The 576,716-nt window shown below is 39.9% G+C and overlaps 20 protein-coding genes across 57 annotated transcripts in view; 12 read left to right on the top strand and 8 right to left on the bottom strand.

Annotated features, from left to right (window-relative positions):
• Positions 1-44,681, top strand: part of wnt3a (wingless-type MMTV integration site family, member 3A) — a 61,285-nt gene extending 16,604 nt beyond the window's left edge. The window contains exons 1-4 of one of the 2 annotated variants that reach the window (XM_079652136.1): positions 29,462-30,383; positions 35,290-35,531; positions 41,174-41,439; positions 41,526-44,681. In XM_079652136.1, the coding sequence (XP_079508262.1) occupies positions 30,313-30,383; positions 35,290-35,531; positions 41,174-41,439; positions 41,526-42,005 (1,059 nt within the window). In that variant the 5' untranslated portion in view covers positions 29,462-30,312 and the 3' untranslated portion in view covers positions 42,006-44,681. Of the gene's footprint in view, positions 1-29,461; positions 30,384-35,289; positions 35,532-41,173; positions 41,440-41,525 lie in introns of those variants that run through there. The other variant, XM_079652137.1, reaches the window with a different exon arrangement.
• On the bottom strand, positions 1,296-20,316 carry wnt9a (wingless-type MMTV integration site family, member 9A). The gene is made up of 4 exons (XM_079652135.1): positions 20,113-20,316; positions 8,068-8,327; positions 7,607-7,869; positions 1,296-5,660 (listed from the first exon to the last, which is right to left on the bottom strand). Exons 1-4 carry the CDS (start codon positions 20,202-20,204, stop codon positions 5,070-5,072), a joined length of 1,206 nt encoding a protein of 401 aa, XP_079508261.1. The 5' UTR covers positions 20,205-20,316; the 3' UTR covers positions 1,296-5,069.
• Positions 44,682-54,022: 9,341 nt separating the features above from the next.
• Positions 54,023-61,261, top strand: arf1 (ADP-ribosylation factor 1). Of its 2 annotated transcripts, XM_079648535.1 has the most exons (6): positions 54,023-54,155; positions 57,644-57,768; positions 58,917-59,107; positions 59,212-59,322; positions 59,486-59,610; positions 59,736-61,261. In XM_079648535.1, the coding sequence occupies exons 1-6, from the start codon at positions 54,024-54,026 to the stop codon at positions 59,892-59,894; spliced, it is 843 nt and encodes a 280-aa protein (XP_079504661.1). In that variant the 5' UTR covers position 54,023; the 3' UTR covers positions 59,895-61,261. The 2 variants fall into 2 exon arrangements, with proteins under 2 accessions (XP_079504661.1, XP_079504662.1); XM_079648536.1 differs by lacking the exon at positions 54,023-54,155 and having other exon boundaries at positions 57,626-57,766; positions 58,916-59,107.
• A 1,409-nt stretch (positions 61,262-62,670) lies between these two features.
• Positions 62,671-66,714, bottom strand: cUnh1orf35 (chromosome Un C1orf35 homolog). The gene is made up of 8 exons (XM_079648096.1): positions 66,152-66,714; positions 65,265-65,415; positions 65,133-65,178; positions 64,948-65,030; positions 64,655-64,727; positions 64,417-64,499; positions 64,205-64,318; positions 62,671-63,587 (listed from the first exon to the last, which is right to left on the bottom strand). The coding sequence occupies exons 1-8, from the start codon at positions 66,246-66,248 to the stop codon at positions 63,332-63,334; spliced, it is 903 nt and encodes a 300-aa protein (XP_079504222.1). The 5' UTR covers positions 66,249-66,714; the 3' UTR covers positions 62,671-63,331.
• Positions 66,715-66,731: 17 nt separating this feature from the next.
• On the top strand, positions 66,732-73,245 carry guk1a (guanylate kinase 1a). Its single transcript, XM_079648097.1, has 7 exons — positions 66,732-66,911; positions 70,296-70,409; positions 70,999-71,040; positions 71,154-71,389; positions 71,553-71,637; positions 71,723-71,808; positions 72,300-73,245. The coding sequence occupies exons 1-7, from the start codon at positions 66,878-66,880 to the stop codon at positions 72,336-72,338; spliced, it is 636 nt and encodes a 211-aa protein (XP_079504223.1). The 5' UTR covers positions 66,732-66,877; the 3' UTR covers positions 72,339-73,245.
• Positions 73,246-85,672: 12,427 nt separating this feature from the next.
• On the bottom strand, positions 85,673-144,032 carry obscnb (obscurin, cytoskeletal calmodulin and titin-interacting RhoGEF b). Of its 21 annotated transcripts, XM_079650173.1 has the most exons (88): positions 143,825-144,032; positions 141,369-142,467; positions 138,636-138,905; positions 138,206-138,466; positions 137,604-137,909; positions 137,255-137,521; positions 137,006-137,109; positions 136,459-136,627; positions 134,595-134,870; positions 134,228-134,509; positions 133,483-133,758; positions 133,119-133,394; positions 132,738-133,019; positions 131,932-132,225; positions 131,469-131,750; positions 131,103-131,378; positions 130,689-130,964; positions 130,331-130,603; positions 129,977-130,243; positions 129,624-129,893; positions 128,752-129,018; positions 128,340-128,606; positions 128,144-128,256; positions 127,884-128,037; positions 127,634-127,795; positions 127,439-127,543; positions 126,290-126,556; positions 125,418-125,687; positions 125,030-125,296; positions 124,673-124,939; positions 124,234-124,500; positions 123,874-124,143; positions 123,528-123,797; positions 122,730-122,996; positions 121,858-122,124; positions 121,471-121,737; positions 120,973-121,239; positions 120,500-120,766; positions 119,997-120,263; positions 119,524-119,790; positions 119,021-119,287; positions 118,537-118,803; positions 117,773-117,847; positions 117,135-117,209; positions 116,524-116,610; positions 115,871-115,966; positions 115,237-115,332; positions 114,654-114,719; positions 113,636-113,716; positions 113,224-113,295; positions 111,004-111,273; positions 109,779-110,045; positions 109,039-109,317; positions 108,439-108,696; positions 107,933-108,199; positions 107,429-107,701; positions 103,613-103,879; positions 103,153-103,428; positions 102,745-103,017; positions 102,027-102,317; positions 101,743-101,772; positions 100,013-101,329; positions 97,908-98,189; positions 97,566-97,647; positions 97,342-97,463; positions 96,783-96,980; positions 96,631-96,663; positions 96,447-96,545; positions 96,126-96,344; positions 95,929-95,962; positions 95,770-95,822; positions 95,523-95,621; positions 93,736-93,875; positions 93,191-93,391; positions 93,029-93,105; positions 92,775-92,945; positions 92,502-92,661; positions 92,241-92,357; positions 91,948-92,112; positions 91,692-91,850; positions 91,400-91,577; positions 90,799-90,912; positions 90,500-90,667; positions 90,273-90,375; positions 90,035-90,164; positions 89,786-89,879; positions 89,594-89,636; positions 85,673-88,871 (listed from the first exon to the last, which is right to left on the bottom strand). In XM_079650173.1, exons 2-88 carry the CDS (start codon positions 142,456-142,458, stop codon positions 87,779-87,781), a joined length of 20,196 nt encoding a protein of 6,731 aa, XP_079506299.1. In that variant the 5' UTR covers positions 142,459-142,467; positions 143,825-144,032; the 3' UTR covers positions 85,673-87,778. The 21 variants fall into 21 exon arrangements, with proteins under 21 accessions (XP_079506299.1, XP_079506314.1, XP_079506310.1 ...); XM_079650188.1 differs by lacking the exon at positions 111,004-111,273 and having other exon boundaries at positions 100,013-101,336; positions 101,744-101,772; XM_079650184.1 differs by lacking the exons at positions 113,224-113,295; positions 113,636-113,716 and having other exon boundaries at positions 100,013-101,336; positions 101,744-101,772.
• Positions 144,033-149,551: 5,519 nt separating this feature from the next.
• Positions 149,552-165,486, bottom strand: atg9b (autophagy related 9B). The gene is made up of 13 exons (XM_079648334.1): positions 164,872-165,486; positions 163,829-163,872; positions 163,500-163,564; positions 162,673-162,843; positions 159,662-159,803; positions 158,798-159,546; positions 157,954-158,107; positions 157,507-157,686; positions 156,836-157,081; positions 155,907-156,142; positions 155,708-155,795; positions 155,396-155,480; positions 149,552-153,597 (listed from the first exon to the last, which is right to left on the bottom strand). Exons 1-13 carry the CDS (start codon positions 164,981-164,983, stop codon positions 153,446-153,448), a joined length of 2,424 nt encoding a protein of 807 aa, XP_079504460.1. The 5' UTR covers positions 164,984-165,486; the 3' UTR covers positions 149,552-153,445.
• Positions 165,487-165,664: 178 nt separating this feature from the next.
• abcb8 (ATP-binding cassette, sub-family B (MDR/TAP), member 8) lies at positions 165,665-171,556 on the top strand. Its single transcript, XM_079648335.1, has 16 exons — positions 165,665-166,003; positions 166,734-167,064; positions 167,198-167,353; positions 167,673-167,767; positions 167,914-168,019; positions 168,102-168,263; positions 168,506-168,591; positions 168,691-168,788; positions 168,880-168,985; positions 169,103-169,136; positions 169,256-169,392; positions 169,503-169,597; positions 169,681-169,814; positions 170,435-170,582; positions 170,663-170,913; positions 171,121-171,556. Exons 1-16 carry the CDS (start codon positions 165,900-165,902, stop codon positions 171,202-171,204), a joined length of 2,127 nt encoding a protein of 708 aa, XP_079504461.1. The 5' UTR covers positions 165,665-165,899; the 3' UTR covers positions 171,205-171,556.
• Positions 171,557-172,660: 1,104 nt separating this feature from the next.
• On the top strand, positions 172,661-182,625 carry cdk5 (cyclin dependent kinase 5). The gene is made up of 12 exons (XM_079647781.1): positions 172,661-172,871; positions 173,174-173,262; positions 173,350-173,417; positions 173,555-173,615; positions 173,700-173,756; positions 173,963-174,058; positions 175,600-175,674; positions 177,852-177,948; positions 178,360-178,429; positions 178,570-178,630; positions 180,102-180,182; positions 180,431-182,625. Exons 1-12 carry the CDS (start codon positions 172,835-172,837, stop codon positions 180,515-180,517), a joined length of 879 nt encoding a protein of 292 aa, XP_079503907.1. The 5' UTR covers positions 172,661-172,834; the 3' UTR covers positions 180,518-182,625.
• A 2,631-nt stretch (positions 182,626-185,256) lies between these two features.
• On the bottom strand, positions 185,257-282,543 carry LOC307017647 (acid-sensing ion channel 1C). Of its 4 annotated transcripts, none has more exons than XM_079647303.1 (11): positions 281,023-282,543; positions 198,840-198,990; positions 198,211-198,338; positions 193,672-193,822; positions 193,510-193,566; positions 192,968-193,121; positions 192,668-192,759; positions 192,231-192,310; positions 191,449-191,520; positions 188,858-188,891; positions 185,257-187,432 (listed from the first exon to the last, which is right to left on the bottom strand). In XM_079647303.1, exons 1-11 carry the CDS (start codon positions 281,575-281,577, stop codon positions 187,422-187,424), a joined length of 1,485 nt encoding a protein of 494 aa, XP_079503429.1. In that variant the 5' UTR covers positions 281,578-282,543; the 3' UTR covers positions 185,257-187,421. The 4 variants fall into 4 exon arrangements, with proteins under 4 accessions (XP_079503429.1, XP_079503426.1, XP_079503428.1 ...); XM_079647300.1 differs by lacking the exon at positions 188,858-188,891 and adding an exon at positions 188,554-188,606 and having other exon boundaries at positions 281,023-282,542; XM_079647302.1 differs by lacking the exons at positions 188,858-188,891; positions 281,023-282,543 and adding exons at positions 188,554-188,606; positions 215,143-215,801.
• Positions 202,200-203,229, bottom strand: LOC307018375 (acid-sensing ion channel 1-like; the record flags this gene model as incomplete). Its single annotated transcript, XM_079648605.1, has 2 exons — positions 202,334-203,229; positions 202,200-202,223 (listed from the first exon to the last, which is right to left on the bottom strand). The coding sequence occupies exons 1-2, from the start codon at positions 202,973-202,975 to the stop codon at positions 202,200-202,202; spliced, it is 666 nt and encodes a 221-aa protein (XP_079504731.1). The 5' UTR covers positions 202,976-203,229.
• Positions 282,544-290,119: 7,576 nt separating the features above from the next.
• h2bk1 (H2B.K variant histone 1) lies at positions 290,120-290,767 on the top strand. Its single transcript, XM_079652507.1, has 2 exons — positions 290,120-290,330; positions 290,411-290,767. The coding sequence occupies exons 1-2, from the start codon at positions 290,217-290,219 to the stop codon at positions 290,645-290,647; spliced, it is 351 nt and encodes a 116-aa protein (XP_079508633.1). The 5' UTR covers positions 290,120-290,216; the 3' UTR covers positions 290,648-290,767.
• Positions 290,768-295,919: 5,152 nt separating this feature from the next.
• asb10 (ankyrin repeat and SOCS box containing 10) lies at positions 295,920-301,133 on the top strand. 2 transcript variants are annotated; one of them, XM_079651864.1, is made up of 5 exons: positions 295,920-296,388; positions 297,608-297,875; positions 298,399-298,903; positions 299,435-299,548; positions 300,092-301,133. In XM_079651864.1, exons 1-5 carry the CDS (start codon positions 296,070-296,072, stop codon positions 300,275-300,277), a joined length of 1,392 nt encoding a protein of 463 aa, XP_079507990.1. In that variant the 5' UTR covers positions 295,920-296,069; the 3' UTR covers positions 300,278-301,133. The 2 variants fall into 2 exon arrangements, with proteins under 2 accessions (XP_079507990.1, XP_079507991.1); XM_079651865.1 differs by lacking the exon at positions 295,920-296,388 and adding an exon at positions 296,413-297,408.
• A 1,674-nt stretch (positions 301,134-302,807) lies between these two features.
• Positions 302,808-305,136, top strand: gbx1 (gastrulation brain homeobox 1). The gene is made up of 2 exons (XM_079649644.1): positions 302,808-303,520; positions 304,136-305,136. Exons 1-2 carry the CDS (start codon positions 303,073-303,075, stop codon positions 304,648-304,650), a joined length of 963 nt encoding a protein of 320 aa, XP_079505770.1. The 5' UTR covers positions 302,808-303,072; the 3' UTR covers positions 304,651-305,136.
• A 5,109-nt stretch (positions 305,137-310,245) lies between these two features.
• agap3 (ArfGAP with GTPase domain, ankyrin repeat and PH domain 3) lies at positions 310,246-430,089 on the bottom strand. Of its 6 annotated transcripts, none has more exons than XM_079652130.1 (18): positions 429,009-430,089; positions 378,043-378,101; positions 375,519-375,606; positions 370,852-370,937; positions 367,539-367,680; positions 365,092-365,226; positions 362,082-362,209; positions 361,736-361,891; positions 356,652-356,735; positions 352,065-352,169; positions 350,150-350,321; positions 340,893-341,042; positions 335,120-335,275; positions 326,124-326,278; positions 325,562-325,652; positions 324,271-324,493; positions 314,257-314,512; positions 310,246-313,510 (listed from the first exon to the last, which is right to left on the bottom strand). In XM_079652130.1, the coding sequence occupies exons 1-18, from the start codon at positions 429,376-429,378 to the stop codon at positions 313,280-313,282; spliced, it is 2,787 nt and encodes a 928-aa protein (XP_079508256.1). In that variant the 5' UTR covers positions 429,379-430,089; the 3' UTR covers positions 310,246-313,279. The 6 variants fall into 6 exon arrangements, with proteins under 6 accessions (XP_079508256.1, XP_079508259.1, XP_079508258.1 ...); XM_079652133.1 differs by lacking the exon at positions 429,009-430,089 and adding an exon at positions 413,978-414,068; XM_079652132.1 differs by lacking the exon at positions 429,009-430,089 and adding an exon at positions 411,627-411,768.
• Positions 430,090-437,038: 6,949 nt separating this feature from the next.
• rb1cc1 (RB1-inducible coiled-coil 1) lies at positions 437,039-450,545 on the top strand. Of its 4 annotated transcripts, none has more exons than XM_079648532.1 (23): positions 437,039-437,376; positions 438,355-438,487; positions 438,577-438,703; positions 438,814-438,984; positions 439,126-439,328; positions 439,556-439,973; positions 440,086-440,256; positions 440,340-440,524; positions 440,676-440,862; positions 441,582-441,663; positions 441,761-441,825; positions 441,929-442,032; positions 442,887-443,025; positions 443,177-445,092; positions 445,311-445,497; positions 446,439-446,547; positions 447,300-447,588; positions 448,122-448,173; positions 448,255-448,302; positions 448,730-448,788; positions 448,978-449,105; positions 449,343-449,413; positions 449,649-450,545. In XM_079648532.1, the coding sequence occupies exons 2-23, from the start codon at positions 438,417-438,419 to the stop codon at positions 449,724-449,726; spliced, it is 4,860 nt and encodes a 1,619-aa protein (XP_079504658.1). In that variant the 5' UTR covers positions 437,039-437,376; positions 438,355-438,416; the 3' UTR covers positions 449,727-450,545. The 4 variants fall into 4 exon arrangements, with proteins under 4 accessions (XP_079504658.1, XP_079504659.1, XP_079504657.1 ...); XM_079648533.1 differs by having other exon boundaries at positions 437,039-437,381; positions 442,899-443,025; XM_079648531.1 differs by having other exon boundaries at positions 437,039-437,381.
• Positions 450,546-457,306: 6,761 nt separating this feature from the next.
• Positions 457,307-497,495, top strand: st18 (ST18 C2H2C-type zinc finger transcription factor). Of its 4 annotated transcripts, none has more exons than XM_079647777.1 (23): positions 457,307-457,436; positions 458,431-458,605; positions 476,469-476,584; positions 479,374-479,425; positions 480,239-480,269; positions 480,471-480,658; positions 484,175-484,882; positions 485,592-485,726; positions 486,571-486,661; positions 486,744-486,836; positions 487,371-487,579; positions 487,831-488,030; positions 489,850-490,074; positions 491,200-491,309; positions 491,860-491,922; positions 492,226-492,294; positions 492,543-492,605; positions 492,924-493,004; positions 494,291-494,512; positions 494,656-494,744; positions 494,855-494,958; positions 495,057-495,200; positions 495,339-497,495. In XM_079647777.1, the coding sequence occupies exons 1-23, from the start codon at positions 457,383-457,385 to the stop codon at positions 495,477-495,479; spliced, it is 3,363 nt and encodes a 1,120-aa protein (XP_079503903.1). In that variant the 5' UTR covers positions 457,307-457,382; the 3' UTR covers positions 495,480-497,495. The 4 variants fall into 4 exon arrangements, with proteins under 4 accessions (XP_079503903.1, XP_079503902.1, XP_079503904.1 ...); XM_079647776.1 differs by having other exon boundaries at positions 495,054-495,200; XM_079647778.1 differs by lacking the exon at positions 492,924-493,004 and having other exon boundaries at positions 495,054-495,200.
• A 3,313-nt stretch (positions 497,496-500,808) lies between these two features.
• pcmtd1 (protein-L-isoaspartate (D-aspartate) O-methyltransferase domain containing 1) lies at positions 500,809-515,451 on the top strand. The gene is made up of 6 exons (XM_079647299.1): positions 500,809-501,028; positions 507,657-508,119; positions 508,926-509,028; positions 509,271-509,442; positions 512,356-512,479; positions 512,807-515,451. The coding sequence occupies exons 2-6, from the start codon at positions 507,813-507,815 to the stop codon at positions 513,181-513,183; spliced, it is 1,083 nt and encodes a 360-aa protein (XP_079503425.1). The 5' UTR covers positions 500,809-501,028; positions 507,657-507,812; the 3' UTR covers positions 513,184-515,451.
• Positions 515,452-519,928: 4,477 nt separating this feature from the next.
• sntg1 (syntrophin, gamma 1) lies at positions 519,929-552,903 on the bottom strand. Its single transcript, XM_079649199.1, has 19 exons — positions 552,381-552,903; positions 543,236-543,471; positions 542,545-542,594; positions 540,609-540,743; positions 539,133-539,189; positions 538,890-538,947; positions 538,760-538,803; positions 538,320-538,361; positions 537,961-538,063; positions 537,240-537,322; positions 536,857-536,987; positions 535,071-535,200; positions 530,752-530,790; positions 529,051-529,167; positions 527,201-527,272; positions 526,469-526,621; positions 526,202-526,294; positions 521,932-522,042; positions 519,929-521,803 (listed from the first exon to the last, which is right to left on the bottom strand). The coding sequence occupies exons 3-19, from the start codon at positions 542,569-542,571 to the stop codon at positions 521,621-521,623; spliced, it is 1,578 nt and encodes a 525-aa protein (XP_079505325.1). The 5' UTR covers positions 542,572-542,594; positions 543,236-543,471; positions 552,381-552,903; the 3' UTR covers positions 519,929-521,620.
• A 4,026-nt stretch (positions 552,904-556,929) lies between these two features.
• snai2 (snail family zinc finger 2) lies at positions 556,930-559,176 on the top strand. Its single transcript, XM_079651520.1, has 3 exons — positions 556,930-557,160; positions 557,361-557,882; positions 558,267-559,176. Exons 1-3 carry the CDS (start codon positions 557,082-557,084, stop codon positions 558,446-558,448), a joined length of 783 nt encoding a protein of 260 aa, XP_079507646.1. The 5' UTR covers positions 556,930-557,081; the 3' UTR covers positions 558,449-559,176.
• The last annotated feature ends 17,540 nt before the right edge of the window (positions 559,177-576,716 follow it).

Genomic DNA, 576,716 nt, shown 5'->3' with positions numbered 1-576,716 from the left:
TCTCAACAGGATGTGAAGTTCCTATTCACAGCACCGGATCACAAAGCCCCTTTTTCCTGGATTAGCGGAGCTTCAGAGTTTGTATGATGAGGCCGCAAGACATTTGCAACATTGTTGAGAGAGAAAACTCCCTGAAATCTCCAGTCATCTGTTGAGGGAATAGAGCCTGTTGAAATAATATCAGTTCAGCAGGGTAATTCTCCGGCACGTACGTCCCTACGCTGCAAAACCAAAACAGAAATGTTGCACTAATGAGTTGCTTTGACGTTGAACTAAAACATCTCTGCCATGGTACTGTGCAGTGTAATATGACAGGGGCCTTGGTAATCAGTTTACACTAAATCAATATAAAAAGTAATAGCAAAGTTAGGTTGATCCTGCATGAAACTGTGAAAATCCAAGAACGTCTGGATCAGGTTCCCATAAACACTTAACCTCAACAATGACGTCTGATTACATAGAAGGCAGGCGTTTTTGCTGCAGTCACTATCAAAAAATGAGATGCAGACCTTTTCCCAGCCAGTTCACGGATTTAAACAGGAGGCTTTCTGGTCATAATTGCTGCTGTAGCAAAGGGGAAAACCCCTAAATGGCCGTGTTTTTTCATATGGTTTTGTGCCTGTTTTTGCCTGTAGAATATGTATGAATAATATCAAGTACACAACGTGTTTTCATTTGTTCAATTTAATTGAAGCTTTGGACAAAACAACCTCAACTCAAGTTTAACTACTTGCTTTTCCAGGAGCTTTCAACTTTATAACTTTAAGGTCAATATAAATTGAAAGAATAGGGGATTTTGAATGACAACTTATCAAACTTAAGCCTGTGATACAATCTAAAGCTCCATAATGAGTCAGAAAGTGGACCTTGAGTTATCTCCTAGTGTAATAATGTAAATCTGTTTAGTAAAGTCTGTGAGTTGTTGTCAGTATACAGTCTATGTTTGCAGAAATATGCCTCTGAAGGGCTGTAGTCTAACGAAATATTGAAGAAAAATGCCAAAATAAGTAATGTAAATTAGTATTTTTTAAATTGCGTTTTCACTCCAAATCCTAATCGTAAGTAGACAAATTAAGCAAAACCTTAAATTTAGATATGAGCATGCAGTTTGACTACGTTTTTTTTAATCAAAAACAATCAATTAATCAACTTGGATAAGCACAAGCTTTCCAAACCAAACCATTTTTAAATCATCAATAAAAACCTAGTATTATGATATCACATTTATGACGGTCATTGACTCATAAAACGAAATGCCTCCAAAGCACTACAAATGAATGAAACCACACATGAAATAATTTAAAAATTCATTTATTATTTCAGATTTTGTTCGCCTTTGTTATACAAAGATGTTAAATAACTTAAATACATTCTTACCAGTCATTTGTGATCTGTTTATACCTACAAGCTATACACATGAGGTAGAGGAAAATAATTTAGGGTTCCCATAAGACATGAATAAGTGAACATGGATGAAGCTTTGCTGGTGTAGTATCATCACAAAGAGCAATACATGGTTGATGTGTTTTACAAGCACAGTACAAATCCTAACAAAAAGTACATGTAGTTGCAAAGTGATCCAAAGGTTGTAGGAACTAGTCCACGACGATGCAATCATGAGTTTATAATGCATTGTATGTTGATGGCCGACATTACTAAGTACTTTCACAAAAATAGTTGATTATACAAACAGATTTAATGCTATAAAAAAGATATTGTTGATGACTGTGATTGTGTTTGAATACTCTCAAAACTGTGTCATGATCGTGCGCATGAATAAAAGACGGCTTAAGTGAGTTTATTTCAAAATTTGTTAGGATTTGTTAGTGCTTAGATAACAGCGAATTATGAGATATGAAATGCAATAGGTTCAAAGTATACACTGCTTCTCAAAGCCTCAACCCCAAAATTAGGAACAAACACCCAAAGGAAAAACAGAGTAAAAAATACAAGATATAAAATCAATTTAGACTTTGACGTTATTTACACTAAACACATGCTCATAATATATTTAAAAATAATTTATCTTTTTTTTTTCTTCTACAAAACAGAATTTTGTACATGATCCACTGACGACTCAACAGTGCAGAGTTTTGGATTTGAGAATATGGATGACTGCCCGACTGGCTGCTGCATCATGCTCCTTTTTTTTGGGCGAAATGTTTTGGGCCTATGTACAAAATCTATAAACAAACAAAAATGCACTCGGTGTGCATTTGGTATTCCTGTCATGCCTGTTTTGAATCCGCTCGATAGTGGAGAACCTCAGTGTGTTTAGGCGAAGGAGTGTGGACAACGCACACACCGAATGCTGTGGGAAGCAGGCATTTGTGCTTCAGGTCTCAGCATAGCTATTATGGTTTCCATGTAGCGTGCAAAGTTCTATGTATATGTTTTGACCAGTCTTTATTTGGCAATCCTCCTCATATCAAAATGCTTGGAATTCATCTCCTCCGAACAAATATTCCATGCAAGGCTTTCTTCATAAAAACATGTCAAGGACTGTGCTTTAATTTCTTAAAGATTCTGGTAATCATTTTGAAAGACTTTACCATCTCTTAAAAGCTACTTGTAAGTGTTTGTCGTGGTGCTGCATCGTTGATTAGAATCTGAAATCGTCTTGTTAGAGCAGCTGTGTGTTTTTCCACAAAAGTCTCACCCTAACGTTTCTTAACGCTACCAATTTCAGTTTCAGTTGCTTGTGAGAGTTGAACATGTGCCTCACTTTTGTCATTATACCACAGGAGAAGAAACCGTTACTATTTACAATTTAAAGAAAAGAAAAAAAAATCTGCACTGCGCTGTATCCATAAATACAGATCTTAAAATACTTTAAAGGGCTTTGGGGCTTCAGTGCGTAAATGGCGCTATAATACAAAGCTGGGTCCCTCACTCAGTAGTTAATTCACACCAAGGCATATCTTATAGTATATAACGTAATGTTCTCAGAAGTGCTGAGAATACAATGAAATGTTATTGTCTGCATTGTTTGTGTGTTCAGAAACATTTCTCATGTAATTAAACCTTTGATAGTATGGTAAAAAAGCAATAGTTTTGACATTTTGGAAAATAAGCTATTCTGCATTTTAGCTGAGAGTTAGATGAGAAGATCAATACTACTGTCTCATATGTCAAGCCAATATGAAACTACCACCAGCAGCCAGTTAGCTAATTCTATTTTAGCTGGGCTTAAAGACTGACAACAGGGAGAAAAGGCTAGCCTGGCTCTGTGTGCAGGTAACAAAATCTACCAAACAGCATTTCTAAAGTTCACTGATTACAATGTTATGTATTGTGCTTCCAGATGTAATGCTGAACTAAGCTAACCAGCTAGCTGTGTCCTTAAGCATGAGACCAGTATCAATTACTAACTCTCAGCAAGAAAGTAAATAGGAGTATTTCCCAATTGTCAAACTATTGACCTAAATTGTCACTGTAGTTGCATGGCAGGGTTCAGTATGCTGCATTGTGTCAAACGTGTCACTTTGTGCCAAGCAACAATATAAAAAAACATATCAAGTTGTATTTATTAAGAACTTTACTCACTTCAGAGAAAAGATTGCTGATTTGCAAAACCCCAATGTTTGCATTTAGGCATTCATTGGCTGAACATTACACAAATATAAGTCATATAGAAAATATATTTATATAAGCAATGAGACTTATTTATCTTCACTTGAGCAACCCTGCAGAGACGTCAAGTTAGATTTATGTCTCAGTTGCCCCTCATTGTTTAGACCGATGCAGCTCCCACTGGACGTGCTGCGGATCTACGTGTTGAATATGGCTCAATCAAATCACGGCAAGAGGACAGAAGGTTGTGACATGGTAGGGGGCTACAATCCTCCAGTTTTCCGCAGTTTTCTTTACATTTTCAAAGAATAAAACGTTAAATAAAATAAATGGATTTAAGCTCCGCACAGCCCAACAATTTCTGATGTGAGTCACACGCGGACCGTTTGCTGGTCCCCTGTTGCATTGGCTATAATAATATAATAAGGCCACTGTCATCTCCAACTTGGAAATGATATGTTTTTGGAATAATTCTTTCCTATTTTATCACAATAGTTTTAGTGGTCTAAGTTATTCCCTGAGCATTGGTTCGCTCAAGGCCGAGAATAGCCTAAACTGACTGGTTTAGTTATTTTCTGTGAATGCATTTACTGACATCTTCATATTATATTACGACAAAAAAAAATTGAAATTATTTTTTCTCCTGTGAAGAAGTAGTCCAAAAGGATCTATAAATTATCCACAGCGAAGGACAAAGTGTGCTGCTTTCCAAAGGGCCTTGTCAACATGAATCAGGAAGAAGAACGAGCGAGAACACACAAACAACATAATATTTGTGTGGTTAGTGGTTTGTTTTAACATAGTTAGATAAGTGGCTTGTATAATATCATTCAAATATAACTTCATTTATGTACATACATATGCAAACACACAATGTGTGTGTGTGTAACTATGTGCGTGTAGAGTAAATCTTACACCCTGTCTTTTTTTTTTTCTTTTAGCAGTCTCTGAATATGGTTTCTATTGCCATAAAAGTCGTCATTCGAACCCCCCTCCCACCTCAATGTCTATCACATCCTCACGTACAAACACACACATGTAAAGATTGACAAACAGACACACACACACACATTTCATCTTTGGGCAAAACCCCAGAAACCAGTCTGTTGGGGTTACTGTCCTTGTGTTGGATCCTCATTTATTGGATGCTAATCTCTGTTTTCTTGTGAAAAGATGCAATTGGATTTTAGGAAATAAAAAGCTTTTCTCTTCAAGGCAAGCCGTGCTAAAAAAAAAAAAGCTTGAGATGTTGACCCAGTTGTCTGAGAAGGTAATTTTGATCTGCAAAGCCCCGACATGGGGCTAAAGGACCTCTGGAACCAAACCCACAGAAATCCCTCAAAGTGCTAATTGCTTCTCCATCGGCTTGCTCCTTTTTTGTTAGCGGGACATTGTTCCGACAGTGTGAGCAAAACCTTGTTTGAGAACAAATCAGCCACTCCGTTTCAACACCACCATCTTTACTTGCTGATCACAGGGGCTGACAGGTCACAGGTTTACCCTTTGCAGGTATAGACCTCTTCTCTCTGCGTGCACTGCTTGCATTCGACATAGCAGCACCAGCGCACCTGGCACTGGCAGGGCCGAGTCACCTCCCTACTTTGAGTGTTATGGCCTCGACCGCAGCAGATAGCGTCGCAGTTATTGTCTTTGTAGCACGTACGGGCCGCTGTGCCTGATGAGTACTTGCTGGGTCTACAAAAACTGGGCGAGTCCTCGATGTGGAGCAAGGTCATCGTGCGAGGGATCTGATCATTCGGGCCAGGCAGAGGTGGAGGCGGAGGCGGTGGCTGTTGCTGCTGCGGCTGCTCCTGCTGCTGCTGTTGTTGTTGTTGTTGCTGCTGCTGCTGCTGCTGCTGCTGTTGTTGTTGTTGTTGCTGTTGTTGCTGTTGTTGTCTCCGGCCTGTGGCTATCTCTCCCTCCCCTGTGGCTTCATTGGTGGAGCTGCCGACCTTACTGCCATTCTCGTAGAGCAGCTTCAGGTTCGCGCCAATCTCGTGGAAGGGCAGCAGCTGCCTCCAGCAGGTCCGGACGGTGCAGGAGCCGGAGACACCGTGGCATTTGCAAGTGATGTTTCCCTTGGTTATCTGGTTCAGAAACAATGAAATATTGTTAACGGGCATGACACATTAAAGCATGCTATGTCATTTAATGAGCCTTTGTTTGGTAAGCAGGATTTAAAAGAGCCAAATTACCCAAAGATGCTCACAATTAGACTGCCGTGGTTTGGGGGTAATGTCAAGACACCATGGAAAATGATTACTATCAATATTACATTCATTGCTCTGTTTGATATCATGTTCAGACTGGAAAGCAAAAGCTTCACATATTGCATGTGAACAATTATTATTATAATTAAAAAGGAGAACAATGTTACACTTTGTCTTAGCCTCCATATCAAAGAGCCAAAGAATAATACCTGGGATTGGGAAGCTGGATTGTTGTTATCATAACCGACATTTTGATCCAAGTCAATAATAGTAATCAGGATAAGTGATGGGAGGATTCGAGGAGAAAAACTCTCAAGTAGACAACCAATTCGGACAGCCATGGAAAAGAGTTGATAAACCAAATCTTCTAGTGTTGTAATTATATAATAAACTAGGGTCATGCAAACAGTTAAAAATTAAAATAATAGTAGAAAAAGTCCTCTCAATATAAAATTGTACATAATTGCAAGTGAAACATGGGCATTTTGAGCAAAAGTGACCACAAGCACGTTACTTTAACACAACTTGACCTCTTAGTGGTCAGCCAAAGTTCACTTCAGCATCAACCACAGAGTCAAAGCAGTGTGTGTGCGAAAATCAATGACAATAACACATTGTCTTAGCAGTTTGGATAGCATCTACAGTTCTTTTTCTCAGACTGTGAAAGAGATCGGGAACAGGAAGCGCATATTCATCACACCGGCAGGTCAAGAAAATTTGATAGGTCAGCTTTTTAATGTCGGGGGGGATGCAGAGGCTAGCACATTCCAGCTCCGTCCTCCGTTTGGGAATTCATCCCGAACGACTGTGGTGTACCTCACTACATGTGCAAATCACCACGAACAAAAAGGAGCAAAAACAACGTTGTAAATCTTTTATCGCAAATGAAATCTCCTCAGAGAGGGATTTTGGAGTGCCGAGCAGAAAAGGAAGAGCCTGCTTTGGCTTTGAGGAGAGTTTTGTATCTGCTAACATTTGGGAAGTGTGCCTCTGCTATAACTCATTTTGAAACCAAAAGGAAAATGGCTACAATATGAGAAAAAGCAACAGATTCCAGACCTTAAGTTTGCTTTGGCATGACAAACTAAAACCATTCACTACTTTTTTATTTTACTATTAAAAACATTTCCAAGACGAAAATATTTGCGTATTTGCTTATCACCAACAATTACAGAATGTTGCCAAAGCACAAATGTGAGTCACTTACACTCTGTAATCTAGGAGGGAAACCAAATATTGACCAACTAGCACTTTGAGTATTCACCAATATTAAAGTGGCAATTAGTCTAATCAGTTTATCTTTTTTCCAAGTTTCTAGGAGATACATTTAACTTTGCTTATTTGTCTGTATTACGTTATCACAGTTTTCCCACCATTAAACTGATTTGTGTGAGTTTGTTTGAATACTATCTGTGACTCCAAATAAACTCTGATACCATTCAAACTGTTTTCCTTGTGTCCTGGTTTGCCTCATGGGTATGGTATATTACATTTCAGATTATGACTTTAATAAAAAGGCAAAAAAGGAGTACTGTTGGTGAACATCTGCTAAAAAACGTATTGTGTAATTTTGTATTGTTTCCTTTGAATGTTAACTCCCTTAAACACAGCTTTGGGAATCACAAAAGATAGGAAGAACAGTCAAAATCAATGAAGCAGAGGCTAAGATATTTCATGAGTTCAAACTTAGACATTGTACTCATTGATGATACAAAAACTGTCTCTTATTTAAAGAGATGCCACTTAAATCATTGTTCTCGTTTTAAGTAAGCCTTCTCCAGAGCCACATAAGACATTATACCACTGCTAAATCACCAGCTTACCTTAATGCCCACATTTGTGTTGTGCATGTCCACACGTGCGCGCAGGTCCTTATTGGAGCGTTTGCCCAGGAAGTCCCTAACAAACTTGTTTGCATATTTGATGTTGTCTCCGCAGCCTCCCCATTGCCAAGCCTTGCGGTTCTCCAGGTCCGGGGCCTCGTCACACGTGCAGCGCTCCATGCGTCCTGCGCTGCAAGCTTTTGCCATCGCATGGGTTAGTCCAGCCGAGGAGATGGCGTACAAGAAGGCTGTCTCTTTAAATCCTGGAAAAGACACATTGCACATTAACAAATGAGAGGCAGGACAAAAAGAAAAGATTCTAGTGCAACTTCTGTTTTTACATTTGAAGCACAGGAGTGTAAAATACAAAGATACTTCAGTTGTTTTTCTAGTTGTGCAATATTTCTGAGAGACAAAGTTTGTCTTACAAGTTCAAAAAGAGAAGGAAAGGGCATATATACCTCTCTTCAGTATGTTGGCTCGGTGGCGTCCCTCTAAGGGGCAGTTCCACCTCTCAAAGCGAAATTGGTAATGGCATTCTTGGGCGCTCATGGTGATGGCCTCTCTCAGGGTCTCTGCCACGCCCGGGTCTCGTCTGCACATCCTGCGCTGCTTCTTCTCCAGTTTGAGCCGGTCACACAGCTTGTAGTGGGCCCTGCCCACGTTCTCCTCTGGTAGAGAGTTCAGTGGCAGGTTAGAAAACGGTTCATTACCTGTCAACCTGGAGGGAAAGATCACAGAGGCACTCAGTTAACACTCTGCACAGAGAGGGGGTGGATTCATCTTGATAAAAGGATGCTGACCTTCCTGGATAAACAATAAGAGTTGCAAAGATTTACTACATAAACAGCTGGGGCATATAATACTCCGAAGTTTGGTTAATGTTCAAATGATTTCCGCTGTTCAGGTTAATGTTCAGGGGAAATCAGCATTTGTTCGAGATTGAGATCAACCTCCAGCACAGGCGTGTCTGTGTATAGAGCAAATTCTCCAAAGAGGTGGATGAGTTCTTACTTTTCATAAGAAGTTCCTGACACTGTTTTGTCCCCGTTTTAGACCTCACACAGTAATGAAGTCAAAGACTAGCAGCTCACTACCTAATGTGTTGTGAATTTAGGATTGAGATTATACATTTTATACGTAAGAAAGCATTCAGTTTATGTGGGGACATGTTCTAAACAATGGCACGCGGTGAACGTGACAGTCATACCACAAGCATGTGAAACAGTAGCCAGTGAATACTTGGTTTAATATTTATATCGTGTCCTAAGGGGGGGATGTCACTCACAGCAGTGTTGTATAGATTTAAACATGATCACACAGCAGGATTTACACTCTCATTATAGAAGCCCCATAACAAAAGCGCAGTATTCAGGACCTTAAAGCTGCGATCCATTTGAAATATAACAAGCAGGAGATTCAGTTCTAAACACGGTATGGAGAACATGTGGTAGACTTGCTAGACTCCTTTCGTCGGTTTATTTAAGGGAAGCGTATATAAAACACACAAAGCGAGAACTGCCACATAGCTGGCAAAACCGACGACCAACGTTCTGAGGTTGTGATGGGGAGAGCAGAGCATTACTTTCATAAACACACACAGGGGACATGACTGTCAGCCTGTGACCATTTTGGTCACACCATCTGACAGGATTGGCACCGTAGTTGTTCATTATGTGGAATTCCTGGCCTCCTTAACACCCTTAAAGTGAAACTGAAGAATAAATGGATTTACAGAACTCACAAAAGCACACGACATCTAGCCAACGTGCCTTTGCAGACAGACACTAAAAGGACACTTTTGTGTATGGATGATGGACACATTATCTAATGCGGAACTAACAAAAGAAATGAAGGACTTCTACTTTTTCCTTTTTTATAATAAAGTGTTCCATTTTTATCTTTTTAAAATGAAAAATAATAATCGAAGAACCCAATTTTACAAGTGTCTCTACAGATACATTTCATAGATAAAAGAAGTGATACAGTAACGCCAACTAAATAAATGGTTTAATCCTTTTGTGCATGTAAAAACAACCAAATAAAAAGCAACAGTAAACAGGAAATCTGCCTGATGGTTGGATTGAGCAACCATTGTGAAAGAAAATGTGTTTGTGCAGAGCACCTGCTGGATGTCCACACCAGTTTAGTTAATGGAGCAGAACTGTTGATAAGTGTGATCTACATTACTTACATTTTTGACTTCATTATTGTTTTTCTGAGAGGATTTTGACACCACTCATATTCACTTCAGCCTCTAGCAGAAGGTCACAGGAGATCTTCAACAAGAGAATGTTTTAATAAGTCCAACAACTGACTGAAATGTTTCCCCTCAAGACAATACAAATGGGCTTAATAGTTCACATATGGTATATGATATTGTCTTTAAGATACACTCACGGCCTGGTTAAAAATCCAAGCAGTCAAATCAAGAAGGATCAGGATTTGCTTTCAGATTGGGTCAAAATGGTTTCCTTTTTACAAAGTGTGTTTGCCTTTCCTTTACTTGTCTGACAGCTATGAATTTTCAAATGGAAACCTGGCAAGCTGCGTCTTGACAGAGATTGCTCTCCCAACACACTTAGAGAGTTAAAAAAATGTATGGTTTGAGGCGTACAGAGCGTAGCGTACCCAATGCACGAAATTGTCTCGCTGTGAATATCATTTTCCTCTTATGTGTCTGATGCTTTGTTAAAATCCACGTTGCCAACAATGCCAAGAAAACATATTCAAAGGGCCAAAAGAAACAGTTCCAGCTGACCCGGTATGTTACATATGACTGACAACCGTTCCACAACAAGCACGTTCTATGGCAAGCAAGCAGTCAGGGATTGAATGATGGCGCCACGTGGAGTACCTGCCCAAGTTCATTTGAAACACCAGTGGGAAATTAAAAACCATGTGAATTTCAAGAAATATTGTAAATTCACACCAGGAGCCAGTGTGCTATTACACGTCTGCAAGTTGAAAAAAACTATTGACACGTGTATTAAACTTAGCAAATAGATCCAACCAACAAATGGTGTTCTTATTTACTCAATAGCACCAGCATGATGTGCACATTCCTTGGTAAGGCATGCATAGTAACTCATATCAGCGTCAGATCTTCCAAAAGCACAAACGCCTGCCAAAACAAGAGACCATTAGAGTGACAGGCCTTAACTCTCTGTGTGACGTCCGCCTGTTAAAGACAAGAAGATGGTCTGAGAGAAGCTGGAGGGAGGCCAAAGAAGACATGACACTGATCTCACTGCTACCGTGTTTGCGGCTTGCATATTTCTAGTTGCAAAGACAGCCTGGAGGCAAAGCATGGAGGGAAGAGATTTGAGAGCGGAGAAACACTACATATGTATCTCCAGAGAATAAACTACTGGCCATGACTCGCTTTTTGTGCAATCAAATAGTATCACAGATGTACACTGATTTCATTGTCTCTGTCTATATAATATCTTATTCTGGATGCCATTTTTTTGATGTTCACAAGATTAATAGCTGGGTTCACGTCAATCATTCCTCTTGAATTCAACATTATTGGAAATTAAAGATCATATTTTCCATGTCCCCTGCTGTCACACAAAAGGCCACACATTCCAATATGGTGATCTGCAGAAAAAAATGAAATATCTCTCTGCTGTTTGCTGAGAAACGAACTCATTCAACTCACTGAGAGGAAAAGACAATTGGAAAACAGCACAGGGGCTGAATCTCAAATCATTACAAATCTTGGGTCAAAAGGAAATAATTTGAGTCATGAGAGACTTTAGAGATGTATTATTTCCGTACTCCACCAGACAAGTCTACATTTTCCTTGATTACGACATTAATTTGTGAGTTTTCCCATCACGATGAGTACGTTTAGGGGAAACGGGGAAAGACAAACGTCATCTTTAACAACTCTCTTTTAAATATAGGGTACCGCTTTCTAATTATGGATAATTTATTGTTACAAATGGCTATCGTAAGCGTTAATCAATTATTTACTATAGCTTTCCATGAGATGACTCATTGTGGGTTATTAAATGTCAGAAAAATAGTAAAGGAGCTCCTGGCAACGTCTTAAATAAGGTGATTCTGTCCAAACATTTGACCCATTTCAAAAGATTTATATAGGCACAATCAGAGCGTTATTGTAAAATACCAAATAGAAAACGTAATTTATCCCTTACTGGTATTGCTACATTTGTCTGATAATTAATATATAAAGAATGATCTACTACCAAGGTCTAAGGCAGGGATTGGTTGCATCTTATAAACCCTTTTAAAAAGCGTGCAATAATAGAAGGAACACAAACATAGCCCTAAGTGACTTACATGCTATCACTGCCACACTGAATTAGATGAAGTAAAATCATGTAACTCTGTGTTTTTACATCATGGACCATTTTCTGTAGGTGTTTTTGTTTGACGTGTTGTTTAAGGTGTTGGCACAGCAACACCAATTACACGTGGAATACAACACCAACATATAAAAGTCATTATTATCCTATGTGAGGTCGGATTCTTGCTGATGTTTGCTCAGCTTTGCCTTTTCCATTTACACACTTGCCTCTACTACACACTCCTCACAGACAACACTGACCCACTCTCACGCAGCGCCTCCTCCACTGTCTTTCACTTAGTAACACCGGCGTTTGTTTAGTCTTTTCTCTCTCTCCCTTTCAGCACCTCCCATTGCCCGTGACATTTACTTTATATACATTTTCCAATGCAGTGGGTTGAGGGAAAACAGCTCGTTTCACACCGTGGAGCCTCAGAGTCGATCCCTCGAGGAAATCATTGACTAGCGCTAAAGTTCGCCATCAGCACTACCTCTCCGGCTTTACATTACAGGCCTGCAGTGACCCCCAGCTGGAAAATCTGCTCGTTCTTCTCTGGTTTGGTATGTAAGTTATGTATGTGTGTTATATATGTTAAGATGGTGTAATAGTACCTAGAACCTACTATCTCTTACCTTTGCTTGTTAAGGCCTAAATGCTGGTCTGCTATGTGTACAGGGTACAAACACACATGACTTTGTGCGCTGCTGTTATCCATTGACTCACACAAACATAAACAACATAAAGGCAGCTCGGTCCATGTGGTATAGATTAATCTCAGGAGGAAAAAGCAATCCACACGGCACTAACTTTACAAGTGTACGATCACTGACATACTGTGTAGAGCAAACATTTTGAAAATAATACGCCAAGTTACCAAAGCAAACATTTTTCTGGCAGAAGAGTTTTGGCGATTGTCAACCAGTGTCTGTTTATCATCTTCACTCTACAGTTGCTGGCTTCATTTGTGTATATAGTTACAATATAGACATGTGTGTGCATGCGTGCATGTGCTGTGGCATATAGGCACTTACTACCTTAAGTCAACACCCACAGGAGTCAGTCGTGGCTGAACGCGCCCAGGCAGAAAAGCAAAAAAGCCACAGCTTCTCCATCAGCCTGAACTTGCAGGTTGTGTGGTCTGGTGTCTCCTAGATCACAACTTACCCCCCTCCTCCTTCTCCTTCTCCTTCTTTTTCCCTCGTCTCCAAACTTTCCCTTTTCCCACTGGTCAATTACTCTAAACGAATGCCAATCATTCTGTCCAGCTGTTGGCTCAAAACAAAGCCTCCTGTAGACAAAACCACCGCTGTCTGGGACGTACCCTGCACAAGACAATGACAGACATGAACATGTGTCCTGGAACAGTTCAGCTGTCATGAAGACAAACTACCGTGCTCACCTGAGATTACTCTGTACATATCTTTAAAAATCAAACATTTTGTTTTTGTAGGAAATTAAACCCGCCAGTGCAGATCTCCTTTTTTCTCTTTTACAATTTACTCCTGCCTTCACAGTGTTTAAAATGCTCTTTTTTGGTAGAAAAAAGTGTCTGTTTTTCTCAGAAATGTTGGATGAACTTCAGACCACCCTGCCCAAGTCCCATCTGGTGTATCACAGCACAGGCTATGCCAGAGGTTGTAGGAATGTGAGTGTGTGTGGTGTTTTCCCTCTGGCCCACTCTAACTATAGCTGACAATGTGCTCCACAGCTTAAACTTGAATAATTGAAGAAACCATGAATCAGTGTCAAATGACTCTCCGGTACATGGAGTTTCCAGGCTATTGTCCACCTCCAAGACGTTTATAAGAGACAAAATCCTGCACAGGACTCATATCATTTCTCCCCAACAGCTAAAGTGACACCGTTAGTTGCCCAAGTCTTTAAAAACAGAAATAGGGGAAAGAGTAAATGGTTATGTATGAGGCTAAAATAAGATTAGTCACTGGTTGAAAGCACTGGGTGTTGTGACTACTCCTAACAAGCTGTGGCTGTACAGTAACATGACAAAACGACTTTGAAAACAAAGTGGTACTGGCCTGGGACTTAGTAAGTCATTATTAGTTTAGTAATGAGCCTTTCTGCGTAGTGGGGATGCTATGCAACGTCTAGAAGCACAGCTATTCACAGTGTGAGGGGGGAAAGTCCACTATCTTGAATGACTTCACAGGATATGACCAAATGTTATATCATTTGCTGTCCCTTCTGGTCATTTACAACCCACATAAGTTGTGTCAGACTACTCCCACTAATTGACTGATTGGGTAGAGTTCCTGCTCAACTCTCTTGATATTTTAAAGTTAGCTTTTCCTCCCAAAAAGTTGCACCACTCTAAAATATTTTTGTTTCAATTCAAAAAAAAAGGGGAAAAGTTACTGTTGAGCCTAATTTTTAATCCGCAGCTGTTAATGCGAGCGCTGGTAGCTGAGCAGTAGGACTACAGGACTTGGGTTTGGGAATGGGAGTGTGGGGCATGGTAAGAGGTTTAACTGCTATGTGAGAACTCAAGGCTTCTAAGGTCAGCAGCTCAGTTATAGTCACTGTGTGACTGGCACAGATTGGGCGTGCAGCAGTGTCCGCATGACTCCCCTGTTCTAGCCTACACCATGGCACAGAGCAGCCCTGTACCAGCGCACCAAACACGTTCAGGCACACATACTGTACTTAGCTCTCACCGGTTCGCACATGCAGACACAAGACCCAGACTATGGTAATTTGGCGAGAGACTGTTAGTTTGACTACGAACTGTTAAGCAGACAATTGAAAGTGTTCAATGGAAATATCAGGTTTGTTAATTCCTTGTGCGATGGGCTAAAGGCACTCCTTGAATAAACCGAGCGTGCAAAGTCAAACCGCAAAATCCAAAACAAAACACTTGGTGTTTTGAATCACTTATGCCTCAGTAAATACAGTGGCTGAGTTCATTGGCGGTTATTTGCTCTTCTGAAAGATTAGTTGTTTCCTACAAGACCTACAGAACCCAAATGCAAAACAAAAGTGCAACATGTCATTGTTTTTAATCTGAATTATTCAAGCTCAAACACTGACAGTAATTTGCAAGCCAAAGACAGAAATGTATGTTAATTTGACTCATCTTACAAATATTCCCCAGTAGCATGCGTTTCTGTGCATGTACACACAGCTCATTTATCGCCTGGAGTGAAGGAGTTTTAATCTTTAGAACTGACTGATGAGTTAAGCTGCAGCAACCATTTCATGCAAATGGGGCCATTTTCACCGTGTAGCAAAAGTACTGCACATTACAGTCAGTGTTCATCTGACTACGTCCATTCTCAAACTAGTTCTCAGGCTGTATGAATAAATATGCCTTTTGGGACAAACCTTAGTCTATTCAATTACACCCATTTGGCAAACATTGAATGCAGTACCTGAGTATCTGAGTGCACGTCAGGTCAGGCTTCTATATCATTGTGTTTATGTAAGATGAACGTCCTGATAAAAGTGCAGTAAAATTCTAAACATGCGGTTTTGAACAGGTATGGTCAACTTCCTTTCATCCTTTATGAAATTATGAATCTTTGAAAACTGGAATGTAAGATTAAAAACAAAGATTAAATGTTGGCTGTAGAAAGTTTGAAACTGTGAAGGTTGACATAGAAAAATGCACGGATATTTTATACGGCTAAAGCCTTAAGTAAGGGTTGTCAATCTACTAATCTTGGCACATGTGAAGCGCCATGTCTCTCCTATCCCCACAAACCAAGCAGAGAAAACGCCTGCGGTCAAGGATGGAAAACACAGGACATAGCGGTTACGCTAACTAGCATCATCTCATCAATGCCTGACCACTAAAAGTATCTTGAGTCTATATTAGTTTTCCTGTTTTGCAAATTGCCCATGTCTACAGCTACATCTGTAAAAATCATCATGCGTTACCAACAACACTTCAACAGGAGTTTCCCTACCATATCATCTGACTATCCACCAATGACGTGCACAGCTGCCTGGTGGGAAAGCCCTTTAAAATCAAAAATATCTCGGCTGTGGTTTTCTCTGCATGCTGATGACACCAAAACTGTTGTTTTTAGGATGTGAGCAAGCCAAGCACAATTTAAAAGCCTTACCAAACCAAGAAATATTCAAAATATTCTGAAGAACCATGGTATTATACAATATGAGTCCCATAACAACCCACTACAGGCACCACTGAAACCTCCATAACAAGATGTTTACCACTGCAATTTTTGGAATCAACAGTAAGGCTGTGCATTAGTTAGGAGAAGAAGTAATATAGAGAGGGGAATTTCTGCTTCTTAAGCTGAATTTCAAACACACTTTGCACATGTCATGCAGGTTGACCACATCTAAGCATACATCAACCTTTTCTCTTCCTGAATTTTTTTTACACAGACTTGGCTGCCTTTACATTTGATGTTTTCTTATTTAATTTCCCACTCTCCTAATGTTACACAAAAAGGTTACAAAGTGCTGATTGAGGCCCATCCTGCACTCTCAGAAGGTGCTGCACCACCATGTGGCATCCACAGGCATGGCAGGCCTCTCAAGAGGGATGTTATAGAGCAGAACACTGAAAGCAAAGCATGGCTTAGCTCAAATCCAGATGTATCAAACAAAAACATAAAGAAAACAAAGCTCTCTCTTTTCAGAGGCCATGCGGTCTGTTATCTAAGCCTCCAGGTTTGCGTGATCTCACCACGCTACATGGTCACAGCGTTAGAGCTGAGAGAATCCTATCTTCTTGGCTCACAGTAAAGTGATACCCTTTGAGGTGTGGCTGTAGCCACAGGATATCCTATGAAGTTGGGAAATCCCTCTATCAACGGGGCTCCCCGCCCTTGCTGCACGTCAGGGCTAATCAGTCCTTAAGGCCTGGTAATGAGATGCCCGCCACCACTGTCTGCCAGGCATCGCCAGTCTGAGCCCACACTAACTCTGCTGCTCCTAATGAGTGGTAATCACCCAGCAGCTCCCCACAAACCACTGTAGTGATGCCGGCACGCACATGAGGCAGGCAACCAGAAGACAGGAGGGGAGAGAGAGGAGGGAAACTTTAAAACGCACTTCTGTTTGATACACATCAGGAATTAATTCAGCACTGTGATAAAAAACCTTGTACAGCTGCAAACTGAAAAATCATTCCTCAGTAAATGTACACACATCCCATTTGTTACCATGTTGTTTTTGGCATTCTGCCTGACTTAATGGAGCGCTGAAAACAATAAGACCATCTGAAAGAGCATCAGCTCTCTTTCAGGAACAAACTGATGATAGGAGGGTTTAAGAATATTACAGTTATCAAACAGCAAGTAGGACCAACACTATATTTGCTTCTTCCGGTGGTTGCGGTGCCTCTTATATTGGTAAATCAGAGAGGCAGTTGCATGACTGTGGGCAACCTTCCTGTATATGTCGCACATGAACTAAATAAAAACAAACTCTTGACTAAGTGTTAGGACTCGCATTCAGCACAGTTTACAAGACCACAGAATGACATGCCTTTACCAAAACTCAAATGTACACCAACACAGTTGTCTCAGAGAGCCCTTTGAGCCCAGAAGGGTCAACTGAGAAAACAAATGACTTCCTTCTCTGACAGATTATACATCTCATCAAGGTGCTGTAACCTATTAAGTCAGGTAACGAAAGTTAAGCCAGGATCTCTGATTCAAACTCTAATGATAACGGATTCAGCAGAACCAGCACCTGCCACAACAGGCTGAGGGAAAGAAAATGAGTGCTCACATTCTTGTGGCAAAGGATGACAATTTAAGCGGGTGCTTGACTACGCCAGGAATCCCACCCCACCCTCGACTGCGCAGACTATGGGCAGGAGAGATTGTGTTTATGTTACACTTACGCTCCACCACACTCTGGAAATTGGGTATGCAACATTGACCCTCTATTTTGAGTAAATCAGTACTCAAGAGGCCCTAGGATGCCTCACGCTCATGGAATATTTATTTGAACAGGTTTGTGTTTGTGTGTCCCAAAGTCGAGCAGGACTTTGCCGGAGTGTCACTGGTGTCGGGTTTCTGGGAAATTGGCCACTGGGCAGTCACATTCTGTATCTGTGTCACCTGTGCAGGCTCTTTCAGTATGTTTCATGTTCCTCAGCTGCAGGGCTAAATCATTCACTGACACTCATTCATATTCCCTCCTCAGCGAGCCGTGGAATAATAAATCTGGAGTATCGTAATACCACATGTCTCGCTGCACTACACAGGCCACAGCAAGAGAACAGACTGACAGAGAGAATTGAAAACAAGTGCTAACTGAATAAGTAAATACGCATTACCATTAGGACCATTAAGGCGGATGTAAGTGCCAATTTGGCACGTCAACCTTAATACACACTGCCTGCGAAGGGTGACACTGCTACAGGGAGGGAGGCAGAAACAGAGAGGAGGGTTACATTTGTCCTTCCAATGCAACTTTGGAGCGGAAACCGAGGACTACCGATGATGACGTTTTACTGAGAAGGGCTGTGATATTTCCACCATACGAGCTATTACAGGTGCTGTACAGCATGTTTACATCACCCAGATATGTGCCAAGACCTCAGTGCAACACCCAAGAGAACAACATTTACTCAGACGCACTAGAAACTGTGTCACAACCACAACAATCTGGTTAATTCAGACAGAAGAAAAAGCAAGAATTCCCAACATTGTTGTTCTTTTCATATTTTGTCTTACCCCAAATCAGGAAAGCCTATACAGCCCGTAGGAGTTAAGGTCAACAGGTCTAACACACAAGTCTAACGGGCCCTTAGGGGACACTTCCTGTGCTCTCTTGCAGATTCACAACATTTCCCAGATCAACTAACACTCCTGGATCCAGCACAACACCCATACCTATCATAAATTTGACTCTGCTGGAAAGGCTTCGATTGTCATCACTGCACAGTCACAGCGATTTGTCTCTGAGCACGTCTGCACTGTTTTCATCCAAGGGTAGCAGTAACAACACCCATCAACACGGATATTTGTAGATACTACGGAAAAGCACCAAGATCTTGCTTGGGTTTTTAGTTTGACCTGCCACCTTAGTACATTTTGTTCTGTCAGTTTTTAAAGATTTGGTGTCTTTTGGGGGATTGTGGGATGAAGACAGGTGAAACATGGCTGCTCTCACACCTGACAAAATCCGGACCTCAGTTGAACGACCTTTGCTTCCCTGCAGGGTAATGGTCGTATTTAACTAAAACAGTAAAAAGAAAACTAAAAGTGCAAGTTCATGGGAGCAGGCAAACAGGAGTTCAGTGCATTAGTAGGCACTCTGAAGTGGAGGTCATAGTGGGCTACACCTAAAATTCAAGGCGTTTCCTGAGAATGACTTACTTTGACATATACACCCCTGTGTTCTTCCTAAATTAAACATTATTGTGAATATGACATGATTTATGAAACCCTTAATTTGTTGGTTTCATTTCATAACACGTGTTCCAAGTGTGTTTTAAAGCTGATGGAGGAAGCAGAAGAGAGAAAAAAGCCTGCCAGAATTGGGTGATGTTTATGCTGGATGGGGGAATTTTTCTGTGCAAGCTGAGCAGACGTTTCGGCCACCAGTTCAGTCAGATTGCTTTATTGTTACCAGCTGTGGAGTCTGAGGCATATACACTCACCTTTCACTCCGCGGTTGTTTTCAGAGTCGACTAAGGATATGATTTTACAAGTGTTTCAGCAAAAATAATCACTCCACCACTACCTGCCATTCAACGCGCCAGGGGTTACATTACACAGGGCGCTGGCTCAATTGTCACGGAGAGAATGGGGTGAGCTCTCCTCGGCCAACATTACGCCGGGGCTGCGTATAGCTACCTGTTATAGATGCTGTGTTAATGGGCTTTCTAAGATAGTCTCTGACCCTGCTTGTCACACAAAAATGCAATTGTCAGCAGCTCCAGTGAGGCCAAATCATGTGCTGACAACCTGCTGCAGTCACCAGCTGCGAGGCCGCTGAGGGCTGCGCAACCGCGGCCAAATGACACCTCGCTGACCCGCTGATATTAATGCAATCAAAACAACTTATAAAACAAATCAAAGTGGGTTAGGCATGTTTTTAGTTGCAGAGTCTCTCAAGAAACCTCAATGAACTGTTTCAGCGGGGTTTAAAGTTAAAGATATAAATGTGTTACCTGCTTTTAGGAACCAATCAAATCAATGAAAGCAGCATCATGGACATACTATAGTGTCTGTTAGTCCTTACCCAAAATAAGCTGCGGTTGGTCCCGGCAAGTTGAGAAGATACACTATGACTGTGAACGATAACCATCCCAGGAGTAGGTGTCCATCCAGCATTTTGCTGCGGCTCCAGGGCAGATCATTTCGTTTCTCCTGAGTAGCTGTGTAAAATCCCTTCTTGAATGTTCAACACTTCTTATACAGAGAGGAGCTGCGCTGCGCTCCTCCCATGAGCAGAGGAAAGAGAGAGAGGGGGAGAGAGCGAGTAATATGGCAATACATACAGAGTTGAGCTGATTCACAATTCACTCTCAGGTTTCAGAGAGATACATCTTCCCAGTTGCCTTCATTTATGATTGGCACTAGTGGGCGTTTTAAACACCATATCGTCAGTGTTTTTGCATACTGAGGTCAGTATGAGCTGGCCTGTTTATGATCAAATACTTGTTTACCATCAGTCAGTGGCAGTTTATTTCCAGTATAGCAAATCTTGAATTTGTATAATCCAGCAGATGCAGGATAACAGTTACTGGCCCCATATGGAAGTGTATGAAGTCCAACGCTAAATAAGATGTTGTAGCTGGACTTTTTAAAAATAGTTTATTCTGTGCAGCAATGTAAAGTAACTAAGTATATTTACTCCATTATTGTACTTAAGCTACAGATCAGACACTGGAACACGTTTAACACATGTGGACCGAATTTCGAAATTGTTAACTGCTGTTCCCAAGGTCGAGAATTTAGTTTCAAATGTGAGTTATGAGATATTTAGTAGTATACTGAGTGAGCTATTTCAACATTATACTTTATTCTTGAATTTACAAACTTTCTGAGACAAATATTGTACTTTTGGTTCCACGTGTTTCTGAAAACTGGAGTCACTTTACAGATTTTCACATATGATTGTAAAATATGCCCTATAAATCATCATGCCTGTGTTGATTTTGTCTGTCAAAAAAAGCATTGTATATTGCAGAAAAGGCTCCATGTTTAGTCGATTTTTGGTTAAAGATTGTCTGTTGAAGTTAAATATCAGTCTGGTCTTGCCTTTTGGAAGGCACAGCGATCACTTCTCCTAAACCATGAGTTCATCTGCAGTTCACGGTGAAGAAAGCAAATGTATCCGCAACTATAACTGTAGGCCATTTCGCAACCGTTGAAGTAACCTTTAATCACTTTGAAAAATATCATATTGAGCACCATAAATCAATTAGCAAACAATCAATCACTCAGGCAAAGTAATCTGAACCCTTTGGCAGGTCTGCTCTTGAAAATATTTACTCTTCCTACGCATTTGATTGCATAAGATTTGGAGATTACCAAAACATGAAGTTATTGTCACAGAAAATATTCTCTAACATGCAAACATTTTACTCAGTCAAAAAAGTTGCATAGTTGTAAAATGCAATTGAGTATGCTTGCAAAACATAGACATAGGTGGTTGAATGTCAGTTATTCACAGTAACATTTTACTTAAAGTGACAGCCCTACAGGTCACAGGTTTATTCTCTTAAGCACGACAGCCATAATAAACGAGGATCGGTATTACAGATGTGTTGAGTAAGTTGACCTCTTGATTTGTAAACAATATCTACTGACTGTTTGCCAGCTGAGAATATCTTTAGTCAGGGACAACCACACTTAACTCCTGTATAAACACCTATCAGTGGCTCAGCTATCACCTGACCTCTTTTGTGTCCGCACACACCTTGATTTTTGGCACGTAAATAGAGAGAGAGATATCTGAACTTGGGAAGGGTCCAGGTTTTCACAGCTACACCTGGGGAGCACTGCTGCCAGGATTCAGGATGAAGTCTATTCATTCCCAATCTCAAACAATATACTGCCCGTTTATCGCAAACACAGCCACAGATGGGCCAAGTGGCTTCAAAGCCAAGTTTCTACTTACTGTGTGGGTAAACAAAATGGCACTTCAAAATAGAGATTAAAGTGAGCAAGCTTGATCATTTACAGTTGTGTTCTTCACATGATACTGGATCTCTTGTGATCGCTGAACCGTGAACAGATCACCAATTATTCCGTTTTTGCGTGGTGTGTTATTATCTGAGTATGAGTTAACAGGAAATGCGGACTACCTGCAATGTTGATTTTAAAGCAAAAATGTTACATTATGCGAAATTCGCCATTGAGTAAAAACCTTCAGACAGCGGCCACTTAGCTTAGCAAAGAGATTGGAACGTGTTGAAAACAGCTAGCGCTGTCCAATTGTAACAAAATCCTCCTACAAGCCCTAAACGTTTATCACTTATCGACATATCATTTCTAATTGTTTTAATCCATGCAAGTCCAACATGTCACATTCTAATTTAGGGTTTAGTCTGGGGGTTGTACATGGGGGTTGTAAATGGGGCTTTTTCATGGGCGGTGTGCTCTGCCACTTTGAAATCTTGAGTCACCGTTTTTTTTAAACTATAGTAAAGCAAATATTGCTGCCGTTGGACAGCCATGCTTAATGTTTCACCCTATTTCCAGTCTTTATGCTAAGCTAAGCTAGCCAGCTGCTGATTTCTAAAGGTGCTGCTCGATACGTAGGCCTACTTATATAACATGGTTAGGCTGTATAAGTCTTTGCTGTTTGGATGCATGATTTAACTTTAAACTCATGCTCGATATCATTCACACAATTCACACAGGTGAGCACATGAAAGCTCAGGAATGCACTTTTTTTTACATTATAAGCTTGTCAGTCATTGCTAAAGGGCAGTAATTCAAAAGCCTATAGGCCCCCAGTAAGGACCGTGCTTCTTAATAACACCTGGTTTTAAGGAGATCAGCGGGAGGGTTTGTCAGTACATGACAAGAATGGACACTAATCCTAAGCAATACCCACTGGTCCTGCATGTCTCTTGAGTGGGATAATTGATTCCCACACCCTTCTTAAAACACACTCGCCCCCACTTCTCAGACCCGGCAACCGAGAAAACAGAGCTTGTTTCATTCTTGTGTCGAGGGAACATGGCAATGAGGACAAAAGCGTGTGTTTTAAAAAAAAAAACTAGGGCTCCTATGAGGGTTGAACTGAGGACTGTCATAAGTGTTGTAGGTGGTAGCATACATTTGTTTGGTAATGGACACTAATCTCTTTAGGCTGCCGGGATATTTTCCCTCCCTGCTGGTAGATATAGTCCGTTACCCTGCTCTACCATTTTTCCTGTCTCTCATAATCTATCTCCAAGTTAACATGCATATAAATGTGCAAAATATATTTTAGATAATAATAGCCTATATTACGGATCCTTCTGAAAATAGTCGTATCAGATGTCCATGAGAAAGTCACCCTTAAGTAACGGTGTAGAAGAAGTCAACTTGGTTTCAGCTCTAAGTGTGACTAGAATACTCAGCTCAGATTTCAGTGTTAGCCTGCAGTGTTACATTTCTTTTGCAATTACAATGAGGTTCCTCCGGGAATTGAGGTTAGTTTCTGCATCGGCTATTCAAATGAGATGGAATGTGCTATGGGACGTTGATGGAGTTTGAGGTATTTCCTTTAAAATATCTCAGAAAAGAAAAACTCCTTAAATGCATTAAAAAAAAAAAAAATGTAGCCTACAGTAAATATGCTTATAAAACACAGCAGGGCATATGTTGCATGACCATATTAAAAGGATTTAGAAAAATCCAGAAAGATGTAGGTAAAGATTATAATGCAAGGCAGATGGTATTTTGTAGAAATAATTTGTATTAAAGTGCAAAGATTCCCCTCCCTCTCCTCAGAGTCTTATGTATTAGCCTTGGTCTGACCTTGTCTTGATATCACATCCCTGGAGAGGAATGTAAATCGTATCCGTCCAATCCCAACCCAGTTACCACCAAACTCCTTGTTCTCACCACCCCTACTCCGCTGCAGGGCCACATGATCTTTTCCATGTACCAGACATAATTTGTGGCTTAGGTTTGGAGGCTGACGGTGCGTCTGCGCCACTCTGCTGTTTCAGGCGTCGGGTGCACCATGTGCAGCCGTTCTCAGGATTCAGGAAAAGTCCGTCCTCAGGGTCTGTAGAGGTTGCTGTTGTTTTTGAAAACTTGGTGAATGAGCTGTCATCCTCCTGTGTTGGTTTGATCGCATCCCTAAGAGAAAACCGATCAGATATTGCTAATGAACACATTTATTGAGAGTCAGGAGCAAATCACAATTCTCAACCAAAACATAAAATTGTCCTCAACGACTAGAAGATTACTGAATAACTAACTCTAGGATTCACCTTCTGTGCAGGTTCAAAACAGAAGCTGGATTTCGTAGAAGAAGCACCTTGCTATCAAAAATACACCTAGTGAAACGTAAGCCTGGTGCTTCATTTGTGGCATGTAACCTATGGTCCATGCACATTTTCTAGTGACGTGTTATGACACACTTGAGCCAAATTGTATGTGAGCATGTGGCGGCTTGTCCATTCTTGAAAGTGTTTAAGTAGGCACATCTAAGCTGCTGCTGCTGCTGTTGTGTTACCGTGGGAGGGACTATGAAATACCTTTAATACAAGGTGAAATGGTTGGTTGTATTAAAGATGATCTTCCAAAATCAATCACTTACCTTTAGTTTGGTGTGACATGCCATTAAAGAAAATGGTCTGTCCAAAAACATCTTTGGTTTATTTTATTACCATTTTCATCCTGTTGGCAGTTAAAGCTATGATCATTCAAGCATCACTTTTCCTCCCTTGCAAACAATAAAATTAATATCTGCCTCTAATATCAAACCACAGTCTGCTGGGTTTTTATTGCCAAAGCCGCATGATAAAATCCACTCTTTGGTTTCCCAGCAACCTGTGAAACACTTTGCTTGAATGATGTTTACAGAATCGCAATTTTTCTATTTGCTCTTGAACAAGCAAGACCATTCATCCAGGTTTACCTCGACTCGCTGGAGAAAGCATCTACAATGACACAACGCAGTCTCAACAGTAAAAGTAGTGACATGTTAAGAGTTGGAGCCAGGAAAGTACAGGTGGCTGTGCGAAGACAGACGATATGGTAGACGTACAGTGAATGGGTCGTGCTCTTGACCAGCAGGTGGTGTTGATGGAACGGCATGATCTGCTTTATTTAGCATTAATGAAACAAGACAGAGTCCAGCAGAGCAGCTGCAGTCTGTACAGCCTCCCTCTCAGCTGATTGCGACCTCGGCTGACCCCGAGGAAAGTGTAATTGTGGAGAAAGAGCAGAGAAGAAGAGACTGAAAAAAGGTGGAGATTCAAGGCCTTACACTCTCACTCTTTCTCTCTTTCAACAGTTGAAACACTGCATCCTGATGCAGGGCTGTTTCTGTAAAGAAAGCTGTGCTGTCTCTTCTTGTTTTCTGGCCTATGAAAGCTTCATCCCTCTTGCTTGATTGATTTGTGACCTCAGCTCTAACACAACTATTCTAGTCCCCTCTGAGGAAAAACCTTTTGACCGAAGGCTCCCACAACAGTTGAAGACTTCAGTTGCAGACAAAATGAGACTTAACGGGTTACATGTGTTGACATATTTTAGGCCTTTAGGTGCATCTATTTGCTTCTCTTGGCCTCAGCTATTGTTTGTGACTACTTTAAATTAAAGGATATAAACCAAACCTGACCTATAAGAACTTTAAATCCCCAACTACACTCATGGAGTACCACAAGGATCAATGCTCGGACCTTTGTCATTATCTTTCTACATAGTGTATCTGTATGTCAAATACATTAAAAGCATCATATCTGTTTTCATGCATATATTTTTGAATTCTTACTTCTTCTTTTTTTTTTATTCTGTTTATTTCAATTAAACGCTGAAGAATCTGCATTTGGTATCGAAATTAAGCTAATTTTCATCATCATTCATCTTTTTTTTGCAAAGCACTTTGAACATTTGTTAAATCCAAACTATGTGAGTCTAGCTCTCTATATCTATAAGTATGAATTATCTTGTGTTTTTCTGATGGTGAAGAAGAGTGTTATCCAACACGTCCGTCTAAAATCTCAACTGGGATGAGATGTAGTGACTGTTAAAGAAACATATAGGGCAAAATGACGTATGTAGGTGTGCCCAAAAGCTACTAATCCGACCTCAGTGACAACAAAGACCGTTTACATTCAGATTTAGAAGTTGTTTCCCATGATTTGTCTTATCAGAAACCTTTTTACACCCTGTATTACCAAGAGGTGCGAGCAAGGGAGAGGACGTCAACGCCTGTGGTAATGCCCATCCTGCAGATAAAGTCGAAGCAGAGGCAGACCCTTTGCTTTGTTCCCATGTCTGGAGACTAACGGAGGATTACGAGGGAAAGTGATAAGTTGTTTCCAGGTGTGAGCTCGTGGGGTGTGTCACAACTTATTGAGGCCCAGCTCTCCTCCCTTTTCCGTTGGAAGGGTTGTAACTCAAACAGAGACCTGGTAGTCTGCTTTTTGTCATATTTCTCTTCTGAACATCTCCGTTTTTTAAGATCTACAGCATTAAAACTGCATTAACCAAACAACAAAGTAGATTTGATTGGATAGTACATTCTGAGACATATTCACTCACCTGTTTTTTTCATCTTTGCTTTAACTACAAAGCATCAACAACTGTAAAACTGACTTTTCTGCAGGTCCCATATATTCGAGAACAGAACCTCAAAAGTCTGCCTTAATATGAGATGACTGTGTTTGTATTTTTTTAATTCTATTATTATGTATTTCATTTGTATTGGTTTTTAACCTGACAGGTGCCATATAAATAGACTTGCTTTTGCCTTTAAGAGTTGTGAATATGTATAATGTTTTTTTCCATTATAAAGTTCAGAGGGACAATAATAATTCCATTACAATGCTGACATCTAGTGGTGCCATCTCTTTTGTACACAACAAAGATCTTAAGTTGTTATGTTCAGTATATTGCATCCTATTACGACCCTTGAATGCACCCATGAACATTAACAGCTTCATGGCATATTAAGGAAAATATTCATGGAAAGCAAGTGAAGTAATGAAAATGTGATTAGATCAATATTTGTGTAATGCATGATGTTAGTGAAGCTGTGTTCTGTCAAAGAGAGGCAGCCTGACTGTGAAGCAGAGCAATGACAAGACTCACATGTCGGACATGAATCCTTGCTAACAGGCCTTTTGCTAGATTACATCATTTTTACAGTGAGGTCATCGTGGGCACACAGAGGTGCCATGATATCCTCCAGTTTGCTCGGTGGGGAGAACTGAATGGATGGACTGCAGAGACTGCGTGGTGTGAAAAGTGTTGATGGAGATAAAACCAACAAAACCATTTTGGAAAAACGTATTCACTTTGTCACCACTTTATATAAAAGTATGACTTGAATGATTTTATGGTATTTAGAAGTTGAACATGCTTTACACACGTGTTAGCACTTATTAAATCTCTTGTTGACCTTCATGATCTACAGTCAGTAGCCATAAGCTGAACAGGCATCACATTTTTCACATGCATTTAACACCCTCGCTGCCTGGGCCTCTTTGCCAGTGTTGACAGCTACTGGGAGGAAAAAAATTGAAAAGTTCATAGCTGCTCTATAACTTCCAGATTTCTCCCAAACAGCTGCCCAAACCCTCGGGCTCCTCTGAGCAGCTCCACAGTGATTAACTTTGCATAAGGAAGTTCAGCCATTTAATGACAAAATCTGAAAAAACAACATTAAAGAGATAAAAAATAGATAAAACACAAGCATTTTCCAGTGTAGTAAAATTAGCAGTTGATGTAAGACTAATTAACTCACTGTTATTGCACTTAACTTTACTATAAAAATAACTTAATTGAAACTCATTTGAATCACTGGACAGTTGATTTCTTTTATGGTGAAAAATATCCTTACCCAAGTAATATTCATTAAAAGACATTCATGATGATATCGTAGTGGATGTAAGTTCTGGTGACAGAAGTGTTCCTACAATATTAATATACATTGTAAGTAAAGTCTTGGATTTTAAATTGCACTTAAGTTAAAGTGGTATCAACTACTACTTAGAGTATAAAAAGCACAACTACTATCCTTTAAGAGTTGTATAATTAATAATGCATACACCTTAAGCAGCCTTATGATATTGTGGCTGATCTGGGAAGCCTAATTTGTAGTAATTTAGATTATTTGCAACAATTCATCATATATTTTAAAGTCATCATAGGTTATATATATGTAAAATATACAAAGTAACTTTTCACTTAAGGTATGCATTAAAGTAAAATGTGCCCTATGATATTTACTGAAGTTTTAACAAAAAATTGAAATACTCAACCAAAGAACAAATAACTCAAAGTAGCATACAAGTACAAAACTTGAATACATGTTTTCAAGTGTTACTTTCTACCATTTGGCTGTGAAAGTCTGTCTAAAAGTATGTTGCCTTTGCCACTGTTGCAGTGCACAATAATTGCCACCAGATGGCGCTAACATCTTTAGGGTTAAGCGTATCACGTGTTGCCTCCTTCATGCGAGTCATCAAAGTTTAGCATGTGGACACTTTTAACATTAGAGAACAATTGCAGGTTTGACTGAATACATGTTTTATTAACATCTATTTCCAGCTCGAGCTGCTCAGGTAACCTCAAAAGCCTATACCCCAAAGTTGAATCCGAGCAAAACAAAGAAATATATTACATGCATTTCAAAATGTAATATGTATTTCGTTCCTGATTTAATATTCACAAGAGGAAGTTGGCCTCATAAATTATACAAATACACAGCCCACCATGGGGCTGATTAAGCAAGCTGACTGTTATTACTAAACGAATCGATGCAAATGGTTCTGCTGACTGTCTTCAATGTTAAGAATATAAAAAAGATTTTAAAGAAACACTGCATCTTAATTAGTAAACGCATTTAAATTAACTGCACAAATGAAATGCTTATGATGCTGTTTTAATGCAACAATTTGGGCTAAATAATATGTCCCTCCAAGCCAACAAAAGTCTTGCAAAGAAACGGATTTGTCACAACTTTACATAATTAAATCATCTCTAATCATATTGTTATTAATATTATGAGTATATAGTTAACTAAACAACAACAACACGTGTTGACTCAACAAAAGTAAAAATAACATTGAAGATATTTCATGAAAGAGAAACAACTGATTTGTTCCCTCAACACAGCCCATTAGTCACTGATGTTGCTCAACTAGGACAGCTTTTTTATCTCCAAGAAAGCATCAGTGCCTATAAATGGAGACACCTCCTATTAGATCAGCTATCAACAGCCACTTGACTTTGAGAATGGGAAACAGACTGTCTCCCTTTTGAAATCAGTGGTGAGCTAATTTTATCAAATATTTCGTTGGAATAAACAGTCTGGCAGCTAATCGCACAGTTATCTTTAAACTTTTATATCTGATAACATCATTTATAACAGTGCAGGAAGTTTTACCATGTGAGGAAAATTCGTTGCATTCATGCTCAAAATATGCCACTTTAAGAACACTGTTTTAACATTTTTACAGTCTACAGTTCTAAAGTGTAATTTATAGATCATACAATGTAGTGGCAGAGAGCGAAATATTTGAGTTTTATTTCACACATTAAATAAATGCAATAGATGGCAAAACCATTAAGGATTTCTGGTGGGAAATCTATTTACATGTAGCGCTGTAGTTTTAGTGAATTCAGTGTGTATTCAGTCCTTAGGAAAAAATCCTCAACTTCTAATTTTACACTCATGGCAAGCAGGCACAAATAAAGGACTGCAGACCTTAATAATGGTCTCAAGCAATTCACACATATTTATTTCTGCATTTTAGAAGCTTCAAGCCAGGGAGTGAAATCCGGACAGGTTGTTATAGCTACGCAATCCACAGGGGTTCCGATGTCTATTTAAAACCCCTCAGACCCTCCCTCTCTCCTTTAAACAACATTATATATCACACACACTGCATGCTAATGCGACGAATTCTCAATGAGCACTAAAACACATCTTAAAATTAGCTCATTCTGTTGTCTGAGTTCAAACTGCCTGACAAGGCAACAGAGGAAACATATCATCAGAATTCCCCCTTTGGCAATACCTGCTGATTGGGTCCTAAAAACGCAAGCAGCTTTTAACTTTTAATATTTGGCTCCCGAGTTCTGCCACGAGTAGTCGCGAAAGATAGATTCTCCCTCAGTGTTTTTTGGAGGAGAGAAATAAAAATCCACCGGTGCAGATTCGTTTTTCATTTTTGTCCAATCTTCAGTTAAAATCGTAGTGCGCGTAGGAGCGCGCATGTAGGCTTTCTGCTGGAGAAGTTTTAGAGAAACTTTAAGGATGATATACCTTGGATGTTTCCTGTTGCTCTGTGGGCTTACGCATGTCATGGCAAGTTATCCCATCTGGTGGTAAGTTTTGTATTCATTATATCCCTGAACGAACGAATGGTGACATGTTATTTTAAAATGTTGATAATGATTTGATGATCCGCTTTTGTGTCAGTGTGGTTATGGTTTTTATTTCGTTTCTGACAGCAGCGGAACATTTATGTGCACCAATAGTAAAGTTTAGACACGTTTAACAAAAGCGTTTAGGTGCTAAAGATAAAAAAGTGCAATAAAAGAGCGAAAAACGTGATTTTATTTGAACACAATAGCAGAGAACAGACCTGTAGAAACCAAAACAACTTACGGAAGAACAAGTTTCTTCATTGATTCAATGTTTACTTTTGAATACTATGCACTATGACATTTTCAACATTAACGATGCAATTTGACTTAGATCAATTTTTTTATTCATAGTGCAGCAGGTGCAATGTTGGTGTGCATGCAAGTGTGTGTGTTTGTTTGTGTGTGTGTGTGTGTGTGTGTGTGTGTGTGTGTGTGTGTGCGTGCGTGCGTGTGTGTGTGTGTGTGTGTGTGTGTGTGCGTGCGTGCGTGCGTGTGTGCGTGCGTGTGTGTGTGTGTGTGTGTGTGTGTGTGTGTGTGTGTGTGTGTGTGTGTGTGTGTGTGTGTGTGTGTGTGTGTGTGTGTGCGCGCGTCCACTCGTCTGTGTGGGGTCAAACAAATATGAAATGTTACCCAACAATGGTGTATTCTTTGAGTGATTTATAATATTTAAAGTAATTTCATGAGGATAACCAGCATAGCATTTGAAAAACAATACCGTATGTTTTCTTATCAGACTTAGGACACCTTATGCACTTTTAACTAAAGGTCAAAGAAACGAATTCAACAGTTTTAAGTGTGATTGCAGCTTTTGCTGTCATGGACATTGTGGGTATGGGCTAATGATTTTCCCATCAGTTTCCTTCTGTTTCAAATGTCTTCGGAAATCAGCATCTGATGTCCTTTCATTTTATTTCAGTTTTGAATCACACAGAAGAACAGAGTTTCTGCAGAAAAGGCACTGGAGCAATATAAATGTTGCAGCATCCTAATTCCTCATATAAGAAAAAACTGTACTATTTAGTTCAGTTGTCTTTTTTTGGTCTTACAATGTTCATCAGCTTTTACACGTTAATAACAAATGTCTTACTAGAGCTATTTTATTTTCTATCTTTAAATAGTCTGCTTTTCTGCGATGTTGGGTTTACCGTATTACTTCCCTTAATGGGGCTCCTGGTGGTAATACTGATGAGAAACTAATTACATGCACAGCTGGAAGGAAATCCTGATAAAACAGTGGGTGGAAAAAATCCAACCCAAACCAGTCCAAAGTCCTGGTTTTAAAAGTGAGTGCATCCAGTTACACTGTGTTCTCCTCCAGCTTGCTGTCTACATTCTTTTTTGTGTTTTATCACCTGTTAAGCATCTTTTGCAATTTTTTCTGTTGATGCCAGTGTGTGCGTTGCCATGTTTTAGGCCTGCTGATTGACACACTTGTGCACACTGCTCAACAGAGAAAAGAGGGGCTTTATATTTCATCTACAAAAGAGCTTTTTTTTTTGTGGAGCCAGTTTTGAATGACACAATGGATGGCAGGTTTCCATTCTGTCATTGCAAAACTGCAGCAAGTCAAGAGCTCACTTATATGTTGATGATTTGATATTGGAGGGTGGGTCAGGTCTTTTATCGAAGACTGTAACTACACGAGCAAAAGAGCGGCAAATAAACCCAACAGGAGTACGTTTGCTGTATCACTCCTACCAGTACAAACAATCTTTGACAGCAGAAGTAGCACATTAAGTCACTTTGAGTTGAACATTCTTGACGTAATACTAAAGTTGTTGATTTTTTCTTGTGAGGCTACTGATGTGTTTTTTGTTACATAGCAACTCATCCCAAGTCAAATAACGTGGTTCCCTTTGGATTGCGCTCAATACAGCTTCATTGTCTCTCTGTTTCCAAACGGCGTGTCAGCTACCTAAGAGCTTTCCCTTGAGTGGAAAGCAACCTGTGACGTTTTGCTGACAGGCTATGCTAAACTTTGCTTCAAGTGGCCATCGGAGCTGCATCACACTCAACCTCTGTGCCACACTATTCTCTGGAGATCTAGATTTGTACTAAGACAGGTTCATGTCTGTCTCTACTCGACCTGCCATGACATAGCCTGGCTGCACCCGCCACCCCGCCGCCCCCTTCCCTAGTCCACCCCACCTTAGAAGATAAATACCTGGAGGTGAAAGCTTGCCGCACATTCCTTTTCCCAAACATATTCTCTTGATGTCAAAGTCGGCTCCAAGGCCCCAGGGCCCACGAGTAAAGTGGTAATTCTAAGGTACCCTGCTTGGGCTTGCTGAAATATGCATTAAACCTGTGCTGGATACACTTAGATGAGAGGGGGAAAGCCATACTATAACACAAATTGAATATTCTTTTCTTAAGTATTTATTTAAAACAATTTTAACTAAAGTGTTTATTTGATATCATAAACCTCTTTTTTGACCACTTATGCCAACAGTTTGATTCTTTGGAGGGCAGCTGCTTTGAAGAATGATTTTCTCATGAATTAGAACAAAGTGTATCAAAGCACTCAAGATATGCCAAAACCAGCATTTAAGTGGAAATATTTGTCAGGGCTAGTATTCACCATTTTAAAACAGCTCCTTTGAAAAAAAACATAAATCACCCCCGGTTGAACATGCCCTGCCCCCTCTCTTAGGCCATTTCCTAACACAGGAAGAGGTGGCACGGATTACTCAGCCCCGCTGAGACAGACTTGCGTGAGTAGAGCAATCAAAGCCCATTGACTCATGAGGGTTTGTTTGACACAGGTAGATGACCTAGCCGAAATCATGTAAAGAGACCCTCACAGGTGTAGTCTTGATGAGTAATAAGGCTCATTACAGACTCTGGTCAAAAGGAAACTCCCACATGACCTTTATGCTGCACTATGTTCTGCTGATGAGATTCATTTGGAGCTCATTCACTTGTGCAAAAGCCTTTGTTAATGATGGAGTTGATGGAAATGGCATCTAAACCTCAGGGGCGTCACATGGAGGAAAAGGAAGCAGAGGAGGTTCAATACCAGACTGACAGTAGGAGTACTACTTGTAAAAAATGCTGGCCTGCAGCGCTTGTTTCACCTGCCTTGAGTCACAGTAAACATCTCCCAATGATGATTCTCTGATGAATTTGTGCGTGTTAGGCAAACCAAAGTCTGTACCAGTTTGGGATGTAGACTCAGGTTAATGCTGGGAAATATGCGCTTAAGGGCCAAAGAGAGGCCAGTGCTTGTTTACTGATGTATGTTGCAGACAAACTGCAGACAAATACGACTTCCTATGGACCCATTTTCCTTTGCTTGCTTACTAAACCGCTCTTTTATAATTAACTAGAGCGGTCTAGCCTGTGGAAATTAGACAAAATATTCTGTGAAAACCAGTGTGACAGGCAACTCTGATATTTGCCCAGGAGAAATAACTGGTTAACTCTCAGCAAATGGTTTACAAACACCTTAACCACAGAAAGCATTAACGTGCCATATTGAAAATGAAATTCATCCAGCCTTCACATTTCCCTATATATTGGAGGTCTTCAAGGTCATCCTGTTTTTCTGCCGTCTGAAGTGGTCAGCCAGGGGTCAGTTGGCTGAGGAGATCTTTTCTTGGGCTGTGAGCCTTTAAAGAAAGCAGCCTTAGGCCAGTGTCAGGAGTTTCAGTAATCTTGTTGTGATCAGCGATTAGTCCTTGAACAACAGTGAACGGGTCAACGGAGAGCGAGCTAACTGAGCGGCAAGAGACTGCACACCTGCCCTGGCTCTGCCTTTGTGCAACAGCTACAGTAACTATTATCAAGCCCATATCACTCAGGGAGGATCAGCATACCGCTGCCAGTGTTCGCTGTTTAATAGACAGTTGCAATGAAATGTAGACTTGTCTCGATTGCCAACAAGCTACTTTGTTGCTACCCTTGCCAAGGATAATAGGCACTCTGCTATTAAATAATCAAGTTGTCAGGATATTGATTTTACTGACATTTTATTTAAAAAGAACCTCAAGCTATCCGGTCAGCGGGTCATGGATTTAAAGAAAATGTGTTTGTTCGTCTAATTACAATAATGTCTTGACATTTAAATGTTTCTTTTTAAAAAGGCTTTGCTTGCAAGTCAAACCAATTACTCACCTTTAATTTGAGCCAATAAAGCTTTCTGTGATGTGGAAAAGCCAACAGATGGTCATGTTCAAGCACAGAACAGCAAAATGTTTTGTAAAAATGAGCTAAATGACATACTATTCAATGATACAATGGATATCCCATTTCTATGATTACTAGTCACTAAAAGTCCTAATTGAGAGGACATAGAAAATAAAGACAGAAAGACAGAGAGAAAGCACAAGGGAACGAGACGGAGAGATGTAATCAGTGAACCAAGTTTGCACTTGTTGTATCCCAGAATACCTTCCTCAAAGGAAGAGGGGGGTTGGGTTATGTGTTACACTTAATACACTCTCTGAAGTTTCAATGTAGGGTTTGCACTCTTATTACCCTAAGCCGAAGCCCTGTTAAGTGTGCGGACAGTTAATAACAAGGTGTAGTTTCCCAAGTTGTCAGCTTAAGGTCTATGAAGACCTCTAGATGCATTGTGGACTTTCATCTTAGACAGAAACGCTGCTTGCTTCTGTGGCAGCAGGGCTGCAATTTCAATTCACACAAAGGCCAGGTGTCTGCAGAGAGGGTAGTTGAAGGGATAAAGGATGGACGCCTAATGGTAGCATCTGATACAGCAAACAAACACAATCAAACTCAGACGCTCAATTACACTGCACCTGGAGAGGGAAATTAGTCTTCCTCTTGGGTTCTGTTAAGTCAATGGATAAAGATAGACGGAGACAATGCAATCATAACAATGTGATTTCCCCTCTCATTGTAGGTCACTAGCAGTGGGCCACCAGTACTCTTCACTGGGCACTCAACCCATCCTCTGTGGCAGTATCCCGGGTTTGGTGCCCAAGCAGCTGCGCTTCTGCCGAAACTACGTGGAAATCATGCCCAGTGTGGCCGAGGGGGTGAAGATTGGAATCCAGGAGTGCCAGCACCAGTTCAGAGGCCGACGCTGGAACTGCACCACCGTCAATGACAATCTGGCTATTTTTGGGCCAGTTTTAGATAAAGGTAATGTAACACATCAAAGACATGTGCATTGCAGCTTGCTCTCTTTAACATTAGCATAAAATGCATGCAAATAACCTGTCAGTGTACATCATTCAGGCTGCCAATATACAGGTTTTAACTCCCCCAAAAGATTCCCTGGTATTTTGATTTGGAACAATCAACTGTGGTTTACTTGACTCATATCTCATATGACTAACAATCATTAAAGTAATCAACCAAATTCAGGTTTTCCGATACCAGGATTGAAAGGTTAGACAAAATCAGTCTTCTGCAGCATTTGCAAAAGTGCCACTTGACAATAAATAGTGTTTAATTGTGAAAGAATCTCAATAACCACAAGCAAATATGAAAATACGAGAGCAACATATGTCTTAAACAAACAACCAAATTAACAAACAAATTAATAGGCCAATAGTTAAATCATGCAAGACCTATTTATATGTAAATAGTGGAGAAGTGTAATGGGTAATGCTATTAGTTAAGGCATGTGTATACCTACCAAACCTCTTTAGTGAAACCCTACTGTCCCCAAATTATGTTTATGGTACTTTCTTACAAGTTAGTTCTTCAAAGCTGCTGAAAAAAGACTAGAACTGAAAAATAGAAAGCCACCTAATATATCTCTATATATGTTGATTCACTTTTCCATTAACAAATCTATATTCTCTCCGTCTTGTATTTGCATTACAAAAGCTGCACTCCCTGTGTGCATCATTCATTATGCTCGTTCAAATCCTTGTTTAAACAGAGCTTGGACTGAACAAACTCTGAGCAGCCTGTATGCCTGAAATAATGTACACAATTAGAAGAGTGAGTTCTGTCTTGTTAGAGTTTTCTTTAGGAGGGAACCCCCTGTGATTGTTCTGCTGCACAATCCTTTGAAGTGACTTAAACAAGACTGTGAACCGGAGTTTTTCAAAATACATTTTTCCCATTAGATTCTGTGATTATGTATTAGGACTTTTAAGTGTATGTCAAGTCTGGTCTACTTATGGGCTCAGGCAGCAGAAATCCCCACTGTGCTGGGAGGCATATTATGTTACCTTTCGACAGAGCCTGCCTAGCGGTTTCCAGTCTTTGTGCTAAGCTAAATGTCTGCTGTCCTTAGCTTCGTATTTAACAGACACAAGTGAGTGTATCAATCTTGTCGTCAACTCTCTGTAAGAAAGTAAATGAGGGCATTTCCAAAAAGTATTAATTTAATTCCTCATGTGAGTACAGCAGACACATTTGTTACTAAGGTATTTAGGTTTTTGTCTTTCCTTTTTGTTTTTTGTCTCCTCTGCCTAAGTCTAAAATGAGCTACAGGCTCCAACATTGAGAGTGAGCGTCAAACATAAGGGTTGTGGGTCGAAGATCTTAACCTGTCACCTAGTTTACAGAAGATTGATGCAAACGCAGGGGGTTGGAGGTTACTTAGGGCAATTGCTTTTAATAAACTCCTGAGCCAGTTGATAGAAGAGGCTTGAGCTCAAGTAGGTGGCTAACGATAGGGGTTCTCAATCCGAGCCCTATTGTGGTGCAAAATGCCACCACATCGCTCCCGTTGCCGCCCCTCCAAGGCCTAAATTGCAGGGGTACTGAGCGGAAAGAGGAGGCAGCTACTGGGCTTTAGTAAATCATTTTGATTGGATTAAGGTCACTGAGGCCCTTAATAATGTGAGAGGTCAAAGTGGCTGGATTAAGTGCCTTTGTCAGAGGCCAATGAGAGTGACTCAGGGGCTCACAGGCCTTTGATAGGGCATAGTAGGAGAGGGCTTCCATTTCATTGGATTTGATTGATGCTGGTGTTTGTCTGTGCAACAGGGCCATTGTCCTCACTGGTGTCTGTTTGTCTGCGATTCAGACTGTTGTGTGTCGGTTTCCTCCTGCCTTTTTAGGGTCCAAAGCTGAAAGGAGGAGTAGGCGCCTTTATTGGCTTCAGGGGCTTAGTTCCTATCAGTTAGCCCATCACTGCCCATGCCCTCCTCATCTTCACAGAGGACATGAGAAGTTTGTTTGACGGAGGTGGATTAGGCAATGGATAAGTACTTAAAGAATAAAAACATGGACTATTACGGAAGGCCATTCGGTAAATTGAGTTGAGACTAGTTTAAAATAATAGAATTGAAAAATGTGTTAGTGTCTGCTTGGATCACTTACACAACCAAATGTAATCAGACATTGGCTTGAAAACACACAAACACTCATCGATCTAAAAGCACACTGTCACGCACACTCTTACCAAAATTCATGCATCAAAACATAAAAGAGTTACGTTTTTCCTGCCTTGAAAATGGACCCATACTTCTCCTATGTGGATGTTCTCTCTCCCTTCCACATAGCCTGATCCTCTCTCTATGTTTCTCTCTCACTCCACACCCCGAATCGCGAGCCCTAGCTCCAGGCTATGTCTGCGTCAGCACTCATTAATTTACATTAACTAAAGTGTCAAAACACGCACTGCTGGAATCTGCCTGTGATGAAAGGTAATAGAAAGCTGTGCAGGTGTTCTTAGTCCGTGGAGCAGATCCCAGAGCTGTTTCTGCATTCTTTACAGAACACCTACCTACTATATGGGTATAATCATGCTCCAGTTTATGAGTCATAGAATTAGTGAAGGCAACTTTGCTACAAAAAGTGTACAGCCACTATTTTACAGGTGTTACCACCCACACAGGTATAGAGATGCAGTATCACTATGGTACTTGAAACCATTAAATGTAAATGAGGTTTACAGGAAGCTCCTATTACATAATATACAAAGCATGTGGAATGGATTGCTAGGTTTCATACTTTTGGAGCTCTGACTGAACCTAATTCCTTAGTCACCTCTGCCTTGTCTGCAGTCACTAGGAAATTCACCTGATAAATTACCCGAAATTATTAAGTCCCCACTAAACTAACTAGGAAAAGGTCAGGGGATGTGGGCTGTGACCTATGACCTGAGGATGAGAAAGTGTAACTATTTAGGATGGGCTAAGAGGTCGATGCTTCTCATGAGACGTATGTCTCTCCATTCTGGGGGAGGGAAACTAGCACACCAGTATATCATTAACTCTGGGCAAGAAAGAAAGAAGGGGTGTGGTAAATGGAGTTGATGGGGGGACCTTAGCCCCACTCCCTGCTGGGCACTGCTCTGAGCACAATATCTTCGCAACCATGAGATTAAGCAGGAGAAAAAGTGCTTTTCCCCATTCACACGCCCTTTAGATTGTTTTATTAAACCATTTGAATAGGGATTTCCCCGTCTGCCGACAAGCGGGGTCCAGCCAATGCATAGTTCTCTGTTGCTATGACTTAACTTGGTCCCCACTAATCACCGGCCAGGGCAAATTTCATATAAAATATCTGGGGCCATTGTGGGACTAACACAGCGTGACAGTGGCAGCACAATAGGGGATTCAACCCCCCAGCAGGTCGTAGGGACCACTTGGCCTGCCAGGGTCTGGCAAAGTTTGGTGGAGGAGCATTGTTGGAGTAAGAGTGTCCTGAAATGCCATAAATTGGTCGTAAAATCAAGTAAAGACGGGAAACTAATGTACCGTAAGAGCTGGTGTTTCCAGGTCAAGTAAGTGCTGTTACAGGTGTTGATAACCGCTGTAAAGGTTATGTGAAACACCACACTTCATACAGAAGTAGTAGATTGACAAAAACATACTTTATGAAAAATGTAATTGTTTCTTAAACTTTTGTTGACTTTTTCCAACAAAAAACTAAATGGAACAAGGTTCACACTTTGGTTTTGAGGTGTGTGGAGTAATACCCTTTTTTATAAACCATTACATCTTTGTTATCTATTAGCACAAATATTTTAGTACTATGTTATATTATAAACAATAGATTTCAGCAACTTCAAAATATAGGTTTGCATGGACAGTATCATCCTAGCTTGGCAGAGAAATATACTTCGATGAAGTATGAGGAGATTAGACATGTTACATCATCACCAGTCTTTTTTTATGGAAATCAAGGACTTATTGAAGGGTTTGGGAGGGTCAAAAGAAAGTCTACGACCTTAAAGACCTAAAGAGACACTAGGACATATTACATTTGCCTCCATTATTCTCCTTTGCTCAATTTATCCCAAGATAATCCTCTTTTCCTCTCCCAATTGAACTCCTCGACCCCCTTATGCTCCACAGAATTATTGCCGGTCATCCATAAGGTTACATATCCAAAGGAGTTTCCCAAGGTACCATTTTGGGTCCACATTTCTTCACACCTTTCATCAATACTGACATTTTGTGACTCCAGAAAATGTATTTATATTTCTATGATGATGATACATTGTTGTGTAACAGATATTAAACTGATGTAGTTCTGTATGCTTGGAAGACGCTTTTTCCTATCCTTGACATTTAAAATGAATGTAATAACCTCAGACACCACTAACTTGAAGCCCCAAAATTAACAACTCATACTTTGTTTGTTTTGTGATTCATGTCTTATGAATCACTGTCGAAATATTTCAGCCCAGAGCCCCCCTTGATTGCAATAGAAAATAATTCAATATTCAAGTGAAATGATCTGTGGTGGATGGAGTAAGTGGGATGCCAGGAATGAGAGCAGAGGTTTGAATGTATTGTGAACATAAGTTACCTTGTGGGTTTACAATAGCAGTATGAAGTGGGTGGTGGAGGATGCCAGTAGACCTTTCTCTTGCATCATTGTTCCTAATGCCCTTTAGTCCTCAAACTGGTTGGAACCTGCTGTAAGGGAGGAGCTCCTACTACATTTAGCTTTATACTCCTTTTCGTTCTTTCCCTCTGTCGTTTTTGTTCTTTAGACAGAACCATGTACTGCCTATTTATGTATTTGTCACACACACAACCACATATGCAGATACACAACCCCAGATTTCACTATTGATCCTTACACCTTTCTCTACATTTCTTTAATTTCTGATTGTACATTTCGTATATACACCTGGTGTTACTATATTCTTTATCATGTTTCTAGGTATTTTTTCTTGAGATAGTGCAAGACCATACACGTACACATATCCAGGGCAAAATCCTTGTCATAATGAATAATGTTAAAGCTGGGAGCGAACAATGTCTCCTTGCTCGAGGAAATGTTGTTTGATATCGCATATATGGACACTACATTGCCATCTCCATGTGTGTGTCTCTGATTTGTCCCCACAGTGTGAGGCAGCTTCCTAACCTCTCAAAAGCTTAATTGAGTCTCTTAATTATAGGCCTGTCAGCCCCGACTCTTCCTCTCAACTCTCTGGAAGATCCTGATCCCTCTGAATCATCAGTTAGCTATTTCAAACTGAAGCATAGAGGCCATGCTAGCCTTATTCAGAGGGTGATTGATGTCTGGGCTGACTGACCACAATCTCGGTTAGATATCTTATCTCGGTAGATACTACCTAAAGGCAACGATATTAATGGAAATCGCAGCATGTCTAGTTTGTTTGAATTGTCTTGTTGGCCTGCGTTGAAACATTTTTCTCATGGAATCACACAAGACCAAACACAAGCAGAAATCAACATGTTGTGACCATTCTCTAGCAATTACAGGACAACTTCTCTATAAATTGATAGTTGAATTGAATTAAATCCTAAAAACAATCATTGACAAGTTAAAGTATGTGAAATCCGTTTGCAAGATGTTAACTTTTCACTTACAGATACTCAAACTTCTCTTTTCAGCTACTCGAGAGTCAGCATTTGTTCATGCCATTGCCTCGGCGGGAGTGGCATTTGCAGTGACCCGTGCCTGCGCTGATGGTTCAGCCACAATCTGCGGATGTGACACACGCCACAAGGGCCCCCCTGGTGAGGGATGGAAGTGGGGTGGATGCAGCGAGGATGTGGACTTTGGGAGCATGGTGTCCAGGGAGTTTGCTGATGCGAGGGAGAATCGCCCTGATGCACGCTCAGCCATGAACCGCCATAACAATGAGGCAGGGAGAATGGTGAGTTTCCTAAAATGTTCTTTTTGCTGACTGATTTTCTTCTTCTTTCAGATATTTCACTGACACCTAATTTTTTTTATCCTTAGTCCCTCAACGACAACATGTTTCTCAAGTGTAAGTGCCATGGGCTGTCAGGAAGCTGCGAGGTCAAGACGTGCTGGTGGTCTCAGCCTGACTTCAGAGTTATTGGCGACTACATGAAGGATAAGTATGACAGCGCATCAGAGATGGTGGTGGAGAAACATAAGGAGTCCCGTGGATGGGTTGAGACCCTGAGACCAAAATACAACTACTTCAAACCCCCAACAGAGCGCGACCTGGTTTACTATGAAATCTCACCCAATTTCTGTGACCCCAATCCTGAGACAGGCTCCTTCGGCACCCGTGATCGCATCTGCAACCTGACGTCCCATGGCATAGATGGGTGTGACCTGCTGTGCTGCGGCAGAGGTCATAACACAAGGACTGAAAAGAGAAAGGAGAAGTGTCACTGTATTTTCCACTGGTGCTGCTACGTCAGCTGTCAGGAGTGTGTGAGAGTCTACGACGTGCACACCTGCAAATAAGGACATATGATTCCTGTCTTTTCACACCAAAATTGAAAGACTTCAGTTGGCCGATTCACAAATACAGCAACTTATCTACAAGACATAAGAGACTGTAAAGCTGTGCGGCCTGTGCATGTACTCCAGTGGCAGGCGGCCTTGTGCTTTGTGCTGAAAAGAGCCAGTCCCTGCCTTGATCAACTGAAAGTGTTGATTAGATGTTGACATCATAAAGCGCCATTCATGTGAACTGATATGATGGCGATGATGACAACAATGTTGATATCTCTAGCGATGACGAAAGACTTCTGATGTACTGATGTAGGAAAGGAGAACTGTGGGCTGATTGACAAACACCATATTGGTGATTTTTTTTTCTTTCCTGTATTCCAAGTAGTTCATTTGTTAAGAATAGTACAGCACTGCCAATACTTTCAAGTCAATGGGGCAAACAATGAAAGTGTCACATGTTCTTATGTTTATTCATAAGTTGTTTTTTCCAACATGTTGCCAACTTACATGACACTCAATAGCATGCATTCTCCTCCTCAACTGTATATGTATGTGTATATCTGAAAACTAACATTGTCGTTGTGTGAGTGAGTTTTTTTTAATAGTGTTAATATGTTACTGATGTTTGGGTAAGAATGCACTTGCACCTGAGTGAATGTAGTTATTATGCTGCAATGTGTTTACATGTGCTCAAATTAGTTAAGCTAACCAGTTAATATTTGCTTTCAATGACAATATGAGCCGTATCAACTGAACAATTTCAAAACAAGAATATACACATTTCCGGAAACACCTAAAAACACTGGAAGCTTTTTCTTAAAGGTGGGATAGGTACGTTTGAGAAACCGGCTTGAGATACACTTTTTGTTATATTCCATGGAATGCTCTTAACATCCCGATAGCAATGAATATCTGAAGTGCTTTGACAAAAAATCCATTAAAAAATTTCATCTATGGAAGCCGTAGCACTGTAAAAAGCACGACCAATAATTTGAGCCGGCCCGGCTAAAGTAACTGGATGGCCTACCTGCCTGTCAGCCTTCCATCTGTGCACAAACTTATCTCGTGCCCTCATTGGTCATGTGCGCATTCGTGTGTGTTGGAGGAGGGGCTCTGTAAGGAGGTGGCAGATTTTTTCCGGCTGTGTATTTTCAAATTCTAGCGCACTCGAGCTGGTTTCTCCAAAATTATCTACCTTACCTTTTAAGAGTAACAATGCTTTGAAAAACACCAACAGTTGTGACCAAAGACAAGAAAGTGAAACCCTGTGCGTCTGCGGTAGTCAGACGGCTGTAAATAAATCTGAAAGGTCAGCACTTGTTGAAAAATATGAAGCATGTTCTCCTTGTTTTTATCAGTATTAGCAATGTCTCATGGGACTGGATGTGGGGAAAGCTGTTATTTATAAAAGGGATACTCCCACTATATTTTTGTTTTATTTACACATATATAACATTCTTTTATTTGGTATTTGATGGAATAGAGATCAATTCTGAACTCCCCAGCATAAACAACACAAATGGCAAAGAAAGAACAAAATAGGCTGCATCATAAGAGCTCTGTATAATGCAGTTTAGTTTGCAGTCGTGGTAAAATCCTCACCAAAACTTGTGCATGAGATGATTCTCAGCATTGGCTTATGGTTCTCCAACTTAAACAACAAGCAGCATCACTGAAACGATCAATTCTTCCCTTATTTTAATGCTGCTAAATAATGATAATATGTTGTGTGTATGTGATTGTGTATGTGTGCGTGTTGATGTCCTTACATATAGTATGTTATTGTCTTTTTGTGTTCATTGTGTATTCTTGCATGTATTTGATTCTTTCTGTGAAAGAAACCTATCATATGTAGTTTGGAGAAAAAAATGTGAAGTTCTGACTAATTGTTACATACAGTAATTCCCATTTTAACCAAATAGACCAAAATAGAGTTTATGTTATTTTAGTTGCATATGGTTTTGTAGTCATGCTAAACGTCAGAGCAAAGATGGTTTATGTTGCCCTCCCTTCATTTGAAAAGAAATACAACAAAGTATTTATTTATTTGGAAAGTGAAAAACTACTGAAAGATGAGACAAGTAACAGAATGTTTATGAAAGCGCCGCCTGCCATTTCACTGATAACTTCAACTATAAATGTGTAAAGTTACTGATAAGTTATTGTTTACAGCCAATGTAATGCTACGTCTCAGGCATGTATATATTCATTGCCCACCATGACTCTTCATCTCGACTGAAAATATACATGAGCAGCCATAATCAGTTTCACATTTTAAGTCATCTTAATAAAGTACACAGCAGCCATTATTAGTAAAAGACCTGTTATAGTGGTTCTATTACTGTAAACTTAATTTGTGATTGATTGCTTGTGTGGACAATTTGCTTATTTTTTCTTAAAATCCAAAGTTTTGTACAAACCAGTTTTTTGTGTTTTTATGGATTTCTAAAATTTGATGTTTTTTTATAATTATTTATTTTATGCTATGTACATATTAGTAAGTAAAAGTATATATTTGCAAAATACATTTTTTTTAAACAGTGTTGTGACTTGTAACGCTGTAGCCTTTTTACCTCATCTCTGTTTTTTCACTGACTGCACACAGGCCTCGTTTGTCTTACTGCCTGTAGTAGATTTCTAAAGTTAACTCTGTAACACCAAAATAAAGCAACATAAACAACCAAACTTGTTCTATTATCTATGAATGAAGTGCACGTGTGTTACATTATGATGTAGATTTCAGCGAATCATGAGTGCCAAAAAATAAACACAGCCACTGATGGATCACTGAACTCTGAGACCTGAAAGAAGGCTCCTGAACGCTGGGGCACGTATCATACACATAACATGAACCTTAAGACAACCGGGCAACGTTAAATAAGTAGGTAACATTATTCAGTCTCTAGATGCCTTTGACAATTAAAACAAGCGCAATGACACAGTGTTCGCTGCTTTTAGGATTACAAACAAAGGTTACAAACTCAACTTCTGAAGGGTGCAAAGCAATGGTAAAAGGTTGAAGTCTGTGTTTGAAACTTCTAAAATGAATTGTTTAGGAGTACCCTCACTGAATTAGTGGTACATAATAATGGCAACAGTGCTAGAGGTCATGCAATGTCTTTTGACTTTTTATGCACTCAACAAGTTCATAAATGCATTGCAGATCTCAATTGTGAGAGATTAAGATAGTTCAGACTACAGAATACTGTATTTTACATTTTACTGATTCAAAGTATGCTAATTTTAGGGATACAGTATGTAGTGGTGAATCCAGATTCATTACATGTCATTTTTTTATTAGACGCTTTTATCCAAAGCAACTTACATATATTCAGTACTGTGGACAATCCCCACAGGAACAATTTGGGGTGAAGTGTCTTGCCCAGGGACACAACGACATGCTGACTGCAGTGGGACTCGAACTTGCTACCCCCTGATTTGAAGTCCAGCACTCTATCCACTGAGCCACAGCCGCCCCGTTTCAGATTCAGCTGACTCCAACAGGTGGCAATCCTTAAAACAAAACAAAAATCTCATCAAAATAAAATATGTTTGGCAAGATAAACAGAAGCAATCAGACCACTATACTGACAGGTCAACAAGCTTTGAACCCTTTTCATGGCATGTATGTAGGTAAGCCTATAGCGAGCACAGAAGACACAGCCACAAAGTTCCCATGTGTAATACCATAATCGCCTGCAAGACTGTGTCTGCAGACGGCCACGGATAATGCTGATGCCTGAATGAATGTGAAATCTAATCACAGTCACGCACTCAGAATATGGACAAGTTGTCAGTCGTGAAGACTAATAGATTTAGGCCATAATGTCCAAACATGGGCTGTGGATCCACATTTGACGAAAGAAGAATAAAATAAAGCTGGGCTTATAATGTGATTCCTGAGAGACTGCAGAAGCCAACTGTGCTTTTTGGAGAAACAATAATACCAGAGAAGAAAAATGCGATGAGAGTTAAGAAATAGATGGAGCTTTGTAGAAGAGAAAGACCTGATCTCAAGATAGATTAGGGGTTGGATGTGAATAGAGCCCACCGGTGCTCCAGCTCAGCCGCTGGACCCCTGATAGTCTTTGAGCCGTGCAACAATGTCACCACCAGAGGCCAGGTCTCACTGCTATCTAACCCCATTATCTCAAAGAAAGATTGATACACACCCCCTCCAGAGTGGAAGCACCACAAAAAGTGATGCCCTTCCGTTTTCATTCATGTGGATTCATTAGTCTGCCCACCCCCACATCATTCTATATTTTAAGCCGTCTTTCACAGTTTGTCCAACGAGTGAAACTCATTACTTTGAAATACTTATTTTTCCAGACATTCATAAAAAAAAATGCAATGGCATTTAAATCCTGCCTCATGATGGGAAATGAATAAAGACTTGTTGAAGACTCTGTGGTGTATAAAGCCCTGGGAGCCAGCCAGGTTCAGGTTTGGTTTAGTGACTGGGAGGCTGTCAGAAGCTCATTCCACACCTCGACCTTTGACACTTTTCACACCATCTGAATGGGAGAAAACAAGTAGAAAAACATGAAACAGATCACAGGATGGACAGAAACTCCGTGCCCTGCAGCAACGCTGTCTTTTGGCTGAAGGAAATGGGCCCTTCCCTTCAGACCAGACCCACCTAGTAGCTTTGTCACCCAAGTGAGATGAACCTTGTTAGCAGATACTTGCCAGAAGAAGCTAAGGTGGCTGCAGTGAGAGAGATGGCATCCTGACTGTGAGAACTTTGACGCGACGAGAGGCACCACCCAATAACCATATAAATGGGAGACAATGAAACTAATTGCAATCAGTGTCCTTCTTTTTATTTGATGTCCTGAGGTTCGCCCTGACATTCACAGGAGACCATTTAAATAATGCAGAGTTGTTGTTGTGGGGCAGAGCGACATACAGTGGGGTGGTGCAAAGGCCCACACTCAGATGACATGATTCAAATACTCCTACAGACGTAACACTTGGTGACAGCCAGCTTTCACTCTTCCCGAGGTCTTTTGATGTTGTGAAGATGAAAATGACTTATAACAAACATACAGACTAGGATTGATAGCTATTATGTTTGAATTGAGGTTTTATCTGCATGACGAAAGCAGGGTTGTTTAAAAGTTGATATATCAGAGAGCAGCTGTAATGCTGACTGCAGCTTTAAAGAATGTCGTTCTCAAAGCTCTTCTTGTTTCTAGGTCAAACACGGCAAAGGTGATGAGCTAAAGCTGCACTACAGAGAAGTGTGTGGGCATTTCATTATGTTACTGACTTTGAAGCCTGTCTTTTGATGTCTATGTGTTTTCTGTCTGAAATGAGATCATTCCCTTGGATTCAGTACATGTATTTAAGACATTTAACACATCGGACCTGCCAGATCGTAAGATTATTAAAAGTAAAATATTTGTATAAATAAATATTGCATAGAAAAATTTGAGCATATTGCCAGCTTTCATTTGAAAAACTGTCCCATGTTATTACTGTATTTGACTCAAATTATACTAATGCAGACTAACCCCGCGGTAAATGACTTTAATTTGCCTCATTTGTTCGGTTTTCATATGGCCTGCAAGTGATATTTCTCACTTCTATTTTCTAAATAAATAGATCCTGACAACACTCGCACCTTTACCCAACACTTCCATTAAATTCTAACTTAAGATCCACGAATGTGTTGTTTATCACACAATACTAATCACTTTTTTTTTTGCCTCTTTTGTAACATTAGACACACTACACTCAGACAAAATAATGTTCTACAGATAACTGTGTCGACACAAACCGTTCTCGGATGGAAGCATCTTAACATCTTCAGCAGACATGTTCTCTTTTACAGCCAGGGAGGGGAACGTGTGAAGTGTGTCACCTACCATGAATGAGGATGATGGGTGATCTGTAAGATTTCTATAGAGGACAACCATCATCTGAAGAGATGTGGCACCTGTCAAGCAGCCTTATCCCTGTTTGAAGTGCATGTTTGTATTGTTGAAGCCAACAAAGGACTTTTTGCCACCTCTGTACTTAGAAGAGAACATTAGTCAAACTAGGGGGGGGGGGGACCAGGGGGATGATATGGGGGACGTACTTAGGCTCTATACGGTGTGCAGGTGTGTGTTGAATGCACATGCATGCTTATGCATTCAATTACACACACACACACTCACTGACTGGCCTGACTTCAGTTTTAGGAAGAGTAAGGGAGCCCTCTGTGTTCAGGTGTGATGCTGTAAGATGTGGGCTGCTAGTGGTGGTGGGCTGCAGAGCCTTGGAGGTTGACAAGGGGTCATCCTGCAGATCAATGCAGGCCTGGGTTGTAGTAGGGAGGAGGAGGCTGACATGATCACTCATTAGTCACCTTTTCACCTCTCTGTAGCTCAGAGCGGTTCAGCAGGTAGGAAGAGCATGTTTGCATTTCCAGAAGCATCTTCACTCATCATTTGTTGTGTTCTAAGATTTTATATTTAAAGGACTGCCATGAAAAGTCATTCCTAATTGTTGGAGTTGTAATTGAGTTATTATGTGTGTCTTTTACACAAATACAAATGTACAACTTAATAATATCCTTTTAACTGAGGCTTTGAAAAGTATGTCTTGAAGCCACATAAAGCTCGACAGGTAAATAATAAAAAATAAAAATGTTTTTTTCTTTGCAGATTAAAAGTCTTCCTACACTTCTTCGTCTTCTGTGTGATTTTGTTGTGGTTGGCATCCATACGTTTTGCACCACCACCTGCCTTGCTGGGCTGTGTCTTGCCCTATCTGATCTGGCAATGAGGAGGCAAGGTCATTTAAGTTCCTGAACGTAAAGCATGTGGGAATAGGGAAACTGTTCCTGAAATGTAATACCAGTTGTTAACTGTTGACTATATGTGAAAGATTCATACAAAAAAAAAGTGATTTATATTTCAGTGTTTTAATACGTTTATTTCAGAAAAGCTTAGCAGAGATGGAAAACATTTAACTTGTGAAACACTTGTATTGTTTCAATGAACACTTCAAGTAACCTCTATGTAAATGTAGCGACGCACAAAAAACAGAAAATACCCACAAACATCCTTCAGTTTTCGGTTTCTTTGCATCTTTTCATACAATGTCTCCACTTGCAAACAACTAATGCAAAGAAAGAATTTGGTTTACGTTATACTGGTCAATGGTCAATGCTTTAATCAAACATTACCGATTCACAGGCTTGATTCTATTTTTCTTATTTGTAATTATTTTTAAAGTTCTATTGTTGCTAATTGAAAAAAATGCCTTGATTGAAAAGAAAAGCCAAGATGAAAAGGGAATAAAAGAGATGCATGCATGTCTAAATTGATCTGCATTATGTGGACATGTACTGAGTGAGTGAGATTGGGTGTATCAATTACAAGGTGACTAGCAGGGTAGAGGAGAGGGGTTATCATTAGCAGGGACTGGCGCTGGCCTCTGGTAGTTCCAGTAATTACCTCACAAAGGGTGGTGCTTGCCTTCCCACTGCTTTTCCCACACTGCACTCCAGGCTCAGAATTCCAATCGGCCCCAGACCTGCAATCTCCTCGGTTTTAGACAGCAAATTACTGACAAGTCCCATTCTTCACAACACTGTAATTGCTTTTTAGTGCTGTTTTTATTGAGGCAACCCCAACCCCCTTGCCCTTCCCTCAATAAAGCTAAGTCAGGGAAGGGGCGAAGGGTTAATATAGATAGCATTAGTACCTAATTGGAAGGCCTCGGCATGCAGGAAAGTTTCATATAAGTCCTGTCATCGTTTCATCTTATCCAGACCTTGATTGAATATACCGGTGATTCGTTATTTTATGTAGTTTGTATAGTGATCAAGAAGGATGTGTTTTCTTTATAAGTCATACGTTCCACATTCGTCATGAAGGTAGATGAATCTCTGTCTGCTCCAGAGAAGTGATGGAATTTAGGCTCTTCACATCCCATACAAAGAGAGGCACTGAGCATCTTGGCTACTCTACGGCTTATATCACTTTGTGTTGTCTTTCCCACCCCTGCGCATTACTCTCTCAATGTATTACTTTGTGGAAATCATTAGTCTCCATGTCAATACAAGCTCGGAGCAGAGAAAACATCTCATTATGGGACTTAAAGAGATCCGTAGCATTCTCGGCTCCGTCAAGCTGTTCTTCCTTTCTTCAATATATTTTCTTTCCTTTCACTCAGAGGACAAATTCTCAACGTTCCAACGCCGGACAACCAAACAGTTGCCATTTGAAATGAGAAAAAGAGGAAGAATGGAAAATGGCCGAGGGATTAGAGGATCTAAACAGGATAAAGGGATAGGAGATTCTTGGTGTGATCCAGTTTAGTTTGAAAGATGGAGGGTCTTAACAAGGATTTGAGACTTTAGAATTCATTGTGCCATTATTTCCATCCTTTGCAGTTTCAGCTAAATTGTTTGCCGTTTTGTGGCCCAGTACAAGCCCATAGATCTAAACATGTTGACATGCAGCTGAGCACAATGTTTGTAATTATTCTAACACAATGTGCCTGTTATCCCTTTTTTCGGATGTATACACATTTCCAGGTTGTTTCCCACAATTTGTAAATGTAATTAGAAAAATCCATTCACCTTGTAGGTTTTTCAGGTATTCATCACCCACAACAATTTGTAATAGCCCTCAAGAAGTTTGTTATAACTTTAAAAGGAACAAAACACAAAGACATTTTTGGCCAAATATGTAAAAGAAAGAAAATGTCATATGCAAAGATAAGTTAAGTATGGTTTATGTGATGAAATAGATTCACATTCCTTCTTTTTTTTTGTCAAGGCATCAAACGTGACCACATCCTCGCTTTATCAGGCTGAGCAGCAAAGTGCCCTAGGGGTACAACCAGCAATTGACTCGGGTAGCAACCTAATTCGCCTGTGCCCTCATGTGTTCATCTCCCTGTCAGTCTGAGCAGGTTGACACCTCTGACCCTGTCACGGGTGTCAAATAGCTTGTCAGAGGCCTTCAATAAAGTACAATGACAAGCCCTCTAATGCATTACCGCACGAGTTCCAGCCAGAAATGAGAGGCTGTAGCCTTTCCAGCCTCAAGGCAGACAGGTGCGCCGTCGAGCAACACACACACACACACACACACACACACACACACACACACACACACACACACACACACACACACACACACACACACACACACACACACACACACACACACACACACACACACACACACACACACACACACACACACACACACACACACACACACACACACACACTCAAACACAGACACACACCGGACACAAATAAGCTCTCCCTATCAAAACAATCACCAACAAAATGATAGTATATCAACCTTAATATTATTAGAGTAAACCCAACTTCACCAAAATAATGCGGAATTATAAGATGTTGAAATTATCATTGTGTTTTTTGGCCCTTGGCACGCACACGTGTATGCAATGCTCAAAATGCATCTAAATTCATTACTCAATCACTTTAGGATTATCATTGAGGGGCTGACATAACCAAAAGAGATCAGTTGTCAGTAGCAATAAAAAACACCATACTTGGACCACCTTGGGAGCATGTAAGGCCTGTCACCATGAGGCCCCTCTAAAGGGCCCAAAGGGCCACTTACAATCAACCTGTCAATGTCACGGATGCCTGAATTTTGAATAATAAGATGAGACCGTGTTAAAAATCATTTGGCATTAACATGACAAGTGAAGAATCCTATGTGCCAGATCTGGACACTACCTGGTTTTGATGCCACAGGTTTTGGTTGGTGCTGGTTTGTCCTTAAGGCCCTGCTTCAACATGCTGTACATTCCAAACAATTATCTACCCCAGGGTGCAACAGGTTCACACTTAAATCTTTGATGCCTCCTCCAATGGGATATAGCTGGATTTAAAACAGGGAGCAGGGGTGGGACAACCCTTAAAAACCTGTATACATAGCAAACATGAATCAACTTCAAACCAACCCACTGAGGGAAACAAAAAACTCTTTCAAAGAAATACTTTTATCCTCAATGTTGTTTCATCTTGCAATGGCTCGTCATAGACCATGTGGATGCTTGAAGCAAGTTTCAAAGAGCAAAAGTAGACTCAAATATTACACCAGTCAAAATGTCCTTTGACTTCATAGATGGTGGTGACCTTAAATGCAGGTCACTAAAAGGGTGCTGAGACCTTTCAAAGACATGGACCATGGTAACCTCACGTCTAACCAAGTCATCCTTTAGAAGGAAATCCAGCTCCCTGGCATGGACGTTGTGTTCAATGTGTACCCTTACACCTTGCCAGCACACCCCTTCCCTGCAAGCCAGCGATTCCCATTCTTAATGCAGTCCACTCCCACACTAGGGGCCCACATGAGCTTCCTGAGGAAGTGCGTCCTTGAAGAGCTTGTCTCAACCATCTGTCACGGATGTCCCTGGACATCTCCCATTGATACTTATGGCTTCCCCATATACTAGAACAGGGGTCATTAATATTTGTATTACATCACAAAATGTAATGCAGTAGCACGAGCAACATTTCGATTAAAACAAGCCATGGTTTACCGCCATCTTCAAAGGGTCTTACCCAAATGTATGGTCTGATTTGCATTTACACTCTTCATTGCCATTAATCTGGATCGCATTATTGCTTTTGTTTCCATTAACTGTGCTGTCAAAATACATGAGAACCATTTTTATGCGGCAATGACTCAATATGCAATCGAATATTTCCGCATTTGCCCAGGGCGGAGTGCAAAATGTTATGTAAATCCCCTTAACGACCTTTTCAGGCTGCGTACAATCACCATACAAAGGTGATTGGCAGCCGACACTGCTGCACATTTATCCTTTTGCCCCAGCCGGTCTCTCTCTGTAGCGCCCCCTACTGTGCGAGGCGTGGGGTAGGGTGCCCAGTGGCACTTGTTGCCAATGGATGAGGCCAGCAGGGGTCCTCTCATGGCAACGATGCTGGTCGTTGTAATAATGTTTGGTTTGTTTCCTGCTTCACACCTCTTTTGGGATTTTGCCCGACCTATAATCCAGGACATGAGACGCAGAGGGAGGCATCCCATGCCTGTCCATCTGAGTTCCAGCCCTGCTTAGCCCAAACCAGCTCCTTTGTACGATTCACACAGCAGTCTATTGGTTGCCTTTGGGCCATTTAATAATGTGCTTCTATTATCATGATTATTATGATTATTGAAATGCCACACCATATACTGTACTAAAACTCAACAAGTTATTTGAATAATGTTGTATTTAATATTGTGAAGGCCCAAAACTTTTCAAATAAAACACTTCCTTATGCCTCCACACACATTCCCTCTGTCTCTGTCACACACACACACACACACACACACACACACACACACACACACACACACACACACACACACACACACACACACACACACACACACACACACACACACACACACACACACACACACACACACACACACAAATTCATGCACACACACCAGATCAGCGTTCCCAAGCCCCTCACTGAGCGTTTTTATCCTTGCAAGGCCTTGTCTCAGAGGGGAGTCGGCCCCTACTGAGATCCTTACCCACTTCCTACTGGGAAGCTTGTTAGCTCCTTGGCATCCCATTTCCTTTCACAAACTGCAGACAAGCCACTCTTTGCCGGATCAGCCATACATGTACATTGATTTAGGCATGACTGACTCAGCGACTTGGATAATGCCTCTCAGATAATACAGTAGTTTGTATACATTGCCCAGAAATGTCAAAAATAAAATGTCTTGTTTTAAAGGAGCTATGTTGAATCCTACTGTAGCTGTGCCGCGCCCCCCAGGTGGGGATAGGTGTTCTGGGAGCACATTTGACACAAATAAACAAGGGATTTAAAAAGAAAGAGAGAGAGAGAGTGAGTGCACACGTGCGGAAAAAACGTTGTCAAAGCTTTGATACAATTGAGGACATAAGAAGTTGTTTGTGTGTTTGTGTGTGTGCTTTGGGGGGGTAATAAATACACCCCCTACTTTCCTATTTCCAGTCCTGTGTCCGCACATCACAACTGTCAGTGGGTAGTGAGATATGAAGCAGAAAAGGAGAAACCGCGAAGGAGGAGAGCCATTCAAATGGATATTACCGCTGTGTTTGCCTGTGGAGCATGGAAAGGTGGATTTAGCACTACCCCTAGGATCTGTACTGTACATTCGGCTCACGGTACGTTATAAATGTATATTATGACAATGTCAACCCAATAAAGTGTTTTGTTTTAATTCCAGTTATAATCGTTATTCATAAAAAGATAGGTCAGCTGCTATTGGAGATGTTTTTTAATCTGGACACAATCCAGTTGATTTCTGAGCAATATTTCTGCCTCATATATCTTTTTGAAGCACAATGACAACTCGTCTAAGGAGATTTTCAGCCCTCAGGCATAATTTTTCAGCAAAGGGATTATCTCAGAGTCCAGATATGTGAATTGGCTACGGCAGAAGTTACAGGTGTTATAAGATATTATTTTAACAGCTTTCATTGCACATGTTTCCCCCTGATCTCTGTTGTCACACCTCAACACCTGCACCTGTGCTCTGACTCTGTGCAAAGAGGAGGATCGGGGGTTTGACTTTAGTTGCTGAATGGAGAATCACCAAATCTAGCAACAGGTTATTGCAACAGTTTACTTTTTTTTGTATCTGATTCTACTGTGTTGTATTTTATAGTAAGGAATTACAGAACAGTGCAGAGTTAAAACTGTTATTCTTTGATGTTTTATTTATTTATTTTTTTGCTGTGGTTTAAACAGTATTATGGTCTAGCTGATTCAGGTAGCAGAAAAGGGAGTAACTAACCTGTTTTGCATCACAAAGATGAAAAACAGGTTTCTTTTAGATGTCATTATTTAAGAAAATTGTTTTGCAAAAGATTAAAAAGTGATTCACTTTGAAAACACTTTTTTAATCCATCTGCACATATATATATATATATATATATATATATATATATATATATATATATATATATAACGGATTCCTCTTTTTCTTTTTAGAAAATAATATCCCCCCTTTATTCCCCATTATATTAATCTACCTCCATCCTCCAACCCTCTAGAGTAGACCAATCGAACAGTGCATTGTGAGAGGTTGCAATTGTTTAAGAATTTTCCAATTTCAGAAATGACACGCACTCGTTTTTCCTTAATAGGCAATTAAAGTACATTACTTTGTTTATCAGTCATTATAATAACATCCTTAGCAATACATTAGTACCAAGAATAACAATTTGTTGTGATTGGAGTCTTTTCCAATGTAAAATCAGAAAATACTTTTGCACCTGTGTGACCAGAACATGTGAGTGAAGTCTGCTGGAGAGCATCTGTCACGAATATCAGAGAGGTTTGGATAAATCTTTGTTAATCTAGCTTTGCAAAAATGGATCCTATGAAGTACTTTGAACTTAATGATGTTAAGCCATGCGCAGGAGGCGGATACATGTATTGCATCAAATGCATTTTCCCACTATTCACCCATGTATTCACCTCATAAATTAGGAGTGCTGCATATGTTTAAATGGAGGGCTGTGAACCCAATAATGTTCTTGTCTAGAGCAGAGACTTACAGGTTATTTTAATGTTACCCCCCGAACAAATGTAAATGGGCTGAATCAATTGAAGAAATAAATGTTTGAATAGAAAAATGGGTTAACATTGAATTCTGTATAAGGGGGGCACAGTCCTGTTAATAGGTTATATAAAACCTTAAGAGAAGGCTACGAGTAAAAATGTTTTGTAATGCAAATGTGATGTTCACAAGTTCCTAATTCTCTAGTTGTTTAAAAGTTGTTAAAGTAAATAATGATTTGAAACATTTCTGTTTCATTGCACCACGGCAAATAGATATTGAAAGCAGAGTTAAATCTGAGTATCTAAACAATTGCTTCTCTGTAAACACCTTCCACACACACATACAAAAGACAGCAGTTGCTGTGAAAATATGCTGAGAGCGATCTCTAAGGCATTTGGCAGGGCACAACCACAAATTATGGAGGCAGAGTGAGACAGCATTATGAGCCTTGACTGTGTGGTCCATCACCAACTATAGACCCTTTCCCCTCCCGCTGCTCTCTCCTGCCCTTCTCCCCTCCTGCTGCCCCCTCTGCTGGGGGTAGCAGGCATAGTTGACCCTGGTTAAAATTCAACCAGCCCAACAATAACGCGGTTAGACTTTCCCTTAATGAGATGGTCACGCATCAAAAGGAAGTGGAAGTAGCAGCATTTGAAAACAAATACCTCTATAGAAGATTCATTTAAACAGTCAGACTAGGAGAAGTATCCATACAGATTGATATCACCTAAATGAATCACCCTATAAGACCTTGGATGCGTGGTATCCGCTTTATTATGCACAAACCACAATTTAGAAGTTATTGGCCTAAAATAAACATAGCATATTTACCTGTAAGAGAAACAACTAACAATCTGTGGCATCCGAGACTTATTGATAACAGTGACTGACAATACAACACAATTCTAATTATATATGAACACATTGATTAATTAGATTTATGAATGAAATATTGTGGACAAGTAAATACCAACAATAATATATAAGTATATTGATACTACTCCATTCAACACATCTAAAACCAAAGGGGATCCTTCTCTTATCTTTGGCCTATTTATTGTCTTTTGAAAGACATGCCTGACCACAGATTGTATCTTATTTGTTGTTTGTGCAAAACCGTTGTGCTATAATAACAAAAATAATGTATCAATATATGCTCTACTAATTTAATTACATTTTATTATGTATGTCTGTGTTTTGATGCGATAATTCCCATTTGTCGCTTTTAAATGTCCTTTAAATAAACTTTACTTTAACACAAATTAGCATCATACACTGCCATGCACACTTAACATAACATAACAGTAAGATAGTAGAACAATTTAATCCCATATGCAGCAGTTAAACCACCTTGTAAACAGTGAACTAGGCCTAAATCATCATTATTTCATCATATCAATTGTTATAGATGGATGACAAGTCTCTCTTGTCTTAAATCAATATTAAACTATTTCAAACAGTGAACACCCTTGTCATGTTTGAATGTATGAATACAAATTAATTAAAATTAATAAAAGTTAATTACAGAGGTGGGAGAAGTACTAAGATCTTGTACTTAAGTACAAATAAAAAACTACTAGTGAAGGAATACTATGTTACAAGTAGATATCCTAGTAAAAGTCCAAAAGTATTAGCATCAAAATATACTTAAAGTATCAAAAGTTAAAGTAGCCTACTAATTATGCAAATCGGAACATTTCAGAATAACTTATTGTGTTTATCAAAGCTGGTAAAGTTGCTGCTAGCTGTACTTTGTATGCTGCAGGGTAGCTCGCGAATGTAACCTCAGGTGTATAACTAAAGTCTTATTTAAGTGTTGTTTATGTTTCACATTATTAATCCAAGTCTGCAACGTAGCTAAAGGTATTAAATAAATATAGTGGAGTAAAAGCACACTATCTCTGAATTGTAGTTGAGTAAAAGTACAAAGTAGGGGGAAAAATCGATTTACTCAAGTAAAGTACTGTCCAAATTGCAATTAAGTAGAGTAGTTGAGTAAATCTACGTAGTTACTTTACCACTGGTTAAACCGGGTTAAACCAACAAGGTGTCAGCGGTGCTTGTTATTCTTCCCTCCACCGCAAGGGGCGATATTTCCTGGTCGGACGATCACGGAAGTTGAGCTGGAACGGAACCTCTGACGTGTCAAAGCGTCGCCATTTTCCTGAGGAAGGAAACGCCTTGAAGAAGGAAGGAAACATCAACTGTGTAAGTGTGTAAAATAGGCTTAAAATAAGCGAAAAATTGGTAATTTTTCACTGAAGGTCACGTTGGTCGCATCAATAGCTATGCGTTGTTTAGCTGAATCGTCTCTGTGACTGCGTTTCCAATAAGTTATCCAGGACGCCGGGAGAAAAACTGACAGGGTGCTGAGAGCTAACTTTACCGATAATACTAGCTAACTTATCTTAATCAACAACTTACATTTGTTATTGTATTATTTTCACCACCACATAACGCCCACATGTCTTCTGTATTAAATTGGGATTAAAATATGAAACGAGAATCTTAGCAAGCAGGAACGTAGCCAATAAACTGGTCCGACAGGTATTAGCAATGTAGCAAGCTAACGTTGTTGTTTGTTTATTTAGGTTAGCCGGGTAACCTTTACTATTGCACCTTGTCAAGCTAATATGAACTATAATATACTTCAGAGAGCCTCATTTAGTCCCCACGTTGCTGAAATGGCGGTGTCCTAACATGGTTTTCATATATAAACTACCTTCACTAATACAGGACGACGGCTAATTGCTACCAAAGGCTAACCCATTTTGTGAACTCATCAGTCCGCAACCTTACGTTACACCCTGATTATGTAACAAACACATTGCCCATTTTGAGATCTTTTTGGGGGAATACATCTTATTGGACAAGTCGGGACTCGTTATTTTGTTTAAAAATATATAGATATCTGAAACAAACGACCAATTGAGCATAGAGATATTTCATTTCCGGTGTCCTGTAGGAACGTCATACGTCGAATCATCTTATCTTCCCAAGGATGTATTAACTGCACTTTGACTCATAGGACAATAAGTATCATCAGCAAGTGCGACACGTTGTCATTCCTGTCAGTAGAAAACAGCATTCTTGAAATAGCTTGTAATTTGCGATCCCACTCTATAAGTAATGTTGTGTTATTTCACATGTAATACAGTCTCTGAATATTTAGCAACACAAGTACAAGGAGTGGCTCTACACATTTTGCTTTAGAAAATAATTTTCCATCCAAGCAATTATCTTAAATATTATAGACAGATCCAGGGATGAATTGATCACTTGACCAATCTTTTAAGATGTGCACACAGTAACACGATTCACACTAATTTGAACACTTTGTCTTGTTTCTTTCCTCAGGTTTTTTTTTCTTTTGCCAAAGTAGGTTCCCTTCACCAGTCGCCATGGGGAATATGTTTGCAAACCTCTTTTCTTCTATGTTCGGGAAGAAGGACATGAGGATCCTCATGGTGGGTCTAGACGCAGCAGGAAAGACAACCATTTTGTACAAGCTTAAACTTGGCGAGATCGTGACTACCATTCCCACAATAGGTAAGTCAAACACTGTCAAATAGTGGGGTTAAGATGCACTTATTACTGTTGAATAAGAACTTTGTTGGAAATAATTCGATTATTTGTGTGTTTTTTTTATACAGGTTTCAATGTAGAGACGGTAGAATACAAGAACATCAGTTTCACAGTATGGGATGTCGGCGGTCAAGACAAAATTCGACCGCTGTGGCGTCATTACTTCCAGAACACGCAGGGTACGGTCAATTATGTTAAACTATCAAATACTGATATTTATTGGCTTTAAATCAGTAACCTGGTATTGGACTTTTTTAATAGTCACTAAATGCACTCTGCTTTGTATTTAAAAGTTGTAATACTTCCCAGCCACACTCATTTGTTCCCCATTTGCTCTTCCAGGTCTCATCTTTGTCGTGGACAGCAACGATAGAGAGCGATGCGGGGAGGCTCAGGACGAGCTCGCCAGAATGCTGGGAGAGGACGAGTTGCGTGATGCCGTGCTATTAGTGTTTGCCAACAAACAAGTAAGTTATACTTGTGGAAATCTTTTGATACAAGCAGGTGTTTATGAAAAACAAATGCCTTCCAGTTTTACCTGTTGTATTCACAGGGTTTGCTTCTAATGGTTTACCTGTTTTATTGTTTGTAGGATCTTCCAAACGCTATGAATGCAGCAGAACTCACAGACAAGCTGGGTCTCCACAGCCTACGTAACAGAAACTGGTACATCCAAGCGACCTGCGCCACCTCTGGCGATGGCCTCTACGAAGGACTGGATTGGTTGTCTGGTCAGCTCAAGAACCATTAATAATCACCTGCTATCCACAACTAATCTTCTCCACCCAATCTCTCACCTTACTATCTACTCTTAAGGTGTTGCAAAACTGAGTTACCTTCTTTAAAAAAAAAGTACTGGAAGCGGCCCTCACCTCAACTGTTATCGTCACAAACAAAAAGGCCAGTGGTGGAGGTGATCTATTCTTGTAAAGCTGTCAGGTTTTATTATTTTGTTTTATGTAACTGTAAATATGTTTGGTAATGGGGCAGCTTATTGCACTCTTACAAATCCTACCGTGGTTATTTCTCTTTCTGGCTGTTGGGCAGCCGTGTGTGCATTGAATAAGAAAAGGGAGGTGAGAAAAAGAATTTACCAGCACGTCGGCCCGGGACCTCAATGCAATCTGGTGGCTTGTTCTGGTGGTCACATGTACTGCAGGGAGTGATCCATGAGGGGCTTTTAATTTTCACAAAAACTGAATTAAACACTGATTCACTACTTGCAGCTACTGTGGTTACTTAAACCAGTAATTACATGTACCAGCCCCAAAATTATCATTTAGTAAACACTGGCATTTACTATTTGTACTCTGTACTGACATCACTTTGTCCCAGTTGAGAACTCCTGTCTGTGAACACTTACCAGCCTTTGTTATACAGTATGTTGGCTTGAATTGAGGAATGCTACAACAATATGACATCTACCTGCTCCATGGTTGTTTGAAAGGCAGTCAGTTGAGGCAGCATTGGGTTTTTGTATTTCTGAGTCTCAGGTTTATCATGTGCTGCCTTTGCAATATACTTGTTAGCAAATCTGCATGATGTGGTCGCTCGGAACATGCATATTTACTGGGTGTTTACATCTTAAGGCTGCACGGGAACTATTACTGAGTACTTATTTCATCAGCCCTATGCTGTAACTCGTGTGACTGTGTGTTAGGTAATTGTAACATAAGGAGTTGCACACTACAATGGCCCTACTGTCTTCACTAAAGGCTCTAGTAAGTCATTTCTTTTTTTATTCAGACTACGGTAATCAAATCTATGAAATTGCGTTTTGATGGCAATACAAAATCAGTGTCAGCTACATGTTTTACGAAGTGCCAGTATTTCTTTTCTCTGCAGCACGCTGTGCTTGGAACAAACATGAAGCCATACATATGCCTTCTTATCCAAGATACATGTTGCCTTTTTATTTTCAAGTTTATTTTCTAAAAAGGTGTGGGTTACTTTGCTGATCTGATCATGTCTTGAGGGTTCATCAAACTTTCTTTTGATTTATAACTGCCTAAATATTTGGAAACTATCTTAATCTCTTAAGTTTGTCTGTTTTTTTTATGTAAAGCTTTTGTTTTGTGAGGAAAAAGCACTGTAATTAAAGTGACTGATTAAAAAGTGTTTCTGCATCTGATTTTCATTCTCACACTATGCAATAAAACTAGCTTTTCTCCATACTTCGTAGTATTTTATTTTCCATTAAAAATGTTCACTGTTGCTACGTAAACAAGTGGAAATTGAGCTATCATTAATATCGTACTGAAAGACCCAAAAATGAATTTGAAAATGTTGTAATGGTGAGCAATGCACCAGGAACCTGAAATCCAAGCAGCTAAATTATGCTAATATGAATTGTATAATTTACAGCTATTCACAATAAAAAGTCTATTTTTTATTATTAATTTCTGACAAAAAACTTACAATTTGGTCTGTTCGTCCCACACATTGTCAGAAGTGGGGTTTTTTCATGGGCAGTTTTCACAATTATTGGACGTTATATTAACAGTGATTCATCCAAAAACTTGGTAATTAGTATGGGTTACTTACATAGTGCAGTATGTAAGCAATAATTCATGTATTTGTATTCATGTACAATGTTTCATGTGTAAAAGCATATGTGGTTTTTAGTTTGTGTTATTATCTACACTTCCTATGAAGAAAAGCAAACCGACAATGACCTTATTTTTGATAACCTGAATCTCCTCTGTAGCCAAAACCTGATATATCAGATGATGGGTAGGCATGGGGGGTATCGAATGAACATACTTCACTTTTAGCCTGAAGAGAAACAGACTTCAGGAAACAATACTTACATTTAACAACAAACCCAATAATCTGGTGTCATGGCAACATGTTGGGGCCGCCACCCTTTGACCCTAGGAGAAATGTGATGCCCCAAGGTGATGTAAACCACCCAATGTTTGGGTAAAAGCAGTAATGGGGAGAGCACATTGTGTAGGGGTGGCAATCAAGGACAGCATTCTTGCAGGTTGATTAGGCTGCTATGGTTAATGCAGCCAAGCCTATAAAACATGGCAAGAGAGTGTGGTGGTGGTGGGAGGGGGTGGGGGGCTGAGTCCAGGGTCCCTCAGAGGGCGGCTTTGTGTGGCCTCCTCTCCTGCTGCTCCGTCAGCTTGGTTTGTGTGTGGCCGTCTAACGGTGCTCGGCCATATAAAAGGACCAGCCTGGTTTTTTGCACTCTTCTTTATGAATGCCTTGCTCTTTTTTAGTGCACCCCCCAGGTGCCAGCCAGCAGAATACCCTCTTTCAGACCAATTCAAGGCAAACACAAACACTACACTCTATTATGACCAGTGGAGCGCATTCCAATGGTGTCGCACCAGTCAGCGAGCTGAACCTAGAACGGTGAGGGATTAAGGAACGTGGGCATGGGTGGGAACAGAAAAGGGCCGAGCTGCTGGGTGGTGCAGGGGGCGCAGCGGGATGGACGACATGAGCAAGGAAGACAGAAGACATCAGGGAGCATCTTGAAAAAATGTATAAGAAAAAACATTGAAAGAAACACACTCTTGACTTCAAACATATTTATTTTTGCAAGACAGCTGCAATTTTTATATCTAAATATTTTTCTCTGTAAAGTGGGTGTTAATGATACAAATGTTCTGTGCTCATGACACAAATGACCAGAGGTTTTAAAAGTTAAAGCGTTGTAAAAAAAAATACTGCCATTTAAACAGAAATGTATATAAAGAATGCTAATTCAATCAGAAAATTATGTTTTGAACTTTAATTCATCCTGTCAGCAAAAAGAAAATTCATGTTCTTATTCTCTAGTCAAAAACACTAAAAGCTACCAGACATCGGAATTAATATAACATTTGTATTGTTATCTTACACTGTGTTTCGCAGTAGATCAAAAATCTAATAATCTCAATCTCAAAATATTTTCATATTTGGTGGGTTGATAGCATTGTGTTTTCTTTAAGAACAAAATTCTTGCCAAACACAACCAAAAATACTACGAAAAAAACAGTGTCTAACGATGACCAACTTATTGTGTGTACGAGTTAAAAACATAATCCTGTGAGTCAGACATGGACCTGTCTCCTTCCACAGTCCGTTTGGCTGCTCAGGGTAAATGAGGTCTCCGGGGCCACTCAAGCTGCTGTAGAGCGGTCTGTCCCCGTTATGCGTGTTTTGAATTGAGGGAGGGGAGGGGAGGGGGGGACATTAGTCGTCCGAGTCTGTGTCGTGGCGCCGCCTGTGGCTTTGTGTGTGACCAGCAGGGGCTGTCTTGTGGCTGACAGGGTTACGGGGGACAGGACAACCCCCATCAGAGGAGTCTGTGTCATGCCGCTGTTGTCGATGATGGGGGTAGGAGGGCTCTCGCTCGGCCTTTGCCCCCCCCCTTGAATGGCTGTCATGGGGTCTGGCTCCACTCTGACTATGGTATGATGGATTATGATGATGGTGGTCCTTTCTGTGCCTGAAGTGTAAAAGGAAACAGACAATCAATGATGGGGTCGTGGTGAATTTGATGGTGTGAGGCTGGGGAGAAGTTGCTGCCAGATAAGCTTTAAAGTGACCGAAAACAACCAAAGACACTTGTAAGTGAATATAACTAGCTAATGTGAGGATAGATGTTTTATATTAACTTTAAATCATAAATGATCTGCACTACTGTCATACGTTAATGTTTAATTGCAATTCCTCTCTCACCACCACATAAATTATAGCCAATCTGGTAAATCCCGACTAATCCACCACACCTGATTTACAATATATATGAAATGTCTTGTCATAAATGCACCTTAAATCTAAAAGGTCATGTTTCCAAATGGTGTGAGTAACACAGTGCCTGAGTGCCCTCTAGTGCTGGCAGTGAAAATCGTTTGGCTCATGGTAAGTCTATTAGTTTGCAAATATGGTTGCTAGACAGGACACAGTAAAATGGCCAATATATTGAACAGAAATAGAGATAGAGATGTTCTTCTAAGCACATAAGAATCGGAAAATGTTTTATCCAAGCCATACTATGCAGTGTTTCTGTTTTTAGGTCCGCACTAAGAGGAATTAAACATCTGTATGGAAAAATGAACCGACCTCTTCCTGTCGTCATCTGACTCCGAGGAGGACGAGTCTTTTCTTTGCCTCTTCTTCTTTTTCTTTTTGTCCTTCTTGCTCTTCTTCTCTTTCTTTTTCTTTTTGCTGTCGTGCCTACGGAGTCAAATCAAAAAGGGTCAGAATTTGTGATGTTTTGAAATAAATTGGTTTTCATGAAGTTCTCTTATGTGGCTAATATAATGGATACTTACCGCTGTTCGACCTCTCCTTTTTCAACACTCTGCTGAGGCGCCTTTGTTGCTGAGGATTCTGGACGACTTTCTGTTTTGCAGTGCTGCGAAGAAAAACATTTCTTTAATCTCTGCATCATTTAAATGTAAATCCAATGAAATAAACTTTCTGTTTGAACTCTCAACTTTGAAAGTCTCTCTTTATTTCACTAACGTTTTTGACCTCTGCATCTTCATTAGTCAGTGAGAAATAACTTACCGTAAAAACAGACAGGCCTATTTTAGCTGCCTCCTTTTCCTTTTGGGACAGCACCATTTTCTTTGACCCTACGCTGTAAGGGAAACGATCATTAATTAACAAACATTTTACAATCATAGCACAAATTAAGATAAAAGTCCCTCTTGCTAACACTTTAGTGTCAAAAAGAACACTTGTTAAAACATCTTAAAAGAGAGACTAAATGTTTTGAAAATGTTTCCTAGACACTGTACTTATACATTTGCTGATTTGTTTTATGGTTTCTTATATCCCAAAGTTCACAAAGTTCTAACCTGGAGCTTCCCAAGCCGGAGACACGGTCCACATCTCTCTCTTCACCATCAGCATCTTCCCTCCGGCAGACATCTGCAAGGTCCTGATAAGAGAGTTGGGAAAATTAATCATCAAATTGTATTTATTGAAATTCTATAAAAACGTATGCTTTTGAGTGAAAGCATTACCAAACAAAGCGACATACCTCTTTGGTCAGGCCAGTTGGTTGCCTCTTAATATTCTTGTGCCCTCTACGTGGAGAATATAAATAAATACATTAACTGTTTTTGTTCACCCACATTGTATCTATTACATGTTATATGTTAGGTATACTTACAGGGCAGCCATCAGTGCCTCATGCTCTGCAGCCTTGACGGCAGCTATTTCTTCCTCTTTGGACAAAGGTGCACCGTCTTTTTTGTCTTTTGCGTACCATGACAGATCTTTGCCTTTCTGCCATCGTCCTACTGGTGCCATCAAAGAGTTGCCTGGAAACAAAGCCAAACAAATATATTGTTGATATCTTTGATGCAACAAATGAAGAAGGACTTTTGACTTTTTGAAAAAACACATATTTGGGTTGCACCGTCTCCCCAGTTCATCCGTGATTTCACTATACTTGTAAAATCATCTGTGGTAGTAATAAGCCTTTTGATGTATGTAGGTAGATACGGATGTAGAAGATGCTTTACCCAGCTAACTCCTATATGATCCAGGATAGGAAGACCTGAGATTTACTTTGTGTCATGCTGTGATCTGAAATGGTATCGTCTGTAACATTCATTAATGGGCTACTGCCTGTCCTGGTCAAGACATACATTCAGGCAAAGTTTATCTTCAGTCGCCTTTAAAAGGCTATATTGGCTAAATAAATTGTAATTAAATAAATGTCTATATCATCCTTTTGTGTTCCAGCTGTGGTGGGCGCTACGTAATTCTTGTTTGGCATGCTGACATGTTGCCAGCGGTGGGATACGTGTGTGCTCAGAGAGAGGGTGCAAAGACAACTTGGACCTGCAGTTTATAGAGTGGAAACGGTAATACTACTGAATAGCTGTACACTGTGTAATGAGGGACTCCAAAACAAAAGGTATGGAGAAGATGCTTGTGCAGTACTGACGCTTTGATGTGTAATTTAATTGTGATTTTAAGATACTTTCTTTAAGCAGGAAACAGCTATTAGCAATGCTAGCTCTGGTTAGCTCAGATAGTTTTGAGACTTACCGAGATAATTTTCTCTGTGTTTATCGCCCTTCACGTCATCCCAGTTGAACTGGTCCTGGCCTCCCCTGACCCCTCCAGATCTGGAGGAACCAAACATTTTAATCGGCTGCCCTGAAGACTTATGCTAAGGATAAAGTGTGTCGTTAGCCCAACAGCTGACTTTAGCCACGTTAGCACACATGCGGCCTTCAGCGTTCAGACATCCGGGTAGTTTTGGGGTCAGGAGTGTTGATGGGAACAACGTGTTTCCTGGTTATAGTGTTCTCTCAGACCCTGGAAACTGATCCGGTTACTTATTTTGCCCGTTATATCCTGAAGAAAAACGACAAGGCGTAAGAATACTAACTGGATAAAACAGCGTTTTACTGAAGCTAGGCTATGCTATATAAATAACGTAACTTTGCGCCAAATAAACAAAGCAACATGAATAACAATGCGCGTGTATGTCTCCCCGTTAGGTAGAAACTGCAAGTAACAGTGAGTTACATACATATAATTAATAGTGGCTGCATTTGTTTCGCCTGTACTCTTTGGATAATAACACAAACCACGTTTCTGTGTTTTGTCGCGCTTTTTCCGATGCTCGCGAATACGTTGATGTTTCTGCTCGTGTCGATGACGTAGGCATCACTATTTCCTTTAATGGCTCTCACAGCAAAGAATCAGAGCAGATGAGGAAGAAAACAAGCCGGAGACCAGCCCAAAACGGACTAGCATAAAAACCCGATGTACATGAGATATTTTTCCAGGCTATTCTCAGGTAGGAGGGAAAAATACATCTGCCCTTTTACCACTGTGGCTATTACTGCCATTCACCCGCTCCTGTGTGAGAGGAGTCAGATTGTTCCTGCAGGGGAAGAAGATGGGTGTTGTGTATTTACTGAGGAGGCACAAGTTAAGATGATGTAATTTTACCTGTAGTATAATCATCCTTTAAATAGCCATTGGGTTATTAACGTTATAAAAACAACCCCATAGACGCCGTGTTGTTTTTATATCTCTCAAAGTGCAAACCATTTCAAAATGCTATTGCACACAGATCAAATGTTCATACGCTCATTTATGTTTACGTTTTATAATTTAGAAATCAAAATCCTAATTGCTGAGTTTTACAGTCACGGTCACTACTGCCTCTTTACTCTGCATTTCAATCTAAAACATTACATTTTATTGCTTTTATAGCAGTGAGTCAAAGTGCAGGTTGAAGTGCCCTATGCTGTTTTATCTGCAAGATTGTTAACACTTAACACCCACCCTTTGATAGCATAAGATATCAAGTGCTACTTTGCTTTTTGTGTATAACACATCTGAATAGAAACAAAATATTTAAAACATGAGTTTAAATTGAGAGATCAGAGCACACAACGTAATAGGGACGAGAACTGGTTGAACATGTGCCCACATAATCTCGTCTGTTTCTGGGTTAACTGGACTAAAACACCTCAGTTGTGTTTTGACATAAACTTCATGGGGTAAGATAAGATACAACTTTATTGATCCCAATTTGGGAAATGTTTTGTACTTTCTAGAGCTGTTTTCAGTTTTATGAAAAGTCTTATACGTTGTTTTTTTCTATGAATGGATTAACAGTTTGTCGGAAAGTGTTCATATCCAAATAGCTTGTTTGGTCCAACCATAGTTTATACCAAAGATATTCAATATATGATCATACAAAACAGATACAAGAAAAATACAGCATTCAAGTATCACATTTGGGACCAAAAACCACAAATGGTTGATTAAAAACGTATTGTTTCAGCTCTTACACTGAATAACCTGCAGACTGAAGGTCTACCACCTGATAGGTTCCACATGATTTACAGTTTGCTTCATGCAATTATCAATCACATGGGGTTCAGTGCACATGATTAAAGTAAACCCACACGTCTCTCATTTCCTGTCACGCTGGTAATGGTTTAGTACAAACGCTTGATTATTTTGTGTTGGTAGATATGTAGCTGCAACTGTCAAAAGCTTTTGGACACTTTTGTACTAGCTTGAAAGGATGTCCTGCACCTTGAATGAACCATGTTGCTATTTACGGGAAGCCATCAAGAGGCAATCGAAAGTGACCCTTGTCATTTGCACCTGCACAGAAAACCATCTGGTTTGCGAAGAAACGAGAAGGCTTGTAAGGCCGTATACTTTATCCATGGCTATAAAAAAAGGCTTGCCAATGCCCAGCCCAGCTTACTTTTGTTTAAAAAAATATATATATACAGTATATACACAATATGCATTATTTATAATTTGGTGCATACAAAATATTTAATATTCTGGCTATTTGCCAATATAACTAATCATCGTGCAATCTACTTATTTATATAAATAGTTATCATGGCAATAGGCCATATTTAATTTGGTCTTAATGTACATTATTTTATTTAATATCCCGTTCTTGTACATATCATATTCTATTTACATGTGTATAGACTTCTTGCATTATTTTTTATTTTTGTATTTTATTATATTTGTTGGAGTAGCTCAGGACAGAAGAATTTCATTGCCATTTCTACACTGTAGCTTGGGTCAATAATTGATAACACGATTATTAAAAACGATTATCCATTTACTTTGAAAACATCCATTTATTGAAAAAAAAAATGTGAACAGTATGTTTTTAACAGTTGATTACCATGAACTTTAAGTATAATTCAACTGAAAAACCAATTAAAAAAATAATTAAAAAAATAATAATTACAAAAATAAATAATCGTTTTATTTCGATTATGTTGTTTTCTAATCGTTGCAAGCCAAAATCGTAATTGCGATTGAAATACGATTAATTGAGCAGCCCTAATGTGCATATGACAATAAACATTTGAATTTGAACTGATACCTGCCGATTAAATAGCAATAGACCTAAAACTAATAAGAACAATGGTAGACATTATCTTCTCACTGTATTTCTTTGAGTGGCGCAATAGTAACTCTATAGCGTGTTTCCTGTTGCACAATTTGCTTGAAAGATGCACATAGTCGTTACTGAGAACCAAGCAACTTCTTATTGCATTGATTTCTTCAATTTTAGAAAAGAAAAAACAAACAGAATGGAGAGTTTCTTCTCAGCCTTTGGACTAGAACCAAAACACACAAACGGGTCGTATAACTATCACATAATTCTGGACACATCTACTCAACATTTAAAGTGTAGCTCTATGAAAAACCGAATCTACTAGTGGTTAAACATGGCCCTGCCCTCTCTGTGTGTGTCCCCTCCCTCCTGGGCTTGTACTTGATCTGCCCACACACATCACACACCCTTCCTGCTCATTTGAACCATCTGCTTGAGCTCTGTACGGATTGACGGAAGGTAAGCAGGAACATAGCTTCATCTTAACTAGAGTAGCTTCCCTTAGAAGTACCGGCACTGAAAGAAAAGTTGTGTAGAATATACTGCAAGATTTTGAAGTAGCTTTTTTGCTAAATTGTAAAGTATGGTATTCAGGGTCATTCAGGTCTAATAGCAACAGAAGAAGATTGACACACAGGATAGTACAGAGTTAACAAGTCAGTAATAGTTTTAATGTAACTATTAGGTAAGGTAAAACACTTTGTATACCTTTTATTTATATATACAGAAAGGAGTAAGGACTCTTTTTAATATAACTAAATATCTAAACATGTCTTTGCGAGGGCAAGTATGCCTATAGTTGTGTTAGTGAATGGATTGTTGCATCAGGAAGTTGACTTTTAATATGAGCTCATGTCTTTGTTGATAGCAGCATTCCCTGTTATGCAATGGTTTTTCTTAACCTTTTTTTTTTTTTCCTGCAATCACAATCAGAGAAGGGCTCTCCAATTAGTGAGTAAGTGTTTCTGCACCATGGTAACCCAACAGCTTGCCAACCAGCCAATTGCCTCTGCTCTTTTGGGAGATGTTTTGGTCTCTTAATTCGGTCCACCTTTACAAAACGCTGATTTATCATTTCGTCATATTTATCCCACAGGACTGAGCGAGGCTTGTCTGAGCCTGGAAACCACTTGGTTGCTTTGGGAAATCTTTCTAAAGAAATATATTTTTGCACAGACATTTGGTCCCACAATGACTCATGGCAGAGGATTTTAGTGGAGATGTGTCATGGCTTCAGCCTCACCCACTTGTTTCCTTCACTAACCTCTCCTCCTCTCCTTTCTGTTGCAGCTATGGCTGGTCCCAGGCCTGTGGTGTTCAGCGGCCCCTCAGGGGCGGGGAAGAGCACTCTGCTGAAGAAGCTCATGAAGGAGTACGACAGTGTCTTTGGCTTCAGCGTGTCACGTAAGTGTGCCAACATTTAGATTTGATGGTGTTTTTATCAATCTTTTTTGGGTCAATGATCATACCATCGATCCAGGAGATGTATATGGGTGTAAACATTTCTACTCAAAACACATTTAATTTTTAAATTCAAATTGCAATAACTTATTATTTTATTCATCAAATGATCTGCTGATTATGTTCCTGATTCATTAGTTCAATACAAAAAAAAATCTAAAAGCACAAAAAGCAAATGCTCATCAATTTCCCGTGATTGTTTAAACAAAGATTAATGGATTATAAAACAGATAATCGTTGAATATTCAGAATATAGAAGATGGACCCAGCGCATTTTTGGCATTCGTTTTTTTTTTACATTAACTGCAACATAAAGACACTTATTTGATTAGTCGATACCATTAAAGTCCTTTTTCATGCCAAACATTCCCTGTTTCCAGGTTCCCAAATAAGATGATTAGCTTAGAGTGATAGGAAACTGAATATGTTTGCATTTTATGGACCAAGGATATAAAAAAAAAAAAAAAAGTTGGATAAATGAAAAATTGAAATAAAGTACAGAGTATGACATGAATGTCTTCTTATCCTTCAGATACAACTAGAAATCCTCGACCTGGAGAGGTGAATGGCAAAGGTAAAACATCTCTCCATTTTTACAACCACTATAACAGTAAATCACCTTTATTGTGTCAGTTAAAGTGTAACTTAATCTGTTATATTGTGGATGTCTCCTTAACTGGGTTTCAGATTACCATTATGTCACACGAGAGGCGATGCAGAAAGCCATTGACAAAGGTGAATTCATTGAGAGCGCAGTGTTTTCGGGGAACATGTACGGGACGAGTAAAGCTGCCGTACAAGCCGTCCAGGCCAAAAACCTCATCTGTATACTCGACATCGACATGCAGGGTGTGAGGAACATCAAGAAGACAGACCTCAATCCCATCTACGTCTCCATCCAGCCGCCGTCCATGGCAGTCCTGGTAAGCACAGAAGGACGTTTATTTTATTTGAGAAGTTCCTGGTGGCCCGCCAGAGAGGAGTTCCTGGGTGTGACCTTGAGTTTGCTTTGAGCCACAGATGACTACTCATACAGGTTTTGAATGCTCTTTGAATCATATCTGAATGCCTTCTGTATTGTTTCAGGAAAAACGTTTAAGAGACAGAAAGACAGAAACAGAGGAGAGCCTCCAAAAGCGCTTGCATGCTGCTCAAGTGGACATGGAGTTTTGTATGTATTTATCATTTATTTAAAAAAACATAACTACACTAATGTTTAAAAAAACATGACTGAACATAATATGATATCCTTTCAGGTAAAGAACCAGATATATTTGATGTTCTTATTATCAATGATCATTTGGACGAAGCCTATGGGCAGTTAAAAGAAGCTCTCAGTGAGGTGAGTAACCATTGCAGAACTCTGACGTCGATTCAATAATCAACACATATCAAAACAGTTTTACGGCTTTGAGTTATAAAAAAAGAGGCATTTTAATACCCCCTGAAATTTGGACACTGAATGAGAAGGTTGTTATGTGTGAGAATGTGTTGAATCTGACTTTGTAAAGAAGAAAATCTCAGGCTGTCCAAAATAAATCTTAACTACTGCCTACTCTATATATCTGGGAGTTCTATTTACTGTGAGCTCATTGGCTAAATGAAAAAAAAACACCTTTATAACGGTGGCTGTTGAGCGATCAATAATAAATATGGCTAAATAACATACTGTGAGCTATTCTGTTGAGTTGCACGGATGTAAATTCCCCCTGGTAAGCAGTGATGCATGATATGTGTCCAGGGCTTTTATTACTCATTGTTGAAGATTTGTTTGACTAACATCATCAACTTGTATTGGGAGTATAATAAAAAAAACGTTTTGTGTTTCTCTAGGAAATCAATATGGTCAAGAAAGCCAGCTTGTCTTCATAGGAGCAGCTTCCCGACACCTTTTCTGTTCCGTCCAGCCACTCCTGTCAAAACCACAGACCTCCATTCCCGTTGTGAACATTCCCTAAGATGGTTTGCTAAGCTAAGGCAAACACATCGCTTAGCGTATACAGAAAGGCTTAAATATTGTGTTTATAGGTAGTTATTACCAAATGATAATGTACTAAGAAACATCAGTTTATTTACTGACATTTAAACCTTTCCATATTTTTATTTTATGAACAAATTGACTCCAATAATGTTTACTTCGTATGTTACTGGCATGGTATGCTGGATGCTCGGTTAGCCTTTGTTTCTACTGCTCACGGTTCCGTGAGGATAAACTGGTCTTTCAAGGGTGTGGAAAAGTCTTGGTGGATCTTGATAAGTGGTAGTACGTTATGGTAGTCCTTTGTGTAAGCGGTCATATTGTGTTGATTGGAAAATAGATTTACAGATGCAGATATCTGCACATGTAGTTAAAGAAGGAAATGCATCTGAAAGCTCAGCATTACAACTGATATATGAAGAGAGGGAGAGAAAAACATGGTGGCTGTTTACTTTCAAGTTAACTTTACTGTTGAAATAATAAAACGAGTTCAGTGCTTTGAACCTTTTTGTAAAAGATTTGGGTAAACTTTCACAAATCTCCATTTAACATAGATCATGTAGGGCTCTTAGGAATACATCTGATAATAAAGGTAACAAGTGTTTATAACGAAGAAACACATCTAATGTCACCTTGCCTTGTTTTGTTCGGGGGGCTCGACAACAACAATTTTACTGTTTATTTTTACAATTGTATATTTGTAAACTTTTATATTGTGTAACTATCATTTTGCAGTGTCACTGGTACAGTAAAATGACATGAGTTGTACTTGTTAAAGGAAAAAATAAATGTCATGGTTTACTTTTTTCTATATTACTCATAATAAAGCACGCCAATCTCCTTTACTGTAAAACATATAAGTAGGGTTTATGCTGTTATCCTGTAAAGCCTTTTTAAGACCATGGGAAGGTGTGTAACAAAGATTGATATCAGTATAACACCGAGAGCTGGAAACACAATCTTGTTGCCTAAAACACACATACAGTACTTTTTATAAGGGTACAATACATATAGATTTTTTATGATTATATTGTGTGTGTGTCATGATGCAATTAAAGTAATGGGAGGTCACGATTTTGAACAATAGATGTTGAACTTTGCTGAAAGGTAATATAAGAAACGTTGGTGAGTTTCAGGGGAATTAAGTCATGTAGGAGTTCAATCTTAACAAATAACATTTCATGAACCGGTCTGTGGATGATATGGACCAGATATATAAACAATCTGTTCTATGTACATATAAATGAGTGTTTGTAAAACTGGAATGTGTGGTAAGAATAGGCACACCTAACAAATACCGATAACGCTTAGATATGTTGAATATATCATGAAAAACATCTTAGAATGGAAAAAGTTTTAGGCAATCATTTAAAAAGAAATCACGAAAAAGAGTATATTACGTTGAACATGTCATTGAAAAGTTATACAATAATATGTCAAAAATGCAATAGAAAAAAAAGTAAATGTATAGTGTTGATAAATATGAAAAAAGTCATAGTATGTTGATTGTTAGTTTGGAATTGAAATTCAATACAATTATAACCAATTTAAATAAGTGAAGAGTAAGAACCAAACAATAGTATTTGGTCAGTGGGTAATTTATATAGAACAAGCAATTTGAATGCTTTTTAATGTATGGTCTCAGAGAAAAAGAAAGTTTATACGTGTAATAATAAAAGCTACATGAAGTGTTTGACATAAGTTAGTAAAACAGGGTCTGCGACAAGAGTGACATGATTTCCAGTTACTTTAATATTCCTTTCTGGGTAAAAAAAAGGTTTCTTTAGCTTATTTTTTGTCTTCATTTCATATTTTGTGTGTGTCCTTTTTAACCATAATTTCATCATGATGATAATGAGTATTGTTAACACTTAGGGTCTTTGTGAATCCTTAAAACAATCGTATAATGCCGGTTAGCACTTGTTCCTCTTGCCCTTTGTTTTTTTTTCTTCTTCGTTTTTTTCTGTGTTGCCTTGCCTAGTCCACCTGGTTTTGTGTTTAACTGTTTTAGCTTTATTTCACTAAAAGCTCACTTTTTGCTAACTGTGACAGTAACGAACAACAGACCGCTGTCACAATTTGTCAAGGTGGAAAAACACAAAGACAAAGTAAAACAAGACAAGACAGAAGAATATAGATAAGAACACAAAACAAAAAGAATCCCTGAAATAATCCGAATAATACATTCTTATACTGTAATGCAGGTCTCTTTCCTGCAAATGGACCATTTTGCAGAGTTTTGGATGATGATTAAAAAGGGGGTTTAATCCATAAAATAAAGATAAGTGCAAAACATATATTCATGTTTGCCTGTATCTGTGCCTGTGTGCATGTATCAATGGAATGGAATCATCAGCGGAACTGGTGGTCATAGCAACCTGGAAATTCTAGCAGTCCAGAACCCCGGACTACACAGAGGTGCATTCCCTCAGCCTCTTTGACACATTTGACAACCTTTCAAAGAGAAGGCAGAAAAACAGAGATCAGTTTAAACATCCAGTTCCAGCACGAAACAAATATGGAATTGATTGATTTCAACTCAACTGAAAAGGACCCTCCTATTAACTTCTGTTTGTCAAAAACCAACCTGGAGTTGGAGTTTGATAGCAATCTCGAATTTGAGAGAGCGGAGTCCACAGCAGCCCTGAAAAAGGCGAAAGATATCCTGCAGACTGAGCGCCTCCTATTCCAGCGAGAGATCACTGACCTCCAGGAGACAGAGAAATCGAAAACGACCTGTCTCGCTCAACTGGAAGCACAAACTAGTACGCTCATGGGCGCTGTAAATGAGGCTCAGCAGGAGCTGAAGATCAGGACTCTCCAGTGGCAGGAGGAGAACATTGTTCTCACTGCAAAGCTGGAGGTATCCCATGTCATCCATCTTGCCCAGCTAGAGATGCATGCATCGGAAAAAAAGACCTTTGTGTCTTTGCTTCAGGAAAAAGCAGAAGAACATCTTGAAGGGGATCATGTCCTTGAACAGCTGATAGAGGAGGTTGGGAAAACAAAGACTTCCTACGAGACTCAGCTCGAGGAGCAGCAACAGGCACATCAAAAGCTTGTGGACAATCTGAACGAGGCTGTGCAGAAGATGGAGCGTAATTGCATCCACTTGGAGGAGAGCAGGTTGACCGTCCTGCGGGACAAAGAAAGGCTGAAATATAATCAGCAGATGGAGAAGGAGGATTGGCAGAAAACAGAGAGCTACTTAAAGTCTCAGATTGAGTGCCAAACCCTCCAAAAGAAGGAGAAGAAGAAGTGGTTCAAGTGGCAAGGGAACAGGCCAACCCTCCCTCAGGACTCAACAAATGTGTCGCGCAACCTGCAAAAGAAAGAGCAGAAGTGGAAGAGCTGTAAATCGACCCTCCTTCAGGCCTCACTGAGGCTTGAAAGGAATCTGCAGGCGAGGGAGCAAGTGTGGCAAGAGGAGAAATCCACCCTGCTTCAAACCACAGACTGGCTGAAAAACCATCAGCAGGCGAAAGAGCAAGAGTGGCAGAAAGCAGAATCCTCCTTGAAGTCCCAGCTGACGGACCTTCAGAGTCTGAACTCCAAGAGGAAGAAGGAGAAGACCTGGTTCAAGGGCTTCTTCTAAAACCCTGCTCCGAGTGTTTGCGCTGGGTCTGTAAGGCCACAGCAACACCTTAAGCTTTAATAAAACTGCATGTTAAATTATCTGTGGGTTGTTGTTAAACATACATTTTGAATTTAATTTCAGTCATGTGTACATTAAGTGTTTTGTTTTAAATTATAAATCAGGGTAAAAGCATTAAACTGAACTAAAGTAGACCCAACTTTTCAAGATTTTATGTTTATGTTTTAGGATGTTTTACGTTCCCTCCAAATCTAGGGGTACGAAGGGGAGTAACAAAACACAGAAATGGCCAGGCACGAGAAAAAAGAGAGGAAACTGATCTCTGAAGACACGAGCAGGTCTTTTAATGGACAAAAAAGAACACAGGCTCACCAGCCAATTTGCGCAGTAAACTAATGTACCGATATATCCAGGACCACATCTCCTATCAATTGACAAAACACAGGGTTGCATACATGCAGCCAGAGGAGGAGGGGAGCGAATGCAGCCTTCCTCAGGTCTATGGAGGCCCTAATTGGGGATTGGGAGCACCTGGGGAGAGGCTGTACCTGGGGACAATCAGAGGGAGAAAGAGAGAGACACACACACACACCAGCACTTGGCCACAGTTACCAAAACACTCACACTATTGGATATGAATCGTGGGATCTCACCCACGGGACAGTACATCGGCCACCACATTATCCGCTCCCTTCTTGTACTTGATGACGATGTTGTGGTCTTGTGCCAGCAGGGCCCGGCGCATCAACCGCTGGTTGTGGTTGAACATCTGGGACAAGAATACGAGTGGGTTGTGGTCGGTGTACACCACCACTGGCGTTGAACTGGACCCAACATACACTTCAAAATGCTGCAGGGCAAGGAGCATGGCCAGAGTTTCCTTCTCAATGGTGGAATAATTCAGCTGATGTCGCTTGAACTTGGTCGAGAAGTAGCACACAGGATGGCACACACCCCCATCACCTTCCTGCAGCAGAACAGCACCAGCCCCAGAACCACTAGCATCCACCTCTAGTTTGAAAGGAAGGGTGAAGTTAGACACCACTGGAGCACTACAGAGGAGAGACTTGGCAGAGCTAAAGGATCGGCAACACTCATCAGTCCATACAAATGGAACATTAGGACTACACAGTTGGGTTAGCGGTGCCACAACTACCGAAAAGTTCTTGCAAAAACATCGGTACCCTGCCATACCGAGGAACCGCCGGAGTTCAAGTCTGGTGGCTGGAGCTGGGTATGAAAGGATGGCTTCCACTTTAGCATCCACAGGCCTCACATGCCCATGACCCACTTGTTTGCCTAGATAGGTGACAGTGGCCTTGCCAAACTCACACTTTGCCAGATTCACTGTTAGCGAGGCTCCTGCAAGTCGCTGGAACACACATGTGAGAATAGCCATATGGTCAGTCCAGTTGTTGGACAAGACCACCACATCATCAAGATACACATTAGAGTTGGGCACATCCCCCAACACCAAGTGCATTAAACGCTGAAATGTGGCTGGTGCATTCCTCATGCCAAAAGCCATTACGGCCCGTCTACACTACAGGCATGGAAAAATCTTGGAGCTGGGCGTGTCTGAAGCTTGGCGATTTTTTGCGAGTAACCAATCACATGAATCTCCCGCCCCCGACATAAAAAGCAATAGCAATGTTAAAACGCGATTGCCGATGCAATCATCCATACGGGGCAAAGGAAATTAGTCTGGAACAGTTAATGCGTTTACCTTGCGGAAATCGGTGGAGAAACGTGGTGTTCCATCATATTTAGGAGCAAGCAAACATGGACTGCTCCAGGGGCTGCGGCTGGGCCATTTTCAAGCAGATAATCCACTTCCTTTTTCTCCCTTTTCTCTATGTGGCAACGATACGCATGTTGCTTAACTGGATGAGCATTTCCAACATCAATGTCATGCTTTAACACATTAGTGCTCAATGACACTTCACCAAATAGGGTCGGGTAAGCATGAAACAAGCCGACTACGACGCTTCTTTTGACTTTCTGGAAAGTACGCCAGGTTAGACTCTAAGCTCAACATAAACTCAGAGTTCGATAACCTACCACACTGCTGACCACCAGAGGGCACTATCAAATCATCCTCAACCATCGACACTGCATAGGCTAGGGAAGTGGCCACGTTGGGAACAGCAGTACTGCTGCTCCCCCTGGGAAGCTTCCCTGGCATGATAGGACTTAAGCATGTTAACATGGCACAACCTTATTTTCCTCCTACGCTCAGGTGTGTCAATTATATAGTTAGTGTCAGACAATTGCCTTGCGGCCCATCTACACAGCAGCGTTAAAAAAATCTTCCAACGCTTCTGCCCATTCACTTTGAATGGGGTGACGTCACTTTGCCTCGCTTTTCGCCAAACTGCATTGTGGGGAAGCAAAGCGAAGATTTCCAGGATTTCCAGGATTTTCAGGATTCAAAAGTTGAGCAATGTTCAACTTTGGAAGCTGAGGTGGAATCGTCAGCCAATCAAATCCCGTTTATGCAAATCTGACAGTACAAGCGCTAGCCAATCAAACCACGTGTAAGCTGGGAGAGCCAGACCGCAGTTCATTTCCTCATATTCCAAACGAGAAATTACGGTAGCACATCACCCGGTTCTTTACGACCAGTAACTATTTACCGGGATACAAACCGGAGGAACCAGGCATGGAGGGAGGTGGCAGAGACAGTGGGTGACTGGTAGGTTTTCGCCTGTTTTTGGGAGTTTATATATATATATATTACTCGCATAAAATCCACAGGTTTTTTTGCTTTGTATGTTGAGGGCGGGAGATTCAACATTAAAGTAGTCCAGTTTACTGAAGATAAAAGCATGGACAAGTTTTTTCCAAATCCTGCTGTGACATTAGTCTTTTAATCCTAGATATGTTCTTTAGGTGATAGTAGGCTGATTTAGTAACTGTTTTAATTTGACTGTTGAAACTCAGGTCAGAGTCCATGACTACACCTACATTTCTGGCTTTATCTGTTCTTTTGAACATTGCAGACTGAAGCTCAGCGCTAACTTTTTAACGTTCTGCCTTGGCTCCAAAAACCATTACCTCAGTTTTATCTTTGTTTAATTGGAGAAAGTTCTGACACATCCAGTCATTGATTTGTTCAATGCACTTACTCAGTTTTTGAATTGGAGCATAGTCTCCTGGTGAAATTGTTACGTAAATTTGTGTGTCATCTGCATAGCTATGGGAACTTATTTTGTTGTTCTTCATTATCTGAGCCAGTGGTAGCATGTAGACGTTAAAGAGAAGAGGCCCCAAGATGGAGCCTTGAGGAACCCCACATGTCATATTTGTCAACTCAGATGTGTATTTACCTATAGAAACAAAGTTGTTTCTGTCCTTTCAGTAGGATTCAAACCAATTTAGAACTGTTGCAGAAAGTCCCACCCAGTTTTCCAGTCGGTCTAATAATATGTTGTGGTCAACAGTGTCAAACGCAGCACTGAGATCTAATAATACTAACACTGAAGTTCTGCCACTGTCTGTGTTTAAGTGGATGTCATTGAAGACCTTTACAAGAGCAGTCTCAGTGCTGTGGTTTGGACGAAAGCCTGACTGGAACACATCCAAACAGCTATTTAAATGCAAGAAGTTACTCAACTGTTGAAAAACAACTTTTTCAATGACTTTACCTAGAAATGGCAGGTTTGATATGGGCCTGTAATTGTTCATTACTGAAGCGTCTAGATTATTCTTTTTTAAGAGCGGTTTAATGACTGCAGTTTTCAGGGCCTGTGGAAAAACACCTGGGTGAAGAGACTTGTTTACTATATGAAGTAGATCTGAGGCCATGCAAGGAAAAACATCTTTGAAAAATCCTGTTGGAATAATATCAAGGCAGCAGGAGGAGGATTTCAGAAGTTGAATAATGTCCTCTAGGTTTTTATCATTAATCTGATGGAATTGTGTCGTGATGTCTGAATTGATATTAGGTGGACATAGGGACAACACATTTGCTGTACCTGATACAGAGGCACTGACTGCTTGTCTGATTTTCTGAATTTTGTCAGTGAAGAAGGAGGCAAAATCATTGCAAGCCCTGGTGGATAGAAATTCAGAGGCTACTGACACTGGGGGGTTAGTTAGTCTGTTGACGGTAGCAAACAAGGCACGTGCGTTGTTTTTGTTTTTGGTAATGATGTCAGAGAAGAAAGACTGTCGTGCGTTTTTCAATTCCAAATTATAAAGGCCAAGTCTCTCTTTATAGATTTCAAAGTGAACCTGGAGATTTGTTTTTCGCCAACTGCGTTCAGCTTTTCGACATTCTCTTTTTACTTTTTTCACGGTCATGGCCTTTCTCCATGGAGATATTTTCTTGCCTGGCACTTCCTTTACCTTAGTTGGAGCAATGGCATCTATAACATTTTGAATTTTTGAATTAAAATGACCTACTAGCTCATTTACTGAGATGTTAGCAGGGGAAAGTGTGGAAAAAAGATTCTGAGTAAACATTTCCCTAGTATTTTCAGTTAAATATCGCTTTGTGGCTACCTCTTTTTGAACATTTTTGTGAACAGAAATAGAGCTCTCAAAGAAAACACAGGAATGGTCAGAGAGTGCAACATCAGTCACCACAACCTTAAAGATAGTCAGACCTTTTGAGATAATTAAGTCCAGAGTGTGCCCCTTATTGTGCGTGGGCTCCGTCACATGCTGAGTCAGTCCATAGTTATCAAGAACACAAAACAGTTCTTTAGCCCCTCTGTCCTGGGGCTTGTCAAGGTGGATGTTAAGATCACCAACAATGACTAGACGGTCAAAGTCAATACACACTATAGACAGCAACTCAGTAAAATCATCAAAAAAGCTTGCACGGTATTTGGGTGGTCTATAGATATTTAGGAACAGAGCTCGTGAGGAGCATTTAAGCTGAAGGGGCCACATATTCAAAAGAAGCTAAGTTCCCATAACATGTCTTCCTGCATTGAAGGGAATCATTGAACAGAATAGCAACTCCGCCTCCTTTCTTAAGCATTCTTTCCTGACTCATAAAACTAAAGTTGGGAGGGGTTGATTCGATAAGAACAGCTGCATTGTTATTTTGTTCAATCCAAGTTTCTTTTAAAAACATAAAATCGAGATTGTGCTCAGTGATAAAATCATTGATTAAAAATGTTTTTCCTGCCAAAGACCTGACATTTAATAAAGCTAGTTTAAGTTTGTTACACACACTATCAGTCAGGTTTTTTGTGGCAAGCTGTGGCTGACATGGAACCATTGCTAAATTTGATAAACTCACACAAACGTTTGAGAGCTTCCTGTATCTAAGATGATTCACTGCTCTTAATCTATTACGTATCAACACAGATATCGGCAAAGCTACTGGCAGGCAGGGCCCCGGCATGTCCTGGAAAAAGTTGAGAGTGCCATACGCCCTTGAGCCTGGACCCAGCAAATATCAGTTTGCAGTGTAGGCCTCAGGCACAAGCTCATATGCCCTGAGAATAGCACAATTCACTTTGTCATACACCAAACTATCCTCGACAGAAAGAGAGGAGCAAGCCTCCTGAGCCTCGCCTACTAGCTCGCACTGTAAAAGTATGGCCCATACATCCTCTGGCCAGCGCAGAGCAGCAGCAATGCGCTCAAATGCACCAAAATAGGTTTCCACTTCTGATTCACGAAACACAGGGACCAAAGAAATATGTCTACTCACGTCGAAGGAGACAGTAGGACCAGAGTGTGTCACAGCAGAATCACCCACCCCAGCTGCCTGGAGCTCTAGTTGACGCATCCGGACAGCAGTGTCTTCCTCCAACTTCCTGATCTCCAGCTCCCTCCTGAGCTGAAAATCCCTATCACGCTCCTCCTTCTCCCACTGGAGACGAGCCACACATACTTTTATTCTGGCATCTAACCTAGAGCTTGTAGGAGAGGACTGGGCAAAAAGTGGGTCAAATTGAGGCATGGTAAAGGCAAGGGTTTTTCCTGTGCACTAGCACTCTGAATACCAGGAGTATCAACGTGGCCTTCACGAGGAGATACTGCTGCAACAGCCCCGGCCACCGTGCCAGGAGATTCCACTGGATCAGGCAGACTCAAAACCCCCTGCTCAACTAGCCCATTTACCAAAGTAGCTTTCAGATCTCTTTTAGTGAGAACAGTGGAGACAAAAACATTATAGTGGTCAGCAATTAACCGCAAGTCAACCTTCCTACACCATTCTAGTTGACACACAGTAGGATTGGCCACAAACTGCTCCAAAACAAAAATCATACTGAACCACAGCCAATTACAAGATTTGTTTTATTTTTTTGAAATGCTGTGGCACAACAACCTACCACTAATGCCTCACAAACATTGACGTCAGTCTTCCAAATAAAGAACTTCCCCAGATCCTGCCTACCACAACTTACCTAACTATCTTCTGGAGCGTGCCGGGCTCGAGGCGACTTTAAAGGCAAAAATCAGCGGCCAAATCCCTGAAACGCCTGCCCCCAACAGGGAGTAAATCCCCACCCAGGATTACCCCAAAAATAAAAAATGAGTGCCTGAAGGAAGGACTGATTCAGCCCAGCCAGACACTCCCCTATCCAAACTGAGAAGCTGTTAAACAGTAAGATACTTCACAGCCAATGCTACACACTACCGCACACCACCAAACACAATATCAACACTAAACAACAAACAAATACTCACTCTTTGTCTCAAATCCCGGACGAGACCCCATTTGTTACGTTCCCTCCAAATCTAGGGGTACGAAGGGGAGTGACAAAACACAGAAATGGCCAGGCACGAGAAAAAAGAGAGGAAACTGATCTCTGAAGCCACGAGCAGGTATTTTAATGGACAAAAAAGAAAACAGGCTCGCCAGTCAATTTGCACGGAACAGATTTTATGTTTTCAAGATTTTATGTTTTATGATTTTATGTTTTCAAGATTTTATGCAAATATAAGGATTTTTGTCTCAGGACACATTTTGGTCATCTAAAGAAAAACAAATGTAAAACACTTGGCTTCTTACTTTCCAGGCCAAGAAAGGTTCATGACCTCATTCAAATAAAAAATACAACCTTTTGAAAACAACAAAAATAGATTTAAAGTGTTGGGTTTTTAGTTAGCTAACGGGGGTCCATGTTATATGTAAATATAGGTTGTTATTAAACGAAAACATAGACATTTTAAACAGTAAAGCGCACTTAGTTCACAAATTGGTAAGATTAGGCAATCTTAAATCAAATAAACCAAAAACACTTTTTGATTGGATGCTGTAGTAATAATATTTCTTGTTTGAAAAGAAAAACTGTTGTAGGAGAAAACATGTTAAAGCGACTGCTGTCCACATTTGTTTTTGGTCACAAAGCAGCCAGCAGCGGCTGCCATTCACGTCACTGTCTATCACTGTAACAGGTAAACCCATTGTTCTAAAGCAGTGGTTCCCAACCTGGATCGCAGAGATTTTTTATTTTTACATGTAATTGTAACACAATACATGATTGTCACTAAAAGCCTTGTCTCTACATTGCAATAAAATATTTAAAAAAATTGATTAATTCATTTGAATAAAAATTCAAGTAAGTAGCTATTAAAGGCATCAAAAGACAGAAATGTATAATTGTTTCTTAAAAAGAAATGTTTCTTCTGCCCGTAAAGTGTCCAAACCAGGCTTTTCTGGATAAACTCATTTTTAAAACATAATCATTGTCCATGCCGGTTTCAGTTGGATTATTTTTCACAGTTGCTCCGATCAGATCGGTCTCCTCCATTTTGTAGATTATTTACGACTTTTGAATCCACATAAACACATCGGCAAAATCCGGTTTACATTGAGCATGTATTTTAAACAGTTTAATCCCTTTGTGAATTGTTTCCACTTCCGCGCCGTCCTTTAATTTCTTCATACAGCGGGAATCCAAATGAATTAATCCTGAGTCCAATAACTATCAAAATCACTCCAATAGTGCTCCTTAATTACGTTTTCAATCTCCTTTAACAAAATACTTCACATTCATCCAGTTTTTGACAGTAGTTGAAGCATTTTTGAGACTTTTAAAATGTAATTACCTCTGTTGCGGGGGGAACTTGCAACAGCAGTCATTTGGGGGGGCTCTTGGGAAAAAAAGTTGGGAACCCCTGTTCCAAAGGTAATGGTATGGTATAGTACTTGACTAAAGTCAAGTACTATACCATACCATTACCATACTACATAACTAGTGTTATGTCTATGGTGTCATTTTAAAGTTTAAATAAACCCAGAACCTGTTTTTCAGGTTTCAGGCTCGAAAATGACATTCCCAGAACAAATGACCATATCTTACCTTCTAAAAGGGTTCAATTAATATTTTTTTCTCTCAAAGTAATGATAAACCTGTCAGTTGGATGTAGAAAAGTCAGATTCAATATAGACGTTTTTTATTTTAAAGAAAATTCAGATTGAACATGGTAAAAAACTGTAAATTATAGTGTCCGTCCAAAAAATAGTTTGTACTTATAGTGAAAACTAACCTTGGATGATGGGTTAGTAGACTAAAAGCTTTAGGAATCCAAAGCACAACATATAATAAGTACCCTGTATCAAGATTGATGCAAAACAAGTGATATTTGACCTTTTTAGACAGATTTAGCAAAAAAAACCCTCTTCTGGGGCCATTTGGGTGGATTTTTCATATCTCTGGCTCCCCTTGCTGGATTTTGACATGTGACATCTCTTTCTAACCATCAGAGCCAATGGAATCGAGGGGAACTCCCACATAGTCCTTATTTGGTCATGTGTGTGTATTAGACTGCCGCATAGCCAAGACCGGAAGCAGCAGCCACTCTGGTGGCTACCATTAGCAGCTAACCTTTGCTCTGCGATTTTTACATAAAAATTGAATTATGGATTATAAATAAAACAAATTATTGCCCAGAAACTTGATCAACCTATGGATTAACCGATTCAGCCGCGTTTTTTCTCGTTTTAATGCCATTGAACACGTCTTTTGATCAGATTGACAGCTACGGTGAGACGATCTCCCTAGAAGCTCCGTAAAGGTACGTGTTGTGATGTCTATGTTTGCTTCCCCTGTCGCAAATTCGGATCACTCAGTGATGATACTATATACCTAAATAATCTGTGGAACCTCAGCTATAATCGGATATCTTGGATGTGCAGCTACGATAAGTAATAAGGGTACTTTTATCTTGAGTTCTGTGCCAATGTCCGTTAGCATTTTTCGCTAGGGGGTCATTTAGATGCTTCTGAGACTTGTGTTTTGTTTTGGTAAAAATGGTTTATATCGTCAATTAGCTGAGATTATTTCCGTTAATCTGGTATAACAAATTAATAGGTTCTTAAATATTAAGATCCCCTGAGACACAGTGTCGTGAAAACCCCCCCCAGGGTTTAACAGGTTAAAATGACACCATAAACATAACACCAGTTATGTAGTATGGTATGTCGGTAAATAGGAAAAAAGTAATAGCATGGTATGTCGAAAAAAAAAGTTATAGTATTTTTCAACTTCTACTATTTAGAGAACCTGGGGACAACCTGATGAACCATCTGTAGTTTATTTTTTTTCAAAGATTCCAATAATCAAAATTATTTCAGTATTCATTTTACGTATACTTACGTTTTTAGCTCCGTTGTAACGTAAATGTTGTGTGCTATTAATTGTAAAAGAAACTGGCCATGGCTATTATTTGCAATACATATATTTATTAACACTGAATATTCAAACATTTTTCAAAAAACTACACATGTACAGTACGAGCATTACAATCTGTTAGTTCATTAATATTAATACATAATATTATACTTGTAACTTTCTAGAAAACCTTTAAGAAACAACGCAAACACCACACATCTTTAAGTTCCTGTTTTCTAGTCATTTTTTAAATTGGCAAGGTAGTAAATTATGTGAGCTCAAGTACTTTGCATAATCATTTTCTCTCAATCAAATACATCATTACAGCTTTTGTTACTTTAGATAAACACGTGTGCTTTGCAAAGGCAAATACATGCAGTCACTCATCTAAATATCTGTCACCCACATATGAATGTCCCTGTTATATCTGTAAAATGACAGGTAATGGCACTGCATTAAGAGGCACAAAAAAAAATCAACATTCACTTATTGATAGAAACATATGTCTCGCGCTATAGTAAATGACATAAGTGTAGTCAAACACAGAGATCGGATGTGAAACAGGTTCACCATCAAATAGATGTTCATGTATAAATGCCATATATGAAGAAGCTGCTCACCAACAATTAAGGCACAAACAACCAAAGTAGAGCGTATGTGTGACTTTGCCACACTGACTCACTTGACAGCACATTTGATTAAACTTAAACAGTCCATGGGCCAAAACGGTCAACACAGTTCTGTTGTAAATGGCAGATCATCAGTGTTGCACATTTAATTATACTTATAGCAATACTGAACGAGAGACTGACTTCACTAGTAGACGTTAACTCCAGGAATCTAAGGCACTGTGTGAGTGCAAAAGGCAACATTTTCGAAAGGTACAAAAGGAAAACTGAAATCAAATCTATATACCTTAATATAATGTATCTGTTTGTGTATATAGCAGGAGTCATCACAAGGGATAATGTCTGGATCAGTAAATATTGGTGGGTCAAGGATCATGACTTCATGAAGGCATGGATGTATAGTACGGACCTACCACCAAGAGAAGTAAAACCACTACAAAGAGAGAACAGACTAACACCATTTTGTCAAAGGGCAAGACAACAACATAGAGACAAAATGACCACCAAGAGACTCAAAGAAACCTCAATAAGTGTCAAAACAACAAAATAAAGATATAACAAAAAGACCAAAAACAATTACAAAGTAGATTGTATGATTTCATGTCTTTTTGTAGTTTCAAAGACAACAACAAGAGACACTACATTAAATACACAAAACAACTACAAAGAGATACAACTAGATGCTTTTTATTTACCCTTAAAATAAGAGGCTAAATAGAGTGTGTTGCTCGTATTTAGGACAGGTGGTGGTGCCCATTTTCTCATAATCCGCCCATATTCGAAGCTGGGTTATTTTTGTAAAATAAAATGTAACTCAGCAAAAGATGATTACATTTCTCTTCAGTCAAACCTTAATTTCCTTTTCTGTCTCCCCACCCATGTTATACAACACATACTGCATGAGTGAATATGGGGGTGGGGGGGTGCTAGTGGATATTAGATTAACATTAACATGCTTATTGTAGTTGTAAGTGCACTGCCTTGCGGCCTGTAGCACCATATGTGTGGGCTGGAAAGGAGTGAGCAGAGTTGTCGATTCTTGTTATGTGACTATCTTCCTTAGCTTCTCAGACTTTCAGTTGCACACTACTAACGAGACGCGCTACCATGGAAACCAAACAATGGTGTAGCTGTATTAAAATCAGAGTGGAAACAGTCGTGAGTAAATCTGATTTTGTCAGAAATCGGGAGAAATGCGGGACAATGACCCCGGGAGGAAAACCGGGAGAGGGCAATGAAATCGGGAGGGTTGGCAAGTATGTATGCAGGTGTAACAAAGCAGATTGGGTTGAAACATGCTTACAGTGACATTTTCTTATTCGCCTAGTCTAAAGAGACCATCTGACGCCATTTGTCGAGAAAAAGACTCAAGAAGATGAGTCTTCTTTCTTTCTAGGCAACTTCCAAATGGAATGGTTTGTTATGCAGCTAATATTCTTTAGGATATGTCTTATTCACCATGTACGTAGAAATGTCCCCATTTAAGACTAAGAGGGTGTGTGGTACCAAATTCAAACTGTTTGCTTCTACTGGTTCTGATAAAGCTTATCACTTATTTGCAGAGTGACAGGGTTGCCCACTGAAGTGTAGCCATAGGTCTGAGTTGACACTTTGGTTTTAAAGCTCTGCTGCCCGCCCTCGACCCGCTGCACCTCGGAGCAGTACGAAGGCTTCACCTCCATCTTAGCGTGGCTCACTTGGATGGGGACGTGTCTTTCCGTTCTGGATCGGGCTCCGCTGGCTGGGGGGGCCGCAGGCGTGAAGAGGCTGCTGGAGAGATGCTCCCTGAAGCGGCCGAAGAAGCCGCTCCTCTGTCTCGGCCCCACGCCCGGCCGGCCCACGTTGAGGAGCACCGGCTGTCCCACCGCGGAGCCGCCGATCTCCCTCTGCAGCACCGAGATCTCGCAGGGCTTCTCAGCAGCGGGGGTGCTGGTAGAGCCGTAGTGTTCACCTTCTTCTGGCACGTAATCCTCCAAGTCTTCCAGAGTCAGAACACGGCCTCCTTGTGTCAGGATCTTAGGCTCTTGCTTACAGAGAGAGTTATCATCTTCATCATCGGGCTCAAAGATGACAGTTTGATCATCGTCCATGTCCTCGCTGTCCTCTCCTGCTTGAGTGAGGATGGATGAGAGCTCATGGGGGTCTCCAGAGACAGCGTCCGGGGAAACGCTCCCCTCCTCTTCCTCCCAGGAGAGCGGAGAGCTGCTGACGTCTCCCTGCAGCTGAGCCTGCTCCAGCAGCTTGTTGTTGGAGTTGTTGGTGTTGGGGTTTCTCTCAGGTGGAGACCTCTTGGCTCTTAAAGGAGTCGATGAGCGTTCGGACGTTGCCGGGGAGACGCCTCTCCTCCTCAACACCCTGGGAGATTTATTGACTTTATACTCGATGACCTCCTCGACCTCCACCCACCTGCTCTCCATGGCTCTGGCTTCAGCGCCTTCGGGTTGAGTAACATAGAGGGTGGGGATGGTGGTCTTTCTCTGAGTGGACATCCTCTTCGGCCTGGCTGTGGGGGGCTCCGGGGTGGAGGTCTCGGAGCGGTGGGCTCCAGCAAGAGTCAAGCCGGGGGACTTGTGTCGCCTCATACGTGGGTTCTTCACCACAGTGGTTATAGTCTCCTCACTGGAGAAGAGAAACAACATTTTAGAGCGCGAGACAAAGAGGTGGAGGGCTTACATGGACCTGAACACATTTAAAAAAGGAGTATAAACATTAAACACAAATGCTCAGTGTCAGTAAGCAAGCCATTTAAAGGTTGCCAAAGCTGTGTTTACATTTCAAGTCGGACATTAAAATAATTTGTAGAAGAGACAAAAGCAACCAGTTAACATGAGAACATGAGATATGAATCTAACTAGGATAGGCTGACTCCAAGAACCAGTAAGCACTTCCCATAAGCATCAGCGATACAGTTGCCGGTTTAAGGAGACAGCACCCTGGTGAAGACAGCCCATCCTTTCTATCATCATTGTGAGAGAATCCCCTGCACTTAGGCTTTAAATACTACACCACAATGCACACATGGGGCCACTTACAGACGCAGATAAACATACAGCTGAGCTCTAAAAGCATTCTATCTCTTAGCAAGCAATATCTAAACAGCAAGGCCAAGAATCAAACATTCAGTGCATCTGTATCACTAAAAGAGCAACTGCAGGGGATAATCTGTCCTGAAACAATTTTCCCTGAACATTCTGGATGGTGACAAATGATCCCAGTTAGTTATGAAAGCTTTTATAGTCTAGGTTTAATTTGGTTTTATAGTTAAAAGGACAGATGATCAGATCAGATCTAGGGAAGAGACATGTAAGACACAAAATAATTAGTATGTGGTTCACACTCACATGATGATGGTTTTCCTTGGTATCTTCGTCTCCTGCTCAGTGACTACGGGAGGAAACAGAATAGATTAGTTTAACAACATAGGTACAATACTCTTAAAGTATAAGATGCATCAACTGATTATGTCTTTAAACCCGCATGAAAACCATGTTTTGCTCCAGCTCCGGGTGTGAGGATGTAGTCAGTGTCCTTACCTTCAATAGTGATGGCCTGTTCAGCAGAGCGGGCCACAGGAGAGGGAGGAGTCAAATCAGCAGAACACTTAGCATTGCCCAGACGGTTGGACAACTGGCAAAAGCAGAACATATATTGTTAGTCTTAAATGCCTGTTGGTTGTCTATCAACTGACTAAGAGTCAACAGAATGTTTATACTTTCTCTATATCTATCAGTTTGAATATCACATGGCATAAAAATAGCAAACTTGCAAGAAAACCAACCAACCTCGCACTCGTAGTGTCCCAGGTCTCTCTCTGTCAGGTTTTTGATGACCAAAACCAGAACCCCACTGCGGAGCTCGCTGTAGGTCTGATACTTCTGCTGGTCAGTCAGAAGCCTGCTGTCCTTGAACCACCTTCACGGATAACACAGGTAGAGAGGAGAAATAAAGGTTAACACACAAGGCAACAGATGTTACATGGGACCTTTTGAATTTACTTTGAACATTCTGAAGATTTCAAACCTGATCTTGGGGTTGGGGGCGCTCTGTATGACACAGGTGAACTGAGTGTCCTCACCAGCAACAAATGTAGCATTCCTCATTGTATTCACAAAGCGAGGAGGCACTGCAAGAAATATATCCAAATATAAAACACGTTTAAATAACATTATCTACTAAATATAAATAAGCTTCACTTTAATTTTTTTCAAGCACCCTATGACTGATATTTTCTGTGTTAAATCCCTTACCCTGGACAGTGACCTTGCCGAGAGTGCTGGCATTGCCGGCTGAGCTTGTGGCAAAGCACATGTACTGTCCAGAATCATCTGCGCTCATGTTGTCCAAGATCAGCGTGCAGGAACCGTCAGGGTCCTCGATGATGATGTGGTGAGGGTCTGCCTCCACAGCACGCCCATCTGCATCCAACAAGTAAACCATGAAACACCTTTGGCTTCAGATAATTTGTGTATACAGTAATTAGTCTGTCACTCAATGCAAAGTAGCATTACTCTCCATTTCAGCAAATGACTGATTAAAAATGGCGTACCCTTGTACCACGTGACCGTAGGTTTGGGGACTCCAGTGACTTTGCAGGCCAGCTTTACAGTCTGACCGAGCTCCGCTGTGCAGTTAGCCAGGATTTCATCAAAGTCAGGGCGACCTGTAAAAAGAGATTCATAAAGAAAGTCAGTGTTAGAAAGTCGAGCATCAACTTTGCTACAGGGTTTTCAAATCCCTTAATCAGAGACTTGTTAAAAATGCTGGTGACCCTGTTTTAGTTTGACAACTCTGGCATTGTATTTTAGTTTGGACAGGCGTGAACAGAAAACAAGACAACACCCATGAGACCTTCTTGATTTGTTCTGTCCCGAAAGAAAGAAATTCTCATTTGTTATATTTGGTAACAGTTCCACCTCATCACTGGTCCAAACAAAGACATCTCTGGTCTTACCACTTTCACCACTTCTATTCTCACAGCACAGTCTACAACTAAACAACCATTTGGTAAGGAGACCATCTGCTTCATGTTTACGTACGCCTATTGTACATGAATGATTTTGTGATGTACTTTTTCAGGTGTGTGAGCTAAAACACTTGGATGTTTGCTATTAGTGTGAATGTATCCTTGGACTGTGTGTTGCACTTACTCCATGCAGGCGTGCTGTATCGCTGCTGCAGTTCTCTGAAGTCTCTCAGCCATGAGTTCTTGATGTTAACAGTTCGGGCCTGCAGGGTGTATTTCCTCACAGAGTCCTCGCGCTCATGCCAGATCTCAAAGGCACGGTCATCCCCCTCCACTATCTCATTCACGTCAATGTTATTCAACTGAAACGAGACGAATAATACAGAAAACATGATTGAGGCCGGTGATCAGTAAGTTAACAATTCGGAATGAAGTCTAAAATAGGAAAAGAGGAGTGATTCAATTAAAAGTGTCACCTTCATCATGTTCTTAAAGACATATGCTTGTGTGTTTGTGTTGCTGTCTCTCTTGGGTTTGCAGATTATACAGTAGTTCTTAAACAGGAAGACGTGGCGGTGATGACCTCTAGAGGACGTCCTTATTCCAGGAGCGCCTTCCCACACTTGGAAGGGTCCCTGGTTTTTAAAAGGGGAAAACATTTAAAAACAATCAGACAAACTTAATCCTGCCCAAGATCACTTTACTCAGGGAAGCCACAGCAACTCTGCCTACCTGTCTTATCGGCTCTCCTAATACTTCCAGTGTGGCAGGATAGTTCTCGATCATGCCGACATGATGGGTATTCTCAGAGCGCTGAGGGAGTGCAGACACCATGGCATACGCTTCTTCCAGGAGGCAGCAGTTCTGGCCATTCTTTGCCTTGTTTCTGATGAGCTCCTGGAGATGTTGATGGAGAGATTTCAATTAAAGTGCAGTGACAGTAACACAGGTCTAAAACCAAATGATCGACACTTGCATGGGATATATTCCTAACTTTCATGCATATCGTGTGTCAAAGCTGTTACCTTGAGGACCGCCTTGTACTTCTGTACCCTGTCCAGTGGGTGCTGGAGGCTGGCGTTGATGCTGCGTACAGGGGGGTCTGCAGGGTCTGCACTGGCTTGCACTTTGTCTGTGTACTCCTATAATGTCATGAAAGGAAGATTTTTAAATGTATGTAGTTATACGGGTCCATAGTCACCCTAATGACTAAAACAATCAGATAGATTAGATTGATTTTGATGGGTTGAACCAACAAAAATTAGAAAGAAAGAAACTAGTGTTACCTTGAAGAAGCGGTGAACGGCCTTGTCACTGACAGCCGACTCAGCCTTACTCTGACCAAGAAGATACTGAAGATACTTCTCAAAGCCCTCCTTGTTCTTCAGGAAGCACATGGCTACGTCATCATCTGTTTCACAGTCATTTAACTTTGGGAGGAATGCCCTAAAAGAAAAAATATTGGGGAGTGCATTAAACATTTTAGAAAGGAGATTTTCTTTACTTTCTTCCTAAAAAATATCGCACTAAAATGACAAGTCATTAAGCGTTGAGCTCACCTGCTGTGGAAAGACTGGATATCATCAATGTTCCTGAATATGGCTTCCTTCTGGCTGCTGACATCAGGCGGTGCATCAGGGCTGTCTGCGTGCTTCACGTGATGGGAGGTGAAGAAGTCGACCTCTTTCACAAACTGTGATTCACTGTTTATCAGGTCTTGGATCAGTTGGCTAGGGACATGAAATATTAGTTTGTTATAATACATCATATAAATGTATTGTTCGATAAGTGAATTAAGACTCCCTTTACTTACAATAATTTCCTCTTGTATTCACCCTCAGACACCTCCTCATCATTATTCTCTGGAAGGTCACTCGGATCAGCAGATAGCTGTGGGAACACACATTTATAACTTTACAAATGTTCAGAGTTCGCAAGACAATTAATACAAAACATTTTTTTTTTTTAAACCTACTTTGAGTTTCTTGTCCAGGTAGGCAGGTGAGACCCAGCCTTGGCGCGATGGTGTAGTTTTGGTGGGTTTGGTCCGGACTAACCACTTGAGAGGATGAGCCGAGTCCAAAACCTCAACATACTGTCCCTCCTTCAGAGAGATGGCTTCTTTGTTTGATACGGTGGAGTTGTAGTCAGCCGTTGCGACATATATGTCAAACATCTGTAAAAATATGCATTTGAATGACAGCACACATTATATTAAAGCTGCGTATTCCTGACAGACTATTTCAATACCACATGCATAACTTAAGAGTGTTTTATCAATATCTTTGACCAATAAATACATTTTGGGGCGCCTTTCATAGCACCCAAGGACAACTTACAATAGGGGCAATATAGGGAACAATTAAAACAGTGGATTTAGTGAAATATCAGCCGGGGTAGAACAAGACAAACAGGAAATGGACTGCAGAAGGACACAGGGTACAGTTTATGATGAGAATGCCAGTTTGAACAGGTGGGTTTTGAGTTGATATTACAACAGTGATTCTTTCTATATCTCACCTCTCCCCTGGCATCCCCCTCATCAGACTCAGAGGAGGAGTCAGCGATGAGAGAGGGAGGACGAGAGCGGCCGTGATGAGGTGAAGGAGAAGGAGTCTTGGTCTCGTCATCACTGTCAGCACCTGGTACTCGTAATGAAGCTGGGGCAATCAGAAGAAGACAGGTCAATTGAAGAAAGAAAAAGGAGAGTTTACCTTTAAAACAACCTATCTTTTAACCGTAATATGTCACTGCTATGTATCATGATTAATGATTATCATGCCGTACCTTGCTCTTAATGAAGATACTTGTTTTTGTCTTGAATTTAGTATCAGTTATTGGTGGCCAGTGTTTCAGAGCCTGACAGAGGCCGGACCTTCATCTCAAGGTCACATTAAAAGCATTGTGTGACTCTTTACTGGCATCTACTGGTGCTTTACTTACTTGGTAGTGCCCCATCAAAACATATTGAGTCTTTACCCTTTTCGATCATTTTATATATTGGTTTAAATTAATGAAAAAAGTGGGATGTAGAGAGAGAATACGAATCAATTCCACAACAATAGTTTCATTCTTAATGCTTTGCTGTGTGTTAGTATTGTGAAAACATGCATAAAAAAAGCTACATTACAGATCAAACGTATTATCTGAGCTCTACACATACAGGTCTGTCAGTGAGCATGTATTTCAGCTATAAGTTGGTGAGCCTTATATTCATATACAGATTATTTCAATTAAATTGGAAATTTCAACAAATGAAATGTTGAAATAGCAAAAGAGGAAGTAGTTGCTCTTCATATATAATATATAAGACATCTGTATCCAAAACTCAATGGGAAGATGCATATTAATGATGAAGCTGAAGCACTTTGGATACATACTGGTAGCTTTGGGCCAAGATTTCATCCACTGGAGCACTTCATGATTCTGTGAACTGTCTGAATAACAAATTAATGATTTGATGAGATTGTTTTGGGTTGGATTGCTAAATGAATGGATGTCAGGTGTTAAAGAGAAGATGTTTGTATGAGGCAATAATAAGTCATATGCTCATGGATAGAGAACAACATGCACAGGCAAGTAGAACAGCAACACCTCAAATGTAATGGAAAGTGAATGGCAAGTCAAGAATTGTAGTACCAACACATTCAGATTAAAAACGTTCAGAATTCTTGTATAATCAGAATCATTTCACTGAATTCAACCAAACTTAAGTGTTCATTTGAATTCAACCAAGTATGTTGTTAATTAAACCATGTATCCAACGTAATTTGTGGATTACATGTATAGCTTTAGCCTCTTTAGCATTAGCAACTAGCAAAGCCATTCATGGCAGTTAGCAATTTTTCATTCTTTGACCTATAACATGTTATCTTGTCAGTTAGTTTGCTGCACATATGATAAGAGCATAATAATGAATTCCACACTGAAATAATAATCTGGGAATCTATTTCATCCCATTTGAACAGAACACATGTGTTGTGCAAGCAGGTTGAGTGTTTACCTTATACCTTAAAGTCTTAAATTGAAACATTTTCCTGTGTTTTTTGTAAATATTCTACAGTGAGCCAAAAAGGGATATCGACCCCTCTGTATGCTTAATTTCATGCTATCTGATTACTTAAAGCCGTTATTCAAATAAGCTTTGTGATGTAAAAATGTGGTTTGTAGAAACACTTGAATCTGCTGTTTAGGCTAGCTCAAGTGAGATTTTTTATTTTTAAATCAGCTTTCTTGAAAGAAACAAAAAAACCTAGATATTGTATCCTTGCCTTGCTGCGCATAATTCGTCCACAGCATACACTTACCTTGGGTCATCTTTGCCGATACCATTTCAGTGATCTGGGTTGTCAGTTTCATGAGGAATTCCTCTGTACCTACTTCACCTAGGTAGGACATTTTACTCTCTTAAGGCACACACAAAGAGAGAAAACACCATAAATATTGCAGTATGTATTGCTACAAATCATTTATGCTACTATATAATGTATATATATATAACAGATGATATTACTATAAATATGAAATGCCAGTGTATAAGGGGATATATCTCACCTTTTGCCTTGACAACCTCCTCTTCTGGAGGACTAACTGTGAATCCAAACACCCTAAAGAGAATTCAATGTTAGATTTTATTTTCATATAAACATGTATTTAAAATGTGCTGTATATACACATGTCTTTTTCAGGGTGCAATATGAAAAAATAACTTGCTCTGAGAGTTTGGTCTCTTTCTTTGGTTGTGGTACTAGGGTAAAAGGGGTATAAACACATCAATCCAGTTACAATCAAACCCAGAAAACAAACTAAGGAAGTAACACTTTTGTACTCTTGTGTGTTCTTGGTTAAGAATTTGCTCAAAAGTGAATGTATTTCTAGATAGAGTGCCAAAATAATATAGTTTTCCTTACCATCATCGACCTCGAGGTGGGCCGTGCAGATGGACTGTCCCGCTCTATTGGTGGCAATGCAGGTGTAGGCGCCGGTGTACTCTGTGCCCACGTCCATCAAGATGAGGCTGTGCTGGCGCCCTGAGCTTGCTATTTTGTATCCCTTGGTGTCAGGCTTTATCCACAGGACGTCCTCCACTGACTCCTCCTTAAGCCAGGAGACCATTGGAGTGGGAGAGCCTGAAAAAGTAAAGGGAAAGGAGAGATCAACATTTTGAATGTCCCCAGATTACTGTAGGTGTTAAAATACTTTAAAACAACCACACAATACATTAAACTAACCTTCTACTTTGACAGATAGAGTGATGCTGGCTCCATGTTTCACCTTCCTGTTGCTGAACCTTTCAATGAAGCGGGGCGGCACCAGGGGCACTTTGGGGTCTGTGATAAAAGCATTGGTCATTTTAAACATACTATTATTGCCTAAAGTGCCTGTGTTACTACTTGTAGGACAATTGCAAGTTACCTCTTTTATCTTGTGGCATCATTTCACCTGGACCTGTTGCCAAAGAAAATAAGTTCTGTATCTTGAAATGTCTTAACACTAAAGTCTTTTTAAAAACAAAGTATCTTAAGCTTTTTGTGCATAGGCAACAATTCAGATGTGTGAGTACATACGCAGAACCATCAGGCGGGCAGAGGAGTATGCAGAACCAGCTGCGTTGCTGATGTAAGCAGAGTACTCTCCCATATCCTCTTTCTTCACCTCCAGGATCTCAACACCATGAACATCTCCCTCTGCTAGCAGCAGAATCCTGTCTGAAGGGCACAGGGGCTGGCCATCTTTGAACCAGTATATTCTGGGTTTGGGGAAGCCTGGACGACAATATATATGGAGAGAATTTTCTTTTGACATAATAACATTTCTGTAGGTTTACCTCATTAGTAGGACTAACTGGATCGAGTATCAGTGACAATCAGGCAGATCCTTTACATGTAAATAGAATGTTTTATTACATTTGAAGGGTGGCAGTAGTAATATAACATCCACGTTATCAATCAACTCAAGTTTAAGTCAAGCCTGAAGTTGCTTTACACATAGAAGAATGATCCGAGTCACTTCCACACAGTGAGGCATACAGCTTATTATTTAAACACTGGAAATGTATCAGTGGCTGGTATCGGCGGACATCCAAAGCCCAGGTATCGGTATCTGTATATTGTCTCGTAAACTCACCCTTTACTTTGAGCTGCATCTTAGCAATAGGTGCACCTGGACAGACATGAACATCATGAAGCTCGTCCACAACTTGTGGAAGCTGATCATCTTCAGCCACAGACTCAAATGTCTCAGTTTCCCTACACAAGGAGAGAAGAACAGAATACATATAGATTTCAGTATTTATCAATTTATTTATTTATTTTTGTCTTTACAGCATAAAACATTTAAAGTAAATTCACCTGGACATGTAGCCCTTGGCACTGACATAGGAAGATGTCTCAGTGGCATCAGCAGCAGTGTCATAATCTGAGCTGCAAGACACTGATGGAAAGATTGAAGTATAGTATTAATCAGTGATCAATAAAATCAGGGACAATGTGTGTGTGGAAACATGTAGTTGTGCAATGTTGAGTTTCAGACATTTTCTACAATCATTTTGGACCAGTTTGGACAAGGGTCACTTTTGCAATGATGTCTCAATGTGAGGACACTTTTGAGTAGGATTTAACAAGCATACGAAAACAGAGACATTGTCAACAGCGGTTTAAACGTTTGTGTGCACATCATGCAAGTTTACTCACTGTCAACCCTGAGCTCAGCCTTAGTGGCAGTGATGCCGCTGCTGTTTTCAGCTGTGCAACGATAGGCGCCCATGTCAGTGGGCAGCACGGTGGTGATGATGAGTTGGTGGCAGCCTTCCTGGTCTTCATTAATCATATAATGGTCATTCTCCTCCAGCAATTTACCGTCCTTGTACCAGCGAACGGTGGGAGGGGGCTTGCCAATCACAACACAGTCAAAGCTGACTGGATAACCGTCAGGAACATCCTGACTTTGTAGCTCAGTCAAGAAGACTGGGGCCGCTAGGTAGCAAAAGCAAATAGTCAGAGAATCAAAAAATACAGGTCAATTATGAACATCACTTTTATTGGGCAGATTCACAGAACTAACAGCTAAGGATGTGCATACAGTTGAGGCCTAAATTATTAGCCCCCCAGGAGTTATGGAACATTTTCCTAAAATTCTTTCCAATGTTTCCAGCATTCATAAAACTTGATATAATCAAAACTTCACCAGTGCTATTTAGTAGCTTTTGGTACATTTTGGTACATAACATACGTTTTTAGGCATGCTTTAAAAAATTGGTTGGTCAAAAATATTAGCCCCCAGGCCATTAATAGTCAATAGTGTACCCTTTCTGAGCCACAACTGACATCAACCTCTTAGAGTAGTTATTCACTAGGTTGGCACAGGCCTCTTGAGGGATTTTGACTCATTCTTCCATTGCAAATGGTTCCAGCCGGTCCAAATTGCGTGGTTTCCGAGCATATAGACATTCACTTTGAGCACCCGCCAGATTCTCAATAGGATTCAGATCTGGGCTATGTGCGGGCCACTCCAGCACCTTGGTTTTGGTGTCCTTTAGGAACTGTTGGACCAATTTTGATGTGTGCTTTGGGTCATTGTCTTGTTGGAAGACCCAGCGATGACCTAAGCGAAGACTAAGAGCAGATTTTTTCATATTATCCCTCAAAATGTCAACATCATTTTTATTTTTCATGATGCCTTGCACCCGAACAAGGCTTCCTTTGCCTGAGGCTGCAAAACAGCCCCACAGCATGATGTGTTCTTAGGGTTGAAGGCCTCTCCCTTTCTTCGCCAAACATGAGCAACATTCATGTGCCCAAACAGTTCCAGTTTAGTCTCATCAGACCAAAGCACAGACTTCCAAAACTCATCTTTACCTTTCAAATGTTCACGGGCAAACCTCAGTCTGGCTCTGATGTGCCACTCGTTGAGTAAAGGGGTTCTTCTGGGACGATGGCCCTGAAGCCCAACACGATGAAGAGCCCTCACCACTGTGTTCCTTGAAACCTCAACTCCAGAAGAGGCCAGGTCAGCAACAATCATCTTGGCAGATGTCCGGGGATTCTTGCTGACATCTCCGACTATTTTCCTCTCCAGAGTTCTTGAAATCTTGCGCTTTCGACCACGCCTAGGTTTGTTTCTTAAAGAATTTGTCTCCTTGTACTTCGCAATGATGCAACGTACAGCAGTTGTAGAAACTGTGAAGCGCAGTATAGCCTTCCCCTTTATCATGAGCCTCCACTATCTTCTTTCTGAGCTCAAGACTGATTTTCTTTGACTTTGGCATGGTGAGTAGGAGTAGTAGTAGTATAGTCCCTCTCAATAAGGAATTCAAGTGTCTGTTTCTTGGAGTCCTGTTATGCGGATTGAATTCTCAGGTGTGGCTTGAAAGCTGATTGGTTGATTAGGTGTGTTTTGAAAGCTGATTGGTTGATTAGGTGTGTTTTGAAAGCAAAAATTCACATGGGGGCTAATATTTTTGACCAACCCATTTTTCACTACATCTGATTTAGTACCAAAAGCTAATAAATAGCACTGGTGAATGTTTGATTATATCAAGTTTTATCAATACTGGAAACATTGGGAAGAATTTTAGGAAAATGTTCCATAACTCCTGGGGGGCTGATCATTTAGGCCTCAACTGTATGTGTCTAAGTAGTTCACTTTTTTGCCAATTAAATACAATATATACATGCATATGACATGCTACTTGAACATTTCCTCACAAAAAAAACATATTTGTATCACAATATTGATGATTTAAACTTAGAGTGTCTATTACAAATGTATCTTGATCCAAAAGCCATTTGTTTCTTACCCTGGGATCCAGCCATAAACGCAACTGGCTGTCTTTCTTGTGTGGGGGTCTGTGTGCCATCTTGCACGTAGCCCATCTTTCTAATTCGCAGCTCCACTTTGAGATGCCCAGCCTCCAGGATGCTTGTATCCACAGGAACCCCATGGATTGTAAACATCTCCTGAAACCTCTTTGAAGCAACCTCAGCCTCTGTCCGGGAGTCAAAACGAATGTAGATGTAACAGTCGTCCTCCCGGTAAGAGTGTGGATCTGGAGGACCCATGTCTCCTTCATCTGCGCTGACAAATGATTCTTCCTCAACATTCGGAGGGAGACTTGATCGCAGCAGGCGGCACAGACGTTTGCTTGCCTGCCTCAGAGAATCATCCATCTCACTTCCTGAGGAGCTGTCCGGCTCGCTGTCGGCACTGTAGCCCACGGTCAGCGGCCGCCGCCCAGATGATTCTCTCTCCGTTCCTACTGTGACCTTACCACTGTGAGACGTGACTCCATACTTGTTGGTGACCTCACATGTGTAGACCCCAGTATCTTTTATGGTGATGGCAGTGATAACCAGTGAGCAAGTGCCATCATTGTAGATATCAATATGGTGGTGCTTGCCATCAGTCAGTGGTTCTCCATCCTTCAGCCAGCGAACCTTATCAGGTTTACCTTCTGCAATGCATTCTAGATGTATAGTGCCATTAGGTTCTTTGGTCTGGTCTTTGAAGGCATCTTTAAAGACAGGGCGCATGTCCTTGCGGGCTTTGTAGCCCTTGAAGGCAGCTTGAATCTTAATGGCAGCATCTCTGAGTTCAGGCTCATCCTCTTTACTGATCTCCATGATCTCAGTCTCCTCTGTTGACACCTGTTTTGCATCTGTCTGCTGTATTATGGTTGTTTCCACCCTAGACTCCTGCACTGTGTGCTCTTCCATCTTGAAATGTGCGAAGAACTTCTCAGTAGTCAAAGTCTCCATCTCATTGGTTGCTGTGACAGAAGAGGTGCTGCTTTTCTTGAGGTAGGAGACAAGCGTTGAGCCCCCAGAAACAGACTCATCCTCTGAGGTGGTGCTAATTTTGGACTCTACCTGCGTCTTCGACACAATGGCCAGCTCCTTCTCTTCTGATTTACTTTCCACTTTCTCTGACTTCTTTTTACCACCTTTACCGTCTTCCTCAGGTTGTTCAGTGATGGAGTCCAGAGTGGGTTCACGACTCATGCGGCGTTTCTTGGCCGATTCCTCCCACAGCTCATGAACATCACCTTCTTCAGCAGCTTCTGGAGGCAGACTGGGTTGTCCCATCGTCCCAGCCTCAGTCTGTTTTGCTTCTACACCTATAACCACAATGAGATTTGTTTGTTAATATGTTGATAGTAACACAATTCATCTCCTCTGCACTCAAACATTCTTGATAATAGGTCTTTTTTATTTTACTTGATTCATTATTTATTTATTTATTTATTGTGATGCTATGAACTATTTATCCAAATCTCTGCTCATGGGTGTATCTGTGTGCTTTCTTCCTGTTGGTGTACATGACATAAGCAGCTCATAACCAAATGTCCCTTGCGGGATTAATAAAGTTGTTGATGGATTGATAGATTGATTGATAGATTGATTGATTGATTGATTGATTGATTGATTGATTGATATAGAAATTTCAGTCAGCACCCAACTTATTTGTTAGGTTTTGACACATTTAAATTGAGTTTAAGAAAGCCTACAAACCATACACACAATGCCTTACCTGGGCAAACTGCTGGCTGGATTGGTGTTTCTGTCCAACAATAAAAGGACAAAATAAACATGTTATGGCAAATTATAAAGCTTCTTAAGATTTCCCAAATGCTAATATGCCATTTACTGTAGTAGTACAACATATAAAGCCAAAAAATACTTTCTGAGAAGGGTTTCGAGGTCAGGACTCAGGTATTTATTTTGTACTTAAACTATGAATAATAAGCAAACAGCCCTGGCACACAAGCAAATTGAAGTACAGTTTCTCATAAACTAAACCACACATCCACTCACCAAGCTGCACAGTGTGTGGCATCTCAACAGGCTCTCCAACCCCAGCTCTGTTCGTGGCTGCCACTCTGAACCTGTAGCCACTCCCTGCTGTAAGATTTTCAACCACAAACTCTGTGTTAAACACAGGGTCAGAGTGACATGGAAGCCAGAGGGAACTGTCCACCAGACGCATCTCCACCCTGTATCCCAGAATGGGACTCCCTCCATCATGTAGAGGAGTGAACCAAGACAGGTTGACAGACTTTTCTGTCTTAGTGAGGACTTCTGGGTCCTCTGGAGGATCAGGTACAGCTGTGAAAAAGGAAAGAAGCAGGCATTAGATGCTTAAACAATAATCAAGAACTACAGGGATCTTTATCTGGTATACTTTATAGTATCAAACTATCCGTCCATCCTGTTATATGTGGAGTTGCAACATAGAGTACATAACCAGAATACATATATAAAATAAGTAGCCGGAATAATAATAATAATAATAATAATAATCAGATCATGCACTTAGAAAACACTGAAATTGTACAAGCAACACAACATGAAAATAACTTCACGTTATGGTCTGAACCATTTGCGAACTGTGGTTACACTTGTATCCTTCTGATTTGTCTCTCTTTCAAACGTTTACATTTTAAAACTAAATGTTAAAAAAAACAAAGAAACAAATAAGTGAAAGATCAAATCATTTTCACATACAGGCTAGAAAACGTTTTAAAACACTTACTGATGATAGTGAGCTTGGCCAAAGAGAGAGCATCTCTAGCAGCAAATGTAATTTCTTGCTGTGGCATTAGAGGGGCCTTCCTCAGGACGAGGCGATAAGAGCAGCCGTCAGCTCTCAAGGCCCAGAGGTCGCTGGGTTTGATCTCAACCCCATTAATATACCAGGCTACTTCGGCTGAAGGGACAGGCTCTGTGAGTTCGACATTAAACTCAACCTTTTCTCCCACTGCAGCCACCTTGTCCTCCAGACTCTTCACAACATCCAGCTGCCAGCCTTCAAGGGAAAATACACAGATTTAAATATCAAAGTTTGTCAGTGTAAGTGTGTGACATTACAATGCATATTAATCAGACAAGATAATCCTATCAAAACAACTAAAGTCTTGTGTTTTTTATTTGATAGACTCACGTTTGACGGAGAGTTGGGCCGATGTGGAGGCTGTGCCAACTTTGAAAGTCACTGTGCAACTGTCTGTCACTCGCAACTCTTTCAAAAGGAGCAGGTGACGACGACCACTCTCAAATGTTACAATCTCAGCATTAGGGGATTCCTTGACTGGTTTCCCATCGAGGAACCAGTGGCAATCTTTGCTCTCAGGACGAGACAGGGCACACTCAAGCAGCACTTCACCTCCATCAAAGGTTTCTATATTCTCCAGGCCCTGGACAATGTCAATGGGTTTTCCTGTAGAAAACAAACGAAAAAACAAAGAAAGCATTATACAAATGTAAAGAATTTCAAATAACTTGAGATTCATCAATGAAACTTGATCATGAATAGCTGATCAGTTCATTTGTCCTGTAAGATATGATGGAGCAGAGGAGACTCCCTAGAGGTTAGAGCCCTTTCCCAATGCAGGGAAGCTCACCTTCCACAAAAAGTGAAGCGACCGCGCAGGTCCCCTCTGCCTCACAGGAGTATGTTCCCCTGTCCTCAGCAGACACATGGCTAATGTACAAGCGAGCCACATTCCAGTCCTGCTCCACTACCACCCTTCGGCCGTCAGGCTGTAATGGCTGCCCATCTTTTTTCCACTGAGGCTTGACCGGCCGTGAGAACTGGCAGATGAACTCAGCCGGTTGGTTTTCGAGCACCCGAATGTCCTCCAGCTCGCTCACCACTTCAACTGTGGGATCTGAGGTTAGGGTCAGGGGTCAAAGGGTCAGGGTTTGACCAATAGATATAAAGATAAGCGCAGGGCATGACCAATGACGCATGGGCTTTATAAACCCCAAGCGCATTTTCAGTGATGTGAGTTATTTCAATATGTTTTATGTCAAGAAAAAATTGTACTTGACGTGATACAGTATTTTTTTAATGGCCACACTATGGTCCCATGTGAGGACAGAAAATGAGTAGGGGGTCAAAAAGCCCAACCGTCAAGATTGAGGCATTGGTCACAATCAAGGGCCAAATGGGGGAATATACATGTCAAACTCATAAGGCGCGTGTGGGGAGGTTAGAGTTTTTAGTGCTTGAAAGTTAGGGGCAGGCCTTGATGGGATGGGATAGTTAAGGTAAATGAGTATTCAACAGCAGCCGGCCTGCTTGGATGGGTGGGTGGAGCAGCAATTTCTTAAAATAACATTGTGTCAATATTTAGTGATTTGCTACTAAAATCATCAAAATAATTGTCATTACCAGGGTACGCGTACACTTTGAGCTGCACGTCTAACCATATAATAATCACTATCATGCTTTAAGTTCCTACTCTAAAAACGTAACTGATTGGGCGATCCTGAATCAGGACGTTTCTTCCAAAAATGCTGTCTTTCAAAGATTCGAAGGCTTAATTGTCATATGCACAGTACAGTGTAGACATGGCAATGAACATCTTAAGTCCCAACATAACTAATCTCTTCTTGCAAACAGACAAGAGCGCTTTCAATGCAACGTTACGCACAGTCATTCAAATCCATCAGTGTTCCTACGATATGTGTGGGGGAAACTTCTGAAGCCATTGGAGTCAGAACTCAGAGAGACACGAGGAGAGCTGGAACTTTGATGGCAAACACTGATGGTTTATTTGGAGCTTCGGCAGGATAATTCACAAGACATGTCACGGGCCACGGGTTGACCACACGGTTGAGATGCCACAATCAATTCTCAAGAGCTCTTCTGTAGTTCCAGGTTTTAACTAGTTCGGAGTGTAATAATCAACATTCAGTGAGACTAAACAAATATGGACCCTGAATCTAACGAGAGCTGTCGTCCATAGAAAAGAATGTGCCACGGAACCTACGTTCTGAAGGATTATTTGAATTATTTGAAGGATTAAAGTAACGTGTTATGGCAGGAAAGTTAAATCTGGTATATTCATTTTAATGTCACCTTATATATATTCATGTGTGTTAAATTTGAAGGGACAAAGTATCTTTTCCCTCCCCCAATGTATTGAGGTGAAGTCCTTGTGTTTAGAGAAGAGATGGGAGCAGGGGACACCCTTATTTGGGAATAGGGCCAAGATGCTGGAATGTTTCCCTCGTAAAAGAAGGATGTGCGTTACACAATCTTGTAGCAGATGTGTGTGTGTTTTCATTGCAGTAAATATAAGTGCTACATGATTACTGGTCAACTATACCTCTGTTCTTATTCTTTCATGTGTGGGTACTAAATGGCTACAAACATTGTGGAGAAATTAGCTTAAACATCTTTTATTACTCTATATGAAATGGAAGCAGTTTTTTATGACAGGGACGAGAGAGTTGGGGGAGGGGACACATTCCGAAGAGTTTCAGCATGTCAATTATCAGGGGAATCGACTTGTTTTCAATAGATGTGTGTGGTTGGTTACTTTGTATTAATAATAACAGTATGTGTAAAGGAAGCTGGAAATATACAATGTGAAACCTTTTATTTGAAGTAAAGATGTGAACAATAGCTCAAACAAATGGAAGGGCCATAGGTAGGCCTGTGTGAAGTTTGACTATTTGAAAAGCATCTCTAATACTGCTTAAGAGCATAGGTAATGTGTTCCTCGTTGTTATTGATATGAAAGTAATTAACATGTATTACGTATATTTAGCCAACTATAACAACTATATCTTAAAACATACTTTTAACTTGTGTGTGGCAGCCTGAGGCGGGAAGATGGACACAGGGACAAAGGGCCATAAAGGGGATGTGTGTGTGCTGGCTACAAGATGTGAAATAAGATAGGGAAACTTGTTGTTGAGAGCAGGTTCGTACCAGACACCAAAAGGTGTCTGGTCTTCGTCAAACTGAATGAGACTTTTTGTTTCCGGGTTTTTTCTGCTGTGTCGCACTGATTGGGTTCGACAGGCCATGTGTTGGTCTCTGCCAATAAGATGACCTCGGGGGGAAAGCCCGCACACACCTCCTCCTGTGTTTTAGTATGAAAGCCTGTGTTTTCCTTTGGTTCGCGCTCTTGTTTTTCACCGGCCGTTCCTGAGACCTGTCTCACACGGTGGTAGAACCTGAGCCCGGAGTACTCTGCAGAGTGCTTCGTGATTTCTTTGTATTTGTATCGTTACTGTTTATCATTAAAGCAAGATTATTGTTTAACTTGTATTCTGGTGTTTCTTAATCCCTTCCTTTTCACGAATTCACCCAGCTTATCAAACGACACACGGAGACGAGGTGGGTTTCAACATCCTCCAAATCTCCAACAGTTCCTAAAAAGAAGGACTTCTAGATGTCTCTGAATAATAAACTATCTCATGTCATAACAGCAATGCGCCCAAGCTTCCCCTCCTTAAGAGAGATAGCAGCAATACCCTAGGCCGTAGACCTATGCCATGGGAAAGGAGACAGTGAAAAGAGAAAATGATGAACTGTGTCAAAGGTTGAATACCTAAGCAAATTATTCCCCAACAGTATGCACTTTGATTTTAGAAAATAGCCTACCTTGATATGGCAACACTGTTAAGGAAAGATGTGGCCAAATGGAGCCAATGATGCTAACAAGTACCATCAAGTCAGTTTCACCACCAAGGCTGGACATGTTGCCAGTCAATCACAGGAGTGCCACAAACAGCGAACAACCATTAATGCTCATATTCACAATTTGAATTAAAGTCACCAAATTAACCTAAGCTCCGTGTCCTCGTTCCATTATTAAAATGAAAAGATGGTAATTTTTTTTTTTTCATTGGCACATCTTACTGGTTTAATTATCTTTGAGTTTTTAAACTACCATACTCAAATAAAACTGTGCTGTGGTGCTGCACCCGGTGGCGAGTTTTAATTGTATCAAAGCATACAGCATGGGGTAATCAATTGCCATCATTATTATTCTTATTAATGAAATTAGGAAAAATGCGGCCCATGCATGAGGAAGCAATGCAATGGAAAAAAATATCCACTTTTAATCCATTGGAAAACATTTTTAAAAAAGGGACCCTGCAGAAAACATTAGAATTCAATGAATATTTACTCATATTCAACAAGACCATTTTCGCCAAATTATAATTGGTTGATTTCAAGTTGCCAACTTCGGAAATGTTATACATTTAAGTTTCTAACATATTAGTTTAAAATGCTGACAAATATTGTCATCACTTACATTGTATAATGGGTAGATAAAAACACAACTACTGTGTTTTCAAGAAGAATTTCAATTTTAGGAGTGAAACGTATAATTACAATTCTGCAGGGTCAATAATGAGACTGAAAGCCTCCTTATCTGAGTCTCTAATTACTGATTAGCTTTACAATATGATACCTTTGACTAAGAGCTTGGCTGTAGATGTTAAACTGCCAGCTTCGAATGCGACAGTGCCAGAGTCATCGGTGGCCAGGTTCTTTAAGGTGAGTGTGTGGATGTTGCCCGGGTTCAGCCCTATTTCACTAAAGGGGCTGTTCTCCAGCAAGGTGCCATCCAGCCACCACTGCACCTTGTGAGGGGCCCTACCAGACAGCTGGCAGGAGAAGGTTGCCCATTCCCCAACAAAGACGTCAGTGGTCTTAAGACCACACACAAAGGAAACTTCTTTCGCTGTTGAGTGAAAACATATCATATGGGGACACTGAGCCTCAGAGACAGAGAAGATTATTTAAGATAGATTTTTTTTTAAAAACATGCAATATCACAAGTAACAAAGACGTAGGCAAGTCTTAAGAACAGACCTACTATTCTATTGCAAGAATATATTGAAGAATACAGCCACATTTAAACCTTACTGTCAGTGAAATCGAAGATTGATGAAACAGATTTGAAATAGGCTACCTTGCACTGCCAAAGAAGCCGTGGTGAGCTGGTCTCCCGCATCACAGGTGTAGTAGCCACTGTCCTCGGGCTCCACGTTCCGTATGCAGAGCTCTTGAATGCATCTTTCCTGCTTCATCTCAAACTGCTTACCGGGCTTGAGAACCAGGCCTCCTTTCCTCCACTCCACAGGAACACCTGGCTTAGACAGCTCGCAGTGCAGGGTAACATCATCACCCTCTACGGCATCGTGGTTCTTGAGCTCCTTGCGGAAGGACACGGGGGCACCTGGTCAAAATTTAAAATAGGAAAGTTTGGGATCAGATGTGGTGAAGGAGAGTTGGGCTTCTGATAGTTGAGATGAGACAAACATCTCTTGACAAAAAGTTTAGCTGATGACAAGGATGCCAGGCTTGGTGTGTGGTTTAGGCATGTGGAAGTTCACATTTCAGCTGGTTATTTCAATCCGTCATCCCCATTCGAGAATGGGGTCAACACTTTTTGTGTTTTGTGGCATCGGTCTTTACCTTGCACAGTCAAGGTGGAGTCACACTGTGCATCTCCAGTGTCACACGTGTACGTTCCTGAGTCCTCAGGCACCAGGTTGTTGATACTAAGCTGGTGAAGAGCTCCGTTACTCTTCAGGTCGTACTTGAGACCTGCTTGGATGGCCGTGTTGTCCCTCTTCCAGGTGACAGAAGCCTTGGTGTCAGAGATGGTGCAGGCCAGAGTGACAGTTTCACCCTCTACTGCCGAAGTGTTGTGTGGTTTCTCTAGTATTAGCACTGTAAATATGGGAAACGCAAAACTCAAATTGATAATGGAAGCAGTTTTAACGTTTCCCTCACCTCACAAACGTGGTGATAATTAGTTTAAAGTTTTCAAGTATTTAAGGTTAGAATTACGTATTGAAAACAATGCCTGTTCTGCAATAACTACAATTTAGAGCTGTTAAGTAGTTTAAATTATTAAATTAGGATATCTTTGTTAGCATAAGCATGAAAGAATAACATGCTAAAGTTAGAATGTTGATGAAGATGATGCCAGCATATTTCGATTTGCCAAGACAAAGCTGTTTGGAGGTTGATGGAGATGGATGTGAGGAGCGACCGTGCCGTCTCCTTTACCTTTGGGCTTCTCCTCCACCAGAAGACAGGCCACAGTCTTCTCTTCTCCCAACACGAAGGCAACATCTCCAGATTCATCTGTGGTCACCATCTTCAGGGTCAGTCGGTGCACTGTGCCATGGCTGCTCATTTGATTCAGGTCATTATTCTGGAGGAGGTTATCTGCAAGCCACCATTCGCTGTTTGTCACGCCTGGGTGTGACAACTCCACCTCAAAGACAGCATCCTGCCCCGTTGTCACAGTAACATCGCTGAGTTCTCGAGTGATGCGAACATGTGCTGAGGGTGAATGGGATGATGGAAGTGATCAGATCTCTTGAGCTTCCAGAAGGCATCAGTAACAAGGTGTCCAAGAATCTCTTTTTAATCCCTATATACAACCTGATGCCACAAGTTTGATCATGGAACATGGATTCTGACTTTAATCATTTATTGACCACACAAACCTGAACAAACGCCGATTCAAATCCAGTAACTATATCTCTAATTTGGTGACCTACAAATGGCAGTACTAGTAAGTACTAACAAAAATAGTAGAAAACTGAGCCAACGCCGGAATATTTAAGTAAAGCTCTCACCACATGCCAACTATGACATCACACTTAAACTTAAAGATTGTAAACTCCATGAGTAAGATGCTGAGGAGATCTGATCCAGTTCTTATTAATGGGATGGATGAATGTAAAAGGAACTTCAGGAAGGGTGATGACAAGAGAGACACAGATGAGATGCTCTGTTACCTTTCACGGTCAGGGTAGCTGTACTGTTCTTGTCCCCAGTTTCGCAGGTATATTCTCCGCTATCCTTCACATCCAGCTTGTGTATCACCAGGATGTGCGTTGTAGCGGTTTGCTCCAAACTGTACTTCTGCCCATGGATGAGCACAGTGGAGTCTTTCAGCCAGGTCACCTTGCAGTCGGGGCTGGAAGTCTCGCAGGACAGGCTGGCTTTGTCTCCTTCAATGGCCTCTTGACTTTCCAGCTCCTTCTTGAATGTTGCAGGAGCGGCTGCCAGAAAGAGGTTAATTAATTAAGATGACAAATATCGAAGATTTATTTGGTAACAACAGCCATCGCAAAAAACAGTCCTCATAGGCAACAGCAGCATGAAAAGAACTGTAAGGCCACTGGTTTATCTACACTCCATTTTGAAGTTTTAGCGGGAAAAAAAATCTGCAATGAATGTATCTATAAACATATTTCTAGGCAAATTATTTGTCTGTTCAATGAATGAATGGCCTTGCGGTACATAATGTCTACCGTTTCCGAGAACAATTTAAAAAAAAACAGAGGAAGAGTGTTAAGATTTTTTTTTAAATACAAATCCACACTTTTTATGGGGATTCCTCCAGAGCACAATAAAAAGTGGGGATGAAATGAGGGTAGGAAGATGGGAGAGGAAATGAAACAAGATTTCCAGGCTCGAATCAACTCCTAGACATTGTGAACACAGCATCTTAAACACCTTGCCCTACAGTACACAACAAACAAACAATATCAATTGTTGATTAATATCACATGGTTAATCACTGGGTGTGTCAGGCTGAATACAGATTAAATAGTGTACAGGGAAAAAAGTGCAGAAAAGTTACAATATACAAGAATTTCGAGGAAACACACTTTAACATGTTGAAAATAATGGGAGATGTTCAAGGTTGTTGGTAGTGGAAAAGGAGGAAGATGAATACACATGCATACACTGTAGACATATGACGGTATATGCAGTTAAGTGCAGATTAAATACAAATTAAAGGGTGGGATATATGAATGCATAACGAGTCAGTATGAAGTGAAAAGAAAGAAAATCACAAGCATCCATGTGTTGGCATGCTTGTTGAAGAAATAGAGGGAATGCGTTCCACAAGAAAGACGATAAAGGCAAGTAAACTGTCCAAATGTTACGGGAGAAACAAAGTCGCAAGGATGAATACTCGTCCTCATAGGCAATGCATAATATTTATCTTACCTTTGACTGTCAAAGAAGCAGTTGAAGTGTGGTTACCCACTGTGAAAGTGACTGTTCCCGAGTCAGCCGTGGTCACGCCCCGGAGTTTGAGGCTGTGTACGCAGCCCTCAGACTTGATCAGGTTCATCTCGTTATTCTGTAGTGGGACATCCTGGAGTTTCCACTGGGCCAGAGGTGCCTCCTCACGAGAAACCCGACATTCAAAGCGAACATCGTCACCCTGGTACACAACGCAGCTCTCCAAGAACTTCAGTATTGTAACCTCGACCTCTGTTTGAAAGATACATTTCAGAAGAATAGTTACTTATTTGTTCAGTGAAGTTCTTGACAAAGACATAGTTCAAGCTGGTCAGATTGTGATCAAAGTGTGATTAAATATATAAGGAGTATTGTGAGTAGCAAGTGAAGAAAAGAAAGTAAAAGTTGTGTTATTGTTTGTGATAAGCGACTACAGACAGGCACAAATAACGGGAAGAGATGAGTGATCAAGAGCAACAGAAAAGTGCTTCTGTCAATATCTACAAGTGCTTTGAGAACAGGGAAGAATAAGGACACGTGTGGGATGAGAAATAACACTGGAATATTTATATGCAATCAAGTCTAAAGTGAAAATAGGACATCCAGATGAAAGGTTGATGCACTTCATGCTCAAGTGTTGGAGTGATGAAGGACACATTGGAAGAAGTGACTCCAGAGGGTGCATGAAAAGGTCAGTCTTAAATAGACAGCTCCTACCCTGCACACTCAGGACAGCTGAAGTCCTCTGGTTTCCTGCATCACAAGAATATTCTCCTGAGTCAGCTCCTCGCAGTTTATAGATGACAAGCTCAACTACAGTCCCTTCCTGTTTCAGATGAAACTTGCTGCTGGATGCCAGCACCCTGTCTCCAAACCTCCAGACAACACTGGCTCCCGGCTTTGTGGTTTTACAGCGAAGACTAGCGCTCTCCCCTTCCTTTCTTATAAGGTTCTGCAGCTGGGTTTTGAAAAGGACAGGCTGGGCTGCAGGGGAGGAAGTGGAGGCGGAACAACTTAGGACAACCAAGACTTATGTTTGATATTTACATTACATTATTTTGTCTTTGGTCAATTCATTGGCAACTCAATTATCGTAACTACAAACAACAAGGTTTATTCAGCAGGCATACCCTTCACAGCTAGTTGGGCAGTGCTTTGATGGGCACCAGTGTCACATGTGTAACTCCCAGCATCCTCTGGGTCTACATCATGGATTACAAGTGATGCAAGGTGACCCGTTTGTCTGATTTCATACTTGGCGCAAGGACAAAGACCAAGTTCTCCTTTCCTCCACTCCAAAGGAACACCAGGTTTGGAAAGCTCACAGTGCAGGGTCACACTGTCCTCCTCATCGGCCGTTTGGCTTTCAAGATCTTTTGTGAAAATGACTGGGGAAGCTGATGAATGAAAGGAAACAACTAGATTTGTATCTGCTGTACAAAGTCAAGAATGGGTGAGATAAAGAAGAATGACTTAAAAGATGAAATGAAAGACTTGATGGAGGAAGAAGACAATGTTGAAGTGGTATCCATCCTACCATTTACTACAAGAGAGGCGGAGCTTATCGTGTCGTCTGAACAGCACGAGTAGCTTCCTGTATCTTCAAGTCTCAAGTTGAAGATCTGTAGCTCATAACAACATCCTGTTTGTTTCATTTGGTACTTTTCTCCACAACTCAGCACCTGAGTTTCCTTCTTCCACTCAACAGGGAGGCCGGGTTTAGAAAGCTCACAGTGCAGAGTGACAATGTCTTCCTCCTCAGCCTCTTGACTCATCAGATCTTGAATGACTGTGACTGGAAGAACTGTGGATTTAATCAGTTAGATAAGATGAAGACTAAGGGATGTCATGTTTAACTTACCTGACTCTATATTTGTATTTTTGCAAAAGTAAAAACAAAGAAAATAAAACCATACAAGACCTGATATGCCCATTTTCATATATTACACACATTCAACAACACGGGTGCACAGCCATTGATCCCTATTCCCATTATAAGCAAGGGTCCACCTAAGCATTTACCAAGCGTTTCATAGCATATAGATCTGAATTTCTTCCTTTTACACGTCGACAACATGAAATGTGGCATTCGCGAGTCAATACGACATCAGAAACAAGCCAGACTGATTTCCCATCAAACAAAAATCGACAAGGAAAACACATCAAAACTTACACAATGTGCGGTTGCCACAAAACATCTACCTTGTTCTTTGGTATCCAGCTTTGAAAGCTCTGGATTTGTGATGACTTCAGAAACAGCAGGCTTTTCAATCTCTGCAGGTGTGATTTATTTAGTTACACGTAATATATCTACTGAAGTAAACACAGAGCAGCAAAATGAAACAATGATAGTGTAATTTACTAAATTGTCTAAAGTGATGTTGCCAAACTGATACGTTTTATACAAAAAACAACAAAATAAATTCCCCAATTTCTAACTTAGACATCCAAAAGAAATGTGCCATACTTTTGACAAAACCCTCAAGAAACAGGAAGTCATGTCTCAACAGCCTTTATGAGCTCATTCTTTCACAGCATGTGCTTGAGCAAAACCCAGCGCTCAAGAGAGTTTTATACACTCAATAGAACCAGTGTTCTTCACTATCACACATACCTTCAACCGTCTTTTTGGATTCCTTTTTGTCAGGTTCAACTTTGGAGATCACTTCTGGAGCTGGTGACTGCTTTACTGTATCTGAAGTTATTTGTAGACATAGAAAGTATGCTTGAATTCAACTTACATAAACTGGACTTTTTTTACACCATCGCAACATCAAAAGCAATGTGCCATACACGTTTTTAGAGCAACAATATCCATGACGACACAAAACCAACTCCATTGATTAAAAACGTACGCGTAGAGCCATGACCAAGAGCTTAGCCAACAGAGACAAAAGCTAACGAATGTGGGTTTATACCTTTGACTTTTTTGGAATCTAGTTTAGTTTCTATTCATCTCAATTAATTCATCTTAAGAGTATCAACTGAGTACAGATTTTCCGCAACACCTTGTACAATCAACTGTCATCTCTGACATTGTAGATTAAGTTACATCACATCATCAGAAATTCCACCCACAGCACAGCGATATACAAAGAAGGCTAAGCACATGTTCACAGGCCTCAAGACAGATTACGTCTCAAAAACCAACTTGTTTTAAGAAACAGTGACAATTATCTCCGGCTAAATAAAGGTTATTTTATGAAATAATAGCTGCGTACAAATCTGGTATTTGCTATAGTCTTTCACTCATGTCACGTTGGCTAAAAACCACAAGGAGCACAAACAGAATAACAAGGAACTGCTGTTGGAGGACAGTTAAGAAAAACATGACAACGATGGCCAGGCGTTAACACAAAAGCTAATATGGTACTACTGTATATATTAGCATCTCCCCCTGTATTCATATTGTGATATTCTGTTGACTAAACCTTAGAAACGTGTTTAACTGAAAATATTTATGTCCATTGCAAACCCCTTACTGCTACGACAAGCTACACCAAAACATGCTCTATAAGCCAAAAACTATTAGAAGAGACAGAACACCTAGTTTGACAACACAAAGACTGAGTCGGATGTGGTAAGAGACAACTTAGAAGCACAAGGCCGATATAGCTTCAATCATTGCATACCTTCTAGTGGCTCTTTGGTCCCCTGCCTCTTTGTGTCAGCAGCTGTTCCAGCAACCATCTTCTCAACTGGGATAAAACACAACAATAACCTCACAATGTTGCAGTGATGAAATATATATCCTTAAGACAACAGCCAGCCATGAGAACGGAAAGCAATCAAAAATCATTAACGCTTCAAGTAAAAACCTCTCACAGATCATTATCAATAATCCAACACGCAGCAGCATGCCAACACAGATGTGCCAAAGTACCATACACATAGAATCAAAATATCCAAGACTCAACATAAAACTGGAGAAACAAAGCATTAAAACATTAAAATCCGACTTAAAAAATACAATATCAGCATTTGCCACAAAACAGAATTGACAGAATAGCAACAAGGCCTAACGAGAAAACAAAAGCCACTTTCTTATATTTAATGGTAAATCCAAACTGAACTGCCTGCTCCCTCCATATTTCCAGTTCTTCTTTGTCTACAAACTTTAAAACTAAATCTGGAATAAAACAAATAACAACCATGCTTAGTATTGACAGATGTCACAGTATCCGACAGAAGCTATGCAAGCATGTTTCTTATTACCTTCCCCTGCAACTTTAAGCTCTTGAGAATCCTTATGTACCTCCACTTTGAGGAGCTGCTGTTGAGGAGTCTGTCCAGTAGGTGGCAGTGTTACAGCTATGACATTGAACAAAGAGACACCAGAGATAACCACAGATGTTGAAATAGATTAAAACCATGTATAGCCTTAAAGCATTTTTGTAATGAACCAACACAATTCTGTTTGATAACATGTCAGCAGCACAGAACAATAACCTGAAGACAACAGCCAAAAGAAAGCCAGTAAAGCACACAACTGACCCTTTACAACAGAAAATGTTTAACATTCAACAAATAACTGATACGAACAAAGCACTTAAAAAACTGGACAAAATGGAGTATTTGCCACAAAATGGAGAACAGCAACAATAACGAGCGCTAACAAGAAAACGAAAGCCATCTTATCTATATATTTCCATTACATAATTTTCAAAACCAACGCCACAGACAGTTAAACAAACTGAGCGGCCTACATGTAGTCCCTCTATATGTTCCAGTTCTTCTTTTTTGTCAAGTGGGTCTTTCTAGGAGCCGGAAACTATATCTGGAATAAAACAAATGAAACGACCATGCTTACTGTATCCGACAGACACCATGCAGACACGTGTGCCATTACCTTCACCCCCCAGTTCAAGCTTTTGAGAATCTTTCTGATTCTCCTGTGTGAGGAGCTGCTGTTGAGGAGTCTGTCCAGTAGGGGGCAGTGTTACAGCTATGAAATTGAACACAACAAGACACCACAAAGATCCACAGCTGTTGAGATAGATTACAACTTTTTTTGGAGTTTATCACAATAGTAGCAAAAGGTTTGGTCAAAAAATATTTCAGTTTGATAATACCTGTCAGCAGCAAAGAACAATAACCTGAAGACAAGAGCCGAATAAGCCAGTAAAGCACATATAAACGCTAATGACCCTGTACAACCAGTCTAAAGATCTTTAACAATCAACAGGGAACTGGAACAAACAAAGCACTAAAACAACAGGATACAATTATGTATGTGCCACAAAATAGAACAGGGAAACAAACGAGGGATAACGAAACAAAAGCCAACTTCTGTATATATTTCTCACAATTATTAGGCAACATAACCAACAGCACAGACAGTTAAACAAACTGAGCGGCCTACTCCCTTAATAGTTTCTAATTCTTCTTTCTTGTTAAGTGTGTTTATCTAGAAGACTTAAAATCCATTATATCTGGAATAACTCAAATGACGACTATGCTTACTCTAACTGATAGACGCCATACAAACATGTGTCTCATTACCATCACTTCCCACTTGAGAATCTCCACGAATCTCCTGTTTGAGTTGCCGCTGTGGAGGAGTCTGTCCGGTAGTTGGCAGTGTCACAGCTATAAATTGAACATAGCATCAGACCCATAAAGTGCCTTAGGATAGCACTAGTGACATGTAATAACAGCTGACAACAAAGTCAGTCTCCATACAAAGTCAGTCTCCATGCAACAAAGTCAACGAGGCACCACAGATATCCATAGATGTTTAGATTGATCTTTTTTTTGTGTATACAAGCTTAAAAGATGACATTTACCAAGTGAATAAAAAAGCCACATTTAGCAGGCTGAATGAATAGCACAGGTTAGCTTGGAAATATAAACATGTGTAATTAATATATTAAACCTTAAAGCAATTCCATGAAGCAAAACAAAACACAATGTAAGTCAATTCATGACCAAACTACTTTCTATCAGATAACACCAGTCAGCAGCCAACACAAGATGTGACAGTTTTAAGAACTGAATAAATAGTCATTTGTTTTTCTCAATTTTGGCAGAACGAAGCAGTTCATTGGACTGATAATTGACAAATGGACATGGGTTAAATAACCAAGCAAAGCCAAGAATCTTCAGAGAATTACCTTCTACTGTCTCATTTATCTCTTGCTTCTTGTGCTCATCTTGAACAACTTTGGAGGGAGCTTCAGGGGCTTTTGCTGAAATAAAAATATCATATGGACATCATGCTGCATGAATGTAATGTCACCAACCAGTGACAATGCCTTACCTACATCATTTAATATAAAGACCTGAGCCCAGCTTCTATAACTGCCATAAACTCAAAGACCGTCAGAGGGCAAAGAATTATGCCAGACACAGGTTACTAATGCATATGTAAAATCAAAAGCAAACAATAGGTATGATTCCCAAAGCATCACTGTGCTATCAGCACAATTAGCACACAAAGCCTTCATTTCGTACATACACTGCAATCCAACAATCAATGAGGGAAAAGACCCACATAAACATTGCAAAGACATAACTATAACTCCAGGGGTGCATTGGACACACCAGAGGCACACAAAACTGCAGCCTAAAAACGGGTAAACTAAAAAGCCAAAACAAGGGAGGAATACATGTATCATAACCTATATAGGACTAAGGGTATAGGCCAGATTTAAGGGCAAGCTGCACTTAGCGACACAAAGACCACTATCAAAATCGACAGAGCACATAAAGCCAGAAGACAAGACAACAAATTGCCGTCCTCCAACCATACCTCCGATAGTTTCTTTGGACTCCTGACTCTTAGATTCTGGTTTAGAAGCTGAAGGAGGAGCTGCAAGCTTCAGAGCTGAGAGGAAACAATCTGATCTTAGAATGCTGTAACATGCTTGATCGTTTTAAGTATTTTTGCCATTATGATTAAAATAAAATAAAACATCAACTGAAATTTGAAAAATGTTTTGGAACAAGCATGACAAATAAAACACAGTTGATAGCTACAACACTGCATGCACAAACTGATCTGTTGGTGGAAATAGACAAGAACAGTTCACAGACCAGCAGACATGCATTATGAATCCTCAACACTCCTATCATTGATAACAGAAACAGACTGATGTTTTCTGATAGCAGTCCGTTTTGGCTGCTTCGTTCATTGTTTGTTTTGTAATCTCAAACACATTTTGAAGAGAAGATGAAAACTCAAAGTATATCACAGCGAAGAGCACAAAAAGGGATCAAGGCACAGTCATCCATCTATTCATCCAACACATACAACGGAAAAGACAACATCTGATGTACGACATCCACAAATATGCTGACATTTTGTGAGCCAGCAAACAGAAACAGAAAAGAACAACAAATGATAAAAAGCAACAGAAATGTTATCTTAAAATGAATCTTCAAGTACTTGTATCAAGACAAAAGTGTAACACAAATCTTTTCTCTAATCCAAATCAATGTTTAAAGTAGTTAACACATTTGAAAAGTACACCTAATTGTAGTGAATATCACCCAAGAAATCCCTGATCCTCCTACCATTGATCTTGACACTGGCTGTGGTCTTCAGGTCTCCACACACACAGCTGTAGTCTCCACTGTCTTCTGGCAGCACTTTGGTGATGAGGAGTTCATTCACAGAGGCCTCCTGCTTCACCTGGTACTTTTCTCCAGACTTCAGGACCTTTGTTCCCTTTTTCCACTCAACAGGGACTCCAGGTTTGGAGATCTCACAACGCAGAGTAACACTAGCTCCCTCCTCAGCCTCCCGGCTCTCCAGCTTCTGTTTGAAGGTCACTGGTTGGGCTGAGCATCAATTAGTTGGTTAGCAGTCAGTGGCATGACATCAAATATAACAATACAAATAAAACAAACACAGAACAAAGAACACAAAGACGGACAAGTTGCAACGCACAATGCCAGTCAGACTCAAAAACTGATATGTCTGAACATGTACACATAAGTGTTATTTTAACCAACGGAAATATTACTCGAACTGACACTTTAAAAATCCTCTTCCTACCATTGATCTTGACACTAGCTGTGGTCTTCAGGTCTCCACACACACAGCTGTAGTCTCCACTGTCTTCTGGCAGGACTTTGTTGATGAGGAGTTCATTCACAGAGGCCTCCTGCTTCACCTGGTACTTTTCTCCAGACTTCAGGACCTTTGTTCCCTTCTTCCACTCAACAGGGACTCCAGGTTTAGAGAGCTCACAATGCAGAGTAACACTAGCCCCCTCCACAGCCTCCCGGCTCTCCAGCTTCTGTTTGAAGGTCACTGGTTGGGCTGAGCATCAATTAGTTGGTTAGCAGTCAGTGGCATGACATCAAATATAACAATACAAACACAGAAGACAAACAATGACACATTGCAAAGCTCAATGAGATTCAGACAGAAAAAACCTGTCTTAATATGCAAGTTAAACTTTTGTTATGTATAGAACAACATTTTACAAGTTAAAATGTTGTTCTATTTATGAAAAAAAAAGTTAATTGAACCAACTGTGACATTCCTCCTCCTACCCTTAATGTTGACACTGGCTGTGGTCTTCAGGTCTCCACACAAACAGCTGTAGTCTCCACTGTCCTCTGGCAGCACTTTGGTGATGAGGAGTTCATTCACAGAGGCCTCCTGCTTCATCTGGTACTTTTCTCCAGACTTCAGGACCTTTGTTCCCTTCTTCCACTCAACGGGAACTCCAGGTTTGGAGAGCTCACAACGTAGAGTAACACTAGCCCCCTCCTCAGCCTCCCGGCTCTCCAATTTGAGTTTGAAGGTCACTGGTTGGGCTGAGCATCAATTAGTTTGTTAGAAGTCAGTGGCATAACATAAAATATAACAATATTAAACAAACACAGAACAAAGAAAACAAACAGGGACAGGTTGCAACGCACAATGACATTCAGACTGATATGTCTGACCATGTGCACATATAAGGTTATTCTATCCATATAAATTGTTACACAAACTGACACTTTAAAAATCCTCTTCCTACCATTGATCTTGACACTGGCTGTGGTCTTCAGGTCTCCACACACACAGCTGTAGTCTCCACTGTCCTCTGGCAGCACTTTGGTGATGAGGAGTTCATTCACAGAGGCCTCCTGCTTCACCTGGTACTTTTCTCCAGACTTCAGGACCTTTGTTCCCTTCTTCCACTCAATAGGGACTCCAGGTTTGGAGAGCTCACAACGCAGAGTAACACTAGCCCCCTCCTCAGCCTCCCGGCTCTCCAGCTTCTGTTTGAAGGTCACTGGTTGGGCTGAGCATCAATTAGTTGGTTAGCAGTCAGTGGCATGACATCAAATATAACAATACAAACACAGAAGACAAACAATGACACATTGCAAAGCTCAATGAGATTCAGACAGAAAAAACCTGTCTTAATATGCAAGTTAAACTTTTGTTATGTATAGAACAACATTTTACAAGTTAAAATGTTGTTCTATTTATGAAAAAAAAAGTTAATTGAACCAACTGTGACATTCCTCCTCCTACCCTTAATGTTGACACTGGCTGTGGTCTTCAGGTCTCCACACAAACAGCTGTAGTCTCCACTGTCCTCTGGCAGCACTTTGGTGATGAGGAGTTCATTCACAGAGGCCTCCTGCTTCATCTGGTACTTTTCTCCAGACTTCAGGACCTTTGTTCCCTTCTTCCACTCAACGGGAACTCCAGGTTTGGAGAGCTCACAACGTAGAGTAACACTAGCCCCCTCCTCAGCCTCCCGGCTCTCCAATTTGAGTTTGAAGGTCACTGGTTGGGCTGAGCATCAATTAGTTTGTTAGAAGTCAGTGGCATAACATAAAATATAACAATATTAAACAAACACAGAACAAAGAAAACAAACAGGGACAGGTTGCAACGCACAATGACATTCAGACTGATATGTCTGACCATGTGCACATATAAGGTTATTCTATCCATATAAATTGTTACACAAACTGACACTTTAAAAATCCTCTTCCTACCATTGATCTTGACACTGGCTGTGGTCTTCAGGTCTCCACACACACAGCTGTAGTCTCCACTGTCCTCTGGCAGCACTTTGGTGATGAGGAGTTCATTCACAGAGGCCTCCTGCTTCATCTGGTACTTTTCTCCAGACTTCAGGACCTTTGTTCCCTTCTTCCACTCAACAGGGACTCCAGGTTTGGAGAGCTCACAACGCAGAGTAACACTAGCCCCCTCCTCAGCCTCCCGGCTCTCCAGCTTCTGTTTGAAGGTCACTGGTTGGGCTGAGCATCAATTAGTTGGTTAGCAGTCAGTGGCATGACATCAAATATAACAATACAAACACAGAAGACAAACAATGACACATTGCAAAGCACAATGAGATTCAGACAGAAAAAACTTAATATGCAAATTAAGCTTTTGTTATGTATAGAACAACATTTTACAAGTTAAAATGTTGTTCTATTTATGAAAAAAAAAGTTAATTGAACCAACTGTAACATTCCTCTTCCTACCATTGATCTTGACACTGGCTGTGGTCTTCAGGTCTCCACACACACAGCTGTAGTCTCCACTGTCCTCTGGCAGCACTTTGTTGATGAGGAGTTCATTCACAGAGGCCTCCTGCTTCATCCTGTACTTTTCTCCAGACTTCAGGACCTTTGTTCCCTTCTTCCACTCAACGGGGACTCCAGGTTTGGAGAGCTCACAACGCAGAGTAACACTAGCCCCCTCCTCAGCCTCCCGGCTCTCCAGCTTCTGTTTGAAGGTCGGCGGCAGTGCTGTACAACCAATTTTTTATAACTTCAGGTGAAATAGTCTAAGAATATTTAAACAAAAACACGAGCAAGGCCAAAGTGGATCTGCTTTGGTAAATATTACATTTTTCTAAAACTCCATACCAGTGACTTTCACAGTTGCAGATGTCTTCTGGTCCCCGCACAAGCAAGAGTACTCTCCACTATCTTCAACCTCCAAATTCTTAATCTGAAGTTCACAAGAAGTCTCCTCCATCTTCATCTCATACTTCTCTCCTGCTTTGAGAATGTCAGAGCCTTTCTTCCACTGAACGCCATCAGCATGCTTCGATAGTTTGCAGCAGAGTTTCACCGACTCCCCTTCCTTTGTCCTCTGGTTGTTGAGCTTCTCTTTAAAATTGGCAGGCAGGGCTAGAATAAAATGAACAATGACTTGCTTGTATAAAACAGGAGGGTGAATTGTGTTGGGTTGAGTGATTGATGATGGAAAGTGATTAGAGGTGAAAATGATGTTGTCCCACTGGAATCATTCCACCGGTACGGATGATGCTCCTTTTACAAAAACAATCTCTCATTGCATTTTTAAATGCACAAAAAATGACAAACACAGGAAACATTCCTCGATGCAGTTTGTAGCCCTTGCATAACAAGACAATGCATTTGGTTTCAGGTCAATTTTAAACATTTGCACATACTGGTGGATGTCGTTCACAATTTGTGGATGTACAAACAGTCTGGCAATCATATAAACACCAAGACAAAGAAAACAACATAATGCTAACATGAAAGCAAAGCATCTTTTAATCAATTCAATCACAATGAAAAATACCGATCAGTAGAACTGACCAAGCAAACAAATGTAGAAGATTTCCCTTCAAAACTATGTTCACCCTTCCTTGGTTTTTTCACTATAACCAATTGGCCTTTTAAACATCAGAGCAAGGCCATACTGTGAGTAACGTCAACATTCATACAACTTACCTGAAACGTGTGTACATACAAACATGGGTACTTACCATTGACTGTCACCTTTGCCATGATCTTCGCCGTGCCCACGTCACACGTGTAGATATCGGTGTCTTTCTCCTCCAGCTGTTTGATGATCAGAGTTAGGACCCCCTCCTTCTGGGACATCTCATATCGACCTCCAGCCTTGAGCTCTGTGTGACCTTTAAGCCATACCACAGTGGATGGGGTTTGTGCAGTCTCACATTGCAAGGTCACGTTGCTCTTCTCCTCAGCTTGGCTGTCCTTCAGCTCTTTAGTGAATTTATGGATTCGCTCTGTAAAAAAAAAAAAAGAGCTTAATAAAGTATTTTGAATGTTAGGCACAGTAAAAATGTGAAGGATTAATCTGTTGTTTCAGAAAAAAAGATTATCTCAGATCTACACTTGTATTAAGACAAGGGTATGCTTGTTATCTTTCTTATGGGTTTCCATTTTATAATTAAAGTAAACAAATGATAAGTAAGTTTAACAATTTAGGTCCATGACTTACTTTATTCATTGTTTGTACCTGTGTAATGTTACTTTAAGAGAGTACTGTACTGCAGTTAAGGTGTTAACTTTGATATTGAGTGGAAGCTAGAATGTTGAGTCACACAGTTTTCCTACGATGTCCTGTCGTTAGTTGTTTTTATCATCCAGCAAAGTAAACTCTGTATTTGACATGCTTGTGGCGCATATACAATGAAACTTCTTCCATTGCCGCAATTACAGTTATCCTATATTTTGTAATTGAAATGCATTAGCCTCTGTGTGTCTTAGTGTTGTCTCTTAAATGCTCTAACATTGTCAAAGATTACGAGTCTTACCCTTGATTTCCAGCTTTTCTTTAGTGGTTGCACCTCCAACAACTTCACAACTGTACTCTCCGGAGTCTTGAGCTGAGACGTTATGGATCGTCAGCTTCATGACCTTTTCCTCTTGGCTGATGTCATACTTCTGGCTCTTTTTGATGACTTTGCCTTCCATGGACCAGTTTACAGTGAAACTAGCTTTTGTTACCTCACAGGTAAATACAGCATCTTCTCCTTGGGCAGCACTAACACTCTGTAGTCCTTTAGACACGGATGAAGCCTTGCCTGCAAAATGGGATGTTTAATTTCCTTACTTAATACCTTTGTTCATTTGTCTAGGCCTCTTAAATAGGTCGCTTACCTTCAACTTTTAATGTCGTTTTGGATTTAAGGTCTTTAATGTTCAAGACCACCTCTCCAGCGTCAGCAGGAGTCACATCCTTGATGGTCAGCATGTATTTGCGTCCTTTACTGGTGACTTTGAAGCGGCCTCCATCTGTGATAGTGTTTCCATTAAGAGTCCAGGAACACTCGTCTGTGCTCTCACGAGATAAGATGCACTCAAAGTTACATGAGTCTCCCTCATTCACCTCAGCCGACTTCAGCCATTTGGTAATTCCAATGGCAATCTCTACATTTGGGGAAAAGAGCATTGGCTAGTGAAGAGAACAAACTACACTATATGAATGAAACTGTGAAACATCTCAATAACAGTACCAACCTCTCACAGTGACCTTTGCTTTAGAAACCTCAGTTCCTAGATCACAACTGTAATCTCCAGCATCTTCTTTGGTGACGTCCTTGATGATCAGCCCCAAAGACTTGCCTGTGTGAAGGAGCTCATACTTTGATCCAGCCTTTAGGACTTTAACTTCTTTTCTCCATACAGGAGAAACCCTGGGCTTGGACGCCTCACACGCCAGAGTTATCATGCCCTTTTCCTCTCCAACGACATCATCCAGAGACTTGAGGAACACTGCTCGCTTCTCTGGAGGGACAATTGAGAATATAAATAATGAGTGACATGTACAATGTTCTGACAGCCTAGTCAGAATTGATTCTCAAAGCAGATAACTACACAATCTTAAGGTATGGTTTGATTTTGATTCCCCTCTTTAACCGGATATTTTTACAGCAGTTCATTGCCAGCGAGTTCTTACCTTTAACCTTAAGTGTCACTGACTCCTTCACCTTGCGGACCTGAAAGGTGATAGTCCCCCCGTCCTGAGGTGCCAAGTTCTTCAGTGTGAGCTTGTGGACCTTGCCATCATGTGCGATGGTGTTGACTTCATTGGTGAAGAGCACCTTGTCATTCAGAAGCCACTGTACCTCTTCATCAGCATAGTTGATCTCACATGTGAACACAGCATCGTTGTCTTCATCAACCTCTGTGTCTGCCAAGTGCTTGCTGATCTTCATCTCACGCACTGGACAGAGGAAAAGTAACAGTTTACGTTGAGGACAATTAGAAAACAGTTTCATTGAAAGATTAAGGTCAAAGGTCAATACTACAATACCTTCAACAGTAAGGGTCCCTTTGGCCTCAGCAGGTCCGGACTGACAGCGGTACTCTCCACTGTCTTCCTCAGTCAACCTTTGAATAGTTAGTTGAGCCCTTGTAGCATCTTGCTTCACGTTGTACTTGTCTGAAGCGGTCAGAGGCACCTGGCCTTTAAACCAAGCAACCTCTTTGGGTGAGGCAGAGAATTTACAGGTGAGTATCGCTGAGCTTTTCTCTTTCCCCTTGACATCTTTGATGGGCTCTGCAATCTCAAGCGGACGCTCTAAATGTGAGGAACAATATCTGATTAGACTCAATTCAATTACACTGGATATGTTTACTAAAAACAGAGAACACAAGTTATTGTCGCCTACTGCTGTATAAAAGTCATTCTACACATTTACCTTTGACTGTGAGCTGGGCTAAAGATTTGCTCTTGCCAGCTGTAAACTGCACAGGTCCTGTCATCGATGCTTTGGTCTTTTTGAAGGTGAGACTGTGCATTGTGCCCTCTTTCTCCATTTCTACATCGGCGCTCTCCTTCACAGCAACTGCATTCAGAGTCCATATGGGAGGTTTCACCAGTTCCATGCTGATTTCAACTTCAAAAACAGCTGCAAAGGGTTCCGTCACTTCTACTGATGTCAGCTCCCGCACAATGCTGATGGACTGCTCTGTAGGGTCGTCAGGAAAACAGAATGGTTCAGAAGTCCTTACATAAAGGTAATGATGATTTAATTCAGACAGGACAACACACATATGGATAAGTCTTTTTGAGACCCAAATGTAATAGCATACCCTGGCCTATATATTATTGGTATATACAAGTGGTCAGAAATAAATTAATAGTATACAATAATGTGTGTGTACTACTACTGCTACTTGCAGGAAATAAACCTTTCTTGGGAGAAGTTCATCATAAAATGAGCACATTTGTCATTAGGTAGTACAAATTTCACCCTTTCATTTTGAAAAGCACCACCCACGTTACATTATTTCCGAGGCCATGCATGTTTTCAAATGAGCAAAACTTAAATCCAGGTCACCTCCTGTACATTTATACATAAATAAAATAGAGACGGACAGACAGACGTCCCAACACAGACAGACAGACCTATAGATGGACACCTCATTGATTAGGACTCTGATGGCTTATATACTGTACATCCTTTGAGTATGTTCATGTGTATACCCAGTATACAGAAATATAGAATCTTATATATATATAATTGCACTACACTTGATGAACCTGACAGCTGTCAATCAACCTTGTTACCTTCCACAAGTACTTTACAGGATGTCTTTTCATCAGTGGCGTCACAGGTGTAGGTGTCTTCGTCCCCGGATGCCACATCGTTGATGGTGAGTTTTCGGTACACATCTTCACTTTTGATCTCGTACTTCTTGCCGTGTTTGATCTCCGTCTTGTTCTTGAACCACTTCACCTTTGCGCTGGCACGTGACACTTGGCATTCAAGATGTCCACGATGCTTATACATCGCTATCTTATCCCTGAGTTTTTTCACAAACTTGACAGGCAGCTCTATAGTAACAATAACACTGAATCAATTCAAACTATCATTATCAGGAATGCTACAAGGGAAGCTGAAAGGCTATTGATTCCAAAGCTTTGCCAAAGCCCTTGCTTAGGTGCACGTAAGGACAGCCACTGTTCATAATTGAATTGTGTTATAGCCAAAGCAAATGGGGCTAAGTAATGGAGCATTAATGCTTTTGATGCCCCATTAGTTTTTTTGCAAAAGCTAAAGCAGATAGCAATAATATTGTGATGGCACTACTGCAAGTGGGAATTAACGTGTGACAGCCATTCTTGTTTATATATCAGTTGCTTATTGATTGCAAACAGAGAGACACTGACATATAAACTAAGAAACATGTGCATGTTGAGCACCTGAGAGCAAATAATGGTCTTAATCTTATCATTCTTAGATTTTGCCTCACATTTCCAAAACCTAAAATCAACCAAGACGGAAAGCCATGACTAAACCTATTGAAAATAATCCTATCCTAGATTTTTGTTTCCTTTTGCCATCAGGCCTCAATGAGGCATAACAATGCAAATGCAACTTGAAACTGGATTTTCTATCTCATCAATAGTCAGATTGATGCATTCTGTTGACGCTTATCATAAGACAACATTTCATCTGTCTTTAGTGCGACAATTTTCATTGGCACACTAAACCAGTGGAAATGTTGAGGTGAATTTAACAAAGAATGTATGCAGACTTTTGATTATCCTAATTATTTGTTATGTGCAAATGTGCCGATGTATTACAATTTTGCAACAATTTGTGTCATAAATAGACAAATCCATATTCAACCTCACCTGAACATTGCAACATAAGGGTTAGCAAATTCATGCAGCGACATATTTCTGTTCAGCCCATGACACTGACTGGTTTACCTTTCACTTTCAGTTTTGCTGCTGAAGAGGCCTTGTCAGCTGTGAATTTAATCTCACCCATATCTTCAATGGTGACAGACTTAAACAGAAGTACATAGGTTTTGCCTGGAATAAGAAATAAGACAACGTGTAGATAATCATTATTCATGAAAATACAGGTGTATACATAGCTGAACAACTTTTTGGAGACTTTACCCTCTTGTCTCATCCTGATGTTGTCACCGACTTTGAGTTTGGTACTTCCTTTGTACCATTGGCATTCGACTTCATCATGTGATACTTCACAGACAAACGCAGCGCTCTCCTTCTCCATCACTTCCACATCCTCCAGCTTCTTAACAATCTTAACTTCTCGGGCTGCAGGGAAAACATTATTAAGAGGGTTTCTATACCCAATAAGGCAACATGACTTATTTGTGTGCTTCAATACATGACTGATAATTACCATTAACAGTGAGTTTAGCTGAGGTGTTATCATCAGTAGTGTGACAGATATAAGTGCCTGCATCTTCAGGGGTGCACTTGTTGATGACCAAACTGCGCTTTCGGCCCAAGGAATGGATGCCAAAGTTCTTCCCTGGTTTCAGTTCAACATCATCCTGCAGATTAATGATTTTTCAAAATGTTACATTCTGTATGGACACGACACTTTTAAAATCTCATTATTTCCCAAAGCAGACAGTGAATTAAATAATAACTTCTCACCTTGAACCATTTAACATCTGCATTGGTTTTGGACACTTCACATTCAAAAGTAACCTTTTCCTTATCAGCGACACTGATATCTACCATGGGCTTGGCGATCATAGCAGGAAGTTCTGTCAAATCAAAAAATTGTATTAAAAACGTTGTGACACAATGACCCTTGTGGCAGTATGGGTGACATAGAAAAATAACTTACCTGTGACAACCAGTTTGCCAGAGTTATGAACTCCTTCTGCTTGGAAGGCAATTGTTCCTGCGTCCTCCCTCTTGAGATTGGACAACGTTAAGGAATGCTTCTTTCCAAAAGCTGTGATACGGCAGTTGGCCCCTGACTTTAACTTGCCCCCATCCCTGGTCCAGAAGCCCTCAATATCAGCCTGGCTGAGCTCTACCTCCAGAGTTACCGTCTCTGTCTCATGTGACTTGGTTTCTGTTAGGCCCTTGATTACCTGGATCTTTTTCACTGAAGGGAGGATGAGAAAAGGTTTGAGACTTAACATGCTCACGGGTTCTTAGCTTTTAAATAAAGAATGATATCACTAAACACTGGAGAATGACATTGTCTTTCTATACGCATTTAAATACTGTATGTTGTGTATCAGTCTTACTCTCCACACTGAGCTTGGCCTGGGTTTTGTCATCCAGGGTTTCACAGGAGTAGATGCCCCGGTCAGCATAAGCCACGCTCTTGAAGATCAGTGCCTGCTTGGCTCCGTTGACCCGAATCTCCATGTTCCCTGAAGGCTGCAGCACAACGCTGTTCTTCATCCACCTCACTTCATCCGACACCTTACTCAGCTCCAACTCCAGCTTCACTTCACTCTGCTCCTCCACTGTCAGGTTTTCTAGCGTTTTCTTAAATGTCACAGGTTCATCTAAATGGGGCACACAGATTTGACAAAGTTGATGAGGAAAAAATATTACTTAAAGGTCCCCTATCATACTGTTTTACATCAATATATTATAGTTCTAAGTTATATACAAAACATGTCTCTGAAGTGTTTGGCTCGAAATACAAAACAGATTATGCATTGCAGCATCCCATAATCCCCTCTGTTTCAGCCCTGTTTCAAAAGGGCTGATTTTGGGTCTGTTACTTTAGATGAAAATAAGGAGTCCCTCCCCACGCCCCTCTGAGAGATTATTGGTTAAAAAGAACACAATGGTGCTCTAGGAGGAGATTCAGATGATAAGCTGGGGGGGGGGGGGGGGGTTACCTTGGTTGGTGATTGGCTAATGGTTACACAAGCCAAAAAAACGTTATGACATCATAAAGTGGTCAGAATCTGATCAGCTCATTTTCAAACAGGTTTTTATATAAATGGATCAGGACAGAAAGTGAGAGAATATTTTTTCCTGAAACTTTCAGAATCTCTTTACACAGAGGGGACACATGTTTATGTATAAAATAAATGTAAAAGTGGATTTGGGATAATAGGTGACCTTTAACATACTAAAGAATTATATTGAGTGTTCTTACGCTCCACTTGTAGGTTGGCTTTGCAGCTTTTGCCCTCTGCATCCACGCTGATCTCTCCGCCATCTTTTTGTGTGACGGAGGTGATGGTGAGTGAGTGACTGCTGCCCCCATGCCCAATCTTATATTTGGGCCCAGCAGTGACGGGTATGCTGTTGTGGAACCATTTAACGTTGACGTCTGCTGGGTTGACAGCACACTTGAAAATTGCATCTTTTCCCTCCATGGCAGCCACATTGTTCAGTTTAGTAGTCAGCCTCACCACTCTGGGTGCTGAAAGGAAAGCATGACATCAAATGAGATAAACTGATACAGAATAAAATACATGAACGTGTTGAAGGTAAACAATTAATTACCTTTTGAGGTAACTTTGGCAGAGGTCTTGTCATTTCTACATTCACAGCTGTATTCCCCTTCATCTTCTTTAGTCATGCCAGTCACGGTGAGGACCCGCTTAGCACCATCTGTCCTGACACAGTACCTGCCTCCAGGTTTAATCTCACGACCATCATGCTGCCAGACAACATCCCCTGAGGCTTGATTTAGCTCACACATCAGGCTGAGTGTGCCTTCCAAATCCACTGTAGCAGGTTTCAAAGGGACAACAAACTTCAAAGCCGAATCTGAAATGAAAACATGGAAGTTAGACATCAGAATTAAATCTGCCACCTGGAGATGTCTATATAGTTGTTCACATTTCCATGACTTGCCTTTAACTTGAACTTTGAACTCCAGTTGGTCATCAGCAGTTTGACAGGAGTATGTTCCACTGTCTTTGGATTCAGACGATTTCACTATCAGTGTACGAGAAAGGCCTTCTTTTTTCATTTCATACTTGCTGCCCTCCTTGAGCTCCACGCCATCTCTGCACCACTTCACACTACCACTCTCTGTCGTCAGCTCGGTGGTCAAAACAACATTTTCACTTGCTTGAACAATACATGTGTCCTTGACAAGCTTTTTCTGGAACTTGACAGCTGCATCTAGAGAGATGTAAGAGCTTGTTTTCATTTGTTTGTTCTGAGAAACATGTATCAAAATAAAGCCAGTATTTGAAATATATTGTACCTGTAACCTGCATCTTAAATACAAGCTTCTCTGTTCCAGCCTCACATGTGTACTCTCCCGCATCTTTTTTCTCCATCTTCTCTATCACCAGCTCCCGAATCTTGCCCTTTGACTCCATGTGGACGGCTTTGCTGGTAGTCAGCAGCTTGCCATCCTTGTGCCATTTCACCTCTGTCTTGGTATCGTCTACCTCACAGCTCAGAGTGGCTTTCTGGGAGATAGTGGCTTTCACCTCTTGCTTAACAGACTGTTTGTTAGAGAAACCAGCCGGGGCTTCTGCAGAGCAAAATAAAAACAAAACAGATGCATATAAGTTAACTCAAGATAAACACAGCAAAACATTTCAGATGCAATGAAAATACATCATGATTAAATGCAGATAGAACAACAAGACCATTCAATGATTCCTCCTACCTGCAACCTGCATCTTAAAAGCAATCTTCTCAGTCCCAGCCTCACAGATGTACTCTCCAGCATCCTTCCTCTCCACGCTGTCGATCACCAGCTGGCGACTCTTACCCTTTGTCTCTGTGTGGATTGTTTTGCTGGAAGTCAGCAGCTTGCCCTCCTTGTACCACTTCACCTCTGTCTTGGTATCAGCTACCTCACAGCTCAGGGTGGATTTCTGAGATAGAGTGGTTTTTACCTCCTTCTGGACAGACTCCTTGTTGGAGAAAGCTGACTGAGCTTCTGATGGAGGAGATATGAGAGGGGATATATCAGATCCAAAAAGCATTGAATTAGAAATATTAATATTTTTAAAAAATCCCACGCTCCTACCTGCAACCTGTATCTTAAATGCAATCTTCTCAGTCCCAGCCTCACAGATGTACTCTCCAGCATCCTTCCTCTCCACGCTGTCGATCACCAGCTGGCGACTCTTACCCTTTGTCTCTGTATGGATTGTCTTGCTGGAAGTCAGCAGCTTGCCCTCCTTGTACCACTTCACCTCTGTCTTGGTATCAGCTACCTCACAGCTCAGAGTGGCTCTCTGGGAGAGAGTGGCTTTCACTTCGCTCTGGACGGACACCTTGTTGGAAAATGCTAACTTCTGTTGGATTTCTGCAAAAGTGATAATGGAAAACGTCATGGCATTGTACATTTTCACGCTGAGGGACTAATAAAGGATTTCTGATTGCCCACCATCATATTAATGCAATCTTATAAAATATAGCAAAACTTGATATAAATGTGATCTTAATTTAAAGAAATCACATGAAATAGTCCCTTTAATTCCTCCTACCTGTCAATTGCACTCTAAATGCCAGTTTTTCAGTTCCGACTTCACAGACGTACTCTCCCGCATCTTTTTTCTCCATCTTCTCTATCACCAGCTCACGAGTCTTGCCCTTTGACTCCATGTGGACGGCTTTGCTGGAAGTCAGCAGCTTGCCATCCTTCTGCCATTTCACCTCTGTCTTGGTATCAGCTACCTCACAGCTCAGAGTGGCTTTCTGGGAGAGAGTGGCTTTCACTTCCCTCTGGACAGACTCTTTGTTGACGAAAGAGGATTTAGCTTGGACTTCTGTAGAAGAACCTGAAAAGGAGTGTGGTGTCAGTAAGTGTACACGTACAGAAAAGGAGTTATCTCACATCCTTTTGGATTAACTGCAGAATGTCAACATAACCATACATATACATTGTACTGAACAATGAGCTTTATTAAAGCATGTCAGGTTGAGTGAGACTCAACATTGCATTTGCAGTCTTAAAGAAAAAGCGAATTGGTCCTCTACAAAGTTGCTGAAAAGAGGAGCGGACTGATATTGTTAACCAGACCAGGTCTGCGAGCAGGAAGTGATAATCAACGGAGCCATAAGACAACAGAGCTCCCTCAGTAAGCAAATGCTACGAGAAATCAAAGCCTGAGGCTAAATATGAATTAAAATATACACATATATCTTTCAAGGGCCATCTAATAACAGACTCAGGGGCCATTTTGCAATATAGATGTTTGAGCACAGCTTGCCAAACATCTCAAAATTAAAGAACCAATAATGCAGACTAAATAAGTTCCAACAATCACAAAACTGAATTCACTCTCCTTACCTTCCACATGCATTTTAAAGACCAGCTTCTCAGACCCAGCTTGACACATGTACTCTCCAGCATCCTTCTTCTCCACGTTGTCGATCACCAGCTGGCGACTCTTGCCTTTTGACTCTGCATGGATCGCCTGAGTGGTGCTTATGAGTTTGCCATCCTTGTACCACTTCACCTCGGACTTGGAATCAGATATCTCCCAGCTCAGGGTGGCCGCCTGGGAGAGAAAAGCTTTCACCTCCTTCTGCACTGACTCTTTGTCAGAAAGGGCAGACTGGACCTGTGTGTCTGTGGAGGAGAGCATGGATCATTACATCTTTCAGTTATCCATGATAAGAAAATTCATCAACACATTTCTTTTGTTGACAATTCAGTCCTGGGCCCTACCTGCCACATTGAGTTTGAAGACCAGCTTCTCAGTCCCAGCCTCACAGATGTACTCTCCAGCATCCTTCATCTCCACGCTGTCGATCACCAGCTGGCGACTCTTACCCTTTGTCTCTGTGTGGATTGTTTTGCTGGAAGTCAGCAGCTTGCCCTCCTTGTACCACTTCACCTCTGTCTTGGTGTCAGAGACGTCGCAGCTCAGGGTGGATTTCTGAGATAGAGTGGCCTTGACCTCCTTCTGGACAGACTCCTTGTTGGAGAAAGCTGACTGAGCTTCTGATGAAGGAAATATGACAGAGGAAATATCAGATCCAAAAAGCATTGAATTAGAAATATTCATATTTAGAAAATACCCTGCTCTTACCTGCCACATGCATCTTAAATGCAATCTTCTCAGTCCCAGCCTCACAGATGTACTCTCCAGCATCCTTCCTCTCCACGCTGTCGATCACCAGCTGGCGACTCTTACCCTTTGTCTCTGTATGGATTGTCTTGCTGGAAGTCAGCAGCTTGCCCTCCTTGTACCACTTCACCTCTGTCTTGGTATCAGCTACCTCACAGCTCAGAGTGGCTCTCTGGGAGAGAGTGGCTTTCACTTCGCTCTGGATGGACTCCTTGTTGGAGAAGGCTGATTGGAACTCTGAGGGGAACATCAATAAGAAAGGAGCTTTAAGATCAAATGATTGAAACATATAGCACACATGCATTCAAAGCTTCTATCGAAGGTTTTCAAATGGAGCTTTGAATGTCTGTTGTGGTTTTTCTGATGTAACCAAGCAAAAAAAAAAGAAAAAAATGAAATTTAACTAAATGTGTCTTTTCTTTTTCAAATCAAAGTAAATCAAATCAACAATTGTTAATGGATATCAACTTGTTGTGTCATTAGAATAAATACAGCAGCAGGCTAATCAAATATGCTAATACATTGCTACAAGCACACATTTTGAATATCGATTTAAAACTTGAATGTCAACATGAAGCTTCGAAGCCTCGTTATGCTGAACTCAAATGATATTCATTCAGTAGCTCACAGACACAGTTTATATTATTTGTATAATACTGGAAATATTTGTGAAGTTGTTTTTGTCAATGAATTCTAGCAGTCCTACCTGAGACAGATATCTTGAAGACCAGCTTATCCCCTGCAGCTACACAGGTATACTCTCCAGCATCAGTCTTCTCCACCTTTTCAATCACCAGCTGACGAGTACTGCCTTTTACTTCTGAGTATATCGTCCTGCTGGATATCAGCTGCTTGCCGTCTTTATACCACTTCACTTCTGCCTTACTATCAGAGACATCACAACTAAGAGTAGCTTTCTGGGTGAGAGTAGCTTTCACTTCCTTTTGGACTGATTCCTTGTTGGAGAAGGCGGCTACTGCCTGAGTTTCTGAAAAGAAGAAGTACATTGATATTATATTCATCTTTAATGTGCAGGGTTGAATCGTACTACAAAAAGAATCAAACAGTCTTACCTTTGATCTTGACCTGGAATGTGACTTTGTCTGCCCCTGTCTCACAGGAGTAATGTCCTTCGTCACTTTTCTTGGCGTTTTTGATGATGAGTTTCCTTTGAGTCCCGTTGGCGACGGTGGTCGTTCTTTGGTCCTCGGTGATCTGTACTTGATCTTTCTTCCACACCACGTCCGCGCTGGCTGGAGAAACCTCACAGGTCAGCTCCAGGTCTCCTTTAAGGGTTGATGACATTCCCATGGTTCCTCTGGCTTTGTTCAGGAACTTGGCAGGTTCATCTTAGAGAAATAGAGGTGGATATACAGTGGTTACTTTTTGGTTATTTGTCAAATTATTTATTTGTATTTCATACAGACAAAATATGGGTTAGTGAATTATGGAGAAGTCAATATTTGTGACAATAATACAAATCTAGAAATGCACCAACATTTCCTTGACCTATTATGGCCTCCCCTTATTTATAAGTGGGACCTGCAGATTCCAAATGTTACACTAAGAACTATCTTTAACGGCATTCACACACATTATTCATTCTTTTGCTTTTAAAGGAAATTGTAAATTGTAGGCCAACATATTATATAGAGAGTCATCTATTCATTATGTATCCAACACTATGTATGTATTAGGGATGCCAGTGATTATTCGATTATTCGAATATTCGTTACAGTCTCCATAATCGAATATTATTTTTAAAAATCGATTTTATTTATATATATTTTAATTATTATTTATGTTTTTTGTTTTTTGTTCTGGCTTAGTTTCAACCAAAATATAGAATAATGCTAATAATAGTAATAGTATTAATAATTGTAAATGGCCATTGGTCACACCACCAGTTTGTTTTACTGTAAACTTGGAGGAAGCCTGCGTGCAGAGCAGACTGCTGCTGCAGCACGCTTTTTTTTTCTCTCCCGCGGGGGGGGGGGGGATCGGTCGAATAATCGATTATTATTCGCCAGGGCTGCCGAATAATCGATTTTGATCATGGTCAGTTTCTGGCAACCCTAGTATGTATGTCTATATAGAACTATTTATGAATGAGTATCTATTTACAAGAATGTAGAGGTATGTGTCCTCCAGCCTGAGAGGACATGGGAAGACGCTGTGCTGTTGGCAGAAGAGCTGGACACTGCAGATACTCTTGAGCAGCATGCATGGGAATTCATTACTAAATAATAAATTAAACGTCTGATTAAGTTGGAGGTTCCAAATATCATGGATAATGTACTTGCAGATGCTACAAATGGCAAGTTTTAAGTCTTGTGTGCGCAAAAAAACTTCCAAACTGTGTGTGTGTGTGTGTGTGTGTGTGTGTGTGTGTGTGTGTGTGTGTGTGTGTGTGTGTGTGTGTGTGTGTGTGGCTGGCCGTGACGTCACTGTTTTTACCACCGTGAGTCGACATAAACCAGAACCCTACACGTGTAAACTGACTGAAATATAAGGAGATTTATTGTGCATCTCTTTTCAAATCCCTTTAGAAATGCATATCCTTACGTTTGTTATCAGAGCAGCTCATGTGTGGAAAGAACTTGACTTGGGGTAGCAGAGTAACACGGGAGCTGACTACATGTTGATATACAACTCTTTCCTCTATCTGATGGCTCAAAAGCATATGCTGCAGCCATCTGAGTGGGTCACATTTCAGTATATCACATGACCTGAGACAAACTGTCTGCATGTGGGCTTGAGTCGGGACTCGTTTCAGACACTGAGCCAGGTTACATTCACGCAATCATGTTTTCACCAAGCAGTGCATATTGGTGATACTTGGTTCAGACGCCAACACTGAAACCTTGGCATTCAGATTGTTTACTTTGCTCTGTGATAAAGTTAAAGTGCTTAACTTTACTTCTTTAATGTGCGTACCTTTAAGAGAGAGCTGCAGGGAGATTTTGTCATCGGCTAAAGCACACTCATAGATGCCCACATCTTCCTCTGTCACGTTGTGAACCATAAGGATCCTCTTGCGGTCGATAATCATGTATTCATACTTCTTCCCCGTTTTCACCTCCCGCCCATTCCTCATCCAGACCACCTGAAGACACACACACAGAACAGATGGCCAAAATAGACATGATGAAGTTAAAGCAAAAGAGAATACTGACGAGTACTCAAACACAGTTACATTTACAAATACATATATGTGTATGAAGGATAACAGTTACATAAAACATAAAACGTAACATACTGTATTGACTATGTCATGTCAATTAGAAGCTCGGGGAAAAGAGCTAACCAAAATTAAAAGAACGTTTTAGCATTTTCAGACAGTTTAATACAATGTTTCTTCAGTCAAACTGATTTGACTAACTTCAAATAGCACAGAGAAATCTACTAAATGTGGTAAATGATAGTGCATCAAAAATAAAAGCTAGAAGTCAAGCTGGGAATGATTCATGTTCCCATCACAAACCTGTGCATTGTAATCTGACACCTCAGCGGTCAGCTGAGCGGTGGCCTGGGCACTGCAGACCGCCTCCTGCAGGTTTGACTTGTTGGTGAACCTCACAGCAGGAGCTAAAAAATACAGTGTATATGTAAGAAGGCATTATTGAATTGCCAATGGCATTCAATTCAACAAAGTTAAGAACAGTTGAATGAAGAAAAATGACTCTATACTATATGTATTTATATGATTTAGAGCACTTGTCTGACTACATACCCTTCACAGACAGGATGCAACTGCTTTGTGAGCCTCCACCCACAAACTTGACCTCAGTCCCGTTCATTTCCATGGTCACGTTACGGATGAGCAGAGTGTGTGTGTTCTTGATCCTGGTGATGAGGTAGTCGCCTCCACTGCGCAGGAGGCGGCCATTCAGAGACCAGAAGGCAGAACAAACAGCTGACAGCTCCACGGAGATGGAGAACTCCTCACTGAGGAAGGCAGTGCTGTTCATCAGGCCTTTCCTGATTTCAGCACTGGGTTCTGGAGACAACAGAAGAATCAGACATGAGAACAAAACAACTATAATTGTTTACAAAAACAGCACAATTAATAAAAACGTTACCTAGGTAGAAGCTTCCAGGCACCTCCAGGTAATCACTCTGGCCAAAGTCATTCATGGCAGAGATACGGAACTGGTAGGTGGCTTCTTCTTTGAAGCTGCAGACGGTGATCTCGGTAGAAAGGATGGTTTCTCCAGAGTTACACCGCTGCCATGTCTGAGTGCCAACCTTCCTCCTCTCCACGAAGTAGCACTTGATGGGCACGGGGCGGTCGCTGTCCGGAGGAGACCACTGGATGGTGATGGATGAGTCAGTCTTGTTCGCAACCACTGCATCGACTGGGGGATCGGGAGGATGCTTCCTAGCAGCTGGAGCAGAAAGAGAAATTGTCAAGCTGTTTATGTGATACGATGAGTTTTGTAGCTTGAAGCTAATCAAAAGAAAGATTATAGCAAAACTCAATTTCCTTTCTTTTTGACCCTCTTGTTGAACTTTTATATTCAGCAATTATTCATGTCTGTTTCAATAATTTAACGTTTGAAGTCTTTTGTAGTGGGCATCAAAGACATGACATGCACTAAAGTCAATTTTAACTCAATTTAAAGGGGGCAAATCCAAGATCAGAATAAATACAATACATAAAATAAAATATGGTCTTGCTCACCAGTGACAGAGAATCGTGTAGAAGTTTTGCAGTCTCCCGCCACGAAGGCCACTTCTCCTGAGTCATCAGCCTGGCAATCTCTAATAGTGAGTGTGTACTGTCTGAGCATGCAGGCGATTGCGGTACGGGAATCTCCCTTCAGCTTCACGCCATTGCGGGTCCAGTAGACATCCGGGAAAGGACGCTCCAGCTCCACACAGAAGATGACAGTGTCGCTGACAGGGACCACTGTCCTCCGGGGAAGCTTCTTAGTAATGTTGCCTGGGATATGAGAGTAAGTGGACATTAAGACACACATTCAGTAGAATTCTAGACAAATTGACTAGCTGTTCTTAGTTTCCCAACGGACATATAATTTACTCTTGTCAATTGTATTGCCTGCACAAAACAGCTAACAAGAAATAAAGACATTCAAAAGTCTCCACCATACCCAGGACAGTGAGCTCAGCCACAGTGCGGCTGCCTTCCTTCATCTCGCAGATGTAAACACCATCGTCGTTGGTGGTGACGTTGTGAATGGTGAGGCGAAGCAGGGTGCCTTCCTGCTCCATGTAATACTTGGTGCTTTGATCCAGCTTCGTCTCCTCCATGAACCAGCTGGCCTGGGTGGCACTAACAGGCACCTCACACAGCAGGGTGGCTGACGTCTTCTCCTGCACCTCCACATCCTGCAGCTTCCTCCTGAATGGCACCTTAGGCTCTGGCACAATGAAAAACAAGGAGGGAATCTTTAGCTTATAAAGTCACAATGATGGTTTTGCATGTTAGTATGTCAAATACAAGAAAAAGGATATGCTTCAAAACCAACCATATGGCAAATGTTATACATTCATTCCCCAAAAGCTCTTACAGAGGACAATGTAGACACAAATGTATGACAATATAGCAAGTAGGGCTTGAAGCTTTTAAATAAAGATTTTAGTGTATGTAGTCGTTTCATATTTATTACTCTTTCACCCTAAAAAGAAAAACAGACTTCGAACAAAATCTAAATTTGAATGGTGATTTTCAGAATATGAAAGTATGAATTAAGCTTCGAGGCTTCAAACTAGTCGGTACAGCTCTAAAGCAATTACATAAAAGCTTATTGATAGTCAGTTGTTAAACCTTGGTTGTTGAAGTCAAGGTTTGACGGTTAAACAATGGGTTGTCTGGAATGTAAGAAATGAGTTACTGCTGGCACATCCTTGAAAATGCTCTCAAGTAAAGTATGTATTTCAGATGTTATTTTGAGGGTTAATGTGCTTTCTCCACCCGCTATTTGAATGGAAGCTATAGGGTACATGCCGTACGTTTCCATGCTGCTCGGTTTTCTTACTCTGCTCTGCTCTACAGATGAGGGTTAGAGTTCAAACTGTATCCATATCCATACTTTGGGTTTACGCCAACAGTTTAAAGTTAGCAAGTGTTGAAACACATAGAACTCCACTTTGAGTTATGGGTGAAGTCCACTGGGTTCATCTAATCATGCAAAGCACCCACATAAAGATAAATGCAACATTTACGTTATTCATTTCAATATTTCCTGTTCCGTTCCTGCCGAAGGACAGATGAGCTATGACTATTTTTACTAAAAAAAGATTAGGTTGAGGAAATCACAGTGTTGTGAGTAATAGTTTGGCTCGTTGACCCCTTAGCTTATCATTTTTGACAGGCTTGTCAACGCACACTATATATTTAACATTGACAACCCTTAACAGTTGTGTATTTCTGTCTTAGTGTCCCAAATAAATACTTTTTTGAAGTTATCTTTCCAAAACTGACTGGATTTCTGCCAGGACCTCTTATTTTTTAAGTGTTGTGTAATAATTGTGGTAATTAAATCAAAGGTTACAGAAAATGAAATGTTTTCCCCTTTTCTTTTTTCTTAAAGGAGTGTTTTTTGTAATGGTCATGCAACATGGAAGAGCTTAAAACGTATAACCCCTACTGCAAAATGTCCCCCTTTAAATCCTATAAACTAACAACCTGCAGACATCAGAAGTCCTCTGCACCAGCATTAAACAGGTAAATAAGTGCGGCAGCCCTCATCAACGATCATGCCGACAGAAATATATAATCCTACAGTTTCATCCATTGGGCCAATTTTTTCCCAAGGGGAGTCTCAGCAGCATTGGTGCTAAAGTGCTCCAGTGAGTGAGTGAACATCTTAGCATCTGTGAACTACTCATCACCAGCAGAAAATAGATGCAACACAACACCCTCCCAAAGAGGCTGGGACAGATTTCAACCTTGTTGTAAAAAGCATACACACATTTTCAGGGGTAAATTATGCTTTGGGGAAATGATTCGGACACTTAGAGTAGTGCAGATACCAACATTGATTTTTGCTTTCAACATATAGCTTATCCCTGAGTGACATGTACTTCCATTTGAATTGCTAATACACACACACACAAATGAGCCACTTGCTGCAGTGGCAGACAAACAGGCAGTCTAGTTTATTTTGAGTAAATCCCACATACACCATCCTGCTGTGATGAATACTACCACCAAATGTGTATTAATGTTAAGCTTAAAATAGTCCCCTACAAATGTATTTGCACTCCTGTGTAAGTAATGTACAGTACCAAGCTGTTTTAAGAAATGACTTTGTAGGGGTTCAGCTTTTTTCAACATTTCATCTGGATTCATATGAAAATGTTGCCCTAATATGTCAATACATTTTAGTTTCTCAAAATCCAAGGTGATGTCTTTAAATGTGTTGTTTTGTCAGTCCAAAACAGATAAAAGCAGGAAATCTTCATTTTTAAGAGGCTGAAAACCTAATTTTCTGCAATTTGTGCATTCATTTATGATCAACAAATTATCCTTTTTGTCAATTGACTACTCAATGATGGTGACTTTTTGAGTGCAGCTGTACTATATATAGCATACATTTATTATCTCTTTTTTTTTAGATGAATGAGTCCTGCAGTTATGGTATAGATGCTGGAAAATGATTAGGAGAAAGACTAATATAATGTTTGCTTTCATGGGATTTGTTAATATCAATAAAACAATGAAATCATGACAGGCATTTACTGTAACCCTGGTGTGGAGTATGGTGCATTTAGCTGACAGATATGCATGTGATTCATAAACATAACTGCAATAGTTTTCTTCTCTAATATGTGTACAACATGTATGGCTGTATTGTATTAAGCAAACACGTCCATCTTACCTTTGACAGTCACCAACACAGCACTGTAGGTCTGCCCAGCCATATTGGTGGCATTGCAGGTGTAGAGGCCATTATCGGTCTGCTTGCAGTACAGGATCTTGAGGATGAAGTTCTCAGCTTGGTCCTCATAAATGACATGCCTGCGGCCCTCGCTGATGTTTGATCCATCCTTCCTCCAGATGATGTGGGGTTTAGGATGACCCGTCACAAAGCAGCTGAGTTTGGCATGCTTGCCTTCAGTCACCGTGCAGGTACGGGTGAACACACCTTTGGGCAGCTTTGCCAGCGCAGATGCCCTCAGCTCATGTTCCTGACTCAGAGAACTCAAACTATCTGTGATGCTGGTCTTGGTGGAGGAGGAACCAGAGGATCTGCTTTCTTCAGTGCGATAGATAGAGATGTCCTTCTTCATGTCCTCCTTGCGCTTTTGTAGGTGAGAGAGGAGAGAGGAGGTGTTCTTGTCTGCGGACAGATGGAGGGAATCCTGGGCATCTACAACGAGAGCTGCTGCAGAGTGTGAACGACCCACGGTGTTCTGGGCCCTGCAGGTGTAGGTGCCGCTGTCCAGGTTACGCACACTTTGGATCTTCAGGGTGCTGCTTTCGGTGTCGGAAACAATCTTGATACGATTTGACACGCCCAAGTAGCGGCCATCTTTCTCCCAATCAAAGTTGGGATCAGGGTGGGCTGCAACCCGGCAGTGGAAAACCACATCGCCTCCCAAACATACACGTGTAGAGGTAGGCTTAACCATGAAAACAGGGGCCCTTTGAGCCATCTCTGTTTGCAGGGCCACTTTGAGGCTAACGGCAGCATAAGCCTCCCCAACTGTGTTTTTGGCCCGGCACATGAATTGGCCATTGTCCTCCAGTGTTAAGTCATAGATGGTCAGGCGGTACAGATTTCCATCCTCCACGGTTTTGAAGCGTCCCCCAGATGTCAGCTTCAGCTTGTCCTTCTCCCAGCTTATCAGCGGGGTCGGGCTGCCCACGATAGTGCAGCTAAGTGTGGCGTCTTTGCCTACACACACTGAGCATGCCTTTGGGCGGGTGAGAAACCTGGGGACTCCCCCAAACAAGTTCTGATCCATTGTTGGTTTCTGTAATCAAATAAAAGCTGAACATTAGAATACAGTTCCAGGCAGTGGCTCACGAGAAATAAAATGAAACGTTGAACAAAAGACAATATAAAATAAGATAGGATAGGATATCACTAAATATACTGAGGGAAATTCCTGCAGGAGTTCAAATATAAAGAGGGGAAACTAAAAGTGCAAATATAAGTCTAAGTGGAGAATGTAAATATGTACAGTATCAGATCTGAATTGTAGGTAGCGTAGAGTACTGCATATTTATATTGCACATATTTATGTCCATCATGATATTGCCCTTTATGTCCTACTAATGCACATTCAGTGTAACTGTTATCCTTGTAATACATTTTCTATCTGGAAAAAGAAGCAGTTAGTAGTTTGATATAGTTTTGTCAACAACAAATTCCTTTTCAAATAACTAATTTGCGTGTGAATAATGGATACAATCATAGTTTCTGATTGGAGTTGATCAATATCAAGGGAAAACCAAAAATATTTCATTACAACTACAACAAACTAGACCATATATTTTGTATGCACATTGTTTCGTCAGATATTTTGTATTACTTTATTTCCACACACTAAATTACAAATAAACCCTGTGGCATTACACCCAAAGCCATTGTGAGATGTGTGTTAAGTGTAGCTCCTCTATAAATATGTTATGCTATGAAAATAACTCCACAGTCCAAATAGGCATATGTATGGCTGGCAGTTACAGTAAGTGTCAGTCAGAACAACCCTTTCCTGGCCCTGCAGACATTATTTAATACTAAGACTTAGCTTGCAGCCTATACAATAGGTAGTTTACCGGCACAACAACAAATACATTCCTCTGTAACAAGGTCAAATAGAGCAGATATGTGCCTTTCAAAGAGTGACATTTGCCAGCTTTGTCACCTCTGTCGCTTGAACTGCCTCTCCCAAAAATAACCTCAGCTGTCAGACCCCGTCTCTGTCCATTGCCATTTGTAGAAGCGAAAGGGATATCAGCTGCTTGATAAAGCTACCACTTAAAAAACATTCTACATTTCTCACAACGAACTAAAACGTTATTTTAAAAACATTTCAAGGTATTCCCATGCTTTAATTGACGGTTTCTTAATAAACTACGACAAATGAAACACACACGCAGTTAAATGAAGTAGCTAACATTACCTGAAACTGGAAGCTAAAGCTAGGATACCTAACAGTAACTCAAATTAGAAATTAACCCTTACATGTGTGAAAGTATAACGTACAAATAAGAAGGTGAAATAAATGAAAAAACTGCTATAACTTCGGCCAATTCTTCTGTATAATTCTTAATGCATCGTGTTATTTTTGTACACATCATTTTATTATCCTAACATCAATTTTTCACCTTGAGTCTTCAGCCACTCAGGTAAAACGGGCGTTGAATCATGTGGCCTAAAACTTCAGTTTTCCGTCAAGATTTCCATATGAAAGCCAACTCCAGAATCAGTGTTTTTGAGAAGTCCGAATTTTAAAAAATGTCTTCTTTGTGATCAAATATCCTTGAAATGGTTGTAAATCCAGTATGGTGGGAACATCCCCCCTGTCTGCTGCGGTGGGCGGTTGACTAAACTTATTTTTTCTTTCTTCTCTGGTAACTCATGATGCCAAATAGCTGACGTGCCTACATTGGCGCAGCCTCCTTTCCAAAATAGACTTGTCATTTACTGAGGAGATAGGAGATAGGCTGCTGTTGGTGAAGTCTGGAAGTAGAGCAGGCTGGCCTCTGCTGGGCTGCACACTATCATAACACTGGATATTACTAATAGTTTACACCTGCACAGTGGGGGCTTGCAAAACCGGTAGAAAGGAACTAATTGCATTAGTAAAGTAGGCTATATGTAGACTTACTTAAGTACATTTCTGAGATTCACACATTACATCCACTCTTTTATAGGCTCATTAACACACACACACACACACACACACACACACACACACACACACACACACACACACACACACACACACACACACACACACACACACACACACACACACACACACACACACACACACACACACACACACACACAAAGTGGTCTTGAGCCCTTGCCCTTTTTCTTCCTCAAGAGAAAGTGCTCTTTTTCCCCCTTTTTTATTGTTTATATAAGAATGTATATCTACTGCTGTTTGCGCACAGTTTTCCTTTCCACAAACATATTGATTGAATACCAAATTAAAATAACAGGTCATTCGCTACCCTCCCTCCCTCCACGTCTCCTGCACAGCGGTGCGGACAATAATCGGCAGACAGACAGGTAGCAGCACCTCCCACTTTACTGCCCCATGTTATGCCGCCTTTTCTTGGCTTATTTTGAAGGTGAGTGGTGATGAACAAATTACTAAACTGCCAGTGCCTTGAGTTTACAGCTAATTAGCTAAAAGACAATAACAAATATAGTTAACTATGGTAGGCTACTAGCTAATAGATAAGTTGGCTCAAGGTTTAGCTAAGACAATTTATCATGGGCATACAGGCTACTGTACCGTACTTAACCCTTCTCTTGCGTTAGGTCATCCCCCTTCCTGACCGGTGTGTTTTGCACAGTGATATCTCTGGAACCCCTTATCCAATTTTGATGGTTGAACTTCTCATTTGAACATTCAAAGCAAGTAGAATCAAGGGATGACAGACAGAAGGACACCATGGGTGAATTTCATATTATTTTTGGCAGTAAATTCAAAGATAGTGCTTATTTTACATTACTGTATATTATAAAAATGCTTGCCATGTAGGCTGTGTTTACTGGAGATGGAAATGATTTAGTTAGTGTTGTAGCTGAGATTCTTCCCGTTCCAATGATGTATGGGATGTATTGATTTAATACAAGCAAGCCAGTGTTTCATGTCATGGTCCGGACCCACAGGTGGGCCCATCACGTTCAGCATTCACTGTGATGAATATAAAATAAGACACTGATACTGTTTTCTTCAATGAACATGTATTGAAAGAGAAATATGCCATAACAGAACATTTGTGTGTGTGTGTGTGTGTGTGTGTGTGTGTGTGTGTGTGTTCACGCACATGGTTGGCAATGCAAAATGGTGGAATGTCACCTCAGGCTCCTCTCCCTCAGGGGCTTCTATCTCAGCGGCCTCTCCCTCAGGTGCCTCTTCCTGGTCTGTTGTAGGCTCATAGTCTGGATCGCTATTGTCTTCCATTTCTGAGACATCTTCCTCTATCTCCTCTTCATCTGGTTCAATCTCCTCTACATCTAGTTCAAAAATGTGTCCAGAGCCCCTTGTACAGAAAATAGCCTAATCGGTGTCAATGAGTCAAATGTGAGCAAGGCACAAATATAACTGCTTGAGAGCCAGTAAGGGAGGCGCATTTAGCACGAGAAAGTGAGAGGTTTGTGTTTCTCGAGGGGCACAGAGCTGCGTGTGTGTGTGTGTGTGTGTGTGTGTGTGTGTGTGTGTGTGTGTGTGTGTGTGTGTGTGTGTGTGTGTGTGTGTGTGTGTGTGTGTGTGTGTGTGTGTGTGTGTGTGTGTGTGTGTGTGTGTGTGCGTGCGTGTGTGTGTGTGTGTGCGTGTGCGTGTGTGTGTGAAGAACATAATACACTCATACCCATTCATTTTCTATGGCGGTCAAATCTGACCGAAAACATCAAGGGTGTTTCACTGTTGGATAAATCACTCAAAATTCAATGCTGTGGTGATCATCAAGAGTACATATGTTCAGAGGCCTAGTGTGGAGCATAACATAAGGTATTGAGGCAATTTGTTTGAAAAACACAATATTTATGATTAAAATAAAAGTCATTCGGTCACTTTTGACCCGAAACGCAAGAGAAGGTTTAAGGGGAGAGACTTAAAGTGAATACAGTAAAAGTGATATGCAAATTAGGCGTTAACTAGGCCTAATTAAAATGCGCTAACTTGCACCACCTCACAACTTCCCCATAGTTACTTACATCAAGTCAGTATTTTCCCCTGAAATGTTATGTTTAAATGCAGATTAGATATCTATAGATGAATTCCGACATGGTAGTAAAAAGAACACCATTTATATGTGTTTCTTGGAAGTTTTATTTCCATTAGAGTGAAAGAAAACATGGAAGCAAAATAGACCAAAATAAGTACATGAAAAAACGATCTTTTTGCCTGTTGTCTTTAAACAGTAACTTCATAATTTTGATTGTTGGCTGCTCATTTAAAAACTATTAATTGTACTAGTTTGTTGTCTGCTCTTGTGCATTGTGAATACTAAAGAAGACCATTGTCTCTTTGTTAGCTGATTATTTTGTATAATTATGTTGAGTATTAAACAATTGTGTGAGTGTAAGGGGAATTACAATTAATTGGTCAGTAAGTCAGAGATGTGAAACTATATTTAACTTTTTGTTTTACATTTTTTTTTATAAAAGATTATGGGAAGTGCCCTTTTTCTCCCTTGAGCACCCGCCCCCCAAAATGTCTGTGCACGTCCCTGACACACACACACACACACACACACACACACACACACACACACACACACACACACACACACACACACACACACACACACACACACACACACACACACACACACACACACACACACACACACACACACACACACACACACACACACACACACACACACAGTGTGTGCTGGACTTTCTTCAAATTACTACAACGTAAGATTTTACCAACAACAAAATATGATACTGTGCTTCCGGGGAGGAAGGTTAATCAGTAAATGTAATTTCAAGTAGGCCTACTGTGGGCTACTTAAAAACCAATGTAAGGTGCTTGTATTAAATCCATTTATTTCACATAACTTCAGTAAAGGCTAACATGGCAGATTAATATTACCAACATAAAATAGAATCAGATTATAACATATTAATTTGAACTTGCTAAAATGACTACTACTATTAATAATAATAATAATAAACAATTGAATAGACAAAAAATCAATAATTATTGTATAAACATTATATATAATTAATAATACATTATATTAGAAATGCAAATGCTCTCGTGCTTTATTGTAAGTGCAAATGTGTGACCTGCACATCATCCTCTTGCCACCTCTGCATCTGATTTTCTGAGATTGGATCATCTTACCACAGACTGTGGTGCATGCTGAGCTTGAGGATAAGCTAAATTAAATCTAAATGTAATTAAATGTTGCTGAATGTCAACTTCAGCATTGGAGTTCTCGAGCAAAACAGAGGTGACTCTTGGAGTTGCCTATATACTACTTTTATAGTTTCCCTTGTTTTCAAATGTTCAGCTATATTATGATAACTATTCTCATTCACTAAACAAATAGAAATATAATTGGTATCAGTTTGCTAGCATGACTGGATATGTAACAAACTAAAACATCCTCAAATGTCAGTGTCTTCTTTTAAGATGAATTTGTTGTCGTGTTCTCTTCTTTCACTATGGCCATACAAGCTTTCAGCAGGAGTAGATGATCTGTTCTTAAGTTTCTAAGTGAAGCTTGGCATTACTGCAACACTTTGGTCAAATGTAAAGTGACTAAACTTGCCCTGTTTAACACATTGTACTCCGCCGCCACAAACATCATCTCTGTGATGACAGCTGCTTCATCCAGCTGGTCAGCTCCATAAATAAGGTATGACCTCATATTTAACAAAAGCGTTACATGTATCTGCCATGACCACCATTCAGTATTATATAGCAATCATTACATGACATTTAATTATATCATACTTTATCATATATGTATAGACAGGGTTCTATTTAATGTTTATAATGTGTAGAAACAAGCGGTATAGCCAGCCTTACCCCTTCCTTCCCTATTCTCTGGCCTCTACGGTATTTTCTTGGTCTTCCCGTGTGGGCTTTCCCCCAGTGCCAGTGACTGACAGCAGCAGGTCGCCTGGACCTGATTTAAACTCACCGAAACTCTAGCAGACAGTAATCCACTGTTGCTGCTTGCCTGTGGTTCATTCTGTTCTGGCTTCTGTGTGTGGTTTCCATGCTCCTGAAAGTCTACTGATAAAAAAAAAAAAATACAAGAAATTGAAAGCAAACTCTTTGATCTGCCTCTGTCTCTCATTCATTCAAACATTAGAAGATCACAAAAGTGTAATATACAGTATATGGAAAATATGTTGAAGTTAATTAAAATTTCAACTTACCCCAAGTTGTTCTTCTTCTCTGTTTTTGCTCTTTCTATGACTCTTGATCAGCTATTGATGCTCAATCACACAAAGAAAAATGGTACCCACTAACAAGAAAACTCACGCATGGCCACCACAGTGAATTCACAATTTTATGTAGACCATTTTGAACAGTAAGGTTTTAAGGACTAATGCATGTGCTTGAGAAGTAGTTTTCGAATACGACTAGGTAAATGTAACCGAGTTGTTTTATGCGAGTTTAAAAAAATCACATGTTGATATAGTTTGTGTGTTAAAGCTGAAGTTAGTGTTGAATAAAAAAGTTAGTGTTTCAAAAAATATCTTTGTTGCTTAAACTGTCAGAAAATAATATGTGAACAAAATCTGGTTGTTTGCCACCGAAGGAAAAAAAACAATCAGAGCTGAAAAGTTTAAGAAGAATTCAAGGTATACATAAAGTAATTTATATACATTTGTTCATTTTGAGGTGAACTTTTCCTCAAATAGCATCAAACAATGTTTTTTCTTTTAATCAGTCTTGGACAGTATTCAGTCTCTGATGGCACTTGGATTACAATACAGCAGAGGGCAGCAGACATACACATACTGTATATAACTTGGCTTTGCTGTTCAGCAACTAAAGAGTTAGATAAAATCCCACATAAAAACTGTGTTTGTGATGAGACAATGTTCACAGAATGCTTCCAGCGTTAGGTGCCAATATTTGACCTACATGGCCTTCCACTTGACCTCTTAGCCATATCGAGAAAAAAGGTCACAGTGTATCATGTTCACAGCCAAAACACATCCTCAAAACAACATTTACATGGCAAGCAACAAGTGGGTCAAATGTCGCAGCAAGGGCAGAGTGAAGCCAAGAATGAATAGCAGATGGCTTTCATGTCCCTTGAATGGTCAATGGGGACATTGGAAAAAAATGATTCAAACCAACTGGATGCAAGAAAAAAGGAATAGATACGGAGACAAAATAGTGCATCTCAAATAGAGGTGTGTGGTGTTTATTTACAATGTTTATTTACAGTATTGACAGAGTACCAGTAATACATCAGGGGTACAGGGGCAATGAGCTTTCACTGCAGAACAAATCAACTTCAAACATAAATCAACCTAACCCACAAAACATGTAACAAATTTACAAAGATTTTTAAAAATCACACTCAACGTGGATTGGACTAAATAATTTCAATCAGGCCAAGAGGGAGAATAGCAGATTTGCGGTAATGAGACACAGAGGGACGGAGGAAGGGGAAGAAAGCAAAGGAGACACAAAAACATGTAAATACGTTTTCCTTTAATAGTTTTGAGCCCGTAATATAATATGCATCTTGAGTAAAAGCAGAGTGGAGCAAGGGATCAAAACAAAACCTGCTGATGACTTATAAGACAAGAGAAATCAGACACATGTACAATATGAAATATGTTAATCTATCTCTGCTTGAGATGTTCGTCATTCGGTACATTTTTTTTTTTCAGTGTTTGAATCTTTTTGTCTGTATTTTTATTTTGTCCACCTTTAAAGCTCTTTGCATTGCTTTCTACCACAGTGTGATACCACCTCTAAGAGCCAACCAAATTCAAATCAAATCTTTCACAAAGCTTTAAGTATCCTTCAGTTTTTTTGGGTCACTTTGCGGAGTTGGATGTCTATATCTATCGCTGCACAGTCTCACATATTATAAGGACATCTAAGACTTATTAGGCTCTACTTATTCATTTAGACAGACTAATATATTGGTGTCAGAAATGTCCAAGACGTAAAGAGAAAAGCTTCCACATTGACATGATCTTTTAAATATACTTTTTATTTCAAATAAACATGGCATAATCCACCACACATGAAATTATGAAATACCAAAAATTAGATTCATTTGCCTCTCTACTCACGCGGGGGGGGGGGGGAAACAGCACATGTATTGTAAAGCTGTGCCGAAGACAAGTTCTTTTGGCATGTTTTATTTTTCAGCTTTTGTATCTTAATTTACATAAAAAAAAAAAAAAACTTAAGTAACACAACAACAACAAAAAACCTTAACTAAGTCTTAAAAACATATTCAACATTTCAGGATGAAAACTTAGCACCTTGTTCCAGTCACTGTGGTTGTTCGACTGGTGTTTTAGTGGATAACCCAGGGTAAGATGAGGAGGTGGGCCGTGATGACAACAGGCACACTTCCTGCTTCTTTAGGATATTGAGGACAGTGCAAGTTCAGACACCATGATAAGAAGAAGTGTGCGGTCAGATATAACAGACTGACATAAGATCTCGAGATCAGTTGACAACTCATCTCACAAGCCACATCCACGACATCACAACATACTTGATGCTATATACACAATGACTGGTCAAAAAGAGCCAACAAAACAGTATGTGCGGCTAAATCTGCGATAGTAAATCCAATAGGTTACATGTAATGGCTTCTATGAAGAGCAAATACTAATCCTTAATACTAAGGCACTGCTTAAAACAAAATAACACACATAACAGGGTGGTGTAAATGTTGAGACCGTCAAACGGAATCTGTGCACGAAGCCGAGCTCCAGTGTCTCTACAACATCAACGCACTGCACGATGGAAAATGACCCATGTGAGTATATTTAACAACGTGACAGAGACACACATCATCCCCTACAGAGCGGACGTCTAACTGACCAGAGGTAAGAACGACCTCATGTGATAAGCCACAGTGTTCCCAGGTGGTTTTGCTGTGGACTGCGACAACACAACAAGCAGTGATGCGTTGTTTATGTACAAACAACGAGAAGAGATCGTTCCGGATGGAGACTGACTCAGCGTCCCCTTTTGAGACCTGTCCTTTCCAAACGGTAACTGATGCAAGTACTGTATATATATACACGCACACATTTAAAAACAAATGTTTATTTTCTGTCAGTGCAAAATTCATGTTAGCATAATTACGAAGGTGTCCAAAACGCATTCCTTCCACAGACACGCTCACAGAGAAAGTGTAATAGTTTCTAAATACGAGAGAGGGCAAAGACACATTGACCCCTCTCTTGCAGTTGTGCAGGATGACATCTATGTTACTCTGAACTATAAAACAAAATGCAATTAAAAACGGGTAAAAATATCTTTTCGGGCACTGCATCAACAGGCAGATTTAGTCCCAGTTTATTTTAGGTTTAAATCACATTCAAAATCATGCGGCTGGCCATGTTTTATTTGCATTAATACAAACTTTTTTGTGGAATTTCAACATCAAATGATTTTTTTAAACTACTTTTTTGGTGGGAACATGCCATTTATTTGATTAAAAAGGTTAAGTGAAAGAAATTGATTCCACAAAAAAAAAATCGGAATAATCCTTTTACAAATAAATAATACACAAACATGAATTAAATATCCGGGAGGGTAACAGGTCATAAATAAAGCTAAATCTAACAGACGATGCAGACTGTGGAAAGTCCTTTTCCTCCTCATGCTCTTATTTTGAAAGAATAAAAACTAACACTGAGAGAGCTGTTGTCCTAAAATCTTCAGACCTAAAGCTGCAGAAGCAACAGCGCACAATCTAAAAATCAGCCCTTTTGATGAAGTTCAATTATTTTGCGACGCAAATCAAATGTGCACAACACAGATTGGTTAAAGCAATACCACCCTGTTTTGTTCAATTTCTGGTGCCATCCATTTCAATGACTTCTGCTAGGCCAGATATAAGAGAAAATGATTCCATGTATGCCCCACCATCACAATCAAAATGCAGTTATTAGATGCACACTGCAAAGCACCCAATATGTAATGTATATATATTTACACAAGAATCATTTCACTGCAGAGGTATAATCTTTTCTTCACCACCACTGAGGTAATACTGAAAACTTTATTTTTTAATATGGGTGGTAAGGCATAAAGCTGGCTTTGTGCCCAGCTCAAATAGACATCTCATATCTGCATTAGGATTTTGATGCCAGGTGTCTTTTAGACCTGTGACTGTTTTTAATGTCCAGCGTCCAGAAACAGCAGCTGTGGAAATATTAATACTGTGTATAATCTGTATTTAGGACCGTTAAACACAGCCAGCAGCACCAAAGTGTGTTTGTCAGATGCACATGTGTTTATCTTTATCAAATCAATACTTGGTATCTTTGAGGATTAGCTCGGGTAGTGAAGATGTGGTCTTTTTAAAAAGGATAAGTCAGCAACAACGTGTATTTACAAATCACCAGGGGTCAAACAGCACAACAGGAAATATTGAATTCTCTTACAGGTGATCGATATTGTTCAGGCAGCTATGATACAGTTTGCAGTCTAGCTAACACAGAAGATCACTCTGAGAGAATTCAAATAGACTGGCGCTGTTGATCTTTGTGATGCACAAATACTTTGAGGCTCGTCAGAAGTTTGCGATGAGCATTTTGCGCTTCTTTTTTTTTTTCACACAGTGATCCTTTGAACACACCATATCGTCTCTCTGTCATTTTACATAGTTTGTCTGTACAAGTTTACAACAAGAATCGAGATGGATCGGACCGGACGGAAGACATATGGTTTCCCTGATGCCATAGTCTGCCTGATGTGACAGGATGAGGCGTGGAGGTGCAGAGACAGTGGTTATTCAATGATCTCCTCTCATAACAAACGCTGATTGATGTTTTAAAGGTCCATGCTAAACTCTCCATGAAGATCATCTAAGGCCACAATGTTCATAGAAGAAAGTAAAACTGTAAACACTATAAAAACAATAAAGAGGAGAAATGATCACGGCAATGTATCCCTTCTAGGATAAAAGGCCATTGTGAAGGTTTCGACTAACACACAGGGTAAAGAACCACAAAGCATAGATCGTAGACTTGAGTCATATTACATAGTTTAAAGAGAACGTATACCTTGTGACCTAAGGCACTCAACAACTACTCCCAGTGCCCTGTTTTGGAGTAGATCCACTGTTTATCTCCTGATCATCTTCGTTCTCCTCTTCCTCCTCCTGCCAGCCTCCAAGGTGGACAGCGGTGGGCATCGAGAGGCTGGAACCGAGGCCGCTTTGTGACTGGAAACCTGAAAAAAGCATTGATAAAAAAAGTCAAGAGTCCTCCTTAAGCATAGTCCAATTAGACCTGGCCAATTACACAATTAGACCGGAGTACACAATTATTACACAATTAGACCTGAGTACACAATTAAACAGTTAGACCTGAGTACACAGCTTATGACTGTGGGTCAACTACAAATATAATATATTATGCATCATTTATGCCAATTTTCTACAAATTGCATTCATCCTACATAAACTTTGCTTTTTTTAAATGTAATTTCTGAACTAACTAACTAACTTGCAGAGTATCATGTTTGTACTCATGCCAAGATGAGTACGTGTTTGTTTCTGTACTACTGCATTACAATGAAGTGTGTTTTACCAATATGAAAGCAAAGATAATTGCTTCTGAAAGTCTAGTGTAATTGATTCTAAAGTCATGGATGCCTCTGTAGTTGATGCTCTGTTTGGAGTGTGCAGATTCAGGTCATGACCTGGATCTGAGCATTAAAAGCAATCTCTTTTCCATTACATATTAAAGGTCCCATGTCATGCTTTCCCGGTTATTACCCGTCCCCTTGTGTGTTATGAAGGTTTTTATGCGTGTAAACGGTCTGCCGAGTCAAAAACCCTGAAAGTACACCCTGTAGCGAGTAAAACTCTAACACACTCTATGCTGCCCCAAAACGCCTCGTTGGACATTTCTCATTTACTTGCTGGGTACTCTGACATGGGGATACCAAGTAGCCACGCCCAGAGCTATGGCTGCACCCTCTGCCAGCCTTTCACGAAACAAAGCTTCCCAAAACCTTTCAGCGATTCATGCCGGATATGTACAGCGTAGGGCACTGAAGGACGATGCTGTTCCTACTTTGTTTGGACCAGCAGGAGATTCGGGTACACAACCTATAAGTATTCATTGTTGTTTGTGTATTTATCAGTGATGCAAACACAGGTATGGTGAAAAAAGAGAGAACTATTTGAAGAAAAAACAGCGTAATATACCATCTGTCAAAGGCCTGTGCTATAATCCTTCAATTAGCTGGCTGTTCTTTAGAATATACTCAGATCAATTTTTGAATTGAGAAGTTGTCCGTCCGTCCGTCCGTCCCCCGACCCCCCCCCCCCCCCTCTCCACGAATTACACAAGTCACCCAAATCAGCGTTAAAAAAAAAAAGCGACTAATTTGCATCACTGTTATGATGTTTTAAACAAACATGGGTAAACGTGTTTCGGACAACAACGTTTGGATCGCAGAGAAATGCTCTCCGCAGACCCATTCTCACAGCGTTAAACCTTTTTCTTACTCAATATCAAGCCACACTTATTGTTTTTACTTCGGCTGTGAGTGTTTGTGTGTGCTCAGGGTGAGTCTTGCTTGTTCTAGCTGTATCGCTAAGCCTGTCTGCTCCTGCAGCAGCTCGCAGCAGTGTGTGTGCGAGCAGCAACGAGCCTGTCAGCTTCTCGACCAATCAGAGCACACCGGGCGCACAGGGAGGGGGGGGAGGAGCTCGAACGAGCCGTTTAGGACAGAGAATGAATACCGGTGAATACACATACTTTACAGAGATGCTGTATGAGAAACCAATGTGAGTTTGGAAAATTGCACAGTATAAATCTATTTTAGTAAAACTCAACAAAGGAATTATGATCAGTAGAAATGGCCATGACATGGGACCTTTAAAGTCTTTGAACTTAATGTTAATATTGAAAAACAGAGCGGAACACGGAAAATCATTTCTAACTTTCTTTTCAGCTAAAGTGTTGTATAAAGTATTTTGCAGGCTGCAAGTTCTTCGTAAAACAAGGTTTTCATTTACCACTGTTAGTGTGCAGATCTCTCATTGGCACTGGGTTCTGCCACTGCCCTGAAGCTCTCTGTGGGTGGGAGCTCTGCTGGTGGAGCTGGAGAGACAAATAGTTTTCAATGAGCAGCAGAAAATGTTTCTCTAGCTGAAATCAATATTTGAAATACCAAACATATGACACCTGTAGACTTGAGAAGTGCAATTTCTTTCATTGCAAAACCTGGTCAATGTTTGGATCATTGTAATTCAAGCAGAGTATCACTTTACACTCCAGACACACAACAAGGGAAAGGTCAACTGTAGAGCTTGGAGACAGGAAATTACCTCGTGCATGTAGATGGCATGGAGACTCATCTCTGCTGAGGCAAACTCTGAGTTCAGAGTATTGCCCCGGATGTCACTGTTAGACATACTGAAAAGAAAAAACATGTTCATCAAAGTTCAAAACAAGCATTTGCATTTATAAATTGATTTCATCAAACACTATTATAGCTACGGCGTGTGATGATGCAGTACGTAATACCTGTCAATGATGGTGCGGTCGCTGCGGTACATGGTCTCGGGTTGGACGGAAGAGTTCAGGAGGCTGTGGGAGCGGCTGCGGCTGCTGTGGGGGAGCTGGGAGGTGGACAGAGAGGCCAGGACGCTAGCAGCGGCAGAAGCAGCGGTGCTGGGGGGGACGAAGCGGTGGTCCCGCCCTTGTAGTCCAGACGCAGTTAGAACAGGGTGAGCCAAGACACTGGCCAGCAGATTATCAGGCTGGAAAAAAACACACATGTCAATACAGAGTCCCTAAGTAAACAAGATTACATTGCAATAGAAAAGCTTGCTGACATTTAGAAATATACTTTATGGATCATTAGTTAAAGGTCCCCTATTATACTGTTTTTCATGACTTTATTATGGGTCTCAGATATATACAAAACATGTCTCTGAAGTGTTTGGCTCGAATAACCAAACAGATCGTTGCAGCATCCCATAAACCCCTCTGTTTCAGCCCTGTTTCAAAAGAGCTGATTCTCTGTCTGTTACTTTAGATGAAAATAAGGAGCCCCTCCCCACGCCCCTCTGAAAGATATTTGGTTAAAAAAAACATAATGGTGCTCTAGGAGGAGATTCAGGTGATAAGGTGGGCGGGTGTAACCTTGGTTGGTGATTGGCTAATGGTTACACAAGCCAAATAATTGTTATGACGTCATAAAGTGGTCAGAATCTGATCAGCTCATTTTCAGACAGGTTTTTATATAAATGGATCAGGACAAAAAGAGAGTGAATCTTTTTTCCTGAAACTTTCAGAATCTTTTTACACAGAGGGGACACATGTTTATGTATTAAAGACATGAAAACGTGGATTTTGCATAATAGGTGACCTTTAAAAGTAGAGAATTCTACTCTTGAATTATTTAAACATTCTGAGGCAATTCATATTTATTGTAACATCAAGGTTCCTACCGCAGCGCCGGAGCCGTTGGACTGCAGCGAGGTGCAGAGCGGGGCCTCAGAGAGCAGCAGCTGGGTGGAGGGGCCGCCCTGAGCGTCGTGGTGCACCTTCTCCTTCAGATGGCTGATGAACACCGAGCTCTCCTGAGGCGGCTGCCAGCGGGGGTTCTTGATGGTGAAATGCATGAGAGACAACTCTGTCTTTCCGTTTTCAGCTTGTTGGTATATGGACGCCTCCGTCTGGCCATGGGACATCCACTGCAAAAACATACAGAAATATAAATTCATTTACCAACATTAAGAGCAGGACCTGTGAATTCATGCTTGTTATTTCTTGTCGTTTACAGTTTTGGTTTACCTGTAAAGATTATTTGTTTTTGTTTGTTTTGCACAAAGAAGTGATTTGTTTAAAACAAAGAATCAAATATCACGGATGCTGTGAGGATGACCTGAACTTTTATTTTCATGAACAATGTATGCTAGTGGATAGGACCAGAAACGTTTTAAAGCTTCTTCTAGCCCCTTTTGAACATGAAGGAAACTATTTGAGAATATTTTTTTTATTTTGCTTCTCTTTTGTTAATATTATTATTTATTTTGTTTTTAACATATTCAATAAATTGACTAATACAAAAAACTATATACATTCCCAGTTTAAGAAAAGCTAAAGTAACAAATCTTACTGTTGGGTTTCCATGGCGCCTGATGTCCATCTGCGCGAAGGAGCAGATGTCTCCGACTCCTACGACATCCACAGTGAAGTTCCTGAAGAAGTCGATGATCTCTAGAGATTTGTTCCTCAGGTGGAAGATGAGAATGAAGGGTGTGACAATGGGACTGAGCAACTCCTCCAAGATGAACACCTGATTGAATCACAGAAATAATGAGTCACATTTTAAATACGTTCAACCCCTTTACATAATCAGATGAATGTCAAAACTTCCCAGAAACCCATCAATAAATCCTGTGAAGGCTAACAGACTGTATCTAGTCTGACAAAGTCTCATTATTGACCAGGTGCTTCATATCAAAAAATGTCATCAATCCAAACGAAAATCCTCCATCATCCATAACTCTGATTTAAAATGTAACAAATGTGTTCCTCTCCACTCGGTCCCTCCGTTCCTCACCGCTTTGTACTGGAACAGCTGCGCCACCTCGTCGCGGGTCTCGCTCTTGTTAGCATGTCCCCTCCAGTGGTCTGGCATGTAGTGAATGTGTGCCAGCATGCACTGCAGCAGCTGCTCTGGACACCACACCATATGCTCATCTGGGATGAAGGACCTGGGAGAGGATATGGACAAAACATGTTCACTATCATCTCTAAAATGAAATCGTTTTGTAATGTTTAAATGGATTTGTGGCAGAACAATCTGTTAGTGATTAGGAGGAATGGATGCACTTAAAGCGTTCCCATAAACACGAGTGAGTGAGGGATGATGAAACGTAAAGTTTACTTTTCACTATAACTTCACTCAATAACTGGAAAGAAAGTGGAAGTAATCGGAGTACATCGAAAACGAAGTGATAACTCAAACTGTATAAACAAAAGTATAATTAATCATAGTATATAGATATGTGTAGATTATAATATAAACAGTAGGGCTGAATAATGAGGTCAAAATACCTAATTGCAATATTTGAGCGATGTTCACTTATCATTATGTTAAATATATTAAATTATCCTGGTATCACGATATATTTTTTTTGCAAGGATCTGCAACAAGCATATTTTTTTCTTAAGTCTGTAGAATATGATTTGCAGGCCAGGACTCAGCAGCAAAACAATACTTTATTTAAAAGCTACTTCAACACAGATTTCCCCAAATGTTGCTTCTACAACTATTTCGCTGTTGCATTAGTCATTGTTGTAAATTTTTATTACAATTAAAATAAGGTCTTCAACCTTAATAAAAAGCAAGATTTAACACCGAGTTGGCACCAGATAAATCAAACCTGCCTCTGAAAGCTCACCTGGCGATGGTGATGACCACTCCGAGCACTGTGATGGCGGTGAGGATGTGCTGCACTGTCAGGACATCTTCATCATAGACTGTCAGTGCAATGAGCACAGCTAAAATTGAGCCTGAGAAGAAGGCAAAGTTCTTAGCAAGCACCGTGAGCACCGGTGACGTGAAGGAGTTCATGTATTTGGACGTGGGCTTGTAGCCGCGGCCTAAACGTCCGTGCAGCTCGTGGTCCAGCTCGTTGAAGTGACGCATGTATAAATGGCCGTACAGGGACCAGCGGCGCGCACCCAGGCTCCCCGGCTCTCTGCGGATCACTTCGGTGTAGCTGAAGAAAGCGTAGAGCACCTGCCACACCAGGATGAAGGGGCACAGCAGCAGGTTGGCCAGACCCATGAGCAGGATGACTCTGCTGAGCTGCTGCGCCAGCTCCAGCCGGTTCCCGTTGCGCTTGTACTTGGGGTGCAGGTTCCACTTGTTCTGAAACAGAGAGCCAGGGCCCCAGAAGAGGATGAGCTCAAAGTTGTACTTGAGTCCCTGGGTGAGGAACACCACGTTGCCCAGCAGGGGGAGCTGCAGCTGCACTGGAAGCAGAGACTTGTTTATCATGGCCACCATGTAGTTCTTGAACCTCAGGATGCGGTGATAGATGTCCAGTTCTGTCAGCTCCTTCTTGTGTATGCACATCTGCTGTTCTCTCTGCAGGCTGATGAGACGGTCCTGCACTTCCTGCCATGTGAAGTTGCATAGTTCATCCTGAGAAAGGAGGGAGGAGAAAGTAAGCTGACTAGTACTACAGAGACAATGGTTTCATGGCTTTATTATTGTCAACATGAATCCATTTGATAAGCTCTCTAGGTTTAGCACTTACCATTCTGATCTTCAGGGCTTTGATGTAGAACTGCCTGATCTCCCAGTAGCTCATAACATTGCAAAATACTTTAACAAGTCGATAGAGCCAGAAGATGGCTGCCATGATGAGAAGGAATATAAGCCAACTGTTCTCTTGAATCCTAGATAACAAAAAGAAACATACTTTCAGACATGGCTGGCTTTATTTATCTGTTAAAACAATGGAATTGTGTCATTAAAAAAGTGGTTAAACTTTAGTTATAGCTGTATTTTTAAATGTCAGGACATTTGAAGAAAGAGCCATAATGCTTGCACAATATTGGGAAGGGCATGGAAAGATAGCAGGTGGAACAACGTCTAAAAATATCAGGAGAAAGTTACGGCTGGGGCTAATTTGAAAACTGGGATTCAGAAAAAACATTTACTGAGAACTCAGGGAAAAACATATCAGGTCCTCTTCTCATCTGACAATGTAAATCGATCCTTTACGCAATATTTAACTTATAATATTATGAACAGATACAAAAATGTATTAGACCTGCTGCTTTAATGTAGGGTATATTACATATGTATCAAACTACAGGTTGTGGAAAGGCAGCCTGTGTCTAAAACAAATAAGTCTACAAGAATTCAAGAAGAAATGTATAATAGGTCACATTCAGATATAATAAACAAATATGAGAGTTTTCGCGACCAGCATCTCGCTTTTAAAAAAGTAATTAGAGAACTTAAGAAGGATATGAGGAGGACAGATTCCTCACTGTAGAACACGCTGTTCCCATAACAGATCTCCAGGGAGTTGTACGTCACTGACTTCGTTACAAATGAGTATACAGCCACAGTCAGAATAAGGAACAAATTAATGAGGGGCCTATTAGACAAGCTTGAAAAAAAACACACAGATGGAAGGCTACATCTTGGAAAAAATATGACAACATGGAATTGGGGTTGGAGTTGGGGGGGGGCTAGTGAGGTGTCATATGGTAGTCAGCTTGTTGGTCCCGGCGAGTTGTCAGTATCTCTGCTGGACAGTTTTGCCTCGCCAGAGCTATCAATTACATTGTCCTGTTCCCTAAAGTCTAAACACAGAACACAAATACCTTCCTCCAAGTACAGTGGGGCAAAAAAGTATTTAGTCAGCCACCAATTGTGCAAGTTCTCCCACTTAAAAAGATGAGAGAGGCCTGTAATTTTCATCCTAGGTATACCTCAACTATGAGAGACAGAATGAGAAGAAAAAAATCCAGAAAATCACATTGTCTGATTTTTAAAGACTTTATTTGCAAATTATGGTGGAAAATAAGTATTTGGTCAATAACAAAAGTTCATCTCAATACTTTGTTATATACCCTTTGTTGGCAATGACAGAGGTCAAACGTTTTCTGTAAGTCTTCACAAGGTTTTCACACACTGTTGCTGGTATTTTGGCCCATTCCTCCATGCAGATCTCCTCTAGAGCAGTGATGTTTTGCGTAGTGTGTTACTGATGGTAGCCTTTGTTACTTTGGTCCCAGCTCTCTGCAGGTCATTGACTAGGTCCCCCCGTGTGGTTCTGGGATTTTTGCTCACCGTTCTTGTGATCATTTTGACCCTACGGGGTGAGATCTTGCGTGGAGCCCCAGATCGAGGGAGATTATCAGTGGTCTGTTATGTCTTCCATTTTCTAATAATTGCTCCCACAGTTGATTTCTTCACACCAAGCTGCCTACCTATTGCAGATTCAGTCTTCCCAGCCTGGTGCAGGTCTACAATTTAGTTTCTGGTGTCCTTTGACAGCTCTTTGGTCTTGGCCATAGTGGAGTTTGGAGTGTGACTGTTTGAGGTTGTGGACAGGTGTTTTTTATACTGATAACGAGTTCAAACAGGTGCCATTAATACAGTTAACAAGTGGAGGACAGAGGAGGCTCTTAAAGAAGAAGTTACAGGTCTGTGAGAGCCAGAAATCTTGTTTGTTTGTAGATGACCAAATACTTATTTTCCACCATAATTTGCAAATAAATTCTTTAAAAATCAGACAATGTGATTTTCTGGATTTTTTTTTCTCATTTTGTCTCTCATAGTTGAGGTATACCTAGGATGAAAATTACAGGCCTCTCTTATCTTTTTAAGTGGGAGAACTTGCACAATTGGTGGCTGACTAATCACTTTTTTGCCCCACGGTAACTGTCAGGGCAGGAGTGTTGTAACTCGAAGCTAGCAATCTCAGGTTCAAATAAACAACGACGCTTAGAAAGAAAAACATTTCATAGAAAGCGAAGTCACAAATCAAATACCAAATGTAATTTTGTCAAACTTGGTGCTTTTTATAGACCGTTTAAGAACAACCTAATATGTAATGCTTTATTGTAATCTGCTATTACCACCGGCATTAAAACCTTTTTTCAACATGAATGAATAACTTCAATATGTTTTCAGATGTCTTTACATAACACACAATATAACAAACAGTTTGTTCACATTAAAAAATAGTTTTCGATAGATTACTTTTTGGAGGCAACAGTGTAAGATAAAAACCATAGATACTCAACTTATAACTGAGTAGAAACGTAAAAACACTGTTTCTCCTAAGATCATTGCTTAGAGTGTGTACACTTAAAGAGGCATTTCCTCCCATTTCTCAATAAAAAAAGAGTTCTCGTGATTTTTGGGGGTTAAAAAATAAATCCAAGGGGAACGGCTTAAAAGGCTCCTGTCTTATGGATGTAACTGTACATTGCAGAAGCCACACCTGAACTACTCCAACAAAATGAAGATTGGAAGTCTGATCCTTACTGAATTAAGCCAGACAAATGTAATCCCTCGAAAGGCCTGTCTCTAAAAGGGCTCTGATAATATCCAAACCCATGTCTGCTGGAGAACAAAGCAGCTAATCAAACTGGCTCGAATGAGAGAACTGCCACATCCTTTAATGTGACTGTTTAGTCTTTTAGTTAATTCACCTTGACTTCTAACTCATTTCGCCCCCAAAGGAAGAAATACACTTTAAACTAATTATAAAGCACTGCAAAACACAGTATTAAACATGATTACCTTTCAGTGCACTGCTCACTGGGGAGGATGGCGTCAGGAAGAGTGACCTTGTTCCTGTCCAAGGGGTTCTGGCCCTGCCCGGTGTGGTTGACCGCTCGATTGGCAAACAGGACGTCATACTCCACACAGTTGACAAGAAACGTCGTGAATATGACAACAAACAAAAACTGACTGTTAGGAAGAGATGAAACGGGAAAAAGAGATTAGGAATCGTACCTAATGACTGTAGAACAAACAAACAAACAAACAAACAAGCAACCCAAAAGTAATAACCTTGGCAAAAGAGATTCATTTTATGAGCCATTATTGAATATTCTAACTATCATGCACTCTGTAAGTACTGAGAAGTGATAAATGTAGGAGTGCAGATAAGACTGATCATTTGCAGTTCCGTTATTTAATATGTTTACAGGCTTTGTTTTGGTTATGAGAAAAGATTTCACAAACCAACAAGTTACTTAAAGTAAACCCTGTATATTTATTATTACACTCTTGTGACCTCAGCCACAAACTCAAGCAGTTTAAATAAGAGTCGAGTGAGTAAAACTAGTAAAGTTAATAGTGAATAAAGCAATCACCAAGATGTAATAATAAGATGTTTTTGTTTGGTGTGAAGAATGTATTTCACATGAGCTTCTAAGTAAAGCTGCTGTGAAAATCATCCGGCTGAACTTGTTCATGCTGAAGCCTGAGGCACAACATCAATCATTACCACTCACATAAACAGGGACTAAGTCGAACTGAAACTGAAAACCCAAACTAATGCTTAAAATTGAACACAGTATCTCATGATGAACTCTCAGCATTTTGTACTACTTGATACTTACATAAGTTCAAAGAACTCTGACAACATCATACAAGCGAAGCCATTCTTCTGATGGAAATGATAGATGTGGAAGGGAAGGTTAAGAAAAATGTGAAGTAACATGAGCTAATAATATAAAAGAAAGCATCTTGGACGCCAAGTTTAAGGCGTAGGTTTGATAAATGTATTAGGAGGATATGAAACTGGGGAACATAGGACCCAGGCAACATAGATACCCTCCCAAGTCAAGAAGTAAACATGTGTCAGCATGATGCAATGCTAGTGACACATGCAATGACAGAGCCCTTTGGAAAACCATATATTAAACAGAACTGTCATTAAAAAGGATATCCTTTTGAAGAAGTTATCCAGGTTCTTGATATGGTGCCATGAGTCTGTAACATAAATGAAAGCATTAGCAGTTTCACCCAGAAGTTGCATTTGTATTTCTTTTGCAATACAAATGTATTACAAGAATGTCATCATTTAAAATTATATACATTTCTACCAGAGAGGCAACAGAAGGCTTTTTTTTTTTAAATCAACAGAAGTATATAATAGGACAATGAAATGTTATTTCTTATTGACTAAATATTCACAAAAAAGTGTTTAAAAAGCAAATAAGCTCACAGCTTGGGACTTCATATGTAGGATGCTATGCTATGCTATTGTTGGTAAATATATTGAGAGAGACATCAGTGTAAGGTTTTAAGTATATTAATGTTATTATCTAATATGTCTGATGCTTGTCATGTGTTACTACACTGTTCAAAAAGGGTTTTTAAATGGGTTGATTTTTGTAGACTGTAATGTATTTTGTACAGTGGTGTCAAGTAAGAGTTTTGATACTTTGTACTTCTATTCCACTCCAAGCCAGGGGTAAATCGTGTACGTTTGCTCTATTAATGATGTGAAATATAACCAACACTTAAATAAGGCTTTGTTACAACTGGGGTAACATTAACTAGCTACCATGCGGTATACAATTAAACCTAGCTGCACCTTTGCCAGCTTTGATAACACTCTAATGCATTATAATTATAATCAAAACAATGAATATTATTCTAAAATTGCCCAAACTACATTAAGAGCCCTTTTACTTTTGGTACTTTATTTTGATGCTAATACTTTTGTACTTTTACTTGAGTAACATTTTGAATGCAGGACTTTTACTTGTAATGATTATTCCTTCACTCTGGTACTTTTACTTTTACTAAGGTACAGGATCTGAGTACTTCTCCCACCTCTGGTTTTGTGTGTATTTAAATGTGAATCCCAGGACGAATAACGTTAGCTGTGCGGGGATCGAATAATAAACTATGCAATTAATCTGAATAAGCAGTTAGTCATTTGTTCAAAGATAAGCAATATTTTAGATGTAATAACATGTTTACCTTTTAGGCCTTCGGGCACATGCACCAGTAAATCCTGCTCCTCCCCTGGTGGCGAGTCCTCCTCAAAGTCTTCAATTCTCTGATATTCCTGGTAAGCTTCAAAGTTGGCCATTGTTCTTCACATTCTTGAGCTTACCCCTAACTCAAAAGCTACTTATAGTAAACACAATATGATACGAATGTAGTCTTGTAACCTCAGCTACATTATGTTGCTAGCAGCTGAAGCAGTTCAAGTAATGGCAACGATAGCTAGCGACAGCTAGCCACTAGCTTGCTAATTTGCTACCCCGGCGGTCAACGCTTGTGTAACTACACGACCATGGTAACGAGAGAAATACTGAGTGGTAGTTAAGAGTCAAGTAAACGAATATTCAGCAGATATAAATGTTACTTATAGTCGTTTTAAGATAACAACCTAACTCCACTGTCTGCTGTCTGGCTAGCCTGTGAATGATTCAGCCCCTCATGCAGTCCATCGGTTTGTTTTGTTCCCGACTTCTAACTGCTGGTGTTGAAATCTTCTTTGAATTCAGTCCACTCTTCCCCAGAGCTCGTTTCATACACTGTGTTCAAATCACAACACGGTGCTGTCCAGTCAGTTGCGAGTTTCGTTAGCTGGTTTCCAAAAATACACCATCCAGTCAGTGAGTGTCCACTGTTTTTGTCTTTCACAAAACAAATGTCAACAAAACGCTATTGACGTCACTTCTGTTTCTCGGGACGTCATTTCCGGGTATGAGTTGTAGTTTTTTCGTGTTTTCCCGTATAAAGTCTGCTATTTTGTCGTGTCTCTGTTAAAAAATGTTGTCTAACTCGCTTTAAATCTTACACTTTGTTGTTTGATGTGAAATTAAGATTAAAATGTTCGCCATTTCGCAATATTCACATAGAATGAAGTCATCGGTAGCTGCAGAAATGCACTCTGGGTCATGGTCAACATGGCAGCCTCCATGGTGTCTGTAGATTACAGTAGAGCTTAAAGATCGTTTAAACTTTTCTGCTTGTTATCACTAAAATAAGCATAAATCATGTTTCAGATACTCTGCTGTAGAGCAAGCATCGCCGCTCCGGTGCGGTCATTGTCTTTACACCCTCGATGCAATAAGGGAGCAGATCTATGGAAAGTTTCACGGTAGGGTAATATAACCTGTAACGTTACTCGCGTAGTTGACAGTTGACCTGTGGCTGCTATACATTTGTTAGTTAGTCATTACTGACGAGCGTGGCATACTTTCATTTTCTAGAGACAGTGCATGTTCATTTAGCTGCTTTACTCAAGTGTTCATATATTTATAGAAAGCTTCAGTGGGATGTATGACTGTACGTTTGTTTTCAAGTACAGAATATGAGTCAAGTTCAATGCATTAGTTACATTTGTATTTTCAACTGTTAAAACAGACATGGATTAACATCTTTGGGATTGACTTCTGTAAATATTTGGGCTCAAACAATCTTTTTCCAAAGAGAGAAATGACAAACAAATGCATGCTCCAGCTTCTCAAAAGTTGGGACTCACTATGTTCAATCTTTACAAAGTAAAACATGTACAAACTCAACAAACATTTGAGGATATAATCACAATACTCACAGGCCAATGTTTATGGAAATAATTATTCATCACTGTGATCATCATGTTCTTCTTAGTTTGATAACACTGTTGGATAGACAAATAGTGAATTAATGATTACTCATAGGGTTTTACATTAATAAATGATTATTGCAAGTTGCAGATATAAGTCAGTTTCTTTAAATTGCTATTTCCTTAAAATATAGTATATAGACTTTATTACATTAGTCTTAAACTACTTTCAGTACGGGTTATTGAATGGCAAATTGTGTTAATAATATTTTTTGTTATCCAGATGGTACACATCTCTACGATCCCCAGCCTGCAGCTCCTCACAACAGCCTGGAAATACTGTCACTCGTATTTGGGGCCTCACACAGAGAGCTATCCGCCAGTCCAGCACCCGAACGTCCAAACCCCCAGGAGTGGCCCTGAGGTTCATCCTGGGACCAGCAGTCCTCACTGTCTCCGCACGTTTGTTCTGCCATGTGGCTCACTGCGAGGCAGATGTGAATAACAACACTCCTTTGGAAGTTACGACCAAAACATCTGCACCAGAGTTCAAATGGCATATCTTTTGGGAGTTTGTGAAACCTCAGCTATTTCCTCTCATGGGTGCTGTTGTGGTACGCTCCAATCACTTATTTTAAATGCAATGTCAGTGTTTTTAAAATAAAGTGTGACGTGACATAAACTTTACATATGATCTTTCATTTACACTGATCACCTACAGTACAGTTTTTTTTTTTTTTTTTTCAGCTTGCTTTTGCTGCAGCTCTCTTGAATATTCAAATCCCTTTGATGCTTGGGAATCTGGTGAACGTTGTAGCACGTTATCTGAGAGAACAGACTGGGAATTATGTCCAAGAGATGAGAGGCCCTGCGCTGAAATTACTTGGACTGTATGGTATCCAAGTAAGTACACAACAAATCTGTCAATGCTCTAAACAGCTGCACACTTGACTATGCCAGTCCTTTGTGTGTTGTTGTTTTGGAATACATTATGAAGTGAAACTGTTGGTGTTTTGAATAATCCTAACCATTTGGTTTGGCTTTCAGATCAAAATGTTTTGAAACTGTACATATTTTGTTAGATGCTTTGATGCTTGTTACCCTACCCTAACATGATCAGTTCAACTTACATTCACTGTGAAGACAATGTGCATGAAAACTCATAAATGTCACATCGGTAAATACACTGTTGCTCTGGTCATTAATTACCTTCTTTGTGCAGGGCCTGCTGACAAGTGGCTACATCATCCTGCTTTCAAGAGTGGGGGAGAGAGTGGCAGCAGACATGAGGAAGACCCTTTTTGCATCCTTATTGAGGTACATACCATAGCAAAAGAATACATGGATAAAAAAAGAGTCAATGGGTACCTGACAGGATGCGTTCATGTTGTGCTAATAGCCCTCTATGACGCTAACTTCCGGAGAAGCCTTGTAACTTTGCCTGTGTTGTTTTTTTGTCTCAGACAAGATGTGGCTTTCTTTGATGCCAATAAAACCGGGCTGCTGGTGAACCGTTTGACTTCTGACATTCAGGAGTTCAAGTCATCCTTCAAGTTGGTAATTTCTCAGGTATAAAGTGCTATATTTTATGTTTTAGAATAATTATATTCTTTACAGTTTAGGCTTCTAAATAATGTTTGCATATTTGCAGGGTCTTCGGAGTGTTACACAGACAGTTGGATGCTTCGTCTCTCTCTATATCATCTCCCCCAAACTCACAGGTCTGACAGTGGTCGTCCTCCCCTGTCTGGTGGGAGCGGGGGCTATCTTCGGCTCATTCCTCCGCAAACTGTCCCGTTTGGCTCAAGAACAGGTGATGCCGAATGTAGTATTATAATTTTGCGCAGAGTCTTTGTTTTGACTAGATAATGTCCCTTGTATACAGTTAGGTTTCATTGCCAAGTCACTAGAGGCTGAAATATTAGAACAGCCAAAAGTCAAACAGCCTACATATAAGCGTGCAGAACGGACCATCTAAAGACATTTATATACTTTTTTGCAATTTAAATATTAAGTTTAGAATAACTGTTTCTTATAACTTTTTGCTTGATCCAGGTGGCAAAAGCAACAGGAGTGGCAGATGAGGCCCTTGGCAATGTGCGGACAGTGAAAGCTTTTGCGATGGAGGAGCGGGAGCTCCAGTAAGTGAGAGTTTATTTGATATACTTACAGTCATAGTAGTTTTAGAGACACAATATGCTGTATGTTAGAAATAATATGTACGTGTCTTTATTCCCCAGGCTATATGCGTATGAAGTTGACAAGTCATGTGAAATGAATGAAGATCTTGGTTCTGGAATTGCAGTTTTCCAAGGAATTTCAAACATTGCCCTTAACTGTGAGTGTATATTTGACTATGTTAACTGTTAAATCTATTGTTGAACAGATCCATTAAAGTCATGTTTTTGTACTGTGTGCCGTTATTGCAGGCATTGTCCTAGGAACCATTTTTGCCGGAGGGACTTTAATTTCTAGTAATGAAATGTCCCCTGGAGACCTCATGTCTTTCCTGGTTGCCTCACAGACTGTTCAGAGGTAAAAAATACATCCTGCTCTACAATGGTTGCTCTTTTTTTCCAATCTATCTTTTAAATAAAATGTATCGTTTAAAATGTAGCAGATGTTAGATTGCTGTATACTTTTTCTACTCAGGTCGTTGGCTGGTATCTCTATCCTTTTTGGACAGGTGAGTAAAAGTTATTGGCAAGTATAGAACATGTCTTATCTTAAATCTATCATTATATTATGTATGCAACATCTGATAAACCAAAACCAGTGATAAACCAAGCTGTCAATCTGCAACAGATGGTGAGGGGATTAAGCTCTGGGGCCCGAGTCTTTGAATACCTGTCTCTGGTGCCCACCATCCCTCTGTCTGGAGGAGGACGCATCCCGTACCCTTCTCTGACAGGAAGAGTAGATTTCATTAACATTTCATTCAGGTTGGAACGGCATCTTAATGGAAGTAGATTTCAAGGCAATTCAAGATAATAACCTCACATAAATATCAGCTGATACTATCTATACTTTTATTTTATTTGTATATTTATAGCTATCCAACGAGACCCGGCCAACAGGTCCTGTCAAAGTTCAGCCTAACGCTGCCACCTGGTAAAACTGTTGCCATTGTTGGAGAATCTGGAGGAGGTAAAATCCTACTTAATAAATGTGAAAGTGTGACGCGCAAACAATGTGAGCCTTGAAATTATTAACCAAATACTTGCTTTTAGGAAAGTCCACTGTGGCGTCTTTGCTGGAGCGTTTCTATGACCCGACCAGCGGTGTAGTCATGGTGGACGGACTTGACATCCGAACACTCGATCTGACCTGGCTCAGGGGACAAGTCATTGGATTTATCAATCAGGTAAAGATTGTTCATCAATATTGCATGACTTTTATTATTGATTCAGTTTAATACAATTATTATTATACATTATATATTTCAAGCAGTCCAGTTATCGGCGTATCTTCAAGGGAAAAATTGCTTTCATTGATTTAACAAGCATCTCCACGGAGCATCACACTCCGAAACAGTACGTGGTTGTATGCACCTTTTAGAGACATTTGCAATCTGCCAATGTACACAGAGGAGAAGAAAAACAAGCACAGCAATCTGACTGTTGAGCCAAACATGCTGTCACCTGGGATGGACTGTTTTCACAGTTTCAGAGGAAGACAACAGTTTAGTGTTTTGATGTATTTTACTAGAAAAAATAAATGAACATTTGGAGAGTGAGAACTGTTCTGTTTTCTGTGTTAGCAATAGCGATTTTAGCGGTTTAATTTGGTAAGTTCAGAGCTTTGGAATATTGAATCATCCATCTTTGCTCAATACATCTTCATAAGGTTTAGAGTTCCCCCAGCTGTGCAGAAACAATACATGTTTTTGAAATGATTGGTTTGGTTATAAGAAGCATGTAATTATTGGTTGGCTGGAAATCCATAATTTGCAATGCTATTATCTTCCACCCTGTATCTTTGCAGGAGCCAGTTTTGTTCGGATCATCTATCATGGACAACATCCGCTTTGGGAAGCCTGAAGCCACTGATGCTGAAGTCATTAACGCAGCCAAGCAAGCCAATGCTCACGGCTTCATTACAGGTTTCCCAGACGGCTATAGCACTTTGGTTGGTACGTGCTTTCATGTAGGAACACTAAATACTCAAATTTGTTTGCCATTTAAATACTAAGCTCTAGATTTCCTTACCTAGGGGAGAGAGGGGCAACGCTATCAGGTGGCCAGAAACAGCGAATTGCTATCGCCCGCGCCTTGATCAAGAACCCCTGCATCCTGGTGCTGGATGAAGCCACCAGCGCTCTGGATGCTGAGTCAGAACGGGTGGTGCAGGAGGCTCTGGACAGAGCTACAACTGGGCGCACCGTGCTCATCATCGCCCACCGGCTGAGCACCATAAAAGGGGCAGACCTCATCTGTGTCATGAGCAACGGCCGCATTGTGGAGGTGAGGAAGCAGACTTTTCAAATAAATGAATATGATTTTATCTTCTGTTAAGGCTTATTTATTGGAATCCCTTGAAAGTTTAAAGGGAGTTCACTTGGTTCTGAGTTGAGCTACGTTCATGTATATACTTGTTGCTTCCATCTCAAAGTACTTAGTGTGTAATATAAGTTTTAATTATAACTTACAGTTTTTTTGCTGTCTTTTAAGGCTGGTTCTCACTTGGAATTGCTGGCCAAAGGAGGACTTTATTCCGATCTGATCCGTAGGCAAAGAGCGGAGGGGAAAAAATGAATACACAACAATTTGTTTACTGTAGATCTATACTGAGTAATTTATGTTATTTTTAAAATGAAACTCATAATGAAGCATGCTTGAACAGATGAATTATGTAAAACATGTAATGTATATCTACCAGATCGCTGTCTAGTTTTACAACACAAATCTCAAATGTACTATATGTATGTACAGTAAATGTATAAGCGGACCAACTCAATGAGCCTGTGATGATTACCAAACTGCACTACTGTACAGAAACTAATTTAAATGGGATTTTCATATCACTGTTTTCTCTTATTCTGTATAAAATGATCAAGTATAGTTAGGAAGGGAACAAAAGTATTAAATATGTTTTATTGAGAAAATACTGCACTGTATGTTATTTTGTATGGATCATGGCACCAATTTAACCTCCCTTTTTAAAGCTGGAATCTACCATTGTAAATACAGTTTTACTAACTTATTCAGTGAAATACTTTGAGTAAAAAGCCACCTTTAAAATCATACCAAGAGATGGTTCCTTTCCGATGTGATGCATTCTTTTATACATCCCTTGTGTGCCTGTACACTGTGCGCTGACACAAAGTATTGCCCACTGACACTGATTAATATAAGCTATCACTATTCCTTAATTGGATTATTGTATAATTTGCAAGTGAAATCCAAGATTTCTATCCCATTTACAATGGTGTCTACATTATTTAACAGACAAATGAGGCTATTTGTAATTGATAATTAAAAGTAACATATTAGCCTAACAGCTCCCAGTAGAATCTATATGCTGCTTCAGATTAGATTGCAAAGATTCAATTTAAATTCAGGAAACTCAAGGTATCACATATAGTATAAACATCCTTCACAGTTGTCTTTGACTAAATTATGTGGGAACATTTGAACAAATTGAGAATGTGTTCCATGGAAGTACAGTGTGAACTACAGCAGTTAAAGCTCTGTGTTTTATACAAATATTAAACAAAGATGTGTAACATGTTTTGTGTAACAGTTCTAATGATCATAATTCACATTACAAAACAATAGAAAAGAGATGATGGTGATTAATAGATGAAACTGAAGTATGAACTTTAGTGTGTGTGTATGTTTCAGTCTTCACTGTATATATATATATATATATATATATATATATATATATATATATATATATATAGATAATATATATAGGCCTACATGTTCTTTATGATTATTTCATGCACCATACATTTATCAAGAATTGTACAGAATAATGTAAAAAAAAAGGTTGAATAAGCTCTAGCTATGGTTCGTCACAATTTCAAACGTAATGACTATATTATTAGTAATTTGTTTAAGTGCAGTGAATTAAATAAGTTGCAACAAACAGACCAAGTGTGCCATACAAATAAACACCAACGGAATAGTGCCACCTGCTTCTAAGATGTTTCTGCATCGAGCAATGTTTTGGAGTCTTTGGTCTGGTTTTTCTGTGGGCTGCGATGCATCTTTTGGCCTCTAGAGGACCAACAACACAAGCCCGGCTTTAGAGACCAGGAGCAGCAACTGCATGTAGCTTTAAGCTAACGCTAGCTATAACAACAATATTTACCCCTATTAGGGGCTTTTATCCGTCACTGGTTTGCTATCTTTGTCAAGGTTGGCTTACTGGCCAAACATGCAGAAATATGAGAAGCTTGAAAAAATCGGAGAGGGTAAGTTTTCATACCCTTTTATTGAGTAATATTAGCTAGCCTGGTTGGCTAACCTAGCAATATTGTAGATGCTTTTCTAGGTAACGTTAGCTAGAGACTCTGCTGCGTGTCTACAGTAAATAGGCTTCCTTGCTAACCCTATACTAAGCTGTGTGTAGTTTTTTAAAAGGCTATTCGAGATAGCATTTCTGCCTGTCAGCTTTTTTACGATACTAGCAAGAGCTAACACTAGTAGGTACCTAGCTAGCAATGCCATTCATAAATACGATGCCTGATTTAACTCGTCGTTATCTGCTCTACAGGTACGTATGGAACAGTTTTTAAGGCTAAAAACAGAGAAACCCACGAAATCGTGGCTTTGAAAAGGGTCAGGTTGGACGATGACGACGAGGTACGTTTTCAGAATAACATCATATTCATTTTAGTATATGCTAACAAGCGGGCTAGTGCTAATCACACTGGGTGTCATTTCTTTCAGGGGGTGCCAAGTTCTGCTCTGAGGGAAATCTGTCTGCTGAAGGAACTTAAGCATAAAAACATTGTCAGGTCAGTCTGCTGTTTAACCTGTTGCTATTTGTGAGTGACAGAACATAATTCACTGTTCGTCAGATAAGTAAACATGCAGCTTGCATTTAACCCTGATGTAAACAACCATCTACTTAAATCTGTTCTGTCCTCTGCAGACTACATGATGTGTTGCACAGTGACAAGAAGTTAACCTTGGTTTTTGAATATTGTGATCAGGTGAGATATCCATCCCAAACAATGCAATGCAATGTTTTTTATCTGCACCTTCCAATGCTAATGTGTGTCTCTTATCAACTGCAGGATTTGAAGAAGTATTTTGACAGCTGCAATGGGGATCTAGATCCTGAAACTGTGAAGGTAAAACATACAAATCCTGGATAGTCCAGTCTTAGAAGATGGTGTATCCCCAAGTACAGCATGCTGCTTCAATGAATACTATAATAACAGTTTGCAGATAATAACATCATATTTTCCTCTGATTATCACCATTATCACCTGGGGTATACCTGTTATTAACTGCTTAAACTTTGTTTTGTTTCTAAACGTGTCTCTCTCTGATGCAGTCATTCATGTACCAGCTGTTGAAAGGCCTCGCCTTCTGTCACAGTCGAAACGTTCTTCATCGAGATCTGAAGCCGCAGAATCTCCTCATAAACAGAGTGAGTGTTCAGCTGCTTTTGGACTTTGACTTAAAGGCTGATCTAACCACGAAAACCTGAAATCAGTAACAGCAGCAATTCAGGGCTCTCGACTAACTTTTTTCACCATCCTCCCGGAACCGTCCCGAAATACAATCTAAGCCGTCCCGAAATTAATGTGGACCTTCCCGAATTTAAAATATTAGTTTTTCTACTACTTATCATGAGTTAAAATCATTCAAAGTGACCTTTAACATAAATAAAACATCATACAAATCATTAGATGATAATTCATCAACCTTTTTAATTGCGTAAATCAGTCAATCACATGACAAAGGCCAAATATATTTAAACAAACACACAAACGAGAAAATTACTAATATTGAATCAAATCAAGTCCCACCCAATTAACAAAAAAAATCCAACACTCTGTCCTGAAGACAGAACCCAGAGTAACCACTAACCAGGATGACAGACTGTAACACAGTCGGGAGACCTTTACAAACTGCCCCGCCCCCTCGCACACAGACGGGAGAGAGAGATCTCGTCTGGATTGGAAAGCTCGAAAATACATCATAGACGCATGTTTTAGTCTTATTGCATATTAGAAACGGAGTTGGATAAACTAAAACTGCGATATAATGTTTATGTAGCAATACTACATATGACATATATTTTTTAAATGTCTCCAGTACCGATAAAAAGTCAGATAACGTCGGAGCTTAACGTTACCACTGTCTTTAATAATTCCGGCCCGGGCGGAGCCCGTTTAATACCGGGGCTCGGTACCCATCCATACATGGGGAGAGGCGCAGCATATTGCTAAGGACTAAATACGATGGAGGGTTCTCATCTCAGCCTTATTACCCATAGGGGATGAAGTGGAGTAAGTAAATAAAGAGGCCGGCGCTCCAGGGTCTGGTTCTGCTGTGCGTTTTTGTGATGTAACGGTAAAACATTTCAGAATTCCTCCACGGGATACCATTGTCATTTTACATCACTCAACCCGCGAAATACACACACTCAGTACATAGCCTACTGTAGATAGACCCGCGAATTTGCGGGCCAGGAATTCGCGGGCACAGCCAGCTGTGCGGCTGGCTGACAGCACATGGGCACAGCTTACGTATGTGTGTGTGTGTGTGTGTCTGTCTCTGTGTGTGTGTGTGTGTGTGTGTGTGTGTGTGTGTGTGTGTGTGTGTGTGTGTGTGTGTGTGTGTGTGTGTGTGTGTTTCACGGGTTGCTAAATGTTTTGTGTGTTTATGTTGACAAGGAGGTTTAATAATTGTGTGCTACACACAACGTGCAGTCGATTTCATTTTCATCGCCGTTTGTAGTAGAGTTGGCAGGGTATTTTTATTTTAACTCTCGTCCCAAATTCGTCCCAAAATTATTTTTTATCCTCCCTGACACATTTTTTTTTTCGGCCCTGGGACGACGGGACGTCCTTAAGCTCGAGCCCTGAGCAGCATGTCTGAAATGTAAAGCTAAATCTGATGCACTGCACATCGTTTTTTAGTCTGTGTTAATATTATCTTGGTTACGTGTGTCTCTGTCTACAGAATGGGGAGTTGAAGCTGGCTGACTTTGGGTTGGCTCGAGCCTTTGGCATTCCTGTGAGGTGTTACTCAGCCGAGGTACGTTGCGCTTTATTAACACAGCAGGTGCTAATAACTGATTGCATTGACTTGTGGAAAAATGGAATCCTGACCTATTGCCTGCCATTGAGAGATTTGGAATTGGGTGCTAACTAATGACACAAGGAGGTGTATGCCCTTAATTCAGACTTTTATAAAAGGTGTATTTCATCTGACAAGGTAACATGCACAAATGTCCTTCTTTCTGATGCTATATTGTTTTTACCTAACTTAGTAGACAGTCCCTACACATTTGTGTGGCATTTTGAATTGGGTATTGAGACAAAAGGCTTTATGTATTATCTCTCAGTCCTCAGGTTCGTCTTTATGTTCTACAGTACAGTGAAACATGATAGACAGCGTCTGATCAATACATTGAAAGCTTTCAGGCTTTGCAGGACTGAATGACATGACAGAAAAATCAATATCTTCGTGTGAAAAGTAATTTCAAAATATGGCATAGCAGTGACCTCCAACTAGCAAACTGCTCCAACAATGGCAGATGCATGGCCTCTTCTACAATGTTCCTTTGTTATCTGATTAAAGGGCTGTTATTCGTGTGAACAGTCGATGGCCTCAGTTTCTCTGAGGTCCTGACGTTAAGCCCTTAATACATGATATGGGAGAGAGACGAACACACAGCAGCCGGTGGTTTAAATGGTGTTGTGATTTTAGTTTTGTTGCTATCAGAGATGTGACAGGCACGTTTCAGACTCAGGTTCAGTGGATTTGGTTGGCTGACCTAAGGGCCCGGCACACCAATCTCAAGAGGGGGCACTTGACCCGGGGTGACTGCTTCTGATCTGGAAATGTAATAAACATAAAAACCTAGAGGGGAACAGAGTTTGAAGCTTTGCAATTTTGAAGTACGGTCATTTTAAAAGGTCATTTCATTTCAGATGATGTATTACCCTGAGACTCTTTCAGCAAGAAGACATGGATGGTCCTACAGATATTTAAAACTACATGGATGGATACCGTTAATTAAATACAGTCACTGAAGTTCCTATAATGAGTATTTTGTTAAATGTATCAGCATCATTCCCCCCCAAGTCGAAGGTTTCATAGTGGAGTTCACCTGGGTTCTTACTTTTTTATATTGCAACAATTAAACAACGTGAAGCCGTTAGAGAGTTATTAATCAGGTGCATAATCGGTTTTTTTAATGATAAAGAAAGACGTGAAATTTTCCACAAAAACCAACCAGATTTTATGATGGCTTTGATTCAAATTGCTCTAAGTTGTTACACAAAGACTAAGAAAGACAGCTGCTTCATTTATTATTCTTTGTGCTTCACTTTTTTAATATGCAAACGGTGGGGACTCCATATGTGACGTTTTCAAATTACCAGGGTTCCTACGGTCATTAAAAACCTGGAAAAGTCATTGAAATTCAAAATGCAAATTCCAGTATTTCCAATATTTTTCCCAAAGTTTTGGAAAAGTCATGGAAATGTAACCAAAGTTGCATCAAATATAATTTATATTTTATCTAATCGCCGAAATAGTAATACTATAACGATAATAAATACTGTATCGTATAGTAATGAAACGTAAAATGTCATTTAACTGTCGAGGTATTTTGCTAGTGAGAGATTTTTACAATCACGCCCTAGACTAGTCTACAGTGGCTTTAGTCTGTAGGAGCTATTAAGCCTACTATTTGATTTGTTTTAGATGGGCACAACATGTTTCATATGCAGACCTTATTTTCCAGCTTACCATGTTAAAATAAAAAAATGTCAGTGGTACCGCTGAGAAAGAGAAATTTTTTGGGGCATGGAAAATTAGGTAAAGGTCATGGAAAATCATTGGTGAAAAATTGTATGAACCCTGAATTACGTAGAGGCTTGAAGTACAGCTATTTTATTCAAAATTCAAAGATTTGCAGATTTATACAGATAATTATTTCTCTGTCAAAATCCCGGACAAAATATAATTCATGTTCCTGTAGCATGCTGAAAATAAGAATCGACACATGAGAAAGAACAGTTTGTAGAAATTGAAGACGTTTTAAGGGGAACCAGATTAAGTCTTTGTGAGAGTGAAACAAATCCCACTCTTTCTGAAATCAGAGAACGGTCTTTACACTGAATGCCTGAACGCTTGTGTTGACACCAGTTGTGATGATTGGAGCTAATTCACTTCTAACACTTCTCTCTGTGGTTTATACGTAGGTGGTGACTTTGTGGTACCGGCCTCCTGATGTGCTCTTTGGTGCTAAACTTTATTCTACCTCAATTGACATGTGGTCTGCAGGATGCATATTTGCAGGTTTGTTTGTAATTGTTGACATTAATAAGAATATATGTTACTCTATTCTTGTTTTTTACTAACTTTGTTCTGTATGCGGGGTACACAATTAGCAACATTTACCAGCCATTTGTAAAGTGTCTAGTAGATTTTCATCACTTACCAGCCACAAATCAATTGTAAAGTATGAGTGGCTGGTAAAATATGAACATTCAATAGCCATAACTGCCATTTTTAAACTGTTTGAGTGACTAGCTTAATGGTAATCGTAAATACAAAAATCATAGCTCATTAATATAAGTTTAGGGCGCTTTGGTTCAAATTTGCTTGCTCTGTCGTGCCTCACTTTTTAAGAATCAAAGTCGGGTATATGTAACCGAAATATATAATAAATGTTAATCATGTTTCCTTTTGATTTCACGTCCTTTTCAGAGCTGGCTAATGCTGGAAGGCCATTATTCCCCGGAAACGATGTGGACGACCAGTTGAAAAGAATCTTCAGATATCCTTTTTTTCTGCTTTCTTCTGCTTTTGCAGTTTGCTATATGGAACTCTTTAACCTACTATATGATGAATGATTTACAAACAGTAAGTCTTTACAGGCTGGGCACACAACAAAGTTTTTCTTTAACCACTCGGTACGTTGTTGGGTACACCAACTGAAGAACAGTGGCAGACAATGACGAAACTCCCCGATTACAAGGTAACTTATTAATACCTTTATTTGATCTGAGCCACAGTGGAGGCAGTGTACGATATGAGTTACTGAAATTCAGAATCAGAATACCTTTATTAGTCCCACAGAGGGGAAATTTGCAGCGTTACAGCAGGAAAGAGCCACAGACAGCTTCGTGTTGCATATCTGAAATGCATTAAAAAAGTAATAAGTTATAATATAACAGGGTGTCCGCGGGGTCTTAAAAAGTATTAAAAGTTGATAAATCAATTTAGCGAAAATTAAGGCTATTAAAAAGTATTAAAAAGTATTAAAAAGTATTAAACGGCATTTTCCAAGGTATTAAGGAATGAAACACCCTTTAATTTACTGAAACGACATGTCGGGAAACACCCTTTAATTTACTGAAACGACATGTCGGGAAACACCCTTTAATTTACTGAAACGACATGTCGGGAAACACCCTTTAATTTACTGAAACGACATGTCGGGAAACCCCCTCAAGGCGGCTCCATGCATAGTGCGCCACTCCGCTCTGTGGGAAGGAGGGGAGGGGAGAGAGTCTGTCGATGGGGATCAAAGCTGTCCGGTCCCACATGCTAAGTGCTAGCCAGAAAACCGCGGCGTTTAAGTCCCTATTCTCCTGATGGCCAATCCGTGCCTCCCCTGACTGCACGTCGCTGACACACACCGCTGCAGTGCAGACTCTCTGAACGGAGGAGCCGCGGGGGAGCTGCGGAGTCCGGGCGATGCTGCTCCTCCAAGGAAGAGACACATGTTCACTAAGCCAAACCATATCCGGTCACAGAGATCTGCTATTTTAAAGTAAAGTCAACACATATCGACCTTAAATATAGTCTATATTAAGAACGAGAAAAGTCTTCACATATATATCATTTTGTGTAAACATATGACAAATGTGTGAGGGTGATGACGTCAGAGCATCGTCCTGTGTGCCGGGCCAATTTAACCCCTGGGTATTTGTGAGGGAGGTCCTATATGTCATTACCCCGCTGAAGCTCACCAAAGTTAAATTTATTTCATAGTTCAAAGTTTTGTTTATTGGTCAAATACTGGTTTCTAATGGTTTCTGAGGAGTTTTACTGGAATGAAAGAGCACAGAGTACAGAAGCAACAAAGCAGCATACTGCATTAAACCTGACCTTCAAAGAGAGGTTGAAGTTCATGTGGAGAGGAGGCTTCAGTAGTCTGTCTGCACTCTGTTTAGTTTTGCTATCTTACAATCAATATAGTCAATGTGAGGTAAAGTGTGTTGCCAATGTAACCGGTTAGAACTCGAAGTTGCGATGAGGTCTTAAAACGTATGAAAAGGGTCTTAAAAAAGGTCTTAAAAGGTCTTACATTTGATTTCAGGATTCCTGCATATACCCTGTATAATAAACAAACAACACAACAATATGCTAAAAAAGTACTAAGTTATAATATAATAAACAATAAGCTAAAAAAAGATTTTAAAAAATTGTCTTTCTACCTGCAGCCATATCCCATGTATCCGGCTACCACCTCGCTGGTGAATGTGGTGCCCAAACTCAGTAGCACAGGACGGGATCTACTCCAGGTACTTTCATATTCAACTTGCCTGCTTCTATTTAAATATCATAAGACATTAGCACAACTTTCAATAGCTGAAGTTATGACTTTTATGCACAGTTATAAACAATAAAAAAACATGTATTGTTTATAACCATGCCTATAAGTCATAACTTCAGCTAACCAATCCACCAATTGTTGCTAATATAGAGTTGTGCTTGCCATAAATTCTAAATTTCTGTCCACTTATTAATGTTTTCTTTTATCTCCATCCAGAACTTGCTAAAATGTAACCCTGTCCAGAGGATCTCTGCAGAGGAGGCCTTGCAGCACCCGTACTTTGCTGATTTCTGTCCACCCTAAAAGCTAACGGCCACTCGCTGAACCTCAGCCGCCAGAATCAATCATCCTTCACTCCGCTCGGTCATTAGGACCAACACGGCCAATCCCTCTCCGGTCTCTAACACTCCCCTGCATTTCATTCTGTTGTGCCTCTGGAACGACGGCCTGGTGGCTCAGCAAGGATTAAGGTTGTTTTAAATTGCAAACCTGTTTAATTTGTTACATAAATGCCTCCCAGTAAATTAGCGCTAATGTGGGAGGATGCACTATGTTGCAATAAATACTTTTTATAACTGTGGAAATGCTTTAGAACAAAACGCCCCTCCGCTCCAAAAGGCCGATACAATTAACATGCTGTTTATTTCTGACTTTTAACAAGTTGTTTTGGTAAATTAATTCAGATTTTAATTTAAAAGTGCTGACGTATTAGTTGACCAAACAGCCTCTCTTGAGATGTGCCATTGCAAACTAAACTTTTTCTCAATCATCTAAAAATATTTCTTTGGCATTTCTATCCTGCAGTGACTTTTTGTATTAGCCGCAATATAAAGGCTGGTGCTGGCATATCGGTAAAAGTTGAAATCTGCTGAAGTATTGGCTCTAGTAAAGAACACAGATCCTGGGGCTGCTAAATGCTACTTTTTCCAATAACAAAGGAGAGATTCATTTGAAAATGATGAACGCTTAAGTCAATGTTTTTAAGGATTGTATGTTATTTTTGTTTCACTTTCATTTACACGTCTGTAATTCCAAAATTATTTCCAAGAAATGTTTCTTGTTTGAAATACTGTATGTGATTTGGTACTAATTTAATGCTATGAAAAAAAAACTTTAATTAAACCTGAGAATTATTTTATATAATTATTCACTTATGGTGTACACTCATTCGCCTACATGGACTAAATATAATTTTTTTCTTTACAGACATTTCAAAATGTTGCATGTTTGCTTCGTAAGTAACATAAGCTATTAATTAGAAATGATTATTCAGGGCTGTGCCATTAAACACATCTCTATTTTCTTTGTAGTTAGTACCAAAAACATACTTATTTCCTGGAAACTTCCTATGAAATGATTAGGAAATAACAAACCTGTATGATAGTTATATATATTTTTACTTTTCAGACAGTAATTCGGAGGTTTCATACCAACAGTACATTTCGTCGTCCCACTACCTAGTTACAAGATTGTATAATAGCATGGAAAGCTAATTTATTATTTTATCTTTCTCAGGCTTTTTATTTCCCCTTTTGTATTTCTTTTTCTGTGCACTTTGTAAGTTTCATTTGAAATTGTTTAGTATATATAAATATTATTAAATATGTTGAACACTGACAGCCAGGATTATAGCCGGTTATCAATAAAAGGGCCAATATACATCATTTCATGATAATGACTAGTGGACCATTAGTGACACGTTAACTTTTTTACATCATAATTATACTAACATATTTTAGCTCTTCTGAAATGCTTCTGTAGTTAAATTAGAGAATCCAGGTAATCCATTGATAATCTGTGTTTTCATATAATGATTGTTTTGCACCATTAGCTGTTTCTGGTTATTCATTGTATCAACATGGTTTAACAGCTTGCAGTGTTATTTTACTCCAGATCGTTACAGCGCTACTTATCCCATAAATACGCCTACATAATGATTTTGTTTGAAGTAGCTGTTCTAATAGGGAAATGACTTATTTCTATTTTGCTGATGTAAGAAGATAATGGATGCATGTATTTATTAATGATGGAATGTCTGCTCATTTGTTTTGCATTCGTTACAAGAGGTAGCACAAGTTCATTTGGTACAGAAACTCCTTCATATTGATTCAATGTAACTCAGATCTGTAGTCAGCTCTTTTAGGATTTAAAGGTTGTGTGTGTGTGTGTGTGCATTAAGTTATAATGAAAGAAAACAAAAGCATTTCCTCTCAGTATTTCATTCTTTAGCGATAACAAACTGCTTCAGAGTTACTTTGTACAGCTTCTATTTAAGATTTGAATGAAGAGGTGGTTTTGCACTTTGCTAGTATCTTTCTTTGTGTTGGTCGAAACCCGTGAGAAAAATGTCATTGATTATTTGATGTATATGTCAGACAATAAGACGATTCAGTAAAATGGATATAAATACATGTTTGCTTTTAAAGGTCCCCTATTATACTCTTTTTTAAACAATATATTATAGGTCTCAGATATATACAAAACATGTCTCGGAAGTGTTTGGCTTGAAATACCAAACAGATCATTCATTGTCGCATCCCATAAACCCTTCTGTTTCAGCCCTGTTAAAAGTGCTGATTCTGTGTCTGTAGCTTTAAATGCTAATGAGCTGCTGCTGGCCACGCCCCTCTGCAAAGTGATTGGTTTAAAAAACATCATGGTGCTCTAGGAGGAGATTCAGGAGATAAGGTGGGCGGGTGTTACCTTGGTTGGTTATTGGTTAATGGTTACACAACCCACAATATCATGACATCATAAAGCCAAAATCTAATTGGCTCATTTGAAGACAGGTTTTATATAAATGAATCAAGACAAAAAGAGAGGGTATTTTTTCCTGAAATGTTCCGAATCTCTTTACACATAGGGGGGGGAATATTTATGTATAAAAGACATGAACAAGTGGATTTTGCTAAATAGGTGACCTTTAAGAACAAAAGTTCATTCTTGACTTTGGAAACGGTAGCTGCCAAAATAATATCGCCCCAAGGTCCATCCGTTCAACAGCTGTTATTGAGTGTTGGATTGTATCCATGACAACTGAGAAAAATCGGTCTGCCGGGAAACAGCCGCTAAGCAGACCTTGTATTGAGATCTATTTTGTAAAAGATTGCTTGTTATTTCAAAATGATTTACACAGTTTGCTTTTTATATGGTCACATTGACTACTTCTGCATTTTGGAAATATCTTGATAATACTATGTGATAAAAAATAATCCAGTAGATGGCATCTAAAGTGCTTTTTGTCATAATTGTGCTACAGTGACAATCAGGCTAGGCTACAACAAGGTTTGATAAAACTAGCTATCAACTTTGAAGCTCTTGACATCGTTTAATTAAAAAAAAAAATCTCAATATCATGAAATTAACGTGTTATAAATGCAAAAAAAAAAGGTGGAAGTACTCCGATATTTCACTTTAGTAAAAGCAGAAATACTAGAGTGTAAAAATTGTGTGATACAAGTGAAAGTCCTGCGTGCAAAATCTTACTTAAGTAAAAGTATAAAAGTATTGGCATCAAAAGCCAATACTTACCAAAGGTAAAAGTACTTAATGTCCCATTTCAGAATCATATACTAAAGGCTGGAATATTATTAATTCTGCATTAATGTGTTCATCACAGCTGATAAATGTGGAGCTAATTGTATTACTTTACTGCTGGATATCTGAACCTATTATATATCCTAACTATAAGTAGGAGTTTTAGTAATAGTGAAACACCAGCTTATATGTACCATCAGGACGTTTTGCCTGGCAACAAGTCAAAAACCCACCAACTGTCTTTAGATACTTTTTTAAATGTTGCACAATTCTGATTGGTGCATAGATGTCTATTAGCCAGCATCCAACTACAGCTCAGGAAAAGGAAAACAAATCTCATCAAGCTGTTCTTATACTGCATACATAAACCTAAAAATGAGCTGGCCGCATCGCCCTCGCATCAAGAGAGCTTTCTTCAATTGTTCCGACGCGATGTTTCAACTATCAATGCACAGAAGTCAAATAAACAACTTCCAAACTCGGGATATGGTACTATCAGAGGAGCCCCTAAAAGCACCATTACTAGATCATTTTGTCTCCACTTTGAGAGCTTTTTCCAGTTTTAAGGGCCTTTAAAATGGGCATGCAGGTACATGTGCTGTCAGTAAAACGAGTTAAGTTACACATAGTTAAGTGTGTATTAACTATTTAATGTACAATTCAGAGTTAAAATCACATATCTACAATAGAATGCACATAAAGCACGTAGAGCCAGATGAAGCAAGTTCAGTTCCCCAGATCTTTGTACGCATGGAAATCTTGATGTTACCTGTTACAACCAGTCTTGAAGGCACATTTATTTCTACTTTAGGCCACATTATGTTTATTATATCCATAAAAATTGATGGAAGGATATATCAGTTTTCCCACATCTTCCCTTTTTGGGTATTGCACGATCCCAAGCCTGGTTTGAGGAGGACCTGCAGAACATCCTTTTGATTCATCTGGCTCCAGAATATACATTTTGTACATTTTGGACCATACAAAGTGAATAGCATGACTAAGATTACATTAAGAGAACAGAGATAATAGGAATACATAATGGTCATGCAAGGGCGAAAATGGATGATATGACATAATTAGTTGGAAATATAATCATTCAAATGTCAGTGTTAGGGGACAGAAATATATAGAGTACGGTTTTCTACTTGGCCATAACTATGTGGCAAATATCAGGAGGACTAACAGTTAGAGTTTCTGCCAGTTCAGATGCACTCTGCTGTTCTGTGACAGGTAGTAAGGCAGGGGGTGAGGGGAGAGAGAGGTAAAGACCCGGGACATTTTCACACATCCTTCAGCCAGTTTGTGGTAAATGGTGGGTCATTGGTTTGCTTCTTAACCCGAACAACATGACACACACACTCATCATGACAATGCAGCATCATCAGAATAGCATCATTGTGTAACATGAATTGGCATTTGTCTCTTTAATTAGCTAATGATGGCTAATATACAATTTTCATATCATACATCTGTGTTGCAGCTGTTCAGTCTATCAGTCCAGCCGGTGAAAACGTCATTTATTAAAAATGGGAATCCCAAATCTTTTTTTTTTATGTATCTCAACTATTTTAGTTTCAGTGCATTTATTGCTCATGACACAATACCGCAGATTCACCTTTTTTCCTGAAAAGTACGTTTTCCATTTCACAACGAGGCTGCTCTTGGCAAGTGCCCTTTTTCCTATGAATGATCGAGAAGTGAACACACCAAGTAAGAGGGTGTGTACTTAAAACTAGAGCCACAAAAGGTAGTCACAACCATAGACGTCCAGTCATTGGCTTTCAAGTGATGGCTGATCTCCAAAGGTTTGTGCTTCACATCAACAGTCATCTAATACACAGAGTATAAAGCTACAGTGTTATGAACACCACTCAACTTGATTAGCATTATACTTTCACATTAAAAAAAACTACTCTGAATTTCCAGTAAAGTATTTATAGTGAGGATATGTGAGAGTAACAAGTCCATAAAACTAGTGTCAAGGATTTAAATAACAGTGAACATTAACAACGAGAGACTCACACGAAGATCAGAAGAAAAGTTGTGTACGTGAGTAAGATGGGTAAATATTGAGTTTATTATACTTGTTCATTTATACATCACAAACTGTTATTTGTGACTTATTACATGTTCTGGAGTAATAATAATAAAATGATACAATGGTCAAATTTTACAATGCATTTCCGTTATAAATCAATTGTTTTAAATGGGGCTGACGTGCGCAGTGGTTTTTAATGTTTTGAGGCAATTCTCTTGTATCCAATACAGTGGATTCACGCTATAATCACCAGAAACTCAAAGACACTTACGGTCCACCCAGATAGAAAGTCCAAATTCCTTCTCTTGAGTAACAGAAAGGAGAACACTTTATCTTCCTCTATATATATCTATATTCAGATATATTGATATATATATACAGTATATATTTGACAAATGTCTCACATAAGCAGTACAGAATTTCTTCATGGCATTTGATTGCGGGTATTTACAAGTTTCTGTCAAGTTCAGGAATGTCACCAACACACCTCTTTAGGTCTTCTTATGTTCAATAGAGAATAGGTTACTATCACAGGGGGTTGTGCTGATGGACACCTTTAAGACACAGCAATGGAAAAACTGTTTCTGAGAATGATTAAAAAGGCAAAAGGGAAATTGTTTCTCTTCTAAGGAATTCACTGTAAATAAGGGCTAACTTCTGCAGCAAGCTGCATGCTAGCATATATTTTCACTGCACAGCAAGGTAATCCCAAAATATGTAAAAACAATGGAAATAGAAATGTCAGGATATAAAGATACAATCAATAGCCTTGTTCGGCTAACCCTTACTACATGTAGAAAGTGACTTCAGTTAACTAACACATCAAGTTCAGTTTCTGCCATCCCTGTGGAACAAAACCAGATACTTATATACAAATAATTAAGTTCCCTTTCTGTTTTTAAATTGATTAAGCACAGTCATTTAAATTCATAAGAGCCTCACAGTAGCAAAAGGCAACATTAAACACCAGTCTAGTGAGGGGATTCAGGATTGAGCCGCTCTTTTATCCAACAATCAGCTCACTGAGATGTAAAAGGGCTCTCCTGTTCCAGCTGGTGACAGTATAAGGTCACTCACTACAGCATGTGTTAGATGCTGGAGGCGTAACACTGCTGAGAATCTGCTCTGCTGCAGATACCAATCCACAATTATCATTTGTTGAGGTACGTACAGCAAAGCAGGCACAGCAGAGCTACACCTCATCACAGCCCAGAAAGCATTTTATAAACATATTTCTATATTCTGCTTGTATAACTCAAAAGTGAGAGCATAAGAAAATCAAATCCACAAAATGAAACATGAATAAATTAACACAGATGCCTTGACATGGCAGTTAAACCTGAGTTCTGTTTTGGAAGTGGTCTCTCTCTTTTTTTTTTCTTCTGATGATAGTACTCTATTTCTATTCAGGCATTGATAAACTCTACTAGTATACTCAAACGGTTTCTGTTAAATACATAAATTAAGTCACAGTTTGCTGTCGAGTCCCCGGATGTGCCCTCCTGCCTCCCCCCCCCAACCCCTTCTTTATGTTGTCAACAAGCAAACTCCTCGAAGTTGCCTAGAGTCGGGTGACGAGGTAACATGTTCGGCGTGAATCCGAGACTCTCCGAGTGACTCCGGAGGGTGTCACAGGTGCTCTGCAACACAGAGGAGGGGGGGGGCGGGGGTGGGGGGAGGGAAGACGAGTTCAACCGGGTTAAGGGAGGGGCGATGAAGGGAGCCATGATGATGACGATGTAGGTAAGTAAATGAGCCACAGGTAAAATGAGAGCGACCGGGACGATGGATGAACGCGGATGAAATGGAAAGAAATGATAGGATTCGAGGAGAAATTGTGCAAAACCAAAATGATTAATGCAACAGAGATAAGGAAATGATATATGGAGGAGGGCCGTAAATGACAGAAACATACGGAGACAATGATGAGGTAATGAATACAACAGATTTGGAGGTTCCAAGATCAACCACATTGCATATGTTTCACAGGCAAAGGAAAACCAGAAGGAAGGTGGGGAAATATGAATGAAAGGAGGGAGAAGGGAGAGACAACAGCATTTATTTAGTCCTGTTTTTACACTAGTATTCCTAGGATAGTAAATTCCTATAGTTACAGTTAAGCTGGGACATCCACATGTCTGTATTTCCCTGTGTGTGCATAGCTGAGTGTATGACTCCTGACGCTGTGTGTGGAACCAACCATTGGTCGTCCCACCGGTAAAACTGGCTATTCCAACAGACAGAGAACCATTTATGTGTCGTGAAACTCACGCCATGCAGACCTGAGATAACATCACAAAGTAATGCATCTAGTGATGTTATCTGGCATGAGCCTCAATGCATGGCCTCTAAATGGAGCTCTGCGCTGGAGGGGAAACAAATGGATCTCGTATGGTTCAGCTTTTTTGTACGATAACCCAATAAATACGTTATTTGTTTTTCACTGGAGGACTGCGCTTTGTCCTATTGGGAGAGAAAGCATCATTATTCAGTGGAAGGAGTGAGTTTCTTTGCATAGAGTCCAATCATTATGCACTCGGAGAAGCCAACCAAAAACACACAGAACTAACCTGCCCTCACATTGGGTTGGATATTAAAATGCTCGCTGCAGTTGGCTAATCACCCCCTTGTTGTTTTTGTTTCACTATTTACCAGAGCATTTGTAGCCACTGAGGAAATCATGTATGAGATGGTTTTCAGGTATGAATGAAAGAGAGGGACAGCATGGGAGGGAGGATCTATAATCAATGGGGTGTGCTACCTGGGGGCATGATTAGGCGTGACACCAGGGCTGGTTGGGTTCTCTGGAAACTCCTGGAATAGACATGATGAAAAGAAAGATGGGTGAGGGTGACTGAAATGAAAATTAAACACAATGCAAATGCTAAAAGTGTTTGTTCCCCCTCAGTGGAAGGTTTAAAGAACTGAAGGAAGATGGCTGTTTGATCATATTTGGATCTTTTTAATAAGCAGGGAAAATAAAAGATGATTACTGTCATCCAGAAGAGTTGACGATCAATAAAGAGAAAAGAAAGTTAAAAAAATGACAAAATGCTATACTTTACTGTCGGGTTGTTTGAGTGGAGATGTGACAATGGACTAGTTGGAAAAACGATTAGTGATCGTGAGAGAAAGAAAAGGATGATTTATTGTAAGCAGATGAACATATGACATGAATGGGGAAGAAAACAGGAAATATCACACTATGTAAAACTCCAGTAAAAGCACAACAGACTTTAAATATCATCTCACTGAATAAATGCTTCTTCTTCTGCTATTTAAAAACCAGACTGACTAAAATAACTTCCATCACTATGTTGTCTTGATTTAGATTAACATATTTCCACTTCAACAGAGGAGAATAAACAACTTATTTCAGTCTTTCCTTCCACATCAGCAATCAAAACAGATCCTGAACATGAGGCAACGCAGCATGCAAGATCACAAAACACATGCAGAGACAAAACAATGGCTTCTTCACTGATGTGACAAGACATAAAGGGCATTATGTTGAAGTGCTTGTATTGAAAAAGTCGTGGGCTTGTGTGACACACAATTACAAAATGTGAGCTTGCATTTCCAAGTCTCTTATGGATTCAAACTGCTTGATACAGTATATTTGGGGACAAAAGAACTGTCTGCGCTAACAAACACCAGCTTGAATGCTTTTGATCGAAACAGCACCAGAAAAAAATATGTTTGAGGTTTTGTCAATGTTACACGTCTACAATGAGCTGCACAGAGAGAAACGACTTCCTGTCTTTCAAAGAACTGGAAAGAGTTATGGTAATAATGGCAGTAAAACTACTTATTTAAGACTTTTTAGAATCTGTTTGCCTACAGTAGAGGTGCTGGAATATTTGGATGATATGTATTACTAACACAATATTAATATTTCATTTAAAAAATATTATGGTCATCCTCCCTATTGTATATTGCGACACTCCTAATAACCAATGATATCCTAATGATAGACTATTTGTGAGAACATACAGTTAATCATTTATTAAAAATGAGTTTCTCCTGGAACTCCTTTAAAGTAATTTATTTCAAGGTGGGGTAGGTACGTTTGAGAAACCGGCTCGAGATACACTTTTTGTTATATTCCATGGAATGCTCTTAACATCCCGATAGCAATGAATATCTGAAGTGTTTTGACAAAAAATCCATAAAAAAATGTCATCTGTGGAAGCCGTAGTACTGTAAAAAGCACGACCAACCATTTGAGCCGGCCCGGCTAAAGTAACTGGATGGCCTACCTGCCTGTCAGCCTTCCATCTGTGCACAAACTTATCTCGTGCCCTCATTGGTCATGTGCGCGTTCGTGTGTGTTAGAGGAGGGGCTCTGTAAGGAAGTGGCAGATTTTTTCCGGCTTTGTATTTTCAAATTCTAGCGCACTCAAGCTGGTTTCTCCAAAATTACCTACCCCACCTTTAATCTATAAGAGATACGCGCTTTGTTCTAAAGCACCATCTTTGAAGCTTGGCAGTAAAATAATTTTGAAATTGACTGAAATAAGTCTCTCAAGTATTTTTCTCAGCAAAGTGGCTATAACAATAGCTTTACAACTATAGCCAACAAAGGTTTGATTCAGTGCAGAACATTTGCTCATTTCTTATTAACAAAGTTCCTTTCAGTTATTGATAATTCCCTTTGAATAAACCTCACAGTCTGCAGGAGAAGTTCCTTTGGACGCCTTTGGTTTAACAACGGGGGGTTAGACACATTATGTGATTTAGGGCAGGACAGAAATACCCCTCATTATTCTCGCTAAGTTCAAATGGGTTTATTGCTTCTAAGCAGATACAAATGTGTTGAATCATAAAATCTGGAGACATCTATATCTCGCTCTGTATTCTGCTTATTCTTCTACTCTTCTCCATGAATCAATTCAGAATTTCCTCTGATAATTCTGTAGCAAATTCTGAGTCGGTGAGTGGGATCAGCACCGGAAAAGGGCTTTGACCTCTCAACGTAAGAGCATAAATAAAAGCAGTTTATGAGTCACGTTAAGATGTTTATCCTTAATCAGTCGGACAATTAATTTCTCCTTCACGACTGTTGTTGGTGTTGTAGCAAAACACAAACGATGGAAGTATATAAAGGAGGTTTACTTAGTCAGTTTGCTTCTTTTGATTATTCATCTCTATTGCATCTGTAAAACTATTATTCATTTCATTTCATTTTTTCATTTCAATCTTTATTTCGAACAGATAAAAAAAAAAAAAAATGTGAAAAAACAGAATACCGTATTGTTAAAATACAGTATTTATCCACATTCATGATTCAAAAAAAGTCTTCATATTAATAATAATTAAAAAAAATCATATGTGTCCGAAAGGAAGTAAGAGGAAGCAAATGCTTATTAATTATTATTATTATAGATTTCAACGTTTTGACGCTTCTCCATAATATTCAGCATTTAAATAAAGTGCCATATGTGTATAATATTAGATAAACTGATTATGCATTCATTTTTTTATCACAATACATATTTTCTGTGGGAAAATGAAACTAATGGTAGTGCTGTCCATTCAAAGCATTTTGAATTTCAGTGGACATACTGTATTTGTTGGTATTGTTGTTTCTGAGGTTCATTAAATACATCACATTCACATTCATTCATTCAAATGCATTCTGAGAGACTCAAATTACCAGATTGTCGCTCTGACAACGTTGTGGACGTTTCTTGCGAACGAAGTAGCCCAAAACCTTATCCTTAAACACCTAAATGCAAAAGCACATCAAATACTCATTATTCACAGTTAGAATAAATCATGTTCAGTGACATTTAGACATAACATTAGCAGTAGATTATACTGTTAACTTTTTAGGAAATGTACTTTCGTGCAGAGAGTCTGATGAGATGATTAATATCACTCTCAGCTTTGTAATGAAAACATGAAACTGCAGCCGGTTAGCTTAGCTTAGCATAAAGCCTGAGAACAGGAGAAAACTCACTGAAGATCACTAATTAACAAATTGTTCATTTAATCCATACTAAAACTGGAGGGCAAGAACATAGCTGTGGTTTTCCTGGAGGATATGTGCCCGTGCCCGAGTCCGACTATCTCTTGGAGGGAGCCAACACTTGACATTTTTACATTCCACTTTATTTATGCATGTTACTATTAAGAAATAAGGTGTTTATTCAAGTTATTATTGAGCTTTACAGAAGCTGATGGGCAGATATGTTACCTTGATGGTTCGTATAAGTAGTTTCGTTAAACGTAGACTATTTAATTAAGATTAAAAACAACCAATAACATATTCAGGATATAGTTGTCCTGGAAATATTTTAAATGATGTTAAAACATAAGTCAATTAACTGTTAAGTGGTACATTATAACAATTTACTATTATATGCACTTGTACAAAAACACATTTAATTATTGTTTACACTTTCATATCTTAATTTCTGAAAATGATCATTTTACCTCATACAAGTAGTCAAATATTTCCAGTATAGTTAGGACGCTGGCTCCGATGAACAGTCCCATCTGACCTCCAATGTCACCTAGAAGGAGAGATGAACAGATATGTGAGGGTACAGGGATGAAACAATAGCGTGTGACGGTGTTTCCTGTGCTGTCACTTCTCATTCAGTATCTCTCAGAGTAATCTGCACAGAGTTGTCAAAAGTGTCCAACCAGCCCCAACTTCTCCTCAGACACAACCACAGCTGCCCTTGCAAGAGCATCAGATTATGAAAATGTGTTCAGCCTTTTTCAAGAGTTCAAAGAGGAAACCTCAAAGCACCGGGCGCGAACACACGATGTGAAATGTGCGGTGGCGGCGGCCCGCTGAGAGCGCTGATACCGAGGTCAACCACATTTTTCTGTCACAATAAACCTGAAAACGGAGAGAATCTTACCGAGGAGCCCGGCAATTTCATAGGCTTTCTTCTGCTCAATCTTCTCGTAATTCAGAGCTTCAAAGAAGATGTCCATTACCAATATATTTTCTCTGGAGAGAGGACAGACAAGATCAAACCCAAAGAGTTTATTGCTGTTATTACATTACAGCAAATAGCACCTCTCATTTCCTGTGTAACTATCTTTCATTATTGTTACATTGAAGGTGAACGATGGAGACCCAGGTCATGCTATGCCACAATATATCCATCCATTAACAGAAGAAAAGAGGCTAAGAACTGCTACCGTATAATACTTACCCAATATACTGCTCAGTTTTGTTGAATTTCTTAGCCAGATATTTAGCAGATGCCTTACTGGGGATCTTAACCATGGACAGCTCCTTGCCATAGCGAGTCATGTTGCAGGGGGTCTCACACACACAGTAATCGTTGTCTTTCTCTACCAAAAAGTCTGTGGATGATCAAAGTCATTTCAAGAATCAAACAAACTTGCTCTCTAAAAATATCCCTGCACACAACTGAAGAAACAACAACGCTGCCATCGTTCACTTTCCATGAAAGCAAATAATGACTACAGTGGAGGGAGAAAAGAAAACTCATAAGGATTTATTTAACATCGACGAAGCAGAGACACATCACAAATCCTCCTAATGGAATTTTTATACAATTATTTTCCTTTATTATTTTTTGCTTTAGCACTGTCTGAGATCAAAGTCATTTCAAATTAAAGCTACGGAGGCATTATATTGAAGCTTGAAAAGTCTCATGAAACTGCTGCTGGACACAAAATGATCACACCAATATTTCTTACTTATGCAATAAAGTGGGGGGGGGCTCACCTAAAGCTGGGTCAGCACAGTCTTTGTACTGCTCAGGTGTGCAAACTGTTGAGGTCCCTGTTTGAAATAACAATAATTACACATATGATATAAAAAAAAACACATTGGGAAGAAGTATTCACAGTTATATTTTTGATTTGGTACGTCTTTCTGAAATCATACCAGGCATGTGAACCATCCTGCAGTTGCAGTTCTCCAGCAGGTACCGAGTTTCACAGTCAATGCGGCAGGCGGTGATGCTGTACGTGGAGAAGAATTCAGAGTCTATGGGAGTAGACTTGCAATCTCCCCAAGGCGGAGGGAGGTACTGAAGCTGAAAGAGCAAACAGCACATGTTTTCCCTCAGTATATCAGCACACAGGATTACAACCAAAAACATAATGCAAGCCCAGTGCAGTGCAGCCGAGGAAATACAAAAGAAGACAACAAGCTGACAAAACCCAACACAAATGTCTCTCACATAAAAAAAAAAATACAGAAGCATAACTCAATGTGCACTGCGACAGTATTGGAACAAAATATCCGTTCAGACCAACTTTATTTCTCACGTATAGCAGCAAGCAGGCGTCATGCATTGCGTATCATAACTGATGCAGGTCTAGTATAGTCCCCGGTAGGAAGCAGAATACCATGGGAATAGAGACAGGGCTAATACAAATCTGTAAAATATGTAGATTCAGACAGGACACCACAATTAATAGACAAACCGTACAACCTGAGAAAAGAATTCAGAACATTTGAATGGACACATAAATTAATTGTAGCGATTATACAGAGCTTTATATCTTATTTTAGGGAACATTTGATGAATTCCTCATGACTAAATGACTCCTCATAAGCATATAAAAGTGTTTTTTTTTTAAATTGTAAATTAACTATTGAGATTTTCTCATTTAAACCCATGAGTTTTTTTTCTAAAGCTACCCTGGACTGCAGCCTTCTGAATTAAACAATGAAGTGAAGTCAGTGAGCAGTCTCATTAGAGTAAACTCTCATTAATAAGGTGAAGAGCAGGTCATTACATTTACGAGTAACTCCGGGAATTCTAAATGAATTCACTAATGAGGAATATCTAATGCCTGAGTTTTAACTTTTTGGTTCACCGTAACCATTGTACCCATGGTGCTCGTCTCATAGCGGCAGAAATGTGCCCCGTGTGCAGAGCTCTCTTAAACACTTAAAGACATTTACCCACCAACAAGACTTTCAGACAGCTTTTAAAGTCTTGTTTACAGCTATTAAATGGTAAGAAATGCTTAGGACTCATTTTCATGACACAAACAAACCAATTATTTGTGAAGGCTAGTGCTGCTTGCTTGTAGCAGATAGCTTCTAATTGCAGAGGGAGGTAGTCAACAGTCTAAAGGTTTCTTCCTGACAAAACTTCACAGAGAGATGAGGCTGCTGTTGCATTAACATACACTGTAATTCCCAGCCATCTCCCCCAGCGCTAACAAGGCTGACAATCTAATGTTCATTTAGTCAACAGAAAGTGACAGAGATAGAGTGGAGTTCGCTCAAGGAGTGAACTTAAACTGGCAAACATTATTAAGCCGTTATTGAACTCCATTTCTAGCCCACAGACTCTCATACCAGGAGTGTCGAAAAAAACTAAAAAAGTCTTCATGGGTAATAAAACCTAATGAATCACATTGTCTGGCCCCTACAGATGATATTAAGTAGCGGTCCAGTGGATCGCCCCGATAACATAAAGGCATAACAAAAACAAAAATGCAAACAGAACTATATATGGCCAAGGGAGGGTAAAGTCAAACAACAGCTTTGAGGAAGATACAGACTCGGATGAATGGATTCAAGCTGGAATGAAACCCATTAACTGCTTTTTACTGACATCTATTAAACAGAGAAGACAAGGGGCGACAGACTGTAGATGTTGGATGTCATTGCTTCAGCCACACAGAGGGGGACAGATGGATCCATTCCTTAGGGGGACAGCAGATGAAGGTGTGAATCTTACTGATGGGTGTGTAAGTATTAAACAATACACGACTTGTGGCATGCAGCAAGCCCATACAGTCATACGCTACCCTCTGCTCTTGGCTGGAAACGAACGTTTGGAAGCCGGGGGCGACCCCGAAGCCCAGCTGATGGAGGAAAGGAGGCTCAGACTGAGTGTGAAGCTGTACCTTTATGCCGGCCTCATAGGACGTCTCATCTAGGGCGAGGGGGTGAGGGAGCACAGCCCACGTCATTATCAGAATAAGGAGGAGGAGCAACAGCAATGCGAGGGACAGGAAGTGATCAACACCTTCGGACAAGAGAGTAGTGAATCAAATAAAAAGCTAGGACTCCCAGCAGTGCAAGACAACTTTTTTTATCATCGGTATAAATGAAAGTTACTAACGCAGCACCAGGAGTTTTTATGTCTCATCTGGCAGGTTACCACTATTAAAGGTCGCGTCTAGATCATGACTCAGGGATGCGACTGTTGCTGTAGTCATGACAGATGTCATACCCATGTTATTATTTTTAGCGGCAACCAAAAGTGTTTAAGATTTTTGATTGCTTGGATCCTTTTGGGAGTTTTTCCGTAATTGGTGATATTTGGCTATATACATAACATTTGATTGATTTAATTTGATTCTACACTGGTGGGTTGTCATTTAGTCACTCTATTCTAATATCCACTCGAGCTCGGGCGACCACAGAGTTCAGTTTCAACCATTACATAATTGTGCTATAAAGTTGGCTCTCAGATCTCACCAGTCATAGCTTCCTATTAAAAATGAAATTCCTCACTGACAGAGGCTTCACAAATGAGACATCTAGAAATCACAAGTGCTTTATCCAGATGTCAGTTATTACACTCAGAGCAGTGTCACTGTACTCGTGTGAGACTGATTGAAATTAATGCTGGCCAGACTTTAATGACAGTCTAATTAATTCAGCACATCTTTGAGGTCGTAAACACCTCTTTTAGCTGTCACTGGTGTGGGCGCTCGTGTCAAGATTATAAATGACAATCCATGTACTTTTGTCTTCAGGAGGAAACTTTGCGATGTGATTAATAGATCAGATTCACTTCTTAGAGACTGCTGGACGATGATACACTTGGAGCACTTGACACTGCTACATAGGTGAAAAAGAAACATTACACATTCAAATACTGCTTCCCAACAATATCATTTCTCATCTCTGTGGTGTCCAAATGTCTGTTTTAGGGCACCAAACTCAGCCTCAATAATCCCATGTTATTCTGCTAAAACAAAATGGTGGAAGGATGAATTTGATCATTTATCTCATGCTCATGAACTGACCAAGACCATTAACTTAAGGAGCAAAATCATTTAAATTGGGCTTGATTAGTTTCTTAAGTAATCATTTAGATTTACTGCTGGGGTATCAATTATTTTGAGACTTCACAAGGACTCATTATGAGGTGGATATTATAATGAACCTGCGGCATAATACAGAAATGCACTTGATCTCAAAGGTAATCCTTGCAATATCCTGAAATCCTTTGTGGCACGGGCGTCATTTCCTTGTGTCTTAAAATGAGGGTTTTTCTCCTTGTCAGAGTATATTTCCATATTCTTTCCCTGTATCCATATGAAAATGAGTGGGGTTAGGCGCGTGTGCTTATTCTAGTGTAGAATAAGAGGCATGATTTGAATGTGTTGTCTTGACAACATAAAAAAAATGCAGTACAGTTTGATTAATTTGGATATGATGTCCATGTGAGCTCAGAGTTACGACCTTGAACAAAAGCATTCCGATCAATTCAGGCTCAACTGTAGTTATTACTTTTCTTCCTTCACGATATTTCAGGGCTAGAATCACATTTTCTGCAAAACCCGCCACAGGCTCTTTTGCTTCCTTTGATATTTTCTGCTAAAACTCACATTTGCTAAGCCCTTAAATCATAGTGCATTTTAAAACATGTGGGTCAGATTTCTCATCTAATGCTGCATGCCTTAAGTGTTAATGAATTAGGAACATAAACTAATGATGACAGGTGCACCAGGCTTCTTTTAATAGGTACATCAAAACTTCAGGATCATTTAAATATTTATTTCTTAAGATACAGAAATTCATGAGAGGTCAGTTATTTAAAGTGAATCTGATTTTGGCTTTGGCTGCCAGATGACCAATTTGGCAATCATTTTTAACATTACCATTAACATTAAGGGTTTTAACTATAAGAAATTATAAGATGAACTAATTATACATATAAGTCATTTTTGCTCCAAACACGTTAAATTCGTTTTTGTTTTTTTATTAATCAAATCAAAGCCTGTTGATCGTGGCTGTGTGAATTCTGATCTCTTTAATTGGCCAGTAGACACACTTCATAGCATTAGAATAGGCTGTATTATTTTTCCCTCCCACAAACTGAAAGCAAGGAAGACATTTCTAACTGCCAGATATTTGTGTGTAGTGTGATAGTCTCAGATAAGCCCAGTATGTTGGTTTTCTTAAATCTATCATTACTAGGTCTTGCTCTACCAATATTCCTTGGCTGCTATAATCCCTAAATGTGTACCCTGAACCCCTGGGTGTTTATATAACACCTTAACAGCACATTTCCCACTCAAGGTAAACCAACAATCTGATTTTGCTCCAGGCTCTGAGACACAGAGGTAATGGGCACTGGCTGTTGAGGATTTGGGGACAAACACAGAATGAAGCGGAGCGGGAAAAAGGTTGAGGCCGGAGTGGAGGAGGCTGAACATTAGGTACCAGTTGCTGCTGACATGACACAAAAGTTTGAAAACCAGGGGCCACACCAAATCCCAGTTGGTCAATGAAGGGCGGCTCGTCCTGGCTGTGGATCTGAACCTTGATGCCTGCTTCGTAGGAGGTCTCATCTGTGGATACAGCACGCCAGAATATATAACAACAAATACGGTCGCCTCAGGAAACCCGCTCTTAGTGCTCCCAAAGCCCCAACTGAGAGCTGATACCAGAGGTATATTTTATGGCATAAAACAGAATTAGAGCCCTCAGATTTATTACATGCTGTAAACTTTATGAATACAGTGGGTGTCGTTTTTTTGGACCAATATGTCAATAAATGTCATATCTTATGTGGGCGGTCGACCTGAAAAAACTTTTTATTTTATACTATTAAACATATTAATAGCTAGTACATCACTTCTGTGTAGTCGAAGTTCTGAAGACAATAGGCAGTAAAAAGAAGATAAGAAAACCTGGGAAAATATTGTGATTATGTTATCTTAATAAAGTAATACATCCTCCTGTTAGATACATGATTTGTGACGAGAATAGTTTGGATTTTCCGTGTAACCACACAAGATGGAGGGATTTTCACAAGGATAAAATGTTACCGTTTACTGTTTTATACTGACCTGTCTCTCCCCAAACAGGCAGGTATTCATCCTGCTGGATGTCCAACATGATCTCCAAGCCGTTCCCCGTGCCGCCTTTTAATGTGGTCAACAAAGGGTTGCCGTCTTTTCCAGAGTTGAAAGTGTAGCATTTTCCGTAGCGTGTGTAAATCTGAAAAGAAAGAGCAGAGAAAAAGAAGGAGCGTAAATGAAAAGTTAAAGCCTTTCCACTGTGCTGTGGTAAATTGTGCACATTTACAAGATGTATTACATGTCAGCCTGTAATTGTGCAAGACAGCTAATCATCGCAGAGGCTTTGTGATTATCAGAGAAACAGTACCGACTTTAAACTGGCACCTGGCTCTGAGTTGAGGATTTAATGAGCTTTCCTTCGCAGCAGCCGCAGTTATCAATCTTCACCCAATTTTACTTAGAGTATTTTAAGAAAGAATGTACTATATTGCCGTCATTAAATAAGAAACACCTGAGGTGAATGCCCTCTGGACACACACGCAAACAATTTTTTGAGTTTGAAAAACATATTTGTGTGTCTTGACTTACCGCTTGATGTGCAATCTTTACAGTACATTGCTTCACACAAAATATCTTTCAGATCTAATTAAATGACTTGTTTTCAGCTTTTGCTTTTGAGTCACAGTTGACTCGCTTGATTTAATGTTTTTCAAGTTTATGGATTTTCACTGTGATTGGAAAATTCTCCACCCTCTGCAAAACAACGCGCAATAAATCTGCATCACGATTCTAAATGTTGACAGTTGAAACTGAACTCTAGAGTTTGGATCAAGGCTAAGAAAACTTACAATTCTGAAAATGGCTTAAAGGATTGTGTCAACTCAAGCTAAGTCTATCGGTTTGAGATAAGATTACCACACAGCAGAATTGATTGGTTATGCAACACTATGAGGAACTTCAATATCTGTTATTCATGCATATCATGTCATGGTTTTGGATTTCTGTTTTCATTTTCCACCTTTTTATTTTTTAAATGTTTTCCTCCTTGTGTCTTGTCTGATCCTACTTCCTGTGTTTGCCTTCCTGTCGTTAGTTTCCCTGGTGTGTTTGTTTGTCTGATTGTCACCTGCCGCCCTTGTGTTTCTGCCTCCCCTGCCCAGCTGTGTCTTGTCCTGTGATTACCCTTCTGTGTATTTAGTCTCGTCTTCCCCTGTGCTCCATGTCTGTTTGTCTCTCCTCGTCTATGTTACCTGCCCGTCTCTTGATGTCCATGCTCTTGTCCATGCTACCTGTCATGCTCCATGCTTGTTCCTGAGGTTTTCTGTCCTGATCCTTCCTCGTACTCTCTCGGTTTTGGTAATGTTAAGTTGTTCCTTGTTTTCTGTTGTCATCAGCTCTGGGAAATAAAGCTCGCTTTCTGTTACCTAACCTTTTAGTCCTCCTACTGCATTTGGGTCCTATTTTTCCCCACCCCTGACATTTCACCAGAAAAATCTGCACCGTTTTAAAGAAAATAGTTCATCACAAGTTTATCAAAGTTACAACAATATCTGCTTGTTGGTGTTGATGGCAAAAAACTTCATATTTAAATGGAGTGAGTTTGAAAAAATCAGGATGACCAATCATACACCAACATAACACAATAAAATGAAAAAGGCTTAAAAATGTTTATTATGAATTAAATAAAAAATCTTATTGAATATACTATTGTGAAATGTAATCACAATTAAATATGTTATGTTGTGGAACAATACCACTGAATTTAACACATGTACACTACTAATAAAATATGTTGGAATTTTCTTTTTCAGTCAATCATTTCAAATTGAATTTCAATAATTCATCAAGGTTGGTCAAACTGCAATATTGAAATTAAAACTTCAACATCAGATTAATCAAGCCAGATTGGATTTTATTTCAAAATGCAATATCACTTCCTGAAAATATAATAAGGGCAATCAAACATTTTTTTTATAAATGGTTAATTTCAGAACTAGGTCATTCTCAGTTTTTCAAACTTCCATCTAAAACCGTCATTGTTGATTTTTAAATACTGATTTGCTAAATTGAGCCACACTTCCTACATTAATGATCATTAATATCCTTCCTTGGCAAACAATAATTGGTCGTACAAACACTGTAGCATCCTGACAAGATGCTTTTGTGGCTGTCGAGGTTTTTCTTCACAACACCAGTAGCACTGGAATGTCATCCAATGGTTAATTTTCACTACCCAGTGTGCTGAGGTTGGGGTGATAGGGTTTCTGGCAAAAATTAAACCAGCATGGCGAAGCTGATCTCCAGAGATCAGAGTCAGTGTTCCACATCCAGACACAGACAGACGGGCATGCAGCTCGGATAGATAAGACAGCTTTGGTCCTTTCCCCCTGCTGGCTGTATAATGAGGTCTGCAAGAGTACTGTAACTAGAGACCTCTCTTTAAAGATTCAGATTCAAGTTTAGATAAAAAGGAGCTTCATTCTGTCACATCACAGCCACACCATATACCTCTCTCTCTCCAAGCACAAGACAGTTTAAATCCCAATTATGGCTCCATGCAATCTGACCGTCATGCTAGAGATTGCAGAGATTCTGCATTGGTATATGCAAAACAGGGAAGCCACCGTTGACAGCTGACATACTGCAGTGTGCAAGACTTTGCATTTCAAATATATTCACTGTAGTAGTCATAGTTACAGGTTTGGTTTTCATGACGCTGTATATACTAATATATCTGGTTAAATGAAGATCCAATGACAGTTACTGCTTTAAATCTACCAGTGTGCCCAGATTTAAATTATTGTCAGTGCTGTAGAATTAAATTAGTTGCTCTGCAGGCGGATTTCTCACTGCAGAAGTTTCTCTGTTGAGTCTTTAATATTTTCTGATGTTAAAGTATGTTTTGAAAGCATTGGAGAAATAAATATTACTATTGTGAATAGTGTGACAATAGTTTGCAAACATCATCCAATTCCTCCATGCAGCATATGCTTACTCAAAACGTAATTAACGTTTTCTTTTAGGCTTTGCTGCATTTTCAATACAAAACCGTACACTGCACATGCCTTCCAGATGTTTAATAAAGGAAGCTACATTTTTAATTTGAACTGATTTACTTGTTTGAATTATTAATGCTCTAATTTGTCTACCTTTCTATTGTTGTCACGGGTTGTAAATCAAAAAGGCGTTAAAGGAACTGTGAGTAAGAATTGCCAGGCAGAGTATAACCAAATGAGAAACTAAGAAGAGTGTAAAGAAGACAACAACGTCCTTGATGATGACATGCCGTGACATTTTCACCACAACATGAAGGAAGCATTTGTTTCCGGGACTGACTTTTGTAGACGTTTAGTTTAATAAAGAAAACATCTGCCATGTGTGAGAGGTAAAAACAGTAAAGGCTTGTTTTCAGCTTTGAAGCTCAAAAACACCCTGAGAGATTGAGGGTGGGTCGTCAAATGCTTCCATGAATTATTAATACACCTTGTAAACAACCATTCATATCCACAGCTGACAAACACCATATTTCTCTCTGTACATACAGTGCTGAAGTTTTTGTAGGTGCAGGGGTCCCCTCTGAACCTGCACTCCAGCAGCATGTCCTCCAGCTGGTGGCCGAGGCGTCCCATCATCTCTGTGGTGTTGGTGCTGAAATCAGGGGGCGGGGTGTAGTTTTTGAAGTCCAACAGGTTCAGGAGACCCTGTATGTGGCTGTCTCTGAGCAGGGACACGCTCTGCTCCACCACTGTGTGATTGGGGTACATCAGGTCCATCCAGTAGCCGCTGCGGTACAGGTCATCCTTGGTCAGAGCGGCCATGCGGAACACGTTCTTGTTGCAGAAAGTAACAGCTGGGAAGGACATGTTGTGAGCCCACACCATGTAGATCTTGGTGATGGCAGGGTAGGACATCAAGTAGAGGATCCGATTCCAGGACAAGGTGCACAGCAGACTGATACAAAGGAAGAAGGCCATGATCCAGATGACTCGCTGCAGTTTCGACTTGTCCGGAAAGAAGATAAACTTCAAACCATGAACTTTGGTCCTCATTATGAAATCCACAGTGATTTCTTTCAGTGTTGGTTTAAGTGATCTGGACTTCTTTTGGACAGGAGTCTCTTGGGCATCACTTTCTTTAAGCGGTGGTCCCATGGCGACTGTTTCGGATATTGGTGCTTTTACCATAATCGCTTCTGTTAAGGTGGACGCTTCTTTACTAATTGCTGTTTCTTAGATTCCAACCCTACACATGTCTAATTCACACACACCATCTCCAGGTTTAACTAACACGATTTCCAGGTAGCAGCGACTGGAGTCCTGATGTGAAGCTGTCCCACTGTTCACGCTTGAAAATGATTTGCCGAAAACAAAGGAACTGAGCTCCTTTGGGGAGGTAACATTGATTTACATAATGATTCCTTTAAGGGAAAAACAGCTGAATCAGTCCATTAATCAAAAAAACTCAAGCGTAGCCATCATCAAGAGATAAATGGACGTGATAATGGCAGATGTTAGCGACGGCTTCACTCCCAGAGGCAATCACTTTGAAAATCCGGAGTGGCTTACCCCTGTTGCTCTGATCTTTTACTCCTCCATCTCCCTCTCCAGTGCCAGACAATACTTGCAGATTCCGGTGGTTTCTCTCTTTGTGCCGTAGCCGCCCAGAACCCAACTCCTCCCTTTTTACACAGATTGAATAGATGCTTCTTAGACTGTTGACTTGCAGCCTGCAGAAGGGAGTATAAAGCTGGTTGCCCCCCTACACACTCTCTCTAGAGTCGAATGGAGAATGAGGTGGAGCCAGTGAATGAAATTATTTTCCTCCGGTGATGAAGTAGACCTCCGGTTGTATAGAGAGGCGGGGGAGGTATCAATCAAAGTACAAATAATTGTTATAAAGAAACTCTCAAACAGAAAAATATTGGAGAATCTGCAGCTCGCTCCTGGCTCAATACATAATTGATAACTGAGGGGAGCCCGCTAGTTGGATAAAAACACAGAAAAATCCCCTTAAAAATGTGTTAGAAAAATCCAGTATGGCACATCTCCTTGATCCTCTTGTCTGCCAGTTTCAAAGATAATTTCACAAATGCAATGTAATGAGCGCTGACATGCCGCAGCCTGCAGATGTGTATTTTGGTGTTGTTTTGTTTCTTTCCGTTAACCGTCAAGTGGGAAATAAGTATTTTTTTGTGTGTTTCTCTTGGTATAAGATACTGTTATGTTTGGCTGTGAAACAAAATTATTATGAAGGGCAGACCATCTATTTGTATTTATTTTTGTTTTTTTAGAAAGGGGCAGGTCATATAAGATTGTATTCTTCTCCCTGCTCCTTTTCGCTCAATGGTGTTTTGGTAGAGTCATGTTTTGTTGGCAATTATTGTACATTTGGTTTTGCGTACCATGAGCGGGACAAATACAAATTAAATTAAATTAAATGTGACTGGCTATATAAAAGGTGCTTTGCTCAATTTATGTGAGACTATTAAAGTGTTCTGTTTGGCAGAAGGGTCACATTCGTACTGAGACTATTTTCTATTATGTTAGCTGGAATCTTTTCATTTTATAATGTGGCTGTTGGCTAAGTAAACTGATCACAGCCGTGGTGATCAAATACACATATTCTGAAAAGGGAGACATTGCCCATTTTAAGTTAAGCAATACATTGGACTGTACATTGATTGGATCTAGTTGTTAAACAACAGAAAAGGAGAGAAATTAAGAGACATTTGACCTTTAAATTCAACATTTTGAGGAATAGCATTTTTCTAGGTGAGAGTAAGATAAAATGATCAACAACCCTCAAATATCTGTATGCTATAGATTATGCTATAGCTAGGCTGTTAGCTTAGCATAGACTGGGGGCGGAGGCTCCAGGAAAGTCATTGTGCAAAAGAAAATGTATGTACAGAAAGCCACAAAGCACGCTTTTACATTTCTAATTTATCTGTGGTGGCAGTTTTCATTTACATTGAGTTAATGGTCTCAGTAAATGATTATGTGTCAATTCCCTTTTACACAGAAAAGAGGCTTATGATTATTGAACGTGTAAATGAAGTTAATATAACAAACAGAGAAAAGGGTTTGGCTAATAACTGTTAACATGATCAAAACCATTCTATCATTAAGTGCGGAGGATGCATATTTTACTCTAAGGATCAAAAGGTTAACCTACTGTATGGGAGTCTTTTATTCCTACCAGCACATTTGTTAATGAACTGAACTCCAAACTAAATTCAATAAAATGATTGCGGTATTTCATAACATTTGGATTTATCTGCAGCCAATTTAATAAAAGACTAAATCATTTAATTATAACAAAGAGAGAATCATGCAGAACAGTTTTGCATGTTTTCAAAAGTTGTTGTAACACAAGTCCGATAACATTAATGAATGTCTGGACACAGAAAATAAAGAGAAGCCTCATTAACAGCACAGTGCTAACAGTTTTTGTCCCTGCTATCTTTCAGGGCTTTATGGTAAAAAAAAAGAAAAACATCTAAATTAATTGCAGGGGTCCAGCTTCCCTAACAGATATTGGATTTCATGTTTGCACAACACCTAATTTGTTCTTACTGGAATGCAACAGAGCTGCTAGACATTGCTTTCTCTTTAGCCTTATGTTCAAAACTTTTTATTTTTAGAAACAACTAGATGGGCTGTGTTTGATTGTACTATTAAAGATTCTCTTTATGTTTGGGAAAGATCCATTCAAAGTAAACAAAACGCTGTATTTTGGCATGTGTGTAGATAACTATGTCATACCCAATAACAAAGCAAAACATACTAATGCTTCATGAGCGCTCCGCCAGTAACTAACTCCAACAATAAAACCTTACCAGAGTTAAAGCTGACTGCCTGGTTTCTCCAGCTATTGACCAGCTGCATGGACTTCCTTTATTCTTGGTTTCTTTGGAAAAATGTCAATAGATATGAGGTGCATTTAGCTGGTAATTTAATTACTCAAGCTCCGTTTTCCTATAGAACCCAATCGGAGGCGGACGGCTCTCTGAATTGTCCTTCGTCAGCAGTTTGAACCACGGCGCAGTTTAATTACTCCCAGCTGCATAGGTTAGACACAGGCAATGCATGACAATCATCATTACTCTGTTTAATGTGCTTCCTGCAGATTTACAACAATCAGCTTTACGTTTTTCTATAACCTAATATGCATTATTGATTAGACGCTGTACTAAATTTGCTTGATTTTGCATTTTAAACATTTACATTGTAAACCTTTGAAGCCCTGTTAATGATCTTCGCAGTAATGTTTATCTTTCTATATTTGAGTTGGCTTCTTTCTGTACTTCTTTTTATGGAACAAAGATTTCCTCTCTTCTGGATTATTGGGGATGTTTTAAAGGTTATGGCCATTTCTACTGATCATATTTCCATTGTGGAGGTATACTAGAATAGATTTAAATTGTGCAATTTTCCAAACTCACATTGGTTTCTCATACAGCATCTCTGTATAGTAGCCTATGTCTATTCACTCTCTGTCCTAAACGGCTTGTTGGAGCTCCTGCCCCCCCCCCCCCCCCTCCTTGTGAGCCCAGTGTGCTCTGATTGGTCGGGACGTTGCGAGGCTTGCTGCTGCTCGCCGCTGCGATCTGCTGCTCGGACAAGTTTCCGGGTCGGCGATACAGCGAGAACAAGCAAAACTCAACCTGAGCACACACAAACACTCACAGTCGAAGAAAAAACAATACGTTTGGCTTGATATTGAGTAAGAAAAAGGTTTATAACGCTGTGAGGATGGGTCTGCAGAGAGCATTTCTCCGCGATCCCAACTCGTCTATTACCAGCGTTCAGGGAGCTCTATGCAAGTCAATGGGGACTCCCTGTTAGTTAGCCAAGGGATCCTGGTGTGTGAGGTGCTCCGCGGATTGGTCATTTGTTGTTGATTTGGGTATTCACACGTCACAGAACCCAGGAAGCAAACAATGGAAAATGAGAAATCTCCAACGAGGCGTTCTGGGGCAGCATAGACAGGTATTTTCTGTGTTAGAGTTTTACTCGCTACAGGGTGTACTTTGAGGGTTTTTGACTGTTCAGACCATTTACATGCATCAAAACCTTCATAACACACAAGGGGACGGGTAATAACCAGAAAAGCATGACAGATCCAGCTCACTCTCTCCTGTCGGACCCTTTTTATTACGCTGCTCAGAGACACATAAACATTTGTAAACTCCTCACACATTACTGTAATCTGTATTCTTTAGTCAACCAGTCGTCATTATCCATGCGCAGAGCTTTGCACTGGTATGACTTCATTTATGAATCAATCCTTGGACTGCTGCCCTCGTACAGTATTTATGTCACGTAACCAGTGCTGCACTCCCAGGGCTTCATCACTCCTCCATCCCCTGAATCCATGCAGGATTTGTTGAAAAAGCTTTCTCCTCTGTCCCCTCAACCTGAACATGAAACAGCCGGAACTGGAAAGTCCAGAATGATTCTCCTGGGGGATCATTTACTACTTTTCAGAAAACTGAAGACAGCATCTATGAGGGTTCACTTTGTCATTTTACCACTTTTCATGTCGATAGTGTGTGTAAGAATTACCTGTCTGTAACTTGGTGAAGTATTGCTGTTTTTTGTTTGTTGAGAATTAATGGGAAAAATGTAAATTTTGATAATCAAAAAAGGTTTTTAGTCATCCTCTCAACAAGAACACCCAACATTCTCAAGTTTTAGCATCAATTATAAGGATTTCCAGCTTTTTTGTCTTAAAGGTCACCTATTATACTGTTTTTCATCAATATATTATAGGTCTCAGATATATACAAAACATGTCTCTGAAGTGTTTGGCTCGAAACACCAAACAGATCGTGCATTGTAGCATCCCATAAACCCCTCTGTTTCAGCCCTGTTTCAAAAGTGCTGATTCTCTGTCTGTTACTTTAGATCAAAAATAAGGAGCCCCTCCCCACGCCCCTCTGAAAGATATTTGGTTAAAAAGAACACATGGTGCTCTAGGAAGAGATTCAGGTGATAAAGGGGGGGGGGGGGGGGGGGGGGGGTTACCTTGGTTGGTGATTGGCTAAAGGTTACACAAGCCAAACATCCTTATGACATCATAAAGTGGCCAAAATCTGATCAGCTCATTTTCAGACAGGTTTTTATATAAATGGATCAGGACAAAAAGAGAGAGAATCTTTCTTTCTGAAACTTTCAGAATCTCTTGACACAGAGGGGAGGGACAAATGTTGATGTATTAAAGACATGAAAAAGTGGATTTTGCATAATAGGTGACCTTTAAACCTGCTGTAGCTGTACCTGTCTGTAGCCAAAACAAGCTGCAAACACAACACTGACATACTGTATATCCACCTCTCAGGTTGATGGCAAACTTCTAAGCAATATGTGTTGAGTGTCACAATCTGAGTGAGCCACAATCTATGTTTTATGCTGTGGCCATAACAGCAAGTAGTTGCTTATTTACATTTATTTTTTATGCTGATGCAACGCAAACATTTCCCAAAATGGGATCAATAAAGTACTTATCTTATTTCAAATGGACACAGTTGAGTTACTTGGTAAGCAAACTTTAGTGAGTGATGTGAGCTGCTTTGCATCCACAATTGGAGACATCATGTATGCAAAGCTTTTGACTTGCCACTTGGGGCAGTGCAACAAACTTTAACCACAACAATGACTTACAGTATAATGAGTTAATACGTTTAAGTTGGTAGAGAGAATGTGTTGGCAAACAGTTGTATTCAAACATCCAGCAGACATGGAGCTCTTTCACAGCAAACTTTTCTTTAAAAAGAAATGTCAGCAGTATCAATGATTTTCTGGGTAAAGAGAAAGGAATAATGCAGTGGAGTGTGTAGCTTTGTTTCCAATATGTCTGTATTTACTCCTGGCTTGTGTTACTGCAAATAAAACATGACTGCAGTATTTCTAATCTAATCAATAAAACAACAAAGTTTACTTGATGTAACACTCTGCCATGGTGTGTCTGTGAACTGCAGTGCTTTAGAAATATTCATAACGTGGCGTACACTTGTGTGTGACTTACTTTGAAGCTGTCTTTATTTGTAAAATCGGTTTACAAAATCATTAATTTAATTAAAATAGCCCCTCTAAGACAGCACTGCAATCACTGAAGACTACAAAGCGCTCCAGGATGAATCAAATTATTTTTTTGAGTTTTTAAAATCGTTATCCTCCTTATAAAAACACATTTCTGCTGCTCCCACATTTCTATTGTTATCTTTCTGAGGATGCAGAGACATGTCATATTTGTCTCAGTATTCAAGCAAATTAGAGAATCATGGTGTGACACAATTTACCAAATTGAGAAGCTGATTGCCATTTGATGGAAAAGTAGAAAAAAAAAGTAAAACTATTTAAAAGATAACTATCCCTCAGATATGTACATTTACCGTCCAGCCTTGAGACCGACTCAGTGACCCCGGATACTGCCAGGAAATTACACGAACAATCCTCTTTTATGTCAAAGCCTGGCTGAACCCCAGAGGTCTCATTAGAGGAGGAGCAGAGTTTCGACTGAGAAGAAGGGAAGAGATCCTTCAAGGACCAGTGAGAATGAAACACCAAATGAAATCCTGCAGCAATTATATTCACTTCAGACACTCACACAGCTCGGACTGAGAAGAGGCAAGCACTAGAAAGTATAACAAAAGCTATATCCAGTATTATTGTCCAGATACTTTACAGCTAAATTGATTAGTTTGTATTTCGATTGATAGAAAGCAAGTAAACATGCCAAAATCAATTGTGAAAATTCTATTTATTCTTCTATGATAGAATGATGATGAACACAATATTCTGGGTGTTTCGGACTCTAAGACAGAAAAAACAATCAGTTCATAATACTAGCTCTGGCACATGGACATTGTGATCAGCATTTGTCCACAATGTTACAGGCCCAATGATAAATTAATTAAGAACATCATTGAAAATTGACCTAATAATGAATTAATAAAATCTTCTATCTGTCAATCAAGGAATCTATCATTTACATTTCAGATCAACATAAACAATTATTTATTTTTCTATTTAATGTAGAAAGTAAAGTGACTGCAACACATTAGATCGATCTACTTAATGAATATAGGATCATTGAAATAAATACAGTTTACAGTTCCTTGAAATAAATAAAATTAACAATTAAAGCTTGAATAAATAAAGCTGATTTGTTGGATATTAATAAGGAAATATTCCACATCTATTGCAGCAAAGTTTTCAACCATTGAGTAATTTCACAAATCGGCTACCTTGAATTTCTAGACCATACAAATCAAGTCCAGAGAAAAACCTAGAAGTCCTGATTTGGGACCAAAGAAATGTAAATCTGTTCAGAAAAGAGACGGTTAGATCCAAAACACTTGCAATCAGGGATGTCACTGTGCTGAAAGGGCAGCTTCTTTAGCAGAGGGAGACATCTTGTGGCCTGCCTCTAAATGAAACTAACCTCATTGAAAAGCAAGCGGCAGCCACTTTGTATTCTGCACAAGTATTGCCAGGGAAGCAAAAATGGATTTTAGCTAAGAGGGGCTTATACTTTGGAATACCTCGTATAAAATTCATCAAAAATGGGGAAACATTAGCATTTCCCTGGTAAGAAAAAAAAGGGCGAGAGTATATTTAACATAAATCTTATTGTGCAAAAGACTATTTGATCTTTTAGGTTCAGTAAGGGGAAATACAAGACTTCACCAGTAATTGTAAACATCTCTGACACAGCACATATACAGTAACCCCCCCCCACCGCCCATCACCCCTCACCTCGGTAGACCAGGTGGAGAGCAGCTGCAGTCTGTATCAATAAAAAACAGATGCTGCCGGCTACACCTGCCATCTTGTTCCCCTGTTCCATTCCAGGCAGGATCCAACTAAAAAAACACAAGTGCGCTGTCACTCAAGCTTTCAGTCCGCAGCCCGCAGTCTCACTTTGATAAACTCACTCCTCATATTTTCTCCCCGGTACCTTCATTTGCAAGGATAATCTCTTTTTTTTTTGTGTATTTTGATCTTGTTTGCTCAGCCGGAGGCTTTTGGTATACTTTCCTGAATCCATTTTGCCCGCTTTACCCCCAAAAAGCTAAGCATCGTAAGCACTTGCCAGCTGCGGGAAAAGCACCATAGAATAATCGCAATGCATTAAGACTTAGCCTTGTCTCAGGTGAACATATTAGGAATTCAAATCATATTCCTAAATATTCGCAAGGTCACACATTCACTCTGGCTCTTTCCAGCATTCAAAGAAATGTCATTACATCCTTTAAATGTAAAGGATTTCTTTTAAACTGAAATGTGTGTTACATCGTTAATCATTGTTCACAAAAAACAATTAGCTGTTTCTATCAAACTGTCATGTCTGGCTTCCCCTGTACAGTCAGTGACTGGTGGTGTCAAGGGGCATCTCAGTTTACTTGAAAGAAGATAGCAATACAATACTTCAGGAGCATGACATTGTAACTATTGGCTCAGAGAGAAGGGTATAGATCACAGAGGCCATTAGTGGAAACAAAATATATATATTGGCAGGGAAGGTAATCCAAGATGAAAAGGACATATGATATGAAACCATGAGTCATTCTAGCCCATAGTTCAATTTGAAAATATGGCTGTTAAAAGCACTAACGCATGCTTTTGTTTGGAGATGACACTGTGCCAGAAGGCTGATAATCTACAACACAACATAATGGCACTATTGGTTTTGGACAGAGCCACTCTTGTGTCCAATGCCTCCACCTAACAAGCCAATTAACTTAAGAGGGTTCTGTCAACTGGCACCTCCAATGTCTGCCTCTGGTAGTATCTGCGCCCTGATGTGCAAGTCAGCAAAAAAGTGTCCCCGTGCTATGAATTCCTCACTATTCCTCTTCAGCGCCATTGATCGGACTGCCAATACTGCACTTAGAGTAACAGTGACTCCGGCACTGGCCTTCACTGACACTGAGTAATGGAACAAACACATTAGGTATTTGCTATCTGGCCAGTCATCCTCACGCACCGCCTCAGATTTGTTTATTCCATTGTTTGAACTGTGGAGCTTTATTTTTTAGCTCCCTTACTTTTCATGCCCGAGGCAGCACTGTAATTCTGTGCTCCTTCGCACATCTCTTCCCTTCATCTCTCCTAACGCTTCCAACTGTGCATCCTGGCTTTGGCTTCATTTCAAAGCAGGCTGAATCACAATGATGGTGTCGGTCCTCTGCTGAGTCCCAGTTCACTTCAATCTAAGCACAGCACCGCCTCCTTTTCCTTCAACTCCCCTCCTTTGCCTTTTGTTTCCACCTTGTCTTCTTAGCTCTCTCCTTCAACTCTATGTCTTACCCAACACCTCCCATCCGAGCCCTTTATCCATCTCTCTTGTTACTGTATAAGCTGCCACTGTCCCTTTTTCCTATCTTCAACAGTGCCTATTTTCTTTCTAACACTCAATCCTTCCGACTGCTTCCTTTACTCACCTTTCTCTTTCCTTTGACCTCCAAAGCCTCTAGAGACTATACTGCAGTGGAAGTAAAACTCCACATCCTGCTTCTGTTTCAACAGCCCCTGAACAGATCCGCAACCACCACATACAGAACCATAATTAAATATAATGATGTCAACACAATTTGATACCTCAACAGTAAGGTCAATCACACAACATGAGTTCAACACTTAAAGGATAAATGTGTTAGAATCAACTCTCCGCATTAGGCCAAAGCCAGAGAGCTCTGAGCTGGTGATCGATTGAAATGATATCACGCCAACTTCAGCATGAATCCTGCATATACACACTGACAGATGATTTATTTGGTCTGAGCCAATCTTGCAGGTCTAATCCACAGCAGTGTGATGGGATGTGCTGGGGGGGGCTGACACTTTTGAGTATTAATGAGGCAATCAATCACACACTAGCTCGGAGACGGTGTGTACTGCAACAAGATGGCGGCGTGATAAAAACATTGATAGTGAAATAAAGCTTCAACTAAAGAAAGTTGTTCTGCGAGCGGTATGTTGAGATCTGATATCGTCTTTAATGTGTTTAGTGATGCACTGTCTGACCTGTACAAATAAAAAGTTGTATACGATGGAAGCGTTCAGTGTAATCTGAACAAAGCTTATTGCCATAGTTCACTTACAGATTGATTCATGGACATTCAAAGCTATCTTGCTGTATATATTTTTAGCACTAGGTAGAACATTTCTAGCATCTACCATCTGCCAGCCTTTAATATCTGCGACTCCAGTGAATTACAGCATCCTCCCCCCCAAAATATATTTCATTACTTTATGCAGAGGGAATAATTGCTCGTGGGGGCCCTGATATTTCCTCTCCAAGATTTCTCAATACCACTGCACCCATATCTAACTCATTAGTAGAAACATCTGCTCTTTCCTGTCACTGAAGACATGCTGTAGTTTCTTCAGCCAGTCTTTCTTTGTGTGACTTTGATACAGATATACAGACGTATCACAGTAAAACATAACAAATATTTAACTGAGATTGAAATATCATACAGGTAAGGGAGAGCAACAATAAAAGTATTCTAAGGGATTCAAATATGAAAATGTCATATTCTATTTGTTTAAATGTTTTGCTGATTTAACGCCAAATCCAAATGCACAACACTCAAACGCTAAACTAAAAGGCATTTGAATGATCTTATGCTTATACTTCCTCTGTTTTTTTTCCTAATTATCAGATGTTGTCTAGACCTTGCGTGAGTCATGTGGCAGTGATGTTCCTGAAGTATATAATGGGTAATCTCAATTGCATCACATCTCATCTCCGGTGAGGGGGACTGCCTCTGAGCCTCCCACAGTAAGATCAGCAGGCCGAGGAAGGGGATTCAGGCAGCTCCATGAATATTTAATGAGTCCCCTCTATACATAGGCCCTCAGAGCATCTCCAGTTACTGACATTTAGCTGAAATTTGTCCTTTCTACATTGGGATGTGAAAGAGCCAAGGTCACTTGACTGACCACATCGATATCAAAATCTGCCTTCATAAGCTTACATAAGCTGCTTTGGTTTTGGGAACTCAAATCCGGTTCACCATTTTCATAAACAAGTCTGAAGCTCTTTTTATATTAGATGTTAAGTTTACTGTGAGATCCATTGAAACTATTCTCTCTCACACAAAATAATTGTATTGCCATTTTAGACGTACTAAGTAATTAGTATAAATCATTTCCCTCACTTTCACTTGTACATCCTGACACACCTATCTTGGTGCTTGGCTATCATCCCTCAAATCGATTTGAGGGATTTCCATTTCATAGAAATACAATCCTTTTCCTGTCTCTCCTGTTTCTGCCGCAGGACGATTGAGTTCCATTCAAATTCTGCTGAAGTGAAGTCTTATAATCAAGAACGAAAATAATCTAGGGTTTAACCAAAATAAAAGCATAAAATGCTCAGACAAAACACTAGGATATTTGGTGCCATTACTACTATGAAGATTATTCTTCTGAGGTATTTACAAAAATAAACAATACCGCATTAAAATTCTACTGGTTTTCAAAACGCCATATGTTTGCTCCATAATGCATGATGCGTGATGTCAGGAGAGATTTGTTGAACCATATGGTAACTCAGTAGTTTACATCTTTCCGAGGACAATTTTAGGGAAGTATCTCTCATTTCTCCTTCAAGAAAAATCACTATTAGTAATAGTCATAAAATGAAGGATTGGACACAGTATAATTATTGCACCATAAAAGCCGTACACATATCTTTCTGCTTTTGGCACCAGGTCTTGTAAGAGAGATACAAATATGGCTTTATTAGTATTCCTTAGAATTGTTCCTGCGTTACACACCCCATACCTGGTTTTCCCCCAGGAGCTGGTGAATCTTTAGACAAACATGCCATTCATTATTTACAAAAGAAGGATTATGGGACCATTACTGAATAAATAATTGAGAAATGACAACATCATTTGAATGAAAGGGACTTCTTTCATTAAAGATATCTGATGTGTATGACTCATCATGACAATTCTCATTTTATAAAGAGAACAACTCTCTTACGGTGAAATGTTTTCTTGTATTCAAGAACATAAACTGACTCACAATTAAATGTATCGTGGGCAGAATGAAGAATTTAAATTGGAGCATTGTAGTGATTATCAAAAAGCTCTCAGTTGTTGGCCATGTTGCCGCTCAAGGTTTTCTTTTAACATTCTAAGTTAAAGTAAAAAAAACCTTTACATTATTTAAAAAAATCTGATAAATATTTTACAAACTAGCATCCATCCTACTGAGAAATTACAAAGTATTAAGGATACTACCAGAAGATAGTCCTCTTACAGCCTACTTAAGGATGAATGTGTTTCCTTTAATATTGTATGGACGCAGCTAGAAGAAGCCATACTTACTATGGTAAAGTTCTCTGGACCGCAGTCCTTGCCTCTATATTTGCAGTCGAGCAACATTTCATCCATGCTGTGGCTGGACCTCTGTACAAACTCCAGCATGTTGAAGGACTTGCTGGGGAAGAACTTGCTGTTGTCCGTGGGCTGCCCCAAAGCGGCCATGAAGTCATCAAAATCCCCTTGCTCCACACCCAATAGACCGGCCATCCAGAAAATGTCATTCCTCAGAATCTGGGACTTTCGATAGCTGTTGTAGTTGCAGATGGTGATGGCTGGGAAGTACATGACGGGCACGTCCATCTCATCGAGGATAGTGACATGGGGGTACTGGTAGTACTCGATCACACGGTCAGCCACTTGGTAGAGGAAGAAGGAAAGGGAGGAACTGAATGCGGCGGCCCAAAGCAGCCGTCGAATAGTCACTCCACCGGGCAGGAAGATGTGGCTGAGGCCGTGGAGGGAACAATTGGCCCCGTACACTGTGATGTCCGATGGTGGACGAGGAGCTTCTTCTTCTGGGGCTCCCATGATGACAGAGAGTTTCCAAATGGGCGATTGCTGGATGCAAACTTGCAGTTGTAATGTCTCGCTGAATAATGGTGCTGACGGGGAGGTTCATCCAAACTAAATGTACAAGGGAGGATGGTCGACACAGGGTCTAGTTTCCTCTTCACACCCGAGGGAGAGGAAGAGTTGGATATCTGGAGCTGGGAAGTAGCGATGGACGTTCGTATCAACCAATCCTCATTGAGATTTTAGAGGGCACAGTGAATTCTAAAGATCCGGTTTCATTTGGTAAGCTAGACGTCCCACAGCGGGAATTGGGGGATGCATCAGGAAGGGATACGTCAGAGACAGGCAAAGATCAAAACCAAATACAATTCTATTAGCAACCTCAAACTATATCAATTGTTTTTGTGCTTTTGTAAAATGTATTTATCTAGTGAAGGTTTTTAAACACAAATGCAGGATATTGTGCATCTCTAACTCAGACTTAAAGGACCACCGTTTTGAATTCAGAAGATTTCATAGCTATTTAATTTTTGAAAACAACACTGTGACTCAATCAAAACCCATTGAAGACATCACACAGGTGTGGTAATCTAGATTTTTTTAAAAAGGTTGTTGTTCTTAGCTCCAGAAAAGTTGACATTTTGCAGACACAAAATGTCATTGAGCCCAATGAGCATCACATTTAGTTACAGCAGCATAAACAAAGCTTGAGCTGGCATGTAAAACGACGATAATCTATTAGCCACAGCCACACTAGGGAATGGTGTAGAGCTTTTCTTAATGAAATCTTAACAGACCTTGTTGTGAAAGGCCATTGTATAACTCATTCATGGTTCCTATTAAGCTGCATCTGGTGAGAGTATTCCACCCTGGCAGTCATTTTAGAGTGATGTTTATAATCTAAAGGCTGCCATGATCCCTCCTGAACTTTCTTATAAGGATAACACATAATACGATGACATGAGTCACTCGAGAGTCAAAGTAAGTATTCATCTAATGTACGCATTCTCGATAGCCCCATTAAATCCATTTGAAGGATCAAAAAACACATTCAGTTCTAGTTTATACAACCATAGCTGATCCCTTAAGTTTGCAGACCACATCATCTATCTTGCTGCAGCCCCCCTATCATGTGTTTTGTAACAGCATCAATTATTAATGCGTTCTCCTCATAGAGGTTCTCCAGCATACATTTCAGCTCATGGGCAGAGGTGTATATTCGCAGAATGCAGACCTGAGGTTATTTCAGTTCATCCCAATAAGCATTGGTCTTGACTGAAATTGATTTGCTCAGAACAGCAATCATTTAAAATGAAGTTAATAAGCTAACTTATGTTAGAAGCTAAGCAAAGGGCTCTAACCGTCTGTCAGGACTATTTCAAATAAACCCGGTTGAACCATTCACCCCTGTTTGTCTCTGCTTTCTTCACCGACACACCAATCTGTATTCATCATCCACACCTCTTTCATCTTATATACATCACTTTAACAAGCCTTTTAAAGTACACATCCATTTCTCCTCTCACCCCCCAATATATTTCCCCTCCTTGGTAGAGGCCAAAAGCGGGATGAAGAAGAGGGAATATTGGACTAACATTCATCAGGTGGAGACAGACAGGACACCCGATGAATGATAATGCTGCTCCGTACCTGCTGTATGTGTAAATAAGCTACTGTTTGCTATCACCATTTTAACTTAAAGGTCAGTATTGTGTTCACAACTTCTTTCTTCTGCCCCCAAGTGGACAAAATGATTACTTTTTAAGAGACATTGGGTCTTAATAAAGTGTTTAAACACAGTTACATTTCATACTAATTGATGTGACCTTAACTAAATCCCAAAAGTCAAAATATAATGTATGCAAACTTTATGTACTGAGCAATGTTTTGGCAACTGGCAAACATTTGCCCATCACCATGTTCAGTGCATAATAATACATTTTATTTGTATAGCACACTTTAAAAACAACGTCATCTGAACATGGTACAACATAAGTAGTCATTCAGCATTCCTTAGGAGAATAAAGCTAAAAGGACCGGGTCTGTCTGCTGTGATGAATTTATAAATTGACAACCAGGAGAGGGAGTTCAAAACAGCAAATCTGCTGGCCATAAAATCAAAACAGTTGGTTGCAAGATTCTAAAATTCTCCTGAGGAAAAATGTTTAGCACAATTTACAAGACAAATGCTGGGAAAATATTCAAGTGGCTGGTAGATTTGTATCACTCACCAGTCACCACCAGCCAAAAAGAATGATAGTATTTTATTGAGTGATACAATTTTAACATTTAAATGTAAAATGTGCAGCCTGCGGCAGGGTGATCATTTTCTGTGGGTTCATCAGTGCATACGCCCCCTTTGCATGACATGAAGTCTTTTGATCAATTGTTAATGTCAAAATATTGATTGGAGCAGCTCTAACCGGTCTAACATTACCAATGGGATTGCTATTTTGGGTCTACACTTAGCCCCGACACACATCCCTGACTTCATCGTTGCGGGGCCGTAAATGGATATACATAAAGTGAAGGTTGTAATTACTACATATTTTTACATTTGCAACATGTTCTAAATGGTACACCGTGACAATCAAGAGATCACTTTCTGGCATATTAATAAAAAAGCAAGGCCAGTGCATTGATGAGGAAATAATGAACATGTTCAAAAAGGCTATATTTGACAACAATATTAACACATCTTTTCCTGGTCGTGCTACAAAACCTAATCACTTCCTCGGCTGTAATTTTCCACAAGACGTCATTAAAATCTGTTCACTATCAGATAACTTAATAAACAAGCACTGAGAGACACAGCATCGACAAAATACATAAACCTCTCTTCAGAAGTAACAGTAAAATAAAATGTTCTTCTGAAATAAATGACCTTGTGCCAGAGCTGCAGTATGCTCTGGATGAGAATTCACGTATGCTAGGCAAAATACAACCACATCTCAAAGCTGATGTTTGAGTTTACTTTACAGTTTTAAAGACATTTGACCCACAGCAACCTTTCCTTTAGAAAAGATGTCAAGCGACTGAGAGAAAATTACTTTAGACAATGTCAGGTTAAGCAAGAGCACATAAAAACTTGAAGTTTATACACAGGACAGTTTAAAGAAGGTGCCGCTTTAAACTAGCTCCTTTTATTGAGGCATTGGATTGTTCTCATTAAGTATAAATAAAATAATTTAAAAGCTGTAAATTGAGCACCGAGTGCATCTTTGCTGTTCTTTTGCTTATGGGTAAAATTGAGTAATCCTTCTTAGACTACAGCAAATTAAGAAGTGGACAAATCACATTTAGGTAGTTAATAGGGGCACTCTGGGCAAAGTGCAAGCGGCTCCTCAATCAATACACTGTGGAGGTTTTCCAGATACTTTAAGTTGGGTGTACTAGTTAATGCACTGCCGTAACAAATCAGCAATTCAGTACATCACGACTTCTCTGTTCTCCCGAAAACACTTTCTTTAACTCTACAGTGAGAAGAAGCCGAGGCTGCATTCACACATGTCGAGATTACTGATATCTTCAGAGACTAAGTGCTCTTTCTCATCAGCCGCTTTGTTTCCTCACTGTGTGCAAAATGTCAGAGTTACAGTAGTCTGCTGGATGTGATGGCAGACATGTGAGGGAGGGCTACAAGAATGGCATTTTTATAATGCTAAAAGGTCATTTAAATTCTGAAAAAAGGTCTCAACCTGTCTCTCTGCTCCTCAAATTATAATTACCTTCCCTCTTGTTTTTTCAACCCGAGTAACCCAGCAACCTCCCAGCCATCAAAATGTTTGAGATTTTAGTGTGAAGGACTATTTTCTCTTTTTTTTTGTGATAGAAAAATAACTTGGCTCCAAAGAAAGTTCACAGATCAAGATTAGAACAGTGTTTTTGAATCTGAATTTCATAAAGTGGACACGTCAAGTCACAGAGACTTTATCCAACCGTCTGGCAGCTCAGTCTTTTCTATTTTTTTTTCTTTTATGTAGCTCCAAAATCTAACAGCAAGAAGTTTTCAAGTTTGAAAGCGCTGAGCTGACATATTTAATGTAATGACACATTTCACATCAACAGTCTTGACTGAGATAATGATGAGCAAGTACGCAAATAAACTCATTAAAATGCAGGGACAAAGCAGCATGCTGGGATTCATATCAACATTTGTTAAACCCTAGACCCCAAACTACTCAGCGTTAAGCTTTAAGGTTCATCAAAGTATTCATCTTCAGCCACCCATACTGTAGGTGATGAATGCTAAATAAAGAATATTTCTGAGCCTTAAAGTTCGTTCTTGATCTTAGACGTATCTTGACAACCGAAAAAGCCTCAACTCAAAGTCTGTTTACTAGCTTTTTTTAGCTGCTGCAAATTGCATGAAACTGAACAGACTCCATGCTGACTGAAAGGTTTAGAAATCAACTAAATATAACTGTTTAAGAGCCAAGAAATGGTTACCAATAGATTGAAACAAATCAATTAACTGTAAGATCGTTTTTGAATGCTCAATCAAAAGCCAGTGTATTCTTTTTTTAACCAAGAAATGTTTTCAAAAAACATAATTGTTTTAATTGCCTGAGACCGGAGAAAATGCACTATAAATGCAAATGTATTTTCCAGAACAAAACAAGTCTTTAAAATGCCAATAAATACTTGATCACTTTTTTAAATAAATCCAGTTTGAAATGTTGGAATGATATCAGTTGTAACAGATTTCCTATTCCAATTAAGATTTAAAAAAAGGGAAATCAACATCCATCCCAATCAGTCTTTCCCAACTGAGCACAAGGGACAACTCTAACATACTTTATTACCAGCAGTATCTGCAGCTATTTATCTCCTCCTCAACTTTCACTTCATTCATCACTTCACTTGATGATATTCGCTCTTCTTTTTCTGACTCACCTTTACTCACCGCTGGGTCACCAGACCCTCCCTTCACCCACACACTGACCTCCTTCTCCCCTCTCTCTCCAAGTGAGGTTCTTACCCTCGTTACCTCTGCCCGTCCTACCACCTGTTCTCTGGACCCTATCCCCTCAAACCTCCTTCAGACTATCGCTCCTGATATTCTACCATTTCTCACCCATTTCATCAACACTTCTCTAACTTCTGGTCACTTTCCAAACAGTCTCAAGGAGGCAAGAGTAAACCCTCTCCTAAAGAAACCCACTCTCAACCCGTCTGATGTTATTAACTACAGACCCGTCTCTCTCCTCCCGTTCCTGTCTAAAACACTTGAACGCGCTGTCTTTAAACAACTCTCCTCTTATCTCCATCAGAACAACCTTCTGGATCCGCACCAGTCTGGTTTCAAGGCAGGTCACTCAACAGAAACTGCTCTCCTTGCTGTCTCTGACAAACTGCACACTGCTAAAGCAGCCTCCCTCTCCTCTGTCATCATCCTTCTGGACCTGTCTGCTGCATTCGACACGGTGAACCATCAGATCCTCCTTCGCACTGTCCAAGAACTTGGAGTTTCAGGCACTGCACTTTCCCTCCTCACCTCATACCTCAACGACCGCACCTACAGGGTTACTTGGAGAGGGTCCGAGTCCGACCCTTGTCAATTAACTACAGGGGTCCCTCAGGGCTCGGTTCTTGGTCCCCTCCTCTTCTCCCTGTACACAAACTCGCTCGGGTCTGTCATTAGCCCGCATGGTTTTTCATACCACTGCTACGCTGACGACACCCAACTAATTCTGTCCTTTCCCCGCTCAGAGACCCAGGTCGTCGCACGCATCTCTGCTTGCCTAGCAGACATCTCTCGGTGGATGTCTGCTCATCACCTCAAGCTCAACCTTGACAAGACTGAACTGCTCTTCCTTCCGGGTAAAGATTGTCCCACTCTTGACCTAACAATCAACATCGGCACCTCTGTTGTTTCCCCGACTCAGACTGCAAGGAATCTGGGTGTGGTCCTAGATAACAAACTGTCCTTCACTGCAAACATCGCTGCTACAACCCGCTGCTGCAGATACACGCTTTACAACATCAGGAGGATACGTCCCCAGCTGACCCAGACATCAGCGCAGATTCTGGTCCAGGCTCTCGTCATCTCACGCCTAGACTACTGCAACTCCCTCCTGGCTGGTCTACCTGCATGTGCCATCCGACCTCTGCAGCTCATCCAGAATGCAGCGGCTCGTCTGGTCTTCAACCTTCCCAAATTCTCCCACACCTCACCGCTCCTCCGCTCCCTTCACTGGCTTCCAGTAACTGCTAGAATCCACTTCAAGACACTGGTACTTGCGTACCATGCTGCGAATGGATCTGGCCCTTCCTACATCCAGGACATGGTTAAACCGTACACCCCAGCACGTGCACTCCGCTCTGCATCAGCCAAACAGCTCGCTGCACCCGCACTGCGAGGGGGACCCAAGTTCCCGTCAGCAAAAACACGTGGGTTTGCTATCCTGGCTCCAAAATGGTGGAATGAGCTCCCCATTGAAATCAGGACAGCAGAAAGCTTACACATCTTCCGACGCAAACTGAAAACTCATCTCTTTAGACTCCACTTCGAGCGATAAAATTACTAACAAAGCACTTATATACTAATAAAGGGCTGGCTTTCTAAATGCCAGTTGAGTAGCACTTGAAATGTTTGGCTCTATGAAACCTGATGTACTTATATGATTCTGTTTTCTTAAAGGTTGTATCTTCCTGGTCGAATGCACTTATTGTAAGTCGCTTTGGATAAAAGCGTCAGCTAAATGCAATGTAATGTAATAAAAGTAGCTTTTTGAATGCCATTTATCAAAATCTGGGTCTTCAGTGAAAGTAGACTCCAGCTGGTTTCACTTATTTGAAGCAGGAAATGGGCAACAGTTAAACAGAAAATTCAATATTTCAGTATTGACCCTAACACATGGATTCCTAATGAATTGAGTAGCATTAGAACAAAGGGAATATGCTATAGCTTTTGTTTGCACAGTAGAGGTGAATGCTGTGCTGTGGACTTCCTTCACAAAGAGCATGGACTATGACTTCTGTAAAAATCCTTCCCATTTGATTTAATGCCTAATTCCATGCTGACAGCTAATCGTGATGCACAAGCAGAGAACTTCATACAGCTGCCAAACTAATCACAGAGAATAAAAGGCGGAAAAGCTTCATTGTGGGTACTTCAAAGAACCTTTCAAAATGTAATTTTTGTCCCAATTAGCTGTAAGTACAGTTAAGGGGAATGGAAGGTGACTTTTCCCACATCCATTTTAGAGAGACGTTTGGAAACAACACTTGAGATGAAAATAATACCTAAAATGGCATTTACATACCGACATGCCCTCACAGACCTTGACTTTTAAGAAATATATAAAACTGATTTACAGGTCCGTCTTGGTGTCAGAGAACATTGCGCCCTGTCCGCAGAGAAAGCCATTTTATATGATTTTAGGAAACTCAGTCCAGATTTGTCAATGTCAAATATTATCTGTGCCAAAAAGAGGGACAAGTCAGCCAAGGCTCTAATCTTAAGTCTGAGGAGTGACCCACTACTCCATCTTGAAGGTTATTTTCTATGGATGCACTGAAATGCTCTGATAACAGAAGAGTAGGGATGGGAACCCAACCAGATATGATATCAAATGGGCTCCAGGCCAAAATATTAAAGACCACACATAATGGGTGCACTATACAGTATACAGTAAACAACTTCTATAAATAACTACTGATACGCTACAAATATTATTTATTCATAGATTACTATATGCACTTAAGGGAAATTTCATATTCCATTCACTATTGTTAACACAACAAAAACAAAGACACAGTCTGACTCTTTAAATGTGTATTCTCTTCTGCTGAAGTACATCAAAGACTTCAAGACATACTTTAGGTCTTTTGAGCCTTTGCCAAACAATTAGAGGAAAACACTTTGACAGAATCTGCCAATTATCAATGCTGTATTATTAAAACAAATAATACAAAGAAGGCTTTTATAGAACTACAGATTAACTCAGGGACAAAATGCTTTAAGAAGAATGGATTGAAAACGGTTAGGGGAAAGCTTTGATAGTTGTAGTGCATGAGGGCGAGGTAGGTTTTTTATACGTTTCAGCCTATGCAAATGTACATTTAAATGCACTGACATCAAACTATGAAGCATAAATCTCTCTGTGTGATGAATGTGTCCCGATGAATATCAGATGCCTGTGTTATTTATTCTTTCTAAACTACACTCAGGAAAATTATTTATTTGTATTGACATTTAAGATTTGTTTCCAGTGAGTTATTATTGAGTTTATTTGCCATTATTCTATTCAGTTATATATTCTCCTGGGCTATCCAGGTAATAAAGCTCTAGTCGGTATTTGCTGACTTTGCACTGACTTAGTGGAATTTGTATTAAATGGTCCTGTTTGAGCTTTACTCTCAAATCAATACCGCTTCTATTTAGTATCGGTAGCTCTGAACCAAAGCACTTGCCTGCAGGAAATTACAATGTCAAGTGTCATTATACAACCTCAATATCCACAAGTCCTCCCCCTAACTTCACAGAAGAATGTCAGGCAGGCCCACTTACTTACTGTAAATCACAGGTAAAAGCCTCAGTGTTGTTTCTAGGATTGATAGATTGTATTTCTATACATGACAGTTATCATGGTGGAGTTATCAAAGGTGACAAAACAACATGAGAAAACGCTGGTTAACATGCAGTTTGAGGACCGTCCTGGAATCCCAGTGGCCAGTCTGTAAAACAACATCGAGTCCAAGAGTCTCTCACCTAAACGATAATGTCTAAACTGCATCCAAGCAGACTGAACCAAGGCCCCTATGCTAAATTCAAGCTGTCAGGGCAGGATGTATAGTGGCTTGTCTCTAAATTGGAAAGCAGCAGTTTCGATTCCAGCCTGGCTCCGCTAGTTCCCATGTCAAAGTGTCCTTGGGAAAGGCACTGCGCCTCAATTTGCTCCATAGGCATAGCAATCGTAATGTTAGTGTCTGTATACAGTATGTGTGTGTGTTTCAACGCTTTTATTGTCATGTGTGCATAGCTACAGTGTAGTTATGACAATAGAAATGTTAGGTCAGAGGCTCCTCCAACAGTGCAACACAATAAAAACTGATAAAATAGTACAAGTAAATACAATAAAATTGAATATAATAGAAACAGAATATGATATAAACTGTGCAGAATAGTCTATACAGTAAATGGAGTATTGATATATATGATATATGTGAGTTGCAAACAGATGAATGTTATGTATGCTCTTTAAAAAGTTGTGTGCGTGTGTGTGTGTGTGTGTGTGTGTGTGTGTGTGTGTGTGTGTGTGTGTGTGTGTGTGTGTGTGTGTGTGTGTGTGTGTGTGTGTGTGTGTGTGTGTGTGTGTGTGTGTGTGTGTGTGTGTGTGTGTGTGTGTGTGTGTGTGTGTGAATAAGCACCAGATTAGATCATGAGTAGTTTGGCACCCTGTACGGCGGCCCTGCCATCAGTGTATGAATATGTCAGTAAATGTTGGCATGAGGTGTAAAAGCTCTTTGAGTGGTGGGAAGACTAGAAAGTTGCAATTTAAATGCAAGTCCATTTACTATTGACCAGTAATGACCACTTTTCCCGCTTCATGATTGCAGGTATCAAGATTGCACCACACTGTGAAATGGCCCACTGCAGGCAGCCCACTGCTTACAATGATATTACTCACAATATGAGGCAGACCTTATACATTAAAGTGACATAAACGCGAATGCACTTGGGAAACTGCAATAATTAGCCACACAAATTGACAAATGAGGACTAAACCTTTATTATGACACCTGAGATATCTCCATGACAACTTTAGGATGCGGTTTGAAGATGCAGAAAAAGCAAGATAGATAACCTTGATTCAAAAGACAGGAGTACTTTTCATACAAATCCATGAGTGAGAGCTCTTCCTGTCTGTGCATCAGGACTATATTCCTGAAGAGGTCGTTGTTGTGTTGATTGATGGAATCCATTAGATCTTTCATCATTAGTCATCACAGCTAAGTAGTATAATCCCTAGTCAATATGAGAGGTTTAAGCAGAATGCTGATTTCATTACATAGACTACAGTATTTAGGCAGCCCAATAATGTGCTTGTGCTGTACAAATTCAGCTAACTGGATTAGCAATGACAGTTATGCATGGGTGTAAAGTTAGCATTTAGAAAACAATCTTTCTCTGATTCGCTCCCACAGCCGTGAATTGTAACGGCTAAAAATGTATTTGGACTGATTCATTAACTACTAGACGGAGCTTGATTGTTTTGATGGCTGTCGGAAAGACGTCTGGGCGAGTAAACCGAGGAGGCAGAATAGCAGCGAGGGGTGTGACAGCCCTGAAGTGCTGCCTCGTCCTGTCTGCTGTCTCCCCCTCAGGGAGATTAGCAGGGAGGCCATCAGAGGGAGGCTGACACCTGCGCCGCACGGATCCTCCGCTTCATAAGCTGGTGGAGGCAGAAAGTCACTCTCTCCCTCCCATGGTAGTTGGTTTGTTGTTTTTTACGTATTTTATAGATTGCCACCTTTTCCCTAGTGTCAGTGTTTATATTAAGTAAACATCAGGGCTTGACGAAATTTCTGTCAGGTAGATAAAGACATTTCTTTTTGGCAACAAGGTGAAAAGATTTAAAGTTAATGCCCTCCGTGGTCCCAGGCTATAAAGACCTAAGGCCATTTTAGATCGTTTGATATTTTAATGGACCTCACCTTTCAACCAGACTCAGGCTAAGAGTAAATCATTCTTTTCATATCTAAAATATATTGTGAGAATCAGATATTAAAAGTCCATGCAAGATGTGATATCGTACGTGATGCGATTTAGCAGGAGGGGCTATTTAAACGACTCTGGCCCATTCACTTAAAAAAATCCGATGGTATACAATCAAAATGCTAGTGAGGTAAAAGTAATAACAAACCGTATGTCCAAAAAATATAGTTGATATACTGTATACTTAATCGTTTTGCCCAATAAATTTTCGAGAAAAGTTTTGTTGCTTGGATTATGTTCACTGTGGAGTTGTTTTCCATCTACACTCTAAACTTAACCAAATAAAGCAAATCATAAATAATCAATGGAAACAACATTGGGAAAATCAATGAAATATGTTAACTGTGATAGTTTTGCAGATACATTCCTTATTAATATTTTGTTAAAAGTATAGAAAGACTGATTATATAGATGTATATGTTTCTCAATAGGAAAAATATTCCCCTTTTGACTCATTCATAAAGTCAACACACTGCTGATGTCACTTTTTAATGTATAAGATTGTTTATTTTTTGGTAACAAAGCCTTTCAAATCTAACTGTGGTCTCCCCCTCTGAGCGGTGCTTTGACAGAGTGTGAACAATAAAACCAAACCAATTACCTGCTTTCTGTAGATTTGACAGTCAACTTTAAACTCAGACAAAATAAATGTTGCTATAGTTCAGCTTGGGAATCATTGGCATTTCAGTCTGTACTTTCACTGATTGCCAGAATCTTTCCCCGTTACATCTGATCGTACGGTGTGGAAAATAACTCACCCAGCTGCAGGCTTGAGTTAACTAATCAGGCTATCTCCAGCAAGTAATATGGAGCATGAGGAATTCAATTAAATTGGGCAAGTAAATATTCACTCAGCTACAACCTGTGACATTAATCCTCAGGAACACCCTGCTGGGCCATACTTCCCCTGGGATTAACCGAATCGGTCTTTCTGATGGTTAAACAAGCTGGACAGGATCAAGGACAGCGAGGCGTATACATATTAATTAATAGTTCAAAATGGCAAAAACGAATTCCCATGTTCTAGAGCAGGGGTGTCCAAAGTGTTCTCACCGAGGGCCACATACAGAAGAACATACGAACGGCTGGTCCCCACTAGAGGTGAGGTATATTGCCTCATAAAGTTATAAGTTGGAAAAATCAATCAAATGTAGGTAAATCATTCTTGATACTTGAAAATGCTTTAAGAAAAAAACAGCCTACATCACAGCTCTCCAGAGGGTTTCAGGGTTTCAGTCCTTAAAACAGAAGCCTCAGATTGTAAATCATAAGAGGAAATATGAAGGGTTTATTTCAAGGTTGTTATGGAAATAAGTTATTGGGCTTTTTTCTTATCAATTTAGATTTGTTAGAAAATGTTTCCAACTTTAATTGACTGAATTTATTTGAAAATTGTGCTAATTAACACATGAATACTGTGTCATATATTTGAACATACATATTTAAGAAGTACAATATAAGACAAGCAGAAGTTTTATTTGTGGGCCATATTTCATTTTACTTTTTTAATTTGCTGAGGGCCGATTCAAAATGGTCCGTGGGCCGTAGTTTGGACACCCCTGTTCTAGAGAACTAAAAAACAGTGCCCAAACTCTCTTGCTGTTGCTCAGTTATTACCTCCACTTTTTTTACTGCTTTTTCTGGCCTTCTACTCTCCGGGGCGATGTGTACAGAACCTGTCTATTAAGCTTTATAAACTGTCAACTTTGAGGACCAACTTTTCATTTCAGCGGTGCGGAAAATAAATAATAAAAAACTTTTGCAGCTGCTACAGGAGGGTAAGATTTCTTTCCATACAGCACCAGAGCCTATTGTGTTGAGTGTAAACCTATTCTCGGAGCAGATCTCTTCCTCTCTTTTCGTCTGGGCCCTTTGGCAGACAGTGAAGTGAGAAGATTCCATTATCCTTCTCAACTGCTCCTTAACAAGCTCTCCTGTGTGCCTCAGAGCTATCTGCCATGCATCTCCACTGTTTATCCACCGAGCGTTTGCTCCAGACACAGTCCCCAAAAACTGTCTTCTCCCCCTGGGTAGTACCGTCTTCTGTGATTCTCCAACAGAAAGAGACTTTTCAAATTCAAACAGATATATTTCCTTTGTGTATTTGTGAAAAACACACTGATGCTTAAGCGATGCTAGTTGATATTTCTGAAGATACAAACAAAAAAAGGATTTGTGCTCCTAAAGTTTGACATTTGTCTACTTCAATTATTGGTTTTATTTGGTTATGATATCCTAATGAAGTGTCAGTGAGTGCACTGACACAGTGAAGAAAGCACTTCAAAGATTCTTTTTTGTGACCGGATTCAATTAATAGAGACTGGCAGCAGGTGGCAATGTTTATTTAGCCAGAGATACAGTATTGAAAACGAGAAAGACTCTTGTAATGACCACTTATGCAACATAATACAACATCTAAGCCATCAATTGGACCTTAACAATAATAATGACGTTCAGTTTGTGTCCAGTGTGCCTGTTTTTTTGTTCCTTTTATTGTTTATTTCTTTTATATGTGTGTTTTTATTGCTTGAAAAGTGTTCTATGAATAAAACACCAACACAAAATATTATTATCGTCTATAGCTTTGAAGCCTCGGCAGATGTGACAGAGCTTTTGTGCTGGAATGCATACTGTATGTGTACATAAAAATGTGGCCATGGTGTTAACCTTTTCATTTGAATTTCAGTGCAGAAAAGCATATATTAACTCTGCATGCATAGTGGAAGCAGCAGGCAGATCAACTTAAAGTATTGGAAATCTAACAAAGCTTACAGAGCTTAAGAGTTAACTGTGAACCAGGAAACAAGACACTAATGAAGTGATGAATAAAGTGCTGTTAAATTGTAATGACAACGTGTGAGCACACACACACACACACACACACACACACACACACACACACACACACACACACACACACACACACACACACACACACACACACACACACACACACACACACACACACACACACACACACACACACACACACACACACACACACACACACACACACACACACACACACACACACACACACACACACACACACACACACACACACACACACACACACACACACACACACACACACACACACAGAGCCCCAAATGATGTGTTAGCAAACACACTGTCCGAGTCCAGATCGGCTCCTGTCGGCAGAGGCGCCTCCAGATGAGGTCTCGGCGGAGACTTGTGAGCTCTGTGAAATGTGATACATTTGGTTTATTCACATAGATGTCACATTCAGTTGTTTCATTTTAAAATGACTCAAGCCACCGCATTCAAACAAAGTGTCTTTCCACCTACTCCACAGCATTAATGATAACTGTCATTTATTTAATCTGAAGCAAATCTTATCATAATATACAGAGATGGCAAAAGTAAACACATCCTTTACTCAAGTAGAAGTACAGATACTCGTGTTTAAAAATACTCTGGTAAAAGTAGAAGTACTGACTTAACTTCTTTGCTCAAGTAAAAGTAAAGAAGTATGGGCTTCAAAATGTACTTTAGCAAAAAGTACCCATAACTACCAACTGTTTTAAAGAGTACCTGACCTCCCTTTGTATTAATAGAACAATAATGTCATTGTTAGCTAATGAATGTTTCCATACTGAACAACGGTAACATGACAATGTTTTCATTGGTCCCTCTTCTTTAGAGAAGACCAGGAAATTATGGATACACGGATCGTGTTCAAATCAATAGGCACGCAATGACTCTAAATAATAATGTTCACGCCACCAAACACAGATTAAAACTAAAGTAACGAACCTGTTTGGAAATGTAAGGAGTAAAAGTAAGAAGTCGTCAGAAAAATAAGTAGTGGAGTAAAGCACTGATAACAGAAAAATGTACTTAAGTAGAGAAACTAAGTATTTTTACTCTACTACTTCCCACCTCTGATAATATAAAAATTGAACCAAGGGCCAAAGAAAACACACAATAAGTGCGTAAAGGCCGTTCAACTAGTCCTTGCCGAAGAGGAGCTTGTACATTTTTGACACCTATAGATTTTCACTTTAATTTGAGTTCACTCTTGTGAGAGATTACAGTGGGTCTGTGCCTGTCAGAGGCGCTGGTACATGCCCCTGGAAGAGGACTTGGCTTTCCACCTATTACTTCCAAGCTGCCATGACCAATAGCAAACAGGAAGGTAAACGAGCCTGTCCACAAATGATAAACGCTGTGAGGCCAAAGCCATGTGCTGCCATTTGTCCGTCTGAACACAGGCTCTAATTTAATGACAAAATGTTTCTCAGACTCTGCTGAACTGTGAGAGAACGGAAAGACAGGAGCGACGTCCTAATGCGGTATGTTAGATACACCACTTCAAATTTATATCGAGTTGACTGGTGTAACAACAGCAGTTAGGAGGCAATTATGTACATCATCACAAGTATCTTTGCAGAATATAGACTTCTTTGTACAAAAACCAGATGCTCAATCAGTCTACACGTATGGAAAGGCTGTTAATTTAAGTGATCAATTGGTCTTTAGATCATTCTGTACCCTCACACTTGATTATGCAGTATGCCACCTGTGTGTGAGAAGAGAAACACAGGGTTGGTCAATACGGATTGGTCCATTGATGGGCATGTTCTGATGGATGAGATGGGAGGACTTTGGTTTCAGGGCAGCAGCTTTTTAATTTGTGAAGCATCATTAGCTAGAGAAGAATCCTGCTTAGCTCAGGGGGGTGGGTGATCAAATAGATGCAGCACAAAGAGATACCTCTTCATCCATCTAGTTGCTGTGGTAGCTATCACAGCTGGTAAGAAGAGGATATTATGCATGCATAACAATACAACGTGAAAAGCCACTGTTGACGGAAAGCTGCACGCGGTGGCTCTTGTGCATGAAAACTACCTGAGTCTCCATGTAAATGATGTGGCTTTTGAAAAACACAGGAATACAGAGTGAGCTTGAGTCGAGCACTATATACCCTGGACGTGTCATCCTATCCCCCTCCTACACACACAGCATTGTGTGTGGGCATGCAGTGTCAGGCTGGGGTCTTGCTTATTGCCGCAGTCACTATGTAAAGTAGATTCATATATGCAAACGGTGAACACAACAGATTCACATTTGCCTACAGGGTAAAAATAGTTGTTTGCAAGTTGTCTTCTCCACACCACTAACACGAATACTGTTCAGACCTTGGTGTCATCATGTTGATTTCGGGCTGAGTCATAATTCTACAATGGGAATGTACATTGAATATTTAATAGGACTCAAAGTTCAGACATGATTTCATAGGGGCGAGTAATGTTGCTGTTTTTTTGCTTGAATAAGGGTTGAATAAGCATTTTTCATTTGCTTCCCGTGTTTTGAAGAATAAACACTCTGCGGCAGTGGATGCTTTTTTTTTTACTCGAGCCCACTCATATGGCGCCATTTGATTTCCCCCAAAATCAATTGCAAGGAAAAAATACAATGAAGTGCCCGAGGCAAACTCTGGTTCTATTGAACACATGTCTACATTGTGACTGCCCCGGGAGATTTAGGACAATCATAGCATACACAACATTAACATGTTTTCTTCTTTGAAAAAGGACACTGAAGGGATTACACTTCTTCCAAGTGTTTATTTTAAAAATGTAAATCGCCTCAATAAACACAAGCCTGGTGTTCATCACTTAGCTTAGAAATGTAAGATGACATACTTTTCTTGATAAATATATCTTCAATCATCCTCATCGCTTACGTTGAACTTCAGAAGCATTATCAGTTTTAACAAGAAAACAAATATTTGAATAGAGAAACCAGATTTGCTACGTGGTGGTTATCTCATCAAACCAAACTAATATGACCTGGTATGTTGCATGAATACATATATCATTATAGCATGAATATTAATGCATGACTGAAATAATTTATTGCATACCTCCCTTGCAAAGGAAAGGGCGTCGAGGCAGTTAGCTAATTGGCTAAACGCATTTCTTTTTATCAATCGGAAGGGAGGTGTGTACGTGTCATGTGGTGTTGCCATATCGCCATCAGTGTAAAGAATCGGTTATAAAAACCCAGCGGGCTATTTATAGAAACATGTCGATGGGCAGGTTGGTGATTTAAAGCAGCAGAGCAGGAACCCTTAGAGGAGATTTACTACGGTCGTTTCCAAAGGATTTTCATAGAAAAGGCAAAGGGGTGGGTTTTGCTCTGTCGGTCATATTAAATTTGAATTGAAAATATGATGGCGAGAAGTAAAGGTGCCTCAGTGGGAAAATGAAAGTACGAGCGGTAAGCTTTAATGGTTTTGGTCGCCATGACCACTATTTACAGCAGGCAGAGACAACATATGATGGGAGATAATTAAGCGTTACAGATCAATGGCCTGAGCAGTGGCTTGCAGACTTTAAATGGTTTTCCCTGTGATTGATTGAATAGTATTAATAAAACACAGAGGATCTGTCTCATGATGTGCTAAATATGCTCCCACTTCCAAGACTTTAAAAACCTGAAAAGTTATAGTTCTTTAAACAATTAACTGAACTGAATCAATTATTTAAAACCGTTTCAGGAACTGTTCATTCAACTGTATGACCTATTAGTTATTTCTCAGTTATTCATGAGGAGGAACATTTCCCCTTGCCAATAACACTTCCCTCACAAAGTGAATATGGGAACTGAATGATTCATTAAATTGACAGCACATATTCATGGCTCTTTGTCTTTGCCATAAAATGCCAGTTCTTGTCTCGTCATCTCCTTAACTTATCAACTTGTTGCTGTTATCTCTCATTTCTCCAGGCATCCATGTAATGAGACTCTAATCTTGTTATCATTAGCTTAATTACAGTTAACAGCATGATCGTGCCCACCTGGAAATCGATGTATTGTATCATGTTGGAAGATAACTAGTCACAATTGTGTAATTGCAAGACCTGAACAGTACAAAGTCTCGCAAGACCAACAATTCACTTGTAGATGTTGATTAAATATCCAACACAAGGGAGCCATCTCAGTGAACTTCTGATTGGCTTCATACGTGTGATGTTTCAATGGATGCTGGTGCAGGGATTGGCAAAGCTACAAAAAGATTGTGTAGCTTTCGACATTCAGAAAAAAACGACACCTTGTCAGAGGATCACAGTAAATCCTCATTTCAGTTAACTCTAGAGGTGTTCAACACACAAAGACGGGCTCAAATTTGACTTGCGATAATTACAACTAACCAACGCATAAACAAAACCGGACAAACCAAAATTATCTCTACCTAAAGTTAAAATTGGGGTTATCTCTGACTTGTTCATAGGCCACAAATGAAATCAAGTTAAAGCTGGTACTGTATCCCTGAGGATTTAAACCCTACCCTTTTCACATATACAGTATATATCCATATTTAAAAAAACAAATTCAGAGCACTCACAACCCAAACTGCAACTAAATACTGTCAATTGCACACTCATAACATAACAAAGGTATTCGGGCACTTCCAGGAATTCTGGCAGACAGCCACATAAAATATGCAATATCTGGATTTTCCCATTCTGTAAGATCCAGGATCAATAAAACAGCTTCCTCCACATACCGGATGATTAATTTCAGTTTTTGAAAAGGCACAGAACTGTCATCGCAAAGAAACTACAGACAACAAAAACATATTTCTTTGCAAACACATATCTTTCTCGTGGTTGCTTATCATAAAACAAACAAATCTTCAGAGTGATTCTGAACTGATTGGATTTTTCTAGAAATCCAGTTACTCAATATGATTCTAATGTTTGGGACATTTCAATAAAAAAGCATTTGTTAAAAATATTACTGGCAATTGTCTATGTCTGCACGTTTTCTACATTTAAGTTTGAACACAAATCATCCCTTGAGTGAAGTCATTATCGCAAATCACTTAAAATCCTTTAGATGAAATACCTTGACAATTCATCAAACCATCATATATTATCGAGGCCTGTTTTAACAACAATGAGCAACCTCTATTTTCTGTACATTTCACACACTGAATATCATGTAGGCTTTCATGGATATCCTGTTAAAGAAAGCCTTTACTGTTTGAAAAGGGGTCGAGCATAGATATTAAACTGACTGTTTTGTGCAGTACAGTATGTTAATTTTAATCTGTGTACCTGGATAATGGCTGCCTCTTTGAAAGGCTTCAGAGAACTCTGTCTTTGTGGGACATTTAACTGCTTTCTCTTTCCTTTCTCTAATTGTCATATCTCTTTATGTTATTTTTATGGGGATGATGTGTACATGTTTATGTGATATCCTTCAGACTTTGAAACATATCACATTCTGCTTCATAACAGTTGAGGAAAGTATCTTTAAATTATGTTTTACTTCCCTTCTACAATTTCCTCTGTCTGGCTTTATCGGTCTGTGTGTTTCTCAGAGGGACTGTGATAAATCTCATTACAGTGTGTGCTGTCAAGAGCCAAAAAGGTCAATACGAAAGCAAACAATAAACGATTAGTTCGACGAAGACTCAACAACGCTGGATTATTACAGGGGAATGCAAAAATCTTATCCAAATCCACCAGGTGATTCAATTTTATGCAAATCAACAGGAATCAGTGGATTATCTGTAATTAATCCTCTGTAGAGCTCTATTTTTCATTGCATATAAGAAATAATACAGACTCCTCATGTCACAGAGTAATAAAAGGAGGAGAAAACATCATTATTATTCTGGCAGTAAGTAAAATAGATGCGATAATACAAAATAATAAGACCCAGTGCAGCCGGTGTAATCTGAGGTTTCATAACAATACAATTGAAATAATATAGCGGTTGAATGAATAAAGACACACCAATTCAGTACACCTATGCTTATATATTCAGGGAAATGCTAAGGAAGGCGTTGCTGTTAAACCTCATTACGGTCATTATTGCAGCAGTGCCAGGGAATTTGTTTTTTGAGCCCTTCCTAATTATAAAGCTGGTCTCGTCCTGTCTTGCAGACTCTCTCAGCATTCATGATTGAAGGTTCAGCAAAGAATGAAAGCACATTTTATCTTCCCTTGTATTGAATGAGAATAGTGGTTTAATCAGGTCTGGTTTAATTAAATGTCCAAATTTAACATTTAGACTCAATTTCATTGGTTTTTCTTTCGGGTAGAAAAGTACAAGTGGAGGTTTGAGGTGTTTCTACAGAAAAGCAAAGGTCCTGCTTCAGTGGAGCAGCACTTAAACGTGGATATTAATTTGGCTTCAATCTTTGTTGTAGACATTTCTGTCATTTTCCACCACGCCACATTCTCTGATTTTATTATCTCCAAACAACTCATCTAATGTAGAATGACCACTTAATGACCATTAGGAACAAGTTATCATAAGCCGCTTTCACACCAAGTACTTTGCCGTACTTAGTGCCCAGCATTTAGTAGCCCCATGGAACTAAGTACAGATCGCGATCACACCGGAATAAATTCCCTAAGGGAAGATTACGCAAATGAAGCCGCTGACGTCACTTCTTCTTCTTCTGCTTTGGGTTTACTGGCAGGCCGCTGTCACTACCCAATCCGTCCCCCTGCCCGATCTGTACTGCTCATGTGCAAGATGGTCCGCCATATTGGAGTTTTTTTTTTTAAATGTAACTTCTGTTAGACAGCTATCGTACTGAATAAATATTTACTGTGAATGTATGCAAAAATGTATGGCATATGGCTGTCTAACAGAAGTTAAATCCATTTCTCACTTATTCTGACAATGTACTTAACCCCAAATAAAAGAACCCCATAACAAGAGTTGTTAAATAATAGTGAAGTCACGTTGTAATAACAATAACTCATCTCTCTCTCGTTTTATTTTTCAGCTTTGCCAAAAGCCACTGTGTCAAGTGTCCTTCCTGGGTGCCGTCCGGAGTTGTCCAATAGGGCGGACCATCTCGCACATGCGCAGTACCGATCGGGCAGGGGGACAGATCGGGTAGTGACAGCCGCAAACCACTTCACGGCGTATACTGCCACCAGAAGTACCCGGCCGGAAGTCCCCGGAGTTGGGGACTCCCAGCAGCTTCTACTGAAGCTTTCCGAGTAAATCGCCAGAACGCCGACACCTCCTCATCGCTCCACCACCACTTCATAACGTTAACGGACATTTTTTCAATGTATTTGACATCCACTAGGCTTAAAGGCCCAGTGAAGTGCATGTTTTTGCACCAAAATGAAATGGCAGTTTCATTCCTTACATATCATTGTGCCTGTTCATGGCTAAAATAATTTTTAATAATTCATAATTAATGAATTAATGAATTATTAATTTTGCCGTCTGAGCCTAACGGAAGTTGCAGACGATAGTGGCTGTGACGTCACAAGATGTACCCAGTTGCGATTGTAAACATGGCGGAGACTCTGGAAAGTGATACTAGTGTGAGAGAAATGATTGATTTGGACAGCTTTTCGGACAGGATAGATGAGGAAAGTGATCAATCTGGTGCACTTTGAGGGCAAAATTAAGAGATTTATGGATACAGCTCTCAACACTCATATGAAACATATATTTCAATAATCAAAAAACATTGGAATGATTTCTTAACCTATTTTATACAACTAATATTACATAGATGGAAATATTTGTTTACATAGATGACCAAACCCACTGAGATAACTTAGGCTACAGTTTACCTCCCTGAGCTGACGTTATCTCTCTCAGTCCCACAGGAGAGCACTCTCCCTCTCCTTATTGTTGAAACAGCTAATCTCCGTTAGCTCCGAGCTAGCACCAGATGCTAACAACCAAGGGCGCCGGAAGCGGGGGGGCCAGGGGGCCATTGGCCCCCCCATTTTTCAGCCCTGCCCCACATTTTCGCAGCAGCAGATGCCGTGGAAAACTGTACAAATCCCTTTTCAATAATTCCCCTAAAGTCGCATCTAAAACGCGATCTGATCTAGCTGTGTATATTTTGTTATTTTTGATAGTTATATTCAATCTCACTAGCTACAGGCATGTTTGAAGCTTGTAAAGGGAAGATGACAGCTCTCACTCGTCACTCTGCTGTTCCTCAGCGCCGCTCCCCCTCCCTCCCGCTGAAATTATTAATGTAAGGTGTATAGTAATCATAGATAACACGGCAGGGTCCGTTACAGTTTGTTTTTATCTGATTTCAAATAAGCAAATTCTTGGCTTTCAGAATATTAAACTTGTTTCGGCAAATTCAGATGATAAATAGGCCTACAACTTTGAAGCTTGTAACGGCATAATTACAAGCGGAGAACGGAGTAATTTAAGGTCACTGCAGGCATAACAACAGCCGGTGTTTCTCGTCAGTGTTTTCCCCGGGAAACAAACACAATACACACAAACGCAAAAATACACAAACACACGCGTATATACATACACGCGGCGCGGAACACTGTACAAATCCCGTTTCAATAATTCCCCTCGACTCTAAAGTCGCATCTAAAACGCGATCTGATCTAGCTGTGTATATTTTGTTCTTTTTTATTGTTATATACATATTCAATCTCAGTAGCTACACGCATTTTTTAAGCTTGTAAAGGGAAGACCACAGCTCGCCTCTCACTGGCCACTGTGATCTTCCACAGCGGCGCTCCCCCTCCCTCCCGCTGAAATTATGAATGTAAGGCATATAGTAATCATTCATAACACGGCAGGGTCCTTTACAGTTTGTTTTCATCTGATTTCAAATAAACAAAGTCTTGGCTTTCAGAATATTAAACTTGTTTCTGCAAATTCAGATGATAAATACGTTTGAAGCTTGTAACAGCATAACAAGCGGAGAACGGAGTAACTTAACGTCACAACAGGAACAACAGCCGGTGCTTCCCGTGCAGTAATCCAAACTAAAATATCTTCCCTCCGTAGTATTTTGATCATTTGCTCCGCTAATAATCAATCAGATCGATGGATTCCAGAGAAGAGAAAACTTTAAAGGCCTTTTTCTCAAAATGATGACTCTGTAATAGTCATTATATAATATGACATATTTTGCTTAATATTTGGAGTAGACTACAAAAACAATCCTGATATCATTAGAAAGCTAGGAATCAAAATGTGTTTCGGGTCAATGCGACTGATTTCGATGGAGCAGGTCACTTTGCATTAGGTAAAATATAGCAGGCAGACCTAACAGGAAGAACATGTACATTTTAACCCAATCAAATAGGACATTGTCACACCATTCAAATGTATCCATGTAAATTACAACCAATAAAAAAGCTTAGATTTGTTTATTTGTTACGTTGTTTACTTTATGTGTTACATTGTTCTGTGAGTCAGCCGTTAACCTAGATAGAAATAATATATAGCCTACACTTGCAAACATGTCAGAAGAACTGACGCAGAAGAAAAATAAATACAGTCAATCTAAACTTAAATTTAACAACTGGAAGGTCACATCCCTGACATCCACATCTCCGGAGCGTGGACCTTCTTCAAACAGCGAAGCCAGATGAACCCAAAAGCAGCAGCTCTGCGGCCGCAGAAACTGTCAAAACCGCCGCCGTTGTTGAACCGAAACAGGCTGGTTCCGACTGCATGGAGGTTTGTTGTCGGGACATTGAGTCTGGTAAAGCTGTACAGCTAACTATCGGAAAAAAGGAGACCGCTAGTAGATTATTTGGGCAAAAGAGAAGGTACTTCAACGCAGAAAGGTACAAAAACAGAGAGTGGTTAATTATTTGCAAAACCACTAAACGATAGTGATAAATTGCGATGTTAACGAGCTCATGATAACCTCATATGTTTTTAACTTAGGATCATACCTGTGTTTAGTCTGGAAAAAGGTAAATGTGTGCATTTTATTATAAAGTTGTGTTTATTTACAGACTGTTGCAAAAACTAAGAAGCTTATAAACATCAGGTTTAAAACTAAAAGAGCTTTACAAAAAAGTAACACATTTAAATATGTTTGGAGTTTTATTTGAGTTATTCATTTACATTTGTTGTCAAAGAGATGCTGATTTGAAACCGTTGTTAGGCCTACATATTACGGTATTTTTGCTGTTTCTGCCGGAGAGAGGGGAGTTTGTCCCAAAGCTTGCTGCTGTATTTACTCCCTCCATCTGACAGGAGGGAGCCTCATGTGTCACTCCACGGAGTTCACTCCGTCACGGAGGGGGAGTGTGTAGGGGTAGGGTGTAAGGCGTGGTTTGGGATTGGGCCATACACACACGCACTTTTTTTGGCCCCCCCACTTCTAAAGTGAATCCGGCGCGCCTGCTAACAACAACCCTGTAACTCTGTCAGTCTCTCTTTCTCTCTCTCTCGAATCGACCACTGGCCTTTATTTATCATGATCAATCAAATAATCTACGAAACAATGACCCCAGCCAGGCTCACCTTCATCTTTTGGGAACAGAAACATCGCCACTTCGGCAGACTTGACATTACTACAGCCAGCGGCAATGCATCGTTTCCCCTGTGTTTTTCATCCCTCTTTCTTCACTGTCGCCTCCATTGTCAGGTTTTCTCGATTGGAAATCACTTCCAGTCGAGTCCGACACACTTTCCAGGAAAATACTAGCTCAAAAACGTTGAGAAATTCGACTTTGAAAAAGAGAAAAAACGAACGGTGGTGAATGTAAACAGTGCAGCGGCGTCCATCTCGTGACGTCACGCAGTAGATCGCAAGCCACGCCCACGAAGGCGAAGGTCGACTGCAGATTTCCCCGGAAAATTCAAAACTCGTCAAATTTGTTGCTATTCCAACATTTTTTGATATGGGTTCCAATGGACAATTTTGGTCATTACTATACGTATTAGCATAACAGATCATGCACAGGTGCACACTTCACTGGGCCGGACATTTTGTCAATGTATTTGACATCCACTAGGCTTAAAGGTGGGGTAGGTAATTTTGGAGAAACCAACTCGAGTGCACTAGGATTTGAAAATACACAGCCGGAAAAAATCTGTCACTTCCTTACAGAGCCCCTCCTCCAACACACACCAACGCGCACATGACCAATGAGGGCACGAGGTAAGTTTGTGCATAGATGGAAGGCTGACAGGCAGGTAGGCCATCCAGTTATTTTAGCCGGGCCGGCTAAAATGATTGGTCGTGCTTTTTAAAGCGCCACGGCTTCCACAGATGAATTTTTTTGATGTATTTATTGTCAAATAATGTAATATATTCATTGCTATCGGGATGTTAAGAGCATTCCATTGAATATAACAACAATTATTTCTGAAATAAATTACATACGCCACCTTTAATGTTGGTTAATTTCCAATAAAATGTTGGTTTACCTAAATCAATAAATACATTGATATAATATATAGACTATTTATTTGTCAGGATGTGGACATATCACTAACCCCTAGCTTCAGAGGCATTATACTAGATGGACTGGCTGTCGCTAGAACAATTTGTTCAGTGCTTATTTTTTTGCCATTAATTCTTATAAGAAATTTTTTTATTTGTTGCCTTAAAATTCCTGTAACTGTGAAATCGACATTGCCATGAAACAGAGAAGAAACCCATTCATATTGAATGTTTACTTGCAAGCCAATTTAAAAGGTCAGTAGTTGCTTGTCAGTAATGTACGATAAGTGTCTTGGTAATCTGTGCAGACCTTTAGAACCACATGAGGTGAAACAATTCACAATCACAGAAGACAGCTATACATTATGGAGCCTGGTGTACCCCATAGAGCACAGTCCACCTACATGTGATTCGCATTGGGCTGCAATCAACAGCAGAGAGGAGAGATTTACAGGTGGCTGCCATGAGACAAATCACTTGTCAAACCGTACACCATGTGACTAACCAGCTCTTTTATGAGGCTGTCCACAGAGAGCAGTCAATCTAGTTATTTTCTGGGTTGTTGCGCACTGAATCATATGTCTCTAAATCTGTTGATCAGGTTTTAAATTACTGTGTGCTGAGGAAAGAATATCAGTGAGGAGGAGGATGACTCAGTGCACCTTCCAGGATATTGAAGCTAATGCACAAATACAGGTCTTGACATTCTGTATCATTAAAAAATATTGTTCACAGTGCCATCATGGATTCTCCCCCTCTTAAAAAAAAAAGTATTTTAAATATCCTCCTCACTCGAGTCTTCAGTGAGGCATCCCTGTCTGGAGTTCCATCTCAATTCCCGCACTGCACTGTCAGATGTAATGAAATTAAATGGATAAAATGTGGTTAAAAAAAAGTGCTCCCATATATTTAGTTAACATGATTTCTTTTTTTCCGCTTACAGTAAGTGGAGAATGTCTCATAATTAGGGCTGGGTATCGTTCAAAAATGTCAAACAATACTTAACCCTAATGATATTCTAAAGCTGAACATTACATTTAAAATAGCAGAATTGCAAAATAGATGTTGCAATGTCATATTAATGTGAGGCTCCATAAAGAGTTAAGTTAAAAAAGAAAAGAATGTTTAAGGTGGCCGAAAGGTACCTGGTTTAATTTTCTAGATGTCCGGGTACATTTGGAGCAGGTTTCCAAAGAACCACCACAGCAGCCTGTGTTTAATGCTGACCCACAATCCTTTGCTGTTTGTCATCCTCTCACTGTCCCCCTTTCCTGTCTGCCTTCAACTGTTCAATACAATAAGCAAAAAGCCAAATATATAAAAAAGAAAAACTGAAAGTCTTACCATGTCATACATAAAGATGGAATGTAAAGCTCATTTGAATGCAAATTCAAACAAACATTGGGCCAATCTTCAAAGCCTCAAAGCCAAGTTCCACATTGCATAAAAGATTATAGTATTGTTTTTCCAGGATGTTCGCAGTAACAATATTGACTGAGCTGTCGTCGTGAGATTCAACTGAAACTTTTCAAAAGGCTATGAGTTTTCAAGCATTAAATTATCACTTAACAAAAACATGCATTCTGAAAATACATTGTATATGCTACTAAAAGGGTAGATATTTTTTTACAACCACAATTTAACCAAGATGACATTCTTTAACATAATGTACTGCTTTACATAGGTGTTCTGTAATCTATGACCCTTCAGTATGGTCACGAAGCATGAAAGACTGTTTCTGTTTAAACTGAGTAGCTGTATCTAGTGTGGGCAGACGTCAGTAAGGCATGAAATGAGCATTGCTCCCTGTAGCAGGTAATGTTTCTCACTGCACAATATAAGCCTGCCTACAGAAGCTCGATACAGACTGCAGCTGGTCTACTCTCTAGAAATAGATATGAATATATGAATGCAGATAGATGTCGTAATTCGTCAAAACTTGGTATTCTGGCTTCCAATGGTAGTTCAAGAAGTAATGAAACATCACTTTCAAGCATGGCTATATGCAGGTAAACAGACCGTGTGAACATCAAAAGTATCACACCACATTGGCCGAAAAACAAACTGAACCCAACGCTTTTGTCTGACAACAATTTAGCTTGAAATTGATTTGATAACTAGCTACTTGTGAAAACAGTTAGAGATGCAATGATACATGCTTTGGTTCTGTCACAGCTTGATTATTGTTTGGTTATATGGTCTAGTGCTGTTGAAAAAGGTTTAAACAAACTACATGTAGCACAAAATAAGGCAGCACGATGTGAACTGCCGTGCTACAGAACCAGAGACACTGAAATGGTTAACTGTCAGACAGAGGTCAACTTATATTTTGTTCCATTTTGTCAGAAATATATCAGTGACTCACTCACCACATATATTATCACAAAGGTTTATATGCTCAACATAACTATCAAACACGACATACAATAGAAGGAAGGTTTGTATTCCCAAATCTAAATCAAGGACAGAAAATAGTCATGTACTGTACAGAGCCATGGTCAGCTGGAACTCTTTACCGGTCCACCGTCCACATCATTCAGGAAAATTCCCAAGTACATTTCGAAAGGTTGCGAAAAAATTATTGAAGTATTATAAAGTAAATCTGAACTGTGTCTGTGGCTATGTATGCATATATTATTATGTAAACTTATTTGTATTTACTTTTGTTTGGCCTTAGTATGGCGATAATTGGATGACCATTTCAGTTTTCACTTCATACAGCACTGTAAATTGCATGAAATTATGAGCTGTTTGGTTTGAATTGTGTTGTATGTTTATGTATGTTTTGAGTGTGTGAGGACCCCAGGAAGAATAGCCAATCCTCATGCTAATGGGGATCCTCATAAAGACATACAGCTACTTGAACTGGAGATCTCTAAGCAGGACTATTCAGATGAAAATCTTAAAGTGTTGACATGACATTAAGGAGAGTTTAACTGAGAGATTATTAAATGAATGTGACTTCCTTGAGTAGCCTTGCCACTCACAGTTCCCTCGTGGCTGTAAAGGGGCGGTACTAGTCATTTGTAAAGATTGGCTGAACACGGACACCGGCTTGAAGAGAGCACATTAAATCGGAGAACAGCTACAAGTTTCATGTTGGCCGTTGATTTACGTTAATGAGCCTGAACTGATATAATCAACCATCTGTGATGTTTATCATTTGATGCCAACAGTTAGTGCTATAAGTGTGAAGCATGATGCCTAGAAGTCAGAATTGATAATTGACATCCGGATTCAGAGAGGAAAACCAATCAAGACCCAAGTCTACAAGCAACCTTATTTTTGCATCCATCAACACGTAGAATCTGGGTGTGCTGTAAACGACGGCTCCTTCACACTGACGGACTTTAAAGGTCACCTATTATGCACAATCGACTTGTTCATGTCTTTTATACATAAACATGTGTCCCCTCTGTGTAAAGAGATTCTGAAAGTCTCAGGAAAAAAGATTCTCTCTCTTTCTGTCCTGATCCATTTATATAAAAACCTGAAAATGAGCTGATCAGATTTTGGCCACTTTATGTCATAAAGATTTTTGGGCTTGTGTAGCCAATCACCAACCAAGGTAAGGTAGTGGGGTATCATTAAAAAGACTAACCTGGGGTGGAGAACGGCTCAGTAATCCTTCCGTTTCCCTTAAGCCACTAAACAACACCCTCAAGTCATGATGGGGAAGAAAATTGTGATGGGAAACAACTGCGAAGTCGCTGTGTGAGCATGGAACACGGCCAGCTGCTCACTAGATCAGCTTCAGCAGGGGTATCGCACTCCATCACCACCGCATCGGTGAACACATCACACACACGGAGAGAGCCTGCATCAATCACACACCACACCACAGGGAACTCAAGCTTTCAGTCCCTGGGGGAAAACTTTTGAGACGGTGTCAAAATCCAACAACATATCAACAAATGAGCCTTGGGGTAGAGCACATTTTCAGTGGAGAAATAAAGAAATAAATCCACAGACTCCCTGTTGATACTGGTGGGTGCACTTCCTTCCGATGCTTAATCCAATCTTAAACAACTAGATACACTCTGAAGGAGGAAAATTCAGGGTGGGGATCAAAAGGGAGAGAGAGGAGAAAGAAGAATTTTTTAGAGGCTTCAGTGCACTGAGTCAGGATTAAACATGTGGTTCCTTCACAGCAGCAAATGGCTGATGAGGATATTACGGACCACTGGTTGGGGTCAGTTGATGCGATACAAAGTGGAAATGTTCGACATTAATAGGAAGGGTCAAATCAAGGTGAAAGCAGACTACAAAATACATAAATGTACCTGTAGCATGACAACATTCTATCAAAAATACAATTGAAAAGGCTACCCAAAGTAGATCTAGTAGCGAGGAACAATACACTGCATACTATTACTGAAATGGAAAACGTGCCTGTTTTCTGTCCTTCTGTGTCAAAATCCAGCTTGAGAAGAAAGCATCTTGCAGCAGCGACTGTGTGCTCGGATCTGGAGAACACAAAAAGGCGCTATAAAGACGAGGAGATGGCTACATGCCAAATGTGGAGGACAGAATGGTTAAAGAGACGTGAGCTGCATGTGTTCTGTGGAAAGCTGGAGGTAATTTATGAAGGCCACAATAATTACGTTCAATCAAACCAGCAGGCATTGTGGCTTTTCTGATGCTCCTACAGCTGCAGAGAAAGCTGCCCAACCTTCTCCTTTGGGGGTTGTTTCAGCCTGCACGCACCAGCATTGGTTTTGTACTTAAATTAAATCACAAAATCTCAAAATGTCCGAGGGGACTAATACTAGCATTAGACCTCCTGAAGCTTAACGGACAATTGCAGCATCATTTCAGATTTTATTTTGAGGTATACATCTTTTTTGTATTCCTTCTCTGCAATGCTTGTCCTTCAGTTTAGTTCAAATAAATACTTTTTTAGGGGGTACATGGAGTTTTCTCGTTTCTTCGAAGGGTTTTTATGAATTTTTTTAAATTATCAAATGTGTGGGTCCAGCTATACTTTCACGTGTCAATCTGTGATGATGGCCTGTTGGTGTTTCCAAACAGTCAGTAGAGATGGTAACCGCTGTGAATAAGAAGCAGAACATTGTGTTCTCTATACATACTGTAGGACCAGCAGCAGAGAGGCCAGTTGCTTCACATGCTTCACACAAAGGTAGTCAGCGGGGACCCATTACTGCAAGGGTACGATTCACCAAATCAAGACACATTGTGTTTTTGACAGTTATGTTTCTTAATAAATTGTATAAAAGCAATAACCAAGTTAATAATGAATTGAAATACACCAACATATCAGTTGTTAAGCTACTGTTCCAAACAAAACTCTTCTCATAAAATGTAAATACTCCCTATGCAAGGCTTAACTGAGCTCAAATTCAACCAGCTTGTCTGTTTAGGTCGGTTTTTTTGGGAGCTTTTATGAACTGCATTTTGTCTGTGTTCTTCAATTATTTCAAATTGTGTGTCAGATTTAATTGAGCAAGTATTGCTTTCTGATTGTATTGTGCATGTATGGGGAAGTTCAGGAAAAAAAACAACATAAAAAAAGCAGAAAGCGGAGATGATGAGCTGACAGCAATTAGGAAAATAATTGCCAGATCAATTTACTGTAAAATGAAAAGCGAATGAAAGTCAGCTGTGGTATTTTCTTTAGTTTTTCATCAGAATAGCTTGGCTTTTAAAATGCTTTATGATTGCTGTACTAATAGATCATAACAGATATTAATGTACACAATTTGCTGCCCTAGGCAAGATTTTTGTTGGCGCCCCCCCCCCCCCCCCCAAAATGCAGACACTCACTATGACTCGTGCATGCACTTAATTGGGGGGGACCTAACATCGGGAAGATGATTTTTTCTTACTGTAATATTGAAGTTAAAAGCATCAATCTGGTGCACTTTGAGAGCAACATTAAGAGATCTATGGATACATCTCTCAACACCCATATTAAACAGAACTGTAAGCAGATTTTCTTTTTCTTTATGGCTGTTTTACAAATCACTCCCCTTTCAAACTGTATTCTTGTTTATTAATAACAAACTTTCTTTTACTGTCATGTAGTATTTTATACCTGTTTTTCATCTATTCTCTTATTTTTTTATAACTATAATGATCATACAAAGGTGTGCCTTTAACTCACTGAGCTGAGTTTATCAGAACCTCTCAGTCTTTCAGGAGAGAGCTCTCTAAAGCTCCCCCGTGGCCGCTTACACAGTACATTCCATTGTTAATAAAAGCACAGAGAAGCTGTATACGTTTTTTGGGAGTTTGATCTATTTTAAATTAACACTAATACAAAATTAAAACCTATAATTGCACACTAAAACTATTATTTCCAAAAAAAAACTATTTCACATAAACCTCTGGTTTTTACTGGGGCTGGGGCAGTTCAACTTGATTTTGGGGAGGGGAGGTGCGCCATAGTTTATGGGCGCTGTACGCAATATAGGCATAGTTATGTGAGTATAAGATAATAAGATGTACTTTGTTGATCCAAAATCGGGAAATTGTGTTGTTATAAATTTCTAACTTTTTCTTTTTCAAATTTTTGGCGCCCCCGATGGGTTGATGCGCCCTTAGCATTCACCTATACTGCCTATGCCAAGGGCCGGCCCTGTACAGTACTCGGAGAATAAGAGGGTTGAGAAAAGTTAACCACATCTCCCTTTGTTAATACTTTGCATTCGGCCTCAAACCAAGATAAACAAATCAGAAATGCTAGGACAAATGGACTGAAATATGAAAACATCCCTGGCAAAACATTATCCATCAAGCAGATAAAGTCTTCACATGCATTAGCCTACAAAGGTAGTCAGCGGGGACCCATTACTGCATGAGTATTCACCAAATAAAGACATTTTGTTTTGACAGTTATGCTTCTTAATAATGTATTTAAAAGTATTAACCAAGTTCATAATAATAATACCGAATAAACCAACATATGTGTTATTATGCTGTTCCAAAAAAATTACTTCTCAGAAAATACAAATGAAAATACTCCCTAAGCAAATTCAACCAGCTTCAAACTTCAAAGGACTCATCCCTTACCCTCTGTCATTCATGCGGACACACAAACTAACACCGACATGTCATAAAATAATTAAAGGAGATGAGGACCGTACAGGCTTGAATGTTAAATGACTTCCTTGTTTTATTTTGCTTAGACCAGCGAGCTTCCTTTTAACTCCCAGGGAGAAAAAAAAGTGAAGGTTCAAAAAGGCGCTCTGATGCAGACTTGAAACAGTTTGGATTTTAATATAATGCTCAGGCCGTGACATGTTGTGTGTGTGTGTGTGTGTGTGTGTGTGTGTGTGTGTGTGTGTGTGTGTGTGTGTGTGTGTGTGTGTGTGTGTGTGTGTGTGTGTGTGTGTGTGTGTGTGTGTGTGTGTGTGTGTGTGTGTGTGTGTGTGTGTTTGTGTGTGTTTGTGTGTGTGTGTGTGTGAGAAAGTGTGTGTGTGAGAAAGACATGATTTATATGCTGGGTGCATATGTGTGTGGGAGGCAGCGCGGTGTATTTGTGTGTTTCTGTTTAACGAGTGGGTGAATAAGTGCATGCATGGAAATTTGTTTTTCAGCGTCAGTGTGAGTCTTTGCGTTTACACAAACATTTATTTGCTCTTCCAGGTTGTGTCTTGAACATACACCGGCTGAATTTGACCTTTCAACGTGGTCCGAAGCCTCAAACAAGCAGTAGATCATGATAACTGTGACAGAGATTAATTCTCTCACTCCCTCTCTTATGCTCCCGCGGGTTTCCCACTTGCCTCTTTGCCGTAATACTGAATTAATTGACCTCCTGCACTATGAAACTTCTCTGCTGAAAACTTTAGCTTATCATCAGAAGTATAATGAAGAGACTGATAATTAATTAATACAGTCCCCCCTGTGTTAAAGACAGCTGAGTAGATAATGCTCATATCTGCATCTGTAATAGGGAGCCACGCTTCAGTGCTTGTGATTGTGTCCAGAAAAAACAGCTGATCGAAACAAAACAAGAAGTCTCCATCCCTCTACATTCCTGCACCAGAAGGTAAAAGGAAGTCATTGGGTTATCCATCGGTACATTATGTACTAAATGCATTTTTGTAATATTCGTGTTCTTTAATTCGAAAAGAGATCTATTAAATGCAGGTATTCTGTGTGTCTGTTTAGGTGGATGACAAACATTGTCTGTGTTCTTCTTATTGTGCATGTACTGTATGGAGAGGTTTAGGAGAAAAAGCATTTACTGTCAAATGGAAATCCTAATTAGCTGTGCTCGTGGTCTTTGTTTGTCATCAGATTCATAAAATGTATACACTTGGAGAATAAGAGGGATGGGAAAAGTTATAAAACAAAGATAACCACATCTCCCTTTGTTAATACTTCAACCCAAACCAAGATAAACAAGTCAGAAATGCTATTAGAACAAATGGACTGAAATGTGAAAACATCCCTGGTAAAACATTATCCATTAAGCAGATAAAGCCTATTCATTTGTACCTGGCGCTCCACAGCAGCATGGCGGTGTGAGAGAAACTGGCGGTGGTTGTTAACTTTTGCCCCTGTGAAACCTGTATGCATTAATAATGATTTAAATCCACCCAATGTCCTCCTTATCAGCCCTTCATTAACCCTTAGATGCACGAGTGACTGGACCCTACATTCTTCCATAAGTGGGTCAAAAAGGACCCGTATTAGAATAATATGTGTTTTTATGCCATTTTTGTCCTTTTGGTTAAGAAAAATTACTTGTATAATATTTAGTATTATATTTTGGTTCACACAAGAAATATTTAATATTTAATGTTTCACTATTTATCATTTTTTTACATTTTGAAAAAGACCGTTTTGAACATATTGATGCAAAGATCCAACCCTCTCTTACCTGCCCTTCAGCTGAACGACCTATCCTACCTTTATTTCCTCTCACCTTGACTACTGTAACTCACTTCTCTACGGCATCGGCTCCCCCTCCCTCGATAGACTCCAAATTGTAAAAAATGAAGCCGCCCGACTCCTCACACACATCAGTCCTCAAAGACCTTCATTGGCTTCCCGTCTCCCAACGCATCAGCTACAAAATACTGGCGCTCACCTACAAAGTCCTCCACCATCTGAACCACCCCCCCCCCCCCCCCCCCCATCTCATTGTTCTTCTCACCCCCTACCAACCCCCGCGGTCCCTCCGATCCACCTCAGCCGGTCTCCTGTCCCCCCCCAAGTCCAAACTAGGCATCATTAGGTACAGAGCCTGTTCAGTGGCAGCTCCCAGGATCTGGAATTCCCTCCCCCAGGATCTCCGCTATTCGAGACCCTCACAGTATTCCAGTCCCTTTTCAAAACTCATCTCTTCTCCTCTGTCTACTCATAGCCCCCCCCCCCCCCCTCATCAATCCATGCCGGTTGATCAAGTTTGATAGTCCTATACCCCCCACCCTAACCTTCCCTTTTATTGTAAAGCGATGTTGAGTCCTTGAAAAGCCCTCTACAAATATAATTTATTATTATTATTATACTGACAGGTATCAGATCTTGCTGTGTAAAATAATCTTCCTGAGAGGTGTCACTTGTGATGTGGTCTGTGTGGTCTACAGTGAATGTATTCCTGACAGCCACGGGTGATAAGAATCAAAGGTTCCCAGAGGATTCCTTAGAAAATACATGCAGGTCATTTTTGACCCACTTATGGAAGCTTGGGGTAGTAATACAAACACTACAATTTCTTAAAATGTAAATTTTAAATGTGAATGGCATGATATCCAAAATATGTTCTTTGAGGAATAGCTGGAATATGAAATGATAAAAAAATGTAATTACAAAGATACTTCAAGAAAACCACCTCACCGGGTCCAAAAAGACCCACTTATGCATCTAAGGGTTAAATTAGAGAATATAAACAAACCTCAGCCAGGTTGACCACTCACTACCTTTTAAACTGTGTGTGAGACGGAGAAAGATTCAACACGAGTGTAGTAATACCCGTGTTGTTTGCTCAGTCAATATTGCACTTGGCTTTATCTAAACTTCCTGAATGCCTGAGGCTGATTGATAATCCTATTTAATCTACTAACAGCAATTCAAGCCCACCCAAGTCGCACAAAATCTGAACTAAAAGACGATTAGGTAACGAGCCCTGGAAACGAAATACAAAGTCAGAGCCACCTCTCTGGATTCTGCACACACCTAACAGCTGTCAGTAGGTGAAATAATCCCTCACACACTTATCACAGCCAGACTAATAGATCCCCACGTGCATGGCATGGGGACAAATCTCTCTCAGCTGTCAATCTCGCGCCACGGGGAGAAAAGTAATAAGAATAAGATATGAAATGAATTACTTATCAAGCTGAATGTACTCGCAGCAGGGCAACAACAAATAAAAAGTACTTCCACCTCCCGACCCAGCAGGTTTGACAGACGTGTCCTAAAGGATTTAAGGAAAAATAAAAAGATACAAAATGGCAACAGAATTTGCTGCCCAAGAGACTTCAATTTCCTGACGTGTTTCCAACCACCAGCAGAGAATGAATAAAGTGATATCATGGTGGCATCGGAGACAATGATCTGAAGGAAAGCATCTTGTAAAGACTGGCACACTGCTGGCACTCGTTTACGCTCCTTTCATCTTTTCTTTTTTTGTGTTTTAGCGCATGATACAAAACTATGGATCTCACACCCATCAGAAGTAAGATGTATTTCAGTTGTATTCAAAAATGTCACTGAATAAAAGGCAGACTGTGATTTTAAGTTAGGAATATTTTAGTAGCAAGAAAGCTCCCTATCATTGAGAGAATTGAACACATTTATACAAGATGTATATACTACCTCAGATAATATGTGCTGTTATGGAAAACTCAGAGATGTTCTGGCATATTTCAACTGCAATAATACAAAACTACATATTTCTACATTTCTCATATTCTCCCAATGTGCATACTAGTCAACGTATTGTCACAAATTAACTGTCCGCACTGTGCCATTTGAGTAGCCACAATACTATATATATAAGAGCTGGCTTATCTAAAGCCAGTTGAGTAGCACTTGAAATGTTTGGCTCTATGAGATTCTGTTTTTCTTCAAGGTTGTATCTTCCTGGTCGAATGCACTTATTGTAAGTCGCTTTGGATAAAAGCGTCAGCTAAATGCAATGTAATGTAATACTAAGCCTGTCTTTTCACAATTGTATGTTGTTTTACCTATTAACACTTTACTTTAACCTCCCTATGTATAAGCACTTATAAGAACATTTGTTACTGTATAAATGATGTACAATATTCGTCCACAATAGCGTGTGTGTGTGTGTGTGTGTGTGTGTGTGTGTGTGTGTGTGTGTGTGTGTGTGTGTGTGTGTGTGTGTGTGTGTGTGTGTGTGTGTGTGTGTGTCTTATGTACAAGCTCAATCCCAGCACATACACACATGGAGCAAAGTCAGCGAACCGCAGAGCAGAAAGATGGAGACGAGGAAGTGAACTTGAAGATGTCTCAAAGTTGACAACAACTTTGTACATTACTGTAAATACTGTAGTCAAACTGTTGCGAGTAAGAAGCCAATCCTTCATTAATACACCTGTAAAACAAGCATAAACATCTAAACATGTAGAAAGGCTGTAATTGAAATCGGCTCTGTCTGCAGTCTCTCATCCCCCGCAGCTGTGATCAACACAATCACAGCACGCTAGCTTGGCTATTAGCAACGGTAACAAACAAACCAACACAAAATAATGAGTTAAGTTTGCCTATTTTGCAAATATAGACTCTTTTTATCTACTCTGAATTCATTCTTTAAAAAATAACCAATAAGAGTATTAATAAAGAAGCATTGAAAAGAGTTGTAGTATTGATAATATTGTCACAATACCCCTAACATAGGTGAGGGATAAGCCAATAAAGCCCCTTTGTATTGTATTGTATAAAGTAGTGTTAGCTCAGCCTTCAGCAACACACATTCAAACATCAATGCCTTCATGCACCAATATTTCACACGTTATATGTTTCATCGACCTATTGTGTGTGTGTGTGTCTGTGTGTGTGTGTGTGTGTGTGTGTGTGTGTGTGTGTGTGTGTGTTTGTGTGTGTGTGTGTGTGTGTGTGTGTGTGTGTGTGTCCAATGTTATTTTTTTAGATTCCATAGAGACAGGAAGAGATAGACATATCTACAGAAAGCTGTGAGTGTGTGTGTGTCTCTGTTTACTGTGTTCCCTTTCCTCCATCTATCAACATCATAGCTTTGACAGTATAGTGAGCTTTCCCACTACTGTGTTGTCATGCGTTACAACTCCAACTTGCACATCAGCAAAAGTGTAACAACTTTGAGCTTGGGCGCTATTTTCTCGCGCAGCAATTAGCTGAGCACCCTGCTGGGTTTCGCTTTGAGTCTTCAAGTCCACACTCAAAGACTGCTGACAAAATATTTTGCCACGTGAGGACCATTAACCTAAACAATCGCTGTGGTCTGCAATATGTCTGCTTTACAGCTACAGAAGCTAAAGAACTCTCAATGGGGGAAATGATGTTCACGATTACTATATATAAGAAGAAACCTGATGTGAGATGTGTAGCTCTGAAGTGTAACATTAATGTATCCTTGTTCTGCACACAAAGTATTTCAGCAAGTAGAGAGCAAACGGCTTATAATAAAGTTACAGAGGTGAAGCAGTCAGTATAGTTTCCTGCCAACAAGCCAGAAGGGGAGGAAAGCCAAAACAAAGCTGCATTGTAGCAAAGTAATATACTCAAATTGTGATGCTTGCATTATGATGTAATTGTGCAGAGTGGTTTGCTATGTAGGAGTGGGTGGACAAACTAACTGTGTAGCATTGTATTTTTTAAAAACACAGTAATGGTATTTATTCTGTAAATTCAATTAAGAAATAGTTTGAATAACCATACGCCATTTCATCACATAAGAATTGTTTGACTATATTTAAAGGGTTAATCATTAGTTTTAATAAATAAAGTAATTATTACCGCTAGTTGATAGTTAGCAGCATGTAAGCGACCAGTTAATGGTCGATGTGTGGACCTTATACAAAAAGTGCTACCAAATATTTCCGTACTTCCAAAGAAAGAACAAAAACAACTGCCAATCATGAGACAGCAGTTGAGTATACCAAAAGATACAAATATTTGACTTTTCCTTTGACTTTATAAACTGACAAAACACTGATGAAATTATGAAATAGACTACAGTGTGAACATGTCTGGTTATTATATACTGTAACCATGGGGTCTTCCTCATCTCCTGTTGTTGATATTCCTCTTCTCCTCCTGCTTACTTCAATCTCCACCTCACCATTTCCACTCGATCACTGCTAAGCCTACTTTCATGTTCTTAAAGGCGTCACAGCCACAGAGTCAGCCCGAGGGCGGCAACAACAACAACAAACAAACACAGAAGGGCCTGGTGTTAGAAACAGCATTACACTCCATCACATGAGGTGGACTCCCATACTGAAAACTAATTTGGAAAAGCTTTAAGCGGTAGAAATCTTGTAGGTCGACTGTATTTAGAATCAAATTACATACGAAAGATTTATTTCAGAAAGGAGCGAATAAAGGTGCTGATGAGGATTTGACCCCACAGGAGAAATCAACTCCACCAATATTAAGTACTAATGTTGGTATTTGACTGTGTAAAGGTAATTTTCGGAGTTAATATGCAATTGACTTTACTTTAAACCCGGTGTAAATCTGTACCTGATACTGTGAACATATTTGGTTACACAGATACAAGTTATATTGATAAAAAGGCTTATGGGAGTTGAATCCCTGTGCTTATCCATCATGAACTGAGAACGTAGATGTTGATGCTTGAATTGACAACATACATACGATAATAGTACTGAGGGAATATAGAGAAGACTGAAGGTTTGGTATAATGACACTGACAAACTTTCAGTGTGAACAGACATCGTCATATTCACATGTTATTCTAGCCATCTGTCCTCAGTTGAATCCCCAAAGGTTCAGCAAGTCTGGTAGACAGCGAATTCCCATAGAACATTACTCCTTGATCGTGAAAGCGCCTTAAAGCACAGCCAGAATTCTGGAGGATCCTTCCAGAAATCAAAACAAAAAGCCTCCTGACACAGTGGGGTCACTGACTCATAGTATGTCTGGGTGCTCTGTAAACAGAGCGGAGCCTCAGGTCAGACTGACAGAACAGATGCAACCATTACTGTGTCTGGGTGTGTCACAACCTCTCATAAATATCTCCACTGCACCACAGATGGGAGTTGTGAGCGTAACGCATTTACTGCAGCAACACTTCGATTTGACTTCTCTGAATTCTCCTAACTCATGCAACCACAAACCCACACACACCCACACACACCCACACCACACACCACACACCACACACACACACACACACACACACACACACACACACACACACACACACACACACACACACACACACACACACACATGTAATCAATAAAGCTTGGTTTTGCCTCTGCTCTTTTATTCCCCTTTGCCATCCACACTGTTTGAATTCTGTTCCTAATCCTGAGTACAGAGGCCCAGGTAATTACATATGTTCACTCCCAGTCCCCACAGCAATATAGCAGGAGACTTGCAAAAAAAAAGAAAAGCTCCAGCCTCTGTTTGCTTCTCTACGTAACAAAGGGACAATGCGGCCGCTCATGCCGCTTTCTGTCTGACAATGTGAGTGGACAATGGCTGTACACAGATCTGATGAGGTGCCTGGAGATCTCACAGATATTGTACGCTCTAAGGCTGATCTTTAATTTCCCAATACACGAGGGAAGGATTTATGTGGATATGGATGTCTATGAAAATTATTGCAAAATGTTGGTAGTAAAAATCAACTATTATTAATGGTTAGTTAGCATGTCAAAGGTAGAATAAAAGGACTGTAAATACTGATTGTTACATGGGATAAAGTCAGCAAAAATAAATAAAACCCTCCCTAAAGAGTCTGAATTGCTGCGATTTGTTTGAAATGTGGGGCACATTAAGTTCTTTATTAGGAACCAAGCTACTCCATTAATCAAGGAAGTGTTCCTTCTGAGCTTACATCCAGCTGAGGCTGGCTGGATAGCTGATAGCTGGTGGCTGCGTGATGGATTGTGTGTGTATTGTGTTCCCCGAAGGAGAAGCGCTGCTCTCTGGTCCGGGGGAGCCTCGGTGGCACTCAGCCATGAGAAATTAGCTGAGTTCGCCCGACATCTTTCTGCTTGACATGAATCGGCAGATCCACACGGGTCAAAAAATAACACACAGTCTGGGCTGGGAGTAAAAGTGTGTGGTGTGACTCATCATCTCTTCATGTGAAGATGCTTAGAATAGTTGAGAGGCAGTAGTGTTCCCATCTGCCTGAGAGATAATACACAATGTTACCGGAAAGTAATCTGTTTAAATTTAAGAAAAGAACATTTTAAATAAGGTTAGGGGACAAATTTAGCTTTTAGCGTAAAGGTTTCAAAACTCACTGTAAACAACCTGTTCAGCACCAAACTGTTGACAGACACTGCTAGCAACTACCTGGAGAAATTGGCTGAGTGGAATTAACAGCTAAATAGACAAATATTTTTGGTGGTGACCAACAACAGAGGTAAAAGAGGGTGAATATTTGACTTGTATTTTCAGATGCACCAAGGGGGTCAATGATGTGCACAGACTTGACATCTGACTTGGCTTAATTGCATTATTGAAGCATGATGATTAACAGCGTATGCCATGATCAAATACGAATGTTAGAAAGTATTCTCACTCGCCATCGCTGATCAGGTGGAGAAAATAACTTGGTTAGGCCTGCACCAGCATTGTTGATAATGATGGGTTTTCCATGGTACTAGCGTTGCCACAGAGATCATGTTCTTCACTGTATTCCCCATTGGATACTTCGTCAACATCAGTTAGATTAACTGCCAATTATGTTTCATATTGCAAGTCAGTGAACCAAAAGCAGCATGAGTAAGCTGTTTGGCACACAGTGCACTAGAGTACGGGCCTGAAACTAGTGCTCTCTTTTCTGTTAAATTGATAATTGATTCTGCACATTACAGTGTTCATTGTCACTTGACTTAACGACTGCGGATGGGCAATTTCATTATTATAATTAACAACCACTTTGATTAATAAGTTATAAGACATTACTAACTTCAGTCACAACCGGTTATATTTCTAAAATTAGATTTAAATTAGATTCTCTGTGAATGAATTGATAATTGTGAATCATCAGCAACAGTTGGCAGGACAGGAGTTTGTGCGGGGGCCGCTGACAGCAGCCTACTCACCTCTAAGCATACGGCTAATGCTCCGCACTCTCACTAAAGACACCAGGGCAAATTACACTAATCAAGAGAACGTTTTAACATGCTGCCGATGAAGGGCAACCCGCTTCGGGCAATGACTGTTTGATTTTGGCAAATGTTAGGGCTGTTTAAATATCACATACACTTTGTATTCACAAGTCGCAGAACCCGGAAAACGAGGCAAAAATATAAGCCAGAGGGGATGAGAGCAGGGAATTTGCTTGTGGTGCTGGACGTTTGCTGAATCAATGAGATAAACATAAGGGCCCTGAATGTCAGAGTTTACATCTACAAGATTGAAGACTTACATTTGGTCACTGGCAACTGCTCTTAGAGAAAATCCCATTTAAAAAGGTCAGCCTCAACCCTCCTCATACTGAATAACTGAATGTCTGGGTCCCTGTGTGGCTTCGGCCTCCTGTATCAAAAAGCATGCCATTGACATAAATGTCTCGGAGGGATGAAACCCTCTTTAATGGTCACACATGCAGAGCACACAGCACACACAGTGAAATGTGTTCTCTGCTTTTAACCCATCCTAGTACCAAGGGTGTTTCTCAATGTCGAGGAAAGCTGCTCCAGAGCCACTATTTCAAGGATGCTACGTCATCGAGTCCGGCCGAAGGACTGTTCCAATGTCCAGGATGCTTGGAATTCTACCGAGGCCGTCGTCCTTCGTTGCGGGAAATTTCGAGGCTGCACATGTGTATCCTCCGCGGTCTTAAAATCCCCACAATGCTTTGCGCACAGACCAATTGCCAAACCTTTGGCAGAAATCGCGCTCCATTTAAGGCGAGGCCTCGCATATGACGCACACCTGTTAGCCTGTTCCACAATTCTTCATTTTCCGAAGCTAGGAAGGATTCTTGCATCGCTTCGGAAGCAACTGACTCAGAGGGACTGGGAGTGGGGGGGGGGGGGGGGGTTGTCCGGTGCCTTGCTCAAGGGCACCACGGCAGGGCAGGAGGTGAACTGGGACCTCTCCAAGTACCAGTCTACACTCCATTTTTAGGACTGGTTGGGGACTTGAACCGGCGACCCCACAGCTCACAGTCCAAGCCCCTACTGACTGAGCCACTGCCGGACGTTTCATGAAACCAAACATTTCTGGATACCATAAAACACTGTTATATCAACACAAATGTCCCTTTTCAAACTCCTGGATCCAGGATTAAGGAATTATGAAACAGTCGTTTTAATTTAAAAAGTGGTCTCATTGATAGGAGCGATGCTCTCCATCAATGACTTTCTAAATCGGCCCAACATTTGCGGGGGTGGTATTAAATGTCAACAATGAATTCTCTGCTTATTCAATCCTGTAATTCAATAACACCTAAACAAAGAAGATTAGCTAAAACCCTTGGCAGTGACAGTCGCTTATTCATACAAGTCGCTGCCAGGGTCCTTGCTGCGGTCCGATGGTGGGACTGCAGCTTCAGAAGGAGGCCGGGACGCCTTATGGACGGGGCTCTGGCTGGGATTAGATTTACAACTGAAGACCAGGTGGCAGTACAGTAGGAGGCTCTTGGCAGGAGGCGCTCTTGTGAGACTGGAGGGAAGGAGAATGTTATCCTGCTGGCTGAGGGAGTTGTTTCACACCCATTGGTACAAGCCAAGCACCCTTCTGCCAGAACAGGCCTGAGGCATGTGGGACTATCACCAAATCTGGAAGGGAGAAGCTGAACTTCTAAATTATAAGGTTCTGCAATCGAAGCGTTCCAGCAAGACTTTATGTTTGGATTGTCTATTTAAGATGGCCACTATTCATTTTATTTTTCTCTAAATGTGTCATCTAAATATATCCCCCTGTTAATGTCCCTGTATAAGAGATGTAGTCAATCTATACACAGGTGTTCTAATTAGGTAAGTGTTCTGGAGGAAAATCTTTCGATGCACAGCATGTGACGCATGTTACACTGCAAGCATAAATTGTTTAGTAGTATTCAGAATTTAGAGTGATCAGCAATAACCTAGTATGTTAACAGAGCATTAAAAGACAACAAAAAACACAGTATTGGTGATACAAATTGTTAGCAAAAATATCACTCGTCACTGGCTTGAGCTTCAATATCAGGATACATGTATTTATTATCCTTGCAAGAATGGAAGTAGTCATCACACACAGGGCTGCGTGGGACAAATAGTTCCCCGAATGCTGTCCTTGACATGCTTATAATATATATACGAAAGTGTTACAGTCACAAGATGCAGAATACCAGTTCAAAGCAGTATTCAATGTTTAGTTCAGATTAGCTAAAGGCCTGTGTAAGCAATAAACATGACAGTCATATTATGTCTATCTCCATAGAGGCTGAATCATCATGTTAATCACATAGCTATCATATGCCTATAACAGTGTGTCCTGACGCTCTTCTAGGTAATCATACATCCTGTTACGTACACAGCTACGTAGGGCCTTTGTTATCATGTGCTACTCTGATATTAGAAGAGAGCATTCAGTATTTTCCCAACACTAATTGATGGAGGAATGCAGGGCAGAAACACCACAGCGGTGAAAGCAGAGCATCAAATATGTTACCAAAATAATGCATCCTACAGACGACAATTAAACATACGGAAATGTATAGTTTATTTGTTTTAAATGAAGACAGAATGAATATGCCTGTTCTGCTTGTAGGCAATGTTCACAGTGAGGTTCTAGTGTCAGGCCCGGCGCTGCCTTCATGTGTCAAACATGTCAGAAAATGGGCCTTTGCATTCTCACTAGACAAGAACATGACAGTTTCACATTGGCTGTAGTTTGCAGACGATAGAGGAAATTGGGCTGGTAAATGAGATTGGTTGTGGGGTGTGGGGTGTGGGGTGTGAGTGAAGGAGGTAGAAGGCATGAGTGAAATCCTCTTTTAAAGGGCTGGAGGAAAGATAGTCTGCGACAAGCCTGAATGAGGATGGACCTAAACTGGCCAATTAGGAGGAACAGCAGTCTAAGTGAGCATTGCCCCTCCTCAGAACCAACTCAAGCAGAAATGCCTCTGATATTAGGTTAAAAAAACAGCAACAACAAAGGTCTCAAATGAGAAGCATACCAATTGCATAACAATATCCATCCAATCACAATCTGCCCGCAACACTCTTCTCTTCAAGACACAATCCCAGACTCCTATTTCTCTCCATCTTCAAAGCTAGTCCAGATTTTGTATTTCCTTTGAGAATTAATTCAGACAACGGGAGTCTTTCCAAATCAAAGCGAAACACTCTTAACCCTTCCATGTGTGGTTTGTCCGGAAAATCTCCGGTTTAAAATTACAGCAATGTTCCAAAACGTCATGTGGGCAGATTCCCATGGATCCAGCTAATCCTGTCACATGTTCCATTATTCTGGTTTGACTAATTTGATATTTCTTTCTTTTCTACTGTTTAGTAAATCATGTGTGAGAGAAGGGAAGATGATGTAACAGATGAAATCAACCCTTGAAACTGTAACTAAAGGCAAGCAACAGCAGCATACAGAATGACAACATGGAAATTAGAGAGGAAATATGAATTACTGTTCCAATAACTATGCCTGTGTAGTTACAGGATGAGGTTAGTAATTCTTATATTAATCATATACTGGAATACAAAAACATACTTTTTTTAAATATCACTCAGCTTCCCATTAGTAAAGCCAACTGAGGACGATTATCAGACCCATAATGACTTCATTAGGATAATGAAAGAGCCAAGGCTGAATTTCTATTCTGCATCTTAAACCCTTGTATTAGGTTTGCCACTGGCAATTTAGATTAGTGGACCCAAACACAGACTCAAGAAATGCATCAAGTAGATAAGACATTGCTATTGCAGACTGACAGAGGTTATACAACATGTGCATCCAAAATAACTGCTGTTGAGAGTTTAGAGGAATGTAAAAGCACTAGATGAACACAGCAAAGTCTATTTGGAAAGTGACACGTTTTATTGTGCTGGCGCTGAACAACAGAGACCGCAGCTTGACCATCTTTGGATTGGTTGAGGCCAGCACTGATACCGAGTTTAAAAAAAGGGATGACAACTAGTATTTTCTTCAACATATTGTCATCCATCATTTGTTCTTTTAAAGAATTGAAAAGAAGATTCATGCAATGAGTTTTCCCAGCCTGCAGGTTTGAAATGGACATCAGTTATGTTGTTGTCAGTTGTTATTGGTTGTCTTGGTAAACTATCCTGAGCCTGACTGAACAGTACTGAACCCCGAGCCACAGCTTCTCAGCTCTGCTCAGGTTTGCACTGTGTAGGGAGCTTTTTGCCACTATTACACTGTTCTGTGAATGTTCCCAGTGAAACGTCCTTGTACATGTTGAATTATTCCAGAAGGCAAACACTTTCTGCTGGAGTGAAGTAAGCTGAACAGTTTGACGCAGCTTCTCTGTGAGCCAAGTTTAATTGTTTGAAAAATCCTAATTTACCCAGGATCTGTGGCAAATTAGTCCGTCTTGTGTGCGATGGGTGTTTTGGGACTTCTATGTTATCTATTCTGAAGAGCTTGAGTTAGACAATAGCTTTTGCCTCTTTGGTGAGACTGGCCTCATTGAAATCAAATAATGACTGATGACTTAAAGCTTTAAAATTACCTACATACCCACACAGGTGATTCCAATAGTTTTGCTGATTAGACTGAGGATGAAACTGTGTTAAGCTATGCTTTGATTAAAAGGACTTCACTTAACTTTATGGACCAATAGTAAGTGTAACAGGGTAAATGGTCCCACCTTTAACAGGTGCAGAAGATTAACAGGATTTAACGTGGGAAATGTCAATAAAGCCTAATTTGTACCCACATAGTCCAGTTAAGAGGTTTAACAGGCAACATATTTACCTGCACCTGTTTAGGTGGGTGTTTAGGGTCTTTAATGTCAGGGTGTTTATACTGTACCACATAACGTGAAAAATGAAAACCTCTGGCTCTCTTTATATATAGACCTCAGTTTTCAGGGTACCAAAAGTAACTCGGTGGATATACACTGAATTAAGTTGCAAAAACAAATGACAAGTACTTAAAGTGTTAATAAGTGTCTTTACTGTTAATGTATCACTGCAGCCATATTTACTTTTTGTAAAATGTATGGCTCCGCAAGTAGGCTGAGAAAACAAACCTCTTTGATCCAATGATTGTGAACCCCTTAAAAAAAACTCTTAATTAATATAAACCAAAAACTAGCACTTTTACCTCATAGTTATTGTTTTACATTACATATGCTTCAGAAGAGAAAAACATTTAAATATGTCTCCATATTATATATGATATAATATATATTACATATTTTATTCCATTCTATTTGTATGTAAATACTGCTATATTTTATTATATTTTATGTATGTTATTATAGTTTTCCTAAAATAGTTCTCTATTTGTGTTTTTATCATTTTTGTTTTACTTTTATGTACGCACCATGACATCAAGTCAAATTCCTCGTGCGTAATAAAAATCTGTTTCTGATTCTGATCAATACGTAAGGGCGACATTGTACACATGATGCTGGTGTGTAATTAATAAATACAACATGACTAAGCCAGTGATCATCGCCAAGATGAGGACAAACAAAAATACGCTGGTTGAAAATCAGGGCGTCTAAGATCCATGAATGGATGCAAAGAACGTTTTTTTCAATCTTTTCAAAATGTGGCAAACACACGCATGCAGTGTGCCTCATGGAGCGGTTGTAAACAAAGGTGTTGCTTTGAAACGGTAATAAAAGCGTGGCAAAAAAAAAATGGCAATGAATCACTGATCATTCATTTGCAGCGCCCCCTCCATAAATTCATGATGGTGGTCGTTACTCATCCTCAGCTCGAAGCATGCGAATGAGGTCGATGCTCTCGTCATTAGCCTCTGTGAAATAAGCACCGCCTCTCAATGGGAAGTTTGAAACAGCAGTAAGAAGCAGCAGATTATAAAGCATGGACAAGGCTATCTGCTTTAATTTATATGCAGTCAGAGAGTGATCTGCCTCAGGCGTGTTGGGCCTGACTAAGCAGAGTGAGTGAGACATTGAGTTGTCTGCAGAAAGCCTTCCCACAACCCACTGAGGAGAAACACATCTCCTTCGGCTCTGGATAGCTGCGCAACACTGACCGAGAGTCTTTTGTTTGTGCAAGAACATCTTAACATGATCCTGACTGGACATCGCAGCAACCAAATGGCTAGCTTGTAGAGTAAACAAGGATTTCAAAAAGAATCTGTGCAATCGCGGCATTATCAAGGGACTACATCTGGGGAACATGGAGCCCTAAACCAGCCATTAGGGAAAACTAGTTCATCTAACAAAGCAGCCATTTCGTAATAATAATTACTGTTTTAAGTGTTCGCTGCGAAATGCCTTAAAAAAGAAACGTTCCCCCATGGCTGTCATGCATAGAGACTACTAATGGACTTTATGTGTTGATATGAGAGAGGCAGAGGCAGAGAGGAAGATGGAGATGAAACGAAGAGGGATGAGGAGAACATAGCAAGAGAGAAAGAGAGATTCCCTTGGCTTTCTGAGACACATAAATTATCTGACTGCTGCATTTGTTAAATGCAAAAAGGACATTGTAAGTGCAGTGCTCATTATTTTAGTAATGAATGTATTCTGAGTCACACAGTAATCACTAAAATAACTGTTCTTTTATGTCAGAAATGTTCCAAACAAAGCACAGGCATTTAGAGCTGAGAAGCGTCTCTTTAAGCCAATACTCACACATCAACTAAAAACACTCACAGAATATGAAGGTCTTCAAAACTGATATGACTTTTGCACAGGTGTTAAATAACATGCTTGTATTCTGTTAAGTTTCAAATGACACTGCCAGTCATTTTCTGATCAAAAGCTGTGGATGGCGTAGCGTTGGGCAAAGTGTGAATCAGCAGCAGCGAAGGTTTGCTAATCGGCAGATGCAGAGGAAGAGACCGGAGACAGGAAGGTACGAACTGTGCAGCAGAATAGAGACACTTTGAGATAAGCACAGTTACAGAAAATGCAAACTAGATGACTCACCACTCCTCCTCGCATGTATCGGTACAAAACATTTCAGGTAAGGTCATTACAATTACAGATAACAATACAGAGTCATAATTCAGTGCTGTGCTAACTGAGATTGTGTTTCCCTATCTCTTGCAGGCTTTCAATTCTGTCAATGTCCTCCCCATAACCCCTCCAGCTCACATAGTGGGGGCTTTATTGTGTTAATGTTGAAGCTACTGCAAAGCTAAAGATTGGCATAGTGGTGATACAGACACTGTGTGATTTCACTGAGAGCAAGCTGAGAGAACACATTCACAACTCCGACAGCGCGTTCTGCAATAACACAATGCCTGTTGAGACTGACCTGCATTAAAACCCACAGGTGGCATGTAGGTTTCAAAACAAAGCCATTAATAAATGAGAGCCATTGTTATTTTTGAATTAAGCCAAACAATGAACTCAGCCCGGGTCACATTTCGATATCCATGACAACAGTCAATTTAGCACTTTCAAAGGTGTGACATTTGAGTGTGCGCACAGCAACAGCCTGGCACCTGAACCGAACAAACCATCAACCACTCAGAGAACTGCAGGATTTACATTCCCAAAATGAGCTTCTGGTGAGAATCCTGTCCCCGGCGAAACCATTATTTGAAATCCTACAGTTCCACAGCCATAATGAGTGTCAGGGGAGTGCATAGTCATAACAGACTTCTCCCTGAAAACAAAAAAGGAAAGACTAATAAATTGGAGAGTGTTAGTTGTCAGATTGTCGATCAATCACAAAACAAGTGTACACAGGAAACATTATACAGCATCAGTCTGAGTTGTTATGCTAGGGGCTGTAAAATCTTTAAAGGTGCTACAGAGACTCCAAACCATTAATATATATATATATATATATATATATATATCTACAGTATAGGCATAAACAAGTAAGAGAGCTTATATTCAATTAATTTGTGTTCCTTTAAAAGCATCTCAAAATAACAGTTTTTGAAAGGTAGTGAGGAGAATGAAGTGACAGAATTCTACAACGCAGTGAAGCAGGAAACTTTAAGCTACGAGGAAATGCAAATAATAAAAATGAATCATTCCTACAGTATTTTTAAAGTGAGACAAAGTGAAAGCGTTGCAATGAAATACCTCGACTGCAAACTCAAGATCATTTTTAACTTTACTTAATGAGATGGTCATCTTTGAGTAGGTCGGCTTGGTCGGCTCTCTTCAGTCTGCGTACAAATGACAAGACTTTGCAAAGGCGTGCAATAGATACGCAGAAGTCAGATTTTGCGTGCATATGATACTCCCACGTTACGTTTGTTATGAACGTATCTTAAATGCGTTTATTTTCTACATATCTTTGTCATTTATTTAACCCTAACCATAACCCAATAAGCTGCTGTGTCGTTTATTGCACCGCAAACATTAAAACTGATCATTGGAACGGCGATCAAGCCTGAAGCCACAGAGCTCTTTGTTTTAATGTTTGAGGTGCAATATCAGCGTATCATATGCACGCAAATTCGGACTTCTGCGTATATATTGCACGCAAAGTCGTGTCATTTGTACGCAGACTGTGAGACCGGGTTGGCATTAAGACATACAGAATTGCTTTTAAATGTTAAATATATGAACACATGAATAACACGTATGAACAACTGCCAAAAAGATTGGTTGAGGAATGCTACTTCATGAATGCACGTATAATTGAAAATACATTAACAGACAATAATCAGACCAAAAAAGAGAGAGGTAAGACTTGAACCCAACTTTGTCAATAAAAACAAGGCAGACTCGTTTGCAAGAATTTCAATTCTGTCTTCTCCAGGGAAATACATGTGACATTTCAGAGTAAACATAAAAGTAAACTCATCTTTGAGTGGAATTACCATTTCAAATTACCTTCTGTTTTGATTATGTTTAAAACCAATGCCAGGACAAATACTCGTATCTAAATTACAATCTGCAAGTGTTTTTCTCAAAATATTCTGGAGGGGAAAAACTCATTGTGCTGATGCTCACATATTGATTCTCTTGAGAGTGCCTCCTTTAGTATGTCCAATATGTCCACTGATCCAATATATTGATCAGCAGGGTAATGGGATGTCATTTTGACGTCAATATACCATTGTCCAATGTTAGTGATCCACAGGGCTTTGGACAGAGAAGGACTCTGGGACAAATGCAGGGGGGAATAAAAACCATATAGGGTTTGGATTGCCCCCGTGTTAACCACAGGAAGAGTGCTGTAGCACCTTAAGAGCTGGTTAGATGAGTCGGGTAATTGTGCTGAACGTAGAGTAATGCAATTCCTGATAACAGCACAGGAGCATGCCTCACAGACGACTGCCATGGCAACAGACTGGCCCAATGTGGCGAGGGGCTAGATTTCATTTCAGTTCACTCTGAGATGAGAGCACAGATCAATGATGAACTAATATGTCAAGCTTTGATCTATTTAACCTGCTAATGATCAAATATTTAAGGTTTACCAAAGGTAATCATGCGTTAAAACGTAGAGCTGATGAAAAACTGGCTTTGAACGTGTTATTGGTACTGAATTGCTAATGGCACTTTAGTCATTGCACAGCATAAAAAAACATTAAATGAATTATTTTTCAAATAAAAAACAATTCAAGGAAAATGAGAATCAGTCACAAATTATTCGTTTGCTCATCAGCAGTCCTGCAAATTTTATTAACTATTTAAATTTCAGCTACTCAGCTAATTTATACAAAGGTCTATTTAAAGGTCTGCAGAATCCGATGTTTAACTGGTGTGTAATCGCACTATAGCTGCAGATAGGGGGACACAAATAATTATGTTGCAACGAGTTTTCAAAGGGCAGACACTGTGGTCCCTTGTCAATGCAGCAGCATTCCCCTCGGCTACATCCTTTGAAATGTTGAAGTTACCGATGGAGAGAAAAAAATCTTTTGAAAAAGGTTGGTGATAATACATCCCACGAAGACCCTACTGAAAGCAAACACAATAGTTCATCTTTTACAAGCTCTCATGTTTATTCAAGACTCTTTTAGAGATGTAATGATTAGACAATGTATAGGCAATTAGTTCAACGAAAAAGATTCTCCTACAATTTGTTAATCAACTCATCCTTTATTGTAATTTTTAAAGGTAGATGCAGAAAAAGTGTAGCCACTAGCTTCTCAAATGTGAATCTTTACTAAGTTGTCTTCTAAAATAAAATGAATGCCTTTGGATTTTGAATTACTGATGGGACGAATAAAAAACAACAAGATAATGTAATCTTACTTCATCATCAGTGAATGAAGAAAATACTTGGCAGATGAGTTATTAATGAAAATTATCTTTCATTTCCACTTTAGATCTTTATAGGTTTTAAAGGGCGCAAGGCATAAAACAACTGTTGGACCCAAGATGAAATGTCAAACATCACACGGATGATGAATGAAAGCTGTGTTTGCACATATTGTACGTGTTCCACAAAATAAAGTCAAACATTCCTTGTATCAATGGAGTGGTCTGTTACACTTCCTGTGACCTTGTGTCTAGCCATTGACCTGCAGCTCTCACATCCTCTCACTGAAGCATGTTCTGCAACAGCAGATTAGAACAGTGTATAAAAATTGACTTTTTATGGGATTCACAAGTACTTCAGTGTTTTGGGGCCATTGACCCACGATGTATAAGTCCTACTCGACATATTTTAGCTGACACCGTGAAAATCAGCACCAATGATGCTAAACAATATCTCTCACACACACACACACACACACACACACACACACACACACACACACACACACACACACACACACACACACACACACACACACACACACACACACACACACACACACACACACACACACACACACACACACACACACACACACACACACACACACACACACACACACACACACACACACACACACACACACACACACACACACACACACACACACACACACACACACACACACACACATGGAAAGAAAGAAAAGCACATAAGACAGCCCGACATGTTACATCGCTCTGTGAAGTAAAGGGATATTCTGGATTTAGAATTAGAAACAAATTAAAGGATTTTGAAGCATAATTGTATTTGCCATGTTTGTTAAAGGACAAACGAAAGGAAAAATCCTGATAGAGCACATTTTGTACCAAACTAAGTGGGTTTAATGTAGGAAAAAAGGAGTGTTAAACTCAGAGGCACAAGCCCATCTCTCTCAGATTACTGTAACGTTATTAGAAACAGTAATTCCAGACTGCAAGCTATCTCACATCAAAGCCAAAGCACAACTATTTCAGCATTATGGTAAAATATATTCGTAAAATCTTTTTGGGATGTGAACAAAAGCTGTTATCCTTGGTGTTTATTATTCCTACAGGAGATGTGGGAGTGGAAGCATTTTGTTTCCCATTAACAAACTAGAGCAGAGTTTCCCTCTGTCATAAACCCTGCATGTACAACAGAGAAGGACATATTGACAATTTGGCCTCCTTGGTTTAAGTAATCCGGTCCTGGTGAAGATAAACAAACCATCACAGCCCATGAATGTAAATGAGTTAAACACTGCAGCCCTATTTGTGCCGGAGCCACGCGGGTCACAATCAAGCTAATGACAGGTGAAATGATTTCTAGCACATTTCTGTCTGTGTGATTAGTTGTTCGATGAAATCAAATGTAAGGAATTTACAGAGCCGCCTGTTTTCAAGCTCTGGGCAAGGACTAATTCTGCATATAGGAGGCAGAATCGATTTACTCACAGACGTATTCATTTGTGTTTCCTCTTTGTGTTCTTGTACTTTAATGGAAAAGGCACTCGTGCAAATAGAAGTTGCAAATGCTTATTGTTCTCAAGCAACACCTAAAAATATGCTTGTTTTGCAAAAGCAACATAATCATCTACAGCAGGGGTATCAAACTCAAGGCCCGGGGGCCAAATCTGGCTGGCAACTTCATTTAATGTGGCCCACAAGAACTTGCAAAGAATATAATATGTTTATTATATGGTTACATGGCGATTTGCAGAAGCACGATGCGCTTACATGTAGCAAAATGCTTCTCAAATTGGACTTTTTTCCTCAGAATTTTCCCTTTTCTCTTCGAAATATATATATATTTTTGACTTTTTTTCCAGAATGTGCTTTTCTTTTTAAAGCATTTTGTGACATTCTCACTGAAGAGACTTGCAATTATTTGCCCTAGACTTCTGCTTTCAGATTTAGTTCATTATGAAGTTATTACCCTATCCGATAACAATCCAATGCAGAGGCAATAATGTAATATAATACATTATTTTATATATTAAATATTTATATATGTATTTTTATATAGTCTTAATGTTACAACCGGCCCTTTTGAGTGCAACACCCCTGATCTACAGTGTCTGTTGTTCGACACTCGCAGGTCATGAATGCAACATAAACTTCATTAACCTTTGCTAACAGCCTAAATGATGTTTCTTTCAAAATAGGAATGCATAGTTCTTCAAATAATTGAATCTAGTTATATTACTAAACCTGAGGTCACACTGATGAAACATTTATAACACTTACTCTAGAGAAATTAGTGATTAATGTGCTCTTTTCCATTTGCAAATATAACAGATTCATTACATTTCATTTAGCTGACGCTTTTATCCAAAGCGACTTACTGTACAATAAGTTTCGACCAAGAAGATACAAACATTTCAAGTGCCACTCAACTGGCTTTAGATAAGCCAGTCCTTTATTAGTATATAAGTGCTTTGTTAGTAATTGTATTGCTCGAAGTGGAGTCGAAAGAGATGAGTTTTCAGTCTGCGCCGGAAGATGTGTAAGCTTTCTGCTGTCCTGATGTCAAAGGGGAGCTTTGATTCAAAGGACCAACGCATACTTCTGGTTTCAAATGATGAAGTAGTTTAAAAGAGAAACTATTTTTTTATTCTCTCTGCCTCTAAATATGCTGTGGGTTTGTCTCAACAGGCAGACAAAAATGATATGTTAAAAGAAAGTCATATTCAAAGCCTTTATTGAATTTAGCATTAGGAATTTAAAACACTAACAAGTTTAGACCTCACGTGTTTTTCTAGAGTGCGAAAATAGTGAAAAACCTTGTCAACATGCCTCGTTATATAACCTGTAATCACAAATTCACCTGAAATAGTTTTGCAATTTAAACAACATGCAACATACAGTATGTGTTCGTAAAGTAAACTTCTCATCCAAAACAACTGCAATAGAAGTAAAATATCATTGCTTTTTAAATAGTACTGATATTTTGTAACACATACTGTTCTGTAGGTCAACAATGGACTTTGCTGCTAATTATTTTTTATGTTTTAATAATGAATCATTGATACACATGCGACATATATTTGAAAACGGCCATGTTATAATTATGTCATCACAAAACAATGGCACAGAATGATAATATTAATTACCGTTCAGCCCTCATGATAATGTGGTTATTTGTGCTCCAGGTTTGTGTATTCAGAGACACAATGCTGTTTTATTGCCGTTTCCAGCGTTTTAATGGAGCTTAATGGGGCCTGTTTTAAATTTGACAGAGCAAGAGAAGAATATTTGACACTAAACAAAGCCAAAACAGTTTTATTGAAATACAAATTGGTCGTAGATATTCCTAACAACGCCCTTTGTTTTGTGTATGATTATTTTCTTCTCTTCTGTGCCGTACTGCAGGAATTGTGCCTTTTGTGAATGTTTAAGCGTCGTCCATAATATCACCACATAGACAGATAGACAGCTGCTATTGCACTAATTATCACAGTGGTGGTAATTATTCAATACTAACCCTGTCTATACTGCCAAGATCTATTTCTGACCGAAGACTTAACACCTGACACATAAACATCAAAAACATCACTATATGTTGTAATGGTGCAAAAGAACAATCCTGTGATTATGAATTATATATTTTGTATTGATGTTCGAAGAATATGAAACTACTTTTTGGTGATCTCAATAATCTGTACATAATTAATCTCATCATCATCACGAAGTAAATGTGTCAAATTCTGCTTTGCTTTTTGTGTAATCTTAAATCACAGCAAAACATCTTTTGTTGACTTACGTTTCTGTCCCATAGTGATGTTTCAGGGATATTACATTACTGTACATTTTACTTGTTAGACGCTTTTATCCAAAGCAACTTACATTCTCAATACTGTGGGTAATCCCCACAGGAGCAATTTGGGGTGAAGTGTCTTGCCCAGGGACACAACGACATGCTGAATGCAGTGGGGTTTGAACCTGTGCTCCCCGAACAGCAACGCTCTATCCACTGTGTCACACGCCTCCTATTCAAGCAGATACTGTTGTTGTTTGGTTTCAGCAGCAGAAGGCTAAATAACTAATGTTATCCACTGATGTCAAATGTTGAGCAGTGACACAAGGCAATCATGGGAAGAGATTAGACTTATTCAAGACCCCCTTATAGGAATGCAGACAAGCCGTCAGCTTAGGCTGAAGGAAAAACTGACAAAAACTTTTCCGCTTTGACACTGAAGGTCAAATATTTTTCATATTGCAAAAAGGTTACTGCTGGAGTTTGTTTAGTTATAACATAGGAAGTCTTTTTGTATATGAATTAAACCATCAAAGAGCTCATCAGTCTGCAGTAAGTGTTGTTTAATTTTTTTTTTTTTTTTTATATCCCCATTAAACAAACTGTTTGAATAAGATGGGATAGCATGCTGCACAAAACATGTAACTATCAAGCTTGTTAGTTAAAAATAAAAAATATAATTGTTTTTTGATTATGACGAAACAAACCATAAAAGTAACACTAATGGCCTTTCAATTCTTCCATACTCTGTTCCAAAAGTGCTGTGTTACTTTCAAAGCTTCAGTCTGTGGTCGAAAGTCCATAAGAGTATTCCACCTGTAATCAGTGCTTTTAGATTCTTCCATGAAGGTTTCAGGTTTGGGTACTAAAGCAAGAAGTTCCTGGAGTTTATTCCCAAGACTGTGCTTCTACTAAGGGCGGTGTGCAATCTGAATGCAAGCATTTCCCTGGAAGGCTGCAGGGAATAAAAGTGTCCCAGTTAACGTCACACATGAAAGACTAACATGATTGGCTGCAGCTTTGCCTTGTGAGACGGACAATGATACAATTCCCTGGCTATTTGCAGGTATGTAATCAGTGAAGCCCACTACCCAGAGGAGGGGTTATTCTACATTGTATACTGGTGGGGTAAAATGTAGCTACTGATGTCCAAAGGAAGCACCTGTAATAGTGTTTTCCCCCCCACTTACAGCCTGCCTTTTTGCATCCTAAATGTATTATATAACAGTATGGCAAAGGGAAAAAAGGCCCATAACTCTTTTCTTATCATGCCCTGCTCTGAGTTATGAAGACCCCGGTGATACAGGTGAAGTTGTAAACCTCACAGTGACCAACGATAGATAACTTCAACACCTAAGAGTGAGGAGAATTGAGCAATTTAAGGTCTAAAACGTGTTATAATAAAAGTGATAGTCCACTTTTTGAAACAAGGACACATACTGTTTCCTCCGAAACCTCATGCCTACTGTATAGTGAAACCAAACTGCCATGTCTATTGTTACCAAAGGAGTTAAGCATGCTCACACTATTGTTTACAAATGCTGTTGGTTATAACTATATCAGCAATAATGTTGATAAGGTAAATGTGTGTGCTAAAGCTGAAAAGTAGTTATTTTGGCCAAAAATGTTTCTTTAATGTTTCATTTTGTATAATAATGGTTTGAATCCCTTACACTACTGTCAGAAAAGGGGAAAGTATGAACATATGGAACATTGCCATTGACAATTTATTTAGACTACAAAACCGTGTAGTTGTCTGCTTCTGCCAGTCAATTAACGGTTTACTTTAATTTAATCATTTTATCCTATTAGACATTTCTCTGAAATTATCAAAAAAAAAGCATCAAACTTGAGTTATGGCCAAAAACAGTGGTGTTGACCTTCGACCACAAAAGTTGAATCCGTTTCCTGGGTGAAAAGTGGATGTGAATGAAAGATTTGAAGAACTTCCTTCCAGAAATCCTAAAATATTAAGTCCATAACAATGGTTAGAACAGACGCATGTGAAGTTACAGGTGTAAATAAATATGTATCACACCATAGCTCTTTTTGTTGTATAAAGCAAGTTATCTTACTTTTCAGATATGCTCTCCTGTTTTCCCCATCTCCTCTGTTTCTGAGTTTACAGAGTGCTTCTGCTACACTCTGCTAAGTTCTCAAAACTCATCACCTCCTGAAAAACTCATGAAACATTATTCAGTGGAGCGGCTTGTTTTCTACCTTCCTGACACTCTCTGATTTCACTTCCCTCCTCTGTGTGCACATACAGTAGACACATTTATTTATTTTTTACTCAAACTGATCAGCTTAATGATGCAAGTTTAAAGACTACTTGTTCCCACCAGCTGAATGTGGATGATAGCTGTGTTCCATAAAGTCAGCCCACATACCCTCTCCACTACAGTGGGTTCATGCAGTGGCTGCTGGAGCAGATGGCGGATTTGATGTTTTTCTGCCACAAATTCCATTTCATGGGAAGAAGCTTAGTGAAGTGTTGTTACATGCTCTCACTGTGTATCCTCTGTATGTGTACATAAGGATTGATGTGGTAGTGTCATCTGCCATGCTTCTGACTGTGTGTGTTTTGTGTGTCTGCCTATGTCTGTGTGCACCCGATAAGAAGATACCCGTATGTAAACAAAGGTTTAAGCATATGCATTGATTAGACCCAAACTGATGTTTTGTTGTCTGGGAGTTTTACTCTACAAACAACAAAACATCTGTTAATACATTAACATTTCAGATAGCAGCACAAGCATGTACCTAAAATCAACATGTTTGTAATGGATCAAATGACAATGTGTTGGGCCAAATATGTGATGACCATACAGACAGTTATCATTATCCCTGCAGTTACTGTAGGGGCAGGTGATCGCAAGCAATTTGTTTTTCTGATAAACTGACATACTTTTCAAGAAACTCTTAGTGTGGAAAATAGTGTGGGACAATTTTCTGGGTTTATAGGGTTTCTTACATTATAAGTATTATAGTTATTATTAACAGAATTTCCATCACCATCTGCTGAACTGTGATATTTGACTGTGTCAACTGAGCTGCTGCAGAGTGTTCTGCTCTGCAAACAACAGAATTATGAAATTATGTAAATCTATGTACGCTATTTGTACAAATCAGCCAAAAATACAACACTGCTGACAAACATTATCTGTAATAAAGCAAAAATATTAGAGCTGGAGAGACATATTGTGTGGCTCTTGCATAAATTGGTTTAGAGCAGGGTTCTTCATCACTAGCGGGTCCTCAGTTACAGCAGGAGGAGGGGGCTGCTAAATTATTTTTCTGATAATGTTTTAAGTTGTTTTTATTTTAAGAGCAAAAAATATGCATTAAATGAATCCATTATATGATTCACAAATAGCAATTGGCCTATCCCTAGATAAAAAAACAACTCTCGAAGTAGTCCGACTATTACCCATGGATCCTGATCATAGGAGCTAGCTTACCAATGCTACATCACTATGCAGCACCTGTCCATAACAGCCAACTAGTAAGCTATGTCTACTATAACTGATTAGCTTTGAATTGTATTCAACATAAAAAGGTTTGTTTTATCATAGCACCTCAGGCTGCCTCACACCTTTTTCTATAGTAGCGGGACCATGCGCTGTCTCCTTGAGCTTAGGGGTCCTTGGCCTTAAAACAAGGTTAAAGACCCCTTGTTTAAAGGGTAGATGAGCCTCGAGTGTTGAGGGCCTCTGCCTATAAATACAAAAATACTCAATGTGTGGATCCACAAGTCACATTGAGTGAGATGGCCTCGTCTCAACTGTAGCCATGTTTCATCCCCTTGACACCTGCTGTCATCTGAATGATAAGATGAAAGACACAACACATCTTAAAGACTGAGCTTCAGCTAAATGCATGAATGAATACTGATTTTACACAGTCTGTAAGAAACGGACAGAAATGTAGCCCAGAGGGACTTGTCATGACCTGTCAAGACTTAAGAATGGGGTGCTATATCCAAACTATCAGATTATGATAATCAACCTCTTGCTCACTAGAGCAGTCCATCATCGACGAGGCATCATTTACATACAGTGTTACTAAGGGGCTTCTCGTGCGCTCTCTCCGAGCAACAGCAAGTCAATAAATACATTTTGATAAAGGTCATTTTGTTGACAATAACGCATTCCATTTCAGCTTAAATGCCATCTTGAAAATACAACTCTGTAAAATCCCCAGTAAATTAAATTAAATAATTGACATGGGTAACTATTCATGTAGTGAAAACCCATTAATTTAAATGTGGTTAACCCTACTATGATCTTTAAATAAAAAAAAACCTTTAGTCTGGGTTTTTCAGATGACAATTATAGTTGGGATGGAAAGCAGTGTTAGGGAGATTTCAGGGAAAGATTTCAACTCTGGTTCACTTCAGACTGAAAGTAAGATGTTTCCACCTCACCAAAGAGATTGTATTAAATATCAAAATTGTTCTGAAGAGTCAGCTCATCATAAGAATCTGAGAGTTGGGGAATATACTCATCTTAAGACCAAGATATTCCAAAAAGACAGCCTTGAAAAGGGAGATTTTAAATATTGAAACAACTTGCCCTGACCTAAGAGCTGACAGAGCGCTAGGGAGCTAACTCTCTGATAACTTCCGTGTTCAAGAGGTTATTTTTGAATTTTAGCTGGAAGAACAAAATGTGATGTAAATTTGGCTATGGTCTACAAGAAAAAGCTAAATGTTTGATGACATGGAAAACATATCATTAGTTGTTAATTGCATTGGAAACACAAATTGCCATTCTCCCCTTGCCCGCCCACCCATTACAATGCAACACATTATAATGCTTTGTTTTCCAAATGCATTATAACCCAGACTTAATGGAATTCTTCCTTCATTTATTCAAGGTCAAAGCTCATCACTCCCACAGTGCTTTGCATTGTAAATCTTCCTCTCAACATGTCTGTGGGGATATTTGAATAATTTGAATTTTTCTGTAGTTGTCTAAATATCAGTATACTTCCAGTGAATAGTGATGCTGTGTTTGGAAAAAAATATCACCTTGGACAAACATTATTAAAAAAAAACAATAGTATTTTAGAATACACAAGTTATTGAGCCGTTTCCGCTCTACATCCTGAACTCCTCCCTTCGATGCAATGCACTTCCGTTTTGGCGGACTGGGTTTGTTTTGCTAGCTAGCTCCGTTGTGCCGACAAAGCACTGATATCGCAGAGACAAAGAGGATATAACAATTACAACATGAAGAAAAGTGGTTCGGGAACTACGTGTGCGGTAGTTGGTTGCAATCACTCGAGAAAGCACCTGAACGAGTGGTTAGATAGAGAGTGCTACGACCACAAACCAGCACCCAGCACCCAGCCATGTTGTTCATTAAATACAGATAAACACAACAAATACTGCATGCGTTGTATTTTTTAATATTATATATGAATATTTTCATAGTGATGTAATTGTGTGGGCTGCTTTTATATTTTAATTTGTAATACCTGTTAGGATTAAACATGTGATCTTTCTTGTTGAAGCCATTTCTTTAGTTTCCTCTCAACAATTAATTCATTCAGTGTTATTTATGTACAGTATGAGCTTAATATGAATGATGAACTGTGTTAAAAGAAATTGTAGCACTCTAAGGAACATATGAAATGCAATAATGCAATAACAGTGCAATAATGAAATTAAATTACATCAAACTTTATTTTCACTCAAACAGTACAGGCACATATGATATATTGCACAGCATAAAGAGATCATGTAAATTGTGCATTATGTAAACAACAGACAACTGTTGGCTCCTGTGGGCATGACCTAAATAAGGCAGTTTATTTTGGTTTTATGCTGGGCCACGTCGTCATGTTATCCTCCCAGTTTTGCACTGAATTCGGGTGGGGGAGAGTAACGCCATCTCCAGTCAAAGAAGTAGAATCGTGTTCCCAAGCTAGCATCACTGTTAGCATCGAAATCGCTGTGTTTACACCAGTGCCCGTCTGACTGTTTACATCGGTTTACACCGACAGACGCTGTGCAAAAGACTTCCGGCGGAAATGAAGTGCATTTGTGTAGTGTCATGGCGCTACCCGTGTTTTGGCGCGTAAACTTGTCTATACCAAGGGTGTTTCTCAATGTCGAGGAAGGCTCCTCCAGAGTCACTATTTCAAGGATGCTACGTCATCGAGTCCCGCCGAAGGACTGTTCCAATGTCCAGGATCCTTGGAATTCTACCAAGGCCGGCGTCCTTCGTTGTGGGAAATGTCGAGGCTGCACATGTGTATCCTCCGCGGTCTTAAAATCCCCCACAATGCTTTGCGACCAATTTCCAAAATCTTTGGCGGAAATCACACTCCATTTAAGGCGGGCCCTCGCATATATGACGCCCACCTGCACATCTGTTAGCCTGTTCCGCCATTCTTCGTTTTCCGAGGCTAGGAAGGATTCTTGCCTCGCTTCTGAAGGACCTGACTCGGAAGACATGTCCTACCAAAGAAGCGTCCTCGACATTGGGAAACACCCCATGTCTTGATTTGGTGTTATCTGCTGGAGATGTCTTATCACTGCAGCTGAGAGTCATTTCCCACTGAAGCAGGTTATCAACTCAGTTACACGATAAGTGAGCAAGCCTCAGTGTTCACAGCTGGTTGTGTGAGATTATTGTCAGATACAGAACCAAACACTCAAATTGGGATCAATAAAGTACAATCTTATCTTATCTTATTTTATGAGTATGGCATAGGGGTAGGTGATATAGCCAAAAACTTGTATCATCGTACATGTATAAATCACGTTAAAGTAATTGTTCTGGAAGTTTGATTTAGAAATGGTTTAAAATAACAATAGTGTGGCCTCATTCATATTTTTTCCTCATCCTCTTGCTGCTCTGTATTTAAAATGTCACTCTTATCCTCTATGTCTGCCCAAATCAAGTTACCTTGTGAGGTAGCTGCTTTGCTACAATAATGTCACGAGATCACACACGAGAACCAAACCTCACCAAATCCTTAAAATGGCATACTGGCACTCATCCAAGCCTGACAAACACAATTCTGCCAACTGAGGACAACATGCAGTGTGGTGTGGCACTACATCCACACAATACAATGATCGATGGGTATCAACAAGGCTGTTCAAATCTGATGACAGTCATTCATGGCCATGTTAAAGTTCACAGTTTACTGGACCACCAGATTTGCCCAACAAAAACAAGCAAACACGGAGCAAATCCAAATTCATTAACTGTTGCATTCAAGCAATACAGTAGTAATTAGCTTCCCATGAATGACTTGATTCTCAAGAAACTTCTGAGTATAGCTTGGAGACAAACATGTAAATGGAAACATTCCCACTTACCAATATTCATGACTAAAATGGAAAAAAAAAGTATATCAGTATTAAATTATTGCTTTATTTTCTTACACAGCAAAGTCACGTATAATAATTATAATAATATTAATAAATAAATATAAATAAAGAGAAATAAGCTATGAAGAAACAGAAAAATAATGGTAATAATAATGAAAGAAGTTCAATTAAATGGGAAATGGATGAATAGGTGAATTAATCAGAAAAGGAATAAATGTGTATGTGTGTGGATATATATATATATATTTATAATACATTTTTTGTTTTAAAAATAATAATGAGGAAACAATGAATATTGTGAAGTAAATCATGTATAAATACAATGCCATATGCATACATAAAATGTAACTGACACTGTAATCCCCCTACCCCCCCATCCTTCATGTTATTGTCCTGTCCTGTTTGTGATGTGTGTGAGCCATGTCCTTGTCCTTATGTTTTTGTCTTTGAAAATGTCTATAAAATATAAATGTTAAAAAAAGCAAAGACAAGTTTTCTTCAACTCTGACGATTATAGGTCAGTCACTTAAAAACTGGCCATCTGTGGGGATTTATTTTAGGATAGATTAAAGATATAACGTAGATAAGAAATTGTATTTTTGATAGCAGATAAACTCATTTAGAGATAAGTAAGTTGGATGTCATCCCATCAAATGTGCACTTTAAAAGATGGCGTATAGGACACGGACGCAGTGAGAATAATAAAACGTCTTGAAAAAAAAGAGTTGGAAATGAAACAGAAACAAGTGATATTGCAGTATTGCCTCTCCCTAGGCCCTTTATTCTTTTTGGCCCATGTACTCTTGTTCAAAATAAAATAATCTGCAATCCAGACTGAAGCAAGGAAAGATGTGCCAACTGCTTTTTCTCTCCTCCATTTGAATCAAATAAAATGGGCTAATCATTATGAAAAAGTCTGATTTACTCTAAATTCTATTCCTAATTTGGTTATAAAGTCAAATTGGAAACTGCATGTATATGTACAGGAACATGATTGTAGCGATATACTGTAATACACATGAATCTCAGACAAATTGCAGATAAATAACACTTCTAAACTATATGTGATGTCAATTTCATTGTTTAATTGTAGCACAAATGTATAACTTCTTGAGGCTAAGATCCTATTTTTTCTCTTTTAGGATATTTTTATTCCAGTTAAAATATAACACCTGTCTATAAGGTCACCCTTTTCAATAAGGACTACTAAGGGTCCCTGTGTAGGTTCAAGGTTCAAGGTTCTTTATTTTGTCATACTTAGGTCACAGGCTTCTCCAACAGTGCAACACAATAACGCAGATAAACAGAAAAATATAGTGCAAGTAAATAGTAAATACAAAAAGAAAAATAGTTTAAAAAAGCGAAATAGCACAATAAGAGTCTATATGCAAGTTATTGGAATGATATATTAGATAAATAGATAAATAATTTCTAAGTAGCAGATGAATGTTATGGATTTTGTTTCAGCAGTTCGGGCGTTTAACAGATGTTGTTTTTACCAGTTCAGGTGTCTTATTGCCTTTGGGATGAAACTGTCCCTGAGTCTGGTGGTTTTTGTCCGGATGCTGCGGTAACGCCTCCCAAACGGCAGCAGACAGAACAGTTTGTGGCTGGGGTGAAGTGCCACTTAAAAAAAATATTACAGACACATCCCTCAGTGTACATTATAATGCAGCATCAGTACTTGGGTGTGTTGAGATCTTTATGAGGATCATTCGTCTGATGTCACCCAGCTTCACATCTCTGCTTTAATATAGTCCATTACTTCTAATCAACCCATGACACTACTGTGGGGGCAATTTATGTTACTCCGTCTACTTCCAAGTTACTTTTTAATGTAACACTCCATCATTGATCGGGTATGTGGTATTATCTCTAAATCATCGGCTCAAAGAGCAAAACAAAAGCAAAACATTAAAGTTTAGTGAACTTCTTTCATATTGAATGGTGAATGAAGAGCTAGGGTTGATTGGTTGCACAGCCAAATGTAGTGTTGAATAAATCAAAAGCACACAGTGTGACTGCTTGGTAAAAACTCATTTTTTCAAAGAGCTTTTTCTAAAATAATCTTTGTAGAAGTCTTAAAGTTCTTTAAAAAATGTAAATGCACAACAAACATTCAATTGTTTCTACTCAAAACTGAGAAATAACTTGTCTGAAAAAGATCATTAGGAGCAACACTGATTGATGAATATTTAAATGCGGAGAATAAAGAAGATGGGAAAAATAATGACAAGAGACACCAAGGGTGAACCCAACCTACTCTCAAAGCAATAATCAGGAAGGAACTTCAATTCGGAAAATGTTATTAAAACATCAGTCAGATTTGCTAAAACAAACACATGTGTGCAATGCCCAAACCATACATTTAAACTAAAACAGCATCTGATGGGGGGGGCAAACACAGCCAACAGAAAGGAAGTCTCTCTTCTTAGAAGCCAAGCAGCCTTCAGAGTTCAAGCGAGCCAGTAACGGTGAAAAAAAAGCATATCTTTGAAGCATTTCACCTCAAGACCTGACCTGTATCACAAGTTTCATGCACTGTTTGCTCTCAGCACGGAACAAACATGAACTAAGGTTAAAAAAAAAAAGCAACACCTACAACTAGCTTTTGCAAGTACTGGCAACACTTAAGAAATAACAAATACAACATTAACACTGGACTATAATAGTGTACTAGATGCATTAAAGCATGGCATCTGTTTGAAATAAATTGCACAAGCAACATTAAAGCTCAGTCTAAGCCTATCTGAACATAAAAGAAAGGGACAAGCTGTCAGGTCTGGCAGGAAATACAGCACACTGTGCAGAATTACAGCATGTTAAGATAATCGAGTATGTACGCATGAGTACTTACAGTAGTGAAGTTAGCCGGGTAGCAATTATCTCCTCGAAAGGTGCACTGCAGTAGCATTTCCCCGATGTCATGACCCGTACGATTATAGAAGTCAGTCATGTTGAACTGTTTGGGCTTGAAGTTCTGAAAGTTCGCCTTATCCTTTAGAGCAGCCAGAACCTCGGGCTCAGCCAAGTGTGTGTTGGCTATTTGGTAGTTATTATTCAGGAGGGCCAAGAGCTCTCCCACATGATACAGATCATTTCTTGTGATTTTGGAGAAGCGAAATTCGTTGAGGTTACAGAAGGTAACGGCTGGGAAGGTGAGGTTCGGCGCCGCCACTTCGTCTAGTTTGGTTACGTGAGGATACTCCAGGTAATAGGACACTCGATCCATGCACACCAACATCAGTAAGCTTAGTGAACCAAGAAAGGAAATAGTCCAAAGAAACCGACGGAATGTCATGTGCCCATAGGCAAAAATGTGACTCATGCCATGTAGGGTGGATATGTTGGCAAAAGCGTGCAGGTTGGAAGGCCTGGTGCTCTCAATGCTTTCCTCTGAGCTTTCTTTCATGGCTGTAGAGTGCTCAATACTGTCTGCCCAAGAACTTCAGGTTAAAGACTTTGCTTAGCAACAGTAATAGCAGAATCCAGCCGGCAGTGTTGGTTTGGCACACTGCTTCTTTATTTCCTCCAGAAGTGTTGATGGTGTCAATAAATAGCTACCTTAAAATGGTTGGCAGTCTCTGTAACAGTTTTCTTTTTCATCACAATTCACCTTCCATTGGTTGTCAGCTCTTCCTGTTGTCCCAGGTCCCCCCCGTTCTTTCAGGCTGCTATTTTATTATCACCAAAGCTGTCTCTCTCACTCCCTGCTCAGCTGTCCTTTGTAGCGGCACCCAACACAATGACAGCTCCAGAAACACCCACTTCTACCAAAACGCAATGCCTCCTGATTCCTGAGTGCTGTGAAAAAGGACAAGAATACAAGGGACAAGAAAAGAAACAGCAGACGTAAAGGATAGAGGCGAGAGATGAGGGGGGGACCGCAATGAAAAGGGCTAGCGCTTGGAGAGAGGTGCTAAGCCTCAGCAGTCAATGGGACCCTTCCTCCTCTAACCGAAGAGAATACCTCTACATCGCTGTGATAATGGGATGCAATGGTTTTGTGAATGGAAGTAATCAAAGAGAGAAATGGCTCACGGGTCCCTCGCAGCCACCTTCCTCTTTCGCTCGTGCCTTTTTTGATCTTCTTCTGTCTTCCAGAAATAAAAATGAGGGGGTCACAGACCTCCGACCAGCCCACCACTGTGCTTGACAACCAGCGTTCACGGCTCCCACGGGTTTTAGTTCCTTATTTGCACAGATCCTCAGTTAATAGGGAAGACCACCTCTTGATGCTTTATGTCCACCCCCCACCAGTATGACCACTAATGCCGCTTCGAGACCTCCAGCTTTAGTCCTGTTAACATACAGATTTATATTCTGCCGTGTGGAACCTTTCACTCTCTTTTTCGCTTCCTCTCTCTCACCCACCACTCCCCCATTTCTTGCTCTCTCGCTCTTTCGGTCTCTCTCTCTCTCCCTCTCCCTCTTTAGTAGTCAGGATCCATCCCACTGCTGAATGGCTGCTTTGCCTGTGTGTCTGTTCTCACACGGGAAGTCTTTCAATCTGGACACCACCTTCAATGTGTTATTATTATCTAATCTGCTCCAAAAGCCTCTGCCGCCAACATGTTTGCACCGATACAAGAATGCTACAGGTTGCACATTATTTAGAGTGATAAACATAAAAGAAAGGTCCTTATTTTAACCTTTTCATAGAGCATATATATGACCAAAATCAGCTGGTTCAATGTTTTCTTCATTATTACAAACACATCATTAATCATCAGATTATATATCTTTATATATTTTATTTTATTTTAACAGCATGGGTTAAATAATTCCACATTTGTGGTAGTTCCAAGGAAAGGACCAATCCCAAAAGCATGTCACACTCTGGCTTTATCAGTCCATGCTGTGTGTGACTACGTGAGATTTTCAGGCTTGATCAGTAATGGAATTTCTGATATGACTGGGGTTAATATTCCACTACACTATTCTGTGAAACCTTTTCATTTCACCAAGGACCAAACAAGATTATCACTCATTGGCTACCCGGGGATGTCTAATTATCATAACAATAGGTGAACTGCCAAGGATATGACCAAAGCCCTTGAGGATTAAATCAATATTCTACCCTAGTAACCATGCACAGAGAGCATAGCAACCATTAACCACAACACCATAGAATGCAATGGCATGGTGTGCAATTCATATACAACTACGTAAACAACTGCATCTATAAACTTTCAAGAAATCCAATGTCAACCACACATTGTTAAAGTCCAGAGGCAATTTAAAACATGCTCACTGAAGGAAATGCAACATGATGCCTGAAGTGATAGACTACTGTGGTTTAAAATCCCCCTACCACAGTATCAGTTTTCACCTGACAGGAAAGGCTAAGACTTAAAATAGGTCTACCAAAACAATGTCTGAGATATTGCAATTTCAAAATGACAAGACAGCAGCCTTTCTTGGGCTTCTGCCACCCAAAAGCACGACAAGCTAAACAAAAGTACACTTATATAAACTCATAACTTTGTGACACCTTAAGTAAATCCAATATTATTTCTTGTCAAAACGTAACTGACTTGATGAAGATGAATGTACTGGTGGTTGATTCTTAACGTAAGGCTAGATAATCCTCTCCTGTACTTAAAATGTATAAAGCTGCACTTTGTGTTCACAGTCATGACCCACAATGACTAATGTGCTTAAAAGAAGAACCACTTAACATTGATGGATGATGCTATAGACATTTAACATATGGGACCTTCCCTGAGGTTTAAATGTCATCATTCTCAAACAGAGCCAAGTATGCCAATGTTTCCAACAAAATGCTGACAACGTACAATCCTTTTAGATACTGCCTATAACAGAAATATGTGATATATTAGTGAGCATGTAGGAATCACTAGAGATGTATGCTGTGTTTTCCTGAAAATGCCGTAATAACCAAATTAAGAGCAGCAACCGTGACGTGTTCAGGTGCCAATCCGGGAGCATGGTGGAAGCACAGGTAGTCGACTATGACCTGATCCTCAGCTTTATGCCCATTATATTAGGTGACCTTCAAGAGAAACCTAATCTATTATTTGAAAAAAATAGCCAACCCTAGAGTTAACATCCCGTGAATAATACATACGCAGTAGCCGGAAAATGATTTAAGACCTCCCAAGAAATGTACATTATGCAAAAAAAGTACATTTTATAGATTATATATATATAATGATAAATATTCAACATTAGAGTAGTGTGATTTTTTTTCATGCTTGTTGCATTAATCTGCTTCTTTCCATATTTAGTTGTATAATTAAATACTCTTTACGCTGCATTTATTTGCATTCTCTACATTTGGGTGAAAGTTGTCCTGAGTTAAAATGAGCCAACTTTAATCCCAACTTCACACTGGCAGGCATGTCTGTTGTTGCAGATTGCAGGATGAAAGTGGTGGACTTTTCATCAGTAATTGGCTTTCAAGTGGATGGTAGAATGCACAGCATAATGCAGTGAATATTAATAAGGTAGGGGTAATATTTGAGGCACTGCTGAGCACTGCACTCTCTTTTTGGGGCCTTTGAGTTTGACTTCATAAACTAATGTGCTGAACAATTCCAGGACTAAAATACCTCTGGCTTCATAACTCACATAATGCTTTAACTGCCTGTTAACTAGCCAGATGTGTTTGTAAAAGCAATACAATAGTATAAAGATGCAATAACATGTATAGGCTAGTTGACTCCTAATGCAGAGTGGGATAAGAGTAAGAAGTCATTAACATAACGTCTGATATTGTGTGCCCACCTGACAGAGCACAAAGCATAATTCTGCTCTTGTCTATAATCGGTTTTCCTTTGTTATATATTTAAGCAATAGCTCACGACAGGCCGTGGTATACGCTCATATATCACAGCTAAGGGGCGTGGTTCGGCCCGACGCGAAGCGGAGGCCTGAAGTGAGCTATTGCTTTTATAAAACGGTTACCAAGTGTGGCAATATAAAAGAAAAATACACACTCTAATTTAAATAGTTTTTATTAGTAAATAATGATGTTCAATATAAAATAGTGCCTCAGTTGCCTTCTGCACGAAACATAGTGCGAGGTGGTTGCTATGCAACAACACTAACAGCTAGCGAACATATTAGACAGAGAGCGTTGATCCATTATTTGGCTATTTATTTACATTCATTTGTATGTTGCACCCACTGAAAAACTGTCCAGCATCAGTAGAATGCTTACGTGGTTACTTGTATAGGTTGAGGTTGTTCTAGGGAGCTGTTGCTTGGCGTGGCGAGAATATTGCTCCACTTTATCCGGTCCCCGAGATTCGGCTTCCAGTAGCTCTGGAGAAAGCTTTCGCACCTGTGGCCAACAACGGTCATCATTTCTCTGCTTTGTTTCAAGACCCGCATCAGAAAGCTTTTGAATGGTGGTACTTTTCCAGTTGGTCTACCTGCTCTTCACGTAGCTCTGCATGTCGTTGTTTAGGTGCATTTTAGAAAGCATCTTATGCTTTCTAAAGCATCTTATGCTTTCTAAGTTTGTTTCGTAACGGAAGAAATGTAAATATATTTATAAAACTGACAAGTCAAATCAAGCAATCTGATTGGTCGATAGCGTTTTTGCGGACCTCTTTGATTACAGATTTGAAAACATCGTTGCTTGCTTTAAAGTAGCACAATTCATTATGTCAAACCTTGGAAAGTATCTAGATATCCCTGCCCTAATGCCAAAGGAACTGCACACTGAATATGTTTTGCCGTTTGATGTCTATGTCTGGACCGCTGCGTAAAAAGGAGAGTTTCTGCCCCGTTACTTCTCCGCTGCTTTCTTGTTCCAGTTTGAAAAGTTTGCTTTTCAGCACAACTGTATACTGTTTGTCTCAGGCGCGGAGAGATACTGACTTGTTGTGAAAAGTAACTTACAATTCTACCCGTGGTATACGCTCAGTATATCATGGCTAAGAACCAATCAGATTGCTTGATTTGACTTGTCCGTTTTATAAATAAATATATATATATATATATTTGATCATACTTAATTTAAACAATAAACATTTTAGTTCAAATGTTTGTGTTAAGTTTAGTTTTTTCTGCTGTGCACATCCAGGAATGTGTTGTTTGATATTCAACACCAGCTCTGGGATAATGCACATTAAAATGATGAGCATAGCCAGAAAAGATAAAACATAATCAATGCTAATGTATGAAAAGCTAACTGACACCAGGATTTCCGATAATTGAAGGGAATAAAATAGCTTTTATGTTGACTAATTTCTAGATTGATTAGGTTAGTCAACAATGCATAGCCACAACAATGTTATTCATACTGCTGTAGCCAAAAAGCTTTTGAAAAAAATAATTCCGTCTGATATGACAAGTAAACAGTACCGCAACAATGTTGAGAGCGCCACTCTCATTATGTTGGATATTAAGTAAGATGCTATAGGACTAAAGTTCGGCTAGCAAAAAAAAAATCCTGCAACAATCAAATTGCCAGGATATGATGTAGAGCTAAAGGCAGCAATTACAGTAAATCATTCGTGGTGATGCCCAAGTTATGCAGATTGGACAAGCCCCTCAGATAAGAGATTACCCTGTTAGGAGATGAACCCTGCAGTAAAGCAGTCAACATTTAAGAGCACATACATCACTAAGTTAAGAAGGAGCAGGAGAAATGCAACACTGCACCAACACGGCAGTGCCAGTACAGAGGAGCTAGAACATTTAGACTGAAAGTGTGATCCTTCAAAACTATGCCCGCCTCTAAGCCCCTTGTTGTATCTATATACAATATTCAGCAGCTTACACAAGTACACTGCAAATACATGAAAAAACAGTGATTGCAAAACTTCATTGCAAACCTAAAAAAAAATCATAATGGTCACAAAATGCCTTTTCAACTGAAAGGCAAGGCAAGGCAAGGCAAGGCAAGGCAAGGCAAGGCAAGGCAAGGCAAGGCAAGGCAAGGCAAGGCAAGGCAAGGCAAGGCAAGGCAAGGCAATTGTATTTATATAGCACTTTTCAGCATGTGGCGATTCAAAGTGCTTTACAGATTAAAAGCAAAAGACATTTAAGTAGTGTATGAAAGATGGAGAAGATCATCTAAATGTTTTTCCTGCTTGGTATCAAATAAGGGGCAACATGATAAAGCTTTGAGTGTGGATATGTTCACAGAAACACAACCTGTTATATTGTATAAAAGACTGTGAAACATCTTGGGTATTTGGCAACTACATAGCAATCACCGCAGGAATGAAGCTAAGCTTTGTTCTATTAAGCTACAAACCCAGCAGAAAATAACAAAACAAACACTCATCGTAGCCTTTAGCAATATGTTGATATGAAAGGTTGCGATAAACAGTACAGCACATTTTCATTTTTTCTGTCACCGTCAGACACACCAAGCGAGGTAGCAGATGTGAAGCACACATTGACTCACCCTTTTTTCATCTTCTCTTCACAGATGAAACAAGCAAACCGCAGAAATCTGCCAGTGAACAGAGAGAAGAAACGGCCTTCACAATACCGTCAACCAATAGCTGTTATTCAATTTGTTTGACAGTGGCTGCAAATGACCTTGCATAAATGCTGTTCGAGATAAGGGCCCTTTCATATGTAATCTACTGCTCAATTATCTGCTGTGCTTGTGGAGAACAACACTGAGAAGAGAAGAAGAAAAAGTCCAAGACCCTGAACACAGGAATGGCAATGTACTGAAGAGATCTGGCACTAATTACATACTCAAATGTGTTGTTTATCAAACCAAATGCACCTGTTTCTTCTAGAAAAATAAATAAAAGCAGATATTTTGGTAAATCTAAAAGAACATCAGAGGGTCCTTGAAGTTATACAGGAAAAACCTTTTATGCAAAAGAGAAGGATCTCTGTGCTGCACACTGAAAAATGTCATATTGCTTAGGCTGAATAATATTAATAATTGTTGTGAGCAAAGCTGTGTAGTGCATTATAAGTGACAGATAGAAATACGACCCTTTACATCTTGTTTTGTTCAAATGTATATAAATAACTGTGAATTGCTGAAGGTTTTCAGTAATGAGTCCAGAGCTATTTCAAACCCAAATTGTTTCCATGAAGATGTTGTTATAGCAATGCTCCACTGATATAGCTCCCAGGTGTCTGTCTTAACACTACTGTCAATTTACTTCACATTCTAAAACCCTAAATAGCCTATTTAATACAGAGTGAATTTGCAACATTTCTTCTCAAATTCACAGCTTGCCTACCATGTTTTTATGTGTTTGATTGGTGTATCTAAAAATGTATTGACACCTCAGTTACATGTTTAAAAACAACTGTCCCTGGCTATGATAGTAAAGAATGACCATGATAAAGTGCTTCAGAGCGATGTGTTTGTTTGATATAAAGGAAGTCTTTGTGCTCAGTTTCTTCAACTGCTTTGGGTCACATCAATCAAACAGATTATATGATACAGAGGCTATGACATAGCAGGCCTATATTAAATATAGATGAAACACACACATATCACACAAGATAGATACATCTCTGACTTGTGTTGTTGGCTGAGCCTATTATTTAACTGGTGTGTCATCATGAGGACATTTCTACTTATTGAAATGTATATACAGGAGATAATGTTCCACTAAAATACAAAAAATACAATAACAATGTCAGATGTTGGGAATACTCTGCTTTAAGACAAAACGCATTAGTGGTCAAAGTCAGTATGCCGTCATATTTATTCCTCAATTGCGATATTAAACAACACAACAATAGCCAATTAAGATGATACACTCTTTATCGGAAAAAACATCACAGGAATATCTGAACAAAGAAAATACAGGCCTGAAGCTGACACTTTTTTATCCCAATCATCAGCATGTAAATCTAAAATGTGTCAAGGTGTTCTACATATAAAAGCGTGCAGGACAAATGCAAGCTTGGGGATGTAAACATACCATTACTAACCAAACAATTACCCCCTTATGTACAATTACACCTCACAGTGACACCAAATATACCTGAAATACATTACAGTACAGCGAGAGGGCAGATGCTCCCTTTACCAGTGACAAGCGTTGTGCACCTATTGGCCATAAGACATAGTACATTGTATAAATAATATAAAAATGTTTCTGGTATCTGAATGTGATGAGGATATGCCTACATTATAAATTGACAAGGAAAACTAAAAACAATCATTAGCACAAAGCTACAATGTTACTATTCAATTGCTTTGCAGTTTGTTCAAATTAGGAGCTTGTTAAAACACAAAATACTTACAGCACCAAGTAAATGTAATCTGAATTTAAACGCTAGGGACTTAAAACAGCACTCTAGTATATTAGAAAGCTTCAGGACTGGACACTTATAGTGCCATACGTATCCGCTTCCACATACTTCATCAAACAAAATTAACCTGGGGGGGTTTGGGGCGGGTGTCTGGTCCTGCTTTAATCCAACCTTGATGATAATATCATACCTTTTTTAACAAGTTTACATTAATCTATCAGCAGGAAACAATGCAGGCCTACATGTGGATCAAGAGCGTGCTTCCCATAAAACTCATGGTGACTATAATGCAACTCAAAAGTGTGTCCTGTAAATGCTATTTCATATCAATATAACCCTAGCGCTAATATATTGTGTTAGCTACAAGATACACCGACGATTGCAATGGATTCCAATATGCAGGGAGACAACTCTAATTGAGAGATTGAATGCAGCTTGAATATTAGTACAAGTGTGCCACCCAGTGGACACCAATAGTATGTGCAATGGTAAAACTCTACCTCCATTTATCACTTTATTACCGTAGTAAAAAAAGTACTGCAGTAAAAGAAAAGGAATAAAACATTACCTGCCTAGATTAAAACGTATGTTTGTGAGGGCTCTTAGTTACACTTTCATTCCTTATTGTTGTCATCAATGTTATTTTAATATGGAGCGAAAGCCTATCCGCTCAACAAACAATTAAACAGGTGGGTCCAATCAGTCACTAATTAACGAACGCTATATAGGGTTACAAACAGCCGTCCCCTCGAGCCCGAAAACAATTCCTAAAGCACTCGATAAAGCGGTTGACTTACTTAAGATTGTCAAAGTAGTTAGACACTGTTTAAAATGACTAATGATGCATCTAAAAAGAAGGGGAAGGGCCCGGGAGAGAAAAAGGGCAAACGAAAGGCCAAAAGAAGAGAGACTTACGCGATGTACATCTACAAAGTTTTGAAACAGGTGGGTGGAACAAAAATAAAACGTGTAAATGCTTCAATGTTACAATTGAGTAACCCAGCTTTTCCTCTCTACCGTCAAAGGTGCATCCGGACACGGGGATTTCCAGCAGAGCGATGAGTATCATGAACTCCTTCGTGAATGACCTGTTTGAGAGGATCGCCACAGAGGCCTCGCGACTGACTCAGTACAACAAAAGGTCCACCATCACCAGCAGAGAGGTGCAGACCGCCGTCCGGCTGCTGCTGCCCGGGGAGCTGGCCAAGCACGCGGTGTCCGAGGGAACCAAGGCTGTCACAAAGTACACCAGCTCCAAATGAAGACTTCAATGCCACACACTTTCTGTGACAGAGATTTCAAACTTGTGCACCTGTTGTAGTTTTTGTTACGTTGTTGAATTCAATAAAACATAAGCACAAAAAGCTTTTCTTTCCATTTGATGTAATCTCTTGTACTACTTTCATTTAGAGTGTAAAGTCATTATGAGCCACTAGATGGGGTAATTGCCTCGGTGTTGTGTAAGCCTACGAAACATTACATTTAACAAACAAATGCACTGCAGTTTGGCGAAAACACATGTGCAGTGCTACAATAACCTACAGGCATGGTATCCGTATTATGGTACATTAATCTGTTCACTTTGGATAATATCTAGCTGTCAGTTAAATGGACAGACTTATTGTCTCTGTGAAGGCCTACATTACAGCTTCGAAACGTGCAATTTCGCGAAAACACCTGTGTAGTGCTAACCTACCTACATGCATGATATCAGTATTCTGCTACATTAAGATAACACTACTGGGCATTTGCAAAGTGTTCATATGGGATAATATCTAGCTGTCAGTTTATAGACAGTCTTAACACAAACATTTTTAAACTCATGGAAGTTAATACAAAAATTATTTTCACGATTCAAGAACGTCATTATTAAGGAACAACGAAATGTATTGTGTGCTGGTCCTCTAGGTGCAACATGTATAATAAAATAAGAAATTAAACGATCCTTAACAGTGAGTAAAGCAAGCCAGAAATGTGTTATTTAATGATGTCAATTAACAGTTGTTTTACAACCGAGTATGTAGCTCTATAAGTATGTTTTATAGCATAGTGGATACTGATATACGAGATATGGACATATTAAGTCAAAATGTAACTTGTGTGTAAATAGTGGCATTTCGTTAAGTATGAGGGCGTTGTTGAGACATCAGCCTTATTTATACAAAACAATATTTTGTAAATTATGCACTTAAATCTTCACACACATACTGTACATGTAGTCTTCTATAAACCAAAAGGCACCTGTGTGCACCTCGAGACACAAATACGGGTTGTGAGAGAACACAGCCATGACAGGTGCCAAATTAAACAGGTGGCTGCGATTTAGAGAGGATAATCTAACTGGAGTTTGATCAAATCTTAAACTAAATGACTGTCACTCAGCTAATCGCTTCTTGATTTGGCATAACATAGTCATCTCGTGAATGTCTCAGTTAATATTACATCTTAAAATATAATGAGGAAGAAGCTCAGATAGTGAAACTAACAACTATTACAAGAATAAATGACTTAATCTTGGCAATACAGCTAAGGTTAGCATGAAGTTAGCTAGCAATGATAATGACATACTATCGTTACTGTTAATGACACAAAACAGGAAAAACCTTCAAACAAAACCCCCCAAAAAGTGCTGTTTGACGATGCTGCCAATGTTTATTTGAAGACGGCTCTTTAAGGCTGCAACAAAACAAATATTCCTTCAACAAGTAGCCTATAAAAGGGAATGTAACTTGTTTCTAAAGTAGGGACTGTCGAAACAACGATGGCAACCGGAAGTGACATTCCGGTAGGCCACAAGAAAATAAAAAACGGGATATGGCGCTTAATTACTCAAAGATAAAAGTGGATGACAAAAGTGTTGAGAAATGAATGCCAACAAAACAGAACAAATTGCTTTTTAAATTGCAAAAAAAAAAAATTGAAATTATTTTCACACATTAAACTGCCCAAAAACACAAGGTCATGTCACAATGTTGATAAAGACAATATATTGTGCAGCCCTATTGTAAAACAATCTACTGTTCTTTAAAGTTGAGTTTCATATTTGAGGAAAAAGGGGCATAGTTTTTGTTCTTCACCTTATACTATATTTTTATTGAAACCCTGACAAAATTCAGTCAGCTTTCGAAATTGACATATTTATAAACAGACAGAGGAAATAATGCAACATTGTATGCTTGTTATGCATCCTAATCAGGGTTTTAAAAGACGACACTGTCAACTGAATAGCACTTGATTACAGGATAATGACACCAGCGTTTGTACCGGTCCAATCTGCATAAAATGGAGGAACTGATAAAGGTCTCTCTAATTACGATGGTGTTTACATCAGACATTACATACACCTATTATGCTACTCTTGTCAACATCTTACAAAGCCGGGTTCACTATGATAATGCACTTGGATGTGACTCCCACCGCTGACTGTTATTGTTAAGATACTCATTTAAGATGCTTCCGAGTATTCTTGGTAATGATGTGAAATCTACAGATGTTATTATGAGGGTGATACAGTTTTTGATGGCAGTAACTTTGTTCATGATTATCATGCCCATTTAGGTTTTGTATCTTGCACCCTTCCCCATATCCCCTCTCATGCCCATGCCTAGTGGTAGTCATCGCTGTCTCCTTTAGGCAGACTGCTATGAACACATTATGGATGGATGCATTAGTGAGTGATGCAGAGCCCAGGCTGGCTTGCCTTGTTTTCGTGTGAGAGTGCATCATTAGAAAATGTTCCACTTGGCAGGGAAGCGCGTATTAACTGCAACCGCAATGAAATGAGGTTGTGATAGATGGTTAAACTTATACAGGACTATTAGGTTGAAATATGAACCTCTCAATTGTCATGATGAAACAAAGGGCTATTTGCGTGGTGATCAGTGCATTGAGAGACAATTGGAATCTGCAAAGACCGATACAATACATTATAGGTAGTGGGCTCAGAGCTGAAAGAGTACAGAAAAAGTAATCATGCTTCCACAGAATAGTTTGGAGCTACTGTTCAATTCAAGGCTCTATAAATTCATTTAGGTTCTCCACCAACATCTCAAGGATTGTGATGAGACGTGGGGGGGATTTGCAAACAGGGCACCTTGTCTAAGCCCTGTTGTGGACTTTGATGGGCCAGAGGAAACCAGTGTTGATGGCCTCTCAGAGGCATTTTAATGGCATGGAAGACTTAAAACAGACATTGTTTATCTACCATAATGCGCCCATACCGACTGACATTACGATGAGAGTCAATATGATATCAAGAAGAGCCAAGATGTAAATCAGATTTAGCAGACAGAGGTGTAAATGCAGCAGCCGCCCTTTGCATAATGACGCTAGCCAATTAAGCCTGCTCATTATCTCTTATCAATGCTCATGGTGACCTCCAAGTTATTCTACCTCTAGAATACAAACTTCAGACCCAATTTCTATTTAACTCCAGTGTGTAAATGACTTATTAATTCCTCTCTTACCAGCACCGAATCGCCCACATGCCAGACACAATCTTGCTACCTCTGATAGGAATAATAATAAATAAGTTACACATAAATGATTAATATTAGAAACACCTGATGGATCATTTATTGCTCTGATTTCATGGGGCACTCTCTAAACTTAGACTGTCTTTGCATGCACTATGTCTCACATTTAATTGCAAAGCCATTAGTGTTTAATATTACTGTAATTACTGTGTACATTTCATTATGTTCTCAGTATATTAAATGACTGCTCAGTGTGGAGGGAGGGCTATAGTTTAATCTCTTTCTGTATTACTGTGTGCCACAGTACTCAAAACAGCATTAAGAGGCACATAATCAGAGGGAACTAATTGCCTATGATTGCATAAATGAAGTGCCTCACTCTCATCAGGCCTGTTGCTGATGTCCAACTTCTCGCCGCCTTGGAGGGCAGTTGACCACAATGCAGGAAACCTTGAGAGACTGCTTCTGGTGGGTAATGTAAGAAAACCAAAGATTTAGTATGTCCACAGGGGGCTGGGAGGCCAGGGGGTATTACTACTGCTGATGTTTTTTTTTTGCCATCAGAGTTGCCTCCGCTTCACAGAAGAAGGAAAAAAAGAAAGAAACATGAATGCCCACCATTTGAGAAATGAATTTATCGAAGTCGCTGTCTTTTTCCCCATTAGTAAGTGTTTAGTTCAGCGTTTTAAATAATTGCGTTACCAGGAATGATATTTAAAATACATTTGGGAGTCAATGAGGCGGGAAAGTGCCTACATGTTTTGCTGATGACACCCGGGCCATTTGGAAGACATCAAAGTAGAGAGGAGGTAGCCCAGATGCATATTATAAACTCATTATGTATATCATTTAAAAGGATGTACTCCAGCCGCAAAAACAATATTCCTAGTCTCTCTCTGGTAATGTGTGTTTTCAAAGTTGAAACTCTTACTCGCCTTCAGTTTAATGTGGCATCTATTACCAAACTGTAACATAAAATAAATGACCTTGATTTCCATACCAGAACAGTCGTTAAGGTATAGATGAGATGCAGCGATGCTTCCGTGTTTTCAAATGGGAAAGAAGGTAAACCTCTTGACAAATATCGTATTCTTCTTCACCTGGAGTGCAGACCTTGAGCTTACAGGCACCTCGATAGACTCACAGAGGTGGATAAACACACATGAAAACGTGTTTGATTTTAGACATTGTGCACCCATTATAGCACATTTTAATGGATAGAGATATATGAGCAAGTTAATCATTCTACAACGACTTAAAGGCGATCCTTCCCAGCCATGAAAATCTTTCCTTGGTGTCTAGAAAGCTAAAAGATGGAATGGGATTTTGCTACTGGATGGAACTTCTAGCATTGGAAAATGACGGTCCATCACTCATATGAGATGTTTGTCAGATGCCTAGTGAGTAGGCTTAAGAGGCTTAATTATGCGCCGTCCCTCCGCCATCAGAACACTACACGTGGGGCAGAGTGACACAGCGGTTGCCAGTCATTCAGCCTAATGTTCTAATGCAGGGAGCCATGTGGATACATAAAATCCATTAAGGCTCTTGAACAGAAAAAACACTGAGCAGAAAAATACACTTTGCAAACACATACTCACATGGGCTTACAGGCCATTCTTATTTGCCCTTGTCAGGACATAAAAAGTTGTCTGCTACTTTTCATTATTTTTTAGAAATGGTAAGGGTGAATCCAACTACCTGACCCTTAATATTGCCAATTTCTGGAATAGGCCGTATGTTTTTAAGTATAAAATCTATAAATATAAAGTTAGCTATATTTTTTATGTAGAAACACTCCTCCCATTTGCTGGTTATTGAAGTTATGTCAAATATGATACTGTGTGATTTAATCATGTGCTCTATCACATCCCAAACAGCAAGTATTGTGCGTTTATTAAACTACTTTGACACTTGCAGCCTGACAGGGACCCTTCATGGCTGTAACTTTGCCTGAGGGAAATAGAAGAGGCTCGAGTGTCTACATGTGAGACATAAAAATAGCACAACTTGTCACACTGCAGGGGAGGTTCTCATACCGAACACCAAAACAACTCTTTGAACCGACCCTGTGAACAGCCGGCAGGCACATAGTGGACATTAGACAGAGGGAAAGGAACAACAGAGACAGAGAGAGAGAGACAGGCCTTTATAGCCAGCTCTCTCACTTAACTTTTCATACTTGTATTCGTAAGAATAGATTTTAAGCATGTCTCAAGGCAGCTTTGTCTTCACATCTACGGCCTTGCGCTCTCTCGAACTTGATGAGGACATGCTGGCGAGACACAAGCACAAAAAGCAGCTGGCTACCCATCACTTCAATAGCTATATGCTGCAGAAGGAAATCAGGGAGAGGACACTGCTGAGGACCACCATGCCACCAGCAATCTGCCACGACCTGGTCATCCAGAACGCTCTTTACACGGGAGACCTGCAGGCTATTCAGCAACTCTTTCCTAGAGGATCCTCAACAAACCTCATCATTGAGCCACAGGGAGGGGACATGCGCTGGGTCTCCGCAGGGGAAGGTAGGAGACAACATACAGTATGTCCTCATTAGATATTAATCCAGGAATGTATATAGCAGAGCTAGATACATTCATTGTATTCCCTGGAGATGAGCTGCCACAATTAACTGATGTGAGAGACGTTCACATGTGTTGTTGGGATAAGATCAAATAAGTACTTTATTGATCCTGATTTGGGAAATGTTTACGTTGCAGCAGCATAAAAAGACAAGGCAATTTAAACACTAGAAATAAACAATCCAAAATATTTCTGAAATAGAAATAAAATAGCATTAAAAAGTTAAAAAATATAAAAAATATACATTGATAGAGAGAAAATAATAGATATAAAGTAAAGAGCTGTACCTGGTGCTTCTCACCCGGACCCAGTATTTATAGACACACTGAGCAATATTAATAGAAACACATAAACAGAGAGAGAGTTGGATTTAAATGTGGCCTATCGCTGAATACAGGACATACAATACCCTTTAATATAAGATGTTACAAATGATAATTAGTCATAAAAAAGTTTTTCCCTTAAACTTTTTGGGTGCAAGAGGTCAATGCTCTTTGACTTCAGTGAATTAACTTAATCAGTATAGGCAGGTGACATGTAACACACCAGTCATTGGCTCCCATGCCTTCACTGTCAACGTTTACTGGGTCAAGTTGAATATCACATATCAACCACCCTGAAATAGCCCTGTCTGCGCAAACAACCTGCATAAACTTGTTTTTCCTTCTGGAGAACCCAGCCTGTCAAAGAAGTTTAAAACAATCTATTTAGTACCAGTATGGCTTACATAGCACCTAAAGTGAGATGGCACAAACCCAAGAAGTACCGCAACGACGTGATAGCCACATCCAGCGCCTCGGGTTGTGTCCTGCAGTTTTGGAACTCTTTGCTTGTGGGTGATGAGCTGACCGTTTTCAGCATCTTGGACGACGACAACGAGTATGAGTACCTTATTGATGCCGTTTATGACACCAGCAACATAGACGAATGGAAGAACTTCAGATTTAACTACAGAAGACTGAGTAGGTTATGTTGTAACTTTGTTGATATATCAAACTGTCTACAGTCATACCAGGGGCTTTTAGTGAGTATTGAAAAGAGTCAAGCAGTTACTGAACATGTTATGATATAAAGTGCTTCATTGTAAAAACACCCTTGAATATCTGCAGTAATGAAGGGTTGGGCACAATGTTGGCATCACATTGTACTCTCTGTTGGCAGGACTATGGTCACTGACTTATGAGCAGGAGCTGACCACACCGCTTCACATCACAGCTGGCAGAGGCTTCTCAGAGTGCCTGAGACTGCTGCTGCAGCGGGGGGCCAATGTGGACCTGGCCCCAGGGGGCACCACCGCCCTGCACGAGTCCTGTGAGAACTGCCAGCCCGAGTGCACCAAACTGCTACTGATCCATGGAGCCAACGCCAATGCTGTCACTGAAGACGGCCTCATGCCTTTGCACTTCTGCACAAGTCCTCAATCCTTTGAGTGAGTAAAGAAGAACAAAAGTGGAACCAAATGAAACAGACTGTCAGTAATGACATTCATGCCACAACTTAAACTTGGTATTTTCTAACATCAGCCGTAATAAGCTACTGGTTGGACCAGACTTGCTGCAAAGGCTCTGAATGTCAATGAATCAATTTAACTTTTATAAAAGGAAGACTGTGTTATTTTAGATCAGTAAACCGATAATCGATTGCTTATCAGTAGCGGATATTGAAAAACAGGTGTGGCCTTATTACTCCAAAAGTATTTCATCTTTTTTCAATTCAGGATTACTATCTTTTATGTATAAATGATCGCATCACTTTTATATAAAAATAAAGTGTTTCATGTTATCCGGTTTGAAATCTTTTGGAACATCACATTTGGAACACGTGTTTAAATAGTTCATCTAATAATAAGACTGAGAGTCAGACAAAAAGGATGGACACCTCTGATCCAGTGTTTACATGAGAACACCAGTCGTATTACTTTACAAAACAAGCTTCTGTTCTTCTGTCTGTAGATGTGCCAAGTACCTCCTTCAGTACGGAGCAGCTATTAATGGCCGCACCGTGGATGAAGACGACACTCCCTTGCACGTGGCAGCCAGTAACAGCCTCACAGACCACACTGAGCTCTACCTGCGCTATGGAGCTGCTGTGGACAAACAAAACTGTGAGGGTCTCACGCCTCTGAACGCTGCTTGTTCACAACCCCAGGAGCTGCAGGAGCTTGAAAGTTACCTCAAGGTTTGCCAGATGCTGCTGGGGGCCGGGGCCAACGTGCAGACCAAGGACCAGGACAAACACAGTCCTCTGCACATGGCCTGTAAGAATGTAAACCCAGACATAGTGGACCTGCTGCTGGCTCATGGTGCCCGCGTTAATGACATGGACTACGGGGGGGAAGCTCCCATGCACAACATCCTGAAGGTGGTGTGCTACAAGGTGTCCCATCACCCCGAGAGGATCGTCCGGGCTCTGCTCAACCACGGCTCTATCCGGGTGTGGCCTGGAGCTCTGCCAATGGTAGGAAATTAAAGATGTGATGTTAAAATACTATACATAGAATGTTTGCACATTAATTCAGCAATCCAGATCGGTTCGTAGGAGTATGTATTTACGGCCTGAACCAATTTTTTATCAAGGTGTCTCAATTTGCATAATTAGCACTATAACTGCACATGTAACACCTTGAGAAAGAAGCACTAAAACTGTTCCTTGAAATATTCCAGACTTCACAACTTCACATTCAAATCATTCCCATTTCATGACACAACATGAAGTGTTGCACTCTCTGCGGGAAACAGACTACAACCATCAGTGAACCCACGTGCACTAGACAAAATGCCTGGTTCCTAATTAGGCAAGTGTTAATAGGAGATTAATTAGCACTAATTGCATAATTTCCAGTTAAACCCCTGGAGGGAAGACCAATCTGTTCATTTCACAAGTGTTTAATTACTTTATTTCTTCAGTTCTATGGAGTCACAAGCTCGCTCATGAACTTAAAAGATGATTATCTGAATCTATCCTCTGTGTTGTGGCGTTTCTTTGAAGGTTTTGAAGCACTGCTGTGGATCTCCACGCACCATCGAGGTTCTTCTGAATGCCTACAGTAGCCTCAAAGTCAACGACACCTGGGTCGAGGCTGTGTCACCGGAGGTGTTAAAGGCAAGCTTACGAAATAATAAACTCAAGAGTTGAATTCAACCAGAGTGGGTGTTTTAGGACAAATGTTTTTATGTTTTTCTAAATTTCAGATCTTCAAATATTTTCCTTTTTCTTTAATTTATTAAATGGTATTTACTGGGATTACTAGGCAGCACCATTTAAATCAATGCATACAAATAAATAAATATCCTCTAATAGTTTGACAGCTCATTTATATATGTTCAGGGTTATGAGAAACTCTGAAGTATGGAAGGCCTTTAGGTACAACATTCATTTACAAAAGGGTTATAAATGTATCAAAACATGCTGAAAAAAAATGTGCAGGTTTCAGGGTTATTATAGCTGTAGAGAGTATGAGCAATATTTAATATTCAAAAAGGTTGTAATCCACAGGAGAACATTGCAAATGGTAGATGACTTGTTTACTCATTTTTGTATTAATATGAAGTGCTGCCATGCCATGATTTGCTCTAAACTGTAAAAAATAATATAATAATATGTGATCTCAGGGTAATTTGTGTTTTTTTTTTTTTTATCACACAGGAGCACAAAGAGTTTTATGAGTCCGTCTTCTCTTTGGAGCGGAGTCCTCGCTCCCTGCAGCACTTGGCCCGCTGCAGGATCAGGAGCTTCCTGGAGCTCCGGGTGCACAAAGTGGTCCCTGAACTGGACCTGCCCACCTTCATCAAGAACTACCTGCTGCTGGAGTACAGAGACCATGTCCACTGAGAACACTGTGTGTGTGTGTCTGTGTGTAGCCAGGGGCGGTTCTAGGGGGCAGTGCCCCCCAACACTGACTTTGGACCCCCCCTGTGGCCCCCCTGATAATGAAAAGAAAAAAAGAAAAAGTTTATGATTAAACGATTTCTTGCGTGACGGAATAGGCGGAACTAACATTAGAGCGTAAAAACTGTAACTATAAGTATCTGAAATAAATATGTGTACTGAAAAAAGTGCCAATAACTGTATTGCATTGTTTTCTTATGCACAATTACTTCATACTGTTTTTGTCTTTTTCGTCCTGCATTTATTGTGCCTCCCTCAGAAAATAACTGGCCCCAGCCTGGCCCTCCCAATCAAATTGTTCTAGAACTGCCGCTGTAGTGTAGCCTCTGTTAGACAGAGTCCTGGTGAGGATTGAGTGCTGTTGAATGTGAGGAAGAAGCAGCTGTTAAAGAGTTAAAAGTGTAGCACTGGCAGTACACTCAAATAAAAAATACATTTTATGATACACATTTCTTGTAGAAGCAGCTGCTTTTCCTGTCACTTTTATTTCAGCTACACGTTTGACCGCAAGAGGGAGCTATAGGCTAGAGTTGTTATAATACAATGCAGGTATGCAATAATGTGTTTTTTATTTTTATTTTACGTTTTTTGTACTTGTGCACATAGTTAATAGGTTCAGATGGTTGTATTTGTATACCTGATGATTATTTGATGTTAATGCACATAATGATGATGATGTTGTGTTGAGAATTGCCTTAAAAATATTTGCATATACATAAGTATTCCCACCGTTGTTGTTGTCATGAGGTATTTTATATCACATATAGATTTTGTGTACAAATTAAATACTCCACCATGACCGTGTAATATTGTCATTGATTTTTGTATTATTTCATTTTGTCAAACATTTCTCTTTCTTCTCCTTATTTTGCTGTTGCGTCTCGTTTTTCCATACCCTTTTTAATATCAATACTAAAAAAATACATTTAATAAAAAAGTATTGAGCTTTTGTTTTCAAGCCACACTTTGAAAATATAAGTTAACTTTTCAAATGTAAAAAAGTTGAAACTACAATAAATCGTTTTTTATATCAAATTGAATGTGTGCTTTTATCAAGAAGTTCCGATTAACTTAATCTTGTTTAACCTGGTCAAATGATTTAGAAGAGAAATATAATAGCATTGGTCATTTTCTTGAAAAAAAACGTTAAATTGAAAGGATCATTATGGCCACAAATATCTGCAGAATTAATAAAATAAATATACCTTGTATTGAGAAGAAAAGCAGCGACATATTCATTAGTGTCATTTAAAATATATAGTGTTTTGACAAAAAAAAGAATATGCCTTATTCTCTTATATTGTATCAAACGTTTAGATTTAAAAAGCCAAATATCTATGCAACAAAAACAATTCTAATCTTAATATACATTTTGAATTGTCATACCACCAGAGTTTCCCTCATAAGAAAGGCAGAGGATGTCAGGAAATGGTTTCAATAGATCAAAGAGGGGTGCTGCTGAAGTCACTTGCAATTATAAGAATTAGCCTGGCCTGCTAATCAGAGCCGGTGATATGTTTATGTCCTCTTGCAATCAGACGACCAGTTGGAGAGCCCGGCTCCCTGGACTCAATAGGGCTAATCATCATCAGTTCCTATTGCCATTTAAAGGTGAAATGATCTGCGATTAAACCACTGCTTAAAGAAAAAAGTATTTTTTTTTCTCCATGCATTTTTGATCAGGGATGAATTACAACTAAAATGTGTGTTTTTATTTAAATTATTAAAACACTTTGAGGAAGATTTAGTTGACATTTAATCGGTAAAGACGTTAAATGTTTACAATTCACAGCTTTTTTTTTAAATAAATGCCCCTTGAGTTCAGACAAATCACTCAGATTTGACTTTGGCCACTATGTTTCCACACTGCAGTTGACCTCGCATAAACGCCTTTTATCTGGATCTAATTTCGCGCAGAGTATCTCTCTCAAGGGAACAATTGTTGCAGCACTTCTCTTTTTCTGAAGCCAAACGCATTGTTTTTATCCGCGGAGAATAGGGCAGAGAGCGGAGAAACATCTGCCTCTCCTCCCTCCTGACTCTGATGCCCATCGGCCCCCAATACCCCAACAAAAGCCACCGTTGTTTTACGCTGTCCCTTAAATCCAGAGTAATTACTTATCATCAATCAAAATTAATAATAGCTGATTGGGTTGGTGTGGTCAACGATTATAGAAGGGGAAGGGCCGGAACAGTCTCTCACACCGTTTTGCAGTCAATGGTGAACCTGGCAAAAGGGGAGGGAGGGCTTTTTTTTTGGAGGGGGGGGGGGGGGGGGGGGGGCGACCCGTCTATTTGGTCTCCACTGGGAAACTACCGCCTCTCAAGACGGCCAAAAAGTCAGAGGCTGAATAAGGAAATGAAGCGTAATTTGAGGAAGATGGATGAGCCCCCAGGGAAACTCCCCCTTTTCATTCCCCTTGTATTGCAGATGATAACCAATGCGCTCCGCAGAGGGGCGGAGGGAGGAGTTGCAGAGAGGTAGATAGAGAGAGGGAGCGTGTGTTTATGTCTCAGTGTGACAAATAAGAGGGAAAAGGGTAGCGGTGGGGCTCACAACAAAGCGGCCGACCCACTGATAGAGACCCGGAGCAGCAGCCACTCTCCCAGGGATGACAACACGGCACCGGATCTACTTTCACTCCTCTCCGTCTGTGCACTGAACGTTTTACCCCGTGGGAAAAGGACACCTAGCTTTCAAGTTTTCCACCAAATAAAGAAAAGTGTTTTCCTGCAACATGCAGAGACCAGGCGGCCAAGCGACGGCGTTTTCAATCGATTCCCTCATAGGGACTCACCATCCCAGACCGGGACACCTGCTCTACACGGGCTACCCCATGTTCATGCCGTACAGACCTCTGATGATCCCACAAGCTTTATCCCACTCGCCTTTAACTGGGTTACCTCCACTGGCGCCTTTGGCTTCTTTTGCGGGACGGCTCACCAACACATTCTGTGCCAGTTTGGGACAGGGGGTGCCCTCCATGGTGGCGCTCACCACGACCATGCCAAGTTTCTCGGATCCTCCGGACAGTTTCTACCCCCCACAGGAGCTCCCAGGTCCCCGTTTAAGCGCAGCCGACCCCGGGTCCAGGAGGCAGGAGAGTCCGCACTCTGACGAGCTGCACAGCCGGGACAAGGGCTCCGACATGATCAACTTCTCAGAAACTTTTCAAACAATATCAGGTAAGCTTGGCCTCTTGACTTATTTATGGAATAACTTACTATGCGTAAAACCTATTTGAAACAGAGATTGTTGGCCTATAGTGAGTGTGCTTAGTCTCAGAGGTGCTGTCAAATGGATAAAACCAATCTCAATCCGTTTTGTTACCGTTTTAGAATATGAAACCACATTTAATAAAGTCAAAATGCATGGGGTGCAACCTGATGATAGCTAATGTCATTCAAGATACAGCTATTATTATTGTAATTATTTCTTAACTGTTCTTTATAATATTACAGTACGAATTAGAGTGCATCACTAATCAAATTTGAGCAAAAAGTTCAATATATTGTTTGTTGTTAGGGAGATTAAAACTCAATCTTTGTTGCAGTAGGCCTACAAACGTACAGAACAACTGAATTTCCACACACAGGGCAGATGTAATGATCTTATATTAGGCTAGTTCAGTTAGTGTTGCATTAATGTTTATTGTACAAAACTACAATTATTAGGAGTGTTTTCAACAATTTGGCTGTACATTTTCATCTCTAACAGCTTACCACAACTCAATGAGCACTGTTCACTTACAAACTTAAGAACAAGTAACTAATGATTATGATCCTTTCTCTACATTTTAGGTGAGACCAAACTGTACAGCTCAGACGACGAGAAGCTGGACCTAAAGTCAGCAGACACCGCGTGCAGTGACCGCGAGGACAGCTCCGCAGACAGCGAGAACGAGAGTTTCTCCGACGGGAACAACTGTGGCTCCCTCTCCCAGAAGAGCAAACTAAAGCCCGGCTCTCAGGAGGTGCTACCGCCCGGCAGCTCGGCGGGGAAGAGCCGCAGGAGACGGACAGCTTTTACCAGCGAGCAGTTGCTGGAACTGGAAAAGGAATTTCACTGTAAAAAGTACCTTTCTCTGACTGAGCGCTCACAGATCGCACATGCACTTAAACTGAGCGAGGTGCAGGTGAAGATCTGGTTTCAGAACCGCAGGGCCAAGTGGAAACGGATCAAAGCCGGCAACGTTAACAACCGGTCAGGAGAACCAGTGAGGAACCCCAAAATCGTGGTGCCCATCCCGGTGCACGTCAACAGGTTTGCAGTGAGGAGTCAGCACCAACAAATAGAGCAAGGGACCAGGCCATGAACTGTAAATCAAAAATATGAATGATGAAAAACACTTGCATTGACTCTATGTTCCACTGATTCGCATGAAGCACAAAAAGGAGGAGTTGGCCTATTTTGTCTGAGAGGTGAGACTGAGCAGACCGATCAACAATTTGGCAATATGCTGTCATTTTTATTTATTGCGCTGTGAATATGTAAATATAAATGGGTAAAAATTGGTACAAATGGGCACTATGAGATGAGACTGTAAAGATTTTTTAAGTATTTATATGTAGGGCCAAAATGTTCTGTTGGTTATGTGCATGTGTCCTCATTTGGTGAAGCTGACTTTTTGTTTTGTGTTTCGTACAATTTGTTGACTACATTTGCATGTAAGACGTTTTACATTTTCTGTTTGCCAACTGTAGGAACTAGCTTTGACAGCTATTTGTGATGTGAAGGAAATAATGACCAAACAAGGGACAACTGTAAAGTATATTGACCTAATAAATCGCTTTATACGAAAGTTGGAATTCAGATTGAATTATTAATGTTTGGAGGTTAGAGTAAATATGTTGTATGGGTTGTTGTTATTATTTATTCTGCTAAAAAGAAAAAAATATATATTGTCTTAACATGGCGATTCGTTTTTTTTGTACATAATGTAGGGAGGCGTATTTAATGCAGTTTAAATAAAACATAATGCCTAATACTGTATTTTAAATATTATACTAACAGTATTTCAATATCGTTTCTAATTTATGGAGGCTTTTACTGAAAAACTGTTTATCTTTGAAGAGCTTCAGCGTTGTAAGTTAATTACTCACATTTTATTGCCAACTTTTGAACGTTTTCAGCATCGCAGTTTCATTTACACACGTGTTCCTTTTAACGTCTCTTAACGTTTCGTTTTTTCTCAGAAACATCAGGACTTCAAATGTAGATGTGTATTTTCTTTTAAACAGCGGTAGTGATGGATTCCTCTTCAGGAGGCCATGTTGTCTGACTGATGGATCCTCATTAGACTGAAACATCCACCAACACTCTGTAATGAACTTCTATCAGTCTGTGGAGAGAGAACACCAGCAGCAATTACTAATCTGATACTAAACATTTTATTTTTGGTAAAATAATTAAATATGGACTAAACATATAAATCATAGCAATGATAAAACGCACAGGAGGTTTCCAATACACATTTAAAAACGCATTAAAGCTAGTTTTCTGGCATGTATCACATAATGGATACAATGTGTTATTTTTTTTAATGTCTCATTTTCTATATAATTTTCAATACTAAAACCTGCAAATAATTCTTATAAATATAAAGATGTGGGTTGAATGGACAATATTTCATGACATTTGATTTAAAATAAAAATGTTTTTTAAATAACAGAAATTAGAACATGTGACTTGTAAAATACTTATACTCTGATAACAATATAAAAAACTTTAATTAAATAATCATAAATAAATAGTCATGGCTGTACTGTTGACTCTTAACAGACCTCAACTGCCATGATGGCTACAGAGAGGTCATAGCTGCATGGAAACTTACATGGCAGTGCAAATTCAAAGATCAGCTAAATAAAAATAATCTGTAACTAAACTAATGTCCGGCCAAACGGCTATCCAATTACAGGAAAGAGAAAACAGAGCTTGATGTTTTATGCATTCTTGCATGTTTCTGGCGGTTGACACGGTTTCTCTGAACTGTTTCCAGAAAGGTCTCATGTTAGAATATTTTCACTTGAACTCAGATGAGAGAGAGTGATTTGTTTTCCTGTTTCTAAAATAGACTCAGGCCTCAAGCCATGTTTAACTTCTGCAGCAGCACCTGTTGAATATGATGATAGGGTGAGATTCTTTAAATATTTTATTAGTATTAATATTTTATTAAAATAACCAGCCATCTCCTCAGTTTTCACATATTATACTGTATGGAGGGTTTTGGTGAAACTGATAGGAATCTTCAAGGATACAGCTTCCTTTCCCTCAAGCATCTCAAGGATGAACACATGATTTTTATTTCAGTTTGACCTCAGTGCATAAACAGACTTTTCATGACCTGGAAACCCATGAGTAGTAGAGTTTATTTCACCGTCCACCTCATACATCAAGACTGTGACACTTGGATGGGGATTCAAGGAGTGATGGCTGTGTGAAGGAGCGGTGGAAGTTTTATTATGGTCCAACAGCTGACTAATGTAGACGGTCCATTCAACGACATCGTGCCAGAGTGCAGCGGCTATTTCAGTCCCCATGAGCTGTGGAGGTGACGACGAGGAGCCGTGACACTGCAGAGGCTAAGTTCATACTGGTGTTTATTATCAAGGACTACTCAGGGGAACTATTTAATCCCAATCCACAGTTAGAACAAATATTAAAAGGTGACATTTTATAGGAGTTTCTTATTCACAACGTTAAACAAATAAGATAAAACAGGGTGTGTGTACTTGTGAATGTATTAATCCTGTATATATTTGAACCTTCCTGTTGTGTTCGGGTCAAACCTGGCTGATTTACTACTTTCTTCAATCATTGTGATTTTCATTTGATTGTCTCAAGGCCTCCACAGTAGGTATTTGAACATATAAACCTGCTCATCACCACTTTCATTGAATTTTGAGTGGTTTAATCCACTTAGTTACACCTACAGTATGGTGTTCCCGTTCAAAATTTACCGCATAAAGAAATGAATAGGTAACCCTGTGTTTTTTACACCCACACATTGATCGTTCGTCCATTTTATCTACGGTTTAAGTGAAGAACACCTCAGTGTCAAGACAGGGTCTGTGTCTACTTGAATCCCAAATTGAAATATCAGAAGTTCCCTTCTCACAGCTAAGACATTAAACCATTACCAAATTCCCACCTGGAGCGGAAGAAAGAGAGGCAGAGAGGGAGGAAATGGAGGGAGATCATTACCTGCTGCTTGTGTGAGTGCAGCCTTCTCTGCGCCGACTGCAGGCCTGACTTCATGGGAGGGTCCGGGCGGCCGTGGCTACAGTGATGTATGGGCAGATGCATCAAATCGCACAAGATAAACAAGCGATGAGTTTCATCAGGGCCATCATAGCTTTAATTTGGCTGCCTAATGAGTCAGATCTAGTGGCGGAGATAAGAGTTGTCAGAGGCCCGGCTCTAATGAATTTCTTGCCACTTGTAATCAAGGTTGCCTGTCTGAGGGGGGATGATTAATGGAACCCTGGAGGATTCCCTCGGCCCTCAGCCTTCATTACAGCTAATGCATTCTCAGGCAAATTAACAGAGAAATGCAGGCAAAAGCCAACGGGGAAGGGGAGAGAGAAAAAAAGAAAGAGGAGAGGAGAGAGTGATGGGAACAGAGCGTTTATGTAAGACAAAGGATGAAGAGGAAGATGGTGGGGATGAAACACACGGAGAAGGGAAAAAAGACACTGATTAGAGAGAGATTCAAGGATATGGAAATGAAGACATGAGTTCGGGGCAGGGTGCAGCATGTAGGCACTGGTTAGACATGATGGAGCTGAAATTGATAAATGATATTCAGGTCTGGGGGGGGGACACAGGAGAGGAGAGATAGTCAGAGTGGATATAATTATTGATTGACGAGGTTAAAAGCGAGAAGGGAGGGGCAGAAAACAGGGAGTATCCTGTCCACATGAAGACAGGCGGACACAAACGCCACCTTAAAGCAACATTTATGTTACGACTGCTTGCTAAACAGGCTGTTAAAGTGGCCCGTGGCCAAGCAGCCTCTACATGTTATGGAAATATGGATTTAATGTTTGCAAATATGGTCTCGTCAGGTCTTTGTGTTCCCATCCATCAGCCTCAGACCCACCTCTGCAATCTTGGAGGCAATTTGTCTGAGGAGAGGTGGGCGGCAGAGAGCCCTCCTCACTGTTTAGCAGGCCCTGATGAAATATCAAAACACACAGCGGTGCAAGCGAGCGCTCCAGCCTCACAACAACAAACACAAGTGGCCGGGGTCTGCGAAGGCGTCAGGCTCCGTAATAAATTACAGGACACATGATGTTTCTCAAGAGAAGTGGACAGAGCATGATTCATTTTAGGTTCATTTAGGGCCTTTAGATGTTGAACATGTACTGTAAAGCCCCTGAATACTTGAAAGCTGTTATAATTCATATTTTTAGTAATTGATTAAATTAAATCGTTTATGTGAGAGGGAGTGATTGTAGGGAAAAACTCAGTTCCCGTCACACGGTTTTTGTGTCGCTCATCATGTGTCGTGTCCCTGAATTGTTTTAGTTTACCTGCCGCACATTACTTTGTGGTTCACTCTGTGTTCTTCTCTGTTGTTTCAGGCATAAAAGAAAGCCCCAAAAATGGTCTGCTACGTGCAAGCACCGAATAACAGAAAACACAGCAAACTAGCAGCTAGCTGGTAAAGGTAGTTGAGCATTAAACAGCTACAGCGCTGGTGGAGACCAACAATAGGCTAAGAGAGAGAATATTTGACCTACTTTTGTCTGTGGGACAAAAACACAACTCTAATGTTGCTCTGCATCTGCTGGATGTGTATTGAAAAAGGTTGTGATGCATCAATGTCTTTCTTCTTTCCAAAATGGTCCAAAAAGTTCAGTTGGAAAGTTCATGAACAAATAAGCAACTATCAAAATTAAATAAAGATGTTTTTATCGTTTATAAATGTACTATTACATCCGCCAGGGGGGTTATGTATCCAGTTTATTTTTGTCAACAATATGTAACACAACAACTTCTGTACTTGCCAGATTTGTCATGAAACTTGGTGGAAGGATGTAGTATGGGCCAAAGCAACACATATATTATTGTTTGGAAGAGATTGGAATCACGGGGTGGGTTCAACCCTGTCTTCGTTTATGTTGAAATTGAAAGATTTGCAACTAATATCTTTGTTGTTGAAGTAAAAAAAACTCAGTTCATCTGCTGCAATAAGTCTGTTGAAATCAGATCTTAAATGAAATACAGCAAAATCCAAATTGTTGAAGGAATATGCATAGTTGTATCTAAACTAGCCACTTCCACCAAATTAAGAAAAACTAACTGTAAGAGGACCCCATTATCTCTATTAAGGAAGCAGATTGATGACACAAGTTTTCGGGGTCTTTAAGCGTGACGCAGAGCATTGTGGCCCCAGGTCAATCCAGCAAAGAGGAAGGAAGAGGAAACCCTAAAGCGAAACCAGGTGATGAAGCTCAAACAAAGCCAGCCAACAGAGAGAGGAAGGGGATGAAGATATGCTGAGACAAGATTAGCAGGAAATAAGAAGTGGATTAGTGAGGGCTTGACTCCTCTGAACACTGAGACCTTTCACTTTTCCCCACGGTGTCGCGCTGCCTGACACTAAGCTCGGCTCCTTATCTTAATCCTCTTTCAGCAAACTGCTGGGGGTCCCACGAGCAGGAAGTGGAGGGAGAGAGGTTGCTTTCCTTACCTTAAAGACGGGCTCGGATGAGTTGTCTCGGACAGGACATTTCTCCAGGAAGTTTGATGAAGGAACATGCAAAAGGGAAGAAGATGAAATGGCAGTACTTGTTGAGGTGATGATGAGACTTTTAATTTGAGAGAGGGTCTCACCTCGTCAGCAGGTCATGCACAGGAGTGTGATGGATGACGGATGAACACACACACACACCAGACTAATGTGTCGATTTCCCCAAATGCAGGGAAGGCTACATCGTTTTATTTGAGTGTTTATTAATAGGTCAACAGTCAGCCGAGCATCCAAGCATACAACAAGTTACTCTTTAGCTTTGTTCCACATTCTGAACGTAAAAGGAATTACAATAGGAAAATAACGTGAACAAAAAAAAACAAAAAAAATATATTTACAAACTGCATTATAAATATGTCAAATGTACATCATTATACACAAGTACCAAAGATGGTCGGTTAATGAAACCAAACAGAAGTACCTTAAAAATATGTCTAAAGAGAAACAAAAAAAAAACAACGTATCAAAAAATGGTTCAAAGGAGACCTAAAACCAGTTTAGTTTGTTTCTCTAGGTAGGAGGAGCTCGTCTTCAGATAAAAGCTTTAGCTAATATTTACACTTCCAATTGATGTTTAAGGGAAAACAGGCAGGTTTCTAGTGTCTTTTCATCATCTTCTCTACAGTATGTCAATGAGGGTTCAGGTAATTACTTTACACAATAAACTCCTCTCAGTAATCCCCACTGAAATGTAATTTTGAAATCAGTCGGTCAAGTAAATCAGAAATAAGGCAAGTACCACTGTACAGTACAAGTACATTTGAAGGTTTTAGGTGAATTTGTGGTCATTTTAAGGATGTTGGGAAAAGTTCTTATTCACTTTCTTGATGAAAAGATCGATATTACTTTCATTCCTGTGCGTTTAGTACAGAGGTGAAGCCAGCAGGCTGTTTTAAACACTGGGTAACATTGCAAAATTTAACAAAACAAAATAAAAACGGATCAAAATTATCATGTTTTTAAAAAAGTATGCATGTTACGGAAGTAGGTTAAAAGTCTTTACTTCCACCAGTGTCTTGCACTAAAGTCTGGTGTCTTCTGTATTTAATTAGACAAAAAAAAAAGAGGTACAACTTTAAAATGTGTTTTTTTTTTTTTAGACGTCGCCACATGGTGTAACTTTATGCTAAACCAGGCTAACTGTTAGCTAGGCCATGCTAAACCCCTCCAGACTCCAGGTCTGTACTAAATGAACACACACACGAGTGTAATGGATGTTCTGATCAAGAAAGCAAATAAGTATCCCAAAAATATCACAGTTTTCTTTACAATATCGCCATTTCATCGATTTACAAACACCCTCGTTTGACCACATATTCAGTCCCTGTGAGCTCTTAGAACAGAAATATTGTAAAGCAACAACAGAAACCGGAACAAAAAGGTACACAAAGTTAATAACGGCCTCTGTAAACATATATCCTGCTCTTGTAAACTCATAAAATCAAGACGGTTTAGAAACCTTAAAATTGGCAGTTGAATCAAAGGGTAAATACACATTGTGCCAACTCCACCTGAATTAATTTCTTACCTATAAATTAATCAGCTTATGTCAGTGGAATACTGTACATTTGTATTACTTAATGCAAAGAGAGTCAAGCTACTTCAACCCCCAGCTCACTTTAATCCTAAATGTTGTTTGAATGGTTTTTGTTAACTCTCTGCGTTTAAGCCGACACAGTTTGAACGGAAAGAGGTTGTTTTCTGGACTCTAAAAGTCTAAGTATGTTCTTATAAGGAATAAGGTGAGGGAACAAGAACTACTTTTTTACAAACGTCTGTACATTAAAACACAGTTATGTTCCAAAATCTTCACTGCGGGTGTCTTCTCTCTGGTGTAAATGTTTTATGAACAGAGATGCCCGGTGGCTCTCTGCCATCACAGATGAAAGACGTAAGCACACACACACACACACACACACACACACACACACACACACACACACACACACACACACACACACACACACACACACACACACACACACACACACACACACACACACACACACACACACACACACACACACACACACACACACACACACACACACACACACACACACACACACACACACACACACACACACACACACACACACACACACACACACACACACACACGTGTTGTACAGTTATGCACGGACGCACACACACACACAGTACCATATATGTATTTCACAGCAACAAAAGAGGAAATAATCTCGAGAGTACCGCTTCTACGGGCTGTGGCTGCGGCGAGGCGGAAGGATATTCCAGTATCTATCTATGTCAAATAATTACCAACACAATCGAGTCAATCGGAGAATTACTCCAACAAAGACATCATTATCAGTGTGATCTCACTGTTTCAATCAAACCTTTGAATTTGAATGAATTCTGATTGAAGAGGCACGCTTACAAAGCCGCGTGGCTCGATGGTCATAAAACACGATGCCCTTTAATTCCTTTGTAGTCACCGACACTTTTACTGGAGGATCACGATAAGGGTGGCGAAGGAAATGACTCACTTTCACCCCGACAGGAATTCTGCAATCAACTCCTTTATGATGATCCGAACCCATTTTCCTGTGAATTAAGTATCTAAATCATTTGGACTCTTCATCTATAATTGCTTTGCCTTTGTATATGAATAGTATGTCAAGAGTTTGATAGCTGTGTTAAAGACATGCGTCATTACTAAAGCTGTAACAGCCACTGGGATCATGGAAGATTTAGTTTCCCTTAGTGTTTTTGTCACTTGTTAAACTATCACTCACAGTTTTATGTTATAATGCTCAGGCTTGGAAATGTGAAGGAAGTTTCTCTCATTTCAAGCTCATTATGAAATCAGTTCACGTCGCAGAAGGGGAAGACATAAAAAGGAAATGTTCAAGCATTAAGGAAATGCTTTTCGTAGGGTAGGTATGAATGCCAAAGTAAGTCATTTGTTTGGTTGGCGCTTAAAAAACACAAAGCTTAAAGCTGATCGTGATCGCTTCAGACCAAGATAGAACAAATTCAACAAATAAAAAAACAATTATATAAAACAAACAATGTACAATGTCCGACCCCCGAACTACCACTTCTTTGAGCATAGTGGAATATTAACAATGAGTCCATCACTCTCTGCGTTGGTAAGGATTCTGGGTTACACAGTGTGAAGCAGAGGGGGGGGGGGGGAGATCCGGGGTCTCTCTGTGTCTCGTCTCTACATGATGCTGATGCTGCGGTTGAGCTCGCACTGGGCGTTGTTGTTGTTGATGTTGGGGTTGGGGTTGCGGCGGCTCATGTTGGGCGTTGCCACGGACGACAGGCTGCTGGTGTCGTTGGGGCAGCCGTGCTGGAGCAGGATGTCGGCGCACTCCTGGCTGCCGGCCCGCCGCGCGTAGGACAGAGGGGTCTGACCCCGAGCCTCCCGACTCGACACGTCCACTCCGTACTGCCGGAGAGAATTACACACAAAAGTCAGATTTTACATATTTTAGAGATGTTCCAAGGAATTTCCAGATGATTCCAAGCTCATTTGAGTTTCCTGATTTGGTCCTCCATGTTTCTCGTCACTTTCTACAACTAGCAGTCATTTTAAGAGCTGTTTTGTTTACAATAATCTATGATTCTACCATATTCAAAACAGGCATGACTGATCTCCTTCCAAAACACTGAAATATCTGTTAAACCTGAAACCTTTAGCAATAAGCATGTTGCATACTAAACTCCTTGAATCCTTGATGCTTGCAAGAGCATTGAAGTTGTTAAATATTGTATGACAATATCCGGTTTACAATATATTCTATATCTGCTCAACCCAAAAGTGAACACACTAAAGCTGTAGCTGTAAAAGTTGTATGTCTATTCCTCAAGATGATATGGAAACATTTGAGATATCTTGTCCATATCACACACATTTACAAAAACCTTTTGCGGTTTCTAACAATACTTTAGTAAAAGAGTTGAGTTATTTGTGTTGAGCAGAAAGGAAGGTACTGTGTTTCAGGGGAATTCTCTTCAAGGAGCTACATTTAACTAGCCAACATTACAATTGAACAGCTAACTATGAAAACTAATATTCACTTGGTGTTTAGGAGAGGGACATGAAATAAGAAACATCTGGAGAGATTAAAGAGGGTTTGTGGTTGTTTTGGAAGTCCTTCTCCCCCCCCCCCCCCCTCTAATCCGAGGACTCACCCAGATGAGCAGCTGCGTGATGACCACGTTGGCCATGGCGCAGGAGAGGTGCAGCGCGGTGCGTCCGTCCCCGTCCCCGTACGTCTCGTTGACCTCCTCCTTGGTGCCGTGGGCCAGCAGCAGCACCACCAGCCGCAGGTCGTCCTCCACCACGGCCCGCAGCAGCTGCTGGCCGAGGGGCACGTCGGACTGGGGCAGGCCCACCAGGAACAGCTTCTGCTCGTACTTGGCTCGAATCCAACACTCCTTCTCCTCCCTGGAGAGAAAGGAAACAACAGGTCAGGCGGGGGGGGGAACACGATGAGCAATTAAGACTTAAGTTACAAAAAAACTTTCAACACGTGTCATATGTTCCTTTTTGACCCATATTTGACCACGTAAGATCATATCATATCAGCATAAGAAATGACAGATAACAACAACCACAAGATAACATTGAAGGAAAAATAATAATATTTTAAATTGCACGCACACACAGTAGCAACGGATTTCAACTGTGTACTTATAAGAGCTTTATAAATCAAACCGAGACCAATTATGTGAGTTTCAAGTCTCTTTGAAAAGTTAAACGGAGCCAAGAAGCCTTTTTCCCTAGATCCATACACCGAGAACAGACAATAAGACCATATCTTGTGATCTCAGAAGATAATATGAGTCAGATTTCTGTTCAAGAGCAGATATACACTGAGTTACAGCAGAATGGTTATAATTCAGATACAGTGAGAAACGTAGACACAAGGGAAGTGTCACGGCAATTGGCCTTAGATCCTCACTACAGAGAAGCTCCTAAATTATTAGAGCACAGGACCCCACCACCAGCCTCCTCTATCACAGCGGGAAATAAACCATTGAGATTGTCGGCGGAGATGAGAGAATGCCAAAGGCTGTGAGGCTTTGGGCAATACTCCACTTCCTAGTGATTAGGGTGGACAGCAAGGCGGTGAGAGTCTGGCCAGCTTTCTAAAGGTTACACATCTCCAACAGCAAGTCTGCGGCTGACAATACAGGAAGGAGGGGGACGTCTTTTTTATCAGCGCTGTCGGCTGTCAGTCTGAACTGGTGGATCCCTTCCACAAAAGAGGCAGTGTGTCTCCGGGCCCCGGTCTCCCTTGGGGGGGGAACCGGGCCCAGAGTCAGATCGATGGGGCTGAATGGCAGCCAGAGAGGGCCGGTGGGTTCCTTCACTCTGCGGCGGAGAATAGAGGCGAAAAGGGAAGGCTCCGTCCTCTATCGCCAGGCCGAGTTATATCTATTGCTCTCCATCTTGAACCCCCCTCCGTTTCATTCTCTGCCCACATACAAACTGTCCAAATAAGAAAGAAAAAAAAATCAATATCAATATGTGAATGAGTGAGCATGCCCAGTGTGGCAGTAACCCGGTGACCCCGTCAGGCGGAGTGATAAGAGGAGCAGAAAGAGGCTGTTGTCTGGGAGTGAGGGTGAGTGACAGAGAGGAGAGGGTTTGGACGGATAAGTTAAGCGTCAACGCCGGCTGGAGTGACAAGACCCTCGTGGGACTCCCTATCAACGGCCGAGGCCTCGCAGCAAGTACAAACTGACACTCTCATTCACTTCCATTCCATTTCATCATAATCACAGTGAACACAAAGAGCAGCAGAACAACTTAATTACCGAAATCAAGCTAACCAAAACAACATCAGATCCACACAATAAAAAATATATATTTATCTTGTTTTTTTAAGCGCTCGTTCCTTCAGATTTCTGTCTCTACCTTCATGCAATGGATACTCTTATGCATTTTGTCTGACCGGTTTGTAAAAAGATATTTAAAAGGATAAAGCTGATGCCATTTAATTAACAACATTTTAGTAGGTTTTTTTTTTACATTTTCTGTTCCCTCTACCCCCGGTCTGCAGCTCTTTTTTTTAATCACCCAATCAATTGACTGATTACATAAACATTTACAAACTAGTGTACAAATATTTTTAGTATATTGTATATTTTAAGAAAAAAGTGTATTTAATTATCTCAAATTGCTGCGTCCTGTAGTTTTTAGGAAATATTACCCAAACACCAGAATATACAGTAGAGCATTTGTAAGTGACTATTTATATTTATATATTTGGTGGTTTAGTAAATGTACAGCAGCAGGATGGTGTTACTCTAGATAACTAGATAACTAAAAACACCTCGACAAGGGACTGTGGTTGAAAACGTGCCAGCTGGTTACCACTGGTACATCTAAGAAAGGTTGATTAATGTGTGTTGTATGTTCAAAATGTGAAAATTCATAGACGTTGCATGATGTTCTTTCTAATGAAGATTCATCCCTTTTGAAAGTGGAAAAAAATAACCACCAGAGGTAAAAGGGCAAATAAGTTGTCCTGACATTTGTGTGACCTGACCCCGAGTATGTCCCAATATAGCTCGTGTTTAATTACAGCAGCAGATTTAACAATAGTATCAAGTTCAACATTAGTCACTCTCCCTTTTATTACGACCTTAGCAGCTATGTGTCAGAGCTGCCAACTTAGCACAGACCGAGAGCGTTTCCAGAGTCATATGTCAGCTGCCAGGCTCACTCCCCAGCGCAGTCTGTCTCTCACCGAGCAGGCTGGCACCGGCCCTAACTGCAGGAGTTAAGATGTGATGGAGGAGCGAGGGTCTTCATCAGCACCCCGGCGCACATTGATTAACTGCACAACGCCACCGGAAGCTCATAAAGCAACTTAACCCCACATCTTAAAACACCCTTAAAGCATTTAGAAGCATATGGGTGCATTTTCTGTTATGACCTCAAGGAAAATGTGGAGGAGAAAAGTCCTTTACGCCGCGGCACCATAAGACAATCTTTTCTTAAGGGTGAGGGTATTATGTGAACAACAATACAGCTCTAATGGCAGGCAATTGCAGCGACTCAGAGTTTTATGGTGTAAGACCTCCATCAATCCCCACTCAGTCATTATGTGTGGACAAGCCTGTTAGCAAATCAATTGGCCTTAAACCAGCGGACTGCTCAGAACAGGAAGGGGCCGTCCTGCCCTCCCCTCTTATTTCCGGTGGACTCTTTGAAAAAAAAAAAAAAGTGTTTCGTTTTTTAACTGCCAAACGGGATAAAGTATTTATAAAAAAACGTGTTGAAATCCTCAAGGCAAAATGTTTAACATATACCAAAAATCTAAGCTGAAAACTATCACTTAGAGCTGTTGTCCAAAGTTTGCTTCAAAGAGCGAGACCATGAATGAGATGCTGAATCTGTAGAGCCCAGTGAATTGATATGAGCTAAATGAGGCAGAAAGTTAGCACCAAGATGTGAAACAAAAAGGCTGAGGAGAGCCATTAAGAAGACGTCAACATCTCAGAAAGGAGCCCTGAGGACACTTTGTTAGCCCCCGCTACCAAATCAGCCCCGGAGGCCTGCAGGGAGGAAAAAAAAAGCCCCACTCACTGCTTATGCCGGGATCTACATTCAACCACAGCTCTTTTTACACTTCTACAATAAAAAAATAACAAAAAGAAGCCGGGCAGTGTTTTTTTTTAAATAAAACCTAAACTGCTGCCACTTGAAAGAGCAAGTGTGAAAGGAAGTGAAATGGTAATCCTGCCTCTGTCTTTTGTTTGAAATAGAAAAACAATCCAAACAGAGGTAGGGTTTAGACAGTCAGGGGGAAAATTGAGACCCTTGAAAAGGACACTTCCTCACCACAGGAGGAAGAAAAATAAAATCAGCAGATTTAGCATGTCAAAGCGCCAGGACAGAGGAGGAGGGGAGGGAAAGGAGAGTGCATTTTCACAGCATAGGGGGATATTTAGGAAATTGAACTGATGGTAACTCTTACACACACACACACACACACCGATTTCCCCACCCTTCTTTGAGCACATACTTGTTCTAAATTTCTCTGTTGCTCCGGGGACAGAGGGCAGCTTAAAGTTCCCAATAAAAATGCCTGTGTGTCTCTTGTAACTAAAAACAAGCGGTGTTTGGGTCGCCCCCCCTAAACTTCCTCCATCATTCAGGGGTATCTCAAAGCCTATGATCATTGTTTAACTTTCAATCATTGGATTTAACGTGAAAGAAATCCTGGGCAAACATCAAAATGAGTCTAAAGTGGAAATGGGCTCCTGTCCAGAGCTGGTGTTTCCTTTCATTTGACCACGCAGAGCCCACCTACATAAAGGCAGCCCTAACAGTAGAGAAAAGGCCTCTTTTTATAATTCTATTAGAGCTCTGTCCTTTCAGCTCTCCGTTGAGCAATGGATCCTGACCCTGACTTAATTAAGTGGCAAATGGCGGAATGATTCTCCTAAACCCAGCCCACGGAGTCAAGAACACATGACTGAATTCAAATAAAGAGAGACAAACAAGGATAATTAGTCAAGCCTGAAAGACAAAGGCGAACGGGAATTTATAAGAAGGGACGGGAAACTGAGACGGCGGGGGTGGAGCCAGCGGCGGAGCAGCCTCCAGAATGACCAATCTGACGGCCTGCAATAAAGATGCATTGGTCCATAGGAAGAGAAGGATGTCCGTCCCACCACTCGCACATCTTTCAAACACACACTGGGTCCTCCTAAACAATCAAAGCTTTTCCAGAGCTCCTCCTACTGTTCCCCCGAGGATCCAAATCCACTGCGGACACATCAAATAGACGCAGTGAAGGGGAGAAATGGTGGTGCTGTTGGGAGGGGAATAGAGGGGGGGGGGGGGGATTCGACCAGCATGAACAGACTTCACAGTGGGGGTAGGCAACTTGTATGGGACCGATTCCCATGCAGACAGCGGCTTCACTTCCACAAACCGAGGGGAGGGAAGAGACAGAGAGTGAGGAAGAGGGACAGCAGCAGAAAGACAGAGCGGGGGCTCGGAGGGGAAACGACAGAGATGAAGAAGAAAAAAAAGAGCGCACACAACAGGGACAGAAAGCTGGGCCCCAAAGCATCAAAGGTTGCTAAGGGCCAGAAATGAAGGAGTAACACAGTAAACGCCGCGGCAAAAAAAGTGCTAAATAAGGCCCCCTCTGGTCCAGCCGGTACAGTGCACACATTCTACAGCTGCACATAACCAGGACAAATATTTTCACAAGTGGACTAGTCGCCACTTTTCCAGAGTGCGGCGTGAACAGATGACCAGAATTCAAAAGGTTGTTGTGTTGGGCTCTATAAAGGGGCCAACAGGAGAGCATCTGGGTGCCGTAGGCAGGCAGAGGGATGAGTTGAATATATTGTGACATTAATGAGGTTGTCAGACTCCTCATGATGGAGTGGCTGTGTTTTTGTGCCAGCAAGACTAACACCCTTAAATGCTCATGCTGTTAACCCCTGCTGAACCCTCGCCTCACAGACAAAGCAGAGGGGACGATAACACATGCCCTGCTTATGTATGCAGGCTGCTGCACGTACGTACACATTTAAAATTCCCGGTCACATAAAGGGACTGCCTCTTTCACAGACAGGAACTTTTTTGTTATGATTTCATACTGCTAACTAAATTAAAAGGGTTAAGTAGATTTGGCCAAAATGATTATCTCTTGTCCACCTGGCTGAGGAACCCGGTGGCATGTGGGCAATTAGTGACTTCTCCCACACAGGGCTAATTACTGACCTGTGGGTTTCGTTTAGAGAGGGAGGACATGGGAAGACCCAGTCATTCATTTGTCTTAATTAATTACTCTTCCTCCACCGGGGCTCCTGGCAAGGCCGGCTATTCTAAAAGCTCTGTGGAGGGTTCCAGCACTCCTAACCTGTGAGCAGCCCCCAAGCCTGGCTCTGTGTTTGGGGGGAATAACTTGGAGGACAGGGGCCATGGGGACAAACCATACAGCAGGACTGTAATGGACACAGCACTGATGTTGTAATCGAGCAAAAGAAGGTGCCAGAGCAGAAGGGGTTAAAAGAGGCAGCGGGGGCCAGGTTTGGAGAGGTTAGCGGTGTGATTCATTTTTATTACCACGCAGACCCTGCAGGCGGCAGGAGTGGCAAATTATTTCTGAAACAAAGTGGAGGGCTCTCATCAGAGCTATTACCTGCCTGTTGCCGGGGGCGGCGCGGAGCTACAGAGGGTGACAGTGAGAGGCCCGGCCAGTGAGGGATAGCCGTCCACATCCGTCCACGCTCCAGGACATCTCCCCCAAATGAGTGTGTGTGTGTGTGTGTGTGTGTGTGTGTGTGTGTGTGTGTGTGTGTGTGTGTGTGTGTGTGTGTGTGTGTGTGTGTGTGTGTGTGTGTGTGTGTGTGTGTGTGTGTGTGTGTGTGTGTGTGTGTGTGTGTAGACGATAAGGTTAAAGTTAGCTGTTGGAGCTCCCCCTTCAAAATAGTCTGTGGTGTTTTCTATCACAAACATGCCAAGCAATTAGAGGTGACGTGCAAAACAAGACCACTCCCAGGCGCTAATTAAAAGAACAACTACCTTCCAATATGCTGACTGCAGGGAAATGTATTATCACAGATTTAACTGTAGCATAGCTTGTTTTAATTAGGCATCCTTTATACAGTAAATGAGTTAGTTATTGTTGTCAATGGCTTTATTAACGTCATTCATTTGTAACAGATAAGTTGTTTGACAACAACTTTTGGGTCAGCTTGTCAAATATCTATTTAGTTTTTTACTATAAAAATAAAACATTTAAAAGACTATATTGGTCTTTCTTTTCTTTTAAGTCACTCTTGAAAACTCACTTTTTTTGAATTGCTGTTCTTTGATTTTATTTAGTTTATTATTTTATTCTTATTTTCTATGTGTTTAACTCTGTGTTTGTATGATGCTGTTTAGTTCAGTTTTTCTTCTTTTGATTTTTCTTTGTGTAGTTTTAATGGCGTTCTCTTTTATATGAAAGGTGCTTAATAAAGTGTATTATTAATACTATTATTATACTGATGACTTAACGAACTACAAGCTTGAAAAGGCTTATTAGAAAGACATGAGAATGTATTCAGATTAACACAATGTATAACTACATTATGACAAGATATAAATACTTAGCATTGGCCCAAGGTTTTCAATTTTTTTTACAACCTAGATATCCAAAATGTGCTCATATGAATGGCTTATAGTTTCTCTAAGAAACCATCAGTTACATCTTTATGAAGGGTGCATTACTGAAGAGTGGTAGCATACAATGTTCTACAAACATGAATAAGTGCACATATACATGGATATAGCCATGTTTCCTATTATGATGCCTGTAATCAGTCCGATGCTGCTGTGGGGATCTGCGTACGACAAATCTATACATTGTGTTCTCTGGATCCAGAATATCATAAACTAAACCAATCCTGTGGATGAATGCTTTTAAGTTAAATCTCAAAAATGCAAGGGGGTAAAACTAGTGTTGCAGGAGACATTCAATCAGACCCTGAGTTGATATTCAGGTAGTTACTGAATCGTTTAGATTAGGTGTCACTAATGTTTAGTGGGACTCGGAGCCATACACTGCCTGTGTGCCATCACAAAGCTGCTACATGTCACCGATCTGACACAATTAAAATCCTCTCATATGTTAAGAGGAGCCTACGCAGAAACAGAGTCAGGTCAGGATTGATGGCGTTAAAAGAAAGAAATCAGAAAAAGTAGATCCCCTTAAGTCGGTAATAATTCATCATTGGTGATAAAGCAGAAAATAATTTGATACGAGAGTTACACCCACGAGGGTACATTGTTCTATCAGCAGCAAAATCATGAGCATCTCGATAACCAGTGGCCATATATGATATTTACTACTGCTGTGTTTTGTCTGAAGATTAGTTAGGCTGCAAATGAGATTTATTGTTTGACAGTGAAAACTAATGGAGATGCTGCTGCAGGATAAGATCGGATTTTTTTAGACAATGAAGAAGCTTCCTGCTGCAGGCGACGTGGGACTGACAGTGGTAGGGAGAGGAATCAACATCAATAATCTTTCATCAAGTCCACAATGGAGCACTTTAGCACAGATACCATTCAATAAATAACTGTAGGCCATCATTCAGTGCTGAACTGGCCGGAGAGCGCACCGTGGGTTCAAGGGGAAAAGGTCGGGGACTGCAGGTACAAATAGCGAACAAGAAGACCCTGGTCATTAGCACACTGAACCTTTATTAGGTCCTAGTATGTGCACAAACTATTATTCGTGTATGATCAGCAATGTCTTTGATAAAGTGTCGGCGGAGACCATTTACAACAAGAACTAGGAAAGTGGATTTTTAAGGTACGCATTTACAACTTGTTTTTACAGTAAAAAAGCTTAATGTTTTCTAGAAAGCCTGTTTTCTTAACCCTGAACCAAATAGTGAGTCAGAGACGTCATAGATTTGGAAAAAGGTTAAAACTCCTCACTTATGTTATGTGAGTAAAAGTCAAACACATGACGGGATAGGAATTATTGTCACTAATAGCTTCAGTTTTAGCTAAAGAATTCAGAATAGTTGTCAACTGCTGATATGAAAGCTAATGACTTTTGACTGATGAGATATAAACCTGCTAATTAATTACTGTATTGAATAAGTTAAACATGTCTTTAAATGTGAATCGTTTGCTTTCTTTTCAAGATAAGTCGATAAGTTATATCAAATAAATACATGTAGTAAGTGGTGGAGGCCTTACCTAAAGAGCTACATGTTTTTTCAGTTAACAAAAAAACAGGACACAACACAAATAGTGCTGCTGCTAATGCTGCCTGTACTATTGTCTGTACTATAGAAACTGCTTGAATGTTGATTACCTTAATGTCTGCATTATCAATAAAATCTCCTAACTATCTGCGAATACAAAATGGTTCTAAGTAACGCTTTAAAAATAAAATAATATTATATTCTTGTTATTTCTGATTCATACCAGCTGCAGCATTAAGAGCAGCATCAGTAGAGAAATGAAGCAGATATGTTTCTCTGTTGGTATATTCAAGTTACTAAGCTGTGATGTTAAAGCAGTGAACTGGCAGCAGGGAGAGCCTACAGACAGTCTCTTCCTGACAGACAGAGTGATGACCCGGCCCCGTGTGATGGATATGTGACATGGCAGTCGGGGGCCTGAGGGCCCGGCTCTTGGAGAGGGGTTAAGCCGTAATGGTGTGCTTAATTACCTGCACAGCCACATAGCAGGTCATTAGTCAGACTGGGATGCTAGGCCTCACCTGTCACTGGGAGATAAACAATCCTCCAACAGATCTGGGACCTCTCAGGAGAGGGGGCTTATTGTCCGGGGTTAACTTGGGACAGGACAGTAGGGAGCAGGTGGACAAGTATCATTTAAGAGATACCTTCAAAAGAGGGAAAGCTACTAGTTGGGTTGTCAAATAAAAACTGGTTAAGTAAATTGTACGTGTGTCAAGTTGCATCTCTTTTTTTTGGGGGGCTCATTGACTCTGCTCTGTTTGAGCATGTGCAGGTGCTGCCTTGTCTAAAGTACTGGAGCAGATTTGAAGAGATGCTTAAGTCAAATTAGACTTTATGCACCTCCATATAGCCAGAATAGAATGCTCCTTGTTTTATAACCACATTTCCCCAAAACTGACACTATTAAACTGTGATTTGCTTAGTTTTATACAACACATTCCTACCCATTATACTCTCACCGATTTCAGGCATCATCAAACGGCTTGGGCTGGTTTCATATGTATTTATTATTCAAATATATTTTCCTGATGAGCGCTTACATGTCAAACGACAAACTTGATGGATTTGGGCATTTATTTGGTAAGTGCAACACTCCCTTCAATAAAAGGCAAGCTAGTGGAGAGACGGACTCTGTTGGAAATAATAGATATTATATCCAAAGAAGAAGAGACAACGGGATAGAGATGGCAACAAGGTACCAACTGGAGAAAGACACAGAGGCAGTGTGATCAATGTGTACAGGACGGACTGATGCTCAAACATAAAATACTGTTTCCTCTCAAGAGACACTTCTGGACCCCCGGTGCTGCTTATGGAGCGTTTTGTGGCGTGAACTGCCTGAGCTGAAATGTGGGTGGCTAATAAACGGCAGGTAATGGAGAGAAGACGGCGCTGCCTTCTCACACTATAATCTCCGTATGCCTCATTAAGCGGCACCTGTATGTGTAGAAGAAGGCTCACCTGGTGGTGTCGTTGCCTGGCTTGCTGTAGCCCTCCAGAGCCCCCTCCCACACGCTGTTGGCCATGGCGTTCCCGATGGCCGTCATCACCATGCTGAGCTCCACCGGCCAGTCGTCCAGGTCCAGGGAGCGCACGCGGGACAGGTGGGTGCCCAGGTTCCTGTGGATCCCCGAGCACTCGATGCACACCAGGGAGCCCAGGTTCAGACTGGCCCAGTCGGGGTCTGAGGAGGGCAAGAAATCATTTTAGTGATACAGTTAGAGAAGCAAAGAGGAAAGCTTCATAATCGCTTATTTAAAAAAGGAGATTTTTAAGCTTTTTACATCTGTATAAACTTGATTCAAGAAGAGATTTCGTAAGGATTACTTTGCATCTTACATTATACTAATTTTAGCTTTAAACTGAATTATTTTTCTAGCATTATCATCTGCACTGATAACATGAGTTTTCAATGTCTTATATTATTATTATTCACGATATGTTATTAGATGTTTATTTAGATCAGGAAAAGAAGAACCTGTAACCCTCTTGGCTGAGTCTTGAGGAAAACAGGAAATGCTTCAAGGAGCTGATCCTGTAAAGGTCGCTAGATTCGGCTCTGACACATTTAGCTTAGGGTACAATTCTGACTAAATGTAAATAAATAACAGTTAAGTCATATAAATACTGTAAGCTACAGGAGGTTGCATTAAAACATTATCAACTATTAAAAAGAGGTAGGCACAGGCTCTTAAATGAGACGGATGGAAATGTAACCTACTATAGCAGAATTTGACTTTTAGAATAATTGTTGACATCATAAGAAATAGAGAATTGAGTTAGGGTCACAATGTCACTTCTATAGAGAGCTATGTTGGTGGAGATTATTAAAACATTATTGGGAATAAAATAGGGTTATGTTTGATGGAAATGTTTCTCATTATTGAAACATGTTTGTTCCTCTCAGCTTAGTTCTGGTTAATTGCCCACATTTAGATTTTCTGTCTGTAGTAGCAAGTAACAAATGGCAGTAAGTGAAAATAGCTTAAATCTAAATTGAAACCTAATCCATCTATTTATTTTTTTTGCAACTAATGTCTTTGCGTATTTGTAAGTCAAATAGTGAGTAGAATACAACAATTGAATCAAATGTGTTAACACCAATAACTTGCAATAACTTTATTAAAACCACCCAAAAATTGAAGTTTTGCTATCTTTCCATCTTTGGTCAAATATGGAGGTATAGAAACCATTTATTTATATAGGCCTTATCGAGGAGAAATGGGCTGTTGCAGTGGATAAATATACTCACTGGGTGCATCACAGTCCACACAGAAGCTGTTCCCCCTCACGTTCCGTATGGACTGAATGGCCATTGCATCACTTTGGCTGCCTAACCGAGACTGCAGGAAATGAGGGAGAGAATAAGTCAGCAGGAACTAATCATTGATAGAGTAAAAGAACGCAAACAATTATAGCTAGATTCAAATAATAGACAACCAGTGAGGAGGGGGGGGGGATGAGGTTTTCCAAAAGAAAAAGACAGAGAAAATATGAATATGTAAAACAAGGCCGTGTCTGCTCAGTCTGCTGACACAAGCCGTGTTCTTTCTCTGATGTCTGTCAGTTCTAATAAGAGATCCCCCACACTGCGGTGCACCTGTCTGAAAACCTCCCACATGTGACAGCTTGAAGTGGGTGAGGAAGGGCGGTGGGGGGTGGGGGGGAGGGTGAGGGCGCAATAAAGGTTGGAAAGAAGGGGGGAAACAAAGGAATGTAAATGAAGCTGCAGAATTGTAGGATGATGACGACGACGCTGTGATTAGATGATTTTCCTCCCATCCTCCTCATAGTTATTATCCTCCGTGCTGTACCTTGTTCTTTATGCTCTCGCAGGACTGCAGGCTGGCGAAGATCTGGCTCTCGATGGCTAGGACCCACAGCTCCCTCTCCTCGTACGTAGAGGCTTCGAAGTTCCACGTCTGACCCGTCAACGACACGATGATGAACTCAAAGGAATCCTCTTGTTCTGCCAAAACACAAATAAACAATACATTAGGACTTAAGAAACAAGCATATCAGTGGTTGCAATCTGACCCTGCAAGTTAGCGACACAGCTCAGTGACCCAGGCCCATTCACGCATCAACGCACGATGACATAGGTTGCTGTTAAACTCAGAAACACTCCAGTTTTCCCAGCACCTAGTGCACTGCCGTTTTCAACAATGCCTCGAAATCTCAGTCTTATAAATGCTTGGATGCATTTTTTTATCTTTCATAACATTACTCATTAGCAGCAACACACAATATAGTCTTTTATTAGAAATCTGATTTTTGTGATTTTTCTATGATTTACACATTTACTTAGCAGTTATCCCAAAGTTGTACAATTCTAAATATGTACAGACTTGACAGAGGAAAAAAAAGGTCAATAATTTCAACTTCTTTTGTGAGAAATTATTACATTTTGGCAGAGAGCATGCATGTTCAAACCACAAGACACTCCATTGCTGTTGCCATGTAGAAGAAGGCAATCAGGGTTGTAGAACATTCAAACATCTCCATCACTAAATGTGTACACAATAGTTGCAATAACTCAGTATCTGCAAGTCAATGAATTGAAGATACAGATGGTATATTGTTCTTTATCAATATGCTGTTATTGAGGCATGTGACAGAATGTGTCATCGTGATTGGATGTTGTAGGAATACACCTTGGGAGTGAATTTAAACTTCTACTTTTTTAAATGTTCACAGGCGGCTTCTTTTTACTTTTTGATTAAAGAACCAGGTTGAGAATCCCTGCATGTCCATGGTTTAGTCAATGACAGATTCTAAGAGACTATTGTGTTTATAAAAACAAATATCGTCATTTAAAAAAAAACAGTTATACACCCCAGTTACCAATATTGACAGTGACCTTGACTTCTATAATGTAAGCTCTTTTCAGGGCATGATATATTAAATATGGATAGCATTGGTTTATATCGCTAAGCAGTTATAGAGTCTGAAAAAGGAATACATTAAGTCCAGTTATGTTTAGTCAAGTACTAACTATAGTCTTTTTTCTTATTTTAATATATTATGAAAACTCATTTGGCCCTTAAATTGGTTTTGACTCAGCTGGTTTTCTCCGCTGCCCTTTTGTGTTTAACTAAGATTTATAACAATGTCACCTGTCGTTTTCAAACGAGAGGTCTGACACAACATATGTTCCAACACATGCTGTAATGGCTCTGCTGTTCAGAAGCAATTCATTAACTCGGTACTGTACAAAGTGACTCGTGTAACATCTCTGGGTCTGTGCACATGCTTGAGCTCATAGCCAAATGATTTGTAATTACCTAATTATGTCTATGCAAATAGTCATCTCATTTGCATAAACCATGTTTGGAGGACTGGAGGCGAGTAGACACGAGGGGAAGGTTTTTCTCTTCAGTAGCTTTATCATTAATAGAAGTTACATTAAAAGGACATTTATTTAATGTACAAAATATGTATACTAATGTATTGTGTATTAATGTATCCGTTTTTGTATATTAAATTAACTGCATGTGTGTAGTTATCAAATTATGGCAATCATTTGTCAGACAAATCATCTAATCAGAGAAATTAGTGCACATTTATAATCAATTGAGCCTCCTTGGTGCGAGTCGCAGCCCTGTGAATCCGTGAATGACAGATTTCTGACGGACGGTGTGATGTAGCGATCCCTGAGCCTCGGTGGAGGGCCATCTCTTCAGGGGGAAAGCAATAATCCAATTAGCTCGACACCGACTTCAATTATCTGATTCAGTTTGTGGAATCGACTACAGGTCAGGAGGAATCAATAAAGCCTTGGAAGCCTCTTTATTTAGACTAACAGCGAGACACTATGTGGGTGTTACACTTTAAAGCACTGGTGGGGATTCAAATGGAAACAAAATTGGTTTCAGAGAATCAAAACGGTTTACTTAAGAAAGTGACAAGGAATACAAAATGGAGAGAAAATCTGATTAGGAAAAAAAAAAAGCGTGATTAATTGAAAAAACATACAGTAAAAATCAATGCTTCCCTTGTCCGATATAACTTGAGGTACAATAACTAATGCATTTGAAATCAGTGGCTCCCAGACTCAAATGTTGTTCTACTACGTGTTTTCATCTTTTTAAGAAACCCCGAACAAAGCTAATTATTCTGTTGGCTGCCCAGGCAATAAATTGGAGGAATTAAAACACTTTCATTATGGAGATTAAAAAAGCAACGGATGGCTGGTTTCTTAAACTGATGAGTATACAAGGGAAAACAAATCTAATTCTCCATGCATAGTAATGCACAGGCGAGACATGGTGTAGCCACTAAAGAGACAGAGGAACATGTGCAGCAGGAGGCTTTATGTGGGACTCCCGTGTTGTCATTACATGCAGATCCAGCACACGGATATTACTTTTTAATGCCGTCCACAGTGTGGCAATTCAGCTCTATGAGGCAAAGTCATTCTGCTCCATGTAAGCACGGTGCTGAGGTCAAAGTGGTCTTCACAGAGACGCTAACTCTGAGCAGGAACAATGTGTCAAAGGCATCGGCGCTATCTTACAGGCACCTGACGTGATGAGCTTTTAAAAGGGCCATTAGCGCTTCTGTTATTACTCAATGAGAGCAGTTAGCACATGGCTAGCAGAGGAACGATCACCTTGTCACATTACCGCAAGCATTAACCTCCTGACCAAATCTATCCGCGAGCATATGATCAACAAGTTCTTACCAATTAGAAATAAATTAACACAGCTCTGCCAGTGGGCGGACAAGGAGGAACACAATTTAAAGCCAACGGAGGAGCCAACTGTGAAGAATGAGCGAAATATGATTTTCTTTAATTAACATGGCGTAATAAAAAGGAAATTAGAGCTTAATGGCCACAGAGCTGCGACGAGGAAGGAACAGATACACTTCCTCGTCAACGCTTTACATGGATCATAAAACTGTTCGGGATCCTCCCAGTTACAGATGTTATCCATCAGATTACTTAATGGATTTCGGCAGCATCACAACCGCACTTCAATAAGCAGAATGTTTCGTCAATAATAAACGATTGCTTCGAGATACTAAAATAGGAGGTTAATGCATTGCTTATATTTACTGGTGGCAGTGGTGGAAAGTGACTGTAGATAAATACTTTATTGCTTTTTATATTTATCTGACAGCTTTAAATACTAGTTACTTTTTAGATTACTTTTATTTGAAACATCCAATGAGCCTTTCATTTGTGAAAAGTGAACAGTTACTAAAAGACGATGATTGGAGTTCATCGCGTGCAGATGTTATTTACAATTTTAAGTTATTTACAGTTTAACCAGAGTGATTTAACATTTCATTTCAATTTAAAGTAAAATCTAAATTAACAGACAAATTGTTCTGTACTCTGTTTAATGTGTTGAAAGGGCCATGTCTGCAAAAAAACAAATAAAAAGATTTTTGAAAAAACTAAAGAGGTCAAATACCGTTATAAAGTTATCAAATTATTTGTTTCATCTTTCCAAAGTGCAATAGGATTTTGGGCTTTTACTTTGAGTATTTTAACAATATTGTTTAGTTAATCTGTTAAAGGATGTGGAAACGTTTTACACCACTGACTGGCTGTTATTAAACGCAAGTTGTCCATCAAACTTTAATACCTCTAAAAGGGCATCCGTTTGACCTAAAAATCTAAGTGGAACCTGAAAGAAGAGTGGGTGTCCGGCGGACGGTGATTCTTATCGTGCTGTGTGCTGCAGCAGATTAGCACCTCGGGGGGGTATTGGTGGCCAGCCCAGCTGTGCCGACTATACTCCATGCGCCAACCTAGCATCTATTCTGTCTAAGCCTCTCAAAGACCTCTGGAGACCCGCGTTATGAACCCCTTAGAGAGGACTGAGCAAACACTCCTTAGCCTTGAGGACTATCGGTTTGTGTGAACACTTGGCTGAAACGATGACAAGGTGCAGAGGTACGCGGGACTGAGCTATTGTTTGGGTGTGCAGGATGTGTTGTGCCGTGTGCATGCATCAGGCAGTCACTTAAAGAAGTGCTTGCCGTTCCCGTGAATTAACGAGCAGTTGGGAAGAACAGGCCAAGGCGGTGCCATCTGTAAATGTCACAGGCACTGCTTGCTCATTTTACACATCATTAAAGCCAATATTCCTAACCTGTATCAGAGCAATCAGGAGCAGGCCATTACTGCGACAGGGGCCCCAGGGGAACCACGACCAAACTCAGAAAGAAGAGAGCAGGGAGGGAGAGAGAGATAGAGCACACTCTTTATCTATCTGACACACACACACTCGTGTACACACACACACACACACACACACACACACACACACACACACATAGTCTCAAACAAACAAGGAGCACACCTTCCAACAATAAACAAACCCATGAAATCAGCACCAATACCACTACGCTAATAGCTAGTGCATTTAACAACAGAGCCGAATGGAAACAGGGCCAATTATACATGTGTCTGTGGGCAGTGTGTACGGAGCCCAAATGAGAATCTTGTTATTCCTTTCCCTCCATACTGTGGCGCTCAGAAAGCTAAGCCATTACAAGAGTGGAGGCTCCAGGGACAGCTTTCGGAAATGAGAGCGAGTCGGGGAGTGACAAAACAAAGTATTGAGATAAACACCCACCATTAGCACAGGCAGTTAAACCTCCATTTCCTAATCCTCAGCTGGACTCCAGAGGATATAAACCCTTACTTTGCAAAAGGTGCAGGACAATAGGATACCAGATTGGGTTGGACTGGCAATATATTACTTAAAACCGCTTCTGATCGACTGTCAATGCAGGTTCACTTATAATTTGGGCACAGGAAGCTATGAGACCTTTATTCTAATCTAAACCTAAGCCAACGGTCATGAGAGAAACCCAAGAGTAACAATAGATGAATACATAATGAAAAACTAAAGATTAGGTTACACTAGCATCAAATGATCTCTCGTACTTTAGGTATTCTGTGTTGATAGAGAAGATTTTGAATGCTATGGATCTCAAAACTCAACATCACTACAAAATGGTTTAGATTTGTTTGAGAAATGTTCTAATTACTTTTAAGAATATAAACCGGGTCAGTTGTGATTGTTGCAGCTAATTCATTCTGATTCTCCATTATCTACCGTAGTTACTGCTAACTGTGCCATTTATCTCAGTAGAGCCACTTTATTTTGAGTACGATTCTCTGCAGGCTTTCCAATCGTACATTATATTTTCCAACAGTGTCCATTTGTGTTACCCGGACAAAAACTGAGCTGGAACCAGCTGGTTTTCTATTAAAGCATAAAGCTCTACTTTGCTTTATTAACACATTGCTGTTATATTCATATGTCCATTTCATGACATTTGTAGATCAGAAAGAATGCAGTCATTGATTTGGTCTATTTAAGCTTAAGAACACTTATTTAAAAAGAAAAGTTGAAGCTGTTTATATGTACGTGTTAAAGTATGCAAATATAACAAGGATATGTATTTTAACTAAATATCATTGAAGTTATGTGGTCACATTCCAACAGTGACACTTTCAACACATGCATTAATGACAACACTTTGTTCCTATTGAGCAAAAAAGTTAACATTTCCAATTTTTTTATTATTATGATTGCAAATTCCCCAGGTAATATGTGACACAAAGCTAACATTAGCACGCGCCTTTTAGGAATCCACTTTCTCAACAAATACAAATTAATTCCCTATCCCGCTCCAATTGCCAACTCAATCCAGTAGAAGAGTCCTTCCAATCACTTGAAATTCAATCAATTTAAATGACAAAATAAAAGTATTTGATTCAAATCCATTGTTGAGTCTTCTATTGAATAAGAGGTTTTATTAACCAAATTAAGATCTGGTTAAAACAATTCTCCGCCGCACATTTTAGTTTGTTAAACACATGAGAGTCTGACGTGCATATCAAGATAAGCTTCCTTTAGTTGGACTGTAGGATCAAAATGTGCAAAAACAAAAAGGAAAAAGTGTCTGTGTTGAAAGTTGCCTTAAATCAAATCTTATGTTGTTAATATAAATACGACTTTAACGCCTTCTTTATATCTCAGGCAAACACTTATCCCTGATTTCTGTGACCTTAACACGAGTAAATATCTTCATCCTTACACCTGAAAGAATCCAGAAGGAGCCTCTTGTCACAATTCTCCTCAATTCCTGCACCTCGTTTTCTGCTCACACTGTACAAGCTCAGACCTCCAAAACAATGAGCATTTGATACACTTTCTTTAAAAGAGAAATACATTAATGATGCTCCCTGACAGTCTGCATTAATCAGAGGGGGCTCCCCCTGAACACAACTCTTTATCGGCCATCGATTTTCCAGTGGGTTTATGGCGAGCGACACACGGAGAAAGCTCGTCGCTGGGCGGCTGCTGGGAAACACATTACGGGGCTGTCAGTTGTCTCGCCATGCATCCTGCATCACTCTTTAAGCACATGAGAAGTTCATTACACCACACAGCTCTGACAGTGCATAGGATATTAGGGACTGTGTGCATTGTGCATATATTTGGTGAAAGTGTAGCTCCGCAGACATAACAGGGAATGTATACATTATCCGAATGTGGCTTTAAAATGATTAGAAATAAAAATAGATTGACATTAAATTGAAATTAAGGCCAAAACAAGTGTTACATCTCTTAGCTTGCCAAAAGGTATATTCAAATGTTTGCAGAATCGATATTTCATATAGTCAGATATGTCATATAGTCAGATATGTAATTTTGTCCTTTCATAATCATAGTAATATACTGGTTATAAACATGATTCTCTCCCACTTCAGCAGCCATGTAGAAGAGTCTCGCTAAGTAATGTAGTGCCACATTTAAGAAATGATGTTGCAGCAACGGTTTCTGCAGGCTTCCTCCTACATCCTACACGTCCCATGTTGACTAAAATGATTTCTCACCTAAAGACGCACACGCTGTTTTGATTTATGATGCTTCACAACTACTAAAATTCAATTTCAGCCTGTATTGCACGCTTCTGATTGCCCCGTAAATGAGATAAACTGATAGCAATTTATTCAAGGATCCCACCTCTCCTCTCCTTTCTTTTTCCTTCTTCTTCTTCTTCTTCTTCTTCTCTCTCTTCTGAGCTTTGAACAGGAGACACAACTCACATCCCCAGACTTGGGTGAATCCAATATGTAAGCGATACGTCTGTATTCCAGAGCATTCAGCAGAACAGACAAGGTGATGCTAATAGAAAACCTGGCAGAGAACCATGAGAGGCACAGAAAACAATGTGCGTGTTTGATGACGTGAGAAACATTCAGAAGCTGCCTCCTCCAGTCTGATTACTCTTAGATGTTCCACTCAGGAAGTTATCTGACTTAATTATTCCTCTGTAGGGCACTTATCGATGGGACGTGATGATGTTTAATATAATGCAAAACATCACTCATTCAAAGCTTTAACACAACGGTGTGACTGTCAGGAGAGCAACATTATAGCTCAGTTATAAAACAGAATTAATGGACTCTGGACTTGTTAACTTTGCTAGTAGCTGCTTACTGCTACTGAACGTTAATAGAAAAAGTGACCATGCCAATTGTACAAAAACAATCAGATCTGGGATTAAATTCACTAGTATTATGATGTGACCACATACTTCTCTAACAACAGAAAAAGCACCACTTATCTCGCACCACTTATCTCCGAGATGCTGATGATGTTCACTCCAAACAACAATGTGGTCAACAGACTCATTCAGACTTTAAAGAGAAGCTGTCAGAGACCATGATAAAAAAGTGTAATGATTATAAATGCTAAGCCCCATTTAGGAGGCGTCAATGCCATTGTTGTTGTTATCCAGCGTATCAATCTTGTTGATTGATCATCCCGCTCGGGTGACATCAGTTTTATGGCCTCTGAAATGCATCCCAGTGTTTTCACAATGCCATCCAATTAGAGTACTCCATTTATCATTGGGCTGGAGAATCATTATTAATTGGGTGGAGAGCCGACTGCCACTCCCCCGCTGAGATGGGGCCACGGCTTCTGGAGATCGGGGCCTTTCAGGCGACGGCAAAAGAAATGAGGGCTGTGAGGGTGAAATGTGAAGGAGGGCCACAAAGAGATACAAAACGACACACCTTCATGGACTTCAGAGGAGAATTCAGTCAGAATATGGAAGATATTTGTTTTTCTCAAAATGCAAGATGAGAAATCTGATCATGTGAGAAGTTGAATTCAAAGTGGATATTTGGTTTATTAACCAATGAGTTACTGCACAGAAAATAAAAGATACATTGCATTTAAGTTACACCATAATTTAGTGTAGGCTACATTTCTACTGCAATGTTTGACATTACCTTCATTTCCAAGGGCTTCACTATGGGGGCGTAACATTCAGCTTACCCCCAAAATCCCTCCCACCTTGTGCACCTTTGAAGATGTGACCACTCACTGGCTTCCAAACATAAAGCCTATTGTGTTTGTTGATAAGCACAACCAATTTTGCACAGAGAAAAATCAAACGTTTTGTTGCGTTTGCAAAAATAAGTTTTGTTCAAATTTTTACTTCAAAATCAGCAATTTGTTCTTTCAGATAAAAAGTATTTGTCACGTATATATCCATCGCCATTAAACTATGCAGAGGTCGCAACGAATGGTTTGAAGAGCAGTGGTCAAACCTTAAAATAGACAAAGAACAATGTAGAAAATTTGATAGCAATATAGCATTGTTATATTTTTTGTCTCTTCAGTAGCTATTCATGTGCGTTAATACGTTTGAACGGAAATACAACTATTGGTAGGTAAATATTTTGGTGGTTAAGCTCCTTTGTATGCCATAGATGATTTTCTGATGTTTCAGAAGTCTTAGTAATTTAAATTTTTTATTTTCGTACCTTCGTTGCCTGCAGATAAGCCGTCGGGCTTTGTGATGCCCGTGCTCTTTTTCCGTCTGTGCTTCTTGCGGTTGGCGTGTGGAGAAGGAGGCGGCTCAAGCTTTGGACTGGTGGCGCTGCCCACACTGGAGCTCGCAGGATCACTCACTCCATTGGCTGTAAAAACACAGACAGGGGGAACAACTATTATCATTTGAGTTGAATAAATAGGGTATTGTGATTTTGTTTACATTATAAGCCTGATTTTGCAGGGAAAATGCAAAAGGTCCCGCTCAACGTTGATCTGATTTAAAAGCACCGTGACAGCAACTACACATTGGAATCATCGCTTAAACTTCACGAGTTTCTGAAACAAGCTAATCCAGAACACGTATGCTACTTGAGAAATACAGCTGACAGAAGGTTATGTCTAACTTCAAAACTAAGGGAAACCTTTAAATGAAGAAAATAATATCAATATGTGTTGCTATGAGGAACCATAATATATAGATAATGAACTGCAGAAGATGGATGAAGAGCATCCATTAGTGTCCAATTTAATCATAAAGTCGTTGATGAAATATCAACTAGAAATGGCTCTGGCAGCGTGCTTCATGTTGGCTGGGGTGAAGATTTTTTGTGCCTAATGAGGAGTGGTGATTAGTCCACTATTAATTGCTAGTGGATTGCATTCATTGCTCTTGCTGAAGTCCAATATGTCGAAAGCAATATATACATGTGAAATCCAACAAAATGACTCTTTGTGTGACATGGGCAGAGTAAAAAATAAATACAGATTAAAACAATTTAACACCACTATTTTAAAAATAAACTAGGTTGGCTGTTTAATTTAAACGGTTAAACTCAAAAAATGTATTATCTTGTGTGAAATCATTCTGAAATGACAGCAATGAATACTGAATGACATCTATGTATGTATGCAAAGTAAAGTCTTCACATCCTAAAACTGTGTCCTTGGCAGTGTGAGTTGGAAACGGCTCCTAAAGTAACGGTGTGGCTCGGGCATTAGATAGAGCGAAGGACAGGTGAGGGGCCATCAGTGAACAAATGGTTACCTAAGTCAGCCGGCGGCAAAGCTCTCTATATGACTGTCTGAGAGTGACAGGGGGCAAAGAGCCGGCTTTGTTTCTTGTAAGTGATTTTATAAATGTGATATTAACCTGTGCTACCGTTGGGCAAAGGGAGAGGAGGGATGGGACGGTAGGAGGGGGTTGTCAGCTTGCCATCTTTCTGATTTCCTGACATTTGACATCACTTTCCCTTCTTTCCCCCTCCGGATGCCATTATGAATCTAGGAGTGGGGGGGGGCCAGGGGCCTGGGGGAAGCAGGGAGGGAGGGCCGGTAGATGGGCCCCATATTGCTCTCCCCTTACCACCCTGTGTGGTGCTGGCAGCCTCCTCCATTGTCTCCCATCAAAAGCTCATTGTAGTGTAGCAAACTCCATTCATTTCCCGGTGCACCGTCCCAGCCCCAGGGGTGGAGTGCAGGAGGACAAGGGGCTCAGGGATTATTGCTGTTGTCGTTGCCAGTTGCACATGCTATAATGTGCAGCACGGTGCCATTAGCCAGTGTACAACATTAGGCCTAATTTGGTCATTACCTTTAGGGAGATGGGGCTGTCTTAGAGGAGTAAGATGGGCTCAGCGGGGGATTGAAGATGCTAACGTTGGGGGAGAGGGGAGCTCTCGGCCCAGGGACGCATTGTTTGAGCGTGGGCAAAAATAGGAGGCAACACCTGAGACACACATTGTTGGGTCGTTATATAACCAAGAGATTCATCTTAAACTGTACGTATACAAACAAGAATTAGAACTGCAAATAATCATTTAGTTATAACAACAGTTTAAGAAGAGAAGTGGCCATATTTAAAAGTAGTATTCATATTTGGTTATAAAAACGTAGGTGCTAGTGGGGAAATAGCCTTATTGATTCGACACCATCACATTAATAAACATAACATTGGTGCTTGTGCTGGACGACATGCATTAGGCTCTCTGGTGTTTTGAATGGCAGCACGCAGCCACACATGTAGCAGCTTCTAGCCGAGGCGTCTGTTTCAATTTCCCTGCTCTCTTACAACAGCCCCCCTGAGACGAGTCATTAGCTGGCTCAGACAGCTGGGGGCACAGGGGTCCTCCATGTGCACCCCCCCCCCCACCCTCTGCTTCCTCCTCCCTCTCCATTGCAGCGTCTGTCCCGCCAGCACAGTTCCGTATGGCGGGTGGAAGACTAGAGCTGCAACCTGCCTCCGACGTGACAGCCAGCATTTGTTTAATGTCGCTTGAGGTTAAAGGGGAGGGCTGCCCCTCAGGGACCCCAACCGTGTCATAAACACCTCTAATTATCAATTTCTGCCCCTAATGTTGTGGAAAATGACCCTGGCCCCGCTCATCCTGCACCTGAAACATATACGGGGTGATACACTTCCCTTTGTCTGCACCAATCAGGCGTTAGGAGGTCTGTACCATGAAGGTATAGCAGCAGGGAATGGAGTTCACATTACCGAGCAACAATATCAAAGCACCTGAGACCTTTTATATAATCTAAAGTCACCTGTCTTTTAATGGCTTTCAGCTCTAAACTGTGCACAACTGATTATATATTTTAAATGGAGAGTTATGGAGTTACAAGTGGACTGATTCTACAAGCATAAAATTCACTTTGGCGTTATTAGCTGGCTGTTAGTGTGTATGAGGGCCATCAGGACGGAGCTGGGTAATGAAGCACTCCGGGTATCAGGAGTCTCTTTCCCACTCAGCCAGGATCACCTGGGCAGCAGGAAAGGTATGAGGCTAACCTGTGATTACAGTGCACTCCACTCCCACCACCGGGGTTATACATGCTACACCATGACGGCTGAGGGTGAGACAAAGAGGGCCGCTAACAGCTCCTGCTTTTACCATTGCACTGAGAATGAAAAAAAGGGTGAGAGAGAGGCAGGGAGAGGGGGTGAAGAGAAAGGGAGGGGGGGAGAGTTGTTTCATTGTTATTCAAGAGGCTCCGGGTGAGGAGCAGTATGATTCCACCAGGCCCCTTGACATGGCAGCCCTGCCTGTCCTCAATCAAAGCCAACGGCTGCAATTAATGGCAAAAATTAGAAACAATCACCGCCTCCCCCTTATTATCCTCAATTAGAGCGTACTAATCAAGGCCTGATCGCGCTCTGCTGCTCTCTCCAAACTAAATGTCAAACTTCATTACGGCCTAGCGTAGAAATCAAACGCCCCGCATGCTATCACCCTCGCATCGGGAGGCCAAGGTGTAAAACACAGTGCCACGGGAGAAGGCTATCTGTGCATTAACTACCTGTGTCCTCATATGCAAACTTACATAGAAATGAACACAAAGCAGAGTGGAAGCATCAAGGTCTCGGAGGACAGAAGTGAAGGCTTTCCATAGAGGAGGGTGGGCAATATGGATACAAAGAATATTGTAATAACCGTTGCAGAATTATCAACACTTATTATTTAGTATGTAACTAAACGCATAGGTTAAAAAGTATTGATATTGCGTCTCTCATTAATGCCACAAAAAATAAATACTTTCATTGTGTAATCTCCGGAATATTTTCCAATAAAATGTGGGAAATTATAAAAAAAAAAAAAGTCCATTAAAGTTCTCCAGAGCTAAAAAGGACATGTTCCAAATATGTTATTTTCTATTAATTATGAATATCAATCATCCAAATTGTCGCATATTCCTTTTATGTTGATGAACGCAACTATTAATTGACTAATGGTATCAGGTCAACCCACTAAGAACATTTAATAATTTAAGAAATGACTTAATTCTTCAGTGTGGACAGATTTCAGCCTTTCATTTGTTTTATATTTTTTGACCTTAAGAAACTGTGCACCAATATATTCTACGATATATTAATATTGAATTAATTATTGAACCATCACTCATTGGTAGCTCCGATCCACAGTAATCTTTGCCTGTGGGAACGTCACATCACTCACACTTTGACCATGACTTAAGTCATTGTCATCAGCGAGCCCATCACCACTCTTTGAGCCTCTTGCATTTAATTCAGGCTCAGAGATTGAGGTGTATGAAGGAGAGCAGGATCTAAATAAGCATCCGCTGCATTAAGAATGGGTGTCTTTATGAATGCAAGCAATAGAAAAATTGGGCCGGGATTTAATCAAAAATCTGCGCTCAATATTCAAGAGACGTTACTACCTCGGCTTCTGCCTTTGCTCAATAGGTTTACAAATGAGGACATTCTTTAAATAATATGGAAATGGTTACCTGGCTAAGACGCATTCATCCTCCAGTGAATCATCAATCTGCTGTTTTTGCATCTCAGAATCACATTTTATGTTAACCTGCAACCTTCACCAAGGATAATGGAGTGATTGGGCTAGGTCCAAGTCAATTCAGATGGCAAAACATGAGCACCCTTCACCGTGGAACACCCTCTATTGATTATTGAAGGAACATTAGGATGAAAGATAAGAGGGTTGTGTTTCAATCAACTTTATGTTTTCTGATAGTCCGGTCACACTACAGACTTAATCTGCTGCTGGTGTTCAGACTGTTAAACTGTAAGAAGACCTAAAAACAAGAATTTCGGGGAAAGTTTTTGAGCTACCAAGATGTTGCTTTAAGTGTACACCTTAGTAGGAGAGTAGCATGACAATAATTGGAGTGTGGATCTGATTTAGCTGAAGACTGGATGCTGGTTAATGAGCTATGTTAATATTGAGGGTTTTTTTCAGTTTACCAAACATAAATGGGAAATCCTAGGCCTCTTTTTTTTCACAACACAATGTTTAGAAACTCCTATTCATCCTCCGCAGACCTGCCACAAACAAGAATGAAGCTTTTTCTCCTATATACAAATTGTAATACACGCACTGTGGAAAAATAAATCCCATACCAACAGCTACACACACACGTAAAAAATCAGCGAGAACATACACAACACACACTTGGGCTCATTTATTTGAGGACCCCACGAATCTAAGTAATTCTGCTTTGGGCATGCTGCTGATGGGAGACGGGGGTAGGGGGTGATGGAAGTGCCTGCGTCCGGGCAGAATTGATCGTTTGGCAGCTCCAAATGAGAGACAGGCTTGTCTGCCGAACCACGAGGGCCGTGCAGTTGGACTCCAGCAGCGCTCGTAAAGTGCGCTCTTTAAACTGCCGGGGCCCCTGGGAGCCCATGGGGAGGGGGGGAGCCGCCGCCGTGCTAATGAGAACTACCAGAGTGCAAACATGCATGGAAATGACTGTTATTCTGTTGATGTGCATTTAAGTGCTTTTTTACTGCCAACCACAAAGAGAGGGAAATAACTGGTGATGAATGGTCCCCCCAAAAAACATTCATTTTCCTCTTCAGAAGAAAAGAGAGGAAAACAGAGGAAGGAGGAGGGGGTAAGAGTAAGATGGAAGGTAAAGACAGGAAAGGGGGAGTGTGTGTAGACATGCATGGTGAATATATTATCTTACTTCACTCAAGTACAGTGACGAAGTGCAATGTGACACAGAGAGAGGAGATGCACCGATGGCGGGAAGTTAACCTTCACTGTTCCTCTCCTATGAACACGCCGCTTCTATCAAAGAGCGGCAGCCAGAAAGGTCACAGCGATCACAGCCCTGATCACCTCATTATGAAAATGAGGCTCGATACACCTGTGTGTGAAGGCTGGGAAACGGCGTCTCCGTCTAGATCAGCTTTCACTTCACTCATCTCTATGTGAATGTGTAAATTACAACAATTACTGGGGAGATTTGAGAAGAAATGTAGGGAAAAGGAGGACTTACGGGCTCCGCTGCTTGTACTGGTGTTGATGGCTTCGTTCCACTGGTCGGCGCTGGACACAGAGAAGGAGCGTTGGTGCATGCCGTCTTTACTGCTCCCGAACAACGAGGCGCCCGTCTGCAGGGACGAACTACTGTTGGAGTGAGGAGCACCTGGAATGAGTGACAAAAAAGAACATTTTTATTTATACATCCCATTGAATTCTAAAGTCAGTCTGGCAGGATTCTTCAAAAACCAAAAGTCTGTAAAGGAGTTTTTTCGAACTTTCTACAGTACTGTAATGCTGCTGCCACCGTATTGGTGCACCTCCCTCCGTCGAACCCCCCCCCCCTCACACAGACACGAAACCCCTCTCCCTCCGCCTCTGCCTCTAATTAGCCCTTAATTAACAAGATACACTCTGAACGCTAATTATCTCGCCTCATCCCTCTGACTGCCACATCGATCTCCACTGGCGTCAGCAGGCGTTCTCTCCCCAACTTCCAATCAGGCGAGCCATGGACGCCTGGATCTCTTTACTAATTCATAGGCTAGGCTGCGCCATGTGGGGTCCTTCCCTCCTGTTCCACGAGCAGTCGCTACAACACTTCCTAACTACTCTGAAAAACTCATCGATACACTTCCAGTCACGTGCGGGGAGTCAGATGAACTGCTTTAGATTAACAGAGCATCAAATTGAATAGAACTGTCGTGTCGTTTTTCCAAAATTGTGTGATTTTATTTTCAAAATTACATTTAAACACAACGGAATTATGATAATGTGACACTGGTAAGAACATATACTGTATGACCTAATAGAAAAGGTTATTATTATTAAATGTTGTCATATAAAAAGTTAATATTCACTATTTTAACCTTTAAACTTGACATAATTACTACATTATAAACCAATGTAATTTAATGAGGTGAAAAGAGTCTTTGTTTGGAAAGTCATATCTCAGATTTTCTGAACAATGCTTTCTGATGTTACAGGTATCAAACATCAAGGCCTTTTATTCAATAATTACAAGAGAATAGCAGTTTCTGATTGAGGTGACAATAACAGAAAATATAGAGTGTGGGTCGCGTGTAAAGTAAACTAAGCGGCACGGGTGCTTGTTAGGATAATATGTCCTACTCATTATCTAGAGTAATAAGTGTATCAAATTCACATAATCATGTCTAATTAGTATCAGTAATTATCTTGTTGGGCCCAGGAATATTAATCTTCGGGTCCCAGAGGGGAGGGAGCAGAATCGCAGCGAGGATGGGAGAGAGAGCGAGGGAATCATGCTGAGGAGCACCGACTAAATTAGCATGCTGAAATCAGAGCAGAGAAGGAGGAGGAGGAGGGAGGAAGAGGGGGAGAGGAGGAGGAAGGGAGGGGAGACAAAGCCGAGGAGTAAGGGTACTGAAAAGAAAATGGGAAACTTTGTTGTTTTTTTAAGTGACTAATGAATGCTATACAAATGAGCTTGTGACTTCTAGAAAAAGGGTTTTGGGTTACTTTTATCACTGTTTTAAAGAAATGGATATCGAATATTATGCAGCCACATTTTTGACCCCATATTGCAAAGATAAATGTTTAATCACCTCATTGTTTAGTGATCATTTTGAATTAGTCCACTATAAAAAATACACACATTTCTTTCTTTCCAAAGAGTGAAGTTTGACTCTTTAAGAGAACAAAAAAACCAGTTAGATAACTACAAGGCGAGTTACATTGATATTTAAAAAATTCAACAATCACGTCTAATTGTCAAATTGGATGCTAATGATTAATGAATTAAACATGGCTGTATCCATTAGTCCCCAGAGACCACTGCTGCATAAAGGGGAGGATAATGTAATTACAGTGGAGAAATAATCAGCTTGTGGCATTAAAAGAGCAGTGTAGTGCTCCAGCCAGGCCTCCACTACAGCTCTGTGTGGACTGACGGGGACGAACTGACAACGGACAGTTTCATTTTTAGATTGAACGCTGGATTTTCCTAACTTCTGTGATCATGTTCGGGATCCACCGTCAAAAAGGAATACATTACTAAGTATTTACTTTTCATTCAATGTTCTTTTTAGAATAAAGTGAGCAAGTTAGACTGTTGACATGAGAGTAATGGCCGCTACCTACAAATCAGAAATATTGATGATCATTTTCTGATATTTGCCGAATATGCCAGAGGTTAATTGTGTCTAGTGTCTATTGATGAATGCATCATTATTTTTGCAGTCAGAATTCAAAAGCAATCAATACATTAAAGTGAAACTGCATGACAGTGGCAGAAATGAATAACATTTACAGAATTTCTGTGTATATCAGTTTCCATTAACTGCTCTCAATACTTAACTACACTTTGAGACTTTCTGCCTCTACATTTATTTGACAGCTTTAATTATAAAGAGACTTAGTGAATATCATTTTTGTATGTAAAATGTTTCTTGAAAAGTATCCCCACCTTGTTTCTTACAGTTGCATCAGTAATAATAACAAAAAACAAATCCTTAATACTATAACACTGACGATATTAAGCCGTGCTGTTGCATATAAAGTCCTTTTGATTTTTCTAGCTTGTTAACATTAATGACAATATTTAATTTTCCTTACATTGAGGTAATTATTCTTCTTCTTCTTCTTCTTCTAGTTATATATTAATAAAATATCTGAAGTCTTCGTCCACCGCTGTATCGATCGTAATTCAAAACATCACAAGCAAAGAGTCAAGTCTCCTTTACAACTGAATGTATATTGCCATTTCCATTACTAAGGATGTTGCTTTACAAAAACATTTCATAGAAAGCGTAAAATTCTTATGAATAAATGAAAACTTAAAATAAAAGGAAGCCCCATTATGAAAGTGACTGTTTTGTAATGTGTATAAAGATATAACAGAGGCCATACAGTGTGTTCTGAGGCTCTGCAGGGCGGGGTGTTAAGTGGAGGCGATGGATTAGCGGGGAGCAGCGCTGCCTGGCTTCTCATTTCTCTTCAGGCCTGCCGTCAGTGGGCTGATGAGCCGTGACGAGGCCTGACCCCTCCGTGGAGTTGTTGCCATTATGTACAAGTAGTGGGATAATGAAGCATTCATGCTAATGTGGGCCGGGCAGCACATCATCTGCTGGCTGTGTGTAATCCACCACCATCATCCTGACCACCGCCCAGACCCCCCCCACCGCTGCTGCTGCTGTCTGTCCCCACGCAAAACACTCAGACATTATACTCTGTATATTTTGTATTGCTCTGTATACTAGGGCTGTCAGAATATCAGATTTTCACTATACAAGGCCAAAATGGTAACAACATTATTGCCATATATATATAATCCGTGGGAGAATTTCCACTGACATTCATCTTTAACTTTGTTTATTGAGTGGTTGGTCTCTTTTCTGGCTCATTTGTGTGTGCAGCACATGGGTGGGAGACAAAGCGAGAAAGGAAATAATAGGAAACTATTTAAGAGGTGCTGAAATATTTACACAATATTTTATATTATTATAAACAATGTATGTAATATTGAAACAGAATAAGTATTTTCACATTTATTTTCAATCCATTAAACCTTTGAAAATGTCTTTACTTGTTTCATATCCAGAGTGCAACTGCTGTTTTGCTTTCCTGCAACTATGGATTAAGGTTATTGAGAGGTGGGGTCCTTTCCTCAGAGATGAAACCAGGCAAGTCAGAAAAATAAGGAGAAGATTGCAGACAAAACTGATCTTGGTACAAAGTTATAATCTATTCCAAGGTTAAATGTACACATAGTGTCCTTTAAGAGTGAGGAGAAACCCCCTGAAAAATACATAAATTATGAAATAGCTCAACTAAATGTGCTGGAAACATCCAGCTTCTGTGCTTTGCTGTGCAAATTCAAACATGACTTAGCTTACACATCTCAACTTTTACATCATTAGTATGGTCCAAAACAGTTTAAATCAGCTTCAAATGGACACATTTGGAACATGATGGCTGGAGAAACACTTGAGCTGATTATACTGGTGTTGGAAAAATAAGTATTGTGTTGGCATTGCTGGTCAGTGAATATGTGGTTACCTGTCCTACTGGGCTATTAGAGCTGGAGATAAATTGTGGAACAAGGTAAAACACTTTCCAGAAACCTCCACCTCTCCCACACGCATCCCTCTCTCCCACACGCATCCCTCTCTCCCACAGCACTGATTCAAAGTGACTGGGTCCATTAATACTTTGGTACAATGTATCTGTCGCCGGTGACACGGCAGGATGCGTGTTAACAGGGAGGATCATATTTAAAATGGTTCCGCTCAGCACCCAGCAAAGGAATTAAACCAGTCCGCTTGGCAAACTGGCGGGCGCATGCGTCCTCTCATTTACGCTCCGTCTTCTCAGCCTCTCCTCTTCATCTTCCTATCTCCCCCATCCACTCCGCCCCTCCTTCTCTCCGTCGCTATCCCTCTTCTCCCAGTGATTATAAAGGTCTTTAGATCTAAGGAATGAATGAATTACCAAAGGCACAGACAAGGCTTGTGATTTGGACGCCGTGAATGAAAAATTACCCCTTTGTTCCCTTCATCAATTGCACGTCTAATGAAATCAAAATCCCGATCGCATAATCAGAAGAGGGTCCTCCACCCAGAGAGAGACCTGATGTGATTTGTAACCTTTCTTTTCCTAAGTGGAGATTAAGGCAAATCTCACACACATTGTTCCCTGATGCACAAATAGATGGCAAGTGAAGATCCAGGGAATGTGTCATTGATGAGTCTTTTACAGGAAACAAACAACAAAGAGAACAGGCCAAATGGTTTCCCGAAAACCCGGTAAAGCCTGTTTTTTAAGGCCCTTTTGTCTGGCACCATGACTCCCCTCAAGGTGAACAGATCCAACGTCCTCTGCTCTGTAAACTCCTACATCTTCCTGCTTTTGACTGATTAACATGTACAGCAGTGGCAGCTCTTTGGCCAGGTTCAACAGTAACCTGCCTGGACAGTGCTAATGGTCCCCGCTGACCTGCTTTGGCGCCGGACCCACTCACAGCCTATTAGCTTTAGCCCGAGTGAAGGAAACACTGCGCCCCGCTTCACAGCCGATGAAGGGACCCGCCTCCCTCGAGGGATCTCTTTGCTAATTAGTATTAATTACTCTTAATCCTAACCCCTAAATCCAATCACTGGCTTCCCCTCTATAAGTGTGCCAGACTCTGTGCAGCCTCCGGTGGCATCGCTCGCTGGGAGAACAGATCTATTTTTAAACTTAAAAAGTGGAGACACTGGTACAACATTCTCAGGTTTTAACGGTTTTAATTGCTTTGACCCCAACTACCAAAGAGAACGAAAAGTAACTAGGTCAGTGTCATGGTGGCATGACAGTCCAAAATAAACAAAGCTTACAACATGAGGACATTATGTCTAGACACAATCTTCAATTCCCTGTTAAGTAATTTAGAGAATTAATAGATTTCTCATAGATGCTCATTAAGTAAATCATTGTGTATATTTCGAGGCAGCTAATTTGCAGTGAAACGCACATAAAGTAGATAATTAACCTGTGGGGACTAATTTTTATGATGAATCACAAACAAAAGAACGTTAGAAATAACTAGAGGAATAAAAGACTCATTGAGTAACCATTGCATAATATACCTATGATTTGCTTTGTCTTTCGCGTGGTATACATACATTTGAAAGATTCCTCTTATGTCTTTCCATACTATAACTACAAGTGAATTATCTGGGTTTTAACATTTGGTGAAAAAAGTTGTGTTTATAATAGTGAAAGCACACAGCCATAAAAAAAGATATACTTCCATGATATTTTAATTCAGGCTCACACATTTTGTTAATGTTTCTGATCAAATGTATAACACATATTACCCTGTTGGACACATACGTGTGATCTAATCTCTTGATAGTATACTTTTAAAAAGTAAACCTTTGTTCCATTTTATGTTTTCATGAGCCTGATAAAGAACCTACTCTAGGAAACCGTGGTCCTCCTATCAGAGTGAGAAGATCTTTGATAATTGACTTCATACGCGACAAAAAAAAAGAATTGCTAACACTGCCTTTCTCTTTATAGAACTGCTACTTTTTCTGTTTCCTGGCTGGAAAAGTTTTGTACGGTGGCCCTGAAGTGCAAGTCAAAACAACATTTCACAAAACGCTACAGCATTTCACAAAACACTACAGCATTTCACAAAACGCTACAGCATTTCACAAAACGCTACAGCATTTCACAAAACACTACAGCATTTCACAAAACGCTACAGCATTTCAACTTTTACAGAAAGGGTATTCCTTTAGGGCAGGGGTCGGCAACCCCTGGCACGCGTGCCAGCATTGGCACGCGGCACCGTAACCAGTGGCACACTAGGAATAAGTGGAATAAGTGTGCAAAAATATTTAAATTAATTTTCGGATCCTGAACGCGAGACCGCCGCCAGAGCGCATCCTCCCGTTACCTGCAGAAGGAAGCCATGCACGCAACGCAGTCCCGCTCTCTTTATCTCCAGGTGACTTTCTGCGGCTTTCCTCCGTGGTGCAGTGCTGATCGTTTCACCACGGAGGAAAGCACTTCACTAATTGCAGTACCCATAAGGAGCTGTACAAATGACGCAGTTTTTGCGTGGCTGTGTTTATTTAGTTGAAAGCCCAGTGGCGATCTGCTCATCTCTCATCGAAATAATATGCTACAAAGGGGCGGACTGGCCATCTGTGTGTTGAACTTTCATGTCGGCTCCCAGACCGTAGTCGAGGAGGGCAGAAGCAACAAGCTTCAGGTTCAATAACCCACTTTAGCTTAAATGACTGGAGAGAGGCGAGCTCTTCTTGGGAGGACGTTGCATTTATTTAGCTGTTCTTCTGTTTCACAAAATACATCACAGACCTCTGTTTTTCTGCTTTCCCGTTTCACTTCCAGAAACATACACACGTTCCCTCACTGTCGCTCTACCATTAACAAACACACATGCGCAAGCCACACCCCTCTTTCTCTCTCTTAAAGGGACAGCGATCTCATCTCACTCTGCATGACCCTAATATCATAACTTGTGTGTTCTGGAGAATCACAGAACGGACGATCGTCCTTATTATTATGCCGTTTAAACCAATTATTGAAATGTGTTTGTTAAATTCGGCATCATGTAAGTTGCACCGACAGGTCCACAGACTGCTTCCCCGCAGCGAGGCTCCCCCGCCCTCCTGCTGATAGTTGACGAGCGTCAAGCTCCTCAACCCCCCCTCCCCTTGACAATTCTCGATCGTTGGCACGCTGATAACATTTTTTTTTTTTTTTAAATGGCACTTCATATCAAAAAGGTTGCCGACCCCTGCTTTAGGGAGAACACTTATTGTTTGTGATTGGACAGAGCCAGCCAGAGAAGCACTGCTGTGACTGGTTGTTTTTGCTGTCAGTCAAGAAATGACGCTTCCTGATTGGTCAGCACCCGACAGCACCACGTATTTCCTGTTTGGTACTGTTCAGCTGTTTCTGCACATATTTTAAACTGAGTTGGAAAGAATGGAAGAAGAGATGGAAATCTTAAGGGAATATTTTAACAACGGATATACATATGATGTTATCCTCGACATGCTGTCAACCCATCACCACATCAACATGTCCCAAAACATCAACTGTTAGCTGTTAGCACTCAGAGCTCACAGTTCCTCATATCTGTTCAGAAACTGGACTAAAGTTAAACATGTAAAAACCACAGACTGTCTGTGTCATGGTGAATACAGTCGCTGGTTTATTTATGTCTGTATGACGTTGTTGTGAGTGTTGACGGAGCAGCTACAGGTTAGTTTATCCTGATCGATCCGATCTCCATTCGGAAAACACGCATTTTAAAAGGTTTTTTGCCTGCCGTCTTGTCTGCAGACTTGTCAAAGCATTAATTCATGGTTTTTACCAACCGGTATCAGTAGGTTGTTACTTTGGCATCATTTTGAAACGTGTATTACAATTAAACCACGCAAGATATGTTCATTTTGGTGTAGTTGGTATCTACCATAGTATTTACATGGAGATAAGCCCCGAATATTCGCATCGCTCTAATCGCTCGAGTTTCACCGTTTCACTATGATTTAATTGTAATACACATTTCAAAATGATGCCGAAGTAACTACATATTGATACCGGTTAGTAAAAACCATGAATTAATGCTTTGTCTGCAGACAAGACGGCAGGCGAAAAACCTTTTAAAATGCGTGTTTTCTGAATGGAGATCGGATCGATCAGGCTAAACTAACCTGTAGCTGCTCCGTCCAAACTCACAACAATGTCATACAGAAATAAATAAAGCAGCGACTGTATTCACCATGACACAGACAGTCTACGGTTTTTACATGTTTAACTTTAGTCCAGTTTCTGAACAGATATGAGGAGCTGTGATCTCTGTGTGTTTTGGGACATGTTGATGTGGTGATGGGTTTGACAGCATGTCGAGGATAACATCATATGTATATCCGTTGTTAAAATATTCCCTTAAGATTTCCATCTCTTCTTCCATTCTTTCCAACTCAGTTTAAAATTCGTGCAGAAACAGCTGAACAGTACCAAACAGGAAATACGTGGCGCTGTCGGGTGCTGACCAATCAGGAAGCGTCATTTCTCGACTGGCAGCAAAAACAACCAATCACAGCAGTGCTCCTCTGGCTGGCTCTGTCCAATCACAAACAAGAAGTGTTTTCCCTAAAGGAATACCCTTTCCGTAGTTGAAATGATGTAGTGTTTTTTGAAATGCTGTAGCGTTTTGTGAAATGCTGTAGCGTTTTCTGAAATGTTTAAGTGTTTTTTAAAATGTTGTTTTGACTTGCACTTCAGGGCCACCCTAGTTTTGACGTTGTTTGTTTCCCACTTAAGAGCAGGGGCCTTGTATGTGCCCAACATTATGTTTCGGCTCACTACATAACGAACAGCTTGCAAACCAAAAGGAGGTATTCGCTGAATTTGACAAAAAGTGTGTTTGATAAGTCTTTGAGTGGATGCGCCTTCAAAGTGTTGTTTATGATACTAAACTTCATATGATTACGTTTCAATGTTTAATACAGAAGATTAAAAAGGTAGCACATAATCACCTTCAAGACATATTTAACTAATCTCCATTTCACAAATGTGTTCTGGCCATATCAAACATGTATTGGTTTGAATCGCAGAGTCCTGCTTTTAAACAGTATAGAAAAGAGGGATCATAATGCAGATGAATCACTCAATCAATGTACTTGAATCTATATCTAAAATATGAAAAATGCAAACGAAGCACAGTAACTTGTATCACTCTGGCCATATAATGAGGACAGGACGTGGTACCTGTGTTTCCGATGCCCAGCTGCAGGGTGCTGCGGTCCTTGGTCAGCCCGTTGGTTTTGGGACTAGCTGTCGGGGCGACGGTTGCCACGGCTCTGGGCGGTCGCTTCCCAGGAACCTTTACCGTTGTCCTCAGCAAGTCGATCTCTTTCCCATGCACATTCTGCATGTAGTCCTATAGAAAGTGCAAAAAAAGAACATGACAGCTATTGTGGATGGACTGTGATCTAGTCAAGTAGGAGTCCAAATATTTCATACAATTCCCTCAATACAGGTAACTGATTATACACCGCAGACCAACGAGAATTTGGAATTATGGAAGAAAAACAGATTAAAAGACTATTCAATTTCCATCCCCATTAGTCACAACCCATCTCAGACTTTCCACTAAACGTGTGAGAGTGGAAAAATGATTGTAAAGCCATTATACATCACCTGTGCCCACGCCATCTCTCCAGATAGCGAGATGATAGGCTTAATGAATGCAAACAGTCTCATTCACTTTCAATTTGGGCATCTGATTTGGTTTAAAGCGACTACTACCCAAATGTGGGAAGCCAAGGTGAAAATCATTGGGCTCAGCAGAAAAAGACCCAAATAGAGGCGAGCTCGGCCTTTGCCGTCCCCCCACCGGCTCCTCTGCTTTATTACCGTGTCATAAAGCACTCATTTCTTTCCCAAGCCTCCTCGCTAATTACCCAGTGAGCGCTCTCATTTCATTTTATTGCTGGAATTAACAGCCAGATCGAAGCGTGCAAAGCTATTAAGATGTGTGATTAAGCCACATTCAATTAGTTTCAACAAACAATTTAATTGATGTAGCAGATAGAATTAACAGAAGGTGATTGTGTGGATGGCTTGGCTGACTGCGAAATTAAAGGTTCCCCTCTTCCACTCTCAGTCTGCCTCCCTCCCTCTTTCCTTCTCCCTCTCTCCTTTCCTCAATCTCTCTTCCCCTTTCTTACCCCGTCTCTGCTCCACTGCTCAAAATGAGCTCGAGCTGTTACGGCGCTAATGTAACTGTCTCCCTTATCTCACCTCCCTCTGTAAGTCAACAGATTCATAGATTCAAAGATTGCCCTGATGACCTGTAATAGCGGTAATGATCAAGAGATAGCCTGCTCAGTCAATTACATACATCACTGTAGCACTGCTCCACTCTACTAATAACTGCTTGTAAATTAAACCGCTAACACACTGTCAGTGCAACAAGGCCACACACAAGGTTCGCGTCTAACTGTTGGGCTTGTGTTCAAAGTTTGAGCAGTCTCATTAGACACAAGAGGTTGCAGACATCTCTCATCTTACCTCGCCAAATGATCTCCTAACATCTCAAACACAAGGCTGGAAGAAAGAAGGAAATGAAGGTGTTTTGGGGGAATAAAAAGACGAGAAACGTTGGAGTGTGGCACCCGGGATCTGATCTGTCTGCTGCCAGCCAGCCGAGTGTTTAAGAGGTATTAGCGGCCCAGCAGGATTCTGACATAGATGGATGTGGGAGGCTGGTCAGGCTCTGCTGCCATGTGGTGAGAACCATTATAAATACAAGGCAGCGTGGAGTCTGGGCGCGGCGGGCACACACACCATGTCTCCATTAGACGGCACCGGGGAAGGGCATCCCAGTGGGGGACAGAGATGACCACTAGGACACACCGTTTCTTAATACTACGCTTAGAGTCACTGGGTTAGCTGTTACACAAGTCTCATGAGCCTATATGCTTGTAATCCCGCTCACTACGGAAAGGGTTGTAAATGTAATCCCATCAAGAGAATCATGCTCAGCAGCGGTTGAAAAACAGTCCCACATTAAAACCTCCAGCGGCACCCTCGAGTACAAACAGTAGTGTAACAAACACATAAAGCCGATTGGAAAAAGAAATGGGAAGTGAAGAAGAGAGGAGGGGGGGTTCAGACTCACGTGTAAACTGGGGTGGTAAGTAAGGACGCCATTATCACACAGTGTGACATATTTCTTTTTCCATTCCTTGTTGAGGGATTTGCCACTTCGCTTCAGAAGGATTCCCTGTAAGACACAAGGCATCACGGTGAGCATATGCTCCTCACAAAGCAGCATGGTGGATAATATGAGCCATTATGGATGTTAAATACTATAAAGCAGCATTATTATTGTCATTTCAGATTCGTTATGGCAGATCTCTGTGTGGCAAGTCATAACGCAAACAAACATTTTAAGTGACAATTATGTAACAGTGTGGAAGTGATTATACATTTAAAACAACATGAAAACATAATAGTTCTATGTAATTAAATCCCTTAAACTTTCATTTTTCATTATAATTTGCTGGGTGGTTTAATGATATGTTAGTTTTTCCATTGTGATTATTCGACCTGTAAAGTCGGCCAGGTTCCTCTGGCACTGAGGCCTTTCAGAGGGAGAGACAATCCAATTTGCCAGACCTCCTCCCTGCATTCATACACATAACATGCTGAACTCTGGAAGACCTCTCAATCTGGGGATTAGGGAGTGTGATCTCCCCTCTTCAAAGCCCACTCAGCTCTTATTCTATTCTACTTTATCTTCTGGCGCCTTTTAGGGCATCAGATGGTTTCCTTATCTGCTGAGTAAATCCACTGGTAAACAATGCAGTTCCTCTGCTGGAGGTGGCCAAACGCTGCTGAGTGCAGGGGCCAGGAGGCTCTCTGGGGTTAAATAGTGAGGAGGGGCACGCTTAATTAGGGGATTAAGCCGGGGCAATGTTTGTGCTTTTACAGCCAGGGCTAGTGTGTGTGTGTGTGTGTGTGTGTGTATGTGAGCTGAAGAGGGGGGGGGGGGGGGTAGAGGGGGTTGTATTTTGCTAGCCAGGCGCATCCTGCAGGCTTTAATCCTTATTAACACATCAGGGAGAGCTGACCCTCTGTGACCTAGGCACCAGGCTGTGTGCCGACAATCATCCTAATCCCAAACCTGATTCATCTGAGGGGGGGGGAGAGAATTTATTCTTCTTAATATCTTATGAATACACTTGCCTGTTTAAAGATTCTCACTGGAGATACAAACAATTCTGTAAATCTACTCCACCAAATTCGCTCTTCTCAATTACAGTCACTAGGTAACGGAGAATATTGTATTATTTTCTGATGTTTTCTACTCCTAAAATCTTATTTTGCCACGGGGAAAAGTTATTAAAGTTAGAAAACTAAGACCACATCGAAAAAACAAATCAGCATTGCACAACAGTTGCCTGTGTGTTGCTGACACGTTATAAATTCAACTGAATACGTCTTGTTTTGCATTGGAATAAAACAAAAAGTCAGACAACAATTTTGTCCTTATTTTATCTAAAAATATATATTAATATGTTGTAAATATTCCGTTTGAAAAGCAGAAAGCACAGATCGCATTTAAATTACATATATGCTATTTTATATATCCTTGGTTCTGATGATTTTTCAGAATGAAATATTGTGTCCCTAAATCGATAACTTGCTGACTGCCCACAATTCTAAACTTAATCAATAAAATGACTGTAAACACTTTTTAAACGACGCTCTAATCATACAAAGTAAATGATTCAGTCCCAGGGCCTCTGGCGACTCTATAATACATGTTTTACAAGCAAATATGTTGCTCATCTCGTGGCCTTACTGAAGCATTCATAAATCTATACATGCAATCAGTGCGGCGCTACATATATTTATCAGAGCTGTGTAGCAGATCAATAAAGATGCTTAGAAAATAATGTGAAAATCTTTACATGTGCAGACTAATTTCTCTGCTGTTTTATGTGAACAGCTGCTGTGGCACATCGTTCATAAAGCACGCCACTGTCAGTTGCCGGAAGACAAATTATTTGACATAATTTGTCATAATTGTTTAATTGTCTGCCGCATTTAGATTGAGCAGTGTGGTGGTTTGGCATCAAATTGCAACATGTTTGGAGCCCTGTGCATTCATACAACACTGACACACACACACAAAGAGATGTGTGTTCAGGCTGTGCGACATAAGGAAACAGGCCGATCGTCAGAGGTGTCTCTGTGGCCACACAATTGTCATATCTACACAGAGGAGATAGTGTCTTTCCCTTCTTTTGTCAGAAGACCAGGAGAAAAGCTGCATCCTGCCACTGTGGCTGACTGATAGGACAGCCCTTTGTGACAGGGAACAGTGTGTGTGTGTGTGTGTGTGTGTGTGTGTGTGTGTGTGTGTGTGTGTGTGTGTGTGTGTGTGTGTGTGTGTGTGTGTGTGTGTGTGTGTGTGTGTGTGTGTGTGTGTGTGTGTGTGTGTGTGTGTGTGTGTGTGTGTGTGTGTTGGGGGGGGGGGGGTCGGTGATGGGGCAAGAATGCACTCACTGCTGTTGGCGGCTCCTCAGCAGTGAGTGCATTGTTATCCTCACTCACTATTTTTATAGATAGGAGGAGCAGAGAGAAGAGATGGGGGGCTGTGTGTAATTTGGCTCGATGGGGTGAGTGGGGGGCAGTGGTAATTAAGCCCACATTGACACTTTGATCTCCTTGATTGTGCATTTGACTGGCCTGGAGATCAGCGAGTCACACGGCTAACCCCCTCCCTCCACATCTGTATAGCCAAAAAAGATCCTTTGTAGATAAAAGAGGGGGATGGCTCTTGTCAAAAGTTGCCATGAAACTCAGAGAAACTGGCCCCAGACTTTAGAGAGGACCCCCCCCCTGTAATGTACTGGAGAAGAATGGGAGAGTTTACAGTAAAGATCGCTCAGAGGGGATTCTTTCTAATGTGTGAAAACCAAACTCTGCTCACCAGCACTCATCAGATTCCCCAGCTTCTGCAGGGAATTACACTAATCTACAATAAAACCAAGAGCTTTACCCAGATAACATGTCAATTAAATGTGTGCAGAATAGCCACTATTAGGTTTTACATTTACAATTGTGTTTTTTTAAGGGGGTGATTTTAGTACTGCCTGTTCTCAGTCCCTTAACCAAATTAATCAACTAACAGTCAAATTGACTTAAACATGTGATTGTTAGTCGACTAAGACATTCTCAAATACATTTATTACCGATTTTAGCCATGTTCAGGTTGTTGGGCACAAATAAAACCCCAATTTTAACATCTGCTGTGTTAATAAATATGACTGTGATGTAATCCTACATTTCTAAAAACATTTTATAACATTGTGAAGCTTTTGTATCTATTACAAGAACATCTAGTATCTGTGGCAGACAGACGGACCGATAGATATTGTATCTGTTAAACTGGTTTCTCCACAGCATTATTTTCTGATTGAGTGAGGGGGCTTGGAAGTGTCACCCAGCCATTATTTTTACCGCTGGACCAAAGCCTTGGCAATTTTCATCCGAAGGGAATGAGAAGGTCTGGCTCAACATTTTCAAAAATAGGACATTATCTTGTATCATTTGCAGGTAAAGAGGATAATATAATGATGCTGACCCATTTTCAAAAGCCCTCATATAATCACAAGTGATTACTAATCAATGTGTCAATTACTTCTCCTTCGGTTGTAGACGGACCTTTAGAAAATGATCCTCACTCAGATATGTAATTTACTGCTCAGTACTAAACAGCGGGTCCTTTTAAACAACGCATGATCACATAAAAAATCATAAAGAAAAATATGATAAAAAACACTCACTATGGGAAAAAAACTTAGAAAAATAGAAACGGCAGTATGTGATCTGTAGTTTTTAAGCACAACGTTTCTGGTTATGAAAGTACCTCAAAAAACAAATAGTCAGAAACGAACACTAAAGAAAATTGTGTCTACTGGGATATCTAATCAGATTTTCAGATAATCCTAGCTGTCAAAGTCTATTATATGGATATGCATGAATGAACCTTTATGCAAAAATACTACCCACGCACAATTATGAGCAATAAAAACAATTACATTTCCACTGGGAGCAAATGTTTTTCTATGAACCGGTGCATCCACGATTTGAATCTAAGATTATGATCCAAATTGATCACAGGATTGAAATAATCTTTCCCCAACTGAGTGACTGAGATTCATACATTTACACATCAGTACATCGTATTTTTTGAAAGGTTTCCCGAGGCTTTTTAAAAACATTTTTGTAGACATTGAATACAAAAAAACCCTTTATTTTAAGTCATTTGAGAAACACACACAATTCAAATTTCATAATTTTCCCGCAATTTACTGGGTAAAAATGCATTTATTGTGCCTTTAGAATTTCAAAAGCTACTTCTTTTTTTTTTTTTTTTTATCGCGATATGAAGAGCATTACCACAAATACCAATAACCTTTCTGATGTTATGTCTTACTGCTATGTCTTAACCTCCAGCCTTCTTTTCTCTTTCATTCAGCTACACTTGTACTTAAACTGAGTTATTTCTGATATGTTACATTACATCGCCATCTTGTGGTAAAAGCAAGACATGACAAGTACACACTGGTATACTAAATCCACTGTGATTTAAATCTGTAACACAGAACATCCACATTTAACAGACAACAAAGATCATACTTACCCAGGTCACTATAAGAAATGTAGGGTAGAAATGAGGAAAGTGTCTTACCTGTTTGATAGGTATGGCCCTTCCACTGCCTATGCTGTCTGTTTTACTGTCAACGCTCTTTGATTGTTCACTGGCTTTCCGTGACTGCAAGAAAACAAGAAAATCAGTCAGCAAACTGAAGCAACAGCAAACAGCAAAGCCTTGTGGGGTGTGAGGGGAGTTTTTGGGGAAAAGTTGTGTGTGTTGGGGTGTGTGTGTGGGGGAAAGAGAGAATGGGGGTCAGAAAGAGAAGTGAGGGTTTGTGTTTGGAGCATTGTGAAGAAACTCGACGTTGCAAAATAAAAGTCTCAAAAAGAAGCTCGAAATTAACAGACAAGCAGACCAGCGGAACAAACAGCAGTAACACCGACGTGCAAGTTTAAAATAAAATAATAAAGAGACCAAACCAAGACCACAATAGACACATCTCAACACAGAGGAGACCAAGGACGACCACACATTGAGTCATGACTCAGCCCTGAAACCCTTTGGGGATCCTTCCCTCTGTGAGAGACCCCGAGCGGGCCCTTTGCGGACCTGCAGACCCACTGCTGCTATACCAGTGTAGAGCCAGCAGGGACTTTAGCATAGTCGCTAATAAGGGCCTTTGTAGCATTATAAATACATTACATTTCACAACAGGTTAAAGGGAGAGAAGGGGGAAAAGGTTATTAAACAGGAGATGAAAATTAGAGTAGCTTCTGTCGACCTTTGACCTACAAAACCTGGTAGGACAAAATCATTTTGCAAATATTAAACAACATTACTGTCAGAAAAGTTAGAACATTTCAAGTTTCTGGTCATGCCTGTGAGAGGAAAAAGTGGTTAGACAGGAAATATAACTTTACATGAAAATAAATTTGAAAAAAAAATTCCCACCCCAAAACAAGTAGAGATGTGACACAGGTAGAGACAGACATGAGTGTGTATGGTCTCACTCAGAACATGAGAAATGTCCAGTCACCAATGGAGAAGAGGTAGAGTCTGAGTTCAAGTAAACCAACTCTGGTGTTTATATTTTTTCCAACATTTTATTTGTTTAATGATGACTTGTTTAGCTTCTATACAGACACCATACAAAGCAAGTCACAAATTCACTTCAAAATATTCAACAGATTGAGCCAAACATTGCAGTTCCCACAAAATATAGGATGAACAATAAAGGCATTATTTCATATACTCCTTATATGTATGTACTTTTTATAGAGTACCATTGTAAATAAAATACAATACAAGATATACAGCAGTCTATATTTTCGTCAATCCGTTCATGATAGAAAAGCGATTATGCAAGAGTTCATAATCTCTGTACCAAACCTAAACTGAGGAAAATAAATAAATGAATAAAAGACAATTGATTGTGCAAAAATAACTTAAAATAAATAAAAGTAAAAACAAATGTTAAGTTTAACTACATTCATACAAGTCGGTGCAACCCAGTGTCATTTGTTGGCAACGTTCAGTATAATATCTCTCTGTAATACCTCAACACCCACACACTCTACGCTGATTTTTATGAAGGCCTTCATAAAATAACCCCAAACTACTCTAAAATACCTCTATGATAATACATTTATACCACATGTTTCAATTTCATTCATTGCTCCCTGGAAAATAAGAAGGAATCAAATAAAACCAAACCAAATGAATGTAGGAAATTCGAAAAAGAAGAACAAAAAAAACAACTTGGCATGTCTAGTCCTTGAGTCCTCATTTATGGCGAAAGGCAGTGTGATGTGGTGTAAGGAAAGGTTGTGTCCATTGGGTGGCTGGATAACAGTTCCAAGAGTGACTTGACTGTCCAGCGTGTGTTTGTATGGCATGTCTGAAAGGGAGTGGGGGGGTAGGGGCGGGCAGGGCAGGGCATTTCCAGAAGAGTCCCTAGAGTCTGTCTCGCTTTGTGATATTTGACAGTCTACTTTGAGCGCGCTCGAATGAACTCGACTTGAGACGCAAAGTCCTATGGTTTCCGTTTAGTGCAAGTTCTGCGCATTACCCTGAATGCAATAAAGCACCGAGGGTAAAGCAGCGTCGAGCTGTAAGTCCTCAATAAATAATCTTCTCTCTATCGTGATTGGCAAAGCAGGGGGACTCTCTTTTTAAACGATCATGCTCTTCTAATTCGGAAGGAGTTGGAAAGCCCTTTATGTTGAAGAAAGGTTGGAAACAGAAGCACGAATCTGCAAATATTGAAAAACAGGGTCAAATGTTTTTTTTTTCTTTTCTTTGTTTAGTTTTGGTTATGGTTTTAAACGTGGAGATCCAGTAACATGTCAAGTGATTAAAAACATGGAATGGAAAACACCTAATGGCAGACATTAATACATGGATTAAATGAATAGGAATGGATGAGTGGTATGGGATTAAGTATAAAAAATGCCGTAGTATTCATCTAAATTCCTAAACAGTGTGCTTTTCAACACAAAAAGGGACAGACAGCCTGAGACGTCAGGAACAACAGATTACAAAACGGATCGTTTGGAGTTATTGACCATGGAAGCACTAGGAAAAAATATGTGTACTGTGCTGACACCTAGTGGCCGACGACAGTAATGGCAAAACTGGCTTGAAATGATTGCGGTTGGTGAAATTGATTTGTGACGGTGGTGAAAAGAAGAAGTGATAAAATGTTCTGTCGTATAGTTGTTTACTTACGTACGGCAAAAACAACATAATAAAAAAAAAAGTATATATTTTTTTTAAGGGGCTTTTCTAATGAATAAGTAAGTCTTAGATCAGATGTGTTGTAGTCAGATTAATGCTGGGCCAAAGACTGATCCCAAAAGCGATTATCTTAACTCTAACAGTTAACTCAATAAACTGCACATTGAAAGGGGACATTTTAAAAAGTCCCATTGCACAGCGGGATATTTTTTTATCTGATTATAAGTGAACAACATTAATTAACTGCAGCATTTTCTTCTCTAATCTGAGAACAAAATACCTTGTATGTAATGGCTTGAGTAAAGTGAGTTTGATAAAGTGAGTCTGATATTGATCCGTCAAAGCTTGTCTACTGATGACATTAAGGCATATTTTCTTTCTGAATACTTCTCTTTAAACTCCCTAAAAATTAACATAAAATGAACTACTTACAAGAAACCATGACAGCTTTCTGAATGGCAGCCTGCTGTCTATCAGCGAGAGCAGAACTTTTATAGAACTTTGTAACACAGATGTCAATATATATATTTTTAAAACAGACAAAGCTAGGAAAGGGACATCCTCGATATTGTTGATGAAATATTTTCTCTTTCTGTTGTTTTGTAAAATGGCAAAAAAGGTTGGCATGGCAAGTCTTCGTCTCCTTAGCCCATCGCACTCTTCAAGTGTCACTGAAGAAATGTCGCCCTGTTAACTTCCCGTTCCCTCCTCCTCTGCTTCCTCCTCCTCCTCCTCATCATCATCATCATCTCCCTCCCCCTCCCTCCTCCCACCCCCGGCTTGCTGCTCCTCAGAAGGTCATGAGCTGAAACTCCCGCTCGGCTTGCCACTCCGGCACCCACACAGGGTAGGTGGCGTGCTTCGGTATCTCCATGACGCGGATGGGGAGAGGCTCATTTCTCTGGTGGACATGGTTACTCACTACCTAGCAGGGGGGGAAGGGAGACAACAAGGGGGAGCTAGCAAACAGCCTGTACTGCTCGGAGGCCACAAAGCCTGCGGCTCCCAAAGCAGCCGGGGTAACAGGGAGAAGGTAGGAGATATAGAAGAGGGGGGGGATAGATATGATAGGATAGGAAGAGAAGGAAGGACAGAAGGAGGTAGGAGGGAGGAGGGAGGAGGGAGGAGGGAGGGCATCAGAGGGCAAAGGGGTGAGGAGGAAGAAGACAGGTAGAGGAGAAGAGACATTTTAGAGGTGGGGAAGGGTATAGGGGAAGAGTTCAGAAATAAATAATCTCATATAGCCGGATCTCCGTCTTATAAATCAAACTAAATTGTGAGGGAAAATATTTAAATTGTGGGATAAAAACAGGGATACGTTATACTTTGGAAAAGCTGACTCAGGCATTCTGAAAACCCACATTGGCCTTTTGTAGGGAGGTAAAAACAGCCTCTGCAGTACTATTTCATTTGTGGAAAAAAAGAAGTAATTTTTAAAAAGGAAAAGAGTTCCTGAAGACCTCCATGAACTCTCGGAGGCAGAGGGCTGGCCATGTGAGATTAGGAGAGTCTTAGCAGCGTAGAAGAGGCTGGAGTAGAAGGGCAGAGAGAGAGGAGGAGAAGGGGGGGCAGGCTGGGTAGAAGAAGGGGGCAGAGGCTACAAGTAAAAGACAAGCTTACGACAGCTAAGGAAATTTGAGTGGTTAGTGCACACATATGCTATTGGTTAGAGCGAAGGGCAAATACGACAGGACACGGGGTAGAGAGCAGGCAGACAGGGGGAGGGGGGGGAGGGGGGCTGGTGGTGAATCTGGGAGGGCGAAATCGGATTTGGGCCAGGTTCGAAGTAAGTTGGGTAGATATTGGGGAGTTTTTTTATTTTTTGTTATTTAGAATCAGGGAGATGGCTGGGTGAGCATTTCTGTCTGGAGTTGGGGCGCTGATCAGAGGTGGGGGGGGGGTGCGTTATTAGCAGCGTGTTAACAGGGCACTGGCTGGCTCTGACTTTTAGTTTAGTTTGGAGAAGTGGCGGTTTGTTGCTGCTGTCTCCTCCCAAAAGGGAAATCACTGCAAAGAAAGGATCTAGTAAAAAATAAGAGGGGGAGGGGGAGGGAGGTCAAACATTTAGAAAAGTGCAGAGGGCCTAGTTTGTTATGGGTGAGATGAAAGACTTAATCCATGGGCACTTACTACATCCAATTGAAAAAAGAAAAAAGGACATGTAAAGAGTTGTTTTCCACAGTGCTTATCTTTAGTATTTGCTTTGAAAAGAAGGGTTTATACTTCTAGAGCATATTTGGGGATCTAATTTAATTTCTATTTCTCCTTTGCTCTTTGTGCTGTGTGAACAAGACGCTTTCTTTGCCTGCATGGGAGGCAGGAGAGGTGGCTTTGATGCATTTGGAGCTACCCGTCTCCCTCTGGTGGACAAAGTGTGCTTGGCAGCATGCCTTCTAGTAGTGTGAGTGGGTGTTGCTTTGCATCAGCTGTCGCATACTTACTGTGAAAATGTTGGAGCGGCGCTTCGACTGCTTGCGGATGGGCGTGGGCGTGTTGGAGGAAGCGATGGTCTCAATGCGCATCTCCCGCTGACTTATGCTGGGGGTGGAGGGAACAGAGGAGGAGTAGTCGCTGAACGCACCCCCACCATTGGCCGCCTGGGGAACAAGAGATTAAGAGGAAACGACAGAAACAGAAGAAGGGAGGTAGGACAAGAGGGAAAGATGGAAAGTCAGAGAGTATTTATACTGAGGGACATTCTTTTTATTTTCCCACACAGATAAAAGATTATGAGAAGTGTTACACATACAGAAAAGACCAGTGTGCCGTCTGTGATGATTTGAATACCTGGTTGATGTGAACAGAGGGGATGGCTGCAGCGGGGACTGAAGAGTGGCTAGGAGAGTTGGGGAGAGATTTGCACGGACCAATAGAGAGCTGCTGCTTTTTCCTCATGGCCACAACCTTCTGGGCAACTGGCGAAGACAGACACAGGAACACTTTGTTTATTAATCCTGTCAAATGACTCCTGATATACATCTTTTTTATTAAAAGGAATTCGGAGACATTTGGGAGACTTAACAAAAACAAAGAAACAAGATTCAAACATGTTCCTCAGTAGATAGTTACTACATTTCTACTTTCTGAGATTAACCCTACCACACTACTGAGAGATCAAATGACATTTTTAAATAAGAGACATCTGCTGAAAACACCAACAGAAACTATCTTCCTTTTTAAATGACTGTGGAAATAAAAATAAAAAGCACTCAAACTAAATGTGTTTGTCAGGGCTTTAAGCCTCAGTTAATCTCTCTCTTAATTGTTGTGACCAGCCTTTGTTTATTTCTGTTTTTTATCTTCTTATTTTCTAGTCCCTTGTTTTCCTTTTTGTCGTCGTCCCCCGCCCACGGCCCCACATCCTATTGTAAAGCAACCAAGGGTTTCTTGAAAGGCGCCGTATAAATCAAAGTTATTATTATTATTATTACTATTATTACTTGGATCATGACTTGTTTTCATGACAAATTCATTTGGAATATATAAGGGTGTTGTGATTAACCCTTACTGACGATAATCAGTAGATGTAGAGAAGGCACTAACTACAACACAAATGTACAAATATGTACTCTCAGTCAATTCAAACGTGATGTTTAGCATTTAAAATGTAATTGGCAAAGTGTCATTCTCACCATGAAGAAAGTTAATCAAAGGAGACCTATCATGCTATATTTAAATTATATAGTGTATGACCAAACCTATATAAGGTATATTTATAGATTTTATTTTTCAAAATACCAAACAGATCATTTTTTAGCCATGCCTCGTTTCGCTCATTTTCGCTCTATTCCAAGCCTGTCTTTGAAAATTCTGAGCAGCAGCTGACCACGCCCCCCTGCAGAAGAGGGGGGCATGAGCCGGCGAGAATCACGTTACCATGTTTGCTGTGATTACGAGTGTGGAATAAACATGTCATCTCAGAGCAATGCATGTGTTCAAGCATATTATCAATTTGATCCAGAAACTGACGCTGAAGCAGCGGAGGTTTTGGTGGAGGTGCAAACATCTCGGTTGCAGCAGGACGTTTCTGAATGGTTAGTTGACAACATACTTGTCAACCCTCCGATTTTCGGGGGAGACTCCCGATTTCATTGCCCTCTCCCGGTTTCCTCCCGGAGTCATATTTCTCCCGATTTCTGACAAAATCAGATTTACACACGACTGTTTCCACTCTGACTTTAATACAGCTACACCATTGTTTGGTTTCCATGGTAACACGTCTCTTTAGTAGCACGCGCAACTCAAAGTCTGAGAGGGTGAGGCAGATATTCACAGAAAACAGAACAAGAATTGACAACTACTCTACTCACTCCTTTCCTGTAAAATACAGGTCCAGTCCACACATATGCTCCATCAAGGACGGTGCTACAGGCCGCAAGGCAGTGCACTTACAACTACAATAAGAATGTTAATGTTAATGTAACAGCTCCGGCGATCCACAGCACCAGCACCCCCCCCCCCCCCCCCCATTTTGCATTTTGAAATGCTCCCGATTTCTGAGGTCTAAAGGTTGGCAAGTACGGTTGACAAGAGTGTCTTCTTTGAGTGCTAAAAGAATAGTATTTTTCTCTTGTTTCTTTATAGACAGAACACCAACAGAATATTAAACGAATGAAGCTCAACAAAGTAAGCAGAGCTAATTCCAGCCAGACGAGGAACCATATGAGCACATTATGACAAACGCCTCGGGCCATTTGTTTTCCAGTCAGGTAATAAGCAACATACTGCAAGGTGGCTCACACACATCTCCTGGGGGGTAAAGTACTTCTATTTCCCAGAAAAGTAATCATATACAATTATGCCTGCAATTTCTTTTGGTGTCATTCACTGATCTCTACAGAGAGCTGTTAGCCAAATGAAACTATAGTCACCATCTGAACAACCAGATTTGCCATGTAACTGGTGCAACTTGCATTTAATTCACAGCACCCACCAGTGAGGGACTGGGTGGGGGGGGGGGGGGTGTTCGTGACGTGAATTAGCGCCGGGGGAAAAGAGAGATGATTTGATGTTACGCCGACAGCAGGGACTATAACGCCCGGCTGCTTCCTTCAGCATGGCAAATACAGAGAAGGCAAGAGATACAGAGCGACATCGCCAAGCAGCCGAAGCTCCTTCATCTCTTTTAATTATTTCAAATTGGGCTTCAGGAAGCAATTACGGCAAGGAGAGAAGACAACGTGCCTGTGCATCAAGTCAATGACATGCAAAGTGAACGCTGTGTTACATATTCAGATGTTTTGTGTAGGGATGACAGGCTTTGAAAGGAGCTGCAGCCTTAGGGGATAATGTGCCAGAGTTAAAACAGCCAAGTTTCCAAATGACAGTTTCATGACTTCAATTATGGATTCCGGGAAAAACTCTGAGTTTCGATATACTTTTAAGAGACATTAAGAAAGCATTCCACCATTCATAAACAAATGCATATTAACTGGTAGCTTAGAGGCCCACATTGAAATCATGATTTTAGCCTCCGTGATTAATAATTGTAGTGTTTGACGATCTGGTCTGGTGTATTATTATTTTAAGTGAGCCTGTTAATGTTAATGTTCACAAAGTATACTGCCAATCATTGTTGCTGAGCAAACCGCATATGAGTCAAGCATGCACAGGCATTATTGCATGATGCTAACAATAACTCATGAACAGCAGGAAGTACTTCACAATTAGCGAGGAGTGAAGAACCAATGTAACAACTCACGTTTGAAAGAAGTGACAACATCGTCATCATGTTAAAGCTACCTCTGGTACTTCCTGTTTATTCCATTTTTGTAACTTTTTTTGGCACCCCTCTTACCGTCCTGAAAGACGCGCTCCACATTCAGGCCATAGGTGGAGCAGGTCTCGTAATATGTGCAGCGCTTCAGGTCGTTTGACAGCTTTCTGGCTCGCGAGTCGTCGATCACTCTGGGGTTGGCAGCACTGATGGCATCTAGGAGGGGAGGAAAACATATTACACAATCATTTCAGTTAAATGGTGAGGCTGGTGATACTCAGTTTTTTTTGTTTCAGGCAATGAATTTAAGAAAAGAGCGACGGTAGTTTTAAAGGTCACCTATTATCAGTGATGCAAACACAGGTATGGTGAAAAAAGAGAGAACTATTCGAAGCAGAAAAAAAAACGGTGTAATATACCGTCTGACAAAGGCCTGTGCTATAATGCTTCAATTAACTGGCTATTCTTTATAATATACTCAGATCAGTAGGAGACAGAGATTTTAAGTTATAAATCAAGGGTTTTTATTATTATTTACAGCAGGGATGGGGAACCTTTTTCCTTTACATTTTTACAACATCCTCCGAGGGCCGTACAAATTATTGAACTCAACCTCTGCTTACAAAAATAAAATCACAGCCCATTCATTTCGCCTTTCTTTCATGCTGTGCAAAGAAAAAGCAACCTCTTAATCCAGATATCTCACCACGACTCACGTATGCATGCAGTGCACGGTTGTGGCATGGGGACCTAACCTCCTCTAGGGGGGGTCTGGGGGGCATGCTCCCCCCGGGAGCAACATTAGGAGATCTATGGATACATCTCCACACCTATTTGAAACAGAACTGTAAGCAGATCTTTCTTTTGGGATATTTTACAAATCACTCCCCTTTTAAACTCTATTTTTGTTTGTTGCTAATAACAACTTTGTTTTACTGTCATATAGTGTTTTATACCTGTTTTTCATTTAGTCTCTAATGTCTCATTAATAACTATAATGATCATATCAAGGTGTGCCTTAACCTCACTGAGCTGATGTTATTTGAGCCTCTCAGGAGAGAGCTCTCTTCCACCTGGTTGTAGAAAAGCTCTTTAAATTTGTTAGCATAGCTAGCTAACCAGATGCTAATAACAACAGATCGCCACTGTGCTTACAACTAAAGACACAGCCACGCACACACTGCGGTGTGTACGGCTCCTTATGGGTACTGCAATATCTGAAGAGCTGAAGCTGCCTTCCGGTGCTCTCCGTCAGCACTGCACTCTAGTCTACACTCCTTTCGATACATACCACGTGAAGACAAGTTACGCTCGTGTTGTGTTCAAGGAACCTGTCCTTGGCCAGGAAAAACAGGCACTTACTTGTTTAATTATTTTGCGGTCTAGATTTCTTCTTCTTTTCTGAAGTGAGAAGTTGTCCGTCAGTCGGACTGACGTACTGACGGACGGACGGACCCCCCCCCCCCATAACTCTTCGGTTCTCCACGAATTACACAAGTCACCCAAATCAGCGTTAAAAAAGCGGGAGGCGCCGAAAAGCGACAAATTTGCATCACTGTATTATGCAAATCCACTTTTCCATGTCTTTTCTACATAAGCATGTGTCCCCTCCTTGTAAAGAGATTCTGAAAGCTTCAGGAAAAAAGATTCTCTCTCTTTTTGTCCTGATCCATTTCTATAAAAACCTGTCTGAAAATGAGCTGATCAGATTTTGGCCACTTGATGATGTCATAACGATTTTTTGACTTGTGTAACCATTAGCCAATAACCAACCAAGGTAACCCCCCCCCCCCCCCCCCAGCTTATCACCCAAATCTCCTCCTAGAGCACCATTGTGTTCTTTTTAACCAAATATCTCTCAGAGGGGCGAGGGGAGGGGCTTCTTATTTTCATCTAAAGTAACAGACAGAGAATCAGCTCTTTTGAAACAGGGCTGAAACAGAGGGGTTTATGGGATGCTGCAATGCATGATCTGTTTGGTATTTCGAGCCAAACACTTCAGAGACATGTTTTTATATTTCTGAGACCTATAATATATTGATCAAAAACAGTATAATAGGGGACCTTTAATTTAAATTAGTAATTCCTTTTCGCATATGGGCGCTGTCGTTTAGAAGTAACATTACTAGAAGAAGAGGAAGTAGTTGCGAGGGAACATTTTCAGCTGCGGATTAATACACATTGGATGTGCTAGTGAGTTACTCCGGCAGCAGGAGGGAGTATGTAGGATTAACTAAAAATAAACTACAGAGACCATGTTCACTGTAACGAGAAAACATGTCACCCACTGCGACAGCGGGGCTCACTGATGTCTTCTCAGAGTTTTTAAACAACAAAGGAGCACACAGAAATAAGCTACGGTATGTAAAACTTCTTAATACGACAAATCAGTGTCAGCTTTGGTCTTGTTGAGGGATTTGTTGACAGTGGTCAAATCGTCTGTTTAAAGACAATGTTAGAGAATGTAGAGCTGCATCATAGAGATAGCAATATCTTGAATAAACACAAATCAGATGTAGGGCAATCACCTTGTGTTCCAACGAGCACCATGGGGACCTCAGCTGTGTTCCTGTAGCTGGATAGGCGCAAGAAGTAATTGTAGACTGTCTGGAAGCTGATCTCATCCTCCAGGCTGAAGACGAACACGACCGCATCCACCCAGGCAGCAAACTGAGGACGGAGCAGAGAGATGTTGAAGGTGAAATATAAGCTACCTCATGATTGCACAAGAGCATTCACACAACAGATATTTATCGTCTGGGGAAACATAGCTTTTTGTTACTTTATTTGGATGTTCACTGTGCAGAATGACGAGAATCTTCATCATCCATCAGCTGGAAAGGTTATGTTTGTCTATGCTCACTTTCATTAGGAGTTTAAGAAGTGTGCGCACCAACAACATCCCACATCAAAACTAGTGTGGAAGCCAATCATGATGTAATATGCAGAAACTTTAGCAGCAGTATTAACTGGGACTTTTCAAAGTTAACTTTCTCTCTGCCAGTAAGTGCATTTTCTGTACAGTGTATCATATATTAGCACATTCATAGATCCTAGAAGGAGAGACGTTAATGTAATGGTTTTTAATAATGCAATTTAACTTTTTGGTGGAAAAAACGATTGAGACAGAAACTATTTAATAAAAATGATTTCTTAAAAGCACATTTTTAATGAATGTAATTTGTTCTTTAATGGCTCCCTGAAATAGGCTATGTATCTTAGATGCAGAGAGTTGAACTAGTATGTGTTACCGGAATTCACTCCAGTGAAGTTCCCACATACAGACAGAAGGGGGCAGTGTAGCAACAGCCATGGTGAGTTCTTGATCATAGGCAAATAAATGCTTTTAGGCGATATAAAAGTGACTGATTAAACACAACCACTGCATTTCATCTATTTTCTGTATTCCCACTGCTACCATAATCTAGGAATGTTTGTATTTGCTCATCTCATATATTCACAATCCATAGTTTATGATCAAACAGGGGAGAGATGTCGCCCTTTAGTGCAGGAAATCAATCCTAATCAGCATGCATTGTGGGAAAGACGCTACAGAACCCAGAGTAGTGCTTGCAGTGACAATCAAGGGATAACTATTTCCCCACAATGCCTTCTTGTCCATCGAGCTTTCACCCCACCCAGACCCCCCCCCCCCATAACGTATGAATGGCAAATCAAGCCTCCAAGCCACAACTCTGCTCAGCCTCCTGTGAGAGTGAACATAATGGAGGCCTTTAATTACGCCAATAATTACACAGGCAGCTTAAAACTGAACCAAACACATTTCTATTCCCCTAATCTCACTGAGCATAAGGCAAGTGGACATTTGGAGATTCGCCAGGGTTGGTATCAGTAGCTGCTAATGGAAATGCATGGTCAAATCACACTGAGATTACATGTGACAGTGCTAGTAGTGGAAAGTAACAGCATACATTTACTTAAATACTGTACTTAAAACATGCATTCACTGTTTTTGAGACACTTAAAACAAGAACACACCAATCTTTTGAGTTGATATGGTGAATGTGTTGGCAGATAGCTGCTCATTTACACATTGGGCAGACACAATGCACACAATGTTTACAATAATGCTGTGTTTCATTACTGCACATATCTTATTCCAATTTCTACGATTTCAATCATATTCAATGTAAATACTGCTATATTCTTTGAATGTTATTATAGTTCTCTATCTGTGTTTTTTATTTTTGTTTTATTTTTAAGTATGCACCACAACACCAAGTCAAATTCCTCGTATGTGTTAACCTACCTGGTAATAAACCTGTGTCTGATTCATACATTTATTTAAATACTGTACTTAAACATGGTTTCACTATTTTTAAGCCACTTAAAACAAGAACGCACCAATCTTTTGAGTTGATATGGTGACTTAGTTGCTTTTGTACCCATTGGGAAGACACAAACAACATTCAAAGTTGTAATTTGACCTTCAGACAAACTAAAGTGCTATTTACTCTTTATTATTCTATAGCTATTTTGGTCTGAACTAACTCCTGAAGGAAATATCTGGCTCATAAAACACTCGGTGTGTTCCCCAGGTAGACGCCACCATTATCTGTCTGCAGTGTGACGCTGTTGAGAAGGTATTGTGCAGTGTCAGAATTTAGTGAAGACCACTTTTTTTTTTTTTTTAAAAGGTAGCTCCATTAATCTTAATATTTCAAATACGCACAGGGGGATCAGGTGCAGAGCTTGACCACAAAAAAATGTTTTGGCTGGGCCTACCCATTGATCTGTTGCTGCCCCTTAAGTGCTTTTGGAAGAACAGGCAGTGTGCTGTCCCGCTGCTCCAAACTGTCCTGCAGAGAACCAATGGTCTGTCTCTTAACAGTTCCTGCCTGCATGACAGTTTCTGTCTGACACGTCTTGAAGCTTTGGCCTTAAGAGACGTTTTTTCAGGATTAACACTCTGACTAGTGTTCAAAACAAAACATTATATTGATTCTTTGGGCAACTTTAGAAAACTCACAAAATCTGCCAGGATACGATTTTGATTCGATTCAGGGGGCTGTGATCAATAAAAAACACATCATACGCCCATTTCACTAATTCAGTTACCTTTATATCGACTCGCAAAAAGTAAAATATGATGTGACTATTTTAAGACTGGGCTCACTTTATTTTAATGAAAAATACTCCCTACTTTTAATTAAAAAAAATGTTTTAAGTGCTACACTTTCATGCGCTTGGACTGAAATGGTGAGACGCGCAATGGGAATTATTGGTGTTGATGTTTTCACAGGGTATATGCAGGAACCCTGAAGTCAAATGTAATACCTTTTAAGACCTTTTGTAAGACCCTTTCCATACATTTTAAGACCTCATCGCCACTTGGAGTTTTAACCGGTTACATTGGCGACACATTTTACCTCACATTTACTATATACAGTATTGATTGTCCTTCCTCCTTATCTTCCAACCATTTGGACCCTAACTTGCATTTCCCCATAACGATGTTGTTCAACAACCGGCGTAAACGGAGCTTCGCGTGCTATCAACCAGTGAGCGTGCGATGTCCTGTTCAGATGACGTCGAATCCAACGGGATGCCATAAATAAACTACACAGAATCACACTACACACCTACGCAATGATTACATTCAGGCAGACTGTAGAATACAACCTCTTTGGACAATTGATATACTTATTGAAAACAAGCTACAAAATGTAATACCTTGGAAAATGCTGTTTAATACTTTTTAATAGCCTTAATATTCGCTATCAACTTTTAATACTTTTTAAGACCCCGCGGACACCCTGTTTCACTTTGATTATATTGTATTGTAGATATTGAATTGTGCATCGTGGTTAAACCCCTTACCTGCAATTCTGGAGGCCCTCCCTCATCTCTGATCAGAAGTAGGTAGCTCTGTCCATCCACCACTATTTCCTTCTTGAACCGTCCACCTGAGGAAGAGACATTTGTTAATTATTTTTACTGAAAAGGTTTGTTTCAAGGTCATTCTGATAAACATGTTAAGTCTGGCCATAGCTGCTGCAGGATGATATTGTTAATTTTTTTAAGATAGCTGCCCACCAGGGGGTTCCCAAGCAGAAAAAGACTGCAGAGCCATTTCACACTTATTAATCATAAAAACAATGAGGACATCCTGGATACCACATTTAATTTTAAAACACAGTTTGACATGGCTCTTAAAGTTTGAGACATGTATGAGACTAAGTGCAACCCTCCATTTAGTCCCCTGAATGTTTTGCCATTAGGATTATATGCCAACAGGAAACCAGGTCTCTCTGGAGCCAATTACGTGGGCGAGAAATGGCCATTTAGCGTGTCTAATGCACAGCTGCTGAGGGAACAGGTTCAGAGCCACAGCCACAAGTTCTGGAGAGGCCAGACTTTCTCTACAAAAACATTATCAGGTTCAGTGCATCACTTCTCTGCGTGATCTTCAGAGGGTTAGAACATTGGTTTTCACAGCATTAGCATAACTCATTACACCTTGCAATAAAATGATAAGTCAGGGAGAGTAATTTCAGAAAAGAGACTAAAGGAGAGAAGAGGGTGATGGGAGATACAATCAGAGGCGAAACACGTCTTTGCTGACGCGCCTCGGGTCACAGCATGTCCACTAGAGAGAAGTGGGGAGCGAACACTGCTCAGCCTTGAGTTTCTCCCTTTTTAATTTCTTCTCTGATAGAAATGCATATTCCTTGCCTCTAGCTAAAGCTGGCTGCAGATAAAGAAGAGATCAGTGGGAGAACTATGCAGTAAATTAGATTTCGCATATCATTTGAATAGTTTGAGATTCCTGCAGAGATTAAAAACATTCAAATGAGAAAGTTGTGAGAATATAAATGTCCCTAGGAGTGAAATGGTGCCTTACTGTATGAATACGAAATATGCTGAAAGCCATTTGACAAAACTGAATAATGCACAAATTTGACAAGGTCTGGGAAGGATTTTTTTATTTTATTTATCAAACAAAATGCTGCAGTGGATGTGACCGCAGAATAAAAGTACACCTGTTAAAGGTTTTCGAGGAGTTTCATAAGCAGACACGTTGGCTAAGATATTCATGTGGTTAGATAATAGACGGAGATCGGGGATGCCAGAGATCAGCCTTTCAAGCTCTGTAATTCTTGATTCTCTCTGCAAACCTGCATTTCAAGAACTCCAGCTCTTACATCACAGAGGAGCTGTAAGGGTCATACAGTAGCCGAGCCCTGTCATTTTTAATACGCGGACAGTATTCCTGTCTCAGCAGGCAATACATATCCACTTGAGCCACACTTCCACCTGGTTAAGTCCACTTTAGCCCGCTTGGCAAATAAGGGATTCTCCCAGCCTCTGAAGTCCTGCTGCATGCTGGTTGTGTAACAGAGAGATTCACGTACAGCCAGCCAGCTTTTCTTTTTTTTTTTTTATTCAAGTTACAGAGCTTTTTGGGGGATTCAGACAAAGGACTGAGAAACGATGTGTCTGCATGTCTCTGAATCCCGTTTAAAAAAGGGAAAAAAGATGAGGAGGATCTCGTTACACAGTGAGAAAAACTGGATCAGAATGAAACAGAAACCAAAGATTTATCAGAATACGGAGCTTGGCAGCACGTTCACACGCCACGACAGATTATGGAAAGTCTGTCTGAAATCAGTATCTGTACGGAAAGCATGCGGCTCCGGTGAAAACATGGGTGGAATTTGAAGTAAACATTTCAGTTGTGTAATCATCCAGGATGCAGTTTTCTTTATATAGAGCTGAGCCAATACAATGCATCCAAAGATCCTGTGCTGTGAATAATAAAAAGAGTGAGGCAGGCTACAATACCTCTTTTAACACTTTTCTACATCACGACGAAAAAAGCAATTATGAATCATTTCAATGTGTTGCTCAGCCTTACATAAAAAGAGGCGACTAACAACCTTGCAGACAGCCTACAGAGAGACGGCGAGTTGGTAGGCACGGTTAACACGCAGTAAGCATACTCTGCTTACACGGAGGCTTAGACCTTGACACAGAGCCACAATCCAACGGAGCTCCATCCGGTGTTGCTATGGAAACACACCCCAGTGTCTTTTTTTTTTTTTTCAGATATCATAGCAAAAGCCCAGGAACAAATGACTAAAGAAACAGCCATCACTGAACCTTCCTCTGCTGGGGAAACGCTTCTGCGATGTAAATGCTCAATCTGGAGTGAAGCCATTAACGTGACTATAAAACAAAGAGTATGTTTACGATGTTGTATTTTAGTTTTGCCTCTGTGTTTAGTGTCCTGTCTGTCTGTAACTTTGTGGGGTAGTGTTACCACTGAACAGGTCTCTCTTGAAAATGAGACCTTGTGTCTAAATGAGATTTTACACCTGTATAAATAAAGGCTAAATAAAAAAGAAATTGCATCACAGCAACGTGCTGCAAAGGACTATCTGAGCTGACATGTTTCCTTGATTACAGCTAAATATGCTTGTTCTGTTCTTTTAGCATTTCCAACATTGATTTCTCAAGGACTAATTAAGCTATGAGGATTCTTTCTCCCTCGGTGCAGCATAATGCCAGAAACTAATTATGCGCTTCACGTCTCATCCTCCCTATAATTACAGTAAAAAGAAACACTACAAACCCTTCAGAAATTATCAGTTAACTCTGGATTTGCTAACATGCTTCTGGATTGGATGAGAGGAGGAGTAACATGTCAGGCCAGAAGGGGGGGGCATTCTCATTATGATTTTGCCGATACATTTAAGAAAATCAGATTTTTAAATCTCAAGAGTCAATTAAAATGGCGAGGGGTCCCTTTCTGGAAATAAACCTTTCCAAGCATGGTAAACTGGCACGCTCTCCATCAGGACATCCAGGATGCAAACAGTCCCTGATGGTTGTAAAACGATGAATTTACAGCCTTTGAGAAATGATGGGGTTTAGTTTTCCTTTTCTAATTAGTAAGGAGTAATCTTCACAGCCCTTACTCACTGGAAATGTTATGCTTTGTCGTGAAAAACACAGAAATCTATACAGTAAGAATGCATCCAGGCAATTATCAATGTTGGCATCAGGAAGCTTGATTCTAATTATTTAGTTATCTTTAATATAAATGTATTAGACGCAGGGTTTCCCACACATAAACTATACTTGGGCGGGCCGCCCAGGTATATTAACGGCCGCCCAAGTAGATTTTGCAACCTATTTAGTTTTTTTTTTTTTTTAATAATAATAATTGTTTTTCTTTCTTTTTTTCGTCCGCGACCACGACGCCATCTGCGATCGATTAACTTGTGGACAATGATCCCTCACTCTACTCCTCCTGTACCCAGTGGCCTGGCCTGTTAAGTGGCCTGCCTCACACAGGGTGACTGGCTGTCCACATGATGTGGGCTGCCGACATGGCCACTGTCATACAGTGTCATACTGTCAATCAAAGCCCTGGATTGGTCTCTGTTTGTCATTCAAGCTCGGGATAACTTCAGCTCAGGTGAGGTAAAGGACTCTTGAGTGTTTAGATAGTTAACTTAGTCTAAGTTCTCAGTGGGTCTCAAACGGTTTGGTCCCTATTTATGTAAACACATATTTCCATTTGAGGGGGTAGTGATTAGTAAAAATATGCATGAATAAAAAATAAAAAAGTTAACTAGGGGAAAAAAGGTAAGATGCACTTTATGATTATTGAAATGCATACAGTTCTGTTTCATATAGGTGTTCCCATAGATCTAGTCTCTTTATTTTCCCCTGAAATTGCACCAGATTGATGCATTTAACTCCAAAATAAAATAAAAAAATCTTACCGGGGGAGCATACCCCCGGACTCCTCTAGAGGATTTGAGGTCCACCCCTACTTAAAACCACATGGATAGGTTCCTAAATACATTTACCATTTTTGTTAAATAGTAACCCGTGTCCATATGTTTATTTGTGGGTAGTAGATTTAAACTATAGGGCTATCACTATGGGCCCTGCCTGTACCTGTTTGCTCTGCCATCGCATGAAGGGTCTGCTAACAAGCGACCAATAGAAAGGTTCATGTTGATGTTGTTGCACATCACAAAGGCACGTCACCCCCACCCCCCGCTACCAGCACCCCCCTAAGTATATTTCAGATCTGTGGGAAACACTGAGACGAATATACTCTCATAAGACATCATGCATCATGTAAACATCTTTATATTCTCAGCCTAATATTGGTATATGTCTTTACAATGTAGCAATCATTGCCTAAATGCTTGAACAAAATAAAAAAAGGTATTCACCAGCCTGCAGGCTTCTGTATAATTTCACTAATCAAATGCTTTTGAAACACACCAGATTGTGAGTAATCTAACGTCAAGGCTTCTCTAGATTTGCGAGAGCCTGACACTGTGGAAAGAAAATGTTTCAATCTGTCAGCAGGCATGTATTTTATATGACACGTTGTCAGGTGAATGAGGCCATAAGAGCCACACTGAAGGTGTTGCATTAATCTAAAGCTTCTACAGATTGATTGAGTGTCTCAGATGTATATAATCCCTTCTGAATCCACACTTCCAACAGCAGACTCTTACCTTCAGGAGACTCTTCCTGCACATATGTCCCCGTCAAGTACCGGTGGACCAAAGCAGACTTTCCACTGGACAGATTTCCCACAATGCCCTGAAAGGCGAAGGGCAAAATACAGTGATTATTTCTGACAGGAACAGCATGACAGGTACAAACCAGAAGCATATGTAGACTTGAAGGACAATAATGATGACAGGAGTAAAAGTCTCAGCACAAGGTCGTCTCAGTTAGTGTTTCCGGAGATTTCAACTTCAACTCTATCCGCTGATTAAGGTCACGAAATTCCGTTTAAAGCTTCGGAAACACAAGGTTAGCGTAGCTTGTGTGCGAGGACGTGTTGTTGACAAGCTGCTGCTTACAGGGTCAAGATGGAACATTCAATCTTAACCATGGTAGTGGTGTTATAATCTATCAAATGTGTTTCCTTTTGATTACAACCAGATCTATAATATCAGCTTTTTAAGAATGTCCTAATCAACTATGTGGGAAAAAAGTGAAATGTGCAATTTTTGCAAGAGTTTTCTTAACTTCACCACCTGGGAAAAGTTTTCAAAACAGTTTCTACTTGCCTAACAGCCTAACCAATAGAGCCAAACCGATCACTTACAGGCTTGTAAAATACAATATTGTTTTGTTGTTGTGTTTGTAGATGTCTAAGTAACTGTCTGAGTGTCCAAGCAATTGATGTAACAACTGCCTTGAAAATATCGTATTGGTTGACTTGTAAACCATGCAAATACAAAATAGAAGGGCGACTCATTTTGATTGAGATCTCTTCAAGTACATTTCACTTCAATACTAGCATTTATTAAAACAAACTGCTGCCTTGAAGGTACAACATCAACAAAGAAATGTATCGAATGCTTAGAAAATGTTGGGGAGTAATGGAAAGTACTTTTGGTTTAAAGTTAAGGAACAAAACCCTGAAAACCACGATCTGGTTATTTACGCGGGCCGGTTAGAACATTATGAGGAAAGTCCTCCAACATCGGTTTGGTTGCAGTCTTTCCCCCGCTTCCTCTCCCTGGTGTCTAGACCAGACCTGGCTATGGTGCCTTCAGGGGGATGCGTGGCGGAGGGTGGGCCGAGGATGCCAGCACGTCTGGGAAGAACAAAGGCTGCAACATGCCTCATCCCCTCCCTCTCCTCTACCCACCATCACCCTCCTCTTCTTTAGATCATTAGTTGGTGTTAAAGTCAGGTATGGTTCTAATTATAGGGAGGTTTGAGGCACAAGAGAAAATATCTGTTTAAGGCCTTTCCCGGCCTACCCCCCCTCTATAATTGAAGTGTGTATATACATATATATATATATATATATATATATATACACATTACACACCATATGGTACCCCAGCAGAATAAACTATGAATAAGCTTTAAGTTAGCAAAAGTTGTAGGCTGTGTGCAGTGAAAGCAATGAGTCAACAAAAATCGACTTTGAGCGTACCGCTGGAGCAGTGTTCCTGCTGTTTGACTTTGTGACCTGCTGGTATATAGCTCTCGTGAAAATCAAACGCTGTATCAGCACTAACCAGTACAACACTTTGAGTCTTCTTTGTAGATGTTCGGATTTGATCTCGGAATTTTGCAAAGTGCGGACTTGATAATCAAAAGATAGAAATGAAATAAGATTTGACCACAGTTAGGTAGTCATTATGAAACTACAGTACCGTGGTACAGCTCACTGTTGTAGCAAATGTTTAAAAGGCTCTCTCTCACCCTTTGATCATTTAAACTAATCACCAGGAAGTGTTTTGACCCCACTTCCTGTCATTATAACTGTGGTATGAACAAGAAGAAAAAGATTTGGATGTCAAAATGAAAGCTTTGTAAGACCTTCTTTTCAGTATGACCTTCACAGGATTCTTTGAATGTTTTGAAAAAAGAATGATTGCTATTTGGAGACATTTTGTTCATTCTTCCCAGGTCCATTTAACAAACCCCTGTGTGGAAGCTGCCAATGAACACCTCAGAAGCTTAAAAAGATAAACAGACGCATTTAAAGTGTTTGAAGCCAAAAAGGCAAGTTGTTCTTTGAGCTACTTGTGAATTTCCCCCTTTGTATTTCACTGACGTTTTCTCTTATGCAAGGTGCAACAACAATTAATTCATCTAACACAGAAATATTATTCAAACTGTCAGATTGGTAGAGAGCACTTTCTAAAGCCTGCCAGTCGTTATGGGTGGAAGGAATTAAATCATGTGACGATGTTAGTTGTGCATTTGGCAGCGGCTGTGTGTGTGCTTCACTGGCGGGTGGGATCAGACCCGGAATGTGTCACTAGTCTAGCCCAAAACTGTCACTCATTTCCCGTCCTTCTGCAAGCCACCCTCCATCTCCATGCCAACGCATCTCATTAAAAATCACCCAGTACATGCCAGGGAGGAGTCCAGCCAATCTCTCTACTGCTCCCTCATTTTAATATGCAAAACCAGTGTTACAAGGACAGAACATGTTTCCCATTGACATTTAAATCGCCCAGTAAGATGAAACCTCGACTGTTAGACATATAAAAAGTTACTCACCACTTTCAGCTCTGGCACTGACCGACTCAATGTCCATTCCTGGCTGTTGACGAAAGAGTCTAAAAGGAAAAGGCAAAAAACGAAATTAAGTCGAGCAGAATTTAAATGCATTTCCAGCTATTTTCAACCATTTGACACCAGCTACAGATTATATGGCATTAACAAAGTTTTCCATTGGATGATGGTAAAGGAGGAATCATCTGCAGGTGTTTGCCCCTGCAATATCTGACCACATGCATTTTGAATGACTACTGTTTACGATGTTTTATTTGATTGTTACCTCTGTGTTAAGTGTCCTGTCTGTCTGTAACTTTGTGTTGTATTGTTACCACTGATCAGGTCTCTCTTGAGAATGAGACCCTGTGTCTCAATGAGATGTTAACTGTACAAATAAAGGCTAAATAAAAATTTAAAAGCTATATACATTGTGTGCAACACATTTTGTGGTGGATTCTAGGGATGCCAGCGATTATTCGATTTTTCCAATATTCGTTACAGTCTCCATAATCGAAAAAAAAAAATGTAATTCGGGGGGGCAGCGAATAATCGATTAATATTCGTCAGGGCAGTCCGATTTTCAAATTTGATCATGGTCAGTTTCTGGCATCCCTAGTGGATTCAGTAGACATTCGTTTGACAAAGCCTATCTACAGTCTGGTCGAGGTTTGTAGTACACTTTGACGTACTGGCAGATTGAAGATTGTGATGAACTTTTATGAGAATGTAATTTCATCTACTTTTTTCTAAATCATATTTTATCTGCTGCACAGTAAAACGTCACAGCTAACTTCTGTGCAGTTTACTGTGGACTTGGGAGCCGTGCAGTACCAAGCGTACTGAAGTAAAAAGGGTCAAATGATTAGAAGGATGTAGCCTTCCAAACTGGCAAACTTTCAACCTTTATTTACACCATATCCTCCAGGCGAAGCAATCTTTCTTTTTATATTTGCCATTGCACTTCCATCCCAGTGCGGATTCAGACAATATTATCAGAAAAAAGATCAACAACATAACACACTGCAACAACAACAACTGATCCGTCAAAAGTTATTTTGAGGGAGCAAAAGGACAAAATAAAATAAAAAAAGGTAACTGTTTCTTCTCATGAAATACGGGCATTGGCTAGTTTTCTTATTTTCAACTGATAGTAAATAGAACTATTTTGTGTTAGGGACAATTTCAACGATCAGCTCAATGATCAATATAAAAGTAAACAGCAAATAGATCCAGAATATAACACATTCAAAATATTCCCTTTTTCTCCCTTATTTGCTCATATCCATATTTTTACATAACATTTAAAACGTATAAACACAAAACTTCCAAGAAGGGATTGTGAAACACCTATGGTAAGTAAAATATACGCAGCCCATTTGAATATAAAGTGTCAACACAATACAATCGCTGAACAGGACTGAGTTAATCCATTTCAACAGACAGTCATTACCAGGCTTGATTCAACTCGTTTGACATTTAAAGACTGGATAATCACACTTTAAAAAAAAAAGACCACAATGAAGAACAATACAAACCCTCACAACTAAAAACACAAATGACAACTCTACAAGCAGTGCCAGTTTCCCACAGGGATGGAGTACACAACTATGTGTCATAACAACTATTAGAACAAAGACCACCTTCCTGTTTTGGATCATGTTTTCTCACCATCTGAACCCCCCAAGAGGAAGATATAATCTCCAACATGAGAGAGTAGACTCTATGTCTCCAGGCAACAAGGTGTGTAATACCAGGTGAACCCCCCCATACTCCCTCCCCATGTCTAAACATAACAATTAAAGTGCTCACAGTCAACAGGCAGTCATCGTAACAGTAAGCCTGTGTGTTGCAGCAATGATGCTTTGCTTTTGAGCTTGAGGTAGGGCCGCTCGATTATGGCAAAAATCATAATCTCGATTATTTGGGTCAATAATTGATTTCAGGATTATTAAAAACGATTATCCATTTACTTTGAAAACATCAATTTATTGGAGAAAAAACATTTGAACAGTATGTTTTTAACAGTTGATTACACTGAACTTTAAGTATAATTCAACTGAAAAACCAATACAAAAAAAGTAATAAAAAAAAAAGTAATAGTAAAAAAATAAAAATTGTTTTATTTCTATTACGTTGTTTTCGTCATCGTTGCAAGCCATAATCGTAATTGCGATTCAAATACGATTAATTGAGCAGCCCTAGCTTGAGGCGAGGCTAATATGTAAAGAATGACAGCATAAGGTCACTTACAGTGTCACCATACAATAAAACATGTTTGTAATGTATCTTCAAATGTATGTTAAAAGCCTGCATGGCTCATAGCTAGGTAGACCTGAGCCACAAATTCCTTATCCCACTACAATTCAAGTAAAAACACCCCCTGCTAAAATGTTTGCTTATTTCTGACCTCTATGCACAAAGAGCCTTGTGCTCCTCTAAGTGTCTCACTTGTTGTGGGTGAGGAGAAAAGTTCATCCCTCACAGAAGGGCCTTTCAGCAAGCATTGTGTGGAGCAGGGTAGTCTTTAAACAGCACGCCCCATGTTAAGCCCTCTCAGTGTGGGTTTGACATGTCTGAACAAGAGCGAAGACACCCATCTGATTCAGTATCAGTTCACTCCTGTGAGACAATATCAGATTAGACTGCTTCCTAATTTACTTGGATTTCCTGTCATTATGGTTGGATTTATATTTTCCAGATGCAATCTATACATTGACATCATGATTTGTATTTATGTTATTTTCTAGTAATTGGAGGGTTGAAAAAAGTGAACATTGACAACACATTGCTAGTCGTCAAACACACTGAAAGGTTCCAGTCTTTAGCACGTATTACTGCAACATTAACAAGTAACGAATAAAAAGAGAAATAAACCTAAACAACATAGAGTTAGAGATTAAATCAAGTCAAAATAACAACAAAAACTGATAGATACCCAGATGTTTTTCTCCCATTTTCCACATAATAAATGTTTCAAAAAAGGATAATTAAAAAAGATAAATCCATAGATAATGGAGGAGAACTAAGTATCACTCAAAAGAAACACATAAATGGAGGCTGCCCACTTGGGCTGCTGCAGACCCATTATTATTGATCATAACAACACCATTTATGTTTCAAGACCGAAAAGAAGAAAGGAAAATGAAATGATGGGCTTTTACACAAAATTGGACAGTACCTAACATGTGCATTAGAAGTCTTTTAACCAAATCATACATTTCCTCTCAGACACACGCCCATTACAAACTGTAACGGAGAGAATGCCTATTTTTAAATCCTTGGAGTAGATACAATACAAGCAGTTTGCTCCCATGCAGGCAAAAAGAAAAACCTAATTGAAACCATGTGCTCTGTGTTACGTCACTTTTTTTAAATGAGCATCCCTACATTACCGTGTCCCAGAATGCCTATGGAAACAGAGAGCCCCCGCGGTTGTGATGCTTAGAAAGGACACCGGTGTCTTTGTCTCTGTGAGGGGGAAACTGCGTTGCCAGCTTGTTTGTTAGAGTTTTCACTTCACTGCTCATGTCTACTCAGATAAAATGACCATTCAGTTTGAGGGTAGTGAAACACAATCACCCAACACCCCCCACACCACTTATTCCATTTCATGAGAAAAGAAAATGCAAAGCGAGCACAAACTATGAGCGTACAGTGGTTTTCTGAGTGTGTGTGCATGTGCATACATGCAGGCATTTTTACGTGCAGTGATTTTGAAGTGGTTTTTGGAATTAGAGGGGACAACCTTGAGGTCAAAACTTCCGCTCTCCACCAAACGTCCAAACATGCTTTCCCACTGTCAGAAATTATAGAGTGAGACTTCAGCTAGCAATCAGTCGTTCCCTTATATGCCAACCTCAGGACCAACCAACATTCTGTGTGACTACTTTTACCATGCCTGTCTTGACAAAACGATCCCGTATCGTCTTCCAATTGTGCGCCACTCTCCAAAACCTTTTCCACAGACCACAACCCAGTCCGAGCTCTTATATCTGTTCCTTTAAGCTCCCAAACACCAACGTCTAAATCTGATCAGAGGAAAGTAAGAGACAAATACAATCCGCAGAGAACTAGGTAAAAACCTTTATGTCATGTCCCTCTAATGAGTTCTGTTTAGCCTGCCCTACTTAACGCTATATGCCTTGTGTTGTTTACCAACAGCCAGGCATTGATCCTTTCCCGTGAAATAAATAAGGAGATTTGCAAATCGGGTTTAAAAGGATTTTGCAGAACAATGCAGGGTGACTCATTCTTCTCTTAACTCTAAATTGAGTGAGTTTGACTGATCTTTTCTGATACTCAAAACAGTGCATGTGAACAAACTGATGACAATACTGCATACAAAGTAGAGGGTGATTTACAAATTGCATACCAATTCAATTTTAAAAAAGTAAAGTTTGAGTGTTTATATGGAAGGATCCTCACATATTTGTCAACAATAACAATGAAAAAAATGTACCCTAGCTGAGATTTGCAGAGATAGATCAAATATGAGTTGTTATCAGATGTTCCTCTACTCTAGCTCACAGTGTATCACACCATTACTTTTCAATATCTTGCTGTCCCCATTTGTCTCCAACAAGTGAGAGGTCGATATCACAGTGTTACCGTTTGAAATAATGTATTTGTCTTGAAGATAACCCCAGCTGGTTTGAAGGAAATAGGCAAATGCATTTTTTTTAAACAAATGTATCTGCAGATTTTGAAGCAAGTATTATAATTCCAACTGCAAGGAAAAGTTAATACAATAAATATAGCTGCCAGGAATTGAGAAGGAGTGAAAAACACAAAGCAAGGGAACAAAGCAAAGGGAATTCCATCCTTATAAATAAATATCATGTCAGATTCGAGATTAAAGGAGAATGGATGACACACATGGGGGATTTCTTTGAAATTACCAATGGGTAACGGCAAGCCAAGGGCAAGTCAGAATGCATACGCATCAGTGAGCACTTTTCTGTCTACTGGATCCTGCCGTCACCATATCAAAATATTTAAAAGTTATATCTACAATCCCATTCCTGGTGTTTCAACATTCACGAGATTGCTCACCACCTACGCGGCATGGAAAGCCACCCCTCCTCCAACCCAAAGACCCCCAGAGAGCCCCATCTCAGCACATGGCTCACTGATCACTCATGCCTCTACGGGCTCGACAGAGTGGCTTTGTTCATCCACAGGTGGGGGTGGGGACGCGGTCTGCACACCTCAAACCCATCATCCTGTATCTCCCTTCCCCCAAGCCTCACCAGATTTAGGAGTTATCGTCAGGAAACACTTGAACCGAGTGTGTGTACGCGCATGTGTGTGTGTTTAGTTTTGTGAGGGCTGGGATTCAGCTTTCTGGATTTAATTTTGGAGCAAACACTTAGACAGGTACCAACAGGCGGCGAGACCCGCCCAGGGCATTGAACACCTAACTTTACTCAGACTGATCGGCACACCTACATTCCTAATGCCTGACTGACTGACTGACTCTGCTGGGGAATATATGGACAAATACAACTTGTAACTTAACCACAAGAACAGGTATCCTTGGTAACATGTCATGTGAGAATACAAATAAACCGGGAGACAAACAAAGTTGACCTCAGGACCCATTTAGAGTGTAATTCTAGCATGAGAATGAAATATCCGCTTCGCTCGTTCAAAGGTTGGCGTAATGAGAGTAAATACAGGCTGTGTGCGACATGACAGTAGTTGAAGTCATTAAGTTGTCACGGACAACTAATTAGGTATTCATGTGAAGAGGTGAAAATGGGTGCAAAAAAAGTTTTTTTTAATAAATAAAAAACAGCTATTAATTCAGATAGTTACAAATATTTGCCTATCTCTGCCTGGTCTTCTAGGCAACTGGACAAACACACTCCACTTTCAGAGTTAACCTTTAAACAAAGTGCTTAAGTCATCTTCCTTTCTCCCCATCATTATAGCATGTAAGCCCTCTTAATTTAGCCCTGCTAGGCTGCCAAACAAATCCCCATTACAGCCACTAACTGCTTTAATGCTACTGCTTTAAGCTATGTCTCTGTGAGGCCAGCAGACAGCATTATCAGTACTCCCAGGTCCTGTGTGTGGGTAAATCAGAGACATTACTAGGGCTGTTTTACACCACAGTAAAACAAGCCATTATAATGTGTCCTTATCAGTCACTGCTGATTTGACTTAACTGTACCTACTTGTTTACTGACATTCTAAAATGGTATGCAAGACAAATTATTTGCTGTGTAAGTGCTTGCACACATGAAAAACACTGGAGAAATGAAGTGCCCAAAATAGAAATTCCACAAGGACCTCTGGAACCAGACGTTTTTGAATGCCATCCAAACTCACAATTCCCCATGTGTTTTTCATTTGCCTGTCCTTCTAAAGAAATACAGTGCACTTCCGTCTTTCTTTCAAGCTGTAACTTTCTGTTCACTGAAGAAACTTTAAATGGAAAACTGAGCTGAGAAATAAATTCAGTAATCTTACAGGTCTTACCTTGACCTTTGTGGGAGTCAATGCCTGCCAGAGTCTCTATGGCGACTGGCAGTGACTTATTATTCTCTGCCAGGGGATCTTGGCCGGTGTTCTTGCTCTCGGACTGCTGGTTTTCACATTTGCCACTGAATGTCTGCTCTTTCCGCCTGAAACGGTTGGCTATAAGCTGCCATATGCTGGGTTCTTCCTGAACAGGTTTGGAAGACAGTTTTGTTGGACATAGGGGTACCTCCATTACTTTGAGCTCCCCCCTGCTGTGGTACTGAATGTATTGCATTGCCCCATCCTCAATTTGCTCACTGGAAGTTGGAAGTGTTCTTCCTGTGAGATACGAAAAGGGCCGTGGACTCATTGTGGTCTCCTCGGCCGTACATGTATTCCGAGAGCACTCCTTTAATTCCCTTTCAGACCCTAGAGTAACTTTGTCCCTGGGCCGAGTCCTCCTGATTCGCAGGCTGAGGCTCCGTCTTAACGAGCTCAGTGTACTTTTTGGAGCATCAGATGTAGAAGGTTTGGGAGAAGATTTTGCATCTTTGTCACTTTCTTTCTCTTTGCTCTTATCAGGAGGTGCTTTGCCAAAAAGCCTCCAATTAAATCCCCCTTTGAGAAAGCCTACTCCATCGCTCCTCTGGCTGTCTATCTCATCATCAGAGCCCCTCTTTCTTAGCTCCAGCACTGTCATACTGACAGGCCTAGCCTTCCAGTTCCTCTGGCTGACCCTGGGGATCACCTCTGCGGGAAACAAAGGCCGCTGAGCGGGATTGAGGCCATCCACAGCCCTCAGCTCAGCCTTCCTGCTCCTGTTCTGCAGGTTGCTGTCCAAAACGCCTGCCCTGTTGAGGGGGTGCTGGGTCCGGGGCTCAGACAGGACTGGACCTGGGCCTGCCAGCATGCACACACTCCTGGGCCTCCGCAGCCGCCTTTCTTGATCAGCTTGAGAATTTTTTTGCTGTTTGACTGAGTCGCCATACATGCTCACCGTTCTCCTACCCGGCGGGGCTTCATCCTGACGCGTCCATCGCAACACAGCCCGGGGCAGAGAGCTATGTCCTGCAACAGTGCCATGTTCCCCAAAGACAAGCCCTTTAGCATGGGCGGTGACAGGTCGTAATGTTGAGCTCTGAATGCGTTGCGCCTGGGTGTCTGTCAGAGCGACCGACTCTACAGCGTCTCTGCCTTGCTGTGAGGAGTTACCTGAGTTTTTGCTGGGCTGTTTCAAAAACCTGTCTGCCTTCATTTTTCCCTCCACCTCCTCCAGCTCCTCCTCATTTTCTTCCTCAACTACTTCCTCTCTTTGCCTCCCAGCTCTACCTGTGCGGCTCAGGGAGGGCCACCTGTCAAGCTCTTGCCGTGCCCTGCCCAGCCTGGGGCTGTTCTCCATTGGCACTACACTCATCATCTCTCCTCCACGATGGCAATCCTCAACCAAGGTGTGGGTGACCCGGCCCATTCCGAGTCCTGACACCAGTGCATCCCCCTGTCTTTCGTTCAGGGTTACAGAGATGTGGTAAACAGTTTTGCCCTGCTGCTGTTGGCCAATAGCTGTACTCCTTGGGGTCACATCCACGGTCCCACTGCTAAGGAATAGCATGGCACCCAAAACTGATTTACAAATACATCCTCATCCACAAGCCCGTAGCACGAGCCAATGTTCACATTTTGCTTGGGAGTTGTTGAGACTCATAAAATCCTTCAATTGAAGACTAAATTCCTATGCCAGGCATAATCCTTCACCTTTGACATGGGAAAAAACTCAGGTTCCTTAATTCACACAGACTCACACAGGCATTTAGATGGTAGCTGCCTTTTCCCCACACTCAGTTATGCGTGTATTGCATGGGCAGATGAACAAAAGAAAAGGAAAAAATCCACTGCTCGTTTGGCAAAAAAGTCTTATCTCTAATAGTTGCAAAAGTTGCATATTTAGAGAAAACTTGAATCAACCTTCCTCTTTGGCAAGTTACGCAGAGTGAGCCGTCCTTGTTGTTGGCGGTGCAGACAAACCCCTTAATCTCTGAGCTCTTGCCATGCAGAGCATGAGGGAGTGTGTGTCTGTTTGAACTTTCAGCTGCCTTCCAACCCCCGGGACACATGGAAAACAAGGAATGGATCCCACAGGCATTACACACGCCCTCCTGATTTCTCTGGAGTAGCCCCCAGAGACATAAACAGACACCAGTGAACATGAGATTTAGAGAAGACTGAGCTGATTACATACTGTGGTAATCTACAAAGAGTACCAGCAATGAATGGACACTTTGTCTTCGGACCATTGGCATAACACAAAGAACAGATACTCTCCAAGTTGTTTGCTAATGTATCCACATTTTAGTGACCACCAACTTGTATTAAATTGAAGGGTCTAGCATAACAACAATCCTTAAATTGTACAGTCATAATCACTTCGTAAAGGAGAAACTTGCACAATAAAAAAAAATGCCTGCCTCTCACTACAGGACCAAAAAAAACACGTAAGCGATCGTAACCTGTGTTAGTAACATGTAGCACTATCCACACAACCACACACCACGCTTCCAGTGGCTCCCACTACACAACCCACACAGAGTGGGTGAGTTTAAGCTTAATGGGGCGAACAGGCTTTGCATTTTCCTGTTCCATTTTTCTCTTTTTCACAGGTGTCGTGCTCTATTATTCTTTAGGGAATTGAAATGGGACCATCAAATATATGGTCATGTACAATATAAAAAACAATCATCTGAATCATGCCAGATTGTACCTGCTCAACCCTGCAGCACACTATTTACAGTGGGGTTTGGGCTGGAACACTGCCCCTATGTGGTCAGAAACTGAATAATGCTGGGAGGAAACGGAAACATGGGGAATTTTTCTCTGAGGTAGCTTTGACATGACTTAAGTTCAAATTGCCACTGATATTATATATAAATATGTATTTTGACACAAGACAAGATCAACCTTTTAGTATTTGTATATTATATTGAAATCTCTCCTTACAGCATTTTCTATATAACATACAGAATCGGACCCGGGTGATTTATGATATAGCATTACTGCTAATGAGGGATTTTGGCAGAGAAAACCTGAAACAAAATGGCAACACTGACTGCCTACTTTCAGAGTGCGTCACTATGGGAAATCCAGTAAAACCCTGAAGCTGGAATTTGCAGCTTTGTGCAAAGAGCTGATTCTGATCATCATCAGCACTCAGTATTCATCATCAGCAACATTTGTCATAAAAAAATACACCCTAAAGACTATGTGAAACGCTGATCATTTATTTAGTTTGCAAAGGAAAAATGCACCAAATGACATTACTTTAAACTCATCTAAATCAGGGCCATTGCATCTTATAAGATTTACAGTATGTGTGAGAATTGATATTCAAGGTTTTTCTTGGTGCCTTTTATCCTTTTGTGTTCTTATCAGAGATGTTACTTTGGATGAATAGAAAATATTACAAATATTTGTGTTCCAGTAAACCCAGGGCTCTACTTTTAACAGTGTACTTCAGTCATACATAAACAAATCAGGGAAATCTTCCTTCTATGTTTTGGTTTCCAAATAAATAATTGAGTGAAGTTAATTCAAATATAAAGATGCTTCGACAGTTAGGTTCAGTTATTTAAAGCTGTCCAAACTCACTGTTTGACTTTACCTGTGTCTAGGAAGCAAGGGTTCGTAATGATATGAGGCTCATCGTCAAGCAAGCAGTCCTTTTTGCTCCATTGCATCTGGTGGTGTCGAGTTCGCCTACGACCCCCAAAGCACAGCAACATAGTCAACCTCAAAGTGACTTCTCCATGACTCACAATTTAACCAAAAATGGTGAAACATCCAGGTGGCTGAAATATCACGTGTCCGTTTGAATAGTCCATCTTTACACTTTCCTTTTCTCACTTCGTTTGCTACATTCAGGCATTGCTGTGAGAATCTCCTTCATGCAGACCTAATAATGTAGTTACCAGCAGAAGCCCGAGCAGTTACAGGAGAGTCTGAGGAAGTGGCCCGAAGGAGGCCGAGTGTCACGGTGCACGTTGGAGTCGTTTCCTCTAGGTAATTCGTAATGCAGGTGTTGGCTAACAGGGTGCTACATAAGAAACACTGATAGGATTACAGTTAATCCACTATACTGTTGTCTCCGTTGTTGCGGCTGGTCCAGAGGAAACCGGCGCTGTGGTAAATCCTGTGATTTTGAAGTGCTGACTTGGTAACAGAGCTGCTCTTGTATGCTTGTCTCTCCTCCTCTGTCCCACAGCTGAATGTTTCTCCCTCTTGTAACCGTATCTAGATGGCGGCTGGGAGGGCTTTTCAGAAGAACTGGATTAGCATGTTTTGAGGTTCCTGAATTACCCTCCTCCTCCGTATCTGTGTGTAGACATCAGTGTGATTGTGAGCAGATATCATACTGTGTGTCTGTGTTATCTCTTCATTGAGTGTGTGTGTTACCGTTACAAACATGAGTGTACTGTAGTTGTTTTGACAACGTGACTCTGATATGACTGTCCTTTAATTTCCTAACCTTGGTGTTTTCAAAAGTTGTCTAGGTACTTTTATCTCTCTTAACATATTTGTTATCATTGTCACCCTACATATATTTTGAAGTACATTTAGCTGACCATTCCAAGCCCTGAAATTCAAAATTACATTGAAAACACCCCACACTTGTATAAAGTAAATTAGAATACTAGAGGGAATATTTTTTCTATTGTTACCTAACGACAAATAACACTCAAATGTAATTCTGAAAAGTGATATAGTTTTATTGCAAAGCACATGTCAGTCCCTAATCATATTGTCTGAATGTTCGCTCCTCTTAATTGAATTCAATAAGAGCTTACGTTAATTAATAACAAACTAAATTAAGCACAAACCACATTTGAGGCATCTGCAAAAGCTCTTGAAATATATTTCTTGTCAAAGTTTGAGCAAACTTTTGAAATTGGGATGTCTCCATGCTGCAGTCACCTACTACTGGAGATAGTGAGAGACTGAATTTGTAAGGGTATCATCCATTACCTTCAGGGCTTAAGCAATTTAAGCGGTTCTGATACCTTCTGAACGCCTAGAAGCAGGAGGCACAGGACAAATAGGTTAAAACAGCAGACATGATAGAAGGGCAGCACTGGTGTGTTTGTATAAGGACACTGACACCACGTGTGACAAAGGCTGGTGTTGTCTAGCAAATCGCATGAATCATCAAAGCCACGAGTAAAGCTTACTAACCCCTCGTCAGTATCTGAACATGAGTCAGCGTGAGGAAGACAGCCATGCACATATGTACACTCTTTCTAGAATACGGGTAGCTTGAACAGTCAATGAGGGTGGCGACCTGCCTTAGGCTGATAAGCACAAGGTTGGTAGGTGGTTATATTCAAACGCTGCCTAATTTTTCCTCTCAACATGGTGTTGTTGTCTTCATTCATAAAACAGCAGCATGGTGCACACCTGACAGGCGTCCATTCTGCTTCAGTGTCGCACAGAGAGACAAAATATCATGTGTTCTACAGTACTATCTGAAAATAGTAACATATATGTGTCATCCGCATTATTCAGAGGCGAGCGCTTTGCATGACGAACCAGTGCCAAAGATGGCGGTGATTCAACAGCTCTAATAAGAATAAAAATGTCCATGACACTTGTTTTCCCAGGTATAGATGTCAGGCTTTTAGATAACGCCAAGTGTGAACATGTGAGTGTAAATGAACACATAACAGAAATAGTCCGTGATTGAAGAGACTTCTGACCTCAATGGACTTGAGTCAGAAAGCGATTGGCGTCACCACAGCCCAGACACATGAGCTCTGGATAGCTAATCAACCCTCTATTACAGTAGATTCTGCCCGAGGCTTCAATCACACCGAATGACTCCCGATACCATCTTTTGGATTTTCAATTTCAGCTGGTTGCAAGCACACGAAGCGTATATCTATGCTTCTTTTGGAAAAAGACTCAGTAATGTTCAGACTCTCCAGAATCACTCACATTTGCTATATAAAAAAGGCAGTATATTAACAGTGTTACAATAATGAAAGACCTTTACAAATTAATCTTCTATGGTCGGAAAACCTATTAGTTGTTAGGATATTTAGCATTTTCCGTTAAAAAAAGTTCCAACTTCTTGATAATAATACATACAATATAAAAAAAATATTTCTTTCAGTCAAAGAAAAAAAGCAATGATGACTCCAATTTGGGCCATAGGGATCCTTGATGGGTATGTCTTACTGTTTTCCGACTAAAAACCAAATGAATAATCTGGACAGAAGTTGACCGACATGTAAAGAGCTAGTTTACTATGAGGGTATTATTAAAGCTGAACAATACATCACCAATGCAGGTGTTATTGTTAGGGTTTGAAAGCTGGTTATGATGGATTCAAAAGCGTCAATCTGAGCTATACCCCTTTAAAAGTTACTGCAACCCTTTACTAGGCCACATTTATTCATTTTACCACATCCTGATGACATTTCCTAACACCCTTGTATTCTCTGGCTGATCAGCGAACCAAGCTAGGGGAAAAATATGTTACTACATACAACAAGGGGAATACATTATCACAGTTAATTATAAGTGTGGGCAGTCACAAGGGAGTTCCTCTGGAGCACACTGATATTTTCCTGGGTGTGACTATTCAGCTCTGTGGCACAATTAACACTTGATGCAACCCTCCTAAAATATTACAAACAGGTCTGTCACACAGTAAATTCCCTTGAGAGATTATAATTTGATAAAGAAACACAATGGAGATGGTTGTTAAAGCTGAAAACTAAAATGAGGTGTTTGTCCCCAAATGAACGCGAAACAGTATGTATTCCCAAAGGCCACATTTCGAATCACTTACCGATATAATGTAAACAAACTGCATTTTGGTCTAAGCCAATTGTGCACGCAGGAACACATGCACCCATAAGAGAAAAACACACTATGAAAATAAGCCAATATGTGCTTTTGATTCTCCTTCGCCGACTACACCCTGGCCTACCGACACCAATTTAACAGACCACGTTCCCCTCTCTGCATAGACACTGAATTAATATCTGCAAATGAATAAATCAGGAGGATCATACACAGAGACAGAAGCGGTACAGACAGCGGGGAAAGTTTATGATAATTATGCTTGCAGTAGTGGTATTGAGCGTGGGTGTAGAGCTTTTTAAAATTCAGCTGCACTAGCGACGAGCATACGTCACCATTGCTCCACTGCAGAGAAAATGATAGGTTCGAGGACGTCTGTGGGAGGTTGTGAAAAAGTTCCAGACGCTTCTCTCTCTAAAATTCAGGTTTGAGAGATATATATTGTGTGTGAGAGAAAGACAGAGAATGTATGAGATTGAATAGGAGAGACAGTGAGAGTGTGTATTCTTTGCATAACCTAAGCTGCACAAAGCCCTGTTATTACAATGTTTGACATCCAAGATGCTCTGTGCTAATTCTCCTGTTTCCCCTGACTGAAAACGATATTAAACATATAGTGCCACAGACATGTACCAAACATGCATGGGTGGATGAATGGGCGGAACTTCATGACTATTGCTTCGTGCAGTCGTCACTACCACCCTGCAGCCAGTATGTTACTATTCCTTTGATGTGTCAGATGGAGAGATCCAAGGTGCAGAAAACTGTGGGTGAGGTTTGCAGACTTGGCTGGAGAGAATGGAACAACTGAGCGCAGAAAAAGGTCAGTTTGAATTTCAATAGCTGGGAATGGGCAGGGGAAACACGGAGGCATGTACTGGATCGTAGAAGATGACAAAATAACCGGAGAGAGAACGTAGGAGGAGGCTGCGGAGAGAAGCACAGTTTTTCTCTGGCAGGTTTGTGTGGGCTGGTGGCTCCCAGTCCTCCTCCTCCTCCTCCTCCTCCTCCTCCTCCTCTACACATTAGTTTGCAAACCCCCGCTTACTTTTGGTGTCATCTTTTTGAAAACCTGCCTTCAAACTCGCATTTATGTAATAGCTTTGATGTGGTATTGCATTGTGCAATCTTTATTCTAATGTAGGAGTAGTAATATCAGTATTATTTTTGGTATTAGTACACAGTAGAACAGAGAGGATACCTGAAAGTTCATCATAAGGCAGCAGAGATGAGATATGCTTCATTTTAATGAAAGATTCACTGAAAACTCCATGTGGCCAATGACAGCAACTAGTTGTTAACATCTCTGCAAAGCACCAGCTTGGTAAGGGAAGTCAGAGATAGTCAATATATTAACATTAATCGATATTATGATACAAAACTACAAATTCAATTCCACTAATAAATATTTTCTGATGTTCTCGCTGTTCTGTTATTTGCCTTTTCCCACTTAGTGATCATTTAGATAAATAATCAGCAATATGACTGAGTAAATATTTTGTGAAAGCACCCATTTTCAACACAAAAATGTCTACCCATCTACAAATATCTATAATGATGTATTTGTTAAAATATCTCTGTAAAACTGATTTTCTCAAGAGAGCACAGATCTAGTCGGAGGTAGGGACGAGTTTAGAAGAAGAGCTTTGAGAATTGAAATAACTTATTGTAGATTCAAGCGATCATGGATCTTCTTCTTCCTCCAGTTTCCTTCCTGTATCAGCAAGATGTAATCTGTCATACACCATCTGGCCTTGATCTCCATCCTGTTGCAACAATACCGCAGTTGTTAAAATAAATGGATCCGCCAATCACAACATTAGTCAGCCACAAACTGACATCATCTGGCTACGACACTGTAAAGCCACTAAGAGCCAACTGGACTTTAGTTCAGATATGTTATTCGTACTCAGGAGATGCTCATCTTTACATGAGACATTTCAATGGGTTCTTTCTGTGGTTTACACGCATACATTTTTTCAAAAATAAGATTTATTTCTGCTGGATTTCAGAAGAAGGCATACATCTACAGTATATTATTCTGTTCAGTCTTCTTCTTTTCACTCCTTTTAAGGTTTTTATTCAATGTGCTGTTCAAAAACATGGCCAGGAATAGAGACACATTTGGGCACAGGCTCCTATGTAATTTCCCACGCCTTTTGTCTCCGTTCCTGTGCCGCCCATACATGCTGAGACAATAAGCTGGGAGCTTCGCTAGGAAGCTGACAACACCATTTTACAAAGAAGTCAGGAGGAAGACCATCATTCCTACTGATACTCCCCCACTAGTGCTAATAGCATGCAAACCTAAGGAACAGCTGCTGATATTAGTTTCTTTCTAGATAAAACGATTCATGAACCTCAAGTTTACAAAATAAAGACCCCAACAACACTTTGCGTACCGTTTACAGCTGTGTGATCAGTTTTCAACAGATAGTGGCTCCATGATAGTGACGCATCATTGATTCAGTTTTCAACGTGGGATTAATTGTTATGATATTCATTAAGCTAGCATATTTGCGACTGATGAAATCTTAAAGCCTGTGAAATGGATGTGGGAGATTTAGTTCCACAGGTGACTGACAATTAAGCCAAGCTCCACTAGTTCAATGCAAATGGCACACAGTGTGACGGGCACCTCGGCAACTAATCGCTAGCATGGAGCATGGAAAGTGATGGGGACAGAGAGGTAAATATTTTTACACCGGTTGCGAAAAATCTATTTCCGTAAAATATCAAAAACACTACATTGATAGATATAAATTCCCTCCCTATGGCTTGAACAGGCTTGAAACCTCCTTAAGTCGTTCAAAAGTGGGGTTTAGGCATGATATTGAATAACTTAAACCATTTCTACGAGACGTTGTGTACCTCCATCAGAAACGACACGCCATAAGTATTCTGCCTGAGAACATGTCCTCCGTCAGACAGCCAGGCATGGAGGCTTAGTTCCAGATCAGCCGCCGTCTACAGTATGTGAATGACACAGACGTTGAGGCTGGAGAGGCCACTGCAAACATCTGTACCCAAATTGGTGAAGTATACGACAGGTCTATTTGTCAAAGTCAGTAATGGCGCACTTACATTACACGCTCTTCATGACATTTTTAGGTTCCCTTAACATAATGACATATCATCCTGTCCCTTGCAGGTACATCGGAGGAGGAAACAATTCATTATGCGTATTGTTTCAGTCCAGCATGATGTAGGCACGAGCAGCAGGTTGAGGTGAACCAGAAAACCTGAATGTGATTCAACTGGACGTGGAGACACTGAGTGATGGTGCCCGACCATTTTTCCTGCAATTTGGCTTCCGAGAAATGACGACTGCCTGAGGGCTTTTGCTATTATGTCAACCAAGCCGGAAAATGGCAGCACTGTAATGGACTAGCTGGGATAGTAAAAAAAACAGCTTAACATACTTACAAACACAACAGTAATATAGAAGCATTATCTTATTATCGGTATTGTTTATTTTTGTCCTTTTTTGGTTAAATGTGAGGATATCAAAACTGCTGATACGATTCTCCGCAGGGCCTCACAGTGTGCTGAACACACAGTTTCTCTGACTCCATCTCATGTTTACGGAAACAATTTTGTCAGGTTTTGACACTGACAACTGATAGATGTATCAACATAACACAAAACTATTGGCTAAAAGCCCAATTGTGTTAGTTTGAAGAAACAAGAGGGGCAAAAAGCCTCTGTGAGATATTATATCAGGAGATACATGCTGTGTATTCAACTTGGAAAGGGGAAAGGAAAAGAATAAAATGTACTTGGAATTCTTATTGACTGATATCCATCTAAACACCACAAGAGATCAACTCTACTTGTTTGGACGTACATCCAGCCTGGAGATCGAGTTCTTCCGAATGCTGACAAACCATTTTTATTAGAATAGGGTGAGGTTTTCCCTTTGGGAAGTGTCCAAATCTACTCAATTTAATGGAGGCACATATCCGCTCTACTGAAAGAGATTCCTTTAATAACTTCTGCAGCTCTGTGGTGAATGTCCAAGCAAGCAGCTGCCACAGCAGTACAGTTAAGACCTTCAAGCAAACATCCATAGGAAAGATGCAGTCATCACTTTGGCACTTTACGTGATGAAATCTCATATTTTAGCGGCATCACGGAGGCAGAAAATTGCTGAAGTAAGGCTTAAGCTGCACTCATTTCAGTTACGGACTAACATGCACATTTCCACCTGAAAACACATCATTGGCAGCAAAGAAAATTACATTTAAATTGCAATACAACTGCTATTTAATGAGCATGAGTGAAATAGGCTGCACTTGAGATGCTGATGGTGCCTCGGGTTTATATATTTAATTGAACAGAGGCCTCTTGAATGCACTTAGTAGCACATATTGTTTATGCAGAGCATGTGCAGGGTACATTAGGATTCAGCATTGCTACCTCATTGAGATTAGAAGTGTCATAACCTCCAACACTCACAATCCATGTTCACTTTTCAGCAATTGATTTGTCCAGCTGCCACTAAGATTGATTGCGATTACATATGATACACAAAAGCACACAAACATACTCTATAGGCCCCATATCATCCCCTGTGTGATCCACAGTGAAACAAGGCAGCCTAATGAGCCGAGGATTTTGGTTTTGGCTACCGGAAAACAATCCTTAGCAGCAGAAATGACATAAAACTGTGACCTCCCCCAGGTTCTCCTCCTCCTCCTCCTCCTCCTCCTCCTCCGTCTCTTCATCTGTAACTCAATCTATCCGCCCACAACTTTCCATCCTCCCTTTGCTTCTGAACACTGCATCATCAGTATCCCCCAGGAGAAGGGAGACCTGTTCTTTAACTAGACCCTGACAGATAACTGCCACTTGAAAAAAAAAAGAACGGCCACATCTGCTCCCACACCTTCTGGAAGATGCCGTTCCATAATGTGAATCTCTGTTACATAACCCTGCATGATAAATAACTGCAGACACTCCCGGATTAAATCCTATTCAGGGGAAGCCCCCCCACACGGCCTGATTTACAGCACTCGGAGAAGATGCTATTTTTACTCGGGCATCTCCATGGGTAGTATACTTTCTGAGGTCACTTGGCCCCTTGGAGAAGCATGCTGCTGCAGTGCACTATTTCTGGGCTCCAGGAAGAGACAGGTGTGAGCGCATGTGGGGGGAGAAACCTGCTGAAAGGTGTTACAGCACACTGCCTCAACGCTGACGCTGGGAAAGATACCGCATGGTGCAAAAAATAACTGGGATCCCAACCCTCCCCCTGTTTCACCTCTAATGTGATGGAGGTGGTTTAAACAGTCAAGGTCAGTGTTTGGGGATCAAAAGGTAAAACGCTTGTGTAGCTTGCTGTTGTTTTTGTATTTGAACTGATTGCAGAGCCGCTGCTGCCGCATGCCGATGAGATCAGCTCGGCAGCGGTGTCAGTTTTGCGCCTCATCCCAATGACAGCTGCAGGATGGCCGGCATTATGTCCACATCAGTCTGCTTTCTCATAACCCAAGCCTCGTCAATCTAGGTAAACAGAAGGGCTGATGCATTCAGAGAGATTTTTATGAAGGACGATACAAAGGGCTGCTTAGTAGTGTCTCGGTAGACTTGATAATAGAGATCAAAAATTCCATCTTTTAGTGTATGTTGCTGAACAAGAAAGATATCCGATATCTCAGCTGTTCGTTGACTGAATGATAACTAAGTCCTGCACACAAGAGGTGTATGCGGTTTGCTATCCTGGCTCCAAAATGGTGGAATGAGCTCCCCATTGACATCAGGACAACAGAAAGCTTACACATCTTCCGGCGCAGACTGAAAACTCATCTCTTTCGACTCGACTTCGAGCGATACAAAAATAAAAATAAATAAAAAGCACTTACATACTAACAAAGGACTGGCTTATCTAAAGCCAGTTGAGTAGCACTTAAAATGGTTTGGCTCTATGAAACCTGATGTACTTATATGATTCTGTTTTCTTCAAGTTTGTATCTTCTTGGTCGAATGCACTTATTGTAAGTCGCTTTGGATGAAAGTGTCAGCTAATTGTAATGTGTATAGTTTGTCAAGCAAAAAAAAGAATTTGACGCAAAGTACACTGATGGCGTGGTGTGTTTAAGGACGGTTGTTGTGAACATGAAAAGGGCAGAAAGAAGCATTGTGTAATTCTAAACCGTTTAACCAGAAATAAAAAAATCAAAATGATCAATTCCTATATATGTTGTCCTACCCCACCTCACATGTATTTATGGTTTATGGCCCTGAAACCAAGGCCAGTGGAATTGTATAGCATCAAGCTGCAAAGAAACTTAAATGCGTGAGTTAACAATGTAAAAAAAGGCCATCAAATAAAAAGTGTTAATAGCAATGATGTACATACATTTCATAAATACCTGGTTGTTGGGGAATAATTTGTTTAGGTATTCAACCTTTTACACAGTTCATCCTTTTCTCCTCTCACCGTCTCCTCTCCCGTGGCATAGGTCTACGGCCTTGGGTATTGCTGCTATCTCTCTTAAGGAGGAGCAGCTTGGGCGCTTTGTTGTTGCCAGTCTTTGACAGAGCACAAGCCGCCATGAGGTAGTTTACTATTCAGGCCCAGGGACGTAGGTTCCCTGGCGCACATTCTTTTCTATGGACGGGAGCTCTAGTTAAATTCAGGGTCCATAATTGTTTGGTTTCACTGATAAAGAATGTTGATTATTACACTCCAAACTAGTTAAAAAACCTGGAACTACAGAAGAGTTCTTGAGGATTGATTGTGTCATCTCAACCGTGTGGTCAACCCGTGGCCCGTGACATGTCTTGTGAATAATCCGGCCGAAGCTCCAAATAAACCGTCAGTGTTTGCCATCAAAGCCCCAGCTCTCCTCGTGTCTCTGAGTTCTGACTCCAATTGCTTGAGAAGTTTCCCCCACACAGGTTACGGCACATTAAAAAAAAAAAGGTATGTAGTTTGCTTTTTTGAGAAAATATAGAGTATGAAACTAAAGGTTCTAATAAGTTATTAGCAGAGGGAAAACATGTACATTTTCTTTAAGATTATTCCTTAGTGTTGGTTTGAATCACAATATACTATGATGACACACTGGGTACCATCACACAGGATCAGACTGATGATAAAAATGACAGAAAGCTAATAAAAACTGCTTGAGTTTAAATTAAAAAACAATCCGAAACAGGTCATGTTCTAAACAGTTAGTAGAAGTAGAAGCATGATACTATCTTTCCATTATATGATTTCATTATCAGCTAAGCACCACCTGAACATCTACGTTTGTATTCAGGTGACATCACTACTCTGCTTTAATCTTCTTCTGACGTCAAGTGATAAGCTGGAAGACAAAGCCTGCCAACGTTACTGTCAGGATGAGGGACTATTTTAAGGATCCACACCATGCTAACCTGAGATAAGTGATCAGATACTTCTGAATTGATTTATCCTAATGCATAGATCAAAGGAGTTATGATGTTGAAAGCTCAAAGCTCTGTAACAAGCGGGTATGAATTCACTCCTTATTAAAAAGAGGCTGGAGACGATGAGTCTGTCAGTAATGGAAATGCTCTTTCACAGTCCACCACAGTTGCAAATGTATTACATTCAAGGATTTTACGGGCATCAAACTTAGAGGTATACAAAAATATATTATGTTGATTTACTATAAATGAATACCTAGCAAGATAAGTGTGCAAAAGAAGCAACAACATAGGAAAATGTGTGGATAAACAAGTGATCGAGGGTATATGGTGTCAATCTTGATGTTAATTTCCTGCTACTCAAACGGCAAATTAACTCCCCGTGTAAACTGTGTAAGGAGGTAAATGCATGTTTGCTTGCGAAATACTTGACAGATAAGCAGCTGCTGCCAGGGATTCAGTCTCATTTGCGCTAGCTTTCACTTTCGCAGTCTTTGCTTTGAAAGCACACACTGGAAAAGTCATGACACATGCACATTCGGTATTAAACAAACACCACAGAGAATGCATATCTAACAGAAGCTATGCTCAGGGCACTGGCCGTGAATTACCTCGCCTAACTATTCTAACGCGTTCTATTAATACATACATGTGGGAGAGAGATTGCTAATTATTCTCTTCACATGTAAATAGCTGCTTGTTCTGCTGTAATCTTGTTCCTTGTCTCCATATCTACTAATGGTCCACTAATGACTCACGCTTCAAGAGATGTATCTATCAAGGTATTCAAAGCTTACTCACTCACGAGTAATGTCAACAAGAACCTTGAATTATAAAAACAAAATGCCTGTTTATTTTATGGCTAAAGAACAGAAGCAACCATTACATTTTCTAAGCTGGTGTGGCTAATGTTTAGGCCATCAGGGGGTTCAACTTGAATGCTTCGATTGTGTTCCATCAAGTGGTGTTTTAATTGATTTGTCTCATCTGTTATTGTGCTTTCCCACTTCCTAATGAGCATCTGTGTCATCAACATGGAGTGACTTGAGGCCAAGTCACACTTCAGCCCTTTAAAGCATTGACTTCTCTAATGATTACCAACTTATCTTTCCAGAAAATGTGAAAAAAAAAAAACCTCAATGTGAGACAAAGGACATCTTCTATTAAATATACAGGTCACGTGGGAAATGTGCTTCAACTGTCCCAATCCACCCAACCAAAGCCACAAAATAAATGAGAAATATAGTCAGTCAAGTGATGAGGACCGAGTTTAATAATGGCACACTTGCCTTTTTCAGATACTCCGAATAGACTTCCAGATCCAGAAATAATAAGGAAAACATAATGGCATCTGTGCGCAGCCCCTGGAGAAGGGACAGCTGCACAGAGTAAACAAATAGCTAATCTGACTTTAGCCAAGAACTGAGCACTGCCTCGACACAATAAACGGAGGAGATTCATCTAAATCCCAACATCAGCTCTGCCCACGTACTGCGCAGAGACGGGCACAAGACAACAGACACCCTCTTATTTCTGGTGCTCATGCGTAATTCCATTTGTTGAGGTGACTCTTTTGTAGTCTCCTGTCAATTTGATGTGGCATTCGTACTTTGTTCCTCTGTTGGCTGAAATGTTTAAACAGAGATTCTCATCAGAGGTCAAAAAGAGAGCTCTGCCGGTGTGTGCAGTGGCAGGGCGCCGCCACAGGGGGTCACTGTTGCTGTACGAAAATGCTAAATATATTTAGGGAGCAAGTCATAAACATTCTTGGAGCTATAGGTCTCCTTTAGGATGCAATTACAGGAAATGCAGAACATCTCAGAGGGGAACAGACATATTTTGACATTAATACATATTTGAATGTCTTGCATGAATGATATTTCCATGGTAAGCATTGCTCAAACTTTATAGAAATCCCATTAAACACAAATAGATAAAATATTAGATATCATATTTGTCTGAAGCTCAATATGCACATATTTCATCTTCCAATGTGGATTTTGAATGAAGCCATAGCAAAACAAGAGTGAAATCTGCCAGCTTGTGCTCACTGTGGACAATCAACCAGCAGCGTGTGCTGAGAGGTTGGAAGACGGATATTACATAAGAAGCTCATCAGTGGGGTAGTGGCCCACGCACTCCGCATCCACAGTGGAATCTCTCACTGTTGATCGGCCTCTCAAAGTAAGAACAAAATGGCTGAGGTGACTGGGGAAAAATGCAGCAGAGAGGCTGCACATTTTGTGAATAATTAGACATCAAAGATATGTTCCTCAATGCAAATGAACGAGGTGTCTATATGATTCAGGAGGAAAGGCAGCCAACGTCCTCACACTCAGTATAATAATACAAAAGATCAAGTGCTTCAGGGACCAAATGCTAATTAGGATTTTACTGCATAACAAACATTATTCATACATTGCATTAATAAATGTGCCTAATGACATAGGCAATTGCTGTTGTTAATCCATTACGTTTTATAGGCATTTATTGTTAAGGTTGTCATTTTTGCTACAGGAAGTGTAAACAGACGGTGGAGTGTGGTCAGTAGGGTTTACACTGTGGTTAGAGTTGGTACTAATGCGAAAACCACACAATCCATGACCTTTAACACAAGGCGGCGTTTTGTCTATACACTAGTATTTGTGGGATTTAGAGCTTATTGGCAAGTGTCAGTGAGATAAGGAGTGAACTGGACTGCTGCGGGGATCTCTTTTTGCTTGTACATTTCTTTATATAGTGGCAGTTAACATTATTTTATACATTTTTTTAAGTTATCAAGCAAATATGAGAAGGATTCAATCTTTAAAGTAGGGCTAAATATCTTTGTTATTAATCCTAATTGTGCACTTTTGACACCATTTACTGTCATTTTACAGACAAACCAATTAAACCAGAACATTTTTGGCAGATATATAATTCCTGGAAATGATACATATTTGTAGCTCTACAATTAATACAATGTTTCGGTGGACTGTTGGCGAAAAGTGAGTTAAAGAAGTTACTTTGGGTTTTGTAAAACGACTAAACAATCAGTCGTTTTACAAATAAAATAATGACAAAAAAACAACTCGCACTAAACCAGTGGTCGCCAACCAGTCGAGTGTGGTGCGGGTAGATCGCGGACCGTTAAAAAAAAAAGTAACAAAAGAAAGAAAAAGAAAATTAAAATAATAATGTTTGAAAAATACATTTTTACTATCATCCACCACCCCGTTAGCAGGTGCCACTTGATTGACGTACATTTGAGAAACCTCAATAATATAATACATTAACCGTGCTTTACGTGAACCTCATCATGACACAAGAGACAACGGTAGGACTGTAATTTCCCGTGTTCAGTGAACGCAACAGAGGCAAGACACCAGACCAATCAGAGAGTTGCATGGAAATACACGTGTGCTTGTGTCATTCAAGCTCGGCTCTGTGTGTGTGGCAATAGCGCATTTAGTGTGATAGAGAGAGGGAGAGAGGGAGAGCGAGAGGGAGAGTGGGAGAGAGGGGGACCGGTGCTAGTGGGGACCGTGATGTTAGCATCTGGTTAGCTAGCTGCACTAACGGACATAAGGATCTGTTTCCACAACAAGCTGGAGGAGAGTCCTCCCCTGTCAGACAGAGGGGCTCAGGTGAGCTAAAGGACTCTTGAGTGTTTAGAACGCTTTTGTCACAAATTATTCAAAAGATTATTTCCGCGGCACACCTTCATATGATTATTATAGTTATACAAACAATAAGAGAATAAATGAAAAACAGGTATGAAATACTATATAGCAGTAAAACAAGAATACAGTTTAAAAGGGGAGTGATTTAAAGAAAAACAAAATCTGTTTACAGTTCTGTTTCATATGGGTGCTGAGAGAGGTATCCATAGATCTCTTCATGTTGCTCTCAAAGTGCACCAGATTGATGCTTTCAACTTCAATATTTAAAAAAATATCTTCCCGGGGGAGCATCCCCCCGGACCCCCCTAGAGGAGGTGAGGACCCCCCTAGAGGAGGTGAGGTCTGCCCTCCAATAGCACTTTACCCCTGCTTATATGCTGTGAGCTGATTATGGAGCCTTCATTGTAACAGTAATTCAAATGCGATTAGTCTATATAAAAGACCTCAAATTGAAAGCATTGTCTGGGCCGTCTTTGTCACTCAATTCTGCAATAGTTAGATCTCGCCTTTCACCTAGGCCGAGGGCGGTGATCTTGGGCTTAAAAAGGTTGGTGACCACTGCACTAAACAAAGAAAAGCAGGCAATCTTTACTTTTCATTTGCTGGGACCATAACTTTCTTTAAAAAAATGTCTTATATGATGACTTAAAGGTCCCCTATTATACTGTTTTTCAGCAATATATTAGAGGTCTCAGATATATACAAAAGATGTCTTTGACGTGTTTGGCTCGAAATACCAATCAGATCATGCATTGTAGCATCCCATAAACCCCTCCGTTTCAAATAGCTGATTCTCTGTCCTCTAATAAATAATATGTTGAAATTGTTGCTGGTCCACTAATCAATGTATAAACGTATCATCTCAGCACTAACTGTAAGACAGTAACAACTTCCAGCTCTTGACAAATGAGGCACATGACCTTCTACACATTACATCCACACACGCAGTAATCTAAAAATAAACAGCGGCCAAACAAAGGAAAGCCTCTTCCACCAGGTGGTCCATGATTGTGATGTTTTCACAAACTGCTGTCGGCCTCCAGCTGGGGCCTTCCACTCCCAACGCGTCACGTTGTTGTTACCCTCCTCATTTCCCAACAGATGGACGAGGGTCAACACCACCACTGTCAGATCAGCTCCATGGAGCCCCCGTGCCAATCGGCAGCCTCCGCTCTCACCGGCCCACAAACCAATGTTGACTCCATGCCCACTTGCCCATCCATTGCACAGGCAACCAGTTGCCTAGGCAACTTCAAAGCCCTAGCGCCCGTTTAAGAGTCAAGACCAATTTTACATTTCACTTGCACAACAGTTAATTTCTCATTCATTCGTGAATGTATTTCCACATCTGCCTCCTTCTGTGAGCGAACCTCATGCTCACGCTCAACTCTACAATTTCCAAAAACACAGTAATCTGACATGACACCCAGACGCTGTTTTCTATCAATGTCTTACAGAGCTAATACAACTTCCACAGTCTTCTATCTTCATGAAGTAGGCCATGAGCAGTAAAAAATTGATAGACATCATCTTCAAATAGCTCAGAAAGATGAGGATAATTTGAAATCCAATTACTGTGTGCTGCAATTAATAAGTGCAGAAAGGGAGCTGAAATGAAAAACGGCCAAAATCAGGATGTAAAATCAATTATAAAACAAAAACAACCAAGTACGCAAATGACACCTGCCTCAGTTACACAACAGGAGCAGGATTTAAGGAGTCTCTCCTGTTGTGCACCTTACTTAGTAGGTAACGATTAATCGAATATTCGAAATGATTCATGTATTCTTTTTTGGGGAGGGGTGCCTAAGTTGATTACATATTATCAAATGGAATAATTCAATGTATACGACAGTGCCATAGCCAAGTGTGTTAGGTCTAAAAGGTGTGTTTTGCTCCGCTCACCGGTCCCTCACAGCGGGCAGAGCTGCAGGTGCTGATCTCTCTCTCTCTATCGTTTCCGGTTATACTTCACTCGCGTTTATGTCCAAATCCATCAGATCTAGCTAGTTCTAATGATATGGCTACACGCAGACTCAAACCTCATCGTATGCCCAAATTCCAGCTGATATGGTCTTCTCTACAGCTGGCCTGATTGTGAATCGCCTCCGCACCCGCCTCTCCCCTGAGTAGACATGCTCATATTCTTAAACAAGAATGAGCATTGAATAGCTGCCTTCTGTGCATAGGCCCTGTTATAGGTTGTTGATCTCTGTTGTAATAGGGTTACGTTACCCTAACCCGTTATGTTGTTCGTGTCCGATCCCTCTTTAACTTAAAAACAAAGTTATGTTTTAAGCATGAAAGCTGTAGGCCTAAAGCTGTCAACTGTTCAAACTGTGATCACCAGTTCAATACATTTGACAAATTCGACTTGGTTTCTATACTATTTGAAAATTTATTTATTTATTTTTCAAAATAAAAATAAAAATGTGTAGACAGGATATGTACATTTCGGTTAACCGTTTTTTTGGGGGTCGAATATACATTTGCTTTCAAATTCCCATCCCTAATAAAAACAAAGAGTGCTAAATGTTAACACTTTGGCATTAACTATACCAACACATTTGATAGAGACTAGCATTTTCCAAAGTAACAGCGCTGCTAGTAATTCAATAGAATTAACCCAAAGACACATCAATCCTGAAATGAGCTGCTGCTGCATTATCTTAAATTTGATTTTTAGAAGAATTTCATAAAACCATCCACATATTAATCCAGCCCACAGTGATTTTTGCAGAGTCACTTATCACCCAGCACGACATGGCAGCCTCGACTCCATGCCCAGTTTGACCGTGCGGCAAACTTTCAGAATACCAACACCATTTCCTCTCTCTATCACAAAATAACATGGGTAAGGAAATTGGAAAATGTCTTCCTGCTCTTTTGGGTGAGAGAGAAAAATAAATAATAAAAAAACATAAAGAAAGAAAGAGACAGAATAACAAGTAACATTCAGTTCAACCCAGCTGCTGTTGTATTCATCAATGTCAACGCTCTGTCAAGGGGCATGACACACACAGGCAAACTCACTATGTAGCACATGCACACACACACATACACACACACACACACATGGCTGGAGGCTGATGCTGTGCTCATCAGTGTCACTGTTGCCAAGCCCCTCACTGCACAAATCACAGCAGGCGTGCAGTTGTGGAAGAAAGATGATACTTATATAAAACACAAACACAGAGACAAATCTTTGTGGGACGCAAACATCCCCTGGCTTGAACAAAAAAATACACCATGATTGAGAAGAAATCCTAAAAAATATGTATTTTCAAATTACGAGTATACCCAATCAACATCAATTGAAGACTTTCACTTCCAATTTTAAAAAGGCTAGCAATCGACCTCATGTAAAAGTGGGAGGCTTGTACACAAACACTACAAAATGGTGGTGCAGCAGAAGTAAAAGCTCAACAATTGCACATCTACAGCCTTCAAAAAACAAACAAGCACCATTATAAAGACGAGCTCAGTGTTTCCATGGGTGTTGTATTTTTTTTTATTCCTTATTTCGAGTCTACATTCAACAGAGCACTGCTGTCATGCTCTGTACAGCCGCCCACGTTCACCCTTGCAGAGTGTGAGAGAAAGGAAAGAGAGAGGGAGAGAAAGAGAGAGTGGGAGGGAGGTAGATGAAAAAAAAATAAAACCTTGCTTTCACAGTGAGAGGCCAACGATACATTATGGGAGGACAAACCATATTGCTCCATGCTGTTTTTCTTACAAACCACTACATGACCAAACAATGGCCGCACATATTGTACAAATCCAAGGCGGCATGCCAGGCCTTGATTACTATAGCCCTGGTTGCACGGACCAACAAATCCAAGAGGAAGTACAGTTTAAATCCATACAATAATAAGTAGTGTTTATGTTCTCGATATAATAGGAACATGTTTACCCTTTCTTAACTTCAGCAATTTCCTGGAAAATGTATTTAGATGAAAAAAAAGTCACTCTACTTGAGAAGCCAATTCCGAAGATTCAGGTACCGTTTATCCCTCAGGTCAAAATAAACATTGATATTTATGTGGGAAAAGAATAACACTTGATTTTTATGTTTTTCTAACACTTTTGAATCCTTCCTTGAAAAAAATACCTTTTGCTTTTCTGTCTAGACGAGATTCAAATTCAAACACTGACTACTGCGGCATAATTATAAAAAACTGTTTCTGAAAACAGCTTTCATAATTAGGGAGGAGTAAGCACTGGACAGCACTGTAGCTACTGTTGTGAATACTAAGGTCATGTCATCTGTATTTCATTGCTTTACTTGGGGCCGTAAGCAACTTCGGAAAAGTCTCTGCAATAACAAACTCACACAAAGAGAGTATTTTATAATCTGATTTCTATTTTTATTAAGCCAAAATAATAAATAGCTGAGCCAAGTAAGTGCAGGAAAGGCTTAAAGTCATCATTTTGATATATTGGGAAATTCAGTTTACAGAAAGAGAAGTCAATGATGAAACAGAACATTGAAAGAAAATCTAAATTAACTAAAGAAATAAGCTTTTTTTTTTAAAACTAATTAGGAAAAAAACGAGGGACCTTTATGGTGCTTTTTACCCAATGAGAATCATGTTGGCCTTGACTGTTGTGTGTTACTGTCTGAAGATCCCTCATGGCCGTCACCCATATTACTGCGGGGGGGAGACAGTTCATCAGTCAGGATGAGCTCCTCTCCTGGGATGAGACTCATGGCACATATTCAAGGCCGCTAAATTGTGAGCACACACAAACACTGGCACCCCCCCACGTCCCCAAACGGCAGACTATTATGACTTCCTGTCCTCGTCTCCTCCCCCTGTAGACCACTGATAGGATTTGCAAGTAGTGGCCACCAGTTTATTACAACTAGTTTGACTGATAGTTATGATGGAAAACTGCGGCAGGGAAAGGAGATAATCAGATGTTTTGGCACCAGCAGTCCACAGAGTGAAATCATTTCTCCATGCGGTAGGGCTGCTCAATTAATCGTATTTTATTCGCGATTACGGCTTGGAACGATTACGAAAACAATGCAATCAAAATAAAACGATAATTTTTTTATATTATTACTTCTTTTTTTTTGGTTTTTCATTTGAATTATACTTAAAGTTCAGGCTAATCAACTGTTAAAAACATACTGTTCACATTTTTGTTCTCCAATAAATGGATGTTTTCAAAGTCAATGAATAATCGCATTTAATAATCGCAAATACAATTATTGACCAAATAATCGAGATCATGATTTTTGCCATAATCGAGAAGCCCTACCATGCGGCCTGTATTCCATCAATTTACCATCGCAGTGCAAGAGACAAAATGTTCCTTACTGTAACTCACTATAAGCAGGGGTGCACTGCACATAACTTTCTCAGTGAGGTACTCAGATGAGTACCTGGAGTCAGTGTTTGGTACTCCAACTTCCGGCTCCACTCAAAGTTATTTGATGAAGCCCTCTGTATACTTCAAGAAAGTCGACGGGGGGGGGGGGGGGGGGGGGGTTCGTGACCACAGAGCATGAACGCTGTGATCAGCTGTTCTAGCGCAGTTCTCCAGTGAAGGGGGGGAGTCTCCCTCCCTCCGTTGTACAGACCGACGTTAACAGCGTCCGGTGATCTTACCGCCTTCTGGAAAAGCTAAACAAGTACGTCGGTACGCAAATGCGCTCTGTGACACAAGAGACGGTACACATTTCAGATTGTTGCCGCGCATGCGTACCTGCGTACCAGTTATCTGCACCCCTGACTATAAGCATTAAAAACATGGGTAGTCATGGAGAGGAGATTACTTTACTCTCCATCTCTGCTCACATCACTAATTAGCCAACCTTTTCTGAATCATATGACAAGAGGACCAAAACTGACACTATCTGATGCACTTTCCATTTTCCACAGAGAGAGAGTAGCATTATTAATAAAGAGTGCAGCACATGGCAGCCAATATTGAAGTACAGAACACAGTATGAACACAGTGCGTCGTTGGGCTCGTTATTTTCGCAGCCAGGTATTAGGAAGCTAGCACTCTCATTACTTGGAGAAATATAGCTCTTTGCAGTTCAGTGCTCTCCGGGGGAATAGAGCAGAGAAAGAGTCTAGGCACCTCTGCCTCGATTTTGACCCTAACTGCTTTATTTACGTGGTTACCGCAAAAGAAGGATGGAAAAGAAAAGTCTCTTTAAACTACTAACAAACCTGCACAGCAAAGAATATAAAGCACAAAGACGACATGATAACGGCATTGATCCCGGGTGAAGCTTAATTGCGATATGTCCCCAAATTGATGCTTGTCTGCGGTCTTTAACTAATCCACTATCAGAGGATTTGTTTTTATGGCCATGTTTTGAATGCCAGATGAGCTGGATGCTGTCTTATTGGGAGGCCAGGCAGCCTACGTCAGCACTGAGGGCTGCTGTCCAATACCACAGAGCAAGGACACAGGGCAGACAAGCGGGAACTGCAAAAAGGCCCTTTCCCTACGGGATTTTCCTCTCCAGCCTGGCAGAGCTCCGAGCCCGTGAATCTAATTCTACAACCAGGCCAGTCCCTGGCATCCTCTCCAGATGGTGGTGAACAGAGAGATTAGAAATTAGGAAGAGAGTGATGACTGGTTCCTGACTACACATCCGGTGACTGAGTCCCATTCTCCTCCTCCTGTCATATGCCAGGCATGGCCACGGTTGCTGAATGCTCCCCTTGTCTTTGTGCTTCAGCAAGGTGTTTATTTGTAAAATGACATGCACTAAATTCAATGCAACTGAGACACTGACAGAGGCCATATAAAGCTATTAAATTATATTAAATTGAAAAAGTGTATTACAGAAAAAAATTGTTTATTTCTACTCTCAAGTGGCATTATTGTGTTTTATTCAATAGATATTAAGGCGTAAAATCGGACAGAAAGTGTGTAAAAGTGTGATTAAAATTCCAATTCCACTGCAAAAACAGATTAACAGCGCGGACTAATAACATGCATATCAGAACGTAAACAACATTAAAAGCTGAAAACAAAATTTGACTCAAGCTTCCGTGTAGATAATTATTGTCAAAACAGAAGTTTGAAATGATTTAGGGCCCCGAGTAAATCTTTGTATGAGAACAAGAGAAAAGACCAGAATAAGTAAAGTATGAGAGAGTAGCAGAATGAATGTGAGACGGCAGAGAGAGAGAAAGACCATAAGAGAGAGGGAGCATGTCACAGCAGATTTCACACTCTCAAGACTGGCAAAGCGAATCGTCTGGCCCAAAACTCAACTAGCATGGAAAGAGTTGCGTTAGCTTTTATATTCTCTAACTTTTGGAAGACCTTCAAGAGATGCTAGGGCCAAAACCCTGCTATGTGATGCTGAAAGAATGCAAAGAAAATAGTAGGAAACAAAGAATCCTAGACTTCCCCCTTTGTTTGGAAAAATAGATGAGAAAAGGAAAAGTGGCAACTTTTGCAAAAAAAGGTTTGGTGCGTACCAATGAGGCCCTAAATGAGCACTGCAGTGTAGAAATTCATTAAGAAGAAAAATGGTGACATGAAAAGGGCAAAGAAATGCATTTCTTTGGTCATTTTCATTCAAATTGCTATCATTACATATACTCTGCGAGCCAAAACTTAAGAACGGTTACGAATCATCGAAAATGCCACCATCATCTTCCGGTGCAGTCATTTCCATCTTCCCCATAACATAAATGGAAGAAGTGAGAGAGGAAAATGAGGACAGAGAGGAAGAAGAGATGAAGAGAACCCAGAACAATTCACAAAAGATGCTGCGCTTTTGTTACTGTGCAGGTTGATTTATGACCCTCCTGTTTTAACTATGAGGCTTCAGATCTTATGTAACTGGCGAAGCCATGAGCCACTCGACAGGGTCTCCGCTACAGATTCAGGCACCAGCATGTACCTTTGTCACACTCACATCCCACAATTTTAGAGTTTATTATCGAAACAGGAACTGGAAAAGCAAACAATGACAGGAGCCGCATGGATAACAAAAGCCTTCCATCACCAGATGCTTTTGTCGACCCTCTGGTCTTCAAGACAATTACATCCCATACAGCTCTCTCTGATGTTACAAAAAGACATCGCTGATAAAAGCATACTTAAAGTAATTTTCTCCTTTGATCTGTCAAAGCATTGTATTATAATGTGTACTTAAATAAATGTGGCAATTTTCAAAAATACTGTGTGAAGACCTCAAACTTTCATTATAAATGGCATGTGATTATAAGCAGAGGGGTGTGGAGGTGTGACCATCAACACATTTCTTCAAAAGCCAGAAATGAAATAGCAAATACATACTTTGGCTTGTTACATGAAAATACGTATGTTTGTGACTTGTTTATCATTTCTTTGGTCACCAGTTTCGACATATTAACAGTTTAAAACGTGTGCAGGCCTGCAAGTGTGTTTGCCGAGCCACTATTATGGCCATGAAATAAAAAGATAAATAGAAGTCACTCAGCTTCTTCTTTGGCAAGGGGCAAGTCATGTTGAAGCCTTGGATATAACGCATTATGCATAACTTTATATAACAAAGAAATTCAGGATTATCGATGGACTGATTGATGAATTGATCATTCAAATGTAGCAGCTGTTAAGGCATGTAAATGCATGGTACAGGCCAAAAAATACCCTTCTAATACTATTAATATGTGTCAGTTGTTCAACGTCTTTAGGCCAGACTAAAATATTGGTTTTGATTGACATTTTGTAGAGACATGGCTGATCCCAGCTCAATCGCCCACAGCTGTTTTATTTTTGTATTTCGTGCTAAATAATTAGCAACTGTTAGCATGATAATCTAAAATGATGAGCACAGTAAATGTAACACCTGCTTTCCATAAGCTTGTTAGCATTATGACGTTAGCATGTAGCTCAATCAAGAATAGACTCAGAGTAAATAGCATAATTGGAGTCTTGTTTCTGAACATTTACGAAAACAATTAGATGTGAAGTGGTTTTGTTGACACGCAAACCAGTATAATGTAGGTTAATATTTAATCTGCTGTACATTAAAGCCCATTTACTGAAATTGATCAGTGTACTTTACTTAGTTTTAAACAACCTCGGTAACAGTAGCCATTAACTGGAAACAAAGCTAACTTTAGCTAACTTTAGCTAACAACGTAGCGTTACCCATCAAGATAAAAACAATCTAACGTTACTTTTCTAAGCTTTTGATAAGACCAAAATCAGAGCTTAAAATACATTTAACATTGGACTTACATTCATCCAGCTGCCAGAAACAGGATCCAAAATAAAGGCTAATGAGGGTTCCCGTGTTGCTAGGTATACACGCTTCCATTGCGTCCATTAAGCGTGTTGTCGTGGCTGTCTAACTGTCATCTTATGTGTTTTTTCGATCACTGCACTCAAAACCCCTAGTGGCCAAATTGAGGAATTCAAGAATAATAAAAAAAAAAATTATAATTACCGAATTGATAATACATTAGGAAATATATGTAGGCTACTGCACTTACTAATCATGGTTTCCAGTTGATATATTGGAGGCTTTTTGCATACTTTACAATTACAAATGCTGAATAGGAACATTCTGAAAAGAACACTGATTGAATGAACTGATGAATTCCCGAAACTAAATTATTAAATCAGATGTTGGGTATAATTGTGTTAGTAATATGTCCCTTTTTGTCATGATTTTTTTTTAATAAAAAAGACACCGATCATCTGATTTAGACAAACATGATTCAATAGAAGCAGGATCACATGTTTATAGGGTTGTTTCATAACGATATTGGTCATTCTTCACAAAACTGTTTCCATGACATTGGATGTGTCTAACACGTGCACAATTTGCCATTCATCATATCGTAGATTTGTATCACTAATGCCTTTTAAGATGATGTTTGTGAAGCCTCCTATTACAGTCCAAACTGTCAATGTCAACATGATGACAGGGAGTAATTAAAAGATGTAAACAACTTCCAAACCATTCTGAAGTTGCTACGGAGAGCTTCAAACGGCTCCAAACCACAGTCTCACGGACCTGACTGCAGCACGACTGTAGATCTCTATCAGCCCTTCAAAATCAAAGCCAAAGGGGTGTGGGTGTTGTTTTTGAGTGACACACCACATGAGTCAGTGCACATGTCAAATGATAAACACTTAGTGCAAATAATGATTGATAAATAGCAAAGTTCAGACCTGCAACATAACTGCACATTACAACCATGTTTGCATAAATCAATACAATAGGAATTATTTACCAAGTGTATTGCTTCTTAATTCCAGTTTGAGTTCATATGATTATTGACATTACCCTGATCAAATAGAGATATGAATGGACTTTGTGGTGATACCAATGTAAGCATTACTCGCAAGTAAGGGTAAAATCACGAGCTTACTGTCAGTTCCTGATATATCAAATAAGGAGTGAATACTGTTGACTCCTGCATTATTTTTACGAGGTACAGGATGCCAAGCCGCTTGTGATCAATGCATTTGGTCTACTTCTTCACAGAATGAAAAACTCCCTTTATTAACGTGATCCTTTTTATGACAGTCAATCTTGTCAAATTATTTGGCTTAACATGTTGTCATGTAGGACACAAGAGAGAAATCTTCATTTATGGTTACATTTTGTTGTCCATGTGTATAGTAGACTTTCTGATTTTGAGTTGCTTTACCACTACTATGATCATGTTTTACTCTTATCCAACAGATGACTAAATAAACATTAGGAACACAATTTAAAGTGCCATTTCCATCACTCGAGCCAGGCTCTGACCACACATGCTCACTGTATGGAAATTCTGCTTTAGAAGAGTATCTTCCACTGCAGCAAGGCCAGAATGTACACAATAATTACATGGCTGGTTTAGCAAGAGAAGATGTGCAGGCGGATTGGACAAATTGCTACGTGTGAGGAGTAGCAAAGAAGTAGGCCAGCTGAAAGGATGGCATCCCCATCTGGGATCCTCTTTGGGAGGTTATCATAATGAGCAATCCCCATGCACTAGAAGAAGATCCAGAAAAGAACTCTTAATTCATCAGCAGTTCTGCCCTGCTTATAACCTGCCCTGGGCCATATGTGCCTCTCCTTTCACACAGCATATGACAGAAATAAGATCACTGGATATTTATATTCAGTACAGAAACCAAAAAGTGTTTGATTTTTCAACAGATTAAAAACAGCCAAATCTAAAAAGTTAACATATTAGGAGGGTTATGGCTGCCTCCAAAAAAGACATTATATTATATTAGAAAATTAAACACTTTTGGCATTTTAGCTTATTTAAATCAAATATTTGTGTACTTTTATTCATTTCCTTTACTGTGTTTGGCTGTCAAACACAATGTCCAGATGGCAATTGCAACAAAGCACAACCTTACTGATACACAAGTACTGCATAGCAGCTGTCTTTTAAAACTACTGAGGGTGAGAGGGCAAAAAGGTAAGACTTGGTCTGCTTGTGGATCCCAAGAGCAGATGGTGAAACTCCTAAATCAACCCAGTATGGCAGGCTAGCTTCAAACAAACATTATAACTGTACATCCTGATATGAAACAATACATATTTTACTGAGTTGATTTTGGTCTGTATTTGTTTGGCTTACCTGCAGAGTTGCAAGATGTTGGGTGTCCATCAAGGTGGGGCAAAGGCAGCGAGAGCATGAAGGAGAAGAAACAAAGAAAATCAATGAGAAGTTTGATAGATGTTAAGCTGAATATAAATCAGATCAGACATCAGTGGGTTACTCAAAAAGAGAGAAAGGTCTTCAATGATGAGTCGATTACATTGCTATGCCTATATGTATACCCTTATACAGTAGTATATGACCCCTGAGCATACTCAATGACATATCCATCAAATTCAAGAATACGTGATTAACTTATTAGGGCTCGACAGTAGCATGTGCCAGGTTGTCATTGGCAACAATTGTAAGAAATTGCTAATTTGTCATTGGCAACCCCCTTTTGAAATATAAAACAATATAGACACCAAACATTCACCCCAAAATAAAAACATTTTAGTCTTTGTTGAGTCAGAAATATATATAATAAATATTGCTGTTATAGTCAGACTTAAAACCAGATGCCTTAACTTGGGTTTTCACGGGCATCTGTTCTCTGTCAGACAGAGAAAACTCAAATTTGAAAGGCAGAGAGCGGATGAATAAACAGCCAATTATTTGCTTGCTAGATTCATTTTCCAGAGATGTGTGAAGAACATTGACAGCAGCTGAACTACTTGCATTTTGTAAACCAGGAATTGAGTGTGGATATGTTAACTAGAAACTAATAACTACAATTCTATCAAATTAAAGCAACAAATAAAACACAAATTATTTTGTTTGCTTATTTGAATCAAGCATTGATTCTTTTATGTCACATTATTATAATTCAACTAACGTATAACTGCATTGTATCTTAATTACCGTACTCAAAATATAAAAAGGGGACAAAAATGGCAATAACACTGTCAGTTTTGTCAAACTAAAGCTGATCCAATTTTAAAAGTGATGTTTACATAAAATCATTCTTCTCAATTGAAGGAATAACTTCTTAAGGGAATACTGTCAACAAATATCTGTGTTCTTGTCATTGTTTATACTGTTGTTATTTTTATTTGAGGCAATGTGATCAAAAGTTTGACAACTTTCAAAATAAATTCTCAACAAGTTTTGTCTCATTAGTATAATAATAATAATAATGAGTGTGTCAGTTGAAAGTTTGCTGTTGACAGTTTGTTGACACTTGCCTGTGACATCCAAGCTGTCTAAGGTAACTCAATAAAGGAGTTGAATAATCTATCTCAAATATGAAATGAATAATTCATAAAATCATCACATAGAAACACAACTTGTCAAGCTATGATGGTTGACATTACTGGAAGGCAACTAAGGTAAGACCGAATATGTCAGACGTCAAAATGTAGTGATACATTCAACCGTTTCCTTTCGGACTAGGAATCCTTTATATTGTTATGCGTCAAAATTGAACAGAAACATTGAATGAAATCCAACACTTTTTTTAATAAAACTGTAGATAAGATGACATTCCTGTTCAGTGACATCACATCAAAGTATATCAGAGATGTTCCTTATTGAATTTAGGTCATCTTTAGGGGTGCGGTTCGATCCCTCCAGTGGGCAAAATCTGCTGACGACCAGATGCTTAATTGAGTAAGTGGATTATCCATCTATCCTTTCTATCCCAGCCCCTACTCCCTTTGCTGTTATCATACCTGATAGAAACAGACCTGACGTATAAAGAAATCTCAGATGAATGCCACCGAACAGACACGTCACACTTGTTTTTGTCACCGTCTTGCATTAACAGCAAGTTTCTGCCCATCTAGGTCAGACTAACCCAGGACAAATACAATGACATTTTCATTCTAACAATCACACCATAAAAGAATAAACTTTGCTTCTCTACTGCATGAACATGATTGATGTATTGGGTAACAAAAAAAGTTTTTTTCATACAATTCTGAGCAGAGAACATTTGAAGTCCCTGCCATAGAGGTGTTCATAAAAGGGATCCAACAAAAATGTTAGTGAGAGTGGGTGTTATTTCTCCAGATGGAAACAAGAGGATAAATTATCCGAGATATTCAAACAAGGCTCTGTTGAAATAACAAAACAGGCCTAACTGCTTCCATGTTTTGGAATAAATAATGTGTATAGTGCTTCTTCTTAGTTGGACTCCATCTCCAATAACTCATGGTCATCAAAAACCGCACCATGTTTGGCCTCTCAGCAGTTATCCCCGTCCTTGAGTCAGTGCAGGCTAAGGTGTTGCATTGCTCAGCATTGGTCATGTGCAACCTGAAGAATTGTTAATGACTCATCAGCATACCAGTTAATTCACACATGGCATCATCTAATAGCCTGCTCAGTTCCTCCTGCAGTCAAGAAGGGTTTTGAGTCATTGTGACCAACAAGACATGTGTACAAGAAAATCAAAGAATCAAGTCGTGATCAATCAAACTAATACCATGGTGGAAGAAGGTGCAACAAACTAATGCAACTTGGAACAATTACTCTGCCATCAACTTTCTCAATCTGTTCTCAATTAATCTTTGTCCATAAATTCAGAAGTGTGAGATATGTCAATCTTCAAATTAATCAGTCAAAAAACCTAAATATGAAATCTACTGACATATACGACAAAGAAAACATACACTGGAGACGCTTTAACTTGAACTGTTGCCTGAAAAACTGGTTACAGGTTTGAAATGAGTTGTTGTGTTAATTAATTAATCAACTAATTGTTTTAGCATAAAACGTATTGTTACCAAGTCAGAGAAATTACCTCTGTTCAGTGTGAGTGTGTTTGTCAGCAGTATGTTGTTGTTTAATGACAGACGGGTTACTTCTCAAGGCATTCTTTCACCCTGTGCATGCTGGGACGTGTTTCACTAACTCAATAGATATGGGAAGTTATTGAGTTAACGTATAAGGGTAACTGGAAGGTTAAAAGCCCCTCATCTGCGAAACAGTAGATGAGGTGTAGATGTTTTGGAGCGATGATATACTGTTGAATTATGCCATCAATCCAAATATACCACATCAGTAGCTCAGGATCAGATAACGTCAGAACGACCTACCCCCTGAGGACTCTATTTGATGATATCCGATCCTTTCTTTGTCAGAAATAAGGATGTCTAGTACGTCTGGACCAGCTGCAAACAAAGGCGCCAGGGCCAGCAGTCATTGTGATCCAGGGGCAATTACCTGCACAGAGGCTATAGAGATATTGAGAGGCTGGAGTATAAACAAAAGGTAATAATCCCATAAAAAAGTATAGTTTGATTCTGCCAGACAAGCAGTGTTAAGAGGTTTTTTAGACCGCAAACTCAACCCCAATTCCTGACCCTCAGTCACAACATGACACTGCTCTAATACCTTGTCCCTACCACCCCCACAAACCGAAACTCCCATTATATCCATATCCTCGGCGTATTGCACTCAGCACACACCCATCCAGGTCAGGTCAAAGGCCTGTGTGTGGGGATATTCACACATCAAGAGAGTACCACATGCACACCACACACACACAAACAAACACGCTCACGCAGAGCTACTCCAGCCACCTACATGTGTTACATAACATGCCACTGCCTACCCATCCACCACCAGATCTACACTACACTCAACCACAGAAGAAGATGCATCACAAGAGCTCCTACAATGCAGAAGTACACGATTCACTGAATTCCCCACTTCTCTGTCTTAAAGACTCATATCAGACACAAGGACAGCTCCACTTACTGCTGACGCTACATGACCCGTGTTTGCCCTGATGGATTAAACCAAGGTTTTTAGTCAGATGGACTTTTCCCTAAACGTGACATCTGAAAATCCATGAGGGTGAGTGAATGTGGCTACAGGATTTGTTTTGGAAGTGGACCATTAATCGTGGAAAAGCTCTCAATTGCCAGCCAGCTAAACGAAGGGGTCCCATTTACTAAAAGCCCTATTGGCACGAGGAGACCACGGGAAGATTTGTTTTATTGTGTTAACAGACAAAATGTAGCTTTGAATTAGCTTGGACCTACATTAGCCGCCAATTATTTTCAAGGCCAAAGCCAGATTCCAAGCCAGATTCTGACACAACAAAAGATACCTTTTTTATAGTGGAGGGTCTCTTGAAGCCAAATGTGTGAAAAGCCACCATTTAGTAGTGTGAATATTTTCAGAGAGCCCCTACACAAACATTCGCAAAGTGAGTTATCCCTCGCTTTAAACATAATTTGTGTGCAACTACTCGCATTTGGACAAATAACACAGAGCGCTGCAAGACATCAGCACAGTGCCACTGAGAAACCAATTTGCTGATGAAGTAAATGTCCTGTAAATCTTGCAAAATGGTTACAAACGGCTCACTATGCTTTAACACAGCAGCAGGGTGCATCTCTAGACACCAGTTGGTCCAATCGCACAACAGAATGGGCCCAAGAGCACAACAGGGCTTGAGATGTAGTGTGTGGCAACACAAGTGTCATAATTTCTCCCTTTTAGCTGTGGAGTATTTTATTCGAGGCCGGTCTGCAAAGATACACATCGAGGCAGAGCTCATCTCCTGAGAACAGTGTCAGGCTGCTGAACAGTGCACTTTTCACGCCAGACTCGTGGATGAGGAAAATCTCCTCTTCCAAACCGGAGCCATTGAGAAGAACCTCTGACACAGCCCTGAGCAACACTCTGAAAGGCTTATACCAAACAAACACTGCAGAGTGTCCCTTCACAAGATAATGATGGGGTAGATCAGTTTACAGCACTGTCACTTATTCGAAACACTGCATTTAAAAAAAAAGGACCAAATGGTGCTTGGCGAACACTGTAGCATTCTGGTAACCTTTTTCTTCCAAATCTCCATAGTAACATAGCTCCTAACTGGCAGGCTATACAAAATATGACTGTTATGAATTACTTATCAGATTTGATTTGCCTTCTTATGTTTGCTCTTGGCCTCTTGTGTCCTGGCATGTTGTGGCCTGCTATAATTTTGGCTGAACCGTGAGATAAATGTGCTGTCTCGTTGCCAGAGGGCATCCTTGCTCGCACTCTTATTCATGATTTATTCATATGTATACAAATACTGCTGCACTTACGTCATTAAACTCCTTACACACAAAGAGATATTAACCGTTTTGCCTCTGGAAAAGTAGGAAAATTAAGGCTTAATATGCAATGATAAACTTAGACCAAAAATTCCACAGGGGAATAATGCATTATCTATGTTTGCTTACGACGAGTCATTATTTGCTAGCAGAATGGAAACAAAATGACTCAGAATTTAAAATGTTCCACAGTTGAAAATATTATCACATTAATCATGGACTATGGGTACATTATGAGAAGCATCTGGTCTATTCACCACTGACCAAAGGGTCCATTCAAACTGAAATTTAAGAGCACTCTGAATCCCACAAAGGGAACACATACAAAGTAAGACATTAAAAGAGTGGACAACATTTGCCCAAAGAGTGTCACAGGAAGTGAGTTCTTTTAAAGCTTGGAGCCCATATCCTGTCCTCAGATGTTGAGTCCAGAACGGGCCTGCGATGGTGTTCCTAGAGGCCCTGTTGTACATGCAGTTCACATACCCCACCACATGACACGGAACCTGGGTCATGGCCAGGGGGGATTCAGCAGTGGAACAACTTTAGGGTTATTCAAGTCTGGGGAAAGCAGGAAACGGGCGTATAAACAATAAATGGGGGTCACATTACATTTCCTCTACAAGCGATTCCCACAGAATAACACTTCACAACAAACCCTACTTAAGAGTTTGGCTATGATTCCCAAAACAAGTGATCAAAAATATCTCAGATGTAAGCTGTGTAACAGATGCAGACACTTTATTAAAACCAACTGTCCACTGCAGCATTTATTTGAACAGTTACAACTACATTTACTTTTGTCACATACACCAACAAAACAAACTGGGATAACAAGTGCCTGGCATGTTGCCTGAGTGAGTCCTTTGAAGGCAGCAAGCACAAGGCCAGAGGACATGCCACAACACCATCAAAAACAATGACATCTACAAAAGGAATGTAGGACCTGGGTGATAACGCTCAGCTGGCACATGTTAAACAAGCTGTACTGACAAGAAGTGCAACCTAAGAAAAGCAGTGCTGACAACGCTCACACTATTCTTAGTTAAATTAAAATAAACTGTGAAGAAGAAGTAGTGATAAGTTATATAGAGTAAGGATTCTATTAACAGCAAAGTGAGAGCAAATGTCAAACTGCTGCATGCACACGTTTAGCCTTAACTACTATAGACCAATCCACAGGAGGCTACCCTTAGGGGGGGTTAGGCAAAAGAGGAAAAGAACAGAGTCCTCACAAAATCTGGTTTATATCTAGTTTTTAAAAGATCTGCGGGTTAATAGTCAGTTAGGTAAAAGCTGTAGTAAAAGTACTACATAGGGACACAGCAATTCAACCTTTTGCCCATCACACATCGGACTAAAAAAGTAACTTTTAAGTATCACTCCACCAACCTCGTGCAGAAACAAACTCTTAGCAGATTGCCTGACGCAGAACACTGTGACATGTCCCTGAGCTCTTTAGGGAATTACATTGAATTTCCACAGCCCTGAATCCTTTAAATAGCACGCGTGTACTCAATTATATTTCTCTCCGGGAGCAGGCATAGCTGTCTTCTATCAATAAGGCTATAGCTAGCTGTGTGCTGGCTTGGTCATACTCACCATTATGGCCTCACATACTGTAGGCAACACTTCCTTTATCCGGCATTTTCTTCTTCGGTGAAGAAACTTAGCTCCCTGAGGACCAGAAAAGTCCCTGTAGGAGTTTTCCTCTTTTCCTAAATAACCGGATAACCAATATAAGATCAGTGCTTGCTTATTTAAACAGTGTTTTATAAATTACAATATGCTTCTTGCGCCAGGTAGATTTTTTGCAACAATTCTTCTTTCATGCCCAATTAAAAGTGATCTGAATAATGCCACAGTTGAATTTCCAGAGACAAACCCGGTCTTAGATTACCATTTCCATTCTGAGGACACTTCATACCTCACCATGATCCTCTAACCATCCCCAACCTGGATGAGGCCAGAATCTTCCCACAGTTAGTCACGGGACTGCTGGCAGGCTGAGGGGACTTGGAGGCATATGCGCCTTTCCATCTGTTGCTCACTCACGGCTTTCCAAACCCCTTCCTCTGTCAGCAGCCATCTGCTTCCAGCCCTACCCCACTGGCAGGAAACATGAACACTTCCACCATAGGATACGGATGATGCACAAATTGAAAAAAAAAATAAGAGCCTATAGCATATTTTTATTGTCTCAGCCATAAAAAGAAAACATTAAAATGACGACAGCGGGAATTATAAATATCGTAAAACCAGTGAGTTATGATTAGATTATATTATCCGTATATCTGCAACTCTCTGGTTTGATCAATTCATTGATTGTAAAGCTGTATTTATTTGAAACTATTTTGTTGTTTTTTAAAGTAAACACGTCCTTGCTTGTTGAGATTTGATGAGTTTTTCTTTTGTATTAGGATAGCACGCAATAGATACAGTAGATAGAGCAACTGACATACAAAACAAACCACTTGAATACAAATCCTTGGGCTTTCTGTTTTCTGAGATTTTATAGACAAAATGTTTAACTTGGAAAACATTTGAAGATGTATTGATCATTAAGATCATTAGAGTCAGCATTGATCTAGAAAATTGTTAAAAATGAACCACAAAAACACTTCTCATTCAAGAGAAAGTAAAGCAGCTCATTCTTACAGTTGAGCTGCTGAGATTCTCATATCCTTGGTGATGTCGATATTACAGTAAATGTTGTTATTTAATTGAAGTCACATCTTCTCAATTGGCCATATTAGTTCCAATCTATCATTGTCAATATGACATCATGATATATTCTTAGAAACTCTTCAGTTCCCTTTTAATATAATAAGGCTGCTTGATGCTGAACAACCACAGATCCATGTATGGCTGAGAAGAACATATTTTATTCACTATTGAAAACCCAGTGATATAAAACGAACTGAGCACAGAATATCAATGGCTCTTCCCTTCAATAAAACATGAGATCAGTACTACTCCACACGAGACATTAACAATCAGAATACAACAGATATAAAACAACCGTCTACTCTCTGCCCATAAGAGATTAGGGTACACGTTATAATAAAAAAAAAAAACTGACCAGCTCGACCCCACCCCTCCACATTCAGAACACAAGAAAAAAAATTAGCTGTCCATCAATGGGAGAGAGAGAGCCTTTGTTCAAATGGCACAATGGAGGACATTCTGTTGTGGAGGATAGCGTCACATTCAATAAGCCATGCCACAGTGCTGCAGCAGGGAGAGGACAGCAGGGCTGATGCAAAAATGGCACTCTGACCCCACAGACCTCCCAACGCTCTGTTTACAGCTCGCCAATTCAGCTCATCTCCACTGACCCACGGTCAAGAGTCGGGTGCCGTGTTAAAATGTATTTCAATTGGGATGGAAGGAATGCTCAGAAGCTGCAGATGACAGAAACTGTATAGGCTCAATCACATAACAGGGAGTCTTTTGAGGGTGTGACATGTGCAGGCCCCGTTATCTGACGTGCATCTGTTCGGGGAAAAGTCTGTTACTACTACGCTCCCAAGAATAAACCTGTGACGTAGACGTGATGTGAAGTGTTTTTTCAACACATGGCTGAAACCTGAGACTCTCCATGCTTCACACAGAGGTGCTTCAGTTGTTACAGATGTTACAGAGCGAGGATCTTACATTATCTTAAAGTGAACGGGAAATCTGAAAAGTAAGCTTTTATCAAGGCCCGCTTTGGTGAGTTGACATTGGCGCTGGTTGCACATTTCAGGTGTTTGGAGTAATCTGTGTTTCATCACATCAAAGAGGCCCAATAAGAGCTTAGTGTTGGAAGACCTTTGAGAAATGAGTCAATAGTAAGCTTTAAAGTCGTTTTGGAACTTTGAAAAGAGCCAGGCTAGGAGTTTCATCCTGCTTCCGGTCTTTGCTTCCAAGCCAAACTAATCTTCTTTCTATAAAAGGAAATAAGTGAGAGTAGTATCAATCTTCTCATCTTAATCTCACCAATGCCCTGTTTCTATGGCATGATACAGATCGGCTCCATTCAACTTGACTCTCTTTAGGTACCAGTTTCTTTATCCACATGTAACTGCTATGACAAGGGGGCACTTACTGAATCCTTCTATTGGCAACCGTACAGCAAAATGACTGCACTTTGTTAATTGCATGGTGTAGTTCCACAAGTTGAATTTTTTGGATGTAATGTTTTTTTTAAAGCAAGTCTAGTTTACTTGATGACAAACACGATATGGTGGTTTGAAGATATTTGCAATATCTCTGTCTTGTGGAGGTGGCATAAAAGGGTTGGTATTTGAACTTAATATGCTAGAAATTGTATGTGTTAAAGGCCTCAGAATAAGGGAAAAATAATAAGTGTCTAAACATTTCTGAAGATACAGATCTCAGTGTTTAACCTATGCTTTCAATGTGGCTCAGTACCCAGAAAAACGAAAGAACAGGCCATAGTTGGGCCTATTCCATGCTTCACAGATGTATTTAGATGAGGATTTATTTAGGCACAAGATCTACAACTAGTAAATACTTACAGAGCTACTCTGTAAACACCAGCATTCCACATTAACAGCAATTTACATCGGCATACCCTGTGAGCAACACAGCTGTTGGTATTGACTTACATTTCTAACTCTATAACAGTTTCTAATCCATTTTCACAGATATGGTTTAGAAAAATAATGAGCACATTGTTGGGACTTTACTTGCCAGAAGTAGCAGCGGCATCTTCCCTGACACAGATGGCCCACAGTGACAACTGTAAGCCAAGTTCCTCAAATCATATTCAAACCACACAACTATGCACGTACATCCCAACCTTTAAACAGTCACAACTCATTGAAAAACCTCTATAAACCTGCATATATAAAGCAGCATGTATTACATATAATGAATGTTTATTTATCAGGACTTTGTTTCCCATCATGATTATTGAATTAAAATACCAACGCTGTATTACTTAACTTCTGCTGCATCATGACAGCTTGTGGTCAATGAAAACAGTGTTGATTAAGATAATTCAGTGTTTTATTTCTCACTGGCCATGAGGAAATCAATCTGGCTTTAGCAGCATTGGGAAGATGCATTATCATCATTCCGTGCTTTCTATTAGATGAGCACTCTACTTCACTCTCCTTGGCAATCGACTACAAGAGAGATGCAGTGTGTACCAGGAGCTGCTGAGGTACCACACAATGCCGACAGAGTGCTGTGAGGCTTCAGTCTGTGTGTTTTTTGTATCGCTCTGTGTCGTCCCTATTGCTATCTGATCACACAATGTCCCATTGTGCAGCCGTATTAGTCCTTTCTTGAAATCCCAAGCACCCCTCTTGAGTAGCAGTGGATTTAGGTGACTGCCCTTGCTCTGACATTGGACTGTCAGCTGGAAACAGGATGTCAGCAGGAGCTTAAGTTTTCCAAAACACAGTTATTGCTCAAAATGCAATATACCATTACATCAATGTACAGAATGAACACTTGGCAAATGGAAATTATGCCACTTTGAGGCTAAAAAGTGTAAAGAATTTACTGCATGTGCTTATTTACTTCATATGCGTGGCGTGGATGCATATCGATATTTCTATTCAATTAGCTGCAGAACATCTTTAAAAATCTAAAGAACATTATGCATGTTTGATAAGTATACCTAAAGAAAAGTATTCCCAGGACATCTTGTTAATGGAACACTCCTCCACATTGAGACAAATAGCTAAAAATATAACTGGAATCATAATACAGACAGATAGCGTCTCTGCAGCTGTCTTCTTATCTCAGTGATCTGAATTTTATTTACAACCCTTCGTGTATTTTAACTCCCTAATCAAGTCTCTGATCCAGGCTCTTGCAACAGTCAGATGACTGGTATATTAACAGTACTGTTAAAAGGAAGCTTTATAAAAAGAAAACAAGTTGTGGCAAGTCTTACACAATACATGTTGTGCAACAGTACATTAACAACTTTTCTTATTGCTATTTACGTCATTCTTTGGCCTTCAACAAACTTTTGCCGCAGCATCAATGTCACTTCCCAGTGAGGCTTGATGATGGCCACTGGCAAGAACACTGGCCAGGGTAATTGCTGTGATGATTAACAGAGCAATATCAAGAAAAGTGACAGATTTGGCTTTTAATTATAGAAGCTCTTTATGTTCCATTAAAAGGCACAGTTACAAAGAGTTCCTATAAACCGGTTGCTCATGGATGAAGCAGTACTAGACTTAATCCCTGACTAAAGATGTAGTTTAACTGGCACAACCGTTGAAAACATTTGATGGATTAGGCCAAATCGCTGTCCACAAAATTGCATTTCTTAGTTTAGCCTGATTGATAAAGGATTGCCACTCGAGCAACCCTAGCATCTATTCCTGGGGAGCATATGTCAATAAAGGTCTGCATTCCTTCGGGTCACAAATCACATTGTGAATGGTATTGTGATTTCAAACCAAGCGAAAAAAAACAAAAGTCTGAGCGGCACATTTTCAGGTGAATGTTGTCAATTTTAAAACCTGCAAATTTGTAAAACACAGACTGAAAAACACTCAGCCAAGTGGTATTCCTGGATAGGAGGACTGATTGGCTTCCAGGGCTCTGTGCAAATAATGTACGCAAGCTGCCGTGTGTGTGTGTGTGTGTGTGTGTGTGTGTGTGTGTGTGTGTGTGTGTGTGTGTGTGTGTGTGTGTGTGTGTGTGTGTGTGTGTGTGTGTGTGTGTGTGTGTGTGTGTGTGTGTGTGTGTGTGTGTGTGTGTGTGTGTGTGTGTGTGTGTGTGTGTGTTTGCATGTGTGTTTGCGTGTGCACGGTACCTTTTGGAAAATTGGAGAAAATAGGCCCAAAAGTACGTTTTTGCCCTGGAGCCCCAAACAGATTACACAGCCATGTTTACCCAAGCCTCTTGGATTAGTACTGAAACATCTTCAAGACTTTAAGTGAATCCACTTGCCAACCACTTAGCTCTACTCTATATTCTGGGCAATGCCATTTTGCTTGCACATTTCCTGTCCTGGTCACTCTTGCAGTTTATCATCAATTACACACTTGTATAATTTCGATTAGCTTTATCTTCTGTCCAGTATTCACAAATATTAGTCTAATAATATGAAGGGAATAGAAAAAATAATATTTGGAAATGATCATATGAATTAGTACAGAAACCAAGCAGCACTGCAAAATAACAATATACAAGAAAACACATTTCTTGTCATCATTATGTTAAGGGATTATTAATCCACAAAACAAGAAGGGAAACCTTAGTAATAATAGGAATACATTTTGTAAGGACTGTAATTTATATTCATTCTTTCTTCAACATTTCCAGCTAAATTCATGAGCCACTGGTTCCTTAGCAACAGACTCTGCAAGGATGCAAGATTGAAGAGGAACAGCTCTGCAGTTCCTCTGAGCAGGTGAAGACAAGACGGCCAATGTCTCCTGTTGCAGCTCTTCAAAGCCTCTTGAAGTTACCGTAATTAAGGCAACTGCATCTAATTTAACAGCATGAAAACGTACCAGAATGTACATCAAAGCTAAAGCAATAGCTTATTTTTCCCCGAGAGGACATCCAAATCTGTTATGCTTTCTGACATTGCAGTGTATGCTTAGAAATATCAATTCACTGCCTTTCTTCATACACATAACGTCAAAGTTTACACCATGCAGGCTAACAATGTCTTGCACTGAACCATGAATAAACGATTACAGGGCGAATACTTTGCATTTCTGCTGTTTTGTTGTTTAGCAGTGGATTTTTGCTTTGGGTTAAACATTTACCAGTTGTAATATTTTGTATAAGCCTGCAGGTGTGGACACAGTGCCACAACTATCCCAGTATTGTATCTATTCCCCAGGATACCTTTACAAATACAGATGATGTGATATCCTACTGAGAGGTTTCGTATTTCAAACATCAACAATAAGAATCAGGTTTAGCATGAAGCACTTTAGAAAGCAGGGGCTTGCTAGTTTTTATTTGGGCTAATGTCCAGTCAGGGAGAAACTTAAAGTAAGATTTTATTTTCTAACCATCAGAGGCCACATTAATGCAGTATATGTTGTGTTTTGAGAACAATACAAAGATACAGTGGCCTTAATAGTAAAGTGTAACACCACAAAATCCCTCCTAAAACTACTTTTATTTGTCTATGACATCAACATTGGTTGCTGAGGGAGGAGTCCGCCTTGAGTTCAAATGTTTGCTCATATTTTACAGATTTTTTAAAAGGCAAACAACGACCTTTCTGTTTTTAAAAAGGTACATTTAAGAGTTAACTCACAAAAGGCTCCAGTGTGGTCTTATCAAGATACAGAATAAAGACATGCCTTTATTGAGCAAATTATGCAACAATCCCAAAGGCATCATAAAAGAGGGGAATCATCCGTTCCTCAAAAGGTCCAGCTGAGACACCACAGGGCCCACCAGTTGTTGCTTGTTTTCACACAAGGGTGACTTTCATCTTTTATTTGGATCCATTTTAAACTTATGAAGACTGCTCAACCCTCTGCTTCAAGTTTTATTGTGTGGTCATTATTATGATGAGTTAACGTGTTGAAGGAATTTTCAGAACTCAGAAATATTATCGAGGAATTAACAACAGCTAATCAAGGATAACAAATATATATATATATATATCCCTGTCTGCTGTGCCATTTGCAAGAAACATGGAACATCCTAAAGCATGTTCAGTGTTGACTACGCATCAGATTTCTTATAATAATGATGAGATCTTCTGTCTATTGATAGTTATTTTGAATTGTTTTGTCAATAATGACAACATGTCCATATCTTTCATAAAGTTGCGCTGTCTTTTTTGAAAGCATCGAACCACACGTCTGATTAATCTTGGCCATTGGCATGCTCTAACTGCATCACCCTGAATTAATGAAATGCTTAAATTGTACTCATCACAACTAAAATACTTAACCATTGAAGCGATTCCATTACAATATCCCTCTCACTGAAAACTCATAATCTTTGTCAAAAAGCTAATGTTATTGAAACTTAATTTTTGAAGCATAATTGACAACTAAACATGCTGCTGAATTATAACGGTTACTGCTTTTAAGATAAACTGCCATTATTGTAATTTTTTTCCCCATTTGTGTGTGTGTTTGGATCAAGATAATGCTACCAAAGACAGTATTAGAGCAAGTGGTGCAAACATGTACATTCAGACCGTTGCTGTAATACTCCCCAAGACCCCTGACAGCTCCCTTTGATGGACAGTCCACTGACTGCTGTGTCACACAGCCATCGATTGGATACATGGGCGGGTAAGTAGCAGGGAGAAACACATGAGAAACCACCACCATAATTGAAGCTGTTCACATCTTGACAGTGCATCATCATCACTTGTATTTGACAAGCTGCGGTAGCTGGTTTACACTCACTGTCATCCTTTCCGGGTCAGATAATAACATTTGGACTTGGTCTCCAGTTTGTGAAAAATATACCCGGTGATGGCTTTCCAACACACTCAAAGATGTCCATCATCTCTACTAGCACATCATTTATTCTCTCCTGCACCCTGTGTAACAATACTGTGTGTGCCTCAGCATTGTTCAGAGCAATAATTAGTTTGATGCAACATGTGACTTAGCATTTTCTGCCTCTTCTCCACTGACATGGGTTCAAATAAAAAAAATAGGGTCAGACTGTAGTGCATTTGAAGCTTTTCCTTTGGCACATGCCATTGAACAGCAGTAACAGTCACACAATCGCACAGACTGCCTCTTGTGAAAGCAATTGAACATCCTATTGTTAACACTGCAGTGTATGGAGGCAATTCCCTTATTGAGCAGGACTATGAAATCGGCTACGCCCCCAACCGCCACAGCCTCAAAGTGTGATTGTTGACACTGTGCTTTGCGCCCATGACAATGTGTACATAAAAGGAAGGGAAACGAGACCCCCCCCCGCCCCCCCCCCCTCAAAACAGACACTAAAACACAAAGCCCCCCACAGCACTCACTGAATGAGAAACACCAAACGACAGCGAAAAACCTAGTATGACCCCCCCCCCCCCCCCTACTCACCTTCAATGGAGATTACATGCTCTCGGATCTGGTTCTGCAGGGCCAGGTCATCGATGCGCTCGATCAGGTCGTAGATCGCGTAAATGTTCGGGTGGACAGACTCGAACCGATGGATCTCTGCCCTGATGGCCGCTGAGTTGGACAAAACAAACTGCGAGCCCGCTGAGCCGGCTTGGGAACCCTGGCCAGAAACAGTCCCCGACCCGAACTGTCCAGCCCCTGAGCTTGCAGACGATCCGGATCCGAACTGGGACGGGATGGACTGGGGCACCGGGACGGGGACTGGCGCCGGGACCGTGCCTGGAGTGGGCATGGCTGGCTGGGACTGCTGCGAGAGACCGGACCCTGGGACGCTCGACTGGAAATTCATCTTGTTTTTTAGGAGCGACTAACTCTTCTCTTTCTTAACACAAATATGAAGACTAGAATTTGGGATTCGAGCGATGCGAACAAAAGAAGTCCGCGCGAAATGATGGTGTTGAAAACGATCGGCGCAGAAGCATCAATAGTTGTTCACCAATTGCAACAAAACGAGGCTCTTGCTCATATTATTACAACTTGACTGTGATTCATTTTCCGTTTTTTGGCCAGATCTGTCCACGGCCCTTTTTGTTATGTGGCTTACAAACCCGCAATGCCTACCACTTGGACACTCCTCTGTGGGCTGCACCGCTGTGTTGGTGAAAGCCGTTTTCCTTAGTTGCTCTGTTTGAAGGAGACAATGGGCTTGGCTTCAGCACGGCGCCCTGGTCCACTGCCTTCAATGCGTTGTTTCTGCGCTGAAATGAAATAGCGTTTAGTCTTCCTTGGTCCAAGTGGTCCCTGCCCAGCGCCCTCCTCCGCATGCTGAAACGTCACCCAACACGTAATTGTACTTGAGATGGGGGAGGGTGTGATTGGATTTGGTGGAGGGGGAGAAAATCGCAACGTGCACATCATTATAATAACCTACCTGACAGTTATGCAACCACACAAAAATGACTACTGCAAGATATACATGTATATGAAATAATTTTGGGAATATCATCCGTTGCTTGTAGCTGTTATTGTCTCGATTAAAACAAAAAGCTTGTATTTCATCTGTAGGCCCACACTTTCACTCGTACGTGCACGCGCACGTGGACGCGCAGACACTCACAATATGCTATTTGTTTCGGAATTTATTTGCAATAATATCAATTATGACACATGTGTATCCCCTTATAACTCTAAAATAGTATATGTTTATGTTCTACTTAATATTTAAAAACTAATGGATGTCAGATTCAACAGATGACACAACAATGGCAAAACACTGTTTATATTTTTGACTCACATATGTAGAATTGTATTCAATTAAGAAATCATGGTCAGGATAGGTAAAATTACATTGGGCAAACCACAAGAAGGCATGCATATAGAGTCTTATTCTGTATTGCACACTGGTGTCATGTTAGGCCAAACCTTTTCCACCACAGCCTCCTGCATAAAAAAATCCCTGCATGTTTAACATTTCTTGCAGTAATGACTCTTATTAAAGTGGTGTGATATGGTTCTTAATGAATCTTCCTTTACTTAAAAAAAAGAAGAAGATACAGAGCCACCTGCTGGTTTGAATGCACATCACTACAACAGCTGTTCAAGGCCAGATGACTGTGACAGTCAGTCAGAGCTGTCCTGTTGCAGCATGTGGTGTTGCAGATAATGTCTGATCAAACAAAGGGACAAAAGACATTAATGTATTCTATCATGTGTCTCTAATATACTCTTAGGTAAAGTGTCTCGCATTCTTTGTTGCAGGAAAGAAAACTGTGCAAAGATGATAAAGTTATATATAAAAACAGAAATTTAAATATAATCATTGGGGGGAAAGAGTATTATGGCTCCTGAACTCACAGGCAGCGTGAGCAGTGAGGCTATTTTCTCCCATGCCTATATCACAAAGGGCAATAATACTTTGTTATTCTTTTTCCTCCCAGTATTACAGTTCGAAAAACTGCTTCAATCTAACTGGTTTTCATGGGACTTACTCAAAGATGATTCAGAAGACACTAATTTTAGCATTTTCTTTTGAGTTTTTAAAAGCTGTTATATTAAGCAATAATAGGCAATAGTTTCCTACTTTCAAATGGCTGCTATGTATAAACTGAATGTAATGCTTGTGAAAGTCTGTTTTTCTTTTGTATATTTATTTAATGATCTGCTCTGTTATGTTACCAAACCCGTTGTGACACCATGGATGATGATGCACATCTCCGAACAGCTGCAATATGACACATCACTTTTTATTCCTCAATACAGCAGCAGGGTCACTTCTGAGAAATTACATATTCAGTAGCATGAAGCACCTGCTGTTTTGAGGATTATCATCGTTAACGTCATGAGGTAATGGCAGATGTCGTGCCTTTATTTCTGTGTCTTTATTTTGTGCTTCCCCAGGTGCAAGGGAGATTTACTCAAATCCTGCGGAGCGACTGTTACGTAGCTGTTTGCCAGCTTTTTAATGCTCTCGGCGTGACTTTTTAAAACATTGTCTAAATCTGAAGAGACATATTTACCTATCTTTATGTAACAATAAGCCACTTCTGCAAAACACTTCACGTTGTGAGCGTTATCTTCAGCCTTCTGCCACCACCTGTTGTCCAAATTAGGAACTTCCCCTTCCAAACCCATTACCATGCTCATCATGTTGCACTCCATTTTAGTGTAAACAACATTTATAAGCAGAGATGATTGTTTAATCTGGCTGTAGAGATTTTGTCACTCTCCAGTTCATTTCACAGCAATGTTTTGTTTATTATCAATTTGCATAATAATTACCTGCCTGTTGGTGAGCTCTTCTGATAAATATATAGCAGCAGGAAGCAGAAGAAGAAATGGTTGGATCTCAAACAACTTCACGTAACTGATCATGTGCAACTTGTAGGCCTTACTCAGAGTTTCCTGCTCTCTGCACTTATCATGAATGATGTAGTTAATGATCTGGCTCATTTAGGATGTATTGGCACATGATGATGTTGGCACAGCCATTTTGTATTACATAACTAGCTAAGTGACACAAGAGTCGCCTGCAGGGCTCCACTTTTTTGGCAAGTGGCTGACCAATGTGTTGTTATATCAGCAAGTGTAAAACAAGCCATATGTACACTAAGGTAAACAACATTGTTTTCACACCTAATACTGCAGACATGTCTGTATTTTATGAATATATCTCTGCGGATGTATTTATTGATCTTACTTTTTTGTATGTGTTTTGTACTTGAACTTCTTTTCTAAAAATCCTCCAGTGAACAGTTATATTCTATTCTATTAGAGTTTCACTACAATCACAAAACACTAGCACATCTGCTTCTTGTCAATACATGTAAGGTACAATTCTAATGCTACTGTGATGTCCATATCAAATACACTAAACTAAACTCAGTTTTATGTAATAAGTCATTTCTCACAGCAGTGTATAAATCAGACATGATTTGATGATGGCCAAAATGTTATTGAAGGCGAATAAATGTCATTTTAATTGTTTTTTCAGACATTATTTAAATACATTATGTCCAGAGTCATTTACAAGTGAAAGCACAAATCTACATCAAACACTTACAAAATGAAAACGAGAGTAAAAACTTTGTGATTAATTACAATTAACACTTCATCTTATCTTTCTTTTTTTGTTTGAATAAATGTCATTATATGAAATAAGTTAAATGTCAGTTTAAGTCTGTTTCACAGCACTGCATAATGACCTAACCTTTTCGAGCATAGTATCTCCCATTTGCCTCATTTGGGGTCTTGATCCAAATGATCTGCGGAGCCTCTGAGAACTGCCCCCGGACACTGGGAGGCTCCATGAATACCAGAGCAGTTTCACTGAGGCACAGAGAGAAAATAATGAGAGAGAGAGAGCCAACATGTATTAAACCTGTCTGAATTATTGATTCTCAACTTGCAGAGCATTAAGCCTGAATCTTCTGGCTGATTTTTCTCTTTATCTTGATAAATCATTGCGGCATTAGGTTAGTCTTTAAAACATGTGTCATTATTAAACAGACCCAGATTGCAAGGCTTTACTGTAGATAATTTGGAGCAGGTCTCATCATTTTGAAAGTGTCCATCAACCGTGGAAGACTCGAGAAAAACATATTCTGGCAATATGTAGCATGCAAATTGAATGAAGTGAAATACCATTTGTATTGATCAGATGAAAAGCCACAACTTAAAATGCACAGAGGCAGCTGAGCAATGGACTCTTGTGGTTATGATGCTGCTTGAGGACAGCAGGAAGGAGTTATATTTCAACTTGAATTTGATCATCTTATTTATTTATTATGAAGGTGTCTGTGCTTAGTTAGGACAAATAAGGCAGTGAAATCATATACAAAAGCACTATATAATTATTAAATGTATAATAATTATATCAATTGTGCCCCCTTACCCCTAATTTTTACTCTTGTACGTCATTGACACCCACAGTAGTCAGACATAATTCAAACAATGACACACTGTTTCTTTTTTCTTATAATTACTCATGAGTTGAGTCTCCTGTCTGGGTTTCAACTCAACATCTCCCATACCATTTGAAATTTTAAAATGTATTTAGTTTGTTTCTTCTTTCTTGCAGGGTAAATCTTGACCCCCACAATACTTTCAGTTTAAATAAAGGATAAACAGGCCAAAAGGTAAAACCATGGCCATTAACTTTTACTTACAGGCAATTATTTGTATAGGGCACGTCCTGTCACTCATTTGGCATCTCAATAACTACATACAAAGTAATGTTAATGGTGAAATAATCTAAAGCTGATGTTATTGACACCCCATTTACTTTTGAGTTGTATACTCATTAGATATAGCTGAAGTTATTTTTTGAGCATCAGTTGAACAGAAGGCAATTCTCTTACATTCACATACAAACACATAGTGAAGTGGTCTGTTTTCAAAGGACATTCAAGGTGAACACTCCGTTAACATGTCTCGTAACGCATAACACAGAAATACTATTATTTCATAAATTACAAACATCATGCCAGACAGGAATGTATGAAAGTAAAAAGGGTTTCTTAATGAAGGTAAACCAAACATTGTTTCAATTATGTCTGAGGGCATACTGATTGAGTCACATTAGAGACAGCATCATGTTAAACTGCACTAACTGCAGTAGGAAGGAATGAGTCCCGATTGATTCTCTTTAGCGTTTGAGCACTCTAGCCCGCAATCCAGACACATTAGTTTAAACTACCATCAAAGGATGCAACCAGAGACAGTATATAAGATGTAACCAGAGCGGCACAGAGAGCCACTGGCCTTCATAAGCCCAGGCCTCGCAGAGATTTCAGATAGCTGCGTCTGGATCAGGCCAGTAACGCCGCTGGCTGTTTCAGCTCCTCTCTCTTTTCTATTGCTCACTACAAATTCAATTTCTATTCTTGCAATATATATATATATAACCTTTTCAATTATTTATCCTATTATTTTTCAAGTTACTTATATTTTCAAATGGTTAAGGCATTCTTTTTTACCACCCAAATTAAAAAACTCTAAATGACCTTGGGAAATGATACTCAACACAGATTGCAATGCATGTTTGTCTACTGATAGTATCTCGTTTTAGTTCGTACAATTCTAGAAATTAACACTGAGTTGGGAGAAAATGTGGGGACATACAAGAAGGTAACCCCAATGTTGCTGTTTGGGGTTCCTGGAGACCCTGCACCTTTAACAACTAAAACTTTGTTTGTGAAAAATGCTTATATAGATATTTAATTTAATTTTAATATGCTTGTTTCAGAAAATGATGCATTACTGTCGGATTTCTGTAGTTGTGTTACAGTGTTAAAATTTTTTAAATAGGTCCCAAGGAGAGTCAGACATTGCTGAGGTCTATAACTGACAGACATACGTCACTAAATAGGATAACATACCATACAATTCCATGTCCGGGAATGACTTTTTGGCAACAAATAGACACACTAGCACTTGCACATATACCATGTAGTTTATCAATATATGTGCTTATACTGTATGGGGTAATAATACCTTATGGTTATTTTGGCATTTTTGATTCCCACATTCATTAAACAAGCTCTGTTTGGGATTTTAAACCCTGACCCCCCGGTTAAAGAACTGCTTCCTATTTACAATAGTGCAGTGCAGCTCAAGGTTACAACCCAGTCTACTGTATGGTTACAACACAGGCCTTTCTAAGGGTTACAGTGACCTCTTGTACAATGACTTCATGTACTTTACAAGAGTTTACTGTAGGTAAAACATTTAGTACTGAAGTGATATATGGTGGTGTGAGGGGTAATAAGAAGATAAAGAAAAGTGTAACACCCATTTGTTTCCATTTGATGTGTTGGGTGAAATAATTGATTGCACAACAGTGACTTCTACTGGACGTTTGTATAATAAAACATTACAAAGATTTAAGGGTCAGTTTATCTAAATGGCAAATAATAAAAAAAAAACTAATAATAATAATAATAATAATAATAATAATAATAATAATAATGGGTTTCATTTATAACGCACTTCATATTTGAGTTCAAATCCCGAAGTGCTACAAGCAGTGAGCATGGAACAATATAAAACAGTACACAACATGGTAGAATTTAATAAAAAGCAGTAAAAACAAACAATAAAGGTCTTTCCTAAGGTCTAGGAAAAAATGAATAATTACATATCATACATGAAAAGGTTATTAGCCCTATACCTTTGCTGTTGTACTGGAGGTAAAGGCATCATTTTTATCATTCAACTTATGTCACGACACATTTGGGGAGTGGGGCTTTTCGTTTTTTATCCACTTGGTAGCAATCATATTTGTATTTGTATTTCTAAAAAGGTTGCTGTCAAAGGTTGCGATGCAAATTAGGATGAATTACAGCAGTCCATTAATTGTGGTCTGCAATAATCATATCAGGTAAAATCAAATCAACTCAGGGGCTCGATGCAAGACATGCCAATAGCCACCTAAAGGACCGTAACAAAAACAGTATTAATGTTTGTTTGGGGGGATGTAAGAAAAGTTTAGTTGCATTAATACCTTCCTTATATACCAAATAAAGAACCTTGAACCTTAGTGGTTCCACTCAGATATTGAAAATCAGTTGCTGTAACATGGGGTGATTTTATATGTATTTTTGTTACTGTTTGTCTTCGAATCCCTAAAAACATGTGTTATATGACAATGAAAAACGTATAATTAAAAAAAACATCTTTAATGCAAAACAACCCCTAAACTACCTCCTCTCTGCAGCATAATAGGATCGTCCACACACTGCAGCCTGGCCTTAACCACACCCCTTCTCATGTTGCAGCAAAACACTCGACAGCGTTTTTTCCCTTTAATTTCCCAGAATACACCTTGAAGTCCAGTGACGAAAGCACATTCAGATGAGAAACTCGACACAGTTTGAAGAGCCGGATCTTTTGAACTTATTCTCTAGTGTGCACATCTTTTATTAACTTAATGAATCATAGTAGGTTTATATGTCTTGTATGCAACACAAACACTTTGACTAAGAATACGTCTGTATGTAAAACACTTAATATAAACTGTATTATGGTAAATAAAATGTAAAATAATAGATTTTATCTGATTCTGTCTCTGCATTCCTATGATTTAAAAAGACAACTGAAAGCAATGTTATGGCAAGCCAGTAAATATTTGGGAATAAATAAAGGAATGTTTTAAAAATATATAGCCTATTAACATTACAATTGTTTAATCAAACATGTAATATGTAATTACATTATTCTAATTTAATTATAGTCATATATGCAATAATGTTATTATTTATGCTTAATGAAGTGAATGAGGCAAAAACGTAATTTGTAATAGTTATATTCAAATGTAAACATTTTCTTTTTTATTAGACTGGTACAAACTTAAAACTTTGGATGCATATAAACATTCAGCATTTAATATACGGTACTTAACAAATATGTTAACATTTTTGTATATTTATATATGAGTAGTTAGTTAATTTAGTTTGCAAAATAGCTGTGTTACACTGGGTTTCGGGTGGGTGGATCGTCTACGTAACGCCCATCAGCAGATGACAACAACAAAACAGACTGAGAGGGTGTTAGCGTAGTTAGCTACCTGAGATAAACAACTGGTGGTTTTGCCCGTTGTTACATCATCTCGGCTGTAGTTTGTCAAATTGGATATATCTTTCACATCCATAAAGTGAATCCGTACAATCAGCCATGGATGACACATTATTTTAATCTTGTGTAGTCTGGCTAACGGTAGCCTAGTGGCTTGCTAAACTAGCTCTATGTATACCAAGCTTAACAGGTTAGCTAGCTAGCTCTGTTGCTATCTTTTTAGCTAACCGTATCGCCTAGGAGAGGTGGAGACCAAGAACAGTGAGATGCGAGCAAAGTAAGGTAAGGACAACGAAATCATTAATTTAATTAATTCAATGTAGAATGTCATCATTGTACCGATATAAGTGTTCGCAGATGATGTCGGCTATTTTGGCTAATCTTATTACATTTGTCAAATTAATCGACGTTGGGAATCCTGCGCTAGCCTGACAGCTGTGTTAGCTAGTAGCCAGTTAGCTTCGTCTGCGGGTTGTTATTGGCCATGTAGCTGCTGGTGGCCCCTTCTTTGACACTGTAACCATGACTAACCGGAGGCCTCTAGGGTAGATAAGTGTCCGTATTTTCACTCCTATTAACAGTAAACATTTGGACTCTAGTGACCCTTATAGATACAAGGTCTGCAGACGTGCACATAATTATTAACGGCGATGTGCTAACCAACATCCACTCATTGTCAGTGACTGGGATAGCAACTTAGCTGGTAAACATAAACAGTTAACGTGTGGTGGTTGGTAAGCGTTAACTCTGTTCTGTTATTTGTATAACTCGGTATTTTATCACCGTAGACGTCTCACCAGATAGACATCAGCACATGTCAACGATGTGCTTCTGTCTTGAAAGTATGCCTTTGTTTTGCAATAGACCAACATACGTGACTTCTTATTGGATGTTAAAACTTGACTGTTTTCAGTAACCAACGACATGGTGACTCAGCTAACTAAGCTAGTTGTTCAGTAGACACGAGATTGCATGTACTTTACACGTTTGGGGGAATATTACGACATGTGCTTTCGTGATATGATGTTTAAAATATGTAAGGAAGGAGACTTCGGTAATTATATCCGTAAACGTAATTATACACATATGTACAACAAAGGTATCAATCAACTTAGCTTTATCTCATTGTGGTTGGCAGCACCACGGCTCAGCAAAACTCATTAAATGGTAGCAAGGAAAACTTAATAGAAACTGTAAAAAGTAAAACAGGATTTTACAAGATATCTCGTGTTTATGTTTGTGTTTTTTTTCACAGGTTGGCCTTGTATGACTAAATGAGCGAGATAGGCAAATGCGAAGAACTCTGGGAGATTCAACATGAAGTTGTATGTGTTCCAGGTCAACAATGGTAGCACATTGACATTTGACACTGATCTTGCTGTCCAAACGTAAGAGAGCATTTTACCAATATTAGTCAGAAATGGTGGTCGGTACGTCTTGACTGTTGTGACTTAAATCAATTTTTCTGTTGTCTCAGTGTACTGGAGCTTAAACATGCCATCCAAGCCAAATATAAGATCGCAATCCAACATCAAGTCCTTGTTGTCAATGGAGGGGACTGTATGGCTGCAGAGAGGCGGGTCTGCAGTTACAGTGCTGGCACTGTAAGTGTATACAATGAATGTAGTACAGTTTGTTTTGTTTGCCTTAAAGATTTACAGGTTGCACATGTGAAAACCTGCCTGATTACTAATGTTTTTATGTTGGTCTTTAGGAAACAAACCCTATATTCCTGTTCAACAAAGAGATGATCTTGTGTGACAGGGATCCAACGATCCCTAAGACCACCTTCTCGATTGAGAGTGAGATTCAGGTTAAGGTGGAAGAATCTCTACTGATGCCAGCTGTCTTTCACACTGTTGCATCACGAACACAACTTGCTCTGGTAGTTATTTATTTTATGAAGTTATGAAGTTTGCCTGTCATGTGCACCACCTTTATGAGATAAACACATACAATCCTTGTATATAACCCTTTAACTATGGAATGCTCCTTACTTGACCTGACTTTGTTATTTGTTTTGCAGGAAATGTTTGAAGTTGCCAAGAAGCTTTGCTCTTTCTGTGAACGATTGGTTCATGATGAACACCTTCAACACCAAGGCTGGGCTGCCATCATGGCTAATCTGGACGATTGCACTCTGTCTTATCAGAAGTTGCTCGTGAAATTTGACACTTCATACGTAAATTATCAACATGACTTGGAACAAATTAAGGTTAAACTTTCAAAGTAAGTGTAAATTATATTTCATACTTTTAGAATCTCATTCAACAGTGTTGCACTTTAAATACAAGTTATCGCATTTGCTTAGAATTACCACTTGGTATTATATCAAAATCTTATTTCAATTAAAAGAAGGAAATAACAATTAATACATTCCAGTTATGGTTTATATCAGCTCAAAGGAAATGGGCGTGATGAACTATGTCTTGATGCACATAATTTTTCGATTGCAGGTTAGGGACATCAGTTTCTGTGATGGCGAGAATACCTCTGCTGGAATGTTTAACAAGACACAGTTACAAAGAGAGCATGGAGAAGTCCAGCTCAACCCCAGGAAAGGATTCAGATGAGACGGAGGAAGAGAAATCCACAGAGTCTGTGCTCGGCCCAACTGATGCACAGCGGCCCCCCAAGCCATCAACATTCAACTCTGCTCCAAGTCAGCCAACTGGAGACCAGGAAACAAATGAAATGACTGACAGTGGTGGGCTTAGATCTGCGCTATTAGATGATGAGGATGACGATGATGATGATGCAGAGCTTACCAACCCGTCATGCTTCAATGTCACACTATTAGACTGGATCAACGTACAAGACCGACCCAATGATGTGGAATCTGTTGTGAGGAAATGCTTTGACTCCATCAATAGGGTGAGTCACAGATGTAGAAATAGACATGTCATCATAATAGTGTTACAAATGTGTCATTTTTAATTTTGTCTGAAAAAGTCCCAAGTCTTTACTCAAATATTATTCCTTTCAGCTTGATCCACGGATAATTCAACCATTCCTGACAGATTGTCGTGACACAATTGCCAAGCTAGATAATCAAAACATGAAAACCATCAAGGGGCTCGAGGACAGGTTGTACGCTCTTGACCAAATGATTGCAAGCTGTAAGAAGTTGGTGAATGAACAGAAAGAACTCGCTCAGGTACGTGAACAGATAAACACTGTCAAATTACTTTCCGAGTTCTTCATTCGTTATCAATTTTGCTTCCATATTATCTCTTGCAGGGATTTTTGGCCAACCAGAAGCGTGCTGAAAACCTTAAGGACACATCCGTTCTGCCTGACCTGTGTCTGAGTCACACCAACCAGCTGATGATCATGCTCAACAACCACAGGAAGCTGCTAGACATTAAGAAGAAGTGTACCACTGCCAAACAAGAACTTGCAAACAACCTTCAAGTCCGACTCAAGTAAAAACCATAAACCACTTCCTCGATGTGTTTGTTTCATAGTTCAAAGATATATTCAAATAGGCCTTTTGGATTGTTCTATTTCATTGGACTGGTTTTAATCAAGAGAGCCATGTTTACAGTTTTAACGGTGCCTACGATTTTGCTTTAGATGGTGCTGTTACGTGATGCTTCATGCGGACCAGGATGCGGAGAAGCTTCAGGCTCTACTCAGACTTCTGACGGAGTTGATGGAAAGAGTGAGGGTGGTGGAGGCCCTCAGCACTGTGCCCCAGATGTACTGCTTGGCGGTGGTGGAGGTTGTCAGGAGAAAAATGTTTATGCGCCACTACAGAGAGGTTAGTACTAAATGCCGTTCAGACAAAGTGATTCAAAGAGGTGAGCTCTTTTGCATCACTGAATGTGTAGTTTTCTGGTGTGTTTTATGCTTTAATTGGTGATAATATGCGCCTGTGCTCACACAATAAAATGGGATTGTGGTCCTGTATCTTTTTCATTAATGGCAGTGGTCTAGACCTTTCTCATGGGACTTCCTATTTAGCGATAGGAGTATATGTGTGGTTGTTTAGGAGTTGCAATTTTGGTGGCCGCACCCATTGCTAAAACGTTATCGTCGGTTTGAAAATGTAGAAGGCTGCATATATATTAAACTTTAATTGATCATGGCTGCTGTCCTTCCTCTTAGTATGGCTGTGGCTAAATCACAGTCAGTGGGAAATAGTTGGAAGCCAGTAATGCAATTTTATGGTGCATTTGTCCTTTTTGTTATTGGGCTGTTTTGGTTTTTACTATAGTTGTCAGGTACATTAAGCTAGAGTCTTGAACAGGTTCTCCTCTTGAGACCATACTGTACATATTTTTTGTATTGGTAGGGATATCTTTTTTGTACAATTTTAAACAGGAATAAAACTGAATATTCTGAATAATTTAACCTTTGAAGGGAACATTTCCTTATCACAGCTTCATTATATTAGAAAGTACACATTTTTAAGTAGACCTTGTCAAAAAGAAGATTACTACATTGTTGTCTTAACATTTTGTTTATCAATCTTTTCAGTGGGCTTATGCACTTGTCAAGGATGGGAAACGACTGTACGAGGCGGAGAAGTTCAAAAGGGAATCCTTTGGAAAACTCTTTAGTAAGTGTCTGTCGTTGTAGAGCACCGTTTGCTTTTGAAGTAGAAAATGAAATCCAACCAGCAGCAGAGTTTGATCTATTTACTTGTTTCCTTTCAGGGAAGTCTTTCCTCAGAAATCGTTTGTTCAGAGGACTCGACTCATGGCCTCCAACATCGTTTTGTGTAAGCTACAATCAAAGAGCATTTGGATCACTTTGGTATTCTCATGTATTTTATCCCCACTATATTTTAAATGGTCTTTTCTTTTGCTTCCTTTTGTTTATAGACACGAAAGCCCAGAAGGTTTGACGACGAACTTCCAGACATCTCAGTTGATGACCTGCAGTACTTGAAATCATGTTGTCCTTCAGAAGTGCAGCCTTTCCTTCTGTGAGTCCAAAGACTTTATACTTTCTTAACTTTAGATATAACCTTGTCAGTGATGTAACGCTATTAGAACTATCTTAAAGGTCCCATGTCATGGCCATTTCTACTTCTACAGTAATCTACTGATCATAATTCCATTTTTGAGATCTACTAAAATAGATTTACATTGTGCAATTTTCCAAACTCACATTGGTTTCTCATCCAGCATCTCTGTATAGTATGTGTATTCACTCTCTGTCCTAAACGGCTTGTTGGAGCTCCTGCCCCCCCTCTCTATGAGCCCAGTGGCCGTCTGCGAGACAGCGAAACCCAGCCCGAAACCAGCGCAAGCACACACACACAGACTCACAGCCTCGCCGCATCCCGCCGTCTCAGGGAGGAGAAATCGGCGGAGCTGCAGCTGAGAAAAGATTGAGTGTGTGTGAGGAAGTCCGCTAATTGGTCCAAATCCGCCATTTGCTGGACCAATCCGCTGACTTAACGTAACGGCTCCGCGGACGTTACGTCACTATACCCAAATACGTCGCTGTACCCAGGAAGAAAAAGAGAAATCTCCAACGAGGCGTTCTGGGGCAGCATAGAGAGGTCTTTTCTGTTTTAGAGTTTTACTCGTTACAGGGTGTACTTTGAGGGTTTGTGACTCTGCAGACCGTTTACAAGCAGAAAAAGCTACTTAACACACAAGGGGACGGGTAATAACCGGATAAGCATGACATGGGCCCTTTAAGATGACAAATTAAAACATACATTTGGAAGTTTGTGTCCATATTTTAATCACATTCATTTGGTTGGATTCCATTCATGCATATGATTTCTGTAGATTAATCTATAACCTTTTGTAATCCCTAATTTAACAGTTTTTCCTCCAGGGTTCCCACAATGTGTGACTTTGAACCCTTAAATCGGCACGTGGAGACGCTTCACCAGCTGGTCAAAGCGGCACAGAGTGTGGATGAGATGTCTCAAACTATTACTGACCTGCTAAATGAACAAAGGGTAAAAACAGCTTCATCAACAAACGTAATCTGTGTTTACTCAGTGAATAGAACTTTGGATAGGCTGGTCATGTTCTTCTACATGGTGTCATTTATTTGTGGTTTGGTATTTCCTTTCTGTCCCTATGTCTTCATCTTCCCTGTCTTTGCAGTCATCCTACAGCCAGAGATCATCTGTGTTGACCCCGCAGTCTGGAAGCATGCCGGGGTCCTCCACACCAAGATCCCCCAAAACCCCTTCCTCTCTTAACCTTCAGGGCCCCAGCTGCCAGCCCCTACATGTTCCCATCCCGGCTCCTCTGGAGGACTTGTCCCCAGACAGCATCGATGCGCAAACATTTGACTTTGAAACCATTGGCCACCCGAACATGGACCCCGTCCTGCAGCAGGGCTCCCTCGACTTGGACTCTCTAGTAGAGAGCCCTGAATCTGACTTCATGTCCGCTGTCAACGAGTTTGTGATCGAAGAGAACTTGACCTCTCCAAACCCAACCAGTGACCCTACCAGTCCTGAGATGATGGGGGAGTCGCTGTACTCTTCAGTCATCAATGCTATCGACAACAAGCGTATGCAGGACACCACGATACTGGAGAGGGAGAACGCGAGGATCGTTGTCCTCAAACAAGAAATTGACAAGTACCGATCCGCTGCAGAGGAGTCCCATTCCAACTTTAGAAGTGTAAAGGATGACCTCCACCACTTGAGAGGCGTGGTTTTAAAGGAACAGCAGGACTTTGGTTTTGTTTTGATCAATATGTCCAAAGAGGTGCGCAACATTGTGGACAACATCTGCGAGATCCACAAACTGGAGCTAAAGGGGCAGCACGAGAGCGAGCTTCTCTCCCTGAGACAAGAGCTCGGGAAGCAGGTTCAGACACTAACGGAGGAAAACCAAGTGAACCAGAATATTGTCAGAGATGTCCAGCACGCCATGCTGGAGCTGGAAGGGCGCATGGAGCGCAAAGAGAAAGATCTCACTCGGCTCGAGAATGAGAAAGAGCGATGGGTTGAAACGGAGGGCAATCAAACGGCTAGGATCGAAAACCTGGAGAAGATGATCGCCGAGCAAATCGAGGAGATCAAGACGCTGTCGGCTTCAAAAGAATCTCTGACCAGCCAACTGGAGAATCTGCACTTTGAGATTGAACGGAGCCAGCAGAAGATCCGGCAGGAGTTGGAAGTTGTTGAGCAGTCCCATTTAAAGGAGATGGAGGACAGCATGAAGCAGGAACATGCAGACAAACTGGAGACCCTTACCCAGGTGAACCAGGAGGCTCTGAAACACCTGGCTGCTGAAAATAGTGCAAAGTTAAGCGAGGCTGCTGCTCGTCATGCGACTGCACTTAAAGAGAAGGAACACCAAATGGAGGACCTGGAGGCTCGTGTTACTGAGCTCGCAGAACTCCGCTGCAAAGTCGAGGTGGAGCTCGCCCTCAAGGAGTCGGAGACAGAGGAGCAGAGGCTCTTATTCGAGGAGACCAAGACGCAGCAGGCGGAAGCTGTGAAGTCCCAGGTAGACGCTGCGACTACAGTCCTCAGTGAAGAGCTGGCAGTCATCAAGCAACAGCTTCATGTAAACAATGAGGAGCATGAAGTGGGCCTAGCAGAGCTGAGGAGCATGATGAGGGATGAGAAGGACCACTGCATCTCAGAGCTGGTGGACAGACACGACGAGGAGATCATCTGCGTTCGCAACGAGCTCGCCTCCCTGCAGCGCGGCACCCAGGAAGCTGAGAAGAGCCACGCCGAGCAGCAACAGAAAGTCGGGCAGCAAGCGGCCGCTCTGAGTGAAGAACAAGAGAAGCGAGCCAGGAGTTTCCAGGACCAGGAGCAAGAGCTGAGGACTGTTATCGGCGATCTGCAGGCAGAAAACAACCTGCTGTCCGAACAACTAGAGCAAGTCAGACAAGCAATGGAGAAAGATTTGGAAAAGGAACAGGCGTCTGAGGTTCAATCACAAGAAGCCTTTAAAGATATCGAGCAGCAGAAGGAGGAAATGGAGAAGAGACTGAGGGAGGAAATCAAACAGCTGGAGGCTGAGCTGCATGAGACGCAATCCTCAAGAAGGTACATGTTTGACTACACCCCACATATATAAATAAAGTGACAGCTGAATGTAGTTTGGATTAGTTAAATCCCCTTGCATTTCAAATGACACAAACATGTGAGGTTAGATAAGTAAACCATCTTATTTGCTGCTAATTAAGAGTAAACTTAATTCTCTTTGCTTCCCTGTCCAAATAATATAAATCCCTTTCTTTATTCTTTTGTTGTGCTCCTTTCAGTAATGAAGGGATGCCGCTGCAGGCTGAGGGCCCCACAGATACCGGGGCCCCTCTGTCTCTGGACTCTGCTCTGCAGGAGCGGCTGCAGCAGGAGAGGGCCTCCCTGCTGTCTCAGATGGAGCTCCTGGAGAAGAGGAAGAATGAGGAGATGCAGAACCTCAAGACATCACTAATCGCTGAGCAGCAGGTCTGTACTTTTCTCAGATAATGTCTTTGTCTAAAAGAAGTGCACTGGTAGCTAAATATGTGTCTATAGATCACGTTTGAGCTCCATTCAAGCAGTGCCTGATAACCGTTATACACAGTGAGGATTGACATTGTAATACAGTATAGAAGTGAGTACTTAAATGTTTAATAGATATTGACACTCAGCGACTTCAATTCAAGTTGTCCATTACACATCAACAGATCAATATTTCATTCATTGGAGTCCTCCTCATCTTGGTCGGTCTGATTCCTTTACACAGATCCACCAGGGGCAGCAGAATTTGTTCAGTTACTTTCCTCAAATTGCTCACTTGCTCTTATCCAGCCAAAAGTGTTATGTTTCGTCACATAGTTACTAAGGCCTTTGGCCCCTAATCTATTTGTTGTTTTTGTCCGTCTGACTGCCTTTTTGTTTTTGTTATGTTTGTTTTGCCCCTGTTCTTCTTTTTAAAGCGACCTTGGGTCTCATGAAAGGCACTATATAAATCCAAGCTATTATTATTACTACTTATTGATTACAAAGAGCTCTCTGAAGCGCTGTTATGGTGGTTTTAGAGTTCTCTCCGTTACCCCTCCCTTCACAGCTGAAGCTGAGAAGAGTTTTGTTTCGTCAACACATTACACAATCAAGCCGTGATAACTGTATTTTGGAATAACAATTGAGCCCACATAATTACATTTTAGATGTGTTTATGTTTTGTTACTGGGTTTAATAAATGGTGAAGGGATCAGACATGGAACAGTATAACAAAAAAATCTATAAAAATCAACAAAACAATTTTAACTCCAATAGCTGCCAGCTGATCGGCATTGATAGCAATTAAAAAACATCCCCCATCATTACGCTGAACTCCCTGTAGTAACAAAAACGCCTGTTAACCTTAAAGCTCTAAATGTGTTTTTGTTTTGTTCTTTTTTCAGACGAACTTCAACACCGTTCTAACCCGCGAGAAGCTGAAGAAGGAGCAGATTATACATGATCTCACAGAGCAGTTAAATGAAGTTACCCAACAGCAGGAGAAGGACAAAGGTGAGTGCCGTACAAACTGAGCGCTTTGAGGGGAGGGTCATCTTCTGCTTTAGTTTTTTCTTCCTTTAATGATATAAACTGTCCCTACAGAGAGGCGAAGTCCCGCCCATCTACTTCCGACTCATGGGACCTTATTTCGGAAAAATTATGTATTGAAGTCAATTGTGCCACGAATTACACATATGATTTTTGTCAATCTTAAAAAATCATTTCCATGTCAAAAAAGTCACAGTTTGTCACAAAACAGTTGAAATATAAGACTATGAAAAATACACAACTAGAAAGACTACATATCCCAGAATCCCGGTCCCGCATGCTGGCTCTTACGGAACCGACTAACTCCCCTTGTGTGTATGTACAGCTCTCAACATGCCCAGACTTGTAGTGATTTTCACCTCCTTTAATGCTTTTCGCCTCATTCTGAAAGAAAGAAGCGAAATGTGCCAACGTGACGGCCGTCTTGGTGTGTGGTGCGAGACGGGAGATGTAGTTCATTGAGCGGTTTCACACAAAAAGTGTTACGACACATTTTTATTTTTTTGACTTGCAAAATTATCTTTTAAATTGACAAACATCATATGTGTAATTAGTGGCACAATTCAAACGGGATCGAAAAATAACTTTTCTCTCGCCATTGACTTCAATACATACTTTTTCCAAAATAAGGTCCCATGGAGGTCCCCCTCTCTACTTTCTGGTTTTATGCTATGGATTGGTATGCAGTCAATTCTCACTTATTCAACTTTTTGCAGCTCTGATAGAGAAGCTCTCCGAGGACCGAGCTAGTGTCATGCAGGAGAAGAAAAACCTGGAGGAGGAGCTCAACCGCATGCGCAGCACGACCATGGTCTCCTCGGCCTTCTTCACCCCTCACCCCTCAGCTCTGGAGACCCTAGAGGCAGGAGGAGCTGCAGCTCGAGCTCTGCCTCTGGCTTTCTCCTCTGAGCCGCAGTCTGAAAGTGACAGACTGGCCTCTGTGGCGGCCATCGGAGAGGACGAACAGATAGATTCAGCGGTGGAAGCCAGCATGGTGACCGTCCAGTAAGCATCTTAACTCCAATAAACATTACCTCAGATAAATTGTTGGATTGTGATTTCTCCTGATGTGGTTACCAGTTCCATGTTTACACAGAAAAGTAAAGGCAACACATGCACATGCTTTGCCTTGACCTCATTAACGGCTGTGTTTTATGGGGGGGGTCAGAGAGTTTTTCATAGTACAATCTGTGTAGAGGAGAACCACACAATTGTCCCTTGTTTCTTGTTTACATGAGGTTCAAGAGCTTACTGCAGAAAGGCGACTGTAGTGAGTGTAAACAGTTTCAATCTAATGCTAGGATGCCATCACTGACAGAACAAGGTATTTGTGTTCTTGAAGAAGGATTCAAAGATTGTTGAGTTTTATAAATGGATGGACAGGAAGGACATTTGACAGTGTGAAGAAGGCAGGCTAGGAACAGACAGAGTAAGTTTTCCATTCATTACTTATATAATAATACAAGACCAGAAATGAGAACCCACGCGTAACATTTTCCGTAGGACCTTGATCAATAATCTTGTTTTCTTTCTTGTAGTGATAACATCCTGATGACAGAGGAGAAACAGCGCATCCTTTTACTGGAGAGGGTAAATATACTCCGTGCATCTTAGAGACGCGATGTTTACGGGTGTTTCTTCTCTCTTTAATCAATCTGATATATGTTTCAGACTTTACACATGAAGGAAGAAGAAAACAAGCGCCTCAGTCAAAGACTGGTCAGTCATTTATTGTCTCTGTGTTATGTCACAGCTGCTCCACTAGGTGGCAGTAGCATCAAAGAGTAAAATCCTGACCCAGGCCAAAGAGCTCATTGAAGGAAAAATAACAGCTAGTGTCATTAGTTATTGTAGAGAAATACATTTGAATTCAACAAAATTAAATGTAATGTTACGTTAAAATGTTAAACATATTTAAAGTTTATATATACTTGCAAATTATTTAAATGTTCCCAGACTTTGTGTGATTCTCAAAGGAAAATAACACTCAGTAGAATGCTGTTCATTGGGTTAAAGTGCTAATACTTATTACTAAGTCTATTTCTTGAAAATACCCAACATGACAAATGTTTAGAAGTCATCTCTAGCCAGTGTTAACCCTTCAGTGTAACATGTGTAACGTTGCCTTAATCCTTTTTCTTTGTAGATGTCTCAAAGCATGTCGTCTGTGTCGTCACGGCATTCAGACAAAATCGCCATCAGAGAGTAAGTGAATATAATTAAAAAACACACACATGGCCTTGTGTGATTTCTGCCTTTATTGTTTTGAGCTGAAACTCTGACCATCATTACATGCGGTGTAATTAAACACATTACTGTATAATTACGTTAATGTGTTTTTTGTTACCAGTTTGCAGAAGTCGTTTCATCATCCCTTTGTGTCTTTTTGTTCAGTTTCCAGGTAGGCGATTTGGTTCTGATCATCCTGGATGAAAGGCATGACAACTACGTGCTGTTCACCGTCGGCCCCACCCTCTACTTCCTCCACTCAGAGTCTCTCACTGCACTGGACCTCAAGCCAGGTCAGCTACACCCACATGGATCTTTTATGAATTAACTAATCAAATAAATATGTGAGAGATTTTTATTAGATTTCATGTATACGGCATATTCTTATTTCTAACAATGATACTGTATTTACAAAAGGTTAATGATGTTGCTATATTTTCTTTATAAACGTTATGAAACACATAAAAGCCTTTTTATTGTTGTTGACTGTGTATACATATATTTAACACTTCCATTGATTTGTCGTCTAGCATCAGGGACTACAAGACGGCCGTGGGTTCTTGGAAAGGTGATGGAGAAGGAATATTGCCAGGCGAAAAAGGTACTGAAGTTACCAGGGGCAAGGGGTTTTCCTTGTTTTTAAATTAGTATTTAAGAACCAATACACGCATATAAATACACAGTTGTCTTGGATATCCGTTTTTTTTGTGGACATTTCAACACTGTTTTTAGATGAATTTATTTGAATTGATCTGGATCGGTTATTCTGTTATATTCATGTTAACACGTTTTGAACCTGACAAAGCTTTCTTTCCTTGTCTCCTTTCCTTCACCAGGCCCAGAACAGGTTCAAGGTTCCTTTAGGAACCAAGTTCTACAGAGTGAAAGCTGTTCCATGGAACAGAAAAGTATAATAGCCAAGTAATGAGCTAAAATGTATATTTATATTGCTTCATTTAACAGAAACTTCACGTCATCATCCATAACTTGAAAATCGAAAGACCTTAAAAACGGACATCATTCAAGAAGATCATCATGATATTATCAGTTTCAGTTCAAAGTCCCACCTGCTACCACCTTTTTGTTTTCTTTAAACCCAGATTTGTTATTGTGGACCAAATGCTATTAACTTGATCAGGGCATGGCCCTGTACACTGTGGCATTTTGCCATTTGACCTGTGTGTAAAATTGAACAAAATTTGGATGTTAAATATTAGTTCTCATTATCAGCATTTGTCCTTTTGTGGAAAATACTGTCATTATCAAGATCATAAAATAAAAAAATACATTTATTATAAACGTTTATGGAGGAATGTTTATGGCATGCATATTGGTATATTTTCTTTGATTTACTTATCCAGATAAATGTTGTAGTTGGAAATGTAGTTAATGCTGTTTGTTACTCACCAAGCAGTGTGGCCCTCTGTCGATACTGAAATGTACATTATGGCTGATGCAGACAGTCGTCTTTGCAATCCTCAAAATGCACTTTCAAAAACAAATGCTTTAGTTGATTTGAAAAGGGAAGTTAATTGAGCTGTCAGAACTAAGTCAATATATCAGCACAAACTTCTCTCTATCATAGAATATGGATATGTAGAAAGAAACACTTTGTGACTGTGTTTCATTATCAGGAGACATTGTACATTACCCATTAAAAACACATGTAACAATAAATGACTGTATTGTAAAAGATAGAGTTTTGAAACAATAAAGGATTGATCCCAAACATATTTAGCTGTTTCTATCATGGACCATTATTTGTGTTTTTATATTTATGAATGACATGTGATGCTTAATAATAAGGCTATTGAACTAACCCTTATAATAATTAGGGTGTGAAAATATATTCCCGGCTCATGGACAAAAACTAATTTATTACACCAGCAGACATTTTATAATTTTCATGAAAAGCTGCCCGTATTAATTAATGAGGAATATTTTTTTTCGACCATGTTTTTAAATAAAAAATAGTGACTTTTAGTACATATAAGATGAATAGCTTTTTTTAATTATGCTTTTAAAATGTTCTAGGGGATTCAGGAGTCAATGTGGAATAGCACAGTATAGTGTATTCATTTGATTTAGCATTTTTGCTTTTGTGGAAACATTAATGTTGGCACGCTGCTGCAGGAAACAGACTTCAAAAAGGCTTCAAATCGGGGCCCAAGAACGATGCGGCCCTCATGGAGAAGGAAGCCCACCAACATCACTTTCCCAGTTCACAGCGGGGAGCATAGCAGCTCTCTGCCGAGCACTCTCTACCATGTGGGTCTAGGGGTGTTTTAACAATGTTTAGCTCTATTTTCTCCATTTAGCATAAGCCTGTTGTCACATTTGGATGGCTCCTTCATAAATTGATGGTGTGATTCCTACAATTTCGGGACAGGCCTGAATGACAAAATATGCAACACAACATTCGATACCGAGGTGGCTGGCAAGCACCAACCATGTGCACTGGACAGGCTCTTAGTGTAAATGTTTACAACCCCCCACTGAGCTCAGTGCTGCTGGGAGTCACTCTCATCAGGCTGAATGGGATTTAACATTGCCATGTGTAGTCTCTAGCTAGTTCCACCATTATAACTGCCTTTGACTCGCTGTCAAACCCCTTTTTTATAACACTTGAACACTTATCTTTTGTACTGTCTCATAATATTAGCTGTTGGGAGGGAGAGTGCATAGTTATGGAAAATGTGGAATGCATCTTTGCAGTATTTATTTAAACAGGAATGTGTGATAAGAAAACAGGAAAGGAAATAACACTATTATTGTAAAAACCCTACATGTCACAAACCAGAGTGTTTACTAAAAAATAATAGTGGTACAACTTCTAAAAGCTTTCTTTATGGAAATGAAAATTCAGAAGACATGTTACATTTGTAAAATATACAAAATACATAAATGCCCTATATGTAGATTTGACCATATATTCCACACCTACATAGACCCAAGAAAATATATTACGCATTAAATTACATTTTAAAAAGCCTTTACATAAAAAAAATATTCACATGTGATTTAAAAGAGGATACTATTTAAGTTGAGGAATCATTGTTTTAAAACCTGTTCTATAACAATAAGAAATGTAATGTGCACCTCTCATCTGCAGACTGTAAACTGTATCTATTGCACAAATGATTGTATACTTAATACTGAAGTGATGTAACCGTAGGTGGAATTCTTAGAATAAGATCATGATCATAAGGACAAATTGCCATCAAATTTACACAACTGAATTCTGACATGACGAACAATATATATATATATCACCGCAAGTTCATTCAAATTAATCTCTTTCATCACTATTATGCGAAAAGTTCAAAGATAAGCTGAACTCTCTTAAGTTCAAACGCATAAATTCATCACAAACGTTCTTCAATAATTGCATAAGGACAGGTATTTTAAAGCAGCTTTCAAATGCCATCCGATGAAATGCAAAGGCACATCATAATGGCTTTTCCTTGCATGTCAACACAGGCACTAAATTAAGGTTTAGATGAGTAAACGTGAAATATCAAAACGGTGTCAGAGACAACTCACAAAGAATGTCTTACGGCCTCAGATCTTGCCCTTTGTCACTGATATCCTCTGTATTTGAAGATAATACACAAGTTGTATTTGATTTTCCAATGTCTCTGACACTGTACTGGAGAGACGGAGCTGCAAATAAACAAGCATTATTTGTAGAGTAAATATATGCATGAACTTCAAATGATGGATAAATGAAAAATAAATAGGGAAGCCTTAACATAACATTTATATTTTCGAAATCTAAATGGAACGAGTGTGTTGAAGAAGAGCCAAGAGGCATTAAGGCTGAAACTGCAAACCAAGGAGTAAATCGACTTAATGCCATCACATTTCCACCCTATTCATGCCTAAGAAAAGGGTTAGGGGAAGAGATTAGGTTATATATCTGCTGTCAGGCACTGAAGAGACCAAGAAGAGAACTTCACCTAAACAGAATGATGATCAAACAGACATGCTTTAACAGACATGCTTCATAATCTCATCCGTTATTGTCCCTCTCTCTGCCTTCACTACAGGTTCAGAAGGAAATCTTAGACAGGGGCAGATTAAATGTGTGATGAAATGTCTGAGAAATATGTGAGAATGCGCGATATAAGGATGGTTGATTTTCTACCCACATGATGAACATAATCACTATTAGTAACACATATCCACATAAATATGATAATTCAAATTTTAAACACATTTATTGGGTTCATATTGGAAATCATCACCATCTGATGGCATAGTTTTATGGATAATTACCGCCAAAGAGATAATGCAGCATATGAAAGGAAGGCTTTGAGGCTTCTCCACTCTCTGGGAGGAGAGTGCGTAGGTTTAGTTGTGCATCTGAGCTGTACCCAAAAGGCAAATATGTGGAAAGTTAGGTGACAAGCATCCAGGCGTGCGGTTAACAAGATTGCATCTGGTTAGCAGGAAGTGTGGGATATAGCTGAAACTACGTCTTTAAAAGGGAACATTATATTCACATTAAGTTCAGTTCCAGCAGTAATCCTTCCAAATATAGATAGAACTATTTCATTTTCAGTGGAAAAATAATTATTCAAATACCCTATAGTGCAAATCCCATTAATTTAGTGCATGACACAGTTTTTGATTTCCTACCACAGAACAAAACAGGAAAAATCCAGTAAACATTGAAATGTGTTGTTTTATTTGAGTAATCTGGTTGCTTACTGACAAGTAAATAATCAATACAAATAGTTCTGAAGTGTCTGAAAATAGACGGGCGATTTAAACTGTAACTAACAGCCATGCATTTTCCAGCTGCAGAGCAGTGTTGAGGAAATGACACCAGCTTTGATGGGTTGTATAGCTTTTGAGATGAGCCTCTTTATGCCGCTTGCAGTTCCATTATGGCTTTGTTCGAAAGCTTGTTTACCTGCTGATAACATACACTGGTGGATTCAGGAGCACCGATCCAAAATCTGCTGCCAAAGTCACTCAAGTCTCATTGTACTGCAGGAGGGGAAGAATGAAATGTTTATGCGGAGGGGAATGCAAATGCTAAATGTGAAATCAAACTATGGGACCAATAAGAGATCAGAATAACTTTGCCAGGTTTTATTTTTAGCCCAGTTGCAATGCTAGCTTTGTGAAACACTCTTCAGTTTAGCCTCTGTGCATCTGCAAGCTTAGGTTGTACTCAGTGGAGAAATGCTGTTCCAATTTTACCAAAATGTTAAAACTGGAGATGATTAGTTTCCAAAAAGGTTGAGGAGAACACAATCTGATACCATCATGCTTCATTACTTCAATTACACTGCCGGTTAAATGAAAAAAAAACTGGTTATTGTGCTCTCTGATAATATTCAATATCAAATAACCAGCAGATCAAAAACTGCTCATCAAATCTCATCGTTGAACATCACTTGAATATTTTTGGATTTCACTGTTAGAAAAGCTATGGTCTCAGGTCAAAGGAAAAGCCCCTTGGTTTGCATATTAAAGAAGATTTGCTAGACCTCTGTTAGCCATGCATCCCCATGCAGGCAGGTCTCCAGGGGGCCAGCAGGGCCCCACAGACGGGCAACTAGGGGGCCAGGTGACCCTGTCTCTGAGGTTAGCAGGAAACACTAAAGAGGGATGGGCAGGGAGCTGAGGAGCCACTGAGTGCGAGTGTGCAAGGCTGGTGATGGCAGCTGTCAATGGTTTGGAAGGAGAAGCAGACAGATTGTGCGTTCTGTTGGTGCAGCCAGTTCGCCACCTGGCAGGCTTTTCCTTGTTAGAACTTCTTGCTGTTTCTGTTCTCATCAGAGAAATGTTTTTCCTCTTATCCTCTGTGTTCAGGGGAAGTTAAATTTGTCAAAATGTTTAAAGATGTTTAGCGAATTGCTATTGTTTAAAGTACGCTCTGTGCATTCTGTGGCACGGCTGCTGCTACTGTCTTTGATCAAATACAGTAGAAATGGGAGGGAAAAAAGCTACATATTTATGATTGTAAAACTAGCTTTAGACTGGATTATTTAAATAGAAATAAAAACAACAAACTGAATAAGAAAATGAGGGAGGATAAACATTGAGAATGTTGACCCTGTGCTATATTATTAACTGTGTTTTTAAGAAAGGGAAGGGGGGGGGGGGGTGTTTCAAGGGGTAGGATTTACTCACTAAAAAATAATCTGTAACTTTCAAATCCCATTATAGCCGTAAATACTGCTCCATGTTGTTCACTTGTTAAGAAGAAATGCAAACGTAAACCATGAACAGCTTAAAAGTACATTTAAAAATCAAATTTGGCAGTCAGTCCTTGTTCCAACAGGATTAAAAAAAAGTCTTTCATTTGATATAAATATATGCAAAGAGAGTGGTGTGGTGATCTGGGTGCCAGAGGTGGCGCTTTACTCTGGATATTCTGGCTTGGGCCTGTAAGGGACATAAATTAACATGAATTAACACATGCATGCAATAAGAAAATAATTAATTCAAGTTATCAGTCACCTCTTCCATTCCAGGAATCTGATTGACAAGATAAAGTAATGTGCAAACTGCTTTTCAAAGCTAACAGCCTGGAGCACCCCTCCTATTAGTTAGTCATTCCCTCAGTATCACACCCGGAATCTGTCATTTCACAATTTTCTCCTATAATGCATATGTGCCGCTCTCACCACTTCACTACAGCAACTGCCATGTAACAAGTTGACACAGAGAACGATACAATTCACGTCCAGTATTCAGTTCCATATACGACAAGCATCTGAGGCAGACGGGTCAAGAATATGGTACATTCTGTTCTCTCTCAAAATCGCTTTTCCACAACTCGAAGCTAGATGAAGCGCCATGATATCCTTCAAACACCTAAGATGAGTTTCTAGGATTTAAAACACTAAGAAGGTGTACAAATAGTCTGTATTAATGAAATTATGCAATATTTCCAACCTGTCTTTTTTTCCTATATCTTGCTGTAATCATTAAAATCATTTTTCATTTAACCTTCTTTATATGCATTCTCTCTTTAAGAAAGACCTGGCTAAAATATTGAATAGTTACATTAATATGTTTATTGTTGTTGTGAGAGTTAACATATTTGGCATAAACCTTTTTCCCATTTTAAAATGAACTCCTGATAATGATAAATGTACATTCAAATGCAGCATATAAATAGCATTCATGGTAAGATTGGAGCTCAGAGGAATACACCGTTTAAAAGTGTTATATTCCTCATGCAAAATATTCTTAATGTGGTGTTTAGAAGCCTGATACAGAGGTGATTTTTGCCAATTATCTATGTAGGCCTATTGTGTAAATGATTACACCGGCTGGTTACAACGAAAATGCCGTTCTTACCATTTTCACAAGCAGTTACATGATACATTAAATAAGTATTTATATGCATAATGAAGTGTTTATAAATCAATATAATATAGTTTGTGATAAAAGTGTTTTGATTAAGAATGTACTAATTTAAAAAGCCTTTACATAGTAGTATGTCAAAAGAGTATTAAAGAGTATTTTACTCTTCACATCTTGTCTGTTAGCTTTAGCCTTTTAGCATTGAAAGTATGCCTAAGGATGTATAATGTTTTTATGAAAGTTCTTAAAGAAATATGCTTTTTTAAATGTATTTGAACAGCTACAACTCACTATTCAAATTTCAATCTATACTTGAACAACCAATAAATAGATAATTTGGGAAAGCATTTCAAATTTTTTTTTACATTGTCTGCTATGTTAGCAAGTTTAGCCTGGGCTAAAGTGTTCGTATTGTTTTATTCAGAATAACTGCAATTTATAAAAAGTTTGTCTTATTCAAATGGTTCGGAGCCTAATTCAAGCATTTTATATGGTTTGGTTACAGCAATTCTTAATTTTAGTTCCAGTTCTGTTAAGCTAGTTAGCTAGCATGTCAAGCGAGCTAATACACAAGTTAGCATTAGAATTTCTGGTAGTCAACACACAGTGTCAAAATCAAATTACCGTACATTACTTTGACATTACATTTTTGCCAAAAAGCCACATTTGCCTTTCTAATTGTGATAACTTGGTATTGTCTGTCTTTGCTGGAATAAAATATAAAAACAAATTTCAAAGTCTTTAAATTGAAAATACCCTATTTGAGTTGTTTTGTTTGCCAAGTATTATATATATGTAATGTTTGTGATGAATGTTTCAAAAGTATTATGTTGCTTTTAGGTTAGTTTGCATAAAGTATTAGTTTCCCAAGAAGTTTGTAAAATATGACCAAAGGGACGAAGTGCAAGATGCAAACCAAAAAGCACACTTATCCAATTTGGGGAGGGGATAAAACTCTCCAGAGGACGGTGGTGTGCACAAAAGTAGTTCTGTTGCCCGTGAGCTGGTGTCAGCCCGTCCCATCCCTGCGGCCCTCACCGTGCACTGTGCAGGCCTGACGGGAAACTGACTGCAGATCAGGACATGGCCTCGTTTGTTCACGGTCCCCCCTCTCTGAAAAGAGTTATGCTGTCTGTTTTGAATGGACAGCGTTTTTCTTTGTGTGCTCGATCAAAACAGAGGGCAAAGTTAGTCAGCAAGTTGCATAGCTTCTGCATTCTGATTCTTCAAGCCTCTTTTGTATGAAGTTTAGCACAATGTTTTACATCGTGTTTGACCAGAATGGCCTGCTGGAGGTAGGATCATTTTTTCCCAACTACAAAATAGAAAGGGGTAGAATGTAGTTTTGCTACTAAATATTACTCATTCATGTTGTTTTTCCTGTAGAACAAAAGTAAAAATGATCATACAAGCTTAAAAACTCAGCTATAATACACAAAATGACAGAGTGCAGTGTTGCTGAAATATTTATATGCTTTTATCTGATCTATTTCCTAACCACAAGGTATTTGCCTGTGAATCCCTGGCACTTTTGATATTACCTGAAGGCAAATGGTATATAGATTTATACAAGTTATTTACAACAACAGCCAAGCCATTCCTCTGGAAACTAGGCTGCAGATCAAAGGATTGTTTTGATCTCTACTTAGCATATTTGTTTAACCTAGCCAGTGATTCTGAAAAGTGCACAAGCTTTTCGGTGATATGCAGAGCACCCTTTATCCGTCTTTTTCTTCTGTTAGCTCTGGATTTAAGTACTTTCTGTATTTAGGAGACAACTGGATTTGCCAGCTTTTGAAATGTAGTTGCCCACTGCTAGCAGTCTTGGCACTCAGAAATAGATAACTAGGTATGTTCCACTGCTAATCCTGATCGGCCTTGTAATAGTATTTGCGGACTGTACAGCACTCAATTAGGGCAAAATGTGCTATTTTTATTTCCTTTAAGTTGGATTAAATGTGAAAAGATGTTTATTCCATCTACTGTTTACTGTGTGGGTACTTTGCAAAGTATTGTTTTATACTGTTTCAATCAGTAGCACTCTCTCCACACAGGTTTGTGAAATGTCAGGAGGAAAAACAATGTCCAAACGCTCTCTAAAAAAGATGCCAGGGCAATCAGGACATTTTCTGGAATGCTTAAGAGAATGCATATGCACACAATGCCCTAATTCTCTCTTACTTTGGGTTTGGGAAAGATGAGCCCAGGTTTATTGAGAGCCAAAAAAGGGGGCAGATGGCTCACAAGAGGGATAAACCTGGGAAGTCATGCTGTAAATGTGTTTTACAGAAAACAATGAAAGGAGCGGACAAAGCGATTGTGGCAAAGTCCTTTGGAAAATGGGAAAGCAGCTCTCTAAGGTCCAGGACCATGGAGAAGCCGGATGAGCCGTCCGAGGAGAGTAAGGAGGAGAGCCTTTCCAACTGCACCTGTGAAGACCCCCAACTCGGCAAGAAACCAGCTGGTAAAAGTACCTTATTTTCTTATTTCAAGTCCATTCACACTGTCTCCTCCCCGCTTATTTTTCTTGTGGCATTTTTAATTATTACTGTGGTGACTTTATTTATTTTTTCCATTTGACTCTGTGGCCTGCCATATCCGGTGAACAAACAAACCACATTGTTGGGCAGGAGAATTCCTTTTGAGGCAAAGTGTGTCTCCGATGATACAGTGTTGCCAGAAAAAGACAAAGCAAAAAATAGCAAACACAAAAACAGTCACAGGTGCATGGGAAAAAGAGAGAAGCGAGTGAATGGTCACTGCGGTCCCCAGGAGGTCTTTCAGTGTTAGCCAGTGCGGTGGGTGGACTTCTGACAAGGACGTTGGTTAGCAGCCAGGTGGAGTGTGTAACTGAGAAAGCCTCTGTTTATTCTTTTCACATGCTAATGCGGCTCCTGTGTGACTTTAATGCGGCAAAACTTTTTCTCAGAGTTAACATTTGTGTTGTTCCAATACCTGCTCTTGTATCACAGTGGTGGGCTAATTCAAAGGCTCCACACTCTTTCATATAGACTTGGGACTGTGCCAGGGATAGAGATATATTAACTGTGCTGTTTATAAAAAAAAACAGGCTGGTGGAATATTTTCAGGACAAACAAAATGTACAAATGTGGCCTTTTAGAAGATGGAGTAGACATTGTCATTAGGTGTATTTAGATCATAACTATGACATGTTTCTTTTTTACATTTAAATTGAAGGCATATAAATTGACTTCACTATGGATTGAGAGTTGGTTTACTGTTTATTTAGAGATAAAAGCTTTGTTAAATACCTGACAAAATGGCTTTCATCTATTCTTTATATTAAATTAAGTCCATGTAGCATTTTGCCCTTAACTTCATTTCCGGCCATAATGTTCTACATAGTGTAAAATGTGGAATATAGTATCTCACAGATTTGTATTGGTCCAAAAACGGTAATGAAGCTTCTGACAATCTGTAATGAAAAACACGAATGCCCAAGTCCTGAGCAAATGCACCCCTATGTGGACAAAGTATGAACAGTGGGGTATTTACATGAAACAGGCCCTGCAGTCCTTTTATTACAATAGTCTTTCTTTCCCACAATGCTATCTTACTTGTCAGTATAATAATATCAATATTGCAATAAACATACTCTAAAATGTATTTGTCATTAGTTCATGAGCCAGTCTAATGCCTCGGAGCACAAAGGAGCAATATGGCCTCACACTATGGGTCTTTCCATACCTTGTAGTGTACGATCTGTAAATAGCTTAAAAAGGCATTGCATCTGCCATCTGCACTTCTAGGAACTCTTCTGCATAACCATTAAAACAAGCTGTCTCAGAGGACATCATTCGTATTTCAGCCTCAACCCTGAATTACTGTGTGTTCATTATAATTATAAGGGAGGAGTGTTGCCAAGCTAGCCTGCAGAATGCCAGGTGCACACTTCCATAATCTACCATTTGAAACAACTCAGAGCATTAACAGCAGTATCTACATGCTATTCAGCCATTAGTTCACTTTGGCTTTCATGCTCAAACTCACATCAGTCATCCGAGCATTTTGTTTGCGGCAACAGACATACAGGAAGAAAGTGCAATACTTTGTAGTGTTCCATTTTCCTAAGCCTGCTTAGGTTATGTGACTGAGCCATGCCGCTGTGTGAAATTGTATCCCGATACTGGCACTGTATCCTTGTGAGGGAGTCTTGTAAAATAGGTTTACTTAGCGCCTTTGCTGGCATTTTCCGAAGATAGCAAATGCACAAACACTGTCCATGATCGGATTAACCGTTCAACAAAAATGATGCAACTCTTTGTCTTTCTTGTGTGGCATAGGTTTCTCTGCTTAAGTTTAGTGGTCATCCAGAAGAGAATAGAAACATCTGAAATCCAGTCACATCATTATAATCTATATATTATAAACGTAATAGATGACAGGCTTGGTTAGTCATCCTTTGTCACATAAATGTGACCTGTGAGTAACCAGAGAGAATTCACTCCATTTCACAGATACCGTCTAAAATTGCACAACTACAGCCCTTAATTAGCACAAGTCCTAATTTGTACAGCATTTCATTTTGAACTTAGCCTGATGTTCCTCTCCAGTGTTGAGGCGCAAGATTTAAATTGCATGTGATAACTGTGAAAGATTTTTTTAAGCGTCCATATACAGTGTAAAGTACTCTATGCCAAGTACATAGAGAATGGAAATATGCACCTGAGGACATATAGCTATACATCCAGAGTCACAAGGTGTGTCAAGACAAAATGTTAATTACACCATTTATGACAGAAATCAGTTGAAATATCTCCAAGGATCTTGCTTATTTACATTTTAATTACTACTATTACTTATTCTTATTTTTTAGATGTGACCATAGCAAGCCCAATTCCTCCCCTACACTAGAAAGAAGAAAATGACTGTTTTCCACTGGAGGTTTAGATGCTTGTTTATCACTTTTAAATACCATCATCTTTGCTGAAATCCCCTCTCAAAAGAACCTTTCACTTGCTGGAATAAATTCAAATTAAAATTTAAATCCCTCTTTGCATTTCTTCAGCCTTTTTTAAAATAGCTGCCTCCTTTTAGAAAGCTGTTTATGTAGTGATCTGTTCATAATCCAGTTTGTTTCTCAACAGCGAAAAACACAGAAATCGTATTATCACTATCTTGGAGAGATGATGCGAGAAATCAGGAAGTATAAATGTCTGGATCTGTGGAAGTTTTCAAAGTTGTAAAGCTGAAGAATATGGCAAAAGCCTTTCAATAAAGTAGTCTTCAACACTGCGATTTGACTTGCAAATATACAGAAATATAAAGTACATTGTGCCGATAACTCAAACACATTTCCCCAACCTTTAGCAGAGCTACTGTAGAGATACACAATATGCACTTAATCAAGAAACAAACAATATTGTGGCATGTTTCGAACAACTGTATTTCACATATTCTGTGGATAGACGGCTCATGAGGAAATGTTGATGTGTATGACATTCAGCTATTGAAGTGAGAGTCTGAAGATTAACCCTTGGCACCGAGACAAGTCATGCAGATCTTTGTAAACAGCTTTTTTTTTTAATCCTAGGAGGTGCTTACACTTCCAACGTACTCAGAAAAACAATATCTAATCAGAAATGTAATATAATAAACAAAAATATCAGACATGTAAATGCAATACCCTTTGATAACAATTCATTTCAGATGTAAAATGACACAGAAGAGGCCATAGGGACATTTAATTTGCTCAAGCTAGATTGGATTTATTGTTTGGAAACAAATTATAATTGTGTCTCCAGAAAGTTAACCAAGATCTAAACAAAAGCAAATCAATGACCCACCCCCATTAATCACTCAAAGCTACTTGTGCTGAAGGAAACTAACTTCATAATCAATTTCTTTGTTTTGCTCAAAAGGACATTTGCATTTTAGTTCGTGTCAGCAAGCTTCCTGTCTGGTGCAATCAAACGTTGCAAGCCATCCACGTTAATGGAGTTTTTTTCCCATTTGTTCAAGTGCATATCTCTGAATACTCAAGATGATTTTAGCTTATTATGCAAACTACCCAACAAATATTTTAAAGACAGGGGGGGAAAGATTGCGTTGAGAAGCAGACTTAACTTTTCTGGTGCTCCTTATGCTTCCTGGCAACAAAAAATATGTTTGCTACATCATCTTACACATTTTTATTTTAGCTTTAATCTTCCACATTCTGCACATAAGGATCTTGCAACTGAGCACCCACGGGACTTCTGAGACCAGACAGAAATGCCTCCTGTTAGTTGTGTCTAGACATACTATTACGGCCACCAAGGTCATTATCAAAGCACGCATTATACACACCTGTTACCATTGTTTCGATGCTCGATTTTGGCTGAACATCCAAGCTCTTATCTGGCCATTTGTGGGCGTGTCTGCTTCATTGTCTGCCCGCCTGAGTAGAAAAGATGAGCAGGGACCCCGCGAGACGCCCAGATCTGGACGTAACCTCTCAATGACACGACACAAAGAGTCCACGGCCTCTGAACTACAAAAGCCACATATCCAGTGACCAGCCATGCATTGATTTCTAAGATGTGAGCAATCAGAGGCTCTCATGGGAGGGCAGTACATGTTAGGAACCACTCATCCCTGGTGCTTTTAGTTATTACTGGATAATTGAAACTTGCACTTACATAGGCAATTATGAAAATGAACTATGTTTAAAACATGTTTCTAGATCCACATGGTTAAAGGATTAAGATTAGACCCTTATATTCATGAAAGCAATTAACAGCCCGAGTAATTGGGATTTTTAGAGATCACAAGTCGATGTTATGTCACTGATCTGTGGCCAGTTAGTCAGGCAAGATGTAGCGTAACCTTGCTTTTCATCGGTATTGATAAGGCAGAAAAATAAGACCTTTAGATAAACAGATAGTTAGACATTTTTAAATCAACAATTCCGCTGGATTTGGGAATTGCAAGTAGACTTTATTACCAAAAAGCCTTAATTATGGGTTTTCCACACACAGTCCATGTTTGGTCACCTCTCAAATCTACTCAAAACTGCCTCTATGACATCTTAGTAGCCTACTTATATTCATTTCTGATGGCTACCCAAGTATACAATACCCCATGAGAAGGCGATTTGGTGAGTTTGGACAACAACTATACCAGAGCCCTTGTTCCAAAAGGCAGAGATAGAAAACATCCTATATTTGTCCATAAAACATTTGAAATGTTATTGAAGTGTCTTCAAAGGACACTGCATAAACATATTGTGCCCACGGTCACACACAGATCGCCCCAAAGGGGATTGCTGGGAAGTAATCTAATCATTTCTTTTAACTGAGACACAGTGACATGCAGTGTAGATAATGATCCCCATGAAAAATGTACTGTATTTTCAAAAGAATATTCCCTGACATTAACACAAAGATAGTTCTACATCCTGGAGCCATATCAACAACATGTACTTATGTTGGGTTGATCGTATTTGCATATGCAAATATTTCTTTAAAATTTGAATTCAGTCCTTTATGTGACTTGGTGTGATGAACAAGCGGCATCAAGTGGTTACACAATGAGGGTTCAGCACCACCAAGAAGAAGAATCTGTGTCATTTTAGACCAAGCTTAAAGCATTATAGCTGAAATTAACCACAGTTTAATATAGATTTTTACACATCTATCACATTCAATGGCACAGTGTGAATATGTATTGTTGTTTGGGTGTATGGGCTGCCATGTGAAATTAGTCGCTTTGCTTTTGTTGAAATTACAGGGTGGGGTGTTGAGTGAGGGGGTTTGTTGAAGTTTTGCTGCTGACATTTTGATCTTGCAGTGCATTAGAAGAATTCAGTTAAACATATTTGTGTAGGTTTCACAGGAGGAAGGTATAGTGCTCGAACAACGGGGTGCTGTGACCCTTCACTTGCTTACATAATTTGCAGCAGAATGCAAAAAGCTTTTAGACACAGATGTGACCCATTGTAATACCTTTCTAAATGCAATCAAACACTTTCTACAAATATGAGCAGGACTTTTTAAATGTGAACCCTTGTTTGACATGTAATTTTGTCCAACCCACTCCTCTTTCATTTCTCCATCAGCTCTCTCCAGCTATGCCCACATTTTCAGTTGATGAAATAGCTTGACAAAACACTAGTTTGTGTTTTATGCTTGCTTTGAATGATGTCCTTTTTTTTTTTTTTTAGAGAGAGAGAGAATTAAACAGATGTTCAGGCCAAAAGGAAAATTATATATTTTGTAATGGCGGTGCAGTGTAGCCCTCAACATCTTTCTGTCCCACAATTTGTCAAGATTGTTTTACACGAGTTGATTCTTTCTGTGTTGTATCCCAGCAATACTCATGTCTAGTATAGGACATGAAATAATCATCCCTAGAACAAGCGTGTTGTGTCCTCACAGCGAGATTGTCTGCATGAGCAAACAAAGACCATGTTATTTGATAAGATGCTTAGATAGAACATTCTTTACTTTCATATGTTTGTGTGGTTATCAGGCACAAATGGTGAAAGGAGAGGACGAGAGCGCAGGTCGACTCTCTTTGTATGTCTCTTTCACAGTGTATCGTGAATTGGCTCTTGAAGACAGTTAGAAATTAGACTTTCAAATGAGGCATTAAACAAGGTGATGATCAACTGCCAAACCTTAAGTAATGATATTCTCCGTCCTCAAGTCCCCAGCCTTGCATAACCAAATGCACAAATCACAGGAAAAAGAACTGAAAATACATTATTATTACATATTGTGTTCACACGTCAGTCCCCTGGGACCGGGGGGGACATGAGCGACAGATAAGCATGTTTGGGTGGCCCCTACCATCAGCTGGGGAAGGCTACGCTCGGATCTTGAGGGGGGGCCCCCTTATGGGTATCACTTATTTTAAATCCTGAGCCACACCACCCCCACCCTCACCCCCCCCCCCCCCCCCCCCCACCCTCTCTTTTGCCCCCCTAGCCCCAGGCTCCACCCAGAAGTGTGGTTGCCTTTGTCATTGTAATCTGGCCCTGTTTGCTAAACGCTTCCACTGTTTACTCTCTGCTATGGGGGCTTGTATGAACAGGAGTCAGCAGGACGCAGGGTGACATCACTTTTGCTGGGGGGGTGTTTGAAAAGCTGCATTTGTAAATTCTCAGGGCCCCTTTCTTCTTTTATTCTTGCCTGTCTCTATCCAGGCCTGTCGAACGCATGAGCTAACTCAGGAGGCTAACATGGCCTACAGGGAGGAATTACACCTAATTACTTGAATAACTGCTAGGCAGCAGCCCTCGTAGTCACCAAAAATCATTTCCAGGTCTCTGCTTTTTACTGATAGCCAGACGTCTTGTCACAGAGAACCCCCGGACAAAGCTTTTACATTCAAATGGTCCAGGAGAAATGAAACAGACTGACAGGTACAAACATTAAAAAGGGGGGAAATCAAATTAACAGACAAGGATTTCATATCATCTATTTTTGTTGTTGCCGTAGCGATAAAGTCGCAGACATTGAAACTGGTCTGTTGAGCCATTGTTATCATCCCTGGCCATCTGCTGCTGAGGAGTGACATTCCCTCTCATTTGCATGATGAGTGATGTATGAGGAGCTTGGGAGGGCATATGCCCCGTTCTTATGACAAAGCAGGAGAAAGTTTTTCTTTCAAACACAGAATAAGGATCGATATATATATGAGAATAAGTCAGGAAAAAAGAGCAAAAAAAAAAATCTAAAATCACCTGGGAGGATAAATGTCTGTATTTGCATTTATGTATGTTGAATCTTTGTTTAGCGCACACAAATCTGTGGTGTGGTGTGTGTGTGTGTGTGTGTGTGTGTGTGTGTGTGTGTGTGTGTGTGTGTGTGTGTGTGTGTGTGTGTGTGTGTGTGTGTGTGTGTGTGTGTGTGTGTGTGTGTGTGTGTGCGAGTGCACACGCGCATGAGTAGAGGCTAGTGCGCGCATCTGCCTTCTTGTGTGCCTGTTTGTGTGTTTTGCGGATGTGGGAGTAGAGCGAGGAGGGGGGTTGGTGGCTGTTGATGTGCAAATGTGCATCATGTTGAAGGGCTGTGAATGGGGAGGTGTGACGTAAAAAGGGACCCGAGCGCAGGTGCTTATCTCGAGGCTGTCAAAGGCACAGTATGTCATATTCCTGGGGACTACCTTTCAAAGCCACAGCACCAGCTCAGCTATCAAGAGACTGGGAGAAAATCAAACTTTTTGGATCACAGCACTAGGTTGGTGTTAAAGTTCTTTTTATATAATATACTGTCAGTTTGGTCAGCATTTATCTTCACTGATACTCTGTATCGCATATGTGAACGACAAGCCTTTCAGCTCCTGCTGTTAGATGCTGTCATCTGAAAACAGGAGTGATAGAAACTTACTGAGATTTTCACTGAGATTTATTTGACTGCTTAACTTGTGTACCGTGTATTTTACTAGATTATGTGAAATAGTATTGTGATGGCAATTGTTTAATACTGTGTTTGGGAGTATTTAGAAAATACTGCGCTGATGATTAATATTGTTTGCTCGATACAAACGGTGTTCTTTGCTGGAAAGCGAGCGCAGCTTCTGTCCAGGTTTCAGACAGTTTGAGAGGAGATTAAATGGCTCAAACTGTTTTTAGAGAGGCATGACCTATTTTTGATCAGCCAGATAGAATGAGATACTGTCTATCTAGATTAAATTCACAGCATTTGTGTTGCGTATAAGCTTGTCTTATAGAGCACATGTTTGTATTGTGTGCAGAGACAAAGCATTGTCAGGTTGCCTGTGGCTTTGACAGTGACAGCTGTACATACACGACCACTGAGCCTAATGCACTTAAACATTGACTCTGTGCTCCAATATCATATTTGAACAGTCAGTAAAGTATTTTATTGCATCCTGTTTTAGCTATCCGTAATTTGCGTTGTAAGTCTGATAGAGTTGAAAAGATACAAGCTAATGTTGATTTTAGTTAAACAGTAACAAATCAGCTTTAGTTTTACACTTTGTGGGTCTTAAATGCGTAAAATACACCAGCACTTAAACATGACATAATGTTCTAAATGTATCTCTGTAATTTCTTGCTTTGTAACTTTGATCAAGTGAAAAAACGATATACTAATGCTAAATGTAGTGCAATCCACTGGTAACTTTAGGGTTATAAGTAGGCAAGTTTTGCTCTGAACTAAATTTAGAGTGGCCTAAGCACTCGACAGTCTCCAGAGCAACTATTTATTTAGGAGGACGGATGCTGGTTAAAAAAGTTCATCATTTACTAGTAGCGTGCGCCACACTAATGGCTCCCAGTCTGCTTTATGACCCATCTTTAAGTTGATCATTGTTAAACAAAAGTAGGATTTTCTTTTTTAATGAGAGCCGACTTAAGGCCTGGGTTGAACTTGTCTTCGTGATATTATCAAACCTGTCATTTTTTTAAATATTTGGATCTTTATTCTTTTAGAAAATATACAAGATAGTATCTGTATGAGGAAGAATATGTATTCAAACGTAAACAAATCTGTCATGTCTTTTCGCCATGTCTTTCAGAAACATTATACTCTGTGATTGAGGTGTTAAATCATTTTTTAGTTTTGGATAATTTCAATATAACATTTGGAACATTTTCAGTGGTAAAATAAATTGAAATGCCAGTTGTCATTCTGCCTGTTAGCTTCCATTTAATCACAACTCCATCAGCTTATTTCAGCTCGCAGCGCCCAACAAACAAGAAAAGAGCAACCACCGACATTAGATAACACTCAGTTTTGTTACAAATCTGAATAATCCTTTAAAGAGTTTGGTGGGTTATGCGAAAATGATAACATGTAAAGTCAGGACTTGTGAGCGAGGTTACAAAGTTCCACTTCTACTCTTTGTTTTAATGAGAAAGGCAGGGATGTGTGTTAAAGCGGTGATAAGTAAGAGGCATTATCCCTCTCTGCTGCCGCCCTCTGCTTCAAAGCACAGGGATGTTAGTTGCTACACAACACACAAATGTAACCTCTGCCTGCAGGAACTGTCCATGGTACCTGCTGCTCAACAAAACTGGATCCACAAACTTAGCCACATAGCTTCAAAACACCCCAAAAAACTCCTGTGAAAAACACATTTTTACCTATTTCCAATAATCTAGCAATTACATAAAAATATATATTAATTCCAGGTTTTGATTTCCTATATGTTGTTTTAATTATAAGTCAATTGCCGTCGGCTGCACATGTAAACGAAGAAAAGCTCCCATGGAAAAAGCATGTCAGTCTGTTACATATTGTGTTACCTGTTTTTTACCCTGATCAAACTTCAGTTAGATAATCCAGGGAAATGAATTATGTGGATTTAATTCGACAAGGTCTCTGAAATGATCCATCTGCTGTTGAGCAGCTGGTGAAAGGATAAATGTAATTAATTACTTAACTTTTCAACAGTATTCCAGAAAAACAGTTTGTGTGTGCTATTGGGAAAAAAAATGTAAAGCAACAGTGTGATGAAAACCTTTTAAAATGTTTTATTTGATCTTCAGTCCTTAAAACGGGGTTTATTTCAAATAGTATGTCCTTGTATTATTGTTTAAAATTGGTCTTTTGTAAATACATAATCATATATTTTCAGGAATTTGATTCAATGGCAATCTATTCCTTATATACTATTGTAAATATTATTCATTTAGCATAAATTACATTTCAGCCTATATTAAAAAATATATTATAATATATAAATATGCGTGTATAATTTAGATAGAAGTAACCCTTGTTATATAAATAGTAATTGGCTTATTCTTTAATGTTATGTTCTGGTTGTTCCTTTAGACAAGGACTGATCAAAACCACATACTCTAAAAATATGCATTTAATGATTATTATACAAATCGTTTAAAAATCTTAATTACATTTTTGTGTTGTATAATGCATCATATGTTCTAGCTTGTTTCTGCTTTACTGCTAAATGATCTAAAATGTTAAAACAGGTGGATTTGACCTTTAAGATAAAATTTAACAAAATCCTTTTTTAGTGAATTGATATATTTTTTTGACAGGCCAAGACTATGAAATGTTCCCAATTATTATTACATGGTATTTTATTCCGCCTCTCTTGTTTTAAAAATATATTTCAGAATGTACCTTGATTGTAATGTACCTCATTGGCTGTGGTTTTGTTTGTTGGCCTAACTATAAAGGATCTGCTTATACCCTTGTGGGTTGGGAAGAATTAGGATTTATGAATTTATTTCCTCTGTTGTATTGTTTAAACAGCTTTGGTTTAGTTTTGATCCCTTCCTCTTGCCTTTGAGGCTGTTCCACGGTGTCAGCTGTTGACTGATAGTAAGAGAACTGCCTCACAGTGTGAATGAAAGAAAACTAGCGGTTGGTAAACACTGATAAGGGATAAATAGAAAGCGGTCAGGCAGAGATAGTTCTGTGGGAGCCCAGATTGTGTGCGGTCTGTTAAAATGAGATTCTGAGCCTGTCCTTTTTATTCTTCCTCCCCTACCCTCCCCTGTGCGGCGTTTGTCTGGAAAATCTCCAGTGACCCGGCTCGGCAGTCCCAGGCTGCAGTATTCTCTTTTTGTATTTGTTTTGTTTTCTAACAAGGGTCAAGTTGGCCAATAGACACGTCCCTGATGCTTATAGACAGCTGTCATGACTTCAAGTGCTTACAATAGTTACATTTTACACACATTCAGGGTTGTACACCAACACACACTGTAGCAAGAGATTTGTTTAAAAGCTTAATATTTAAAATATTTTTTAAGATTATTACCTTTCATTATACAATTTCCCTAAAAAATAAAAAATCCTATAATATATAAAAAAAAACCTGAGCAGGAGCAGCTCTGAAAATCCATCCATCATTTCTTATATCATCCATAGCATGTGCTCAGAGTCGTATTATCATGTCAAGGTGTATATATCACCATGCTATATTAATTACAGTCACCTAATTAGACATTTACACTCTTCACTACAGACCCTGAGGAATATAAATCTCATTTCTCAATTAGAATCACTCCAAATTACTGTTTTTATTTAATGCTTTCTAGGAGCAGTCTGTCCTATCCATTGATTTTTTTTTTCTGGGGGTGAATCTATCTTTTATGTGATTAAAAAGACCTTCAGAGGTCTTACCTTGAGGATCACCATGTGGTGTATTTACACAGAAAAATAATTCAGCCCATTGTAGCCCGGCAGCTAATGAGATTGGTTGTTAAGTGAATGACACAAAGGCTACAAAAAAAAAAAAAGCTTAGCGTTTCGGGTGAATATCACTGTGTCCCTGCACTCACACACACAAACACATACACACACTATCTCAGCAGCGGCACTCTGGACTACCCTGTACCCCACCTCGATATCCTTCTGCTCCGTCTCCTCCCCGATGTCACTATGAGATGCAAAACAAAGGCTAAGAGGGGCATGGTAAGTCAAGCTCGCGATTCTGCCCTGTCGGACATGTTGACGTGCGTTTAGATGCAGGAGACAAGTGATTCTGGTTGTCTGTGTGAGGATGTGCTGCGCTGTGTATGCCTCAGGCTCAGATAAGTACATTCATTGAAGGGTCAATAACAGGGAGGCTGTGTTCTGTGACTCAGAATAAGACATTTTTACTCGACCATTCTTAACTTCTCAATCACTGGTGAAACTTTGTTTTTCTGGCAGTCTCTTGAACTTGAACTTTGGATTTTAAAGTAGAACAGGTGTATTTTTTTTTCTCCTGTGGTTTAATGGTGTTGGTTATTTTGTTATTGTTGTTGATCCTTGAGTGAAACTCGACTCAATGTTGTCCAAGGATTTATCTAATAAAGCCCTGAAAGGCACAGAGAGAGGCATGACAGCACAAGAGAGGGTCTTGTTAAGCACCCGGACTTGGTTTGTATCGATTGCTAAGCTGTTTCGATACTCACTCAAAAGTGAATAGATGCGGTTTGGACACAAACATGCACATTTGAGCGGATATTGTGTTTCTTCCCTCGGACTCCTCGTTTAGACCTCTGAATAGTAACAGTGGAGCATCGGTAGTGATTGCTGTAACAGGAACATTAAAGTCCATTAGCTTATCATGCTCCACTGTCAGCCTGGAAACTGGGTTAAAGTCCATCGTGTATATTAAACCCTGGACTTAAGTCAAATTTACATTTTGTTAAAGATTACTCCTTTTATTGATGCATATAATCATATTCATGGGCCATCTGCTGATTTGGCAAGCATGGATCAAACTCACAAAACAGCCCTGCTAACCTTATAAGTACAAAATAGTCTGGCTTAACTCTCCTAGCCCAGAAGTGTGTGTGTGTGACAGTGTGAGAGATTGTATGGATATTGGATAATACTTAATTTAGATCCTCCAGGCTGCTCATGCCATATTTTCTTTTATCATGATCGCTTTGGTAGCAGACCAGGGCTTGTGTTTGAACAACTGAGCAAATAATGTTGGTCTGACAATAAGCAAAGCAAAATCTTGGTATGAGGAATCTGATTAAACTCTTGACCACGGTGCACAGCTCTCAGTTTATGCCCGTCGCCATGGTTACGTGGGTTTCACAGTGCAGTGCTGCACACTTCCACCTGGTTGTGAGCAGCTACACGGGCCTCACCTTCTTGAGGAGGTCATAAAACACTGCTTTAGGCTTTATAGTTCTTCCGATAACTGATTTGTCCTGAACTCTAGCCCAGTGTGCGTTTCACAGAAATAGGAATTCACCACTGGGCATCCTTACTGCACGAAATACTTATGTTCGACTCATTCCAAACAAAGCTTACGCAGATTGAGAATTCATATGCCAGAGGTAAATCCGAGTTAACACGGATTTATACTGGCATGAGTTAAAGGACTAGAGTTTGTAATCCAGGTGGCCAAGGGATTTTACCATACAGTGGCAAAAATCACTTAAAACTCCCCCAACATCCTAAGCCACTGAGCTCAGTAAGCAGACAGATTGTTGAGAATTGATGACAGCACAACTATATCAGAGCTGGACTCTGTGTTTGTGTGTGCATGTGTCCGCGTGTCTGTGTGTACGCCCGTGTGTATGTGTGTGTATGTGTGTGTGTGTGTGTGCGTGCGTGCGCATATGTGAACATGTTTGCTTCCTATATACGCTCAATTAGTGCTAAATGAGCGCTTTAGAATAAGACCTTGACAGATTGGTATAATTTCAACAGGGTAGGGGAGCTGTATTGGGAATACTGCCTTCTATCTGCATAAACATCAGTAGCATGAATAAAAAGACCTCCTATTCCAGTGGCCTCTGACTGACTATCAAAGTGATCAAAGTTGCAATAATATTCAAATAAGCATTGGGTTGAATAGCCTTTTGCTTGATAACCATATCTAATACATTACAGATAAAAGAATAACACAAAGGTGCGCCTGTATATGTGTATAGGGAAGTGCATGTGTGTGTGAACTTACACACCCGTGTGCACATGTGTGTGGAGGACAGAGGAGCAGAGATAGAGTGGAGTTGTTTAATGACAGGAACAGCTGACTCATTTAGAGAGAGCAGTGAAAGGTAATTAACCCTGGGAAAACTACAGCTGCCATGCGAGCTGTTCACTTCAGCGCAATCTGATTAGGAATCACTGCTCGAGTCCCTGACTCCTTTCAGACACTGTGTGTTCGAGGTAAACTTTTCCCTTTGCCCCGGAGAGCCTCGGAGCACTGGAGACCTGCCTTTTGTGACGGGGGATTAGCTGGAGCGGTTACTACGTTTCTCCAAATTGCAGACCACCTGGTAGCATTCATGCAACCTCCTCCCATGAAAGGGCCTCCTTGGGAAGGAACAATGAGCGGGATTACTCTGCTCATTGTTACACCGGGCCTGGAACTTCTTTTTCCCCAAACACCTGTCCCCAAATTAGACAGGTTTAAAAAAAAAAGAAAAAAAAGAAAACATGTTCATGACAGGATTCAAAGATTCAAACTAACATGAGAGCGTTTTGGCAGACGGGAGGCTTTGACAATGGATGGATTGTGTGCCACTCCGCTTATTATGCTATTGATGCATAGTGTAGTGCAAGGAGATACTAATTTTATTTGTCTCAATATTTTGTGTTCTTAATTGGATTGAAATTCACACACACAAAAAAAAATTGCATATCATCTAAGCCCCTTTCATACGATAAAGGAACTAAAAGCACCAGAAATGTGGTCAAAAACAGAAATTGGCTCTTTGATGTCAGAAGAAACAATCTGGATTTGTGTGTGGTCCGGCTCCAGATGAACTCAATTTAGAGGGAAGGCTTAGGGATGACTTTGGAAAGCGATTACAAGATTCTGAAATCACCTCGGCAAAGGTGTCACCATCTGACTCTTTTATGAGACTCTTGCTAACTCGGTCCAATAACAAGTTTCCCCTGTAGTTATGCCATCATAACAAATCATTGAAGCGATAGCGGCTAGCCAGGCTCCTAATTGTCTGTTAAGAATTCTGTGAGCTGTGTTCTTTTATTGAAGCGTCTCTGTCTTGGAGAAGTGATAAGATGCCAATACGCTCCTCTATAAAAGTACTCTTTGGCAAAAGGGACAAACACTTTGCTTGGCCGTCAGGGTAGCTGTGAGGCTGTTATATATGCAATCGCAGTTGACTTCAAGATCTTTCACTGTGTCTGCACGAATCCAGAAAACTCCATCAGACGGTGGAATGCTCATAAATTGCCGGCAGAATAATTTGATTTCAGATAAACTATTTTTTCTCTCTTATTTGAAAGAACATATAAATAAACAGCAAACAAAATCCCTAAATCCCTTTTTTCACATATTTTATATTAAATATTTTATACAAGGTAAAGTCATATTAATATTTAAAATAATTTAAGAGTACATTTATGAAAGTACCCAAACGTCCCTTGATTCAATTAAAAGAGAATACATTTTCTACTAAAAAACAGCACATTTTCCAGTGCAGTTCAGATTGGATTAGTTGAGCGTGGATTAGCTGTCGTTTTCAGTATGTAGGTAACAGATAATTAAACACTGTGAAATAAAAAAAAAACGATTTTATGCCAAGTTTAAGACATAAATTAGACACCCTAGACCTCTTTGTCCCTCCCCCCTCCTAAACTATATCCCTGCCATTATTCTAATGTCCAGCTGGTATTTAGGCGCAGGGCGTCTGACGGCTCCCTGGCCACCTCACAAAAAAACACAAAAAAAGGAAAGTTGTTTATCTAAATACTCTCTTAACAGAAGTTGATTTTAATCTTTGAGCAGCGCTTAATTTACTCGCCACAATCCCATTTGCATCTCAATGAAAAATAGTCAAAGCAATCCCTGCTTTCTGTTTACAATCGTACCTGCTCCCTCCCCCCAGAAAGGGTGTGAGCAGGAGCAGGTATCTTCCTGCCAGCTCACCTTTCCGCTCGGTTTACTGAGTAGCTGCTCGTCTGCCTCCTATAGGGTAAATATAAATTACGACCGGGACGCTATATCCTCAGACATTCATTACAAGGAAAAATGAAAGTAAAAGGTGCTATCTTCTTGCCGTTTGCTCTTTATAATACATAAACAGAAAACACTTAGCGTGTAAAATTAATGTGAAAATTATTCCCGGGGTAAACTATAAACACAGAAGTTACCCCGCAAATTTACCCTTTTTTTCTCCTTCCCCTAGATCAGAGTGTAATTGCCAGTAATCAGGTCTGTTTGCTGCTGATAAAACCACTCTGAATGCGAGGAACCCTCTTTGTGTGATGACTCAATTATGCCAGAAGTGGCTCATCAAACCTGGCCCATCAGCTGCTTTAATAAATAAGGAGGAAAACTTGCTGCAGGCGCATTATAATTCCATTCATTCCATAATTAAATCCATTCCAGTTTTAACCCTTAACTCAGTGTGCTTCTGGAAGAGGAAACAAAAACAAGGAGCGAGGGAGGGGGGGGGGGGGGGGCGGGATACACACCAGACAGTGACCTTGCACAGAGCACCCATCCGTTCCCTATAATTCAAAATGATACTGTTGAAGAAAGGTTAAGAGAAAAAGACTCGTGGTGAAAAGGATGGGAATCAGTTAAGACACGGCTGCTGTTTTTTTATGTACAGTATGCATTGTTTCCACACACAGCCTTAGACAGTAATTATATTAAAAGAGTAATCTAATCATAACAGTTGGTTGGTCCAGTGCAGCACTGACATTTTGAAATCTTATTTTGTGTAATCTCATTTGCCTCCATCATCTTCGCCTGTCCCCCCCCCCCCCCCCCTTCCTTTCTATAGGAAATGTAAATAATGTAATTAATTTTATGGTCTCCAGAATCTTTACTTTGCGACTCTGGCCTGCTTTATTGGTTTCAAGATGAGGTATCAACACAGTAGCACACAGTTTTTTTTTTTTTTACTCCACACCACAATAATGTCTGTGTTAATTACATGAGAGCGTCCCAAGTGCACGGATAAGCTGGGAACAAGGGGACACAAAGACTCAAGGTCAGTGATGAATATCCACAGCAGCTGCACGGTATTAATAAGGCTTTATATAAAAATAATAATAATAGCATCACTTACAACAAAATGCGAGAGTGTGGTTAGAGTAATGTCAGGAGTGTTATACAGATATTTCCTCTCCACTATCTCAGCTTGGATCCTCTGATAATGGTGCGAGGCAATGGTTATTCATGATGGCTGGACTGGGAAGGTCTCTCTCTTTCGCTACCCCCAGTCGCAGCCCATTCTCTCCTCTGTGGTGGGAATGCTAGCAGATGGGGTTAGGGGGGAATGGGCTGGGCTCAAGGACAGCTAGCAGCCAGATTAGCACATAGAAAATCTCATGGACCCTCAGCATCAGGCTCCTTTCCCCCTGAGAAATCTGCCCCCAGACGAGGGTAGCAGTCCTCTGAGAAGCATTTGGACCTGGGGTGTGTGCATGAGAGGAGAGGGGGTTGCATAAATATGATTCAGCAGATGACGAACCAGCTCAAATAGTAGTGAGTCTTTTTTCATATGCTAATGAACCTGCGTGAATAACCCTCCCTCACTCAACCCCCTCTCCCCCTCTCCCTCCCCTCTCTTCTTCTGTTTCCCCCAGTTTCGTTGTTCTGGGGAAGCGCTCTGTGAGCTATAATTAAGAAGATGTTGGTTTTTTCAAAAGCAAACAGAAATAAATAATTCCATAATAAGATCTGTGAAGTGAAGAGGCTTAATGTACTCATTGTGTTCATCCTTGTTTTCCCTCTTGGATGTTTTGTATTAATTAGAAGCAAGCAATTTGATCTCTGTCAAGCAATCAATTTACATCGTGTTCCTTATTCCATGAGAGGTATTAATATGCTTTTTTCTGACTGCATGTTCACATCCATGTCTCTTGGTTAGGAAAAGAAAATGATGAAATACATTTTAATTATGAGAATTAAGATGCAAAATGTATTTACATGTATGTTGTTTCTCCATGTTATAGATGATGAATTAGATGATCACTTCCTGAGAGAAAACAAGTGTGAAAGCATCAACCAGAGGGGACAGTGCGGATCTGGCATCTTCTCCTACAGAGCGCTCGGAAAACTACAATCAAAGGTAAACAAGCAGACACAGACCAAGCTTAAATATAGTACACACTTTGTGAAAATAACTTTGGTCAGGGACAAAAAGTCTCTAAATGATTGTGTAACAGTGTTTTGGATAAGTAGCATACTAAGTGCTGCAGGGTCACTGCTCCTCTGACCGGAGTGAACACAAACTCATATTGTTTTTTTTACTTATGCACAGCTGTGGGTGGCTGACAGATACTCTCATATTTTAAATGTAGCGCTGAGTCTGCTCTTTCTAAAGTTATGTTGGATAGTTGTCAGGTTGTCTCGGCTGGATTTGTACCTAATAAAACTTCCTTTTAAACCATAATAGAAAGTTAAGAGTCATCTGCAACAAGGTCTTTAGGTTTGGCCATTGAAGTACTTAGGAACACCGGTAGTACGATTCATTACCCAAAGGGCTGGACAATAAAGTGAATAGAGAGTTTTGATTAAATTTAAGACAGCATTTGAGACTTTGAAGAATGCTTCTCAGTGATCCAAGTCAACATGTTTTGTAGTAAGACATGCTAAAACAAGGCTATATTTTCTAAGCGTTGGTAAAGTAATCCTACAACAATCCTCATTGTTTCTTTCCAACATTGTTTATGAATAATTGGCGAGTACACAACAACATGTAACGCATGAACATGCTAAGATGGCGGAGGTAATTATTTCCCATGGAAACACTTTTTACACACATTTGAAGAAAGACAATTATAAACTCAACAAAATCCCTGGAAAACACTGATGGGGAGTTTTAGCAGAACGGAGTATTGTTAGAAGTTATTATAATAAAGTAGGCCGAATTATTCAGTTGGAATAAGACCAGTTTTATTCAACGTTTCCACTAGCAACTCTTTACATTAGCATTTCTAGGCCATATAGGCACTTTTAATAAACTGACATGTATAATATGCAGGTATAAGGATATTTCATATTTTATATCATTTTTCCGATAACAATGTATATTATATTATTACCACTTAATAATTATTGGTGCACACAGGAGGTGTTATAGTGGTTGACAAATACATGAATAAACAATTATATCTGATTCCATCATAATGTCTTATAAACCACATGATACTGCCTAAGAAGCCTAACACCTAAGATTAAAGTTACGTTTGATATTCTTGTTACTTCATAAACTCTGAATAATGATACATAAATGAAATAACCATCAAACAATAAGGTACATTTGTATAAAGTCCTCAGCTAGATGTGTAGGGGATATCAAATAAAATCTCCCTTTGACCCTGAATGTTTCTATTTGTTCTGCTTTTGTAAACACTCACGTCACATGTTTGTCCATGTTGTTGCCCTGCCAGGACTACCTGTTAGTACACAGAGATCGACGGAGGCCTTCCCGGTTCTCTGGTTACTTGTCACCTCTTGTTATGTGAATTAAATAAACAATCTGCCGGTAGGGTTTGTTATAATTATGTCAGAAAGGCACATGTGACGCACGTTAAAAGCAGTGCGAACAAAAGAAAGGTTTCAATTAGACGGTCAGACTTATATAATATGTGAAACTTGAAACGCAGCACACGGTAAAAAATAACCAACACGCTTAGCCATCGTCACACGTAAGCGTAACTGTGTGTCATTGTATGATAGGTATAAAACTGAGTACTAAAACCTATTTCTCATTATTACTTGATGAGGCTGTTAAAAAAAAGGTATACTGAAATTATAGCATGGTGTTATCATCACAAAACATATTATTTGGAATTCATTTAGAAAAGAAAAAAAAGAAAAGAACATTTTTTTATTTTGTAAATACAAGTTCATTATAAAATGCTGTTTTTAACACATTTGCATTCAAATGGCACATCTGAAATGTCAAATAAAGAATTAAAAAACCACCGTCCTGGTAATAAACATGTGACTCACTGGTGATATTTCCATACACTGATAACATCATTTGAACTTTGATTAATGTCCATGTTACAATCTCAGGTTGCAGGATGTTAGAGCAACACTTTGCCTTCAAAACAACATATTTATACAAAATGTTGAAGCATGTCTGTGTGGGAAAGTGTTGAGGAAACTAATGAGCTACATTGGTTTTTACAGAACGTAATCTATAGTGTTTGGGAGTTGTTTGTCTCAATAGGCTGTAGTAATCAAAAGTAATGAACCTATTATGAGCAGGACCTCTGAGGGCCCGGCGTGGCATTAAGAGTGTGGCACATAAAAGGTTTATTAAAGGAAATTAAGGTCCATCACTGCCACACCTGCTCCCCTATTATAAATGTATGACAGGTCAGTGCCTTCAATCACAACAGCAAACGAGAGAGAGGAGTCATGTTTCCCATTACCAGGGAAAAGTAACAGCATATCCTATGACTCACAGATTTCACTGGCCTGTGACCACTATACGCCACCATCAGCCTGGAATAATTATGTTTAATAGGTTTTATTTGGGACCCACAAGCAACAGCCAGCGAGAGTGGATGGATTTTAGCAACTATTTTTGTCTAAACACACACAGTGAGGTGCTGTCCGTACTTTGATGTCATTATTTTTTTGCCATTACATTTTTTTTCACCTTTCGAACTTTTTTTTCCAACACTATACCTTACAGTATGTGCTTGCATATGTCTGATGTTTTAGAAGCCCTTTGTGATGCTGTCGTGGACAAACATTGATTTTAAGGCTCACTGGCTGACAATAATGTCCAATAATATTCAAAGCTTACCAGTAATGTTCACTCCTCACTAGATACATGTAAATTCATTATAATCTATGTGTTTAACTCATCTGTACATTGCATGTTTTATTTTTTAACAGATGGATTCTGAAGGTGAGGAGCAAACCCTGAACACATGTAGCAGCAGCGCAGGTGAGTGCAGCTCTCGGTTTTAGTTTGCTATTAACTAAACACACACGCATGCACACACACACACACACATATTCCACTTATCGCCATGGGTTAGGGGTATCAGTTCAACAATCCAACTTTATAACTGTCAATTGTATGTATTATCTTGCCGGTCTGAAGAGCACTGTACTGCAATTTCATTATTCAGAGGGGAATAACTTCATTAAATTGGAACTCTGGCTCAAATTAGTTAAGGAGTGTGTATATATTGTGTGATTGAAAACCTCTAGACTCGATATGTCATTATGCAAGTGTTCAGGGCCTCGCGCTGCGGCTATTACTACATCTGGGGAAATGCATGAAAAGAGTTATTATTGGTTGTGCTTCATGGGAGTAGGGGTAGAACTTGTGAATGAGATTTACGCAGGCCCCTGGGAAAATTGATTTAGCCTTTTTAGATCACGTTGTCAACGTTGTCAAAGGATGAGCTACCGTTGGTCTCGCAGAGAATGAGCAGAGAGAATAAAAAGCTTTTCAGATCAATGACAAGACCACTTCTCCATCCTTGTGCTGATTACTCCCCATGGCATTGTAAAAGAGAATAACATCTATGGTAAAAGGCTGCAGTATTAGCCCAGGTGGTACCATCCCTAAAAACACTATCTACAAAACAAATATTTACAGAACATTGTAAAAATGTAATTAGCAATCTCCCAAAAGTAGTGATCCGCTTTGAACCTTAGAAGAAGAATATGTCGACAGATGCTGTGCTACTGTAGTGGAAATGTAAACATGATGTTTGATCGGGTCCTTTTTTGGCCTTTGTTTTCACAGGGCTGGCCGACTGCGTCACTGATATTCAAAGGTAAAACTTTATGACACACATTTTCTGATCTTTTTTAGCCACCGTGCCAAAAAGGAAACATTTCTTACGCGACCATTGACGTGACTCATTAACTTCCTAAAAGAAAGTGTCAGATTTGAGCCTTTGAAAATGAGCCAACTGAGGCCTCTATTGACCCTGCTGAGCCTTTTGTCCGGTCCCCTCTCCCCTCCCCCCCCCCAGTCCATATGGGTCCATGGTGAGGAAGAGGAGTGCTCAGGAAGGGGTGCAGGGCGCCCCCGTCAACAAGAGAAAGTCCCTGCTGATGAAGCCCCGCCACTACAGCCCCAGCGAGGCATGTGAAGAGGAGAGCGAGGACCTGGCACCGCCACAGGACAAAGAAGAGCTGAGGAACATTGACACTCCAGCAGGTAAACAGATGTCCTGTTGTTTTGTCTGTTTTGATGAACAATTGACGCTGAATTTTAAAATCCCATCTGTTGCATTCATATTTCCCTCCCTCTGCCATCAGCCAGCAGCCGCAGTCATTGTGCAGTGGAAGTGAAAGACTACACTGCTGGGTCCACATTAGTTGTGTCTCACGTCCACGAATTGAAGTTTTGACAGCTGATCTGCCATGATATTTTTGGCGTGGCTTTACCCTCTTTTGATGGGGCCAGATTTCAGACCCCTCATCTGTCCTTTTTCAATAGCCAGTCCAAAACCCATTGAATCCATAGAATGAAACACTGAATGGGGGAGTGCCCGGTATCACTTTGAATCAAATTAAACTCCCTCTATTCTTTTTAAACGGAATATAATTGAAGTCGCCTATGAAGGAAAACCAATAGTGTCGCCATATGTTGCACATGTTTTCATTTTTACTAAAAACCACAAATACATTTAATCAACAGCTTAAAATAATGTTTACTTCCACTTACGCCGCTGTCCTTTCAACAAACGAAAATGTTTTCTTTTTACCTAATGAATTGAATTTTAGTGCATTTTGGCAACAATGCTCGCGGTGTACATGTGCATTCTCGCCCACTATAATCTGCACTGATTTGGTATATTTTTAACGATGTAACTAAGCAACAAACGTAATTGTCCCTTTCAAAAGCTTTTGTTAGGCCCTCTAACACAGTCTAATACATAATTAGGCATAATGTCTACAGCTCATTATAGTACACATGTGTGTAGTTAAATGGACCAGGAGAGTAGCTCACTGAATTGTGTGGATTCACTGGAAATGGAATTTATTTGTTTCCTGGGTTCATATTACATTACAATTATCTAAGTAATTCACTGTGCATCATTCGTTTTCCTTTTGTTATTGTGGATACTTTTTATCACCCAGCGTTGATTGACTGCTGTATATTTTCCTGATTTGAACCTGATATTCAGTGGACTAGCTTTTAAACAAAACAAAATACAGCCTGAATAACACATCTAAAAAAAATGATGGGTGTCAAATGAACACGGGTATTGACAAACAATTTCGGAACATATTTTGCTGTTATTGTCAGATTTGAGGGCTATTTTCTGTGGAAAACAAAAATTGCAAAAGTAGACTGGAGGCAGTAATATTCTTTTTTTTGCTGTGGGAAGCTGGTCATATCTGCATTTTAACAAAAAGGGAGGAAAAATAAGCCTCTCGTTTGGTTGAGCCACACTGCGTTCAACTCCAGCCAACTGCAGCCCTGCTGCAGAGTGCTGGTAATGGCTATTCTGGAGTACAAACTGTTCACCTGTTCCAACACACAAACCACCGGAGGGATCCAAGTTTTTTTCCTCCATCTCTTTCCTTTTTTCACTGCACTTCTGTGTCTCTATGTGTGTATGTGTGTATGTGTGTATGTGTGTATGTGTGTATGTGTGTGTGTGTGTGTGTGTGTGTGTGTGTGTGTGTGTGTGTGTGTGTGTGTGTGTGTGTGTGTGTGTGTGTGTGTGTGTGTGTGTGTGTGTGTGTGTGTGTGTGTGTGTGTGTGTGTGTGTGTGTGTGTGTGTGTGTGTGTGTGTGTGGATGTCTGACTGTTTGCGGCTGTGTCAGGCCGTGGAGTCCATCTGGATGAAAAACAAAACCCTTGTTGCTCGCCTCATAAATGTAAATACGTTTAGCTGGTTTTAATTTTTCATTCAACAGGGTTTGTCTTCAGACACCTCTTTTAAAATATTTTTCACAGCAGGGGGCTGTTATAGTAACACATTGTAATGTTGCAAAATGCATATGAAAGCAGACATGTCAAATTCCACCGCACCTCATTATGCACAAAATCATATATTTTGTCTTTTTTGTTTATTAGTGCCACATATTTTATGTTAAAGCTCTTATGGTGAGGATTAGATTGTGTGTGCTGCTATGTTAATAATAATGCCTGTATCTGTATCATCCTCAGCAGTGTGTGATCTGATTCTCAAAATCCATCTCTATCCATCTATCTTCTCAACTTATATAATATCTGATGCCTAGCCACTTAAGAGGATACAGCCCCACTGAAAGTAAAAACCCTCACAGTGCAAAGAGCCTTAGAGCATAAGTTTGAATGGTTTTGGAGGATCAAGAGAGATTTGATTGATTCAATCCAGATGATAGCCTCCCATTGTTAATCACTAACTATGACTTAATATAAGCAGTGATGTTAATAAAGTGTTGTTTCACATGCACTTAGGATAACTCTAACCCTCTGTCTGTTGCACTGATCAGACTCTCTGTGGCTTTGCACAATATGTCTGTACATGTGACCGGGATTTCTGGATTTATGCTGAACGATAGACGGCAAAAGGTCAATGCAAATTCATTTATCGGGAGCACTCAGCAAATTAAGCTGTAGTAAAAAAGAGATTATAGAAAATGAGTGTGAAATTTAGAAAATAAATGCAAACATATTTTAATAATCTGCAATAATGGTGCTTCATTTATCATATATGGTGTCTTATCACACCCAAACGGATTTCAATCGTAAAAAGCCGGGATTTTAAGGCACGATGTTCTAAAATATATAAATGACATTGTTAGAAAAGCTCTTCTAACTCTCGTTTGTTAAGCATCTATTAAGAGTTGAGAAATAATGTCTTAATAACAAAACATTTCAGATTTAAATTCAAATCTGTTTCAAGCACTGTTTTAAAAGCTTTCTTCAGAAACTGCAGGTGAATTAAATATCAACATTTGTATAAAAATGAATGTAATCACTGTCTTTTTTTTTGCAATTTTTGGTGATGTTATACTTTTCTGTGAGCGCTGTAAACTGTCTAATAATTGTTTATTTTGTTTTTAACTAAGATGTATAGACCTAAACAAAGTCATGCCACACAGACAGCAGCAGCTAACACACATATTATTTATCTTTTATCTGCACATCTGTAGTTTCCTCCATCTGTTTCTTTCAGGAATCCTCATCCCCTTTCTTGTACACATCTCTAGAAACAACAATTATGAATGTCTAAATCAGTTTTATGTGCAGATGACAACATGTTGCCGCTTAGTTTGCACTTAAATATACACATCATTAATAAAAAACTGATGTTTGCTGTCCACCGCGCGGTAAATCCCTTATAATCTTGTCCTAAATCTATATTGGGTTGAGACATCAATTGGAGACACAGAGGAAGAATAAAAACAATTGTGTTTTGTGTTCAACTAACAAACATAAGGTCAAATATGCTATCTCAAACATACTTGAGGAATTGCTTGGAATCTTGCAACATTATGATTTCTATTGCAACATGTGTTCTTTTAAATCCTCTCAGTTCTAAAAACATGTTTTTCTCGAAATATCATTTATAGAAAAGTAACAAAAAATCTAAAACCTTTAAAGGATTTGGAGAAGATTATCGCGGACAAACAATTCTCTATCCTGAGTGTGACCGAGGGGTCACAGAAGAAGATGTTTTGTCCGTTAAGTCTGAAAAAACATAGAATAAAATGTGTTTTCTTGTTGTTTTAGATGGGAACTTAAAAGCAATCAATGGAGGCGCCTACATAAACGGCCACGACGTGCCAGCTAACTCCGGCGATTCACTCGGATGGTCAGAGGTTGCGTCCGATGGTTCTCCTCAGTGTGAGCCAGACACAACCGAACCTCTGATGGATGAAGATGAAGAGGAGCTCCGTAACAACGAAAGAGACGACCAAAGCCAAGACAGGATGAGCCGTACGTCATCGAGTCCATACCCAGATATGAGGGAGGCTGAGTGGGAGCCTCTGTCTCTGTCGGCCAAGGTCAACGGCTCCATCTGCAGCCCCCAAAGAGCCTCCGAAGACCTCTCAGGAAGGGGCCGCGTGAAGGAAGAGCCTCACTTGGAGTTAGGGGGTCCGATGGGCAGGGCGAGTCTTTTTCAGGCCGAGGCTCTGAGGTACAGGCCGCTCCCCACAGAGGAGGACAGCGAGGGGGAGGCGGGGGTGGAGAGGCCGCCTCAGATGGAGGGGTGGGCTCTGGGTCTCCACCCGGACAGAGCCCTGGAGATGAGCCGGGGAGGGGGGGTGAACTTCAACATGTTGGAGCAGGCCATCGCTCTGCAGACGGAGCAGAGGCAGGTGCTGCACCACGCCTACAGGGAGATGGACCGCTTCCTCATGGAGCAGATGACCAATGAGAGGAGGCACCAGAGGATGATGGACATGGAGGGCAGACTCAACTATCACGGGGGAAAAGGTAACATGAAGCTGATCTATACACAGCTGCAAGAATCTAAAGTGATCATGTTGGGAACAATCGGTTTTGGGGAATGTATTTTCATCTGGCATAAATCAGATAGACCACTTGTGATTTGGATGATTGGGCGCTCCAAAAACATTAAAAAGGAATAAAAGAAGGGGGGGGGTGAATCAGAGGGAGGAAATCCTCTTAAGTATTAAAAACATTTTGGCAACAAGTGAAGTAATAAATGAACAGACTAAAATAAAGGAGAACAACATTTTCTGATGGAATTGCTACTACTCAGAATATTGGATTTTGATAGGAATCAACTGGATATTTAACCATGACCATAAGTCTTAAATCCTCCTAAAGTACCTCTCATGTTTCCCTCTGATTCTTCAAATGACTGCAGCTAAATGTGTAATCCTACATGTAATCTTTCGATGGATGGGCATTAAGAAGTGAATGTTGAACTGCAGCCTTAACTAAAATGAGAGATTAAAAGATGCGTTTTGTGAAAAAAGTATCTAGCTTTGCATGATATTTTCAATCTGTTGACCTTTGTAAAATATGTAGACACGAAAGTGCTTTGTATGCATGTTTCACTTCAAACTACACTTCTTGATAGAACACAAAGACAGGACGGCTTTGTTATAATTCGGGCAGCAACACAGTGGCTGTATTATATTCAGTTATTGTGACTTCTTGTTTATTGTGTCCGCAGACTCTCCACGTACAGATAAAAAGGATATCAAGTGTCCGACTCCTGGCTGCGATGGCACTGGTCATGTGACCGGGCTGTACCCGCACCACAGGAGTTTGTCTGGGTGCCCTCATAAAGTCAGAGTTCCTCCAGAGAGTAAGTCACACAAGAAGTATTTGTATACATGCTGTAAAGAGGATGAGTTATACTTGCCATTTGTAGGATTTATAATAACTCACAGTAGTTGAAATCCTCTTAGCACGGAGCCAAAGACAAGGAAGAATTGCTTATACATTTAGTTCAATTCAAAGATGGGAATAAAACTTTTCAAATAAAGTTAAAGGATTTCCTCTCTCTTTCTTAATGTGCTGTTGTGTGAATATGAAATTCTTTCTTCCCCCCCCTTACACTGGCGATTGTTAAGTCATTTCAATACAACTCAACAAACATTCAACATTAAACAGTAATGTTACAAAAGGAACAGAAAAAGTAATTAACTTTTTCAAAAAAGCGCGTGCTCTTAGACTGTAGGCAGTATTTGCAAATCAAAGGGCTAGCTAACGCAGCATTCAAAAATAAATAGACAACTCCAACAAACTAATTGGAGAATATGTACAGAAAGGAAGTTTCTAAGGATACAGAGCGGACCTTTAACGACGCGTTTGTTTTGAAGAATATAATCAGCTGTCTTGTAACGCTCCTCTTTGCACTAAGCTATTTACATTTCAGGCACATTACAGCGTCCCTCACAATGAAAAGCCTTTTGCTTTTTCTTCTCCTGTTTCTGTCTCTGTGGGATCTTTCCTCTATAGGCACTAATGTTCCAACCAGTTCCATAAATCCTGGTTGAAAGCATGAAAATGTGTTTGTTTTATTTCCATAATGCTCAGTATGTTCATGTTCCACATCTTATAATCTTTCCGCTCGATTATGTCTCACATGTTAAATTATTTTGTACTCTTCCTGAGCTTATCTCCTCTCTCTGTCCTCGTCCCCTCAGTCCTGGCGATGCATGAGAACGTCCTCAAGTGCCCCACACCCGGCTGCACAGGAAGAGGCCATGTCAACAGCAACCGTAGCACCCACCGGAGGTACGTCTACAGCAAAAAGCCATTAGAAATATGCACCCTTTTACAGTATTAGGCTAATGTGTTTGATTTCCTCCTCAACCAGTCTCTCAGGCTGCCCCATCGCTGCTGCAGTGAAAGTGTCCAAGCCTCAGGAAGAGAGCCTGAAATGCAGACAAACATCTGACCGCTCACCGAGGTACACTGCCAGATAACGCTGGGGATGGTCACTGCTCTCATTGTGTTCACATGTGCAGGACAATAATTACAACACGCTTTCAGAAATCCTGTTCAGCTCTGTAGTGAACTGAAGTTGTTTAACTGAGGTTATGGAAAAAAAGTGATAAACACTATTATTGTTGAGGAGAGTGTGGGATATTTGTATTCACTGATCCCAGCAGATCAGTCTATTTCCAGCTTGTAAGCAGACATAAGCAATGGTGAGTTGCTCTCTATTAGAGATGATAAAAGAGCAGAACTCTTTGTTCCCTGTGGATATATCATGGGCAGGATGCCCACTCCTACTATATTAATTAGTCTGGCAACCTGGCTGTGGATCTACAACACACATCAGATCCCAGACTCTATGTGTACAAAAGCACTGGCATCCCTGACTGCTTAAAAAAACCATCTATACTTAACTGCTTAATATGAGCTTGCTGGGCATTTGTTATTTCACGAGGTTTGCACAATAAAATGATGTTTTTTTTCTTTTGTATTTTCCTCCTTGCAGAGCCATCGGCTTGATAAAGAATTACGAGATGAACCAGTTGAACTACAGGCTCTCTCATCCAGTAGCAGCCTTGCAAACGAGCCTCACAAAAGACATGGTCAAGTACAGCAGAATCCGCTTTGATTACGCCAGCTTTGATGCACAGGTCTTCGGCAAACAGCCTCTGATGGGGCCCGACCAGGACCAGGAGATGGCACATTTCCCCGACTGTAAGTTTAATACATTTCAAATAACAAAGCTTTTAATATGCTATTAAATGAGTGTACATTTTTTGTCAGATGTTTTAGGTAAGGAGCTTTGACAGATACATGCTAATGTTTGTTACCTTTTATGGGTTGCATCTCCTAGTGTCTGGTGTAAAAGCCAACCAATATGAACTTCCAACTTGTTTTTGATGTACATTACGCTTAGGTAGTGCTGTTTGAGTAACTATATTATTCACTTATTTGTTTTCTTTCAGCACCTCAGCAGTATGCCGGCTTCCTCGGTGCTCCCGGTGGCCGGTTGCCCACCTCTGGTCAGCTCAGACCTCCGAGTCAATTCAAAAAAGAAGACGGCCTCCAAGCCGCGGCAGCAACAGCCGCCATCCTTAACCTTTCCACTCGCTACCAGAAGAACATAGAGGCTGTACCCGGCCGGCCCCTGGCAACCTCAACAAAGGTAATGAAATTAGACCACTTGGAAAGGTATCTAATGTGGTCATTTTAAAGGAACTCTGATTTGTGTATAAAAAGGAAAGACATCAAAAGACAGATTTTGGCAAAGGGAGATCTGGCAGGAAATAAAGAAGGTTTCTTCTCCAAAAAGCTTGAATGTACACAAATGGAAATTCAAAAGAAGAAATACAATCAGCCTTCTTATACCCAATTACAACTACTCGTCTATTTTTTTATTAAAACATGTGGTACTGTATTTTGTTTCGACATCAGCTGGCATGTAAACCCTGAACTGTTTTCTGAAAACGCATCTTGCCCGCTGCAGATGGCAGAGGATATTTTGCTTCGTTATATGATCCAGGATAGGCTGTGTGTCTACACCAGATAGCATTTAAAAGCAGTTTAATGGATTAGGCCAATCAGCTAAAGGAGTTAACATCTGAAAAGTTGAATTCAAACGATTCCAAACTCTTCTTGGAAACGAGTTCAGATAAAAAAATCTCCTCTGCTGTCATTGTCTCTATGGTGCCAATTCTCTTAAACTTCATGATTAATATTGTTCACATTCTGTGGGTTACATACGTGCTCAGTGTACTGTAGATGATTCAAGGTTTCCACACCTACACAGCACAGATCCTTGTCTCCCAGCTTGTTGAGCTGAGAATGTGGCCCCGTACCAGGTACCAGCCCACTGAATGAATAAAACAGTGTTAGCAAGTTAATCATCTGTTCTCATTTACAGCTTAGTTGTCTTGGAGAGACGTTCAAAATAAAGAACAGCTTTCAGGTCTGAAGGAAAGGGGGCCATATTTAGAGTGCTATATGTCGTTGGATGCTTCAACTTATCTGCATATGCATGATATGTATGGAACAGAACACGCAACACATAGCTGTCATTTGAAACACAAGCTTATTTTCATTTAAAAATGCGAGCCGCTTAAATTACTTACTTAATTAATCAATAAAAGCAACAAAAGACAACTAAATCCGGAGTTTTACTTTTTAGTTGCAGCTAAAAACAACATTAAATCTTAATAAATCACATAAAGTGCATCCTTCTATTTTTACACTGGTGCTGTTTAGATTAGGAACACACATCATCAAACGGCTGGATAATTTAAGTGGACAGCCACAGCCAATGTTCATGTAAATCATCCCCTTTAATTAATTTGAAAAGCTGCAATAATTGGTTTCATTTATGGAAAAGGATTTCAGCATTTAACGAGGTAAAACTTTTAATACCATAAAACAGCCATAAGTCATCATGCTTCTGCTTTTCCGCACACAAAAAAAAAACGACAAACACATCTGTCAGCGGGGAAACTTATGCCACATTAAGCTTTTTAATTTTTGCTATAATAATGATGACCTAAAACCTGCAACCTCCCCACCCCCCAGCTGCCATCAGGGTTGTGTGTCCTAGAAAACAGATGACACAGCTGTCACTGAAAAACTACACACCAGTGATTATTTTTTTGTGTTCAGCAGAATTAACGCTGGCTTAGTTTGGTACTTTGTCTGGTGTGAGATAACCACTGTATGTATTATTTAAATATATGTTTGTTTGCTCCGCGTTTCAAGTTGTTTTTCATGTTTACAGAGAAATGTTGTCGGGTTCCAGTTTAACATATCGCTGCTGTCATATTAATAAGACGGCGTACTGTTTTATTTACATTCCCTTTTAGTGTAATTAGAAAAAAAAGGTTATATTTTTATCCCCTGATTTATTTGTGTTCACATGTAAGCACGCGCTGCCATGACTTTATTTATTATTTCCTGCCCTCGTATGGTTTGATTAAATGTTGAGGTTTCTTTTGCTCTAGGACATGCTCATAGAGGTGGATGAAAATGGCACCCTGGACCTGAGTATGAAGAAGTGCACCCCGACAAAAACACTTTTCGACGAGCCGATGTCCCCTTCTGAGTCGGCCGGGGCCAAAGGCGGCAGCATGCTCATCGGCCCCGCCTTCTACCAGCCGCTGTGTGAGAGGGACAGCTGGGAGGGGCCCGTCAACTTCAGCAACGCTCACGCTCTACAGGATGCTGAGGTGTGACAAAAAAACACAACCCCTCACATGTTTGGCTTTAATGTGAAAATGTAAGATGTTAATTGAGTGCATTAGAAAACAGCAGAGTTATGTCACCAAACAAAGTATTTCAATTATAGGAATTGATCAAAAACATTGATGAGATTGAGCAACATACAAGATGACAAAAAGTGAAAGTCGAAAATAAATTAGGTTTATTACTTTTACCGAAGAGAAGGAGTAAATACAATATTAAGGTCATGTTTGAAATCCCCTGACAACCCCCTACTCTACATTTCTTTAAAAAGTTTAAATAATTTGGACTTTAGATTTTCTATTCATTCAATTTAACTTGTAATTTCCAAACATAAAAGGTCTGAATGCTGTTTAAAAGCTGACAGGAACCTAAGAAATACTGATTTATTCATTTGAGTTGATGATCTTTAAGTTGAAAATGTTGTCTAAAACTGACCAAAGTTACAACTTTAACTAAAATAAAACTTTCAACAGTCAAATGTAGTCAGAACATTCAAACACTTAGTCAAAGAAACAAGTAAATCATCAAACAAGTAAACCTTGGTCTAAAACTACTTAAATCCATCTAAATATTTGTATCAAATATAAAACCCTTATATAAAGTCGAATGAAAATGGTGTGACTAAATCTATAAAACATATTAACTATCTTTACAGTACACTGAAAACTGCTCTCTAATCCGGTCTGCACATATAATGCAAATACCTGAAAAATAATTTGCTACGCTTTAAAGCTTTTCTTTTCATTATTTAACAATGATAGTTGTTTGTAGTTGCTATAAGGAGTAATCACATTTGACCTGCTTTTAAAAATCATACAACATCTGGTGACTGCACAATCTTGTCTGTCGGAGAAAAAAGGAAATCCAAACGTCACGGCCATACCTCGTAAATACTATGTGGATTAAGTATGACTTTAAATGGATGTATGGTTTACTAGAATATAAGTATCCTTAAGCATAATCGCACTCTAACCCCCCAGGGCCTGTGTTTTTAAGAGTATTATACAGTGCTTTTCATTAATTATTCACTTTTAGGTCATTGTAGATCAGGTCAGGTTTGGCATTTCAGACAGTGAGGCCACGTTTTAACTTTCTTTCTGTCTCATCAGGAGGATTACCATCATGTCTCATTGGAGCACCAACACTATCAAGGGGACGGCAGCATGTTGAGCCCCAACGCCAAGCTGCTACTACGAGACGTAAAGAAAGAGCTTTTGAGGTTTGTCAAAGAATAAAATAACTTAAAGCATCCGTATTCAGTGGACTGTGTATAATGTGAGCTTCCCTTTCAGCTGGCAGATGGTCAGCAGTAACGACCTACCATACCTTTGTTTAAATAGGACGGTTTGAGTCAAAGACCACTGAAACTCACTGTGTTACACGTCATTGTAACCGGTATGTCTGCAGGTTCATGTGGAGCAGAAATGCTTCTAATTAAAAGTGAGTTTTCTCCCTGTATATCCCGTACAAGCTAACAAATCTTGTAGTTAGAGTGCATGCTCTGCTGGGTCTCCTCTTCAGAATCACACCACAAAATCAAGTAGGATCCTCTAGTTTCAACAGCACAGCACCCCCCTTCAGGGATATTATGATACTAAAATGTAGAACAATATAATAATAATTCTTCTACTAAACTTCCCGCTGTACTAACTCTTTTTTTCTCTCTATTTAATGCCCATGAAAAGGTTCTCAGTGTGAAAAGAAAGATTGAGATGGAGCTGTGGGAACTAGAGTAATCTGTGTATTAATGGCTTTGTGTTCTCCTGCAGCTGTCCGACCCCAGGCTGTGACGGCAGCGGCCATGTGACGGGGAATTATGCATCACATCGGAGGTACTGTAAATAATTACACTCTCATTAGCACCAACGCGCAGATATATAGAGAAGGGAGATGGCGCTGATTGTTTCATTATGTTGATACAGTTGAATCATGGCTTGTAGAGTTAAGATTTGAAATCATGTGTCACTTTTTAAAAACACTGTGACATGGAAAAGCTTTCTCATGACGAGGAGGTGGAATTGTGTTTTCAGATGATTTTGTATAAATATGCTTTGAGACATTGTTATTAAGATGATTTAATTCAGCTGTGATCAAAGAGTGCATTAAAGTGACTGTTAGCTCTTTATCCTCTCTAGTGTGTCTGGATGTCCCCTGGCTGACAAAACACTCAAATCACTGATGGCAGCCAACTCTCAGGAACTAAAGTATGTGTTTATGAAAACTGTTATTGTTGCTAAAGGATTTTACACATTAAACTAGGAAGCTAGTTTTTACCTCAGCTATGCTTTCCTTTTCTTTTCCTTTCTACAACACATTATACATGATTTTCTGTACTCCACATGAAGTTGTTTGATATGTGTACAGCTTTTCTGCATATTAGCATGAATCCACTGCTCTGCCCGCAGTCTTTTGCTGTAAAAAGCACCTGGTCTCTGTGTCTCTTCACCTGCAGGTGCCCAACACCTGGCTGTGATGGATCTGGACATGTGACTGGGAACTATGCTTCGCACAGAAGGTAGCAGGGAAAAATCATCGCAACTGAGCATGAAATACATTTGTCAGATGCATGACATTCAAGCAGATGGTGAAAGTCGCACTTTATGCTGCAAACATGCTGCACTTTTTGAAGTCTTGTTTTTTTATTGATATTTTTGGCTTCCAACTTCTTCAGTGATTAAACATTTATTCATGTGGATTTATAAGATTCGATTGGCTTGTGCAAATTCAATCTCAATAGACCTCATAGCTGCCTGTAACAATTCAGCTTACATTTTTTTTTACTCTTAAATAGATTTCCTTCATGTTAACCCATATTGTCGCCAATCATTTTTAGCTTGTCAGGATGTCCACGTGCCAGAAAGGGAGGTTTGAAGCTCACACCAAACAAGGATGACAAAGATGAGCAAGAGCTTAAGTAAGAGATTTTTTTTTTTCTTTTCATCCCATTTTTGTTTCAAAAATAAAACAAGAAAACATTGTGAAAATGCGTCATGCTTTTACCCGGGGCATTATACCTGGAGGCCATTAAGTTAAACAAAGAAAAGAATACTTCTCGTCGTAACATTAGTGAATTATTTCAAAGGATTAGCAGGGTGTTTTTGTGGGATTTTTTCAGGGTTTTTAATTTTTTCTGAATGGAATATCTGGCTTATTACTCTTCACTGAGTGCTTTCTTTATAATTATAGTATATTAAGAAAATGTCCAATTGCCCGCTATGATGGCATCGCACTCATTTATAGCTTAATCATTGTCTGTGAAAGTGTTATTGAAAAAAAATAATGTAATTGATTTGCAGTTTAAATCCAAAGTCAGATATATATGAGCCCTTGTTTACTTACATGCATCTGGACAGAGATTTTTTCTTTTTAATTACTAATGCAAGGGCATGAGCTTAGGAATTAGACTGGAATAGATCTCATACACGTTAAGAGAGAAAGGGAGAGAAAGGGGGAAGGTAGCAAATGTCCCTAGATTATTGTAAACAGTGGGCCATATGGCATGCCTCCATTGTCCTCCTGCCTTGCATCAAGCTACCTACCTGTAGTAGATGTAAGTAATGGGACTGCTGTTGTTTTGTTCTCTAAGTGCTGCTGCTGTCGAGTAACAGAATGCTGAAACAGGCTTTTTGCAGCAGCACTCTAAAGCATGTGTGCCATTTGTATCATCTCAGGTGACCTTTCACCTTTATCAATAAGGGAAAGGGTTAGCCACCTCCAAATTACATTCTTTCGCATGAGGGGATACATGACAATTATCTGTAATTCATGTCACTCCATTACTGACCTGCAGAAAACAGGCCTGGAAATGCAACTGGCAAACTCTTAATGAAATACAGCATGACTTGTGCTTTATGTTTTCACGCACAAATATCATCAACATCAAAGCATTTGCACTGATCAGAGTGTATGCTCTAACTCAACTTGTAGTGGATTAGTAACTTATATTTAATACGATTATTTTTGTTTTGGCGACTTCGTTTTTAATCAGCATTTGGCTGGATTAATCAACTTAATGGTTAAAAAATCTTCCGGTCTAGTTATTACATTTTTTTTAATGATGTGGTTGTTATTATATGAGCAGTTAAATGTCTTTGTTTTTTTCCGTTGCAAAGTAATGTTATTTAGTGCAATTTAGTTACATGTTTTCCTGCGTGAGTCAGCAGTGTTTACAACATGCACGACGCTGTGTGTTTCTGGTAGGTGTCCAGTAATGGGATGTGACGGACAGGGCCATATATCGGGAAAATACACATCCCACCGCAGTGCAGGCAGTTGTCCACTTGCTGCCAAAAGACAGAAGGAGTCGTCCATCAATGGCTTGCCCTTTGCCTGGAAGTCCAATAAACAGGAACTGCCCCATTGTCCCCTGCCTGGCTGCAATGGCCTTGGACATGCCAATAATGTGTTTGCCACTCACAGAAGGTGAGGTCCTCCATTTTATCTGCTGGTCGACATGTTGCATTCTTACAATGGCGTCTTGACTCTCATTCACAATCTCCTACTGATGCTAAAGTGTTGTGATATTCTTCCAACTAAAAATGTCCATTTATGACCTGCTGAATTAGCTTGTCGGGTTGCCCACTGAACGCACAGAGTATCAAGAAAAAGCACACAGAAGAAGAGATGATGACCATCAAACTGAAAGCCAGCAGTGGTAAGCTACTCCTGAACACAGCGTGGTTTAACAATATTCAAGCATATATATAGATTGATATAAAAAAATCGGTTTGAACACGTTAAATTGGATTATATGCTTCAATTCAGGAGTGGAAAACAAAGAGGATATTCAACATTTGGATCATGAAATTAAGGAACTGAATGAATCCAACATGAAAATAGAAGCAGATATGATGCAGCTCCAAACACAGGTAAATATCTGCTATGACAAGATTATTTAATTAAAAACATCTTGCTCTCTCTATTTGGCAAATGTCTTATCATTTTTTGTTTTTGTACCCGAAAGCAGATATCGTCTATGGAATGTAACCTGAGGACAATTGAAGAGGAGAACAAGATGATCGAACAGCACAACGACAGCCTTCTGAAGGAGCTCGCCCGCCTTAGCCAAGCTCTCATTAACAGTCTAACAGACATTCAGCTGCCTCAAATGGTACAGTAAGCTTTAAGAACAGACTCCTCTACAACTCATTATATCTAACCTGTCCTGGAAGAAATCACATTTGATATGAAATGTCTTTTTCTGCTGTGCTGTTTTCACTAATAGTCAAACACTGTGTTTTTGTTGCAGGGACCCATCAGTGAGCATAATTTTGAAGCCTATGTGAACACATTAACTGATATGTACAACAACTCGGAGCATGAATACTCTCCAGAGTGCAAGGCCCTCTTGGATAATATCAAACAGGCTATTAAGGGCATCCATGTTTAAGCTGTAGAGCTACCAGGAGGTTTCTTTGACTTGGGATAATGGCACTAGATAGCTCTATTTGACTGAAGAGTGCTGGCTTGGCTGCATGTATAAGACGAGGCTTTTGGAAATGTGTTTGGCATTTCCTGGTAAATACACTGCACTGAGAAAATGACCAGCCAGATTTGTAATGCTTTTACTGTTTCTGCATTCACTTGATATGTTTATCCTGGTGAGATTTGTACCCCTCTTCTTGCACTTAATTATTTTGTATGGTTTGCTTGATTTTAATCTGTATGTGTTCATGTCATTCTTATATTATCGCTATTTATTATTATTATATTTGTTCATCAGTGTATTTATTTCCTCGATTTTAATTTATTTCTTGAATTGTAAATGCTTAATATTTGAGAAATCTGTTTCACTTTCTGCACATTGTAAATTTACATAGAAGCACATTCCAATTTCATGGCATACTTTCGCCATCTAGTGTTGAAAAGCGTATATTATTATTGAACCATAAGTTGGATCTCCCTTCAAAGTAAAAAAACCTACCAAAACGACTATGAATCGATATTTTTAAGCATTGCTTTTGCTTTCTTTATTGGAAACTGAATGTATGGTAAGACAAAGTGAACAATGAGATCAAAAAAATGCAATGCAACTGTACTGTACATTTTTCTTCTGAACCAGTAACAGCTGAATGCAACCAGGAAGTGACACTGAGCAAAGATGCAACATGATTCGCTGAAATGACTGTCAGATTCTGCTTGGCAAAGGGTGCCACAAGAAGAGTGCAACAAAAATCAAAAATCCACTTTTGTCAAGATGTCTTTTTTTAAATATAGATATTAAACTGCCTTCTGTGCACACACTTTGGAGTGTGCATATAGTATGTGCCTAAATGTATATGAATCCATAAAAGTATACGAGTACTATGTTTTGTGGTAGGACAGTATTATGTGGATGGTGTCTAATTTATTATACGGTACAATTATTTTCATAGGAGGTTCCTGATGACTGTTTAAATACCGTTGTCTCAGTAGCTGTAATCTCAGAGTCAGGTTTTCAAATATCACGACTGAGATTAAAAAGCCTGGTGTTTATTTTAACTCTTGCTAGCATGGAGAGGAAAACAAAAAAAGGAATGAATTAAACGACGTTTCCTGTTTTATCTTAAACTGCTTTCAAGCCTTAACATCTCAACCAGTCTTATAATATTCTTGTAACGCTTGGGGCAGATTTGAATAGTAGCTATCTCAAGAATCGAGCTGTCTACCATTCGGATTCAATCATTAAATGCAACAACAAAAAAACAAAAGGAAAAAAAACGAATGAAAACATAGACAAATGGTAGTTGTTGGCTAATCAGTTCTTTGTTTGCATCAATTGCACTTTTGTATTTTAATTATTTTGTGTTTTAGTACACCACACTGCCCTGGACTTTAACAAAAAAGGAGGGAATTTGGACACTGTAATCGTATCAAAGTACATGTTAAAATGTTATATTAAATTAATCCCACAAGAAAATCTTTATTTGAGCAATACATTTTCATTTCTGCACAAAGAAGTCAAAGACATGTAGCCTAGGACATTTTGAGAGAGAAAAAATGTAACAGCAAACGAGCCAAATTACCGAAAAAAAGGACCCTATTTTATCCAAAAACTCAATGTTGTATCGAACGTTAATCTTAAAAAGTGAATTGAATCAAATTCTTTAGACTTAATCCTTTATTTATAATTTATTATATTTAATTCCTATACCACACATTGTTTGCTCAGGAAGTTTTGTGAATGATATTTATTTTTTTCCTGTTAGTATTTTTGATGTTTTGTAATGTGAAATGCTTTTTGTGGAACGATATTAGTAAGATATGAAATTGTATTGTATTTTCTTTTACATTAAAATGTAATGCTTTTTTTCAGTTGAAGTAGTTTGTAAATTGAAACTTCCAATTACTTTTACTATTTCATAATAAACAGATATGCGCTGTGTTGTACAGTTTGTGTATGGTAGAAATAAACTTTTCAAATGGTTGTGTGTTTTTCTCAAGGCTTCTGATGTTCACTGTGCGTCAAACGTAAACCCGGTTACCCCAGAAGGATCCAGTAGGGTCTACCTTTTCCTTTGGCATTAGCGTCACCTAGTGTTAAATATGAGGCATTACATCTAGGATAACAAGGAGTGGAGTCAGGATACTAAAAGCTGCCGGGGTTAGACATCAAAGTAAAAAAGGTCTAAGATGCTGAACATGTAATAGTTACGTCTCACCTTACTTTTATCTTTAAACGGACCAGAAAATACTTGAAATAAATAAAAAATATAATGCACACATTACACAATCATCTTCAATGCATTTAGTTTAGGGCTGCAGTGATTATACATACATATATATATATATATATAAATAAATATAAACTAATCCCATTATTTTGTGAAACAGTTCAAAGCCCTAGGATATTTAGTGTACCATCACTTAAGACAAGGAAAAGCAGAATATCCCAACAATTCTAATAGCTAATGTTGGGTTATTTTACTTAAACCATAACATAAATATCTAATGATAAATAAAAACGCTGATGTACAATGACAGGTAACAAAATAACCTACAATGACAGGTAACAAAATAACCTACAATGACAGGTAACAAAATAAAAAAGTTAGACAGCTTTTTAAAAAAACATCCCACAACAGTAGTTACTGTAAGAAATAAACATATTCAAAGATGATCTTACTTTAGCTCATGTGCCCACTCATTAACTTAAGTGCATCAATGTACCAATGATTAAATAAAAGCCAGACCACATTTGGTAAACACATGATCAATAGAAGTATCAAATGCACACCAAAAGCAGGAGGCTCATGAAACTGAAGTAAGGTTTGAACTCCGAAACCTTTTCTAATAAATCAAAGGGAGTGAAACCAGATTAAAATAAACGTCTAAAATCCATTTTTGATCATAATAAGTAATCTTGCCACCCCAATTCACAGTGATTCCAATTATGTGGCTGGTTCAGATATATTGGTAAATTTGCTCTGTATCGTTGTATTCAATGACTTTCATTTACGTGTGGAATTAGAGTCAGAATATGCCAGGCCCAACTGAAACAAAGGCAGCATTTCACCTAAATAATAGTTGAATTTGATATGTTGTAACAGCTCAGCATTCACAGAAAGAGGCTCTTGGCTCACACTCAAAACCACCACCAACAGAATGTATGTCATGCTGCAAGGGGCCATGGTTTCCTGTAATGTATATGCTGTGAGTGTGTGTGGACCACAGACTATGTGTGTGTAGAGTGACAGCGTGGCGGTTCAGATATATAAAGAAGCTTGGTGTCCACATACACTCTGCCCTCAGCTAACCTTGCTGTAGTCAACACTGTCTGTTTACATTTGTCTAATGATACAGACAGCTAAAAATAATTGGTTTCATAGAAATAATATTAGAAGAAAGCATAGCCAAATATATCATCTTGAGTTTACTTTAAAGTCATTACATATATATTGAGGACAGTGAGGTCATGAGTAGGAGTTTGCATTATACAGTAATAGAAGTTACACATATCCTATACTATATTAGGACAAATAAATATAGCATGTAATAGTTATAACAAAAATAAATCAACACAGTATTTGTACATTAGCGTTGTATTCTTGACAGTGTGGATGAAGCGCATGATAAAATATAGGGGAGGTTAGACTACTAATTTATAAATCCCTGGCCCTGGTTTAATATATCACACACTAATTATGACGCTAAACACAGGCCTTACTTGGAGTGGAGGTGGTCTTTCCTTTGTAAGGCCTGCTATGACACTGCATGACCCGACTAATGATTCCAGAAATAGGTGCAGCATTCAATTATTTAAAAGCTAGGATGAACCCATGAAACAGTCTGCACTCATGGTGTTGTGAGTAGGACTGAATTTGTCAAAAAAAAACACAGACTAAGGAACCAATATGTTTAACTTTCGATATCAGACTGCAGGAGAAAGGTCTTGATCTGTATACATTACTCATTTACTATCCATGCTATAAATGAACAAATATAGGCAGATATTCAGGATTCAGAAGTCTGAGCAAAGCCAGGTCATTTTCCCCAAACTTATGGAGTTTGTACACTCAAAATCCTACTCTAAAACAAGTAATCTGCAGTTCCATCAGAGGATGAGGTGAAGCGAGGTCCCTGAAACCTCGTCTGTCTATTCCCACACTTCCAGAAAACCAGCTGCAGGCTAAATTTAAAACCTTTCCTTTAGGGAACTGTGTGAGGTTACAAGTAGGGTGACATTTTCCAGGATCTTCCAATGTTGTTAAAGCAAATGATCATGAAGCAGCTTATCACATCAATGTGGCAAGTTATACTATTCCTGAACTATATTTATGTGCCTGTATGCTGTATGCATTTACTTAACTTATATTATATAATAGACATGCATGGTCTCATAAGGTAAGGCTTTAGTGATCCATAGATGAGAAACGTGGTTGTTGCAGCAGAAGGGTACACTAAACAAAAATACTATCTTAAAAAAAAGGATAAACTATGCAAAGAGCACTTAAACACAAAATTACAAAAGCGACAGTGGTGTGGTGTGATGGATAGCAACACAGTGAGATAAATGTATATTGTAATAAAGTATAATAATTAAGTAAAGCATATGTCAGCCGAACCTATCTTTAAATGCCTGCAAGAAAATATGTCAAACTAGATTCTCTTGCCGTGGAAAATTACAACATAAACTGCAAAACGTAAAGCCAGATTACATCTTTTTTTCTGTAATGGATGTACTTATCTCTGTAGTGCAGTACACTACCTCATTAAAAATAATAATTGCCTACTGCTCCTGAAAACGTTTGATATTAAAAGTGCTGTAAATGTGAAGCTACAAGTAGAAAGTAATTTGATACAGTAGACACAAGTGGATATTTATGAAATACAAAAGTAACGCTAGAATCAATACATTTTTATTTCCATACTTTCTTCCAATCTGACCACATCTGCTCTGTGTTGGATGTATTTGTTGTGCATTTCCCCACTCTATCACCAAATATAACACTATTTATATGCTGTGTATCTACATACAACAGTGAAACAATAACTCAATAAGTAGAAGTTTTTGCATTCAAAATCTTGCTTCAGTAAAACAATACCAACATATACTTAAAAGTCACTAACATAAAAGTATTCATCAATTTGTATAGATAGATAGATAGATAGATAGATAGATAGATAGATAGATAGATAGATAGATAGATAGATAGATAGATAGATAGATAGATAGATAGATAGATAGGCCTAGATAACTTTGAGCAACAGCCTCCCTCAACCGACAACATGTCAAACCACGTGACCTGTGTTTACATCCTCTGCTCAGCTGTTTCTTTTTCTTCCACTTCGACACAGCGGCTTGCAGTTTACTTTACTCTTTCATCCCAACAAGCTAACTATTGCGCACAGTTACCCCACAGTCAGCCTCTGAAAGGAGACTGCATGAAAGTCGCTGTCTAACAGTCGCATTGCACACAGCATCCACTTACAAGGAGTGAGTTAATGCGACACGACATTGTGAGTATTTTTCAATGTATTTCAAGCAAACTAACGAGTGTGCTTTTGAGTTCGCCGGTTTGTGTTGTTGACAGCGTAATATTTGCGTTAGGTGTATTAAAACTGACCCACTGTACTTGTTTTTTTGGCGTGTTTGCTCGCTGGCAGGATAAAGAGGTGAGCTTACCTAACCTGCTTTGTCTCTGTTTTGATGATGGCGCACTCAGGCCCTCTAAAGCTAAAGCTAGCCAGGTTCATTACAAACTCATATGGCGTTGTCCCGACACAATTTCACTTAAAAACAGTCACATTTAAACCTGTTGTTTCACGTGTCCTTCGGTGCAATGTATGCACAGATGACACTGTGTTTGCGCCTTTTGTTTTGATTTGTCTCCGGGCTTTTAGTAGACTTTTTTTTTCTCGGTCAATAACGTTTTCTGTAACATGCGGAAGAAGCTGCGTTATCTTAGTTCGTCTCGGTGTTTTCCTTAAAGTGGTTTGGTGAAACAAGCAGGGATATTATAGCATCTGTTTTGACAAACCGGTTTGGATTGTCGCTGTTTAAAGATTGAGGTTAATCGCAATGCAGAGAGAGAAGCAGAAACTGCGATTATGGACGACAAGTGGGAACAAAAGCGGGACAAACACATTCTGTTTTTTTATTGTGTCAGCTCGTGTAATGGATGCTCGCTTTGCCATATATTTCCCCACATATGTGATAGGGCAGGTTTTTAGGAAACAGCCGACATTAATAGGGCTTGAAAACATTTCGTAAAAGCTGCATGTTGTTGTTTTGCTCCTTCGTCACACGCAGTGCGAAGAAAGCGTCCCGGCAGCTGATTGGCTGACGGGCTGCTGTCTGTGTGGCAACCCCAACACGTGACCACGTAGTGAACTGATTGGCTTCATCAGTTGTCAGTTATGCGATCCACTTGATGTTGCAAATTAAAACATCTTTATAAATTCAAGCAACATCCCTGCCACAGGAGAAACGTTATTTTAGTTTCTTCTCAGAGAAATGAAACTATTTTAGTGCTTCTCAAAGTGGGGTCTGTGGCACAACAGTTTACTGAGTCATTCGTTGACCTACCCTACATTTTTGATCAAACACATCTCTAACAAAGTGGGGTCTGCGGCTCATACATTTTTAGATCCATTTATTTAAGTTGCCAAGACAATTATTATTTAATCTAACACATCTTTAACTCTCATACATCTTTAAATATGTGTATGTGTATAATATGTATCTTCCATCTGTAATCAATGTATCTTGTGTTGTTCTTTCAATAACCTAAGACTACAGAAGTGTAAACAATAGGCTTTGTAGTATTATTCATACACATTAGGGGTCCTCTTTATATTATAATCTTGTAAACAGATTTGCGTTATAAAAATGAGAATCTCTGCCTTAGACAATAATGCACACACTATTTTACAGTTCACTTAACAGCTAAAAAGACAAGGGGTCTTTATAACTACTGCATTTTGTCTGAATTGATCATTTGCAGATTATTTTCTTGTTTGGTCTTCAAACTGTCCAAAACTTAAAGGATAAATTATAGACTGGGATTTATTGGCAGAGATTAAATATAAAACGCATAAGTATTTTTCTTTGTGTGTAATCACCCTAAACTATAAGAGTTGTTTATTCGTTTAGATTAAGACCTCCATATTTACATAGAAAGCAGCTCCTCTTAACAGGTTCCCACCATGCTGTTTTTCTACAGCCCAGAGCAACAGACCAAACACTGATTCTAGAGAAGGGCTCTCACATTTTCTGGAACTTGGAGGCCAACGTTGGATTTCTGACACTTCGGTAAAAAAGGAGTATTTAGCAGATGGGTTATCAGTTAGTTGCAATCCGCAGCCTCACCACTAGATGTCACTTAAACACACATTCAGTAATTCAATTGAAACACAAGGAAAAATAAAACTGCAGATCCCCATAACTGAAAAAGGTCAAACTATTATTTGTGAAGCATTTAAATGATAGCAAATCCTAAAGATAAGAGATGCAACCATTAATGTTTATAACTTTGTAACTGTTATTATCTTTCCAAAAACACATTTAATTCAATATGAAGACAAAGAAAAGCAGCAAACATTCCAGAAGGTAAAACCAATATAGTTTTGCTGTACGCACACGAGAAGCATGAATTGAATCAAAATGTAAGCCATGCAAGATGCAAACAAGTGCAGGTTCCCTATAGTTGCCACACGCAGGGAAATACACTTTTTATTGAGCTAAACAATTCTGTCACATTTATCCCCAAACTGTCTGACTTTTTTAACATGCAGCAACATTGGAGCAACATTTAAAGGGTGCAGAAGAGAATAAGAAAAACAACAGCAGTTCTTCTCACTGTTTTAAATGTATGTTGTGACACACTCCCACATGCACACGGTTCCTGTTGTTAGTGTGGTACAAGAAACGCCTTAACAGTCGCATCCTCTGGCGGTTTTTAGGCTAATTAACTCAGAGTCCAGTTGTCAGTTGTATGAATAGATGCAAATACAATTCTATTCCGCATCATAATATCCCTAACACTAGGCTGGGGGTGGAGTCATGGGAGAATGCATTTTGTTACCAAATCAAAAGGTTTTATCCACTGCTGAGCATGTTCAGCGGTTTTCTCAGCAGTTTCTCATATTCCAGACAGATGGTACTAAACAAGGCGTTGTAATAGCGGGTGGCTCATTAGACTCAGGGACATCCTGTGTATCTTTAGATATAAAAGTGCTGATCTGAATATACCGCTAATCTTGCCCAAAATCGTACAACTATAGAGAAACACATACAATAAATGGCAAATATTATTTAAAAAAAAAAAAAAAATCGGTCTTTGAATATTAAAAAGAAAAGCCCATCCGTCTCACAACACTAACTAATTTGTACAAGTCTGATAATAGATACATGTTGCATTTTAATAGAAGTAAAAACATAGACCAGGGTCATGGGGGTCAAAATGATATAAGCACAAACTTTCTGCAGTGTCCATCTGCCCCTTAGAATATATGCAAGAGGAATTATGCATAAAATGTTTCCCCCGGGGTAAAGACTAGAGGTCAGTAGGTTGTTTAAATTTAAAGGAAGTATCCTCTCAGGACCAAACACTTGTTTAGCAAACAAATTTTGAGATAAACTATTAAAAATGGGATATTTTGTTGTAACAGTGGTGCTAGAAAAAAGGTCATTGGGTGACCAAAAATAATTAGGATTCATCGTCAGCTTTCAATGTAATTCCACAAAGATTCAATGGGATTGGTTCATCAGTTTGAGTTATTTTTTGTGAAAGAAAGTGTTCAAGTGGATGGTTTGACCCACTGGTGGCTGGAAATATGTACAAATTCAATTACAAAAGGTCAAATTTATGTTGGTTTAGAATTACAATATAATGTACAGGGGATTGAGATTAAAATCTCAAATGTGTGGTGTTTATCTCCACTGGAGATAAACACCACACATTTCCTTTTCAGTGGCTTCTTTGCACAGAGGAATACTCTGGTGTGTAAGACTTCAAAAACATCATTCAACTCAGGTACCTTTGCAGCGAAACAAATGAGCGCTTCGATGTAATTTGCATTTTGTAGAGCACATTTTCTCACATTTTGTATTAATAATACATTTGACATTGCAGAGAAAAGGGTTCCAGTATGTATTTTCCATAGAGCCACATCTCATTAATTGCAAATGTTCAAGTATTTTATCTGATGTGGTATATCCTTTAATGTGAACATAACATGCTGGCATTTTTTATGCATTGAATATAATACAAATCATTCACCCACTGGCATCAAGAAATGTACATTTAAAAAGGCAGGATTTGTATATGACAAGTTATTATAAAAACATTTGGTAACCATTCATCAAAATGATGAATTTGTTATGTCTTTTCTAGCTTTAAGCACAAATCATTACTTATTAGCTGTCAGTCCATTACAAATGCTAATGTGACACTTCTGACTGCAGGTTTAAGTCAAGATTTATTGATGAATGTGTATTTTTTTTTAAATATATTTTGGGCCAGAGTGAAAGAGGGAGACAGAAGGGAGGAAATTGCCTACAATGTTTGGCCGGCTAGGGATTCGAACCGCCTTGCAGTGGTTACTGTATATGGGCTGCCAGCTCTAGCTAGCTATCCGGTGGCCCGAATGTGTGATTATTTTTGTCAAAAAAGAATAATATTGTTCTGGCGTTTTGCCACAGAGGCATGGATGTCACCTTCTTTGTTGCCAGAGCTGCTAAAACGTCTGGCTTTACACTTCAGGGGTTGGTAACCATGAGGATTATCAGTTTCCCTGCCTGTTGATCAGCAGTGTGTACATGCCACTGTGCTGCCTAGACAGGCCTCTGGTGTTTGGTTACGGCTCTAGAGTTGATCTCGTGTTGACGGAGGATCTGTTACGTGTTTCGTCATCCTGCCGGTTCAGAAAGTTGTCCCAAGCCGGGTCACGGCAGCCAGTCATAACCCGACATGGTGTCAATGCACTTTCCATACACACCAGGGATCAACTCAGGACTTTCAGTGAGTGTTTACCAGTAGATTTTTCTTTCAGTGGTGAAGTAGCTTCACTATAGAACAAACGTTGTTGCCTACAGTGGCTGATCCTTTCTTATTTGTCTTAAAAGGAGTGGGTGATGGATGACTTCTGTTTCGAGAGTCTTGTACAGTGCCTGAAAGCAATTTGCTTGTCAAATACCTCGCCTATATAATTTTCCGGATATTATTTCGACTCAAAGGACTATGCATTACGGAGAGGGTAGAGGGGAAAACTAGAATTAAAAAAATACATTGCCACACAATCAGTGATGGTGAGCGAATCAATGATTATTTTTGCCTGTGAGAAAGAGCCGAGAGAAAATGACCTTACGAGGCCTCGCGCTACAAAGTCACCTCTGAATTTAATCTTTATTAGCTGAGTCAGATGTGGAGATGCTGAGGAGGCAGAGAGGGAATTCAAGACTTGTCTCCCTCGGCTGAATCTCCAGCTTTTACTCTGAGCCAGTGTAGGGTATTTCAGTCAACAAAACATCTATAAAATGTTTAATTACCGCCCTGTTGTAAGGCTTTCCTCTTTATTGCTACGACGTGGTATTTCATAGTACTACACAGAGAAGCCAGTAGCACAGTACTCACAATATAAGTAACTTTCAGATCAGCCTTTAAGTGACCATATTAAGTCAAGCATAGAATTCTTGGCATTTAAAGGTCCCATGTCATGCTTTTCCGGTTATTACCCGTCCCCTTGTGTGTTATGTAGCTTTCTATGCATGTAAACGGTCTGCAGTCACAAACCCTCAAAGTACACCCTGTAGCGAGTACAACTCTAACACAGAAAAGACCTGTCTATGCTGCCCCAGAACGCCTCGTTGGAGATTTCTCTTATTCCATTTATTTCTTCCTGGTCATAGTGACGTAACGGCTCCGGATTGGTCAGCTCCTCACACACACACACTCATTCAGCCTTATCTTTTCTCAGCAGCGGCTCCACAGATTGCAGCCAGGCAGTGAGTGAGTGAGTGAGTGAGTGAGTGAGTGTGTGTGTGTGTGTGTGTGTGTGCTCAGGCTGAATTCCGCGGTGTCTCGCTGTCTCGCAGACCCCACGCAGCAACCAGGAAACGACACCAGTAATCCAGCTCACACTGTCCGCTCCTCGAGCGGAGCAGCGAGCCTCGCACCGTCCCGCCACCACGGCACCCAGACCCCACGCAGCATTCTAGTCTGTTTGTCCTTACTGGTGTCATTTCCTGGTTGCTGACAAACGCCATTGTAACACATAAACACTGATGTTCCGCTGTAACGGTGGTGGACTCATCAGAACAGAGTGGGCGAGCTGACCAATCAGAGCACAGTGGGCTCATGGGGGGTGGGGGGGGGGGCAGGAGCTCCAACAAGGCGTGTAGGGCAGAGAGTGAATACACATACTATACAGAGATGCTGTATGAGAAACCAATTTGATTTTGGAACATTGAACAATGTAAATCTATTCTAGTAGACCTCAACAATGGAATTATGATCAGTAGAAATGGCCATGTCATGGGACCTTAAGTAAATCAATTAAACTAATCGTTTTAACTCTAATAAACCTTGTGTACAGTATGCACCACATTACAATGTGCATGTAAGCATGACGGATGTAGCCTTTTCACAACACACATTTTGATTTGTATTTGCAGGAAAATCACAGGTGTAACAAATTGCATTAATGTCGGTTCTGTTTCATAAAGCCATGCTGGTGAGCAAGCAATATGTTTGTTATGAAAAAGGCCTCTGAAACAACTGCTATAGAGAACTGTGTGTTTGGGGCATTATCTCTTTACAGTGGAGTTAATGCGATAAGCAAAATAGTAATGTCAAGGCTTTCTATATTCGGCGACAAATTACATTATCAAGTTAAAATGCCTTAATATTGTATTTTTGGATGTTTCCTAACTTGTTGCGAGTACATATCGTTGGCTTTAAAATAGATAATGCTAAAGTTTTCTTCATTTGGAAAACCACAAAGTCTGTTTTTCTCAAAGTTGTTGATTCTTCATGAAAAAGACACACTTGGTTGTGGGAGAGAAATCAATCTTTACTATGAGAATCTTAAGTCAATCTTTCCTAGCAGACATGTTGCCATAACGCGTTTATGTCCTTTTTCTCAGGTCTCTCTCTGGACATGACCGCCGTCTGAACCGACGTCCGAGGAGTAATAGCGGGAGCATCCTTTAGGTCAGCCATTCATCTCCATGCACCTCTGAGGAGGAACCACTGACCCTCACTACGAGTTTGGCCCCTTGAGTTTCTCTTCTCTTTTAACCATGGGGGGAGCGGTGAGCGCGGGCGAGGACAATGACGATCTTATTGATAATCTGAAGGAGGCCCAGTACATTCGCACAGATAAAGTTGAACAGGCTTTTCGCGCCATAGACCGCGGTGACTACTATCTGGACGGCTACAGGGACAATGCCTACAAAGACTTGGCGTGGAAGCATGGCAACATCCACCTGTCCGCTCCCTGTATATACTCCGAGGTGATGGAGGCCCTCAAACTGCAGCCGGGACTTTCTTTCCTCAATCTGGGCAGTGGGACTGGCTACCTGAGCACAATGGTTGGCCTCATCATAGGTGAGCATTATGTACCCAGCTGTGTTTTCCCATGAGTGGGTAGGGCTCAGATGTCCTGTAGAATCTAGGTTAAACAAATATTTCAAAAAGGTACACTGTGTGCCTGCAGTTCAGCGTCAGTGATTATAGGACTGCAAAGACTTTTCTGTATTTATCCAGAGATGTCTTTCCTGATTTAGTCTAGACTCGATTTACTTTATGGATTCCATTGTTGTCACAGCAGCATAGGGCATTGCACATCAATTAAAACAATTATAATAAATATTTTACGATTACGTTGTTTTCGTAATCGTTGCAAGCCAAAATCGAGATTAAAATACGATTTAATTGCACAGCCCTACACTATGGTAGAGATGGAGATCGTATCTTGTATGGCTGTATTTAAAAGTACTTCTTAAAATCTTTTGTTCTTAAGTTTCATAACTTTCTTGGAAAAAAGTAATTTAGCATGAAAAAAAAGGATAATAAAATCACAGTGGACAAAAAACAAAATAACCAATTATTTGACTTATTGGTCTCCCTAATTGTTTGGTCTGTAAATGTGGGGGGAAAGCAGTAAAATATGCACATTAGAATAAAATCAGCAAATTGGGCCTTTTTGTTAGAAACAAATTAAAAGATGATGTGATTATCAAACCAGGCACATTCATTTCTTCAATCACATTGAAGAACATTAATTTCTTCAGTCAGTAAAGAAAATGTAATTTTTTCAGCTCTACGTGAAATCACAATGGGTAGTAGGTAATGCTGGGTTTGTAATGATTGTTTTAAAAGAAAATATGTTTCCTGTTGTGTTTTCTTCCAAGGGCCATTTGGTGTGAACCATGGAGTTGAGCTCCATACAGACGTGGTTGAATATGCCAGAGAGAAACTGGAGGATTTCATAAAAAATAGTGACAGCTTTGATAAGTAAGTACATGCAAACTGAAACCACAGTGACAACAGTAAGAGATGTAATTAAGTTTATTTTCTTCTGGTCTACAAGTCTTGCAAATTAACTACATTTCATCTCTCTAATTCTACTGATCTAAGCTTCATAATTCTACCACAGATCACTAATGTGATGATGTGCTTGATAGATATAAAAGAAAACCTTTGTTTCCATTGTTGTTTTATATAATGTTTCCACTTAACTTGTTGTTTTTCCAAAGGTTTGAGTTCTGTGAACCCGTCTTTGTGGTGGGGAATTGCCTTGAAATCTCAGCAGATAGTCACCAATACGATCGCATCTACTGTGGTGCAGGAGTGCAGAAAGACCATGAAAATTACATGAAAGTACTGCTCAAAATTGGAGGCATTCTGGTGATGCCTATAGAGGATCAGGTAAGTGCTACAAGCCATCAGAATGATACAGAGCCAACACATTATGATTGCTAATCAAAATGCTAACACATGAAGGAAAACACAGTAAAATAGCTTTGACCTACAAGACTGCTTATGCAACTTTCACATGAATTATTGAACCACTCCTGCCCCTGGATGTGAGCGTCCGGGCAAGGAGCACACACACAGGGATGTATGAATACATGTATTATTTAAAATGGTCGAGGTTTGACTGTGGACAGACTGGGGCATGCACTGTAAGAGAGCATTCAGAATTATTTGGGAAGTTGGTGGAGAAAATGGTTTTCAAGTCCTTCATTTCTAGTAAGGAGGGTAAAGATCATGACAGATTCATGGTTTAAGATTTTTGGCAATTTAAAAGGAATCTGATGTGACCCGTGATGTGGATATTTGGATTATGTTGTCATTTTAGGCATCAGTGCTCTTTAAAGTGAGTTCAAAGAGTGCAATATACTTGAAAGAAATAAATGCAATATTATTAGGGATGTCCTGATCACCTTTTTTTGCTCCCGATCAGATTCCGATCATTTGATTTTGACAATCTGCCGATACCGATCTACCGAACAGATAACGGCTGGTCATCAGACGTGATGAATTCAGCTATCTTGGCTGTTATTTTTTTGGCCTTTTCACTGTTCTGGGGCAGTTTCTCTTTCCTGAAAGTGTCTGTTGTTTCAGTGCCGTTACCTGAGTGGCCGCTGTGTACTCCTCATGTTGTTGTTGGTGTTTGTTTCTCAGGTGGCGTATTAGATTGGTCGTGTTGACCGTAGCTCTGTTCTTTCCACCACGCGGAACCTCCGCCTTACATCTGGCTGTTACACTGCCTTCGCTTTCAATTTTATAATACTTCCAAACTCCTGACATTTTCTCTGTCCTACTCCCCGAGTCACCAGCTGAACGTAGCCTCTCGTTAGCTTACTGCTACTATTAGACACTGCGCCCTGCCCACTCTGTTTGAGAGAAATAAACAACCAGGTCTATGAAAACCAGCCCAAAAGAAGCAACACATACATGATGTTGTGTAATTTTAAACCAAAACCTCAGGATGACTTTAAGACGTGAACATGGTCATTTTTGTTTTGTAACATTAAATAATAATAAAAAAATAGTTTATAATTTTTTTTTTTTAAATGTCACGTGATCGGACATCTCTAAATATTATACTGTGTGTTTAAAGAAGGTGGAAGGCCTTAGTAAGAATGAAAACAGCCTGCACACACTTTTGAATCAGAATGCAGGAAATGATTACGCATCATTTAGATCAGAGATCCTTGCGAGATCTAAACAGCATGAAAGTACTATAGCCCATATCAAAATGTGCACTAATGCGAATAATTTTCAAAACACGTATTTTGTCTTCCTCTTTCTTGTGGTCTTTCATCAGCACCAAGTAGGCGTTCTTGGACCCTACAAAAAAAATTTAATCTCAAGAATGGACAAATATGAAAGCTCCAGTACTGGGAAAATAGCTTTTTGAAAATACCAACTTCACATGATTGAATTTCTTCAAAGACATGGCTCGGTACGAGAAAGCAGCATTAAGTAGAAAGCTTTATCATCTGTACCTCCATATTGGTTGGTATATATAATGATGTGCATGACATAGATGTCATCTTAAAACGCACTCCATCTTTGAGATTATGCTGGTAGGTGCTCTCAAAGCCTGAAAGGATGGACTGCCCTTAGTAGAAAGTATTAACATGGGCATTTTTGCTGTATTGAAAGAAAACGAACTTGCATAGAGAATGAATGAACTGTATTTAACGGGGGCTATGAATGGATGAACTATACATTCACCTTGAAGGTATCTTCAGCTTTAATGGACCTGGTGTTCCCTTGAGAACATTACAACACCCCCTTATTTCCATACATGAAGAGTCCATGGCCTCATTTGTGTTTTGATAACCGTGGACTGGTAATTGCTTGTTATGCCCTGAGCCCCCAGATATCTGTCATCAGTGCAAGGTCTCACATATCCAACTTCGAACACCCGCAGGCATCTTGAATTAATCAGTCAATTGGCTAAAAGTAGGTCAGATTCTGACAATAATTAATAATAGTTATCATTAGTTTCTATAGTTTTTCTAACATCAGACATTTTTTAATACTCTTAATACCGTTGTAGCTTTTCATTTTTTATAAAATGTTAAGCATTTTTATTATATTTTTTACCCATTTTCTGATATGAGCAGCAAGGTTTGAGCGAGGGTATACACATTTTTTAAATTATGGTTATAATAATATTTGTGTTATATGATTTTGCGTTAATTTGTTAGTATTTTGCATTGTCTAATATTTAAAGTTGCTGGATGAGACAAAAACTCACAAAAGTCTTGATAGAAATGTACCTTTGCTTTGATAAATAAACGTATCGCCCACCCTTAGTGTGTAGTAGTTTAGGGTTAGGGTTAGTTTTGAGATTGCCTTCTTGTTGATGCTCAGATTATCTGTGAGATTGTTCTATGAGCCCTTTGGCAGTAATTGGCTCCCGTACAAAGCAAGTGTGGAAATGAAGTTAATTTTGAATGCACCTATTTAACACTGCAGCATGTATGCGGATGTTAAGAGGCTCTTTTCTCCTCCAGGGGCAATGTTTCCCTTGGTTACTCAATGTATGTACATCTGCCAACCAGTACAATCTGGAGTAGGATCTTCAGATGGGTTAATGATATTTAATAAGCAAACACTGAATTTATACCAGGATAATTGCAACACTGTATAACTGGTTTGTGTAGAAAATCAAACCACAGAGGAATCTCTATTCAGGTGGCACAACTCCGCAAAATGCACAATAAGCTAAACGTTTATTTTCAAGAAACTGTGCTGGTTGTGATTTCTTGCTCCCTGGTGTATTTCATATTTTATAAGTTCAGGGTTTTGCTCTTTATGCAGCTGACCCAGATAACCAGGACTGGCCAGTGCTCATGGGAGAGCAAAAACATCTTGGCGGTGTCCTTTGCCCCCCTGGTCCAGCAGAGCAGAGCTGATGGGGAGAAACCTGACACTGTCGAGCTGCGTAAGTTCTCCGGCCTCAACAAAACTAAACCAAACTAAAACTCTGTTTTATTCTAACTGGTCCTGAAGTGTAGAGCAGGCAATATTTAAAAAAATGATGTGACGAGACGACTCCTACAGCAATATTTGCTCTGACTTACGAAGCCCGCCCTGCAGCTGCTCCAAAGAGCCACTTGCTTCCTTTCCTTGAAATAATGAGACGCGGTCCTCTCTTTGATGGACTCACTTGTTTATGCTGACCTAGTTGAAGGACTGGTGGAGTTGTATACATTCATCTTATTTGTGTGGCGCATTGCCCTGAAGGAGTGTCATCTCTCTTTGTCCTCAGCCTCATTGACTGTGCGCAGCCTTCAGGATCTGTCTCGGGTCTACATTCGCCGCACTCTCAGAGACCTGGACAGCGAGGACAGTGCGGGGAAGGAGGCGGTGCAGAGAGTTCCCCAGAAGCGCAAACGCAGGCGCTGCCAGCGGCGACGCATCAACACCTACGTTTTTGTAGGCAACCAGCTGATCCCCCAAATGGTGGAGAGTGAGGAGGAGGAACACGTTGAGGAAGAACAAAAAGAAGTGGAAGACGAGGAGGAGGAAAGAGACATCGGAGAAATTGAAATCCTCAAGCAAGCGAACATGTTGAGAGACCAAATAATGGCTTTACCGCTGCCGGAGTCACTGAAAGCATATTTGCTGTTCTACAGAGAGAAATGACTGATTACTCCATGCCCACTCTTTATGAATGCAGCGCCTTCTGAATGCTTTTCTCACCCTTTTTCTGTACAAATGTAGCATTATTTCCATTAAATCTTGATGGCAAAACTGTAACAGAAAGAGACGTCATAGATAATATTGGATAATAATGTTATGATTGTCACGAATCGTTTGTTTCTTTTGATTTGTATATAAAAACTGTGTAAAAAAATATACTAAATGGTCAGTTTCCAAAACCCATTTTCAGATTCAGATTTTATTACAATTTCTGCAGAAATGTGCAGATTAAAAAGTTCTTATTATATTTGTTAAAATAAGATCATGCTAAGATGAAAACTTTTATTGCAGCTTTTTTCCAGGAGCTTTAACTTTAACTATCGCTGTCTGGGGATTTAATGAGCACCAGAAAAGGAGCAAAAAACTCAGAAAGGCAAATTAGTCCGCCATATTCAGTTAAAGAGTGAGACATAATTGCAGAATCATTAATGGGGCACTTATGTTATTACTCTTACTGAGTTTTGGTTTTGAATTAGTGGGATTTGTACCTTCCTATTACATGAAATCATCGAGAGACTAGATTGGTTCTTCATTTTTTCTACAGGGCAATTTTTGATGTATCTTTTTCTACAGGGTGTTTACATTAACGTGTGTTGTAGGCCCTCTCCTCTACATGGTTCCCCTTTACATCGTTAATGCAAATAGTATGTAACTTTATCATAACGGATGTTTGTCATAATGATAAAACTGATGACTGGTGGTGGTTCACATGTTCAGCTTTGTTTAAATGAGACTGTTTATAGGAAGATTTTTTTATCAATAATGCATGAATATACTGTAAATGTGTTGGGTGTTCCTGACTGTGCTTCACATCGTACGCTCGGTCACTGGAGGTTATGTCCCAAGTGATTAAGTCAAGACATTTTTTTGACGAAAAGCAGAAGTTGGGGAAGGATTTAAAGAATAATAATCATTTAGATTGCCTTGAGACAAATCTCAAATCTGTACTCAAATTAGTATTGTATTTCTTTGTATAGACAGCAATACAAATCAAAGTCACTGAGGATTTTTGAAAGCCTTTTGTATCCTGGACTTTAGAAATGTCCAACAAAGCACCTTAGTCTGCATTCCTCGAGTGAACAAATAAATCATTTGTATTGTCGACTGATCTCGTAATGTAGATCCTGTTTAATCAAAGTACAATTTGCTTGCAGAACTTCCATGATAGTGGCGGCTTTTAAGTGCCAACGTCCCACATCACATTAGGACTTCTGTGAGTTTTCTAGCAAAGTACATTTACCCAAGCGATGGCATATTTCTACAAACACATTCCACAGTGAAAAAATTAAAAAGAGCAGCACATCACTGATCGATGTCACACTTTTTCTAAGAGCTTTATGGTCACAGACTCCAGAGATTTCATTCATCTTACTTTGAATGCTTCATTTAGTATTCCAAAAGCCGAGTTGAATGTTGTTGATATTAATTCTATTTAATATACATGTGATATTAATGTGTTTTTATCATATGAATCTGCATTCAGTTTAATTTGCATTTGGTTTTTTGTAGCGCCCTCTTGCTGTACTGTATCTTGACACTGGGAACTCTGTAGATCAAAACTCCACTGATGTCTGTTCAATAGATAAAATATAAGTGGTATAGGTCTTAATTTTGTTCTGCTGTAATGACAAATATTTTGTTTGAAAATGGGAGTGATTATTCTATTAGTAGTGTTTGTGTGTGAAGAGGTAACAATTATTTTCTGTAAGTTGTTTATTTTTTTTATATTCATAGGAAAGCTTTGCAAGTGAGCCATAATGGAATAATCTTTCAGTTTATAATTACCAATAACAACAAAGTCCCATTTGATTTGCGTAGTATCCATTAAAATTCTCATGACCAATTACAGGCATGCAACAATTTATATACCATCATCCAAAATGTAATTGCTAATTAGAGAGCACTTTAAAGATTGAAAGCAGCGGACCTACAACCTCGACTCTCAGGTCACGCCTTGCACCAAAGTAAATGGGACTGCTATGATTACGTTTAATGTGAACGAGATTTGACTACGAGACTAGCACCGGTAAAGACCAAGTCATAATCGAGTCTGTGCTTTTATATTTGGTTGATTTGATGAGAGCCAAAACAGTTCTGTTACTTTTTACCAGCCCTAAGTTGATAGGATAGATCATAGTGTGTGCAGTTCATTTTAATAATGTGTTGTTTCTCCATAAATGTTTGGCAAAAAAAATAAAGTTCACAATCACATTACGCCTCTTCTAATCATTGCACTGCTCTTTTTGTGTCTTGTTGGAATCATTTGTTTACTTCCCCAAACGTGTTGACGTGGTCAAGGAATGAGTCCTTCTTGCAAGCTGACAGGAAACACAAACAGTAGTGCAAGTGCAAATCTGACATCCTTGGCAAGCTTGTTATCACCTTCTTTGTCACTGCTGAGTTGAACTGTTAACATAGTTTCCATCTTGCATCACATTATGGCTTTTCTGACAGAGTTTCTGCAAAAATATTAAACAAGTTAACAGGCCTAATATGCAATTAAGACCCAAGGCATTACATTTATAGTACACTCTCCTGCGTTTGACAGAGGAAAACAAAGATATAACATTGTTTTTGCTTTTGGCCTTTTGGGTATGGGATGAGAGAGACGGCACAAAATGTGAGGGCTCAGCCTTGGTAAAAGAGGTTCCTACTCAGGAGATCTACCTAGACACAACAACAAGATTTAGATGAAATAAAATCAGCCGATCCCACTATTACCCATAAAGAAATGCCAAATATATTCTGCAAGATGATGGCTTCCTACTAAGAAGATTCAATTTTATTGATATAATATAATTAATGAAACTTAATATTTAAATAATAGAAGAACATTTTTATGATGATGACAATGATTATTTATAAAACGGGCCTATAAAACTAAAAACAAAACCAGAACAAATTCAGGCAAAAAAACCAAGTGATATAAGGCTTTGCACATCACACCACATACTTCCTCTCTTCAAACTAACAATAGGCAATTTTTTTTTTATAGATGGCAGTCCACAATGACACTAAGAAGTATGTGCACACAACTGATTATCATAACAACCAGGACAAAACTATAGAGGACAATAACACAAACAAAAATTGACAAAGAGAAATAGTAGGACCCCACAGCGGGTGCAAAACAAGCGATATAAAGCCACATCAATTAAGTTAAATGACACTTATAGAGTAAACAGCAGCATAAAACATCAGCAGAGCAGACAGGGCAGACATTTATCAACATTTTAACAATTCATACTCCACAGCCAAAGCAGGGCACAACTACACATACCAAGCAAAAGAGAGCTGCACAGTTTTTACACAAGGCACACATAACCATACAGTACACAACGCTTCGTTGTCAACCGATGGTAAGCGTAGACTGTATACACGAGGTAAGTAAATGCAAACACTAAAGTTAATAGTATTCTGAAGACATTTTGAGAAACTTGGACCTTAAGTGTTCGTATTCTCTTCCGCTTTATACTTCAACTCCACTGCATCTCCGGGGTAAATATTGTTGCATTTAGGTTTAGGTTTATTCAATTGTTTTCTTTTGTAACTTTACCTAAGTAACATTTTCAATGCAGGACTTTTACTTCTAACAGAGTATTCCTACTGTGTGGTTAATAGGACTATGCCTTCTATTTTTACTGAAGTAACATTGTGAATACGTCTTCTACCACTGTGCCAAGTGTGTTGGGTCATCCTCTGGAGCAAGTTACATAGGTGGCGCTGTTGACAGGCCGCTAGGGATTATTTAAAATAGAATAAAAGGTGACTAACAGCTCTATGAAAACTAAACCAGAGAGGACCTGGCAGTTGAGAACAGAAGAGAACCCTTCCTCTTGATTTAGCTCCCCCATACTTGATGCCCTAGCAAAAATTCAAAGGTATGTGGGGGATGGAAGGAAGGTGGGGTTTAAAAGAAGGGAGGAAAATGTCATTTCTCGGATAAGAATAGGTCATACAGGTGGTCTCAATCATACATTAAGTATAATAGGAAAGCATCCAACCGGAAAGTGTATACACTGTAGCCAGCCAGAAACTGTTGAGCATGTTTTACTGCTTTGCAGGAAATATAGTACTCAGAGAAATGTGTTTTTCCAGACACTGAAGAAAGCAAAATTCCATGACTTGTCGCTATCAGGACTGTTAGGGAAAACATCCGGCAATATATGTTGTGAGATTATTAAGTTTCTAAGAGAAATTGATAAATTTAAAATAATCTAGAGTTTTGGTTCTTTGTTTTGTTTCTTTTGTTTCTTGTTTTCTGCTTAGTCTCTTGTCCACACTCCAATCCAGTTGGTGGCGGTAATGCACCTACAAGTTGGTTTGCCAACTGCCAATAAACACGAAAGAAGAAGAAGAAGATGATGCGCGAGCACCGGCTATGGTTACATGCATCACAATGAGTCTGTGTTTATTTTTACTCACCTGTCGCCTGCCTCATGCACCGGAAACTCCTGCACAACTTCTCTGGTCGTCCTTTCTCGATGCTGAATATAACCCGTCCATTCAGCCTCTCTGTCAAGCAGCAGAAGGTCCACACACACACACCTAACTGAATGTTAAAGTTATTGAGTGAATTTAGAAATCACTCCTGGAGGATTGGTTTATTGCTAATAGCATTTAGCAATTAGCCAGATAAAAACGTGCACCTGTTTGTGACGCAATATATGGGTGTGTTTGATTTAGGTTATTCATCGTGCTCGCAGGGTGGTGTATTAAACCAGAAAGGGTGGATGCCAACTTTTTTCTTAAACTGCCAAGCTGCAATGTCGCTAACGTTCACCAATATTTAGTATATTAGCATTGCTTTGTTGTATGCTAATCCCAACCACTGCTAGACCCGGCCCAGGTGTGACCACGCCCCCCAGACCCCACTCGGCCTGTGAGCATGCACGTTCACTTAATCTTCCTGCATTAAGTCATGCATGAGATACCATTAATACCTGTACATTACTGATAGTTCATGAGTACTACATGAATTAATTCATGCTTTTTCATGCATTAAGTCATGCATGAATTCATGATGATTCATGTACCCTTACCGTAAAGTGTTACCATACAGCCTATGCTTTCAACATGTATAAAATCTTTCAAAGCTTCGCCCATTCACTTGAATGGGGTGACGTAGAAGATTTTTAATCTTCGCCGAACAGCATTGTGGGGAGCGGAGCATGGCTTTGCAAGCATCGTGAGCATCAAAAGTTGAGCAATGTTCAACCTTTGATGCTCCTGGCATCAGCCAATCAAATCCCGTTTATGCAAATCCCGCCAGTGCAAGCGCTAGCCAATCAAACCGCGTGCAAGCTGGGAGAGCCAGACCGCAGTTCCTTTCCTCATATTCCAAACGAGAAATTACGGTAGCAAATCACCCAGTTCTTTACGACCAGAACTATTTACCGGCATACAAACCGGAGGAACCAGGCATGTAGGGAGGTGGCAGAGACAGTGGTTGAAACTGGTAGGTTTTTGCCTGTTTGGGGAGTTTATATCCAGTTTAATTCGTTTTAACATTGTCATTGCTTTGTATGTCGGGGGCACTGATTCATGTGATTGGTTGTTGGTCGCGTTGCTTCCAAAAAATCGCCAAGCTTCAGACACGCCCAGCAACAATATTTTTTTCATGCGGCGTGCGTTGACGCTAACCATTCACTTTGAATGGGGTGACGTCACTTTTCGCCGAACTGCATCGTGGGAAGCAACGCGGAGCTTTGCTGGCGTGGCTCGCTGCAAAAGTTGAGCAATGTTCAACTTTTGAAGCCTCGGCAGAAGCGTCAGCCAATCGAATCATATGCCAGTACAAGCTCTAGCCAATCAAACCGCTGCTTGTGTGTCAGGGGCGGGAGATTCATGTGATTGGTTGTTGGTCGAGTTTCAGACACGCCTGCCGGCAAGCGTCAACGCACGCCGCTGTGTGGACGGGCCAGTGTCAGCTCTACCACCATCAGCAGGCAGTAGTGACCAGACAGACTGGTAAACAGCTTTTGGGTTCATCTCCTCACTTTTGTTTTATTCTCAATATGTGTATTGCACAGTTAAATAATTGATCAAAGACTTTAGAGAAAGTTAATCACTCAAAAGTACACACGAAAAAGCAACTATCGGCAATGTTGCAGTAACTAAAGTAATGTAATTAGCCTACCTTCATCCCTGCTGCTGAGAGTTAAGTACACTTGAATGGGCTATTTTGAAAACACCTTTTTGCTATAATTATGGACAAACATTGTCATGTATCTAAATATTTTAATCTCTCTTTTTAAAGTACGTCAACAGCAAGTACAAAAATGCGCTACTGAATTGACTTAATTATTATTTATGGTATCTCAAAATGCCACAGTCAAGGATAATTTAATTGGCAAATGTGCTTTTTTTGCTGACTTGCTGAGATTTAGAGAACATTTTAAGTTTTTAAGACTCATGTCTGAAAGTGGTATCAATCTTTTTAACTGAGTATGAAAGTGAATAAGTCTATTTCAACATCAATGTCAGCCTGTTAAGTGTATTCAAGTGTATTTTATGCCTTATTACTTAAAATAACATTAGTCAAATATAACAATAATTTAGGTACATATACTGTATTACATCGCACACTTTTGAATACAATACAAATACAAGTTTTGTGACATGTGTACATGAACATGTTAAATTGGTGGAATATCCATACATGAAAAATAAAACCCGCCACATGTGATCCATGTTATAAAAGTTCTCATTTATTAATTTATTATACAGCATATTTGTTAATAAAACATCTGCAAAAAATAAAAATAAACCTCCCTCTCTAGATGCTGTGTAACAAGGGTATACAACCGAGATGATTTTAAAGCACAAAAGCATCTCTCAGACTTTCTTTGCATAGACTGCACCACCATTTCTCTCCCTCAGACACTCCTGTCAGCTTAACAAGCCCGCACAGCACGGAGCACTTTACTGACCCCATTTAATTCCCTATCCTCTAGAGTTTACTTACCCATGGGCCTCTTCTGTTTGGAGTCTACTCTGTAAAATGGAAGGCAAGTGCATGACTAATTGCGCTAATTGACCTGAACTCTTTTTGAATATGATATTTTAGTTGTCACTCCACTGCATTTTTAAACTGTTTAATACAGGGCAAAGTTTAAAGGGCCATCGAAAAACCTTTGGAGGCCTTGACGCTACATATTTTCCTCTTTGTGGGGTTTTAAAATGAAAAGTTATCATATTTACAAGCTCAAAGTTTTTTGATAGAATATTCCAAAAATACATGATAGCTGATTTTCCTTCCTCTGAATTGGTCCATAGAGAAGATTATGATGAGAGTCCGAGGTTATGAAGCATCTATCTGGTCGTCTCTGGTGCTCGTCAAATTAACAAATGCCATAATCCGTACAAGTAATCCCTCAAGTAGTCGCCATAATTCATACATCTTTGAGTTCATTTGAATGTCAGTGTTTATTAACATAATCACGTTTTGGGAGAAAATGCTTTAAAAAAAATTGGAAGGTGTTTTCTAATCATGTTTAAAGGTTGTGAGATTTAGTACAGCGGTTGGTGATTAACAAAGCATCACTCTTTCACAAAAAATACAGCCTTTATCCACTCATTCAGGAAATAGATATATTCTAACCTCAACCTGTTGCTATGCGTCATAAACTTTGAAAAATAAATGAGGTTACCCAGCATATTTGTACATAAATACATCAAAAGCGTTCATTTAACCCAACCAAAGCTGCCTGCAAACTTCTGTGTAATTAAGTTGAGTCAAAACTAAGATTCAGAATCAGTTCTATGTTGTCATTTAGCTTTTATGTTGGAATGTAATTCAATTTGACTGCTAATTAATATACGAATGAATGGTCAAGTTTTAACTTCAAGTAAGCATAAAGAAATGGAAATATAGAAAGCGTCATCATATCACATCATCATATCCGATGCCCAAACCAATCCTCAGAGAAGGTCAAGTGATGGACTGTCTGGGACAAAATGGCTGATTCATTAACAACTGATTTGTATTTACTCTTCAAATCTTGATTAAAATGACATAGAAAGGCTTGGGAAAAGAACTACATTTTTCTTTGGGATGTGTTTGTCATACGGGATGTCTGAGGATTAAGAGAAGGTAAAAAATACTTTAAAACATTTTATAATTGCACATGTTGCGTCCACAGTCTTTTTGTGAAGTAGAAGTTCGTAGGTCCACAATTAGTCCAGAAATCTGAAACGTCTTCCATGTATCAAGTATATCACTCTCAAAGAGGTCTTTTATTCAACCGCTGTATACAGTTGTCCACCATAATGTCTTTATGTGAACGTTTTTTTAATTGTCCTGTCCACCATTTTAGGCCACAGTCACGACTCAAGTGCAGCATCTTTTTCAGAGAGGGTCCTGGGAGAGCAGCCCCTGTCAGGTCGCGTATTTGAGTTTAGGGGTCTGTGAATTACAGGAGATACTGGACAGAGAAGGAAACCCAGTGGTAGTCGCATTGCCTTGGCTCTCCACAAACATCGGGTCCAGGCAGGCGACCTTGGCAGCAAAAAAAGCGTGAATACAATGAAGCACGGCGAAGAGGTTTGAAAACTCCAGCTCCTTTTTAAGAGAAAGAAAAAAGAAATCAATACTCAAGTCATATGTAAGTAATTAGCATGGTTGATTTGAAAGCCTTGTTGAATGACCTTTTCACGGAAATGCAGAAGTGATATGTCAAAGTGAATTACCTTTGCTTCAATAGACTTGGAGTCTTGATTTTGGAATAAAAACTTGATCTTGCTTTTTCCATCGTCAGATGATCCTTTTAGTTGGGAGAACTTGTATCTCCACAGAACTGCCTTAAAGGAGAAATTACAAAATGTAAAAATGGATCTAAACAAATAAATCACAACTATGAATCTTGATTTACTGAACTCATTATTCTGTCACTATTTCATGAAAAAATAACATAAAAAATCCACATGGACCCAGGGAGAAATGGGGCACGTCAATAGATAAGCCAGATAGAAGCTTGTTATTTTTGAGCCATTGGGAAATTTAACAAGACAAAGCTATTTTACCTGAAATTGCCTCAGTGATTCAATTAGGGTTGGACTGAATAAACAAAAGCTGCACAGTGAGCCAGACAACATCAGGATGACTTTCAGGTAGACAGCTGTGCTTTCACATGAATATGCATTCATGCCACCGTAATAATTACTTTGACACCAACCTGATTCATTGGCAATGACATAATGAATGTTAAAACATAAAACACAAGAAGTGTCTCTGGGATATTTGGCAAAGAGTAAAGTCAGAGAACGTTCATGAAATAATACCAGTCTAGCAGGGAGTGTCGCCTCTCCTCTAATAAAATCTCATATGACTGTGACAGAGGTGATGATGTCTCAATATCTCTCCTGTCAATCAAAACCGCCTATTCTAAAACTAAATCTGTATTGTGGTCTTTATGAAAAACTCTGTGTTCATTCGGTTTCTCCTTAAGGTTAAATCGTCATGAGAATATGTCTACCACAAAGTGTTATTTTGGTTAAAGTAGGTTTAATAATGCTTTATCTATACCTTATATTTCTACTCTATTTTACTTGTGACGGCTGCAGATACTTTACAGCAGGGCTATTTAATTGGCGGCCCGCGGGCCAAATCCGGCCCCGGGGTGATATTTACTGGCCCTTTGAGTATAATGGTAAAAAGTCATCTACTTTTCTTTTCTTTTCTTTTTTTTTTAAATAATCTTTTTTGGGACAGTGTCTTTATTCCAGAGGGTGTTACATTGAGAGATAGAGTCGAAGACATTGCCTGACAACTTTGGCGAGCTCGGGTTTCGAACCCAGCTACTGTAGTGACAACTCCTGTTATTTATTGCATCTCTGCTTGAATGATTAGATAATTTCACCTAAATTAAATCAAATGAAATGATGTTGATGGTTAAATTAGCTTCACATGTAGTTCTCTCTCTCTAGGTCATCTTCAGACGAGCCCTCCATCGTTGCTTCCAGTCATCCCGGTTCTCCATACACCTGGCCAGTTCATTGGTACTTTGTGCTCCTGCGTCATTCTTGAGTACGTCCACGTATGTTTGTGCGGGACGTCCTCGTGACCGATGCCCGTGTGTTGGTTCCCACAGCACCAATTTGCTGGCTGGCAGCTCTTGATGCCTTTGGCAATGTCCTGCTAGTCTCATTCTCCTGGCTGCAATTTTCTTACTCACCCCTGGTATTCCCTCGTACAGGATCTTGTTGGTTACATGTAAACTCTTGCTGATGTTAAGTACTGCTCGCAACATTCTGGTGTAGCATCCGTGTAGAGACTTTTGCAGGGTTGGCTTCAGGGTCCTGCATTTTCTGCCATAGAGGAGAACAGACTCTAATGTTTGATAGAAGAAGCTGAGTTTGATTTGACGGGGGAGGTTGGAGTTCCATACACTGGTCATGCCGTTCAGGGCCCTCCATGCAAGTGCCTTCCTCACCTTAAGATCTTGCTCGTCTGAGTTGACCCATGAGCCCAGGTACTTGAAGTCCTTGACTTCTTTAAGCACAGTGCCTTCTGTTGTTGTCAGAGGTGGATGTTCCGGTAAGATGTTATAGGTGATAACCTCAGTTTTCTTGGCGTTTAGCCTAAGGCCAACCTTGGCACACTCTGACTCCACTCTGTTCAGGAGTTCCTGTGCTTGCTCCACGCTGTCGGAGAGCAGGCTGATGTCGTCCGCATAGTCCAGGTCTGAGTTCTGAACTTGCCATTTAGATCTATAAAGGCCTTGGGGCTATGTTGTTTGATTTAATCAAACACAATATATGCACTCCACTATGCTGTTGTAGTATTTACTGTATCTGAAGCTCTTAATATGATTGCTCATATTTCAAATCCATCTTTTTCCCAGCCCCTTGCTTTGGATCATTTTCATCAACCGGCCCCTTTCCAAACTAATTGAATAGCCCTGCTTTACTGATTAGGATTTCACCTAAAGAAAATCAATTATAATACAAAACATGTTGATGTATTGCTGTAGATTACATTACCCAAGAGAATAAATTAATTTGGATCATTTAGCCTCACTTCGACCAGCTGCAACACTAAACTAAGTCTTAAACTTTAATGGAGCAGTAAAGAAATCCAATATAATAACATATAATACCATAACAATGACAGCGCACACCCTCCTGTATAACGAGGGTTTTTATGCTGTAATATCTCTTTATTTGTTCTACATATTTGGTTTATTTCTATTAGGTTGATATTGGAAGTTTTTTCTTTTTGCTTGGTTTGGCTTAGTTAAGTAAGAATTAAAGGTGGGGTAGGTAATTTTGGAGAAACCAGCTCGAGTGCGCTAGAATTTGAAAATACACAACTGGAAAAAATCTGCCACTTCCTTACAGAGCCCCTCCTCCAACACACACGAACGCGCACATGACCAATGAGGGCACGAGATAAGTTTGTGCACAGATGGAAGGCTGACAGGCAGGTAGGCCATCCAGTTATTTAGCCGATTGGTCGTGCTTTTTAAAGCGCTACGGCTTCCACAGATGAATTTTTTAATGTATTTTTTGTCAAAGCATTTAATGTATTCATTGCTATCAGGATTTTAAGAGCATTCCATGGAATATAACAAAAAGTGTTTCTGAAGTGAATTACCTACCCCACCTTTAAACAGCATTATAGGACCAGCATGCACCTGGCAGTGCCTTTGGGATTTGGTTTTACAAGAATATGAGAGGCAGCGAGGATATTTTGTTCTTTGTTTACTTATAAAGCACAAATTGTTCCCAAATATCTGAATGACAAACAGATGTGTTCCCTTCAATACTGTTGTGAATATGTTGCACTAAAGTAATAGTGAAGTTTACAGCTTGGGATGATTTGTATTCTCTGAATAACTCATGGGCTATCATATACTAAAGAACACAACAAATATTCTCCAACATACAAGCTTGAATATTTTTGTATATATTCTTTATAATAATAACATTGCTCACATTTGCATAACCTTCTTAATGTTTGCTTGCTGTGTCTCTTGGTTTGAATATTTGGCTTGTTAATTTAACAAAAGTCTGGTGTCAGAGCTTCCTACCAGACTTCTCTAACGAGTGGTTTGTTTGCTCTATGAAAACATGATTTGATATAATTGATGTCTTAATATTAATAGTAAATGCTATGTCTATTTATTTCATTATCTATACAATTTGTACCATTGGGTAAAACCAGACACGTGGAAATAACATGCAAACTCTGTATTAATTGCTGTATTAATGCTTTTAAATATTATAAATATATGAAAAATACGTCTTGGGACTGTCATCCTTGGGTCATATGTTCCAATACTTTTTTTTCTTTTTTTTTTTAAATACTTTACAAAACTAACTAGAGTTATGGTGGAAAATACCACTCTGGGTCCAGAGCCAGCAGATTACAGCTCAACTTGTCGAGCAGAGTAAAACTTGTGCTTTCGATTGAAACTAATTCTCACAAGCTTTTTGAAATTTGCCAATAACAGCTTTTAATTACAAAGTAATCCTACTCAGTGTTCTGTATTGTCTGCAATTTCAGTTTACATATGGATTGTTTTTAGCTTTTTTCTCAATCCAAACAATATGCTGGCAACATTTTTCACCATCCATGGGGGACATTGTTGCTCCACATTGCAGGAAACAGGGCCAAAATCTTAAGAGAACAATATGGCAGTGCTTGTGTCCTGCCACATAATGTGCACCAGTGGAGTCTGCATGGCTCTCAGACTTGGGTAAAGGCCAAAATGAACTGCCGGAAGGAGTGTGAGATTTGAGCTGGGGGAAGGGAAACAGCCGTCAAAATAAATGTGCTCATACTCCCAAAACGCACACAGAGCAGAATAAGCAAGTAGCACTAAGAAAAAATAAAAAGGGAGGCTGAGGCATCATGATTAGATTCATCACACTGTGTACAATGCAGTTGTTGGAAATCTCCCCCTGAAAGGATCCCTCATTTTTTTGTATTGATGATTCAATACTGTCTCACACTCACCTTTGAAGCCGCATCAAAGCACACAAAGCCCATGCCGAAGTCAACTGTGAGTCCCATAAGGTGGCTATCCATGATACAGGCATACGTCTTACACTACAGAAAAAGGAGAACAAGATGTTACCCACAAGAGCTTCACAAGGACACAAAAGCATCTTTTTTTTCATATGAGCTTTATCAATCTGTGCACTAAAACGACTGAGCTGGAACCGTGAGCTACATTAAAATCATCGCAATTCCCTGCACGTTGCCTACTGTTCAGGTGCGGACCTGTATCCTCTCCACCTCCAGGAAAGTGGCCATCTGAAAAGCCTTTTCCCAGGTCACCAGCTCGCACTCCAGTTCCACGCTGAAGAACAAGTCCTCTCCGGTCTCCGTCTGGACGCTGAAGCAGTGCTTCCTCTTGTCCAGGAGTTCGTTATCCTAAGATAAGACAAGTAAGGCTGCCATGCTGATCAGGTACAGATGGGCAGGGTGACGTGAAGATAAGACAAAGCAACAGCAGTGCAGGATCCTGAATCTAAAGGGAGGTTTATTCACCCTGAGGGCAGAGTAAAGACTGTGTACTGCAGCTTTAAGAGTACTTGAGTTATGTTCCTCCACACTTACGTGCATGTAATGCATATTACAGCTGAACAACAGGATGTTTTTCCCTAATATATTTTTTGATAGCTTTATGTTTCCCAAATGGCACAGAATAAATAGGAGTGGGTCGACTCACATCTCATTTAATGTGCGAATCTATAAGAATCACATTTGCCACCATGAGTTTGGACAAAAGGAAATGCAGCTAAATTCTCACAATAAATTGAAAGTGACCTCGAACATGCAGGGAGTGAACAAAACAATCTGAATCTTAAGTGTTTCATTGTGATTGAAGTAGAACAAATCAATCAGCGAGTTATATAGGTATATACATTTTCTGCTTTATATTCTCTCAATATATCCAATGCAATAAGAGTTGCTTCTCCTAATGTTCAAGAAATGAAATGGCTGCTTTACCTTTAAAATCTTTGAAATGATCTCATACACAGTGAAGCTTTTCTCGGCTCTAGTCCAGTCCCATGTAGTCACCTGAAACATATCACATGTATTTTATACATGTGATTGATTTAAGGAATGGCTTGATTACAGAGGAAGACAACTTGTCAACATCTCAATTGAACAGATCACAATGATGATACTGGCTGATATTTCCACTTTTTACCACAACTACAATTTAAAAAAACTAATATTTAGCAACAATGGTCCTTCGACTTCACACAGAAATAACACTGTGATTTCTGCGATTTAGCTTTGCTTTAATGTTTGTTTTTCTAAACAGAAGATTTACTTTTACAGAAAAAAGATATAACCACTAACACAAGATTGTCTGGAATTGCTGTAGTATAAATGTATCCAAAACAAATAAAAACCCAGACGAGGCGCTATCGCTGCTCTGAAATATGATAGCATGTTGGCTCCTGCACAGGGTAGAGAGAGCAGAAAAGAGTCTCTAAAAGTAAAACTGCTACATGATTTTGCACAGTTGACTGATCCGAAAATAACAAACTAACAGCATTGTGCGTTGAAATGTTCACAAATGACTTGGTAGGGTTGCTTCATAATAATAATAACTATAATAGCTTTGATTTATATAGCACCTTTCATGAGACCCAAGGTCGCTTTACAAGGAAGAACAGGGCGAAACAAACATAACAAAACAAAAGGCAGTCAGACAACCAGTCAGACGGATAAAAAAAACAAATAGATTAGGGGCCAAAGGCCTTAGCAAACAGATGGGTCTTGAGGGGCCCTTTTGAAGGCGTCAAGCGTGGGGATGTTGCGGATCTCTGCAGGGAGAGCGTTCCAGAGGGTGGGGGCTGCCACGCTGAAGGCTCTGTCCCCGAAGGTTCGCAGTTTGGTGCGGGGGGTGGTAAGCAGGCCAGAGTCTGAAGACCGCAGGTTCCGGGGAGGGTCATGTGGGTGTAGGATGTCCGATAGGTACTGGGGGGGCAAGGGCATGGAGGGACTTGTAGGTAAGGAGGAGGACTTTGTAGGTGATGAGGGACTTTACCGGCAACCAGTGGAGGTGGATGAGGGTGGGAGTGATGTGCTGCCACAGCTTTGTATTTGTGAGTACCCTAGCAGCACAGTTTTGGACATACTGGAGCCTGTCCAGGGTTTTTTTGGGAACCCCAAACAGGAGACCATTGCAGTAGTCCAAGCGGGAGGTGACAAACGCATGGACTAGGTCGAGTGACGGTCGGAGTCTTGCAATGTTCCTTAGATGGAAAAAGGCCAATTTGTTCACAGACTTAGCTGTGATTGGACAACCACTGTTCAAGGGATGGGCTTAGCCTTAGGTGAGGATTGATGAATGGTTGTGAAATGTGAGGGACATATGTTGAAATTGTAGGTAACTAACACGTCTTCGGTATTAAAGAAGATCGTCACTTCGTCTGCACAAGCAGGCTCTGATATTCCTCCATCCACTCACATTAGCATATCCCATTTATATCTGCACATTCAAGTCGAGCAGGCGATTCCAGTTTTCTATCAATCTTTTCCCATCTCCACTATACCATTGACAGCTTATCCCTCTTGTCATAATCACTTAAGTGGCTGGCAGAATGTAAACAGATTTAATGATCATCATCAATCAAGAGGAAGATCAATGTAGCACAAAGGATTATGAGCGAGCAGCTTCCTCCTTTTATTCCTAACAGGAAAGCATTTTCTCTCTCGACAATACATTAACGTGAAATGAAAAATGTCCCGTGGAGTTGAGCGACACTCAATTCAAACACAGAAGTTTGATAGTTTAAAGAGGAAGTTGGTACAAAACAAATACAGATTAAGTGAACACTCACAGGAGGGGCAGAAAACTTGAAGAGTGAGGAACCTCTGAGAGCGAGGAACTTGGGCGAATACATTCGGTCCTGAACGGAGTCTTGCTCCTTCTCCTCAACCCAGCCCATGTAGATAATCTGTCAAACAGGAAATAAAAAGACGTGATCATGAGGGATTATGAATGTTATAACAGAGATCATAAGCAAAAGTACAACATGTTTTCATTTGCTTAGATACTGTTGTCTTTGCCTGTGTGTAATTATATGTTGTCTTTTAATGCCATCAACCTACGGGACTGCAGATGAAAATGAGCCTATTTGACTCAATCTGGCACATACTGTTTATAAAGCGGACTCATGGTAATCAATGTGTTCCTTAATTAAATGCATATGAACATATAACAATGTCTTAAGACTTCTCTAAAATCAAAAGGAATAATTGTTTAAAAGCCTTGAAGACCCATCTTATCAATCGTGGTCCCCTACATTACACACATTTTCTGTTTTTTTTGTATCATGAATGTGGATAAATAGTGTATTTTAACAATACGGTATTCTGTTCTTTCACATTTGTTATTTTGTAGTTGTTATTTTTTTAATCTGTTCGAAATAAAGATTGAAATGAAATGAAAATGAATTGAAATGCATGGTCTTGCTTTGGATCAAGTTTTGGACTTTTCTTAGTGGATGCTGAATAATCTCTGCCGTTGTTTTGTTATCTAAATGTGTTGGGTTGTTTTTTGACATAGCAAGGATCAAATCATAGAGTTTGCTGCATTCAAGTAATCATAAATAATAAGGATGTTTTTTTCTTCAAATTGTAACTTGGACTGTTGCTCATTTAGTTCTAATCATTCCACTTGATTTCTCAGGGGCTTTAGAGATGAACCATGCACATGCATCTATTTGTGGTTTAACAAGTCATGGTGCTGCATAACACTGATGCAGGAATCATGTAAAAACGAGAAACTCCCTCGTGGAGATTTTAGCCTTTCAGACCATTTACATGCACAAAAGGATAATGTGGCCTTTTCAATTCAGGGTGAATGCAAGGAGGCGTGTGGCGCAGTGGATAGAGCGTTGGTGTTCGGATCAGGGGGTCACAGGTTCAAACCCCACTGCAGTCAGCATGTCGTTGTGTCCCTGGGCAAGACATTTCACCCCCAATTACTCCTGTGGGGATTGCCCACAGTATTGAGAATGTAAGTAGCTTTGGATAAAGGCGTCTAACATGTCATGTAATGTAATTGCAAACAAAGTAATACATTTTCTTGCTTTTCTGTAAATGGAATGCAAAACAATCCAGTGAAAGATTTAGGACAAGCATCTCATGCCGTTTTATTTATTCAAAGAATTGTCAAATGAATTAATAAGTTTGTGTGCGGCAGAAACCAAAGTAAATAAGAAACAAAGAAACCCCGCTGTCGCATTAACTCCCCATGATTAAACTGAAAGAAATGAGACTGTGAACGAACAGACTGAAGGATGTTTTCTGATTATTTCTCAGTGGATGGACTTTAATGATGCAAACATTCTCCTTTTGTTGCAATAGTTAGCAATATTATACCGTGCCCTTTCTGTGATTGAAAGACCTTGTTATAATCACTTGGGATTAATAAGATGGGGCAAAAACCATACTGCATATATAATAAAACACACAAGTCATTCAAAGCATAGAGAAATAAACATCTTTAACAAGCAGGAGCTCAAAAAACATCTCACCTGCTGATTAACTGGAAAATTCCGGTTAATCTTCTTCACCTGTTAAATCCAACAAGAACATCAATAACTCATTAAAATCTCTCTTGCAAACAAACATTACTGGTAAAATAAAATAAATATGAAACAGTCCCTGCACCCTTTAGGGACTCACAATCAGGGGCAATGTTTATAAGGATGTTAACCACATCACTGCAGGAATACTGAGAGCTACTTCATTTACTCAATGCATGCAAATTACAAAATGAGAGTCATTTCCACAAGGACCCAAGGCTCTTCCTTTATCCATTTAAAAAAAACATTTTCTCTGTGATAATAAAAGCGGGGGGAAACTACAGAGAGAGCAGTCAGGCTTTAAATTAAAACATTCTGCTCAGATCCCAGGTATCACTCGCTCCTAATCCACACCATACTATCAATATTACGCTTTTTCTCACGGCAGGACACCAAATTAAGCCACCCATGCCTGACCACGTCCTTCTATAGAGGCAAGAGTTTCTCACTGATGTTTTGAAATGTAACAGAAGTTTCGTCCCACGGAGGAAACAATTCGTTTTTTCTGTGGAGGAACTGAAACGAAACAGCACGATAATTGGAGAGATGTGAGCCGGCCGGGTGATGGTGGGTTTGTTCAAATTCAGCTGTTTGTGGTCGGGACAAGTCACTGTGACCGCACGGTCCAACTACCTCTGACACAAATAAGAAATGGTCCTGTTGTGTAAGTATAAAACATGCATCTTGTACTCTATAGAAGAACTTTCCCATTGTGTGAAGTGCCTGAAGTAAAACGAATACTTACTTTCTAACCCTTACTTTGCTAGTGTTGTACATTATCTCCGGTGCTTGGACTTGACTTTTGGAAAGGGTAAATAAGGCTGAATTGACTCTAACTCCACTACATTAATTTGACGGCTAAAGTTATTGTAGCACAGATGCATCTCCTTGTACAATATAAAGGAAACATCCTAATCAATCCACTGCAGAAAACGTGGCTATGTTGTGATATGTGCTACTTGCATTGGGACTAATATTAATTCTTTAAGCAATACTAAGGACATGTAAAATAAGGATAGGAAAAATGTAGTAAAAAAAAAAAACATTTCAAAGGATATACGAGATGATCTAAAAGCATGTTCCTAACACCACAGCTCTTCCATAGTATTTTGTAACATTTATGCACCTTTCTGTCGAGTTATTGCATAAATGTTTTATTTCATTTTAAGTCATATTTGGCACAAAAATTTCTTACCTTATTAGATATTTCAAGTTAAAGTGCAGATTTAATATTTGTAGAGAGCAAAGAACTCCATCCTCCATCACCACTCAGAAAACTGGAGGCATTTTAATGACAAACAGTTAAATATTTTATTACAAAAACAGCTCATTTCAATTTTATGACAGCTATAAAAGAAAGACTAAAACTGCTGTGGAAGCAACGGATGACCCTACTATTTATGATGTCCTTGATATTCATGTATTTTTAGGAGTTTTTGTTATTTTTGTCCACTTATACATCTTATTTGCAAGATTTCCAGTTTAATAAGGAGGGCCCACATTTATTTTCAAGGCTTATCTAGGAATATTTAATGTAATAGGATTTTGAATTGTTTTGACTTTGTGAAGTCAACCGTTCAGTCTGTCTATTTATTATATTTTGTGTTTTTAATTGTTAAATATTTATTATGTCTTGGTTTAATGTTTCTTTTAACTGAAGCATCTTGCCGTTGCACTATCCTGCAAATGTCCCTGCTGTGGGATTAATAGGGGATTATCTTTCATTTTTGATCTCATCTTGAATCAGGTGCAAATTGATTAAAAAAATGTGCCCTCAAATGCGTTCCCTACTTTTACAGGTTATTGTTTTTAAGGTCTTTGAGGGACCCTGGCTGATTCGCAGCATGAAAAATCAATCAATAAAAATCACTTCATTCGTCCCAAAGAGGTTTTGTGCAGCAGTACAATGAAAACGCAAAGCACATAAACACACAAAATATAAACAAACAACATATCATATGACGATTAAAGAGACTTAATGTGTGTAAGTGACTCAAAATATGAAATGATAAAGTGTGTTACAATTTGGACTCTGATCTGGGGAATTTAGCTGAAAGCGTATAAAAATGTCCTTTGTCAGACAGAAATGTGTCAACAAATACTGGATGGATTGGCAAAGGACTTTGGACAGACATTTATTATCAGTAGAAGATAAATCCCACTGACTTTGGACATCCCCTGGCTTTTCTTAAAGTATCACCATGATGTTGACACTTTTATTTTGACAGTTTTAGTGACATTAATGTCCTCAGGATGAATTGTAAATCTCTCTGGCATTTCTTTCACTTTGCATCATCAGGTCCGATACGTTTGTCTACCACCAAATATCTGCAGAACCAATTACATTCTCATCAGCCTCAGTATGTACTCAGTACTCATGAGCAAATGTTAGCATATTACACTCTAAATTAAAATGGTTTACATGACACAATACACGTGCAAAACATCAGCATATTAGTATGTTGACATTAGCATTTAGCACAGTCTCATATACCTCATTCACACCAACGCAACTCCGGTTCAAGCTCCGTGCTAGAGCTTTTCAGGTTCAGAACCGGTTCTTCGGTTTAGCTCCGGCTCTTTTCACACTGCCCAGAGTCCGACTGGTGTTGCGTCATTGCGTCATCGTTTGCGTCATGACGTAACCGTTTGCGTGCCTGCTTCACAAAGCCAAACCGCGCGGAAACCCTTCAGCTCATCGAGAACAACAACAATGGCCGATTGTGCTCCAGCTTCCTCTGTACCTCTTCAGAAGACCAGATTCCCAGTAGGTAGCTGGTCTCTTCAGTGGACCACTGCTACTTGTTAAGTTTCTCCATCGTTGTGTACAAACTGGATAAAACATGGGCTTTTTGTTGTTGTTCAGGAGTTGATCCCGCCCCTGCCCCTGCCCCCGCCTCGACGTAAGCGTGACGTATGTGGTGCTTTTGCTCTGGCATGACAATTTTTTGGTGCTTGAAACGAACCGGATTCTGGAGCTAAGAGGCTACTCCGCTGCGGTTTGAAGAGGAAAACCCGGTGCTTTTCAAGCTCCAGCTCCGAACCGACCCTGAAACACCGTTGGTGTGAATGAGGTAAACCAGCTAGCATGACTGTAGAATGTTATTCATGTCTTTAGACTAGAAGCACAAATCGCTCAAATACAGTAGCTGCAAAATGACAGATAAACTGAGGCGAAATGTGTGCAGGCTGACATTAGCAGGAAAGGCAAAATCCAAAACATCAAATGCAAAGGATGCAGGACAATATTAAATTCAGGTGGCAATAACCAGTACACTTCCATTGAAAAGACCCAAGTAGTTGAACAATAAGATGATAGAAAACAAGGGTAATGATGATTGACATCCCTGATGGTTCAGCCATATCAAAAACTGTTTCCCCCCCCCCATCCATCTAGTTCACCCTCCATTGTTGAGGTCATCGTGGCAGTGAGCGATTAGTATTATGTTAACGTCCCTCACATCGTCCACTCCAATTAACCAAGTCTCCATTATTCCCCAAAACTCTCACACACACACACACACACACACACACACACACACACACACACACACACACACACACACACACACACACACACACACACACACACACACACACACACACACACACACACACACACACACACACACACACACACACACACACACACACACACACACACACACCAGTGGACACACATGACTCCATGTTGTGTTCATATCTTGTGGAGAGCCAACACTACTGTCTGGTTACATATTTGTAGATGGTGGCTGAACAAGACCTCTAGAGATTTAACTTTGCTACATGGAAACAGACCTAAATATGCTGATTGGTTCGTCAAATTTAGATTCTTATGAGCCACCATGACCATCTGTCACCCTGCTGAGCGTCATCTGGAAACACACTTTATTTAAAAGATGCTTTAAAAGATGCTCACAACACGAGAAACAATACAATATTGTTCTTTCTTTTTGTTTGGCTGCCTCATGCAGTCATTATTGTTCAACGTATAATGTTGAATTATAGATGATAAGAGCATGGGTTTGGCTGAAGGGAGTTTGTTGGCAGTTATTGTGACCTAAGGCTCTAGGATATAAGTGAGTACTTACTGGAAGTTTGGAAAGACATTAGTACGGGTCTACGTTGTGCGGTGACATTTGCAAAGGGACTGTTAAGACGATCCACAAATTGAAAAGGCTTTTGCATTAACTCCCAACACCTTATTGGTTTACACAGGGGACAGCGAGAGGCGGCAGAGCTAACAAGTGTTATTATTTCATACTCACATTGTGCTTGGTGAGATTGGAAATGTTGCTTGCTATTGCCTGAAGCCAGTCCAAGCAGTCTTCGGCAGTTTGGAACTGAACAACTCCACTGCAAACTCCATCCACAGCTACGACCTGGAAAGCATTTTTCCTGAGAGAATTAAGAGGGAAAAAAAATGATTACGGGGTAATTTGGTATTTTTCAGCCCATGAACCACCAACAACATACCAAATATATCAGTTTTTTATTGTTTTTCGATGTTCAGGGAAGCCATTCGATTATCAGCAGGGGATGAAAAGCAACTTGCAAAGCCCAGAAGCTAACTTGCATTATTTATTTCCTCAACTTTGCTTTATTTTCGGGTGGTCAAAGTTATTTTTTCATTCCATTTCATCCCAGCATGTAAGATTTTTGGGCAGTCTCTTTGAAAATTCACTCAGAGTCAGAACACTTCTCATCTAACATCTCAGTAAGAAAGAAGCATTTCCCAAAATGCTGAAACTATTGCTTTGAACATGCAATAGCCATTGACCATGTATAAGAAGTGGATTTATGGACGTCACCCATTGGTCTGTGTCTGCTTTGAAACCTTGAGTTTGGAGTTTTTACCCTCACCATGTCTGTTTTTTGACGTGATTGGGTGGAGCACCGTACAAAAGAACACTGAACAAGGACACCAAACATTACAATCAACTTTAATTTAGCGACCAGTCAATCATAGAAGCTACACAGCATGACCCTGACTTATCGTCTGTATTCTTCTAAATGAGATTGTTATTTACAAAATTAACATTATACTGTATTTCAGACGATTTGAATACAGCAATTGGTGCCATAACATTGTCAGGATAATGTTTACCAAGATGATAAAACAAGTAAGAAATAGGCTAATTTTCTCATACTCTATTAAACAATCTGACTTATTTTGGCAACCAGTGGAGTCTGCCCCTGCTGGCCGTCAGAAACTAATCCTGAGGGAAATATCGGGCATTTTAGTACTGTATCTTAATGCCCCACTTACTTTGCAAGCTTATTGCTATAACTGTTAAGGCCCACGGCTTGGTGCTAAGCAGGTAGTGTAAAGGTTTGCCGAAAGCTTTCTATTGCCTTTTGCTGCCTGATGTTGCAGAAAACCACATTATCAGAGCAGTGGGAGTGAACCAAAATAGTAAATGTTGTGGACAGCTAAACAATGCCTTGAAACTAGTAATAAAGTGGAGATGCAATTCTTCAAAACACAACCACATAAAAAATTATTGGGCAAACAAAATGTTTCGTCTGACCTGGTTTAATTCTGATGTAATAACATGAAGTGAAGTTGATCTTCATTCCGTCGTGAAATGAAACTGAACCCATTGCCCACCACAATGCTAATCAATCTAAAAGCTCATGGTATCCTTTAGCACTTTTCAGTTAATGGGCTAAAACATGCCAAACCACAAGTGGTCCATTAAGAGTCAATCCACAAGATTACTGTTTCTATCATCCACAGTGTGGCAAAATGAAAATGTATCTAATTTTTTTTTTACTGTCAACGTAATGTCTTTTCCTTTAAGCATCCATTATTCAGTAGATATGTCTTAACGCAGAACTATTTTGCCTATTTCATTGTGTCTAAAGGGATACACTAAGTAGGAGAACTGAATATATTTTTTCCGATGACAGGCTGCTCCATTTATAAAAAAAACCTTTAAGCATTTTACGAAAGATCTCGGCACTAATTCCTGCAGAGCCTTACAGCGAGACACCAGCTGTGCAAGTGAGAACAGACACCAATGACCCTTCAACATGCAACCAGCAGCTCACCTGCAGACGTCAGAGCCCGGGTTGTACTGAGACAGGTGTGAGTGCAGCAGGGGGATGAGGCGCAGGTCCACCCATCTCTTCTCCCAGCGGAGTCCGGGGGACGTGGGCCAGGACGAGCAGGACAGCGTGTCCTGTAGGAAGTGTGAAACACAGTTTGAAAAGGAGCTTTTCAATACATTCAAACACATCGAGAGTCCTGCTGCTGTTGTTGCTGCTGCAGGTGCACAGACAAGGCAGAGCGAGGAAAGCTGAATCACTCTCAAGAGATAAAGATAGAGCCTCAGCGAGCAGTGACAGTTACACGGAAACAACTTTCTGGCACTTCTGCATAGATGGACAGTAATAGAAACAGTCAGTCAAGAGATGGCTAATAAAAAAGGTACCGTGTTGTTCGGATGATAGTTTAAGTGCAGGCCGCTATCGCAGAGAGGAGAGGAAGTCCCACTACTCTGGTCGCTGGGGATGCCTGAATGTACAGCAGGGACACACAAACAAACAGAAAAGACAAATCCATGAATCAAAGACATTTAGAGTAACGCATATATCTATTTCAAGGTTTCCAACTGCAGTGAATCACAGTTAACAACAAAAGTGGGTTGCTTTTTTTCTCCTTCGGTGATGGCTTCTGTTCGGTGTCAATTTGTATTCAGATGACTGGTTGGACGGCCAGTCAACCCGGCCTATATACGCATATGAAAGGATTTTATGAAAGCTTTCATGTCTAAAGGCCGGGGCTGAAGCTTTCCCATGCAAGAGCAATCAATTGCACAACAATGAGCGACGTTAATTCTTTCAGTTTAGTCTTTAGAAATATTTTATGAAGCTGGAGATGTGTCCATTTCTCTCTTTTCCCCACCCTCTCTTTAGCAGAATGGCATCTTTATTTAGTTGAAACTCCCAATTATGTAATCGGGAAGCAACTATATTTAATATTTCTTCTTCTCGATGTGGCTGTTAATCCTTGAGGTTATTGTAACCAGGACAACCAATCCTAGACTGAAATGAATACCAGCTATAAATACTCTTGGTTAATTATTTTGCACTCCGGTTATGGTGATTATAGGCCTATACTTTAATTACAGAGTGCGTGTAGAGGTTTCTTACATGTGCAATCCTCACACAGGGGTAGTTTGAGAAAGGCAGGAGTCTTCTTAAGAAAAGACACGGTTAGAGTCACTTCTTCCCCAGCATTTCTCAAAACCTGGACCTGCAAGAAAGAAAAAAACACAGGGATATTTTTATTGCCGGCTCAGTCATTTGTGAGGTTTTATGAAGGCTTGCTGTGATGAAAAATGGTGTGCTAACTTCTCACTAAGAATTGAGAGCCAAGATAACAGATCTACACATCTTTTGTAGGTTCATTTAATACAAAAACACTTGGCTTTACATGTCAAGAAGATACAAAAGTAAGACAAGATAAGTTGCAGTGAAAGAAAAATATGAGATATGAGATGACAGCTTACCACTTCCTCGTGGCGATAACTTCTAACGTTTATTCCATTTATCTAAAAAAAACAATAACAGGATTACCCTAAATAATACCGCTGGCATTGCATCAATCCAACGCTAACTTCAAAATGATTAATGAGGCGAGCACAATAACTGTTACGGCATATGCGCCGAAAACTGTAAACAAGAGAATCACATTCACAGTTGCCATTAATACAGAGTGTTGACGGCTGGCTTGTGAGTTTTCGCTCTGCATCAGATGAGCTGAGGGAGATGAGATGTGGGATTTATTTATTTATGTGCAGGAATACATGTAACAAATGAAGGACTTGAGGTGTGACATTTACCTATAGGCATGCAGTTCTGCAGAGTGGCAAATGAATTATTAAAGAGACGGTATGTGTTATTTTGCAGAGTAGGGCGAGATGTGTAAACAAGAGCTTTAACATTTTACCTGAAGGATGCCGTCACCGATGAAAAGCAGCCCAGAGAGATCAGCTGGAAAGAAAAGATCACCTTGGTGAGAACAAACAAGGGGAAGGAAATGAACGAGGTTGAAAAACGTTCTGTAAAACACAATGTACCTTTTTGTTCTTTTGATATTTTTGAAATCACAACAGGGATTTTATGCTCTGCTCCACCCTAAGGAGACAAGATTAAAGGGATCACAAACACAGAATGAGTTAAAGACACCCAGAGCAATTTTCAGAAAGTCCCTCAGCTAACGTTGTTATTGCAGTTTGACAAGAAAATGATCAATAAGCCTTGTTTAGACTTAATTTAAAGCATTCAGGAGGAGCAGCCCAATCAGCTGGGATCTAAATTACCTTGATGCTCAGGCCAAACCCTCCAATTGTCTGCCTCCTGATCGTTACAGTCCTCTCCTGGAAAAGATTCAGTTAAGAGACCAGAAATCAGTACAGACGGATGCTCAACCTGAGGGAGCTCTTACAACAAAACAAGAGCGTTTGGTTTTTATCAGAACTCAATTTCAATCTAAATAAATAAAATGGTGCAAGAGAAAACCAAATATGTGATGCACCCTTATTTGCTTCTGTGAGGTTCATTTAAAAAATAACAATGCTTATTGTCCCAATTATAATTATGCATAAGGTAGGAGGCTTTGATGATTAAATGTTTACTTTAACTCTGCAAACCCTTTGTTTGCAAAAATAATGATTAGGAGAAGAATTTACATACATTAATTATTAAAGGAGGATACCATTTAAGCGAGGTCGCGTTATTTTCTTTCACCTACTTGGCGAGAATTACATTAGAAGATAGCAGTGTCCTGTCTAAGCATTAAATAAGAAACTGGAGCCATCAGCCGGATAGCGTACCTTAGCATACAGACGGAAAGAGAAGAGGAAACAGCTTGCTTGGCTATGACAAATAAAAAGGAAAATAAATCTGCCTACAAGCACCTCTGAAGCACTAATTAACACGCTTCAGTTTGGGTGCTGACAAAATAATATAATGCGTTAATGAGGAAGTTTAGAGGTGCTAGCATCACAACTCTGAAAAGACCAACATATTAAGACCATTTTTAAGCTTGGATGTGACATTTGGCCTGGTTTCTGTCCAATTGTCTTTGGTCTTGCTTCTACTGAACCGTATGGATCTACGGATCTGGGTCAGATATATAGTTAGTCTCATAGATAGTGTTTTTTTTTTTTTTAATTGTGTCAGGTATTTTGGGTATTTCATTTTCTAGTCGTAGTAACTGTCTTTGGCTCGAGTATAAAAATGTTGATTCAACATTGGGGAAATTGATGCCTAACTGCCTTTCAACACTAACAGTATGGTGCAAACAGCATGACTTCAAGGCTGTCTTTTGAATGTAGAGGAGTGAATTGGTTCTCAGTTTTGAAAAGTCTACACCATTACTTCACTAACATGGTTTAAGGTTTTAATACCGCAGCATGTCTTTGCACTTTACGTCAATTAGTAATAATGTTTGAGAGGACACTTCATTTACCTTTGAAGATTTACCCAGCAATATGTAACTGAATGAATAATGCTTTCTCCAGAGAGGTAATAGTCTCAGAGAATTTATTCATGTGAAGGCAAGTGTGGCTTGAATATAATACACCATGATCCAGTAGGTTAATCACTATTTAATAGCTACATTGAAGTATGAGGAATAGATTAACTGATTGTTTGTCATAAAAGCAGTCATTCCGAGTGTCTCTCAGTGTCTGTGTGAGGTAACGTTCATGTATTGTACAGCAAATGTAACTCATTTCAATATATAAGCATATGAAGGTACAGTTAGTTATTATAATAAGGACAATGTTACTTACACTTGAATAAAAAGGCTCTCCCGACACACAGATGACATCTTGTTCTTGAATGGTCAGAATATCTTTGGCCAAGTGTAGTCTTATATTAAACGGCTCCTCATTACCTTCTTGCATCAAATAAATCCCATTCTTTTTCTGGGAAACAAAACAGTGAGAGACATCAAATCATTCATCATCCCTCCACGACTAAATTAACTGGCCATGAAATTAAATGTTGTTCCGAATACTCGCTGCAGGATCAACATGAAATCAGGATACAGGGTTTTGACGATGTTTGTCTCTTTCGTTTTTTTTTTTTTTTACTGTTTTCCTTTTTAATGGTAATGCTGGAACAAATAACCATATTCAGCACTGAGTAATAAACACGCATTTAGAGAAAGGAAAAAAAACACAAGACAACTTCTGATTTATGTTTCAAGTAATGAGCAGACCCTCTGAGAAGCAGCTTTTCATGAGTCGTGTGCTTTGTGTACAGACACAGAGGAAATGATATCCTCATTTGTTCTACATATAAGGCTGATGGCATATTAAGAACCTTTGAAATGAAGTGGCTGGAACCGAGATCACCCTCCACATTTGAATTTCCCTTCTTCACACAAGCAAGTGTGAGGAGGACTGTGACTGTTTCCAATGATCCATTTGAATCATGCTAATCCGCATAAATTTGCATTCTGCATATGCCTCCTCCTCCCAGGCTAATTGCAATGTCTGTCCTGTCCTTGACTTAAAAAGGTCTAAATGAAAGAAGCACCTTCACCTGACAAGACTGCTAATAGAAATAAGAGACACCAGTGTCAGCATCCCTGTCACCCGGGATACGGCGCTCATCACTTAACAAGAGAAGACGTATGCACGGTCGCTATTCTTAGACGGAGTATCTCTGCAGGTCAAACTTGAATTAAAGTACGTTCACGGAGCTTATTATCTTTCAACTGTAATGAGCAACGGGAAGAAATGAGCCTCGGCCTGCAGCTGCAGCGTGAGAAATGGAATGAGCGGTGAATTAATTCACATTATTTGGAGTACAGTAATGTGTGTGTGAGAGTCATTATGGGAGCAAAATGAGGGCAGCGGTGCCATAACTGTATATTGCTGGTTCAGAAAGGGCTCACGTGATTCAGCGTTGTTTAACCTTTTGTCTCGCTTGTTTAGTACATAATTAACTTTATCTCTGATCCTATTGCATGATAATCTTTTACTCTCCCTTCCAATCATCCTTTCTATTATCATCTTAATTGTGGATCTGTTAGTTTGTACATGATTGTGTATTTCCTATTTCTTTCCTTAGAAAAAAAGTCCTTCGCTTAGGATATTTCCTTGAATACATCTTTATATAGGGTTTTTCTTATCTGAAGCAATCATCCTTATCACAAACTAAAAAATACAGCTACCCTGAAACACGAAACAAAACAAACATGACAGATCATTTTTCATCATGAGAACACAATTGTTCCAAAATAGAGTTTCAGAACAAGCTCATGGAAACTGATGAGCACCAGCAACAACATCTTATGTATGTTGTCATATTTGTTATATACTTTGTCCTTTAACGGCAAGATATCTGGTATATATTTAATCTTTTATTTCTTGCCACATTCGTTGTTTCCTGACACTTTGGATGAAATTGACTATCTAAACCATGTTTAATCTTTGCATATTCATCATGAAGTGTGAACTTCTCTTCTTAAGACCAATTTGTCTTTGTTTTACTTAGATTTTTAAAAAAATCTAAGCGTTTGTTATGTGATTCGGTTATTTGTGCAGATGTAACAATTTATGTATTAAAAGCACTCCTTTTAATACAGAAATTGTTACATCGGTGCTCTAGCCGCATGCTTTCAGAGATGTTGTCTCAGGCATTTGAAAATGCCAGAGCTGTTTCTATAATCATTGTCAATTAACTGTCAAAATGTTCCATTGATTGAATGCCACCTACCTCTTCATTTGAAGTCTTGAAATCCATGTGCTACTACGCAGTGAGGGATACTGCGGTGGAGAAAAATAAGAGTGAGTTAGAATGTGACACGGCCAAAGACTCGCTGCAGCAAAAAAGGTACAGCCGATTTCATGTGGCATTATTTATTAGCAGGATGCTTATTTTCATCATCTGCCTTTCTTATACAGAATTTGCAGATGTATGCCTTTTCAAATTGAACTTAACTGTATAGCAATCCCAGGGGGGAAACCGGGGACCATTAAACTTTAATGAATAATTTATTAGAAAAGGTGAGATCCCAGGTATCCTATTAAATGATTTAATATCCAATCCAGCGCCTCCTGAAATGAACTGTGTGCCATATCTGATGCCTTGTCGTAGAGATCGTAAATCTGGACCACAGTAGGAAACAATAACACAGTAAATCTGAGTCTCATTGCTTTAGAAGAAAACCCTGCCACTACCAATAAATGGCGCATTCTTTTTAAACTACCGGCTTGCTCTATGCCTAGACAGGCACACATGTATACAGAATAGAGGAAATGTTATGCGAGAGCCTCATTTACATAAACCGGTTCCACTCAGTTTTAATCAGACATGACTGACACTTCACTCAACATCAACAAAAGCAGCGCAAAAATGGCTCCACTTGAATTATAGAACCTGTGCTGCAGAGGGAGTCGAGACGTACCTCAGCAGAAAGGCCCCCAGCGCGTTGTACGGAGAGATCTAGCCATCAAGCGTCGAGCTGATCTCTGATCTGAGCCGAAGCAGAGGGTCTTCCCGAATCATGGCTGTCAGACCCGGCTGGTTGGAGATCAGCTGACACCGCTGCTGGCTTGCCGTGGGAGTGGACGAGCTGAAGAGCAGAATGAGGCGATGGCGTAGTGAGGTTTCACTCCTGGCAATCCCTGATGGGTGTCCGAGCTGCAGCAACAGGAGGAGAATGCCGTTTTTAGGTTTCATTCTGTTGTTCAACCCATTTGCAAGAGAGGAGATACTGTTCGACACACAAAACCAACAAATGTCTTCAAATCAAGCTCAACATGGGAGCTGATTGTTGTTGTTTGAATGCTTATGACTGAAGCAATCTACAGTTATCAGCAACAAAGATGTCAGCGTTGTCAATAATACCACTGCAAGTTGAATCAGAATCACAGCTTTATTCCCAAATAAACAGCTAATCTGGAAACATTGAATCCCATTCTTCAGCTATGTTGAAGCATCCTCTCCAACACCTCACACGTACAAACCTGTGGGATTGTTTGCTTGAATGCCAAATGCAATTAAGTCATATTCTTCTATTTCTGTATGCTGAGTAAAAATGACTCTTTTAAAGTGTTTATTACATTGAAAAGCACCCCCTTGAGAAGTTGTCTTCATTAGCGAGCATTGTTGGCTCAAAGCCAGCTTCTTGTTGAGCAACTATGATCATTGTGCCTTAGGAGTAAAAAATGTATAAAAGTATATCCAATTCAAGCATTATTTCATGCAATAATCATTGACTACTGATTACAGTAACATTTTGTTGACGTTTCCATCAACGGCAAAAGCACAAGAAGTCTAACAATGAGCCAATTTATCGGTTCCTAAATCGACAGATAGATAATGTTTATGATAATTGTCGTTTAACGGAGAAAAATGCCATAAATCAGTCCAGCTTCCTATTATAATCGTCTTTATTGTGTCTTATCTGATTTGCTATAATTAGGGTCAGAACTGTAGTTCAGACAAAATAAGCAAGCTGAAGACGTCACCTTGAGCTGTGAATAAATATGATGGGTATTTCTTTAACAATTATCTGACATTGTATAGATTAAACCACTGACCAATCAATCAACTGATTCGCTAAGAGTTCTGCATGTAACGATCCATACTAAGATAGATGGCTTCTAGATCATTTACTGACATTCCTATTAGGTTGTGTATTATTTATATGATCATGTATATGAAAAAGAATGAGTGATACTACTGAGAAAGCTATTCTTGATATGCATTCAAAATGTGGTGTATTTCCATGTGTTTTTTATCCATTTATTTTTTTCCAGGGATTTATGTTTGAAGTTTTATTGACTTAAGAAAATCCAATATGAAAAACGGGATCACAGTTTTCTCCGCCTGCCGCCACACTCTCCACATCGAGCCGTCGTACCGGAGATGAGTCAGCTCGGTAATGGATGTAAGAGAAATCCTGACATCATTTGTGGAGCTGCTTTTAAAAATGAATGCCTTCACGTGGTCAGCTGAAAAATGTGTCTGCCGCTGTGATATGAACACTTTGTCTTAGCAGGTGCCCTCCTGAACATCCTGCCAGGCGCCGCCACTTCCCTTTCTTATGTTTTATTGTTTGAGAATCCAGATTAAATTGGCCGAACCTTTTGTGCTTTTTAAGTCGAGTCAGCGCAACTCCTTCCACAACCACGCCATCAGATACTTCCAATCCTGACAATTTGCAGAGCAATGTTTTTCAAATAAAGCTCTTGTGTTTGACACAATGGCAGGAAACAGAGAGAGAGAGGATCAGATTGCCTGGATGATGTGGGGATTGTAATGTGACATCTCCATCTCTTAGACCGGAGGACAGCTGCGTGCCCGTTCAGGATTATGGATGATTGTCTGGGCGCAGGTGCAGCAGCTGCCTGCAGAGTGTTCCTGCAAATGTAGTTTTACTACACGGAAAATTGAGATGGGTTTCACTTACTGTACTGTTCACTTGTTCTACGACCTGGAACATATCGTGCCAGGGAGTGCAGCGTTTTAATTTTGCGATGGATGATGGCAGATATTAGGTTACTTAAATGTTATGGTCTCCCCGAAAAGAGTCCTGCTCATAGCCAATAGCGTTAAACTGACAGTTTCACAGGACCTGTTCAGTTTATGTTAGAAATGTCTGTGCACACGTTCTTGCGTGTGGTCTGTATCTTTTAAACCTGTCTGTAAAAAACAAAGGTAAAGAATACTAATTATGATTACTTGTCTTTTTATTTATGTTGCTATCTTGAGAGAACAATCCAACATTTAAGTATTTTTGTTTTATCTATTATGGCAATTTTTTACCTTCCAACAAATACTCTTCTGGAGGCAAACTTCTGGGTACTTTTTTTAAGATGTTTGGGCTTATTTTCTTGTATATTTTCAGCTTTGAAGACTTATCTACTATTTAAATAGATAAAAAATAAACAATTGCATTTCATCTGAATCTGATAGTGCTTAATTGTTTTGCATATGTTTTAAAGGTTAAAGTATTCAGTTGGTTTGTTAATTTGCTGTGACAATATTATATAATAGTTTTAAATTTGTCTTGCTTCTTTTTAAATATCCATAGTTATATTCATTTAGGGGTTCAAATCCAGCCAGGGACCGTTTCTTGTGTATGATCCCCTCCGTCCCTAAACAATCTTCCAAAAAAAGAGTGTTGCTTGAATGTTGCTTTACATGTTGGTCTTCTTTGTGTTTCAAACTTGGGAGCTTAAGTTCTGTGTTTGCTTTAGGTACAGTAGGTGCATTGTTGTAAATGGATTTAAATAGATTTTTTTTTATTAAAGTGCAGGTGCAGTGATCTGTTGTCTCAGGGGGATACATATGGACTATTCACAGATAAATGAGTGGCAAAAAAAATATTTTCTCTATTCAACACTCGGTGCAGCAAACAACTGCTTTCATCACTGATTAATGTGAGAACGATTTCCTATAATCGGTTGAGGGTTTGATCTACAACATGTCGGAAAATGGTGAAAAATGTTGATACTATATTCCCAATGCCCGAGGTGACATGGACAGATGGCTTTTTTCATCTGAGCAATACTTCAAAAATACATAAGTAACTGACATGGAAGAAAAGCAGGAAATATTTCATTTAAGAAGCTGAAACAAGTGATTTTGGCAATTACAAACGCTCAAATGACAATAATAATGTTCATTATTTATGAATCCGTCTTTTATTTTCTAATCTCATCATTCGGCATAAGATGTGAGGGATACAAATGTACATCAAAAGAGCCCAGTGAGGCATCTTAAAATATCCTCTTATGTAAAGACAAACAGTCTTGAACCAAAGAAATGTTAAGATACATTGAAAAGCATGAAATCCTCCGATTTAAGTAACTGGACAGACTAAGTGCTTTTTTTCCCCTTTGATTATCAAAATCTTGTCGATTACATTTTGGTTGCTGTCCATGGTTTTAATTTGAAGAAGACGTATTAAAAAGGAGTTTGGTTTGCAGGTTCCTATTCACCTGAAAAATGAATAAACTCATTTTGTCAGTCCACTCCTGCTGTGCTCACCTGGTGGAAAGAGGCAGCTGTTTGAACAGTTTTGTACAGAGCACATTATGTATTCAACAGGGGCCGTTTAGCATGCCGCTAGAGATGCTTCTTCTTCCTCGTTTCTATCAGCTTGAGTTCAAGATGGATCATTAATGCAAGACAGAAAGTAGTAATGTTTTCAATTCTTCAAGTCAATGAGTAAGTCAAGAACTGAGCACCAGCAAAAGCTAGATGAGGGGTTGCCAAAGCTTCACAGATGGTCGCGATGCTTCACGACTTAGAGGGGTTTAAGACAACTTTTCTGTGAAGAAAACTGAGGAAATTGGTTTTATTTATAGTTAAGATTACTATGTAAGATTATAAACTTTTTAAAACTCATAAGTGCACAGTTAACATCTGAACATAACTTCTATATTCCCAAGCCTTTCCTCTTTGTTAAACAGTCTCTTCTGTCATTAGAAAAGTAAGCAGTTAAAACAACTATAGAACTAATTCAACAATGGTTAAGCGTCAGGAAGAAGAACACACTCAAGTACTAGGCCTATTCAGTATGATTATTACAAATACAAAGAGAGAATTGCATTAAAAGTTCATAAAGTAAGATGAAACTTCATCCCTGATGCATTATTCACAGGAAATAATCTGCTCTAAATTATCCAATTATCGCTTTCCTCAGAATCCTTTATTTGGTTTGCTGAGTTAATTATACAATGTATCAGTTAAACTGTACTGTTAATGTTATGCATGGAATAAAATATGACATATCCATAAAATATATCACTTAGTCAGGAGTTGTCAGTTTGTTCAATGACAGAAAAGGGTCCCTAAACTGAGGAGCTCTCCAGGCCAGATGCTCAAGAATGATAGGAAATGGAGTAAATGAATGACAGACACATTTATAGACTGAGATCTCGACCTTCATGACTATGACGTATGTTTTTGGCAACAGGGAGCCACCAGATATCAGGGGATTGCCAACTTAAATCAAAGTGAATCATGCCACACAACTTTAAATCACTTCATATCATGAAGCAAAAATAGATATTTAACTACAGCTAGAAGAAACTAGTCCTGCAGCATATTTGATAATAACTTGAATCCTAATTGGATTATAATCGTATTTATTCTTTAACATACGATATAATGGTGCAGCGCCTGTGGATAAATGGACTAGCAAGTCAATCATGTTACTTTTAGACCCTAGCCACACGGAGACGGTAACGAAAACGAACCGTTTTCGATATCAAAAAAGTCTTCCATCCACACGCAACCGGCACCAGAAACGTGTTCGTCCACACGAGACCGCTCGACCCGCTGGATACGCTGTAGTACATATGCCGGGCCTGTAAGTGGCGCTGTACTTCCGCCACAAAATACACCAAAAGCAGCGAAGAAGACTTCACGAGCATGCATGGTTGCCATGGTTGCCCTTCTGTTTATTCTCCACGGTGGAGTTAGCAGCAGAGGTGGGGAGAGGCAGGGGCCAGGGCTCTGGCTCTTTTTCTCCCTCCCCGAGGCAAGCGTGTGATCCTGCTGTAAATCTCCCCGGTAGTCCACCAGCAGATGAAAAACACCCACCTCTCCGCCTCTTCCAAGGGACGAGGGGACCGTGCAGTTTCCGTTTTTTCGCCGGTCAACATTTCCGTTAAAGTTGAAATCTTCCGGACAAAATTATAAAAGTGCCGGTCAAAGGTCTTCTTTGTTATTTATTGAGCTTCAAAACAAATGAATAACGACTTTATATAATAATAAAAGAATAATATACAGGGTCTCTCTTTTCCTCCCCGTCAGTATTTTTTCGTTATCAGGAAATGATCATATAGGGCGTAATCACGTAGCCGTTTGGCCCCCCAGAGCGTTGCGTCTGCAGATCTATACCCACCTTCGGACCCGTTATCGTTATCTGCGTTTCCCTGTCGGCCTCGTGTGGCCGAACCGTCTATGATAGAGAACTGTAGCGGATACGACCCGTATCGTCTCCGTGTGGCTGCAGCCTTAATGTGGGTCTTAATTAGGCTCAACATGCACCCTTTATTCTACATTGAATCACATGATTCACTGCTAATTATAATTATATGTTAAAATATATAGTAATTTTGGTATTTAAAACCAACAAGGAGAAGACTTTGGGGCTGGGAAATGGCACCATGCTGTGTGAAGAGTACATGAAAGGATTAAAAAGCTGAGCATATTGCTGAAGGCTAAACTAAGTTAAAATGAAGCTACACAGTCAAGGGACACAGCTGCCCACTTACTAAATATAAAGCAGGGAAATATAGAACTATCTCAAAATTGCTCGGGCAAATTATATATTAATTCACACAGCGTGAAACAAATGAATATCTTTGTGGTATAAATTAAGATTTGTAGATCATGAACCTTAAGTAGTAGTAAATGTAATTGAAGATAAAAGAGGCAGTTAGAAATTAATGAAGATGGTGTGTTGACATTATTTCCTAGAAACTGCATGATTAAATTATGATCAGTTCCAACTGCAAGGTATGACATAACCACGAAAATATCTACTAAACCTGACCACATATATGTAGGGCTACAACTAATGACATTATCGATTATTCAGTTGATTACTTTGTTAGCAATGGTTGAATAATTTATTCCATAAAATATGAGGAAAAAGATGCCACAATTTCCTGAAGTCTAAAGTGACTTGTTGAAAATGCATTTCTATATTGGTACTGGTTCTAAAAACACAAATGCATTCAATCTATTGTGATATAAAATGAAAAAAAGCAGCAAATAGCTGGAATCTGAAAGTATAACAACATACATGATAGCATTTACATTTTGTTTGTCTACTAATTGTTTTTGTATTCGCAACTGCTTTAGTGAACTGAATCTATGGCGGCCATACGGTCTGTTCTGCAATCAGGAGCAAAAATTGTAATTGCTGCTCGGGGCTGTTTTACATTTCACAGGTTGAATGAATTGCAGATTTTTCATAGAAAACACAACAATGTAATTTACAGAGGAAGCCCGCCTGCCATCAGGGCTGAGTGACTTCTGTAGCGTGGCGTCGAGGCAGGGGTGCTTAACGAACAAGCAGAATATCGACATCAATCAAATTGGACCTGAAATGGTCCAAACCTGGGTATTTAGATGTTGCAAAGCATTAAGGAATGAATATACATGCAGTGCTGGATGTATAGATGTTATCTCTGAGGGGTGAATCAAGATGTATGTTAGGCAGAATATTAATCTGCCTAACATACATCTTGTACAGTATCATAAATTATTGTGTGTAATCTCATCCCTTATTGCTTTGCTTAGGGGCAGTTATCACTTGTGTGTAGCTCTCAGAGCGTTGGTCTGTGTTGGTCCTGAACCTCTAAATCAGATGGGCTGGTATATGAGGCGCATATAAATGAGAGTTGTGTCTTCTGTCTTCCCCGCCCCACGAGACTTTGGTGTGCATTCGCTTCATTAGCCATCAGTCTCTGCTAAGGCAGACTAATGGTTTTCTAGTTGCATGACAGTCAGTGACTTTGTGGCACACACCCCTGATATTTCTTTCCTGCACTATCTAAAAAGATAAATCTGAAGTTTCGGTTTATTTGTTCTACTCGTACATCACATCGCAATAAAAAAAAGAAGCAAATGGCTACTCCTGTGTGGATTCAGCATCTGGAGCACTTTGTATGGATGGTTGACCAAACAGTTGCTATAAAAGCCCCACAGCAACATCAGGTGTGATGCATTTTCCCTTCTGCCACGGGGCTCTGGAGCGAGATCGTAATGAAGATGTCCAGCCTTACAGTGACATACTGCCTCTCCCAGCTGCCCTTTAGATAGAACAATCGCTGCAGGAAAATGTAAAAAAAAAAGATTTCTCTGTTTTCCAGACTGCTTTCGTTAAATTCTTAAAAATATTCAGCATCCTGTTTTAGTTTCTGTCTTATGCTTTCCCCTAATCTCATTGCTACTTCTCCTCCTTTTTTCCTGACAGCTCCTGTCAAGTTTTTTGCGCATCATTCTGTGCACAGCACTCTTTTTTGTGATCAAAATAGGTCAGTGAATAAAGCCACATGACAATAGTAAAATGAATTTGTGCTTCACTCTAAATACTGGAAGTGTCACCCTTGAGTATTCATTACCACTCTGTTACATATCAAGCTGCTGGGTGATGCTAGGGGAGTGTAACAGCATTTCAAATGTGTTAACATACATAATTGATGTCATGTGTACATCCAGTGCTTACAGTATCGCCTTAGGAAAAGCTTTCCCACTTGTATGTTTCAAGACGTTTAACTAATCCGGATTCTTAAACAGGCCGATGGGATTCAGTTGCAGGAGGATCGGCAGATTATTGATTACTTAAGTAGGGAAGATAAAGTGTGGAGGAACTCTTCGTTGTGCAGTGTAGACATTGTTTCCAGATCATGATCGATGCCAGTTTAAGTTCATGCTCCAGCTGGGGAAAACTTTGTGACAATCAGTTTTTTCCCCCCCAATTATCAGCAGATCTAGACCGCGACACTGTATGGAGGATTCAAACAAGTTATCCCTGGCACTCTGTACCCACCGCTTGACATATTGACCGGACATGACTGACACCATTTCACTCAGGCCTGATTTTCTGCCAGTGTACCTCTGTCACTTGGCCAAACTGCTTTTGATTTAGGACACAAGCAGAAGGAGGGGGGATGGGATGCGTGTGCTAGGGCATAAAATGGTCAATGACATGTCAAAGTATTTTTCTCTGGTAGGAAGTGAGACCTCCAACATCAGACAGATTGCTCCTGACCTATGGCCACCAATGGACTCAGCTCAATATGCTTGTACGAGCACAGAAATCATTGACTTGAAGTCAGATTTCTCCATCTCAGCTGGCTTCTTGGATACAAACCACACTGATTGTATGTCACCTTGCAGCCCATAATGAGGATAAACAGAAGGATTCAGGAGCTTTCTGCGAGGCTAATAAAGCACACTGAGCAGCAGCAGCAGGCTGTGCAGGAATACCTCTCAGGTTTATCACAGATGGACATGGCCTTGAAGCTTTTTCCAAGAAGAAGATGAGCAATTTGTGAATAGTTTATTGACGTTTAAAATATAAAATGATAGCCTATTTTCTAAAAAAGAAAATAAATTAGCTTATTACTGGAATCCAGTGCATGGGAGAGTACTTAATGCTGCTAAACAGCACTATGGATGAGAAGAGGACTGCTGCCACTGCACTGGCTGGAGGAACTGCGGGTACCTGCACTGAGGCAATGTGAAGGTTTTCTGCAAGCCCACATACTCCCTTCAAATCACACAATAATGAAAAGGTGTTTCATCAAGAGGCCCATTAGGAGTGAAGTAGTCAGCTCAGTTTAGCCCATCACCTAAAATGTGCCTAATAGAGGATGGGATGCTTTCTAATGCATCGGATCATATGGTGATTGGTACATAAATCTTGGTGCGCAGCATTACACCAGATTACATCTCAAAAAAGTACAATGTAAAGAGATGAATGTTTGGCATAATAATTACCTACCTACGTTCGTCGCGCACTACATCATGAGGCAGTGCAATATGTAAAAAGCCAGAAAAAGGTCTGAGAGGCTTACCTGATTTTCTAGTAACAGGTGGTAATGTCTTATTAGATCCCTTGGAGCTCCAGTCCCTCATGTGTCAAGCTTTTCTTATTTTAATTTATGCAGCGGATGCTAAAACATCTCCGAGAAATCACAATGTATCCCTTGTGGCAGCATCGCCCACACGGCATCCTGGTCCACTATACTCTGTAGCGATGTGCAAAAAAACCGAGAGAAAAACAGCCCGCAGAAAACAACATTTGTGCATATTTCCTGGGCAGCGGCGGTTTCAGGGATTCCTCTCCGTCGACATCTCTGGCAGAGGGTCCAGTTTCACAGCTCCGTGTCTGTCTCCCTCTCGCATCGTGCTGCCAAAATGACTGAAGCTGGAAATCACATGCGGCTGGTTTAACGCGCGCGTCAATCGACTTCGTTTACCCAAGGCACCCGCACAACTCCGGATCCATAAATATTACATGCTTCTACTTTTTCACTGTTTCTCGTGACGTCTGCTGCTCTCTCTCGCATTAAGCCCGAGCACAAACATCTCACAAAGCGTTTCTTCTTTTTCAGCCAATTACATTTGCGTGCACTGCGGTCTTGAACGTGTGTGTGTGCGTATTTGTGTGTGGATGTGGGTGTACTCACTCGGGATTCATCCCAAGGTTTGCCCGCTTACAGTTGAGATCTGCAGCAAAAGAGAACAGAAAAATAATATTTGATTTCTTTCAACGCCAACACTTCAAAGTTATTTTCACATTAAAAGGCAAGAGTGTGAATTATGTGGAAGCATTCAAGCATATTACAACTTCCCTCAGCTTAACTGCATTTATAAGAGCAAATAAAGCAGGTTGTGGATTTCCTCAGCTTTAGCACAGTCAGCCTCTCATGACTCAGTGTGAGTTATCAATGAACACACACACACACACACACACACACACACACACACACACACACACACACACACACACACACACACACACACACCAGAATCAGAGTTTATTGGCAGGTACGGTTACACAAATGTGTTTGCATTGCATTAACACATCAAAAGGAAATAAGTTGTATGAGAACATCAAACATATTATACAAAGAAAATAGAAAAATAAAGATATTTAGAAACACATTAAAAACAGATATTTACACCAAATATAAATATAAAACATTGGTAAAATGAATATATGACTCATCAGAACACACACTGTACATATGTAGTCTAGTATTTGGACTCTAGTGGACTCTTTACCCGAGGCCAATGCGTGAGCAGCTGTGCGGGTTGACCAGGTGCGCCTTAGTTTCCATGGTGTCATCACGCCAGCTGAAGACCTGCTGTTTCCCTACATGATGCACGTTGACTCTTCTGACGTTTCACGCTCCCACACCAACCTGAGCAGCACGTCACTGACAGCCTGAAGGCACAGAGCAGCATTCATGTGTGGAACCCAATGTACACCAAGTCTTTCACTCTGAAAGGAGGGCTTCGGGAATGGTGGAAACCTGCAGCTCTGCATGCTGCTTCCTGTTGGTCCTGCAGGCTTATCTGCTGGTATGATTTAATGGAAGAGCTCAGTCACATAAAGAGTAACAAGTGTAATTCCACCGTGAGGCTTTCCATCCCTGTCTCTCCTAATGGCTTAACTGTGATCCATTAGCAAACCAAAGCTAATTCACACCCAGATTATGGCTCTTGTAGCCCTCGGGTGTCACCAAAGGCCTTGTTAGAGTATAACATTTGACCTTATTGTATCTTTAACAAATCTGACCTGTACCTACAGATCTGATGCTCTACTGCTGGTTTGAGCAGAAGCATTTTTTGGTTTTTGCTATTAGTTACTTCAATATATGGGGAGAAAACCCAGGTGAATTGGCTTAAATGTTTAACTTGTATTGTAGTGCTATTAAATCTTCCCCGTTTAAAGTTGCAAATACATTTTTGCCGTCGTCTCTTGCTTTAAGTGCTGGCTTAAGAAAGCCTCTCGCATGAAAAAATCTTCAAATTACTTCCACACACTGAGGTCTACAGATTTTCCCATTTGTGTAAAAATCTGTTCATATTTTTTGGCACACCATGAGTAGAGAAGTCTGCAGCAGAAACCAAAAATGTTGGATTGGTGCATCCCTACAAAACACATTTTCTCAATCCACTTTTCACGATGAGATATTACCAAAAAGGATCTGCCAAATTTGAATAATTTTTGGTTCCTTCACATTAGTTTTTCTATGTTTGTGTTTTAGCTTTCATCACTTGTTTAAAGTAGTCACGGCTCAGTTAGAAAAAGGTGATGCCCCAATCAAAAATTAGAAACATTTGAATCAAAATGTGATAACAGCGGCCAAGACTGTCTGGAAAATCTGATCAAACTACACCCACACAGTGTTAAAGGAGCAGGTTGGCTGTGTTTTTAGTTTGACATATTGGTAGACATTATGTTGCTTATTTACTGAGGAAACACATCCGATTTGAAACCATGTTTTTGGGGGGCATGAAATGAAACTTATCTCCTCCACTGCACATACACTATTCATTGTATTTGTTTGCACATTAAAACGCTACATAAACACACTTACGCCTTCATATACTCAGGTATATGTAAACAAAAGCCTGTGCAGGAGAGAAAGGGGGTGACATAGCTTATGCAAGACAGCTTTAAAAAAAACTCTAGGCAAGATAAGCGGGATTACAAATGATGAAGAATTAAAAAAAAGGCATTTAGAAAAAAAGAATACAAAATAATATCTTCGTCCAGTTGTTCATCAACACTGTAATTTTGGACGTTAACGTTTGTTTTTTAGTGTTTGTTAAAAGAAGATGATTATTTATCGACAATTTACCTATTTAAATTACAGACAACATCTTTTAACACATCAGCTTGAACATAAATGAAGATTAGGATGTCTAGTCTTAACACCTGGATGTCCCATTTAGCAGCAGCTGCCTCTCAAAAAAGCAATCGGTAACCTCATACCTGCTTGACCAGAAATTAAAAGCATGTTCATGTTATTATTAAGCACAATTGTATCCTGGTATGACACAGTGCAGGGCCAAGGATACATGGATTCCTCTCTGTTAATTAATTTCCGAGTTCACAAACTACAGCCTCAGAATTGCTGATATGATTTGAGTCGGCACGCTGTGCTTTCACTCCCCCTTCATTACCGTCAGAAGGAAAGCATCCACTTGCTCTGAATGCAGAGAATACTGAAGCATGAAAACTGCACAGAGGCATTTCTTTACCTGGCCATGCATGGCCTGCTTCTCTCGGATATGGTTTTGTTGGAGGCCAATATTGATGTCAAAGCATTATCGTTCACGGTGAACAATATGTTCTGCTGGATCACCACCAAACACAGCCTCACACATCCTTGCCGTACAGCATGCTGAATGTGTGACAGTAGCCAGGAGTTATTATGCACAGATAACCTTCCCTTCCCTTTATAATCAAAGCGGGCACAAAGGAAAACTATTCATGATCTGCAATTATGTTTTCTAGATAAGATAAGCGGTTCACAATTAACTTAAGGCTTGCCCTAGACATAAGGAGCTTTTCATATCTGCTGACCTAGCCAATCAAACTGCTCCAGGAGCTTCAATATCACCATGCCTGAGCCTTTGTGTGTTTCTTTTTCTACTGCCTTGTTACTTTTGGAGGTTCAACTCCCGCCCCTCCCAAAATAACTGAGTTGAACACAAGGGGGCGTAGACTGCTAAGTTTGCCTCTCCTTGTTGAGTTCAGCAGCAGAAGCAGAAGCAGAGATAAATTCGATTATGGTATCATGTCCGACCTTGAGAGGGAACTACTCTTAAATTTACATTTCAGGACGGCTGCCTTATTGCATTATTGGCGAAGAAATGTGTGGCGTTCTCCACACACAACTGCATTAGTAAGGGCCATCCTCTGGCAAAGCCACAGAATGACAATGTGGATGGCAACATGCAGGTTGGTCCAGTTGTTGGTTTGAGCATGAAGCAAAGGATTTGTCTGCCCAATTAAATTGTATAAGAATGCTTTGTGTAAAAGATGATAAATTGTGTCGTTATCATCATCATTAGGAGTGCTGGTGTTGGTAGAAGAATTCTCCAATTTTGAAATGCCACCCATACAGGATAATCAAGTCCCCAGAGGTTTGTAACACAACAATCATCAGTAGCACCATGCACACTCGGTGCAGTGATTGCATTAGCAATGGCATTCATAAATAATCCTGCCAATCTCTCGCTCCAGCTCTTATTATTTTCCTTTCTTTGCAATTAATTCTTTCATCTCTGCAATTGCAGGAATATTATAATTAAAACGGTTCACAAAAATGTTTGACTTTGGTGATTTGCTCTGCTGCCTATACAGTATGTTTCCATAATGCACTTGCATTCTTGCAACAGACACAAGTGTAGCACAAGGCACCTGTCTGACATTAAATGGCACTAACCCAGCCCCGTGGGTGGGTCATGTGCTGTTAGGCTAAAATCGCTTTTTTAGGCTCCGTGGTAAAAGCGAGATTTAATTGGTTTGAGTTCCAAGTATATGTAAATGGCAGTGTGTGGCTCCTCCCATGCACCTGATGGGGAGTATTTACAGCTCTTTACAGCTACTCACTGCACTGTTTCCAAGAGCGCAGCGCCGCACCATGACACTCCACTGGACTTAAGCAATAAGGATTTACGTATCTCACAGTAAACTCGCCGCTTTATTCTCCAAGGAAAAAGTTTGTCAAAAACTTTTCCACTTGTTTTCCAAGATGCCACGCTCTTTCCTGGTCAAGAAACACATAAACTCCACAAAGAAGCCAAATTATAGTGAGCTGGAAAGCACAACAGGTAAAGTTTCAAAGTAAAATAAATGTCTGACTTTAAAAGTGTTTTTATGTTTCTTACATGTAGTCGCTGTTTTGATGTGTTTTTTTTTTACTTTGCAAAAGTTTTCAAACTTATCGACCAACTTTAAAATCTCTGCTCCTCGCTCTTCAAGCGATGACAGCCCACACATGATCACTGATTTGACTTTATTTATTTTTCAGTGTTCTTCACGCCGCACATCTACCGGGGCCTTCCTCTGCCTGTCATCCCCCATGCGGAGATCCTGAGCCCGGCAGCGTACAGCCCCATCACCGTATGGACTACCAGCAGCTTACCGCTCTCTCCACTCCCCAGTGACCTCTCCCCCATCTCCGGATACCCCTCATCGCTCTCCGACACCTCCTCTAAAGACCACAGCGGCTCTGAAAGCCCGAGGAGTGATGAAGACGAGCAGATGCTGCCCAAATTGACAGATCCTCACGGAGTGGAGGCAGAGAAATTCCAATGTAGTTTGTGCAGCAAGTCCTACTCCACGTACTCTGGACTGCTCAAGCACAAACAGCTTCACTGCGACGCCCAAACGAGGAAATCCTTCAGTTGTAAATACTGCGAAAAGGAGTATGTGAGCCTGGGAGCTCTCAAAATGCACATCAGGACTCACACTTTGCCTTGTGTTTGCAAAATTTGCGGGAAGGCTTTCTCAAGACCGTGGCTGCTCCAAGGACACATCAGGACGCACACTGGTGAGTGGATGGGAAATAACAGAGGCCTTCAGTGGGGATGTTTGTTGTTGGTTTTTGCAGGCTATTTGTGTTTAACCTTGTAGCCTACATGATTAAACAGCCTCTAAAGCATGTTTCACAGCTCACTACCGTTTTGTAGTGGGGTTGAAATTGCTGTGAAAAGTCTACTTCCTTCCTTTTTGTGAAAGATGTAGCATTTTCTCTTGACAAATGTTGTGTTACAAACAGCAGTGTTGTATCACTTAGAGATAGTGCTTATCTTTAAAACGCAGGCTTGAAATTAGTCAGAAATAACAGAGCAATATCCCTTCTGTAACATTTTTATTCACATGTGTCTGTGGCCTATGTTTGACAATGTCTTCTTTCTCATTTCCCCCCTAACAGGAGAGAAGCCGTTCTCCTGCCCTCACTGCAACAGGGCTTTTGCTGACAGGTCAAATCTCAGGGCTCACCTACAGACCCATTCGGATGTGAAAAAATACCAATGCAAGAACTGCTCCAAAACCTTCTCCAGGATGTCTCTTCTGCACAAGCATGAGGAATCTGGTTGTTGTGTAGCACACTGAACTGGGATACTTTTCAAACACCAGAAAGAGAAAAAAAACTCTTCTTTACTTTTCCAGGAGAACTGTCAGGGAATCACATCGAAAGGTTTTTTTTTCCCAAATATGCAGACTTTCTTTTCCCAAGAGCGGTCCATTTCATTTCAAAGTGAGAAATAGCTTTGAGATCACGTGCTTTCCGTCTCGAGCAGTGTTTGTAATTGCAATCGAAGCAGAGCTCTGTCATGTCGTGTACTTGCCTACCTGTGCTATTCATGCACTTTCCTGCATGTCTAGAATGTTTTATATGCCTTCACTATGTTATCTTCAGTGTTTTGTACCAATGTCTTTCAATGGCTGTTATGCAGTCCTCCACTTTTTTTGTACGCACCACACAAACGATACCAAAAGGTGCATTATGAATGACAGTATACATGTAACTAGAGGAATACTGAAGCCATTGTTACTTAGGGAACAAGTGGAAACTTGGTTTTTTTAAGGTGAAATCGCTATAATAACTTTTGCACAGAAACAGTTTGCCAGCACTCAAATAGCAAAACAGATTTTCTCAAGTGCCTCAATTTTTTACTTGGCAATAATATGTATTATTCAACAGTTTCCTGTTATATTTTTATATATTGAATGTAAGTATGACTGAAATGATTGTATATTTGCAGTAAAAACTGTGATGCTGAATGACTTTCATATTTCCATGACACTTTGAAAATAAAGTTTCATGACATTTTGTATAATTTCTGGCATCTTTCAAGTTGCTTTTCATCTGTGAATCATTTTCCTGTTTGAGCAGCTCTTTCAGCAGCACTCAGCAGCATTCATTGATGGTCCCACGCGTCAAATTGAATCATTTGCACAAAAGTAAATGATATTGAATCTAGCTTGCACCATCTCATGTTATGAAGATGTAAAAACGAGCAGAGAGGTGACTCAGCTCTGAATCAGGCCTGAACCTGTTCCCTGTGAACCTGTCCAGACATCAAACAATCTTGAAATCTAACACATACTAGCTATATTGATCTGCACTCACTTGTTACACCCTTTGAAGGCCCATGACTTGCTTTGCCTAAAGTTTAAAAGTGAGGGTGTCTCTTCGGAAATGATCCTAATCTCATGTCACCAATGTATGTAATATGAAGAAGTTGTGTGTTTTATAATCGTCCTGCTAAATCATTACAATCACTGCAGTAGCACAATGCACTCAGATATCTAGATTTGAATATGTTTTCACAAAAAAGCAACCTCCTTGACAACCTTCCTTGAATTTCTGGGATGCTTGCCATAAAGGATTAAATAGACTTCCTCAGGCTACATTTTGTTGTCTTTTTCCATATGCTGTCTACTTGCAGCAGAAAGAGATTAGAGTACAAAAAAGAGCAAAGGCCTAAAGGGAAACATTCAAAGTCTTTCTAACAAACCCCAGAGTGTGTTCTCGTCCACCCTAATGCCCAAAAGCTGCTGACCCAGAAGATGTGATCTGACAAATAGACACTTGTTTTTCTCACTGAGGGGCTGAACTCTCCTGTAGGAAGATTTTCTTCGCTTTGAGTCATCCTCCAGATATTCCAGGTGCTCGCCGCTGGGCTCTCTGTCGGGCTAGGCGGCTCCAGGGCTCTTCAACAACTTCACTGGAAAGCAGGTGCAACCAGGAGGATACAAACCCTAGGTCCACTGATGCTGTGTACGCCTCAGACATGACCTAATGTGGAAACATTACAAGCAGCAGTTTCTATTATTCAGATCATTTGCCACATAAAAGTAAAGTGCCATCAAGAGGGCACTCAAAACCCCAATACTGCTGAGATAGTGAGGCGTTGTTTCCTCCCTCACTAATATCTCTTATTCCATAGGCAACTGTTTATCATACCAGTGTCAGGGAGGATCTACTATGAATACATAATGCCAATTAGCTTCACAGTCTTGCAGTATTTCCCCTTTTACAAGAATAATTAACTGCATGACTGATTCCTCAGATAACAACAACATGTTAAATGCTTTCCCTTCCAACATGAATATTTGATTTAATCGTTGTGATGATAGTAGGAGGAGAAAGGGAGGGGAAGTTAGCAGCAACTTATTATTCTTTAAAGCGTATGCATATTAGAGGATGTGTTAAACAATGTGAGGCTGTTAATAGTCACACTATGCGTTTAAGTTGTGAATATTGTTTACGCTAAACGCAGGTACAGAGCCTGTGGGTGTTTTAAAGCAATTAGATCGAAAAAAGATTCTCTCAGCTGAAATGTTGTGAAGATAAGTCGTTAAATCGTTAATTCCCATGAGTGGACTAGAATAAACATTTTTGAGGCCTGAATTAAGTCATTTATCATATTCAGTGGGGTGAAAATATGAGAAACTTAACTTTAGCCGTCATTTCATTTGGCTGTTGAATAATATATTGATAAAAGGGAGAATTAACCAGCTCTTTCCCAAAAGTAAACTCAAATTAAATATGTTTTAGGCCTAAATTAAGTCATTTTTCATTTTCAGTGCAAATTAGAGCAGCAATTTACAAGTCATTTCCCTACCGGTTAATTTTCCATATAATCGGAAATGTTTTCAGTTGAGTTTATTTCACCAACAAGGGCCCATTCATATAATATCTCTTGTGTATGTCAAAGAAAAACACAAACGGGGACAGATAACATCACTCCAAGAAAACATACTAAATGACCACAAAGACACTGAACATACAGGAATCAGAGGCTAAAAATGTGTGAACCTAATAGTTAACACAATAGTTCTCTATCATTGTTTCCTATAAGACAAAGAAAAGCCACAAATACTCACTTTTAAGAAGCTAGACACAGAGAAAGTTTTTCCTTTTCACTTAATACGAAAAAAATGTTCAAAGCAGATCAATTATCTGTCAATCAACTAACCGATTACTCATTGCATCTGCAATGGAAATAATAAATGATTTTGCCACTCTACATCAGTTCTCTATACATCTCACTTGGTGGCCTATAAATCTGTGTGAATTCACAGTACTCTTTATTTTATCATGTATTTTTATAGCACAGGTAAAATAAGTGTCCTCATTCTGCACATATGAGTGTTTGGGGGGCGACTTCAAAGCGCTGAGCAGCCTCAGAGAGCGGTGTGTTAGACGTAAAGGAGGGCACGGCTCTCAGAAACCTGCTGACTTTATGGTGAATCAGGGAGTATGATTCCTTTATGACCATCAAGTGGAACAAATAAAGTTAAGGGTGTCCTCAGAGGTCTGATTGTCCTCGTCGGGACGTGACCCCTCCTCTCTAACCCCGGCACATCAGAAGGAAGATGATTGTGTATTCCCCTTTACTCTGAGCGCCCAGAGGAATGTTAGCCTTTTTATTGAGCTCCCGCATCTTGTTAAAGACTGTTTTCTTTCATTTCTGTTGTCTCCTTAAGTGACTGGGTAGCTACTTAGAATGGTGCTGCTTTCCAGCTCGAGGTGCATATTCTCCAGATAATACTGTTTTCCTCTAATTGTGTGATGTCCTCTGCATCCGCGCTCTGCTCGTTGATAAATTGGATTCATGCAGATCGAGCGAGCATAATTTAATCACCAGGGAAGATGGGTTCTTCTGAAGTTTTGCTGCTGTCTTATAGTCCTACGTGTTTATCTCATTATAGTTATAAGAAAGGTTCAATGTAAAAACTTTAAATAAATGGTATTTTAGCTAGAGAAGACAAGGAGGTTTGATGTGTGGAAGGCTGCCGTCGAGAATTGAAAAATGTTGGCTGACCCTTCATAGGTCAGAAATGATTTTTTGTTTGGTGTGTCATTACGAGCACTGAAGTGAAGAGTCCAGCAGAGACAGACCAGGCTGTGTTGTCTTAATCAATAGCTCTGTGGTCTTCTTTTAGTTGCATCCTTGTAGGACAGAGGTCAGCTGTCAAGAGATCCTGTGATCATATTTACTTGATTGTATTTCCTCCTTAATGTTCAACCCACAAAAACCCCATGACCACAGCTGTAAAAAATCTTCTCTGTAAACAACACCAAGCTTTGTGACCACTGATGATTTGACAGATCGAACGTTTTCACAAAAAGTTTTTCCCTCTAACTTTTTTATTTGAAAACCCTTTATCAAGCCTTTCTTGGCAACACATAGAGCATAACTAATTGGCTGGTAGCACAAAGGGAACCCTATATATTGTAGCTGTAAGCAGAGATAAGGACAGATTGTAATTGTTCATCAATGTATTCCACTGCAGAGAGAGCATTAACTACAGAAGCAGTGAAGTTTTATTTTATTTATCTATACAAGAGTGAAAGATTACTTTATGTTTCCCTATAGGGAAATCTGTCTTAAACATGAAGGCTTGCACAAAAAAAAAAAAGCCATACCATTTAAGTGAAGACATGAAGTACATTTAAAATATTGTGCTTCTTTATGTCCTGAGTTTAGGAGAGTCACTGATAGAGGGATGAAAGGGTTTTATACTGTGGGGCAGTTTGCATTTGAATACAGGTCTTTAAAAGCTTTTGGAAAGAGAAATGTTCTCTCATACTCATACATTTCACTCCAATGTGGACCGTTCTGTTTATTTATGGTTTTGAATTAACTGACATTTTCCCAAACCAAGCTCAGATAAGAATATACTCTGTTTCAGCATTCTAAAACAACATCATTACCCTCTGTCCAAGCTCAAACACTGTGCAAAACGTCAGTGTTGGACCATAGTGCATGCAGAATTCACATGGACATTCAAAGACAGACAGATTACTGTCAATATTTACACCCAAGTATTTGTAAGAATGAACCTGCAGGGTTACAAAAAAGTGTTATGGACAAAGAGTGGAAGTGGAGCAGAATTGTGTGACGCATTTTTCATCACGAAGCAGTTGGGAAGTGAAGTGTGAACTGATTAAATGTGCATGACAAAATATCATGCATCATGAGCTGTTTACAGGTTTATTTGATCCGAAGTTGTGAAAGTCTGTCAAATTAAACACAACTTTGGTAGTTTGAGTCTCAAAGTTTGGTCATGTCTTTCAACTTTCATTCAATGAAACCATTAGAACTTTCAGCGATTTCAAAATGTTCTAAATGACTTATGTTGTGTGTATCTACAGATTTTAAAAAGGTGGTCAGCGTATTACCAAATGATTGGATTCTTTTGGATCTTATCTGCTTCAACCTGCAGCTCCATAGAATTGAGTCTTGAGTCTTTTTCCCCCACTTTTCAAAAGATCCCACCCGAGTGAATAATGATTTCAGAGGTTTCTCTCTGCTGCATTTTCAGGCGATGCTGGACAGAGTTTAAAAAAAATGTTCTGAGAGTTTCCTTTGAATGGTTGTCGTTTTCACAAAGTTTGCAGGAGAGTTTTGATGTGAAGCCCCTGTCACACAAAGTGAAGAGAAGCTGCTTTTAATTTGAATAATGATGATGTCATTCTTTGAAAAGCGGATGAAGCAAATTGCTAATTTGTAATCCTTTTAGACCTCAGAGCAGCCTTTGACACCGTTGATCATCCAATTTAAAATTGAACGCCGTAAGCACCCGCTGGTATTACCTGCCCCGCGCTTGACTAATTCATCTCCCTCCACTCAAACAGAAACTTTTATTTCACCAGTGGAAACTCATCTTTCTTTTGAGCAAACATCACTCGAGGAGTTCCTGTCCTTTTTTTCATACATACCACCCGCTGGGCCATACATCATTTGTAAACACAAAGTTTAATTGTGTTGATATGGAGAGGACTTTCTATAATGTATCATTAGCACCAGTGATTTTACACTCAATCAACTGGCCTTACCTCACTTTTCCTCTAGCATTCATTCTAGCATCATGTTTGCGGTTTTGCGATTAAAATAGAGTTGATTGCCATGACATTTACTACAGACATTCATTTTCATTACAGTGAATTACTAGTGAATTTCAGTGATGCCCTGACTTTTAATTAATATATTTTAGCCAATTTCTTTCAGGTCAAAAATGAAAATCATCAATATTTAAAGTTCATAACCCAATATCTACCAAATGAATGACCTTTCAATGAGCCTCAGTTGTACTTTGTGTTGGCAGGGACTCTCTGACAGCTTCTTCTCCTCTTCTGTCTATTCTATAAATATAACTTGTACTTTTTGTTACCAGGAGCTGCTCATCAGGATGGGACAATCAACTCACCTCTGTGGGCTCTCCTCAAGGCGAGTCCACCGACAGATTTTCAAATATTGACACAAATATTGAATTGGACACTGGCTGCAATCTCGACCGCATGGATCTTCTCTGCCAAACATCCTGCAGGCAGTTGTGCGGACGTGGTAAAATGGGCTGGAAAAAAATAAGACGGCGTGTTTTATTCTGAGTAATGTACACATTGAAGTAGGTTACATGATTGCATTTAACTCGAGTTATACCTTGGTAGATTACCTGTGAAAAATGAAATTGATTAACCTGTTAAGCCCTGAGCCTGTTTTTCAGGTGTCATGCTCGAAAATGACATTCCCAGAACAAATGACTATCTTCACTTCTAAAAAGGGGTAAATTAATCATATTTTTTCTCAAAGCAATGATAAACCGGTGAGTTGGATGTAGAAAAGTCAGAATCAATATAGATTTTTTTTATTTTAAAGTAAATTCAGATTGAACATAGTAAAAAAAACATTACTTATAGTGAAAACCACCCTTGAATGATGGGATAGGAGACTAAAAGCTTTAGGAATCCAAACTATAACGTATAATAAGTACCCCGTATCAAGATTGATGCAAAACAAGTGAAACTTGACTTTTTAGAGAGGTTTAAAAAAAAAAAAAACACCTCTGGGGTCATTTGTGTATTTGGGTGTATTTGCCGTTTCTCTGGAACCCATTGGTCGATTTTGGTGATTGACACATTTTGAACTGTTGGAGCCAATAGAATTGAAGGGGAAGTTCCTAAATCCACCTAGATGTTACCATTGAGGAGTGAGAGTTATGCGCACGCAGTTTGCCCAAACCGAAAGCTGCGTTATACTCTGAAAACTGAAAACTAGGTTTATTGCCATAAATATGAAGTGACACAGACAAATTTGATTAACCTTCAGCAGCGTTTTTATCGTTTTAATGCCATTGAACACAACCTTTGATCAGAAAAACAGCAAAGGTAAGACATATTTGCCGTTTTGCCTCCGTAAAGCTACGTTGTGTGTTGTCTGGGTTTTCCTTCGCTGCCCTGAGTTTTGATCGCTCAGTGATGATACTTATACCTCTAGAATCTGTGGAATCTCAGCTCTAATCAGCTTTGTGCAGATCCGATAAGTAATCAAGTATTTCTACCTTGAGTTCTGTGCTAAGTGCGTTAGCATCTGTTCGCTCAGGGCTAATTCAGAGGCTTGGTATTACCCTTGTGTTTCTCTTAGCTAAAAATGGTTCATATCATCAGTTAGCTGAGTTTCTTCCCGTTAAGTGGGTATGACAAATTAATAGGTTGTTAAATGTTAAGAAGCCCTGAGACACAGTTTCGTGAAAAAAAAGCCTGTAGCGGGGGCTGCCGGGTTTTAACAATGGATTCTGAGCATGTTAGCATTTAACACTGCGCCATTCAAACAGAGTTGCTGTTATAGCTGTAGATGCTTCATTTTGTAACAATAAATCACACATAGTTCAGATTGAGAGGATGACAGTTCATTATTTAGAATGGCAACTGCAATTATATCTTAAGTTAAAGTAACATTCAGGATAAACCAAGGTTATATCCACATTTAAACAGATTGAAAATCTTCTTTATTTTATGTCAACATTTAAAACCAAAGAAAATGTTTCTTATCAAGGAGCCTTTAAAGAGGATAATAATTAAAATACTTTTTTACTATTGTGGTTGCTTTTCAAAAGTTTTCTTTGCATGCTATCTGGTACATTGCCTAGAACACTTTAAGAAAATAATATATTCAAGGTTAATATTTATTTATTTATTATTAATATACTTTTCCTGAAATATCAAAAGATATACATTATTAAGTTTGTGTTTCATTTCATTTTATATTCAAGTTTTTCAAGCCAATTTCAATTACATGAAATATTCATAATCTAAATATTTATATTTCCTGATTTTGTGAGACAAAACAAAACTTGTTATGCCTCTCTTAGATCCCACTGGAGCCTCACTGTCTGCGTTCAAACCGGATGGTAGCTTGGCAGTAATTGGTTACCATAATGAATTTTAGGCACCAATAGTTCCTTTGTCTTTAACCATATAAAAAAAATAGCTTGCAGTATCAGTTAATGAGGAAAATATCAGAAAATTAAAGACACATCTGGAAAACACCAATGGAGTTTAGAGGCATAACAAGCTTCAGAACTTCTAAATAAGCAGAGCTGGCAAATGTTTACTTTAATTACAGCACACATGTTGTTTGTCTATCTTTAAGGTAACTCCATCCAGCTTAAGTGGCTGCAGGATGGGCAGAAGCACCACATCCTCACACGTTTAGAGGTGATTATACCATTTCACAATCAACTCCTGCTCCCAGCAACAAATTAACATAAGGCTAGGTCTAAACCGAATGCATATTAAACAGCTGTGTCTGCGTTCATTCACATTCAGAATGAGGGGAAAAATTACTAAACATAATGCACTGGACTTTAAAAGACAAATAATCATCATGGAAATGGGATTTACTTTCTAATTGTATGGCGGAGTCATTTATTCAAATCAATTTCCTCACTGTGTTTACCTGGTGTGGCAAGCGCTGTGCATCTTAAAGTTATTTTCAATCCATTACATACTCGGAATTGAAAAATGTTTCAGGGCACTTTTCATGATGTCCACTGATGAGGCTATTATCCGTAATTCATTTCACTCTCTGAATCTATAACCATCAGAAAGGAGGAGGCGGAAAAAGAGCAGCAGAGGAGATTCAAAAGACTGCAATTAGACATGGATTGTGCAAAAAGAGGGTTGCAGGTATACTGTAAATATGATAAACATTACTGCACGTTCTTGGCATATTATTTTGATCAGTGATTATGTGCGAGCAGCGTCGGCGGTGCACAGTGGTGTGATAGTGTCAGTGTGAGATGATCCCTGAGAGGCCAGCAGACCGAGCCAGTGACCTAATTATGATGAATCAGAGCTGGGAAAAACTGTCTGGCCACCAGCCGATTCTAAGTGCTTTTACACTCCACAGCAACAGCATGAACTGACTCAATAAAGCAGTAAAAAACACAACAACGATGCTCTGAGCTCCACAGAGGCAATAAGTATGTTGCTTAACTCATTTTCTTGTTGTATGAGCTGAGTATGGAGGCAAGGACATTTAAATGTATTTAATATGAATATTATTGAAGACGGGATGGGATATTTTTGTGGCTTTTTCAACAATGTTTAACTACATTACATGTCATTTGTTAGATGCTTTTATCCAAAGCAACTTACATACATTCAGTACTGTGGACAATCCCCACAGGAGCAATTTGGGGTGAAGTGTCTTACCCAGGGACACAACGACATGCTGAATGCAGTGGGACTCAAACTTGCTATCCCCTGATTCAAAGTCCAGCACACTAACCACTGAGCCACAGCCCCCCTATTGTTGTATTCAAGTTGAAATTGAGAGCTTGTAGGTATGACATTGGAAGTCTTGCACACAATATATGTTTTAGGGGGTTAAAGTAGGTACTGCTGCTGCTAGTTAACTATATTAAACCACCAATGCTAACAACTTGAGAAACAAATGTAATGCAGATAATGCAAAAAAAAGATATGATGTTATAGAAAAAATGATGCCAATGGGAATGTCCAGACTTTGATTGACATATTATTACATAACAAATGACTACCATTTCTCGTCAGTGAAAACGTAACAACTACTGAGCTCAGAGCTTTCAGGAAATGTCTACTTAAATGTGAATACTACATAGGGTTTGTTCATATGGATCTTATTGTGAACTGGCTAAACACAATGCCATTTGAAGGCAACATACGCTTCTTGCTAAGAGTTAGATCAGCGGATTGCTACCACTCTTTCATGTGTACAGTTAATATGAGGCTCCAGCATGCAACTGGTTAGTTTAACTTAACATAAAAGCTGGAAACAGCGGGAAACAGGTAAGCGTTATCTCCAGGTTTCTTGGGTTGATAGCAGTGACTTTTAGGCAAACAGCAGAGAATACAGGAAGTCACTGCCCGGTGAAGAAAAACGATCCAACCTTAATCTCAAACACGACTTTAGTTTTTTATACTATTTTCCACCAAAAAATGCTTATCAGAGAGTTTAAGAGGAGCTGGTTAGCAGATGTTTAAGTGGAAGAGCAAGGCCATCAGTTTTCTCTCCCATTTCCTCTTTTTGCTCAGTTAAAGTAACCGACTGCTTGGTATTTAGCAAACCGAAGCAGGAGTGAAACATTCTCATCTGACTTAACACGTAGTGTTGGGATTCCTTTAAGGTGAAACAAATGGATCCAAATTGTGTGATCTTGTCATTGAAATATGCATATCCCTGTTAAGTCCCAGGTACCGACATCAAAGAGCAGCTGTTCAGGGACACACACATTCACACACATTACTGCGTGACCTCTCCTAACTTATGGGTAAATAGTGAAACAGAATACTCTGGAGGCTTGAGAAAGACTCGCCCTGTACTTTGGCATGACATTGGGCCTCCGAGTGGTATTAGGCACCATCCTACACACTTAGGACTTGAATATGTTGCTTTGAGGAATTTTTGGGATTTCTTAGATGGATGTGTTAGCCCTCACGCAGCCATGACGTGGTATGAAATCAGCCCACAATATCCACCCAGACACATTCTGCAAAGAGCCAGTGGCAGCCAGGTTATCTTAAGAGATGGTTTGCACCTTTTTTCCCCACTCTGTCTCGTGGTTATCTGATCATCAGTCAAGGGAAATGGTGAGTATGGTGCACAAACAAAAGGTGCTTGAATAAACTAGCTCCCGGCCACATTATTCAGACTCTGGGTATTGTACTCTGCTGACAAGCCTCAACAGGATGTAAACCTCCAAGGAAGCGTCTCCCAGGATGGGTAGGGCTCCTTTGCCCGACTCAGCGGAATAAAAAAAAGTTATGTAGATAATGTGTATCTCTACTGCTGCATGATGCATAGCCAAGTGACAAATCACAGCTGTTGTAATACATAAAATGTCACTACAACATCAACAACAACTAGAAAACACCATACAATGTTTTGCAGCAGCCCTGGGAAAATACCACCTCACATTTTCAGACCATGTTAGTTGTTCCTTTGATGACTTAGTGGTACATTTAGAGGCTGTATTTCATGTCATATTGCACTGCAATTAAAAGTATTTATAACTTGTTTCTACCTAATTGCAAGTGGCCTGGAAAAAAAACACAAACATAATGAAATCTACCAACAATGCATATTAAAACTCACTAGTGAATGGCTGAGATGAATCCACACTATTGACACAGCATGAAGAGAAATCAAAGCAATTCAAGCGTCACAAGAGAAGGAATCAATATAAGACTGTTGTATTGGATTATATAAACATATAGAGGCATTTGTATATTATCAATAAACATTGTATTGTGTATTTTCTTGAGGTTGTAATTCAACTTTTTAAGCCATCAGGTCAACTTTATTTTTGCTCTATGACAACCTGCTTAACAACTAAAGATTACGTTTCCATTAAATTATCTTTGGATATTCATGGTCTCCAAATGATGAGTTTTTGTGTTTTCAGTGACCCCTGACCTTTCCTGTAGCACGTAAATCAGGCCATATTATTAGTTTGTACACCAACATATTAAAATACAATGAGAGAATGCCAACTGACAATTTTTGGAGCATATTTGAATCTCCCAAACGTAAAGCCATACATCTTAGACCCAATGTGAGCACCTTGTGTCAAAATTGTAATCGAGATCACTGTTAGCTAGATACCCATAATACTTGCTGCAATATTTATAGTGATAAAGGATTAAAGAAGTGACCCCCTGACCTGTCATCTAGCTCATATTTGCATATGTACATATCCCGCACAACTTAAAGTGGACCTATCATGCTATATTTGAATAATATAGTGTAGGACCATACCTATATAAGGCATATTTATACTTTTTATTTTTCAAAATACCAAACAGATCAAGCATTTTAGCCATTCCTCATTTCGCTCAATTTAACACCGTCTTTGCATGGGCTGATTCTGTGAGAACAGCACCATCTACAGGCCTGGCATATGTACTACAGCGTCTCCAGCGCTTTTGAACGGCAATGTCCGTGGCTGTCTCCTCCTGATTGGTGGAGTTGGCCCAATAGCCATAGCGCCACTTCTGTGACGTCATAGAAGTGTTCAATCTGGATCAGTCTGTATCAGATCCGTTGCAGCCCCTTTTTCAAGAGATTTGGGTATGGAGGAAAATAGAGAGGGTTGTGTTTTCTGACACTTGGTGAGTTTCCTGGAACACCGGGGACACATATTCATGTAGAAAAGACGTACAAAAGTGCATTTTGCATGATAGGTCACCTTTAATAGAAAGTAAACATAAAATATGCTGAACACTTTCAGTTTCGGTTTCCAGATAGCTACTCAATCAGTACTTTATGACTCCTGGAATCAGTTTGATGAGCCAAGAAGACAAGGAAGTCTGAATCAGGGCCAAAGTTGCAAAAGGTTTATCACACGATAAATTATTCTGACATCATTTATAGTTGTTTTTATGGAGTATTTTATTGAATTGACATTTTATGAACTACTTTTACTGAAACCGATTTCTAAATGATACTTTTGTGCAACGTTGGAAAAAGTAACTTTAGTCATAGTGTGATGCTTTCGGTGCCCTTTCTCACAAAATAATGAATCCAATGGGGTGACACATTTAGGATATGCACCAAAAAATCCCATCTGCGTTACAAAAATGGCTGAAGTCAGAAGTCATTGGATAGAATAAAAAAATATTTTGGGATTTTAATCCCCTAATTGGATTTTTCTGTAATCACTGGAACAGAATATATACAGAAATGTTTGCAACAGAATCCAACAAATCTTTCCACAGTGAGGTGAAAACTCCTCCGCAACTGCCAGATCTTATTTATGTTGAACAGAACTTGAATTGCTTTTTCCTGTTTTTCAAGAGGAAGAGGAAATATTTCAGCACTCTAGGATTTCAAACATAACCCACCAGGCAGCTGAGAACTTGTACTGAGTGCAATTCTGCAATTATGAGTCTTATAAACACTGCATAAATATTACAATCCCCCTCCGAGAAACAGATTGTTTGTCTTTCCAAGCTAGTAGTTACAGTCTTCGCTGCCATAAATATCCTTTGTCGACGGTGCATTCCTCTGCCTTCACCACAGCCTTTGAGTATTTTCTGAGATTGTCTGGTCTGCACCAATGCTTTCTTTCCAGTGGACTGATCACAGGAGACCTGATCCAGCTGTGTCATGAGCCGCAGAGAAAACCACTGCTGATAAGAGGGCGAGAAGGCAACGAGTGATGTGGGATAAGGCGTGACTTTAAAGGCAACCAGCAGCATTTGGATTGTATTATGCTAATGCCGCTCAAATTAACACTAATGTGGGCCTTTGGTGACTGAAGTGACACTAAAAAAAAACTCTGGCTTGAGATGATAGCATCAATATGAGACATGCCACTGAGCACAGGAATGGATATGAATCGAGGGCCTGTGGGGGCAGACACGTCATCGTCCCACAACAGCAGCGTTAGTTGCCACAGACAGCTGGAATGTTCCACTGGGATGACAGAGGGTGTGTCCGATCACACAACAACATCCCCCCACCTCTCTCAACACCGGCCTTCCCCATCAACATGCCTCCTGGTTGAACCCCCCTCCAGCTTTAAGCGCCTTGCTCTGCGCTAACCAGTCAATCGAGACAAACGGCGAGGAGCTGCCTGGCAGTGAAGACGCAGCAGGTGCTCTGCTGTCAAAAGACACTTCACACCTCTCTTTCTCCCTCATTCCACTACCACTATCAGACCCCCAGCGAGCCCTGGCCACCGTCTCTATGGAGGGAATGAGGGGGCTCTCCAGGGTGTGCTTTGTTATCAGCACGCTCCAGCTTTGAAGTGAGCAGGGCCAGAATCTGGACTGTGTTTACTTCAAGGCATCTCCCTTGTTGTGTGTGTCAGTCCGGGGTAATTATGGCTCAGCGAGTGGCACTGACCGCGATGACACGGTGGGGAAGGTGTGGAGAAGCAGGCAGTGCCCCGAGTACATCGGCGTCTCGGGCGGCTCTTACTCACTCGGATGTGGGTGAAACAAGGGAGCTCCTAAGGGGGCTCTGCTTGCATGGGCATGATTTGTTAGAGAGGGCGACGACCATGGCCAATAATGTCCTATAATTGTATTGTTATCAAGAAGTGCAGGCCTGTTGTGCTTTTTTCTCAGCGGGGTATCACATCAAAGGCTTGTTAAGCAAGGCAATACATTTGGAAGTAGAATTTTAGTTGCCTTATCCAAAGGGGCGGTATGTTTAAGTTGTTTCCCACATTAATGTATGACTATGCATTTTTTTGTTATTCTGGTTCAAGAGTTTAGGTAAAGTTTACAAATGCTGTTTCTTTAAGATGTGAGTTCAATATTTTGAGGACATGACCTTATTTCTGTAAAAGTTCTGACTCTTTTTGTAGTTTATGAAGCTACAGCTGGCTAGCTTAGCTTTGCATTAAGATTCGAAACAGAAGGAAACATCTAGCTTCACTCTGTCCAAAGGCAACATAATGCATCCACTATCATCTCAAAGGTTTATTCATTCTTATGTTATATCTTGTTTGCTTTATCTGTAGAAAATCACTAGAGTTTATTGGGTTTTTCAGGTGTTATGTGCTTTCTATATTCCATGGGGGAAGGTTAGATCTTCGTATTACTCTTGAAACGTTTAGTTAGCAAGAATAGTCAAACTATTATTGCTAAGGGGAGGCAAGCAATATTCAATAATACATGCTCTTGTTATTGTCAAAACAGCAGTATAACAATATATGTGGGATTGAAAATAACCTTCATTGCCTACATTTATGGTAAATGGACATTTTAGTTAATAGTTTTTTTTTTTTTTTTAAATCAACAGAGGTCTATGGCACAAATGAGTAATGACAAATGAAAAAAAAAAAGCTTTGGCCATGCAGGCAGTAATTAGTGCTTAGTTTTACAGACAGTAAAATGATATAGAATATGAATGACATATCCTTGAATCCTTAATATAGTTTCATAACGTGTCTATCATATTCAGACATAGCCCTGTATCACTGAGTGCCAGCTGTCTATCAGAAATGTTCCTCAATCTGAAAATGAATAGAAAATGTGTTGCTGGTTCTGCTTTGCCAATTACATTCCAGCAGCTGAACTTTTAATAGAGGACTAAAAAACAGGCCAAATCTATCAGCGTCATAGCAAAAACACTGCGCAGACTTTGCACTGGCTCACTGGTGAGTTTGATAATGAGATTTCCCTCCGCTACAGCCTGCTTAGTAGCCAAAACATGATTTCAGCAGCTCATAGAATACCAATTAGCTGCAGAGGCCTTCAGACTAAATATAAAAAAATGAAACCACTACATGTATATTCATCAGGTCTAAATGTCAAAAAAAGATGATGGAGGTTTTTGCCATAGATCATGTGCTACAATCTTGTTTCTCCGAGGTCCAAACATGTTGATGACAGCATTAGCATAAGGTCAAAGGTCAGATCCCACATAATGTTGCTGAGTCCTTGTTTAGAGCTGGCCTGGCAGATATCAGTGCATGGACTCTGTAATGTGGAAATAAAATGACGCTGAAGAACAGTGCGTTGCAAAAGGCCAGATATTCTCCCTGCAGGCCGGTTGCATTTGTCAGAGAGGATGTGTAAGCTCTCTGTCAGAGTACCACCACGGAAAATAAGTCTTGCATTATATTTGTGCATCATTTTTATGTATTACAGCCTGGCATCTTGTGAAATCATGGGCTCTTTGTGCTGACTGAAGACTTGCAGAGGCACATCCAAAACAAAGAAAAAACCTTTATCTTGTCACTCTCTTTTAACTTGCTGCAATTTATTGGATCCTGATTTTAATAGATGTTCTCACTTGTGAAACAATAATAGCCTGTTTGCCTTGAGCAGAAATGGAGCTTGTTTAAAAATGTAATCAATTCTCTTTAATGAATAAAAGCATGAATTCCCACACAGAGCAAGGTGACGAGCCACATATGGCAGAGAGTGACAGGGAAAGCTTTTTCAAAGTAAGTATACACACAGATTAGGGAGGATCTACAAAGTCTATTGCAATCTGATAAGACTGCTGGTGTTTTCATTGGTGGGTGTCTCTGCTTTTATCTTCTACAACTGCTGAGCTCCTCTTATCATGTGCAGCAGTTTGGAATTCCAGCCTCTGATAATAGTTTGTAATCTTTGGTTACCAGAGCTCAGAGTTTAACTAATGTGGATTGTCAGGTATTTCAAAAACTGGCTCAAAACCTTACCTGTAAATCACTCACATTACCACCAAGATGCTGGATTTTGCTTTATATCTTTGTTGTTTAGCTAACTTCCCAGCTAAAGAGCTTTATATTTAGGATCAACAGTGGAATTTGGATATGACAGAGGAGCAATGAGGCCACAGAGAGTGCATGTTGTGCTTTATCAACTGCATTTCTTTTGAGGTAAAAAACAGGGTTTAAGAAAATATACTTTCTTGCCAAGAGTTACATATGAAGATGTATTGCAAGTGTGAAGCACAGCCAGCAGCCGGTTAGCTTAGCTTAGCTTAGCTTGGCTCTGTTTGGTGGTAACGAATTCAGCCTACAGGCATCTCTAAAGCTCACTACTTAAAGTGGCAATCCCTAACATTTCACTCCTGGTTGAATTGGCAACACCCTATTGGTTTAACGTGAGACATGTTAATTAGCCTAGGGTGCTTGTATTTGCTTGTTGGTGGATTTTGTTACCTGTGGTCAGGCTGTCTTTATATTCTGCCCGTTTCAAGTCTTTATGCTAAACTAAGCTAACTGGCTGCTGGTGACAAAATATTCCTGTTTTTCCAAAACATACACTATTCCAACTAAGTGGTTTATATGACTAATGAATATGAATCTTCAAAGTGATTAATAAGGCAGGAGGGAATTGACAAATCGTATGACTTGTGATCTAAATACCTGAAGAAACGCTAATATTCCAGTTTATATATGGCATATAATCTCAAAAGCAGTTAGCATATGTCCTTCTGCTAACCTGTTGACATCCAAGTATTTCATTGCTTTCATTAGGTTTGAAAGTAGGTGTTTCCCTTTCTGACAGGTAGTTTGTTTGGCCATCCCTGATCTTCCCCCGTCCGTGTTTTTGTTTGATGAGACAACCAATTGAAACAGTTTTCTCCTGAGTCTCCTATGTCGTTTGGACTGATTTAGATGAAACACTGTCAAAACACATTCTGAAAAGATTGTTGGATTCATCTCTTACTTGAAAAAAAAAGAATCCCCGACATGAAGCATGGAGGAATACAGCTTGAGAGTGAGGTAAAGCTCCTCTGCCTTGATGCCAAGAGAAAGCAGAAGCAATGGCTGACCTTGTCCTTCTTTGCTGTTGGTCTGTGGGTTTGGGCCAGGGACAGGAACTCCCTGTACAGACACTGTGTCTGCGATTGCTGAAACTACTCCACAGTAGAACGCTTTGTTCACTGCCACCAAGGAAAACCTAGACAACAAAAACACACACATTCTGGAAAAACGAACACTTGAGAAGGGTCGTTTTCTCCACAAAACGTCTTGCTTGGGTTTCAGCTGTAAATAATATTCCCTTCAGAGGGGGGGAAATCATGCAGCTTTGCACAAACGCCTCAAGATAATACATTCAAGACCTGTTGTTATCTAACCATTAATCTAGATTTAAAAGTAGTGAAGGCTTATGATGTCTTCTGTTGGGGAAAAGGGAGCCCATAACCACATTGTGACCCAAGACTTAAGTTGTTTAACTGTGGGTGGGTGGGTGGGGGGGGGGGGGGGATGTGAAGAGAGGAACCTCATAACTCTCTGAAAATTAAACAGTTTAGAGGTCATGTGGCCATTTGTATCACAAAAATCAGCAAGCCAAAGAAAAAAACTATTTAGGAATGTTATTTTAGTTGATCTCAGATAGATAATTAGATATAGCAGCTTATATTTACACACATACATGTACATCTATATATATTCCAATGCATCTAAGCCTCTATCACACTTGTAAAAATATTAAAATATCTATTGGATCCACAAGCAAATAAAAGATTAATTCAACAGTTGGTCCATGCAGCCGAAGAGCTACTTGGCGTTTGGCATTTTTCATTCACTTCCAATCCAGCTGACCAAATATCACAGGCAAATAGTGTCACTTCAATCACTGTGCCCCCAA

The sequence above is a fragment of the Notothenia rossii genome (assembly GCF_949606895.1).
Source record: "Notothenia rossii genome assembly, chromosome: 9".
NCBI lineage: Eukaryota > Metazoa > Chordata > Actinopteri > Perciformes > Nototheniidae > Notothenia > Notothenia rossii.
This window is presented reverse-complemented; position numbering and strand designations above follow the sequence as displayed.

Excerpts from the sequence above, each read along its gene's own strand:
- wnt9a (XM_079652135.1), bottom strand. The coding sequence starts at position 20,204 with ATGCTGGATGGACACCTACTCCTGGGATGGTTATCGTTCACAGTCATA. Across the intron at positions 8,328-20,112 it reads CCAACCGCAGCTTATTTTGG|GTTGACAGGTAATGAACCGT; the intron begins GTAAGGACTAAC and ends CTTTCCCTCCAG. Across the intron at positions 7,870-8,067 it reads AGCCAACATACTGAAGAGAG|GATTTAAAGAGACAGCCTTC; the intron begins GTATATATGCCC and ends TGTCTTTTCCAG.
- arf1 (XM_079648535.1), top strand. The coding sequence starts at position 54,024 with ATGAAGCAGAAAAGGAGAAACCGCGAAGGAGGAGAGCCATTCAAATGG. Across the intron at positions 59,323-59,485 it reads TTACTTCCAGAACACGCAGG|GTCTCATCTTTGTCGTGGAC; the intron begins GTACGGTCAATT and ends TTGCTCTTCCAG. Across the intron at positions 59,611-59,735 it reads TAGTGTTTGCCAACAAACAA|GATCTTCCAAACGCTATGAA; the intron begins GTAAGTTATACT and ends TATTGTTTGTAG.
- cUnh1orf35 (XM_079648096.1), bottom strand. The coding sequence starts at position 66,248 with ATGTTTGGTTCCTCCAGATCTGGAGGGGTCAGGGGAGGCCAGGACCAG. Across the intron at positions 65,416-66,151 it reads ACACAGAGAAAATTATCTCG|GCAACTCTTTGATGGCACCA; the intron begins GTAAGTCTCAAA and ends CTTTGTTTCCAG. Across the intron at positions 64,500-64,654 it reads TAGGCCTGTCTGTTTTTACG|CACTGCAAAACAGAAAGTCG; the intron begins GTAAGTTATTTC and ends TTTTCTTCGCAG.
- guk1a (XM_079648097.1), top strand. The coding sequence starts at position 66,878 with ATGTACATGAGATATTTTTCCAGGCTATTCTCAG. Across the intron at positions 66,912-70,295 it reads TTTTTCCAGGCTATTCTCAG|CTATGGCTGGTCCCAGGCCT; the intron begins GTAGGAGGGAAA and ends TTTCTGTTGCAG. Across the intron at positions 71,809-72,299 it reads TAAAAGAAGCTCTCAGTGAG|GAAATCAATATGGTCAAGAA; the intron begins GTGAGTAACCAT and ends GTGTTTCTCTAG.
- obscnb (XM_079650173.1), bottom strand. The coding sequence starts at position 142,458 with ATGGATCAGAACTTGTTTGGGGGAGTCCCCAGGTTTCTCACCCGCCCA. Across the intron at positions 113,717-114,653 it reads GACCAAAGAGCCACTAGAAG|ATACAGTAAAGCAGTCACCA; the intron begins GTATGCAATGAT and ends AAATAACTTCAG. Across the intron at positions 92,113-92,240 it reads AGTACAAGGCGGTCCTCAAG|GAGCTCATCAGAAACAAGGC; the intron begins GTAACAGCTTTG and ends CAACATCTCCAG.
- atg9b (XM_079648334.1), bottom strand. The coding sequence starts at position 164,983 with ATGGCCAACTTTGAAGCTTACCAGGAATATCAGAGAATTGAAGACTTT. Across the intron at positions 162,844-163,499 it reads TCAGAGTTCTTTGAACTTAT|TCAGTTTTTGTTTGTTGTCA; the intron begins GTAAGTATCAAG and ends TCTTCCTAACAG. Across the intron at positions 159,804-162,672 it reads AGTGAGCAGTGCACTGAAAG|GATTCAAGAGAACAGTTGGC; the intron begins GTAATCATGTTT and ends TTTGTTATCTAG.
- abcb8 (XM_079648335.1), top strand. The coding sequence starts at position 165,900 with ATGTTTCAGATACTCTGCTGTAGAGCAAGCATCGCCGCTCCGGTGCGG. Across the intron at positions 169,393-169,502 it reads TTCATTAACATTTCATTCAG|CTATCCAACGAGACCCGGCC; the intron begins GTTGGAACGGCA and ends GTATATTTATAG. Across the intron at positions 169,815-170,434 it reads TCATTGGATTTATCAATCAG|GAGCCAGTTTTGTTCGGATC; the intron begins GTAAAGATTGTT and ends GTATCTTTGCAG.
- cdk5 (XM_079647781.1), top strand. The coding sequence starts at position 172,835 with ATGCAGAAATATGAGAAGCTTGAAAAAATCGGAGAGG. Across the intron at positions 172,872-173,173 it reads GCTTGAAAAAATCGGAGAGG|GTACGTATGGAACAGTTTTT; the intron begins GTAAGTTTTCAT and ends TCTGCTCTACAG. Across the intron at positions 180,183-180,430 it reads CAGGACGGGATCTACTCCAG|AACTTGCTAAAATGTAACCC; the intron begins GTACTTTCATAT and ends ATCTCCATCCAG.
- LOC307017647 (XM_079647300.1), bottom strand. The coding sequence starts at position 281,577 with ATGAAAGAAAGCTCAGAGGAAAGCATTGAGAGCACCAGGCCTTCCAAC. Across the intron at positions 193,823-198,210 it reads TGTCATGTCAGCAGCAACTG|CTTCAGTACCTCCCTCCGCC; the intron begins GTACCTAATGTT and ends TTGCTCTTTCAG. Across the intron at positions 193,567-193,671 it reads CAGGATGGTTCACATGCCTG|GGACCTCAACAGTTTGCACA; the intron begins GTATGATTTCAG and ends TATTTCAAACAG.
- h2bk1 (XM_079652507.1), top strand. The coding sequence starts at position 290,217 with ATGACTAATGATGCATCTAAAAAGAAGGGGAAGGGCCCGGGAGAGAAA. Across the intron at positions 290,331-290,410 it reads TCTACAAAGTTTTGAAACAG|GTGCATCCGGACACGGGGAT; the intron begins GTGGGTGGAACA and ends CTACCGTCAAAG.
- asb10 (XM_079651864.1), top strand. The coding sequence starts at position 296,070 with ATGTCTCAAGGCAGCTTTGTCTTCACATCTACGGCCTTGCGCTCTCTC. Across the intron at positions 297,876-298,398 it reads ACAAGTCCTCAATCCTTTGA|ATGTGCCAAGTACCTCCTTC; the intron begins GTGAGTAAAGAA and ends TTCTGTCTGTAG. Across the intron at positions 299,549-300,091 it reads TGTCACCGGAGGTGTTAAAG|GAGCACAAAGAGTTTTATGA; the intron begins GCAAGCTTACGA and ends TTTATCACACAG.
- gbx1 (XM_079649644.1), top strand. The coding sequence starts at position 303,073 with ATGCAGAGACCAGGCGGCCAAGCGACGGCGTTTTCAATCGATTCCCTC. Across the intron at positions 303,521-304,135 it reads AACTTTTCAAACAATATCAG|GTGAGACCAAACTGTACAGC; the intron begins GTAAGCTTGGCC and ends TCTACATTTTAG.
- agap3 (XM_079652129.1), bottom strand. The coding sequence starts at position 386,113 with ATGCTATTCCTTAGCAGTGGGACCGTGGATGTGACCCCAAGGAGTACA. Across the intron at positions 341,043-350,149 it reads GCTGGGCATCGGAAACACAG|GTGCTCCTCACTCCAACAGT; the intron begins GTACCACGTCCT and ends CACTCATTCCAG. Across the intron at positions 326,279-335,119 it reads CTTATCTGCAGGCAACGAAG|AACAAGAGGATTCCTTTGAG; the intron begins GTACGAAAATAA and ends GTGTTTTGGCAG.
- rb1cc1 (XM_079648532.1), top strand. The coding sequence starts at position 438,417 with ATGAAGTTGTATGTGTTCCAGGTCAACAATGGTAGCACATTGACATTT. Across the intron at positions 439,329-439,555 it reads ATTAAGGTTAAACTTTCAAA|GTTAGGGACATCAGTTTCTG; the intron begins GTAAGTGTAAAT and ends TTTCGATTGCAG. Across the intron at positions 441,826-441,928 it reads GGCCTCCAACATCGTTTTGT|ACACGAAAGCCCAGAAGGTT; the intron begins GTAAGCTACAAT and ends TTTTGTTTATAG.
- st18 (XM_079647776.1), top strand. The coding sequence starts at position 457,383 with ATGAAGTTTAGCACAATGTTTTACATCGTGTTTGACCAGAATGGCCTG. Across the intron at positions 480,659-484,174 it reads GAACATTGACACTCCAGCAG|ATGGGAACTTAAAAGCAATC; the intron begins GTAAACAGATGT and ends TTGTTGTTTTAG. Across the intron at positions 484,883-485,591 it reads CAACTATCACGGGGGAAAAG|ACTCTCCACGTACAGATAAA; the intron begins GTAACATGAAGC and ends TTGTGTCCGCAG.
- pcmtd1 (XM_079647299.1), top strand. The coding sequence starts at position 507,813 with ATGGGGGGAGCGGTGAGCGCGGGCGAGGACAATGACGATCTTATTGAT. Across the intron at positions 509,443-512,355 it reads TGATGCCTATAGAGGATCAG|CTGACCCAGATAACCAGGAC; the intron begins GTAAGTGCTACA and ends CTCTTTATGCAG. Across the intron at positions 512,480-512,806 it reads ACCTGACACTGTCGAGCTGC|CCTCATTGACTGTGCGCAGC; the intron begins GTAAGTTCTCCG and ends CTTTGTCCTCAG.
- sntg1 (XM_079649199.1), bottom strand. The coding sequence starts at position 542,571 with ATGGATTTCAAGACTTCAAATGAAGAG. Across the intron at positions 538,948-539,132 it reads GGTTTGGCCTGAGCATCAAG|GGTGGAGCAGAGCATAAAAT; the intron begins GTAATTTAGATC and ends TTGTCTCCTTAG. Across the intron at positions 537,323-537,960 it reads CCTGTGTGAGGATTGCACAT|GCATCCCCAGCGACCAGAGT; the intron begins GTAAGAAACCTC and ends CTGTACATTCAG.
- snai2 (XM_079651520.1), top strand. The coding sequence starts at position 557,082 with ATGCCACGCTCTTTCCTGGTCAAGAAACACATAAACTCCACAAAGAAG. Across the intron at positions 557,161-557,360 it reads TGAGCTGGAAAGCACAACAG|TGTTCTTCACGCCGCACATC; the intron begins GTAAAGTTTCAA and ends TTTATTTTTCAG. Across the intron at positions 557,883-558,266 it reads ACACATCAGGACGCACACTG|GAGAGAAGCCGTTCTCCTGC; the intron begins GTGAGTGGATGG and ends CCCCCCTAACAG.